Below are 576,716 nucleotides of genomic sequence, written 5' to 3'. Positions count from 1 at the left end.
TTCAAAAATTTTCTAAACTCCGAAATGGCTATTAAAGGCAAAAAGTTTCAATGAATGAAACTTCTGTATTCTTAAAAGTAACAAATCACATGAAACTTCAGTTGTACATTATGCCATTACTTTGTAGAGATATCAGGTTGTTTCGAAGCAGAAGTCGTGAACGATGTGCAATGCAATGCCTTCGCTGGGAATCGAACTTCGGACCCCTCGAATACTCCCCGAACGTGCTGACGAAGTGTGAACGTACCACGAAGGCATGCTAAGAAGGTGGAAGAAATACCTTCTAACCTTTAAAAATCCATTGATTTGCTGCAAGACAAATTTTTATGATTGAGCTTTACTTCGCAACGCATTCCTAGAGAAAAACTGTTGAAACTTTTAAAGATTACCTCCCCAAATGTTCGTGAACTTAACAAGACAATAACAATAAGTTTCCGATTGGTAACTTTATTTCGAGAAACTAAAGTAAGCGTTCACCGTAAGAAACGAAGTAGCCGCCAGTCTCCTCTGAGTTCGGACAAAATGGACTCGCAATCAAATATATGGGTTGCGAAATAATGCTAAGTCATAAAAATTCTTCGGTAAATCTTGGGCATCTGATACCAAATAAAACAATTATAGGGGGTCATTTAATAAAATGATTTGCCATTTATATCCATTTTGTAATTTCACAATTTTTGAGAATTTGATGAAAGCGAATTTTGGAACACCCGGTACCTTTCTATAGAAAAGAAGGGTAAAGATTCTATAATTTATTTTAAGCAACATCGTAAATCTCAAGAATAAAATAATTTTAATAATAAAGAAGATTATATACATTTTTGACACCATTTGCCGTCAATAATGTTACACAAGAATTTTTCTTCCCCTTTGGCAACGCAGAATTCTGTTTTGAGACTAATAGCCCTTCTTAGTTAACGCCATTTCGGCTAATATTTCATATTTTTTAAAGAAAAGTGTAGAATATAAGAGAAAAGATATTTTCAGAGAAATCGGCATGGAACAGAGCAGTTATAAGCAAATGAACCTTAAAATATCTTTTGAAGATTATTTCAGCCGCGAAGTATCTTCATTATTTTTTCTCTTCCACCACGATTCTCCAGATTTTTATCTAGTTAGTCATATTGTCTATGTCATATTTTGTAAACCTTTGTTAATTTTTGATTAAACAACTCAACGATTCCTAAGTGAGCAGTGGTAACACTGTACGGGAAAAAAAATATCTCTAGTGTGAGAGACTTATCTATCGGAAATTTTCAAGATATGCTGTTTTTAAACATTTTCAACCCAAAACGGACATTACCGCAGATGCTCTCGATGTTATGTATGAGAGTGTAAATGAAAGACATGCCTAAATACCACTAACAAATTACGAAAATGATCATGTAAAATCACGCAAAAAAAAAAATCACTAAAAGCGTTTTGTCACTTTTAAAACAGCTGTACTCATGTTTTTCTCTCATTATGAAAAACCAACAGTACCTCTAAAGCCAGCAAATGTTGAAAAAAATAGTCCTCCACCCGAATATGAGCAATTGAAAGCCCGAATTTACAATTTGATTTATTGTCCATTTAATATTTGGAAAGCTAAAAATAAATGAGTTATGAAAATTTTGGAAGTGGGGCATAACTTGGAAAAAAAAAAAAAAAAAAACTATTACAATCTAGCCTGTTTCTGTTAACTATTAAAATTTGTTCGAAGCATAAATAAAAATTCAAATGTTTGTATGCAAACGTCTGTACCTTCAGATCTTTGGTTTGGGATCTATTTATGCCTTTGTTGACACTGGAAAAAGTAAACCTTAATAATTTCGCTAACGCATCTACACTTTTCATCTAGCATGCTGCGGACACCCAGCGGCTGAGCCGTAAAGTCGATGAACACTGGTAGTTCGTCCGAGGTTCGAATACCGCGAACAGGCTGTTTGCATGGAGGCTAGCGTGGTGTTATATGAGCCAATTTCCCTTAGAAGGTCTTCCACGAAGGCATCCTTCCAGTTAGGCAGATATAGACCTCTATGCTTAATCGCATAAACCAAACCAACTCACATAGCATCCTGCATCGAAATCGATATCTTCCGGAAATTCCTACTTTCTTGCATGTGTATTGTTCACATTTTAAGCGAAAATGATTTGGAACTAATCGCGTTCACACCTTGACTACCATACGAGTTTGTAAGAAAATCTCCTTCTGTCCACCAGAGCTGCTGTAACCATTAATCAATTGTTTCCAATCGTAGGAGCTTACAGCATCTAGAACGAAACTTTTTGGGAAATGCATTCAGCTTAAAGTCTTTCCTGAAGAAAGAAGTATCTAAGGAAGCGTGCAAGATTCAAAAAGTATTTCTTTTTCACATTATTTTTGTGTACTGACAAATTAACACCATAATTATCGTTCCTCCATTCGGTTAGAAAAAAGAAAAATGAAATCTGAAAGCTTTCAGATTTTATATTACGCCCAGAAGGGCGCTTTTTAAACGTTTTGTGTGTTACCTTTATTTAATAAACAAAACACACTTGTTCACACTTGAACCACATAAAATTCAATTCAACAACAATATCAATGAATATTTAAAAAAATGCAAAATAGCATATCGTTAGAATTTCCGATACACAGTCTCGCGGGCTGGAGATAAAAGTGATTTTTTTTTTGGCAGAGTGTTGCCATCGCTCGCTTTGAAAGCGTGGATTTTGTTCAGAAAAAATTCGTTAAAGTTTTACAAAATTTGTAAAATTTGTAATTATAAAACAAATTATAAAACAAAATTTGTAATTATAAAACGAAATCGACATTCAAAATTTGGTGTTGGTGTATTTAATTATAGCAAAGCACACTAGGGCTATCTGCCTAAGGGGAGGGATGCCTTCGTGGAGGACTTTCTAAGGGAAACTGGCTCGTATACACAAATTCAAAATTTAAGCTTCCAAGTGCGCATGTTTGGTTCTTTAGAATTCGATGGCTCTAAGTACTGTTGTTTATTCACAGTGCAAGAAACATTTATACAGATTCTTCATTGTTTGGTTTCTTAGACTTCTTTAAATACAATGCAGGACTGTAAAGTTTGGTGGCAACAGTTTGAAAAGTGAAACGGACATTTATAATGAACCAACGCAAAACGAAAACAATAGTCTTTCAAGGACAAAGCCCCTTTGGACAAAGTTGCATGTTATCTCCCAGTAGAGAAAATATAGTAAAGTAATATATATATATGTTTTGCTTTGCTTCTTTCATTGGCGAGTTGACGCGCTTGCTTTAGTGTTTCTGTGCAAATTGTAGGTGAAAATAATGAAGCACCCTCTAAATAAGGGCTTCTTAAGACTTTTTTCAGTCGCGACCCCTTTTCTCCACTGAGATTTTTTCGCAATCCCAGGACCCCATAAGCATTCCGCAAATCCTATTGCAATTTTAGGTCATTAACTTTATTTCTAATTTTAAGACGCAGAACAATGTGAACATTTTAAACAAGTAACAGACGAAATGACAGCGTCACGTGCAAAGCAAGTAAAATGAAAGTTTGTATTGTAAAAAGAATGCGTCAAAACGTTTTCGTTTTTCGATTTTGTCTGAATGGTCTTATCCTTAACCATCTTCAGATACATTGTGTAAAAATATTTGTTAATTGTAAAATCATTATTACAAGTTAAAGCAATATTACAAGTTAAAGCAATATTAAAACTGCTACTGCAGGTTGAAACCTACAGTTCAAAAGACTTTGCTCTAAATACACTGAAAATGCGAATAATCTTTGGAATATGGTAACAGGTAGTTTGGCGACATTTTGGTAAGGCGATAAAGGTTACTATCTAGGACATTAGAAGTGTACATGGATAAAGTCAAGAGTGTGCGCAATACTATTTTTGTGCAATTCTGGGATGTGTTTTTAAGTGAAAATAGGTCGAAGTGTATATGGATGATACCGTGCATGTGCAATTCTTAAAAACGAGGCAAGCAGTGGACGATTCTGCACTTTCTCCCAATTTCGCACCTAGTCTTCGTCATGATTAAGCACTTTTGTTCCGTAAAAGTTCTAGCATATGCGTAATTCGGCTAGCAGATTGTTGGAAAAAAATGTTAAGTAAAAAAAAAAAACAGCCTTTACTTCGTGAAAACAAAATGGCGTCAAAAAAAAAAAATAGCAAATTGCTGTAGCAGTATTGGTCGCCAAATTTTCGCCAAAAAATCGCCAAGTTACCATATTCCGAAGATTAACTGAAAATGCTCGTAGAAAGTGTATGCCAATTACACAGTATTCTAATTCAGCTCTGCTTCACAATTTCAGTGCAGTATATATAAGTAATATTAAATATATAAATAAGTGCATATGATGTGAAAATACTCCAACACATATCTGTTTCTTAATTTCAAAACAATATAATAAGGTTATAACACAGTGTAAATCTGTGTATAGGGTGTAAAAATAAGTTTAAGCACTGTTAAAACACAAATAAATATTCGTTCTTTAAAAGCACGGTAATAATTTCAGTACTCAATCGTACTCATGTGTACATATCAGATATAAACAATTATCATGTTTCCCTCCAAATAACGCACATAAATAGACAGAAAGTCATTCAAGAAAGATTTGCCAATACAGTTTACACACGCATTCATCAATATCACTTCAAAACATTGAGTAATGTGCAATTTCTCATTAACATTTCATTAATTAATTCATTTCATAATTCATTAATTCATTTCATATGCAACGAAACAAAATGATTCACAAATTCCTGTAAAATTTATAGAAATCAGTTTAATGTGTAAATTAACGAAGCAAAACCAAATACATACCGAATCGCTTTGAGGTGAACCAACACTCACATCTTTTAGTCCAAATAACTTCAAATCAAAACATAAACAATCCATTCCGCTTATGCTAAACCCGCTGAATATGCTTGTAGCTCTCCAAATAAGCGTTATAAATGCACAATACAGCTCTGAAACACCTTCAGATCACATTTTAATGTAAAATAGAACGCAAAATTTCAGATACACTATGTAATTACCAAAAAATAATGATAAATTGAAGAGCTCGCAGAACCAGAGACAGCAATGTCGCCGAGTATGCGCAGAACCAAACATTAATGCGGTAATCTAATACCCAATGACTCGCCAGCGGCCGAGCGGTAAAGTCGCCGAACGCTAGTAGTTCGGTTCGAGGTTCGAATCCCGAATTTCGTGGTGTTCCCAATGTGTGACGTGTATACTCTAGAAGGCTTCCTTCGCCTTAGGCAGACAGCTTTCGAAGCTTTGCCGTAATCATATAATCAAACAAACGAACAAATACTCCATGGCCTTGTACGGACGAGTCGAAAATAAACAACAAATTCGAGAGTGCTTATGTTATTCTAATTTCAGAACATGAAGAGAAAATATTGAAAATCCACCTGCATGAATATAACAGCATGTTCGGGTTCGAGCTGATGCTATAAAACGAGCAATTATCTGAGCAACACAGCGAAACGTGAACCTAATCAACATTTATTCAGAGATTGAGGCAGCCATTTAAGCAACTACAGATTTCAGAAATAAATCTCCAATTGTACAAAAGATTCCCGAATTTTTTTTGTCTTGTTTCTGTTTACTAATTATAATTCCCGTGCTGAAATCGAATAAACAGAAATGCTTCTCAGATTTTCTAATCTGGGAAGTGCGAAAGGTATCCGAAATAAAATATGTTTATAACTGTTTAAGTAAAAAAAAAAGCAAAGAAAAACATGGAGGAATTTGACAGTAGACTGACCTCATATTGCACGGCATTTTACGGTTTTTTCCTCCAGGTATTGGTTAAAGGTAAAAGCGCATTGCTCATAGAAGTGTCTGCCATCTAAATATTTTGTCCATAGTGAAGACGTTTTGTCCATAATTCACAATATTTTGTCCATTCACATTTCGAAAGAAAAGTGTTATTTTATTAAGCGTGTAATTAACAGTACATTGTCTGCAAATAAGCTTTACTTCATAATTACAGCTACTATTTATAATGACTAACTTACGATAACTTAATGACTAACATTACGATAGTTTTATTGTACTTTATAAGAAATCTAAATTTCATACCTTAAATAGCACATAATTTTTGTTTTTCATAAGAATTAGCAATGTTTTTATACTTCTGAAAACATGCCTTTATGGAATACTATGTGTTAATTGCACTTGTCGTAAGAACAGCGCGTTTACTATTTGCAGGCAAACATAATAAAATTTTTTCAAGCAACTTAAAAAAAAAAAAATTAAATGAATTTTGAAAGAAAATAAGATACCAATAATACAAATAGTTCTTCCAATCCAAAACTCGCATTTACAAAAAATACAAAAAAAAATTCTGAATGCTTTTTTATATATTTATATATTATATTACGCCGTCTTTTTAACGTTACGCGTTAACTTTATTCATTAAATATCATCATTCAGTTCTTCGCACTGAAACCACACAAAATTCAACTCAACAGCAATATCACAAAATATTTAAAAACAGCATATGTTTAAATTTCCGATACACAGATAAAAATGAGGTTTGAGGACCTCAGCAGTGCTTGGAGGAAAACATTCACTTATAAATTTAATATTGAATTTTATTTTAACTTTTTTTTTCTGCTGTTCCTGCAAGCTGCAGAGTTTATTGGCTAATATTGCATACAAGTTGTAGCATTGTTGGCCTGACGAGCTACTACTAACAACAATAAAAAGTTTTGTGACCGAAACGTCGCCGTTCGTTTTTAAACTACTTCTTTATAAGTTATGCTGTTTGTGGATTGACAATGCAATATGAAGCTATTTTTTAAAATGCGATTAGTTTTCTTTAATGTTTAACCGATTTTCCTTTAACGACCACAAAAAACTGTCAGAATTTTATCATTTTTACCAAGGGTTAGAGCGTATAGAAAACTTTTAAATAAAATTTGATATGAGATATACGGCAGAATTGATGGACTTATTTAAACAAGTGACGTAGCAAAACTGTTGAAAATAAAAGTGTGATTATTCGTCGTTGGAAAAGCAATTTTCAATTAAGTAATTTGATTGACAACACGTAACTGATGGTGAAAAAGATGAAAACAGAAAAATAAATTTCTATAAAATAAGCTCTTACTTAAAACTCATCAAAAAATTAACGAACTAAAACATTTTCACTAACACAAGGTGGCAGCACTTTGTAGCTTGATAAAAAGGGTTTAGTAATTTTTTCGTGAATTTACGTCATGATTTTCGTGATTTTTCAGTGATTTTAGGAGCGTTTTTCTTTTACACACACATACACCTTTCGAGAGCATTTGGACTAACGTCTCTTTGGGTTGAAAACATTTAAAATCAGCATATCTTTCGAATTTCGGATACACTATCTCGCACGCTAGAGATTTTTTTTCCCTCGCTTTGGAATAGTTGAGTTTGTTAATAAAAATTCGTTAAGGATTTACAAAATATGAAATAGACAATAAAAGGAACTCCAGATTTGTGCTTTCGGATGCTCATATTTAGGTGGAGAACAACGTTATTCAAAATTTGATGGTTTTAGATAGTGTTGTTATTTCTGAATGCGAGAAACACATGGTGGCAGCAATTTGAAAAGTGACAAAACGCTTTTAGTGAATTTTTTTGTGATTTTAAGAGTTGATTTTAGTGATTTTTAGACATTTTTTCCCTTTACACATACACACATATACAGGTATCGGGAGCATTTGCGAAAATGCTCCTTTGTGTTAAAACATTTAAAAACCAGCATATCCTTAGAATTTTCGATAGACAGTCATGCCCGCTAGAGATACTTTTTTCCCGTACAGTGTTACCAATGCTCGTTTTGGAATCGTTAAGTTTGTTAATCAAAAATTCTTTAAATATCTACAAAATATGAACAAGACAACAGTGTTACCACTGCTCGATTTCGATTCGTTGAGTCTGTTAACCAAAAATTCATTAAAGCTTTACAAAATATGAAAATAGACAATAAAACAAATTTGATCAAAGTAGACCGACCCTATATCTTTAACACAATTTTTTCATTAGTTATATAATTATCACAATTTTTGGATAACTTCAATGCAAAACAATTGCTCCGTACCTAATTTTAGGCGCTATTGCGGCAGCGCGATCAAGAAAAAGAAAACGATTTAAGTTGCCATGGAAATCGCAGACGACTTTTAATTTTTAAATTATGGATTCTAACAGTTTTGAGAGAATAGAGTTAAAAAAGTCGTGAGTGTTTTCAAAATGAAAGTAAATAAAGTGCTTTTAAAACACAGTCCACTGAAATTTTTTGACAAATGTCATCATCAGCAATTTCTGTGGGATTTCAGTAATACATAGTTTTCAACTGAGTTTTATTAGTTCAAAGGGGCTTTGCCCCTGAACGACTTTTGTTAAAAATAATTTTCTTCGGAAAGATATGTTTTACTTGAATTTCTACATTTTTGTGTTTTAATCTTGCGACTACAGTGAGTATTAACGAAAGGCAATAACTCGCTTTAATACGTAGAGATAATTTTTAAGGGTAAGCAGTTAGTTATATTAATTAAATTAGGTGAATAGGTAACCTTAGTCATTATGGATTCTATTAAAATCTAAATCTCATAAAATTTCACAGTTTAAAATACATGTAATTTATGACACTGATTCTTAAAGGATATTAGAATAATTACAAATTTAAAGCTACAAAACATTTATGTTTTGTAACAACAACACTCAACAAAATATTTATCCGTCATTTTAATTTGAAGCCTTACCAAACATTTTGGCTAGTTTATATCGATTTCCTTCCCTTTAAGCATCTTTCCTAACAATAATTAGAGATTTGTCTCAATATGCAAACCAATGCTCTCTCTAGTTTCTGCGTGCTTTATCTCCTAACTTGTAAACTTCTCCATAATGTACCTATGAGGGTTTACTTGATCTGATAAAAGTTAAATAGTCCAAAACCCCCAACAGACGTGAAGCAAATTATCACTATGTCTGAAAGTAACTACAATATCAGACAAAGGTTTAAATAAGCCTTTTATTTAAAAAGAACTTAGAACAAACATAAAGGCATGCTCTGATGCTAACAAAGTTAATTACATCTCACGGTGGCGTAATTAAACAAGAACAGTTAAATTCAAACTAAAAATGTGGACGAGTGGTCAAAGATTATACAATTTAATTTTAATTTAATCTGGCTCAGTAACTCTATTATATGAGGAAACAGAAATGGAAAATTATAGTAAAGGCTGAAATCATAAACAATTGGGTAATTTACATAATAATAACTGCACATATCTTTGAAGAATAATTTTCTTTATGTATTCAGTTTCTTACTTCAGCCCGTTTCCTTTTCATTTTAGAATTTTTGGATTTAATTAAGGATTTTCGTTTTTCTAAAAAACACTAAATGCATTTAGAATGTATAGAAAAAGTGACTAATTTAATTTATTTAGTAATATGGAATTCAAAAGAAATATGAAATATATATAGTAAAGGCTGGTTACAGAGCTGGCATGGCAGAATTTTTAGAATTTAGTGACACACCAAACAGCAAAATCTAGAAATGCCAAAACTTTTAGAATTTAGACAGGCACTGCAAGCAGAATTTAGATAGGCACTATGCAGTCGAATTTAGAATCCACAGAGATTTCATCAGATGTCAGAATGCCTAGTGCCAGCTCTGTGTATGATGCATTAAGACATATTAGATGGATCTTTTAAATTGTAAGTTTTCAATTTCTTTCTTAATAAAAAAAAAATCCCTTTCTATAATGCCTGCCCAAGTAATAAGATTAGAAGCATTTTTGATATTTTCCATGCTTGTATATAGTGAAAAGTAGAGAATATAAAGCGAAGATAAACATGTTAAAAAAAAAAAAATTCTAGTATCAGGAGTAAAACATTCAAATATTATGTCTTCATTGTTCTTCCAGACGTTCTCCAAAAACTACGAAATTCATCGCAAACTTTCTGTAAAGTACATCCATTACGCGCTGATACCATGGAGACATTTTTCATTTTGTCACATATTTCTCGAATCTTCTAGAATTGTGGGTCTATAAATCTTGCCTTCAAATCCTTCTAAATTTTCCAAGCTGAAATGTCAAAAATTCTAAATAAAAATTATCTCAACCAAATCTGTAACAGCAAAATGACAGAAATATTTTGGAAAAAAAAAAAAAAAAAAGGAGAGAAAAAGTGTAAAATTAATTTTATAGAGAAAACTGATGCATATTCTGAGAATTTTGAATATTTTGAGACTATTACATGGGCTGCAATGTCAAAAATACTAAAGAAAATTACCCTTACCAATTCTGTAGCAGCAAAAAGTCAGAAATATTTTGGGGGAAAAAAAGGGAGGGATAAAATTCATTTTATAGAGAAAACTGACACATATTCTGAGACAATTACACGGAAAAAACTCTTACTATGAAAAAATTAAAAAGACATTTTTAATTAATTGCAAAGCTAATTTTGCTTTTGCTAAGAGCTGTTTCATAAATTATGCTTTAGCATTATATCTTGTTTATTTTTCAGATTCAAAATATTGTATAATAAGTTCCCAAAATGGAACTTTATAATATAACAGCGAAAAATAAAAACGTTTTATTTTAATGTTATTTTTTAAATATAATTCCAATATATTATCATTATTTTAATGAAATTTGTCAAAGTTATGATGTATTTTAAAAAAAAAATCCTCGAAAAGTTCTCAGATTTCGGAATTAAAAATTTTCTATAGAAACTGATCTTAAAATCGCCAAAATGTTGACAAGTCGCCAAATTTAGAACTGTTTAATAAAAGAGTTCACATTCCCAAAATCGAAAATTGTTTAAGAGCTCTTTATCACAAAAAATGAATTTCGAAATGCTTATGTTTCACTTCTTGCTTAAAAACGCCAGTATCCAATCATTTATGTTAGAAATAGAAACAAATTATACTACATGAACCCATTCAAAAGATCACCATACACATCACTCCATATACCGCTCCTGCTTGCCTATAGAGAGACCTGCTGATCAGAACAAACCTGAAAGGCCTGATGTAGGCACAGTTAGCAAGTCTTGAAAATTAGCTTCATGTAGAGTTCCAGAGGTTGTAACTCAGTTAATGTTAATATACTTTAAGGTTCTATTAAGCCACTAGCGGTGATAAGTTGTTTTGCATTAAGTCTCACTAGATGCAAAGAATAAGTTTCACATGAATTTTTATATTTTTGTGTTTTACCTTGTGACAACGGTAGAGGTTTAAACACGCTGAGCCCGGCATCGAATTTGTTGTCCTTTCTGTTCAGCCGGCAACGATCAGTCGGCGGCAATATTGCACCGCTTGATCGCAATTTTAAATTATTCATAAATTATACAAAAAAGAAGGACACGCACATAAAGTCCGAAAGTATTGTTCGAAATGTTATGATGACAATTCAAAACTATTTGGATGCAAGATAGTCAAAAATGTTACCAAAATGGTTGTTTCGTATTGTGATATGTGTAAAGCTAAGCCGTATTTTTGTATTTTCAAATTTCATTAAAACTACATTTGATCACATTTCATTGAGACTATACTTATTTTTTAACTTTAATACTGTCGGTCCCACGGACCGATGCCAGTCAAACAAAAATTCCAGTGCCAGCCCCCGGGCAGAAGTGAAACAAATTATCACTATGTCTGAAAGTAATTACAAATTGCATAATAAATTTAAATAAAGGTTTAAATAAGCTTTTTATTCAAAACGAACTTGTAACATACAGGCCTGTTCTTAATGCTAACAAAATCAATTACTGTTTGTGGTGATATAATTAAACGAAAATTCAAACTAAAAATATTGATTTCAATTTAATCTTGTTCAGTAACTCTATTGTCATAATAAACTCAAATGTCAGCAGCAGTAATGAAAGACTAATAATTACAAATTATCAGAGCTGACAGAACTAATGCAGGGAGCAAGTGGAGGTCAGAAACACACTTACACTCGCAAAAACACTCCCAAAACCTCAGTTTAAAAATTTACATAATTTACATAATATTAACTGTACATATCTTTGAAGAATAATTTTCTTTCTCTTTACATATTTAGTTTCTTTTTTCAACACGCTTCCTTTTCACTTTAAGTTTTTTGGGATTTAATTAAAGACTTCTGTTATTCTAAAAGACCAAATGCATTTGGAATGTATGGAAAAAGCTGCTAATTTTATTTCTTCAGTAATATGAACATTCAGAAGAAATATGAAATATATATGGTAAAGTCTGGTCATAGAGCTGGTGTGGCACAATTTTTAGAATTTAGGGACACACTGAGCAACAAAATCTAGAAATGGCAAAACATTTAGAATTTAGAGCAGCCATTGGAAGCAGAATTTAGAAAGGCATCAAGCAGCAAAATTTAGGATCCACAGAGACTACGTCAGGTGGCAAAATGCCTAGCGCCAGCTCTGTGTATCTGCCTAAGGGGAGGGATGCCTTCGTGGAGGTCGTTATAAGGGAAACTGACTCGTATACACGTTACACAAGAGGAAAACCACGAAAATGCCCATGCAGCCAGCCCGTTCGCGGGATTCGAACCTCGAAATGAACTACCAGTGTTTAGCGACTTTACCGCTCGGCCGCTGGTGGGCATCAGATAGGAAAATGCTTAGTGCCAGCCCTGTGTATGATGCATTAAGACATCTTGTAAGGATCTTAAGTTTTACTAACGTTTATTTTATTTTAAATCTTTACTATCACTTCTTATTTTCTACTTCCGGCCAGAATTATAAGCGTGAAGGAGTTTATGCAAAGTTGTCTGGCGAACGCCAAGTATTTAAGTGTGGCCTTTTTGCCAAGCAGAAGAGAGGAAGCCGTGAGTTCGAAGCAGGCCGCTTACCTTAGAAGTTACGCAGTTGCTACTTTGCCTTCCAGGCCAGAGGTTTTAATCCTCTTGATAAATTAAACGTATTGTAGTGTTCACAGTCTCTGTGCTACATACGCTTCCTGTTATTATAAGGCCAATCTTATTCTAAAGTTAAATTAGAGTTTAGTTTTATTTTGATATCTTTTAAGTTAGACCCCGAGTGGAGGGTCATTGTATTCCGAAGTACGGAAGTCATTGTATATGAAGAAAAAATAAAGGGTTTTGTATACCCTTCGTCTGTATCCTGTCTACTTACTACAATTAGTGAACATAGCTTTAGTAAGCTCTCTGTTCTAGTCAGGTCATTGTATGTTTCCGAAGAAGATTAGAAGAAACATTGAACCTGATAGTGGCGCCCGACGAAGAATAACCATGGCCGAGTTTCAAGAAGAACCTGTGCTGCCTGCAGAAACGGCTCAGAATCCAGAAATGCCAGCTGCCGCCCTGGAAGGATTTGGGTACATCGTCCAGACCATGCGCGCTTCGATGAAACCAGAAGCAACGTTTAATGGAAACTCACAGGTAACCAGTTTTTTGGAAAAATTGGATGACCACTTCATGCTCTACCCCGTGCACGAGTTTCAAAAAGTTACCTTAGCTACCAGCGCTTTGAGGGGCCAAGCGCTTAACTGGTTCAAATGTATCGGCAGAAGTCTCTTGGGTCAAGCAGGAAGTCCCACCTATACCTACGAAAATTTCAAGACTGCCCTACTAAAAGCCTTCCCTGTTGTAAGGGATCGTGCGAAATTAGAAACAGAACTTTTCAGTATATATCAACAAAGAATGGAAAACCTCTCGAGTTTTATTTTAAGAAAAATTCACGTTTTCAAGCTCTTGTATGGAAACCGTCCGGATCCTGAAATAATTCAAGTGATTTTGCCGAGGTTACTACCCCAAGTGCAAGACTTTATTGAATTACGAAATCCGACTACACTGGAAAAGTTATTTGAGCTAGCAATCCAGTTTGAAAGTAGAAGAACGGCGGACGTCGAAAGAAGACGCCAATATCAACAGCGAAACCAATTTGGTACGCCAAGACTACAGCAAACTCAAGCACATGGCTACGGAGAAAAAGCGAATCAGTGGGCAAGGAAACCCGAGCATTCAAAAACAGCCGGCGAACGTCGACAGTTCAATAGCAACCCAGGAAAAAAGTCTCAAGGCCAGTGGAGAAAGAAGGAAAGCACCGAAAGGAAAAATAATTTAAACTAAAACGGATTTCTGCTGACGAGAGGGTGCGGAAATCCGAAGGCCACGAAAACCCCTCTTCCTACAAGTTAAATACAGTAATGGTGAAAAATTTAACTCTTCCGAAGATTGAAGTCTTGGTAAATAATATCCCGGCCACCGCACTCCAGGATACCGGCGCGCAGTGTTCCTGTGTGGCAGAAGTCTTTTTTAGAAAGTATTTTCGCAAATACCGCATATATAATGCGGATAATACAACAGTATTAGCGGCGCAAGGAGAACAATGTAAGTGCGTAGGTAAAGTACCTTTGTACATCCGTATCAAGGACGAACAAGTAAAGGTGATGTTTTTTATAGTAAAGAATTTGCAAGCACACTTAATACTAGGAATAGACTTTCTTTCAGACGCACAAGCTACACTGGATTTTAATGAAGCGTCTCTTAAGCTGACGATGAAACCAGTGCGTGTAGAAAAGGTTGAACCGCCAAGGTTAAATCTTGACCACCTGCCTAATGACGAGCAAGATAGAATCCGACAAGTGGTAAGTGAATTTGCTTCCTTACTTAGTGATATTCCAGGATTTACCCAGGTTACTAACCATAGTATTGACACCGGAGATGCATTGCCGGTTCGTCAAAAACCATACCGGTATGATAAGAATAAGGAAAAAATTATAGAATGGCATATTACCGATATGCTACGTAAAAAGATCATAACGCCTATCTCAAGTAGTTATGCTAGTCCGGTGGTTTTATGTAAGAAAAATAATGATTATCCTTTGGAGCATCCAAAAAGGTGGAGATTCGCTATTGATTACCGTAAATTAAATTCCATAACGAAATATCCGGTTTATCCGTTACCGATTATAGAAGAAATTTTAAGGAACATAAAATCAACCAAATTTATGACGACTTTAGACTTAACGAATGGTTATTTTCAAATAGGGATCAGGCCTGAGGACGTGCCTAAGACTGCTTTTATAACCAAGTCTGGCACTTATGCATTTTTGCGAATGCCGTTTGGCCTTTCAGGCGCCCCAGCAATATTTCAGCGATGCATGGACATTGTGTTAAGACCTGTTCTCGGAAAGTCCACATTTATCTATTTAGACGATATCATTATTACTAGTGATAATCTAGACCAACATGTACAGGATTTAAGACAGGTGTTTTCTTTATTAAATGAGGCCGGTCTAAAAGTTAATGTCGAAAAATGCAAATTTGCAGCCCCTGAATTAAAATATTTAGGTTACAAAATATCGCAAAAAGGGATCGAGACAGATGAATCAAAAATAATCGCTGTACAAAAGTATCCGACTCCAAACACGGCAAAGAAGCTCTCTTCTTTTCTAGGACTTTGTTCATATTATAGGTCCTTTATAAAAGATTTTGCGGCTATCGCTGAGCCATTGTTAAAATTAAAAAGGAAAAAGGCAAGATTCTCGTGGACGGCAGAAGCCAATAGTGCTTTCGAAAAATTAAAACAAGCATTAACGCAAGCCCCTGTGTTGAAATTTCCTGAAAAGGATGAAAATTTAGAAATTTCAGCGGATGCTTCGGATTATGCGGTAGGAGCGGTACTTTCGCAAAATCAGCAGCCAGTGGCATTTTTTAGCCGAACTTTAAATCAAACACAAAGAAACTATTCCGCGACCGAGAGAGAGGCACTTGCAGTTCTGTTAGCAGTGCAAAAGTTCCGAGTCTATTTTGGAAAGGCGCCGATAACAGTATATTCTGATCATGCGGCGGTAACTAGATTGTACTCTGGGAAAAATTTATCCCCAAGGTTAATAAGATGGGCACTCAAGCTGCAAGAATATAATCTGGTAATCAAGCATACCCCCGGAAAGGAAAATATCGTAGCAGATGCCCTATCACGAATTAAATTAGACGAACAGGGTAATACCGTAAAAGTTGCAATGCTGACAGCGTGTACAATAAATTCCCGAGAAACTGTAATAACCGAACTGGGTAAGGATCCTGAGTTTGGAAGTATTTATGAGTATTTGAAGGATCCTGAAAATTTTAGCCACCAAGATATTGTGGCGATAAGAAATAGGGCGGCCCATTACGAACTAATAGATGGTCTATTATTCTACACAAAAACTACGAATTCCAACAACGAATTTCGACCTGTTATCCCAGCTAGTCTTAGATTAAATATCCTGCATGAGCTCCATGACAGCCCTTTAGCTTCTCATGCTGGTATTCGAAAAACTACTCAACGCGTACGCGAGGCAGTCTACTTTCCTGAACTGCAAAAGTTAACAAGGGCGTATGTCCAGTCCTGCCCAACATGTCAAGCCGTTAATTATATTAATTTCCGCCCGGCCGGGTTTCTAAATAGTATTAAATCCGAATTTCCAAATGAAATAATCGGCATCGATTTATTGGGCCCTTTCCCAAAAAGTCAGTTAAACAAAAGTCGCTATCTCCTTGTTATAGTTGATCATTTTAGTAAATGGACCGAAATTGTTCCCTTAAAACGAGCCTCCGCGAAATTAGTTACCGATTCTATTTTAAATAAATATATTTTAAAATACGGGGCGCCCCTAAAAGTTATATCGGATAATGGTCCTCAATTTGTAAGTAATATATTTGAAGACATGTGCCAAAAACTGGGTATACGTCATTTAAAAATGGTCCCGTATCGGCCGCAATCAAATATAGCGGAACGGGTCAACAGAAATATAGTGAAAATTATCCGTAGTTATGTTAAAAATTTTCATAAAAGCTGGGATAACTATGTCAATGAATTTGCTTTCGCCCTTAGGACCGCAAAACATGATACAACGGGCAAAACTCCTGCTGAGTTATTTCTAGGCAGAAAGGTTATAACACCGTTAGATAAACTATTTTATGTGCAACAAAGAGCCCCAGAATTTAAAATGGGTGATATAGAAAAACTAATAAAAGAAGCAAAAAAGAATACGGAAGTAGCACAAAGAAAACAAAAATTGTATTATGACTTGAAACGACGGGGAGTAACTTATAAAGTAGGGGATGAAGTACTAAAAATTAAGCATTCACTTTCTTCAGCACCAGAAGATAAAACTGCCAAATTTTTTCCACGCTTTGAAGGACCATATGTTATAGAAAAAATAACTCACGCTGTTGTAGTGTTAAAGGCAAGAAATGGTGAAACCTGTTCCGCAAACATTGATCAAATCAAGCCCTACTTCGATCGTAATAAAATGCAAATCTTTTCAGATCTTTTGCAGGATCCGGTACGGCAGACACCGCAGGTACAAGTTCCAGAGGTGGGAAAACGACAAGTACAAGGGCAGGCCAATGAGAGACAGAAGCAAGTGAAAAGAAAATTGCCCCGCGGAAAAACTGAAGGTAAAAAGAAAAAGAAGCCGTTCCACCGTCCAAAAAACAGAGTTCACGAACACCCCCAGAATGAAGAAGGGAGAAGGACGACGTATGTGGAAAAGACCGGGAGAAAGGACGGCAACTATAACCCGGCTGTGAAACGGAAGATTGACTCATCCGACAGAACTCTCCGCAGCAAAAGTCGCCGAACTGCGGAAGGGCCATCAGCGGCGGAGGAAAAAGTACAAGAAAAATTTGAACGGCCAACAACGAGGTCCAAGCAGGATCACGACAGAAGTTTCCCGGTTCCACCAAGACCAGCTGCCTTCAAACGGCCAAGACCACAAGCAGAGCACAAAAGGAAGATGTTCAAGGGTGGCCGTAGTGGTGAAAAACGGAAGCTTCCAGAGGAAAGCACTGAAGGGCGAGCCCGTACAAGAAGGAGGATCAACCAAGCTACGGTCTGCAGCACCTTTAAAGACTGGGTCCAGAAAAGGATGTCTGAATATTACAAAGATAAGTAAAATTTTATGTTACTTTACAAACTTAAGTTAATCTTTCATTCTTACTGCAAGTGGCAGATTTCAAGAAGTTTTACCTCATGCGAGGTCTACCTTTATCGCCAAAAGGGCGAGAAATGAGTTGTGACCGATTTTCTTATTATGTTTTTCAATTACTCGCGCGTAAAACTAAAGTTGATGTATAATAGCGTTGTATAAAGACTTAAATATTGTAAAAAGTTATTGTATAAATTTTATTTAAAACATTCTAACAAGAAAGAAGTTTTAGTCTGAAAGACTTTTTGAAATGTAGTATTATTTCAATGTAGAAAGAATTGGCACTTGCTTTGAAAAGAATAGAAGTTAACAATGTACTACTAATGTATGTTTTCAAATGTGTAAAATTAACGGCATGTTGATATGTTCTTGTATACATGTGAACTGTTATTTTGAATGTTAAGAAATACCGTGATATGGTAAAAGTGAAAGTAATGTTAAAAATTTGTTATTCGTGTGACTGTAAAGATTAAATCATGGTGAATATGTGTTAAAGGTTGAATGATGTAGTTAGGCTCTCTGACGCTACACTTTAGAGTTAGCCACTTTCAGAATAGTACCTCAGGGTCTAGAGTTGAAATTAGGGTGTGTTAAGAGGTCTCGTATGTTGAATTTTAACACGTTAGTGTTTTGATTGTAGGAGGAAGTGTGGCACACGTAGACAGAAACACATTCGTGGTTGGTGTTCTTTTACAACACATGTCAGAGAGCACGGGGAGAGATAATTAAAATAGTCATGAATGAAATAAGAATGTTAAGAAAAGTATATTCTATATGTTATTTGCAATGTCATTCTGTAACATTTCATTAAACTAGTTTTCCTTCCAGATCTCTGGAAGGAACCAGAATTGAATAAAGCTCCTGTTTTAGATGCAGTACAGATGAAAAAGAAAAAAGATTGTTGTATATTCCGGGAGCTGCTATTGTAACAAATTTCTTTCTTTTAAATTTTCTAGTTTCTAGCTAAGTTATGATTGTAAAAGGTTGGCCTCGCGTTAGTTTCTAGAGCTAAAAGTTTTCAACAAGGTCGTTTTAGACCTCAGTTTCAAACTAATTAACTCTGGCGGGAAGTATGTAAGGATCTTAAGTTTTACTAACGTTTATTTTATTTTAAATCTTTACTATCACTTCTTATTTTCTACTTCCGGCCAGAATTATAAGCGTGAAGGAGTTTATGCAAAGTTGTCTGGCGAACGCCAAGTATTTAAGTGTGGCCTTTTTGCCAAGCAGAAGAGAGGAAGCCGTGAGTTCGAAGCAGGCCGCTTACCTTAGAAGTTACGCAGTTGCTACTTTGCCTTCCAGGCCAGAGGTTTTAATCCTCTTGATAAATTAAACGTATTGTAGTGTTCACAGTCTCTGTGCTACATACGCTTCCTGTTATTATAAGGCCAATCTTATTCTAAAGTTAAATTAGAGTTTAGTTTTATTTTGATATCTTTTAAGTTAGACCCCGAGTGGAGGGTCATTGTATTCCGAAGTACGGAAGTCATTGTATATAAAGAAAAAATAAAGGGTTTTGTATACCCTTCGTCTGTATCCTGTCTACTTACTACAATTAGTGAACATAGCTTTAGTAAGCTCTCTGTTCTAGTCAGGTCATTGTATGTTTCCGAAGAAGATTAGAAGAAACATTGAACCTGATAATATTAGATGAATCTTTTAAATTTTCAGTTTCAATATCTTTATTAGTAAAAGAATTCCCTTCTATAATGGCTGTCCATATGATAAGATTAGAAGTACTTTATAAAAATGGTAATAAAGCGATTCTAGAATCAGAAGTAAAACAATCAACTATTTTGTTTTCGTTGTTCTTCCAGATGCTCTCCAAAATGTAAAAATTTGCGTGTTACTACCATGGAGACATTTTTCATTTTATCCCATTTTTCTGAAATCTTTTAGAATCGTGGGTCTATAAACTTACCTTAAAATCTTTCTAAACTCTACAAGTTTCAATGTCTAAAACCCTAAAGAAAAATTACCCCTACGAATTCTGTAACAGCAAAAAGACAGAAATGTTTTTTAAAAAATCGGAGGAAGAAAGTGTGAAATTAATTTTATAGAGGAAAATTGATGCATTTCTGAGAATTCTGATCATTCTGAGAAATGGAAAAAATTCTTCCCATGAAAAAATTAAAAAGACATTTTTAATTAATCACACAGCTATTTTGCTTTTGCTAAAAATTGTTTTGTAAACTGTGCTTTATAGCATTATTCCTTGCTTATTTTCAAATTCAAATTTTTTAGATTCAAAAACTTGTATAAAATGTGGCCAAAATGAAACTTTATAATATGAGTGAAAAATAAAAATCCTTTATTTTAATGTTATTTCTTAGATATAATCCCAATATATTACCATTTTTAATGAAATTTATCAATGTTAGAATGTTCTAAAAAAATCGCCGAAAAATTCCCAGATCTCGGAATTAAAAATTTTCTATAGAAACCGATCTTAATATCGCCAAAATGTTGATAATCACCAAATTTAAAACCCTTTAATAAAAGAATTCACATCCCCAAAAGTGGAAAGTTGTTTGAGCTCGTTCATTACAAAAAATGAAATACTTTTGAAATGTTTATGTTTCACTTCTTGCTCAGAAACTCGAGTATCCCACCATTACTTATATTACAAATAGGAACAAATTATAACTCATGAACCCATTCAAAAAATAGCCACATTTGTCAGTGAATCGCCAAAAATATTACTCCAAAATGATAATTCACACTCAACAATGGCAGTCGTAAAACAAACAGAAATTTCAGATGATTAAAATTAAGGACCTTCTGCCGATTTTGGCCAAAATTAAGGACTTTTAAGGACCAAAAATCGATTCCAAAAAACTTAAGGACTCTTAAGAACCGTACCAACCCTGCTGTTGTATCTTCAGCAGTAGTATTCCAGTCCTGTGGGGAAGGGAGCTTTAGTTCCTTAGACCTATGGAAAACCTCTTAGAGAAGTTTATCTTAATGGTATGTTGATAAGATTCAAAGTTTATGTGTCATGGTGATTGCATGCTGGCAAAATGTATAATCCGAAAACAGCCGATAGACCAGAAAATTTTTTGAGCAAATTTAAATAAAGTTTTAACAAAACAACAATAAAAATTAAACTAAATTTTAAATTTCACTTATAAGGTAATTATTATTAAATAAACTTAAAGTAATTCTAATAATAATCCATTTTGAATAACATGCAAAAATTCATATTTATTTCCTACCTGAAGTTTAGAGGTTGAAACCTCTAAGAAATTTCTTTTGTTTATACTTTGAAATTGAAACATATTGATAACAGCTATATATTAAATTTTACACTGATATTTATTTCAAATCATCCCAGTTTATTAAAGCAGCTACTAAATAAAAAAAAATTAATCTAAACCAAAATCTGGGAACACCAGCATCCTGAAGCACTATCAGCTACACATTGTCAAACTAAATTTCCTTACTGTACCAACCTGGAACATTTTAGAGCTTAGAGAATAAAATATTAGAGGAGACGAGAGTTCGGATTTTATTGTTGACAGAGTCTAACACTAGTAGTTTTCCAACAGATTCCAATTCTTTTTTACTTAAAATAAGTTTCATTCAAAAACAAAAAATGAACACATAACTAAAAAATTAAGAAGCTTATCAGCCATACCATAATATGAAAATAATTATTCTACAACAAATAATTATACAATCAAATAAAGCAAAATTTATTTCACTGCTGTCATATAAGAAATTTGTAATTCAAGTAATTTGTTTGCTTTGAAAGAATTTGTTTCACCTCTTTAATAACATTTAACTTTTTCCTGAATAATCGAATACTCATCATGCAGTTAACCACATATTTTACTTAAGTTTACCAACTATATTCAGAGTTTCATGCAAATGTTTTGGTACATTACTCGAACAATAATTCCCATATGATGGATTTAAAGCTTTTAAAGAACAATCCAGGGAACGAAACAATAAAAAATACGAACAACATTAATTTATAATGTAAAGGGAGGACAGTCAGCAAAACTGCATGAAATAAAGTGCAAATCAGTTCCAAGTATACAGCAGCATTTGTCGAAGTGACGAATTAGTTCTGTTTCCGCGATTCCTGTTTCTGCAGTTTTCAAAATTCTTCCTGTTCCCGCGACATCGGAGAGTACAGTACCCCTCCAGCTCAGGGATAAATAGAAGGGATAGCTCATTTCTTTGTTCGACTCCTCGCCGACGCGAGCCTAGTGGGGGGACGTAACAGGCAATAATCTGACGTCACTGTGATGCCACCTGTCCTGATTTCCCGCGTTTAAAACAGTATTTTCATTGAGCTGCGAGACGATTTTCTAGAGGTTACATATCCCAAATTAATTTTAATAATATATATATCTGTTTTCTAATAATGTATATATTTAAAATTTATATATATGTAATTTTAGTCAGTTTTTATTTTAAATTCTATATTGTAAAGTATCGTTTATGTAATATGGCTTTTTGCGCTGCAGTAACGTGCCGCAGCACTTACAGAAGTGTGAAAGGATGAGATATTTTATTTCATGGGACCAAAGGATCCAAATGAGAGTTTGCTTTTGAAGAAAGTATGGATACACAAATGTCAAAGAGAAGATTCTATTAATGTGAAGAGCGGAAAATTTTGCAGCGAACATTTTCTATGCAGTGTTTATGAAGATGATATGAAAAATCGCTTGTTTGGATAGCCACAAAAAGAAACTGTTGGAATGGAATGCTGTGCCGAAAGTAAATTATGATGACAATAATAAATCGAAATTGATGATGACAATAATGAATCAAATTTTAATGATTTTGAAATTAAACTCACAAATGAAAATGTAGATCATCCTGAATGTTTAAGGATAAACAAGAATGCATTGATAATTTAAAGAACAAGATAATATCCTTAGAAAATTGTATAAAATTGTATTAAAGTATTGAAAAATAGAGAAAAGAACAATTTTAGAATGTTTGTTCAGCGACAAAGAAGGTGGAAGGTCTCTTCTAAGTCCTGCTCCAGCTCCTCAGGAGATGTCATAATGAGTCATTAAAAAGAGCTGGGCAGTTTCTTTGTGAATAAGTTAGTCTTCGTTAGATTGAAGACGTGTCTTAGTTTATGCTCCTGCTGAAATCTTAAAAGTTTCATTCCATTTGTAATTCTGCTACAATATATAATAGCTGTTATTTTTACATCTTATATTAATCAATATGAATGTTTTAGACATTATTGGAACTAAAAGGAAAAAACCCTCAACCCTATAGAAATGTTATCAGTATCGAATTCATAATAAAAAAAAAAAAATAGGAAAATGTAGTTTAATTTGGACTTGCATAAATGAAAGAATTTAAAGCTGCAAAAGCGCAATAATTACCAAAGAAGTCGTCGTTTTAGAACGAATATTTATTCTGAAAGATTTTATTATAACTTACCTTTATGCAGAATTTTCGAAGAATATTGTTTTCTACTTTAGGAAAAAACCTTTTAGTTAATTGCCAAAATCATCGCAGAGTTAGAGCATCGTTCTCTTCTTTTAAATACAATATTATCTTCATTCATGCAAAAAAGATCTGAGATCGTAAATATTTTTCGATTATTTGTTTTAGAAATCCTTCTTTAAAAAAAAAAAAAATTTTTTTTTCCTTCCCCCCTACCTTAAAGAAGAGGCCATGCATGGTCCACTCACTCCGCCCCCACTATGTAACCCCTTTAAGTCGGGGGGTAATGAAGATTGAGGATTTCGGGGAAACAGGAATGATTTTGACAACTACGGAAACAAGAATCGCGGAAAAAGGAAGACACCGAAGTGAAGTGTCCATTTCTAACACCGTTAATCAGTCATTTTCACAACTTGTAATGTGCTGCAGATGTAGGTAAAAGCACAGATCCCAGGTGGCATGCAACCATCACATCCATTCTGAAGAAAACTGGATTCTTGTAACTTAGACAGGAGGATTAAACTGATAAAGTTTGAGCAGACTGAAATTAACAAACATGAACGAATCCATCTTGTCCTGAATATACCTCTACTATTCTTCCTAATGGCCACGTAACCTTTTAACAGAATGATATCGCGAACTTCCCAGATTGGTGATTTTGATCAGGACTGCACGTAAATATGCACTATACTATCTCTTAGTTAATCAGTTAGTTAAATCAGTGTTCCGTCCGTAAGTTTGCCTTTCATGTGTTAGATTTTAATATAATTTTGATTATTTTAAGAATTAGTATTTTATATGATTTTATTTAAAGAATATCATTAATATTTCATATATAAAATAACATACGTGTAGAAACATAGTCAACTTCAATAACCGTATTAATTTTTAAAAATTTCATTATATTCTACTAATTTTTATAGTTATTGAACTAATAATTTTTTAACTTTGCTATACCTTGAAGCCTTATATTCTTTCTTATTCTATTCTATTCAATATATAGATAGATTTATTCAAATATGATGCATCTTTATTTTAAAAAATAAATTTCCCTCTTTCACAAAATATGAAAGACAGAAATATGTTTTAAAACATGAAACCAAAATGTATTCTCTCCGCTTTTTTCTACTACATTATTAATACTGCAGACAAACTGTAATAAACTGTAAGCTTTGACTTGAACAAACAACCACAGAAAGCAAATATTTTTTATTTATAAATAAAAAAAAATTTAATTTAAAATTTTATTTATTTTTTAATTAGTTACATTTTTCCTGACTTAAACAAATAACAATATAAAGCAAATATTTATTATTTGTAAATTAGAAAAAGTTAACTTAATATTTTATTACTTCTAACTACAGCTTGATGTTTCGATGCTGATAAAGCTTGTATTCTTTTACAGAAGTCACTAAAAATTCATCTTCGTCACGGATTGAAGATGCTCAGTGGTTAAGAATTGGGTTATTACTTTTCTTGACATTTCTATTATTTAATTTTTGATTACCATATGCTGAGAATAAAGATGTCTATGATTGTGACATTATTAAATAGGCTAACATTCTGAAAGGTGTGAAACTGATTGCAAACAAAGACTGGAGACTTTAAAATATGTTAAAAAATTGCTTATGATCAGGATAGGAGAAAAACATTTATGCCCATCATCACGTGCTGTGCTTCATTTATATACGATATGCATTACACCCACTGTATTTGTATTTTAGTATTAAGAAGTGTTATAATAATAACTATAAAATTCTCTAAAGACCATTACTTCTTTCGGTTTTTTTTTTTTTTTTTTTTTTTTTTTCTATTGAAAAAGTTTGTTTAGATCTCAAATGGGCAGGATTTGTTTGTCCAAGGATATGAAACGGGTTAATGATGACATAATACCAAGGCACTACAGCATTCCCCCCCCAAAAAAAACACTAACCTTCATACCCACATTTAAAAAAAAATTATTCACAGATCATCAACAGTATGAATCTGTTCTTAAACTGCAACTCTAATAAGCAATTTTTTTTCCCCCATTCTGCACTTTCATATCCATTGGATTTAAAAAGTGAGAAAAGCCGAGCGTAAAGGATATTGGTTAAGCACTGCTGAAATGGTTCACCATTCAAAGAAACTGCTATCTACCAATATATGACAATATATATCTATCAATAAATATTTACTATTTTATATACATCTATCAATAAATATATATATATATATATTTTGCTATTAAACCTAAATCCATGAAATTACCGAAATATCAACGGTTTGTTTAGTAATGTTCTCTGGAGTATTTAAACAGCGTATAATTTATATTATATTTTTATAAATACTTTATTTACTTAAGTTATTTCTTGCTTAAATATATATATTTTATACATTTTCATTATTTACTTACACCATTTAATGACTTTTAATATTATACATCTGAAAATTAAATACGTTGCTTAAAATAAAATTCTTTTTTAGTATGAAAAATTTGAAAACAGGGATCTACTCACTACATATAGTACTACATAACAGTCCTTGCACTCATAATAACTCATTTGCAGTTTTTTTTTTTTTTTTTTTTTTTTTTGCATTTTTTTTTTACTAATTTAAAAGTTTAGTAATGTAATTTACGAGAAAGAGCCGTCATAAAGCATGCCATTCGATAACATTCCTTTGCCCTTATGTTTATGCAATAAAAAAGCATGTGTATGTGAGTCATTCATTTTAAGTAGAAGATCAAATCTCCATGTATCTGAAACCATATGTACATACAATGCCATTTTCTGCCAATAGTTTTTAAAATGTTTTAAGACACTGGCACAAATGTGTGACGGCCGGGGGTGAACGAGAAAACGCTCTGGCACACCAGAGATAATTAGAATGGGCTGGCAGCCTTGGTAAAACCAATGATTTCTAAATCCTTTTTAGTAAGAGAACTTGGCTTATCTATTTCAAAAATAACTTAATAATTAAGTATATAAGTTAATATAGTAATATATTGTTTTAAAATATTGTAGGGTCCTGAAAAAGGAGGAGTGAGTTTTCTGGTGTTAGGATATTCAATTTCCTATCCTTTCATTAGTACAGCACCAGATTTAAAATTACTTGTTTTAAAAAGAGGTGTTATATCTTTCTTTATTTACATTACGATAAGCATCACACCTTATCTAAAGAATTTTCCTAGCTTCTTCACTTGGGCCTACTTGGCCTTCACTTGGGATACAGAGCCTAATTTTTGATTAAGAGATCACATCGCAATTTTCCATAATAAGATGATGGAAATTTTGTTACAGAATACTTCATTCTTCATTAACATGAGGTAATCATTTTATCCATGCAATATTGATAAGAATTTAAATTACACTTTAATCTAGTTATTAAGAGTTTGATTAACTTTTTAACTTTTACACAACTATTAACTACGGTCAAAAATGCTTAAATTTTGATTTAAATTTTCTTGTAAGCACATATCCATATATAATGAGTAGAATGATATGTAATAATGTGAACTTTTTAGTTCAAAACAGTTCAAAAGGTTCACTTACAGATGCAGATTTTCACAAAACCAATAAGAAATATTCAGTTCAAGTTTTCCTTTTCATTAAGCTCCTTACCCAGCTTAATGAAAGTTCCCTTAAAATTTAATTTTATAAAAGGATTTTCAGTGCTACCATCTGCAGGACATTCATAAAACTAAAATGAATTCTTAAAAATCAGACAATTTCCCTTTATTTCATTTTTAACATACTACTAATTTTCAAGGTTAAAAAACAATAAATAAGAAAATTGCTGTTATATTTTTTAATTAGTACACTTATTTTAAATCTTTTAAACAACTTAAAATGAATTAAAAAGATTCATTTAAGGATCATACTAAAATGCAATACGGCTTACCATCCTGCCCCCATAGCACAAAACATCCTCAGGATGTCCTATTTAAGTCGCAATATCCCGGGACATACTTAGGATGTCCTAAGGAGGTTAATTCTCAGATGTCCTGAGGAGATCGTAATTTAACATCCTGAGGATGTCTTATTTAAGTCGCTATGTCCCGGGATATGACAGGATGTCCTGAAGATGTTGATTCTCAGATGTCCTGAGGAGTTCACCAATTTCACATCCTGAGGACATTCATTCTGCATTGTCCGGAGGACTTTCGTTGTCAAACATTTTGAGGATATTTGTTCTTAAATTTACCAGTTTTAATTTTTTGACATTGCACATCTCAAGCTTGCACATTATTTTATTTTTCATATGTATTTTACTAAGTTGTTTCTATAAATGCTGTACATTAAAAATATTGATATGATTGATGATTTATTCTTGTTATTTTGTTATTAATTTTAACTGCTATTTTTTCTGACGTTTTTAAAAATTTATTTAGTTATGGAAAAGATTTTTTTCAATGGATTAGCATTTTCTAGAATATTTCCAAAATTCTAAATAACATATTTTTTTTATAAAAAATGTATAAATTACATGTATAATTACTTACAGATTACAAACCCTACTACAAATATAGGTAAAATTAGATATATATATATTTAATTACGGAAACGATTTTTTTTTTTTTTTTTTAAATTTGGGTATAGAGACATTAGGTATTTTTTTGGAAGCAGGAAACATGAAAAATTAGCAACTGCTTTCGCCGGGAATCGAAGGACGGACCTCTGGAATACCGGCCCAGTGTGCAGAACCACTACACCACGAAGACACGCTAGATGTGGTGGTGGTGTATTTAATTATAGCAAAGCACACTAGGGCTATCTGCCTAAGGGGAGGGATGTCTTCGTGGAAGACTTTCTAAGGGAAAGTGGCTCGTATACACGTTACACATGGGGAAAACCACGAAAACGCCCATGCAGCCAGCCCGTTCGCGGGATTCGAACCTCGGACCGCACTACCAGGGTTCAGCGACTTTACCGCTCGGCCGCTGGTGGGCCGAAGACACGCTAGGAAAGCGGGAGAAATACCTTATATTACTTCTCTTTTTAAAGGCCGACTTTTTTTTAAGGGGATCCAATCACTAAATCCTGGGTGTGGATATACCTCATCCAACACCTTTTTAGTTCGGGCGCCACTGTAGAGACATTAGGATTTTTTTGGGAAGCCGTAGAGATGAAAAATTAGCAACCGCCTTCGCCGTGAATCGAACCATGGACCTCTGAAATACCGGCCTAGCGTGCAGAACTATTACACCACGAAGGCACGCTAGGAAAGCGGGAGAAATACCTCATAAGGAAAATTTTTTCCTCTAATTACAGGACAGAAAATGTTTTTCAATCGCGCGATCTGTTATTGATATTGAATTACAGTCGTGCGATAATTTCGCAGTAAAGATACATCTCTGATGACTATCCAAGATTCTAGAAACTTTGGTCTTATATAGAGATGGTCGTCTTATAGAAATAATGCTTAATATCAATATTTATTTATAATCTCAGAACTATTGGTCACTTTCAGAAGTGGTCGTTTGAGAGGCGATATTCTATATATTTATTTACTGATACTGTCAGATTCCAAAATTTGTTTATATTCTCAAAAACATTGGATGGAAGGTAGTTGTCCCATACATGCAAAATTTTACATTTCATTAAAAATGAATTCGGCGTTATTTAACTATTTCCCTATTAATTAATTAGATAAAGAAAAAATTAGGAAATAGTACTGTTTATTACGGAATAATGTAGGAAGTTCTACAGAACTATATTCTTTCGCGTCATTTCACATTGTATCCGGCAAACTACTAGTTCCTCGTATTCTTCCGCAAATCCGTAAACATCTGTCTGATTTGAAACGAAATCCAAAATGGCTGCCCCATGAGGTTAACTTGTATGGATATTTTTTGTTGCATGAAAGGTAAGTTCAATTGCAATACTTGTATGTTTACTTTTTTTGCTTTTCAAATTTATGTTATTTATGTCATTTTGACAGTTAAATGTTTCACAGCTTTATGAATTGTTACCATTCTATCGTGAATTACGTGTATCTCAATGGCTGGCTGTCATTTCAAATATCTAATTTGCCCTGCTAAGTTTCAAAATAATATGTGTGATCAGATTGCTTATTATTTTGTTGCAGCAATAAATTTATGTTAAATAGTTTGAACAATTGTATAAAAATAAGAGTTTGCATTGTTTTGTCCAAAATATGTATGGTTGAAACATTATCTTAATCTAGTTTGTAATTCAAGTTTTTTGGGGGTACTGTTCTGTTATTGGGACCCCTCTTTTTAATCTTTTTTGAATATTTTATAAAAGGATTAAGCATTTTTCAAACTGCATATCATTTTAAGATTCGACTTGCAGGAACACAAAATATGGTCATTCAATCAAATGCTTATGAATGCTTTTATCATTTTCTCATAAATATTGTTTGCATTTTTATTGTATTTTAGATACTTTAGTTATGTAAAGTGAACATGAGAATATTAGGAAAGCTGAAGAATATGAATAGCTACCATAATACATGTATTTTTTCATCAAGCCCATTGTTTTAGAAACCAATGCACCATTATTATATGCTGGCTTATTTTATAGTTATATGCAGTTTAATTTTATGTTCATGTTACTGTAGTATTGTCATTATAGTAAAAGTATTGATAATTTTTGTTGAATCTTGCAAGTTGCCTAACATTCAGAATTATTACTACCGAATTTTACTGATAGGTTTTTTCGAGTGGACATAATCTGTCTGATAAATAAAATAAACTGGTGTTTAAATTATATGCATTTCTCTTAATGTTTCATTGAAAGTGAGATGGAAATATAAATGCTATCCAGAAAAGTGAATTCTTTTTGCCTGAAATAACAAATTGTGCTAAATGATTAATGTTTATATCATTTTAGAAATGTCAATATTAAAGTTTCTCCTCCTTCTCTTCTTTGATTTTGAAATAATTTATAATAAAATAATATATGCATAAGTGTAATTAATGTAAAGTGTCATTCAATAATATAATTTATTTTTACTGATATTTTTATATTTCTTATCTGGGTTTTCTTTTGGTGTTAGAAGGAGGAAAAGACTGTAATGTTTTAATTAAGGAAATAATTAAAACATTACAGTTTTTTAAATAACACAGTTACAGTAATGTTTATTGAAGCAATCAGTACTGTGTGATTGCCAGTGATTGAATAATGTTAAAATGCATTGTTCATAAGGAAATCTTTGTGTTATAGATTGTATTTTGACACAAGCTGAAATTTGAATTATTGGAAGCACTTTGAAAATCCGAATTATTTCCTGAATCATTAATCAGGCCAATATATAACATACAAATTTTCATACAAAATTATTTCTTTGAGTATATTATAAAGAGCTCATTTAATTTTAGACAAAAGTAGCATGTAACAGTTAAAGATTTATTGAAGCCTACTTGTTACTTGTGGTAACAAAGAAGTGTGAAAGATATTGCCACATTAGCGAACATGACGATCATTGATACTTAGTTTAGAAATTTAATAATATACTGAGAAATGCTGGGAACTTTCAGAAGTAGACATTTCGGAAATGATGGGCTTGATAAGAAATTTACATGGTTTTATTATTTATTCTTTAGTTAAGAATGGATTTTAGATGTTCATGTGAAAGAATTCTCTTTAATTATATGTGAAAGAATTGTTAAAGTTTGGCATTTAAAAAAATGAATTAATAATATGCAATTATCTTTTTATTATACATATATTACTATATATTTCTAATGCGCTATGTAAATGTCAGTGCTAAACAATTGAGATACTATTTTCAGGGCAATCTTTTCTTATACATGAAAAATTCTGATACTTTCTTATCATCTGCCCTCACAGCTTCAACTTATGCTAAAACAGCAAGAGTATGCACGCAATAATAGCAAACTATGAATATTCATACCACACACATGTATTTACATGTTTTATATTTAATCTTTATTTCTGAATAGTATTCCATTGGATGAAAAAATATGTGAATATTGACCCAATATATATATTTTTGTGTGTGTGCATCCTAAAATTTCTTGTTTCTTATAAAGTCCTTATTTGAATTACTACTTGTGAACAGAGCAGTAGATATGAACCGTAAACTAACCATTTTGCCAATTTTCAAAGCTTTGCAGATAGTCAGAAAGCATCAAAATTTGTAATAATGTTAAGTTTAAATGATGTTCTATACTTTTGTGTTAATTTTTCTATTCTATTAATTCTATTACTGTGTTATCAAACTTTCTGCAGGAATTTCAACTGGTTAAGATGTTATTACCATGTGGAGAAGAATTTGGTTTTCAAGCTAGAAAAAATTGCAGCTGAAGGATTTTGTAGAAGGTCAGTCAAACTGGTTTTAGTTAATTATAATTTAATTTTGGGTGAAGAATTCTCAAATTTATTTATCATAAGTGTCTAAAGGTCTTCTAAATTAAATTCTGCTTGTTTTTGAAATTTTTCATGACATTCATTCTTTGATTATTATTATTATTTTTTTTAATTTACTAACTTATGTCCAGGCACATAATGTTGCATTTAATGCCATACCTTAAATATTGTAAAATGTTAAAATAATACATTTCACTTAAAAATGTGGTTGTGACAGTAAATTTTCTGTTACATTTAATCATATCTATAAACATTGGTATACATCATTTTTCAATAATCTGTATATTATTTTGTGCATTTCTTTTACATCCAAGATCTGGCATATGACTTGCTTTTCAAACTGATAACATGGTGTAATAATGTAATCTAATGGTTAAAGTTTACTATGGAACGGGCCAAATTTAATAAATTATTCTTTGATAGAAATTTATTCATGTGTTCAGTGTGTCTCATCTCTTTTAACTCCGATATTGTAATAATATCAAAATTCCTTACTTTTTGATAGGTAATCCAAATGTAAAACAAGAAAAGAAAAAATTAAAATCTAGAAGTGTATTTATTTCATACCTCTAACAAATAAAAACAACGCAAGCACTTTTTACTGTCTATCTGCATAGTGTGGCATGTCCCGTAAGACTGAGATTTGTATGGTCAAATCCATGTTTCAGTTAAAGGAAAATGCATGCACAGTCTTCTGATTTTCCCTTTGATTAAGGATTCTGTATATACTAGCATAAGAAATATATTAGTTAATGCAGTGTTATACATCAATATTTATAGGCAATTATTGTGGCTATGTTTATTATAATTTTGTTCACTGTAATGGCTGGAGTGCCTAAACCATCATGCTGTGTAAACAAAACTCAAATCTTCATCTCTGCATACTGCTCCACTAGTGTTTAAACCACTGAAATGGTGATTATGGTACAACATCTTTGGTAAAAATTTACTCTACTGTAACCCTTGGCGAATCGTTTCTTTTTTTTTATATCAAGATCGTCACCTGAGAGGATAGGCACCAATTTCAAGGTGGCCTCTACACAAAACCAAAATAAGAAGTCAAAGACATACACAAACTCTGTGTCCATGTACACATCAACCTATTAAAACGAACTGCACAAACTGGGCATTGTGCACTGCCTTAACTTTGTCCATGTACACATTGATCTATTTTCACTTTAAGAAAATCAGAAAGTTAAAAATATCATAGTTACCAGAAAAAATTCACCACTGTCTTAACATACAGACAACCAAAAATACACTAACAGAGAGGAATAAGTTACCAAAAATACATATTTCCTAACATAAAAACATTAAACAACAAATCTTCTAACAAAAATTAACACACAGAGACAAAAAAATAAATGAAACGTCATTTTTTTCACGTACCTTTTTTTTCACATGCATATGTTTAGGTTTCCCACCACCATCCTCCAGGTAAGCAATTCAATTCAATTTTTCGTCTCTTAGTCACCTCAGACATACTCAAACGATGGTACCCACACCAAAATAATAAATAGCATGTTCAAAATACAAGACCATACCACTTCCGTACAACCAAACACAGCAATTGAAAAGAATGGTAAGAACCAAAAACCTGGGACCGTACAAAAGGTTTACTATTAAAAAAAGTAGCTCAAAACTAAATTTATCACAACACGTTGGCAATATTTGAAATAACTCCTTTTTATTGACAAAAAAAAGTTTTTTTTTTTTTTTTCCTAAAGGCTACTTTCGCCAACATTATCAACATTAGGGTTACCGAAAAACTTATTTGACACAATGGGCTTCCACATTTCACAAACAACCACTTTGCGATTTTTTTTCAGACAGAAACCAAGGTGTACCATACAGTAAAGATTAGCCACATCTTCATTTACTACTGTTACAAGTACTTCTTTGGTAAATTTCTGCGGTTAAATTCAAAAGTTTAAAATTGCATTAACATGATCAGATTCAGAGTCATAGCTAGGGTTTTCAGTGCTCAGGGACAACTGAAGATTTCGCGCCCCCTACTGCTTGCCAAGGACGGAAAACATTTAATTCTAAAATGTTCTAACATCAGTTTGGCACCCCTTGGATTCTGTGCCCGGGGACAGATGCCCCTCCTTCCCCCCTCTAGCTACGCCCCTGATCAGATTTTATTTTCTGCACGTAGCTAACAATTACTTATGTGTTGTCAGATAAATGTTACCAGATGCAGTTAATTATTTTTTACTTGCCAATCTCATGAGACAAGTTTTTTTTGCTCCTGAAAGACTTTACTTTGTGTTGAAAAATAAATTCATTCTCACTCTTTTTGGACTTGCCTACACATTAAATTTAAAATAGTTTTATGAATAGGTAAGATGTGATTATCATAATTTTGTTTCTCTCTTTATCTTGGCAACTCAGTATCCAGGTTACCTACCAGTGGCTGATTGATAAAACTGCTCATATGTTCAGCTGGTGGTTTGAGTTTATTTTCTGACATAAAAAATTTTAAAAGCCATCCCCCATGTTTATTTTACTATAATCGAAAAATCAAATAATTGCTACTCTGTTTATAGGTATTAAATGTTAAAATATTTTAAATGCTTCCTTTAATTTGCATTGTAATAGTCATTTGTTTAAATTTAATTATGAATTATATTCACATATAGTAATTGTGAGTGTTTTTTTTTTATTTTAGGTGCTGTGAAAGGCAATGACAGAGATCCAATTTATCAAGAGTTCTTATATACATAAGAATACATGGATATAAGATTGTTTTTCATGAATTCAAATAAAATGTGATAAATTGGATTAATAAAAACTATTTTGAATTTTGAAAAGTGTTTTTCCTCCGTTAATCATAATATAGTGCCATAAATTTCTGAATGTGTTTATTTTTCATCCAAATAAATAGCTTTACAAAAATTTGTCACATTAATAGATATTGCATAATTTAGCATTATTATAAATATTTATTATAGCAGATTTAGCTGAACTGCTTTTTTAGTCTCTCTGCAGATGAAGTCACAAAGGTAAGTGGTTAGATATTTTTCTGTATTCCCCATTAAGTAATTTTATCTGGTAAATTACCATTACTTATATACTAAAGGTGAAAGAATAAGCTTTCCTTGAAGATACAAAAATTTGCAGATATTTCAAAAAATTGGTATACGTAAAAAAGTTCTTAAATTGCCACATATGCGAAACTGAAAATGTTATATATGAAATAGTTCAGAAATATAAATATTTTCACTATTTTTTAACTATAATTCACTGCATTTGTTATATATAATCACAATTTAAGGTAGCGGTGCTTTTCTCACTGTGATTTCTCATGTATTTTGATTCATAAATACACATACATAAATAAATCCACGTATTTTGATTTCTCTTTTGAGACCGAATAAAAAATGAACTAAACATTCTCATTGACATTGAGAGTTGAATAAAAGCTCACCTCAAAATAAAATGAATTAATAAATTTATGGAAAATTTTACATAGCATATATTGAGCAGAAAGAGTAAACTTAATATACTTAATGGAATTAATAATTGGTAGAGTTGATTGCAGAATAAAATGCCTTAATTGCATGGTAAACAGTAGATCTTTTGAAGTTTTTCTATGTTGCGTAAAATGCAGATTTAAATTTTTGATATTGATTGTCATATAAATGGCAATTACTGTTTTATTTTGCTCTGAAATGAATGGTTAGTAATAAAATTCTGGATGAGACAACCTTTAACATGCGCTAGAATTTACAAAGTTTAATTTGGTGCTGATTTCAACGGGTAAATTTCATTTTACTGAATTTTGCGTAAAATAATACCAATGAACCATTGCAAATTATTTTCAGAACTTTTTTTTTTTAATCTAAAAGGGCTATTAGTTTTGAAATGTGACTTCATATCGTCAGTCGTAAACTTGTTTCGCTTTTCATTCAAGTCTTGCCGTTTGGCAAAATTTAACATATTTATCTTTAAAATCTAATATATTATTGACTAACAAGCCAAGCTATTTAAAAGCATTACACACAGTTCTTAACAATGCTTTTTTTAATTTTTAATCTGATTGATTTAAAATGCATTTAATTCATGATATATCTAATTGAAAACATTTTAATATTTCTACATAATTACATGATATCTTTCTTCATTTTTCAAATATATAGAAGATATATAACTTTCTGGTGTCAGTATCTTATAAAATGTTTTGCTATTTCCACTGCCCCATCTGTATTGATAATCTATGCATTCATAAACTTTTAGCCTCTTTGAGTGACTGCTAAAATCTGAGGCCTTTCAGATTTTTTTTTTAATTGTGTGAGCAGAAAGATAGAATTTTAGAAGAGCTTCTTGAGTTACCTTTTGAATGATATAAAGAATTGTTAACATAATGTCGAATTTTTACAACTAAATATTAAATATATAAAAAAGCCTGCAGCATTCTCATGTTACGAAAACATATTTATTTATTCTGAGGCTAGGAATTGATTTAGTTTTAAAAATACAATTTATTCCTTTTAACAATTTCCCAACAGTGTCATCAAAACACTATAAATTCCTTACATGTTTTAAAGAAAGATGATTCATTTATGTAAAGATTATTAAATGGCTAATTTTATTATTCAATTTTTAATACAAATTAACTGAAATTAGAAACTGATTTTGTAAAACAATTTAATTATAAATAATTCAATTTGGGGGCTATTGGATGTTTAAAAATGATCAAAAGATTTTTAATATCTTAAAAATAAAAGCAAAATTTTCAGTTTTAATATTTTGTATTAATAATTCATTTTAATTTCCTTGCTCATTTTTAATATATTCACAAATTCAGATTTAAAAACAAAATAAGTTGTATAAATATTTTCAACATTTCTGATTTTTCCATATTACCATAGGAGAAGGATTTGAGACTATCTGTGTAAAAAAAGTAGGTTTTAGATCATCACACCTTCACATACTTTCACTGGAATTTTCCTCTGTATATATACTGGGAAGTGACACTAAACAGTTGAGAGTATGTATTTAAGAGGTTAAAGGGATATTGTAACTAGTGTTTCAAATCCTGATAACATCCCATACGCTGTCGGTGGGACGTAGATAGGATGTCCTAACGATATACTGGGATGTGACATTAAGCGCTCAGGAGGATGAGTTTAGGAGGAAATTGGGATATTACGGGATGTCCTGAGGATGTAGTAAGTAGGACTTTAAAATCCTAATAACATCCCATATGCTGTCGATGGGACATAGATAGGATGTTTTTAGGATATAATGGGATGTGCTTAGGAGGTTTGTGGGATATCCCGGGATGTCCTGAGGATGTAGTGAGTAGGAGTTCATATCCTAATAACATCCCGCACGCTGTCGATGGGACTTGGTTAGGAGGTCCTGAGGATATCCCGGGATGTGACATTAAGCACTCGGGAGGAGGTGTTTTAGGAGGTTCGCGGGATATTGCGGGATGTCCTGAGGATGTGCGCATATCCCGCGAGCAACATCCTTGGGATATCCCAAGGATGTTTTTGTGCTATGTGGGTGGTTATGCACAGCTTATACCACCATATCAGACGTATCTATACAGATCTCCAGATTCGGAAATTTCATGACAACTTGAATCAAATTTTTAATTGCAATTATTTGGCTTCATGTCTCAGTCCTTCGATGTGATATTTTGTATCGCAAGTAACGAATTTGAATTTATATTTAGAGCCATTTACGTTTTAAATCAATTTCGCACTTTCTCAATGTCCTCATCAATCGAGTTATTTGTAAATATTATGTCGTATGCCATCTAGAGAGATGAACGTTTATCTGCTTATGTTCCTGGCCTTGTTGAAACATAGTTGAAGCTTCGCATAATCCAAATGACAATCTTAGAAAGGCTAGATTTTGTGGTAAATTCCATTTTAACATATTTCCTGACCTTTTGCTTGGCTGAAAGAGCCAAGAAGTTAAATAAAGTGTTATCATATATTTAATACACCTAATGTTCCTAATTATAGCCTCTGTTTTGAGAAAAATTTGTGCTGTGTAGCTTTCTGTAATCAACAATGAAGCACAACGACTTATGCTGTGTTTGATTTATTCGTTTTTCGAAACATTTGGACTAGCTTAGAGTCAATTTCAGGTACAATAATTTTGCTTTCAAGCATCTACTTGTTATGCGTTTCTATGATTTTTTGTTTCATTGTTTCAGATGTATAAGGTATAGCTATACACGGGGATTGTTTTAAGCATTTATTAAATGTATTTACTACGTATAACACCAGTCTTATGGAAGGACATGGAAGTAGTACTTACCAACTTCTGAAGTTTTTCCTTTTCTTCCGCCTCGCCGAAGTTTCGCAGATATAGGTGCCTTCTCCTCTTCCATTCTCTTTACCACAAGCTGCGCTTGTAACAATCCGCATCTCTACTGACTGCCTGTTCACTGTATAGTAGTCTGAATACTCAGATGTGATTCTGGAGGTTATATAGTAGTCTGAGTATTCAGACTACTATATAACCTCCAGAATCACATCAGCATGCCAAGAAAATTCTCATGAGTCAATAAACAACGACAACCTCTCCCAGTCGCTTATAACTGTTAATATCAAAAACACAATTCCATCCAGCCGTGTGAGGGTCTTCCAACACAGAGCGAGATCACAATCATCGAAGATTCTATTCCGAGCTCTCAAGACCTTCATCCAGAAGACATTCAAAAATTACCCTCAAACTTTCTCGCACTAACTAACACTAGAATTAAGATAAGAAGAAGTCCCTTTATCATCTCCGAGGCACTAACAGACAACCTCAGAGAAGTGAAATATCCGATACTAATGTTTGCGCTCCAGCGCTCATCGCAGAGAACATCAATTTCACAGCATCAAGAAATTCCAAGAAGCACTACATTACCACAACAAGATATTATACCTCCCAATACATCAAGCCATCATTGCAATTATTCCGTGGATGCACACAAAAAAAAAAGAAGAGAGCAGATTTGCTGCCACAGGAATAACCAGGACCCACCATCAAACCTGATCACCTCTTCAGAGGCGCTAAGAAGAAAAGAAAGACACTGACCCTTCTCCTTTTCCCAACGAAAAATCTCTAAAGACCGCTGTAAGAAAATTTCTGAAAGGTCCTTCCTATCCATAAAATTACATCAAATAATCAAGTTTCCTTGTTAAGGGTAAATTTACCCTTAACAAGGAAACGCTATGAGTACAACAGAAGCTCACACAATAACCAATACAAAAATGTTAAGGATAGCTTGGGTATCTCAGTACGATGCGACCAAGGAATTCAAATGCTTAATGCATTACTTCAATGAAAAATCTCTAAAATCCTGTTACTATCAAGTAAATGGTAATAAAGCTCTTGGGGTAGATAAAGTAGATAAGCAAGGTTTAGTCAAAACTTGGATAGCAATCTAAGAAAGCTAATAACTAATATGAAACAAATGGCGCTACAGACCTGGATATATACGTCAAATATCTATCGCAAAGGAAGATAGGATAGGCAACGTTCGTAATTTAGGGATTAGTAATTTTGAGGATAAGCTGGTTCAAAAGATGATGCAACAAGTTCTTGAAAGCATATATGAGCCTATATTGCTAGATTGTTCATTTGGATTCAGACCTCCAAGGAGCTGTCATTTAGCAATTAAGGAACACGCAAATGGGGAAATGAGTATTCATGAAACAAGGTAGTTGCTGCAGCACTATCCTTGCGAATATTTTTGCACATTATGTAATAGACGAATGGCATGAAAAGTTGTTAAAATTTATTGCAAAAGTGAGGTAATATTATTACGTTATGGAGATGATATATGTATCTGTTGCCAATATGAAAATTATTCCAAATGGATCAGTTCAGCTTTAGCCAAACGTCTGTCTAGATTCAAGTTGCAGTTGAATGCAGAGAGGACAAAAATGCTAAACTTTAACCGTAATAAAGATGGGAGGTCATCATTTAGTTTCTTAGGCTTTCCATTTTATTGGGGCAAATCCCGTAATGGACTCGGATACCCGAGTTCAAGACAGAAGGTAAAAGAATGAGACCAAAACTTTCGAAGGTGAGCCAATGGGTTAAAGGTGTTCGTAATTAATATAAACTCAAAATAATATGGTAAAAACTTTATATTAAACCTGAAAGTCACATTCAATATTATGGCTAAGCTATAATATTAAAGGTATAGAAACTTTCCTGTATAATACAAAGCAGATCATGTTTGTTTAAATGGTTAAACCGAAGGAGTCAAAGGAAATCGATTAATTGGAAAAGGTTTCATTTATTTCTATCAGCTAATCCACTTCCAAAAGCAAAACTCATCTATACACTTTTCTGAATCTATAGCCCGATCAAATGAGTGAATTTATCTTGAGCTCATTCCAAGAAATTTGCACGATGATGGTTCTAAAGAGGGACGTAAGTGATACTTCTACTCTCTCATTAGATTAGTTCTATCATTGAATCCATAACTGTCAGATAACCTCTGATTAAACAATATTTCATTAGACTTTTCAATGGCCTTTACCGAGTCTGCAAATAAAATTACTGAGTCTTCAAAAAAAGTGCTTATTATTAACTATGCTAGCACCTTAAAGTACTAATGATAAATGAAGAATAAGCAATGGAACAAGAACAAATAAGCATAAATCCCAATCTACTAAATGAATTAGCGAAGATTTAGCTGTTCTCAGCAAGCAACTATAAAACTCACCATAGAACGTGCCATGGATGTAGAATTAGACAATCACCTTGGCTATGAATAGCATGCTATAGAAGGCAAGAAGACAGGATTTAAATTATTGGAGCACATTAGCCATATCGGATGGGATATGCCATATCGTACTGCTATACGGAGAGTACATTATAAATAAAAATTTGATTAAATGATTTAAGTCTTAGCGTACATTTACGCACCATTTTGCCTAATACCCTTATTAGGTCAGCATCGGAGGAAGGAAGATATCCAAGTAAACGACGAATGGTCTGACAATGCCGTTTCAAACTGGCGATCGGTAGGTTCGTACAAAGAAAAAATATTATAAGGAACCCCAAGCTGTTGAAAAAGGTACTGAATAATATCGGAACTGATATCCCAGGCTGATCCAGGAAACCTGCCATATATCTCCATAAATTTTAACTGGCCAGAAAAACTAAGGCGACCTTTATCAGCCAATAGCGAAATTTGTTCTGGAGTCAATACCCAGACATCTTTCCATTCAGATTTATCTTGCCCAGTATCTGTGAATACTGTAGTATACTACTTTTTTTCCTGCAAACTCTCGCAAATGTCCCCATATTGTAGCTTCGTTCCCAAGGGGCCTAAGAGCATCAGTTTTGGATTTTATTTATATTAAATGAGCCATATATATTATTTATAACAGGTTTTTTTTTCTCTTTTAGTCCATAAGCTGTAATTATCCCAGATTGGCATAAAAATATTTTTCATATTGCTTCTGATTTGAGTAATCAGTTGTGTATACCTTTTTCCATGAGTTTTTCCAAACAATTCTTTACTGAAGTAAACTTTATCGGCAAATACTTTGCTTATTAAATTTTTTTATAAATTTTCTACTGGGAATTTATCATTGATTCCTCCTAAATAATTGACAATCAAATGTAATGATCCAAAAATCCAACCAGTTGAGGTTTTACCTTTGCTAGCAATAATTTAAACACCTTGTGTCTATAAGCTCTTTTGATTTTACATACCTTAAATAGGGGGTTGCATCCATAAAGTAACAACCTGTTTTCGTTTTGGAAAGACTTTGTGTGAAAAAATTATTTAAATGTATTAATGTATGAAATTATTTAAAGATTATCAAAAATATTTCATATATAAAATAACATAGGTTTAGAAACATAGTCAACTTCAATGACCGTATTAATTTTAAAAAATTTCATTATATTCTGCTAATTTTTATAGTTATTGAACTAATATTTTTTTTAATTTCCTATATATTTCAGCCTTATATTCTGAATATATGTAGATTTATTCAAATATGATGTATTTTCCTTTTAAAAAAAACATAATTAACACATACTAATATGCTCTGACCTTGAACAAACAACCACATCTTTTATTTATGAAGAAAAGGTTAATTTAAAATTGTATTTATTTTCTAATTATTTACATTTTCTCTGACGTAAACAAATATTAACATAAATTAGAAAAATGTTATTTAAAATTTTATTACTTCTTACTACAGCTTGATGTTTCGATTCTGATAAAGCTTGTAGTCTTTTACAGAAGTTAACTAAAAATTCATCTTCATCATGGATTGAAGATGCTCAGAGGTTAAGAACTGGGTTATTACTTTTCTTGATGTTTCTATGATTTAAAATTTTTTGATGCATAGCATATGATCTGCATAGCAAAAAACATTTATGGCTATTATCACGTGCTGTGCTTCATTTATGTATGATACGCATTACAGCCACTGTATTTGCATTTTAGTATTAAGAAGTGTTATAATAATAACTATAAAATTTTCTAGGAACCAATTAATTACGTCTCCCCCTTTTTTTTTTTTCTTGTTGGAAAAGTTTGTTTAGATCTCAAATGGACAGGATTTGTTTGTCCAAGGATATGAAACGGGTTAATGACATAACACCAAGGCACTACTGCATTTCCCCCCCCCCAAAAAAAAAGAACACTAACCTTCAAACTCACATTAAAAAAAAAAAAAAAAAATATTCACAGATCATCAACAGCATGAATCTGTTCTCATACTGCAATTCTAATATGCAGTTTTTTTGTTTTGTTTTGTTTTGTTTTTTTGTTTTACATCCTGCACTTTCATATCCATTGGATTTAATTCTTAGACAACCTATAACTTTATCACTAGCTTTGAAATTGTCTTTTAAGGAAGAAACTACTTCTCATACAAAAAAGGTCCTCACAATTAAATTCAGTAGTGGATTTTCTTGGGATAGGGCAGAACTTCTGGTCTTAAAATAAACTCCCTGATTATTAACTCATAGTAAAATTACAGAATGAACAATGACAAAATGGCATTTGATAGGTGATGCGCTAGGATGCCTTCTCTTCAATTTGGTCCTAGAAAAAGTAATAAGAGATTCAAATATCAATACCATCTTTCATAAACTGGTACAGATATTGGCTTTTCCTGATGACATTATCATTATTACTACAATACAAGCTGTACTAAAATGGGCTTTTATATCTCTAGAGGAGGCTCACAGGAGGGGCCTGAGAATTAATGAAAATAAAATATATGCCATGCACTAAATGAGGCATCTAGATAGGACACTTAGACATGGGAGAATATAAATTTAAAAGTGTTGCCAGCTTCACATATTTAGGTACTGAAACTTCAACAGAAACAATATTACTAACAAAGGTTTTACTGTATAAGACCAATTTTGACATATGCATATGAAACGACCGTGATGCGCATGAATGAGGATATTGTTACGAAATGTCCAGCCGCGGTGAGATACCTTCCCCGCAAAACAGTTTTAGTGTTGCCATAAAATGAGATAAGGCAGAGTTGCCACGTTTGGCGAGATATCGCCCATTTGGCGACAAAACTGGCGATATGCCATGGACGGATGGAGAACCTGCTGGAACGAATTCTTACTGGTTTAGCCCAGAATGTTCTCGAACACCAATAAACCCTGCTGGTACGCTAGTATCGAGTTGGTGTCTCTTCTAGCGAGTCAATCCCTGCAGAGTCGATCGAGTTGACAGCCGGGCAGCGAGAGCCAAGTGGGTCGTCGAGTGCACTGAAAGCTGTTATCGCCGTTAATGCATCATCGAGAGGGCAGCTCCGGAAATGACTGAACCGAAGAGTCGGGAGCTGTGCTCTGTGTGTCGTCGAGTGCATCGCGAGTCGCAGTGCGCAGAGTCTCGAGAGTACGTGGAGTTCCGAGAACGACCAAGCAGAGTCGGGAGCTGTACTCCAAAAAGCAGAGTCGGGTGCTTTGCAGGAAGTACTCTAGCGCTTTGCCGTGAAAGCTGTCTCCACTGTGATAGCCTGAGCTAACCTGGAGGCTGTGTCGCCGATCGTGTCAGCGTGTTTATAGTAGTTCATCGACGGCTGTAAAATGTGTTTTGGAGCTGCCCTCACAATACTGGCCAATAAAGTGTGTTTCGATACTTCATCAAGTAGTATTGTCATTATTCACTCCAAATCCTCACGAACCCCGTAAGAACGTGAAGGAAAAAAATAACGTAACAAGTGGTGTCAGAAGAAAAACGTAACAATATGTGGGGCATCTTTGAAAGGAAGGTTTTAAGAAGTACTTTTGGAGGAATACAAAAATATAGTGTGTGGCTTAGAAGATCAAATTTGAAGCTATGTCGCAAATATAACGAACATGACATCATTTAAAAAAAAACAAAGAATAAAATGGGCAGACCATGTAAATAAAAAAAAATTCTTCAACGGCAGACCAAATCTAAGATGGTTGGACTGCCTACATAATGGCCTACTGGTCTTAAAATCCAAGAACTGTAAAACGCTAGCTGTGAGAATATTGGCCTGAAAAAAGCTTTTTTGAGAACGCCAGGGTGAACTTTGGAGGATTTACTGGCGGATGGAATTATTAACTCAAGAATACTGAGGTGCATGTTATAAATTTGGGACTCCATCATAAATAAAAATCAATGCATTCAAAATTTATAAGGAATGAAATTCCACATAAAAGAAAAGCTCGGAAATTCCCGAATTCCAGGTACAGGAAAATTCCGCTAGTGGTATGTAAAAAACAGAATTCTCATTAAAAAAGCCAATTGAATGGCAAAAATGTCAACTTTAAAATTATAAAAACAATCAACAAATTTGTTACCAACTTGAAAAGTATCACCATACAAAAGCACATAAGTTTTTTTAAATAACATTCAGTCAAAAAAGACACATATTTTGATTACTATAAAATCTCACTGTACCTGGAAAGTTGGCAAAAATGTTGCCATTTTTTATTGGGCAACACAGAAATAGACATTTATCTGAATTAAAGACGTATATATAAATATAAGCATGTAAGAAACTTTAATCACTTACCAAGGTCTTCGTTCAGAAACTTTTCATATTTTCATACTGATTAATCCATAGTGTGTCTTATGAAGATTTTGAATTTGAAGGTAGCCACAGATACCAAATTATGTATCCACTTTTCAGTAGCAAGGCAACAGTTTTCTAATTTGTTGGGCTTTAGCTACACAGCAATACATATGCTGGCTGGATCTAACTGATCTGGTTTCTACATGAATATTCCACACTTTGGGATTCAATGCTTTGACTGCAACATCAAAAGGTAATTCGCTGAATTCAATTCAGTGTAATGGTGGTGTAATTCAAGAGGACTTGTTTTCAATTATGATACGTTTCCGAAAACATATTTATGCTTTTACAGCGGATATCAGAAAGATGTACCGAATGATATCAATTCATCCTACTCAACAGCAGCTACAGAGAATTTTTCGGAAAGAGTCAATTAATGGTACAGTTAAAACTTTTGAGTTGAACACGGTCATTTATGAAAAAGTGCATCTTTTTTACCCATGAGAACATTACGTCAGCTTGCTATGGATGAGCTCACAAATTTTCTATTAGCAGCTGCAGTTCTACAGAGTGATTTTTACATGGATGATGTGCTAACAGGGTCCAATTCATTGAGTTCGGCAAAAGAGCTACAGCATGAACTAACTGAGATTTTAAAAAGTACAACTATGACTCTGCACAAATGGTGTAGCAACAATTCTGAGCTTGCAATTAATGTTGATGATGAATACACATTTCAGTGCGAAAATGAAGTCTCAGCTCTTGGTGTTTCCTGGAAAGCATATAAAGATTGTTTTAATTTTAAGGTTAGGTTAGGCTATTTAATTACGGCAAAGCCTTGAGGTCTTCGTGGAGGTCTCTCTAAGGGAAACTGGCTCGTATACACGTTGCACTTGGGGAAAACCACGAAAACATCAAAGCAGCCAGCCCGTTCGCGGGATTCGAATCTCGGGCCAAACTACCAGTGTTCAACGACTTTCCCGCTCGGCCGCTGGTGGGCTGTTTTAATTTTAAATTGAAAGTAGAAAATGAGTGTGGAAATACTAAAAAGGCAAGTTTTGTCGACAATAACGAGAATCTTTGACCTACTTGGTTTATTGGATCCCGTGATAGCTAAAGATAAAATATTTCTTTAGAGACTATGGTTTTTGAAGTTCAATCGGGACGATCTTCTGCCTGAAAAAGAAGCCAAAGAATGGCAACGGTTTTTCTCTGAACTGCCAAATATTTGTAAATTAGAAATTAACAGATGCATTCTTGTAGCAGAAGCAATTGTTATTGAAATAAAAGGATTTTGTGACGCCTCCGAGTTAACTTATGTAGCTGTAGTTTATTGAAAATCCATCTCCCAATATGGTGAAGTAGTAATAAGGCTTGTAACAAGTAAATCAAGAGTTTCTCCTATAAAGCAAGTTACCATACCAAGATTACAGTTATGCGCAGCTGTATTGCTTGCGAAGTTATTGACTCGAGTAATATCTGCTCTGTAATAATGTATTTTTCTGGAGTGACTCTATGAAAGTCTTTTCCTGGCTGCAAAAGGAGCTCTGCTGTATGAAAACTTTTGTTGCTAATCGAGTTGCAGTGGTTCAAGAAATAACAGATGTGCAACAGTGGCGGCACGTTCCATTCAGTGAAAATCCGGCTGATATTATCTCCAGGGGACTTGACTCAATCAAGTTTGTCCAAAGTGAACTATGGTATCCTGGTTTCTTGATGAAGGATGAGTAGCCATGTAAAAGTGATTTCTACTGAACTTATTGTGAAAGATTTTCTTAATGAACTCAAAAAACTTAATGACTCTAAAATTTCACTTAATATAAAAGTCAATTATTTCCTAAGTGAATTCTTAAATTCGAGTAATAATTATGTTAAACTTTTGCATATTTTAAGTTATATTTACAGGTTCTACAATAATTGCAAGGCTAAGAACAAGATTAGCAGTGAGGAAATTAAACATGCGGAATTAAAACTAATCAAAATCGTTCAAGAAGAAGAGTTTAAAAAAGAATTAGCTAGTCTCCAGAAAGATGGTAAAGTGGTTCCGAAATAGTAAGTTAAATAAAAGGTAATATAAGGAAAATATTTTGCGAATAGGCGGAAAGAAAATTTCCTATAATATTGCCGAAAAATTATAGATTAACGATCTTATATTTCTCTCTAATCTTGAGATGATCTATAAAAAATATATGCACATTGGACCTCAAGGATTACTGTGCAATATTAGACAGAAATTTTGGCCTTCAGGTGCTCGTAATCTTTGTAGGAAAATAGTCCATGACTATGATTTGCTTTAAAGCAAAACCAGCCCCTAGTGACCAGCTCATGGCCCATTTACCACAAGAAAGAGTTACACCAAACTTCCCAGGAGTTGATTTTTGTGGGCTATTTATGATAAACTACAAAAATCAGAGGAAAGGAGTTCTAAATAAAAGTGAGGAGTAAAGTTCTTAATAAAAGGCGTATTCTTCTAGTGGGGCCTTTATCACAGCATTAAAAAGATTTGTTAGCAGAAGAGGTAAGTGTGCACGTACCTCTTTTCCGACAACGCGAGAAATTTTGTTGGAAGTAATTTAGAACTGAAAAAAAAAAACTGATCAAGTTGATCAACAAACCAGACGAGAAGTTGGGAATTATTTATGCATCGAAGGCATTGATTGGAATTTCATTCCTCCACGTGCTGCTAATCACAGAGGACTCTGGGAGGCAGCCGTCAAGTACGTCAAACATCATCTCAAACGTGTGGTGGGAAATTTAAAATTAATATTGGAGGAATTTTTAACTATGATTACTCAAATTGAGGGGATACTTAATTCACGCCCACTGTATCCTATGTCAGCTGAGTTAGATGACTCTGACGTCTTGACGCCTGGTCATTTTTTGATTGGAAGACCAATAACTGCATTAGTAGAACCCAGCATTTTAAATGCAAATGATAACATGTTAAACAACTGGAAAAAATTAACGAAAGTAATTCAGTCCATCTGGAAATGTTGGTCAAACAATTATTTAAGTACACTTCAACAAAGAAATAAATGATATTATGGAAAAAATATTGTAGAAGTTGGTTCTATGGTCATTCTACGAGAAGACAATACACCTGTTTAATAATACACCACTAGGTAGAATTACAGAAACGAGAGCAGGTAAAGATAATAAAGTAAGAGTCGTAAAAGTAAAAACAAAAAATGGAACTTTTATAAGGCCAATTTCTAAAATTTGCATTTTACCTTTACTTAAATGAGTAAAATTAAAGTAATTACAAGATGTAGATTATTATTTATGTTATTATATTGTAATTAGATTGTGTTGCAATGCTTATGAAAATTTTAAATTGTTGAATGTAACCACGTCAACGCCGGGCGGTATGTTCATGCCTGCGAGTGCAGCGCCCCTGGTGTAAAAAAATTGTTACTGGTAAGTTAGTCGCCAAGAGTACGAGATGCAGTTAGGTTTAATAAATGACTGTCTTTACATTGAGTGCCAGTTTTATTTACAGTCCATTTTAGTGAATATAATAATATCATCTTTGAGAAAGTGAACCGGCCAACAGCCTCCTTATTCCTGTTATTAAAAAATTTCTCTTTCCTGTCCATCCCCCCCGGGGGGAAGTCAAGGCAGAGAACTCTCTTAGGCTACTGGCTAGGATTGTACCTAGGCAGTCTCGGCTATGGGGGTATAATATCATTGAACTGTGTGGTTCCACATGCCCAGGAGGATATACCTCAGGACTAACTGTTGGCCTGCCTGGGTGGGTAGGCCTCGGTGTGGGACGGCACCATAGTTTGCTAAGTAATGACAATATTGTGAACTGCAGCCCGCATAGTACTGGTAGGTAGTCTTTAAATGACCAGTCAGATCTCCAAAGTGACATTTTCCTGCCACAGTGAAACCTGATAATCGGGAATGGTAGCCCCGCGGGCACAGGAGGTAGCCGTGGTTATAGAGATCATTTTTAGTCTGCCACCCAGAATTGGGAACCCGGAGTGGTAGTATGAATAGTGTATGTTCTAATCTTGGGAGACTAAATTCTGGGATACAGCCCCTTGCCTGATATGGGGCTTCCACAGTTGGTACCAGACGTGTAATGACAAAGAACGGGGCACGTAATATTTCTCTCTGATCTTGGGGGAAGGGGGCATCTGGGCTAGGTCCATCAACAGTAACTATGCTAGCACTTATACTGAAGTTTTAACTGCAGGCAAAGTAGCCTCACCTTCGCTTAGTTAGGCCTTGACCAAATTTATAGTTAAATTTCAGTTATAAATCACCAGGAATGAACCGGATATCTGTAAGTATGTATTTTAATAATCAGACAGAACTTAACATGGTTAATTTACCAGCATGTTAAGGTTACCCTGTCAGCCATCAGGATTAGTATTCATATCAATCATTGTGAAAATGTTCCAAATAAAATACAAATGAAAGTGAAAAAAGCTGTCAACAAAACTGTCTCAGAAAAGTAAAATTTGTTGCTACAATACCATGGAGATATTTAGATACCAAAGGCGAAAGTTGGCTCACCTTGCCAATTTTCGTCTTTGGTATGAGGCGAACGTTTTTGGTGATGTGAGATCATGAATCTAGGACCAATAAGATCATCATTTGAAGAAATAAATGAAAGTTTTGCTTGAATTATGCTCAAAAGATGAGGCTAAAGATCATGATATATGTGGCACCATTACGCTTTCATTCGATTTTGCTCATACAACTCAGGTTTAAAGGTGTTAAATGCAAACTTAATAAGCACTGTAGCATATTTGCGTTGCTACGCTACCAACATGATACCAGTAAGAAATGTAAAGAAACCTTGCACATAGAATATCAGTGTGGGAAAATGCATGTCTTCCAGTTATTCTGTATATTTGAGTAATAAAGTTGCTTGTTCGTTCAAAATTAGAGAGATTTCTCTAAAAATTCATTACAGACGTATAAAAGAAATAAATATCTGGTGGTAATCACTGGGATAAAGGTGAAACCAGTGTTTATTTAAAAGCAAAAGAAATACAGTATGTGTGAGTATTAGTTTTTATGAATACTGTGCCATTTTATATGAAAATGTTTCATCTTATTATTCAATTCAACTAATAGAATGATATTCTAAGTTTGGATTAAGCATCAAAATACTTAAGCCTGATTACGATGTTCTTTTAAAATTTGAGCTCTTCTATTTAGAGTGGCAAACTTACTAAGTTAATGTTAGAACATTTCTATTATGAAATTTAAACTCTTGTATTAGACTGGCAAATTTATTATGTTAATATTAGAATATTTCTACTATGAAATGAGATCTTGTATTAGAGTCTCAAATTTATTACATTAATATTAGATTACTTCTATTATAAAATTTGAGCTCTTGTATTTAGCGTGGCAAGTTTACTACATTAATATTAGAACATTTCTATAATAAAATTTGAGCCCCAAATCAAGAATTTTGTTGTGCGAATCAAGTTAGAGACTTGAATTTTTTTTTTTTTTTTTTAATTTACTTTAGTGTAATTTATTAAGAGCAAGCTTTGTAAATTTTTGTTTCTCAGAAAACACATACGTTTATTGCATTATGAGTTTTAGAAAGGGGAAAAATACGTTGTATCATACATTAATTTCTAATTAAAAAAAAAAAAAAAACTAGATTGAGCAAGTTGATTTGAATTTTTTAATATTAACTAAAAGCCTTTTAAAATTAATTTTGAAACACTGTGACAACTTTTTTGGCATAATTACTGTGAGTGATCTCACAGACCGCTTTAAAGAAACGCGTAAAAATACATACTTTTATGCCTTTTTAAGGAATGTTATAGACACTTTATGCATACTTATAGAATTCTAATTCATTTAAATCAATATATTTTAAATATAAATCATTAAATTTTACGCGGTTAAATCTTCAATAAAAATTACTATTTTCTTCGTTTTAAGGAACAGAGCGTTAAAGAATAAAGATTTTATTAAACATGCATGAAAATATGTGACTTTATTAAGCATTACTGTCAATTAAATCATAGCTATGAAAGAATGAATTTAGTTATTAAGAAATAATGGATTAGTATATTTGTTTACAAGGATGACTCATAAGATGATACACAGTCAAAACACATTTTTTGACAGCACTGAAGACACACTGCTTCCTTGCATCTGGTATGCTAGTTTTCTCTTCTTACAAGGTGAGCACAGATAATTTTTTTTGGAAGGGGGGGGATTTTATAAATCCATTCTCTTAATTTTCATTAAATGTTTTCATAAAATTTTATTTCATTAAATTTCATTTAATTTTACGCATTAAATTTAAATCCATTAAATTTTTTTATTTATTCTCCTAATTGTTGTATTCAGTTCCCTTGGCAAAAAAGAGGGAATTATCCCAACTCTCAGATGCGGATTAATAATTAAGCTAATAAAAGCATTAAATTTTTTCTTTTCACTTTTGTAGCGTCAGGGTATGACTAGAACATTATATTACCACATTAATTCCAAATAATTTATTAATGTGGTAACATTATATTACCACATTAATAAATTATTTACCACATTAATTCCAAGTATTTTCGGGCTCTGCTCTACAGCCTACTTTTGCAAGATGTTTCTGACTAAGGAGGTGAATTATTGTGTTATGCTTTGATGTTCGTGCTGCCCGATTTGGTCCTTTTTTGCACCATTTGAAATGCTTTTTCCATAAAATTTATCATTTCGTTCGCAGTCATTAGAGAAATTATTACATTCATGTGCAGCAAGCTCAGATTCACTTTTGCTTTCAGTGTAAATACTACGTGATTCTTCAGATTCCGAGTATTTTACGTAAAAAAACATTGTTGACAAGATATTCAATTTCTTTTTTGAGTGAGATATACGGGACTTTTTCTTCTAAAATTTGAAGCCATATTTATCACTTTTACAAAAAACAAGCATCCGATAAATAACGTCTATAGTCCACTAAAACTTGTACACATCTGCTGTGAGGGGACTCTCAGACAACAACTTAAAAAGTAAAAAGCGTAGTAACCATAATAAAGCTAGAAGTGTAAAACTTGATATGTGACCCTAAGGGACGGATTTGTGAAGGTAGGAGGAAGGACAGGGACCATTCTCCGTTTTTAGGGATGGAGACAACGGTTAGAAAATCCTCAGCGGTCTCCGAGACCGCTCACAGCAGCTGAAGGTTAAACGCGAAATTTTTTTTCTGTTCACAAGCTATTCTATTACTTTTGAAGGTTATAAATACCTATTTGTGTCTTTTAAAATAGGGAGGTTTTAGGGAGTTAAAAAAGCTTTAGTATTAGTCCTTTTTGGCGAGAAATTTGTTTGGCGACATTTCGGTGCGATAAATGAAAAATTATGATAACCTTGGTAACCCTAAATACTGAGCTTCAAACATGCCGCCATTTCTGTCCACGTAACTTTAACGAATTTGATAGGTATTAGAGCTTTGATGGCAGGAGGGATAAATTGTGTGTTTTTCTTAAAGTTACTTTTGTGTTAGGAAAGCACAACATTTAAAATATTTTTTAAAAAGCAGAATTTTTTATAGTTAAAACTGGTGCTTTTAATATTACATCACATGAGTCTTGACATTTTTTTCATATGTCAACTCTGCATATTATTATAAACTCCCCCCCCAAGGGGGGAAAAACACATTTTCAGTAGCATGAAGTAAGTTCTTGGTGTTTCCTTTGCTAAGGAGATCAAAATTACCATGGTCTAAAAATACTTATTTACCTCATATTAGAACTATAGGGATGTGTAATTGCATGAATTCATAGGTTCAAATCAGGACCAAAATCAGGTTTCATTATTGCTTTTATAACATTTTCATAATTTGCCTGACTATAAAAAATATAATGTTGCTTAGATTATGGAATATATTGCTTATAATTTAGAGTTCTCAAATTTTGTAAATCTTACAACCTAACAGCTGTATATGAATAACCTTCACTGAGTATTATTACTTTTATTAATAGTATGTTGACACAACAGTCGACTTTTTATTTTAAATTTTATGCAAATTTTCTACATTACTTAAACATTTTATCTAATAGAAATCTGAATTTTTTGTAATAAAAACTCTATAATAAAAGTAAGAGTACAATTTATATATAAAAATTTGACTACATGGCAAGCACTTAGATACTGATTTCAATGTCTTTAAATGTTATTATCGTAAAGTTTAGATATATACTTATTAAGTTAAGATATACTTTTATTTTATTATAAAGTTTAGATGTACAAAACAGAAGGCACACTTTGTGCTTACGACTCAGTCAACCAATTGTGGCAAGATAACTTATGATAACAATTAAGTTCAAATGTAAAATTTAAATTCAAATAAATTTGTAGCCCAAAGGCTGCACAAATCAATTTAATGCAAAGTTGGTTAAAAACTTAACTGGCCTGGAATTCAACTATCAGCAATTATAATGCAAGGCTGAAGACTACAAATCTTTTCTTATCAAGCAACCTATTAATGTGGCCTCAAAAGGCAAAACACGGTTTGTTTTACAAAATAAAAACTTCATTTGGATTCTGGTGAGAAAACAGATGGAGGAAATTGACAGTAAAGATCCCAAGCATAAAATAACTCTGGTTACAAAATAAAGGAACGTTACAATATACTTTGTTCCCTGATTAATTATTCAGTACATGAAATAGTGTAATGCATTTTTGTTTGCATCACATACAAATTATTTAGTTTATTTAAATGCTTTCCAAAACTGACAGGATTTTGCAAACATATTGACCATATTTTTCGACCTATAGATGCAACACTTCTTCTCTTCAGAAGTAAGATTTAGAATTAAGAAATAAGAAAATAAGAGAGAATTATGAATAGAAAATAAATACATATCCTGGCTAGCAGAAGAAGGATGCCTTCATAAAGTACTTTTTAAGAGAAACTGGCTCAGATTCACATTACATCTACGGAAAACTACTAAAACTCCCATATAGCCAACCTGAACTACCACTGTTCAGTGGCTATCACTGCACCACTAGTGAATTCCAATGACTGTTCGAATTTTTCACAGAAATCATCATTTACGATGATTGTTGTATTATTACCATTGGTACAAAATTTACTCATTATGATAATTTAATTTTAGCTTTTAAATTATAATCATAAATTACTTGTAATAAATTGAGGGATTAAAAAATACACACTTCTTAATATTTTTACCATTTACAATATTTCATCATAAAAAAATATTTCTAACACTGGTACAAAACTTGCCCATTATAATTGAATTTGATTTTTTTCACTTTGAAATATTTTTTTATTTTCTTTTAATAACAGAATCTAAGAAACTAAAGTAACATATATTAGTTTGAAATGCATTTATTAACCTTTTGTAAATTTAAAATATTAGCTAAGTACTAATATAATAAAATGTAAATATGAACTAACTACTTAAAATATTAATGTTTAATACATTATATTTTGTAATTAAAAATATTAACATTTTGTAAATTTCATTACTCATAACATAATAATTGTCATGAATTCATTTACAGTAGTGTTTCAAGAATTTATCATTGCAGTACTAGAAATATTAAAAATTAGAGAAAGATTGTTTATTCTGATTAAGAGCTTATTTTTTAGGATTGTTATTTAGTCTAGATCGGGTTTTGTTGACAATCCGCCATTTTTTTCCGATCTTCAAAATCGGGTCTACCTTGGCGACCGAAGTTTGTCGCCAAATAAAAAAATCGCCAAAAGGATAAAAAATTATTTTTTTCCAATTTACAAGTTTCAGTAACTGAAAGAAATTTTTTTTTCTTGTTGTTGCTATAACTACTTTCAAAGATTACTCGAATAAATCGGTTAAGAACTGTAGGTTTTATCCAGTGCTGCCATCTATTGCCGATTAATAAGACAAAAAATTACTATTATTATTTTACTTTTTTCTAGTTGTCGTGAAAGAACAAAACTAATTTTGCTGTTGAACTGTATATGGCATAAGTACGAAGAAAATAAGGCTTAATAATAAAGCTAAAAAGACAAAAAGAAATGTATTAGCAGGAGTGATTAGACCTGGTAGACTTCGAGCTCAGCAAGAGCATAAAAAAACTTACCATACTCATTAGGCGACTGTTAAAATCTAAGCCATTTCAGATTTTTTTTCTTTTCATTTGGGAAACAGTTACAAATACTTGTTGATCGGAACAGTTCTGCTGCCTGCGCCTAGGCCGGAATCCCGTCTATTTCAAGATATCAAAACAGCCATATCTCGGCTAGATCAGGTAAGACCAAGCACTGTGTCCACCCTCATACGATACTGTGAAATTTTAAATTTGAAATCCGAGATCAGAACTCTATGTTCTTTAAATAATTTAATGTTAATTTTGAAATTTTTTTAATATTTATATATAAAGTACTTACGAAAGGTACTCTTGAAGTTATATAGAAATTGTTTAGCGTGGAAACTTCCTGGCTTCAAATTAGTCATTTGCAAACATGGCAAATTTTGGAAAATCTCGTAAATTTGTACGTCCTTTTTAATAGCTGCTTAATGCTTTAATTTATTTGAATTGAATAAAATTGTATTTTTAACCAGATATAATAAAATAAACGAATTGAATAAAATTAATTTTTATTTGGTTTATTGCTTTTATGGTTGCATTTGTTTTTGTATACAATAGTAAATTTACTTGCGAATATCGAAAAATCCAAGAGTTTTCTCTTTCCCAGTTATTTTTAACACTGCCTTTTATTACTGTTTTTTTAATACCCACAAAAAGGGCCTTGAAAAGTAATTTTGTCTTCAAATCCAAATCAGAACTTTCAATTAGCCCAATTTGCTGAACTTTTAAATAAAAATAAAAAACAAATGTTGTTACCTGAAGTTATGTGTAAGCCTAAGTTAATAATAACAAAATATCTAACAATATGGATATCCAAAATATCTAATCATGGATGTTTATTTTTATTCCATTTAATGATTTTAGTTCATATATATGCGTTAATATGTATATCATTATCATTTATCATTCATTGCTCACATATTATGTGTAAACCTAGGTTAATAATAACAAAACCTCTGACCATGGATAGATTAGTGTTTAATGATTTTATAGTTAGTTCTATTTTCATTTATCATAGTTTAACAACTTTGTTCCTAGATAATCATTTAAATACTAGCAGAGTAGAACAGAAATTTTTTAATATTCACAATTCCACCGGTTTCTCATATTTCACATGTGTCGAGCATTGTTATCAGTAATTGGTGCAGGAATTAGAATACTGCAATAATTTTTTTTTTTTTTTTGCCCAAAACAAAAAAATCAACATTTTCTTAAGGATTAAATGAAGAAATGACAGATGCGATGGATTAGAAGTTGTTGATATATGTTTATTGGTATTAATGCAATGAATAAGTTTTATATTAATGAATGTGTATGCAAATGTTTTTAATCATGCATAAATAATAAATCCATAAATTTGAAATATATCAGTATGTAACTTTATGATAAAAGTATAGTTTATAATGCATTTATAATCCAAAAAGTATTTCATTAATAACAAACATAAAGTAATTGCATACTAATTTAATGAATGGTTTACAAATTTTATAAAATTATTCTCTCTATATAAAAATTAAATATCAATTATGAATTTTATATAGCTCCTGCACAATATTCAACAAAACTATTCCTTCTCCTTACAAATTTAATTTAAAAAGTACTTTCTATTAGTTAAGAAGAAGCACTTTTTTAAACCTTTATTATGCCCCATCATTCATCCTCAAAAATATGAACAAAAACAATATGAACAAAAATATAGAAACGACTTATTAAAAACACTAATAAATTAGTCCTTTAAAATATTTTATTAGGTATGTCAGCAAAATACTTACAAAATCAGAATATGTACGAACTAACATTTAATTTCTACATCTATCTAATGGAAAATAAGCTGAAGTGTATTTTAAGTTTCAGACATTCAAATCTGAAAATTTTTGTTCCAGCTCTTCACATAAAAATTAAATAAGAATCTGAATAATTTGAGGTATCAGACTAACATGCAAATAGATGAAGGTTCCCTAACTTTTTAAACTGGTAGCGAACTTACAGGTTTAGTTATTTTGTCACACTGCCTTAGTCGTGTTGGACGAAGTGGTGCACAAGGTTTGTGCTTTACAACTTGCTTATTCATAGCAAATCACAACACTTCATTAAATACGACTCTATGATACACCTATGGGCACCACGGCGCACAATTTGGGAGCACCTGAAATAAAATAGCAGACGATGCTGGCTGATGAAATATTACTGTAAATGGGAAGTTTATTTATATATAGCAAATCACATTAGAGCCATCTGCCCAAAGGAAGGGATGCCTTTGTGGAGGAATTTCTTATTCAAAATGAATCATATTCACATCATATGCATATAAAGACATATGAAGGCAAAAAAAAGTGACTTACATCCTCTCCTACAATTATTGTCATAAAATATTATAATTTTATAACCAGTTTTCTCTAAAAAATTTTACTATTCACATCATATGCATATAAAGACATATGAAGACAAAAAAAAAGTGACTTTCATCCTCTCCTACAATTATTGTCATAAAATATTATAATTTTATAACCAGTTTTCTCTAAAAAATTTTACATCACATTCACATACTTTGCCGAAACTAAACTTAAACTGAGAAAAATTATTACCATTTAAAAAAATTATGACAAAATTATTTTTAAGCTTTAAGGAAGGAATGTACACTGGGGAGCACGATAGGTGCAATGAAGTGAAACTACACTTGTGCCACATGCTTATTCTTACTTGAAAGAAGGGGAGGGGAGAGGAGATATATCAAAACAGTGGAGTCTCCCGAAGATCACTGTTTGTGCTAGTTCACTTGTTGTGCTAGTCCACTTGGCAAGTGAACTAGCCAGTTCTCTCCTCTGCATCTCCATTTCTTTGCCTGTGCTTTCTCTCGGAAATTTTTAGCTTCATCAGGAAGCCGAGATTGATTTATGGTTTCTGTCCTTGAAACAATCCAATCCGTTGGCCCTACAACTTTTAAAAGCTGTACACATGAGTAATATTTTTATATTCATACAATTTTGATAGTACAATACTTACTGAATAACATGAGAGATTCAAAAATATATTACAAATGCGTAATTACATTAACTTGTTTGTTGTAATATTTATAATAACTTACTCAATAACACATTACCGACCGGTAGCCTATTAATCGGCCTTTTATCGGCAACACGTACCGACCGATAGCCTATTAATCGACTTTTCATCACCAACGTCTACCGATCGATCGCCTATTAATCGGCTTTTTTAGGCGAAGCCTGCCAACCGACAGCCTATTAATTGGCTTTTTTTCGCCAACGCCTATGGACAGATAGCCTATTTATCTCTTTTTTTCTCGAGACTACCTAAAAATAGCCTATCAATCGGTTGCCAATGGGATAAACAATTGCCATTTGCTATATCAACTGCATTTTATTATTAGTATTTAGGCACATTGCTCACTTGCATTAAGTGCCTTGCTTCGTAAACTCCCACATTTTCACACCGTTTTTTAAAAAAATTCCCGATCACGATGAGCGAAAAAAATGGTACTGGAAAGTTTTATTTAGACGATTTATCAGGTTGTCCTAACAGTTATTTAGAACATGAAGAATCTGCGGCTGAGCAGCCGGTCGGACGTGCGCATACTGTTGAAACGCTAGCGATCGGTAAAGTGTTAACTTGTCAAATGTAATAACATGTAATCCTGGGTGTGTTACATATACTCGATTTATTTTTAATGCATTACAGTTTCCAGCTTTATGCTTGGTACTTGCCAAAGACAGGCGTAATCTTCTCCTTGCCACAATAAATTTCTGATAAAGTTAAATAAGTGAACCAAACAGAATAGAAAATTCACTGAAATACATTAGCAATTAAAATAAAGCAATAATAATTACAAAAAGGAACTGCCACCTCAAAAAAAAATCAAAAATTGAGGATGCACATAACAATAGTATGAACAAATTAATTTTTAAAAAATCTAAATTTACTGAGAATTAATTAAAAGATGAATGTTTAAATCAGGGGGATCCCATCCTTTTCGTCGCTAAGAGCACATTCTAGAATATCTGTTGTACGGCAGGCACCATTTACTTTTTTCCAAGGCGATTTCATAGTTGGATAGAGTTGCACATTAAAAAAAAACAGAGAGAGAGAGATCGCTCACATTTTGCTTCATGGTGGGCACAATTTGATACATGCACATAGGTTAATAATACATGCACAAAAAAAAAGATTGATCGTATTTAGCTTTGCGCTGGTATCATCCATTTCATACAAAATAAGAAAACTTTCACATGGAATTTTTACAGAAATGGAAACATTTTTATTGTGATCGCACAGCATCCATTAAATGAACATTCGTTAAATGAAGCGTTAACTAAACCATTAAATGAACAGTGGGCAACGTTGTGCTTGCGGGGATATGGTTTGGGAACTCCTAGTTTAAACAATAAATAATTAGCACTATAGTTATAAAATTTATATAAATTAAATTGCAGTCCGTAACTTTAAAAACCAATGAAGACTGACTTGCAATGACGTCGGAGGTCATATGAACATATGTAACTATGATGTCATGTGCTACATTTACTAGTCTATACTTGTCAACTTTACTGGTCTTGTCTTGTCTTGCTACTTTAATTAAAAAATTTCTGTCAACACTGTTACAAGCATCAATTAGCGTTTTCTTTCGATATAAGAAATGGATTGCAGTGTTGGTATACTGAAAATGTTTTAGGGATTTTCATTAATGGACATAATTAGTATTCCATAACAAGCTACTTATCAGTGAGAATAGAAAAAAGGTTTCCAAGATGCCCGTGAAATAACAGCATATGTACTCTATTTTGAATATTTTATCAGTACATATTAATCCATTTTATTGCAGAATTTTCTAATTTAAAATAAAGTTTTTGGGTTTTTCTGTTACTGCATACGTTTAAAAATTCTCAAATGTTTTAATGCACTTTGGTGGGTCTATGCGTGAAAATTTTTAATAGTAGCACTCAGAATTTCAAACTTAACATTTATAAAACATGTTCTTTTATTTATTTATTTAATTTGTTAAAAACTCCATGTTGGTCCAACATTTTCATATTACCTTTATATTTTTTTCACGCATACAGCCCGTTAAATATATTTAAAATTATTCATTTATTCCTCTCCTTATTTATTCTGCAATCATGTTTGTTACCTATTAACAGACATAGAGATCGCTCAATCTGTATAATTACTGTTAAGAACTCTCCACATGTTAAATTTTCACTGTCTACAACTATTTTAAAATGATACTTGAATGATTTAATTGCAACTTCTCAGAGGCCTCCAAATTTCCATTCAATATTCTCGAGAGATAAAAAATTAGCTAGAGTTTATCTTGGAATTTTAATTACGTTATGAAGTCTTTATATTTCTTTGTTGGCCGCAACAAGATTTATGGCACTGTCGCAACACAATGCTGCACAGTCCAATTCCACTAAATTAAAAAGGATAATCTACTACATCTCCGTCTGATGGGAGATTTCCCATTATTTGTCGACACACTATTGTTCGTTTGTAAGACATACAATACAATGAAGTACAACTTCATGACAAACAGACGGACCATTTAATGGACAGAAATTTCCGCGCATGTGACTCTATAATGCGACTGCATCAACATGCAAAAAAAATTTTTCATAATGTTCAATAACTATTAATAACACAAATTTGTGAATTTTTGGTAAGATTTCTCTTACCTAAACAGCCTCTGAGAGCTAAAATCAGAATCCAGGTAAGGATTCACATTTTTTAACTTACTTTTAGGCAAGTCAGTTCCGTGCTGTATTAATTGGTGGATGTCCTTTCCAAAGCAATCATTTTCTGTTTGGTGTATGCTGAACACTAATTGGTCCTGAAAATCTTCCTCAGGGCCTTTTTCAAATAAACCTGAAAATATAACTAATAACATATAAAATAGTTATATAATTATTACTTAATTTCAGTAAATTATGTTAAAGGTTATTCACTTATATCTCAGATAATTAAGTGCCTGACCACCAGAAGTGCCTGACCACACAATTTGTGATGCACTAGCTTATCAGGATTCTGATTCGATGCCATGGATGAACAGATGAAAAGTTCTTGAATTGTGGCCGCACTATGCTCAACAAACATCATATCATCCATAGGTTCCTTTTATACCCATTCGAAAGCTATCATTGAGTCTCTCCATAAGTAGACTTGAGTCACTGCTAATTTCAAGGCGATAAGAGCGTTTTTGACCAACTCGGGCAATAAGACACATAGCTCAAGCCTCGAGAATCATTAGGCTCTTAAGAGGAGCAACTCTTGATTTGCTCAAGATTAACCTTACCAATGTTCTCTCAGAAGAATCTAAAGACTTGCAATAAACTGCTCCTCCGAAATAATGTTCATAAGCATCGGCAAAACAATGGATTTCAACATTTTTAGCTTGATCAACCACTACATGTCTGTCATTATTGATGTTGTTTAGTGTCAAAAGAAATTGATGCCGTTCCTGATTTTCTGCAGTAGGAAGTCCATCATTTGAATCAATTTTAAGATGGTACAGTTTCTGCATAAAAATCTTTGCTTTGGCTATAGTTGGGCCAAAAAGACCAAAAGGATCAAATCACTTATGTATGTGATATGATAATCTCTTATGTATATGATAACACTACGCTCTACTTTAACTATAACTACTCTACTATTCTTCATTGGTTTCCATGACACACGAAGGTTTTTCTTTCAACTGGATCAGAAAAATACTATTCTTTCCTATTTAGAGAAATTTCAAAATGATTTGTACATCATTTATATGCAATTGGCATGCCTTCTTTTTACAAAACCACTATAAGCTGCTGTTTGCTGTTGTAACTCTTTGGGCTCGTTTAACGTCGAAGCTGCGCAGCATCACCCATGGAGACTCGTACGGCAGGAAAATGTGATCCTGCTAGTTGATGGGCGAAATACATCGCCAACACAATCCTATGGCCTCTGTTTCTGCCTAAACAGAAGGCACTTAGCTGTAACCCCTAGCGTCAACCGGCTAGTCACTAGTCCAACTGGTCAGTAGATTGAAGTCAAGCTTTCGGAAGACTAACACACAAAGCTAACACAAAATAAAGCACACGCTATACCTAATAAGAGTAAAGAACCAAGGTGTTATGACTGTGAATGTATAGGGTGCATAATGTATGTGCATTCTTTACGCTCATGCGTAAAGCGTGCGTAATGCGTAAATCCTTTTGAGATGCCACTAAAGAACTGGAAAATTCAGTCTCTGAGCTAGTCAATACCAATCTTAATTTAATGTGCATTTCATATTTTTATTTTCTGTTAATTTCTTTAGAACGAAGTGGTGGTGAATTGTCAGCACCAAGTACATGCATCTGTTTAATTTAGTAGAAATAATAAGGTTATTTAGAACCTTCTTCTGCAGTATTTATTCTTTAAAGACATATCGAGTATTTGCTACTTCGTCTTCTATACAGAGTTCACTCTGTATACTTCTAAAAAGAACACACTGACTCAATAAAGTGATGTTATTTACAGCCAGATCACTGTGAATTAGAGACACAAATACAGAAATGATATCCCTCTGTACAGATGGATCAAAATGTCAAGATCATGTTGGTGTAGCCTTTGTAGCAAAAAAAAAAAAAAAATTCTGGGATATCCATTACACCCGGCTTGCTGCGTTTTTAGCTCTGAACTCACTGCAGTTTATCATATTCTAACATTTATGTCAAAAGAATGCTGCAAGACTTTCGTTACCTATACAGATTCCTTGAGTGTCCTAACATCATTCAAAGAGCTTAAGTATAAATTCATATCACAATATTACTAGAATACTGAAGCTTATCAGACTAAAATATCAGGGATATCAGATGCTTTATTCCTGGATCCCTTGCCAGGGTGCCATAAAAGCGAATGAACGTGCTGACATTACAGCTAAAACTGCTAATACAATATTTAATTCCCAGATTCCACTCATAGATATTAGTATGATGATCAATCTTTTTTAATAAATGGCAGAGGCATTGGGTGACCAAACGATGAACGAGCTGAGAAGTGTTAAATCCACAATTGAATGCTGGCTGTATATGGCAAATAGAGGAGAACAAGTTATCTTAACCCAGTTGAGAATAGGCATTGTCGACTGACTCGGGAATATCTGCTGAAAGGTAAGAATCCCCATTGCACAAATTGTAATGAAAATCTGACAGTAGGCCATATTTTGTTATAATGTTGGAGTTTTAGTTATCTTTGCCAAAAACGTTTTAAATGTTTAAAATCAGATTTAAACAACTCCATGGGGGAAAACCATCATCGCAAAGTATTACAGTTTTTAAAGGACACTGACTTTTATTATATATGACACCTAAAATAGACACCTTTATAAACGACACCTAAAATGTATACTAATTGTGTTTTTACCAAACCTAAAAGGTATAGTAATTATACATATGAAACTTTTAACATATTTTGTAATCCCTGCTTTTACCATTTTTGGGCACAGATAACCTCATAGGGTCGTGTGCCAAGAGCTGCAATAAATCAATGAATCAATCAATCTCTTCGTCTAATAAAAGCTGTTCTGTTTGAAATATGATCTTTTATTGATGACTTTGGATGAGCCGTCAAGCTTCAAATGACGTCCTCACTTTCTAACTAAATTTGCAGTATTATATACACAAGTCATCAATGACTGTGTAAGGTTTTAAGTTAAACTAACCTTTTTATTTTAAGTTACCCTTTCCTGTAAACTCTTATTTCAACTTCCCTTCAGAATGAGCGCACGGCTCAGCTTTACGCTAATTTGTGTTGGAGCCAAGTTTTGTATTTAAGGTTAGTGAGAAACTTCTCAAGTGTGAGAGAGCTTTCAGTCTCAGACCACGTCGGCTCGGTGGATGTTCACCAGAATAGTTAGTATTTAAATTCTTACGCCTTAGTGCTATTTCTCAAATACTGATGGAAGTGATTTAAGTATGTTAGTACTTAGCAAAGGCTTGCTACGCACCATAAATAGGCCAATCTCGCGTTTAAGCTCTGTGACTGCAACTATTTAAATGTCTCCTGAAGTTTTATTTTTAACTTGCTTGATTGTTCAAGACCCAAGCGCGATTATTATTTGTTCTGTTATCACTCCCGAGTTGGGAGTTGCTGTAAATAGTGATTTCAATAAAAGGGTCTTTTACACCCTTCGTACGTTGTAATTCTTCTAGCACTCTTAAGAACATAGCTGCATTCAGCTCACTGTTCGAGGTCAGGATATTGATACTAGCACCATTATGTTTGCCAAAAGTATGCACAGAATATTAAATCCTGATACTGGCGCCCGAGGGAAAATAAGAGGATGGCCTGAAAGGCAAGAAGATGAACCTGAGGTACCCAGCAGTACCTATACAGAACCCGGAATTACCACCTCCTCCCCTAGAAGGTTTTGGCTACATTGTACAAACTATGCAGGCATCCATGAAACCAGCGGCAAGTTTCGACGGCAGGACAACCGTAAGTATTTTCCTGGAAAACCTAGATGCACATTTCATGTTATATCCAGTCCATGAGGTTCAAAAAGTCACGCTTTCTACCAGCGCTTTGCTAATAACGTTCAGGATCAGATGGCATTTTAGTTTTATTACAATTTAAAAAATCACCATATTATGAAGATTAATCAGAATTTTAAAATTGTAATATTTTGGAAAGAACTATATGTTCTCAAATTTAAACATTCTTTTAATTTAGCTTTATTTAATTCCTTCTGGTACTTGTATTTTAATTTTGGATAAAGTCCAATCTGGAAAAAAACAACGAAACTTTCAGGGGAAAAAAGTAACTGTAGTGGAGGACACATCTTTAATTTAAACAATGTGTAGATATGGAACTATACTCATTATAATAATTTGAAACACCATTTTAAAGAAATTCAGTGCTACCAGCATACAACATCAATCCAAATGGAGGCTTTGCTGTAAGCTTTTAGAAAGGAGCCAACTGATTTTCTTGTTACTTTGAGTTCAAGCCCAACTGGAGGCTTTGCTGTAAGCTCCGAGAAAGGAGCCTACTACTTTTAAATTCTTATTTTGAGAAATAAAAGGTAATTAACCCTTCTTGAATTTTACGTTTGTTAACTAAAGCGATTATTCGCTTATTCCTTAACGAGGTTCCTACACTGTCAGATAGAAAGTTGGAACCCCACAAAGTGTTGGGGTTATATTGTGATTCAATATTATTATACACTGGCATTAAAGACATGCCTTGGATGTTGAAGAAAATCTAACCAAGAAAAAATGCTATCACTCTCAGTGAAGATTTTTAACCCTCCAGGAGTAATGGCGGTGAAGATCTCATGTATCGATGTCTTTGGATTTACACTAGTGATTGGTAAATGTATTCAGTTTCAGTATACTGAATTTCCTAGATGCATTCATATACAGACAATTACATACAGTTACATACATTTTGCGATGCATCAGAGTTTGCTTATCCATCAGTGATTTCTCATGGGCAAGGATGAAGATAATGTAATGATTACAGTTATTCCTATTTAAGGATGTGAAGACGTTTAAAACTTCCTGTCTGAAATTGTAGTAGTGTTCAAGAAAAATAGATATATATTTTCTATTTTCATTGCAGCATTGGCAAGCAGAGAAAACATTTGGTGCTGAGTATTTGGTGCATATGAAAAGGATTCAAAAAAAAGAAAAGAGAATTAGTAATTATTTTAATATTTGATTACGAATGGGATAGGATTGACCAAAATTACAGAAAAGTACTTGAGCAGAGTGTAGTTCAGATCTACCAACCTAGTAAATAAAAATTGGAATATGAATGGAATTAATGAAATGGATTAAATTCTCTTACCTTATAAGGTATTTTCTCTCTTCCCTTCCACCATGCTTCAGTGCTGTAACTGTTCACGAATGAACTCCACTGCCCTCAAAAGCTGGCGCATTGGACAGTGTACTCGGAAACCAAATTGCTCGTCAATAAGGACTTTTTGGCTCCAGAGAAAACTATTCAGGCCTTTAGTTAGCACAAATTCATATCTTAGATAATGAAGATAGGAGGCCGGTTGGGTCTGTCATTTTGAGGATTTGAACGGTACTAGCCAGGTTTGGGAATCAGCACTATAAGCATGCGCTTCCAGCTTTGAGGAAAACAGCAATGCAGTAACGTATAACTGATCAGCATTGCTAAGAAAAATATATAACAGGTGGGAAGGTATTTAATCATGTGATTAGTAATAGAGTCAATGCTGGAGTCTTCTTAGGTTTGAGCTTAGCGATATATTCGCTTACTTTGCTCAGTGTTGCATATTAATAAATCTCTCCGGCATGGAGAGTTGAGAAATTATGCAACAGCATGTCGGAAGGAAGTTGCGGTGCTAGCAAAAACTCCGTCACTATGTGGTGCGAACTGTGTTCGGAGACTATCGGCTAGTAACTCATCTCTCTCCGTGTCTGTATGGGCCACCAACACTGCATCCTTAGTTAAGGACGGAATGAGTGATCTATGTTTGCGAAGTCTGGCAGATGCACCCCAAAGTTTAATTTATCTGAGGTCATTTCGGTATGAATGCGGTCAGAGTATCGTTAATTGGGTGTACTTGTCATATGATGCCTTGATCTCATTTTGGAGAGTTCGAAGTTGTAAGTTTAGTTCAGAACTCGAAGTTCTTTCTCAAGGTCTTCATACTTTATTCTTTTCACGAATTCTAAATTTACCTTCTGTTGGTGGTTTAGAAAAAACTGGGGCGTATGGTAAGTATCTGTTAACGCTGAAGTTAATTCATAAACTGCCTCATCATCGCTGGATTTAATTTCAAGGGAGCGTTAAATTTTAGTGTTAAGTTTAAAATGAAAGTGCTCCCAATTTGTTGAGACCAGTGCCGGAGAATTTTGATTAAAACAGTTACAGTTAAGGTCGATGAGCACGGGGTTGTGTTCTGAGGATAAACAGCATTCTACAGTCACTTGATACCCAAATGGAATATTTCGAAAAAGAGCCAAATCAATAAATGACGGGACTCCTGTGTATCACATTGTGTAGGGAAATCCGGAGCAACACTGAACCCATTGTAGGAGGCAATTTAGATCACCAGCAATTGTGATACTGTTTGAAATAGTGAGCACCTTGTTGAAATCTTTGGCTAGGAATTTTTTATGAGGTGGAAGATAGGCAGAGATCAAGACTAGGGAAGATGAAAAATTCACATGATACCTAGCACGAGAATCCGAGGCTTGTCTCTCATTTTGACAAAAATTATTATTTGTAAGCCTGGGAGCTCTTACTAGCCGGAGTTTGGTCTCTAGGACAAAAATAATGTCAAAACCCTTCTCATCTATGTAATCATGAATAATGCAATTAGCATTCCAGGTACATAATTTTAAAAAATTAAAACCTCTTAAAGTACTGAATGTTAATGATTGAGGAAATCAGAAAATTGGAGAGCTCGTTAAAACATTTGAGAGTGAAAATCCAGGGAGAATTTTAGTAGAAAGTGGTAAAAGTTGCAGCCGGTCATAATTTGAACTATTATTTGCATTGAAGGTAGGACCAACGAAAGAACAGGATAGAGACAGGGTTGGGTAGTGGGTACTGAGTCTGAACTTTAGGTGCAGGGTTTACGGCCGGCTGAGGGGTATTATTTTCAGCATTAAGTTGAAATTTTGTAAGTTTTCAAACTGATTAGATGTGCTGGTAGTTTTATTAATATTATTAATAAAACTTATTAGGATCCCTGGAACTTATTGGAAAAAACGTCCCTGGGACTTTCTTTGCAATAAGGTAAAGCAAATCCTTCGGAGTCTACTGGTCGAAATCGTTTTTTGTTCTCAGGCTTTTGAGAATTAGTTTTTGCAGAACTAAGTGAGGGGTTGTATACCAATAGCAGTACTGCTGCTGCTTTTAGAAAACAATTTAACACCCAAGGCTCACACAAAGCATTTTTAAGTAAAATAAATTTTTCATACCATCGGCTCTCATCTGTTTCAGCATCAGCTCCTTGTTCGGCTTGACCTGAAGTGATTTCGAATATCTGCTCCATGTGCTTCTTCAGTGCATAAATCTGTATCATATTTCTGAGAAGTTCATTTGGAGATAGTTGAGGTATCCATATCTGAGTTTGTAATAACATGAAGAGGTCCAAGAGGCTACATAATCGCCTTTATAGTAGGATGACTGCCAGCTGGTGGAGCTGCGTTCAGGTTAGCAATAGCTAAACTGTTGAGCTCAGAGCTTGTCAGCGAGCGACCTTAACTCTCGGCGGCCGTGATGCAAATCAAAATAAAAAAACTCGCCGGTAAATAAATACCTCGCCGGTTTGATTATACGTTTTTGTGAACTTGAATTGATCGATCACGTGAATAAACGACACATATGAAAAGTCAAATTTCTAAGCTACACCTCATAGACACAACGATGGACCACTGAACTCAGAGACAAGTCCATTTTTGTTTTTGTCTGCTTGAAAATTTTTGTAAGTATTTTTTGCTTATTCTGTTCACAAAGCATAGGGTGTCAGAAACAAAACGCATTTATTATCTTTCTTTCATAGTTTTCCATTGCAAAAGTGGTAAATGTCGGATCTTTGTTGTAACATATAATTTGCGAGCACCACTTTCCTATATGAAGTGTTTCTTCAAACACTATTAATTAATATCGATGCAAACAAAAGGCACAAGACCTTATCGACACAGAGTCGCAGTGTTCATATATATTAAAGGAGACTGCTGTAGACACATGGTGCCATACAATTGGATTTGAATATTTAATTCATGCACTTTTTGGAAAAGTAACAACAAAGTGAGAAATTCACAAATGCTATGAAGTGAACGTTAGAAGCCTAAAATGTGATTTTTCTAGATGATAAATCTTGTTGGATCAGTCGAAGATTTGTAAACTAGTAGTCAGTTTAAAGCCTGGAACGGATAGAAGGCTTAAATATCTATATATCTGAGGAAGAAGGGATTTGAAAAAAAAAGTTCTTATTCGAGCTGATGCCGCAGGCGCAAGGTATTTCTTCCGCCTTCTTAGCATGTCTTCATGGTGTCTTCAGCATACTCGGCGCGTATTCGAGGTCCCATGGTTCGAATCCCGGCGAGGGCATTGCTCATATTTCAACTTTTCAGCTTTCAAGAAATATTTAACGTCTCTAAGCAGCGCCCGAACTAAAAAAGGTGGTGGATGATGATGTTCCACCACGAGGATTTGGCAACTAGATCCTCTAATCCCCAGTCACTTTTTTAAAGGGATCGCATATAAGATATTTCTCCCACCTTTTTATAGCATGTCTTCGTGGTGTAACGGTTAGCATACTTGGCGCATATTTGAAAAGTCCGTGGTTTCAAGTTCGGGCGAGGGCAATGCTCATTTTTCATCTCTCCTGCTTCAAAATAATCTAATGTCTTTACAAACGGAAGAATTCAGAAATAGAAAATGGGCTGACTGCTGTGAAATCACCACTTGGATGGGCAGTCATGGGAAAGATAAATGATCAAGTTTCAGAAAGAAACTACTTATCTATGCCATCAACAATAATATCCATGTTGACTCAAGAAAACTTGTGGAAGCACTAGGAATCATGCTAAAAGAAAATAAAACTCATTCAGAGTTAGAAAAAGCAATATGGGATCATTTTCACAAGACTCGGTCGCACGGTCGATATGAAGTCAGTTTACTTTGGGTTCAATGATAAAGAAGCTTTACCAAGTAACCGAGAAGTTGCTAAAAAATGATGGATTCCCATGAAAAAGAAGCTCCTGCTGAAAGATAAATTTGACACATAAAATGCAGTGTGTGAAGAATGGTTCGAATCTGGAGTAATACAAGAAGTACTGGAAGAAGAGGAACGAAATGAATTGAATTGATACCTAGATTGCTTCTTGAATTTAGCAAGGAAAAATATGGATTATCTCAGATAACAGAGATGTTCTTCAAATATCTGTTCAAGGAAATAATCGCGATTTCTTAGGATTCCTGTGGTGGATAAACTGGGAACAAAAGGAAATAAGAAAATTTCACAGCTGTAGAGTAGTCTTCGAACTAAAATGCAGTCCGTTTCTTTTAGGAGCAGTAATCAACACTCATTAATATGAATGTGAACTTTCTTTGAAGAAGCATTTAAAAAACTGAACAATTCCTTCTATATTGACAACTGTGTCACTTCAGTGAATTCGAATAAAAAAGCAGAATAATTTATTGCAAAATCAACTCAGTTAATGGCAAATGCTTACTTCGACTTAAGAGGGTGGGAATAAACAGAACTCAGCAGTGACAAATCTACAGTGTGCGAACCATTGAAAGTACTTCATCTTTTGTGGGATAAATATGAAGAGGCATCCTTCATCCCTATTTTTGGCCGATGCTTCAAGGAGATCTTATGCAAGTGTAATATATTTGAGAAGACAATATAAAGAAGTGACTCTACTGCAAGCCAAAGCACAAGCAGCTCCCTTGAAAAAAACAAACATACCACAACTTGAATTGCTTGCTCGTCTTACTGGAGTGCGATAAGCCTCATTTGTCATGAAGAAAAAGGTTGAAATTTCAAAGGCATATTACTGGACCGATTCTTCATCAGGCCTTTTCTGAATAAAGAACGTAGAAGTTCAGAGCACTTTTGTAAATATTAGTTTCAGAAATTAGAATGCTATCAGACCAGGAAAACTGGCACCATGTCCGGTGCAGAAAACCATCCGATATGCCATCAAGAGGATGTTCCGCGAAGAAACTTATTAAATCAAGATGGTGGGAGGGCCCACCTTGGTTGACACAGGCGGCAGAAGAATGGCCTCTTTCTATCCCAATCCATAATAAAGAAGAGGTTAATATTGGCTGCTACAAACAAGATCGACGGAAAGTTCAGTCCACCCGCAGCACCATGGTCGGGCAGCTTTTTGGGAACGACTAGTTCAAATGGTTCATAAGCTCTTGTTTCGAGTCCTAGGCCAGTCGTGTCTGAATTATTAAGAATTGATGAGTGTGATGTGCGACTGTGAATGCCAGACCACTCACTAATCTGTCAAAGTCGTTTGACACCGTCCTTATTTAAAGGTGAAATTCCTGTCTCTGTCCTGACTTGGATCACCTTGATAAAGTTGATTTTTGAAATATCTACAGAATTTACGAGAACTCTTGAGAAAGAGATTTAGAAATGGATATCTTGGGCTGTTGATGCAACATCCATCTACAGTGACGATTTCTCAACAAATAAAAATTCAGGTATATAGTTCTCATTGAGTGTGATGACAAACGCAAAATTCTGCGGCCTCTAGTAAAAGTGATTGAGCAATAACCAGGAAAAAGAGGGAACATTCGAGTAGTTCGTGTCAGAACCATGTCTAGAGAATTATTTCGACCAATCCAGAGAATATTCCCTCTCGAAATACCTTCATCTTTGGAGTTAGGTGAAGCAAATGAAACTGAGACAACAACAAAAATAAAAATAAAAAATAAAAAAATTTTTTAATTATTAAAAACTTTGCTTAAAAGTTTTTTAATTTAATAATCAATTATATTAATTTAAAAATATTTCAGAAAAAGTTTTAATATTCATTTCTAAGATTTGTCATAACTAAAGGTAATTTTTAATTTCTAAATTACGAATGCAAGATTTCTGATTTAGAAATTTTCTTGTGGATTTACAATTTAATAAGTGGGAAAATATGAAATTATGGATTACTCTGTAGTTTGCGATATCCTTTGTTACTGCATAACAGCGGCATTAAAAGGTTATTTGTTTTATATTAAATTTCAGTGAAGGTTATTCACAGTTCAATTAAAAGTTATTCCTTCACACTAAAATCCAAAGGAACTTTACGTAATACTTCTGTTAAAACGGCTTATGAATGTACCCCAAAGGGATCAACAGAATTTGAAAACATTATTATCTTTTCAGTAAACACTGTTCTTTATATAGTATGCTATGTAAATTAATAACCAATATTATGGAATTTAATTAGGAACATTTTTATGCACCACTGATTAATGAAATTGGTATATCATGCATAGGACAAAAATGGACAATTTATATAAAGTTTACGTAGAAGCAGATAATAAAGCAATGAATGCAGCAGACAAGTCATATTTTGAGAAAATGTGGGACAAACGAGCAGTGAATTTGAGGAAGAGTTGAAATGTATGCAGTGTTTAATGAAAGAAAAATATTTAAAACTCAGCATGTAAAAACAAAGCTCTGTATGTTCAACAGAAATAAAGAATCATATTTTGCTGTACTTTGATTTATCAGGTGAATATTTTAATAAAAATCTGTAGACTAAATTCAGTATCAATGTACTGAATTTTTAATACCTAACAAATTGTTGGAAGAAACAGGACTCTTGCAAAATTTATTTTCTAAATTTAATAATTTTTTTATGTACAAAAACAATGAAAATCAAGCAAATTTCATAATGATGCTTATATTATTAGGTCAGTTATATTTTATGCAGAAAGATCTAAATATGCCTTTTTTAAGTTCACTATTTTATAAGTCAATCTGAGGTACTGAACAGTTCATTAAAAGATGTAGTTTTATATTAAATATGCACAATATTCAGATGTTCTCAATAACAAGCAAATAGATATATGTCGGAACTTAGGAAAAGAAGTAATTAAAAAATTAAATCTTTTAATAAAACACTTAATTGTTCAACAAAACAGACTATATTTACAAAAAGGCATTATAATGAGTCTTTGCAACAATCCCAAAATGAGGTAATTACAAAACTAATAAGGAATTAGTTTTGTAGTAATTGAGCAAAAATGGTATGTTTAGTACATCATCACAATACCATATAGTTACAACCTAAGATCATATGTTTTTTCGAAAGAATGCGGTATGGAAAGATGCGAAAGCAATATCTTTGCATGAAATTACATGAAGGTAAAGAGGGGGAAATCAACATCTTTGCGATGGTCGCAGAAGCATGGAATTTTGCGGACTTCTGGACATATTAAAGATGACATAATGTTATGACTTTACAACATTATGCACAATGAGATTGCTGTGTGACTAGATGTGACTTATGTGACAACACCAGCATGTAACTTTTGATATGAGAAATCAATCAGAAAACATGATACTCCTCATATTTACTTCATAACTGGGTAACCTTCTAATGGAACGACAGTATTTGCCATGTCATCTGTATCAGCTTTCTCAATAACAAATATGCAGAATTCAAACACATCACATTTACATGATATTAGGACTCAGAAGATTGCATTAAAAGGCTCTATTATTAATTAGTTTCTAGCAGTAAGATGCTCTTCTATATGAATATAGGTTTCTACTAAATTAAATTTGGGACTGAAAACAAACAGATTAAAAATTTTTAAATAATTAAAGAGTCTTCTTTTAAATACGTATATAGTAAGTGGTTCCCTTAAATTGAGAAAAGGATAGATGATACAGATGCAGTTCTTTTTGCAGTAAATTGTGTTTCCTGGTTTTGCTTTAAGCAATTAAGATAGACACTTATTTTTGTTACATTGTGAATTAGATAAAAATATATAATTAACACAAATATTTCTAATTTGAATGAACATACATTCAAAGTAATTATTTATTAATTTTTTTTAATTAATTTTTGTTAAAAATTTTTAGATATTCAATCTTCAAGGTGCATTTAAACATTCAAAGCAATAAAAAATTATTTCTATTCTTAAGGCTATATAAAGAGTAGAAGTGCAGTAGAAATTGGTAAAAGCATTTACTGCTCTCTATATACTCTGCAAAATAGAGGAAATATGACGATGTTACTTACCATCCTGATACCTTACTAAGTGTCTATTACTGGCCACAGTCTTGGACATCTTCTTATAGACAAGATAACTTCCAAGTCCATCCCACTTGTAAGAGAATCAACTTCTCGTAACAGAAAACTTCTCCAAAAAAGACTTCCTGTACTGTACCGACTTTCATTACAGTAATTAACAGATTATGTATCTTACAGTGGCCATTTGTTTTAGATTAGTGTTAACTTGATATGGTAGCTATGGGCTGCAAAGTGAATTTTCACTCAGAAAGTTTCAGACTTTATACAGGAGAACTGCATATTACATGCAAAGTGCCTCAAGATTTTATATATATATGTAGATACAGTAGATGTGCAGTATCCCAGTAAGGACAATGAGAGATGCTTCTAGTTGCTAAGGTAGATTTAATAAGGCAGGTAATATTTTGGGTATTTAAAGTACATTATATTAATCAGTGCGTAATTGTTATTTTTGACAATACAACATTTTCAAGCAAAATAATGACAAAAAGAGATAGCAATATCTCTACTAAGAACTTTTTCAGATCAACCAGCAACAAATCATTCAAGCTTACATTGTTAGGGTGATGTTTCTAATGAGTTAATTCGGAACTTATATTCATTGCATGTAGAAGCTTCTACAAGAGAACAGTTGTTTTAATATTTATTTTGTGTCAAAACGTAGACTCCAATACTCATTATTTATGATCTCAAAAAGTAGCTATTGACATTCCTTATCTGATAGCTTCTTAGAATTTAAGTAATAGATGTGCTTCATTAGAAATTTGTAATACTGAGCATGAAAAGAGACCTTAGCAAAAATGCCAATGTATTTCTAATAGAAGTGCAAATAAAATTGCTTCTTATCAATGTAAAGGAATAAATTATGCTTATTTGTTTAAAGAATGGGTACCATTAAAATATTTAAATTTAAGAAATTAGATGTAACAGAGGGAAAGATAACGTAAAAAATATATAATCCATGCTTTAATTGCCTCTGTGGTACTTAACATACTTGCATTAGTTGCATAAGTAATACACACTGCTACAGTAAGTCAGTTATACACACTGCTACAGTAAATCAGTTTTTTTACAGCTGACTTAAATCCAGTTGTGATCTCAAATTCTTATAATTTAAAGCTTAACATGGAAAAAATAAGAAGTATTGTTTCCCACAGCAATCATTCAAGCACTTGATAGAATGGGAAACCAGCACAGTTGTTCTGTTCTGCATACTGATAATGAATGCAGCTTTATTTCGGAGTCTTGTACACTGAAGTTACCACTGAAAAGAAGTTATGCTCTATCTACTGTTTGTCCAGATGTGCTTTTCCGCCCATGATTCTAAAATTTCATTCTGCAAGAGTGTGTTATGCTAAATAAGTTACCTCTCCTCTTCCACCGAGGCGTACGTATCATAATATTCTGCCATCTCCAGATTCTGTTGTTAGCTGATCTTGAATTTAGTGAGAAAAATTGACTATTATTGGCAGTTATAATGGATTTGCCTTTTGTTGCCAGGTATAATTAAAAATTCAGTAGTGGCACAACACACATATTTTGGTTGAGTACTTTCTGGAAGAATTCGAAACACATTTCGTGATAATGAAACCGCAATTGCATTACACAACTTTTGGACTGAGTTAAACACTGACAAAGTCCTGAAGTGGTTTTGGGAAACTAGCGAGTTACTTCAAAGGGTTACAGTGAGCACACAAAGAGAAATATCGTGTAAAACTTTTCAAAGTGAATTCTGATTAGACTCGTCATAAAGCTTCCGTTTTGAGATTCTGCTGAAAATATGAGAGAATATAAAGAAGTGGCAATTTCACACTTAATTGCCATTGATCACAAATTTAAGTGAAATCCTAGTTTGCAAAAAGGTTATAAAGAATACATGTCCGATTATGAAAAACTGAGTCTATGAGTCTTAATTTAACACACAGGTTTACCTGAAAATGCATAATACATTCCTCAACGTTCTGCATTTATACCAAATAGTGCTATGTTTTTTCTAAACCTAATATAAAGGAAAGTCTTTGAATTCCATATTATTTGTAGGACTAACTATCAAGTGTGATTAGTTTTGGTACTTGGAAGTTTCATAATACATGTTGTAGGGTTTATGTCTGATACTGCCAAATTGTATGAGCATATTCTTATAACTAAAGAAGGTAGAAATGCTTCGCAGAACAGAGGTATGGGATCGATTAATCATGGTAACTTATTTCATGCCTCCTTTTCATTTCTGCCAATGATACTTTGAAACAATTGCAGCGGATGGTGAAAAAGATTTGCCACGTATCATAGATAATAAGAAATTATTTTTATGCGATGATCTTTTCTTTAGATTGAGAAGCACTGAAAAAACTTTTGATACTTGTAGGCAGTTTATATACCGGAAGCTATGAAATAGGTGACTTAAGAAATTAAGGAACTAAAGAAGTGGTTTAAACTAAGGAAATGGTGAACCAATTAGCTTTTCCTACAGCCAATATTTGTTGAACCAGGAAACTGGTTCTCTCAACATGCAAATTATGCCTAATAAATTGTCTAAATTGTTGAAATTATAATGTGATTCAACATTATTATTTAATGGGATTAAGACAGTCTTGGCTGTTGAAGAAAATTACTATTACAATCATCGGAGATTTTTTAACCTTCCAATAGCTGTAAAAGCGATGAAAATTATGTATCGACATCTTTGGATTTCCAATAGTGATTGGTATGATCTGGTTCCTAATAGTATTAATGAAAAATGGATAAAGTTTCTGTATATTAAAATTCCTAGATGCATTCACTTACAGTTAAAATACATTTTGTGAGGCATCAGATTTTGCATACCAATAAGTGATTAATTATAACAGCAAGAACTTAATATTATAATAGTTGTCATAACTACAGTATTCTTCTTTTCCTATATTAAAACTGAATGCTATCAAAGTTTGTTGGTTCCATCCAAAATATTCTGAGTTGCTATAAAATTCAAATCTTTGCATGGGATGACTCTAAAGTTGCACTAATAAGGTTATCATCACCTAGTCGCAGATGGAAAACATTTATTGTTAACTGAAGTACGGAAATCTCGGAGTTTTACTGAGGTCTCGATCAGAATTACATGCCATCAAAATTATACCCAGCAGGCCTTGCTTTTTGGGGAGTCTGTTAGAAAAGCTCAAAATAAACTGACTGTGGTGTTTAAAAGAGGCCCCTTGAATTTGACTGAGTTTTGAATTCTGTAACATCACTGAGGATCAGATGCATTGATTGAAAAGAGAACTCATACCATACTTTCATGACACAGTTTAAAAATTGAAACTTTAAGTACTTTCTTAAATAGCACAGCTCCCTTATCGAAAAGATACAAAACTGTTTGCCAAATTTCAAGGGTGAACATTTCCCTATAACTCTTTGGAATGTAGAAAAGCATCAAGGCATTATTTAGTATTGTGGGTATAGTAAGTGCATTTTAAAGATGGCATACAATTATTGAGTTGCAAGAAACCTTTGAAAATTATTGTGTTGGTGGCATCAAATAATTTTTTTGAAGATGGCCTTCTACAAGTGGCAGGTTGTATTCAGCATACTAGAATAAATTATAATGCTAAGCATTCATTTATTATTCAATCTCCTAATAGACTGGATGAACTCTTGATTGAGCTGAATGAAATTACATATGCAAGTTGTATAGTGGTAAATTCCATTTTAAGACACAACTATTGGATCAATGCAGCAAAGAAAATTATTAAAAGTTTCAAAGCAAAATGCATAGTTTGTAAATTATAAGGGCCATTTGCTAACTGTAGTATTAATTAAACGGTCCCAATAACTTAAAATTTAACTAAGGACATGGTAAATAGATTGCTAACAGCTATGCTGCATTATTTGTTTGCATGGCAACAACAGCTAGTTATTCACCAAGAAGCTGTCTCAGATTTAACAATTGACTGTTGCATTCAAGAGGTTTGCTGCAAGCCAAGGCATACCTGACACATTTCCTGTGATAAGGAAGTAACTTTATTGCAGGAAAGAGAAAACTGAGTGAACTTTGAAAGAATTACGAGAAACTATTACAAGTGTTTCTGAATGTGATTGTATCAGGCCTCACCTTCATTCCATGAGGTTTCTGTTACAGAAAATAAAGAAGATGAAGAAGAGAGATCGCACAGTGAATGCTTGCATATGCTGAAATCCCGATCAGAATGGCCAATCCTGGAAATTGATGATATTATTCTGCTAAAAGGTGACATTTTCCCAGCTACATGGCCGTTGAGAAGAATAGTAGATATATCCAGCACATGGCCGTTGTTATATCCAGCACATGACCATCCAACAACATGGACTTGTTCTTGTAAGCTCAAGTTTTATTTCAAGCAAGTTAATTAAGAATCCACTTCTTCAGAACAGGTGTGATGGCTGTGTGCCACATGGGATCTGTGTTTTTATCTACATTTGCAGCATATTACAAGTGATGAAGATGGCTCATTACTGTTACAAATAGCCACGTCATCATAGCAGTGCTGCTGTATTCTCTGGACTGATTTACGCTTTCGGTCATGCAGTGCTGCTGACTGTCCATTTTTTCCTCTTTACATTGTGTTAATAAATGTTCTTTTTTATTTTATAGCATTTCGTAACCTGGTTTATATTTCAAAAATTCTACCTCCATCATAATTATTACATTCAGATACCAAAACATTGCAATAAACTCTCAAGATAATTGGTAAACTGGTGATTGGTAAACAAGATATGCAGATAATTGGACATCATTAGCTATCATGAATATTTATATATTCAGTGAAGAGATGTTGTTGAAAAGGTGAAACAAATTATGAATTTCTGTATTTCTTTTATGACAGCAGCAAAAATAAATTTTTACATTTTTATTTAATTTAAATTTATAATTATATATTTCAAAATATCAATTATTTAATAGACACATTGTGACATCGCTATAAGCTTCCTAAAATTATGTGTTTATTTTTGAATTAAAATTATTTTAATTGAAAAAAGAATTAATATTTTTTGAAAGACTATTCATTATTAAAGTCTCTCAACAATAAAATTCCGAAACTTGTCTCAAGACAGTACTAACAATATTTTATTCTACTAGATATGCAGTCCTCTGTCCATGAGGTTGCCTCTGATGTATTAAATTTTATTCTCATTTTGATTATTTAAAATTGTCATTAGTATTTCATATACGAAATAACATATGCATTGAAGCATAGTTCATTTGAATAAGTATCAATTTTTAAATGTTCAATTATACTCTGCCTATTTTCTATTCTTATTACTGAATTAATAATATTTATCCCTCCTTTATATTTAAGCCTTCCGCTCAAAATGTATAAATTTATGCAAATATGATACATTTTGGTATAATTAACATATGAAAGCCAAAATATGTTCTATTTTTAGCAGCTATATTATTAATTCTGACATTAAATGACAAGTAAAGCATTTCTACACAGTACATAACGTATATTTCAGTGTATAACATGCACTTTTGCCAAAAATATGATCGAAATTTACGAGTGCACGACGGATATAAAAATAATAAATTAAAAACATGGAAAAAATTGGCATACATAAGTTACATTTTTGTTTTTACTTATGCTGTTTATTTAAAAGAAATGACATACCTTTTGAATTTAAAATCTTTTCATTATCGGATAGCATAAAATGTTCAACATGCTGGTTGGTATTCCGTTATATCCTTAGGCATATCATCAATCTGTTTATCTTCACCGTCACTGTAAATCTGGTACATAAACAAAAATCACTGGGTCCATCGTTCACCAACACCAAACATCCTTGCTGCAGCACAATTTCCATTTTCTTTCACAAACTGAATGACTTTGCATTTGAAACCAGCAGTGTGTTTTTTGCAGGAACCATATTTACTACTAAAATCAACACAAGATCAACTGTATTTCAACTAAAACCTTCAATGTTCACTTGAAAATCACGGCTTCAAATGACTACAGAAAGAGAAAACACCTGAAATCTAATTCCACGACTTCTTTGGCGTTGGAAGTGCATTCTTACTCCAGATTATATCCACCTTCTCTCGAAACCCTACCATAGCATTCTCTTGGACATTTGCATTGAATCCATCCTCTTTGCAGGAATATTTACTCCCTCAAGCATTTAACCCACACTCATATTGTTCCTCCTATGACTTGTCAATGCAGTATATAATTGTTCGAAAGGCGCATTATACAGAGATACACACAAAAATTTTAAATTGCAGCGTAAAATTTTGGATGCACATTATACACTGGTGAGTGTCACACGCCGAAAAATACGTAATTAATACGCAGTAATCTTTGACTTAAATCAGCAACCATATAGAGCAAATATTTTTTATTTATAATTTAGAAAATGTTATTTTAAAAGTTTAGTTTACCCATTTATATTTTAACTATATAATTTTTCAGCGAACATTTAAATATTTTCAACAATATAAATTTCAAACATAGCTTTTTATTAGAAAATGTGTTATTCCTGCGAAAGCCAGAATCAAAAACACATAATAACTTGTTATTAAATATATAACTGTTGCATTGCCTTGAGGATGGAATATTCATATCAGAACATTTATTCATATATATTAGAACAGAACTGCATATCAGGTCTATGCATAGAAAAATAAGTTGTTCAAAAATGTCTGCTAAAACCATAACTTCATTTTCCTTTTGCAAAATAAACACTATCACTCACATTAAATATGGGGTGGACACAGACAGTAGTTCAGCAAAATGAAAATGATGAATGCAAAAAAAAAGTGCAGAGATTTAGAGTGGGGTAATTCTCATAAGCATAAATATAAAACACAATTTAAAATCAGAAATTCTCAGAGTACTTTTCTTTCAAATAGTTCAAATATAGATCTAAAGTGAAAAAGTCGCACTTTTCATTCACTTCATTGCAACAGAGATATTAAGCTATCAATTGGGGGGGGGGAAGGAACATAACAAGGATTTGGAATGAATGCAACTATTATTTAATAATTAAAATAATTTAAGATTCAATTCTTAAATATCTCATGATTATTCATGCCTCACAAGCTATGTGTAAGCCTGGGTAAATGATAACACGCATGAAATATCAAGCCTAGTTTTGAGTATTTGGTGCAGAAATTAGAAAACTGCTTTAAATTAAATTTATTCTAAAACAAAAATCAACATTTTCTACTAGCAAGTGAATGGATTTTACAACTTACCAAAATAAATGTTTTAGAAATTTTATAAATTATTCTCTCTATTTAAGTTAAAAACTCTTTTTTTTTTTTTTTTGAGTTTTATTTCAATAACACCTGCACAATGTTCAATAAAATTATTCCTTCTCCTCGCAAATTCAATTCAAAGAATGCCTTTTCATTAGTTAAGCAAAAACGCATGTTTTTAAATCTTTATTAAGGCTTATCATTAGTCCCCCCAAAATGTTAAATAAAAACAATATGCACATGGAAAGGTAGAAATGATTTGTTTAAGACTAAACTAATAAATTATTCCCTTGAAATGATTTATCTGGTATCTCAGTAATATACTTACACAATTAAAATATATGTGAACTAAAAATTAATTCTCTACATCTTAATTCTCTTAACTAATAAACTTAATTCTCTTAATTCTCTAAGCTAAAGGGTATTTTTATGTTTCAGACATTCAAGTTTTAAAACTTTCAATCTAGTTCCTCATGAATAGTAGACAAAATATCCGATAACAACATGCAAATAAATTATTTAAAAAGGACAGGATACAGTCCTTTTATAATTAATTTGTTTTTTCATCTAAATTTGTTTAACTTGTCCTTTTCTTGATACATGACACTGACATGATACATGATAGTGACTGATGAAATGTAATTAAAAGGACTGCCTTCATGGAGAAATTTCCACTGCAAAATGGATCAAATTCACATTACATATCTATGAAGGGAAAAAAGTGATTTTCCTCCTTTCTCACAGTTATTTTTTTAATAAAATATCATTTTATGACCAGTTTTTCACAAAAATTTATTTTACAACAGACATGCATACCTTTACCCAAACTAAACCATTTTAAGATACTTGGATAAAATTATTTTTAAGCATTATTTTCCCCCTTCTCCTGCAGTGAAAATTGCATTTCAACAATTTTATTGTATGAATCGTGCTGATTTTAAAAAAAAAACACATGAAAGATGTTTAGGGACGAAGGAAGAAAATTACTTCATGTCTCCCTTTCACCAGGTGCATTATCCTCTGAAGAGAGTTTGATGCACTTGCATACTACTCCTCAAAGATTATCTTTGCCTCCTTACAAAATACTCATATAATTAAAATAATATATTTTTATTATTTAATATATAAATTTATATATTATATAAAATAATATATATTTATTATTTAATATATTATTAATATTAAAAAATATATTTTATTACAATTAAAAAGTATATGCAGAATATTTCAAAGCATAATTTATTTTACAGCTAAACGTTAAGGTATGTAAGAATAAAAAACTATATTTTTCCTTTCACAGCTAAATGAAGTATTTCAGAATGAAAGACAAGAGAAAAGTTTTAAAAAATTCAACATAATCTTATATTTTAAGGGGAAAATGACCAAACAAAAAAAAAAAAAAAAAAAGGATTTCTTTACAGTTGTGCCTGTGCTTTGATTTATCCTGCATAAAAATTCATGGGTTTTAACAGAAAACAATTAATTATAGGTTGAAACACTATTATTAAAATCCTCTTAAGACTTCATTTTTTAGCCTACGATGCTTTTTTTTTTTTTAAATACAAGACCTCAAATACTTCTTGAATGCTAAAAATTAGTCCAGCTATAAAATGCAAAACTGTCATTTCTCATTTGAAATTTTCAGAGAAATGTAGCATTTAATGCTATGTAAATTTAAGTTTCACAGATATATAATTAAAACAAAAAATATCAAATATATTTTGTATGAAATATGAAATAGATGCAAAGTTTTTCTACGTAAAAAGATGCTACGTAATTCTTAGGTAATACATGCATTTCCATAGTAACACATGGTACCACAGTTTGGTTTACATAATAACAGACAATTTTGCCAGTCTCCTTAATTTTTTTTCCAAAACATGTAAAATTTATTTCTGAAGCAATATTTTGTCGTAATGATTTTTAGATATATAAAATAAAATGTTGAGGTAATAAATTGAATTTATATTAACAGTTACTGAATATTAGATATTAATGACAAATTTTCAAGACAGAAGCAATTCTACGAATAGGAAAAAAATAATCTATTGAGAAGAATGTTCCCATCCTTCCTGCTTTTTTTATATAAAATTCTTGGAAAATATGAAAAATATTTTGTTAAATAATGTTTACAGATTTAGAAAATAAAAACATATTAATAACTTCTGATTAATATTAGGAATTAACGTTTCGCAAAAGAGAAACTTATAATTACAAATAATTTTTTTCCACAAGAAATGCTTCTTCTTTCTTTCATTCTTTCTTTTTTTTTTTTTTTAAATAACATTCATTGTCATACCTACTGTTTAATGCAAGATTTAAACAACATAAAGCAATTAATAAAATTCAGAATAAATCTAATAATAGCTCTTCGAAAACTGACCGTAAAATTGATTGTCAAAAACAATCAATTTTAAAATCTTAAAAATATGTCTTGTGACATACATTTTTGCATCAATTTTTTTTTTTCACAGAAAACAAAAAATTCAGATATCAAGTTCAAAAATATATTCTTTTAACAACTAATTAACATTAGATATTAATTGGAAAATTTCAAGGAGGAGGCAAAAAATATAAATGTAAGAAATATAAAGTATTGAAAAGATTTTTCTCCTTTTTCAAAATATTTGTATAATGCTTCGAAATTAAAAAAATTAAACATTTCATGGCATAATTCTGAAATATTGAAATGACAAAGCATTATGTTGTTATTTAATGCTTCTAATTTAGACAGAAATGCCAAATGAAAATGCAATTTTGCAAGCAGAAAAACATCGTCAGATATAACAACAAATATCAATAATAAAGACAATATATATCTTGGAAAATGCATATTTGGCAAATAATATCTCACAGTTAAATCCTGGCATCATTTTTTTTGGGGGGGGGTCTTAGTGACAAATTTCATCTTTACCTCCCCTGATTTCTTAGTTTTCTAAATTAAAATAATTATATAAATAAAAGAATTATATATAATTTCATATAATATCAATTTTTAAAAAGGGGTAAAAAATTTAAAATAGAAAGTTATTTTAAATATGAATGTTCAGAGCATTAAATGTTTATCAACAGCAGAAAAAGTTAATAAAAATTAATTTCAATATTTAAATTGATAACTAATTAAGATATATAAATTTTAAAAATTGATTATTTATTTATTAAATACACAAAATTATTTGCCTTCTAAAACATGTTCTAAAACATGTTCATCTATTCACATTTCTTTTTTTAATTCATTTACATAAATTTTCTGTACATGTTTAAATAATACAAATCACTTGGGAGTGATGAATTTGTCACAAGCGTCAGTTATTTAACACAATACAAAAAGATAATAGATGCAAAAACTCATTGCCATCATGTATATGTATCAATAAGTATTAAACAAATACTATGGGAGCTCGAAATACATACAGTTTCTCCCACTTAAATACTACGGAATCTTGAAATACAGTTTCTCCTGCTTTAGTAATGTTAGAAATACATTGTGAGTATTTCTGTCAGCAGGAGCAAAGACACATACATTTGAACAATGCAGACTGCAAGTCCTGAGTTAAATAACAAATAAGTGTTTGTTCTCTTTCATAATAAGTGTCCTTGCCTTTCAGGTAGTTAACCTAGAAAGGAACTGCTATGAAAACACACAGTGAACTTACAAACTTAGGCAAATCACAGTTGCAGTGATACTTCGCAGACATTCAGAGTGTTCCTTACGGAGTCTGGGAGTAAAATGTACCTGATTTGCTTCCTCTGTTGGGGGAGGGGTATGAAAAATTAATACAGATAGGCACTTCTTGCCTGTTTGCTCAGGAACTGTCCAGGCGAATCATTATTATGGAAATTGTCGACAACTTTACAGTTTTTTCTCGAAACAATTCTCCAAGTCCAAGTGAACACAATTTTACAGTCTCTAAAATTTTGCACAGAAAGTACTAAATCGTGGAGGACCTTAAAACCGAAATTTTGGTCAAATTCCTTGTTTTCAAATTGTTTGACAAAGTTTGGCTCGATTTTTGGGAGTCGTTTCAATAAAGTCCAAAACTCTAGGCTTTCAGTTGAAACTGGAATTTTTCTAGCTATGGCTGTGATGGAAAGGACATTTTGTAAAAGTCACCAAATTTGTATGAGTTACATTTTATGCAAGTATTCTGCATCTGCTGGGAACTTGCATGTATATGATAAGCAGAATGGTTAGGGCATCCAGTTTGCATATGCCCAAAGTGCTGACACCTGAAACAGCTGCTGGTTGTTTGCTTCCTTGATCTGTATTTTGCTTCTGGTGGAGTCAGAGTTTTCATCCATTGATTAAGCCACATACGACAACCTTAAGTGGAAGTTGTTCTTTTGCACTGAAAGGCACTGACAGCCCGTTCTCTGCTGTGCCAGTCATGGAACATTCAGGAACATTCTCCTAAACATTTACGATTTTGTAGAGTCTCACCTTCTTTGGGAACATATAAAGGTAACACTGCAGAGAGATGGCGGCATCGATATTATTTTTGCCGAAAAGTGATTTCTTTCTACACGACTTGAGGTCACAGGCACATTACGGGAAGCAGACAACATTTCTTTTCCACAGGAGGTGGGATGCTGTATCCAATCAATCCATCTCCTCTAGGCAATAAAAGGAGTTCATAGAAATGTTGAAAGCTCTCATGTCGGAATTGATGCAGTCAAGAAAGAATGCATGATGAAGGCAACGGATTTTACTGTGGTTAAGAAGTTCATTTTTGATTTCCAAAAGATCTCTTTTGGAAAGAGAAGCTTTAAAACCATATTACACAGTGTTGGTGCTCAATAACTCTCATCCAGTTTTCCAGACGATGTTGAAGTAGCAAATTCAGTCATAATTAGTACACTGCTGGAGCTGACAGTCCTGTAAGGTTGATGATTTCTAACATCAGGAAAAAAAGTCAAAGAGAGACAAGAATTGGTGACTTAATTTTAATGCACCAGTAATATCTCTCATTTCTGGCTGAGCATAAAAGTTTTCTTTTTCTCCTTGCGGTCCAAACTTGTGTATTACAGCTCAGCTGATGAGTGTCTAATGCATATATGTGAGGGCATGAGCAGTGTGCCCTATTCAGTGCCCCCCCCACCTACTGGAGATGCAGTAGCAAAGAAATGTTTTTCACAAATGGTAGCAAATTTATTCAAAAATATGAATAACATTTCAAGTGTATAGAGGATCATTTAAAAGGAAAATGCTTAGATTTTATCATCAAAATATAACAGAAGATGAAACTACAGAATTAAGCAGAATATACTGAGTTAATGTGTCAAACAAATACACAGAAATATAACCTAACATGATGAAAGTTATAACAGATTATGCCAGAATGGGTCAACATAGCCAAGAACTGTGTATAATTTATTCTAAATTACAAATGTTCAATAAAATGAGAAAAATGTATTAAAATATATAAAACAAAATATTTTTGCATGCAAATGTAGTTTGGCTCACCAATATATAAAGAAAAAACAATTTAAAAAAATACTCAGTTCTAATAAAATAGAACTTTTATGGAAAGTTAGCATTTCTGATAAAATATTTTTAGTTGTAAGAGACACACAAAAAATAAAGATGGACATAATTATCTCAATAAAATGTAAATTTGTTTTTTTTTTATATAAATATAACACAAATGCATGTTAAAATTTCATTCAAAAATTGTATTTATGCATCTTCATAATACAATAATTTCGCTAATTATTTCAAACAATAAAATCTGTTATATTCACAAATTTTTAATAAAACAACAGATTTCCTTAAACAGTCATGTTTCAACTAAGTGCAGTCATGTTTTTATATTTTACAGAATTAGTACATACTGCACATAAAAATAAGAAAATGCACAAATTAAAGCATACAGTTTTATTATTTTCCCTCCTCATAATAAAATGACATTTTTTTTTCAACAAACATTGATGTTATTAAATTGATTAAAATTTTCCCAGAAAATATTTACACATTTCTATATATTGTGCTACGCAAATTTTCTTCCTCTAATAACCTAATAACTGACTTTTCATGAACTACTTTGCATCTATTTAATAATTTTTTAAACATGAAGATTTTTTAAAACAAAAATATTCACTTAGAAATTATATGCATAAAGGAAAAGATTTTTACTAAAAAATTACTGTATAGATTTTCAATAGCCTTAATACAATAAACTTTTCCTTAAAAAAGTTTTCTATGATGAATTGTATTTAAACATAGTGTCAAAAATTATAACAGGGTGCTTTGACAACTGTTTTAATGCACACACAAATTTAAAATGCCTAAAATGTATAAATTACATAATTACAGTTTAAGCTTTACACAAAAGGCATGCTAACATTTAAAGTTTTAATTAATTAAGAATAAAAGGATTACATTTATAAGTGACTGAATAGTATAAGAGGCTTTCAAATTAAAGTATTAGCTCAATAGTCTAGAGGTCAACAAGACCATAGAGAAGGTAGTTTAAAATTATCATGAATAATATGAAATTTTTGTTCCACTTCATGTTTAAAAAAGTGAAATAAACAGTTTGAAATAAAAATATATCATCAGCCTTCATAAAATTTGTAATTTAATTCTCGTAAAATTTGTAATAAATTCTCAGATGAATACTTTATTGGAGTAGAACTCAGACAGTCTTGCATATTATTACTATATTATATTAGTTCTTATGATATTAAAAAATATATAAGAATGCAATTTTACATGCATAATAAATTATTTAAACCAGACTTGAAAAATTTGACAGAAAAGTATTTTTTATAAATTTTGTCACTGATTTAAGTTAAAGAAAGATTTTAGAGAAGGCAAAGATTTCCTACACAAAATTAAAAGTGTTCTGTTGCAAAGAAACCAGAACTTGGTATTAGTTCTGGTGAATCAGGGAGGCAAAAAAAAAAGTTTAAACATAATTTTATCTGTTTTTTGAATGACAATAATTTTGTCCCAGTTTTTTAGATGGTTTAATGAAGCATGTGAATCTGATATAAAATACGTTTTTATGAAAAACTGGTTACACAATCATAATATTTTATTACAAAAAATAATATTAGGACTGGAAGGGGATTAACTTTTTCCCCTCATAGCTATGTAGTGTGAATATGATTTGATTTGCATAATAAATTTAGGCACTGAATGAATAAATTCCTACTAGTGCCAGCCCTGATCATAAGACACGTTGCCATTCATACATTACTGCATTCATTGCATTGTTTTTTTAATGATTTGTTTATTTTCTTTACAACAACTATGTAATTCTGCAAAATTCAGAAATCATGCAAACATGTGCCACAGAAAGTGGACTAAAATGCTTGGTATGGGGATGAAGTAACTTCTTTTAGATATTTCACTTGTCACACGGAGAAAGAAAACTCAAAATAATTTTCAATTTTTTTTCCCTTACATTTACCCATTTGCCTTATAAAATAAAAATATTTAATTAAACTAAATTTTCAAATTTACATTTCCATGTGCATATTATGATGATGATTATTGTTATTTTATATATACATACTGTATATATAAAATATGTAGAGCCAGATTAAGACTAAGCCTCATATACATTTACTTTTGCCCCCCACCCCCTTTTCTTCTTTCTTGGTCTTGGTTTAGATACATCATACCACAGTAAAACTGGCATAATTTTTTTTTTTTTTTGGTGCATCCTTTTCTCGAGTTTCTAATGACCTTTTGTTCCTAATGACCATTTACTTGTTGCCCTAAAAACATGCTTATTTTGCTAAATGGTTAATCCAGTTCTGTTTGTATATATATCATATAATAATAGAGTTGTGACACACACATATACTAGTGTTAAAATATTTTGTTCTTCATGTGAAATGCCATTCATGTTACAATATTGAGGATAATAATAAAATTTATGTCTTTTTATTATATGCTTTCCTACCTACTGAATTTAATTTTATATTATCATTTTTATTTTTCAAAATTGTATTTTAGAATGCCCCTCTCATTCTTTGACTTCATTTTTCTTTACTTTGAAATTCTTCATTTGAGACATATAATATTTCTCCAATTTTAGTACAAAATTGAGAAAAAAAAGTACCTGGAAAATCTCAGTAACAATGGTGAGGTCCGGATTTAGTTAGAAATTAGCTGCATTTTCAGCAGTGAAATTTCTTTTAAGGGAAACTCATAATTTTCTTCTTTAAATCAACAGCTGACCTTCTATGTATCACATCACAAATAAAAAAATAAAATTAACTGTAGTGCTGAACTCTTTTATGTTTGCTTTAGTGAATAAGCTAGATGAAAATAATTTAAAGGACATTAACGTTACTCATATCAGGTTCTAATTATTGTAATATTAAACCTGAGAAGTCTCATATCACAAAAATTTCACAGAAAGCATAAAGGAAATATAAAATATAAAAACAAAGCCTATAATGGTAGCAGACATTTTTGCAAAATAATAATGTAGCTAAGGACAGTTTTACTGTGATTATTAGAATGCTCCTCTTTCTCATCACTCTATGAAAAACGGACTTGGTACATTCCATACATAGATTTTCAGACACTGTTCTAAGATCTGGGATTCTAAGCCTCTTTGCCTGCACATCATTTCCTAATATCACTAAACTCAGTTCAAAGTATGATACCGACTTCGAAATTCATCATCTCACTAAAAATTCTCATAATTTTTGAAATTCATCATCTCACTAAAAATCCTCATACTTTTTGTGTGTAACTCTACCACCATCATAAAATTTGAGCAACGGAATCAGCTGCATAAAAACTTCAATCGCACCTGGGATCCTTATGCGAAAACCAAAAATCTAAAAATTAAGTCTCTTATCAGCGAGCACAGATTCCAACTACGGCAATGTGAAGTCCATCAGCTTAACTTAGATGACAGTTGCTTTTCTAACTACGTTGGACGATTTAAGTTGACCAAACATTACTCTCAGACAATCAGAAACAAGAATACTTCTTGCACTGATTAAGAAAAAGCAGAGCTTTTTGCCAACTTTTTCAAAAATCAGTTCAAGCCAAACGTTTTTCCAGCTAACAACCCTCTGGATCAAGAAATTACGAACTTCATGACTGATGGGATTTCCTCCCCAAAGAATATCACACTTTACCTCTCCACCTGAAGACCTTATGAAGCTCATTAAGTTAGATAAATTAATTACTAATATATTTCCACATATTTGCTTTAATTCCCACATCTAATGATGAACTTGCAATGCGAAATTAATTTTCTCGTAGCATGGACCTGCTGACAAAATTCGCGTGACTTCAATCGTCCTGATTCGCCACTATAATACTTCTGATTCATCAGCTGAACATATCAGCATTGTTCTGGCCCCTTCTTCCCCATGATTATCTTCTCCTTTCCGATCAGCGGATGGAGACACATGTGCCACCTGCTTCCACTTCTCACCGTTGTTTCCTATGCAGTGGATGGTTTTTGTGTTGTGGACGTTGATGGATAAAGTGTCCTCGCTTCCCACCTTATTTCTGTGATTTTTCCTGGGAAATTCTGTTAGCGAACTATCACTTTTGTCATGGCCTTTCGGTGACTCTCTAAAGAGCTTGTAAGAGGTATTTTATAATAGTTGCATGGCAGTATAACAACTAGTTCCAAGTTCCAGTTGTACTGCTGATGTTAATGGAAATTGCTTTTCATTGGCATTACTTTCCACTCATTACTTTCCAATTTGAGTTTTACAAATTTCATTCCCCACTTTTAGAGGATTTCAGAACGATTTTCCCTTTTATTTCAACTTAACTGACTTTTTTTCTTATTATATATATTAAATTTTTCGTATTTAAATTTCATTTGATCTGAAAAGTCTCATTCTACAGTAGCTATTTATAGACTTTTACATGAAGATTCAAGCACTGTTTAATGTGTTAATATTCGCACTTTAATTTGTTTTGCTCCAATATAATGTACTTCAAAGAAGTTTACCCATATCAGCACTGTGTACATTCATTATTCATTTTATATTCCTCATTTTCTTACTCCTTCATAAATTAATGCTTTCCTACCCTACTCACAATTTCCTCTGTATAAAAGTGCAAGAAATTGTATCCTTAGTGATAACTCAACAATATTTTTTAAAATATAGAATTTAATCATCATTCCTATTTTTATTAACTTTGAATACTTGTACATATATTTAGCTACTTATCCATTTTTAATCTTGTATTAATCCTTTTAGGTGCATTCTTATCAAAAATCAAAGATTATAAATACCTGAGTAAACTGGTTCACAAAATGCATGAATAAAGTAATAATGCTTAACTAAGCATGAACAAAAGTAAGAAATTATCACCGATGGCAGTATATTGGTGAAGATCAGCTCAATTTTACTGTTGTTACAGTAAGCACCACACATGCTAACAGGTGTTTTACATGAAAATTGGGAATCCTTGGATGAAAAGGAGCCCACAGAAGAAGTTTCTCCACTATTCAACAGGAATGGACTGGGAGCTGCGTCATTAGTTCTGAGAAAAATTTTGGAAGTTAATGTGAAATCCAGACTGAGGAGAAAATTAATACAGACAATAATTCCGCCCTCTAAAAATTTAGCTTTGCCATTTTTACCCAATAAAGGATGTAATACTGAGGATTTTCTCCCCTTAATTCTACTCCAAATGCTGGTTATACATTCATTGATTTATCCTGAATTTTAGAGATCAGCCTGTCTGTCCTGTGTATGATTATGTGCAAAGGTTCAAAGATATCTTTAAATAACTAGACCAGATAATTCTTGTTCACATGCAGGGAAGGAGGGGAACACAAATCATGAACTTTATGACATGTATTTATTATAATAAAATCCCTACTAATAAGAATATCGTATTTCATGAGTCATGAAACTGCAGTCACAGTGAATTCATGCAGTTCCATATTTATATTTACTTTTTTTTGGCTAAAAAGCCCTGCAAAATGTTAAAGATATAAATAATTCATTTTTTACACATACAGTACACTCCCGGTTATCCGTGGAATTGGGTGGCGTGGACGCCACGGATAACAAAAATGGCGGATAATCCGCAAAAAGATAAACGGGTATAGCAAAAGAGCAAACGGTCATTCCAACTTTGAAAAATCATTTTATGTACAATAAAACGTAAAATAAACAGCAGGAAATGTTTAACTAACGCTTAATATTTTAGTATATCACTCAAAACCAACCTAAAATGCATTTTGTTAATGAAAATAAAAAAGTGCTTTGTATACTTACGAGAGGCATCACGGATACACAGAAAATTTAATACATATGTACTGTTTTAATACTGTAATGTATTATGCAATTACAAAAGCATAACTGTAAAATTACATCTTTTTGAAGAAATCAGTCATTTGTGTTTGCTTCTTGCTTTGGAAGGATTTTCTCTTGATCCGAGATTGCATTTTTCGTAGCATAAGTTTCTCGGCCTACTTTGCGTCGTCTTGTTCTTCCAAATAGCTCAAGTGTCCGTCAACTTCTTGCAAAGCTGCTTCGGGAGTCTTCCGCATCTGCACAGTGGGCTCTTCGCCTTCACTTCGCTGTCCTTCATTATCGGTCTCTCTCCTTGCTTTCTTCACAATTTCGTCATCTGTCAAGCGTTCGAAGCCAGGTTCGTTGACTTCACATTCCAACCACTCATTAATGTTTTCAGCATCGAAGTTCTCACCACTTGGAACTGTTTTCATCATATCCGCAAGAGTTGCCGTGGGCATGTTTACATCCCATGAAGTCCAATTTCTCGAATTCCACGTCGCTGCTTAAAACGAGTCAACCAGCCAGAAGACGCTTAAAAATTTCCTTTCAGGCCTAACAACTCAAAAAAGTTTTTGCCTTTACTGCAACGATAGGACCATTTACAGGAGTACCCTCTTTTCGAACATGAGCTAACCACTATGTCAATGCAGTGTCTAGCTCATCAAAGGCACAATTCTTCATAGTTTTTTGCGTTTTCATTGCGGAAGCACTGTCCAACATTGATGCAAAGTTCAACAGATTGTCTTTTTGCTTTAGAATGTCACGTACTGCTGTTTCTACGATTCCGTAATCCAATTCCATCTTTACGCTTGTAAAAAAAAAAAAAAAAAAAAAAAAAAAAAAAACTTTGTGCAGCAAGCGAGTATAATTGGGAGTCAACTGTATAACACCTTATTTCTTTCACATTCTGCTTATTGTTATTAATAAGAAAAATATTTTAAAGTTGAGCAATTTATTCAAAATATAATGGAAATGAAGCAACATAAGTTTTTGGACACTAAAAGATGCCATTTGCATTTAAGAAAACTCAAAAAAGAAAACACAGCCAGAATTTCTCACAATGCCTCCAAACGTTATTCATTCTTTTATCATGATCAAATTCCCACATTACAATTTTGCTTTTATCAGTTTCAGCAATCACACCAGAAGCTCCAATCATATTCTCATACACATACTTTTCCACAAAAGCTCTTCCAATCCATGACAAACATCACCAAGACATCTCAAAAGAAATTAAATCACAAATGTCCAGATCTTTGCTGAGCTCTTTCAATGGAACTCCACAAATTCTCATCCAACTTTATGTGAGCCCCAGAAATAGGGTCTTTAAATGCCACACTATGACTGACTGAAAGACAATTACGTGTTTTTCAGCAATATCAGACAATTATAGCAACCTGCTTTATGTTCCTGTTCATAAATTTAAAGAAAGGGGGGGGGAACATCACACTCCCTTTTAGTGCCAACAAACATCCAGGCTCCATTCACTCATTTATCACACTGAAATTTCCACTTTTCATACTTGCTTTCATGAATTTCAACAATCACACCTGCACCTAAAATCATACTTTGATTTACACACAGTATGACTCCTACTTCTCTGCTAAAACTTCTCCACTGTGTGATATATTTTGCGATGCTTTTGCCTGAAAACAAATAAAATCACACGAGGTAAGTTCCATGCACGATCTGACTGACTGAAAGACAATTACATGCCTTCCAGCAATGCCAGACAATTACAGGAACCTGCCTTATGTTCCTCTTCATAACTTTAAAGAAGAGAGGAAAAAATCACCCTCCCTTTTAAGTGCCAACAAACATCCATTCACTCTTATCACTATGAAATTTCCACCGTTTTCAAACTTCCTTTCATGAATTTCAACAATCAAAACAGCACCTTCAATCACATTATTTTCACTCACATATATTTCTATTTTCACTTCTCTCCTAAATCTCTTGCATCTGTGTCACATATCGCCAAAGCTTCAATATGAAATTAAATCATGCCTGCCCAGTTCTATGCAAAAAACTTTAATGAAGATCCACAAGCCTTCCGTGAATTTTGTGTGAATCCTAAGAACAGAACCTTACATATTACATTATCACACCTTACATGTGACACAGACAATGAATAATGTCTTCTTTCCTTGTAAGAATCTGAGACATTTACAGGACCTTGCCTTATATTTTTCTGTATAACTTGAAAAACAGTTTTCTTCAATTCTTTCCAGAACCTCAAAAAATATTTTTTTTAAATTGTCAGACATTTACGTTTTACATCTTGTTATGGTTAAATTTTAGCTTTTTAAACTTGCTTTCGTCAGTCTTAAAAATCCCACTACAACCTCCAATCATGCTGTTTTTCATCATCACACACACATTCCTATTCTATTTTCACTTCTCTCCTAAATCTCTTGCATCTGTGTCACATATCGCCAAAGCTTCAATATGAAATTAAATCATGCCTGCCCAGTTCTATGCAAAAAACTTTAATGAAGATCCACAAGCCTTCCGTGAATTTTGTGTGAATCCTAAGAACAGAACCTTACATATTACATTATCACACCTTACATGTGACACAGACAATGAATAATGTCTTCTTTCCTTGTAAGAATCTGAGACATTTACAGGACCTTGCCTTATATTTTTCTGTATAACTTGAAAAACAGTTTTCTTCAATTCTTTCCAGAACCTCAAAAAATATTTTTTTTAAATTGTCAGACATTTACGTTTTACATCTTGTTATGGTTAAATTTTAGCTTTTTAAACTTGCTTTCGTCAGTCTTAAAAATCCCACTACAACCTCCAATCATGCTGTTTTTCATCATCACACACACATTCCTATTCTATTTTCACTTCTCTCCTAAATCTCTTGCATCTGTGTCACATATCGCCAAAGCTTCAATATGAAATTAAATCATGCCTGCCCAGTTCTATGCAAAAAACTTTAATGAAGATCCACAAGCCTTCCGTGAATTTTGTGTGAATCCTAAGAACAGAACCTTACATATTACATTATCACACCTTACATGTGACACAGACAATGAATAATGTCTTCTTTCCTTGTAAGAATCTGAGACATTTACAGGACCTTGCCTTATATTTTTCTGTATAACTTGAAAAACAGTTTTCTTCAATTCTTTCCAGAACCTCAAAAAATATTTTTTTTAAATTGTCAGACATTTACGTTTTACATCTTGTTATGGTTAAATTTTAGCTTTTTAAACTTGCTTTCGTCAGTCTTAAAAATCCCACTACAACCTCCAATCATGCTGTTTTTCATCATCACACACACATTCCTACACATAACTCTTTGGAAAATGTCATCCAGTCTGTGACAAAATTTTCAAAGTAATCTACATCAAAACAAATTAAACCATCGATGACTTTTATACCCATGTATGGCATTACCAACTGCACTCTCTCCAAACCAGGCATATTTATTCATGGACATTCTAACATGATGCCCATTCATTTTTGCTATAATGAAACTTCCCACAAGAACCATTATTCATTTCTTTTTTTTTCCCTACTAAGTACATCTCATTCTCTTGAAAAGTAATTTTCAATGGGTACAAAAATTGAACCTCATGCCAGAGCATACGTTAAAGTGCAATTTTAGCTAAAATATATTCAATTAATTAGTCCTTTATTTGTACATTCTTCTTAAATGTAAAATGCAGCCTCTAAAGCCCAAATATTTAAGTTATACCTTTAATAAATTAGACAACTTAAAAAATTCTTTTAATATTTATAACAATAAGCAGTATCTGACAGAAATAAGCAATATTATATGTGTTGAAAAATGAATCATTTATTTCTTTTAACATTTTCTAGGGCTGTGTAGCAACAAAAAAAAGTAAACCTAAATATTTAAAAACAAGCCACTGCATGAATTCACTCTGGCTGCAGTTTCATTAACAATGAAATACAATATTCTTATGAAACATTTTATTCTTATTAATACATACCATAAAGTTCATGATTTGTGTTTTCCCGCCTCCTGTATGTGAACGAGAATTATCTGTTCTAGTTATTGAAAGAGATCTTTGAAACTGAGCACATCACATAATCATACACAAGACAAACAGACAAATCTTTAAAATTCAGGATAAATTAATGAATGTAACAAGCATTTGGAATAGAATTGGAAGGGGATCCTCAATACCAATATCTTTTATTGGGTAAAAATAGCAAAAGATTAATTTTTAGAGGGCAGAATTATTGTCTGTGTTAATTTTCTCCTCAGTCTGGATTTCATAGGAACTTCCAAAATTTTCCTCAATAATAATGCTAATGATTGCAGATTCTAGTCCATTCCTGCTGGATAGTGGAGAAATGTCTTCTGTCGGCCAAAAAGAATTCCAAACTTCCATGTAAAATACTTGTTAACATCTGTGGTGCTTACCGTAACAACAGTAAAACTGAGCTGAGCTTTACCAATTTATTGCCATCAGGTGATAATTTCTTACTTTTGTTCATGCTTAATTAAGCATTATTATTTTATTTTATTCATGCATTTCATGAACCAAACTCAGGTATTTACAATCTTTGATTTTTGATCAGAATGCACCTAAAAGGATTAAAAATGGATTAGTAGCTAAATATATGTACAAATGTTCAATGTTAATAAAAACCAATGATGAATAAATTCTATATTTTGAAAACTATCATTATGGTTGTCCATTTTCACAATTAGCATTTTTGTTCATAAAAAAATTTGCATCATTTGGTGTATGGAAAATAATTAAGCAGAGTTCAATGCACTTTTCAGAATACAATTACTTGCAATTTTATAATAGGAAAATATTTTCCTTGATAAAAAATTAAAAAATATATCTGTTGTTTACCAAATCACCAAGTTTACCAAATCTGCAATGCTTACACCAATACCGGTGTCAATGATGGCCAAGGTTCTATCCTCCTCGTTCGGAATGATTTTAACTCTCAGATCTTTACAGGTCCAGTTGGCTAGGATCTGTGAGACATTCACACCTGGTTTTGTCAAGTGCCTAAATAAAAAATTGATATCTTTAATTCAGATGCTAGTTTTTACATCACATTATATTTACTTAAGTCATCCAAATGAACTAATTTTAAGCCATAAACTTGGTAGTTAAGATGTACTATATTACTCTAGCAGCAGTCATGCTAACAAAATTATTGAGGCCCTTGGTAAAACTGAAACAATCTATGACCAATAAAAATTTTTGCAACGAAATCAAATGATGGTCACAAGGGTCCTCCATTATTTCTTGACTTTGTATAGTACCTCATTTAGTTTGCAATCTTAACATGTTACAACACGTTAAATATACAACAGAATTACTTACATTCAATGAGTTTGAAATCAGTTCTCGAAGAAAGATTTCTTTATTGGAATAGAAGGTGTTGATGATGATGCTCAATGAGTAGCCTATCTCAGCTTGGAATGCAAACGTTTCCGCATCATTGTCCTCCTCCTGCATACGAACTTCGTTCTTGTCTTGGCATCTAAAATAAAAATTCAAAATGCAATTTTCTGATCATGTATCAGTTATTAAATACTGATCAACATTCATCCTCTAATTTATAAACTTTGTTGTACTTCTGTACATTTATCAGTGCATAGAAATAATTTTCTCGATATAATTGTTTTCACATTTATCTAAAATCATTTGTTTGCTGATCATTAAAAATAAGTCAATACGTTTCAACTACAAGCAGTAAAAGAATAAAAACGAACATGACGTGAATGAATTATTTTCATCAACTTTACATATTGTGTTATAAGAAAAAGAAAGCCAATGCTTTAAACTATGACAAATTTGGAATAATTGTAAAAAATATTGCAAATTCATGTTAAAGACTTCAAACAGCCTCTGTTAGTAACATTAAGGGTAATATCAAACTTCCTACCAAACAACTGTATTCCTCAGTATCATGAGATTTTGTACCTCAATTGATATTAATGCTCGTGCGTCATGCTTGTGTGCTCAATCGCTGTTGCATCATGCTTGTTTGCTGGTCACTCATAATCAGCTTCAGCTTTGAAAAGCTTTGCTCAGCAGACGCGACAGTTACTGGAAATGTCAAAGCCATAAGGAGTGCAACAGACGTTTGGGAAAGAATTTAATGAACTGCAGATTTTTAAAAGCAGCAGTACTTTGTTGCACTAAACCTGTTAAGCACTAACCCATAAATCATGAGCATCAACATCCGACCCAGTAATTTTATCTGTTAAGATAATGCTCAGAACATCACAGGTCAGTTTCGCTCATTCCCGTAATGCATCGGAAATTGAGCAAGAAACCAAACTTGTCATAATGGGCTTTCATCCCATTATGACAAGTTTGATCTAGTCCTGCAATCTGAGCTGTTGAAAACATTATTTCGCCCTCGTCCATCTCAAGTTCTGTAGCTAACTCTTTAGCTGCATCTTTGGCCAAATTAAAATCTGTTTCTTTGAAGGATTTTAGGAAGTTGATTGTGTTCTGAATACAATTCAAAGTGACATTAAATTACATAGCCTTACTTTGCTACATTTGGCTCACAATATTAACTTTCTCCAAGAGATCGTACCCTATTACTAACAATATCCAGAAAGGATAGCGTTTAATTTGGTTTGCCAAACTGGCAGCCTTCATTGTTACCTTTGGGTAGTTTCTCTCGGAGACCTCAATTAATAATGCACCATAAATCAATTCTATCTGAAACCTCACAGATTTAACAAAATCTCTTCGACATTCGCACCATGTTTCTGAGGTTGGCTTCACTGTAAACAATTTAACATATCGCTTGAGCAAATACCATAACTGAGTTCAGGCAGCAAACAGCAAAAAATCCAAAAAAAAGGTCGATAGTAGTAGTCGAAGATTTCACCATATCTCCGAACATTAAGCAATGAGAACCGCATGGAAGGTAAAACGCTTTCGGATTTAGCTGAAGTATGCATTTTTGTTTGCCACTGTTCTGTCCTCTCGTATTGGATCCATTATCAAATCCTTGCTCTCTGCAGTTTTGTATTTTCTGCAGCAAATTTAGTTCATCAAGCTTTTTCAAGCATGCTTCTGTCAAACCTGTGCTACTACCTACTGCCAAAAAGCCTACAAATCACAATTTTTGTCACATAAACATTGGCAATTCATATTATCATAGTCATTTGCTCCTGATAGTTTGCATCAGGAGTATAATCTACCATGATGGAGACATATTTGATAGTGTGAGCGTCTGCAATTATTTTTCTTGAGAACCACTTCGCCCATCAGATGGAGGTGTTCGTTTTGGATGTGATTAATGAGTTAATAGTCATGTATCTCAGCGTTTTTGATATGTTCTGTCAGCATTTTTGATAAGACAAATCCAGCAAAATTCCTTCCCTGGCCTTTACCTGCACGACTGTTTGTCTTTTTATCACAGATATACATACTTCCAGTTACAAAAATGTTTTAATTGACCCAAATACTTTTATTTGGGTATTTTTAAATTTAAGAGATTATAAATTACAATATCTAACATTTCATACATTTTTTTGCATTACATTCATTTACATTTTCTTCCTCCCAAAAATTAAGTACAAAAAGTCCAAAGCTGTCCATATCATTATTAACAAAGTGCCACATATGAGACTGACCACTGATACCTACTGAGACATACCCACTGAATGAAATGCTGCTTCCAAAATTTTCTTAACTTTCAGAAACTATAAATATTTCATAGGAAAATCAACTAACAATAATCGTATTCGTAACATTAATGACATCCCTACTAACAAGGGGACTCAGCCCCTGCCACTCTTCCAGCCCTACCACCTTCAATGGATTTAAATAAGCAATCTTGCTGGTTCTTCCATCTGGCTGAGGATTTGTAGTGTAATGTTAATAGGAACAGAATTTTAAAAAATCATTCTTTGGAGAATTCCTAAAATACTTAGCTTTGGAACTTAGTTGCCTAGTAAGCCTAAGAATTGCCAAGACTGGGGCAGGTTCACACTATTGGAGAAAACCTTACATTACCAGCAGCTAAAGACATCGTTTTAACATTATTAAACAAAAAATGAGCTAATGAACTTAATAATATCACGTTATCAAATGATCTAGTAAGTTGATGAATTCACGAAGTGGCAAATTCATACCAAAGACACTTGTTCGGAAAATAAAACACAGCAAGTATTTTGCATTAAAGTTAGATGAAAATACTGATATAACGTACTCTATTCAATTATTAGTTTAAATAAGATAAATGAATTGCCGAAGAGTATTTATTTTAAGAATGTATTCATTACAGAGCAACTGTAAATGATATTTTCAAAATACAGTACAAAGTCTTTAATTCAGACATCCATAATCCAGAATGATCTTAATACTCAAAGCTGCAAACTTCCTGTGCACACGTAAATGCATGCACAGAAATTATGCGTAAACGCATAATGCATTTACGAATGCACTTAATACATTTACACATGCACGTTTAATGTATAACGGACGGTATAAGCTAGGCTAAAATTATCTAATTATCTATTTCAGGTAATGTTGCAGTTTGCGTTGTTCCTTAATCTTCAAATTGATCCAGCTTATTATTTTTTTGCAGACTGTTAGAGCAATTTTATAAAAGTAAGCTCGAACTTTCGATTATCTCAAAAAGAGTTTCCGATTCTGGAGCTGCCAAAGGATCTACAAAGCGAAAGCATGTTTCGATGTCCATCAAACAAAAATTGGAATTGCTGCAAAACATTGATAAAGGCATATACTTTGTTTTCTCTAACCATTCCGAAATCTGTTTATCAATTTCACGCTGTTCTGCGGGGATGAAACGTCGCTGCGCACAATGAACTGGAAGTTGATCTGTCAGCACTATCCTCATCTTCAGGGCAGATGTTTTTATTTTATTCGGCCTATAAGTTCTTACTAAATGTAGTATTTCATCTCTATGTACTTCGTCTTTGATTGATTTAAATCAAATTCCTTGTCATTATAAATATCACGAATAGACATCAAATAGTTTTCTGGTTGCAATTTTCTAATTTTGACTATGCATAATGTATGCTTTACGCATGCGCGCATTGAAAGAAATGTGTAATAAAGTAAATATATATTAAACTTTTTTTTTGTAAATTTTGATACCCTTTAAATCATAATTGCTCTTTATTTCATAAATTACAGTTTCATATTTTTAATTTTACAATTTCTGCATGCCATCTTACCAGATTTAAACTGATGATCTATAATCCGGAAAAAACCATAATTCGAAATCGCCGAAGTCCCGACGAGTCCAGATTAAAGACTTTGTACTATAATTTGTTGTAATTGTCCTATATATGTTTATGTGCTATAAAGATCCCTTTAAATAATTAGGTCAGGTGATGCTTCTTTACACGTGTGTGGAGGGGGGGATATCAAATCATGTATTTTATATGGAATACATTAATGACAATAAATTATAATAAAAGTGCTATATTTAATTATTCATGAAACTGCATTCAGGAGGAATTCATTTAGTGTCTTACATTTGTTTCTGAATATTCATATTTACAAAATTTATTTGCAAAGCAGCCTTACAAAATGTTAAAAGAATCGAATTCATTTTTATACACATATGTTGCTGCTTATTTCTTTAAAAACCCTGTTTTAAGTAAAAAACAATTTCTTAAAATATATAATGGAAATTCTGTCATTTTAAGTTTTTGGACACAGGAACATGCCATTTATACTTATGAAAATGTACAAATAACAGACTAGTTAATCAAATGTGTTTTAGCTCAACATCCCCCTCAGTTTATGCCAATAAATTCTAAAGAAGAAAAAAGTGTTGCAGCTTCTTTCAGTGCCTCTAAACGTAGATTCTATTCAATCTTTTATCATGATTAAATTTCCACTTTCCGATTGTGCTTCCACTATTTTCAACAGTTACACGAATAACTCTATAATCATATTATTTTTATGCATATACATTTCTACATACACTTCTCTGCGAAAGTTCTTCCTACCCATGACATATTTCTCCTAGAAGCATTCCACATTCTCAACGGAGTAGTGAGAGTCCTAGAAATAGGCACACTATACGAAGTGTCACCTTAAATGACACACTATAAGAACACAATGTGCCTTCTAGCACAGGCAATTATAGGGCCCATCTTTAAATTTCACATCATAACTTCAATAAGGGTGTGGAAGTCATTCTCTCTTTCAGTGTCTCTAAATACCAAGCTCCATTCATCATTCGGAAATTTTTGCTTTCAACAATCACACCAACACCTAATGTCATACCTCACCTGCATTTCTACATATATTTCCCTGCAAAAATTTCTCAAATCTGTGACATATTTGTCAGATATGTTGGTCTTAAAAGAAATGAAATCACATAAAGCCTAGCCATGCATAGATCTCTCAATGGAACTCCCCAGATTCTCAACTGAATTTGTGTGAGCCATAGAAACAGAATCCTTAAATGTCACACTGTGACACACTGGAAGACAATAACGTGCTCTCCAGCAGTGTCAGACAATTATAGATTCTGCTTTATGTTCTTCTTCATAACTTCATCAGATGGAGAACAAAAATCACATGATGTTTCATTACCTTCAAACACCCTGACTCCATTCACTCTTTAATCATTCAGAAATTTTTGATTTACAAGCTTATTTCCATCAATTTCAACAACCACACCAGCATCTAATATCATATTTTCATTCACACGCATTTCTATTTGTATTTATCTGCTAAAATATCTCAAATCTGTGACAGATTTATCAGACATTTTGGTCTTAAATGAAATCACATGAAGCCTAGCCATGCATAGATCTTTCAATGGAACTCCCCAGATTCTCAACTGAATTTGTGTGAGCCATAGTGTTGTGAAATGAACTAAAGTAATAACTGGCGCGAGGCGCTGTTCATGACGTACGTCAGCCTGCGTGCCGAGTGTTTCGAATGTTTTGCTTGTAGACGGAACGAAAGCTGATCTCGGAAGAGTAAGACTGTTTTGATGAAAATAAAGAATGGCTTATTAAGAATTTTTTGTCTTTATTCATAACGCACCCAGCCTCGGGTAGAGGAAGCCCGCAACTGAATGAACTGTTATGAATATATTTCATTGATATATTTTTTGTGTTCTTCGCAACATAGCGGTATCCTCGGCGGGACCGGGTGCAATGAATTGGAATTTTCCGATTGAACTTTTGATTTTGAACTTCGATTTTGAATATACTTTGAAGATGAATTTAATCGCTTTAAAGGCTCAAAGAAGAGGACTTAGAATAGCATTTTCTCAAACCTCAAGGAAAACCAAAAGTGAATTAACTAAGGAAGTAAGAGATTTAAAAATACTTTCGATTTTGAAGTGTCAACTTTGTGATAAATTCCAGAGACTTGACGTATGGCAGAGTGCTATTTCACAGCAGATTTTGCAGACTGAAGATGGAGAAAAATTATTTAGTGATGATTTTCAAGAAGCGGAGGATTACCAAGATAAGTTTCTAGAACAGAGTGCTCAAATAGGTGTGTATTTAATTATGACAAAGCACAATAGGGCTATCTGCCTAAGGGGAGGGATGCCTTCGTGGAGGACTTTCTAACTGGCTCGTATACACGTTACACATGGGGAAAACCACGAAAACACCCATGCAGCCAGCCCATTCGCGGGATTCCAACCTCGGACCGAACTACCAGTGTTCAGCGACTTTACCACTCGACCGCTGGTGGGCCGTGCTCAAATAGATGCTGAAATACAAGCCCCCTCTTTTCCAAGTAAATTCGAATCCGAATCTAGGAAATTTAAATTGTCTAAAATTGAGCTTAAGAAATTCAGTGGTGAAGCTAAAGATTACCTGACTTTTTGGAGTCAGTTCCAGAAAATCCACGACGAATCAAAGTATCGCTGATGAAGATAAAGTGCAGTATCTGTTACAGGCCATGGAACCCAAATCAAAGGCAGGACGTCTAGTCCTTAGCTTCCCGGCAACGGCAGCTAATTATCCTAAAGCCATCAAACAACTAAGAGAGCGCTTTAGACGTGAAGATTTACTTGTGCAAATCTATGTGAGAGACTTGTTAAGCCTAGTGATGAAGAACGCTGTAACCGGAAGAGCAAAAACTGATCTACCATCTCTCTATGATTAACTAGAAGGAAAATTGCGAGCGTTGGAAAGTTTGGGGAGAACCCAAGAAAAATATGGGGATTTTTTGACCCCCTTAGTGGAAAGTTGCTTACCAGAACAAGTATTGATGGCATGGGAAATAAGCAGAAATCACGACACCAATGAAACTAAAGGGACTCGATCCTTGCAACATTTAATGAATTTCTTAAAACAGGAAGTTAAGGGGGAAGAGATGGTGCTACTTGCAAGACCTGGTTTCGCTTCCCAACAGAACCATTGGAATAAAGACTTTAACCAACAGGTAAAGCAAAATGAACCCGTAACAGCGTCAGCTCTAGTAAGTCTTGAGAATTCAGGTAAGAGTGTTCCGAACTGTAATTTTTGTGAAAAGAAACATTTTAGTGAAAAATGTTACTCTGCAAAAAAATGACATTAGCTGAAAAACAACAATTGTTATTGAAAAAAGGTGCTTGCTTCTCTTGTCTGAAAAGAGCGAGTCACATTAGTAAATTTTGTTCTTTGAAAGGTAAGTTAAGTTGTTCTATTTGCAAAAGTTGTAATCATTTTGATGTAATGTGTAATCAAAAGCTAAAAAATAACGATCAGATACATGTTTCAAAAGAGAGTTCTCTTTCTAACTGTGGCGGAAGTTAAACTGTATTTTTGCAAGCGCTGTCCATTCGAGTTCGGTGTCAAGGTCGTGAGAAAATTATTCGCTGCATAATTGATAGCGGAAGCCAAAGTAGCTACGTTAGTGAAAGTATGATAAGGAAAGTTTGCATGTAGTTTTGAAGCACTTTCTGAGAAAGATTTGCGGTTTTATTCCTAAGGTTAAAGTTGTTTTAGTCTAAGAAATAAATAACTAACTAAAAGCAGTAGATCACATACTATATGATAACCGGAACCTGTACATTCTCGCAAGTATACTTCCAACCTGGCTTTCTGTCCCAATTTTGAGAGGGATCTGCAGGAATTAGTCCCTCTGAAACCCGCCATTGTTTCTTATCGAGAACAGAAATTCCAATGTTGAAGATCTTCATGAATTAAATTCGTCAAGTCTTAATAAGAGATTAAAGTGTAGAACTAAATTGTTAAATTATCTGAGACAATGATTTAGAAAAGAATACCTTAGTAAACTGGTTCAAAAGCATAATGAAAAACTGAAGTAATAACTGGCACGAGGCGCTGCTGTTCATGACGTCAGCCTGCGTGCTGAGTGTTTCGAATGGAATGCTTGTAGATGGTACGAAAGCTGATCTCGGAAGAGTGAGACAGTTTTGATAAAAATAAAGAATGGTTTATTAAGAATTTTTTGTCTTTATTTATAATGCACCCAGCCTTGGGTTAGAGGCAGTCCGCAACTGAACGAACTGTTTTGAATATATTTGATTTATATATTTTCTGTGTTCTTCGCAACAAGTGTCTTGAATTTAATGTTTCCAATTGAAAATAACCAAACTTATTTTATTAAAACAATTTTAGAAAGGTTATTTGTAACTTACCTCTCAGGAATTGGGGGAGGAATTAAAGTCTATGACATCTGACCTTTTGTTTGCAAGGCTGAAATTTCCTCCACTGTGTCCTCGAATGTATTAGTGATTTTCAAGAATGGATTTTTACAATCTGTGCCACCCTTGAATGGATTCGTTTCACTCATTCTGAAAGGGTTAGTACCAGAAATTTCTTTTGAAACCACCTTAAGTTGAGCGGAATCAACCAGTGAATTTTCGAAGAAAGGCATTGCATTGTTGAATACTTCCACTTTCGAAATATTGGAAGCGTCAGACTTACAGCGAACAAAAACCTCATAGCAGTTACAACTATTGCTATCCACAGATGGTACTTCCTTCACATTCCCATTGTTGGTAGGTGTTACAATCTCTTTTGAATTTTCATCAAAAATATTTTTAATTGGGCACGTTTCCTCATTCTGTTTGAGCTCGGTTTCAGAAGACGCAGGTTCTGCTGGAGCATCTTGGATTTCGATGCAAGTAGAATGCTTGTTACTGTTCGATTTAGAATTTTCAACAACCTTTGATTTCTTAGCTACATTTATCTTTGGTCTCCGAGAGCCTTTTGGACTGGATTTAGTGATGGTAGGCGAAACGGACGAACGACTGCCAGTAAATATGGGCCTCGGAATGCGAGAGGGTTGATCAGCAGATCCAGGGTCGCTACGCGTTCGACGAGCTGGAAGGTGTTTCCTCATTCTTGGAGGCACACTGGGGTGGGATAAGACTTTATAGGGGTTGATGTAGGCGGTGACCCTATTATACCTTTTGCTTTCACCGGCTTTTTGAAATTCTTCGATGTGCTGAATAATTTTGAGCTTGAAGGAACAGGTGGTGATAGAATAGTTCCAGAATTTATTTCATTACTAAAAGTTTCGGGTGTTGCATTTTTAGCTGCTGTATTCTTCTCCTGGCAGTCAGACATTACACCATTTTTCAGATTATTCACATTATTTGTATCTAAATCTCCAGTTACTGAGTTTAAGTCCTTTTTAACTTCAGCTTCATTAGAAGTCTCATCTTCCTCTGCACTGTGAACATCTTCACAACTACTGCTGTTAGTTATGACTACTACTGGCCCCCACTGAGTGTCCTTTCCACTCTGCAACTCCTCACTGTCTTTTGGCTCCTCTGCATCTAACTCTTTCTCTAACCTAAAAACAAAAAGATTTAAGGGTGAAACATAATAAAAAATAAGCACAAGCAGCATACAAAAACTGGTATATTATGTCGATTTTTTGCTCACAACAAAATAAATAAAGCGTGCTGCTAACATGTTACTTAAAAGCTATAAAAACATAAAGAATAGTTATTTTTTAATTTTGTGGGTAGATGTAATAATATTAATTTGCTAACTTTGGTAAAACAAAAACTTTGTAACTAGTATTTTCCGAAGCAGGTCGTTTCGACTCAGGGGCAGTTGGACGCCATATTTTTTTTCGTATTTTTATTTATTTTTAGAATAAATATGAAGTAATAGAAATAAGTAATATGACTGACTGTTATTTATTGAATTATCAATTATTGTCTTGTGATGCATATTTGAAATAAATATATGTGTGAGAGTGTTCTAGATTTTTTGTTTGTGTCCCAGATTAGTGAGAAGCCCCCTTCACTTATTGTGTTAAACAGAAAATAAAGACAACACTTTAAACTATGACGAATTTGGAATTATTGTAAAAAATATTGCAAATTCATGTTAAAGACTTCAGACAGCCTCTGTTAGTGCTGAAACTCTAACCGACAACCACGTGATTTGTGCATGCGCGCAGCAAAAACTAAATCAGAACTTTTTAGTTGAACTTTGAGAACTCGTAATGGACGTTTGAGTGAAACATGTAATCCTTATCTTTGTGTTATACATATTTTTTAGTTTAGTGCTATTATTGTAAATTAAATATCTTATTATCTTAGAAGCCTCTCTCTTTCTGTGAGTAGTGTATAGATGTACTTAAGAAAAATACTCCCGGATATGCCTTTGGAGAAGAAAGAAGATCGATTAAAAGGTAAGTCTTTCTACCTTTTATTTTCTAAGAGTTAGTAACATTAAGAGTAATATCGAACATCCTACCAAACAACTGTATTCCTCAGAATCATGAGATTTTGTCCCTGTGAGTGTCACAGTGCTCAGAAGAATGGAACTCGACACTGTGCCTGTAACAGCAACGTAAATACTGAAGGACATATTTTCTTTTAACATCCTGCAGTGCTGCACAAGAAGTGCAGTATATCAGTTCCATTGCACTGAGATTTTATTGAACCCACTGCAAGACTGCATGCTAAAGCAGTTTGTCCAGTATTTATTCTTATGGATAGCTATGAATGTCCGCATAAACCAAAATTTCTGAACGAGTACCTCAGACATAAAAACACTGCTCACAGGAAGTGGTCATCCAATTCACCTAACTTGAATCCCTGTTAAAAATCTTTACAATGTGTTAGATGCACTGCTTTTATTAACAGTTTCCTCTAACTATGCTCAAGAAGCTTAAAAATTGAACCATTAAAAAAATGGCAGTTATGACAGCTCCATATAGAATACCATTTCAAAACTTAAATGAAGGTCAGAAGTGACATCCTTCATTATGATTAGTTTTACTTCTTTACATTCTTTATAGTTTTTTTTACCTACATAACATGATATACAAATAGAAATAAATAGTCACAAATATACCTAATTATTCACTGTTTATTACCATTTAGCAATAATGAAAAAATTGCATAAAATAAAATGCATAAATTAAATGAAGCTTACATGAGAATGAGGTTCTTTTAAAACCTAGTCCCAGGGCCCTGACGTTTTGCTTGGGACCTTGTCACCGGACCCTGGGACTTGGACATCGACCTCGTCCAGGGTCGGCGCTGTAATAAAATTTTTAAATTAGAAATAAAATCTTTTAACATGAAGTTCAAGCTAAAAGTTGCATTCAGGAACATTAAAAAATTTAACACTAGCACACTAAAAACATATATATAAGCATAAAGAACAATGTATGAATTGATTTAATGCCACAAAAATTTGGCAATATGCAATAAATAAGACTCGGGAAGTTTTTTTTAAATGCAGGACAGCTCTCCAATTATCCAGAGTGCCAATCCTTTCCATGGCACGGAAAATTAAAATTAGATGGCAATTCATTGACAAGCTGTAATTTTTCCCACTATTTAATGACACTTTATTTTAACATGCAAATTATTATTGCCTTATAATGTAACAGCTTAGCCTAACGTACTCACATATTATCCCTTCAAACATAAAACTGTTGCCAACCAGCATAATTTAACACCAAGTACAGATAAGGATGACGTTATAATATATGTGCTTTCATTTGATGTAAGCATAATTTTCGATGAGCCCCCTTTTGTTTTACAAAATTAGCTCCAGAAATCCAGTGACTGCATTCTATTTCTTAAACGGACGGTTGACAAAATGTTAATAGATTGGGACAGTTGCTTGCAGGAATACTAAACAAAGCTTTCAGTAAAATCAGAAGGCCCAACAAAATAGTAGAAATCGATGAAAGCCTTTTTACAAAGTAGGTCAAATACTATCGCAGCAGTGATTATTTGGAGAATTATGCAACGGGACTTACATATGTTTTATTATAAGAGTTGCCAGGGCTCTTCTCAGGTGTTATGGGGCCCTAGGCAAAACATGGAAAAGCCCCCCTCCCTGAGACTGAAAATTGACTGAAAGGCATGCTTTCCAGAAGAGCAAAATTAATTGGCGTGCGTAACGTATGCAGTTTGTCGGAAAACTAGTCTGGACATTTCCTGACCTTTCCTGGATGCCGCGGGAAGACATAAATGGGGATTTTATCTGTATATATGTCATACATAATATTATATGAATATGCCAGAAGAATCTACTCTATTGTGTACTGATGATGCAAGTAACTGAGTATTACCTAATATAGCATTATAGGCTAGTATGCAATTAATTCAAACCTTAATGTAAAAACACTTTGTATCAGGGCTTAATTTCTAAAATTAGATGTGCCGGAGCTCTATGCAAGACCATCAGGAAAGAGGAACAAAAGTAAATAAATAAATATAAAGGCCCTTAAAAATTAATAATTAAAAAATTAAAGTTAATTATTACCAGATTAATTAATTATTAAATAAGTATTCATAATTTTTAATTAATATTAACAATAATTATTCCTATTGTTATTTAATTAATAATTATTGTTCAATTAATTAATGATTAATTATTATTATTCATTAAAATAATAAAAGAGTAAAGTAATTAAATGATTAGAATTAAATAAAATGTACAGAGCTAAATTAAAATTAATAAGCGATTTTTAATATTGTTTTGCTAAAAATAAAATTTTCGAGATCAGATTTCTACTGAAATTGTTCTTCATCTGCATACAAGAAGTGCCAGACCCTTATTATTCAGGGTTCCAGTGCACTCCGTCTAGAATTATGATTTATCCCTAAAACTAAGAAGTACAGGAGGCAGGCTCTGGCACAATTTAAGTGCTGCCTTGTATATGTGCATGTAAATGTATAATAATTATTTTATCCGTATATCTACATCATGTTACAGGACTCAGGAAACTGAGTATCACCTAATTTATTATGTACATGTAAGCATTGGAGCCTGATATGCAATTCAAACCTTAATGGGAAAACACCCTGTGTAATTTTATTACAGTCAAAAGTCGTTAATTAGGACACCCATACTCCGGAATGATCTATAATCTGAACCTCAAAGCTAAAAACTTTCTGCGCATGCGCCAAGTAGACAAATGCGCATAGGCGTTTACGCGTGCGCACAAGACCTTTTACCACTGCGCATATGCGTGTGCGCAAGTGCAGAATACGTTTTTGCGTGCGCGATTTATGTATAACGGACGGTATAATCTAAAATTATCTAATTATCTAGCTTTGACAAGTTGCGTTCAGCAGACGTGACAGTTACTGGAAATGTCAAAGTGACAAGCAATGCAACAGAGACGTTTGGGAAAGAATCTAGCAAAATGTTCTCGTATATGAACTGCAGACTTTTAAAAGCACCAGTACTTTGTTGCACTAAACCTGCTAAGTTGCCCAATTCAGCACATATATCATGAGCATCAACATTCGACCCAGTAATTTCATCTGTTAAGATATCGCTGAAAACATCACAACACTTCATCAGGTCAGTTTCGCTCATTCGCTGAATTATGGTTGGCATGTTTAGCATATTTAGCCGATATTTTGGGAAAGTTAAATGAATAAAATTTAGGATAGCAAGGACAATATGTTAATTTATTTATCAATAAATGCACTGATAAAAAACTCGAGCTAATAATTTAAGAAATATATATTAATATTTTAAACATTTTACCATATTTTAGAAAATTTTCTAATCGAAAATAATTTGAAATAAAAGAATTAATGTCTGACATTAAAAGTAATTGTTTTTAATTGATAAATAGTTTCAACATGTATTTTCCCAAGGATTATGAAAAAGAAAATTTTGCTCAAATGTACCTGAAATTTTATCTCGTTTGGAAAAAGAACAATTCAGAGAAATTTTCTGTGGTCAAACTCTAACTGAAGATTTCAAAAATAGCACATTTGTTAACTTCTGGCTGAACTGAAAAAAATTTAAAGGCATTTTCAAATAAAGCTATTAAATTTATACCGCCTATTTATTATGCACAACCTATTTGTGTGAACAAAGATTTTCTTCCATGTTAAATTTGAAAAATAGATACAGAATAAAATCATAAGTGGATCCTAATTTACGGTTAAAAACTAAGTGAAATAAGACCAGGCATAAAGAGATTCAAATATTTTAAGCACAGCCAAATTTCAGACTAAATTTTAAAATTAAAGCTATTAGAGGAAATTTTGATAATTAAAATCATAACCAATTTTTAATCTAATATTTCTTATGTGTGCATATGAAATACATACAGCCAATAGGTTGTGAAAATGGCAAAATATATTTTTTAATATTTCTATTGAGAAACTGAAAAATAATCATTGTAAAATGTAGTGGTGGTACATAAGTTTTTCAGTTTTTGTTTAGATGGTACACGTTAGTGAAAAGGTTGAGAACCACTGAATAAACACAAACAGATGATCGATTTTAAATAATAAACTTTTAATCACAACAATTACTCATCATAACTACTCCTTAAATAAACACTGAAGATATTTGAGTTGGAGAATAAATCAGACCAAGCGCGGCAGCGATGGAGCATTAAGTGTTTCTCACACATCTTGAAAATATCCGTTAAAGCTAGAAATTTGGGCATGCAGTTGGCGAGTAACAAAAACAAGTTCCTTCAGTATCGCCACACTCCAAACAAACGACACTTAACTAACTTTTGGAAAATTACAGCTAGGTACTGATGTCTACTAAAACCACTGAAACTAAATAACTATGTATGATAAATCAATAAAACTTACAGGCGGTTTGCGCCGAGGCGGAAGACGCCGACGCCGACTGGAACTCACAGACTCCTGCAAAAGAAACAAACATATTTAGAAGCTTTTAATAGTTTAGTGCACATATTCTAAATATTTCTTACATTCGAATCAGGTAGGGAAAATCTTGAGATAACTGTACACCAGTTTTTAGGAGGTACGGACATTAAGTAGAATTAATCTAAATTATAAAAAACTATGAGTTGTTGGATGTGAATTTCTAAGCTTCTTCAAATAAATCTGTGTATGTTGGATTTTGAAAGGGGAATGAAAACTGGAGTCTGATGAATGGGACATTACTTTGATACTGTTTTCGATACTCATTCTGTATTACTATATCACTCAAATTAAGCATGAAGCATTCAAATAGGAAACACACCTGGAATTCTGCATGCTTTAAATTGAACTATATTGTGTTAAAGAGGTACCAGATATATATCCATGAGATCAGTGCAGAAAAAAGACCTATAGATTTTTTTATAAGCAGTAAATAATCAAGAAAAATATCCTTCGTGTCTTTCATGTTTAATTTTTGTACTCTTTAAATATTACAGCTGTAGAGGATGAGAAAGGCAGTTCCGCGAACAACTCATTATGTCAGTCATCACTTAAAGTCTGAGATGAGGCATAAACTCTGTTAGAACGTGGAACAAAGTTAAATCATTTTCCAAGCTGCTGACAGCTAGCTTCACAACAGTGTAAGATATTATCTTGACCTGATGTAAGTCCTATGGACTGACATTTTTATGCATCTTTAGAAGAAATTATGAGGCTATTATTTTATTTTTCTTTACTGCTACATTTTGCTATAGTATGAAGAACTTACCCATGAACGTCTCAAAATTATCTTCTATAAAAAGAAATGATTCATTGCAATAACCATAAAGGGTGTTACTTTATTTTTACATTATTTAAACATTTACACATATAATGCTCCCCGAAAGGGCATTAACTTCAACTGGTAAATTAAAACTAAAAACAGATGTCTAATAAAAGCTCCTACACTAAGCTGACTATTGATAAAAAAAAGTTAATAACCAAGTTAAATAAAATTTTAAGAAAAACTTCAGTTGAATTATGAATTTGAATGACAGATACTTAATCATTCTCTTTATAATATGTATGAAGATTCACAAAACTTACTTTAGGTGCGCAAGGTGGTGCAGGTGGAGGAGATGCAGGAGGAGATGGTGCAGGAAGAGGTGATGATGATGGAGGAGGTGGAGGTGGGACAGCTGATGCCACATTCTGTAAAAGCAAAACAAACATACTTAGAAACGTTCAATACTTAGTACACATATTCCAAGTATTTCTTAAAATTTACAATCGGATGTCAAACATCTTGAAAAAGCAATATGAGAGTTTTTATGAAATACTGAAATCAAGTGAAAACTAATATAAATTATCAAACAGTTCCGTTTTGCCGGATGTGAATTTTCGAGCTTTCACAGACCTTCTTTTTTTTTTTTTTTTACAACTGCAGCTACATCTCGCTGGTGCTGTTTTCCATTCCACACAGGAGGTCAAAATGAAGTTGATATGTTTTTGGACTCGCAGTCATCAAGTTTCTGGGCCAAACGTTTTGAAAAACTACCAAAACAATGGCATAAAATAACGGTGGTGGTTACTACCTGCACTAAAGACACCGCTTTCATGTTTTTTTAATGCAATTAAGAACGTTTTTTTGATGGAAAACTTTCTTTAAGATCAGGCACATTTCAACAATACAATTCCATGACAATACTATAAGAAATGAAATTCTGAAATACTGTACGAAACACAGATTATATGACATTTGAAACATTTACTAGATAATTGAGAAAATATAATTGCTATTGCAACACTGAAATAAGAGCAAGAAAACAATACTTAAAAAAACAGCAACAATCATTTAACAAAGTACCAAACATTTCCAAATATAAGCCGACCTGCATACAATCCAGACTTTGTTGCAAAAATTCAGTTAAAATTGAAGACACATATGTGCAAATTTTAAATCTTTCAGATGCATTCCTTAATAAAAAATAATCTGATGTGAACACAATGACTCTCTCGTATGGAGTATTTATACACACTTTTAATGCATTTTAATTTATACTTAATTCCTCAAATTTGAGATATATTTTCATTCAATTCAGTTCTCACTCCGTGACAAGAGAAAAATATGTAAAAACTAAAAATTCCTTCATTAAAAATTGAAAAATATGATAAAACATAAATTTCATTTGTCTTACCCGAAATGGCATCCCTGTCCCACAAGCTCTCGTCATTGACCTCGTGACTGGGCGGTGCTGAAACAAAAATTTTTAATTAGAAATATAATCTTTGGAAATTCAAGCAAAAAGTTTCATTCATAAACAATAAAAAATTTGGCAGCATACAATAAATAAAACTGGGCATAGTTTGTCAGCTCTTTGGTTACCCAGGTAACCAACCCTTTCCATGGCATTGAGAATTAAAATTAGACGGCAATTCATTCACAAGCTGGCAATAGTTTTCACTATTTACTAATATTTTATTAACTTTTTTCTATTATTAGCAAGCAGATTATTATATCTTAACTAAGTAAGCTTTTGTTTGTGGGAAAGAAGCATAAAAACATAAAGGGGGGGGAACTTGATCAAAGCCACAGATTTCATAACCCTCCAATGTCACAGTATTTGCTTATAAAGGATAATTTTAAGTTTTAATGTTTTGGCAACAATGATATTTTTTCTTAGATTGTAAAAGATTGAGTTAAAAAATGTGTCTGGCATCTAGAGGGATTATTATGATTTTGATAAACGGTGTAAGGCTTGTTTTGATTAACCTCATAAAGTGTTCTCTTTATGTATTAGTATAATGTGTTTTTTTATGAGAAGTACACAATTCTTAGAAAATATAATCTACATGCCAACTTCACACCGACACGACAATAATAGAAAACGTAACTATTTTATGACAGTTATAGCATACATATAGAATTATAAATATCAGGTTTTTAAGAAAAGTTTCCCGCAGTTGCAAATATCATCTGTGCCATCAGTTTGCATTGGCATATTTAATCATATTTTGTCGTACAATTTTTCGCATTTGAATGAAAGAGACTTGCTTTAGTATACTGTGTTGTGAAATACGTAAAAAAATATCGTTATCATTAAATACAAGGAGCCTAAAATGCTACCGAATTAGAACCATCATTTACGTTCAATTCTGTTGAAAAAATAACTTACTTGAGGCACTAGGGTCAAAGACTCCACCCTCTTCCTCTTCTTCCTGTTGCCCTATAAAAGTAACAAATATATTTAGACACAACTATTAGAATACTTAATGCACATATTACAAGTATTTCTTACATTTATAATTACATATCAAAACCTTGAGATTACAGCATGTCATTTATGTTTATGCTGCTATATAAAGATTATATTTGAAAGTAAATGAAATTTTAAAATTTTATTAAATTTACTTTCTCTCAAATTTTAGAAAAAAATTTTGATGTGATAATGGTAACTGCCTACAAATCATAAAATCACACATTTGTATTGCCATTTCAAAACTGAGTTTCTTTTACTAAAAGAATGGCATGCAAAATACATACCTGAATCACAAAACTAAATAAAACAAATGAATTCATAATTTTAAATAAATAATGTTAAACTATTAGAATCTATAAAAGCAACATTTTGAATACTCCCACCACATAGAATTATGCAGTTTTTAATTGCAGTTAAAAACATGATTGCATAATCTTCGAGATAAGTATGTTCAAGGTATGATGGAAATTCTAAAGATTTAGTTTTGTATAGTCAACATTATTTTTCAAAATATGCTCTGTCCAATATATAGAAACATTTACAATGTAAAAAATATCAGCAGAATAAATATTGTGGAAAAATAATTACTTCTTAAGGATCTGCATATATTTGCAGAACCTTACTACATATTAACATACTGTAGAAATGCACTTATTTTTGATAAAATGAGATGCTGCAGGGATTCTATAGAAAAAATTTATCATTTAGCATTTTAGACTTAAATGCACAGATTTGTAGAAATCCCTATTAATGATGCTTCAGGTTTATAAACAACATTTACAGTTACAACTCTACTTTTGTGGTCACCCAGAGAGATATTTATATAAAAAATGGAATAGTACTGAAGATTAATGCAGTTTTAGAATTAAAAATTCCAATTCACATTGGTGTGTTTAATATATTTTGTCAAACAATTTTGGACATTAAGAGTGTGTTGTGAAATAAGTAAAAAAATGTCATTATCATTAAATGCAAGGAGTCTAAAATGCTACCAGATTAGAATCACCATTTACTTCCAATTCTGCTGCAAAAAATAACTTACTTGAGGCATTGGGACAGGAGACTCTGCCCTCTTCCGCTTCTTCCTATTGCCCTATAAAAGTAACAAATATATTTAGAAACAACTAACAGAATAGTTACTGCACATATTACAAACATTTCTAACATTTGCAATCACATATCAAAACCTAGAGATATTTAATCATTCTTTTTTAAATATATATAAAGATACACAAAACTTACTTCAGGCAGGCAAGGAGGTGAAGGAGGTGGTGCAAAAGTTGAGGATGCCACACACTATTAAAGTAAAAAATATATACAACATAATTCAATCATTTTTAAAGCAAAAAATGTACAATTTACAAACATATAAGAGTAAAGAAATTGAGATCACTGAGCCGGGTAACAGAGTGGATATATATATAAATATATTTATATACGTTTGGTGCGGCCGATTGCAACCATAATAAGAGGTGCACATCTACATGTTATAGCAGTCCTATATACAAAATTTCAATGTTCTGAGGCTACTCGTTTTTGAGTTATGCAAAATACATACGTTCGTACAGACGCCATGAAAAATTCTCTTCAGAATTAACTTTAAAGCAGTTTTATAATTTTTTGGAAGGAAAAGAGTATTTTATTCTGTCTTTACGTACAGATATCACGCAAAAACATCGTTCCATTGCATTCGATAGCGGTCAGAATGGATATTTTCGTTGAAATTTGCTGCCTGAAACTTTTCACGATTACAATACTTCCTTTTTACTTCATACAAGGAAGTAATAAATGTGCATGTCCAGAGCATTTTGCTCAGAGATTACTAAAATCTGTGTAACCTAGAGATATTTAATCATTCTTTTTTAAATATATATAAAGATACACAAAACTTACTTCAGGCAGGCAAGGAGGTGAAGGAGGGGATGCAGAAGTTGGGGATGCCACACACTGTAAAAGTAACAAATATATTTAGAAACTTTCAATAGTTAGTGCACATATTACAACTATTTCTCACATTTACAAACTATAAAAAATATGAAGTGTACACCACATGACTTCCTTGTACGGAATATTAAATTATATGCATTTTTTCTTACATTTCATTTAAACTTATTAGATTGAATTAAACCTACTTCTCCGACAGCGCATGAACCACAATAGAATAAATGCATTCTTTAAAATTCACTTTGTTTACCATAGCAACACTCTGGCGCTAGATTTACTTAACAGTATTATATTTCGTTCATAGTATAACTCAGAATGCACAAAATTTATATCATTTAAAGAATTATCTAATCGTTGCCACATGTTCTATTCAAATACTAGAAGCTAGAACTATGTATAAAAGAAATTAAGCAAACAAAACAAAAAAGAAACAGTTTTTCACGGACGATTGAGTATTTCTCATTCAATTAATTCAGTTCTCACTTCGCGAGAAGGCAAAAATACATAAAAACTCAAAATATCTATATTAAAAATTACGAAGTAAATCTTAAACACTTATTTCCTTGAAAAAAATTATAGAAAGGATTAAGCATGATTTAATTCGCAATAATAAATTAAGGCGTTATCTTTGTTGTTGCGAAGCTAAGTTTCTCTAGATTGGCAACAAATCCACTATCCTGCTGTTTCAAATGTAAACAAGCAATAGCACTTAAACAATTTTAAAATTGTTGATAATTCTAAAAATATTGCATGCAGATTTACTCAAAGCATAAAAACCTTAACCGGAAGATAAGAACAACATAATTCAATCATTTTTAAAGCAAATAATGTACAATTTACAAACATATAAGAGTAAAGAAACTGAGATCACTGAGCCGGGTAACAGAGTGGATATATATATAAATATATTTATATACATTTGTTGTGGCCGATTGCAACCAAAATACGAGATGCACATCTACATGTTATAGCAGTCCTATATACAAAATTTCAACGTTCTGAGGCTACTCGTTTTTGAGTTATGCGAGATACGTACGTACGTACAGAAGCAACGAAAAATTCTCTTCAGAATTCATTTTAAAGCAGTTTTATAATTTTTTTGGAGGAAAAGAGTGTTTTATTCTGTCCTTACATACAAATATCATGGAAATACATTGTTAAATTGCATTTGAAAGAGGTCAAAATGGGATATTTTCGTTGAAATATGTTGCCTGAAAATTTTCGTGATTACAATACTTCCTTTTTACTTCGTACAGGGAAGTAAAAACCTTGAGATAACTGTATGACAGCCACGGGCAACTGGGTGCCTGCGAATCATTTAACATGTGCCACCTCTTTGCGATCACAATAAAAATGTTTTAGTTTTCAATAAAATTCTACATGAAAGTTTTCTTATTTTTAATGAAATAGAAATTGCACAGATACCGGCACAAAGCGAAATGTGACCGATCTCTTTTTCTATGTGCATATATCCAAATCCTTCTAAACTTTTCAAGTTGCAATGTCTAAAATCCTAAAGAAATATTACCTTTGCCAATTCTGTAACAGCAAAAAGGCAGAAATATTTTGAAAAAAAAAATCAGAGGGAAAAAGTATAAAATCAATTTTATAGAGAAAACTGGACTACATGGGTTCTAAAGCGGAAAGCATTTATTGTCTTAATTTTTCAGATTCAAAATATTGCATAATAAGTTGCTATAATCAAAAGTATTGTCACTTTATATGATAGCAAAAAATACAAATGTTTCATTTTAATGTTATTTTTTAAATACAATTTCAATATATTAGCATTATTTCAATGAAATTCATCAATGATATATTTTTAAAAAATATCGTCGAAAATTACCAAATTTCCGAATTAAAAGTTTTCTACAGAAAATAATCTTAAAATCGACAAAATGTTCATAAGTCGCCAAACTTGGAACCGTTCAATTAAGAATTCACATTCCCAAAACATAAAAAGTTGTTTAGAGCTCTTCATTAGAAAAAATGAAATAATTTCGAAAAGCATGCGTTTCACTTCTTGCTTAGAAACTTGAGTATCCCACCATTTATATTAAAAATAGGAACAAATTATAATCCATGAACCTATTCACCCATTCAAAAGATAACTATATATCTCAGTGAAAGGCCAAAATATTTATTCAAAGTACTATTTCACATTCAAAATGGCAGTCCTGAAAACCGACAAATTTCAGATGATTAAAATTAAAGACCTCTTGCCAAATTTGGTTGAAATTAAGAACTTTTAAGGACTCTTAAGGACCGTACAAACCCTGGAGAAACATTCATGTACACATATGCAAAATAATATATTTCCCTCCTAACTTTATTAAGAACGTTTTTATGAAATATTGTACGAAATACAGATTATATGATATATGAAATAGTTACTAGGCAAAAATAAATGACAACAGAAATTAGAATTGCTATTGCAACAGTGAAATGACAGCAAGAAAACAATACTTAAAGCAACAGCAGCAACCATTTAACAGACTACCAAACATTTCCAAATACACTGGTTATCATAAATAAGGAAAAATTTAAAAAATCACGATTACTGAAAAAGTTACATGTAGAATTTAATGAAACTTACTCACAATATACAACACATAGTAAGGTATCAAATAACATAAAAAGAAATTATCAGACAAATATGGTAGTATAAAAATTAGTACACGTATAAAATGAACAAATCGAAGATGTCAGTTTGCTATGCCTTCAATATGGAATATGATCGCCTCTAGAAGCAATACAGCGATGTGTGATGCTTTCAATTACGCAGTCTATCAGTTCCATAGGAAGCGAGAGCCATTGCTCTTGCAAAGCAGTTGCAAGTGCGACAAGGGTCTGAGGGGGCAGATTGAGAGCAGCTGGACGTCTCCCTAAAGCATCTCAAATGTGCTCGATAGGATTCAAGCCCGGGGATTGAGCTGGCCACTCCATGCGCATAATTGTTTCCTGTTGAAGATAATCATCTATGATGTGAGCCCTGTGTGGTCTTGCATTGTCGTCCTGCAACAGGAAAGCTTCACCTATTGCCCCAGAATATGGGCGCACATAAACATCAAGGATGTCATCTCTATAATTCTGAGCATTCACGGTTCCCCTTGTAAAGATATGGAAGTCTGTGCGTCCACCCAAAGAGATGCCACCCCAAACATAGACACTGCCCCTTCCGTATGCATCTCTTTCACGGATGTTTGACAGATAACGGGTTCTAGGTTCTCTCTCCATATCAAATAACGCCTACTGTCCCTTTCTAGACTAAACCTTGACTCATCCGTAAAGACAACCGCCCTCCATTGATCAAGATTCCAGTGGACATGTTTTAGTGACCACTGAAAATGGTCCCTCCTATGGCAAGACGTGAGCGGCACGCAAATGGTTGTTCGCCTCGCATACAGACCACCTTCATGAAGCCTTCTACACACAGTTGACGTTGACACCAACCTTCCGGTGTCTGGCACATAATGTCAAATATCGGTCATCGGCGCTCATCGTAGCAGTTGGCCGTCCTTGGCTGAACCTCCTAGATGCCGAATCTGTGGTTTGAAATTGCCTCTACAAGTCTACGAACCACAGAAGGACTCACATTTAACCATCTGGCCACTTCTGTTTGACTTTCTCCTGCCTCTAGTCTCCCAATGGCTCTCCATTGCAGTTCTGCAGGCAGACGATGGCTGGAGGTCATTGTTACGAATTGGCTATCTCAGATTTCTGATGTCACTATCACAGTGAAATATGTGGGCTTGCTCTCAAACATGGACTTTTATGCTCCTTGCAGATGACGTATTCCGAAAGCAGCGCCACTAATTTGCATATCGCAGTTTTACTCAGCTACTCTTAGTTGGCAACATATTCAAATTTTACACGGTTTGGCTTATTTTTGCAAATTTTACACGGTTTGGCTTATTTTTGTGGGAGTTATCGCTATTTTTCTGATATTTCCTTAATTTATGATAACCAGTTTATAAGCCAACCTGCAGACAGGCCAAGATTTTTTGTAAAAACACAATCAAAACTGAAGACACATATGTGCAAATTGCATCATAAATCAAGTTACATGACAAATCAAGCAAAATTCCTTCCCTGGCCTTTACCTGCACAACTGTTTGTCTGTTTACCACAGATATACATACTTCTTACAAAAATATTTTGACCCAAATATTCATCTTTTGGCCTTTTTAAATATAAAACATTATAAATTACAAAATATAGCATTCTATACATTTCTTTGCCATTTCTATTTAAGGAAAATCCTCATAAAAAATTCTGATGTGGACACCAGATGACTTTCAGTGGTAAATTTTGTATACTGTAATAGCATATTACAGTATACAAATTTTTTGCTACATTTCATTTTAACTTAATTCCTTCAATTTGAGATATATTTCTCATTCAATTCAATTCTCACTTCGCGGCAATACAAAATTACATAAAAACTCGAAATATCTCCATTAAAAATTGAAAAATATGAAACAAATTAAATTACATAAAATTAAATTTAATTAAATTTGTCTTAAAATTAATGATGTCCTCGTCCCAGGGACCTGACTTACTGGTCACTAAGACCTCATCACTGCCCAGATGACTCGCTGTAACAAAGTTTTTAAATACAAAATAAAATCTTTTAAGTTATCTGAAATGGAACTATCATGTTACCAGATTTAAACAATTATTTAATTCTAGTTCTGTTAACAATATATATGAAGATGTACAAAACGTACTTCGGAAGGGAATGATGGCAGTGGTGTAGCGATGGGGGGACAAGGGGGTGTATGATGCTCCGGGCGCTCCTCACACAGGGATGCCAAATGGTCCCCAAACAAAAACCTCATCACATCACTTTGTTCGGGGGGATGCCAAAAAGGTATTTCGCTTGATTCTCCACCGAATGATGGACCAGGATATGAGGAGGTGGATGGTGTGGAGTAAATACTGCTATTCTTTTTCTTGCCCTACAAAAGTAACAAATGTATTTAGAAACAACTATTAGAGTAGTTAGTGCACATATTACAAATATTTCTCACATTTACAATCACATATAAAAAGCTTGAGATTACAGCATGTCATTTATGTTTATGCTGCTATGTTAAGATTCTATTCGAAAGTAAATGAAATTAAAAAATTTTATTAAATTTAATTTCTCTTAAAGTTTAGAAAAGCATTTTGATGGCATAATGGTAATTGCCCACAAATCATAAAATCGCACATTTGTATTGCCATTTCAAAAACTGAGTTTCTTTTACTAAAAGAATGGTATGCAAAACACACCTCTGAATCACAAAACTAAATAAAACAAATGAATTCAAAATTTTAAATAAATATTGGTAAACTATTAGAATCTATAAAAGCAACATTTTGAAATCACCCACCACATAGAATTCTGCAGTTTTTAATTGCAGTTAAAAACATAATTGCATGATCTTCGAGATATGTATGTTGAAGGTATGATGGAAATTGTTAAGATTTAGTTTCGTATAGCCAACATTATTTTTCAAAATATGTTGTGAAATACAATATACGTAAACTTTTACAATGGAAATATAAACAGAATAAATATTGTGGAAAAATAATTACTTCTTAAGGATCTGCATACATTTTCAGAACCTTACTACATATTAACATACTGTAGAAATGCACTTATTTTGGATAAATTGAGATGCTGTATGGATTCTAAAGAAAAAAATTTAGTATCTAGCAGTTTAGACTCAAAACACACAAATTTGTAGAAATCTCCATTAATGATGCTTCAGGTTTCTAAACAACATGTACAGTTAAACTCTACTTTTGTGGTCACACAGAGAGATATTTATACAAAAAATGGAATAGTATTGAAGATTAATGCAGTTTTAGTGTCAAAAATTCAAATTCACATTGGTGTGTTTAATATATTTTGTCAAACAATTTTGGGCATTAAGAGTGTGTTGTGAAATATGTAAAAAAAATATCGTTCTCATTAAATAAAAGGTGTCTAAAATGCTACCAGATTAGAACCACTATTTACTTCCAATTCTGCTGCAAAAAATAACTTACTTGAGGCATTGGGACAGGAGACTCTGTCCTCTTCCGCTTCTTCCTATTGCCCTATAAAAGTAACAAATATATTTAGAAACAACTAACAGAATAAATAGTGCACATATTAAAAACTTTTATTACATTTACAATCACATATCTAAACCTAGAGATTGCTGCATGCAAGTTTTATGAGTGTATTGACCTGGCGTAAAACTAACATAAAGTATGAAAAAATTATGAGTTGCTGGAAGTGAATTTTTCGAGTTCAAAAGTTTCGTGTGCATTTACATTGAGCCATGTATGTCAGATTTTGTTATGCTACCCTATATTATGCAGAACTTAAGACCCCAAAATAATGAATTTAATAGAATCGACTAATGATTTATTACTTTTGAAATTTATCTGCTAAAATTTCAGATTCCACACGAAAATGATACTCTATGTGTCATTTACATCAATGTTGTTATATTAAGATTCTATTCAAAAGTAAATTAAATTTATTTCAAAATTTTTATTAAATATATTTTCTCTCAATTTCTGAACAAAGTATTTTGATACTTTTTTAATTCAATTTTGTGCTTAATGTTTCTTGTCTTGAGTTATTGCAGCTGTAGAGGATGAGAAAGTCAGTTCCACTATGTCCATAAAAGGAATGATTCCTTGCAAAAACCATAAAAAAAAGTTACTGTACTTTACATTATTTCAACATTAAACTAATAAAATAATACTTCCAATAAACGAGACTTAACTTCAGATGGGAAATTAAAACTAAGCACATATGTCTACTAAAAGCTCGTACGCTAAGCTGACTACTGATAAAAATCTCTACTGATAAGTTATATCAATTCTTAAGAACTTTAGTTAAATTATGAATTAAAAACATTCAAAATCTTAATTGACAGATACTTAATCGTACTTCTTATAATATATATGAAGATGAACAAAACTTACCTTAGGTGGGCAAGGTGGTGTAATTGGAGGTGGAGAAGGTGGTTGGAAAAGGGATGCCTCTCGCTGTAAAAGTAACAAACATATTGAGAAACTTTCAATAGTTAGTGCACATATTACAAACATTTCTTACAATTACACTCAGATGGCGAAAATATTGAGCAAACAGTTCGCCAATTTTTATATGATATTCACAAAACGAATATAAATTACGAAAACATTCTATGTTGCTGGATGTGAATTTTTGAGTTTTTTAAACAGCTTTGTGTGCATTTGTCCTGAGCAATGTCCATTGGATTTTGAAAGGAGAATGAGAAATGGAGTCTGATGAATGACACATTGCTTTTGATACTATTTTGTCGTTCTGTGTTTACTGACGTCACAAAATATCTGCATTAAGAATTTAAATAGCATTACACATCTGGAATTCTGCATGCATTCTGCATTCGAAAAACATTGTGCTAAATAATATGCGGAATCAAATTAAGAGATATCAGACATGCATCTATGAGCTCAGTGCAGCAATAATAAATGTCAATAAGGTATTACAATAAAAGACCTACAAAGATCTTTTTATTAACACTAAGTAATCTGGAAAGATACCCTTCAGGTCTTTCCTGAAGACTTCCTTTCTGTCTTTTCAGAAAGGCAGTTCCACCAACGACTCATTGTGTCAGTCAGTGTTAATAATTAAAGTATCAGATGTGGCATAGACTCCATTAGAATTTACTTATTTACACATCTTCAGGGAAAAGTTCTCAGGCAACTACGTAATGTTCCCTTACCACTGCACTATTGTGCTACATTATGAAGAACTTAGGCACACAAAAGACCTCAGAATTATGAATTAAATAGAATTGAATTGATACATTTATTGCTTCTGAAATTTATCCCCTTAAACGCTTAGATTCCATTTAAAAAATTAAAAAAAAAAAACCCCTATATGTTATTTATATGTGTGTTCCTATACTGAGATCCTATTAAAAAAAACGAAATATCTTTCAAAATTTTTATTATTAAATTCCTTTTCTTTTAATTTTCAAAAAAAATTTTGATGTCAGGATGGTGACTGTCCACGGATCATAAAAACCACACATGTGTACTCTCATTTCTCAAAAACGATTTTCTTTTTCTGAAAGAATTGAATGAAAAAATACATCTAAATCACAAAACTAAATAAAACAAATGAATTCATAATTTTAAATAAATATCGGTAAACTATTAAAATCTATAAAAGCAACATTTTGAAAACTCCCACCCGTAGAACTCTCCAGTTTTAAATTCATTTTTTTTTTTTTTCCATAAATGTTAGTTAAACTATCAGATATTTCAAGAGGAAGGTTTTGAAATCTCTTACACTGAACATACAATAAAGAAAATCTAACTGCAATCCAAACATCACTGCAAAATCTTAAAAATAACTGCATGATGGACATTCTGAAGATCTATTTTTCTGCAGTCAACATTATTTCGCAAAATGTGTTAAGTATCTTATGTGAAATATAGCTAAATATATAGATATTTTTACAATCTAAGAAACACGTATGCACATGTGCAAAGTAAATGCGGAAAAATACTTTAAAGTAGGGATGCAAAAACTTTTTTAGCAGAAGTTGCCACTAAAAGAAACAACTTGGTTGTTTCTGTTAGTGGCCAAAAGCGTATGCAAAACATTTTTTGAAGGGAGGGTCGGTTCAATGCAATAAGTCGTTTAATTTGCAATTCAGACATGTAATCAGATTAAAATTGATTTGGAGACCATTATGTGTGTATGTAAGCTAAGAGGGATGGGTTTTCCCTTGCATGTACTACTGGTCCCAAAACACACAGTTCAGCTTTTGCGTATGAGAATTTAATACTTGTATACAAATATTTTAATAAAAATGTGTACAAGTTAGCCATAGTTAAATACATTAGTGTGATGGTTGAGACTGAATTTTATGAACAATTTTTGATATATTTGATTAAAGTTAGTTGTTGATATTCATAACACAGATTGCAAGTGTTGATCTGTCACTCTATTTCTTAATTTTGACTTTTTTTAGATTCATAAGAGAAAATGTTTGTTCACAAATATATGTGCTACCAAACATGGTAGCAAATCTGCTTGCATTATTTTTTAAGTGCAAAAATTCGGCAGGTGGAGTTCTATAAAAGTCCAGAATATCTAAATCATGGAATCTGGATTTGCAAAAGTCAGAAGTTTGTAAATCGATAAGTTCTCATTGAACATCTTCTGGACCTTCTTCAACTACAAAATTGATAAGTTCTCAACAAAAAGTGGAATTGCTGCAAAAAATGGATAAAGGCATAGTCTTCGTTTCTCTAACCATTCCGAAATCTGTTTATCAATTTCACGCTGCTCTGGGCGGGGGGGAAGGGGGGACGCCGCAGTGCGCAATGAATTGAAAGTTGATCTGTCAGCAGTATCCTTATCTTCAGGGCAGATGTTTTTGTTTTATTTGGCTTATAATTCCTTACTAAATGTAGTATTTCATCTCGATGTACTCCATCTTTGATATGATTTAAATCCAATTCCTCGTCATTATAATTCGCTTCCGATAGTGAAGAAAGTGACACAGAGGTTATTGAAAACAAAAAAATTTCGAATTGACAAATTAGTCAGTATTCTCGACACAGCAATTATAAAACTTGAACAGCGAACTTTGTAACTGAACAAGAAATTATGTCCGTTTACAGAATTAAAGAGAAAGTATTATCACATAAAACGAAGCAACTTAAACAACTTACATTGAAAGAAATGTTTAATAAAGTAAACAAATAAATATTAAGCTTTTTTTTTTGTAAATTTTGATACCCTTTAGATCATAATTGTTCTTTATTTCATAAATTACAGTTTCATATTTTTAATTTTATAATTTCTGCATGCCATCTTACCAGATTTAAACTGATGATCTATAATCCGGAAAAATCGATAATCCGGAATGGCCGAAGTCCCGACGAGTCCGGATTAACGGCTTTTGACTGTATTATTTCATCAATCAAATCAGCAAGCCTTTTCAAAGCTTCTCTACGGCTCAACCATCGTACTTCAGAGTAATATATGAGATCACTATGTGATGCATCTGTGTATTCTAGGATTTCCTTAAATTGACTGTGGTTTAAAAAGCATGTGAGGGAATAAAAGTGATTATATCGCTCACTACTTTCATTAGCCGGTCAAATCCTAGTTCTTTCGCACATAGCTGTTCTTGGTTTATGATACAATGATACCCAAGCAAATGTTTTCCTCTATCATCCTCTCACAGTAGAGTCCCCTAAGTTTATTCCCTAAGATTTCAGATTCCAAACAAAAATGGTACCCTATGTGTCATTTATGTGCATATTGTTATATTGAGCTTTTATTCAAAAGTAAACAAAATTTATTTCAAAATTTTTATTATTTTTTCTCAAATTTTAAAAAAGCATTTTCACATCATAATGGTAACTAGCCACCAATCATAAAACCACACATCTGTATTGTCATTTCCCAAAACTGAGCTTCTTTTTTTAAAAGAATGGCATGGAAAATATGTTTCTAAATGACAAAAGAAAATAAAACAAGAATAAAATTCAATATTTTACCTATATTTATTTAAACTCATAATTTTAATAAATATTGGTAAAATATTAAAGTTCACAATAACACAAGAAATGAAATTATGAAATATAGAGTATTCGATGTATGAAATATTTACTAGACGAAAATACATGACAACAGAAAATAGAATTGTTATTATTGCAACACTGGAAAAAGTGTAAGAAAACAATACTTAAAGGAATAGCAGCAATCATTTAACAGAGTACCAAAATTTCCAAATATAAGCCAACTTGCACATAAGATTTTGTTGTAAAAATTCAATCAAAACTGAACACACATATGTGCAAAATCCATGTGATAAATCTAGCAAAATTTCTTCCCTGGCCTTTGCTTGCACAACTGTTGGTCTGTTTATCACAGATATATATACTTCCACTTAAAAAGTGTTTTAAATAACCCAAATATTCCTGTTGTGTCATTTTTAAATGTAAAAGATTATATATTTAAAAATGTAAATTTTTTTTGCATATTTCTATTTAGGAAAATTATGCATTCCTTATAAAAAAGAAATAAGAGGAAATTTCTAGGCTATTATTTTATATTATTTTACTGCTACATTTTGCTAAACTATGCAACACTATAAAGAACTCATCCACACACACCTCAAAATTACCTTCTATTAAAAAGAAATGATTCCTTGCAATAACCATAAAGAACGTTATATTATTTAAACATTAACATAACAAAATAATGCTTCCAATAAACGAGACTTATCTTCAGCTTGGAAATTATGACTAAGCACTGATGTCTACTAAAAGCTCTTACACTAAGCTGACTACTGATAAAAAAGCTAAGTCAAATCTTGAGGAAAACATTAGTTAAATTATGAATTAAAAACATCAATCAGATTCTGATTTGATGGATATTTAATTGTTCTCCTTATAATATATATATCTGATGATGAAGAAAACTTACTTCGGACCATAGACCAGGAGGTAGAAGATTCAGAGGCCATGCTATAACCTGCAAAAGTAACAAATATATTTAGAAATTTTCAACAGTTATTGCACATATTAAAAATGTTTTTTACATTTACAATCGGATGTCAAAAACCTTGAGAAAGCAGTATGCCAATTTTTATGAGATACTGACATTAAGTAAAAACTAATATAAATTATGAAAAGTTCTGCATTGCTGGATGTGAATTTTTGAGCTTTTTTAAACAGCTTTGTGTGCATTTCTCCTGAGCTATGTCCATCGGACTTTGAAAGGAGAATGAAAACAGGAGTCTGATGAATGGGATGTACTTTTGATACAGTTTTTTTGTTCTAGATTTCCTGACCTCACAATAGCTTCATTAAGCATTCAAACAGCATTACACATTTGGAATTCTGCGTGCAGAATCAAATTGTGCAGAATCAAATTAAAAGGCATCAGATATGTATCTATGAGATCAGTTCAGCAATAACTAATGTCAAAAAAGATATTACAACAGAATACCTACAAACATCTTTCTATTAACACTAAATAATAAAAAAATACCCTTCATATCTTTCGTGAAGTCTTTTGAGAAAGGCAGTTCCACATACGACTCATTGTGTCAGTTATTACAAACTAATAATTAAAGTATTTAGGTGTAGAATAGACTCCATTGGGATTGACTTATTTACACATCTTTAGGGCTAAGTTCTTAGACTACTAATTTATGTCCCCTTACCTCTATTTTATGTTCCCTTACCACTGCATTATATTATACTATGCTACATTATGAAGAACTTATCCACACAAAAGACCTCAGAATTGTTAATTAAATGGAACTGACTATGACACATTTGATTCTGAAATATATCCCCTAAAAGTTCAGATTCCAGGCAAAAAAAAATGATATGTTGTTGATATGCATGAGTCTATACTGAGATCCTATGCAAAAATTAATGAAATATTTTTTAAAATTTTTAAATATTACATTTCTTTTCTTTTAATTTTTAAAAAGCATTTTGATGTTCATAAGATCATAAGGTGGATCATTGAAGGATCCACATACAGTAGACTCCCAATTATCCGCGGGCAGATTATCCGTGCCTGTCGCACAAAGTTTCTTTTTTTTTTACAAGCCTAAAGCAAAGAAAATAAAAATGTTCACAAAACTGAGTGAAATGTTTAATTTGCTAACATCGTGATTATTTATAGCAGAAATATCCCAGGCCTTCTCGGAACCTTCCCCTCTGGTGAGTAAGTGATTTCTTACTCACCCTTGCAGTTGCCCGCTCCATCATCCTCTCTCGTCTTAATCTTACTGACACGTCCACTTCTTGCCACTCACCATTCTTAGTTTAAGCCCGATAGTGTTTGCGAACTGGTCGGAGTTAATTTCTTATCTTTTACTGTGTTCAATGATTGTGCTTTTTGGTTTTTTGCTTTTCGTTACCGATTTAAAATGTCAGGAAATCGAAAGAAGGTTGTGTTGACAATTGCGCAAAAACTAGAATTAATTTCCAAAGTAGCAAACAGCGCTACAAAGCAGCAGATGGAACTGGATTACAGAATATCGGAAACAACAGTGTGTGACATTTTAAGGCAAAAAGACAAACTGGTGAACTTTGCATCAATGTCGAACAGTGCTTCCGCAATGAAAATGCAAAAAACTACCTTTGACTAGCTAGACACGGCATTGACAGAGTGGTTAGCTCAAGTTCGAAAAGAGGGTACTCCTGCAAAAGGTCCTATCATTGTGGCGAAGGCAGAAACTTTTTTTGAGTTGCTAGGCCTGAAAGGAAATTTTGATGCGTTTTCTGGCTGGTTGACTCGTTTTAAGCAGTGACATGGAATTCGAGGGGAGAAACTTAGTGGTGACCAACAAGCAGCCGATGATTTCCACCATGAATTTGAAGAATTTGTTTTAAAAGAAGAGCAATCTTTTGAACAAACTTACAATGCTGACGAATCGGAACTTTAATGGAAATGTCTTCCCACTCGCACTTTAGCATTTGAAAGTGAAAGTAAAGTGGCGGGTCATAAAAGCAGCAAAAAAAGGATCACTATCATGTCTTGCAGTAACACTACCGGTGGACATAAACTTAGACTTAATTGTCATTGGAAAGTTTTAAAAAAAAAAAAAAAAAAAAACAGATCTTTCAAAGGCCTAAGGATAAAAAATTTGCCCGTTGATTACTTTAACCAAAAATAAGGATGGATGAACCGAAACATTTTTCAAGAATGGTTCGAAAAAATCTTTGTTCTTCAAGTGCGTAAACATCTTAAATCATAAAACCTGCCTGAAAAAGCTGTGCTATTAATCGACAACGCATCTTCTCACCCAGCAACAAGCGTGCTAAAGTCTTCTGATGGACAAATTTTTGCAAATTTTCTCCCCCAAAACATTATTGCGCTAATCCAAACTATGGACCAAGGAGTCATTGCAACAATGAAGAGAACATACGGAACCAAGCTGCTAATGAGCAAAATTGAAGAAGGTTATAATCTGAAAGAGTTTTGGAAACACTATACAATCTTGGACAGCATCTACGATATTGCATCTGCATGGGACTGTGAAACTGTCAACTCCCATAAAATCAAAGAGAAAACTCATGCCTAATGTTGAAGCCAACAACAACGTAACCCCTTTGAGTTGTGAAGAAGAGAATGAAGATGTAGACACGCCCACGTCAACTCTTGCCGATATGGTGAAAACAGTTCCAGGTGGTGAGAACGTCGATGCTTAAAACATTAACGAGTGGTTGGAGTGTGACGTCAACAAACCTGGCTTCGAAGGCTTGACAGATGACGAAATTGTGCAGAAAGCAAGGGGAGAGACTGAGAGTGAAGGACAGCAAAGTGAAGGCAAAGAAGAGCCCAATGTGCAGAAGTGGAAGACTCACGAAGGGGCTTTGCAACAAGTCGATGGAATGCTGAGCTATTTTAAAGAACCAGACGATGCAAAATTGGTTGAGAAACTTATGCTATGAAAAATGCAATCTCGGATCAAGAGAAAATGCTTCCAAAGCAAGAAACGAACACAAATAACTGTTACAGTTATGCTTTTGTAATTACATAATACATTACAGTATTAAAACAGTACATATGTATTAATTTTTCTGCGTATCCTTGACACCTCTCGTAAGTATACAAAGCACTTTTCTGTTTTCATTAACAAATTGCATTTTAGGTTAATTTTGAGTGATATACTAAAATATTAAGCGTTAGTTAAACATTTACTGCTGTTTATTTTACATTTTATTGCACATAAAACGATTTTTCAAAGTTGGAATGACTGTTTTCTCTTTTGCTATTCGCATTTTTAGCTTTTTTCGGATTATCCGCGATTTTTATTATCCGCGGCGGCCGCGCCACCCGATTCCGCGGATAATCGGGAGTGTACTGTATATTGTACAGCATTATTATCATACCACTGAAAATCACTATTTTGGATAAAATAAGACATTCTATGGATTCTATAAAACAAAGGTACCATGTAGTATTTTAGCCTCAAACTATCTGCAGCTAGGTAGAAATCCCCATTAAGGATGCTTCAGGTTTATAAACAACATTTACAGTTACGACACTAATTTTATGTTCACCAAGAGACAGACTTTTACAAAAATGAAATAGCGTTGAAGATTAATGTACTTTGCCAGTACTAAAAATTCCAATTGATACACACATGGTGATATATAACTGTGCGTACAACCAGCATCTGACCACAAGTGCATGAGAATTGACATTAAAGCAAAATATATGCTGCTAAAGCCTTAAAATCATGAGAAATGTAAGCTAAATTTTCTTTAAAATTTGAAAAGAGAAACTACTTAGGTAGGATTATGGTATTCAAGAACTACTAATATTCCTGTTTTATAAAAATAGAAACTTTTTTTAGTCTAAGTCTCCATACTAAAATGAATAATAAATCTACCAAGGATTTCCTAAATACAATACTTGTAAAAAGTACCAAGTCTTTCCTTGCTAAAAATACAGCTGCAGCAATTAAAATATACTTTTAATGTTTAAAATAAGTCAAAACTCATGAATTTTTTAGATATATATGCTTTAGAAAAATATTAATTGAAAAATTACCTCATCCTCCTCTTCTGGCTCTCTTTCCTGATGATAAGGTCCCTTTCCTTTAAATAAAAAAAAAATCAATCTTTCCTGTATGTATGACGCGTGTTTAACAAAAATGCATATTCAACAAAAAATTAACATTAACATGGAAACTAACAAAGAAATAGAGTCTTGGGAAAGGCACTTCATTTAAAAAATTAATTAATTAATTAAAACCAAAATTATAAACAATTCAAAACAGAAATTTATTTTAAATTGTCAATACTTTATCTATATCATCAGCTTTTCTGTATGATTAACAAAATATGATCAACAAAAACACATATTCAAATGCATTAAAGATGCCAGATAGAAAACTATACACTAAATATTGAGTTAAAAAAGAAGAAAATGACACTATATTAAACATTAAATTACCGCATATGCCAAAAAAAAATACTATTAATTACCTGCATCCAGCAGGGCATCTGCTTCCCTCATCAGGAAATAATCAAAGTCTTTTTTAAATGCAAATACCTTTTCCAACACCTGAAAAGGATAAAATTCCAATTAGAATGCTGTATAAATTACTCTGACATTCAACAAAAAACTTCAGTAACTTTGAAAGCATTTTATTGCATTTCATATAATCTCTACCACAGATGCACAGTATTACTCAATGCAAATAGAGCTTATGGGTAACAAAAACTGGAAACTTATACAGTACAGATGCTAGCCAAAAGAAAAAAGAACGTTTCAAAATATATTTTATTTCAAAGCAGTTTACTAAAGTGTTGTTTACTGAAATGCTTTGAAATAAAATTCATTACTCTGGATAATGAAAAAAGCAGGCACAGAAAGCTGTTTAAAATGCAAATACAATGTTAACAATGAACACACATTTTTAATGTGATATGAAAGTCTCCTAAAAGGAGTGTTTCTTTTAAACCTATATACATGCACCATTTATTGTATACACAGCAGATTTTCCATCCAATTCAGATCAGAGTCCCGAGTCAAAAGGATTTCGCATTAAAACATCGTATGATGAGCCACAGTAAGATGGAAAGCCAAACATCAACAGATATTAGCATCCAACATTCGAGTGAGCTAAGAAGCAACCACCTAATTTGGTACCAAGAGATTTTGGTCAATGGCTTTCACGAGTTACCACTTCAAAGAATGACCTTATTTGCTAATAATGGTCCCCATTGAAAAGGTGACACAATTTCACGCAACTGCAAAAAAAGCCTCCAGTGTCCATTCTTTGTGTAAGCTTTTTGTCACAAAGAATTTACGAATGTATTTTCAGAGTTCTGATCTGGACAAAATGTGACCTCAATAAAATTTAATGCGACACAATCTCCAAAAAACTCATTTTGCTGAAAATAAGGGGTTTGTTTCACCATATATGGATGTACTGACTTCTACATCATTCAGAATCTGTCTCCTGATGGCTCAAATGCACAGAGAAGAAATTCTTGGTAATGCTTTGTACTGCTGTCACTGGCGATTCCATCCTTTTTATACATCAAAATGGCCTAGTTAATGAACTTGAACACATGAGGAGAAACAGAGCATATGGAATGGTGTTCAGATTTGAATCCAGTAGAACATGATCGGGATACATTGTTAATAGACTTTTAACTTTAGCTACTGTACATTCAATAGGGAAACCTGGGGGAAATCTAGCATAACCTTATCTATCATGTAATCAATTTAGTTCCCCACAGACTCAAAATATCTACAATGAAGGAATTTTGTCAGACTTTATTAAAAGTCTGACAAAATTCCTTAACTCTTTGAAATCCAGACCCTTTGCTAACCTGTATCCTCAAAATACCGGACCGCCGATATAGTTTTCCAGTTTAACAGCAATTTCCTTCCCTCCCTGTTCATTAATGCAGAAAATAAATGTGAAGATTTCCAATGACATCCTTTGTACTTTCTAACAAAGATTCAATTAGCCTTTGACCCCGTTCTTTATAAAACTATTCTGAAGGTCAGACCAACAAGCCTTTCCGCCTTTGTTATGATCACGACTGAGATTTTGTTTATTTCCGTTATTTTTATAGAAAGGAATAAATTGATTAAAAATAAATATAATTCTTAAATTTTTAAACTGCTCTTTTATTGCTGTTTAAAGCTTAAAAGCACACTGTACCACAAAAGAATCAACAACGAAATGTCACGACCAACTAAAAGATAAGAAACCTCTTAGGACAAGCTGTCTGCAGTAAACTAATAAAATGCAATTGGGGAAACTGCACCTGCTACTGCATACCTTAGGAGGAGGGAAGAAAACAAGATAACAATCTCGGCCATTTTTGGGCGGTTCTCGTTGTTTCAATGTAAGGCCGTGTGAGGCGGATTGGATGTGAAGGAGTTAATGCATATCTCTTTTTTCTCTGAAAGAGTGTAAAAATGAATTTTTTATAATAGTTGTGTTTCCTATAAGTTTATCCTTTCTTAAATTTTTATTAAGTTCTCACATTCATAAATATATTTAATAGTGTACCACATATTTATCAGCAGCTATCTGTTTATTTAAATTGCCTATCCCTTATCAATTGAGCAGAGTACTTACTCAATATATAAAGCACTTACTTTACATTGACGCCAGTTTTATTAAATAAACACTGAACAAGAAAGACAAGAATTGAAAGGTTCAGATTTTAACAACTACTCAAAAGGGATCATTTAAAATTTAATACAGTTTATCAGTTGAGACTGTCGCCAGTGTTCAGCTGGAATAACAAAACATTTCATAGGAAAATAGATGAATACTCATTTAGACTAACATGAGAAATATTATGTATTTTCTGTAGATTTATAAAATGAAAAAATAAGTTATATAATTCTATAAAAATATTTAACATTTTAATCTGATTCATTTAAATGAAAATTCATTAATTAAATGTACTTTTATTTAAATCATTTACATTAAAAAGCTTTTAGTGTGGCAGTCAAGTGTTGAATCTTAAATACAATAAAACGACTCATTTTGATAATCTTTTAAAACGAAGTATATTAACAAAAAGAAATGTTTTCCAATGCAGTTGTCTCAAACTGATAGCCTGCCATCTGCACATATCCCCTTGAAGGAGTTTCACATGGCTCAGGAATATATTCCCAGCAATTTAATAAACATTATTATGACAAGACTTTGAAGAGAAAGTTCAAGGTTTCAATGATTCATAGTCCACTTTTACATTATTTTGCTTACCCTTCAAAACAAATATGAGAATCACTCAAAAATATTCATAAACGGAAGTAAATTTTTTCAAAGATTTCAAGCTACAGATCTGACTAAATTTTATTCATACTTAACCAAAAATTAAAAATATCCTCAATTGTGAATTACAGTCAAAAGTCGTTAATTCGGACACCCATAATCCATAATGATCTATAATCCGGACCTCAAAGCTAAAAACTTTCTGCGCATGCGCTGCGTTCACACATGCACATAGGCGTTTACACGTGCGCGTAAGACCTTTTACAACTGTGCATATGCGTGTGTGCAAACACAGAATACGTTTTCGCGTGCGCGTTTTATGTATAACGGACGGTATAAGCTAAAATTATCTAATTATCTATTTCAGTTAATGTTGATGATTGCGTTGTTCCTTAATTTTCGAACTGGATCCGGCTTATAATTTTTTGCAGACTGTAAGAGCAATACTATAAAAGTAAACTTGAACTTTCAATTATGTGAAATAGAATTTCCGATTCTGGAGCTCCCAAAGGATCGTACAAAATGAAAGTATGTTTCGATGTCCATCAAACAAAAAGTGGAATGGCTGCAAAAAATGGATAAAGACATGAAGAATGTGACAGAGAGGTTGGTGAAAACGAAAAAATTTCGATTGACAAGTTAGTCAGTATTCTCGGCACAGCAATTACGGGACTTGAACAGCGGAACTTTGTAACTGAACAAGAAATTATGTCTGTTTATAGTATTAAAGAGAAAGTATTATCACATAAAACGAAGCAATTTAAAACAACATACATTGAAAGAAATGTTTAATAAAGTAAACAAATAAATATTAAGCTTTTTTTTTTTGTAAATTTTGATACCCTTTAGATCATAATTGTTTTTTATTTCATAAATTATGGTTTAATATTTTTTATTTTAGAATTTCTGCATGTGATCTTACGAGATTTAAACTGATGATCTATAATCCAGAAAAATCGATAATCCGGAATCGCCGAAGTCCCAACGAGTCCGGATTAACGACTTTTGACTGTATTAGTTCTTGCAGCTCAAATCAGTAGCCAAAAATAAAGAAATTCACTAATTGATGTATAGATATATGTATTTTTCTGTAAATGCTAAAGCAAAGCTGAATAAATAAATAAATAAATAAAAAAGAGGAATAAGTTGTCATTATTTGTACTCAAGTTTTGGAAACTTGGAAATATTTTGTAAGCTGTCTATTTTTACCATAAGTTAGTCATTAATTCAACATAATTAGAATTATTTGGAATAAGCCGGTTTCATGCATCAGGCCCACATTCAATTCATATTTGAAACCACTGCTCTCAGATGATAATGTCCACAGGAAATTAAATGGATAATGTCTTTAATATGTTTATCATAATTATATACACACCTTCATCATATCCTCCTTTTCTCTTGGAAGCCCTGAAAAAAAATTAAGCTATTATCTAAAAGTTAAAGACAGATATGTACTGATTTCGAGTACAAAATAGACTTATTTTCTTACTGAAAAATATCTGTATACAAATATAGCGGCCATGGTTTTAAATATCAATGGCAAAAGCAACATAATTGGTGACACATAATATTCGAAATTGCAGAAACAACACTTAAAAATTTACAAGTTACTCGTTTACACCCAAGTTAAACACTGTTTTAAAATGCTAAGGGTAGTTGTTTAAACGAATGACATCTGCTGCTTTAGAGATACCGTTTTCAGTATGATTTGTTAATTTATATGAAAGAGAAAACAAAAATAATAATTTTTCAGGGACTATCTGAAGAATAAATTATTAATATTGCTGTGACTTATAAACTAATTACAAACATTTTAAATTTAGGGGTGGGGAGGATGGATGGATGGATGTATGGATATTCTGGCACAGAACCTTAAAGGTTATCTACATACTTCACTGCCTGGACCTAATATCAGAGAAACAAAATTTTTCTATCAGTGTTTCTGTTCTATTATATTAAGAAATCTGTTCTATTATATTGTTTCTGTTCTATTAATTAGTATATTAAGAGGTTGTGCAGAAAATAAATGTTTGTGACAGTCATCAAGCCTACAGACCTGGAGGGGGTGATCATACTGCGACATAATATTGAAATAAAAGAAAGAGACGGTTGAAATAAGGACACAATTGCACACGCCATAGTTGAAGCGCCAGTTCATAATAGTCAACGTATAGGCTCTGCACAGGAGATGTTCTGAAACTTCCCAAACTAATCTTCAGAGCCTAATGATGTACGGGATCAAGTTTCACTAATACAGAAGGCCATGCACATCCATACACAATTGAGCCATAGTCTAATTTGGCGTGTACAAGTGATCTGTAAATACAAAGAGCTACGTTCTGCTCCCCAGGAGGTGTTCACCAGTACTTTTAGTAGATTTACTATTTTGAAGTACTTCTTCCTTAAATATAACACATGAGGAAGAAATGTAAACTTACGATCAAACACCACTCTTAAAATTTTTACTTCAGAGACAACTGGGATCAACGAACCCTAAAGGTAAAACTCAGGCTCAGGATGAAGATTTTGTTTTTTACAAATGTGCCCGCACACAGCCTTATCTTTTGAAAATATAAAGCCCTCACCCTCTGACCACTTATGAATCCTATCCAGAGCAATCTGCAGCTGTCTATCCACGTATCTCATATCAGCACCTTAACAACTTATCTGCAAGTCATCAACATATAGGGAACCTGATATGGAAGAAGAAAGTTCCTTTAGAACAGAGTTTAAACCAAGAACACAGCCTTGAGGTACACACCCTCTTCTTCACAAAACACATCTGATACCACTGAGCCAAATCTTACTTGAAAAAACATAGCTTTCAAGAAATTCCTTATAAGAACTGGCAGGTTGCCATGCAAGCCACTGTTGTAGAGATTACGTAATTTGCCATATCTCCATGCCTTGCAATATGCTTTTTGAACATAAATAAATACTGACACTAAATGGTTTCTTTTGACAAAGGCTTTATGGATTGAAGTTTCCAAAAGGATCATATTATCCATAGTTGTTTTACCTTCACGGAAACCACTATGATACGGTGAGATTACTCTGTATTTTTCTAAATAATGGCCTAAGCGGCGGTTTACCATTCTTTGAAATAATTTGCAAATGCAACTAGTTAAGAGTGATTGGTCGGTAGTTGGAAGGATTTTTCCGAGTTATTCCCTGGTTTAGCTATGGGGATGAGAACAGCTCTCTGTCCTGCACTGGGAAAGGCAGAGTCCACACTCGATTGGAAAGGGTGAGTAGGGCAACCAATGACTTATAGGATAGATGATTCAGCATATAACTGTATCATACTATCTGGACCCGGCCTTGATCTGTGTGTCTGCATCAGTTCCCTACTTAACTCAAACACGGAAAATTCCCTATTGTACAGCTCACAGATCGGAGAGTTGAAATGAATGAGAGCATTTCACAGCATCGCTTAACAGAAAGAAATGTAGGCGGCTAGTTGCTGCCACTAGAAATGGCAGCAAAATTCTCACCAATTGCATTTGCAATTTCTTCCATTGTGCTGATCACTCGGCCATCTTTCTCCAGAAAGGAAAGTGAGTGATCTTTGTTCAGTCCGCATTAATTTTCTAACTCTTTCCCATACTCGTTTACTAGCTGTAGAAGATGTTATTCCAGGCACATAGGACACCCACGAATCCCTCTGGCTTGCCTCACTCTTAATTGCTCTGGGTGACTTTTGCTCGAGCTTTTTGAAGGTAATAAGGATTGGCAAAGTGGGGTGTTTATGAAAAACTCGCCAAGCTTTTCTCTGTTGTTTCAGTGTAGGACATTCCCGGTTCCAGTATGGTTTAGTGTACTTAGGAAGTTTTGTTGATGATTTTGGAACAGAGCCCATAGCTTGAATAATGACTCGTGACCGTTTTCACAGCTTCAGTATATTCACATGCTGAATATCAATACTGAACTTCGTCAGTTCACTACTGATATTCAGCATGTGGATGGTGAAGAAAATTGACCAGTTGATCCTCTTTCTCACATTGAAATGGTTACTGATGTCATTCCTGTTATCCTCTCTCCCAGTTACGTGTTACTTCCTCCAAGTTTTTTCGCTGCCTCGTAATCCTCAGCGACCCAGCCTTCACCATCCAGCTTCTCTGAGATCTTCTCACCATTTTCACCACACCTATGCGACACCTATGCTGACATCTCTATGCTTTTTCCCAAAGCTTCTCAGGGATTAAAGCTATTTCTTTCTGCTCTTCTACTGATATTCTGCTGTTCTATGATTCACTTGCTATATTTTCATTTCAAGTCATGCCCCTCGCAGTCTTGCTCAGGTTACTGGGAAGTACCGCTTTAATATGGCAGAACTCCAGTATAGCCACAGTATCTAAGTATCCTGTTAACTATTAGTCTATTTTGCTAGCATTGGTATGTTCCAGCATTGATTTAATTTTCATTCAAAGCTAAACTTCCTGCTATGATTGCCAGGAAGCCATAGAGTTTTAAATTATGTCATGCTTTTTGGTCAAAGCTTTTTCAATCAAAACGTTTGCTTAAATCTTCTTCACACTCAGTTTTTATTCTATAAATGATACATTAACTTGCTTGTCTCTAGCACAAATAATTCCTCAGATGAAGAATATAATGCAAAATTCTAAAGAATTCATAGCTGACAGGGTTCAATGCATCTAAAGCAGCATGATTTTACTAAAGCTTTTACTACCATTACAAGATTAACAAAAGCCAATCAGATAATAATACACTAACCAGAGTTAAAAAAAGAAGAAAATAACAATAAATATATATAAAAGATTCAATTCCAGCATAAGCTGAAAAAAAAATCTCTTAATTACCTTCTCTTAATACTCTTCCGAGAAGTGACTGGCACGTGTTGCAGAGTTTGAGTATCTGAAAAGGAGAAAATCAGAATTAAACTGCTGCATAGTTTTTTTTCATTTAAATAAAAACTTCAGTAAATTTGGAAGCATTGCATATATTTCATACACATTATTATACTATATATATGCAATATATTGCATATATTGCACTTCATATAATCTCTTATACACATATTCTTTACTTTAAAATAGTTTACACCAGTTTGCTTTTAAAAAAAACTTCACTTGTCTTTGTGTTTGCTTACTAGAAGAAATCCAAAAACAAGTTTTGCTTACAACTGGGCTTCTGCACAGCATCACACAATGCAAGTAGAACCTACTGGCCAAAAAAGTGGAAAATTATATACTGGAGATGCTGGTCAACAGAAGAGAAGTTTTCAAAACATATTTTATTTCAAACCAGTTTACTAAAGCATTGTTTACTAAACTGCCTTGAAATAAAATTCATTGCTCTGGGTAATGAAAAGGCAGACATAGAAAGCTGTTTCAAATGCAAATTAACAATGAAGACACTTTTTTAATGTGATTTGAAAGTCTCCTAAAATGAGTATTTCTTTTAAACCTGTATACATGTACCATTTATTGTAGTGACAGCAGATTTTTCCATCGACTTCAGATCAGAGCCCCAGGTCAAGAGGATTTTGCATTAAAGCATCGTATGATGAGCCACAGCAAGATCGAAAGCCAGACATTAATAGATATTAGCATCCAACATTCGAGTGAGCTAAGAAGCAACCACCTAATTTGGTACCAAGAGATTTTGGTGAATATTTTTTACTGCAAGTTAACACTTCAAAGAATGATCTCATTTGCTAATAATGGTCCCACTGAAGAGTTGACAAAATGTCATGCAACTGCAAAAAAAGGCTTCCAATGGCTATTACAAGAAACTTACACAAAGAATATACAAAGGTGTGGGCTAGTCCTATGCATTTCTATCTTCAGAGCAGTTTAAAGCTTGAAGAAACTGCACTTAACTTTGATCGGACAAATGCACATCCAAGTTTTCATCCCCAACGAATCCAAATCTGGCTCAGAGACGTCTAATTGATGACTTCTGATCTGGAGAGAATGTGACACTCAATAAAATACAGTGTAATACAATCCAATAAGGACCTCCTTTTGCTGAAAACAGCCTGCCTGTTTCAGTGCATATGGATGTACTGACCTGTGCATCATTCAGAATGGATCCACTGATGGTTAAAATTCACAGAGACTAAATTCTTAAAATCTTAGTAATGGCATGTTACAACTGACACTGGTGAATTCCCTCTTTTCATGCATCAAAATGATCAGGTTCATGAATGTGATATATGAGGAGGAAATAACAGAGGATATGGAATTGTGCTCAGATTTGAATCGAATTGAGCATGATCGGGAATACATTGTTGTCTTCAACTTCCAGTCAGGAAACCTGGTAAGAATCCCCCAAAAACTTCATCCATCATGTAATCAATCAGTTTTTCACAGATGGGAAGCCTAGTATCTCACAGATTCAAGATGGCTACACTCTGAAGTCTGATAATATTCATTAATGCATATTTTTTTTCTCAAAGATCTTTTTGCTATAGCAGTTTCCTAAATATTACTGTGGCATATGTCATAAAGGTGCAGACAATCGATCACTGTACTCTTATATGGGTAAAAAGTGAATTTTTACCCATATAAGAGGCAATGAGGCAAAACGGCAAATGAGTTATTACGAGTTCAAGAAATGTAATGCAGGACTGTGTGTAGATCCCTGTTTTAAAATTTTTCATACGAAAAGATAATTTTAAGTAATATATTTAGTTTTCAGATGTATAATGTTAAAAGTCATAAAATGGTGAGTAATTAAAATAAAATGTGTAAAATATGGATTTAAACAAGAAATAAGGTAATTAAAGTATATATATAAAAATATCTATAAAGCATAAGCCGTTTAAATACTCTATAGAGCATTATTAAACAATGTGTTGATACTTCAGAAATTTCATGGATTTAGGCTTAGTAGCAAAAAAAGCCCCCGACCCTGGAGAGACGCTCGCGGAAGACACTGCCGGCCTCCGCGATAAGCGCGCGTTTTCGCTACCAGGCTCGAAGGGGTTAAATACAATAAACGTTTCATTTTGATAATCTTTTAAAACGAAGTATATTAACAAACAAAAAAGTTTTTTCCAAGGCAATTGTTACAAACTGGCGGCCTGCCGGCTGCACATGTTCCCTTGAAGCAGTTTCACATGGCTCAAGAATATTTCTCAGTGATTTAATAAGCATTATTATGACACGACTTTGGAGAGAAAGTTCAAAATTTTAATGATTCACAGTCCAATTTTACATTATTTTCCTTATCATTAAAAATAAACATGAGAGTTGCCCAAATAATTTCAGAAACAGAATTAATTCATTTAATATAATTCATATAAAGATATATATTTAATTTGTATAAATTTTTTCAAACATTTCAAGCTACAGATATGACTAAATTTTATTCATACTTATCAAAAAAATAAAATATCCTCAGTTGTGAATTTTTCCAATAAGAAAAAATACTTTATTTGAGTGTACATTTATAAGTGAACTTTTTTTCTGCACAGTTCAAATTTATACGAAAAGAACTAGATTGACTGATGGTTATCAGGCAGTGCAGCTCAAATCTGTAACCAGAAATACTTTGAAATAAATTGAAAACTGTTTATTTTTAGCTTAAGTATGTAAGTTAGTCATTGATTCAACATGCTAGAATTATTTGCAACAAGTTGCTTTCAAATGTTGCATTTGGCCAAATTCAATTTATGTTTGAGACCACTCCTCTTCAATAACATTTACAGAAATTTTTACAGAAGAATTTACAGAAATTTACAGAAAATTAAATGGATACTGTCTTAGAAGAAAAGTTTCATTATATTTATACAAACCTTCTGAAAGGCACGCCTTCTGTATTCTCCATCCCCTGCGAAAAAAAAAAAAAAAAAAGAATCAAGGTATTATCTGAAATTTAAAGAAACATGTGTACTGATTATGAGTAAAAAAAGGCTTAACTCTCTCTATAAAAATTTAATGGCCATGGTTTTGAATTTCAATGACAAGAGCAATTGGTGACATATAAAATTCAAAACTGCAGAAACAACAGTAAATACTGAAAATGCTACGGTTTTTTGTTTAAAGGTGCTGCTGCTGTAGAGAAATAGTTGTCAATAGGATTTGTTAATTTATATAAAAGAGGAAACGAAAGTTATAATTTTTTGGAGACTAACTGAAGAATAAATTATTAATATTACTGTGACTTAATAACCAATTACAAACATTTTAAATTTAGGGTTGGGAGAGTAAGAGAAACAAAGAAGCCCCATATAGTGAAAAACCAGATAATAGCCGTTTTCTGTGTTAGAAATGTACACCTTACATTATGTAAAATTCTTATAAACTGAAACATAATTTTGATAGGGAATTCTAACCTCTTTTTGCAACTCAACTCTTGCTGAGATCCGATGGCTGAGTGACGTCATCTCGAACTATGAACTCTCGCTAGAGATCATGAGAACTCGGGACTGAGAAGTCGCCGCTGCGTCGTGCGAACATTTAAACCTTTTCATTATGTAAATATTCAGTAACCGTTTGCTTCTTCATTAAATATGTTTGTGTTACAAAAGTTTATCATTTATGGATTATCCCTTTCAAGATTTTGCAAGTATTCACAGAGAAGAAATCATCCAGTGGCCCTGGCCGAACCCATTGGAACAAGGTAAGCAGTTTTGTTTTACCTTGATTAATTAGTTAGAAGATAAGGATATAAAATAATAATACTTCTAAAGCACTAGTTCCCAATGTATGTTCCATGTGTTCTCCAGAAAAATAATGCTCGGATGTTCCTTGGAACCATCGTACGAAAAATTTTTCGCTCTCAGTCCTTCCAGAATTTCTGAAATCTGCTTGAAGCTTCTCAAAACTCACATAAATAGAGTTTTGCTGTGTGTTTTACTGCTTCCAAGGTTTTAAACTAATACTGTGTGTTCTTGTGAATGGTATAAATTTAGTGTATTCACCACTATTTTTAAAAAGAAATTACTTACTTTCCTTTACTATAGCTGATGGAGTATAAAATCAGATGGTGTACAAGATAATAAGAATGTCTGGGAAGAACAACAGGAGAACATTTTTATTAATATTAATTTGGGTAACTTCATTTTAACACATTGTACACAATATAGAGTGGAAGCATTTGATGGAATATCAAGGCTTCTGTAAAGCAGTATCTAGTTTCAAAAGTATAATTGAAGGCAAAATTCAAGTGAAAAGTTTGAACACCAAATAGCCTCCCAAATGTTTAATTCTTCATACCAATAATAGTTTAATTGCTCATGCCATAGAATGAAGAAGGCCTGATACAAGGTTCTGTTTTGTAAACATATACTTCAAGAGAGTGCTTTGAAAAAAAAAAAAAAAGAAAAAAAAAAAACACCTAAAAGTAGAGAGCCATTTTGAAAGGCAGGCATTCTCCACGGTTGCTTTCAAATGTTGCATTTGAACGAGGAAAGCATAGAGGAAAGCATGGATGTCATCCATCTGGATATTTTGAATTTCCCATGTAAAATAACAAGTCAGCAAGACTGTAGTGGAGATACTGAACATCATACATAAAAGGCCATCATTTTCATAATTTATAGTCAGCAAAACATATAGACATAAATGATTCACTAGGCATTCTCAAAACATAAATGATAAATGGAATGCAAAACAGAAGATTTGGAAGGTAAAAAAGCTGTACTTCAACGTAGTCATTATGTCCTGATTTCTCCATCTAAAGCATGGTCAACAACAATCTTATCTCTGGTGGACTGCAAAGAATCTCTCTTACCATCTGTTTTGTATGTTCACTGTTCAGATTAGTCATTCTAAACACTATGTACATATCTACAAATTGGTGTTTAATAACCACTAGAAACCAAGCTGTTAATTTGAAATTCCCCAAACAATTGACAGTTCATGCTGCATCAGATGACAAGATACCCCGAGATATTGTGCCCAAAATTAGTTTTACCAAGTTTACATATATTTAGCTATTTACTTATGAATATGATTCTTTATTTGAAGATGTTTTAAAACAGCTTTTGGATACAAATACTCGTAGTATTACACATTTAATAAAACATAAACATTCTCCAGCAGCGGCTAAGGTTAGAGCTTAGCGCCTCACAAAACTGGCTGCTCCAAAAGCAGATTTTGCTTATTTAGTATGAAAAGGAATTTGTAGTCCTTCTAAAAGCTGATGGAGTATCCCTCTGCACATGGTAAAAAAATCAGGTGGATTTTTGTGACCTCGCGGCAACTACTGTAAATGAAATTAACCATTCCAGGTAATTATCCAATGAGGCATCAATATGATTTTACATATACTTTTAACAATAAGGCTATTTTTTCAACATTATACCTCAAAAAGTGCATCACCAGGTACCAATGACTAAAGAGGACATACCAGAAACGGCATTGGTTACCCCTATTGGATTATTTGAGTTTAACTGCATAACATTTTCCTTACGAAATGCTGCGCAAACTTCACAAAGACTACTAGATCAAATTCTGTACGATTTAAATTACTGTTTACTATATATGGAAAGGATGTTTTGATTCCTTCATCATCTCTCAATGAATATCCTTTATATCAAAGAAGTTTTTAAGAGGGGAAAAAATCATAAGTTGACTGTCAACCTTCCTAAATGCAGGACGTGTAAAATTCTTTGGTGACATAATTGACAAAAATAGAATCATTCTTTTTGAAGTTATCCAAGATTTCCTGAAAACAAAAACTATTTTTGAACTCTGACATTTTTTGAGAATTCTTAATTTCTATAAGAAGTTTTTAAATCATTCTGGTGAAGTTAAACTTCCTTTAAATGGTACACTGGGAAGTTGTAAGAAAAATAACAAAATAAACTTACATTGGTCAAAAGACACTGAAACAATTTTGAGTCTTGCAAACAGATTATGACTTTTCGCAATATTTAACACTATTAAATACTTCAGATATCTGTTTGAAGAAATGAACTTTATTGTGTTTACAGAACATAAGGCACTCATAAAAGTATAACAATTTTCCCCCTTGCCAAATTAATAACACTTAATTTCATAGGTCAGTTCACTACTGATAAGTATTACATGTGAATGGTGCAGAAAATAGTCCAGTCAATGCTCACAACAAATGGTTACTTCTGTCATTCCTGTTAACTATGAATCTATTTTGGAAGCATTGGTTCAATGCAAGCATCAATTTTTCAAGCATTCATCCAGTATTGAATGAATTTAAATTCAAAGGTAAAATTTCTGCTAACTGATTGCCAAGAAGCCATAAAGCATTTTAAAACATGAACAGAATCATGCTTTTTATTCACCTAAAGCCTTTATCAATAAAACAGATCACTTTATTCTTCTTGGAACTCAGTTTTCATTCTATGTTCTTCAGAAAAAGGATATAATGCAAAATTCTACGAGTTCATATCCAAGAAGGTTTGTCTGAAGCAGCCTAATTTTACTGAAACTTTTATTACCATTACAAGATTAACTAAAGCCAACTGGAAAATAATGCTAACGACTGAGTTAAGAAAGAAAAATAATAATAAATATGCATAAAAGATACAATTCCAGCATATGCTAAAAAATGTTACTCTGAATTACCTGTTTCAATGAGGGCCTCTAATTGATCTTCCCATTCGTCAAGCATGATTAACTTCATGCTCATTTCCTTGTGCTGAAAAGAATAAAATCAGAATTAAAGTACTGTATAAATTATTTTTACATTTAAATGAAAACTTCAGTAAATTTCAAAGCATTAATTTCATATAAGCCCTAACACATATATTCTTTGCTTTCTAAGTTTACACCACTCTACTGTTACAAGAGACCTGCACTTGTATTTGTGTTTGCTTACCAAAAGAAATACTAAAAAGGACTTATACTCTATATATGTAGGTTGTAGAGACATTAAGTATTTTTTGGAAGCAGGCAAGAGGAAAAATGAGCAAATGCCTTCGCCAGGAATCGAACCATGGACCTCTGGAACAACGGCCCAGCGTGCAAAGCCACTACACCACGAAGGCACGCTAGGAAAGCGGGAGAAATACCTTAGAAGATATGCTCTATACATAGAGAGTATATATAGGTATACTCTATATAAAAAGGGTATATTCTATATAAAAGGGAGAATATGCTATAAAAAAGGGTATACTCTATATAAAGGTATACCCGTTTTTATACAGAATACAACAGAGACCATATATATAGGTGTACTCTATATAAAAAGGGGTACACTGTATATAAAAGGGGGTTTTACTCTATATAAAAAAGGAGTATACTCTATATAAAATGGGGCAACTCTCTCTATATAAAGGAGTACATATGTGTATATATATATACTCTGTAGGGGGCTGTATATGTATACTCTTACACAGGGGTTATGTACAGCTTTACACAATGCAAGTAGAGCCTGTGGGCCACAAAAACTGGAAACTTATATGATAAAGATATTGGTCAACGGAAAAGAATTTTTCAAAATATATTTTTTTTTTCAAACTAGTTCACTAAAGTGTTGTTTACTGAACTGCTTTGAAATGAAATTCATTACTCTTAATAATGAAAAAAGCAAGCACAGAAAGCTGTTTAAAATGCAAATTAACCACTTCCCAGTTTCGCCCGAATGCTATTCGGGTACTTGGAAATGGCACTTTGTTTATTTTCCCGAGCACCTCTAGTCTAATACACTGATTTGCCTGAATTTTTTGCTTGTTTAGTGTATAATGTTTCTAACAGATGGCGCTAGTAATACAGTAAAGTTAGAATTGCAAAACAACTGGTTTCAAGGTTAGGTTTTACTGAATTCTTTTACGTAAGTAAAGGTGCAAAATTTCTTTTCACTAGCTCGGTGTTCCGGCTACTGCGAATACTATTTCTTTTAAATTTGGAGCTAAAATAAAAGAAGAAATGAATGATAATGAGCAGCTTATAACTGAAGATAACTCTGATATTGACTCAGATAGTGAATCTGAAATTTCACTAAATGATTCTGGAATTAATGACAGTTTGTTGACTGACTTCTCTAGTAACGAAGAAACGGAAAGTATAATTTAGCGCAAATTCGGAACTTTTGTGAACTTGATATTAATAATTCTTCTTTGGAATCTAAGAGATATGTAATAACAATAAAACATTTTAAATTCTGACATCTATTTTTGTAAAGTGTTCTTTCCAGTTCCCTTGTTCAAAAAAAGCCAACTTTAAGGGAAAATGTGCTTTTTACGATGAAAATAAAAATTAGCGTAAATCAATAAATTCAACACTTAAAATAGTTCTGACTGCTGATTTGGGTTTATATAATGAATTTCTTCATAAAAATTTTTATCAAAAATATGCTTATTTTTTGTCATAATATGACAGAGAAAAGAAACTTATGTGGTTAACAATGAATATACTTTTTTAATGTGACCTGAATGTCTAAAATGAGTGTTTCTTTTAAATCTGTATACTTGCACCTTTATTGTAGTAACAGCAGATTTTTGCATCCACTTCAGATCAGAATCCTGAGTCAAAACGTTTTTGTGTTAAAACAACATGCGATGAACCACACCAAGATGGGAAGTCAGTCGTCAACAGATCCTAGCATCCAACCCTCCAGTGAGCTAAGAGGTAACCACCTAACCCGGTTCCAAGAGGTAGGAAGCATTTATAGACATATTGGTCAATGTCTTTCACAAGTTTCCACTTCAAAGAATGACCCTTATTTGCTAATAATGGTCGCACTGAAGAGGTGACAAAATGCCACCCAGCTGCAAAGCAAGCTTCCACTGGCTATTACAAGTAACTTACACAAAGAATTTACAAAGGTCTTTCCATGTGTGGGCTAGATATATGCATTTCTATCTTCAGAGCAGTTTAAAGCTTGAAGGAACTGGTCTTAAGAACTATGAGATTTGACAATTGCACAGCCAAGCTTTCTTCAACAAGAAATCCAGATTTGGTCCAAAGATGGCTAATCGATGACTTCTGATCTGGACAGAACACTCAATAAAATTTAGGGCAGCACAGTCTAAAAAGGAATTAAAATGGATCCGCTGATAGTTCAAATGTACAGAGAAGAAATTCTTAAAATCTTGGTAAAGCCTTGTACTGCTGCCACTGGTGATTCCACCCTTTTTTACACAACAAAATGGCCAGGTTCATGAGCTTGAACACATGGGGAGAAAATGACAGAGCATATGGAATGGTGCTCAGATTTGAATCCAGTAGAACATAATCAGGATACGTTGTTGATAGACTTTTAACTTTAGCTATTGTACATTCAGTAGGGAAACCTGGTGAAAATCTCCCATAACCTCATGTAATCAATTGAGTTTCCCACAGACTCAAGATATCTACAATCTTTATTAAAAGTCTGACAAAATTCCTTAATGCATCTCTTTTTCTCTGAAAGACACGTGTAAAAATGAATTTTTTATAATAGTTGTGTTTCCTATAAATTTACCTTTTCATACATTTTTATTAAGTTCTCACATTCAAAAATATATTTAATAGTGTACGCCATATTTATTAGCAGCTAAGTGTTTTTTTTTTTTTAAATTGCCTATCCCATTTTCAACTCAGCAGAGTACATACTCAATATAGAGAGCATTTTCTTTATATGGACTTTAGTTTTATTAAATAATGAAACTCTGAACGAGACAGGAAAGAAAAAAAGAATTGAAAGCGCTCAGATTTTAACAATTGCTCAAAAGGGATCTTTTTTAATTTAATATGGTTTATCAGTTGAGACTGTTGACAGACATAGTCCAGGTGGAAAAGCAAAACATTTCATATGAAATTAGATGAATATTCATTTAGTCTGGCATGAGAAACATTACGCATTTTCTGACCATTTAAAAGTGAAAAAATGTGTTATGTAATTCTATAAAAATATTTAATGTTTTCATATGATCAATTTAAATAAAAATTCATGACTTAAATCAATATTTAATTAAATCAATTATATTAAAAAATTAAAGAAATAATATTCTTAGATGACAACATCTACAGAAAATGAAATAGATAATGTCTTGGAAAAAATTCATTATAATTATACAAACCTCTTGCAAGGAGAGCTGATGCACTCCGCACTCTATAAAAAAAAAAAAAATCAAGATATTAATTTCAATTTAAAAAAAAAAGATATGTACTAATTTTGAGTTAAAAAAAAAGGAAAATTTTTCCAACAAAAAATATTTCTACACAAAAATAGCAGCCACGATTTTAAATATCAATGCAGGGTTGCTACTCAAACAGGAGAATGAAATTCCCTGACTTTCTCAGGTTTTCCAGGTGTGTTTTAAGAAAATTCCAATCTATCCACGTAATACACGTTGGCTGTGCTAAGAGGTAAACTAATTATGATATTACTTGAGAACACAAAAATTTGACAATTACATACTTATATAAATATAATCCCAAAAGCATTACTATTTGAACTATAATAGGAATTGTTTTCTCCACTCAAGATTGAGATTAGAATCTGCCCAATCTTAATCCAGAAAAATGTCTTTTTTGCACATTTTGCAGCTCAATGAAAGAAATATATTTAATGATATTTTTAAATAAATTCAGATATTTTATATTTATTCAGCAGCATACATTTGCAAAAAATATGTGTATTAAATTTCGTAATGGCATGTCATCCATACTGCTAGAATTAATTTCAGGATTTTGCCAGAGAAAATTTCCTGAAACTTGAAAGTATTATTTACTAATAATAAATAAATTTAGAGGGAAGAAGCAGCATTAAATGATACAAATAACTTAAAAATAAAGATAATTACTTAAAAATTGAATTAGAATAATCAACAATATTTTAGCGAATATAGTTATATTTAATGGTTAGCCTAGATGACTGATTACTATTTTTTTTATTTTACTGCAAAATGACAACTAAGGCATTTATTTAAAAAAAAAAAAGTTTAAAAGATTTTGTGGTAACATCCTATTATACAGTGTTAAGGCCTTGGCACGATTTTGAAATTTGTCGCCAACAATAAAATGACCCATTTCCTGCTCATCATATTGCCATATCCCATGTGTACCGGACATGGAGGTTAGAATAGAATACATGGAGGTTATTCTAACCAAAGAACGTCTATGTAAAGATGGAAAAGTTCCACAGACGTAATGCTATTACACCACTAGAAAGTGGAGGGAAAACTCGCCAAGGGGTTTGGCGACGGAACCTGGCAGCCAGAATTTCCCTCTCCATGATATGTGCAGGAAATTGAGGAAAACGAGTTAAGAAGAAACATTCTTTGACAAAACATTTCTTCTTTGATTTTTCTCAATAACTTAAACACGGATTTTTGTAGTTCCCCTCCTCTCAAAATAACTAACCCATTAAATAATTTACTTGCTCAAAAAAAAAAAAATCTTTTGCTTTAAAGTTTAAAGAAATTCATTTTATGAAATCTTGATAATGTGACCTTTGAATTTCGACAACAGCTTCGAGCTTTGGCGAGATATTTCGTGCATGCGTAGCTGTTTTCCTCTACGTTGGAACAGAGCCACTCCTGTTGCAGAGAAGTTTTCCTTCTTAACAATGCATGTTCTTTTATTCTAATTTTCCTGGTACAGTATATTAGGATTAAACTGATTTTGTTTTATACGAGAATAAGTATTTTGTTTAGTTCAACATGCACTGCACATGTGCATGCAATTCTTGAGGTTATTGGAAACTAAAGTTGCTGAAAACTTGCTTTGCCTTTCTAAAAGACAACCTAATTGGAGCTGCAAAAATCGGCTCTATGCCAGCTGCCCAAATGACACTCCGCGATACACAATTAGCCAAGAAAGTGATCGCTTCCATTGCCGGTGCAAAACTCGCTTTTTTTGGGGGGGGCGGGTGTCGCTGTATGAAATTCCGTGACTCTTCTAGATTTTGACTAAAATATTTAAATTCCCTGACTTTTCCCTGAATTTTTTGGTCAATTTTCGAATTTCCTGACTTTTTCCAGTTTTCCAGGTAGCATGGCAACTCTGTCAATGGCAAAAGCAATTGGCGACATAGAAAATTCAAAATTGCAGAAACAACAGTAAACACTGTTTTAACATATTAAGACACTAAATACATACAAATTCAATTCTGGCATATGCCAAAAAAAATTTCTACTCTTGATTACCTATTGTGAGGGCACTTTCTAATGTCCTCTCGGTCTCACTGCAGAGATCCAGGAGTTTGCAGATGTCTCCTGTCTGAACAGGATAAAATCAGAATTAAGAGTCTGTATAAATAATGTTTACATTTAAATAAAAACTTCAGTAACTTTGAAAGCAGTTTATCGCACTTCATATAATCTCTAACATAGATATTCTTCACTTTATAATTGTTTACACCACTGCACTTTTACGAAAAAATTGCACTTGTATTTGTGTTTGCAAAGAAATTCTAAAAAGAGTTTCTCTTATACCAGGGCTTCTGTACAGCATTAGACAATGCAAGTAGAGCCTACAGACCACAAAAACTGGAAACTTATACAGTACAGATGCTGGTCAACAGAATATTTCAGAAAAGAATATTTTGAAATAAATTTTATTTCAAGCCAGTTCACTTAAGTCTTGTTCATTGAACTGTTTTGAAAGAAAATTCATTATTCCGAATAATAAAAAGACAGGCATAGACAGTTGTTCAATAGGGAAATTAACAAAAAAGAATTTTTTAATGTGACATGAGTACACATGCACTATTTGTTGTAGGAAAAGCAGATTTTTGCATCTATCTGAATTCAGAATGCTCAGTCTAAAAAGTATTTTGCATTAAAACATCGTATGATGAGTCACACTAAGATGGAAAGCCAGTCATCAACATATCTTAGCAACTAACATTCAAGTAAACTAAGAGGTAACTGCCAAATTTAGTTCCAAGAGATACTGGTGAATGTCTTTCACAAATTACCGCTTCAAAGAATAACTTTATTTGCTAATAATAGTCAATCTAAACAGGTGTCAAAATGTCTCACAGCTGAGAAGAAATCTTCCAATGGATGCAAGCTTTGATTGGACAAATGCACAGCCAAGCTTTCTTTCCCAAGGAATCCAGATTTGGGCCATCCAAGACTTCAGATCTGGAGAGAATGTGACACTCAATAAAATATAGTGCAACAAATTCTAAAAAAGAACTCGTTTTGCTGAAAGTAGCATGTTCATTTCAGCGTATATGGATGTACTAAAGTGCCAAAGTAATGGTTGCTATGCTGATAGTCCATGCTTGCAAACGTCAACACACCATATGATCAGATACTAGGCATGCTGCAAACATGCCCACTTCTTGCGTAATGGACTGTAATGTGGTTGTACGGATTTGCAGGATTGACCTCACACTATGTCTGGCCTCTCGCGCACTACCCTCCCATGATTATTTTTCATTATGACTATATTTCATTATGGAGGGCGTCGAGATCCTGCATGCCGTTCAATATGACCCTCAACAACCCACTGATTCTGTATTTGCATGACAATGGTTGGATGTCAACCAGGGTGATACCATTGAACAATAATCCACACTCTAGATAGGCAACAATCCTACCTCTACCGAATTATGACACTTGCTGGTAAGCATTTCTTATTATTCGAGACATAAAATGATATTCTGAGCTAACTCCGATCTTAATACATCATACAGACTGGATTTCCTGATAGTTCAAATGTAAGATTAAGATTTTAAGAAATGCAAGAATCAGATTTTAAGAAGAATTTTTTTTAAATCTTGGCGATGCCTTGTATTGTTGCCACTGGTTATTGCATCCTTCATGTTCATCAAAATTGCCAGTTTGTGAACTTGAACAGTCAGGAAACCTGACAAAAATCTAACATAGCCTGATCCATCGTGTAATCAATTTAGTGTCTCACATAAGATATCTACAACCTTTATTAAAAGTCTGATAAAATTCCTTAATATACACCTCTTTTTTCTCTGAAGATATGAGTAAAAATAATTTTTTATAATATCAGGTGTGTATCCTATAAAATCATTCTTTCTAACATTTTTATTTAGTTCCCACTCTCATAAATATAAACTCCTGGCCACTAAAACTGCAGCACCTTAAAGAAAGCAAATACAAAAAAGATAATTTAGTGTACATATGCGGTATGGCATTAAGACAAAATGATTAAATTTGTAGGCATTTTGGGGGTTTACAGGATAAGCAAAAACAGTCGCTACCCGGTTAGGCATGGCGTCAAACTGAGCCTGGGTGAGAGAAGTGGGCAACTCATTAACATCAACCATATTAAGAGGGGTGGTGGGCCAGTCTCTCAGCAACCCATGACCAGGTTTTCAATGAATGACAGATTTGCAGACCAGGGCAGCAATTGAATACCCTGTGTATCAAGGTATGTCAGAACACTACATGCAACTAGAGATACGGCATTATCTTGTTGGAAGATGGCATTTGGCAGGCATCAAAGATCCTGCACAACTACTGGACATAAGATGTCAGAAATGTACTGATCTTTGTTCAAATTACTGTCAATCGAAACTAGAGATGTGCATGTCATGTACCAAATGGCTACCCAAACTATCACAAATGGTGCAGGGCCCCTATGTCAATATCGAACGCAAGCAGGTGAACGCAAGCAGGTGACTGTTTCCCCGGAACCTCCAGATATGTTTATGGCCATCAGAATACTGCATGCTGAATCTAGACTCATCAGAAAAGATGACATTGTGCCACTACTGTATCCAACTTCGTCATTCGTCACATCAGAGTTGCCAACTCTCTCTATCCTGCATTGTCAAGAGAAGCCAAAGTAATGGTTGCTATGCTGATAGTCCATGCAACTGCAAACGTCAACACACCATATGAACAGATACTAGGCATGCTGCAAACATGCCCACTTCTTGCGTAATGGTCCGTAATGTGGTTGTACGGATTTGCAGAATTGACCTCACACTATGTCTATCCTCTCGCGCACTACCCTCCCATGATTATTTTTCATTATGGAGGGCGCCGAGATCCTGCATGCCATTCAGTATGACCCTCAACAACCCACTAATTCTGTATTCGCATGACAATAGTTGGATGTCAACCAGGGTGATACCATTGAACAATAATCCACACTCTAGATAGGCAACGATTCTGCCTCTACCGAATTACGACACTTGCTTTTAAGCATTTCTTCTTATTATTCGAGACATAAAATGATATTCTGAGCTAACTCCGATCTTAAAAAGCACTTTCCGAATGAGAAATACAATACACAACTTTTCTTTTATGCAGTGCTTCAGATGTCGTTTCTCCCTCCTGCATTGTCTAAATATGCTGAAATACGAGGGCTATCCAGAAAGTAGATTACGTTTTGGAATAAAAAAATAAACAAAGTATAGGAAACAAATTTTATTATATACAGATGAAAGCCACACTCAAATACTACTTTTCTACATAGTCACCATACAAATTAAGGCATTTATCGTAGCGATGTACGAGCTTGGAAATTCCTTCGTCGAAAAATTCGGCCGCCTGCGCCTTCAACCACTTCGTTACCTCTTCTTGCAGCTGTGCGTCGTCATCAAAACGCTGCATAGCCAGCCACTTCTTCATTGCTCGGAATAGGTGGAAGTCGCTCGGTGCCAGGTCGGGACTGTACGGCGGATGAGGAAACAACTCCCACTTAAAAGATTCAAGAACTTTACGAGTGACATTTGCCGTCTGGGGCCGGGCGTTGTCGTGAATCAACAAGATCTTAGAGCTCAACATTCCTCTGCGCTTGTTTTGAATTGCTCTTCTGAGTTTTTGGAGAGTTTGGCAATACCTTTGAGAGTTTATTGTAGTGCCTCTTTCCAGGAAGTCCACCAAAATTACACCTTTTCTGTCCCAAAAAACAGTCGCCATCATCTTCCTTGCCGACATTGTTTGCATGCATTTCTTGGGTTTTTGGGGAGAACTTGTGTGCCCCCACTGCATTGATTGCAATTTCGTTTCACAGTTCACATGTTTCACTCATGTTTTCTCACCAGTAACGATGCGATCGAGTAAAGAGTCACCATCCTTATGGTAAGCGTCCAAAAAGTTCAACGCTGCAGCCATTCGCTGATTTTTGTGGTCCTCTGTCAAGATTTTTGGAATCCATCTTGCACAAAACTTGTGGTAACCAAGCTTTTCGCTGATGATTTCGTGCAACAAACTTCGCAAAATTTGTGGAAAACTCAAAGAAAGTTCCGTTATTGTGAAATTTCGATTTTCACGGACTTTAGCATCGACTTTTTCGAGAAGTTCGGCGGTCACTATGCTGGGTCTCCCACTTCGATCTTCGTCGTGAACATTGGTTCGGCCATTTTGAAATCTTATGACCCACTGACGCACTCCACCTTCAGTGATAATGTTGTCCCCATACACTTCACGAAGCTGCCGATAGATTTCTATCGGTTTACAGTTTTTTGCAGTCAGAAACCTTATTACTGAGCGCACCTCGCAACTCGCGGGATTTTCAATTAACGCAGACATTTCAAACCGTCACAGTATCTGAACGGAGCACAGCACGAACCTCTCACTAGCACGGCTAGATGCAGACTGAGCTGCGCAACGCTCTGACCCCAAGATGGCCGCGCTAGCCCCGCCCCTAGCGGACACAGACGGAAACGTAATCTACTTCCTGGATGGCCCTCGTACTAATCATTTGCATATCCCAATCTCTTCTTCCTTTCATATGATTTTGATGTTCGTCATATTATACCTTTCTGGTGTTGCAATTTTAATGGCCAGCAGTGTATTAGTGTGGAGTGTATTTATCAGCAACTGTCTATTCATTTAAATTGCTTGTCCTTTTATAAGTTGAGAAGAGTACAAACTCAATACACAGTGCATTTTCTTTATAGTACATCAGTTTTATTAAATAATGAAACATTGAATGAGATAGAAAAGAAAAATAATATTGAAAAGGTTTAAATTTAACAGTTCCTCAAAAGGGATCTTCTTAAATTTAATACAGTTTATCAGTTGAGACTGTTGACAGACATAGCCCGGGTGGAATAGCAAAACATTTTATAGGAAATTAGATGACTATTCATTGAGGCATATTATGTATTTTCAGTAGATTTAAAATGTGAAAAATACGTTATATAATTCTATAAAAAGTATTTAATACTTTAATCTGATTGATTTAAATAAAAATTCATGATTTAATTAAATATTTATTTCAATCAATTATACTAAAAAAATTAAGAAATAATATTCTCACGACCTGAATCTATTGCTTTTACATAGTTAATTCATAACAATATAATAAATAATGTGTCGTGTACAGAACTTTAAGTGTCATAGAAGTAGCAGTCAAAATGTTGAATCTTAAATACAATAAATCATCTCATTTTTATTATCTTTGAAAAGGAAGTATATTAACAAGAAAGAAAACCTTTTCTAAGGCAGTCGTCTTAAACTGGTAGCCTGCAGGCTGCAAGTAACCCCCTTAAGCAATTTTGCATAGCTTATGAATATATACCCATCAACTGAATTAGCATTATTATGACAAGATTTTGAAGTAAAAGTTTAAGACTTTAATGATTCGGAGTCCGGTTTTACATCATTTTGCTTATGATTCAAAACGAGTATAAGAACTGCCCAAAAAATTCACAAACAGAACTAATTTATTTAATATAAATCATATAAATATATATTTTTAATTCATATAAATTTTTTCAAACATTTCAAGCTATAGATATGACTAAGTTTTATTCATACTTCTAAAAAAAGTAAAATATCCTCATATCTGAATTTTTGCAATAAGAACCAATCACTTTGTTTGAGTACATATTTAGATGTGAAAATTTTTTCTGTGCAGTTGATAATTAATATGAAAAGAATGAGATTGACTGATGTTTATCAGGTGGTGCAGCTGAAATCTGTAGTCGGAAATAAAGAAATTCACTCATTAATGAACAAATACTGTCAAAAGTCATTAATCCGGACTCGTCGGGACTTCGGCGATTCCGAATTATCGATTTTTCCGGATTATAGATCATCAGTTTAAATCTCGTAAGATGGCATGCAAAAAATCTAAAATTAAAAATATGAAACCTTAATTTATGAAATAAAGAACAATTATAATCTAAAGGTTATCAAAATTTACAAAAAAAAAAAAAAGCTTAATATTTATTTGTTTACTTTATTAAACATTTCTTTCAATGTATGTTGTTTTAAATTGCTTCGTTTTATGTGATAATACTTTCTTTTTAATTCTATACTTGTTCAGTTACAAAGTTCCGCTGTTCAAGTCCAGTTAATTGTTGTGCCGAGAATACCGACTAACTTGTCAATCGAAATTTTTTCGTTTTCACTAACCTCTCTGTCAGATTCTTCATGTCTTTATCCATTTTTTGCAGCAATTCCACTTTTTGTTTGATGGGCATCGAAACATACTTTCGTTTTGTATGATCCTTTGGGAGCTCCAGAATCGGAAATTCTTTTTGACATACTCGAAAGTTCAAACTTACTTTTATAAAATTGCTCTTACAGTCTGCAAAAAATAATAAGCCGGATCCAATTCGAAGATTAAGGAACAACGCAATCATCAACATTAACTGAAATAGATAATTAGATAATTTTAGATTATACCGTCCGTTATACATAAAACGCACACGTGAAAACGTATTCTGCACTTGTGCACACGCATATGCGCAGTGGTAAAAGGTCCTATGCGCGCGTGTCGTCAACGAGGCGCATGCGCAGAAAATTTTTAGCTTTGAGGTCCGGATTATAGATCATTCCGGATTATGGGTGTCCAAATTAACGACTTTTGACTGTATATGGATATTTTTTATATACATCAAAGGAAAACTTAATAAGTATAAGAAAGAGAATAAGTTGTCGTTATTTGCTCTCACATTTTGTCACCCTGGAAATATTTTGTAAAATGCTTATTTTTAGCTGAAGTAAGTTAGTCAGTAATTCAACTTAATTAGATGGTTTGGTTGGTTTACGTGATAATGGCAATTAGTGGAGGACTTTCTAAGGGAAACCGGTTTGTATACATATTACACCTGGGGAAAACCACGAAAATGCCCATGCAGCCAACCTGTATGTGGCTTTTGAACCTCCAACTGAACTACCACTGTTCAGCAACTTGGCCGCAGGTGTGCTGAACATATTTAGAATTATTTGGAATAAGCTTTTTTTAGATCGGGCATTAGGCCCACATTCAATTTATGTTTGAGACCACTGCCCTTAGATAACAACATGCACAGAAAACAAATTGATAATATAGATAAGTTTAATTATAATTACACAAACCTCATCCGTCATCATTTCCTCCTGGATTTCTACAAAAGAAAAGAATTAATATATTATCTGAAATTAAAAAAAAAAAAAAAAAAAAAAAAAAAAAGATATATGTACTGAGATATGTACTGCAAGGCCATGGATTTTAAATATCAATGGGAAGAGTAATTCGTCACATACAAAATTCAAAGTTTATATACATATATATATATATATATATAAAACAGTAAACACTTTGATTATAGTAAGGGTTTTTGTTTAAAGGAATGACGACTGCTGCTTTAAAGAATTAGTTATCAATATGATTTGTTATTTCAAAGTGGACAGATAAATGAGAAAGTGACAGTTATATTCTTGGAGACTAACTGAAGAATATATTATCAATATTACTGTGACTTAAAAACCAATTACAAAGATGATACATTTTTTTTGGGGGGGGGAGGAGAAGAGTTGGATAAACAAAGAAGGCCTTGTATTGTGAAAAGGCACACAATAGTCATTCTCTATATTAGAATATACACCATACAGTGTGTAAAATTCCAATAAAGAGAAACATAATTTAAATATCATATTCTAACTTCTAAATCAGCAGTTCCCAATCTATGTTCCACATTTACTTCCCAGTGACTCTTCAAGACTAACAATTTTAGCATGCACAAATGCTGCAGGAATGCACAAGTGTAAACTTTTCGTAATCGGGGGAAATACACAGCATCGAGAATTTAGAGGAGTAAAGATTTTCCCCCATTATATATTGTGCAAATAAAAGAGCATGGATGACACAAGCATTAATAAATGACTGGTTTGAAAATCATTTTGCACCCAATGCTCGTAAATATTTGAATTCGGTTGGTTTGCCTGATGACACAAAAATTCTCCTGATTGTAGACAACAGTTTATCTCATACTTTACTTAAAGTTTAGTACAAGATAATGTATTGTTATGAAGTGTCCAGGCACGGTATGATAGCTTCCCAACAAGGCAGGTATAGGGTTGCCACATTTGTCGAACAAATTGGCGATATGCCACAGATGGATGAAGAAGCTTCTGGAGCGAATTCTTACTGGTTTAGCCCAGAATGTTCTCCAACACAAGCCAAAAGCTGTATGAGCCCTGCTGGTACGTGGAGACTCAGTTGGTCCATGCAGAGTTAGCATCTCGTCTAGCGAGCTGACAGTCAGTGAGCTCGCGAGTGTCTTAAAGTCCAGAGCCCTAAATGAAGGGGCTCTGCCACTTCTTTTCTGTAAGAGAAGCCCCAATTTCAACAGAAAAATTTTATTTTAAAAATAATTATGCCTTAAAAAACTATTCTAACTTCTGAATGCAAGCCTGTCTTTCCCTTGGACACAGCTTCAGGGTTCATACACATTTCTGCACATGGAAATTAAGTACTTTTAAGGACCATTAATGAAAAAAATTAAGGACCTATCAGGCAATAGGAGCTAAAAAATAGGAGCTAGGACGCATTCTTATTAACATAATTTTAAAACAAATTTGAGAATGAAATCCACATTATAAAGTTTACCAAATAGCATTAAATATTTTACACGTATAATTGTTGGACATATTTGAAAGAAGACTGGGGACATTTCATTTACATTTTATTAACGGCTTTATGCTGATTATTTCTTTTATGTCTCATTTTGCCATGTACTTACTCAGTCTAGAGGTTTAGTAAATAGCAGGTAAATTTTATGTCAAATGGCATAGGTTAAAATTAGAAATAAAATCATAATCAGCATGATTTGTAACAGAAGATTAGCTGCTGCTTGCCAGGAGAGAAACCTGTTAATCAGAAAAAACCTGAAAGCCTGTTGTAGGCACGGCTGGCAAGTTTTGAAAGTTAAGTTGTGCTTCGTCTGTCTGAAGCATATAATGAGAGCTTAGCAAGTGCTTTATTATGAAATTGCAAAATATAAAATCCGCTTGATGTTTAAATAAAATTAATAGTTTCAGATAACTCAAACTTTCATGATGACAGTGCGTAGCACGAGTGTTCCACACCAAACAAGACTGAGTACTCTTTTATCAAATTCTCAAAACAGAAATATGCTAACCTGCTTCTTCTTCAAACAGCTCTTCTTCGAGCATGTCTTCATCCCACGCGACTTCCTCCGGCGCGCGTTCTTCCTGCGCACCTTCCTCCGATGCGTCTTTCCCCTGTGCACCTTCCTCCTGCGCGACCATTTCCACCTCTCTGGTGTCCTGCACCAGAGGTGGCACGCAGGTCTCTATAAATGAAAAAATTAACCATCATTAATTATAATAGCAAAAATTTGAAACTAAATGTGGCATGGATATATACTTGTAATTAAAACAAGATAATTACAAATTTCTTGATATAAAAGCAAGTTTTTTTTAACTGTGTGCACTAATAATAATGCATTATTTCCCAAAAATATTTCTCAGACTATAAAGATCTAATTGGAAAATAAGCCCCAGCATTATTTTCTTCGATTCTCAAACTAAAAGCCAGGGCTCAATGAAATTTTAAAGCTACTCCATGAAAGGAAAGTTAAAGGTGAAAGAAAGCTGATAGGCAAATATGCATCGACCACACATCAGCATAATTAAGATCCTATTAATTACCAAAAATTATTGATAAAATTCATAATTCTTTCTTGATAGAAAGCTATATTGTGTAGTAAGAAAGAAATCATAAAATAAGAGGAAAAATATATGAAAATTATTTAATATATTTTACAAACCAATTACCGTATTTGATGGCATATAAGACGCACCCTTATTTAGACAGCCACACACAAGGAAAAAATGTTTCAATAGTGTGATTTCTTTTAGTTCTCACGTTTCGTAAAAGCCAAATAAACAATTATTGAATGCAATTACCTTCACGTATAAGACACAGGTAACTTTTTCGAGACCAAATTTAGGAAAAAAACAGCATCTTATATGCCGTCAAATACGGTATATTATTTTAGATTAAATATTTTAAAAAATTGCATCAGATTAGACCACAGCCATCACATTAAGTAACATCGAACTTGTGTTGAAGATGTGTGGTAAGAATCTGTGCTTCTTGAAACATGTTTATAAAATTAAAAATAACAGCAGCACAAAGAATGATAAAAACATAAATCTAATAACAATCTTTTTTAAAAAAAACTTCTGTTCCCTCTAACAGGGTTCGTACACATTTCCTTACATGAAAATTAAGGACTTTTAAGGACCATCAAAGAAAAAATTAAGGACCTATCAGCAAACAAAAAAATGAATAGAATAAAGCAATTATCCATACAACCGACTTCATGCTTGTAATTTCACTTTAAGAAACTAACAGAAGCGTGTACTATGCACTATTATTAAATTCAATTTAATACTTACCATAAAACAATTTTGAAAATTAAACTAACTCCCTACAAGTTATGAAGCAGATAACATTAAATTAGGAACATAATTTCTTGAAAAACATGTATAAGTGTATTTTACACTAATAACAGTCACTATTTTAGAGATTTACATGATTATTATTTAACTTATTTGATATTTATTTAAACACAGTCAACTACTATTATAATCAAAATGTAAGAATATTTTGCAGATTAAAATAACTGATTTGTAAACATATAATTTATTTCCTTGGTTTTTTGAAAGATACTAGAATAATAAACTATACAATAAAAGATACAAAACATTTGTGCTTTTTTTAAATCTGAAATCTTTTCAGCTATTTTAACATCTAATTTATTTATGTCTATTTCCTTTTCTTTAACTATTCTTCTAAGTTCATTTGCTTTGATAAACAAATCAATGTTCCTGCTGGTCTCAGCTTCATCTGCTAAAGCATCTACTTCTTCATAAATATCTTTAATGTCCCTTTGAAGAAATTTTTTCTTCTGCTTCATATAATCAATTTCTTCCTCAATAATATTTTTTTTCCTCTTTGAATTTTCAGATTTAGTTAAAGATTTTTGTTCTTCTAAATACTGAACTTCTATATAACGAACTCCACTTCTTGCAGAAGCTGCTGCTGATCTCATTTCTTTATTAATTTCGATATTAAGAACACCTCCAGAAAATTTTATGTAATCAAATACTGTGCGTTGAAAAATGTATGATGAGTCATTTAAATTCATTGCTTTATTTACAGAGAACCCCTTTCCACAGAGGCCTGTTCATGTGACAAGATAAGAATACTTGTCACAGTGAATACTTGAATAGTGAAAGTATACATTTTCTATATATATATATATATATACATACAGTGCAAAGTCCAAGATCCGGACATCCAATATCTGGAATGATCTAAAATCCGGACCTCAAAGCCACCACCAACCAATTTTTTAGGGCTTTTTTGAAGGGAAGGAGTATGCTTTACGCACGCGCATTAGATTTTTTTCCTCATCATTAAAAAAACATACCGGAAATCCCGATTCTTAATCTCAGTTTGGCGCTAAATAAAATATCTCATTATTGAAGAAATAATTATTTTAGCATAAATTTGTATGATTAGTAACTTGACTCCATAGCTGCGTATCTGCTTGGCATAATCTCAAACCGAAACATTTGTTAATTTTACACCAACTAATATTTTATATCCTTGATGCCGAAATCATTATTCATTGTATTTTGCTTTCATCACCGCATGTTTATCAACAGATGACAACTTGAGTGATGACTCATGCAGCGACGCCAAATAACAGAGTATTATCCGATTACAGATTTAAGTTTAATGCCCTAAAATGTTGACAAGGGGAGATTTAGCAGAAATTTCTTTCCTTATGCTAAAAATAGATTTTGTTATTGATACTCATAGGACAAACGATTATATTTAGTGCTATTTGAACTAAGAATAACTAATTTGTTATTCACATAAAGCCAGAACCAGCGCCAGATCTGGCATGGCCGCACCAGGCAGCAGAATTTAGCGAAGTTAAACAGAAGTTTTTCATTGCAATTACAATGCCCAATCATCAATCAATTAATGGAGGGTGAAATCTATAGTATGGTTCTAAATCCAGAAAATACAGCTACCAATAGTGAAGAAAGTAACAGAGAGGTTACTGAACGAGAAAAAATTTTGATTGACAAGTTATTCAGAATTCTCGACACAGCAATTACAGGACTTGAACAATGGAACTTAATAACTGAACAAGAAATTATATGTCTATAGTATTAGTCTAAAGTATTAGCAGAGAAAACAAATCAAACAACTCACATTGAAAGAAATGTTTAATAAAGTAAACATATAAATATTAAGCTCTTTTCTTTTGTAAATTTTGATACCCTTTAAATCATAAATGCTTCATTATTTCATAAATCACAATTTCATACTTTCAATTTTATAATTTCTATGTGCCATCTTAGTAGATTTACAATGATCTAATATCCAGAAAAATCTGAAATCTGGGATCGCCGAAGTCCCGACGAGTCCAGATCTCGGACTTTGTACTGTACATATATATATAATACGGAATGTATATTTTCAGTTAAACTTCTACCCAATAACTTTAGTAATTCATGAAAGTTAATTTTGCGTCTAGTTAATTCAGGAAAATTAGTTTTAATTAGTTTAAAAAGTAGTAGCTTTAAAAGTAGTAGCTTTAAAAATATTAAAAAAATTTAATTAGTTAGCTATTTTCAACTAATAATTGTATTGCCATTAGCAAAAATAATGCATTACTATCAACAGCATAGGATTAAACCAAATACTTAATTGTGTATTGAAGCTTTAAAACGTATTTCCGAACTTCACTTTTTCTCGGCTAGCGTTACCGAATTTGCCCTTGGCGACCTAAAATCGAAATGGAGCCAACAGATTTCCCGTGAAATCGATAACAGACCCTCTGTAGAAATAAACTCATAATCCCGATATCCCATACATATAGTATGTGCAAAAGAGAATAAACTCCGTAGAAGGTGATAAAAAATTAATTTATGGCTTAATTGAAACAAACACAGAAATTAAGCTAAGTAAAACCGTGTAAAAACAAATTGCAATGATGAAACGAAACTTAATTTTCATGTGAATTTTCAGCGCTGACTCTCCCATTCTAGAAATTTCAATTTGTTTCAGACAAAGACCAGATTTAAGGATTGCCATCCATCAATATCCAGTCTTTGTAATCAGCTTGATGAAGCCACAGTTTATTGAAAATGCACTTTCCAGGCAACTCGTTCCTATTGGCGTCAGAAGGGTTGTGGCTTTCCAGGTTGGGATTGCTCTAATTTTGGCAAATATTTTCAGAATCCCCCCTTTTTTTTTTCTCGGGCACCTTTATCATCACTTTCGCCTCTTAAAGAACTTCCGGCTTCACGCTTTCGTCACAATCTCCCTAAATTTATGGATAACACCTGTTTCGAAAGATTGAGTGAATAGCCTATCAGACACCGATACTTTCGTTTGGGTAGCTTATTGTTTTTTTTTAGTGTTTGCTATGCAAATCTGCCAACAGATTGGTTAAGAGCCACGCAATTTTAATTCCATATTCATGAGAAATCGTAATTCACACTTAGAATGGCAATCATTAGAAATGATAAGAAATATCAAATGAGCAAAATTAAGGACCGTTTATTCATTTTGGCCAAAATTAAGGACTTTTAAGGACCAAAAATCATTTTTGAAAAAATTAAGGACTTTTAAGGACCGTACGAACCCTGTCTAATTATCTTAGATATTTACATGCAGTTGTTTGTATTATGAATATATTGTATGCTGTATATTATGTAAAATGTAAGGAGTTCAATGAAGATTTTTCTTTTAGAAAGGGTTGAGGCAAGATATGGGTTGGCATTACTTGCTACAAGCCCAAGGGCAAAAGCACTCGTGCCCATGACCAACTTTATACTTTGCCAATTTCAACATTTCTATAGCCCACAAACCTATCACCTTCGCTTTTCAACAACATTTAGACAAAGCCTCTCCCAGACAAGCAAGACAATCGAGTTATATTGCTCAATTTTCAACAAATATTTGCTTTGTCAATGCAGAAGGAAGTGTTGTTGCAGATGCTCTTTCCAGAATTAATACCGTCTCCAACTGATTACGCAACTATTGCAGAATTTTAAGATGATGAAGAGTTAACAAGTTTAAGAAACAACTGGAGGCTGAGAATGGTTAAGATTTCCATTCAGGCACTGCACTGACAAAATGATTTACTGTGATGTCTCTACCAACAGTAACCGCCCATACATCCCCTCAAACTTTTGCAGACAAATATTTTCTTCTATTCCTACCCTATCTCATACAGGGATTAGAAGCACAAGAAAATTAATCATGAAAAGATTCATGTGGCCAAATTTCAATAAAGATTGTCAGTTATGGTGTAAGGAATGCGTGGAATGCCAATGATCTAAGGTTCAAAGACATACAAAGTTGGCTGTTATGGACTTGAACATTCCACCTGAATGTTTTCAACACGTTCACATTGGTTTTGTTGGATCCTTACCTTCATGTCAAGGTTTCATATATTTACTAACGATGATTGATAGTTTTTCAAGATCGGTTGAAGCTCTTCCTATGGCAGATCAATTAGCGGAAACAAATTGCAAAGGGGATGATCTCAACCTGGATTTCTTGTTTTGGAATACCACAGCATATTACTTCTCATCAAGGATGTCAGTTCGGAAGTCAACTCTTCTCATCTTTGAGCAAATACTTCAGTTTTCAAAAATCCAAAACAGCCGCACACCATCCACAATCATATGGATTAATTGGCCGACAACTCAAGATTGTATGGACTAATTGGGCTTGAAAATGTCATTTACAACAAAGCACAATCTTGGGTAGACACTTTACCCTTGGTTCTTCTGGGATTACGCTCTGCACTGAAAGAAGATACAGGATACTCTTCAGCAGAGCTTCTTTGTTCAAGTCCTCTCTGTTTACTCGAAGAATTCGTCACCACGATCCCTAATGTCACACACTCAGAGTTAGTGCAAAGTATTATCCATAACATGAAATAGTACAAAGTATAATCTGTAACATGAAATCTTCTCCAAAGACTACCCATGGATATACAAGCGTATTCATCTCAAAATGCATTTTGAATTGCTACATTTTCGTCTACAATAATACGGTCACTTCATCTTTGCATCCAGTCTATCTTTGGCCTTATGTTGTCAAACACCGAGCAGTGACGTAGCGAGCCTAACTGGTGCCCGGGGCAAAATATCTTTTTGGCACCCCCCGAAAAAATCACAGTTAAAACATAGCTAGCATTTGATAATGAAATAGTAAGGAGTATATGAAGTGCTACACTTCGGTTTGGAAAAACATTTTCTTCATAGATCTGAAGTGGAGTTTTACGTTCAGTTTCTTTTCTACTGCGGAATAACACCTTGCAGACATTCGCTGCTCAAAAGAATTACGGGACATTGCGAGTTTGGTATTAAATAACCATGTAATCGACAACCTTTTTAACAAAAGGGAAATAGAAGAGATTATAAAGGAAAATTATAATGTTTACAAAGTTGGGAATATACAAATTTAGTCTGTAACGTCAGAAACTATGCATTTTAGATAAGGAGCGACCTGTAGCATTCCTTTTTAGTAGGAGACTAAAAACAATCAGCATGTATTGAATGCTTTGAAGCAGTGAATATACGATCTCTCAGCAAGATGACTTAGTTGAATCAGTAACCAGGAAGACCATCAGTTGTTTCCAGAATAGTCAAACGCAATCCATTGCAGCGGAAGCCTTACAAGTTTCCCAAAATGTCATTTCCAGATTATGGAATCGGTTTTTGGAAACTGGATATGTTTGAGAAATTCGGGACAAGGTCGTGTTATTGTTTTAAAATAAAAAAACGTGAGTTATACGTGCATTTCGTTTGAAAAAAAGAAAAATATATCTCTTAAAGAAATAAAGTGGTCAGAAAGAATGTTTTGTATGTGGAAATATTTGGTTGATGCACTGCAAACATTTTACTACACATTTTATCAAGAAAATAAGTAATTAATTATATTGCAATAATTATTAATTTTAAATATATTTTCCAGAAATTGATCGAAATAAAAACTGAAATTTTCTGGAAAATCTTTTGGAGACCATTTGGCACCCCTCTGCAAGCAGCGCCCGGGGCGTCATACACCCCCTTGCCCCCCTTTGCTATGCCACTGACACCACTAAAGTATTTTGGCATTGAAATTAATGGAACGTTTAAAAGAATTTCAGTTGATATGCTGAAAAACCATGTTTTACCATAAAAGACAATGATGAGCAGCCTCTTAAAACCCACAGACAGATGGATTATCCAGATCCGCCCACACAGTGCAAACCTCCGTGTCAATCACAACCATACCACAAGCAGTGAAAGGACCGTCAGGTTTTCACCCCATTTAAAGGATTATGTCTTCTAATCGTTTTCACTGGGAAGGAAATGTGTAGTGTCCTCTATGTTTCCTCTTCTTATCTTTAATGTCTGTACATTTTAATTTTCATAAGATGACAACATAAGATTGTTTCCCAGTAACAACTGGTAGATTATGTGATTTGATTTGATGAAAAAATAAACGACTTGCGTTTTTTTTCTGAAGTCATCGAATTTTATCCATTTAAAAGAGTTAAAAGTTTATTACAGGTAATCTATCTTTGCAATGTAGTCCTAAAACAAGAAGGCTAAAATCGACACATGATACCTGTTCCATACTTGTAACTTTATCGTTTGGCTGAAGGAGCACTTTCCTGTTGCATTTTTGTTATTGTGCGTTTACTATGTTAATAATCCATTAGATGCAAAACCTGGCAAATGGAAATAATAATAAGTTTAGTCTGTGGTAATTGGTAACTGATATATTCCACTACATGAAGAATGCTTCCTCACAAAATGTGCTCACTGTAATAACTGTTTCTATTATCACTAAGAACAAATAATCAAAAGATATCGTTAATAAATGCATCTTATTTCTTACTATGCTAAACTACACATGCTATCTATATATAGTGCCTTAAGCCACATTAGGCTCCAGAGCTGCAGAAAGTCAGGTCCAAGGTTTCACTGAATATAATGAACACTGCTGAGCTAAAATATCTCTGGAATATCACCTCTTCCCTTCAATGAGATAATCCAACACCAGTGGCCTCACCATGCAAGAATTATAGCATTCGCCGATGATGTGGCATTTGTGATCAATGGAACAACAAGAGACTCTCTACATGATAATTGCAACAACATGCTTTCTATCTTCAATAGTCTCTGTAAACGGATCCAATTACAAATTTCTCAAAATCTCAAGCTCTCATAATTCCTAAACCTGGCCACAATAAAACAGGAACCCCAATTATCAACACTGACATCCACAAAATCAAATATGTTCGCACCATAAAATATCTCGGACTCAACACCGACCACAAGTTCACATGGATTTCACACCTTTGAGAAAAGTGTACAACCACTGCAAAAATTGGAAAGTCTCTCAAACCCATAGAAGGATACCAGTGGGGGCTCAACCATCACATAATGAAGCTACTCCTTAAAACCATAATTAACAAGATAGTCAATTACATGGCAGCCATATGGGCAGACTCCATGACTTCAAGAAAACAAAGATTATTAAACTCCATCTAACGCCCTTTCCTATTAAATATTACAAGAGCTTTTCAAACAACATCCCTCAACACACCAAGTCCTGGCGGGAGTGACACCACTCACAATAGAAGCAGAAATAGAAGCCACCATAACTACCATACTACAAGTGAAAAAAACCAGCAACCCTCCAAGACAAGGTTTTCTATCCTGATCAATATGAATAACAAGCTAAAGAAATATCACACTCACCCAGCCAAGACTCTCGAAAACTTAAGATGTAAACTGATTCAGCCACCTTCAAGACACCAATCTCGATGGCTCAAAAATCGACAACAAAGTTGGCTGCAGCACCACCATAAGAACAATAGACACTACTTTGAATGGCAAAGCCACCTAAGAGCTGACAATAGTGTATATCAGGCAGAACTCAATTCAGTATCAACCATCTCCTATAAGAACAAACCAATAATATCCACATAGTGACAGACAGTCGATCATCAATATATGCGATTAAAAATTCAAGCACCACCTCAGGAGTTGCAGAAGAAATAAAAGATACCATCACCTCCAGTAACAAAATCTTTATAATCACCTGGACAAGAGGGCACAGCAATTGTGAAGGCAACGAGAGAGCCGATTTCCTCGCCAAAGCAAGCCACAATGGAACAGCTTGGAGATGAAATAAACATGCTACGGCCACAATCGGCCCTAAAATAGAAATTAAAACAGCATGCTTAACAGAATGGAAACTATAATGGTCACAAGGAATAACAGGCAGATGTACACACAGCCTTCTACGACAGATAGACGAGAATGGTACCATATCCAATTTTTACCTGTCACAGTATTATCTCCGGCCACAGCCCCTTCTCCACATATTTTAGCGAAAGAAATCCCTCTACATCAGATGTGTCTGTATGTGGGAAGAGGGGTGATCCAAATCATTACCTTCTACAATGCCCACTAACATCAACTCAACATGTACAACACCCCAATCAATCAGGAGTAGAATTCCAAAGGTTCAATTAAACATCGACATTCCTATAACATTAAAGCACTAATTGACAAGCTACATCAACAGGGTCTAGAGCTGTGCCAGCCCCCCCCCCAAAAAAATCAAACAAGATGCACAACATTACTTAATGTGGCTCAATGCCCCAGTTTCTCAAGTTTCCACGGACCCATTGCTTCGCAAACGATGCAAAGCAATGGATAATATCAATAATATCAAAAATCAGTAATCCACTGCTTCATGTGACATAGTACTCAGAATCCCACTGATACCATGTTCCACCAATTCAAAGAATAGTGTCCCGGCCAATGTTTCAGTGATTATCATGATTATGAACTCAAAGTATTACTAATGGTGACTAACTGTTCAGCACCACTCAGTGATTCGGTGTTTAAGTGATTCAGTGAATACAAACTCAGTTTCATCAACGGTGACATTCATCAATGCATTATTTCCACAGCACTTCTCCATATAAGGAGTGCCTTCAATAATAATAAAAGCACAAAAATAGTACAGCTATGGAAGGTTTAATAAATAGGCTTATTTTAAATCTTAATTTAATTGTGCTTATATGGTCAAAGGGCACAATACGTCATCTCAATCTTCTTTCGTTTTTTACAGTTCTATGAATTGGCATGTAAAGTAATGTACAACTGGACATATAAAAACGAAGTGCATAGTTTCAGAATTATCCCCATTACATGATTTTAACATAATTGAAAGGACTCTTACAAAATGATACAATTTTGTTGATTACCTGGTTCTTTCATTAATTTTGCATTCTGAATGTAGGTTATTGTATTTAAATGCTGTAAACCTTTAACTGTTTAACATATCTATTTTATTTATTCCCTTTTTACAAACAATACACTCAAAAATTAATATACATTGCTTTTGAAGATATCATTTACAATTTTTATTTTTGTCTTTTTAATTATCATATCACAAATATGCTAACCTGCTTCCTGTGCACATTCCTCTTCCTCTCGCTCCCTGCGCTCTTCCTCCTCTCGCTCCCTGGCGAGCTGTCGGAGCTTTATCATGATATTGCTCCCTATAAATGAAAATTTATTCATCACCATTAACAACAAAAATTTTAACTAAATGTGTCATGAATATATAGTTGTAATTAAAACAAGATAATTACAAACTTCTTAATGTAAAAGCAGCAGTTATTTTGGGGGGAGGCGTTAGCCCAGAAGGGCTATTAATTTCATTTTGGCATTTTGTGTTGAAAACTGTTGAAAAAATGTTGGTTTACTTTTCAAACTGCTGCCACCAAATATTAAAGACTTATACTATATTAAAAAAAATTATGAAGAATCTGCATAAATGGATGCATGTTTCTCGCATTGTGATAAAACGACGGTAACTAGAGCTATCAAATTTCGAATAACGGACGTTTCCATCTGTATATGGGCATTTGGAAGGCCAAATTTGGAATTTTTTTAATTATCCATTTCATATTTTGTAAATTGTACATGCTTAAAATGTAGGTAAATTGTTAATGCTATTTAGCCCAAAAAGGGTTATTAGTCTTGAAATGAGATTTTGTGGCGATTCACTACAAATGACGTATCGTGCTTCATATTGTTGCTACCAAATATTTTCACCCTGTCTCATTATTAAATACTGAAGAGTCTACATGTATGTATGCATATTCCTTGCATTGCCAAAAATATCGACGGTATTTACAGCCATCAAATTTTGAATAACCTAGTCCTCCACCCAAACATGTACACCTGGAAGTCGGAATTTAGAATTTATTCAACTGTTTTTATTTCATATTTTATAAACGTTTAATGAATTTTTAATTAACTATGTCAACAATTTGAATACGAACAGTGGAAACGCTGTTCAAATTAAAGCATTTTTATTTTTATCTGCAGACTGTTGTCATTCGAAAAGTGGAGGACCTTTATCTTTCAATTTTAACTTCGGTTCAATGAACTCGGTTCAACTCGATTCAACGAAACTCGGTTCAACGAAAGCAACGTGTTGCTTCTGCCTCAAATAGAATACTTTTATCTTCCACTTGCTAGCATATTGCCATTCATTTAAGTCTAAGATACTTTCAAATTTCATCTAGACATTTATTGAGTAATAAAAAAGCAATTTAAAAGCAATAAACACGGTTACGAATACATTTTTCTACTTTTTATGATACTGATTTATAACAACATGCATTAAAATCATGAAATGTCTAATTAGAAATATTCATTAGAAGAAAATTAGAATTTTTATTATACATTTCTAACAAATTTTTGATTAAAAAAACTCAGGGATTTCAAAGCAAGTAATGGCAACACTGTATGGCAAAAAAAAAATTATCTCCAGCATGTGAGACTGCATATCGGTAATTCTAAAGATATGCTCATTTTAAAATTATTTTGGGATATTGCTGTTGAACTCAGTTTTATGATTTAAGTGCAAAGAACATGATATTTAATAAATAAAGGTAACCCACAAAACATTAAAAAAAATGCCTCTTTGGGCATAATGTAAAATCTGAGTGTACACTAATAATGCTTTATTAGTGTACACTCAGATTTTACACTCAGATAATGCTTCATTCACCCAAAATATTTCTCGAAAATAAGCCCCAGCATTATTTTACACGATTCTCAAACTAAAAGCCAGGGCTTGATGAAATTTTAAAGGCAGTCAATGGAAGGAAAGTCAGAGCTGGCTCCGGTGCTTCTTAGTCTTGGGAATAAATCCTAATTCTAACCAGAGCGCACCGAAGCTGAGCTCTAAATAAGAAGGCTTTGGCGCTTCTTTAATGTAACAGAACAGCAATTTCAGTAGAAATTTGATCTTGAAAATTTTGTTTTCAGAAATAAAATTATATTAAAAATTGATTCTAACTTCTGAATGCATAATTCTCTTTCCTTGGGAAATGAGCCCTTGGATGGAGGTCAAGATTTTTAAGGAAAGAAACATAACTGAATGGATGCCTGCATCACTATTTCGCTACCGACTTATCGCTAAAGCATAATTTCATCTTGTTGGTTGTTCAAATGTAATTTTCTATAATGAATGATGCAATTTCTTTGAAAATATTCTTGGTAAAGTGCAGAATCGCTCACTTATTTGTTTGCCGCTTTTTACAAGGTAAAAACAATTGAATTTTTGTCAATTTTCTTTTACTGAAAATAGGTCGATGTGTACATAGATAAAGTCAAGGGTGTGCGCAGTGCCATTTTTGTGCAATTCTAGGATTTTTTTTTAAAGTGAAAATGGGTCGATGTGTACATGGATACCGAATATGTGCAATTCTTAAAAACGCGTCAAGCAGTGTGGTGATTCTGCATTTTACCCAAAATTCTATTGCAGAGTTTTCGTCATGGGCAATTCCCAAATTGTTAATCCATAGTATATCAAAAAAAGGATTTAAAATCAAAAAAGGATTTAAAAATTAATCTAGTATTTCGATGGCGTGTTAAGAAATATAGAACTATATAAACTTACGCAATCTGAAATCAGCACATACGCTAGATTTGGCGCGCTGTTTAATGGGCGCGTTTGCTAGATTTGGTGCTTTTGCACGTACATTTTCGCTGCAATTTTTTTACGGCCCTCGAAACCGAATAGTACCGTTTATTTTTTCAGATTCAAGATACTGTATAAGTGGCCAAAATGGAATTTATAATATGGCAGCGAAAAATAAAAATGCTTTACTTTAATGTTATTTCTTAAAAATAATTACAATACATTAATATTTATCAATGTTACAATGTTCTAAAAAAAACATCGAAAATTTCTCAGATCTCGGAATTAAAAATTTTCTATAGAAACTGATCTCAAAATTGCCAAAATGTTGATAAGTCGCCAAATTTAGAACCGTTTAATAAAAGAATTCACATCCCCAAAAGCGAAATTAACAACGTTTAACAGCTCTTTATTAAACGAATTTCGAAATGCTTATGTTTCATTTCTTGCTTAGAAACTCGAGTATCCTATTATTCATGTTAGAAATAGAAACAAATTATAACCCATGAACCCATTCAAAACATAATCATATATGTCAGCGAATTGCCAAAAATATTCCTCCAAAATGCTAGTTCACACTCAAAATGTCAGTCGTAAAACCAGACAGAAATTTCAGATGATTAAAATTAAGGACCTTCTGCCGAGTTTGGCCAAAATTAAGGACTTTTAAAAACCAAAAATCAATTCCAAAAAATCTAAGGACTTTTAAGGACTCTTAAGAACCATATTAACTCTATATTATTATGAACCTGTATGCATGCAACAATATGTAGAAAATATTATATAATAAAGTATTAATTTTACCTGGGAAATGCCTCGACAGGGAGCATATCTGTGCCACGGGGTATTCCGAGGGGTCCAGGGTGCGAATCACCCTTCCTCGGATCCTCGCTTCCGGCTGCTTAAAGGATGCCAGTGGGCATAATGATGCACGAGGAAGCGTGCACAGTCCTTTCGAAGACCTAAGTAACAGAATATAGGTTATTATTTGTTTAAAAAGAAGAATTTATAAAGAATACTGCTCAGCTATTATGAAAACTACAATATAAATTATAACATTATTATATACTATTTTCTTACATAAATATTCAATGGATCAAGAAAAACAGTTATTAGCATCAATAATTTGAAAAACTTTAGAAATTAGAGATGAGTTTATTAGCCCAAATGGACCAATAGTCTTGAAACGCAATTTTGTGTTGCTTCACCTTAACGTGTTGTGTATGCTCATTCAGAAAAATATAAGATATTTATGTTTTAAAGTTAATCTCTGTTACTGATGAACAAGCTAAGATATTTAATAGCAACAGATGCAGTTCTTATTTTTTTTTTTTTTTTACTTTTGAATCTGATTCAGTTAAATAAAAATTCCTGATATAAAAAATTAAGAACATTTAATTCACACAGAATAATTTATAATACATATTTTTTTACTTTTCAGATATACCTAATGTTCCCATATTAGTTTAAATGTATATTCATCTAGCTACCAGCACAGACTTATTCACCTAGAATGCTTCCGATGCCGAAGATTCGGTGACACTCAAAATTCCAGGGTTCGTACACATTTCCTTACATGAAAATTAAGGAGTTTTAAGGACTTTTAAGGACCATCAAAGAAAAAATTAAGGACCTATCAGCAAACAAAAAAATGAATAGAATAAAGCAATTATCCATACAACCGACTTCATGCTTGTAATTTCACTTCACAGAACTAACAGAAACTAACTGTAACTTTCACAGAAACTAACAGAAGTGTGTATTATGCACTATTATTAAATTCAATTTAATACTTACCATAAAACAATTTTGAAAATTAAACTAACTCCCTACAAGTTACGAAGTAGATAACATTAAATTAGGGACATAATTTCTTGAAAAACATGTATAAGTGTATTTTACACTAATAACAGTCACTATTTTAGAGATTTACATGATTATTATTTGATATTTATTTAAACACAGTCAACTACTATTATAATCAAAATGTAAGAATATTTTGCAGATTAAAATAACTGATTTGTAAACATACAATTTATTTCTTTGGTTTTTTGAAAGATACTAGAATAATAAACTAAAAATAAAAGATACAAAACATTTGTGCTTTTTTTAAATCTGAAATCTTTTCAGCTATTTTAACATCTAATTTATTCATGTCTATTTCCTTTTCTTTAACTATTCTTCTAAGTTCATTTGCTTTGATAAACAAATCAATGTTCCTGCTGGTCTCAGCTTCATCTGCTAAAGCATCTACTTCTTCATAAATATCTTTAATGTCCCTTTGAAGAAATTTTTTCTTCTGCTTCATATAATCAATTTCTTCCTCAATAATATTTTTTTTCCTCTTTGAATTTTCGGATTTAGTTAAAGATTTTTGTTCTTCTAAATACTGAACTTCTAAATAACGAACTCCACTTCTTGCAGAAGCTGCTGCTGATCTCATTTCTTTATTAATTTAGATATTAAGAACACCTCCAGAAAATTTTATGTAATCAAATACTGTGTGTTGAAAAATGTATGATGAGTCACTTAAATTTTCAATTTCAATTGCTTTATTTACAGAGAAGCCCCTTTCCACAGAGTCCTGTTCATGTGACAAGATAAGAATACTTGTCACAGTGAATACTTGAATAGTGAAAATATACATTTTTTACTATATATATATATATTATATATATATTATATATAATTTATTTCCTAAACAATATTGATTAATTGATTATATTATCTCCTAAGTTTCATTAAAGTAGAATTATTTTAAATGAGTGAATCCATACTGCTAAGTTTGAAAGATGTATATATATTATATACAGTACAAAGTCCGAGCTCTGGACATCCAATATCAGGAATGATCTAAAATCCGGACCTCAAAGCCACCACCAACCAATTTTTTAGGGCTTTTTTGAAGGGAAGGGGTATGCTTTATGCACACGCGCATTAGATTTTTTTCCTCATCGTAAAAAAACATGTCGGAAATCCCGATTCTTAATCTCAGTTTGGCGCTAAATAAAATATCTCATTATTGAAGAAATAATTATTTTAGCATAAATTTGTGTGATTAGTAACTTGACTCTATAGCTGCGTATCTGCTTAGCATAATCTCATACCGAAACATTTGTTAATTTTACACCAACTAATATTTTATATCCTTGATGCCGAAATCGCGAATCATTATTTATTGTATTTTGCTTTCATCACCGCATGTTTATCAACGGATGACAACTTGAGTGATGAATCAAGCAGAGACGCCAAATATCAGAGTATTATCCGATTACAGATTTAAGTTTAATGCCCTAAAATGTTGACAAGGGGAGATTTAGCAGAAATTTCTTTCCTTATGTTAAAATAGATTTTGTTATTGATACTCATAGGACAAACGATTATATTTAGTGCTATTTGAATTAAGAATAACTAATTTGTTATTCACATAAAGCCACAACCAGCGCCAGATCTGGCATGGCCGCAACAGGCAGCAGAATTTAGCGAAGTTAAACAGACATTTTTCATTGCGATGACAATGCACAATCATCAATCAATTAACGGAGGGCCAAATCTGTAGTATGGTTCTAAATCCAGAAAATACAGCTACCGATAGTGAAGATAGTAACAGAGAGGTTACTGAACGAGAAAAAATTTTGATTGACAAGTTATTCAGAATTCTCGACACAGCAATTACAGGACATGAACAATGGAACTTAATAACTGAACAAGAAATTATATGTCTATAGTATTAGTCTAAAGTATTAGCAGAGAAAACAAATCAAACAACTCACATTGAAAGAAATGTTTAATAAAGTAAACATATAAACATTAAGCTCTTTTCTTTTGTAAATTTTGATACCCTTTAAATCATAAATGCTTCATTATTTCATAAATCACGATTTCATATTTTCAATTTTATAATTTCTACGTGCAATCTTAGTAGATTTAAAATGATCTAATATCCGGAAAAATCTCAAATCTGGGATCGCCGAACTCCCGACGAGTCCAGACCTCGGACTTTGTACTGTATAAATATATATATATATATATATAATACGGAATGTATATTTTCAGTTAAACTTCTACCCAATAACTTGATTCATGAAATAATTTAATTCATGAAAGTTAATTTTGCGTCTAGTTAATTCAGGAAAATTAGTTTCAATTGGTTGTTTTCAGCTTTAAATATATTAAAAAATTTTTAATTAGTTAGTTATTTTCAACTAATAATTGTATCGCCATTAGCAAAAATTATGCATTACTATCAACAACATAGGTTTAACCAAATACTTAATTGTCTATTGAAGCTTCAAAACGTATTTCCGAACTTCACTTTTTCTCGGCTAGTGTTACCGAATTTGCCCTTGGCGACCTAAAATCGAAATGGAGCCAACAGATTTCCCGCGAAATCGATAACAGACCCTCTGCAGAAATAAACTCATAATCCCAATATCCCATACATATAGTATGTGCAAAAGAGAATAAACTCTGCAGAAGGTGATAAAAAATTAATTTATGGCTTAATTGAAACAAACACAGAAATTAAGCTAAGCAAAACCGTGTAGAAACAAATTGAAATGATAAAACAAAACTTAATTTTCATGTGAATTTTCAGCGCTGACTCTCCCATTCTAGAAATTTCAATTTGTTTCAGACAAAGACCACATTTAAGGATTGCCATACATCAATATCCAGTTTTTGTAGTCAGCTTGATGAAGCCACAGTTTATTGAAAATGCACTTTCCAGGCATCTCGTTCCTATTGGAATGTGGGATAAGGGATGTGGCCTTCCAGGTTGGGATTGCGCTAATTTTGGCAAATATTTTCAGAATCCCCCTCCCCTTTTTTTTTTTTTTTTTCTCGAGCACCTTCATCATCACTTTCGCCTCTTAAAGAACTTTCGGCTTCATGCTTTCGTCACAATCTCCCTAAATTACTGGATAACACTTTCGAAACATTGGGTGAATAGGCAATCAGACACCGATACTTTCGTTCAGTTAGCTAATTGTTTTTTTTTTTTTTTTTTTTTTTTTTTTTTTATCGTTTGCAATGCAAATCCGCCAACAGATTGGTTAAGATTGGTTAATTCCATATTTATGAGAAATCGTAATTCACACTTAGAATGGCAATCATTAGAAATGATAAGAAATGTCAAATGAGCAAAATTAAGGACTGTTTATTCATTTTAGCCAAAATTAAGGACTTTTAAGGACCAAAAATCATTTTTGAAAAAATTTAGGACTTTTAAGGACCGTACGAACCCTGGATTCATGTTACAACCTTGAATGCTGCCTAAAATATGGGGAAAATCACTTGAAAATGTACCATAACTAAAGAAAACCAACCTTTACTTTTTTGCGTTGGCTACATCAAAGGCATTTGACTATGTTAAGATAGACAATTCCAGTTTTCTCTCGTTTACGAAAGCCTTTGTAAATATCACCTACATGGAGTAACTAGTGTGCCATGCAGTTGTTGAGAGCGAAAGCCAAACTTCCAGAATAATCGCATTTTGATCACAGATGAATTCATTCAGGCGTTTAAGAGAATTTAAAAAAAAAAAAGAAGAAGAAGAAGAAGCTGTAATTGAGCTAGCCTGTAATAGAGGGGTACATTTAAATTTTGTCCTGGTTTGGGAATGGGGACAACTGTTGCAATTTTCCAACAATCAGGAAAGTAGCTTTTCCTAAGCATAAAATTAATAAGAAAAATAATCTAAACTATAAGCATTATGGCAAAGTTTATGATCAGGCAATTCAAAATAGAATCTAAGCCTGGGCTTTTTTGCGCTTCAGTTTTTCAATAAATTCTAGAACCACCATGGGATCAGTAGGCCTTACGTCAGGCGCATGAATTTGAGTTAAAAATTTTTCAACACCTGCATGTATGTTTCTCTGTATAATCAGACAATTACACTAGGTATATCTGAGGGGGAAACTAGAGTAGTAGTCAGAGCCTAGGCCTATAGTAAGGCTGGCAGCTAAGCTTCAGCTTTTTCACTGTCTGTAAATGCCATCTGTGCATTATTGACCATTTCAAGGCATGGATGGGTCGATATTGTTTGCATAATTGGGTGGCAGTGCGCCTAACCGATCTGCATTCAGTTGTTAGGCTATCAATGTTTCGACTCTGCCTATTTTAACATTTGGGTTTCAGTTCTTATCTGTTTCTGTATTCTGAAAAATTGGACATGGATACTGGGATCACATGACCTTTGCCAAAGTTTTCACAAGAAATCCCACAACTTCCTTGAGTACAGACTCCAAATTTTGCATGCACCTGTCAAAGTACGAATTGCTAAAAATGTTGATGGGGGCAGTATGTTCCAAAATAAATCTAAAACCATCCCAATTAGTTCACACTTCCTCCAGTAATTTTGATTATCGATTTTTAACATCTAAGGTTATCAAACCAGAGTAGTAATCAGAGCCTAGGCCTTGTACAACTTTTTAATTTCATGCTGAAAATATATATTACAGAAAGCAGCCAGATGAAGAACTGCAGTAGTAAGTGAGAAAGAAAGGAGCTATGATCTGTATATGGTTACTCTAACACCTGATCTATGGATCTGTACATGGTTTCGTATCGACAAGTATGATATTTTCCATAATTCATATGCGTTCTTGATGATCATTTTTCTCACTGTATAATTTAGAAAGTTGATTAAAAAGTGGAAAATACTGTTATGAATGACATCAGTACCAAAATATTTTTAAAATACAGTAATGCATCTAGAGTACAGCTCCCGACTCAGTTCAGTCTTCTCCGAACTCGACATACTCTCGAGACTCTCCATGCTACAACTCGTGATACACTCAACGTTAAGCACTAGAATACAGCTCCCGACTCGGTTCAGTCGTTCTCGGAGGTCAACACACTCTTAAGATAAAACTCGATGATGCACTAACTTGCGATACACTAAAAGACTCTCTCTACACACTCGACAATCAACTCAATACTAGACTGAAGATCAACTTGATAGACTCGAGATATTACTGCTACTCCACGTACAGGCAGGGCCTGCATTCGAGAACATTCTGGGTCAAACCAGTAACAAATGGATCTAAAATGGTTCTCCATCCATCTACAGCATACTGCCAATTTTGTTGCCAGATGTCACCAAATGGGCGATTTCTCGCCAAATCTAGCAATTCTAAACCTGCTTTGTGGAGAAGCTATCTTATTGCAGCTGGACCCTTTGGAACAGTACTTTTAAGTCAATTTTTTAAAAGCTATCTTATTGCAGCTGGACCCATTGGAACAGTACTTTTAAATCAATTTTTTAAAAGTGTTCTGTTTTCAGGTTTTTAGAATAATTACGTAATATCCTGACCTTTTCTCTTTTGCAGAATTTCCACATCTAAAAAAAAAAAATTAAATTCTTTATCAAGCAGATTACAAATACTGGAAAAAAAGGTGGACTTGCTGAAAACTCCTCACTGTGCAACTGAAGCTCAACCAAAAAATTCAGAATTAAATATATTCCCATTAAAAACTGAATTAGAACTTCAAATTTTTGAGGAAATGTTTCTTGACAACACAGCTTCTGTGATATTGTAAAATAATAATTTTTTACATTAATCTTAATAGTTTCATCATTTTATATCATTTTATAAAGTAATTTCTTTTACATTTTTACTTAAACCAAAATTTTATAATTCAGTATTATCTTATTTTCTTTATATAAAAACTAACTGCATAAAATGCAGTAAAATATAAATATGAAATTTAAAGCAATGAAAACGTTATGATTTTATAAATAAATAAGTTTATAGATAATATAAACTTGCAAATGTAACATTTAATATAAGTTTATATTATCTATAAACTTATATTAAATGTTACATTTGCATTTTATTTTGAGGAAAGTTAGATTTCTTGCATGTTTCTTAAGTGTTCTGTGAAGTTGAAATAATTTTCTTAAATAATTATTTTTAGATCAATAAATTAAATTATATTAATGGTAAAGGAGACTACCAAATCGTAACGAATATTTTGAAGTGATGTCGGACATACTAACTGAAGAGTACAGTTGGGTATACAGTAATGCATCTCCTTTTTTAGTACTTTTATTGATAAATTATTAGTACGAGTTTGTAGTTTGGTCTTTGAATCTTAACATTATTTTAATTACCAGACTAGCTGTTTAAAAACAGTCATGCATGTATTAAAAAATTCAAAAATTACCAATCATGTCAGGATATAATATATTTTCTTGAACATTTAACTGCATTATTTTTATACAAATTTGATGCTCTCAAAATCTATTATTAAGGCTACCTTAATTTTCCAGTAAAAAAATAATAAAATAATATAATCCTACATTTCGAAACTATAAAAATTATATTTCATTTATTTATTGAATAAATTGTTGCAAAATATCTGAAATTCGTAGAATTTTATAAAATAATGTAACCATAGCTGTTAACTAATTTTACATCAAATATTTCGATAATTATACATGAGCAAATAAATACCGCTAGAGCATTTAGATGTTTAATCTAATATTAAACGGTTATTTAATTCATCCTTATTGCTTATGAGAGATAACGGAAATTTAAAATTTTCTTTTAATTATGAAAAAGGCATAGAAAAGTTAAAGTTGGCTATGGAGTTTTCAGATATCGATAGTGCAGAATCTGGTGCCGAAACAACGAAAAGAAAACACCAGCGACTTCAATTCTACGATTCTTGAATGAGTAAAAAAAGTAAACAAGTAAAAAAGTACTACAGTAAAAAAGCTAGCGAGCTGTGCTTGCCATTGCCACCAGAGTGCACACAAGGAAAATATTTTCAACCAGAATTTTCTGCATCTGTTTCAGCCAGTCCTCACTGGAGCTCTGGGGACTATAATACTCGAAAAGCACGCTCATCAGAAGGACCCAATAAAGGTTTCATACTGTTGCATTCCTGTACAGGTTCATGCAATTTGGAGTGATTAATGACAACATTTGATGAAGTAACAAAGTATTTACCAGTATTACTCAGCGTGGGTAACAAAGTATTTACCAGTATTACTCAGGACAGCTCCAAAAACATGTTTACAGCCATCGAAAAACTGTGACAAGCACGCTGAAAATATCAGCAACACAGCCTTCAGGCTATAACAGTGAAGACAGCTTCACGGCAAAGCACTAGAGTACAGCTCCCGACTCGGTTCAGTCTTCTCCGAACTCGATGTACTCTCGAGACTCTCCATGCTACAATTCGTGATACACTCGATGATAAGCACAAGAATACAGCTCCCGACACGGTTCAGTCATTCTCGGCTCAACACACTCTTAAGATAAAATTCGATGATGCACTAACTCGCGATACACTAAAAGACTCTCTCTACACACTCGACAATCAACTCAATACTAGACTGAAGATCAACTCAATAGACTCGAGATACTACTGCTACTCTGCGTACAGGCAGGGCCTGCATTCCAGAACATTCTCAGTCAAACCAGTAAGAACTCCATCTAAATGGTTCTCCATCCGTCTACGGCATATTGCCAATTTTGTTGCCAGATGTCACCAAATGGGCAATTTCTTGCCAAATCTAGTAATCCTAAACCTGCTTTGTGGAGAAGCTATCTTATTGCAGCTGGACTTTTGGAACAATACTTTTAAGTCAATTTTTTAAAAGTGTTCTGTTTTCAGGTTTTTAGAATAATTATGTAATACCCTGACCTTTTCTCTTTTGCAGAATTTCAACATCTAATCTTAAAAAAAAATTAAATTCTTTATCAAGCAGATTACAAATACTGGAAGAAAAAGGTGGACTTGCTGAAAACTCCTCACTGTGCAACTGAAGCTCAACCAAAAAATTCAGAATATATTCCCATTAAAAACTGAATTAGAACTTCAAATTTTAGAGGAAAAGTTTCTCGAACAACATATGTCTGTGGTCTTGTAAAATAATAATTTTTTACATTAATCTTAACAGTTTCATTATTTTATAAAGTAATTTCTTTTACATTTTTACTTAAATCAAAATTTTATAATTCAGTATTATCTTATTTTCTTTATATAAAACTAACTGCATAAAATGCAATAAAATATAAATATGGAATTTAAAGCAATGAAAACGTTATGATTTTATAAATAAGTTTCCATTACATTTGCATTTTATTTTGAGGAAAGTTAGATTTCTTGAGTGTTCTGTGAAGTTGAAATAATTTTCTTAAATGATAGAATAAGATATCCTGTTGGTTATGCATTTAAATATTAAAGTGAATTTTTATTTTTAGATCAATAAATTAAAATATATTAATGGTAAATGAGACTATTAAATTGTAATGAATATTTTGAAGTGACGTCAGTCATACTAACTGAAGAGTACAGTTGGGTAGGTGCCAAAAAAAGAAGGCATTTAAATTTAAATCCTTGAAGTTATCATAAGTTATTTTATGTAAGTCAACATTTAAAAATATCGGGTCAGTTCATAAATTTGTGTGCATTAGGAGCATACATGGAATTCACTATGACGCATTTATTAAAACAATACAGTTCTGAACCTGTTGAAACTTGTCATCGTTTGACTAACATATTATTTAGTTCATCACCAACTTTCGCAAATATCGAACATATTTTAATACCCATAGAAGATGAATATAGATAATCAGTACAAACGTGCTGTTATTTTTATTTTTATTTTCATGTGGTGAATCTGCTAGGTTTGCAGTGATAAAAATTAATAGTGTGCATGGCGAACACATTTATTACTGTAAGGACTGCCCAGAAATGGTTTAAAAATTTTTAAGTTCGAAAAAGCAGCATTGATGATGAACCCGGTTCAGGACGTTTTGAACTGTTAGAACCAAATCAAATGATTCATTCAGAAGTTTATAGTGAACAACTTTGCCGTCTAAACTCAGAATTGATCAAAAAACGCCCATGATGGGTGAATATCAAGAAAGTGTTGTTTCATCATGATAATGCTAGACCGCATACAGCTCGAACAAAGCTGCAAAAAATGGGTGAATTTAATTGGGAGCTTTTCCCACATCCTGCTTACTCCCCAGATATTGCCCCGAGCGATTTTCACTTATTTCGTGCCTTACAAAATTTTTTACTGGGAAAAAAATTAAATTCTAAACAGGATGTATACAATGAACTTTCAAGTTTTTTTTGCATCAAAACCAGAGTCTTTCTACAGCAATGGCATAAAAAAGCTGCCTGTAAGATGGCGAGACATTGTAGATAATGGAGAAAATATATAATTGATTAAAATGTTAAATTGTTTTTTTATATTATTTAAAAATTTACCAAAAAAATGTGCACGAATTTATGGACTGACCCAATATATTTTTATGTACCTCATCATTTACAAAATATCTTGATAATTTACGTTCAATTAATTTCATAATATGAAATCTGGGTTTTCATCCACAGAGAAAACGTTGGCGCTTCGGGAAAGAACCTGTTGGTGTCGTTGCATTTTTACTCGCCAAGCTCGCGGTTCATTGACGATGAGCCGAGCCGTAAACGTGATTTTTAGTGCATGTAAAGATTTTTAGTGCATTCCAGTTAGCAGACAAAACAATATATTAAGCATATGGTAGTAAAAATTCACAGATAATAAGCATGTAGATGTAAAACTCTCCAGTTGAACGTGATATACAAAAATAAATTTGTATTAAATTCAAGTTAGCACAGAAAAGAATAGATTAAGCATAAGACAATATATAAGCATTTATAACGGAAATAAAAATTCATTTAAAAAATATAAATTAATAATAATATACTGAAATTAACCGGTTAAACGTGATATACGGAAAAAAAATTGTCTTAAATTCCAGTTAACACAGAAAGCAATATATTCCTTACAACAGCAGTAGTTTGCCAATTTTGATGACCATGGTGATGCATCAAACTATTCTGTCATCTTAGATAACCAATAATATTTTTTATTTCAATTTAACCATCTATTTATGTCACACCTGCCATCCTCTGAAAGGTTATTGTTAGAAAAGCATTAACAATATATTATCTTGTTAAAATTTTACACCATAAAAATTGATTTATTCTCATACTTTTAGATGACAATAACCAATAATGAAAATAAAAGCATTACTTAATTATTTAAAATGCACATGCACATTTTTGCGGTCTACGAAAACAAATTATTTTAGAAGCTGGAAACCTCATGGTTCTTAGAGCTGTTAATAATTAAGAACACAACGTGAACAGCCGTGTTACAAATTAGCATTCACCCCTCCTTTCATCCCGAACCAAGAACCTCATCTATCTAAGAAAATATTTCTACCTACTCGTTGTTAAAAAATTCAGAAAAAATAATAAATAAGAGAAGAATAATATAAACCTGCAAATGCGAACAACGACAGTGATAATTCAACAAAATGAACACAAGAGGAATGGTTGCAAACTTCAAACAAGCGAATAGGATAAATCCGCTGAGTTACCAGGTTTGAACTATTATCGACAAAGTTGCCGATGTTTACATTTACCAGGTTCTCTGCAGAAGTGCTTCTTGAAATCTGCCAAATTAAGCTACACCCAGCACCCATAGCTCTCAGTCTTCGAGTCAAATCTTAATTATTTGAAAAATCGAATAAAATAAGACCAGTGTTCTGGTGAAGAGTGCTATTAATACTAGCTACTAGATGCATATGTGACTCTCCCAGAAGAAATAAATCTAGAAGAAATATTAGCATCTGGGAAGCTCTCCCATGCTTAAATGCATGAAGGAAGGGGAATATATTTAGGGTCTGAACCTGTTAAGTCAAGAAAACTTTAAATGAATTAGAAGACAAAATAAAATAGCAGTTTTATCTGATCACAAATCTTTTTTTTTTTTCTCAAAATAATTCTAATTTGTTCTGTTATTTAATTTTTATGATGCATTGTTACTAAGTTTGTTATCTCTCCATTTGTCAGTAATTGGGCTGAATTAAACTGACAAGCTGACCATTTAATAATGAGGGCATATGCTTATATGCTCCTCAGGGCCCATGGTCAAGAAAACAGATTTCAGGGCACTGCAGACCTTGGCCCATTAGGGCTGTTTGCACCACCGAGTTTAGTTTTAGTTTATTACCGTATTTGCTGGCGTATAAGATGCACCCTCTTTTTTATGTACATTTTTGAAGGATAAAATTTTATTACTGATCATTATAATGAATTTATAGTATTTTAAATTTAAATACAATGTAATACTTTATACCCGCAAATCCATCTGGAAAAGTGCTTTTAATTTTCTTCATCAAACCCTAAACACTCATCACCAGAGCTAAATGAAGAGTCACCTGAAACCTCTCCTAAATCAGCATTTGAGTCCTCATACAACAAATTGTCCTCTGTACCATCCAGTGTATTACTAATGCCACACTTCTTACATGACTTAACCTCTGCCTCTGTTTTCACAGCATCCCATGATGCTTTGACCCATTCACAAACTTTTGAAATCCTAGGCCTCCTTCTTCCTGGTGGTGTAACCTCAAAATTTGAAGACTGCATCCAGCTTGCATGCTATGTTATAGCAAATTTGATGTTGTTTTTGAGCCATAATGTGCCAACAAATTTAAGAAAACCAAATGGTAGAAATTGTTGCCCAAAGTTGCAAAAACGCTAAAGTTTAAACAAACCCAGCTGTGATCATAGATGAAAGCACATGTGCATTTACAAAACTCTACGTAATTGTAATATTCCCATACTCCACAAGGAAACAAGAAAAAACTCGCATAACTCCAGAAAAGAGGAAATTTCCAGAAATTAATGTAATAAAAAATTGAGTATTGACGTACAAGACGCGCCTCGTTCTTCGGACCTATTTTCAAAGAAAAAAGTGCGTCGTATACACTGGAAAATGCACTAATTAAAACTTTCTTACATTTATTGGAAAAATATACTAATTTTATATGCTTAATTTCATTCACATAACTATGCTGACTGTAATTATTGGCTATACTACTTAATATTTGAATGAAGAAATGTAAGTTTTATTTGCACAAAAACTATGAGCATATGTTTTATAGCAATATGATGTACACAAAAATGATACACAAAAACTATGAGCATATGGTTTTATAGCAATTTATATGAGCAAAGTTTTACATAAAAATGTAAATAAATCATAAATGTGTCAGTAATATAATTTCAATACAATGAGATATAACAATAATCACTCAGAAAATCTGACATGATCATATCTGTCTGAAATGACTGTGTGTAAAACTGCTATTGTGACATTATACTGATTACTAATGTAACGTTGTGTGACACCCATACAGATCTTTAAAGCAGCAATTCTCAACAGGTGGTGCACAAGAGAAAAATAGGTGGTATGCAAAGAAACTAAGTTAAAAAATTCTGTGAAGAAAAAAAGAACAATTGATAGAAAATTCCTATGATTGAACTTCAACTGAATATTTCAAAAATAACAACTTTTGGCTGAACCGAAAAAAAGAATTTAAAGGCATTTCAAATAAAGCTATTAAATTTTTATTGCCTTTTCGCACAACCTATTTGTGTGAACAAGAATTTTCTTCCGTGTTTTATTAGAAAAATAAATACAGAACAAAATTAAAAGTGGATCACACTTAAAGCTAAGTGAAATAAGGCCAGACATAAAGAAATTGATCTCTCTTAAACTGGCCCAAATTTTACCCTAAATTTTAGAATTTAAGTATTATAACCTAAATTTTCATAATTAAAATGGTAACCAATTTTAATCTAATATTTTTATGTGTGCATATTTAATACAAATAGCCAATAGCTTGTGCAAATGTAAAAATGTATATTTTTTTAAATACAGTCAAATACCGAAAATCTGCTGACGTGAAATCTGCGCTGCCTCTCAAAATATAAACATTCAATTTATAGGTTTCGGAAACTGCAGCATGGAGCACGAAATATCGAAAAAAACGGATAATGACATCATAATTAACGGATAATGACATCATAATTACCAAATAAAATTAGTCATAATGGAAATACCAAATTATTGACATCATGATAAAAGTTTTTTTCTGTCCAATTCAAACAATTCTTTGTCCAATCTGCATCGAGGTAAAAAAAGCAGACGATTAACTCAACTCTTTTTTCAAGTTCACGCTTCACGTTGTTGTACTTTCTGAGCTTTGTTATGTCCCGAGATTGTTTAGTGATGTCGTTTTTTATTTTATCCGGATATTTTGTGGATAAATTATGAATATTTTAAATTTCAGCACTTTTTAATACAATGACAGATAACAAATACACTCGGGATTTACTGCTTGCAACATTGAAAAACGTAAACACGTTGCATTGACAATAATGAAAAAAGTGGAAATTCTGCTAAAGATGGAGGCAGGTGCTACTGCTCGGTTTATAGCAGAATCGTATGGAATTGCCACATGCACTGTGTATGATATACGGAACAATAAAGAAAAGCTGTTGAAATTTTACAGCAATAGTGATTCTAACATCGGAATCCAAAACTGGAAATCTTTACGAGGCGAAATCAGCAAACCTCGATGCTGTCTTGTACGAGTGGTTCCGGCAGCGGCCCGAGTGATGGGGTACCAATTTCAGGACTACTCCTGAGAGAAATGGGGAAGCAGATTTATGCTGATTTAAAAATAGAGGAGCTAATGTAAATGAATAATATAATATAATCAATTTATGTACGTAATAATAATTTAATGTATATAATAATTTAATTAAACATATCTAATATACCTTATTTATTTTGCACTTTTAGCCTGAATATTATGATTTATCTTTTCTGTTGCAAAATCTGCAAAATCCTAAAATCCGCACAACCTCTGGTCCCAAGCTTTGCGAAATTCTGGACTTCTACTGTATTTCTATTCAGAACTGAATAATAATTATTGTAAAATGTACTGGTGCTACTAAAGTTTTTCAATTTTTGTTTAGATTTTTGTTTAGCCAAAAGGTTGAGAACCGCTGCTTTAAAGAAATTAAATTTATGTCACTTTGTTATGTTACATTCATGTCACTGTGACGTTACAAAAGTCGCAGTGTGACATAACATCAGTATCGCAGCATGACTTTATTACCATATTCAAAGAGAAAGAAACAACAACAAAGAAAGAAGCCAAGGGAAAAAAATTCATATCTTACCTCTCGGTCTCCACATCCAAGGGGCGTTTTTGCCCACGCCCTTCTGGGCGCTCTCCATTCCTGTAATAAACAAAAGTACATACAATTTTATTACCAAGACCATAACAAACCAGTGACAGTACATGCATAAGAGCACCACATCTGGCACACACATCCATTTAAGTCATAAATTGACAAGCACATAAATTTAGATACTTCTAAATGCAAGTGAATTATGACTGCACATAAATTTAGATAACTTTAAATTTTAATTTACCACTGAAATACGGGTTTAATTTTTAAATTTTTTAATAGCACATTGGATTTATCTATTTAGAAATTGCCTAAAGATGAAAAATTTGCAATAAAATTTTTACAAAGAAAAGCCATTCATGATAGAAAATTAGGTTTAAACTATAGTCCAAGAACCACGAGATGAAACTATTTCGTCTTTAACCTTTTAGGACCTATGGATTATTCCGTATTGAAAGATGGCTTTCCATATCATTACATGCAAAATACTCATCAGATTTTGATAGATACAAAATCTTTTTGAATAATTTTTTTTTTTTTTTTTGCATTACATTTTTCTTCTCAAAATCACTGGGAACGGAATATTCCCCCTATCTCCTGATGCGCTCAACAGGTAGTGGGAAATAGCAATCGTTGGAGAAAGATGTTACAATGTGAGGTTCATAAACAAAAACTTCGTATCCAGCCACACTATCTACTGATCTCAGGGCGATTTTCGTGCCGAAACCGAAATTGTCGCAAAAATTTTTGTGTATGCAAAAGATTTGTGAAACAAAATTTCTTCTACGAAAGAAAATGCAATTTGCACTGAACCCATGAATTACTTTTAAAGAAATTAATATCACTTAATTTACAAATAATTTCTTTTAGCATGGAATAAATACCTAAATAGGTATCTTACAATTATGTGAAATAACATAATCTTTAAGTATCATCAGAGCTAGACCCAGTTCCGTAGGCGGTCCGATATTAGCTCCTGAATTTCATTTATTCTGACCTTTATTTTGCATGTGTTTCCTTCGGGATTCACATACAATGTCCTATTTTAGGACACCATCTCGGGATTCACATACAATGTCCTATTTTAGGACACCAACCTGTGATGACAATGATTTTAGTGATGCTGGTTCCGAGCAGTCAACTTTTTCGTTACCCAGCACATCACGAAGAGGATTTATGAAGAACCCTGCGTCTTACCAAGCAGTTAAACCAATGAAAACTAAAAAGAAGAAATTAGATAATACTCCAGTTTCTCAGAAAGAATTGCATACGATGATTCGGAAATTATATCCAAATACCACTCCACTTTCTCAGGAAGAAATACTGAAGTTAAAAGATGAAAATGTGGAATTGCCGTTTTAATTGAAATGATTACTAAACATGGAATTGATGAAATCCGAAGTGTAATGACAAAACAGGATGACACTCCTAAAGAAATGCAGACCACCACATCTCCAAGCATAGAAGACGGAAAGAAAAGAACTTGTATCAAAGAAACTGAAAAAACAGAAGTATCGAAGAAACTCAAAAACCAGAAACAATCAACAGCGAATGGAAAACTCCTAAAAAGGTAGCAAAAATAGTAGATGAGCCGAAACCTATGGATATTGAACAGATTAATAGATTTCAAATCCTGCAGCAGCAGCAGATGAAGGAAATAACACGAATTACAAAGAATCACAACCACCCATTGTCTTCCCTCATGATGAGATTGATTGGCTTGAAATGGATGAATTTCTCAAAAAGGAATGCAAGAAAGAATGAATCAGTAGTAAAAGCAAAAAACATCTATGTCTATATGTCAACGATGACTGACTACAAAAATATATGCAGAAGTCAATTTTTACAACAAAAAGCACTCTTATCAACCACATAATGAAAAACTGCTAAAAGTTATTTTGAAAGGGCTCCCAGCTTCAGTGAAGGCACAAGCAATTCTGGAAAATTTAGAAAGCAGAAAATACCCAATACTAAAAGTGAAACAGTTTACAAAAGGACACAAGGATAATATAGAAAAACTACCGATTTTTCTACTTGAACTTAATAAGAATGAACAAGGACAGCTAATTCACAATTTAAGCAATGTCTTCAGTTTTTCAGTTACCATCGAAAAATTTACGCTAAGGAAAAGACCGGTACATTGCTACCGCTGTCAAGAGTGGGGACTCTCACAAATGTATTGTAATAAACCAGAGAGATGCTGCAAATGTGGTGAGAATCAGAAAAGTAACACCTGCCAACTTAAAAAAGAAGAAAAGCCGAAATGCATTTTTTGCAATTTAGATCATGTTTCGAGTTATTGTAGATGCATTGAATATTGCAAGAAATTCGAGAAGAAAACACAAAAGCCCCAGCCAGCAGCTCCTAAAAATGATAAAGAAAACTTCTCTGAGATGCTAAACACAGCAGACATCCCAGAAAAGTTAAGCATGCCAAAATTTCCTACAGTCAGAAGCTTTAAAGGAAAATCAAACCACCTAATGATATCAGTGAAGCAGTCACCTGGCTAAATAATGACAAGATATCTAACTTCTTAAAGATGATAATAGCACAAATTGGAAGAATTCAAGCAGCGAAAAACACCAGCAGATAAGCTCAAAGCGGGATTCCGAGCAGAAATGATCATGATGAACTTTGCCGACGAAAATTAGACAACTTCAGACTTCTCCAATAGATGTCAGCAGATGAGACCTTCACTAAGCCTAAATCTCCTTTTCTGGCCAGCTTCTGTGACCACCGATAGATGGAGCCACAATATCATCGCAGCTAAGCCTAACATTGAATTTTGCGCCCACTTACGAGATGACCAACAGATGGCAGCACGTAAGCACGAGATGAACTTTTTTATTTCTCTTTACAAGCACTTAGGAAGTGCTTTTTTCTTTCCAAATAGAAGCGAAATGCTTCTGAAGGCATTTTTTCTTTTCATGCAAATATAATTCTGTTTTACTAAAATTAAGGATTATGAAATTTATTTTTATATAAATAACTCTGCAAAAAGAAATCTTCAGGTGTCTTTATTCCCCTTATTTTTCTATTATTATCATCATAAAAAATAATAGCATTTACCTTAAAGATAATTAGATTATTTAAAAAATACAATCTGTAAGCATTTTCTTTAACATAATATAAGATCCATTTATTTTAAATACTTTTCTAAAATGTTTTATAAAAAATAAGAAAATAATGTAAGCACAAAAAAAGTGGTTGAAAAGTTATGTAAACTTCAGTACCCCCAAAATAAATAAATAAAAAATGAAAACAATTTCAGTTTTTATAGGATAAATATTAGGTCCAAATGGGCAAATTTTTCATTTATAGACACATACATGCTTCGAAAGCATTTGGGCTAATGCTACTTTGGACTAAAGTATTTAAAAGCTACATATCTTTTGAATTTAGGACAGACTGTCTTGCACACTTAAAATAAAAATGTTTTATTAATTACACTACTTGCTTTAAAACTATGTTTCTTAAGAGCGTTTAATACCCCTTTCTCATGTCGATTTTTAATAACAGATGGTGCTACGAACGTTGAGCGCTAAAGACTCAAATCTGTAAGACTACCTACAGCCCGGTTACTATGGCAACGACGCTTCCCTTTCTTTGTACTCGTTTGGCGGGAAAGTGAGTAAGCCATAAAACACTTAAACACATCCCCTCAGTTGAACAAAAGGACCTGCTGTCATTTCTTCCGTCTGTGACTCAGACTGCAGGGTATGTTTTGAACAGGAATAGAACTTTTTCACTTTTGTGTTGAATGAAAGATATCTATGAGATACGTGCAGCAGTCGCTATTTCTTTTCGCAAAATTTGTTCATCACGCTTTTCAATGTTGCGTAATGTTTCATAATTTGCCGTTATTCTGCGGAAGAAAACAGTTTTTAAAAATAACTAGATTTTTAAGCATTTCGGTAATTTCATCGCGACATAAAAATTATATATAAATGAATTTATACTTGATGATATGTGTATACATAAATAGCATGCACATAATATTCCATTTACTTATCCATCCATAATATTCCATAAATATGTGTTAGCACTTTCCAAAGCTTTATATATATTTTTTACTTGTATTATAAAATCGTATAACACTCCTAACTATTATTTTTTTATTTCAAAAGTGGATAAATCATTATCAAATTTTTCTAGTACACGGCACATTATCTGAATTGCGTTTCTATGTTTCAGGTTTATAAAATACAGCTATGTATATGTACTCTTTTCCGGATGCAACTGTAATTACGTACTGAGCTGGTTTATCATCTTCCTGTAGCGACGCATTTGGATTTGCTGTGAATGAATTTGTTTCATTGAACAGGAACAAATAGGAAACAGAATATTGAAAATTGAATTTGTTTTAAGCATTAGTAATTTATATATGTTAGATTGACTAAAAAGAGTATATTCATGCATAACGTATAAATCAGCGAAGTGAATACTTTTTGGCAATCATCTTTCTAGGATGATCATTTTTGAAAATAACCAGTACTGTTGATAACATAAACACCGGTACGATCTATCTGCCTAAGGAAAAGGATGCCTTCGTGGAAGACTTTCTAAGGGCAATTGACTCCTATGCACGTTACACAGGGTAAAACCACGAAAGCGCAGCCAGTCGGGCCGAGCTACTGGTGTTCAGCTACTTTACTGCTTCGTGCCTCATTTCAGAGCGGATTCGCTATATATGAAACAGAGCAATGTGCTGTTACCGTATTTAGCAGCCTGCCTTTTTCCTTGACCTACCATAAAAAAATAAAATAGCAAAATTATAACAGCATTTCTAAAAAGATGCTTTGCTATATTCTCATTAAATCTTTATCATTTTGCGCTACTAAAAACGAAGTACGATTATTTCAAATTCAAAATTTTATAACATTACTTTACAGAAAGTGATCTCATGTCTTCTAAAAATGAAACCCCACATCTGTTTCTATCCAAGCGGCTTACTTTCTAGACAAAGTAATTTCAGTGTAACGTACGTTCAGTTTTATCTAACTTTGAACGAAAAAAAAAACTATGTACATAACAGGCAAAGATATTAACAGCACATAAATTTACTCAATTATATTGGATTACCAGAGGAGAAAAAAATAATCCGATGAGATAATTCTCTGAGAATTCATAAACGCTAAATTAAGAATAAATTTTATAAAATGTTTGCTAATGAATACATGTATTTGCATAGTAAGTTTCCTTTTTTAAAAATTTTTCCATCTTTATCACGTTTATCGGAGTGTCGTATTTAACTTCACAATTATGCTCCGAAATTTCATTGCTGTAGATTGGATGATTACCAATATATAATCCTACTAGTAACCAGAGCCAGTATTAGAGGTTTTTGCTGCTCACTACAATATCTGTGGCTCTTACTTCTGCCACGCGCCGCCAGTGGCTGAGTGGTTAAGAATATTGATTACTGGAAGTTAGACCTGGTTTCGGTTCGATCCCAGGCGAACCAGCTGGCTGCATGGTTTGTTTTCCTGTTGTGCAACATGAATACGAGCCAGTTTCCTTCAGCAATTAGGCTCACCCGCGCCCAAGCGGTTAAATCGCTGAACACTGGTAGTTTCGACCTGGGTTCGAATCAAGGCGAACGGGCTGGCTACATGGGCGTTTTCATAATCTTCCCCGTGTGTAACGTGTATGGGGAGCTTTGCTATAAACTAAACTAAGCCTTCAGAAACTTCCTCCACGAAGGCATCTGCTATCTGCCACCTCGTGGCTTTGCTATATTCAAAGAGCCTAACCCAATTCTAGCACTCAGTTCCTCTCTAAATTCTAGCGGGCGAGCGCTAAAGTCGCCTATTACTGGTAGTTCAACCTCGGCACATTATCTGAGTTCAGCTTTGAATGAAAAGACTACTGAACTATTTTGAATGAAAAGACTGTGGTTAAGACTACTGAACATGCACTAGCATCTCGTTGTATCCTTTACTGTCAAGGGTTTTACCTTTCTCCATATACTATTTGTGATTAATACCACGGCAATCCCACCAAATACAAAAGAATGATCTTTTTGTTAGTCAAATTGCGCTTTACGATGCTGCCAACGGACTCACGGGCGCAGATCAACTAAATTTTTGGCCTATGTTGTTAAAATTAATTTATTTTTCAACACAAGTGACTATCTGGTCCAGAACTTTAATTTTGCGTTGATATTCGAGAAGAATAGTACAGGCTCGAACACGTCTGACCTTATAAAGTGTTATAATGAACGATTAGTTTAAAGATTTCACTTGATACTGAAATGCATAAAATCAAATTGTGTTTCTACATATCAGATTTATAAAGTACAGCTGATAAAAACATAAGTGGGAAGGAATTCATAAATTACAGAATTTAATGGTTGTAACGAAAATTTTAAACACGAACGTTCTTCATAAAGTTAGGGAAAAAAAAAAAAAAAACAGTCAGTACCTTTAGTGCGGGTAGTAATCAGTACCAAAAATCTATGCTTTTCTGCCAATGTTTTGGTAGTTTTTCAAAACCTTCGGCCCGGAAACTTGGTGGCCCGAGTCCAAACACAGGTCAACCTCATTTCGATGTCTTGTGCAGAAGTGAAGATAGGACCAGCAAGATGTAGCTGCAAGTGTAAAAAAAGGTAGAAGTCCGAACGTGCGATGTTGGGGTTATATGGTGGGTGTGGTGAAAGATCCCTTTCGAGTCCGTACAGATGCCAGCCGGTGAATGCAGACACGTATGGTATTATCTTGATGGAACGTTACCTTTCTGCGCCGGAACTCAATTCGACTCTTTTCCTTGATAGCAGCGTCAACATGCACTAGCATCTCGTTGTATCCTTTACTGTCAAGGGTTTTACCTTTTTCCATATACTATTTGTGATTAATACCACGGCAATCCCACCAAATACAAAAGAATGATCTTTTTGTTAGTCAAATTGCGCTTTACGATGCTGCCAACGGACTCACGGGCGCAGATCAACTAAATTTTTGGCCTATGTTGTTAAAATAAATTTATTTTTCAACACAAGTGACTATCTGGTCCAGAACTTTAATTTTGCGTTGATATTCGAGAAGAATAGTACAGGCTCGAACACGTCTGACCTTATCTGCTTGAGTCAGCTCATGCAGCGCACAGCTGACGTTTATGTGATGCATAGTGCGACTAATGGAGAGATTCATTTTTATGGGGCCCACCAGCGGCCGAGCGGTAAAGTCGCTGAACACTGGTAGTTCGGTCCGAGGTTCGAATTCCGCAAACGGGCTGGCTGCATGGGAGTTTTCGTGGTTTTCTCCTTGAGTAACGTGTATACGAGCCAGTTTCCCTTAGAAAGCCCTCCATGAAGGCATCCTTTCCCTTAGGCAGATAGCCCTAGTGTGCTTTGCCATAATTAAATACACCAACACCAACCATTTTTATGGATAATACCACGGCAATCTCACCAGATCCAAAGCATGATCTTTTCGTTAGTCAAACTACGCTTTGCGACGCTGCCGACAGGCTCACCGGGCGTAGACCAGCTCCCTTTTCGACCTGTATTGTTTGTGTAAACTTGTCTAACTTTGAACGAAAAAAAACTATGCATATAACACGCAAAGATATTACAGAACATAAATTTACTCAATTTTATTGGATTACCAGAGGAAGAAAAAATACTCAGATAACTCTCTTAGAATTTAAACGCTAAATTAAGAATAAATTTTATAAAATGTTTACTAATAAATACAAGTATTTTAAATAATAAATTTTTCCATCTCTACATATACCACGTTTATCGGAGTGTCGCATTTGACTTTGCAATTAAGCTCCGAAATTTCCTTGCTGTAGCTTGCATGATTACCAATATACTTACAATCCTACTAGTAACCAGGGCCACTATTAGGGATTTTTGCTACTCACTACATTATCTGTGGCTCCTACCACACGCCACCAGTGGCCGAGTGGTTAAGACTACTGAATACTGGAAGTTCGAACTGGTTTGTGTTCGATGCCAGACAAATCAGCTGGTTGCATTGTTTGTTTTCACCGTGTGTAACATGAATACAAGCCAGTTCCCTTCAACAATTAGGCCCTCCCGCGGTAGAGGAATTAAATCGCTGAACACCGGTAGTTCCGACCTGGATTCGAATCAAGGTTAACGGGCCGGCTGCATAGACGTTTTCATAATTTTCTCCATGTGTAACGTGTATGGGAAGCCAATTTCTCTAAGAAAGTTCAACATCAAGGCATCCTACTGTGCTTTGCCATAATAACTTAATCTAAGCCTTCAGAAAATTCCTCCACGAAAGCCTGCCATCTTAAGAAGGTAACCCTCGTGGCTTTGCTACATTCAAAGAGCCTAACGCAATTCTAACAATCAGTTCCTCCCTAAATTCTAGCAAGCGAGCCGCCGAACACTGGTAGTTCATCCGGAGTTCAAGCCTCGATGAACGAGTTGGATGCATGACCAATTTTGGTGTTTTCCAAATTCACCTGCTTTGGCGTAATCAAACTCTATAATCCTAAACAAACTGACGTTCGGTTCGGCTCTAGCACCACGTTCCAAATTATAATTACAGCTCAACAAATAAATGTCTGGCGTATATATACATTCGAATAATCTAAGTAAAAAAAAAAAAAAAGGGGGGGGGGCTTTTTAATTTCTTCCTCAACCAAGCATGCATGCACATAAAGCAAATAAAGAAAAACTTATGGAGTGCAACAGGCTTCTAATCCATAGTTAGTGATCGCCATAATTGGGAGCTATAAATACGCTATATTGACGGGAAGGAGAAAATTTTACTTCCTGAGTGAGCTAATTCAGAACTAGTGTTATTTCATCTGTCATCTTAAATTTAAGATGCCTAGTTACGTGACTAACAAAAACCTAGTATTTATATGAAGCTTGATAAAAATCAAAGTTTTGAAGACGGTATATGGGATCACGTTCGGTTGATTACCATTATGATCAGCAAATAACAGTAATTTACTGATGTCTTTCTTATCTTTATATTCAGATGTAGTTTTCAGGGCAACTAGAGAAAATTTATTAATTACTTTTATTATTTTTGATACTTTATACGTACGAAGATACATACTAGGAAGAGAGATCTAACTATTATATTCGAACAAATAAAAATAAATCGTGACGTGAAGACCCTAGAGATACGGCTTCTGATTGCTATTCAAATTTTTCCGTATTAGTAGCGATATAATCGAATAATCTTTCAAAGATTATTGTTTACCGATTTTAGGTAACAACTAGAAAACATTTTTTCGAACTCATCCTCAAACAAGTTTGCTATTGGTAACGAATACTGCTGTATCATGAATCAGGTACGGCGCTATGCATTTTGCTGACTTTGTATGCAATAAATTCTGTTGTCAAGTGCCCTTCCCCCAAAATTCTAAAATTTTATTGCTTGATGCTTCGCTGAATTTTACAATTTTGCTGTACCTAAATTCTGCCGTACCGGCAGTGTTCATGATTTCAAATCCCCCCCTCCCCGAGATTTACTGTGTTATCTGAAAAACAGCTCACAAGTTGCTAAAAATAGCTATAAAACTGGTTCCACAGCTTTTAGCAACGGCCTCCCGTTGTGCGTTGTGGAAACTCAGCTTTTGAAAGAAAAGGAAGGGGAATAATTTCTCCCTGACTACAGTATAGATCAGTTCCGTGACTTTGTTTGAGCTACTGCAAAATGTTCTGAAGTAAACTTTTTTTCTGTTTCGGCAACATTCATTTTGAGAATTCAACACCTGTTCATTAGCCCTTAGTAATTGACAGAAATGCTTTTAGAAAGTAGTGGGTTCATTGATACCAACAAAATGGTTGGTATCAATGAACTGGGGATACGTTAGTTTCAGTTGTTGAGTTCAAATGAACCTTTCAAATACCAAAATAGTCCCTTTGCATAATCGAAAGGATTTCATCTGAGAATAATTTTTCTACTTAAAAATGAGTTTTGCAGTACTTTTTAAATACTACTTGTATTTTTATTTTCGAAAATTTTCATAAATATTGTAATTAATTATTTCCAATTTTGATAACTCGCAGAAAAAACACAATTTTCAAGAAATTTTTTTATTATGGTTATTCAAACTTATACTAATATACAGCATCTTTTATATTCCTTATACATTTGACACTGCATGCTTCAACCTGCATGTAAGTTTCTCTTCCTTATTAACTCCTTACCCAGAGACGTCTCAATGAAAGCCAAATCATGCACAAAATTTACACCTGAAAAAAAAAAAAAAAAAATATGATAAAATATTTTTAACACCATATTCTCGAAAACAGAGTACATCACATACCCCCCCCCCAAAAAAAAAGAGAAATTACAAGAAATACAAATTTCTAACAGAAAAATGCATTTTCAAACAGCTGAAATTGTTTCACAAATTAATAATGCAGATAGCAAATGTAACATATGGCACTATTGCCACTCAGTGTAATCTCTGCATATCCTAAATTCTGCTGGCTGATGTCTTCGTAAGTTCTGAACATTTTTTTGCCTCTAAATTCTGCTGCTCAGTGCCCTCTGCTAAATTATAAAATTTTGCTATGCACTATTATCTAAATTCTAAATATTTTGACTACCACTGGTTGCACAGGCCCTGATCAAAGCAAAGAGGCAAGATGCTACCTGCTATTGATAAACTGCCTTATAAATACCACAGATCTAAATAAATATCAGTTTTATTTCCAAAACAGAATTATCTCACAGCTAAAGCATTGCCTTTGCAGAAAATCTTCTAAATGGAAATAGAATTGCATCCACATTACATGTGCAGAATCCCAATAATTCATTATAAACATAGTTCCAAACCATAGTTAGGCTTAGAACCCACAACAGTATTCTTCTTGGAAGTCTTCCTAAGGAAATGGTAGTATATTCAGGGAACATGTGGGCAAAATCATGACAGTATATCACAAGCCTAATTCTTGACCATACATACTAGAAAGATCACAGAAATTCCTCAGGGGAAGCTAGATTCATATAACAAAATTTCATGCAACATATGGCATATGGGAAAAAGCAAGGCACATTATAATCACTAGCAGAGTTTATACCCAAATGAGTCGCAGATGGTGCACTATGTGCTCACAGCTGATTATCACTAATGCAGATATATATCTACTAATATTTAGAAGATGATGTCAGATCAGAATTGCATGAGAAATAAATCAAAAATCATCAATCAGATGCAGGAAATTGGTTTCAATCTGAAACAGCAGATGGATAATTGAAAAGGTTAGTAGAATTACTTTTTTTGCAGAAGCAGTATCTTCACAGAGGATATCCTAAGAGAAAACTAATATACACATCACGCTTGATTTATACCATAGTACCACAACATAAGAATAAGTTAGACCCTTTATACTCCAGTCTTTCAACAGTAGTAGTGATTTTGAGATCTTCCTCACAGAAATGGCTGGCATTCATGTTACATAGGAGTAAAACCACAATACTTCACTGCAAGCGCAGTTTACAGCAATAAATGGAAAGAAAGGTCTTCAGAGATGTCACTGAGAAGCCAAATGGCTAAACGGCAAATTCAAGTTAAAATTTTCAATAATTAATGTTGGCCAGATTAATTTGGAATAATTCTGCCTTCATATGTTTATTCACCTCACCAAACTCTTTATTATTAAACAATATTTATAAAATATATGTAGTTTATAACAAAAATTCTACAAATTCAAATACAGAGATTTCAAAATACAATATTTGTACTGATACAATAAAGCTAAAAAATACTTATTCACACCCAGAAAACTCAAATATACAATTGTTATTCAGAAGAAATGCAGTAAACAAAAAAATAAACAAGAGACTTATAAAAGATAAATACAGTCAAAAGTCGTTAATTCGGACACCCATAATCTATAATCCAGACCTCAAAGCTAAAATCTTTCTGCACATGCGCCGCGTTGATGCATGCGCATAGGCGTTCACGCGTGCGCTCAAGACCTTTACGACTGCGCATATGCATCTGTGCCGTTGTATAAATGTCATAATTTCCAACTAACAACGCTTCGTAGTCAGACCTTGCTATGTCACAAAAACTAGTTTGGGCATTAAGCTTGAAGTTTTCAACTTTGTGCCGACTTGATATAAGAGTCGGCCAATCAGAGCATATACATGAAACTTATTGAGAGAGAAAGCTGTAGACACATACATGCATGCACAAATTTAGCTTCTCTAATTGGCTATGGCTTAGACCCTCTCTCGCAGGTGTGAATGGAACTCCCACATTTTATGCCTTATGATTATGCGTCTATGACATTTATACCATCATCTGAACAGAGCCTTAGGATGGCATACTAAGAAGATGCAATGTCTTGTGGGGATAAGCAATTTATACTCCTAAGCCTAAAAAAAAACTTGGGGGAAAAAAGATCACATGACTTAAATTTGTTGTCTAATTGCTCTAACTTGAGGCACATTACGAGAGGAAAGCAAAGGTAGTAATCAGAATTATTTAAAAAATTTTATCCTTATATTTTTCTTAAAAATTCTGTAAAATAATAAAATTTTTGGCTTTCCTCAAATAAATATATATGGAAAAAATAATAGCCACATAATCACAGATTTCATTTTGTTATATTTTATTAACAAAATTTAAATTATTAAAAATCTCTTTCATGAAGGGAACATAAAACATCATGAAAACAATGAAAAAGAAGCAATATTTAAAAAAGATTATTGATGAGGCTCCCATCAAAAGAATCGAACCCCAAAATATTTTCATTTGCTTCAGTGTCCCGTCTGAAAATTTCACTGATTTCAATGAATATATTTTTAAAAAAATCTTTTATTTTCAAGTTCTTTCATGCAAAACGTCCAAATTTGGTACAAATCAAATTCATCCCCCTCTTTTTGATAGCTACAATATTATATTTAACAGTTTTAATAGCTATCAGTATGTAAACAACATAATGTAACACCATAAAAGAAAAACATAAATGATGACATTTTAATTTTGGCATAGAGAAATACATATTTACCCCAAAAGAGAGCTTGTATTTCTACCTTCTACGTCAGAGTCAATAACTGAAATGTCCAGATCAGAACTGAGAAGAAAAGAACCATAATTAATTTAATTAAGATACAATAACACGCTGACCAAGTATTAATTTAGAAGTCAAGCAACAAAAATCAGCATCATATTTCGAAATACTCACTATTTGAAAATATAACGCTGATTTTGGTTGCTTGACTTCTAAATTAATACATAATTAGTTAACCATAATTAAGTAACTGTAAGAGTTTCAATATCATGCACAGCTAATATCTATTTTTGAAATAAACCAACTTACCTCAAGAAAGCCTGGTTTGTCTTAGGAACATTAGCTGTAACTTCTGGCGTAGAAAAGTCAAATTTTTCACTTCCAGACCTAAGAATGAAAGAAATAAACTGCTATAACATAATTAAAAAAAAAAACATGAATAAATGAATAACACATAACAAATTTAAGCATTAAGCTATGTATGACTACCACCCATCTCAGACAGTGCGACAGATATTGCTGTATACTGTTTCGCCATACCTTGTGTAGCTATTATATCATGCTGTATAACCGCAGTTTAGAAAAATTACAAAATGTGTTATTTATATCTATCTAAAATGGTACATTACTACATGATTTGCAAGAATAAATTAGAGGGTTCTGCGAATGAAATTCCTTCCAATTAAAAAATGTAGGAATAAAGAAAATGCAGGAATTGCAAATGCAGAAATGAAAAAGGGATTATATTTTTTGCACGGAATCCAGATGACATATTTTTCAACATTTTAGAAATTTCAATATTAATTTTAGGGGCCTAAAATATTAGGGCCCTAAAAGCAGAATATAGTTTTTAAATGTTCAGACAATCTTCCTATGAGAAGAATTCCTTTGAGAAGTAAACATCTGAACCACAATTAAAAAACATGTACAAGAACAGAGCTAAGGACTTCTGTTTGCAGAAAGTCTGTCACATAACATATGGAAAGTTTCTTATTGGTAGATTTTTTATCAGACAGATATTTGTTATATAGAGAAAGCATTCACTCCTTTTCTACTAGAGATAATTCAATTTGGACAACGGCAAAAAGGCTAAGCAAGCCTGAGCGTATTGGTCCCATTCTTGGCACTAGTATGGTTTACGCTCAAAATACACGGCAGATATTTTCTAATTACCTGCATCCCAATATCAATTCAATTCAGCTTTTGGTGGAATTTACCATTTGTGACATATTTTTCAAAAACTACACTTCACAACATGCATACATGACAAATACACAGAACCATAAATAAACAAGCAATAATATATATTTATATATAAATTTTACTAAATGATTATAAAATGTTCCAACGCTAAAAGAAGGTTTTAACATCTAAGTAAATGACATAATAAAAAAAAGCAAGTTGAACAGCGAGCACATGAATGAAATGTGCATACGCCTGTAAAAATATACCATAGGTAACTGACAAAGCATTTCGTAGCAAACATATGACTATAAAATTTCCAATAATAGAATGTAATGATGGTGAATTCAATTTAGATCGCAAGAACATGCTCATACTTTTGAAAAGATTCAATTATTTCAGCAATTCCTTGTGAATTGGAATTTACCCTTTCAATATTTCCCAACAATTTAGTGTGAATGGAGGAATAAATTGTTATAACAGAATTGAACAATTATTAGCATCCCCTCATACACACACACAAACATACACATACAAAAAAAAAAAAAAAAAAAAAAAAAAAAAACCTTACTTTGTAAAAAAAAATCATCCGGGCAATGATTCTTCTTTGACACAGATGCAGTTGTATCAATAATTTCTGACCTTCAATAAAAAAAAAAAATACGCATATTTTACTTCGGAATTAACTTACTACGAAATCATAAATACGAGGTAGTCGATATAAAGAATAAAATATTTCTCACCTTTCGAAAACATCCGCTTGTTCGGAATCTTCCACATCTCGGGAATTTAATTTCATATTTTTTTCTTGAGCTTGACGCTTTCGCTGAATTCTGGATCTCTTATTAACACCAGGATGTTTTTTCGGTCGTCCTTGATATTTTCGCATATTTTTGCTGACCACAGTACAAATAAATGTAAACAAACCGAGTGCGGAATAGCAATGCAATAGGGTTGCCGTAAACGTCATTCCGCTGACAGCTGACACTGTTTAGTGAAAACTGTGTATAAAGGAATATATGAAACGCTTCTAAATATTATTTAGAAAAAAATATGATTTATAACTGATATCAAAATCAATTACTTCGTGAATTTTTGCAGAAATAAGATTAAAATGCTAAATTTTAACTCGTAGCGCCATCTATTGATGGCTTTCCAAACTACACATTAAAATTACGTATTTCAAACTAATTTTTTTAAAATATAATATTTAAGTAAATTTCATTCCAAACCTGATTCTAACATTTTGATTCCAAAATTGACCTATTGCTTTATATTTCTGCCAAATTTCACGCAACATAGTTTCTTAATTAGCGATTCTGCGTGTAAACAAATTTTTAGTATTGTAATGCTGCTGTAGTAGACCACCTTAATCAAAAATTCGTTAAATTTTTATAAAACATAAAATAATACACTTATAAAAAGAGCCTGAGGCAATTTATTACAATTAATTAAATTGTTTAATTTCCTTAATGAGTTTGATCTTTTAATTTCTATTTAACTACTTTTGTTAAACTCCAATTTACAATATAAAATTAGTTAAATTTTTACAAAATATAAAATAATTACACTGATCGCTTTAAAACAATGATTTTTAATAAAAAATGTGTTACATTTTTTTAAAATATAAAATAGACAATAAAAATATGATAAATGCCAAATTCAGGCTTTCAAGTGCCCATGTTTGGGTGGAGGAATATATTATCCAAAATTTAATGATTATAAGCAACATTGTTTTTCCTCAATGCGAAAATATACATACGTTCATGCAAATTCTCATTTTGTTTCTTTAAATACAATACAGGGCTATAATATTTGGTGGCAACAATTTCAAAAGTGACTCGGACATTTAAAGTGATTTGACACTTTAAATGTCCGAATAATGCCGTTTTGAAACTAATAGCCCTTCTGGGCTAATTCCCATTTGGGCTTTAGAAAAAAATTATAAAATTAAAAACATTAAAATAAAAGCTGAAAGATTTTAAATTTTATATTACACCCAAAGGGAATTCTTTTAATGTTTTGTGTGTTACCTTTATTTCTTTAATACCCTGTTCTTCGCACTTAAACCATGTAATATTCAAGTAAACAGTAATATAAAAAAAATTTTAAAATGCCTATCTTCAAAATTTCCGATAGCCTCGTTAGAGATAAAGAGATTTTTTTCCCATACAGCATTACCATTGCTCCCTTTGAAATAATTTAGTTTGTTAAATCAAAAAACAGTTTACAAAAAGCATTATTTATAGATATGTAAAAATAATCAAAGATGATGAAGCAAATACAAGGCGTGACACACAAAAAAAATGCAACTAGGTGTGAAATAATTTAGTTTGTTAAATCAAAAAACAGTTTACAAAAAGCATTATTTATAGATATGTAAAAATAATCAAAGATGATGAAGCAAATACAAGGCGTGACACAAAAAAATGCAACTAGGTGTGTAGCTTGAAAAAAAGTGGAGTTGGCAACAACTATTTTGGTGAAGTCATCCCACACACCTCCTCTATCCATGTGGCCAGTATCAACTTAACCGACCACACCAGTAGGGAGTACTGCATCATTTGCAACTGCATTCTGCTGTAAAAAAATGTCTAATGTAAAAAACCAAACAGTGAATCAACATCACATTTCTTGTGAAACTTAAGAAATCAGCCACAGAAACATTTCAAATGTTAACAGGCTTATGGACACGAAACTTTGTCTCACGCACATGTGTTTGAATGGCATAAGTCGTTTTCAAAGGGAAGAGACAAGGCATGCATGTCAAAATCAAAATTCATGGCAATGTTAACTGTCTTCTTTGATATTAATGGAATTGTAATGATTCAGTGGGTTACAAGTGGTCAGACTGTTAATCAACACTACGACACTGAAGCACTAAAAAGACTTTGTCGAAAAATTAGGGAAAAAAGGCCACGGTTGTGGAATGATGAATGGTTGTTGCACCAGGACAATGCACCGGCTCACATGGCCCTATCTGTCAAGCAGTTTCTGATTAGCAAAACATTACTGTGATGGGGCATCCTCCTTATTCACCTGACATGGTGTCATGCGACAGTTTTTTTAATTTCCTAAAGTTAAATCTTGCTTAAAGGGAAGCCACTTTACCTCAGTTAAAGAGGTTCGGGCAAAAACAGAGAACCTCCTGAAGGACCTGCCAAAAATCTCGCTCCAGAACTGTTATCGGCAATGGCAGCACCGAATGCAGATGTGTGTGAATGCTGAAGGGGACTCCCTTAAAGGTGCACAGAAGAACTGATACTGTTAAGTACAATGATTTATTTTACCAGTCTCATTTTTTTCGTTCCGCACCTTGTATACTGACTCATCTCTATTGAAGAAGCTTTCCTCAGCTTTTGTCACATCACAGATCAATCATCTAAAGGTATTTCTTTATACCCATGTAATATTTTGCAAGTAAATGAAATTCATTTTTCAAAATTTTTTTTGAAAATTTTTACTTATTTGGAGGGGACGAAGAGCAAATAAACAGGTGCTCTTAGAAATTCCTGCATTGAAAAATTATAAGAGCATTAATGAAAAAAGACATTGTATTTTGACAGATTCTTATGGTTTTATTAATCTCTATAGCTTTAATTCTTTCTCTTTCTATATATATAGAAAGAATTAAACAGAGAATCTAGTCTAATGCTCATGATGCTTACTTATTTTTTTAATTTTATTTAATTTGACTATGGCAAAGCACTTGAAGGCCACCTGCCTAAGGGTAGGGATTTCTTCGTGGAGAAATTTCTGAGGGAAACTGTCTTATATACACGTTGCACGTGGAGGAAACAAAGAAAATGCCTACGCAGTGAGCTCGTTTGCCTTAACTTGAATTCTCAGTGTACAGAGACTTTATTGCTCGTTCACTGATGGGCCAACGCTCTTGATGCGTTTTATTGAATATAAGTTTTGTATGTGCAGTCGGAAAATTGAAAATATTTTTTGTCAAAATATTATAGTTAAATAGAGGCAATTTTCTATCAGTATTACTTTCGGTGTAATTACCTAATGCAGAAACATAAAAGTTTTATAAATATTTATAATTTGGTTTTTGATATAATGAATTAAGATTACCCAGTATTCTATACATTCTCAAATTTCATTTTTCAGTATAATAATATGCAGTTATTTTTAAAGGGTGTAAATGGTTAAAGTTTTGAAATATGAAAAGAAAAAAATATGTTTGCACTCAAAAAAATGCAAATGCTAACAAATTTTAAAATAAAATTGTGCAGAACTGATCATGATTAGATTCATCTTCTTTCAGTTAGGTTTTTCTCAAAAATATTTATGTGTTCAAGAATATACATGCTCAAAGTGTGAATATTAGAAATTATATAAAGCATACACGGAAGTAAAAGTAAGCTTTCGAACAGAAATTCAACTAATTTCAACGAATATCCCGGATAATATGATCACAATCTATCTGAATATTTATAAGAAAGTGTTGGCTACAGGTTTGCTTCCTATAGGCTCATATTTATTTATTATTACGTACATGTGTGACTGCTATTTTTTTATACAGAGAATGTTTCCCCATCTAGGGTTTACAACAAAAAAAAATTAAAGATTTTAATTTCCGTAAAACAAAATACAAAACAGATATTCTAAGGCAAAACAGATGTGTAAAACCTTTTTATTCACCAAAATGCACAATATATTTCTACTTCAACTAAAAGGAACAAAATTAAGTTTTGTTCGTGTGGCTGGCTGGTTCAGTTAGAAATAAATATATAAACTTTTTTTCCTTCTTTCCTCTAAGATACTAAAATTCATTCTTTTTTTTTTTTTACAAAACAAAAAGCATAATTTATTCATTTTCAATAAAAAATAGTTTATACTATTTGGATATTACAGAACATAGGAGAGATACTTATTGCAAACATACCAGGGCTGCCATCGTGAAGGGCTTTTTAATGAAAACTGACTTTGCACAAAACACCTATGATGCAGTCATCCCATTCACCTATGTTCGAACCTAAATCAAACTATCGGCAAGTGTTTTATCATTCGGCTATTAGCAAGGTTCTACGAAACCAATTCAAAAATGTTATTCGCATACAGTACTAAACTCTACACTCACAATAAGAGAATTCTAGTCTTACTATATTTCTTGTGCTCTGTAGTTAGCTAATTTTAATGCAATTAGCAGGTAATATCGATATTGGAAAAATTTAAGTGTAAACTGCACTTTCGAATTTTCTTTCGCATCGTTCTAAATTTTACAGCGTGAGCCAAGTTATATGAACAGATAATAGTTATACATGTGGAGGGCGTACTGATTTTCCTGGACAGCAAATAAAAGGTCTTTTTCTCATCAAAGGTGCCATATATAATACATAGAATGACAATGCACATTGCCTTTCATTCTTATCGTCCCTTCCCTAATTTTCAACGTATATCCTGTTCTTTATTCTAGTCGTTTTACATTACCGTTTCTTTTCAACATGCACCCTATTTGAAAATACTTGATCTGTTTTTAGAAATAGAGCTAAACTTTTCTCAGTATCGTAAGAGAAAGATGTTCAACTGAATGTAAGAACGCATTTTGTAGGAAAATCTTCTGCAAAATGCTTCAATTTTATAATAAATATGTGAGTAATATATACAAAATTTAAAAACGGATTTTATACATATATATTTACAAATTCATTTTTCATAGTTTTTTTTTTACCCCAAAGGGGCGCTAGAACAGATGGGCTACTAGTGTCAAAACGGCATTTTATAGCGTTTCACTATAAACGAATCAACTTTTAAATTGTTGCCACCAAATATTATCATCCTGTATTATATTTAAAAAAATTAAATTATTAATAATCTTCATTAATATTTGTCTTGCATTATTCCAAAATACTGTACCTAAAGCCATCATATTAAGAATAACATAATCCTCCACTCAAATATGCATACTGGAATCTGGAAGTTCGAATTTGTTTTATTATCTCTTTCATATTTTGTAAATCTTTGACGAATTTTTGATTAGGAAACTCAACAGTTTCAAAGCGAGCAGTGGTAACACTGTAATGAACAAAATATTTTTATCTCCAGTGTGCGAGACTGTTTATCAGAAATTCTAAAGATATGCTGTTTTGAAATATTTTATGATATTGCTATTGAATTGGAATTTATGTGCTTTAATTGCGAAGAACATATAAAGTACAGTCAAAAGTCTTTAATACGGACTCGTCGGGACTTCGGCTATTCCGGATTATAGATCATCAGTTTAAATCTGGTAAGATGGCATGCAGAAATTATAAAATTAAAAATATGAAACCGTAATTTATAAAATAATGAGCAATTATGATCTAAAGGGTATCAAAATTTGCAAAAAAAGAAGCTTAATATTTATTTGTTTACTTTATTAAACATTTCTTTCAATGTAAGTTGTTTAAGTTCCTTCGTTTTATGTGATAATACTTTCTCTTTAATTCTATAAACAGATATAATTTTTTGTTCACTTAAAAAGTTCCAATGTTCAAGTCCCGTTAATTGCTGTGCCGAGAATACCGACTAACTTGTCAATCGAAATTTTTTCGTTTTCACTAACCTCTCTGTCACATTCTTCATGTCTTTATCCATTTTTTGCAGCAATTCCACTTTTTGTTTGATGGACATCGAAACATACTTTCGTTTTGTACCATCCTTTGGGAGCTCCAGAATCAAAAATTCTATTTGACATAATCGAAAGTTCAAGTTTACTCTTATAGTATTGCTCTTACAGTCTGCAAAAAATAATAAGCCGGATCCAATTCGAAAATTAAGGAACAACGCAATCATCAACATTAACTGAAATAGATAACTGAAATAGCTCTCGAAACATGTATGTGTCTGTAAATGAAACAAATTGCCCATTTGGACCTAATATAAAATCTGTTTAAATTTTTTATTTATTTTTTGGGGGTATTAAACCCAGTTTTACATAACTTTTCAACCAAATATTTTGCGCTAGCATTATTTTCTTATTTTTTATAAAACATCTTAGAAAAGTATTTAAAATAAGAGGATCTTATATCAAATTAAAGAAAGTGCGTAACTGTCATAAGAAAAACTGAAGCAAGGAGGATAAAAAGTTTCACAGGTCGTATTTTTCCACTAATCTAATTAGCTTATTATAAGATAAAGACTTATTATTTTTTTGCAATGATAATAATAATAAAATAATGGGAATAAAGATGCCTGCAGATTTCTCTATGTAGAGTAATATTTTTATATTAAAATTAATTTAATAATCTTTAATTTTAATAAAACAGACTTATATTTGCATATTTCATAAAAAGCATGTGCATATTTGTATCCTATAAAATAATTTGTTAAAATTCTACAGGGTATTTGAATGGGCTCCAGACACACTTATTTCATAAAATAACAAGCAACTATTTATATTATATACAGTCAAAAGTCATTAATTCGGACACCCATAATCCGGAATGATCTATAATCCGGACCTCAAAGCTAAAAACTTTCTGCGCATGCGCCGCGTTGCCACATGCGCATAGGCGTTTACGCGTGCGCGTAAGACCTCTTACGACTGCGCATTTGCGTGTGCGCAAGCGCAGAATACGTTTTCGCATGCACGTTTTATCTATAACAGACGGTATAAGCTAAAATTATCTAATTATCTATTTCAGTTAATATTGATGATTACGTTGTTCCTTAATTTTCGAATTGGATCCGGCTTATTATTTTTTGCAGACTGTAAGAGCAATACTATAAAAGTAAACTTGAACTTTCGATTACGTCAAATAGAATTTCCGATTCTGGAGCTCCCAAAGGATCGTACAAAACGAAAGTATGTTTCGATGTCCATCAAACAAAAAGTGGAATTGCTGCAAAAAATGGATAAAGACATGAAGAATGTGACAGAGAGGTTAGTGAAAACGAAAAAATTTCGATTGACTAGTTAGTCGGTATTCTCGTCACAGCAATTAACGGGACTTGAACAGCGGAACTTTGTAACTGAACAAAAAATTATGTCTGTTTATAGAATTAAAGAGAAAGTATTATCACATAAAACGAAGCAACTTAAACAACTTACATTGAAAGAAATGTTTAATAAAATAAACAAATAAATATTAAGCTTTTTCTTTTTGTAAATTTTGATACCCTTTAGATCATAATTGTTCTTTATCTCATAAATTACGGTTTCATATTTTTAATTTTAGAATTTCTGCATGCCATCTTACGCGATTTAAACTGATGATCTATAATCCGGAAAAATCGATAATCCGGAATGCCGAAGTCCCGACGAGTCCGGATTAACGACTTTTGACTGTACAACAATGCCTTTAATACGTCAAGTCACCAAATGCACATGATATATATATATATATATTCTCCTCTTTCGAGCTTTTATAAAAGGAGAGTTATATAAACCATTTAGTAGGAATGAAACTTTTTACAGCTCTCAGCTGATATTATGATGATGCATTACAGTCAAAAGTCGTTAATTCGGACACCCATAATCCGGAATGATCTATAATCCGGACCTCAAAGCTAAAAACTTTCTGCGCATGGGCCGAGTTGGCACATGCGCACAGGTGTTTTACGTGTGCGCGTAAGACTTTGACTACTGCACATATGCGTGTGCGCAAGTGCAGAATACGTTTTCACCTGCGCGTTTAATGTATAACGGACGGTGTAAGCTAAAATTATCTAATTATCTATTTCAGTTAATGTTAATGATTGCGTTGTTTCTTAATCTTCGAATTGGATCCCGCTTATTATTTTTTGCAGACTGTAAGAGCAATTTTATAAAAGTAAACTTGAACTTTCGATTATGTCAAATAGAATTTCCGATGCTGGAACTTCCAAAGGATCTACAAAACGAAAGTATGTTTCGATGTCCAACAAACAAAAAGTGGAATTGCTGCAAAAAATGGATAAAGACATGAAGAATGTGACAGAGAGGTTAGTGAAAACGAAAAAATTTCGATTGACAAATTAGTCGGTATTCTCGACACAGCAATTATAGGGCTTGAACAGCGGAACTTTGTAACTAAACAAGAAACTATGTCTGTTTAATAGAATTAAATAGAAAGTATTATCACATGAAATGAAGCAACTTAAACAACTTACATTGAAAGAAATGTTTAATAAAGTAAACAAATAAATATTAAGCTTTTTTTTTTTTGGTAAATTTTTATACCCTTGAGATCATAATTGTTCTTTATTTCATAAATTGCGGTTTCATATTTTTAATTTTAGAATTTCTGCATGCCATCTTACGAGATTTAAACTGATGATCTATAATCCGGAAAAATCGATAATCCGGAAACGCCGAAGTCCCGACGAGTCCGGATTAATGACTTTTGACTGTATAATGTTGTGCTGCCATTATTTACTTTCTTATACAACTGAATGAATTTTAAAATATTTAGTCATCTTCTTGAATTTATTTCATAGCTCTAAAATTATTTTCGATTATATTTTGGCAAAATAAATAGTTTGTTTTGATAAGGAAAATTTATATCTCAAATGATTTTATCATTTCTCTTTTAGAATAATGGCTGTTTATCCGGGAACATCTTAAAAAGAGTACACGCGGTTATGATTTTAATGTAAGAAATTAAATGAATAAGATTAGGCTTTCAATTATGGACTATTCCGTTTTTGAATGCATGAGAGACGTGTGAAATAAGTGCTTGCAAAGTGATTGTGCGATAAAATGCCACTGAATGTGTTGTTCCTTACCTTGCTAAAGAAAATTTAGAGAAATAAGACTGTTCTTAGCACTTATAAAAGATGCTGAAACGATCTAAAATTGCATTTAAAAACTTAAAAATGCAACTTCTGTGTAGTTAGTGCTTGAAAGTAATATTTGAAATCTCTTCTGAAAAATTTTGGTTAAAAATATATATCAGTTAATTTGCATCAGACGAGTATGGATTTCTCATTCTAATAGCACACCGAAAAACATATTATTCAATGACATATTTATTTCTTTTGCAGAACGAAAAGAAATTTTCTTCATACACTTGTAATAAAATGAGTCAAAAACTGTTGTTTGCGGAAGCCTACTTTATTTTTATTTATCTATTTATTATAAATTAGAAACCATGGTTCTGCCCAGAATATTGTAATGTACACATGCTTCAAAAAAATTGCACGACTAACCAATTTTTTCACTGTTCTGTTTCACTGAAAAAATTTTTTAGTCCTGGAATGTTTTTGAAGCATGTGTACATTACAACTATCATGAATCTACTACCAAAATGCACTTTAATTAACGATAATTGCATATTAATTTAGTGAATAGTATGTCTTTTTGTTACTCTATAAAGGAATATTGAAATAAAATATGAAAATATATTAAAACACAAAGTAAATGGTAACAAATGACCCAGATATAAAAGAATTTTGTTTTTTTATAATACTTATTTCATCAATTATTTTTTATGGTTAATCTTTGAATTATGGTAACTTGGCGATTTTTTGGCAAAAATTTGGTGACCAACCCTGCTACAGCAACCTGCTAGTTTTTGTTTGATGACATTTTGTTTTCATGAAGTAAAGCCATGTTTTTTTTTTTTTTTTTACTCAATATTTTTTCCCAACAATCTGCTAGCCGAATTACGCTTACGCTAGAACTTTTATGGAGCAAAAGTGCTTAATCATGATGAAGATTAGGTGTGAAATTGGGAGAAAGTGCAGAATCGCAAACTGCTTGCCGCGTTTTTAAGAATTGCACATACACGGTATCCATGTACACGTCGACCTATTTTCACTTAAAAAAACATCCTATAATTGCAAAAAAATGGCATTGCGCACACTCTTGACTTTATCCATGTACACTGCTGAAGTCCTAGCTAGTAACCTTTATTGTCTTATCAAAATGTTACCAAACTACCTGTTACCATATTCGAAAAATTAGCCCTTTTTTATTTCTCCCCAAATTGATTTCTTTCTCAATGTACTTTTGCTCCGAAAGTTAATACCAAATCGTACGTTGGGTATCATTGACAGTGACAAGAATAATATTACCACATTTGTATTAATTACGGGAATATGAGCCAGTTCCGCTTAGAAAGTCCTCAGTTGAAGCTTTACTGCTCTTAGGCACAGAGCCAAGAGTATTAATTACGAGATTAACATCACTGGAAATGTAAATCACAAGAGTAAGCATTGATTGTTACTCAAACATTCAAGAGAACTTAATTCAAAACAGCTAAAGAAAGCTAATCCGTGAATTCGCTACAGTCAACAAGAGCAGTTTACTAAACAAACTAACTAAAATCACACGAACTGAGAGATTTTCCTCCTTTTATAAGATTTCAAATCGCGTGCGAGAATTTTTTGGAACTTCTCGGAATCAAAAAGAAATATTTATTTATTAAATGTTAAATGCACGTGCTCTTGTATTTTTAATTTTTCGGCTTAGCTTTAATTTAATATTCGTCACGTGCTGCACTGCACAGGGAATAAAACAATTTAATTCATAATTCAACTAACATTAGCTATTTAAATACCAAATCCTTAACAATATTATGATAATTATCTCAAAAGAGGATACGTCCACCAACAGCCAAGCAGCAAAATTGCTGAACACTGGTATTTCGGTTTGAATCCCAGATAACGGGCTGGCTGCATGGATGTTTTCATGATTTTTCTATTGTGTAACATGTATATAGAAGCCATTTTCTATTACACAGTTCTGCATGAAGACATCCCTCTTTTGGAAAATAGCCTTCGAACACTTTTTCAAGTAAACCAAACCAAAGAGAAATATTTCAAACGAAGCATAGATATTAAATTTTAAATAGTTCTATTTTGTTCTTAGGCTGTGAAATTATTTGAGTGGACAAGAAGGAAGGACGCCATAAAAACTGCACATAAAATGTTAATAAGATATGAAAACTGATTTCAAGAAATACATGCATATATTGGTCTTTTTAGTAAAACCACAATCATAAGTATTAACTAATGAATTTTTAAATAAATGGTAATCAGTACCTAATTTAACATAGCTCATCAGTCCTTAGTCATAAATAACATCCACTAGCGGCAGAGGAGTAACATCACTGAACACTAGTAGTTTGATCTGGAATTGAGTTTTCCCACTTGTAACATGAATACGAGCCAGTTTTCTTCAAAAACTCTTCCAAGAAGGCATCTCTTCCCATACAGAGACAACCCTCCTTTGTTTTAATTAACCTTAGTCGTAAATAAATTGTTTTATTATCCAAAGTCCTCCATGAAAGTTAAAGTTGTCTATCTTTATCTGAGCATCTAATTGTGTCATTTCAAATCTTGATATAGACAAATAATCGGAAATTCTTATTTCCTTTTTCGAAATTTTTTGCATCCAGAATTGTATGTCCCAACCGTGTCGAAATTTAGAAATAAACACATATTCATAACAGTAAAGTATTCATAATCAAATATCGTTCAGACCTTTTTTTTTTTTTCGATAACACATTCAGTAAAACGAAAGTATTTTGCTTAGGGTAAAAAATGCATCATACGATTTCATGTACTTTCAGTACTTTATTTTATCAACACCAAAAAGCAATTTAAATCAAATATGATATCATTTGCGAATGATTTTCATATCATGCCAAAGAAGGTTCTCAATTAGTTTGTTTTAGATGAGAAATCAGAAGAGTAAAGCAAATTTTTCTTTAAGGAAACGCACCTTGTCTTCATATTTTAATAATAAAATGTCCATACTTCACATTCACACAACTAAATGAATTTCGATACAAACATATAAATGGCACATTAGTTTGAAATGGAATTACAAGATTTGAACTCTTTCAAAAATCTCATTTTTATTTCAGAACAATTGTTCAAAATATATATTGAAGTAACTCTTTTTGTGAACTGTTATAATAATTTTAAAAAAAGCAGTACTTTTATCAATGCGCACAGCTAAACCAAAAATTATATAAAATTTCTCTGTTTTTACAGTCATTGTAAGATACCTATTTAAGTATTTATTCTATGGTAAAAAATTATTTGTAAATTAGGTGATGCTGAATTCTTTAAAAGTTATTCATGGGTTCCGTGCAAATTAAATTTACTTTTGCAGAAGAAATTTTGTTTCGTAAATTTTTCACATACAGAAAGTTTTGTGTTGAAGGCTTTCCAGTATTTTCCAGTTTCAGCACGAAAATCGCCCTTAGGTCGGCAGATGGTACAGCTGGATTTGATGTTTTTATTTATGATCCTCCCATTGTAATGTCTTCCTCTAAGGATTCCCCACTACCAATTAAGCATGACAGGAGGTCGGAGGGAACGACAGTACAGAATATTTCATCGTCGATTTTGAGGCTGAAAATGTAAGGCAGAAAAAATCGTTTGAAATGCTTTTGGATTCATCAAAAGCTGGCAAAATAATTCGTGTCCGACGATTTGGAAAGCCATCTTTCAATACGAAACAATCCGTCTGTAACGCTGAGAGGGTTAAACCTACTAAGATGGCATGTAGAAATTATAAAATAAAAAATATGAAATCGTAGCTGAGGTATGGGTTTTTCATAGTTTTCACCATGTATAATGTGAATACGATCCAGTTTCTACTAGAAAATCCTCCACTAAAGTACCCCAACTTAGGCAGACAAACCTAAGATGCTTTTACCATAATCAAATAGCCTAAACCAGGGATTCTCAAACTTTTCAAATTGTGTACTACATAAATATGAAGAAACAAAAATATATGTACCACCATAAAAGCATTGCCATTAAAAATCAATACATCCTAAATGGTGTGTATATAATCAAAGAATAAAACCCTTTAAATTTATGTTATTTATTTATATTTGTAAGTGAAACTTTTACATTACAATAAAATATAAATAAGTATACTACGAGTGTATATAATATATAACAATAGTAGTAAATAGTGAGTAATAACGCATCTATCAAGCAAATAATATAGTTGTACAAAACAAAGAAGACACCTGAGTCACAAGGCCATTATTGACAAGACACAAAAAAATATGTAATTTCTGCCTTTTTGACATTTTAGATATCACAAGATTTAAAAAAATTTAACCAGTTTTCTTGGAAAAGTCATCATTTCAACATTAAAGCTAGAGCTGCCAAAGTCAAAAACTTGAAAAATATACGTTTCTGAATAATAAAGATTAAAACAAAACGTTAAAAGGGGGCAATTTTATATTCATTTAATTTTTTTCTGTAAAAATTGTAGCACTAAAAATATTATATTGCACCACAGTTTGAGAACCAGTGGCCTAACCTAAACTTATACAGTCATATCTGTATCGATAATTGATTTTATGGTTTTTTAAAGACTTTCATGAAAAATTTTATTCCATTATGATTCTGCACTTCCCCGATAAGACAATACAGGCAAAGAAAAAAGGAAAACGTTTCGAGGAATTCTTTTTATAATAAAAACGTTCATCTTACTTGCTTTGTAGTGGCCCAGTTATTGCATGAGAAATAATTATTTTTTATTTCATACATTTGTTCATGTGTTTAAATTTTATAAAATTAACTTTAATATTTTTTTAATATTCATATTTATATTTCTTTTATGCTGATTGGCAATTAGTAGTTCATATTTATATTTAAATTTCTTTATGCTGAATGGCAACTAGTTCTGATTCATGATTGCTAGGTTTTGGTTTCCAAACGTTGGTATTCTAGTAGCGTCGCATTTCAGTAGCTGGAAAATAAAAAGCAATAAACTTAGCTATTTGTTTATAATTCATGCTGTTAATCATAATTTAGTTTTGAACATTAGTAGCCAAGGCCACAGCTTTGCAAGCGACGCTGTCATTTCGTCTGTTACGTATTTAAAATTTTAACATTGTTCCATATCAAGTTCTTTACGATCTTTTATCCAACTAAATTTGGACTAAAACATTTCAACTATATCTCTAATAGGCCTTTATTGTATGCGAACCTTATTATTTAAGAACTTTATTAGAGTTTAATTTGAATTCGCTAGTTTGGCACGCTATTTTAAATGGGCGCGTTTGCTGTTTGTTCAAACTGTTAAATCCATAGCGCTATCAAAAAAAGGAATTAAAAAATTAAACCAGTATTTCAATGGTGACTTACAACTTACGCAATTTGAAATCAACCAAAGCCGCCTACAACTTATGCAATTTGAAATCAACCAAAGCCGCCTTCAGGGGGCTTTGAATCAGCAGGTTTACGAGATTTGGCGCGCTGTTAAATGAGCGTGTTTGCTAGATTTAGCGCTTTTGCGCATGCATTTTCCCTTAAATTTTCTTACGTTCCCCGGAAATTCGAAAATATGCACCCGGGAAAACTAGCAACGATGAAAAAAACAGAATAAAACTAAATAAATAGTATAACAATATTAATAAGTATATAGATAAAAATTCCCTTACCTGGAGCTCTTCCTAGGTGCGCTCATGTTGAATAATTCAAACTTTTATGATATATATGTACAAATTTACGAAAATAGAACACACGTATAGATGAAAAGTTAATATAATATAAATACAGATAAAGTTAAATATAATATAAAAAGTTAAATATAATATAAAAAGTAAGTTAAATATAATATAAAAAGTAAGTTAAATATAATATAAAAAAAGTTAAGTAAAGCAAAAAAGTTTAAAGATAAGATAAATATAACGGTAGATAATCAGATAAATTTGAGTCGCCTTAGTCGTGATAAATCTCGAACTAAGAATGAGCGGTAGTTCTTTCTGCGTTTCCAAAGTCACTCGCAAATATCCAATAAATTTTCTGATTGGCTGGAAAAGATGAAAATTCATCCTTTCCAGCCAATCAGAAATTTAGTTAAGAATAGCAGTAAATTTTATTGGATGGACTTGTCTTTTGTTAGCATTTTTCGAACAATTTGAATTAATGCAGGTGTTTTTTCGGTTTCTAAAATAAACACCTGCGTTTTCGAATAACTAACAGATACTTTTATAAACAGAACAAACTGGGGCTGAAAACTATTCGCACCTGCTCTATGTTCTCAGGATCGACTAAATAACTTTTTTTTATTTATTTACTCAATAGATGGCGCGAGGAGCTCTCGTATCTGCTGTTTTCTCGCACACATTTCTTGTTTTACCCATAAAAAGTTCGTAATTTTTGTGTGACGCTAAGCACTTATTTTTTATATTACCGCCAATGCCCTTACAAACTACCCCAAATGTAGGTAATAGCTCCATATAGCTGTATGCCTAAGTACCTATTCCAGTAACAGTAAGCCTAAGTTCAAGATTTTATTTGTTTATTATAAACTTATTTTATCAGATACCTTTTTAACATATAAACGTTCTGCCTGTTCGCTAAATACATTTCGCCAGTTCGAACACTCGTTTAGTTCAATTATTTACCAACGAATTTACATTAAGGTTTATATTGGGGCTAAAGCCCACACGTTTGTTTTCACGTAGATTTTCAGATAAGTAACACAAAAGTGTTTATTCTTTGTTACATTCTTTATTATGACTTAGATAGAACCAAGTAAACTGAACTTCAGTTTTAGGCAAAGGAAATGATTTAATTAGCTATTTGGGAGGGGAATGTGTGATTGTAACGAATATATAATAAATGATGTAAAAAATATACTGCAAGCGCACTTTAATGTGATCACGTTTGTCCATAACTATTTTGCTATCGTAATAATCATGATTGGTATCATGATAACACTATAAACGCTGAGAAAAAATTGCCCTTCAAAACAGAAATGGAATTTAACTAATTTAATATAAATATGATCAGTAATATATCTTGCATAAAATTCTAAACACGAAAAGACTGTTCGCATTTACGAAGGGTTCATACGTTTCTGAAAATTATTTGACTTCTTTTATGGAAATGAACAATTTCAGTAGATATTTGATCTCGAAAATTTTATTTTAGCAATAAAATTATATTAAAATTTACTTATTAGATTTATTAAAATTTGAGATAAATTTTAAAAAAAGACAAAAAAGAAAATCTGAAAAGTTTCAGATTTTAAATTACATGCGAAGGGGCATATTTTTAACATTTTGTGTGTTACCTTTAATTATTTATTATCATGTTCTTTGCACTTAAATCATAAAATTCAGTTCAAGATGAATACCGCAAAATAATTTTAAATTGAGCATATCTTTAGTATTTCCGATACGCAGTCTCACGCGCTGGAGATAAAAATGTTTTTTCTGTACAATGTTGCCATGGCTCGCTTTGAAATCGTAGAGTTTGTTAATCAAAAATTCGTTAAAGTTTTACAAAATGATAACGAAACAAATTTCAAATTTGGCCTTTCACATGCCCATATTCGCAGTAGGATTACGTCATTCAAAATTGTATGGCTTTAGGTACCGTTGTTTTATCACAATGCGAAAAACATACATACATTTATACAGATTCTTAATTATTTAACTTCTTCAAATATAATATAGGGCAATAATATTAGGTAGCAACAGTTTGAAAAGTGAAACGGGCATTCAGAGTGATTCGACGCAAAATCGCAAAACGAAAACAATAGTCCCTCAGGGAGAAGCCTCCTTTGGACGAATAATCTAATATATAATATATTTATTAGATTAAATTATATTTAAAATCACTAAAGAAATAAATTTTAATATATTTTTTTAATTATTAATCACTTTAATCATTAATTATTTTAATGATTAATGATTTTATTTATTTATTTCTTCTTGTTCCTCTTTCCTGAGGGTCTAAATTAGGGCTCCGGCTCTTCTAATTTTAGAAATTAAGCCCTGAAAACATGCTAATGTAAAACAATAATGCAAAAACTGTAACCTTACTAAATGGTTACAAAAGGGCTTTTAGTATCGAAACACGATTTTGAGTTGTTTCACTTTTCATTCGAGTCAGCTGCCATTCGGAAAAACGATTGTTGTTATTTGACAGTCGTTTCTCCATTCTGTTAGTAATTATTTCCCTTCTGTTATTAATTAATAAATTAAAGTATTTAAAAGCATGTGAGATATTTTTTTCCCTGCTCTGAGCATACCTTCGTGGTGTAGCTGGAAGCATGTTCGGCGTGTATTCGGAAGGTCCGGATTTCTAATACCGGCGAGGTCACTGCCCATTTTTCCCGTTCCTGGGGCATCGATATAACTTAACGATACTGTGAGCATCGATATAACTTAACGATACACGTATCAATAAATTTTTAAGCCCAAAGGAGCGTTAGCTCAGGTGGACTATTAATTTCGTTTTGGCATTTTGCGTAGATTAACTAATAACGGCGAATCACTTGAAATTGTTGCAATCTGATATTAAAGCCCGGTATTATATTGAAATTAAATAATCAAGAATTTGCATAAAGGTATGTATGTTTCTCGCATTGTGATAAAACAACGGTGCCTAGAGCCATCCAATTTTGAATAACGTACGTCTCTACTCGAATATGGGCATCTGGCCCACTGTCCCTTTGGGTTAAAAAAAATATGTCATGTTACTTGGATACTCACAGCACTATAAGGGTATCAGCCTGAGGGATGGGTAGTCTTCGTGGAGGACTTTCGCGGGAAACTAGCTCATATTCATGTTGCAAAACACGTGAGAAATCATGAGAAATACCCATGTAGCCAACTAGTTCGAACAATTTCTAATTTTATTCGAACTGCCGGTATTCAGTGGTCATCGGTAGGATGTGCCATTGGTGAGATTTCAGATTTTACATTATGCCAAAAAGGACTTTTTTTCTAACGTTTTCTGTGTGTTACATTTATTTATTAAATTTCATGTTCTTTGCACTGAAACCATAAAATCCTATTCAACAGCAATATCGCAGAATAATTTTAAAATGAGCCTATCCATAGAATTTCCGATACACAGTCTCGCGCGCTGAATGATTTTTTTTTTTTTTTTTTTTTTTTTGCCATCGCTCGCTTTGAAATCGTTTAGTTCGTTAAAAATTCGTTAAAGTGTTACAAAATACGAAATCAATAATAAAACAAATTCCAAATTAGAGCTTCCAAATGCTCTTCATATTCGGTGGAGGATTACGTTATTCAAAACTGGATGGCTCTAGGTACCAATGTTTTATGACAGTGCGAGAAACATACTTACATTAATGCAGATTCGTCATTATTTAAACTCTTTAATTTCTTTATTAGACACAGGGCGATAATATTGGATGGCAACAATTTGAAAAGTGATTCGCCGTTTATAGTGAATCGACGCAAAATGCCAAAACGAAATTAATAGCCCTTCTGGGCTAAAAATTATTTGTACTTTTTTAGTTATTTATTTCTTATTTTCCCATTACGGGCCAATATTTTCTATTATGGTTCCATTTAACCTATGCGTTTCTCGTTTTCAAAGCAACTGGAACTTTTTAAAGCATCATATTTTACTTCGTTACTTGTTTACTGAAACAGCTAACTCAAGACAGAGATGCAATTCTTAGTTTAGAAAAATTTAACCTTAATTAAAAACTGCAGAAAATTCTTTCTGGAGAAAATTGCTTGATGCATGTTGTCTTTGCCTCTGTATTTGTACACGACACCGACTTTTCTTGGCCGAAAAGGGCTATTAGTCTGGAAACGTAATTTTTCGTTGATTCACCTTTCATTCGGAAAAATGCCTTTCGGAAAGACGTAAGATATATGAATTAACAACCTAAGCTCTTTGAAAGAATAGAAATCAATATTTATTGATGCTTAAGAATTTATTGCTTAAAAATATATACATAAACAGTTTCAAAAAAGATTATAAACTGAAGCACATTTTAGCACTTAATCCTGGTAGTCGTAAATTTTAATAAAAACTAGCTTAAGCCGTCTGAAGTTTAGAAAGTTTTTAGTTTTTCTAAAAAAAGAAAGAAGTCCAAAGAAGCCTTAACCTAGAAGGGCTGTTAGTCTCGAGACGACATTTTACGTCGTTTCATTATAAAGGGCGTATAACTTTTTAAATTGTTGTCACCAGATACTACCGCCCTGTATTATACTTAAAGAAATTAAATAATGAAGAATCCGCATGAATGTATGTATGTATGTTTCTCGCGTTGTGAAAAAACAAGTCAACAAATTTGAATAACGTGGTCCTCCACCCAAATATGAACACCTGGAAGCTCGATCCAGTGCCTTTTGGAACACTTTTAACGAATTTTTGATTAATAAACTCAATGATTTCAAAACGAGAAGTAGAAACAATAACGGAAAAAAAAAGAAAAAAAAATTATCTCCCGCGCGCGAGACTGTCTATCGGAAATTCTAAAGATATGCTGTTTTTAAATATTTTTAGACCAAAAGAACATTACCCCAAATGCTTTCGAAATGTGCATGTGTAATATAATGTAATATACGAGTGTGCTGCAACCCTCCTGGCCGATAATAATCGCACGCAGCACAACCAACACAAAATGTATGTAATTGAAAAAAAAAGGTCCCTTTGACCGCACTATAACCTCTAAAAGCTTTTCGATTTTTATATATATATATGTATGTATATGGCGGGCACTAGCCGATTATAGGCGTTGGCCACTACTAAGGCCTGAAAACGTGGAGGCACCTAACGAGTGGCCATCATTGCCTCCTATGAAGGGACATACAATTTACATCCATGCTTTCTCCGGGATTCGAACCCAGGGCCTTCGGTACGGCAGTCAAAGTCACTACCCACTTACCCGTCAGGGCGGGAGCTTACCAAAGTTAATGTTTTTGTTTTGTTAAATTAATGCAAAGCACGCAAGGGAGAAGGGATGCCTTCGTGGAGGGCTTCCGAAGTGAAATTGGCTCGTACACGTTAGACATGTCGAAAACTACGAAAACACCCATGCAGTCAGCCCTTTCGCCGGGACTCAAACCCCGGACCGAACTTCCGGTGTTCAGCGACGTTACCGCTCGACAGCTGTTGGGACTTCCTACGTTAAAATTTAACTATGAATAAGATTGGCGTGATTTTTAAGCATTGACACGGGAAGTTTATATGCTACATTTAAATAGTTATTATACTATTTTTTTATTATATATTATTATATATAATAAAAAAAATCAATAAAGTTTGAGTAAAAATCTAAAAAACGAATAATAGAAAAGATGTAAGACTAATCTTTTTTATGCCTTTATGTTGATTTTTACTTCCTTAATTATATCCTGTTCTTCTTTCACATAATTATAAAACTGGGCACAAGTCATTTTAAAATTAAAATAACAAATCAAAATTGCTTCAACTGTCACCACTGCAAATTTGTTACTTTTATCCGATTATTAAAGACCATTAGGGAAAATAGTCTCTCGAAATTTGCATTGTGGGCTGGTATGGCAAATGCACGTACAGTGTTCGATACAATGTACGTTTTTGCATAGCTTTATTAGGTACGATTTCCGATCAATATGCTTTGTATCTGCAAGAAACTTAGCCATTTTCAAAGTAGCTACCACAGTTTTAAATGGTACTCTTTTTTTCTCTAATTAGTTAGAATATGGCAACCCTTAGCTACTATGAAAACATCGGAAACGAAAAAGGCAGATGGAATGAAATTCATGACTCAAAAAAATTCGCTTCAGTTGGAGTGTTTTAAAAAGCAGCTGCAAAGTCCACGAACAACGTCTATTTTTCTGTTTTGGCGCCTAGCGAAAAATGCAGTGTCAACAGAATTTTATTCGTAGTTGTTATTACTAAGATATCTGCGTCTGTTAATGATCTCACGCTCTAAAGTAGGAACCTTCAACCTTTCACATCCAACAGCCACATCAATAAATTCACAAAGATCCGCGGGCCACGTGTCAGTCAAAAAAATCTTGTAGTCGGAAAATTTTATATAAAAAATCTGATGTGTAAACCACATGACTTCTTTGTACGGAATACTAAATTATACGCATTTTTCTTGCATTTCATTTAAACTTATTGGATTGAATTAAATCTACTTCGCCGACAGCGTATAAACCACAATAGAATACTAGATGTATTCTTTAAAATTCACTCTAGTATTTCTTTACCATAGCAACACTCTGGCGCTAGATTCACTTAACAGTATTATATTTCGTTCATATTATAACTCATAATGCACAAAATTTATATCATTTAAAGAATAGAATTATCTAATCGTTGCCACATGTTCTATTCAAATACTATAATAAAGCTAGAATGGTGTATAAAAGAAATTAAGCAAATAAAACAAAAAAGAAACAGTTTTTCACAGACGATTGAGTATTTCTCATTCAATTAATCACTTCGCGAGAAGGCAAAAATACATAAAAACTCAAAATATCTATATTAAAAATTACTAAGTAAATCTTAAACACTTTATTTCCTCGAAAAAATTCCAGAAAGGATTAAGCATGATTTAATTGGCAATAATAAATGAAGGCGTTATCTTTGTTGTTGCGAAGCTAAGTTTCTCTAGATTGGCAACAAATCCACTAGTCTGCTGTTTCAAATGTAAACAATCAATGGCGACCATAAAAAAAAGGCTTAGCGGCACTTAAACAATTTTAAAATTGTTGATAATTCTAAAAATATTGCATACAGATTTACTAAAGGAATAAAAACCTTAACCGGAAGATAAAAACAACATAATTCAATCATTTTTAAAGCAAAAAATGTACAATTTACAAACATATAAGAGTAAAGAAACTGAGATCACTGAGCCGGGTAACAGAGTGGATATATATATATATATAAATATATTTATATGCGTTTGGTGCGGCCGATTGCAACCAAAATACGAGATGCACATCTACATGTTATAGCTGTCCTACATATAAAATTTCAATGTTCTGAGGCTACTCCTTTTTGAGTTATGCGAGATACGTACGCACGTACGTACATACGTTCGTACAGACGCCACGAAAAATTCTCTTCAGAATTCATTTTAAAGCAGTTTTATAATTTTTTTGGATGAAACGAGTCTTTTATTCTATCCTTACTCTTTTATTCTATCCTTTTTGCGTGATATCTGTAGGATATCACGCAAAAACATCGTTAAATTGCATTCGATAGCGGTCAAAATGGATATTTTCGTTGAAATATGCTGGCTGAAACTTTTCGTGATTACAATACTTTCTTTTTACTTCGTACAAGGAAGTAAAAAGGGAGGTTTCTTTTACAAGAGTGTACAACTAATTCTAAGCGAAGAGATAGTGTTACAGATTTGTATATGTATACATTGGTTCCAAAAAATCAATCCAAAAGTTGGAATTCGAATTAAAATGTTTTGCAACTTTTTTTAACTATGAAAGAAAAAAGTATAAAGATGACTGTACAGAACGATATTTCAAAATGCATTTACAATAAAAAGTAAAAATTTAAAAAAAAACTTGTATTACTGGCGGGAGATGGTAGTTACTTTGGTTTCAATGTGAAATTTGACATTGTTTTTACTTGATTAAAGCTTCAATATCCGGTTTAATCTGTGTTGTTGCAATTCTTAAAAGTTTCCTTCAAATGTCTCTCTGTCAGCCGTGTTCTTGTTTTTGATTTTTGAATTTTCATTTTACTAAAAAGCTGTTCACATATGTAGGCAATGCCAAAGATAGAATACACGAAGACTGCATGTTTATGAATTCCTGGATACTTGTCTTCCGTCACGTATTTCGAATAAAAATTAATGTAGGATTTTCAAGAAACTTGCATTTTACTGCAGAGTCACACTGTAAATCTATAAATTCTAATTGAAGTTCAGGTGAAACACATATTACATAAGATAAAGAGAAATGTTTGAAAAATTCGTCATTTTCAGAAAATTTTATCCCAAATAATAACGGGTATGTCAATAAAATGTTTTAAATATCAAGAATAAGTTATTTTTTACGACAAAAAGCTGATAAGGCAATTTTTCTTGAAACAAATTTCTTAAAAATTTTTCAATTTTTCTTCAAATGTGAGGCCACTAAAATACCTTCAGCGGGCCACGGCTTGAAGACTCCTACTTTAAAGCATGGGTGACTAAAGTGCAGCCCAAACGCAAATTATGAAAGTATTTACATTTACACACTTTTATTTAAAAAATAAATATTTGAATTTGATTCATGTATAATTGATTCGTTGGCATTTATTTGAAAATAAAAATTTAAATAAAAACATCTTAGTATGTCATGATGTATTAACTGCAAAATGACATTCAACTGAAAGAAAAATTTGAAAAATGTTTCTTTACTGGAGTTTTATAAAGATTACCTACCCCGCGATAAATATCCTAATTTTCACAATCATGCTTTATTAATGTCTTCAGCTTTTGGCAGTACGTATATTTGTGAACAATTATTTTCAAGAATGAAGCATCCAAAAAACAAAATAAGAAAAAGATCACTGACAAACATCTTGAAAATTCATTAAGAATTGCAACCTCGTTTATTGAACCCGATATCGATTTGCTTGTTCAACAAAAGCAAATTCGCCCGTCTCATTCATTTGAATTTTTTTCATTTTTATGAAATCCAAACTAAATGAACTGGTGTACTGAGAATACGGCAAAGCACACTAGGGCTATCTGCCTAAGGGGAGGGATGCTTCGTGGAGAACTTTCTAAGGAAAACTGGCTCTATACACGTTACCATATGGAGAAAACCACGAAAACGCCCATGCAGCCAGCCGGTTTGCGGGATTCGAACCTCGGACCGAACTACCAGTGTTCAGCGATTTTACTGCTCGGCCGCTGGTGGGCCCAAACTAAATGAAACGAAACTTTTACAAATTAATAATAAATATGTACCTATATATATCTAATTCAAATAAAGAAAATTAATGAAATTAAAAATTAATTAAAAAGAAGATAATTTATTTTAATAAAACAACATAGAGCTAATTTTTATTTAAATTTGTTAAAAAATATTGTAAGTGTGCCCCGTATTATTTTTTTTATTTTTATTTTTTATTTATTTATTTATTTATTTATTTATTTATTTATTTTTTTTCCAATGCGGCCTTCAAACAGTCACAATTTAGACACCCATACTTAAAGCAGGGTTTCTTAAACTGTGGGTCGCGACTCCCAAGGGAGTTGCGGGACCTGCAGCAAGGCGTCGCCAAAAATTTTAGCAGTTTTTATATTCTTTAACTTATTATGATAATTTTACAATTACCAAATATTTTTACAAAATGTATCTGAAAACAGGCAAAGATAAGACAATACAGACAAAGAAAAAAACGAAAACGTTTCGACGAATTCGTTTTATAGTATAAACGTTCATTTTCCTTGCTTTGCACGTGACGCTGTCATTTCATCGGTTACTTATTTAAAAGTTTCACATTGTTCTATGTCTTAAAATTAGAAATTAAAGTTAATGACCTAAAACTGCAATAGTATATTACAGTACAAGTGAAAGAATTGACAGTTTTACTCACGCGTGTGTCGGATTTGCAGAATACTTATGGAGGTTCTAACAAATTTTTGTAAATATTATGGGGTTCTGGGGGTCACAAAAAAATCTCGGCGATAAAAAGGAGCGCGAATGAAAAAAGTTTAAGAAACCCTGTTCTAAAGGATCAATTTTGCTCTCGCTGTCGTCTTTTACTTAAAAAGAACTCAGAGAGAGACAAATCTGTTACGAAATAAAAGTATAAGGTATTTTTCCCACTTCCCTAGCGTGCCTTCGTGGTGTAGTGGTTCAGCACACTGGGCCGGTATTCCAGAGGTCCGTGGTTCGATTCCCGGCGAAGGCGGTTGCATATTTTTCATCTTTTCTGCTTCCAATTAACCTAATGACTCTACAAAAGAACTTGTTTTTTGTTCTTTTTTCCGTTGGCTAACGCTTTAGTAAAGGTATATCCATATATGGCGGCCAAAATTAGGGGCGGCCGGACGATACTACGTCTAAATATTTTAAATTCATTGTAAGTACTTGTCATACGTAACTACGTTTTATACAATCTGTCTTATCTAAGTGCTTAGTGTGAAATAAAAATTTTATTAATCACTGAGAATATTTTTTTTTTTAATTTGGGGGCAGCAATCTTAGGAAAATACGCGGGCAGCCAATGGCCTAGGAACGGCTCTGGGGTAAGTGTGCATTTTTTATATCTCAGTGTGCTAACCACCCCCTAGATAGCCTTGCTAATTTTAAACAGTATGGAAACAATATGGAAACTTGAATAATTTTAAACACGGATAATTCCGATGCTAATTCTAACCACAAAGATGGCAAGCCAACTTAGGTTTGAAAAACAGATTTTAAAAAATGTAAGTCTTAGAGATGCATCAAATTTCATTGCCACGAAAAATAAATTTAGTCCTCTAGACCCCGAAAACAATACTAATAATACCCAGTCTGCAGTTAACACTGTAAATCAACCAAGTACTTCAAGTCAAAATTTACCCACATCACCACAACCAAAAGCTATTCCACCAGTGATGGTATGGGTTATTCAATTATGGCAAAGCACACGAGGGCTATCTGCCTAAAGGGAGGGATGACCTTCGTGGAGGACTTTCTAAGGGAAACTGGCTCGTATACACGTTACACGTGGGGGAAACCACGAAAACGCCCATGCAGCCAGCCAGTTTGCGGGAGTCAAACCTCGGACCGAACTACCATTGTTCAGCGTCTTTACCGCTCGGCCGCTGGTGGGCCCCCTCCAGTCATGGTAAAGCTGCCGGGCAACATTAAATGTAATCCAGACCTAAAATAACTTGCAAACCAATCAAAAGCAAAAATTTTTTGGTAAAATAAATGGAGAATTTCTCAAAATTTTACACAATACACCCAAAGGTCACAGAATTTTTAACACAATTTCTCCGGGATAATAATGTAGAACTTTACACCATTAATGCAAAACACCAACACTCAGTAAAAGCAGTCATCATAGGATTGCCCATAGATATGGAAATGAGATATTTTAACGGAATACGGTTACTAAGTTCACAAAGTTGTTCAGATGACATGTAACATAGCCATGCAACCAATACCGCTATTCGAAAGTCAAATTTTTTCACACCTAATCAGAGTGGAATTTATGTATAAGCTGAACAAGTTATAGCTTAGCCCACACACGCACATTCTTGGCCCCGTTCCGAAAAAATGTCGCATATCTCATATATATATATATATATATAAAAGACTCGTATCCCTCATAAAGGGCCTCATATCTCAAACAGCTTAGGATCTCATCAAATCAAAATTCCGCCCTCCAACCTAATGTTGAACAACATATGTCACTATCCATAGTAAAAATTTAAAAATATGTTAATAAAAATCTTATTCCACAATGCCACAATTGCCAGAAATGGCATCACTCATCAGAAGACAGTTTCCTCGTTACGTAAAATGCACTTCGGATCACGCAACTAACTCCTGCCCACAAAACAGGATTCATAGAAAACACAGACTGCGTCAATTGCAAAAATTTTCATCCAGGTTATATAAAATTCCCAAAACCAAGAAGCAATAATCCACAAGGCCAATCACAACACAATCACATATTCACAAACAGCTAATAGTAACACTCCTGTACAAAACTTAGCATACAAAAGCAACTCCATTATTAAATACTCCTAAACTCACTCCGTCGCTGAACACTGGTAGTTCGGTCCGAGGTTCGAATCCTGCAAACGGGCTGGCTGCATGGGCGTTTTTGTGGTTTTCCCCATGTGCAACGTGTATACGAGCCAGTTTCCCTTAGAAATTCCTCCACGAAGGCATCCCTCCCCTTAGGCAGATAGCCCTAGTGTGCTTTGCCGTATTCTCAATACACGCACACACACATTTTTTGGTTACTGCGAAAAAGCTGTTTTTAAAATTATTTTAAACACCTGAATTCCCATAACCCTTTCGTTTTCCTACTAGAACGCAAATCTGGTAAAGAGTATTTAAGCTGAGGTTTTTTTTCGGATTGGAAGTTAGAGCGTGTTTCTGCCTCGCAGAGACAACGTTAATAAGATTTGATTCCTCGTCTTGGCATTTTACTTGTCGCCATTTAAATTGTTACATCTATGAGCCGTTCCAAACTTTGTGTTAACTAAAGGCATCCCTCCCTTAAGGCAGATAGCCCTCGAGTGCTTTGCTATAATCTAATAAACCAAACCAACCAACCAAAACCCACTCACAGTTTAAATTTTACAGGCTTCATGGAACTATTCAAAATTGTTAAAGCACTGGAAGCCATATCTGAATTTAAAAAATTGGCATATTTACAGAAATGACAGCATGTTTTTCAGCTTCTTGCATCGTGCGACTGTAACGCATTTTGTGAAATAAATGCTGGGTTTGTTTACAAATCCACGACAGTTAAATGTATTTCAAGGAAACATTATTCAAGGAATTTAATTTTAAGTAATCATCAATACCAGCAATTATTAAAAAAATTTATATTTGAACTATGTAAATCATAAAAACTGGATGAAAACCGAAAACTGTATATTTAAATCCAATCTACAAAATTGTCTAATACGCAAAAATGTGGCGTATTTAATTATGGCAAAGCACACTAGGGATATCTGCCTAAGGGGAGGGATGCCTTCGTGGGGGACTTTCTAAGGGAAACTGGCTCGTATACACGTTACACATGGGGAAAACCACAAAAAAGCCCATGCAGCCAGCCCGTTCACGGGGTTCGAACCTCGGACCGAACTACCAGTATTCAGCGACTTTACCGCTCGGCCGCTGGTGGGCCACGCAAAAATGTGAAACTAAAAAATGTAACCCAAACTTTACTAATAAAAGCAGCTTTCCTTGCAAGAAAATGTTACATAAAATTCTACCCAAAGCTATACGGGCAAACAAAATACATATTAGAACTGACATTAAAGAAGTAATATGCATCATAACATAATAATTTAAGGTAAGTCCTCTAAAACACTCTCTTTTCAGGAATTGTGTTGTTCAATGACAATATCGTTATCTATGCTTGTATAGCTATGAGCTGAGTCTTTAGAGAAGTTTGTTAAGTTTCATGAAGCCATCGACATCCAAATATACTGTATAACAAAAAATTGACGCACCAAGAAGGAATCATTCGATTGCTTTGAAATTTCGTATGCATAAATGTTTTGATCAAATATGCAAATGGTTAAAATTTGGTGTCCAATGAATGAATAGTGGATCGGAACTACGCATCCAGCAAATGCATCTAAGGATCTGTTCTTGAACTTTTTGGTACCAAGTTCAACTCATCACTTCTCTATTATTTTTACAAGGCTATCTCAACTCAGGGCTAAAGAAAGAGAAGGGCTGGGTCATCCCTTTGAGAAGAACGATGCCGACACGAACCCCTCTTGGGGAGCATACCGGATGTTATGTGACGTCACTGGGTTCGTCCCGTCGTCGACTGACCAGAGCATCAGTGCGAAAGATTGAATCTTTAGTTCTTGGATTCTCTTTCTTTAGCCCTGTTAGTTTCAGAGAAAGAAATGTTTTTTTTTTTTTTTTTTTTTTTTTTTTTTTTACTTGAAAGTTATAACTGATGATACTTTTAAAGGGATTTTGTATTTAGAAAGTTCTTGTAATGAGAAACCATTGAAAAAATGGTATCGTGTGCCGTTGCTACCTGTAGCAATACGTATCATAATACGAAAGAAACTAGCGTGGTATTTCATAGATTTCCGTACAAAAATATTCAATTAACGAAAGAATGGTTGCATAGGTGTCGAAGAGCGGATATTATTAACACAAAGAGTGCTCGAATATGCAGCAATCACTTCACTGAATCTGATTATGAGGATGATATGAAAAGGTTGCTAGGATTACCGACAAAAAGATACTGAAGTCAGCTGCTATTCCAACTGCTTGTATTCCTGACTTGGTTATTTATCAGAATACACCAAGGCAGCAAAGGCAACAAAAAAGAAAAAATTTACAAAGTGCATTTGAAAGAATTCAGAATTTAAGTCCTAAAAAGGCATGTCTGGAACTTCAAAACGATAACAATAATAGCTATGAGAAGCTCACTGAAAATAATATTACTCAGCAATGTTGTAACTGTTCCAACCTCCAGAAAAATGTGAATGATTTAATCACAAAATTATCAGCTCTTGAGAATAAGGTTTCTGTTTTACAGACTGAGAAAAAGTAGCATTTAAAAACTATCTCCGAACAAAGAAAAAGATTTAAAAGGAATAGAAAACTAATATTAGAAGAAGTTCAGAAACTGAGGAAAGACATTAAAAAAGTGAATCAACGAAATGAAAAACTAAGAAAAATTAAAACGTATATTCAAAACATATTTACCGAAACTCAAATAAATGCATTAATGAAAAAAAGCGAATTAAATGGTCTCCAGGCGATATTTCAAAAAGCATAGTAATCAGATCGTTATCCGTAAAGTCATACGACTTCTGGAAAGAAAAAATGGGTATTCCGCTTCCAAGTGCAAGTACATTGAAAAGATGGTGCTCAAGATTCAGTTGAATTCCCGGCATTTTAAATGATGTACTGTTATTGATAAAAAAAAAAAAAAAAACTTGCCAAAATGCAACTGACGAAGAAAGATTATGCGTATTAAGTTTCGATGGAATTCATATAGATTCAAGACTCTGTTATGATTCAAAATTGGATCAGATATTAGGTCCTTTTAAAAAGACTCAATTTGTATTGGTTCGAGGACTCATTTCGCAATGGAAATATCCCATTTATTTTGATTTTGATCGTCAAATGAAGGAAAATCTTCTGTCTTCCATTTTGTTTGCACTTGAATCATCTGGGCTTCGAGTCAAAGCAATTGTATCTGACATGGGAGGTTGTCAAACCCTTTGGAAAGAATTACAAATTTCAACAAATAAATCTTTCTTTTACAGTCCTAAGTTCAGCACCAAAATATGGGTTTTTGCTGATATGCCGCATTGCATAAAGCTTTTGAGAAACCATTTTCTTGATAAAGGTTTTATGCTCGGAAATGGTACAATTATAAACAAAGACGTTATATATGAAGTACTCAATAAAGATATCGGAGAAATTAAACTGTGGTATAAACTGAAACCTCAATTTTTATCAGTAAAAGGGAACGAGAGACAGAAAGTAGCACCAGCAAAAGCATTATTTTCCTCCACAACGGCTAAAGCAATTATTCATTTGACTGGTAATGCTGCAACAAGTAATTGTTTTTCAATGGCTGATGATTTTTTTGACATTATGAATAGTAGTGTACCATTAGCCCCTAGCAATAAGCCTTTAAAAGCTGCTTTCAGCCTAGAAAGCTATTATGAAGTACAAAAATAAAAATTAAATGAGATCAAGCAAATGATTTTTGATCTCAGAGTATGCGGAAAGCAGACAATGCTACCTTTTCAGAAAGGTATTATCATATCGATAAATTCGCTTTTCGATTTATTTGACGACGTAAAATCTATAGATGTGATATATATTTTAACATCAAGACTGACTCAAGATGTATTAGAAAGCTTGTTCAGCCAGATTCGGGGTCTAGAGCGTTTTAATGACCATCCGTCTCCATCAGACGTAATAATTCGCCTGAAAAGGTTGCTATTGGCAAACAAATTGCCTAAATTGTCGTTAAAGACAAATGCTAATGACTGTGAAGATGTGAAGAAAGTTGAAGCATATTTGACAAAAGAGCTGTTCTTCAAATGAAAAAGCACAAATGTTTGAGACTTCCTTATACGAAGATGATTTAATTAATTACGAAGACATCTATGATGAATGTACGTCACTTCCTTGGGAAACCGAAATTTATGATTCAACGAAAGATATATCTGCATATGAACAAGAATCGCTCGCTTATGTGGCAGGTTATATTGCATATCGTGTGAAAGATAAAGATCCTACTTTGGGTGAAATATCAAAAAAATTCGTACATATTCCTAACGACTCAAATTGGATATTTTTATTATCTAAAGGAGGATTAACTGTACCATCACCAGTTTGGATGGAAACGATGATGAAAATGGAAAATGTTTTCCGTTCTTTTCATGGCAGTTCTTTTCGAAAAGGTAGAGGTGTAATTCAGAATCTCATTTCTTAACTTGAGAAACGTTTTCCCTCCGTGAATAAGAGTTCAGTTCGTTTATTTTGCCTTTTACGAACATTTATAAGGGTTTGGCACTTGAATAGGAATGCAACCCTTGTATCGGCAAGAAAAGCTGACCAGAAAGCAAATAAATGGATGAAGAGTAATAGAGGATTATCGAACCAAACTATATAAGAAAAAACATCATGTAAGTTGATTCATATTATTCCTACCAAAAACAATAATTTGAATCATTACTTTGTTTATTATTCACTTAATTTGTGACCTAATTTATGCAAGTTTCAGATAATTATTTGGACTACTATATAAAATATTATATATTATTATATACTAATTTAGACTGCTAAATTTTACTATATAAAATAAACCATTAAATTCTGCATAAGCATAAATTAGTATCAGAGCATATACTTTTAAAATGTAAGAATACATGCTATTATTCCAAAATATATAAATATTGTTTTAAAACATTTTCATTATTTTTTGAGTAATTGATGTTAATAATACTGATACTGATATTCCATAATAATGCTTTCATAATAGACATTGCAAAAGCTTACCAAATTCTACTACTCATTATCAACGCTAATTGAAAAGCAAAAATGGAAGAAGTGAAATTTGTTTCGTTTTAATGTGTTATGAAATCTATTATTAGCATTAACTAATTTTTAATTAGATAGATGTGTAATGTCTTTAGCATGTATCGGTGGGTTACTATTTACATACATTTAAAAAGATGATTATGAAAAAGAATTACTACATTTAGGGTACACTAGACCTAAAAAATTAGTTATGTTTACGCATATGTGTTATTTAAAAAATAGTTATGTTTATGCATGTTTTACTTACGTTTTACGCATATTAGAGTTTAATTTGGTATGACGTAAATATATTTCTAGTTCATATATACTAAATGCATGTATATTGCAATTTCATGAGCTAAAATCTCGGCTCATATTGGTTATTAAACTATTTTTCAAAGCGTTTTGATTCTCAAGCAAATGCTTAAGAAACTGGACAGCAGAACTGACCAAGCGAACCCAACTACGTCATCAGTCTCTTCTTTCGGTTTCAGCCGCGAGAAGCTGATGAACTAGCCCTTTAGCCCTGATCTCAACTGGAGAAGCTTCATTTTTTGACTTTTACATACGTCAGGACCCTAAGGGGATTCATTTAGGAATCTGGAAAGAGCCGGAGTAGTGCATCTCGAAATACCCTCATATGCGGTCAGGTCCTAAATTTACAATCCCTTTTTTCAGGGGGAGAGCTGACAAGGAGCGGCAATCTCGCTTGGGATCATGAGAAAATGTGGGGGTTGTTTAAACATCTAACTTCTCTACATTCAGTTTTATACAAAGGAAAATACAAATTAAATTCTTCGAATAAATGCAATTTTGTACAATGAAAATGTATTACTTAATGATAAACTGTAAGATAAATAACATTTTTTTTTAAAGTCATAGGTGTAGAAAGACAGATATTTGTTACACGAATGAATTTGTAGTAAATATTGAGTTTTTCATTTCGAATGCTATGTTCCATGTATGCGAAGTAGCTGAGTATGTGAGATAATAGTCAAAACCGAACGGCTTTCAACCTTTTCACGGCTAAGGACTAATTGTTTTTATTTGAGACTTATGAATAAAATAACGCAAACTAGACTGCAGAAAATTCCTAAGAATGAAGTTAAATAATACTGAAAAATACATTATTGATGCACTTCTGTGTTTTATATGTAGTAGTATTAACTACGACTATAATCCTTAAATGGAATCCTTAAATTATATATATCTATGTATAGGTATATATAAATGGAACCAAATATAGAACAAGGTATAAAATATCTTTATTATACAATGTTCATTACCATACGTATATTTACGTAATATCAATATAAATAGTTAGTTAGGTTTCGTACATATATAATTTATTTTTATATTTGTATTTTTTGTATTAGATTCAGTATTGTATACGTATCTGAAGTTTAATTTATTCTCTTTTTGGGTAACGACTTTAAATGAGAATTGTTAGGGCCTTCATAGGGATTACATTATATACAATCAGTTAGGATCCGACTTTTCCTTTCTTTTAATCATTATATATATTGAAATACTACTTGATAAGTATACATAAAATATAGCAGTTTTTTTAAGCTACTTATTTATATATCTATTGTTTGGTCTGATTTGTTTGATTATAGCAAAGCATTCGACGGTTATTTGCCTAAGGGTAAGGGTGCCTCGTAGAGAACTTTCTAAGGAAAACTGACTGTTATGCACGTTACGCGTGGGGAAAACCTCGAAAACGCCAATACAGCCATCCCCGTCGATCCGGATTCGAACCCCGGATCAACCTGCCAGAGTTCAACGACTTTACAGCTCAGCCGCTAGTGAGCCCCCCCCCACACACATCCACACATATACATTAAATAGTATTTACATGTCGTTTATAAAGTATAATTGAGTGCAATTTAATCATAAAGAGTTAGAAAATATTCTAAGGAATTACTTCACTTCGTAGACTTTTTGTTAAGCTTCACCATATTTCTTGAAGAAAATCTCAATGCTAGTTCCATTTCCAAGCTGTTTATGTACCTTATTTTTCATGCTTTGAATTATATTTAGAAAATTATTTCACTTGGTTATAGCTGAAAATGCAGTTTTTTTATTGAAGAATTTAAGGGTAAGAAGAGAATTATGCCCTTTTCTAATTATTCTTGAAGCATTTAATTTTTTTTTAAAGCGCCCATTAATACGGATCACTGAACTAAAGTGCTCAATACAGGACAAATTAATTAGCTACTAAATTTTGATTTTCGTTGAGTAAAAATGAATTCATCTGCATTCTATAAGAAAGTAAATATTCAAAAAAAATTTTTTTTTCCTATTCTCGCAGTCATAATATTTTTCTTAAATATTCAGCTAATTCATATTCAGATATTCCAATCCATTACAATAAGTAATAAATCAATACAGTAAATAAGTTGCCCTATTGCACATTAGAAATACTTATTCTCGTAATAACAGATACGTATGTGTTATTCTCTTCGTAATTTTCAGTATATATATTTATATTTATAATTAAGAAATCTTTTGAAAGCAGCGTCAAACAGCTGTCAAAATTATATTTTAAAATTATTATTTAGAAATGCGCTTATAATGGTTTTTATATTTACGAAAGATACTTCCCGTTTACTCAGGCTCACTGTATTCAAGTCGATAGGACCAATTGAATGGAAAGATCGATTTGTTAATTCATTTCCAAGTTTCAAATCGGATGAATGGACTCGCGAATAAAATGGCACATTAAAATACGGTCACTGAACTACATTGAGCAATGAAAATTTTAACAAAGGTTTCGTACTTTATCTTATGAAAACAAAATATCAGAATCTAATTAAATGTTTCACTTATTAGAAAAATAGAAAATATAAATATTTGTGAATAAAAAGAAATTATCTTTAAAAAAATAAAATTTAAATGAAAAAAATAAAAGAATTAAAAAATATTGCAGAAATTACATAAAACAGCGAATAAACTTATTCGGCACAAGCTTGCTCAATGTAAAACAGATTGTACAGTCAGAAAGCTCGCCTTGTCACAGAAATATACTGTTCATCGGGTTTAAAGGTTATTCAGACTAACGTGCGAAGTTCAGTGAGTAAACTTGTATTTTCCTTTGAATGTATAAACTAGCCAAAAAAATTGAGTACTTGACAATTAGATGCAAATTTAACAGATGGGAGCACTTGACAATTAGATGCAAATTTAACAGATGGATTGAAGGAACCCTACTGCAACGTACCACTTTGTGTAAGCATTTTCGTGGATTTCCTTAAGGTATGTAAATATGAGCCGATTTTCCTTAGAAAATTCTCCATGAAATCATGCCTAGACAACCCTCATATGTTTTGCCATATTCAATACAAAATCATTTTTAAGATGATTAATTAATTAATTTTATGTTAGATGATACGAAGCTTTTCAAAAACTAGGATGCTTTCCGTAAACAATTAGTATTAATAAGCTCTGTTCAACTGGAATTGGGTTGGATTATTTGTTTATAGCAGTGCTTTTCAGCCGACTTACATGTACCTGTATGTATTGCTCAGAGGGGGTGGAAGGAAATTTCTGAACGAAAACAATGTAATAATGAAATGTTAATAAACAAATAAATATAACTTTTCGTATCTTATGTAATTTGTCTCCATTCTGATACCATGTACATCATTTATTTCTGATATACTGATACTGAATGAGACCTAAAAACACTTTTTTTAAATGTATCTCCCCTTAGGATCCCTGACACAGCCGTTTACTTTCCCCTTCCGTCATTAACGTCAGTCTCCTGCTCTTGACCGCATTTGCCAAGCCACCGTTCAAGCCATGGCGAATGTGCTGCTTACCAGGAAATTTTCGTGGTTTTCTCCATGTGTAACATAAATACGAGTCAGTTTCTATCAGACGTATGAAATCATTTTTGTATCAACTCCCCGCTATAAACAGTCCTCCATGAAGGCATCCATATCCCCGTAGGCAGATAATCTTATGGTACTTTGCCATAACCTAAATAATCTGATTTGATGATCATGCTAATCTACTCTCATACTGAAGCCTCTGGTGCTTTAATTAATGTTTTATTTATCATAAAATGTGTTAACTGCTTTAAATTAACCAAATCAGGAATTTTTTCTGTTAGATTTCCTTTTTGAAATTTTTGACATCATTTTAGAAGCCTAAATATGTCAGATCGTTTTAGTAAGACGTATTATTTGTAACGCTTTTACATATAAGTACAGAGAATCTCATGACGGCGAACTCTAAAAGTGTTTCCTACAACATAAATAAACAGGCTTTTAGACATTTGCCTCTCTAATGCAACCATCTATATAAGTGGCTTAAAAATCGCTTGAAGCGGCCGTTAGTGGTCGCATTAGGAAAGTCTCATTATATTTGCATTTTTGTGGCATTTAATAATTTCAGTTACATGTCTGCCTTATAAATTATAATATTGATTTTTCAAGGTCGTGTAACAACTTTCAATATAAATTAGAATAGTAATAATCTTTTACATTCCATTCGGATTATTGTATTCGTATGAAAACCATGAATCAATTGTTGATCATTATTTTGTACGTATGCTATTGCAAAAATTTAAAAATTCTTAATTATGATATTTTCCAATATTCGGGCTTTAAATGCCCAAGTTATTTAATTTTATGCCAAGATTTAAACTTTGTGCATTTACAATAAGATCTTAATTCTGGAACTTTTTAACATCTGAAGCTGGTTAAAACTGGTTGAAATGTGTTTGCAGTCGCAGTTCGTATGCAAAAGCATTCTCGCACTGATTTGTTTTATGCTCAATTTATAGCAATTTCCCTAAGTAACCAAATTTTAGATTTATATCATTTTTTTTTTTTTTTTAAATTGTGAAAATAAAAAAAAAGAAAGGAGAACATTTTTCTTTCTTACATCTTATTATTCAGTTCATCTTTTATGATAAATAGTGTATTTTTCAATTTTCCTCAACTGTCAAATCTTGTTGTATTTCTAAATATCTTTAGATTATTTACAGTCCCTGCAATTTTAGAGTTTTTATGTTAAACTCTAAAACAGTTATTAGAAGAATTATTAGAAGCATTTGATGTAATTAATGACGCACGTCGCCCATAGATTCGCAAATTTTGAATTTTCAATATTGTTGCAAGCACTTGAGCAGAAAATTCGTCTTTTCTAGCAAATTGAAAATTTTAAAATTCAAAAAATTCAACTCCATCAATCCAATTTTCAGACTCAATTAAAGGCACTGAAGTTATTTAACATTTAAGAACTCTCGGTGATTTAGAACTCCGCGGAATTGGTACTCAAGAAATGATTTCAAAAATGCTCTTCTACATCTATTAATAATTTGTTCTATCCCTTGAATAGCTAGTATCTACTGCATTTTCTTATCATTTCTTCTTTGGTGGTTATTTGAATCACGGCAAAGCACGGGAACTGTCTGTCTAAGAGAAGGGATGCCTTCGTGGAGGACTTAACGAAGTATGAGAAAGGGAAACTTGATTGTATTTACCTTACACATGAAGAAATAACTAAATTATCTTGCAACCAGCTTGTTTGCTGGGATTTGAGCCCCTGTCGAACTATCAGTGTTAAGCGACCGCCAGAATCGTAGCTAGGGTTTTCAGCGCCCAGGGACAACTGAAGATTTCGCGCCCCTTACTGCTTGCCAAGGATGGAAAACATTTAATTCTACAATGTCGTAACATTAGTTTGGCGCCCCTTGGATTCTGCGCCCGGGAACAGATGCTCCCCTTGCCCCCTTCTAGCTACGGCCCTGGCGACCGCTGGAGCGCTGATGAGCTGCATTATGTATTCTGCTTAAGAATATAGAACACAAATTACTGTTAATTTTATTATATCATCAGTGTTTGGTAACTTTCCCTATGAAAATAAAATTGTTAGAAAAATGAGTGAAAAGGCATGTAAATATTTTGAATTTGGATTCAATTTAATCCCCTTCATGTAACATATAATGCTGTAATTTACGTAATAGCATTTAAAATTTTTGAATATATTAACACAAAAGGATACGGCAATGCTGTTACGGCATTCGACAAAATATGTCTCGTTTACGCATATACCAATCTTTGCAGAAGGAAGAAAATTATAGCCAATGCAGAAAATTTCTAAATTCAATTTCGCCAGATAAATTTTACATAAAATGAAATAACAATTTTCAGTACACATAAATAATTAATTGAATGAATGTAAATTTTTACCGCAGAATACATAAACTTATTTTCAGCTCAATGTAAAACTGTTCCCACGGAAAATTTATATTATAAGAAAAAGTTAAATGTCTGTTATGTCGAATATTTCTTCACTTAGATTGCAGAGACATTCGATACTTTATGGAAGCAGGAGACTTGAAAAATGAGCAACCCCCTCTCCGGGAATCGAACCGCGGATCTCTGAAATACGCGCCCAGTGTGCAGACCACTACACCACGAAAGCACGTCAAGAAGGCTCAAGTCTAAAATTTATGCATATTTAGTATTAATTCTATATTTTGCATATTAACATTTAAAAAAATACCTGACTAAATTACTCCTGGACGGTTGTGTATAAGCCTATGGTTTGTTTGATCAAGTGCGACTCATTTGTAAAGTATTGAATGGTGTACTCGCTTGCAAAACTTTGTGAATTTTGTGTTTCTTGAAAAATCGGCAATACTAAGTATGATTGCTAAATATTACATTCTTTTTAAGGGAACATTATAGTATAATAATAAGAATATTTTCTTCTGAGATATACTTTTATCAATGATATGTTACTGTAGCACAGTTTTGCTAAATTCCTATAAATCAGTTCTAATTATTCTAAGCTGATTTACTAAGACTTGGAATGATGCTCAAGGCCGGCGCTAGACGTTTTGCCGCACGGTGCCTGCTTTACAACTTCAAAATTCTGCCGTCCAGCTTTAAAAGTTTTAAAATCCAAAGTTAAATCCAAAGTTTTAAAGTCCAAAGTTTTAAAAATTTTGCCTTCTCAAATTATATTAATACAATAAATTACTATGTATACATTTTTCTTGCCTTAGATGAAGGAAATTTATCACTTACTTCATCAAAGTCGATCATTTCAAATTTTTCTCTTTCCGCATTTAAAAATGCAAATGACTTAGGGGATCTTGTCCCACCGTTGATTGTAAATAGTCAAAATTTATTTTAATTTGCTGAACGAACGATTTGATAATGAAATAGTATTCGATAGTGTTTGAAGTGCGACTCCTAGGTTTAAAAAAACATTTTCTGCATAGATCTGTAATGGAGTTTTAGGTTCAATTTCTTTTCTACTGCGGAGTAGTATCTTGCAGTCACATTCACTGCTCAAAACAATTAGGGGACATTGTGAGTTCGGTATGAAATAACCATGTAATAGACAAACATTTTAAGAAATAGAAGAGATTATAAAGGAAAATTATAACCTTTACAAAATATGCAAATTTAATTAATAATATTAAATTATTAAAAAATAATATTAAATTTCGACGTCTGTTACGTCGAAAACTATGCGTATTAGATAAGGAGCGACCTGTAGTATTTCTTTGCAGTAGGAGATTAAAAACAATTGACACGCATTGAATGCTTTGTAGCAGTGAATGTACGATGTCTCAGCAAGATGACTTAGTTGAATCGATAGTCAGGAAGGCCATCATTCGTTTACAGGAGAGTCAAACGAAATCCATTATAGCGGAAGTGTTAGGAGTTTTCAAAAATGTCATTTCCAGACTATGGAATTGTTTCTGGAAACTGGATATGTTTGAGAAATTCGGGACAAGGTCGTGTTATCGTTTTAATATAAAAAGCGGGAACTATATGAGCATTTCGTTTAAAAAAAAACTAAAAATATATCTCTATGTGAAATAAATATGTGAAATAAAGTGTCTCTATGTGAAATAAAGTGGTCAGAAAGAACGTTTTGTATGCAGAGATATTTGGTTGATGTACTGCAAACATTTCATTACACAATTTTGTCAGACAAACCAAGAAAATAAATAATTAATTATATTACAATAATTATTAATTTTAAATATATTTTCCAGAAATCGATCAAAATAAAAACTGAAATTTTCGGGAAAATCTTGTTTGGAGATCATTTGGCGCTCCTCTGCGAGCGGCGCCCGAGGTATAATACACCCCCTTGCCCTCCCCCTCGCTACGCCACTGCCCTTGTCACTTGATCTGTGGGTGGTGGTACACTTTTTTCCATCCATGGAGCCAGCCAGAACTAGCAGTCAATCCAGGTTCTCCTTCTTGAAATGCATCATAAAACTTTATGGCTTCTCTGGCCATAAAGCTTTATGGATCTTCTTTATTCCGGGCGGAAGTGAAAAATAAGAGAGGACAGTAAAGTTTTAAAATAAAATAAACGTTAGTTAGTAAAACTTACAAGTACTTGTAAATAACAGAAGAAATGACAGCATCACGTGCAAAGCCAAGTATAATGAATGTTTATGTACATTGAACGACGCAAAAGAATGCGTCGAAACGTTTTTTTCATTTTTTTCGTCTGTATCTTTATCTTCTTTCAGATACATTGTGTAAAAATATTTGGTAATTGTAAAACTATTATAATCAGTTAAATAAATATCAAAAACGCTAAAATTTTTGGCGACCCCCAAACACAGTTTAAAAAACTCTTATCTAAACCAAACCAAACCAAACCAAACCAAAATCTGCGTGGGTAAAATAATTCGATTCCAAACTGCGACTAAAAGGAAAGGGTGAGGAGATAATTTCCACCACGCAACAAATCGATCCGAGTTGAACCACGAGTATATAATGAGCGGGAGTGAATTGGACTTTGATTATTCCTAAACTATTTTATGTATTTATGTAAATATCTTAACTTAATCGAGAATCACTGTACATTTATTTTTACTACTGAATTCGCAATATATCTCCACCACACGATGACAAATTTGTTCAGTGGCAATGTGGCCACTTTCTCTTCAAAATTCACATCTTGTTCCTTTAAAAATGTTTCTACTTTCAGGATCCCATAGCTGGTGACAACTGGCAAAAAGCCTGAGGGACTTCGACTAGCTAGTTCCTGCATCCAAGGTTGACGGTGACCGAGAATAGGAGAGTAAGACGAATTCGTCCCACGGCAGCTGTTGACACATTCCATGTTCTATTTTGCAAGTATTCCGGTGCCAAAAAAACGATTAGTAAAACAAAAATGAGCGAGTGAACCTTGGGAAAGAAGTGAAAGATTTGTTTATATTTGAAGAAAAATTATCCACCTGCAGCATCTTTCATCACTTCCGGTGTTTTTTCTAACGCAGACTGTTTTCAGCATGAAAAAAATTTGCGCGTTCACGACGATAGGTCAAAACCCATGGGAGTAACTCAACTCACAGTAACCTAAGCACACAATCAGAGCAGCTGCAATAAATAAGAGGGAACACAGAAAGTCAAAGCGACTAAGCATTAGTAAAGCCAGTTCTGCGTATAATTAATGAGCCAATATACCTCTTTTCTCATCCATCATTGCAATAAATTGTATTTTTTATTAGTCCAAAGGGGCTTTGTCCTTGAGGGACTATTGTTTTCGTTTTCCGATTTTGCGTCGAAACACTATAAACGCCTGTATCACTTTTCAAATTGTCGCAACAAAATATTATCGCCCTGTATTATACTTAAGGAAATTAAATAATGAAGAATCTGCATCAATATATGTATGTTTCTCGCACTGTTATAAAACAACGGTACCTAGAGCCATCCAATTTTGAATGACGTAATTCTGCTGCGAATATGGGCATCTGGAAGCCCAAATTTGAAATTTGGAATTTGTTTTATGATCGATTTCATATTTTTTAACACTTAGGCGAATTTTTTATTAACAAACTCAAGGATTTCAGAGCGAGCCATGGCAACGTTGTACAGAAAAAAACATTTTTATCTCCAGCGCGTGAGACTCCGCATCGGATATTCTAAAGATAGGCTCAATTTAAAATTATTTTGCGATATTGCTCTTGAACTGAATTTTATGGTTTAAGTGCGAAGAACGTGATATTTAATAAATAAAGGTAACACATAAAATGTTAAAAAACGCTCCTTTGGACGTAATTTAAAATCTGAAACCTTACAGATTTTCTTTTTTCGCTTTATTATTATTTGAAAATTGTACTATTATTTAGTAGTTTGCTTTCCAAAAATAAACATAGGCGAAAGATAAGATTTTCACTTTAAAGGTAGGAGATTAAAAATATGAATTAGATTTTGCAATCGACTTTTTTTGTACATCTTTTTAGAAACATTTATTTATGATATGCTTAGTATAAAATAATACTCACTGCAAACATAAATGATTACTCTCCAGATAAAATGAATTTTTAATCAATTTACGCTCTATTGAGTTTTATTGGTTTATTGAGAAAACGGCAAAGCACACTAGGGATATCTGCCAAAGGAAAGGGATGCCTTCGTGGAGGACTCTCTAAGGGAACTGGCTCCTATACACGTTTCACATGGGGAAAACCACGAAAATGGCCATGCAACCGGCCCGTTCGCGGGATTCAAACCTCGTACCGAAGTTCGGCGATTTTACGGCTCGACACAGGCTGTAATAATAGCACATGTAAGTGAAAGATATTTTTTGCAGTTATAAAACACAGAAAAGAGATTTTTTTTGGAGATTTTTTTACTGTTTTCCACGGATTCTCTAAACATACGTATTAACAGTATCCAACTAAATATTGAATATCTAACTAAATTCGAAATATTTCTGTTAATTCTCAGCTAATGAAGTGAATTATTAATGAAACGTAATCACCTTGAATTAATAGAATCCAGCTGAGATTTGAAAGAGTTATTTGTAACTCCTAGTTAATCAATTAATTAACGGTTAACTAAGCATATGAATAATTTTTAGTTAACGGGATCTTGCACACAAGGGAAGGAAGTGCTCAGGGTTTTTAAACACAGTTTTTTTTATGTGGCCTTTAAATATTTCGTATTAAAATGCTGCGAAATTATCTTTCTCTCAAACGAAATTGCCCTTTTCCATTTTCCTTTGTTTGTCTTTCGCCCTGCGGGCAGAAGCCCACCAGCGGCGAAGCGGTAAAGTCGCTGAACACTGATAGTTCGATCTGAGGTTCGAATCCCGAAAACGGGCTGGCTGCATGGTCGCTTTCGTGGTTTTCGTGAGCCCTGAGATAGTGTGCTTTTCCGTAATCAAATAATGTGTATGCGAGCCAGTTTGCCTTAGAAAGTCTTCCACGAAGCCATCCATCCTCTTAGGAAATAGCCCTAGTGTGCTTTGCCGTAATCTCAATAAATCAATCAAAATCAACGCCCTGCGAGCAGAAGGATTTGTTTGTCTTTGGTTCAAGCATAAAAAAAATTTGCTGGGTATGTCGTGCAACTTTTAAAAAGTTTAAGAATTGACGATTAAATAATTATAATTTTTGTCTAATCACCTTAATTCTCATCTAATTAAGTAAATCACTAATGGAACGTAATCAACTTTTTGCTAAAAGATTCCAGTTTAATATTTCAAAGAACTTAGCGGGGCAAAAAGCTCCTTACGTTGAAACGTAAACAAAAGGTTTGCTCGTTACGACATGAACCTTTAAAAAGTCTAAGCGTAATTTAGTTATTAATTGAAAAAGACTAGATCGGGAGAAATCGCAGCAGACTTTTGTTTTATTCGCGGACAATTGTCAATTTTTTTTATCGCTTATGAATCTTGAGATATACAATTACACAGTTCAATAATTTCTTACTTTCTAGTTCATGGCTTTATCGCTTGCATGATGTTTAGCGAAATTCAGTCAGATAATGTTGAAGGTCTGCAATTCTGCCAGTTTCGTAATACAATTCATTTCAAATTCTGTTGAGTGCACAAGCGGCAGAGCGGAAAAATAGTTGAAAACGGGTAGTTCGAACGGGGTTTATATCCGAGCTGCACGGGAGTTTCGTCGTTTTGTTCATGCTTTTGGCTTGGTTTATTTGATTACAGTGGTGTATTGAGAATACGGCAAAGCACACTAGGGCTATTTGCCTAAGGGGAGGGCTGCCTTCGTGGAGCACTTTATAAGGTAAACTGGCTCGTATACACATTATTTGATTACGGAAAAGCACACTATCTCAGGGCTCACCGGCGGCCGAGCGGTAAAGACGCTGAACACTGGTAGTTCAGTCCGAGATTCGAATCCCGCGAACGGGCTGGTTGCATGGGCGTTTTCGTGGTTTTCCCCATGTGTAACGTGTATACGAGCCAGTTTCCCTTAGAGAGCCCTCCACGAAGGCATCCCTCCCTTTAGACGGATAGCCCTCGCGGGCTTTGCCATAATTAAATAATCCAATCCAATCCATCCACACTATCTCAGTAAATGTAGTGATACTTTCCTGGAGAAACGTCTAAGGCAAACTGACTCATACTCACGTTACGTATGGGGAAAACAACGAAAACGCCGATACTGGCCAGCCCGTTCCCCCGGAATTGAATGCAGGTCAAACTACCAATGTGCAGATTTTGAATATCGATTTCGAGAGCAGTCAGACTAAAGTTCCTTTTCTTCAGGAGCAAATAAAAAATTTCTGCTAAATGTTTCTCCCTTTTTCTTTGCTCCCTGTGTGTGCGTGTAGGGGGGGGACAATGAAAACATCTACTAAGGTTGCCTTTTTTTTTTAAAGCCCAAAAAGCTATTAGTCTCAAAACAGTATTTTGCATCGTTTCACTCTGCACTGGTTCCCTTTTCAAACTGTTGCCACCCAATATTATCGCCCTGTATTGTATTTGAAGAAACCAAATAATGAAGAATCTGCATCAATGCATGAATATTTGTCGCACTGTGGAAAAACAACGGTACCTTATTGACATTATGTAGAGACATTAGTTTTTTTTTGAAAGCAGAAGATGTGAAAAATGAGCCACGCCCTCTCCTGGAATCCAACCACTGACGCCTGGAAATATGCGCCCAGCGTGCAGATCACCATACCACGAAGGCATGCTAAGAAGGTGGGGGGAAATACTTTATACCTAGACCCATCAAATTTTGAATAACTTAGTCCTCTAACCGAACATGGACACTTCGAAGACCGAGTTTCTAATTTGTTTTATTATCTATTTCAAATTTTGTAAAACTTTAACGAATTTTCGATTAACAAACTCAACGATTTCGAAGCGAGCAATGGCAACACTGTACGAAAAAAACATTTTTATCTCCAGCGCGTGAGACTGTCTATCGAAAATTCTAAAGCTATGTTCTTTCTAAACATTTTGTGATATTGCTGTTGAATTGAATTTTCTGTTGTTTAAATGCGAAGAATAAATATATTTAATAAATTAAGGTAACACACAAAACGTTAAAATAACGCCCTCTTAGGCGTAATATAAAATAAGAAAGCTTTGAGATTTAATAAAAGCATTCTCTTTTTGTTCATAGTTGTGTTAAAAATACTAGGTGCCTGAAATAATGTCGTCCTTTAAATTTTATTTGACTTTAATTTATTTATACTTTATGATATTTATTAATTTATTTATAAATCATAGTATTTATTCGAAAATTTGGGTATTTAAACAAAGCTGCAAACCAGACTTTTTGAAAACGACAGTATTTCTCCTTTGGGTCGCGTTTGATATATCTACTGACATCAGGTATCAAAATGATAGCAACAGGTCTTAGTTTACAGCAAATGAGCAATACAGAAAATAGTTTTACAAAAAAAAAAATCTGAACGCTTCCAGATTTTATTTTCGGGCGATTTGTTTTTTCATTTACACACACATACACGTTTCGAGAGCAATTGAGCTCACCTCATATTGTGCAGAAAACATTTAAAAATAGCATATCTTTAGAATTATAAATAGTCTCGAGCGCTAGAAATAAAAACGTGTTGTTCCCTTCAGTGTTCCCACTGCTGTCTTTGAAATTGTTGGATTTTTTTAATCAAAAATTCATTAAAGTTTTACAAAATATGAAATAGAAAATAAAACAAATACCAAATTCGGGCTTCCAAGGGCTCATATTTGAGTGGAAGACTGTGTTATTCAGAATTTGATGAGTATAGGCACAGTTCTTTGTTCACAATAGAAGGAACATGCATACATTCATACAGATTCTTCATTATTTAATTTCTTTAAATATAATACAGGGAGATAACATTGTAAGGATCTTAAGTTTTACTAACGTTTATTTTAATTTTAAATCTTTACTATCACTTCTTATTTTCTACTTCCGGCCAGAATTAAAAGCTTTAACTTATTTATGCAAATTTGTCTGGCGAACGCCAAGTACTTAAGTTGTGGCTTTTTGCCAAGCGAGAGAGAGGAAGGAGTTAGTCGAAGCAGGCCGCTTACCTTAGCAGTTTTACTCAGTTGCTGGTTGCCTTCCAGGCCAGAGGTTTAATCCTCGTGATAATTTTTAAACGTATTGTAGTGTTAACAGTTCTCTGTACTACATACGGCTTCCTGTTAATATAAGGCCAATCTTCCACGTAGACCCTTGTTTATTATTCCAAAGTTAAGTTAGAGTTTAGTTAAATATTTTTATATTCTTACGTTCAGACCACAAGTAGTTGGTCTCTGTATTCCGAAGTACGGAAATTATTGTAAAGAGTGAAAAATAAAAGGTTTCGTATACCCTTCCTGTGTATCTTGTCTACTTCCCACATTTATTGAACATAGCTTTAGTAAGCTCCCTGTTCCGAGTCAGGTCTGTGCATGTTCCCAAAGAAAGTAAGACGGAACATTAAACCTGATAACATTGGTGACAACAATTTGATTGAAAAGCGATTTGGACATTTAAAGCGATTCGACGCAAAATGCCGTTTTGAGACTAATAACCCTTCTGGGCTAATAATATTATACAATTAGATGTAATTAACCTAAGAACATGAACATATTACATGGAAGTAGCATTCCTTCCTCAAAGATCATTAGGCCGAATTCTCGATGATCTGTGTGGGAAATGTGCGCTTTGCAAATTATTTTTTTCATTGCTCCTCAAAATTATTAACAAAGGCAAAAAGTTTACAGTTTTTAAGAAGAAACTCGCATATTTGATGCATTGAATAGTAACCTGAAATTGAGTTAAAAGATTATCATTCTTGGCTGGAAAAACTGAATCCTAAAACTGTAATCGGGCTTCTTTGAAATGACTCGCGGTGCTGAAGATTTGCAAAAATATGTGAAGAAAACACAGAAGAGTGGATAAAGAAAAAAGGGAAAATAAGGTTTATTTCAGACGAAGACGAAGATGCAGTAACTCAGAACGAAACAGTCTGGAAGTGGTCTTATGTTCCACAAGAAAAATGAAATAGAAACGATGGATGATGAGGTTCTGGAATGTGTAGAAAAGTTGTTTAACTGTGTAGATGATTCAATTAGGTTCAAATTCCAGTGGTATCGTAACTTTATTCAGTGGTCTCATAAGTATTCAGTGCTTCATATAGTATGAAAGCATATTAACATTGCATCTAGAAAAGGAAAGAAAGAACACGGTAGAACATTTTGCACAAAAATTGAAAGCAAACTTCATAAATTTTATAAAATAGAACATAGTATACTTTGTAAAAATTTCTGATTAAAATCTTCTTCTTTATATGGTACTCGTACGTCAGTCACGATTTCACAAAACCATTTTCTAATCAGTGCATACCTATGCATTAAGCAGCAAACACACTGTAATATTGGAGGAAATGCCTGGATTCAGTACAAAAGGTTTGATTACTATGGTCATGAATATGTGATTTTATTGGAAAGAGATTAAAATGTTATGTTACTTATTATTCGTAACGCTAACGTTTGGCCAAAACTAAGGAAAAGAGTGTGAATTAAATCGATCATTTTAATGCAATTAATTCACAAAATTATATATTAATTTAATAAATCTGTATGCATGAATACATATATGGAAAAGAAGCAAAAAGCTTTATCGAGATATTAACAAAGGACGGTGCAAATATGTTTGGTAAACACTAGTAAACATTTTTCTGGGTTCTGCTTTTAAACTGCACTAGAATCTAGGATAGTATCTTTTCTTTTGGCATCAACTTGTAAGAGTTCTACACGTTGGTGGCTTGGCAAATGCGGTCAAGAGCAGGAGACTGACGTTAATTACGGAAGGGAAGAGTAAACGGCTGTGCCAGGGATCATAAGGGGAGATATATTTAAAAAAAAAGTGTTTTTAGGTCTCATTCAGTATCAGTATATCAGAAATAAATGATACACATGGTATCAGAATGGAGACAAATTACATACGATACGAAAAGTTATATTTATTTGTTTATTAACATTTCATTAGAGCAATATACAGATACATGTAAGTCGGCTGAAAAGCACTGCTATAAACAAATAATCCAACCCAATTCCAGTTGAACAGCGCTTATTAATACTAATTGTTTACGGAAAGTATCCTAGTTTTTGAAAAGCTTCGTATCATCTAACATAAAATTAATTAATTAATCAGCTTAAGAATGATTTTGTGTTGAATATGGCAAAACATATGAGGGTTGGCTAGGCATGATTTCATGGAGAATTTTCTAAGGAAAATCGGCTCATATTTACATACCTTAAGGAAATCCACGAAAATGCTTACACAATGTGGTACGTTGCAGTAGGGTTCCTTCAATCCGTCTGTTAAATTTGCATCTAATTGTCAAGAGCTCCCATCTGTTAAATTTGCATCTAATTGTCAAGTGCTCAATTTTTTTGGCTAGTTTATACATTCAAAGGAAAATACAAGTTACTCACTGAACTTCGCACGTTAGTCTGAATAACCTTTGAACCCGATGAACAGTATATTTCTGTGATAAGGCGAGCTTTCTGACTGTACAATCTGTTTTACATTTAGCGAGCTTGTGCCGAATAAGTTTATTCGCTATTTTATGTAATTTCTGCAATACTTTGTAATTCTTTTATTTTTTTCATCTGTCCTGTGTCGACCACTTTAGTTCAGTGATCCGTATTAATGTGCGCTTTTTTTAAAAAAAATTAAATGCTTCAAGAATAATTAATGAAATGGGCATAATTCTCTTCTTACCCTTAATTTCTTCAATAAAAAAAAACTGCATTTTCAGCTATAACCAAGTGAAATAATTTTCTAAATATACTTCAAAGCATGAAAAATAAGGTACATAAACAGCTTGGAAATGGAACTAGCATTGAGATTCTCTTTAAGAAATATGGTGAAGCTTAACAAAAAGTCTACGAAGTGAAGTAATTCCTTAGAATATTTTCTAACTCTTTATGATTAAATTGCACTCAATTATACTTTATAAACGACATGTAAATACTATTTAATGTATATGTGTGGATGTGTGTGGGGGGGGGGGCTCACTAGCGGCTGAGCTGTAAAGTCGTTGAACTCTGGCAGGTCGATCCGGGGTTCGAATCCGGATTGACGGGGATGGCTGTATTGGCGTTTTCGAGGTTTTCCCCACGTGTAACGTGCATAAGAGTCAATTTTGCTTAGAAAGTTCTCCACGAGGCACCCTTACCCTTAGGCAAATAACCGTCGAATGCTTTGCTATAATCAAACAAACCAGACCAAACAATAGATATATAAATAAGTAGCTTAAAAAATTGCTATATTTTATGTATACTCGTTAAGTAGTATTTCAATATATATAATGATTAAAAGAAAGGAAAAGTAGGATCCTAACTGATTGTATATAATGTAATCCCTATGAAGGCCCTAACAATTCTTTCTCACTTAAAGTCGTAACCCAAAAAGAGAACAAGTAAAATTAAACTTCAGATACGTATACAATACCTGAATCTAACACAAAAATACAAAATATAAAAATAAATTATTATATGTACGAAACCAAACTAACTATTTATATTGATATTACGTAAATATACGTATAGTAATGAACATTGTATAATAAAGATATTTTATACCTTGTTCTATATTTGATTCCATTTATATATAACTATACATAGATATATATAATTTAAGGATTCCGTTTAAGGATTATAGAAGTAGTTAATACTACTACATATAAAACACAAAAGTGCATCAATAATGTATTTTTCAGTATTATTTAACTTCATTCTTAGGAATTTTCTGCAGTCTAGTTTACGTTATTTTATTCATAAGTCACAAATAAAAACAATTATTGTTTATATGTCATTAGAAAATTAACCAAAAAGCAGCGACCACAATGTAATTGAGAAACAGTCCTTAGCCATGAAAAGGTTGAAAGCCGTTCGGTTTTGACTATTATCTCACATACTCAGCTACTTCGCATACATGGAACATAGCATTCGAAATGAAAAACTCAATATTTACTACAAATTCATTCGTGTAACAAATATCCGTTTTTCTACACCTATGGCTTTAAAAGATGTTATTTATCTTACAGTTTATCGTTAAGTAATACATTTTCATTGTACAAAATTGCATTCATTCGAAGAATTCAATTTGTATTTTCCTCTGTATAAAACAGAATGTAGAGAAGTTAGATGTTTAAACAACCCCCACAATTTCTTAAGATCCCGAGCGAGATTTCCGCTCCTTGTCAGCTCTCCCCCTGAAAAAAGGCATGGAGGTAGGAAAAGGAGGAGGGGCCATTCCGCGCTAGAAGTGAAGCACTGCTTTGAAGCTTGGGTCACCAGACGGGGTGTTCTTTGTTTACATTCAGAAGCTCGCTTGACAAGATTCTGATAGTATTTCGACACACGACAGTTCCACAGAAATCGAAAAAGGGACACTCTCACATGAAAGAAACATTCATAGTGTAATCGATAATAGCAATTTGTATAGTTTACTGACATTCACGCAAAAATCACATCTTGGTTATTTTTCGATAACTAACAACAGCGATTTTGATTATGAATTTGTTTTATAAAATTCTAAGCTGTTGCACTACAAAAATATAGATTTTAAGAAAATTGCTAAAAGAGATCTGCCAAAATTTATTTTCTAGAAGATTTGAAAAGTTTGAAACTTGATGGCTAAATGTAAATATAAAATTATGTATGTTAGAATATTTGTAATTAGGCACATAGGTCAGATTAAGTTTTTATTAAATAGAGTAACGCATGCAAGGGCTATCTGCCTAAAGAGAGAGATGCCATCGTGGAGGAATTTTGAAGAAAAACTGACCTTTGAGTGGGTATTAAAAATAATACTTATAATTTTCATTCAAATTATATTCATATATATTTTTTATGTAAAACTTTCGGATGTATGCTAAATTAGTGTAAATTACTTTACCCGAAAAATATAGTGAATGCACAGAAATTAAAGATTTGCACATGCCGGAAATGATAAATAGGAAATATGTATGGGTATTTATACATGTGCTTGCAAAAAGCATGTATCTGCCTTTGACAAAATACTTAAATATTCATTAAATTATTTATAAATGTATTTGAAATGAAGAATTTATTCACTTATAAACAACTGTGAAAGTACTGTGAAGAAATCTAATGATTAAATGTATCTAATTTATAATGATTATAAATGTTATCTAAATATATAATAACCTTAATATTGAATTGTAAACATAAATTGAAATTCTGTTGACAAATACGTTATAAAACTATTTAAGCAAGAATTGTTCGTATTGGAAAGCAATCTGTTAAAAGGTATTGTAAAGCAAATGCTATGAGATGCGCACTTAAGAACGTAATAAAGAGTTTTGGAATATGTATTGTTGAAACGAATGGTTAAAAAAAAAAAAAAAAAATCTGATAAGTTTAATTAAAAGAATTATTCCCTTTACATTTTATAATAACTCCGTTACAAGTTTTAAATAATACTTAAAAAAAAACTTATTTTATTCCCTTTCAGAAATGTTCAGAGAAAGTCAAATACTATTTAATACCTATTTAATTATTAGGAATTAGCGAAATACTTATTTAAAGTATTTAGCTAATTCCTAATAATTCTCTAATTTAAAATGAACCGAATAGAGCATTAATTTTAAATTGACTTACATTTTTCGATTTAAAAGAAGCCAAAAAATCATGTCATATTTAAGAAAGTATTTTAGGAAGAAGCTCTATAAATAGAAAAGAAATAATGCATAATTTTAATATTAATAATACAATAAACTTTGATCTTAATTTTTGTACCTTAACCGAATAAAATCGAATTACCTTAATTTTTTTTTCTAATGTAATTAACGAAAACTTGCGAAAATATTTCATTCAAATTAAACCATTCTGAGAAAACTGTCCTGTGAAAAGTATAGCATTTAATTCCGTTCAGAATGAAATGTTGTTTAAAAATATGTTGTTTTCACATACTTAGGACTCTGAAGTGTTGTAGAAAAAGAAAATATATACATTTATATGTATATTTGCGACGTAATTACAAAATATTTACACCCGAACGCGTCAAATCCCATAGAACTCAATGGTAAATGACCCAATGTTTTGGTCACCACGTAGGGATCGCCGGTGCTTCAGAGCAGGGTACGGAGAACTCAATGGCTACGTAGACGATACTTTTACCCTGTTTGAAGGTAATAAAGATGATTTAAATAAAGTTCTATCAACAATGAATTCTATTGATCCTGCTATTCAGTTCGGTTGTAGGAAAAAATGTCACCCGGAAAAAAGGGAAACAGAAAGAATATCCCCGGAAAATAAGGAACGGAAAAAATGTCACCCTTCGTTTGCAATGGGAAATATAAGGCATGTTTAGAAAGATCGCCAATCTGGGTGATAAAAGTTTTATCTCAACAACCGTAACTTCGGATGACCGGAAACATGTGCGAGTAGAAGCAAGAAGACGTGTTGGCTGCTTGTTTCTTCCATGGAACCTACCTCCATAGTTTCTTCGCTAAGGTTAAAAATAGAGGGTTGTTTAGAGAGGGAAGCTTTCGCGATGGACGCCAGGGGAAAAAGGCGGGTTGTCCAGCGTCGGTCATTGTCAGGTCTTTAGTAATTACTCTCCTCGCACTGCATGTAGTTAGAGCCTTAAGCTGCGGTTTAGTGAAACATTTATTGACGCACAACAGAAAACTAATTCATCCTGAGCTTTGGTATAAGAAACAGTTGTAGATGCAATTTCAAGTTACGGTTTGCGATAACACACAAAATGTTAAAAAAAGGCCCCCTTTTACGTAATTTAAAATCTGAAACCTTTCAGATTTTTTATTTTACTAAAAATTTAAAATCTAATTAAAATGGATCCCATAACCACGCGATCTGGATTTAAACATTTAATATGCAATGAACCCTCTTATGGCGACCTCTTCCAAAATAATTTCACAGAGTAGAAATTAACACTTGTACCGAGCATTATCTCTTTAAGATGACCCCTTCCACCAAAGACCAAAATAATTAGAAACGTGGATGATCGTATTAGAGAGGATTTAATGCACTTTACAATGTACCAATGCGTAACCTACTCAGAGCCGGACCATCTAGTAGCCCATAAACGATTGGCGACCATCTCCTTAAGACGATCACTTCCAAAAGTGACCGGCATTTCTATAGGTATAAACAAACACTTGCACTGAATATCATCTTTCTAGGATGGTGATCTTCACAGATATCAAAAATCAACTAGAAACATGGATGGATTAGGATTATTCAATTATGGCAAAGCGCACGAGGGCTATCTACCTAAAGGGAGGGATGCCTTCGTGGAGAACTTTCTAAGGGAAACTGGCTCGTATACATATTACACATGGGGAAAACCACGAAAGTGCCCATGCAGCCAGCCCGTTCGCGGGATTGGAATCTCGGACCGAAATACCAGTGTTCAGCGTCTTTACCGCTCGGCCGCTGATAGGCTGAAATCTGATGGATGGCTGATGGATATCTTAGAAAGGATTTTCACTTATAGTAGTTATATTAATTACAATTACGTGTAGAGCTTATGAAAACTTAAAAGCGGCCGAGCGGTTAAGTTGCTGAATACCCTGGTTGTTATATCTGGGTACGATTCCTAGCAAAGCAGCTTTTTGTGGTTTTTCCCCTATATAACGTGGTTACAAGCTAGTTTTCCTTAGGAAGCCCTCCACGAAGGCAACCATTCTCTTAGGCAGATACCTTTCGTGCGCTTTGTTATAGTCAAGTAAACCAAACCAAATTAAAGAAGCTTATTTATTCTACTCTCCAAATTGAGCTCCAAATAAGTCATACGTGGGAGCTTTTCGTATTCATAACGTAAAACGTATCAAAATGGGGAAATTAAATAAATTTAATTATTTAACTTGGTTATCTAGAATTCCAGTTTTTAATTTATCTCTTGTTTCCAAAAATCTGAGTATGAATAAATGTGTAATAAAGCATAGACAGATAACTTTGAAATTCAGAGAATAACTTAAATGACCTTTGACCACTAGCAGCCGAGAGGTAAAAATAGTTGAATATTGGTAGTTCGACTGGCACGCCACGAAAATTTCCTGGTAAGCAGCACATCCGCCATGGCGTTCAAACCATGGCGGATGTGCTGCTTACCAGGAAATTTTCGTGTTTTTCTCCATGTGTAACATAAATACGAGTCAGTTTCTATCAGACGTATGAAATAATTTTTGTCAACTACTCGCTATAAACAGTTCTCCATGAAGGCATCCATATTCACTTCGGCAGATAATCTTATGGTACTTTGCCATAACCTAAATAATCTGATTTGATGATTATGCTAATCTACTCTCATACTGAAGCCTCTGGTGCTTTAATTAATGTTTTATTTATCATAAACTGTGTTAACTGCTTTAAATTAACCAAATCAGGATTTTTTTCTGTTAGATTTCCTTTTTGAAATTTTTCACATCATTTTAGAAGCCTAAATATGTCAGATCGTTTTAGTAAGACGTATTATTTGTAACTGTTTTACATATAAGTACAGAGAATCTCATGACGGCGAACTCTAAAAGTGTTTCCTACAACATAAATAAACAGGCTTTTATACATTTGCCTCTCTAATGCAACCATCTACTATATAAGTGGCCTAAAAATCGCTTGAAGCCGCCGTTAGTGGTCGCATTAGGAAAGTCTCATTATATTTGCATTTTTGTGGCATTTAATAATTTCAGTTACATGTCTGCCTTATAAATTATAATATTGATTTTTCAAGGTCGTGTAACAACTTTCAATATAAATTAGAATAGTAATAATCTTTTACATTCCATTCGGATTATTGTATTCGTACGAAAGCCTTGAATCAATTGTTGATCATTATTTTGTACGTATGCTATTGCAAAAATTTAAAAATTCTTAATTATGATATTTTCCAATATTCGGGCTTTAAATGCCCAAGTTATTTAATTTTATGCCAAGATTTAAACTTTGTGCATTTACAATAAGAAGGTCTTAATTCTGGAAATTTTTAACATCTGAAGCTGGTTAAAACTGGTTGAAATGTGTTGCAGTCGCAGTTCGTATGCAAAACCATTCTCGCACTGATTTGTTTTATGCTTAATTTATAGCAATTTCCCTAAGTAACCAAATTTTAGATTTATATCATTTTTTTTTTTTTAAATTGTGAAAATAAACAAAAAGAAAGGAGAAAATTTTTCTTTCTTACATTATAATTATTTTCAGTTCATCTTTTATGATAATTAATGTATTTTTCAATTTTCCTCAACTGTCAAATCTTGTTGTATTTCTAAATATCTTTAGATTATTTACAGTCCCTGCAATTTTAGAGTTTTTATGTTAAACTCTAAAATAGTTATTAGAATAATTATTAGAAGCATTTGATGTAATTAATGACGCACGTCGCCCATAGATTCGCAAATTTTGAACTTTCAATATTGTTGCAAGCACATGAGCAGAAAATTCGTCTTTTCTAGCAAATTGCAAATTTTAAAATTAAAAAAATTCAACTCCATCAATCCAATTTTCAGACTCAATTAAAGGCACTGAAGTTATTTAACATTTAAGAACTCTCGGTGATTTAGAACTCCGCGGAATTGGTACTCAAGAAATGATTTCAAAAATGCTCTTCTACATCTATTAATAATTTGTTCTATCCCTTGAATAGCTAGTATCTACTGCATTTTCTTATCATTTCTTCTTTGGTGGTTATTTGAATCACGGCAAAGCACGGGAACTGTCTGTCTAAGAGAAGGGATGCCTTCGTGGAGGACTTAACGAAGTATGAGAATGGGAAACTTGATTGTATTTACCTTACACAGGAAGAAATAACTAAATTATCTTGTAACCAGCTTGTTTGCTGGGATTTGAGCCCCTGTCGAACTGTCAGTGTTAAGCGACCGCCAGAGTCGTAGCTAGGGTTTTCAGCGCCCAGGGACAACTGAAGATTAATTCTACAATGTCGTAATATCAGTTTGGCGCCCCTTGGATTCTGCGCCCGGGGATAGATGCCCCCTTTGGCCCCTTCTAGCTACGGCCCTGGCGACCGCTGGAGCGCTGATGAGCTGCATTATGTATTCTGCTTAAGAATATAGAACACAAATGACTGTCAATTTTATTATATCATCAGTGTTTGGTAACTTTCGCTATGAAAATAAAATTGTTAGAAATATGAGTGAAAAGACATGTAAATATTTTGAATTTGGATTCAATTTTATCCCCTTCATGTAACATATAATGCTGTAATTTACGTAATAGCATTTAAAATTTTTGAATATATTAACACAAAAGGATACGGCAATGCTGTTACGGCATTCGACAAAATATGTCTCGTTTACGTATATATTCTTTGCAGAAGGAAGAAAATTATAACCAATGCAGAAAATTTCTAAATTCAATTTCGCCAGATAAATTTTACATAAAATGAAAAAACAATTTTCAGTACATATAAATAATTAATTGAATGAATGTAAATTTTTACTGCAGAATACATAAACTTATTTTCAGCGCAATGCAAAACTGTTCCCACGCAAAATTTATATTATAAGAAAAAGTTAAATGTCTGTTATGTCGAATATTTCTTCACTTAGATTGCAGAGACATTCGATATTTTATGGAAGCGGGAGACTTGAAAAATGAGCAACCCCCTCTCCGGGAATCGAACTGCGGATCTCTGGAATACGCGCCCAGCGTGCAGACCACTACACCACGAAAGCACGTCAAGAAGGCTCAAGTCTAAAATTTATGCATATTTAGTATTAATTCTATATTTTGCATATTAACATTTTAAAAATACCTGACTAAATTACTCCTGGACGGTTGTGTATAAACCTATGGTTTGTTTGATCAAGTGCGACTCATTTGTTAAGTATTGAATGGTGTACTCGCTTGCAAAACCTTGTGAATTTTGTTTTTCTTGAAAAATCGGCAATACTAAGTATGATTGCTAAATATTACATTCTTTTTAAGGGAACATTATAGTATAATAATAAGAATATTTTCTCCTGGGATATACTTTTATCAATGATATTTTACTGTAGCGCAGTTTTGCTAAATTCCTATAAATCAGTTCTAATTATTCTAAGCTGATTTACTAAGACTTGGAATGATGCTCAAGGCCGGCGCTAGACGTTTTGCCGCACGGTGCCTGCTTTACAACTTCAAAATTCTGCCGCCCAGCTCTTTCCAAAGTTCTAAAAATTTTGCGTTCTCTCAATTCTGCCGCTGGGTGCTCCCGCACCGATTGCATATGCTCTGGCACCGGCCCTGATGATACTAGGAATGACTAGGAAACGATAATTCAGATAATACTTATTATCTGAATTATCATTTCCTCATAAACATGATGCTTATTAAAAATTACAGATGTTTTAATTAATAACAACCTTAAAAACTGGTTGTTAGTAGCTTTAATTTTGACTCCATACACTTCAACAATTAAAAAAGCCAAAAGATAGGAAGTTTCCTTGTCAGCTCTTTTTGAGTCCTTTTCTAATACTGCTAAAATTCTGCATGATATTTGTTTTAGAACTGCTAACAAACTGCTAACAAAATTTTAAATACAAAAGTTATACTGCAATTTTAAGTCTGAAAAGTAATTAATCCAGACTTGAAACCTCTTGAAACATAGAACTTGAGCTCAAAACAACAAGAATAGAATTTTGCATTCATTTTTTTAATTATACGATTGTTGCTTCACTGATAACAATGTTATAAATAGTTCATTTAGAATTACACTACAATTGCTGCATTAGAATCCATATTTCTTACTAATTATTTAAACATGAAAAATGAGAACTATAATTATTATATGTACTTTTTAATCTCCAAAGTCATAATAAAGTTTTCTCATAAATAGGAAATTGACTGTTTTCAACAGTTTAACCTCTTCGTCAAGATGCATTTCTTTTACGGTCCTAATCAAAAATTACAGAACAGCAGAACATAATCTTCTATCTCACGAAATTTGCTAAAACAAATTCTTTCGCATTAATTTTGAATTTTATTTAACTCTAATTTATTCAATATTTCGAGTTCTGGATAATCAAATTAGCGGTATCATTCTAAAGCTGCAAAATGTAATTAAGAAGCTCAGCTTCGTTTTTAATGATTCATTTTACCACGCCACTGGGGAAAAAAAAAATATCTGAGTTTTCAGATTTTCAATTACGTCCAAAGGGCGTTTTTTTAACATTTTGTGTGTTACCTTTATTTATTAAATATCATGTTCTTTGCACTTAAACCATAAAATTCAATTCAATAGCAATGCCGCAGCATATCTTTAGAATTTCCCATACACACTTCCGCGCGCTGGAGACAAAAAGGTTTTTCCCAGCCGTAGAGTGTTGCCATTGCTCCCTTTTAAATCGCTGAGTTTGTTACTCAAAAATTCGTTAAAGTTTTGCAAAATATAAAATCGATAATAAATCAAATTCCAAATTTCAAATTTGGTCTTCCACATGCCCATATTCGTAGGAGGATTATGTCATTCAAAATTCGATGGCTCTATGTACCGTTGTTTTATCACAATGCGAGAAATATACATACATTTATGCAGATTTTTCATTATTTAAAGGAAAATTTGAAAGCTTTCACATTTCATATTGCGCCCAAAAGGATTTTTTTTAACGTTTTGTGTGGTACCTTTATTTATTAAATATAATGTTCTTCGCACTTTACCATAAAATTCAATTCCACAACAATATCACAAAATATTTAAAAAGCGCAAAATTTTAATTTCCAATACACAGTTTCGGGCGCTGGAGATACATTTCTTTTTTCGTACAGTGTTCCCGTTGCACGCTTTTAAATCGATGAGTTTGTTAATTAAAAAATTCGTTAATGTGTTGCAAAATTGGGAATAGCTAATAAAACAAATTCCAAATTCGGAATTTCAAGTGCTCATGTTTGGTTGGAGTACTGCGTTATTCAAAATTGGATGGCTCTAGGTACTGTTGTTTGAAAATGCGGAAACATTCATGCATTCATGCAGAATCTTCATTATTTAGTTTCTTTAAATATAATGCATGGCAATAATATTTTGTAGCAACAGTTTGAAAAGTGAATCAACGCAAAATGTCGTTTTGAGACTAATAGCCCTTTGGGTCTAACGCCCCTTTGGGCTTAAAAAAAAAAAAAATAAATAAATGTTAGATTAGCACGTTAAAAGTCAGAAATAGCAACATTTAACCGATAAGAAAGTCAGAACTCTTTACTACCTCGCTCGAAAAATGCAATTTTGAATAAAATGATAATTTTGCTTCTTTATTAAATTATTCTTATAACAGGGCTTGCATGAATGGATTATATTCTACTATAAGAAATTTTTTCATACCAATAAATTGCCACAGTTAGAGACAGAAAGTACAGTAAACCCTTTCTAAGATGACCACAGGTTCATAAGATTTTGGGCTTTTGCGAATTAGAGAAATAGCTCTCAGCACCGATGTCCAAGTTCTCAGAAATACTGATCATCATAGGAAGATAATCACCAGAAGAAAGTTCACTGTTCACATTCGGAAGTGCATTATTCTATAAATGAAAGTACATTAAGCCGATTCGATTGCGTGTATGGCCGTATCTATTTATATATAGGAAAAATTTTAATATAAAATAAATGTAGCGTAAAATATATGTTACCGTTAAAGCGTATAATTAAGTTATTTCCTCGAATAAATAAGTATTTGGCGGGGGGGGGAACTAGCCAAGCCGGTTTAGCTAATTATTTTAAAATAACTATATTAATTAGTATAGAATATAATATTCTATAAACTAACCAATGATAAATGCCGCTCAGACGGTGTAGTGGTTAGGGAAGCCAACTTCGATACCTAGCGTCTTGGGTTCGAATCCAGGGGAATGCATAGTTCTAATGGTCCGTCCCTTCATAGAAGTCAAAGGTGGCCCACCTATTAGGTGACTGCATAATAAAGTGACAACTGCTTCTGGTCAAGTCGAAGTCGGCTGAGGGACCATCATTCATATTAAAAAAAAAAAAAAAAAAAAAAAAAAAACTTTATAACAAACAAAAAATCTCAAAGGTTTCAGGTTTTAAACTACATCCAAAGAGGGCGTTTTTTTTTTAACGTTTTGTGTGCTACCTTTATTTATTAAATATCATATTCTTTGCACTTAAACCATAAAATTCATTTAAATAGCAATGTCGCAAAAGAATTTTAAAAAAGCATATCTTTAGAAGAATTTCCGATACACAGTTCCGCGCGCTGGAGATAATTTTTTTTTCGTATAGTGTTGCCATTCCTCGCTTTTAAATCGTTGAGTTTGTTAATAAAAAATTCGTTAAAGTTTTACAAAATATGAAATAGATAATAAAACAAATTTCAAATTTGGGCTTCCAGATGCCCATATTCGCAGGAGGATTACGTCATTCAAAATTCGATGGCTCTATGTACCGTTGTTTTATCACAATGCGAGAAATATGCATATATTTATGCACATTTTTCATTATTTAATTTCTTCGAATATAATGCAGGACTCTAACATTTGGTGGCAACAGTTTGAAAAGTGATTCGCCGTTTATAGTGATTCAACGCAAAATCGCAAAACGAAAAGAATGGTCCTCCAGGATCAAAGTCTCTTACACCTAATGATAAACCGTTAAAGTGGGGGAAAAAAATGACACTATAAAATATCTGTCGTTTTATAAATTAACTGATGATAAACTGTTAGTGTTTAGAAAATTATATTTCATATTACGGATAGATTAAATAATAACGGAATGCATAATATAATATTATTGCTAGATTCGTTAAACCGTAATAAAAAATAACAAACTATACTACGCCAATAGTTCTGTTTAGCAGCTTTCGTGTGCCTTCTTTACTGACAATTCGTCATTTATCAACAGTTTAATGTGAACAAGCTGTTAGCTTCCAGTTAGGGATGGATGAAATTTAGTTTAAAGACCGGCAATCATTATTTAACAGAGGAGAAACATTTGCTCCCCGTGGATTCTTTCCTTCCGGGTGAGGTGGGTCGGTTTTTTTAAGGAAACGGGTGAAGCAAACCACGGGGGAGAACATACGATTTTCCCGCAGGCAAGTTGGAAAAACCTGCTATCGAAATGACCTCGCTCAGTTGCAGCCAGCTCAACGTCTTACTCTTAAAACCTCCCTCAAGAGAGCCCGCTATAACCCTGCCCGTTTGGCAGGTTTCCCCATCTCCAATCGGCGACATTATTTGGCGGGATTTTAGAGTTCCTTTTTTTCCGTTCCTTATTTTCCGAGTGACATTTTTTCCGTTCCTTATTTTCCAGGGACATTCTTTCCGTTTCCCTTTTTTCCGGGTGACATTTTTTCCGCACACCATTCAGTTCACTTTTGAACTTGAGACTTGCAATTACTGAAGTTACCGTAAACCTTCATCAGTTTGCCTTCCACCACACTTTAAATCATGTCATCCGACTAAACAAAAGTTAGCTTCATTTTATTCCTATGTTTTCTGTGCTCTTCAACTTTGCTTCTCCAAACTAGCCCTTGATGAAGAACTAAATTATTTAAAAGCAATAGCTATTGACAGGGGCTTTTCACCCAACATTATTAATCAAGCAGTTAAAAAATTCTCATCTCAACACACTAAAAGGCACACTCTTGTTTTAGGAGATTATAAAAATTCTGTTGTCATTCCCTTCTTTCCATCAATTAGCTATAAAGTTGCACATATTTTGCAGAAATTTAACTTTCGGGTGGTTTATTCTCCCATCAATAAAATTCCGAGTTCCATACTGAAGGACCCCATTCCGGATATGAATTCCTGTGGTATTTATAGGATTCCTTGCCAGTGTGGTTTAATTTACATAGGCCAAACTAAGAGAGCCTTAAAATTTCGCGTCAAGGAACATGAGGCATATGTTAGAAAAAAGGAAACATAGAAGTCTTCTGTTGCGCAACATTTTTGGTCCGAAAATCAAACTTTCAACTTTTCTGCTGCCAAAATTATTCAAAAAACATCTTCCATTGGAGAACTGGATTTTTTAGAGGCATTTCACATTCATAAAAAAATCTTTCTGTTCTAGTTAACGATCCTAATTCCAATCCAAATTTGCCTTCGGCCTTTAAAGAAATTATGTTTTAGTTCTGGTTTCACCAACAGATGGCGCCACTTGCTTATTCTTGTCCAGGCTTTCTTATCTTATCTAATCATTTTTTCCTATCTTGTTCATTTGCGGTTTTGCAGCTGAGGATGGTGGTTCGGTAAAACCATCGAAACTAGTCCTGTGAAAATTTTGTAAATATAACGCTAATTTTTGTTGTTTGTCTCTTGAATTAGTACGGAGAAACTTGTTTAGGGCGACTCCATCTTACTTCCTACTTCCATGAAAAAAGGGATTGTAAATTTACGACCTGACTGCATATGAGGGTATTTCCTCTACACGTTAGCTGTAAAAGGTAAAACATATAAATACAATTAAGTTAAAAAATGCTATTTCTGTTTGTCCAAGCACATGGAAGCAACCTCAGTTTTCAGCTGTCTTTTATTAACCAAACAGCCTTCAGCGCCCAGGGGTAGTACAATACCCATGAGTTAAGCTTCGTGGAAATACCCGTTCTCACGGGTGGGGACTAGCGGTTCACTCCGTGAGACCTTTTTAGTGTAATTAGCTGTAATTCATCGCCCCCCCCCAAGTTCAGCCGTTTAGCTTTTCTTTCGTCTAAGACCGGCAAGTTTCCGGAAAAGTTCCTATAATTGCTTTCATCTTGCATACAGACTGCTAGGGTTTCCAGAGAAATCCTGATTCTCACTTCTCTTTTGAAACAAATATCTGCTACTACTAGTAACCTTTTTCCGTGGGGCTGGAAAAAAGTTGTGTATCTTCACTGGGGGGGTTCTTAGCTCAGGAGTTATGCAAAGGGGAAAAATTATCGAATCGAGGCTTGGCTCTAGCGTTAGAATGCAGGATACACTCTAATCGCTTTCACACTGCAGATAGATGAATGTCGAAAATTCAGCGATTTAAAATATTCAAACATTTCCTTCAAACAATATATACATTTTCATTTCAATAATATTATCATTCTGATGTTGAAGAGCAAATTAAATAGAGTTTATTTACTACAAGTGTGGCGCAGCGCCGCGCTCAGACACATTGCATTATAAACTATAACAGTCATAATATTAGCGGGCTTTAACGATCACCTTTCTTTATAAGTAATTTCAAATAATTAAACCTAAAACTAGATTGGAAAATATGCTGCATATTGAAGACTGAAGATTAATCTGTACCAAAGTGTTGGAAACATAATACAAGAATTAATGAAAGTTATTTAACTACAAGTTAGCATAAATGCATACAAATTCTAACTACATGACAACTTGAATACAATACAACTATATAATGATAAAGAAATGGATGAAAAGGAAGTTGAAATTCCAAGATAAACAAGTTCGAAAACTTTTTGATGAATTATGAAAATGCTGCAGATTAGTTTCAGAAAGTGACCGACATTTAACTTCTTTCATTTCATACTGCATTATCTTATTTATTTATTTATTACGTTTATTATCTTATTTACTTATTTATTTATTTATTATTTATTTACTACTTAAGACAAGAAGGGAATCGAAATTTTCTCAATCTCAATGTCAACCTGTAAGGATCTTAAGTTTTACTAACGTTTATTTTATTTTAAATCTTTACTATCACTTCTTATTTTCTACTTCCGGCCAGAATTATAAGCGTTAAGGTTTTTATGCAAAGTTTGTCTAGCGAACGCCAAGTATTTAAGTTGTGGCTTTTTGCCAAGCAGAGAGAGGAAGCAGTGAGTCGAAGCAGGCCGCTTACCTTAGAAGTTACGCAGTTGCTTGTTGCCTTCCAGGCCAGAGGTTTTAATCCTCTTGATAAATTTAAACGTATTGTAGTGTTCACAGTTCTCTGTACTACATACGCTTCCTGTTAATATAAGGCCAATCTTCCACGTTTGTTATTCTAAAGTTAAATTAGAGTTTAGTTTTATTTTTATACCTTTCCGTTTTGACCCCAAGTAGCGGGTCGGTGTATTCCGAAGTACGGAAGTCATTGTAAATAGAGAAAAATAAAGGGTTTTGTATACCCTTCTTGTGTATCCTGTTTACTTCCCACAGTTTTGAACATAGCTTTAGTAAGCTCTCTGTTCCGAGTCAGGTCCTTGCATGTTCCCGAAGAAGGTCAGAAGGAACATTGAACCTGATAAACCTACGGGATAATACTATTAATTAATAACATAATTATATATGAAAAGTTTCATAGAACTGTGTAATCCTGCAAATGTACAACAGTTTATAAAAAATTCAAAATTGTGTTCCATCAATTTCTTTCTTTCAGCACATTTCCGTGAAATCATTTCCCTTTGAGGCTGGTTAGCAAAATTCCAGTCTTAAAAGTCTTATCAAAGCAAACCACGTAAGAGTAATCTGCCTAAACGGGTGAGATGCCTTCGTGGCTCATTTTCTGAAGAAAATTGGCTCATAAAAAACTGAAAACGTCATACAACCATCTTACACATTCGCCGGGATATGAATTCTGGTCGAATTACCAGAATTAAAAGATCTCATCCACTCAACCGCTTTTATGAATAGACTGTCACTTTATAAGCTAAGATCAGTAACTAAAAAATCAGCATTACATTTCTTGATTTTTACCTTTGCTTGAAAATCTGTCGGCAAGTGACTTTTGGACTGAGAACTGCTTGGAAGAAATCATAGCTAGACTACGCTGCAAGTAGGCTGCAGGCTTGAACACAAGTTTTTTTTTTTAGCCCAAAGGGCTCAGAAAGGCTATTAATTTTGTTTTGGCATTTTGCGTCGAAAACTTTAAAAGTCTGAATCACTTTTCAAATTACTGCTACCAAATATTATCACCCTGTAATATATTTAAAGAAATTAAATTCTGAAGAATCTGCATGCATGTACGCATTTTTCTCGCACTGTGTTAAAACAACGGTACCCAGAGCCATCTAATTTTGAATAACATAACATAATCCTTAACCCGCACATTGGTAAAACAAGTTTTAGCCCAGATTTGGTCTAAAACTTGTTTTATTATATATTTAATATTTTATAAAATTTTAACGAATTTTTGATTAACAAAACCAACAATTTCAAAGTGAGCAATGACAACACTGTAGGGGGAAAAGACATTTTTATTTCCAGCGCGCGAGACTGTGTTTCAGAAATTCTAAACATAGGTTCTTTTTAAATTATTTTGCGAGACTGCTGTTAAACTGAATTTTGTTTAAGTGCGAAGAACGATTTTCTGTTATTTATATTAAAATTTTTTTTAATCTGGTACTTTATCTGAAGGCAAATCATGGTCTTGGGAATTAATAAGGATCCTAAGCTCCTAATCCTTTGTTGCTCCAAATCTGTGCAAAATGGATCAAGATGAAAAGTTTTCGTATAGTAATATAAACCTGATAAAACAATTGCCCCAACATCAGCATTAGTAAATTTAGAAAAGTTACAGAAATTTACCAGCAAGAAATCACAATAGATAAATTTCTTTTTTAGATAAATTAAATCACATTAGATAAACTTATTTTTTAGATAAATTAAATCACATTACATAAATTTTGACTACAAATCACATTAGATAAATTTTTACTGTAAATTTGCAACAGTATAGTGATAGGTTCTGTTTATTTGTTTCTCATTTGGTATTCAAAGGGAAGAAGGTTAGTTTTCCCCACGTGCAACGTGGATACGAGCCAATTTCCCTTAGAAAGTCAGCAGCCGAGCGGCAAAGTCGCTGAACACTGGTAATTCGGTCTGTTCCAATCTGGTAAACGGCTACATGGACGTTTTCGGGGTTTTCCACATGCATAATATGTATATGAGCCAGTTCTCCACGAAGGCATCCCTTCCCTAAGGTAGATAGCCCTCGAGGCTTTGCCGTAATCGCATAAACCAAACCAAACCAAACCCCTAGGAAGTCCTCCAAGAACGCATCTTAGACATATAGCCCTTGTGTGCGTTGCCATAATTAAATCAGTTACCATTTGCATCATCATTCAAATAGGAAGAATTTTTAAAGCTTAAGCAAAATTTGTAACATGTTTGTAGTTATTTCACCCATAAAACTTAACTTTCTGTATTTTAAAACATTACACATTCAGAGTATTTCAGAAAATGATGATAATTTTTTTTTGAAATTTTACTTCATATCTAAATGACTTGCGATGAATATTAATTAGATTAGGTTATTTGGATATGGCAGAGACTACCTGCTTAAGAAGGGGATTTCGTGGAGCACTTTTTAAGAAAAACTGACTTATCTTCACGTTACGCGTGGTGAAAACCACAGAAAACACCTATGCGGCCATCTTGTTTGCGGGTCTTAATCATTCTTCCACCACTGGACAACGAATCTGGATAATTAATTCATAATTTTATTAATAAATCGATAACCATACTTCAGTTTTATTTCACTTGACTGTAATAAAATATTTCCGACAGTCCCATTCTCTAAGACGACCATCTCCACGGATGACCTTTCTTACCTCCATATTGTTGGAATCCGCAGGGGGGGGCTGCCTCTTTGGAAACTAAACTGACGGCCGCCGTTAGGCAGAGAGCCATTTGTAATTTGGAACACGGTCCTTAACTTAGACGGGAAAATGTTGAGAGCCATTTGTGTTAATATTTCGTACACATACAGCATTCGAAATGCAAAATTCAATATTTACACTACAGATTCATTGATATAACAAATATGCGTCTTTCTACTCTTAAAGAAAAAGATGTTATTTGCCTTACAATTTATCTTTCAATAATCCATTCTCATTGTACAAAATTGCATTCATTCAAAGAATTAAATTTGTTTTCTTCATTTCATGTCTCAATTGCGCAGAGATGTTAGATGTTTTAAACGATTCCCCACATTTTACCATGCCTCCGAAGGGGTCAGTCTCCCCTTCTTCGGCATTTCCCGTGATTATATTTGTAATTTACGACTATGTTTGTAGTTAAGGTCCCTGCGATATAATTGGCCAGTTTGACCCCTTAGCAGATGTTCTCAAAAACTGCCTCTTGGAAAAGGAAATAAGCAATTAAACGGGAGTCCACTTTCAATGGGTAGAACTACTACAAAGAACTACTACAAAGTACCATTGCCACCCCCACTCTTGAACCATGGAGGTAGGAAAGGGAGGAGGGGCCATTCCGCGCTAGAAGTGAAGCACTGCTTTGAAGCTTGGGTCACCAGACGGGGTGTCTTTTGTTTACATTCAGAAGCTCGCTTGACAAAATTCTGATAGTATTTCGACACACGACAGTTCCATAGAAATCGAAAAAGGGACACTCTCGCATGAAAGAAATATTCATAGTGTGATGGATAATAGCAATTTGTATAGTTTACTGACATTTACGCAAAAATCACATCTTGGTTATTTTTCGGTAACTAACAACAGCGATTTTGATTATGAATTTGTTTTATAAAATTCTAAGCTGTTGCACTACAAAAACATAGATTTTAAGAAAATTGCTAAAAGAGATCTGCCAAAATTTATTTTCTAGAAGATTTGAAAAGTTTGAAACTTGATGGCTAAATGTAAATATAAAATTATGTATGTTAAAATATTTGTAATTAGGCACATAGATCAGATTAGGTTTTTATTAAATAGAGTAACACATGCAAGGGCTATCTGCCTAAAGAGAGAGATGCCATCGTGGAGGAATTTTGAAGAAAAACTGACCTTTGAGTGGGTATTAAAAATAATACTTATAATTTTCATTCAAATTATATTCATATATATTTTTTATGTAAAACTTTCGGGTGTATGCCAAATTAGTGTAAATTACTTTACACGAAAAATATAGTGAATGCACAGAAATTAAAGATTTGCACATGCCGGAAATGATAAATAGGAAATATGTATGGGTATTTATGCATGTGCTTGCAAAAAGCATGTATCTGACAAAATATTTAAATATGCATTAAATTATTTATAAATGTATTTGAAATGAAGAATTTATTCACTTATAAACAACTGTGATAGTACTGTGAAGAAATCTAATGATTAAATGTATCTAATTTATAATGATTATAAATGTTATCTAAATATATAATAACCTTAATATTGAATTGTAAACATAAATTGAAATCCTGTTGACGAATACGTTATAAAACTATTTAAGCAAGAATTGTCCGTATTGGAAAGCAATCTGTTAAAAGGTATTGTAAAGCAAATGCTATGAGATGCGCACTTAAGAACGTAATAAAGAGTTTTGGAATATGTATTGTTGAAATGAAGGGTAAAAAAAAAATCTGATAATTAAAAGAATTATTCCCTTTACATTTTATAATAACTCAGTTACAAGTTTTAAATAATACTTTAAAAAAAAAAAAAAAAAAAAAAAAAACTTATTTTATTCCCTTTCAGAAATGTTCAGAGAAAGTCAAATACTATTTTCCTAATAATTCTCTAATTTAAAATGAACCGAATACAGCATTAATTATAAACTGACTTACATTTTTCGATTTAAAAGAAGCCAAAAAATCATGTCATATTTAAGAAAGTATTTTAGGAAGAAGCTCTATAAATAGAAAAGAAATAATGCATAATTTTAATATTAATAATACAATAAACTTTGATCTTAATTTTTGTACCTTAACCGAATAAAATCGAATTACCTTAATTTTTTTTCTAATGTAATTAACGAAAACTTGTGAAAATATTTCATTCAAATTAAACCATTCTAAGAAAACTGTCCTGTGAAAAGTATAGCATTTAATTCCGTTCAGAATGAAATGTTGTTTAAAAATATGTTGTTTTCACATACTTAGGACTCTGAAGTGTTGTAGAAAAAGAAAATATATACATTTATTTTCATGTATATTTGCGACGTAATTACAAAATATTTACACCCGAACGCGTCAAATCCCATAGAACTCAATGGTAAATGACCCAATGTTTTGGTCACCACGTAGGGATCGCCGGTGCTTCAGAGCAGGGTACGGAGAAACTTGTTTAGGGCGACTCCTTCTTACTTCCTACCTCCATGTCTTGAACAAAATCTCAAATCGCATAAATTTACGAGTGTTAGAGAAAAAACTTAATCGGGAGGTTGGGGTGTAATTTTTGAATACAATACTTAAAAATACTTTGCTTCTTTGCGTATCACCTATTTTACAAATAGATAATCTATTTATAATTCACCTATTCTACAGTCTTATTTTACGTTTGATTCAGCAATTTTATGAAACTTAGGACTTATTTTGCACCGACCACTGCTAGTGACATGCCATTTAATTGCATTTAAAAATGACTATTTACTGAGTTTATCTCATGACTTCGATCTCGCCTTCTGGTGTGGTGTATTTCTCAATACACCTCTTATTTTATTATGATTACTAAGGGCCTTTGGTAAAATGTTTAACTACTGGTTAGAACTCCTAGAAGTTGATGCCAGAAGAAAAGATACGATCCTAGATCCTAGATCCTATCTTACTCTTGCGTACCACCGGTTGAGAACCCCTGTAGTACTAAAAAGCCATTTTCAAACGGTACGAGTGTAAACACAGCGTACTATTGAGCTAGAAGGTATGCAGCATTAACTATTCCTTAACGATAGTAAATTTAACTTTTAGCAAGGTGTATCGAAAGTTAAGTTTATTTATTAGTTCCCTTTAATGTTTTCTTTTAATTAATTCTGTTTGACCTGTATTTCTTAAAAGTTAATTCGTGATACAAAACAAACACTTCTATGATAAACGCAAGCTAAAGAGATTCCCCCCCCATTTTTATTCATGTTCTAATCATATTTATTACATATGCCATAACGCTCATGTTAAATATTATAACAATCCAGTCAATTTCTCTTGTATCTTTCATTTTCAAACTATGTATCAAACACGAATCTCGTAATGCTTTATTCGAATAATTCCTTCTTCTGAGTTCAACTTTTAGCGAAGTAGCTGAGTGCATGCGCGTTTTCGTGGTTTTACCCATATGCAACGTTGATACGAGCCAGTTTTCCTTAGAAAGCCCTCCACGAAGACATCGCTTCTCTTAGACAGTCTTCGTGCGCTTTACTCTAACCAGATAAACCAAACCAAATTAAGGAAACTTATTCGTTTTGTTCTCTGGGTTGCACCCCAAATAAATCATACGTGAGAGGTATTCGTATTCAGAACCTAAAACGTATCAGAACGAAAAATTAAATAAATTTAATAATTTAACTTCATTATGCACAATTCCAATTTCTGATTTATCCCGAGTTTCCAAAAATTTGAGCATGATTAAGCATGTAATAAAACACAGGTCGATAACTTTGAAATTCAGAGAATAGCTTTGATGACCTTCGACCATTAACAACCGATCGGCAAAAATCGTTGAATGTTGGTAGTTCGATTGGCATTCAAATCCTCGCGGATGGGGTGGTTACAGGGAATTTTTCGTGGTTTTCTGCATGTGTAACAGGAGTACAAGTCAGTTTCTATTAGACCTGTGAAATATTTTTTGTGTCAGCTCCACACTATAAACAGTCTTCCATGAAGGCATCTATATCCCCTTAGACAAATAGTCTTAGGATGCTTTGCGATAACGTAAATACTAATATGATTTGATGATCATGCTAGTCTACGTTCATTCTGAATCCCGTGATGCTTTGATTAATGTTTTAGTTTATTATAAACTGTGTTAACTGCTCTAAATTTAACCATTTTAGCAACTCTCCTCTTAGATTTTCTTTAAAATTTTTTTTATATGATTTTAAAAGCCTAAATATGTCTGATCGCTTTAGTAAGACTTGCCTTTGTTTTACGTATAACTGTTTTATATATTATAAAAATTGTAGTAAGCTCGCCTAAAAGTCACCAAGAGCTGCTGCTCCAAAAAGTTCAACACGTTTTAAAAAATTAACACATATGAAAATCAAACCATTAAACATGTAAAACATTAAAACATAAAAACAGAATCAGATAAAAAAAAAGTAAGCGGAAAATGGTAAATTAGCCCAACTCGACTTCCAAACTGGCTTTTCAAGGGAAATTTAATTTATTTGAACGTCGAATCAAGCTAAGCCCATTACGCGTTTCGCCGAAACAGACAATTGAAACTTTTTCGCTACAAAAATTTTTTTTCATGATGACGAACTCTGAAAGTGTTTTCCATAACATAAATAAACAGGCTTTTGTACGTTGCCTTTGTACAACCATCAACATGAGGGGCCCAAATAGCTTGAAACCGTTAGTGGTCGCATTAGAGAAGTCTCAACATATTTACATTTTCTGTGGCATTTAATAATTTCAGTGTATTTAGGTTGGTTTGGTTTACGTAATTACGGCAAAGCCTCGAGAGCGATCTGCCTAACGGGAGAGATGGCTTCGTGGAGTTCTTTCTATGAGAAACTGTTTTGTATACACGTTACGGTTCCTAGATTGGACAAAAGCCCACAAAGAAAAACCCACTGTGATAATTACGCACAGATAATTATGAAATAATTATCTGTGCGTGATAATTATGAAAGCGCACACTGATAAAAGCCCCTGCTGATAAAAACGCACATTGATAAAAGCCCACTCTAATAAAAACCCACATAATCAAAAGGGACTTATCGTTTTATTACTATAAAATGTATTTATAATTCTAATTATAGCAAATGGAGTATTCAGATCTGAATTTTAATGTCTCAAAATATGTCTGTTTGTATATTTTATCACTGCTTTATTTGTTTATTAGGTTGAAAGCAAGCATTCAGCTCTCTGATTAAGTGATTATGTATAACGTTTCGATGATGAATCTCGAAATGCATTTTATTATTTACTTAGTTATTTAACTTTGGTATGTGTATGTGAAAATGAAAAATATCAATAAGTTCCTCACCTGCTATTTTTAAGGTAATATGGCCGAGACTTAACCCTTAACTTCCCAATTTTTTAAGTAGGCCCACCAGCGGCCGAGCGGTAAAGTCGCTGAACACTGGTAGTTCGGTCCGAGGTTCGAATCCCACGAACGGGCTGGCTGCATGGGGTTTTCGTGGTTTTCCTCATGTGTAACGTGTATACGAGCCAGTTTCCCTTAGAAACCTCCACGAAGGCATCCCTCCCCTTAGGCAGATAGCCCTAGTGTGCTTTGCCATAATTAAATACACCACACACAATTTTTTAAATTTCTATGAAAAAAATATATCAGCTACTTCTTAAGTAATAATAAAAGGAAAAAATATTTTTAAAAAAAACTAAGCAGTTTTAAATTGAATTTCAGTCATTTTTTTTTTTGTTTGTTGCAGAAGTGCAACATTGCGCAGTAGTAAAATTACAAAACTTTTTTTTATATGAGGATTTTATTATTCATTGTTATAAATTGCTTTAGCCTTACATACAATGAAAACTTTTAAAGCAGTTATTGACTTTGTTGTAAAACGTCCCCTACTTTACACTTTTCGCACTCAGTTTGAGTGTAGCTCTTGCAGTTTGGAAACTTGCACCGTATTCTTTTCTGGCCATATTGGCCAATGATTTATACCATCTCTACGAATGTCCTTACATGGAACGGATTGGGCAGTCCCTTTGCATCTTTTAGTCTGTGACATTTGTTCTACTGAAGTATTACTAGGTCTTCCTCTTTTAGCATTTCGATCGTACCCCATTTTGCATAAGCATGATGCAACTTCAGATTTGAATTTTTGTAAATTCATTAGATTTTTTTTTTATTATTATTTTTATTTTTTCAGATTTCTTCATTGTTTTTTTAATTTGATCAAATCCAAGCTCTTCTGACCAGTATGCTCTATAGTTTGGCAGGTGAACTAGAGATGCATAAATGTAAATACGCAAATATTGATTTATTTCATTCTCTGATATAGTCACAAAGGCTTACTTGGATTCTTTTGAATAGCATATCGTTTGCTGTCTTCATAAATGTTACTTATGATCTCTTCCGTCTATAAATATTTAAAAAATTGGTACGTAGTGTCCAAATCCGTAATTTCTCTTGGGAGCGTGTCATCTCCATGGAAATTTATTACTTCTTCAATCAATGAAATGTTTTGATTTTTCCATAAAATATTCTTTGAAAATGTTTTATTATTCTTAACAGTTAAATTTAAAAAAGGTTCTCTGACTGAAATACACCAGGGATCGAGCGGTAAAGTCGCTGAAACACTGGTAGTTTGTTTTCGTGGTTTTTCCCATGTGTAACTTATATACAAACCAGTTTCCCTTAGGAAATCCTCCACGAAGGCATCCCTCCCCGTAGGCAGATAGCTCTCGAGGCTTTGCCATAATCACACACACACACACACTGTCTGAAATATTTCTATCAAATTTATTATCATCATCATTGGATGTTTTTATATTCTGAATTGTATTTTGTGAAACAACACTATTTCACAGTCGCTATCCGAATCATCATTAGATAACACACGGAGCCCACCAGCGGCTGAGCGGTAAAGTCGCTGAACACTGGTAGTTCGGTCCGAGGTTTGAATCCCGCGAACGGGCTGGTTGCATGGGCGTTTTCGTGGTTTTCCCCATGTGTAACGTGTATACGAGCCAGTTTCCCTTAGAAAGTCCTCCACGAAAGGCATCCCTCCCCTTAGGCAGATAGCCCTAGTGTGCTTTGCCATAATTAAATACATACACACATACATTAGATAACACACAATCAGGTAAAAAATGAACATCACCAGCAGAATTTTCAAGACTATCCTCACTTAAGGGGACTCATACACCTTAAACCCCTCATGATCTTCAAATATGTAACTGTTGCAAGAATTGGGATATTTTATTTATTTTAATAGCAATTACTTCCAACTTTTTACAGCTGACTACATAATATAGCTGCTTTGGAAACTAGTAACCAGAAAGTTTGTGTTGCCACAAATATTCTTGTAATGTAATCTTCTTTGTGACAAAATATTTCGCCGTGTTTCCACCTTGCGCGCATGATATTTTAAAAATGGCTAATGGCACATACTTGAAATTTGATGATATTCTTTATATGGGCACTATTTTCTAACTGAACCAACAATATGATGAATATTTTAATATTGAAAAATTTGATGGGCGAAAACATTAAAAAAAATTTTAATAAAATACATTTTATAAACTCAACTCAAAATCAAATAAAAATTTAACATGAAATTTTTAGAATTTTAGGTTCACAGTAGTTTTCAAATGTTATAAAAGCTACATATTAAATATGGAATTAAATTATGAAACAGAATGTTTTAAACTGTGCGCGCAAGTTGGAAACATGGCGAAAAATGTTGTCACAAGGCGGATTAAATTATACAAATATTTGTGGCAACACAAACTTTCTGATTACTATTTCAGAAAGCAGCTATATTATGTAGTCAGCTGTAAAAAGTTGGTAGTAATTGCTTGTAAAATAAATAAGTTATCACAATTCTTGCAACAGTCACCTATTCGAACATCTTATGGGGTTTAAGGTGTATGAGTCCCCTTAAATCACTCAATTCGCCCAAATTATTCATATATCTAGCAATTTCATCTTGGGTTAGTATACGCTTTTTGGCCATGTCAAAATGGTAACCAAAGACCAATGTTGCAGACCTGCAACATATAATTAAAATCAAATTTCTTTCAAAATTTTTCTATTAGAAAATCAAAATTTCTTTTAAATGAACATAAAATGTTTAAACTTCTTACCTGGTAATTTTTTTTTTTCGTCAATAAACAAGAGGAAGCATCAAATATAATGGATTCTTTTTATAGCAAAAACACAGTTCTTGAGGAATCAGAGATTTTTATAATTGTTGCGATTTCTGGGGAAAATGTGCTGCTATCTAGTGACAAATTTAGCATGTATTTCGTTCAGTAACTTTTTTTTTTTAGATAAGTGATTTGTAGGTAATTAAAAAAAATATTGAGTTTGTTAAAATAAATCATATGTTGCAAAAATGCAACAGTGGGAAGTTAAGGGTTAAATATATAATTATGTTTCGTTATTAAAACTATTAAATTTTTAATTGAAAAACTCTTGAATTTCATTTTCTTCCTTTTTAGTTTTTCCTTAAATTCCTTTTTAATTTAGTAATACTTAAACAGTTTTATGTAATTAAGCGAAACTAATTATGCAATTAAGAGAAACTGGTTCACGTATACACGTTACACATGGGGAATGCCACAAAAACGCCCATGGAGCCAACCCGTTCGCGGGAGTCTGACCTCGAACGGTTCACTACACAGTTCAGTAGGTTCAACATGGCAAAGTGGTTAGGAACATTCCCGGCGAAGGCGTTTGCTCAGGATTTGGCGATTGGGTCCCCTAAAATCCCCAGTCCCCGTTAACAAGGGGAGTATATACGGTATTTCTCCCGCTTTCGTGGCGTGCCTTCGTGGTATAGTGGTTGTGCACGCTGGGCCGGTATTCCAGAAGTCCGTGGTTCGATTCCCGGCGAAGGCGGTTGCTAATTTTTCATCTCTCAGGGTTTTTTAATTAACCTAATATCTCTACAGTGGCACCCGAACTAAAAGGGTGTTAGATGAAGATTTTCCACACCCAGGATTTGGCGATTGGGTTCCCTAAAAACCCCAGTCCGGAGGGCCGTGGTTCGATTCCCGACGAAGGCGGTTGCTAATTTTTCCTCTCTTCGGCTTTTCCAATTAACCTAATGTCTCTATAAACTTATTATAATAATTTTACAACTACCAAAACATTTTACACAATGTATCTGAAAAAGCTAAAGATAAGAAAATACAGACAAAGAAAAAAAAAAAAAAAAAAAGAAAATGTTTCCAAGCATTCCTTTTTATTATACAAAAGTTCATTTGCCTTACTTTGCACGTTACACTATCATTTCGTCTGTTACTTGTTTAAAATTTTCGCATTGTTCTACGTCTTAAAATTAGAAATGAAAGTTAATGACCTAAAAACTGCAATAGTAATATTTGAGTACAAGTGAAAAAATTGACAGTTTCACTCACGCGTGTCTCGGATTTGTGCAATACTGATGGGGTCCCACAAAATTTTTGTATATATTATGGGGTCCTAGGGTCGCGAAAAAGTCTCAATGATAAAAATGTTTAAGTTGTGTGTGTATTTTAATTATGGCAAAGCACACTAGGGCTATCTGCCTAAGGGGAGAGAGAGAGAGAGAGAACGGAGGACGTGGGCACTATCCCTTTATCAAACGGTTAATTAGTATAGCACCACGTCCACCACTATCTATAGCACCCCTTCAAAATACATAATGCCACCTGAAAGGTATTCAACGTGCACGACAAGACATACAATATAATATGTTACAGAGTTACAGATTAATATTCAAGATACATTACTGGTACATTACTGAAACAAACAGGACAGATGCTGAACTGATAAAAGGCTGATATAATACTAATATTAACACTGATTAATACTGCTACAGTACTGATACATTGATATAACACTGAATATTATTACTGATTAAATGGGAATGATTTTGCATACGTCGGTAAATAAATCCACGAAATAATACGTTACAGAGACTCAAAATATTGCGAATTAAAATATCACAAAAGAATGTTCTACTGTTAATTTCTTGTACTATTGCACTATCTATAGCACCCCTTCAAGATACATAATGCCACCTGAAAGGTAATCAACGTGCACGACAAGACATACAATATAACATGTTACAGAGTTACAGATTAATATTCAAGATACATTACTGGTATATTACTGATGCAAATATGACAGATGCAGAACTGATTAAAGGCTGATATAATACTGGTACTGATATTAACACTGATTAATACTGCTACATTACTGATACATTGATATAAAACTGAATATTAACACTGATGAAATGGAAATGATTTTGCACAAGTCGGTAAATAAATCCACGAAATTATACGTTACAGAGATCCCCCCCCCCAAAAAAAGAAAAATGAGAATTAAAATATCATAGATCAATGTTCTACTGTTACATTACTTGTACATTACTGATGAAATATAACTGATACACTACTGATACAAGGCTGATATATTAGTGATACAATGCTTTACTGATTGTAAGACTGTTTTTATTGCTCATGCGATATATGCATGAGCAAATATGCATATACAATACTTTACTAGTATTAATACTCATACAAGACTTAACTGATATTAATACTCATACAATACGTTACTGATATTGATACTCATACAACACTTTTATTGGTATTAATACTCATTCAATACTGACTAATAGTGATTAATTGTAAATGGGAAATACTGATACTGATACAATACTTTACTCAATTACGACTGTTACATTACTGATACAAATGTGGATATATAATATTTAAATGTTACAATACTGATACAATACTTTACTGGTATTAATACTGACACAATACTGATTAGTACCGGTACTATACTTTGCTGGTGTAAGACTATTATATTGTTGGTACAAATTTGCATATAATCCATACGGAGCATACGTTTATGGCAGCAGGAGAATTTACGCTGTCTGACATAAGTCCATGCCCAGCGCAGACAGTTTGTCCATTAAATTGACAACCTTTGTAATCAAATATCTCTGCTTTATGATAAATTTGCAGAAGGCCTGCCTGTTGGTACTTGGCAGTTGAATATGAAGATCAGATGTCAATGGACAAGTGGTCAGGTAATGCTCTGGGGATCCAATATCTCCGCAGCAGCAGAACTCAGTATGGCTGAGCCCGCGTTTTGCAAAATATTGCGGAAATGGACCATGGCCAGTGATAAATCGAACGAGCTGAGGGTTGGAAATGATACGGTCAGTGTCCACATACGCTATGTGATACTGCGTTCGTCGACCGGTTGAGCCCTCGTCCCATTCCTCTTGCCATCGTCCAATGGCCTTCAATCTCAGGCATTTCTTTAGATAAGAAATAGGCCATGGGATATTGACTTGAGTATCTGCATTGCCTGAAGCTGCCTCTTTGGCTAGACTGTCTGCAGGTTCGTTTCCGTAATGCCCAGCATGAGCTTTGATCCACTCAAGTTTAAGCTGATGGGGGAAATGCTCTCTTAGGTCCTGCTGAATGGTTTGGATGATGGTAGATGGATGGTCAGGATTACCTAAAGCACGCAACGACGATAGACTGTCTGTTTTAATAACTGCTTTTTTAATACCGTAAAAGATTAAGTAGCGTAAGGCTTGTGCAATAGCAATCGCTTCACCTTGGAAGACTGAATTTTGAGAGCGCAGTTGACCTTTCCAATGATGTGCAACTATATGATCCCGCAAAACAGCAAAAGCACTGCCTGTGTTTTCGTTGATTTTCGAGCCGTCTGTATAAATTTCTATTTGAGAAGGCAGAGCTGTAGCAGTTGGCTGAACTTGGATGCGAACACCAATGCCTTTAAATGATGGATGGGTACGAAAATCAGGAGCCGGGATTTCATATTCTTCTGGAAGGAAATATTCATCAGAGAAGTAAGCTGGACGCCGTAACTGTTTGATGAGTTGCCTGACAGCCTCTTCTTCAACTCGTAAGTGGAGGGGTAATAATCCCGCTAAAACATTGATTGCATTAGAGGCTGTTGTGCGATAAGCACGAGTTATGTTTAGAGCAAAGGGTCTCTGGATTGCTCCCAGATGTCTAATTTTGCGGCCCTGCATAGGAAATGCCCATACTGCTGCTGCATACGTAATAATCTTTTCGATAACTGTCTTGAATAAAATTTTCTGAATATGTGGGTTAAGACCCCATTTATGCCCCTGTAGCTGCTTCAACCGTCTGGCAATTACCGATGTTCTGGTCTTGAGATCAATTACGTGAGGTATCCAGGTCATCTTTTCATCAAAAATAAGACCCAGATACCTCAGTTCTTTAACAATTTGAATCCTTTGTTCATTGAGCATAATACGTGGTCTTCGCACCAGTGACCCTCCTTTTTTAGGAATAAGCAGAACTTTAGATTTTTGATCAGCTATAGTTAGTTTTAGTGATGTACACAGAGAGTGGAAGAGCGTGCATCTATCATTGCAGTTGGATTGCAATTCTTCACGAGATCTTCCTCGCACTATCAAGGCCGCATCATCAGCATATGCGTAGATATTTGTATGTGTTGGCCACTCAGCTGTTAAAACGCTGTTGAATGTTAAATTCCATAAGTGAGGGCCATTCGTGGAGGACTTTCTAAGGGAAACTGGCTCGTATACACGTTACACATGGGGAAAACCACGAAAACACCCATGCAGCCAGCCCGTTCGCGGGATTCGAACCTCGGGCCGAACAACCAGTGTTCAGCGACTTTACCGCTCGGCCGCTAGTGGGCCTTAAAAATGTTTAAGAAAGGCGACTGAAAAATTTTTAAGAAACCCTGCTGTAGATATTAGTACTGCAGAAGCTGGAGCTCCCATGTGTGGCAAACATACACCAAATGCAAGCCAGTTGAAAAATCGTTCGTAAAGTTGATGTCAGGCCCACCAGCAGCCGAGCGGTAAAAACCGCTCAACACTGGTAGTTCGGTCCGGGGTTTGAGTCCAGGCTACATAGGCGTTTTCGTCTTTTTTTCCCATGTGTAACGTGGATACGAAAAAGTTTCTCTTAAGAAGACCTCCAACGGCCATCCCTTCCTTTCCAAGGGCCATCCCTTCCTTCTAAGGGCGGAGCACATAATAAATAAAAAAACGTTTACGTCCAAATAAAAGCGGCCAGAGCTTGAATGGCCGACTATGGACCTTATAAAAGAGGTCTGAATTAGGTCTGAAAGAGGTCCAATACACAGTCTCTCGCACTGGAGATATTTTTTTTTTTTTTCCCCTTCCGTACATTGTTGCTATTGCTCTCTTTGAAGTCGTTGAGTTTGTTAATCAAAAATTCGTTAAAGTTTTACAAAGCATGAAATAGGTAATAAAACAAATTCCAAATTTTGGCTTCCAGACGCCCATATTCGCAGGAGGATTACGTTATTCAAAATTGGATAGCTCTAGGTACCGTTGTTTTATCACAATGCGAGAAACATACATACATTTATGCAGATTCTTCATTATTTAATTTCTTCAAATATAATACTGGGCGATAATATTGGAGGCAACATTTTGAAAAGTGAAACGGTCATTCAGAGTGATTCGATGCAAAATTGAAAAATGAAAACAATGGTCCCTTAAGGGATAAAGCCCCTTTAAACTAATAAATGTAAACAAACACACACACACACACACACACAAAAAAAAAAAAAAAGTCTGATGTGTACAACACATGACTTCCTTGTACGGAATATTAAATCATATGCATTTTTTTCTTGCATTTCATTTAAACCTTATTGCATTGAACTGAATCTAATTCGTCGATAGCGCGAAAACCACAATAGAATAAATGAACTCTTTAAAATTCACTATATTTGTTTACCATAGCTACACTCTGGCGCTAGGTTCTCTTAACAATGATACATTTCATTCATTTTATAACTCAGAATGCACAAAATTTACGTCATTTGAAGAATTATCTAATCGTTGCCACACGTTCTATTCAAATAGAATATATGGCAATATATAATAAATTTAAAACTATTTATAAAAGAAATTAAGCAAACAAACAAAAGAAATAGTTTTCACAGACGATTCCTTATTTCTCATTCAATTAATTCAGTTCTTACTTCTTACTTCGCGACAAGGCAAAAATACATAAAAATTCAAAATATGTGTATTAAAAATTACGAAGCAAATGTTATTTCCTCCAATAAATTCCAGAATGGATTAAGCATTATTTAATTAGCCATAATAAAAGAAGGCGTTATCTTTATTGTTGCGAAGCTAAGTTTCTCTAGATTGGCAACAAATCCACTATTCTGCTAAGTTTCAAATGTAAACAAACACGGAAGCCATGGCAAAAATAACCGCCGAACTTAAACAACTTTTAAATTGTTGATAATTCTACAAATATTGTATGCAGATTTCAGGGCCGGGACGAGGGTGAGGTACTTGCCTCAGGTGAACAGATAGAAGGGGCGCCAAATTAGGCATTCGATCAAAAATTCAGAAATTTATTTTTAAGACTCATGATTTTTAACTTTTAATTTCGGAATACATCAGTGGATATTAAAAGAAATTTCTGTTATAAACAATCCAGCTAAAAAAAGAAAAAGAAAAAACTAATAGCGTTAATTTGTTTTCAAAAGACATCAGCTTTCACAGTAGTGTATAATATTTTCTAACATTAAAATTTGTTATTGAAAGTAGCTTTAAGGAACTAATTACACTTTTTCTAACGAACTGTATAGACTTCATGGAAAATATTATACTGGCCCATTAGCTGTCTCAAGCTCTTAGTCATAACAAACTTACCACATAATACATAGAAATTTAACACATAGAAGTTTCTTGCGTTGATTGATGAGGCGCAATAAAAGTAAAAATAAAATATGAAGTGTCATTAAATCTTGCTAATTTTAAAATTACGCTTTTATTGTCGAGATATCATGAATTTGTTAGGAAAAAAAGTGTCTGACAGCCAAACTATTGGCATATTTAAATTAGATGGCATATAAATTTCTGCTCAAGCTTAAATAAACTTTTCGTCGGGGGTAGATAGTCTAACTGATGAAAGATTCGGTGACTATTAAAGACTTATTTCATTGATTAATCTATTATTATAAAGATGCTCGCGAGACTATATGCTTTAGAAGCGATGCGTTCGTGGAGGATGTTCTGATAGAACTTCCTGATATTCAAAGTACAGAAGACTTATAGCAGTCAATCCGATCACTACAATAAACTGTTTGAACAAGTTGCCTGTGTTACTCCTTGGCCACTTCTGAACGCGAACATTAATAGAAAGACCAGAAATGTAGAAATTATTACTTAGTAGTTTCCGCGATCAAAAATATCTCTTTAAGTGCTTAAAATGAAAGTCGCAATTTTACTTGATAAGAGGATTGTTTGTGGAATTGAGCTAATTGTTAAAAAATCTGATGTGTACACCACATGACTTCCTTGTACGGAACATTAAATTATAGGCATTTTTTTCTTGAATTTCATTTAAATTGATTGGATTGAATTAAATCTACTTCGTCGACAGCGCATAAACCACAATAGAATAAATGCACTCTTTAAAATTCACTATATTTGTTTACTATAACGACACTCTGAATGCACAAAATTTATATCATTAGAAGAATTATCGTTGCCACATGTTCTATTCAAATACTATAATAAAGCTAAAACAATGTATGAAGGAAATTAAGCAAACAAAACAGAAAAGAAACAGTTTTTCACAGACGATTTAGCATTTCTCATTCAATTAATTCAGTTTTCACTTCGCGAAGAGGCAAAAATATATAAAAACTCAAAATATCTGCATTCAAAATTACGAAGCAAATCTTAAACACTTATTTCCTCGAAAAAATTCCAGAAAGGATTAAGCATGATTTAATTCGCAATAATAAATGCATTCGTTATTTTTGTGTTGCGAAGCTTAGTCTCTCTAGATTGGCAACAAATCTACAATTCTGCTGTTTCAAATGTAAACAAATATGTCCGCCATGTTATTTAAAACTTAACCGCACTTAAACAGCTTTTAAATTGTTGATAATTGTACAAATATTGCTTCCAGAATTACGAAAGGCATAAAAACCTTAACCGGAAGATAAAAACAACATAATTCAATCATTTTTAAAGCACAAAATATACAATTTACAAACATATAAGAGTAAAGAAACTGAGATCACTGAGCCGGGTAATAGAGTGGATATATATATAAATACATTTATATACGTTTGGTGCGGCAGATTGCAACCAAAATACGAGGTGCACATCTACATGTTATAGCAGTCCTATATACAAAATTTCAACGTTCTGAGGCTACTCGTTTTTGAGTTATGCGAGATATGTACGTACATACGTTCGTACAGACACCACGAAAAATTCTCTTCAGAATTTATTTTAAAGCAGTTTTGTAATTTTTTTGGAGGAAAAGAGTCTTTTGTTCTGTCCTTACGTAGAGATATCACGCAAAAACATCGTTAAATTGCATTCGATAGCGGTCAAAATGGATATTTTCGTTGAAATATGTTGCCTGAAACTTTTCGCGATTACAATACTTCCTTTTTACTTCGTACAAGGAAGTTAAAAAAAAAAAAAAAAAAAAAAAAGAACTATAAAGTTCATTGCACATAAGAGAACTTCAACCAATGACGGAAACAGGTTCGTATAATTTTAGAAATGCGAAATGGTTTCGGTATAATAACCATACTTAGGTTTCACTAACATTGTAATACACAAAAGATTATTAATTTAAATTAAGAATTTTGATAGATTTTGATGCATCAATAGCATAACTGTGGTAAAACAACATAACAATCTTTATAACATAACTGTGGTAAAACAACATAATAATCTTTATAACATTAACTGTGGTAAAACAACATTACAAACTTTATATAGCGAAACCATAGCTCGTATTAAAGCACATGATATTTTTCGTTTCCTAACAACCCAAACTTCAGAATTTTCTACAGGTGCCTAGTAAGCACAGTTAAATTCTTATCACTTATGACTATATTGTTGTTTCCAAAGCAAATATTGTGAATAATTTTTTTTTAAATATGACAATCCGTTGTTCTCCGTTTACTGAGACCCTTAACCCTAAAGACAAATTTCACTGCGGTTGAAATGAACTGATTATGAGTATGTTTTTCTCACTGAAAATATCAAGCTGGCAAATATAACTTTCTGAAGAAAATTATTTGGCACATCTTCTCTTATAACGGAAAAGATCCAAAATCTGTGAGGAAGGAAAATGTAACGATATAATTAGCTAAATAAAGCGTTTATGAATGCGTTTCAAAAGAAAATCTTATTCATAGTCAAAAAAGGAATATCAAATGCTACCTATTTAAAAAGTTTATGGCGCGATAATACTTTTTAAATGTTTTCTTAATGCTTTTCGTTTTATATTTTTTAACTTTAACATTATGTAAATTTTATTCAACAATAAATTTTTATTAACTTTCTTATGACAAAGCGTAAAATTCAAATAATTTCTTAATCAAAATCATTCAAAAATCGCATTTTTCACAGATGGCATGTAAAAACACCAGTGGTGCTGAATACAAAAGAAGAAAAATATTTAGTTCATCAAAGCTGCGCTTTACATTATTCACAATATTATTATTCACAATATTTGCTTTGAACTTACAAGGCTGTTTGACGAAATGCGGAAACTCAAATGAAATAAGTAATTCGTCGAAAAAAGTAATAACAGATAGCTCAGAAGAAAATGGTGTTGAATTTAGAGAATATAGCAGCTTTGATTCAAATAAAAGCAAACAAGTAATAGAAATTTCTGGAAACGAGAAGGATAAAGTAACCATCCATTACACTGATTAACTTCAATGATCCTTCATCATGGACAACCATTTCAGACAATTTTTCTGAACAGAACGTGGACCAGATCAAGCACAAGATGCTGATTTCAGGGAATCTACTTCAGAGGACAGAGGAAGATTTTCCAGAGAATGCTTTTTTAAGAAGTGTTCTAATGGGGTGGTAATACTTCGCAACTAGCTTATTTATTAAAAAAAGAACTCTGTCGTTATTCTGTTTTCCATGCATTCTTTTCACCAAAAGTAAGACAGACTTTACTATTTCCAATCCAAAAAGAGGTTTCAAAGATTGGAAAACCGTAAACGAATTTCCGATTACGAAAATTCTATGATGCTTATCTTCAAAGGAAATGCTTTGAAAAAAAAAAAAAAAAATTAAAGGAGGTGGTTTCATAGATGATTCTTTGCATAAATCAAAAGAATCAGAAAAAGAAAAGGGCCATAAATCTTACGCGTTACATTAGACATTATTTTGTTTTGTGCAAAACAATTTATCTCTTAGAGGTACGATGAAATTATTGGCAGTTCAAGAGCAGGAGTTTTCCTAAACTTAGTTGAATGGATAAGTCATTATGATAGAAATATTGCTTATCATATAACTAATCACAGAAAGGGATTTGTTTCTTATCTGTCTAATAAAGTACAAGATGAATTTATATTACTCTTAGGTAATCATGCTCGATTTGATATCGATCTAGGATCAAAAAAGCGAATTATTTTTGTTTGATATTTGATTGTACACCAGATGTTTCGCATCATGAGCAACTGCATCAGATTCTTAGATACGTGTACATAAAAGACGAATCCATATTTATTTAGGATTTAGGAACGGGGAAGACGGGCACCACAGCTTTACCATTTGGTTAATTGGTTTAGCGCCGTCTCCCCACTACGTGATCCCAGCCGTTTATTGATATTAGCAAACAGATACATAATTTGAAATGAATACAAAATTTGCAATGATACGTAGTTTTGAATGTTAAAAAAAAAAAAAAATTGAAGCTTAATGTATAAAATAGCATAATTATAAACGTACAGAATTTTGAATGTAATACAAAAATTTTAAACATAATATATGACATAACTCTTTAAAAATTCATATTTATTGAAGAAAGCTTTATAGATATAGAAACAAAAGAGAAAACTGATAGGGGTTTAGCAAATGAAATTATTTATAAGTTAAAAAAGGATGGCCTCCCCATTCAAAATGTTCGAGGACAAGGTTATGATAACGGGGACAATAGAAATTTTTATAGAAATTAGAGAATTGTTCGACGCTTTATTTTCACATTTGAAAAGGCAATACGAAAAAGTTAAATGAAATCTCCTCCGATTTTCAGTTTCTAACTGGTAAACAATTAATGTCATTAGATTTAAGTAATTTAAAGGCAGCAGCTTATAACTTGTCGCTTAAATATCCGAATGGTGTATTTTTGGTGTATTTAATTATGACAAAGCACACTAGGGCTATCTGCCTAAGGGGAGGGATGCCTTCGTGGAGGACTTTCTAAGGTAAATTGGCTCGTATACACGTTACACGTGGGGAAAACCACGAAAACGCCCATGCAGCCAGCCCGTTCGCGGGATTCGAACCTCGGACCGAACTACCAGTGTTCAGCGACTTTACCGCTCGGCCGCTTGTGGGCTAAATATCCGAATGAATATGAACGCTGAAGAAATTCAGTCAGAAATATCTAGTTTTAAAAGCCGTCCTATTTCAATAATTCCGGACACAAAAGCAGCTACAAGCTTAGAACTTTTAAAAAATAATTTACGATTATAATTTAGTTCAATTAGGAAGCAACGTTAAGACTAATTTTAACGTTGCCAGTTACTGTAGCTAGTGGCGAAAGAAGCTTTAACAAACTTAAAATAATCAAGAACTATATAAAATCTTCACTAGGCCAAGAAAAACTTTCAAACATGGTCATTCCCTCTATAGAACATGAGTTAAGTAATCCAACAGATTTTGAAAAAATTATTGATGATTTTGCTTCTTTAAAAGTTAGAAAAATTAAATTATAAATATGCGTGAAAAGATTATGCTTTAAATTTTGAGCAGATGTTTTATTTATACTACTTAATATTATTTGCCATTGTTCAAAAAACATATTTTTAATGTTTTCCATTTCAAAATTGTTAATCATTATATATATATATATAATTATATTATATATATATATATATATATATATATATATATATATATTTCACTTTGTGGAATATACAATTTTAAAATTAAATTAGATTTCTGTAAGTTATTGTATTTTCACTTGAAATAGTTACTTTTAATGAGCATAAAATATATGTATACATATAGTTAATTTGTTCAAATCTTTTCAATATCTTAAAGACAGTGAAATGAGCAATAAATAACATAAAAGAATACAAAAAACAAAAAATTCTGAAAAGCAAAGTATAATTAATGATATTTTATCTTATATTTTCAAGAGAAAAAAATTACAATGAAATAAGCTATATCCCTTAATACAAATATTCATTATCCTAATAAAAAAATTAACCAACTTTCCGTTGAAGAAAAAAAAAATCATGCAAAACTTTTCAATATCTTACAAATAGTGAAATAAACAAAAAATAACATGAAAGAAACTCAAAAAACAAAAAATTCCGCGCAGAATTTTACTCTGCAGAACAACTTTATCAAAAAAATCAATAAAAATGTATTATATATATAAAAAAATGACATTGAAATATGCTAATCTCTTAAAAACAGTGACATAAGGAATAGGATGAAAAATTGTTGCCATACCCATATTTCTAAAAAAAAAAAAAAAAAAAAAAAACAATAAGAAAGGAAAATTATTGCCAAAATCACATTTTTAAAGATGTGAGAAGAATACTCGGAAGCTTCATTTAAAAAATTTTTTAAAAATACAAAATATCATTTTTCCAAAATTCTTTTAGTAAAAGCAGTCGCAAGGATGAAAGTTTAACGTGTCCAAAAATCGAAGAAAAATAAACTGTACATTTTTAAAAATAAATTTTTTTAGAAAAAATTCCGTTGAAAAGGTGTTGGAAGCTCACTTTGTTAAATAAATTCGTATTCAATCGATTTATCGAAACACGAAATTTATTTTAAGTTGGTAAAATAGCTAAGTGCCTACGTTTCAGGACGATGTGAAAATGGAGTATGTAGAGTAAAATCTCGCTTTCCTATAGCCCATTACGTCTCAAAATGACGCGTTTTCGTCACAAAACATAAAATAAAAAAATTTCGAAAAAATCGCTTCGAGGTTCACTGGCTATTGTCTGGATGCACCTACGTATTGAATTTCGTAGCCGTGGGTCTAATAGCTTACGCGCAGCGCGAACGAAAGACACATACACTGACACACAGATAACTCTTTCTTTTATTATATGTAGAGATTATATGTATATATATGCAATAATGCATATATATATATTTTTAGCGCTTGTTTGTATAATGTTACGTTTCCAAACTTCATTTAGTATTATTTATTTATTTCCTCCCTTACAAGTAGGTAAACAAATAATCTTGCATTGTATACAGGGGCGCACATTTATCGCTTTGCCTCAGGTGAAGAAATATGTAGACACGGCTCTGGCAGATTTACTAAAGGCATAAAAACCTTAACCGGAATATATGAACAACATAATTCAATTATTTTTAAAGCAAAAAATGCACAATTTACAAACATAAGAACTAAGAAACTGAGACGAGTAACAAAATGTATATATATATATATATTTATATACATTTGGTGCGGCAGATTGCAACCAAAATGGAGGTGCACATCTACATGTTATAGCAGTCCTACATATACAAAATTACGTTAAGTTACAACGTTATGAGGCTATTCGTTTTTGAGTTACGTGAGATACGTACGTGAACATACGTACGTAGAGACGCCACGAAAACAATCTCTTCAGAATTCATTTTAAATCAGTTTTATACATTTTTGGGCAAAAAGAATTCTTTATTCTGCTCTTAGGTACAGATGTCACGCAGAAGTGTCATTAAATTGCATTGAATAGGGGTCAAATTATGATAGAAAATTATGAATATTCAGAAAAATTATAAGATTTAAGTAAGATGCTGTCCGCAATCAATAAATGCTATTAAAATCAATAAAATAATATTTAACAACATTAATAATTCCTCCTGTCAATTCATAAAAATCATGCTATTACCGCAGTTTCTAATTATAATTATAATCATTGGTAAACTTTCACAGTTTTGACTAGAACATGATTTTTATCACTATCATTTATAAATAAAACCAGTGATTACCAAAATTTTACGTTTTCAGATTTTAAAAGACTAAAAATAATCAGAAAAACTTTCAATCGCAAAATTTAAAATACTGTGTCACTTTGCATTTAATTTAGTTTATATGAAGAAGCACCTCAGTATGTAAGAGAAGTAGGTATTGGGAAGTAAAGTGTAAGAATATACAAACGCAGATTCATACTTCGTATCTTCATGTAAAAAATTTACATTTCTTGCGCACATACTTCTAAAAACGGGATAAAAAGTGTGTCATTTTTTTCCCCCCTTGGAAACATACGTACAAATATAAACTGCTATTGTTACTGTTAAATATAAATCCCTCACACATAGAATTAATTAATTCCGGATTAAATTTACTTTTGATGCTGATTTAGGTTCAAAAGAATTTATTGAAAGACACTCGAACATGTATTTGAGTTATGGCAGAGCCTACGAAGACTGTCTGCTTAGGGAAAGAGATGCCTTTATGGAGAACTTGTTGAAGTGAACACTATTTAGAGTTGTTACAGTAATAATAGCAGTAATACATCAAAACATCTCAAATTTATCTGATGAGCTCAAATATTAAATTAAATAGTTTTTTATTTAATTTAATAGTTGAGATAATCTAAATAACATTTACCCTAAAATTACGTAAAATAATATATTTATTTGTTTACACAATATTTCTGTAATTAACGTAAAACTAAAATAATAATGAAAGTAAATAAATATTTATACAATAATGCCAATTTCTGAAAAACCAAATTTACTTACTTCTTAGTCTTTCTAACCTCGGAATTGAACATCGTTTTTTTTCTTTCGCCTTTCACACACAGACATTCGCCACTGACTGACTAAATGACAAGAGAAAAAGGGGACAACATAGGAAGCTATATAAGTGATTTCCAGCCTTCGACAATTAGTCCCAAGATACTCCACACCCCCCCTCAAAAGTTGCTCCTACACCGGTTTTTTTATCCCGGGTTTTTATCTTGTTTCCTGTTCGTCCCTATCCCTATGTGTTCTAAATAGAACCCTGCCAAGAATACCACGTTATCTCTTGTGTTAACCCTTAAACACTGACATTTGTGTTTAATTTAATAGCACAAATGTCAGTGCAATGGATATTGAAGTAACAGGTTCGAAGAGAATTGCTATTCGAAGAATGAAAAAAAATTACGTTAACAAATGGAAAATACAGTGGTTCTTTTCACCTAAAAACAAAGGATTTATAGAACTAATTAAAATAACAAATAAAATGAAATGTATGAACAATATTGATGTTAATCAGGTTTTAACTGGACATGGTAGGTTTTCGTTCTATTTTAACCGATTTAATCTGCAGGAAAATAGATCATGTAATAGTTGTCAGGTTGATGGTGATGCTAGGCATTTCGTGGTTGATTGTAGTTTAACAGCCCCTGTTAGACAGATTTTTAACATTACTGATTTTAATGTAAGTGTCATTAATTTTAAAGTTTTCAAATCATATTCTCTTGCTCTAATGAAGTTCATGAATGAAAATAGGGCGCTAGTAGGAATCTTCTGTTAAAATTGAATTTTGTATTTATAATGGGTTTTAGATATCTGTGGTGTTCTATGTTGTGAATTTGTGTTTATGGATTTTTACTTCCTTGTACGAAGTAAAAAGGAAGCACTGTAATCGCGAAAAGTTTCAGGCAGCATATTTCAACGAAAATATCCATTTTGACCGCTATCGAATGCAATTTAACGATGTCTTTGTGTGATATCTGTACGTAAGGACAGAATAAAATACTCTTTTCCTTCAAAAAAATTATAAAACTGCTTTAAAATGAATTCTGAAGAGAATTTTTCGTGGCGTCTGTACGAACGTATGTACGTACGTGCGTACGTACGTATCTCGCATAACTCAAAAACGAGTAGCCTCAGAAGGTTGAAATTTTGTATATAGGACTGCTATAACATGTAGATGTGCACCTCGTATTTTGGTTGCAATCGGCCGCACCAAACGCATATAAATATATATATATATATATATATATATATATATATATATCCACTCTGTTACCCGGCTCAGTGATCTCAGTTTCTTTACTCTTATATGTTGGTAAATTGTACAATTTTTGGTTTAAAAATGATTGAATTATGTTGTTTTTATCTTCCGGTTAAGGATTTTATGCCTTTAGTAAATCTGTGTGCAATATTTTTAGAATTATCAGCAATTTTAAAGTTGTTTAATTGCCGCTACGTTTTTTTTAATGGCGGCCATTGATGTTTACATTTGAAACAGGAGACTAGTGGATTTGTTGCCAATCTAGAGAAACTTAGCTTCGCAACAACAAAGATAACGCCTTCATTTATTATTTAAATCATGCTTAATCCGTTCTGGAATTTTTTCGAGGAAATAAGTGTTTAAGATTTACTTTGTAATTTTTAATATACATATTTTGAGTTCTTTCGCGAGAACTGAATTAATTAAATGAGAAATACTCAATCGTCTGTGAAAAACTGTTTCTTTTTTGTTTTGTCTGCTTAATTTCTTTTATATTTCATTCTAGCTTTATTATAGTATTTGAATAGAACATGTGGCAAAGATTAGATAATTCTATTCTTTAAATGATATAAATTTTGTGCATTATGAGTTATAATATGAACGAAATATATAAGTTAACTGTAATATAATTATTGGATTATATAACAGTTAACTTAGTTTCCGTTATAAAATTATTATATAAGTCAGCTGTTATATAATTATTAATACTGTTAAGTGAATCTAGCGCCAGAGTTTCGCTATCGTAAACAAGTACTAGAGTGAATTTTAAAGAATGCATTTATTCTATTGTGGTTTATGCGCTGTCGGGGAAGTAGATTTAATTCAATCCAATAAGTTTAAATGAAATGCAAGAAAAATGCGTATAATTTAATATTCCAATACAAGGAAGTCATGTGGTGTACACATCAGATTTTTTTTGTTTGTTTGTTGGTCTGTAATTTTGTGTTAGATGTGCTTCCTTATTTTTGATTTAGTATTTTTGTTTGTTGTTTGGGGGTGGCTGGGTTACTGGCTGCCCTCGTTTGTGGAGATACAGGACCCTTCTTTTGAGCTATGGGGACACTCGTGTCCAGGTGGGCTGAATGGAGCCTCCAATTCTTACACAGAGGTGGGGTGTATATGACCGCGCCAATGTTTTAGAACTGCGAAAGTGTTTAGTTACTGTATAGTTATTCTATTCCCTTTCAGTACTTTCAAGTTGACATAAAATATAACTATTTCTAAATTTTTATTAAACTCTATCCATTAGTTATATTTTTTAAATAATTTTTAAAACTGCGCCGCGGTCCTATAGACCTCACCTCTGCGTTCAAGTAACTTTTCTCTCGCCTGAGGGGGGGGGGGGGATGGCTTTATCACTACTTGAGTGTTGAACTTGTAAAGGAACTTAATTCTAAAGGTTTGACGTATGTCGGTAATATGAAATAAATAAAAAAAAAAAAAAAAAAAAAAAAAAAACAAAAAGAGAGAGAGAGAGAGAGAAATACGAAGCGAATTTTTTCCAAATAAAACGAAAAGTAAAGGATTTTCCCTTTGCGCATTCATATTCAGAATGACTCTCGTTTTATATGTGCCTCAAAAATTAAAAAGTGTTTATTGTCATTTCTTCAATGCATCATTCGAAATCAGAAGATCTTGAGACTGGGAAATGAGAAATAATAACACTTTACAATTTGACTAAAGGAGGTGTAGATGCATTGGATGAAAAATGTTCTAAACATTCTACAGATCGAAGAACAAGGCGATGGCCGATGGCCATATTCTTTAGGTTACTTGATATAAGTGGAATTAATGCACACGTAACACGTCAATGAGAAAAAAAACTGTTTCTTTGACGGAGTTATCATAAGAATTAGTGAAACCGCATATGGAACGGAGGCTTCAAAACCCAACTGTGAACTGAGAAATAAACATGTGCATTCAGAGAGTGCTAGGAATTTCCAGCGGAATCTATTCTAGCTAGTGGCGTAGCTAGAACTCTTGGGCTCCCGTGCAAAACATTTTCCTTCTCCCCCAATAAATTTACTGTGCTTAAAAAAAGGGGGGAAGAAAGTCTACATTTGCGGAGATTTTTAAATAAAATCCAGTAGGTTTTACATGCAAGTATACTGCGAGTTTCTATATAAAATCTGCGCCAATCCAAGTTTTTTTCCACTTAATTTAACAACCTAGTAAATAACTGGTTATGTTATAAACTGACAGTCAACATGATAGATTAAACGTACAAAAAAAGAAATTACACTAATATATAGCACTCTGTGTTCAGCTGAGCTTACGAACATGACTTATGCAATAATATACAAGGCATAAATAAGAACTTTTATAATGTAAATGATACATTTGTTAAATATAAAACATATTTATCATAAATTTAATAAAGAAAACTATTTGAATATACAATATTTGTAAAAAATATGTATGGTAAAGTTTTTCCCCCTTTCTTTTAAGAAAACTTTATGGTACACTAAACTACGCGAATATATGATTTTTATACGTGTTTTAAGTTTAAATATGTAAATATAATTCAGCAGGACATTCATGGGCCCCCTAAACCTTCGGGCCCCTATGCGACTGCATTCCTTGCATACCCTTATTTACGCCAATGATTCTAGCCCAGATGTAACTGATACCCTTAAAAGCGTAAAATACGCTTTCTTTGTCTCCCTAGACTAAGAAGAAAAACTACCTATCTATGTTTCAGCTGCAAGAATCCGATATGTAATGCCAAGAGAAATTTGTTAAAAATTGTCCTGAAAATACTTAAAATAATACGCTGCAGTTTTTTAATATTCTTCATATATTATACTTTTTTTGCATTATTTTATATAAATCCAGTTCTGTAGGCGGGAAATTTATTAAATAGTTTGTTTACACGCATTTGCAAGTAAGTAGTATGTATTTTATTTATTTGATTAAATGTTTCGTACTTTTTTAGTAAATGATTTAAAAATGAATTTTTAATGCATTCATTTTAGAGTTTTTACAAGAACTAATTACTTCAATATAACAAGCAAAGTGTATGAATGCTTATATAATAACAATAGTATATTATTTTTAAATTTTATATTTTTAAAATGCATAAAATAGAACGCGATCTGAGAGCCCTCTCCTCTGTGTTTACGTAACAGAAAATGAACCTCTGTACTTAAGGGTTAATTTACAAGTAGCAGAAGGGGCATATTTTAAAAATGTTATGTGCATAATGCAATTTAAAATATTAAACAGCCCTTATTTTAAAAAAGCGTGTCGTAGCATGCATATCTATAACGAATGCTGTTGTAATTATCTTTAAAAACGAAACAATGCTTGTTACATCGGGAGCCGCATGCAAAAGCTCCGCGAGCCGCCGTCTGGCCACATGCGGATTGGATGATTTAATTAAGGCAAAGCACACGAGGGCTATCTGCCTTCGTGGAGGACTTTTTAAGGGAAACTGGCTCGTATACATGTTACACATGGGGAAAAACCACGAAAACGCCCATGCAGCCAGCCCGTTTGCGGGATTCGAACCTTGAACCGAACTACCAGTGTTCAGCGTCTTTACCGCTCGGCCTCTGGTGAGCCCTTGGCCACGTGTGACATATATCATTAATTTCATATTGAATAGACCAGCCTACTGAAATTCATCGAAATTTTAAACCTAATTTACATAAAGGAAAGATTTATTTGCAAAAGTAAGATAATAAAAACATCTGTATGCGGTTTAGAACACATTTTATGTCTTGTACTAATTAATATACAGTGTCAATTTTTTTCTTTTTCTTTTGCGTGTATAAATCCTTTGTGGTACTAATTTTATTAGCACAATGGCCTCATAATCAAGGAGTCCAGGTTCGAGTTCCGGCGACGGCAGTAGCTTATTTAGGATGGAGCAAGGAGAGACATCTGTCACCGGGAGCAGCAACCAGGTGGCGCCAATTGATGCTTCGAAATTTTAGAATGAAATGTTTTCCATTCTTGGCACACAGAAAGGGCTACAAAATCTTCAGCAGTCCCCGTGCGCTATAAAACCTAGTTACGGCTCTGGGCGAGGGCATTGCTCGTTTCTCATGTCTCTTGCTTCTAAAGTCCTAATGACTCTACAGCAGTGCTTCTCAACCACTATGCCGCGGCACTTTTGTGTGCCGTCAAATTCTTAAAGGGTGCCCCCAAATTTTAGACATGTATATAGTATAAATTATTATGGGTTTAATTCTAGTATACGGTACACATGAGACATGGCGAAATTCGGTTTTTAAAAATAAGCCGATTCTGGTATCCAAGCCGATTTTGGTGCCGAAAAACTTCTGTATTTGAATTAAATTTGAACGAAGAGGAAGAACTAGTTTCGCTTTCTAATAATCGAGATTTAATTTTAAAATATTCGGAAGAATCAATTTATTCATTTTCGATTAACATTGGATGCGATTATCCCATGGCGGCCAAAAAAGCTTTAAAAATATTATTTAAGAAATTAAATAATGAAGAATCTGCATGAATGTATGTATGTTTCTCGCATTGTGATAAAACAACGGTACCTAGAGCCATCCAATTTTGAATAGCATAAGTCTCCACCCGAACATGAGCATCTGTAAGCCCAAATTTGGAATTTCTTTTATTATCTATTTCATATTTTGTAAAACTTCAACGAATTTTTGATTAAGAAACTCAACGATTTCAAAGCGAAGAATGGCAAAACTGTACAGAAAAAATCTCTAGCGCGCGAGACTGTATATCGGAAATTCCAAAGATATGCTTTTTTATAATTGCTTTAAATAATAGCCTTATCATAACGTTTTTTTTTTTTTTTTTTTTTTTTTTTTTCATTCTTTGCCTAAAGAGCATTTGCCATTCTATAGAATGCCTAGATATTATACGCAATGCCTAGGGAAGTATATAATTATTCTCATATTTCATACTTTGGCATATATACATTATATACAGTCTTGCATTATATACAGTGCGTAGGTATTCTATAGAATACCGGCATTTTATACTTTGCCGATAACATATATTAGACATAAAATTTACAAACTAAAACAATATGTATTTGTAATCCAATGCACATGCGTAATATGATGCGATATAAGGCTTATAAGGTTTACGTAAGAGGATACTGAATGATTTTTTCGAACCATTTTAAAAGAAAACTAATAGGAAAAAAAAAAGTTGCTGTGGCATTCATTTGACTGCTCTACATTCAAATAAGCCCTAGTCTGCTGCAAATAACAAGGATTATTAAACATTCAACAATACAATTGAGATAATCATAGTTTGCAGGGTGCATGCACAATTGCTTACTCACCTAATGGAGGCAAGCCTCCAGATATATTGCTCACTCCTGAATGCAGCACAAAAAGATGTGAAAAAAAAATCAGCCGACCTCTCTTAATTTCGGAATCTCTTGGGCTCAAAACCCGGAGGAAACTTAAATGTTTGTTAGTGTCTCTCCGAAATGTGGCACTTATATTGCTTGCAAGCCGAATATCCAATCGAGGGGATGATGGTAGAGAAAGAAAAATTGGGTGTTCACCATCAAAACTGGCACAGATCTTCCCTTTTCTCAGAAATACAGTGTCAGTTAATTTTCCCATTGAAAAGAAACATGTTAAGAAGGCAGGCATATTACAATTAGCAGAATGAATGCAAATTACATAGGTTAGCGCAAAAATATGCAATAAGAGGTACCTTTTCTGTTGGTATTTCTATTGGAAATAAGTAAAATTGCTTTGTAATGTACTGAATAAAAATTTTAAAATTTGAATATATCTATGACATGTAAACATAGATTGCAATAACTGATATTATTTAATTCGTGGAAATGAATGTAAATTTATTTTATGTTATGAGAAAAATTTGAACTTGATATAGAAGTACTGATGACATACCGTTGTAAAACAATTATGTCATGTACGAAGTTTGAATAAAACCAAAGAGAAACGTTACAGTATAGATATTTCAACAGTAATCTAAAACACCGAGTCAACATTTTTGTGTTTGATAATTGCTTAATATTTAAAATGGGAAAATTAACTGACACCACATCTCTCAGAAAAGGGAAGATCAGTGCCAGTTTTGATGGTGAACACCCAATTTTTCTTTCTCTACCATCATCCCCTCGATTGGACATTCGGCTTGCCAGTAATATAAGTGCCACATTTCGGAGAGACACTATCCACTTACAAACATTTAAGTTTCCTCCGGGTTTTGAGCCCAAGAGATTCCGAAATTAAGAGAGGTGGCCTGAATTTTTCTTTTTTTTTTTTTTTTTTTAAATTTTAGGCACTGGATAATGCAGTACTTTGTTAAAGGTTTGCAATGAATCCTTTAAAGGTAAATAATTTCTTTTTTGCTACCTTATTTGCAATGGCCTTTCTTTCCTGTGTTTCGTTTTTAATATTTCATCATTCATTTATCCATAATAACAGATTAACGAATGGCATTGAAACCTTGGTAATAGGCAAATCCGTGCCGATTTTCTCTAGTAAGTCCGCCCCCCTTATACAGCTAGCTTGTGTGCACTTGCCATATTTAATAAAACAAAGGAAAGTAGTTTTCCGAAAAAAATAATGATAAAATGAGAGGCACTTTTAAATGTTCTCTTTTAACATCCACAGTCTCAATACCAAAACTGAAAAACCATTGTTTTCTTTGTCAGCTCACCAGGATATGTTTTTGATTAGATACAGAATCCGAATGAAAATGCTACACTTGGCATCCTTCCTATGCGCACATTTTCATAAATTCATGAAGGCATCAAAATTGAAAACACGCATCCCAACAACTGATAAATATGATTTTATATTTTTGTGATAAATATGATTTTATATTTTTGTGATTTTAATGGCATACTTGTTTTAATTTTCAAAGTTTAATGTTATTTAATGGTTTATTATGAACGCTCGTAAAGTAACCCAACTTCAGCATTTATACCTAACTGATTAGAATTTGCGTAAATGCAAACTTATGGATCCTGAACATATGTCTTGAGTTACGAACACTCAAGTTATGATTTTCAAAATGGAATGTATGCCGCTTAATGTATGCTCAGGGGCTTACATTTCCGCTGCTCTCATTAACAAAGCGATGACTTACAGGATGGTTTACAAATGACTTACAGGACCATAAATTTGGCATGGACGGAATTATAATCATATTTTTTTGCAGGCAGACACTGACACTTGGGACTTTCCTGTGATCAACGATCTCGTGTGAATGAACAATGAATAAGTGGAATGTCTACATTGAACACATTTATGGGTTACCAGAGGAGCTCGCCAACATCAGACATAGCAACAAAAGGCGATTATGGAAGAAATGTCTTCAAGGAAGATTAAGGAAGAAAAGTTGATTTCAGTTCTTTGACCGGCGAAATTTTGCAGTAAAATGAGACAAGATGTAAAGTTTTTACATACCAATAAATCGCCCTGATTAAGGCCATAGAACATTCGTTTTCTCGTGTTACAAACATTTTAAAAGGCAAACAACAGCAAAGCACGTGGGACAAAGTTTGAGTACAACAAGGACTCACAGAGTCAGTTTAGCAGCAAAGGAAAGTTGAATGAAGACGCTCTGGGATGAGCTTTAGCTAGTGATCTTATGGACAGGGACTACTCATTCAAAATATATCGCTTCCACAACATTTTCTACTTATGCCGTTGATACTGTTCAGGCATTTACAGTTGAGGTAAGCACAGATTCAGGTATTTGCACTGTTCAGGTATAAGATTAAATCAAGTTTTCCTGCATTTTATCTGTTTAATATTGCATTTATATTTCTTCTTTTAGGTTTCCATTGTTTTTGTGCTATGAACTTGTAAAGTTTATATAAACAATCATCTTTAGAATGGAATAATCCATTTTACGTCAATTTCTATGAAGAAAACGTTTTCGGTTTAAGAACTTTTCGGATGACGAATAGCTTTGAAGCAGGAATTAAATTCATGAACCACGGTTTTACTGTACTGCATCTCAAACCACGGGTATAGAAATATAGTTCTCTTCTAAAATTTTGTCATATAGCACACACACACACACACACCATGGTTGGGCTATGGTGGAAAACGAGACATATGCTGCCACACCACCAAACCGAGAACCGAGATAAATAAACATAGCTGTATGTTCATTTGCCCTCTTTTTGATTGTATAAATAAAGACGAATGTGTGTATTCTTATGTCCTCTTTTGACTGTATATATAAACATAACTACCATTAACTATTCTTTTTTTTATTGCAAGAATAAACACGAAATATAAGATGTTCAAAACCTTTATAATGCATTCTTTTAAATCATTTTGAGATGCACGATTTATTGATCAATGTAATGAAAAGAGTAATTTATAATAGTCATTTTAAGAATCATCGGCCATTTAATTCTTCGAAATTCATCAGTTAATAAATAAAGACTAGTCTTTAGTGATAAATATGAGTAATACTAAAATATATTAAGAGACTTAATCATTAGTTCCAATTATAGTTTTATATGAAGTTAAAAAATCATGTTAAACCGCAAAGAAGTAATAAGATTTTAGATAAGATTTCACAATGATTAAAAAATATGTTGCACTTTTAGAAAGCAATCCGAATATTTTAACTTTTTTCCCATATTAATGTCTCGTAAGGAATAAATGCCTACCGGTAGAATAGGTTTACAATCTTTCGCAGTGACAAAGAGAAAAGGATAACACGTATAGAGTAAAGTGACAAAACTTTCTTGAGTTTTAGAAACATTCGGATGTCTCAGAAAATGCATTCATAAAATATTCAGGCATTTTACGAATATTTTGGATTTTCAAATGTAATTAACACAAATTTCGTATTCTCCTTCAAACGGTCATCATGATGTTTTTGTGAAATTTTGAAATATCTACTAAAAATCAAGTAATCGTGGTTTCTAGGCATAACGTGTTAAGAACTTAAGTAATTTGAATTCTATGCCATAGTATATTTTACTTCTCGTTTCTTAACTTTAATGGAGACAGCTTCCACGCATAAAGAGAAATGTAACTTCATCATACTTTACTTAAGCATTTCCCTTCATAGACATTCATTTACGTGTATGCACGGAACGAAAAATTATTTGATTATTGAATTTATTTCTATTGTGATTTCAGAAAATAGTTACGTAATTATACGGAAGCGAATTCATGTCTACATTTTCCTAAATCCAGAAAAATATGCAGCATTTTTTGGATGTACTAATCCTAAATGGAAACATTGTATTAAAGTGCGGGTTTCAAGGTTATTCTTTATGTTATATATTTTTTCCTTGTGCGAAGTAAAGGGAGTATTGTAATCGAGAAAAATTTCGGGTACCTTATTTCGACGAAAATATCAATTTTGAACTCTTTCGAACCCATATGAATGAATTTTTTTCGTATGACATAGGTACATGCGGACAGAATAAAGCGCTATTTTTTTTCAATATGGATTACGAAATAGATTCTAAATGCATCCAGAAGGAATTTTGTCATGACGTCACTAGGTATATATGTATGTATCTCTCTTACCCAACTCAAAAACGATTAGCCGTAGAATGTTGAAATTTTGTATATGGAACTGCTATATATATATATATATATATATATACATATATATACCTACTCTGTTACGCAGCTCGATGAGCTCAGTTTTTTCCCCCATATGTTGGTAAATTGAGCATTTTTTGTTTGAAAGAGATTGAATTATGTTGTTCTAATGTTTCGGTTAAGGTTTTTATGCCTTTAGTTAATCCGCATGCAATAGTTCTAGAATTATCAACAAATTAAAAGAGTAAGTGACAGATAGGCCTAATGTGTCTGCTGTTTGTTTACATCTGAAACTCTTAGTAGTATAGTGAATTCCGTCAGCTGGCGCTTCAACTTCAATGTCTTTTGGGACCAAAAGTTTATTTTTAAGTTTTTGTGCATCGAAAATGTTGTCCTTCTGCACGCTGGATGAATTGCTTAATTTTGCGTAGAAAATTTAATTTTAATTACACTGTTTATAACTGCATTTGATATTTTAGGTTTTTCTGTATTTTACTGTTTTTAATGACGATGTTTTGAATTTATTTATCTTTGCTTTGCCGCGAAGTGAGAACTGAATCGATTGAATGAGAAATATTATCTCTAATGAAATTCGAGGAAAAAATACGTTTAAATGAAGAGCAGCAAAAAAATTCTATTATTTAATAAGCCGTACAAGGAAGTTGTGTGGTGTCCACATGAGAATTTTTTTATTTTTAAAATTAATTTTCCACTAGATAATAAAAATATCGATCTACTTAAAAATGATACATATAATAATCAACTATCAAAGAAATCTGAGAAGTTATATTTAATGATGGACAGAAAAACTGTCTAGTTTTCTAGTAATTGACGATTTCGAACAGAACACGAAATCATTCATTATCCAAAGCCTCATGCACTTGTACAATGAAGAATCAACTACATGTAGTTCGCTTTCAGACTGTTATGTCTAACACTCGCAAAGAGCATAAATGTAACACACCCAGCTGCCCTACGCTATTAGCATGAAGGCTTTGTGATTGAAAAGTGCTGGTCACTTACGTAACACGAGTACCGTATTCTATCCAGCTATTGGCATTACATGTCAACCAGCATTTATCTACCCAGTTTAAAAAAATCTTTTTGGGATGCGATGTTTCTGAGGAGGAAGATGGAGCAAATTCTGAGACATGATAGACGTCTAGCTTGATAGCATGATGCTTGATAGCTAGCTTGATGTTCTGCGGCATCCAGCTTGATAGCACTTTAGATAAAAAGCGGTTCCGCTGATTCCTCAACAGTTGGACGTTAGGATTTTTCCTCAATCTAGGAAGTGTCTACCCGTACGACGTCGGACGTTTAGCTGAAACATGGTAAAAATGCTAAACATACGACTGGTTGCGCAGAGACCATCTGCGCATGAACATGCCTCCAATGTGCCATGCGAATCGAGCGCCATTTTGTTCTCGAACACGTCCGACGTCGTACGGGTAGACACAGCCGCCCTCAATCTACTGAGAAACTATCGATAGACATGAATCAAATTATCGATAGACATTCATTCGAAATGTGGCTGGATTTTATAGCTTCTGTCTATATTTTCAAAATTAGCGACGGCATCTATTATCATAAACTCCCGGCATACTTGACGAAAATTTTGCTTTGCTAGGGCTGTAGAATTGCTTCTATCAAACTCGCACAGTCTGTCTAATATTTATTATTTAATTGCTAAATATCAGAAAGACCTTATCAGGTTCAATGTTCCGTCTTACTTTCTTTGGGAACATGCACGGACCTGACTCGGAACAGGAAGCTTACTAAAGCTATGTTCAATAACTGTGGGAAGTAGACAAGATACACATAAAGGGTATACAAAACCCTTTATTTTTCACTCTTTACAATAATTTCCGTACTTCGGAATACAGAGACCAACTACTTGTTGTCTGAACGTAAGAATATAAAAAATATAACTAAACTCTAACTTAAATTTGGAATAATAAACGTGGAAGATTGGCCTTATATTAACAGGAAGCCGTATGTAGTACAGAGAACTGTTAACACTACAATACGTTTAAAATTATCACGAGGATTAAACCTCTGGCCTGGAAGGCAAACAGCAACCGAGTAAAACTTCTAAGGCAAGCGGTCTGCTTCGACTAACTCCTTCCTCTCTCTCGCTTGGCAAAAAGCCACAACTTAAGCACTTAGCGTTCGCCAGACAAATTTTGCATAAATAAGTTAACGCTTTTAATTCTGGCCGGAAGTAGAAAATAAGAAGTGATAGTAAAGATTTAAAATAAAATAAACGTTAGTAAAACTTAAGATCCTTACAACCTGTCTTATTTTTATTATTTGGTTACACACACGTTTATTAGCCAGACATTCCACTCATCATAATGTCCTGTATGTCTTTAAATCCACTTGTAATCTGCATTTTCAAAAATGGGTAGAATTGTTTAGCTCACGCAATATATCTAATATTGTCTGGAGTCCAATATTCTAGAACAGAGACTTAAATTATAATCGTACAGAAAAGTGATGTTCACGATAATCACAGAAAATTTATCGGTTCGAAGCAGTGTAGATTTCTAAACTGGGCATCTTAGCACCTTTTTAAATAATTTCAAAATTCCAGATACATTTCAAATTAGAATATGGTGTCTATAGATTAAAAGTCTATAGAATACTGAATACGATCTATAGATTGAAATCAGTACACGTATTCATTTGGATATTAAACTTGGATTGCAAGGGTTTAGATCAACCAAAGCTTGCTTCCCTTCTTCGGATATGCTTTATATTTTGTTTGTACCAAAAGCATTTTACAGAAAATCGTGCCACCATATCATACTCCAGATTGGCTATACATACTATTTCTTTTGAGATTTACTTAAAAATTCTTTTATTTATTTAAGTATAAAGGATTCATTTGTTTTTCTCGCTCATATAAACTTTAGCTCCAGTTTAACTGCATACGTTTGCAATAATCTGCCGCCACAATTAATCTCAGAATCTTCTATTTTTCTTTGATTTTTATGGCGGTCTTTGACTTTTCTTTAATTTACACCATGCATTGCACTATGTAACTCATAAACCTGATGTAAAGTGAATATGATTTAACGCTGAAACTCTCTGGCTCTATTTAATTACCCAAGTATATTTCCGTCGTTACGTAGAATTATGTAAATGAGTAAATGGATTCCTAATATTAGATTGCTCACCTTTAAGGGGACTCATACACCTTAAAACCCATAAGATGTTCGAATAGGTGACTGTTGCAAGAATTGGGATAACTTATTTATTTTAAAAGCAATTACTACCAACTTTTTACAGCTGACTACATAATAAAGCTGCTTTCTGAAATAGCAACCAGAAAGTTTGTGTTGCCACAAATATTTGTATAATTTAATCCGCTTTGTGACAACATTTTTCGTCATGTTTCCAACTTGCGCGCACAGTTTAAAACATTCTGTTTCATAATTTAATTCCATATTTAATATATAGCTTTTATAACATTTGGAAACGACTGTGAACCTAAAATTCTAAAAAATTTCACTTTAAATTTTTATTTTATTTTGAATTGAGTTTATAAAATGCATTTTATTAACAAAATTTGTAATGCTTTCGTCCATAAAATTTTTCAGTATTAAAATATTCATCATATTGTTGGTTCAGTTAAAAAATAGTGCCCATATAAAGAATTCCATCGAATTTCAAGTATGCATCATTAGCCATTTTTAAAATATCATGCGCGCAAGGTGGAAACAGGACGAAATATTTTGTCGCAAAGAGGATTAATTTACAAAAATATTTGTGGCAACACAAACTTTCTGGTTACTAGTTTCCAAAGCAACTATATTATGTAGTCAGCTGTAAAATGTTGAAAGTAATTGCTTTTAAAATAAATAAAATATTCCAATTCTTGCAACAGTCACATATTCGAAAATCATGAAGGGTTTAAGGTGTATGAGTCCCCTTAACGTAAGTCAACAAATTATTCTTTCTTCTAGGAAAATTAAGTAATTATTTATCCTGCCTGCCAGCAGCCAAATGAATGAGGTTGCCGAATACTGTTACTTCAACATAAACCCGATTGTTTAAAAATACTTATCTGCGAACGGGCTCATGTATTGGTATTTTCGTAGATTTCTATATGAAAAAGAGAATTTTGTTTAGAAAGTCCTATAGAGAAGTTTCTTTAGAAAGTTCTTCACGAAATACTTATATACTTTTAAACATTAAAATAAATTTCCTGGAGATATTTCAATTTTGAACACTTTTGTTAGCAAACACCGCCGAATACTGGTAACTAGTCCTACATTCGGTTCCTATGAACGGGCTGATTTCAGGTGATTTTAGTTATGGGTAAAATGATCAGACATCTCGGATTGCATAATACTGCCCTGCATTTCAATGCAACATAGCACTTCGAGATATGTCCTAGTAAATATCCATAGTGTGTAAATATTCCCAGATTTTGTAAATAGAATTGACATGATTTTGTTATTGCTGCTGTATATACTCGACCCTTTTGTAGGATTAGAAATGCAGTCAATGATCAAATAATCGTACTTTCTCGATGTTAGAAAACTCGCGACGTGCACAAAAAGCAAATGAATTTTTTATGAAAACAAATTGTGACTTTCTATTTCAACTGCGTTTTATACTTCAAAAATAAACAATGAAATTAAATAATTCGAGCTATACTGCTATACTGATTTTGCCAACTAAGAATCATAAAACGAACCTTAGGTTGAAGAAATCCCGAACCACTCAGTAACAGTGTGGCTAAAATGTGTGTTTTATAATCCTTTTTTTCTAATGAAGCTTGCATTTTCATAAACCGTTATTGGTAGAAGCTAGGCCAGTAGCTAGGTTCTGTAAACACAAGTGATTGCTGTATTGCTGAATCTAGCTAACCGCCCTGCTTCCGCCCCAGCTTTGAAAGAGAACAATACGAGGGAGGTATGAGGATCTCCCACACATCTTTTCACACTAGCTTCTCACAAGGACTTCCAGCTCACTATGTATTTTCAGTGTCCCTTACCGCACAGACACTATTCGCTTACAAATATTCATGTCTTCTCCGGGATTTCAACTCGGGCCCATCGGTACGGCAGTCAGCGTCGCAAGCCACCATTATAAGGACTGGGCAGCTGGTTATTATAGACATTATTGCATCGAGTTCTGTACCACAAAACTGTAAAGGAATTCCTAAGAAATAATGTCACTTAACAAAGAGGGGTTTTTTTTCGCAGCTGACTAAGTAAGAACATGAAACTTTATGTGAATTTGCCACCTCTATTTATCATATAATAATAGATCCATAATGCATAAGGCCAATAATCTTTTCGTTGATATATCTGAGTACTTTGGAGAAGAATATATAGCAGTATTAGGTTTCTGTCAATTCTTAATTAATTATTTAATATAATGAAGTTTAAATATATATTTTATGTTATGAATCAGCACTGCAACGGTATGTACACATACACAAAATTCTGTATCCACATTTTTCAGAACATAAATTCGAATAAAAATGGATACAGATTTCAGATTTTTAAAATTAAACTGTTGAACATAAACTTCAAATTAATTTTTTTTTAAAGTAAGGCATAAAATTTTCTGAAAAAAATTTCAGCTTTAGTCGGAAAACAATAATATATTATAGTTACAAAATATTTTATTTAAAATTCAACTTTGTGCCTCCGTAAACAAAATTTCTCGTTGTTGGAATGTTCAATTTCCTAGAGTTAAACTCCATTTCTTTCCTATCTTCTTCACGAAGAAATTCGGAAAAGAAGTTGTTCTGAATTCTGAGTAATTCTGAATGCATTTCATTTCAGAGTTAGGGAGAAATTAGAGATTTTTCTCGTATTGAAGTTTTTTGGTTCAATATTGGATAAACAGCACTGGTTACAGTTAGTAAGTAATGCTTAAAATTAATATTAGGTTGTAGAAATGAAAATGCGCGCATATCTCCATATCCATGACCTTGCATTTGGCTTTTGGCTCCTACATGCATTTGGCTTTTCGAGCTGTTTTTATTAAGCAGTGGAATGTCAATTACGACTACATTTGTTTTGAAGTAAAGCTGATTTAAAGCAAACTGTCTGTTAAAATAGCTCGCTTTTTTTCACCGATCCATTTTTGTGGAAAACGAGACGAAAAGGTTTTCCCATGCCATGGATGTAACGCAGCATATTCAAAAATTCACAAAAAGCCGCTTCTGTCAAAGATTTCTTTAACATTTACATATTAAAACATATTACGAGTTATTATTAATAATAATATGCGTACTGTACATCTTTATTACGTAAAAACATATTAATAGTTATTATTATCAATAAGTATGTGTACTGTGCATTTTCATTATCTATACATATTTAATATCTATTAAGTGTGTACTTAATATCAATAGTAATTACATAATAATGTATTCAATATATATTATTTGCTATGTTATCCGTAATATTTAGATATTCATGCTAAGCTATGGAACTCTGAATAATCATTCACATTTTATGCGTATTTGTTCAAACTCTAATGAAAGAACTCAAATAGTTAAACCATTTATCGTATAATCTTCTTAAGATACTTCGTCAAAAGTGTTTGCTCAACTATAGAACGAATCTCATTTACTGACAGTTCGGAATATTTTTAGTTGTTTCAGAGAGGCTATTTCCTAATGTTAAAAACACAGTAAAATCTATTGTAATCAGCAATATTAAAATAATGGCCCATTTAAAGGTTTAAATGCAAATCCTCAATTTAGGCCTAGGAGATAAAAAATATATATAGCGATATAACATAAAAAACATCTAGTACGCTTATTAGATATTTCTCCCGCCTTCTTGGCATACCTTCGTGGTGTGGTGGTCAGCACGCTCAGCGCGTAATTGAGAGGTCCGTGGTTTTATTCCCTGCGAAAGCGTAGTTATTTTTCATCTCTCCTGCTTCCGAAAAAATACCTAATGTCTCTACAAGCTAGCAATAAAATTATGTAATGGGCTAATAATCTAAAGAGAGGGGCTCACCAGCGGCCGAGCGGTAAAGTCGCTGAACACTGGTAGTTCGGCCCGAGGTTCGAATCCCGCGAACGGGCTGGCTGCATGGGCGTTTTCGTGGTTTTCCCCATGTGTAACGTGTATACGAGCCAGTTTCCCTTAGAAAGTCCTCCACGAAGGCATCCCTTCCCTTAGGCAGATAGCCCTCGAGGCTTTGCCATAATCACACACACACAATAATCTAAAGACTTAAATGTATACACATTTACGTTATTTTTTTACTGGCTAATGTAACAAGTCCTATCTAACCAATTAATTATCCAGATTATAAAGATGAGTAACTGCTCCCTTTTTATGCATCGACCTTAGCCCATAACTTTTAGAAATAATTCAGCTGAAAAACACCATATTCCCTTTAGCTCTTGCTTTAAAAAATGTAAAAAACATTACTTTATATAGCTGTTACAGATATTGTTAAATAACTATAAACGCTTTATAGATAATTTTTTTGTGTGTGTGTGCATATATTGGCAAAATTCCTAATTGATATAAGTTGTCGTTATCGAATGTAATTTGGAATTTAAACTTAAATTTAAAATTCTGTGGCACAAACATCCTTTTAAATTTGAAAGTCAATGTTAATGCTTTTTTTAAGATTATATGATAAACTTATTCCTCAACTATAGATATATATCTGGAGAAAGTTAATAGCTTGCGGGAAAACAGTGAAACGGAGAAAAATACGGAACGTTTAAATGCGTGCGATGAGACCATGCCATAAGATTTGCGTAGTTTTGAACTCATCATCAATGAGTTAAAAATCGTATCACATTTCCATATAAATATGATTCTAACAAACACAGTTTTTAATCGAATTACAGTTATACTTCATCTAATGATTTATTTTAATTACTGAATAAGTCGTATGCAATGCTACGAATGACCTAAGGGGACTCATACACCTTAAACCCCCTCATGATCTTCGAATATGTGACTGTTGCAGGAATTGAGATATTTTATTTATTTTAAAAGCAATTACTTCCAACTTTCTACAGCTGACTACATAATATAGCTGCTTTGGAAATTAGTAACCAGAAAGTTTGTGTTGCCACAAATACTTTTGTAATTTAATCCTCTTTGTGACAAAATATTTCGCCATGTTTCCATCTTGCGCGCACGATATTTTAAAAATGGCTAATGGTACATACTTGAAATTTGATGGAATTCTTTATATGGGCACTATTTTCTAACTGAACCAACAATCTGATGAATATTTTAGTATTGAAAAATTTTATGGACGGAAACATTACAAATTTTTTTAATAAAATACATTTTATAAACTCAACTCCAAATAAAATAAAAATTTAACATGAAATTTTTAGAATTTTAGGTTCACAGTAGTTTTCAAATGTTATAAAAGCTATATATTAAATATGGAATTAAATTATGAAACAGAATGTTTTAAACTGTGCGCGCAAGTTGGAAACATGACGAAAAATGTTGTCACAAAGCGGATTAAATTATAAAAATATTTGTGGCAACACAAACTTTCCTGATTACTATTTCAGAAAGCAGCTATATTATGTAGTCAGCTGTAAAAAGTTGGTAGTAATTGCATTTAAAATAAATAAGTTATCCCAATTCTTGCGACAGTCACCTATTCGAACATCTTATGAGTTTTAAGGTAAGTGGTGCAAAAATGACCGAGAATCAGAAAATGATCATTTCCGTTCCAAGCGCCCGTCGATCTCATCTGATAAAATGCATTTGGTTCCTGAAATCAGACCTCGAAGTCGGCGACTGATTGTACTGGAAGGCTTTGATAATTGAAATATTTTAGCTGGATCGTATCATAACATTGTGACTGCGAAATTAAAAATGAATTGAAATATTGGAAAATTTATCTCACGTATGCTGAATGATTAGAAGAAATTTGCTTTGTAGTTTACCAGAAATGATTCATCGTCTAAATGGGGATGGAAATTTCATAAAAATATAGTTATGAGATGCAAGTTTACGGCTTTTTTAATGGAACAAGAATGCAATCTTCTCAATGAACATATGAAAAGCTTTTCCAGTGCTGAAAAAAATCGTTCAGATAAGTATCAAAACGAAAACGCATTGCTGAATACTGAATAATAGCCAATAAATGTATAATTATAGATGTAAAGTACATCTATAATTACATTAATTAGCTATTATTATTATTAAATGTAAAGTACATCTATCTAGACATTATTAAAATGACTATATTTTAGCTTTGCTTCCAAATGAAATGTTCGCTTTAGAACTGAGAATATGAAAGTTTATGTATGTCTTTTAAATGCACATTGCTTGGAACATTTTAAGGGGGCTCATACACCTTAGACCCCTTAACACCCTTCGAATATATGACTGTTGCAACAATTGGGATATTTTATTTATTTTAAAATCAATTACCTCCAATGTTTTACAGCTGACTACATAATATAGCTGCTTTCTGAAATAGTGATCAGAAAGTTTGTGTTGCCACAAATATTTTTATAATTTAATCCGCTTTGCGACAAAAGCTTTCGTCACATTTCCACCTTGCGCGCACGATATTTTAAAAATGGCTAATGATACAGACTTAAAATTTGATGGATTTCTTTATATGAGCCCTATCTTTTAACTGAACCTAAAATCTGATGAATACTTTAATATTAAAAAATGTTATGGACGGAAGCATTACAGATTTTTTTAATAAAATACATTTTAGAAACTCGACTCCAAACAAAATAAAAATTTAACATGAAATTCTTAGAATTTTTTGGTTCACAGTAGTTTCCAAATGTTATAAAAGCTGTATATTAAATATGGAATTAAATTATGGAACAGAATGTTTTAAACTGTGCGCGCAAGGGGGAAACATAACGAAAATTTTTGTCAAAAAGCGGATTAAATTATAAAAATATTTGTGGCAACACAAACTTTCTGATCACTATTTTAGAAAACAGCTATATTACTCGTATGTAGTCATCTGTAAAAAGTTGGAAGTAATTGCTTTTAAAATAAATAAGTTATCCCAATTCTCGCAACAGTCACATATTCGAAAATCGTATGGGTTTTAAGGTGTACGAGTCCCCTTAAACTAAAGATATTTTTAAATTCAATATACGAACCGATTATTGCTATATCGATTAACACTAATTCGATGCAACGAGTTTCTTTAAGCTCTAAAAAGAGCAAATTCGGGATGAATCATTCTAGCTTGTTACATCGTCAAATAATATCCCGCTGGCCGTAAAGCGTACTGCGCCATCAAGGTAGGCAGCTAGTAAGATCATGTTTATTTTATAAATTCAATGTTAAAGAAAGTTGGAACGATCACGATTTACGGTAATTTTGAGGTACAAAACATGCAGAAGTCCCATTGATCTTCTCTGGCAATAATAGCAATTGTTATATATTGCTGGGCATGGAGACGAATCCAATTAATTCGGCTTCAATTCCATCAAAATTCATTTGTGTATTAGCTGGTTGCTATAGCAGTACTAGTGTCTCTACTACCAGATACCAAACGTTTTAACTTGAAGAAAGATCTAGAAAATGTGTTGGAAAAGGCACGTCTCTACTGTGAACAGAGGAAACAGAACGGCATGGTCAGCATGTACTCTTGCATCATCTTTTTGAAAGGTGAGGCAACGGAAGCCTCGAAACTAAGGGTAGTAAAACCTCAGTAGTTGGTCAAAATAGTATAGGATAGCCCGATTAGAGTTACCAAAATGTGCGGCTAGAAGCATCCATTCTATCAGTTCAGTGCTGGTCGTTATGACGATGAAGAATGGAGCTTTCCAATATTCGTTCACCTGGTTGCTTTCATACATGAATACGGCCGTACTAGTTATGGATGGTGATAACTTATGGAATGTCTAACAGCCTTGTATAAACCAATTAGTGAATCTGATACTGTTATCCTTTTATAATATATTTATGTAAATCAGTTGTATGAAATGCAAAGATCTGATTGCCTGGGATGTAAATGATGGGCTGCCGAAGATTGAAGATCTAGTTATGGGGCATAGAACAAACGCAGTTTCTAAATGGGAAGGATTCCGATGCGGTCATTCTCAACTTTTACAGAAGATCTTAAAGAAGGCTAGTAAGTGGGAACAATACATGTTGATTTATTATGACGGTCTGGTGCTCCCCTTACTTTTTACATGCACCTCTAAACATGAGGAAGATTCGTCCGGCTATTGATGCGTCTATGTGCGTTGTTGATCAAAGAGCCACTGTAAACGCTGATTCCTGTGCTAAAAAGTTAAGAAAAGCTGAAGCAATAAATCCGTGACGTTTGAGATGCTGTAGCACCATACACGGCGATATTATTTGATGATGTGCAGCACAAACAGTTTTCTGAGCCTCAGCACTTTCGTCTAATGTCAGATAACTAACGTTTCCGGCCTAGGAAAGTAGGAAGCGTTCTGATTTCACACGTCAGTATATGTGGCCTTTATGAATCCATTAACTGCTAATTCTCATAACAGTCATTTATTCTGGACCAACAAGTGCGCAGTACCATAACCAACAGTACCAAACGGTTGCAATTCCAGGTTCACAAATTTATTGTGAGCTTCTGTCGTGGTGCAGCAATTTTAATGGCTAATAGAATATTAAATACAACATGCAGCTCCTTGGCATACTATATTTATATATATATATATATATATATTTCCTAAACAGTATTGATTAATTGATTATATTATCTCCTAAGTTTAATTAAAGTAGAATTATTTTAATAGTGTGCATCCATACTGGTAAGTTATATTTTGAAAGATGTTTTGAAGTAATTTGAAAGCAAAATGTTAATAATGTTTTAACGGGGACTGGAGTTAAATCATCACGAAGAATAATATTTCAATTGTAAAAGGAAAAATTAAAACATGTAATCATTGTCATTGATTGGAAATTAGTTGACTTTTCAAGGGGAACAAACCAACTCCCGTTCAATGAACACGACACGACAATTAGCCAGAAATTAATTAATTTCCATTCACTAGTATTTTCAAAAAAATCTTAACAGACGGTCTCTCTCAGATAAGAACTCCACAAAATACATCCCTCAAGAATTCCAAGTCCCACCCACTACCATAAATTACTTCACCCAAGTCTTGCCGACTGATATTATTCAAAGCCCCTACTGCCGCTAAGAATTTTCGGACACCCTACACTTCTGAGTCAGACACGAAGAGAACACTTTGCCAACTCCCCCACTAGAAAGAACGTAAGTTACTTAATACCTTTTCTGGCCTTTATATCTTCATGTACATTCACTGATCTTATTTATATTATTTTCTATATTATTTTTATATTATTTTTATATTTTCTTTGATTTGTTTTTACAAAGTTTGCATTATTTGTCATTTTTTATAATCTTCTATGTTTATTTCAACTTTACTTTGAATTCGATTTCATAATGACAATTTCCAATGCTTAATTTCTACAAATAATATAATACTCAAATGCATAAACATGAAAGTGTCGGGGACGGTTACTCGAGTTTTATAGGATTTCTCTACAGTAATTGATTTTTACTCCAAATTGAATTGTCTAAAATGCTTCATAAGAATAAGTTCTTTGAGTATCAGCATTGGTTCATAATTCCTACTATTCGCGGAAATATTTGGCCTGACTAGAATTGCCGGTTTGGCTTTAACTTATAACTCGAGTAAAGACGAAACACTTTCGTATTTACGTATTTTTATCAATTATTGTTCATTGAACGGGAGTTGGTTTGTTCCCCTTGAAAAGTCAACTAATTTCCGATCAATGACAATGATTACATGTTTTAATTTTTCCTTTTACAATTGAATTATTATTCTTCGTGATGATTTAACTCCAGTCCCCGTTAAAACATTATTAACATTTTGCTTTCAAATTACTTCAAAACATCTTTCAAAATATAACTTACCAGTATGGATGCACGCTATTAAAATAATTCTACTTTAATTAAACTTAGGAGATAATATAATCAATTAATCAATACTGTTTAGGAAATAAATTATTATTAACTAACTTTGCAGCAATTGCGCAAGTAATAATAACTTGTATTCGCACTAAATGGATTTATATATATATATATACTATACAGTATACTTCTTGGTATACGATGGAATAGGCCTTTAGCGCACAGTTTTAGCGGGGGCGAGGCAGCTTGACATATAAAAGCTTCTAAACGCTTGACATTTTTATTTTAAACTGCATCCAGAGGACAGAGATTATAATTTTTTAAAAATTTTTTAAATTATTTTCAGTATGATGAGATTACCTGTCTTTATACATTCAACTTATAATACTATTTTTTCTTACGTCTTCCACGCAGTTACCGCATTTCCCCTCTTATAATCTCTATAATTCCCCTCCCTCCTCGCGTACTTTTCCTCCAACTTCTTAAGTGCCAGGTTCTGAAAATTTAAAAAAAATATTCGCGTCATTTTTGCCTTCCTCAAGTTTCCTTATATTTTAAAATGAGTTCATCCATTCAGTGACAGTCTTCGTCTTACTAACAAAGACAAATCCTCGCAAAATATCTGCGAAGGTCAAGCCGAAAATTTACTTTCTAACTATTGAAACTTATGCCAGGCTAAAACAGGAACCGACCAGTTAGAGCGAAGCAAACTAACAGACACTGAATCTACTACTTCGCTCAGTCAGCTGCAGATTGATCCTCTCTTTTTTATGGATGTTCTGAGGAATAACAAGTAGCAGAGACAACAATAAGAATGGACGAGGTTCATGTTACAGGAAAGTAGAAATGAAGAAATCATATTAAATAATCTAATGTTAACAGCACTATGCATTCTTGATGAAATGTAGATTTCCAATGAATGCTTTTATTTGCTATGTTTTTTCTGTAACCGCATCCTTCGTAAATTAAAAAAACTCGCATTATTTTCCGCTCTCGATTTCAGAACGAAAAGTTTAGTAAAAAGTGGGGAAGTCAGAGAGGAAACACGGTATACCTTTCAACGGCCAACATCTCGCAGTTCCAAATCGTCTTGTAAACTGGAGTTTAATTTGCCATTAGAAATGGTTTTGACTCAATAAACACTGAGTTTAAAATCTGAATTTTTAAGCTTTACTCAAAGCAGTTGTCATTCCATTTGACTACGTCGTAATTTTATTCAGACTCTCATGAATATATTTGATCAAGTTGCACTTTACGCAAATTATTACATGAGCTTTCTTCTAATTGCATGAAAAATTAATCAAAATGTTTGCATGCATAAAATTACAAATATTATTATTTTTAATAATTTTCGACAAAAACGTATTTTATCTGCCATCTTATCACATTTTAATCATTATTATGGTTTACTGACCCTTAGAACATCGGTACAACTTCTTTAGTTTAGACATAAAGCTTGGGTTATCACAGAATAATATATTTTTTGTAAAAAAAAAATTGGTCATAAACCATATTTAATCCTGAAGACAAAAGGAGCCTACATATCTGTAAAAATGCGGTCACAGTTATACGGCTTTTAATAATTCAGTAATAATAAAATGTTGAATGGTTTGTTTTGTTTGATTACTGCAAAGCATATGAGGGCTATTTGCATGAGAGAAGCCTTCTGGGAGGTTTTTCTAAGGAAAACTTTCTCGTATTCAAGTTACACATGGAGATAAACATAAAACGCCCATGCAGTCAGCCCGTATCCCGGGATTCGAACTCCGGACTGAACTACCAGTGTTCAGTAACTTCATAGCTCGGCCGCTGGTCACCCCCCCAAAAAAAAAATATTTGGCATGAAAAACTTTACTACTTGCGATAGATTTGAAATGAAAGACTAATAAACACTGTCAGAAGAACACAGAATGGGAAATAACTTGTAGAGTAAATAGGATTTTTGAAGTAAGAAACACAAAAAATGAGCAATCCCCTCACCGGCACTCGAACCTGGATCTCTCGAATACGGGCCGAGTGTGCTAATGGTACACCAAGAAAGGGGCGGAGAACTAATATATATATACTAATCCAAAAAAAGTATATTAATTATATATATTTATATAAGTGTACTTATATACTAATTCAGAAAAAAGTGTGAGAAATGCACACGTGTAGTACTTTAAAAAATTGTATTTGTATGTTATTATTTTTTAATAACTGTTATGAAAAATCATAAACATTATACCTTTCAAGCTTTTCAGATGATAAATGTTGTTTATATAATGCTCAAGATTAATTAATTAAGATTACTAATTCATAATATTGTTACGTTTTTCTTTTCTTACATCTGACACCAGTTGTTACGTTATTTTCTTCCTTCACGTTCGTACGGGGTTCGTAGGTTTGGAGTGAATAACGACGATACTTGATGAAGTATCGAAACACACTTTATTTTCCAGTATGGTCAGGACAGCTTCAAAACACGTTTTACAGTCGTTGAAGATCTACTATAAACACGCTGACACGATCAGCGACACAGCCTTCAGGTTATCAGGCTATCACGGTTGAGACAGCTTCCTGCAAAGCAGCCGACTCTGCTTTCCGGAGTACAGCTCCCGACTCTGCTTGGTCGTTCTCGGAACTCCACGTACTCTCGAGACTCTCCACGACGCACCCGACGACACACGACCACAGCTCCTGCCTCTTCGGTTCAGTCTTTCCCGGAGCTCAACACTCTCTCTCGACGATGCACTAACCGCGATACTCTAACAAACTCCTTCGGTGGACTCGACGACCCACTCGGCACTCGTTGCCCGACTGTCAACTCGATCGACTCCGCAGGGATTGACTCGCTAGACGAGGCACACACACACTCTCGATGAGAGACGCACACTTCCTCTCGATGAAGCACACTTGCTGACTGCAGACCAGCACGGTTTATATAGCTTTCGGCTTGTGTTCGGGAACATTCTGGACTAAGCCGGTAAGAATTCGTTCCAGAAGGTTCTCCAACCGTCCATGGTATATCGCCAGTTTTGTCAGCAAGTGTCCCCAAATGGGCGATTTCTCGCCAAATGGGGCAACCATGCCTTCTATTGTCATTTTATGGCAACCCTAAAACGGCTTTGCGGGGAAGCCATCTTACCGCGCCTGTACTTTTCGTAACAATATTACGGAACTCTCCTTCAGACAATTCCCTCATGAGTATGATATGTGAGAAACTTGTTCTGATTTTAAATAAAGTAAATCAAATTGCACTTGCGATTGCACTTGATAAAGTAAATCAAATTGCACTTAAATAAAGTAAATCAAATGCCCTGGAAATTGTAGACAGTTATTTGAAATGAGAGTTTGTGCCAGACAGTAGATGTAAGTTAATTTCTGCTGAGTGTGCGTTGGTTTATGACGTTACAATAAATAGCGGAAAATTGAAGCATGGTTGAGAATGTACGAGTAAAGTTGCGATCTCCGTTCCTTATAAACTTTTTTACTTCCTTGTACGAAGTAAAAAGGAAGTATTGTAATCGCGTAAAGTTTCAGGCAGCATATTTCAACGAAAATATCTATCTTGACTGCTATCGAATGCAATTTAACGATGTTTTTGCTTGATATCTGTACGTAAGGAGAGAATAAAAGACTCTTTTCCTCCAAAAAAATTATAAAACTGCTTTAAAATGAATTCTGAAGAGAATTTTTCGTGGCGTCTGTACGAACGTATGTGCGTACGTACGTATCTCGCATAACTCAAAAACGAGTAGCCTCAGAACGTCGAAATTTTGTATATAGGACTGCTATAACATGTAGATGTTAGATGTGCACCTCGTATTTTGGTTGCAATCGGCCGCGCCAAACATATATAAATATATTTATATATATATCCACTCTATTACCCGGCTCAGTGATCTCAGTTTCTTTACTCGTATATAATTGTAAATTGTACATTTTTTGCTTTAAAAATGATTGAATTATGTTGTTTTTATCTTCCGGTTAAGGTTTTTATTCCTTTAGTAAATCTGTATGCAATATTTTTAGAATTATCAACAGTTTTAAAGTTGTTTAAGTGCCGCTAAGTCTTTTTTTTTTTTTTTTTTAATGGCGGCCATTGATTGTTTACATTTGAAACAGCAGACTAGTGGATTTGTTGCCAATCTAGAGAAACTCAGCTTCGCAACAACAAAGATAGCGCCTTTATTTATTATTGCGAATTAAATCATGCTTAACCCCTTCTGGAATTTTTTTCGAGGAAATAAGTGTTTTAAGATTTACTTCGTAATTTTTAATACAGATATTTTAAGTTTTTATGTATTTTTGCCTTGTCGCGAAGTGAGAACTGAATTAATTGAATGAGAAATACTCAATCGTCTGCGAAAAACTGTTTCTTTTTTGTTTTGTTTGCTTAATTTCTTTTATACATCGTTCTAGCTTTATTATAGTATTTGAATAGAACATGTGACAACGATTAGATAATTCTTTAAATTATATAAATTTTGTGCCTTCTCAGTTATAATATGAACGAAATATAATACTGTTAAGTGAACCTAGCACCAGAGTGTCGCTATGGTAAACAAATAGACTGAATTTTAAAGAATGCATTTATTCTATTGTGGTTTTTGCGCTGTCGGCGAAGTAGATTTAATTCAATCCAATAACTTTAAATGAAATGCAAGAAAAAATGCGTATAATTTAATATTCCGTACAAGGAAGTCATGTGGTGTACACATCAGATTTTTTTTTAAATACAGTACTTTAGAGTAGTGAGCTTACGGCGTGAAACCTCTTTCCGAGCTTAGCAATCCCCCCCCCCAATCCTGTCAAAAACTCGAAAAATACATGTTCATTTAGGTTATTTTTTAATGCGTTTTATAAATTAAACAAGAAGAAGTATTGAAAATATTTCTAAATACCATAACTGAATTCAGAAAAGTAGTTTTTTATATTCATAAATATATATTTAGCATGGAAATGAAAGGCTGACTACGTTTCCTGCCTGAAACTATGAAATTTTCGTTGAAAACTCCTACCTAATATAATAGTAACTAAAATAAAGGTATTTTTGATACAAAAAACGATTAAACAGACTTTAAAATATTTAAATTTTTCGTTTATGTATCTTCATTTCAGAAAATTTGAATTTCTAAATTCGATGAATAATATCTTCGTAAGAATATCGTATTCTATAAGAATGAAGAATATCGTATTCTGTAACAAGTATTCCGAAAGACAAAAAGCAAGCATTAAGAAGTTTCAAATAATTTTTAACACATTTTAACATTAAGGGGACTCATACACCTTAAACCCCTTAACACCCTTCGAATATATGACTGTTGCAACAATTGGGATATTTTATTTATTTTAAAATCAATTACCTCCAATGTTTTACAGCTGACTACATAATATAGCTGCTTTCTGAAATAGTGATCAGAAAGTTTGTGTTGCCACAAATATTTTTATAATTTAATCCGCTTTGCGACAAAAGCTTTCGTCACATTTCCACCTTGCGCGCACGATATTTTAAAAATGGCTAATGATACAGACTTAAAATTTGATGGATTTCTTTATATGAGCCCTATCTTTTAACTGAACCTAAAATCTGATGAATACTTTAATATTAAAAAATGTTATGGACGGAAGCATTACAGATTTTTTTAATAAAATACATTTTAGAAACTCGACTCCAAACAAAATAAAAATTTAACATGAAATTCTTAGAATTTTTTGGTTCACAGTAGTTTCCAAATGTTATAAAAGCTGTATATTATATATGGAATTAAATTATGGAACAGAATGTTTTAAACTGTGCGCGCAAGGGGGAAACATAACGAAAATTTTTGTCAAAAAGCGGATTAAATTATAAAAATATTTGTGGCAACACAAACTTTCTGATCACTATTTTAGAAAACAGCTATATTACTCGTATGTAGTCATCTGTAAAAAGTTGGAAGTAATTGCTTTTAAAATAAATAAGTTATCCCAATTCTCGCAACAGTCACATATTCGAAAATCGTATGGGTTTTAAGGTGTACGAGTCCCCTTAAACTAAAGATATTTTTAAATTCAATATACGAACCGATTATTGCTATATCGATTAACACTAATTCGATGCAACGAGTTTCTTTAAGCTCTAAAAAGAGCAAATTCGGGATGAATCATTCTAGCTTGTTACATCGTCAAATAATATCCCGCTGGCCGTAAAGCGTACTGCGCCATCAAGGTAGGCAGCTAGTAAGATCATGTTTATTTTATAAATTCAATGTTAAAGAAAGTTGGAACGATCACGATTTACGGTAATTTTGAGGTACAAAACATGCAGAAGTCCCATTGATCTTCTCTGGCAATAATAGCAATTGTTATATATTGCTGGGCATGGAGACGAATCCAATTAATTCGGCTTCAATTCCATCAAAATTCATTTGTGTATTAGCTGGTTGCTATAGCAGTACTAGTGTCTCTACTACCAGATACCAAACGTTTTAACTTGAAGAAAGATCTAGAAAATGTGTTGGAAAAGGCACGTCTCTACTGTGAACAGAGGAAACAGAACGGCATGGTCAGCATGTACTCTTGCATCATCTTTTTGAAAGGTGAGGCAACGGAAGCCTCGAAACTAAGGGTAGTAAAACCTCAGTAGTTGGTCAAAATAGTATAGGATAGCCCGATTAGAGTTACCAAAATGTGCGGCTAGAAGCATCCATTCTATCAGTTCAGTGCTGGTCGTTATGACGATGAAGAATGGAGCTTTCCAATATTCGTTCACCTGGTTGCTTTCATACATGAATACGGCCGTACTAGTTATGGATGGTGATAACTTATGGAATGTCTAACAGCCTTGTATAAACCAATTAGTGAATCTGATACTGTTATCCTTTTATAATATATTTATGTAAATCAGTTGTATGAAATGCAAAGATCTGATTGCCTGGGATGTAAATGATGGGCTGCCGAAGATTGAAGATCTAGTTATGGGGCATAGAACAAACGCAGTTTCTAAATGGGAAGGATTCCGATGCGGTCATTCTCAACTTTTACAGAAGATCTTAAAGAAGGCTAGTAAGTGGGAACAATACATGTTGATTTATTATGACGGTCTGGTGCTCCCCTTACTTTTTACATGCACCTCTAAACATGAGGAAGATTCGTCCGGCTATTGATGCGTCTATGTGCGTTGTTGATCAAAGAGCCACTGTAAACGCTGATTCCTGTGCTAAAAAGTTAAGAAAAGCTGAAGCAATAAATCCGTGACGTTTGAGATGCTGTAGCACCATACACGGCGATATTATTTGATGATGTGCAGCACAAACAGTTTTCTGAGCCTCAGCACTTTCGTCTAATGTCAGATAACTAACGTTTCCGGCCTAGGAAAGTAGGAAGCGTTCTGATTTCACACGTCAGTATATGTGGCCTTTATGAATCCATTAACTGCTAATTCTCATAACAGTCATTTATTCTGGACCAACAAGTGCGCAGTACCATAACCAACAGTACCAAACGGTTGCAATTCCAGGTTCACAAATTTATTGTGAGCTTCTGTCGTGGTGCAGCAATTTTAATGGCTAATAGAATATTAAATACAACATGCAGCTCCTTGGCATACTATATTTATATATATATATATATATATATTTCCTAAACAGTATTGATTAATTGATTATATTATCTCCTAAGTTTAATTAAAGTAGAATTATTTTAATAGTGTGCATCCATACTGGTAAGTTATATTTTGAAAGATGTTTTGAAGTAATTTGAAAGCAAAATGTTAATAATGTTTTAACGGGGACTGGAGTTAAATCATCACGAAGAATAATATTTCAATTGTAAAAGGAAAAATTAAAACATGTAATCATTGTCATTGATTGGAAATTAGTTGACTTTTCAAGGGGAACAAACCAACTCCCGTTCAATGAACACGACACGACAATTAGCCAGAAATTAATTAATTTCCATTCACTAGTATTTTCAAAAAAATCTTAACAGACGGTCTCTCTCAGATAAGAACTCCACAAAATACATCCCTCAAGAATTCCAAGTCCCACCCACTACCATAAATTACTTCACCCAAGTCTTGCCGACTGATATTATTCAAAGCCCCTACTGCCGCTAAGAATTTTCGGACACCCTACACTTCTGAGTCAGACACGAAGAGAACACTTTGCCAACTCCCCCACTAGAAAGAACGTAAGTTACTTAATACCTTTTCTGGCCTTTATATCTTCATGTACATTCACTGATCTTATTTATATTATTTTCTATATTATTTTTATATTATTTTTATATTTTCTTTGATTTGTTTTTACAAAGTTTGCATTATTTGTCATTTTTTATAATCTTCTATGTTTATTTCAACTTTACTTTGAATTCGATTTCATAATGACAATTTCCAATGCTTAATTTCTACAAATAATATAATACTCAAATGCATAAACATGAAAGTGTCGGGGACGGTTACTCGAGTTTTATAGGATTTCTCTACAGTAATTGATTTTTACTCCAAATTGAATTGTCTAAAATGCTTCATAAGAATAAGTTCTTTGAGTATCAGCATTGGTTCATAATTCCTACTATTCGCGGAAATATTTGGCCTGACTAGAATTGCCGGTTTGGCTTTAACTTATAACTCGAGTAAAGACGAAACACTTTCGTATTTACGTATTTTTATCAATTATTGTTCATTGAACGGGAGTTGGTTTGTTCCCCTTGAAAAGTCAACTAATTTCCGATCAATGACAATGATTACATGTTTTAATTTTTCCTTTTACAATTGAATTATTATTCTTCGTGATGATTTAACTCCAGTCCCCGTTAAAACATTATTAACATTTTGCTTTCAAATTACTTCAAAACATCTTTCAAAATATAACTTACCAGTATGGATGCACGCTATTAAAATAATTCTACTTTAATTAAACTTAGGAGATAATATAATCAATTAATCAATACTGTTTAGGAAATAAATTATTATTAACTAACTTTGCAGCAATTGCGCAAGTAATAATAACTTGTATTCGCACTAAATGGATTTATATATATATATATATACTATACAGTATACTTCTTGGTATACGATGGAATAGGCCTTTAGCGCACAGTTTTAGCGGGGGCGAGGCAGCTTGACATATAAAAGCTTCTAAACGCTTGACATTTTTATTTTAAACTGCATCCAGAGGACAGAGATTATAATTTTTTAAAAATTTTTTAAATTATTTTCAGTATGATGAGATTACCTGTCTTTATACATTCAACTTATAATACTATTTTTTCTTACGTCTTCCACGCAGTTACCGCATTTCCCCTCTTATAATCTCTATAATTCCCCTCCCTCCTCGCGTACTTTTCCTCCAACTTCTTAAGTGCCAGGTTCTGAAAATTTAAAAAAAATATTCGCGTCATTTTTGCCTTCCTCAAGTTTCCTTATATTTTAAAATGAGTTCATCCATTCAGTGACAGTCTTCGTCTTACTAACAAAGACAAATCCTCGCAAAATATCTGCGAAGGTCAAGCCGAAAATTTACTTTCTAACTATTGAAACTTATGCCAGGCTAAAACAGGAACCGACCAGTTAGAGCGAAGCAAACTAACAGACACTGAATCTACTACTTCGCTCAGTCAGCTGCAGATTGATCCTCTCTTTTTTATGGATGTTCTGAGGAATAACAAGTAGCAGAGACAACAATAAGAATGGACGAGGTTCATGTTACAGGAAAGTAGAAATGAAGAAATCATATTAAATAATCTAATGTTAACAGCACTATGCATTCTTGATGAAATGTAGATTTCCAATGAATGCTTTTATTTGCTATGTTTTTTCTGTAACCGCATCCTTCGTAAATTAAAAAAACTCGCATTATTTTCCGCTCTCGATTTCAGAACGAAAAGTTTAGTAAAAAGTGGGGAAGTCAGAGAGGAAACACGGTATACCTTTCAACGGCCAACATCTCGCAGTTCCAAATCGTCTTGTAAACTGGAGTTTAATTTGCCATTAGAAATGGTTTTGACTCAATAAACACTGAGTTTAAAATCTGAATTTTTAAGCTTTACTCAAAGCAGTTGTCATTCCATTTGACTACGTCGTAATTTTATTCAGACTCTCATGAATATATTTGATCAAGTTGCACTTTACGCAAATTATTACATGAGCTTTCTTCTAATTGCATGAAAAATTAATCAAAATGTTTGCATGCATAAAATTACAAATATTATTATTTTTAATAATTTTCGACAAAAACGTATTTTATCTGCCATCTTATCACATTTTAATCATTATTATGGTTTACTGACCCTTAGAACATCGGTACAACTTCTTTAGTTTAGACATAAAGCTTGGGTTATCACAGAATAATATATTTTTTGTAAAAAAAAAATTGGTCATAAACCATATTTAATCCTGAAGACAAAAGGAGCCTACACATCTGTAAAAATGCGGTCACAGTTATACGGCTTTTAATAATTCAGTAATAATAAAATGTTGAATGGTTTGTTTTGTTTGATTACTGCAAAGCATATGAGGGCTATTTGCATGAGAGAAGCCTTCTGGGAGGTTTTTCTAAGGAAAACTTTCTCGTATTCAAGTTACACATGGAGATAAACATAAAACGCCCATGCAGTCAGCCCGTATCCCGGGATTCGAACTCCGGACTGAACTACCAGTGTTCAGTAACTTCATAGCTCGGCCGCTGGTCACCCCCCCCCCAAAAAAAAATATTTGGCATGAAAAACTTTACTACTTGCGATAGATTTGAAATGAAAGACTAATAAACACTGTCAGAAGAACACAGAATGGGAAATAACTTGTAGAGTAAATAGGATTTTTGAAGTAAGAAACACAAAAAATGAGCAATCCCCTCACCGGCACTCGAACCTGGATCTCTCGAATACGGGCCGAGTGTGCTAATGGTACACCAAGAAAGGGGCGGAGAACTAATATATATATACTAATCCAAAAAAAGTATATTAATTATATATATTTATATAAGTGTACTTATATACTAATTCAGAAAAAAGTGTGAGAAATGCACACGTGTAGTACTTTAAAAAATTGTATTTGTATGTTATTATTTTTTAATAACTGTTATGAAAAATCATAAACATTATACCTTTCAAGCTTTTCAGATGATAAATGTTGTTTATATAATGCTCAAGATTAATTAATTAAGATTACTAATTCATAATATTGTTACGTTTTTCTTTTCTTACATCTGACACCAGTTGTTACGTTATTTTCTTCCTTCACGTTCGTACGGGGTTCGTAGGTTTGGAGTGAATAACGACGATACTTGATGAAGTATCGAAACACACTTTATTTTCCAGTATGGTCAGGACAGCTTCAAAACACGTTTTACAGTCGTTGAAGATCTACTATAAACACGCTGACACGATCAGCGACACAGCCTTCAGGTTATCAGGCTATCACGGTTGAGACAGCTTCCTGCAAAGCAGCCGACTCTGCTTTCCGGAGTACAGCTCCCGACTCTGCTTGGTCGTTCTCGGAACTCCACGTACTCTCGAGACTCTCCACGACGCACCCGACGACACACGACCACAGCTCCTGCCTCTTCGGTTCAGTCTTTCCCGGAGCTCAACACTCTCTCTCGACGATGCACTAACCGCGATACTCTAACAAACTCCTTCGGTGGACTCGACGACCCACTCGGCACTCGTTGCCCGACTGTCAACTCGATCGACTCCGCAGGGATTGACTCGCTAGACGAGGCACACACACACTCTCGATGAGAGACGCACACTTCCTCTCGATGAAGCACACTTGCTGACTGCAGACCAGCACGGTTTATATAGCTTTCGGCTTGTGTTCGGGAACATTCTGGACTAAGCCGGTAAGAATTCGTTCCAGAAGGTTCTCCAACCGTCCATGGTATATCGCCAGTTTTGTCAGCAAGTGTCCCCAAATGGGCGATTTCTCGCCAAATGGGGCAACCATGCCTTCTATTGTCATTTTATGGCAACCCTAAAACGGCTTTGCGGGGAAGCCATCTTACCGCGCCTGTACTTTTCGTAACAATATTACGGAACTCTCCTTCAGACAATTCCCTCATGAGTATGATATGTGAGAAACTTGTTCTGATTTTAAATAAAGTAAATCAAATTGCACTTGCGATTGCACTTGATAAAGTAAATCAAATTCCACTTAAATAAAGTAAATCAAATGCCCTGGAAATTGTAGACAGTTATTTGAAATGAGAGTTTGTGCCAGACAGTAGATGTAAGTTAATTTCTGCTGAGTGTGCGTTGGTTTATGACGTTACAATAAATAGCGGAAAATTGAAGCATGGTTGAGAATGTACGAGTAAAGTTGCGATCTCCGTTCCTTATAAACTTTTTTACTTCCTTGTACGAAGTAAAAAGGAAGTATTGTAATCGCGTAAAGTTTCAGGCAGCATATTTCAACGAAAATATCTATCTTGACTGCTATCGAATGCAATTTAACGATGTTTTTGCTTGATATCTGTACCTAAGGAGAGAATAAAAGACTCTTTTCCTCCAAAAAAATTATAAAACTGCTTTAAAATGAATTCTGAAGAGAATTTTTCGTGGCGTCTGTACGAACGTATGTGCGTACGTACGTATCTCGCATAACTCAAAAACGAGTAGCCTCAGAACGTCGAAATTTTGTATATAGGACTGCTATAACATGTAGATGTTAGATGTGCACCTCGTATTTTGGTTGCAATCGGCCGCGCCAAACATATATAAATATATTTATATATATATCCACTCTGTTACCCGGCTCAGTGATCTCAGTTTCTTTACTCGTATATAATTGTAAATTGTACATTTTTTGCTTTAAAAATGATTGAATTATGTTGTTTTTATCTTCCGGTTAAGGTTTTTATTCCTTTAGTAAATCTGTATGCAATATTTTTAGAATTATCAACAGTTTTAAAGTTGTTTAAGTGCCGCTAAGTCTTTTTTTTTTTTTTTTTTTAATGGCGGCCATTGATTGTTTACATTTGAAACAGCAGACTAGTGGATTTGTTGCCAATCTAGAGAAACTCAGCTTCGCAACAACAAAGATAGCGCCTTTATTTATTATTGCGAATTAAATCATGCTTAACCCCTTCTGGAATTTTTTTCGAGGAAATAAGTGTTTTAAGATTTACTTCGTAATTTTTAATACAGATATTTTAAGTTTTTATGTATTTTTGCCTTGTCGCGAAGTGAGAACTGAATTAATTGAATGAGAAATACTCAATCGTCTGCGAAAAACTGTTTCTTTTTTGTTTTGTTTGCTTAATTTCTTTTATACATCGTTCTAGCTTTATTATAGTATTTGAATAGAACATGTGACAACGATTAGATAATTCTTTAAATTATATAAATTTTGTGCCTTCTCAGTTATAATATGAACGAAATATAATACTGTTAAGTGAACCTAGCACCAGAGTGTCGCTATGGTAAACAAATAGACTGAATTTTAAAGAATGCATTTATTCTATTGTGGTTTTTGCGCTGTCGGCGAAGTAGATTTAATTCAATCCAATAACTTTAAATGAAATGCAAGAAAAAATGCGTATAATTTAATATTCCGTACAAGGAAGTCATGTGGTGTACACATCAGATTTTTTTTTAAATACAGTACTTTAGAGTAGTGAGCTTACGGCGTGAAACCTCTTTCCGAGCTTAGCAATCCCCCCCCCCCCAATCCTGTCAAAAACTCGAAAAATACATGTTCATTTAGGTTATTTTTTAATGCGTTTTATAAATTAAACAAGAAGAAGTATTGAAAATATTTCTAAATACCATAACTGAATTCAGAAAAGTAGTTTTTTATATTCATAAATATATATTTAGCATGGAAATGAAAGGCTGACTACGTTTCCTGCCTGAAACTATGAAATTTTCGTTGAAAACTCCTACCTAATATAATAGTAACTAAAATAAAGGTATTTTTGATACAAAAAACGATTAAACAGACTTTAAAATATTTAAATTTTTCGTTTATGTATCTTCATTTCAGAAAATTTGAATTTCTAAATTCGATGAATAATATCTTCGTAAGAATATCGTATTCTATAAGAATGAAGAATATCGTATTCTGTAACAAGTATTCCGAAAGACAAAAAGCAAGCATTAAGAAGTTTCAAATAATTTTTAACACATTTTAACATTAAGGGGACTCATACACCTTAAACCCCTTATGATCTTCGAATAGGTGACTGGTGCAAGAATTGCGATAACTAATTTATTTTAAAAGCAATTAATACCAACGTTTCACAGCTGACTACATAATATAGCTGCTTTCTGAAATAGTAATCAAAGTTTGTGTTGCCACAAATATTTTTATAATTTAATTCGTTTGTGACAACATTTTTCGTCATGTTTCCAACTTGCGCGCACAGTTTAAAACATTCTGTTTCATAATTTAACTCCATATTTAATATATAGCTTTTATAACATGTGGAAACTACTGTAAATCTAAAATTCTAAAAATTTCATGTTGAATTTTTATTTTATTTTGAGTGGAGTATGTAAAATGTATTTTATTGACAAAATTTGTAACGTTTTCGTCCATAAAAGTTTTCAATATTAAAATATTCATCAAATTGTTGGTTCAGTTAGAAAGTAGTGCCCATATAAAGAATTCCATCCAAATTCAAGTATGTACCATTAGCCATTTTTAAAATATCATGCGCGCAAGGTGGAAACATGGCGAAATATTTTGTCACAAAGAGAATTAAATTACAAAAATATTTGTGGCAACACAAACTTTCTGGTTACTAGTTTCCAAAGCAGCTATATTATGTAGTCAGCTGTAAAAAGTTGGAAATAATTGCTTTTAAAATAAATAAAATATCCCAATTCTTGCAACAGTCACATATTTGAAGATCATGAGGGGTTTAAGGTGTATGAGTTCCCTTAAGTGGAAGGAAGTGTATAAGAATTTCTGTCTTCCCCACTGCATGATCTCGTGCCTCACAGTAGCCTCATTAGGGCTTAATTTCTAAGATTAGAAATGCCTGAGGACTATGGAAGACCATCAGCAGAGAGGAACAAGAGTAAATAAATAAATAAAATGAATATTAAACTCCTTAATAATTTTAAAATTAAATAGTTAATTATTATCAAATTAATTAATATATATTTAATTAATGTTTTAAATTGTTATTTAATAAATAATTATTATATAATTAATTAATTATAATTTAATTGATAATTATTAGATAATTAATTATTATTTATTGAAATAATTAAAGATTGAAGTAATTAACTGATTAAAATTAAAGAAAATGTAAAGAGATAAATTGAAATTTAATACGCGATTTTTAATATAATTTTATTGTTAAAATAAAATTTTCGAGATAAAATTTCTACTGAAATTGTTATTTAACTACATAAAAGAAGTGCCGCAGCCTTCTTATTCAGGGCTCCGGTGCGTTCCGACTAGAATTATAATTTATTACAAAAACTAAGAAGCACCGGAACCGAAATCCGGTGGGTTCCGGCCCAATTTAAGTTCTGATCGTAGGGAGGGGGGAGTTCTTTTATCATCACAAAAATTAAATATACTTAAAGTATAGCTGATGAAAATTCCAGGGCGAAACAGAATGAGGGTATGAGTGGGTGGAAACAAAAAATGAGCGGAATATTGATGAGAGAGAACGTTCTCTTTGACCGCGGCTCTCTGTTGATATAATTATGGCCATCAAGCAGATGGGTGTCAGGGGTGAATGAGTCTTGAATCGGACTCCTAAATGTAAAGTTGCTGGTTACCCTTCCCAAACCCCCATTAGTGGATACTGTGGGAAAGACGATGCATAGGACAAAAAATCTCCTTAGAGATTCTTTGCATAGGACGTGCTTGAGCAGTTTATCTCAGTATTTCCCTCTTATTGTACTCGCTGTCACTTAACGCACATTTAAGAACACAACTTTTCCTTTCTGCGAGGATATCTAACTGTAAGCATGGATAACAATACACTAGATACAATGGCATGGCGTTTCTAAACAAACTCCCCCAAATTTATTGCTTTTCTTAAAGGGAAAGGTTTCCGCATGCGAGTAAGGGAACTTTACTTGAACTTCTGATGTTCTCGTGAGTTCGTATTTCTAGGGAAATAGAGTATTGCTTATTGTTAAACTAAAACGTTAGGAATTCTAAATTTTGTTCCCTTTAAATTGTGATTCAGTTTTATAAAAAAAAAAAAAGTACCGAAGCTCATCTTATTTAGGGCTCCGGTGCGCTCCGGCTAAAATTGTAATTTATCTTAAAAATTGAGAAGCACCGGAGCCGGGCTCCGGCGCAATTTAAGCACTGAGCCTCATCGTTTGGAAATCGAATTTCCGGGTTGGAATCTCAGATTAACAAATACCGAAATACAAGAAAGCGTAGCTGATTTTTGTTTTTCCTGATCAACATAAATATCTAATAGATCTACAAACTTCGCCCTCTGTGTCCAGAATCATAGGACACATATAATGATATTGACACATATCATGATATTGATAATTCTCAACGCACCATCATAATTATGCTTTACAATGCGCTCTTTCTCCTTGCAAATTTAGGAGACGAAATTAAGTTATACGTGTGATAATGCCTCTTTCTGTGTGCCAGGAATGGAAAACATTTCATTATAAAATTTCCGTAGCGTCAATTTGGCGCCCCTCAGAGTGGTAGCTAGGGTTTTCAGCGCCCAGGGACAACTGAAGGTTTCGCTGCTTGCCCTACTGCTTGCCAAGGATGGAAAACATTTAATTCTAAATTGTCGTAACATCAGTTTGGCGCCCCTTGGATTCTGCGCTCGGGGACAGATGCTCCCCTTGCCCCCCTCCAGCTACTCCCCCGGCACCCCTTGGACATCTGATCCCAAGCGCAGCATCCCCTGCGCTTGGGATCAGATGTCCCCCCTTACCCCACCCTAGCTGCGCCACTGCATATCGCTTTTTATTTTGTTTTTATTTTACAATAATGAGTTAATTGGAAAAAATTCATGGATATTTTGAAAAGCTGGAAGTAAATTTTCATATAAATTAAGATAGCTTCATTGTCTTCCACTTTTCGGCAGAAATATCGTAAAGTAGAAGGGATGTATAATACTTAAAACACTATAAAGTAACGTAACCAATATTATAATATTAAATTATGTATTAAAATTTATTCTGAAATCATTAAGGAAAAACTAATTGTTGGTAATTCATAGATACAAAAGAAATTTACTTTTATTAAATCATTGTATTCTTCGCAAGTTTTAAATATTACGACAGAAAAGCTAGCCTTTTTGGTAATGGAAGTGAATGTACAACGTTTGAAAAGAGCAGTCTGGAATTAATTGCTCGTATGTAAACGTTTCTGCATATTTGTTCATGAGCTTTGCTTCCTGATAATCCTTTATCAAATATACAGAATAATAATTTACCTATGAACTATGACAATATAAGACTTATGACTATCCAGCATTGAGTTAAAATTTTGAACTGTTTGTGGTTTCAATTAGGCTAAATAAGATTTTAAGGAAAGCTGTTAAGATTGTTCTAGTGAAAGGAGATTTGATTGAGATATGAAATTTCAACGATATCAGAATTATTTTTTTATGTATCCTCGTTAAAGAATTTGATTTTGAAAAACAAAGTCCATTTCATCGCGACATTACATTTACGTGTTGCAAGAAAGGTTGTTAAAGTTTGTCATGGTATCAAATTTGATTTTGCTCACTTTTTATTCTCAAAAGAAATTGTAAAAATGACAGCATCTCCCTCATATTGAAACTGGAATTAATGTTAAATTAGGCTCAAATTACAGTATCATTCGGTTACCTCTTTTAAACAGAAATTTGCAAAATTCATCATTTCTTATAATAAGTTAATTATTTTGAAATTAGCATTATTAATTATTAATTAGCATTAGGAATTAGTAAATATATATTATTAAGGTTTCATAACATTGGCTAATATATTTTCCTCTATTGTTATTGTTTCATAATCGGATTTATTTTTTTCACTTCACTAAGAATGAATAAATTTTTGAATTATGAATTTTTAAGTGCACTTTTTTTCATCGATTTTTAACCTAATATTATAGTAACCAAAAAGGTATTTAAAATTCTATGGTAAAAAATATTTCTAAAAAAACCGTGCACCTTAAAAAATAATCCATAGCTTTTGTTAGATATTTCCGTAATTGTTATGTCCGAAGTTATTCAAGCACTCCAAGCACACATCCACACACTCGAGTCCTGGCTCACTGCCTGGAAATTTAAGATCAACGTGGACAAAGTCGGAGGCGATCTGGTTCACGAAAAGAGTAAACATCGACTCGGAAGATTGCATCATCATGTATGACACTCCAGTACAGTGGACTAGGCAAGCCCGATACCTAGGCATTACTTTAGAAAGGCGACTCACATGGACCCCACACATTACACAGCTTATTGCCAAGTTCCGTGCTCGTAAACGTACACTTACCTCATTAATTAGCCGGAACTCCGTTCTCTCTATTGATAAGAAGTTGCTCATTTACAAAACCCTTTTGCGTCCCATACTTTCTTATGCCTGCCCTGTTTGGGGATATACCAGCCATACTAACATCAATAAACTGCAAGTCTTGCAGAATGTTACGCTTCGACAACTCACCAGAAGCCGTTGGTTCATAAGAAATACGGCCATACATAAGGAGTTGGAAATTCCAACTATCTCAAATTATTTCGCACTCCTTGCAGAAAAATTTTTTTATAATATTCCTAATGTAAACAATTGTTCAATACCTGTGCCTCACTATGATTATACACTTGATATTAATAGCAAACGGCCGCTTGCGGTACTAAGATACCTAAATTAATGCAACTTTTATAATTTACTTATTTAAACACCCTCCCTTACTAGAGATTTGATTTGATTTGATTTGACTCGCCGCCTGACTAAATACCTGTATATAGTGTACATATTTCTCTTTTTATGTTTTTATGTATTTTTTCCTTATAATGTATTTTCTACTTACATATGGAAATGTTATGTATTTATGTTTATATATTTGTACTATGATGAGTGGTCACATGGACTCCTATTCAGACTAGCGATAGGCAATTTCTTTTTACCTACGCCATTGCACACTTATCTCCGTCTAAGGCATATCAGCTACTGATGTTTCTTCTGGACTCAATCATCGGTTCTTGTTACGAACTCATTGTGCTCTCGAATTTTCTATCCGACTGTTCGACGCTCAAAGACTCGAAAATCGCACACCCCTTATCCCGGGATAGCGTCGTAACGTGGGAACCCACTTTGCGAAAACTCATCGAGTTTGCCCGAGCCGAAGTACACCAGAGTCGCGTAAACGTTAAATGTTGACCCAGAAAAGAACTTAATTCGTTATGATTTGAAATATATTTTATTTATGGTTATTCTTGTTTCTTGATGCTGGTCGAAAAGAAACTTTCTTTTAGTGTTTTGGAAACGGTATTTATTTTTGTACACTTCATTTCAAATGTGACATCGATTTTTTCCGTATCAGCTTTATTTTTCGAAATAGACATAACTACTTTAGATATTAAATAATGTGAGATTTAATGTTGATAACAGCTTAATACCTTGTGTAAGGTATAGTATGAATAAAATATTGCAGTGATATCTAGAATTATATATCGCAGCATTAGGACACACAATTGAACTCAAAATATTATTTCCTTATATAAAAGTTTTACACTACTAATGCACTTAGCTAGGTTTCATGCGAAATAGTTGGTGTTAGTGTATTTAATGATGGCAAAACACACGAGGTCTATCTGCCTAAGGGGAGGGATGCCTTCGTGGAGGGCTTTCTAAGGGAAACTGGCTCGTATACACGTTACACATGGGAAAAACCACGAAAACGCCCATGCAGCCAGCCCGTTCGCGGGATTCGAATCTCGGATCGAATTACCAGTGTTCAGCGAGTTTACCGCTCGGCCGCTGGTGGACCGCAAAACAGTTGGAGCTATCATCTGTTTATGGCCCTAAAAGTAAATCATGCACAGTGTTTCGAGACAAACACATTTTATATCTACCATATGATATCAGAAAGGCTTGTATCTTATGATGTAGAGAAAAAGTAGTAAGAAGCGAAATAAGTGATTCACATAGATCTGGACATAATATATTATTCATACTTCTCTCTTGATGTATACAACATAACGTTTCCTATACAATTGAAATTACGCTTAAAAATAGGTCAAACATTATTCATAACTTTATAATTACTCAACACTGCCAATTCTATTATATATTTTACTATTATTATTTATAAGGTAAAACAATCTAATCCTGCTAGGCTTGAAAAATATTAGAGATTCGTAAACTCGAAATTTCTCACTTTTTTCAGTCATTCGAATCTCGGTAGTCGGAATTTCATTGCGACTATTAGTGAAATGAATTACACTGGTGTGCAAAAATTAAGGACGAAGTCGAAAAATTAGCATATCAGCTGAACGAAGAGGCAGAGATGACAGAAAGACCAATCAGGAGATTAAGTAAGGTGATGTACGGTAGCACATGCGCAGATATGCAGGTGGACGTAATGGGGAAGTGTCTGAGTAGTATAAAGCATGTTGTCGGTGTAAGATCAGTATTTCTGGCAAAGAGATTGCACGCCGTATAGCAGTTAAAATCACACCGAGTTGCTGCCTCAGCGAGAAATGGCGAATAATCAATCTGTTAGACGACATCTGGATGCTTTTACCCGTGGTCGAATCATTGGGAAGTTGGAGGAAGGCCGCAGTGTGACACGTGTGGCTGCAGAGTTCGGAATTGCTCACAGCATCGTTTCACGACTTTGGAGACAATTTCAAACTACAGGAACAGCTATCCGGGGGCTTAGTAGTGGTCGTCCACGAGGAACCACACCCGCAGATGACCGGTATATTGCCTTACAGGCCAGAAGAAACAGGCGGCAGACAGCGGGAGAAATCGCTAAACACACGACACAGGCGACTAGACGACCGATATCGCGTCTTACCCTGGCTAGAAGACTGCACGGTGGTGGTTTGTTTACACGACGCCCTGTACGGTGTGTACCTCTAACGCCTGCCCATCGGAGAAGGCGTTCTCTGTGGTGCTGGGAACACCGGAATTGGAGAGACAATGAATGGATACGATCTTTACAGATGAGAGCAGATTCAGTCTGAGTAGCGATTCTCATCGCATACTCATCTGGAGAGAGCGGAGAAGCCGCAATCATCCCTCAAAGATTATTGAAAGGGACAGGTATGGAGGTGGCGGTGTTCTCGTTTGGGGAGGCATCATGCTTGGTAGTCGTACAGACCTTCACATTTTCGACGCAGGTTCAGTCAACGGGACCCGTTATTGTAACGAGATTCTTCTTCCATATGTGCGTCTTTTTAGAGGCGCTCTGGGTCCGCAGTTCCTTTTCATGGACGACAATGCACCATGTCATCGCACAATAGCTGCCGAACAGCTCTTAGAGAGTGAGGATATTAACGTATGGATTGGCCGGCACGATCTCCGGATCTCAATCCCATCGAGCATGTATGAGATTTTCTAGGCAGACGCTTGGCAGCTCGTACCTTACCACCAGTAACGATTCTTCCTTACCACCAGTAACGAGCTTCGATTGGCGCTGCAAGACGAATGGGCAGCAATGCTTTAACGACTCATTGACACCCTCATTCTCAGCATGGGCAGACGCTGTGAAACCTGCCTAGCAGTCAGGGAAGATCATATCCCCTATTAAAGACCGGATGTTTCTTGCTGGACACCCAGCACAGGGATGTTTCGGTCTTTAGTCGCATTGCGCTCCATGCTACGTTTTCAATAAAGCTTCTTTTTATCCCTCTGATTTCTCTTTTAGTAAGTGTTGCTTACATTACTCATGTCCTTACGTATTGGGGATCTTACGGTATTAAATGTGTTGATTTGGAAAGCTTTTGTACAAAGTTATATTGAAAAAACCGTCTCGTCCTTAATTTTTGCACACCAGTGTATTATTCCCGATCTAGAAACAAAGTAATTTTTTCACGAATTATTTTCAAGATTTATTACAAATTGTTTATTGGTTATTATGATTTTTATAATATATTTGTTAAGTCTTCTGCTGAAGTAATTGCTACAAATCGGTATTTTATGGTCTTAAATATTCAACTTAGACAATTTAAGCATTATCCCATAGAGATATAATTAATGAAAATTATTATTTGTTAAAAAAAAGATCTCGAAATCATTTTGCTGGAAAATGGCTTTAGGTATACCGCTGAGAGATCATTTTGCCCTCTTTCTTAGTACATTTAAATAAGAGCACAGTTAATAAATGATAGCTAATGAAGAAATTAATATCTCAGATTTAATTCGAACTTTTCGATTAGACACCATGCTTTTTTAAATGCATGCATGGGCTTTTTTTCATGGTTTTCCCCATATGTAACGCGTATGCGAATCATTTTCCAGTAGAAAGTCCTCCACGAAGGCATTCCTTTTCTTTAGCAGATAGCCCTAGTGTGCTTTTTCATAATCAGCTTAACTGAAACCATTTTAAGAAGTATGCAGCAAGCACATTTATTGACGCCTTCAAAGCTTGTCAGAAGTCCTAACGATATAGATCAGTAAATAACACCTTCTTTATTCCAATGAGACAATTAAAATAATAAAATTTTTCATGTGAAATATGCATGCAGTTAGCGATTCACATATATTGCGTTTTTAGTCATTTTGAAACAAATCTGAGTTGTGACATTTTGAGAGTTTTGCCTTTCAACAGAGAAAAATTCAAGACGGAATTTGCTTAGGAAACCAAAATTGTAACTAATGAATATTTTACTAAAATCTGTTGTTTACAAATTACCAATTAAAATTGTTTCATGAAGTATCTACATTTAAGACAAATAAAAGAGAAATGAATTAATCCATACAGAATATATGTATTGTAAAGAATGAAAACCGGAGTGAAAGTGATTTTGATTGCTTTTAAAGTTAAATAGCCAGCCAACAGCCATATTCTATCTGCACAATTATTCAAAAATAAAATTTGAAATAAATGAAAGTAATATGAAATAATCCCTACTTTTGAGATTATTTCATAAAACATACTGTGTGATATTAAAGGCATATCGTATGGCAAATAGCAAAAGATTTTTTCCCATAAGAAATAACCTTATAAGCTAAGCTTGAAACTCATCTCGAACACAAAACGAAGGACAATTTTCTTGTCTCGCATCTTTTTCTGGAGCTTCTCTTTTTCACAATTCATCTTAGCTCTCGATAAATGAATCACACAAATACTACCAGTTATTTCCATAAAAAAGTTGGGCTAATCTTTTGAATATGGTAACAGGTAGTTTGGCGACATTTTGGTAAGGCGATAAAGGTTACTAGCTAGGACTTTAGCATTGTACATGGATAAAGTCGAGTGTGCGTAATGCCATTTTTGTGCAATTCTGGGATGTTTTTTTAAGTGAAAATAGGTCGACGTGTACATGGATGATACCGTATGTGCAATTCTTAAAAACGCGGCAAGCAGTTTGCGATTCTGCACTTTCTCCCAATTTCACACATAATCTTCGTCATGATTAAGCATTTTTGTTCCATAAAAGTTCTAGTATAAGCGTAATTCGGCTAGCAGATTGTTGGAAAAAATGTTGAGGGGAAAAAAAAAAAAAAAAAAATGCCTTTACTTCGTGAAAGCAAAATGGGGTCCAAAACAAAACAGGCAGCAGGGTTGGTCGCCAAATTTTCGCCAAAAATTCGCCAAGTTACCATAATCCAAAGATTAACCAAAAATTGCTTTGGAACAGTAGCGTGTATTGTGTAATTGATATTTCGCTTTTAATATAAACAGTTCGAGAAGAAATGCTTTTGTTCAAAGTTCAAACGTTGCAGCATTCACGTATACGCGAATGAAAATATCGTCTGATTCTTAACATGGAAGTTCTGTTCATATTCTAGAGACGAATAAAATAAGGGATCATGCACCGCTCGAAAATGCAGTCAGAAATTTGAACTCAAACAGCGGGAAAGGGAACACGGGAGCCGATGTTCTCCAAGATCATTTGAGAAGGCGCTATCAGTTCGTTATTCAATATAAATAATTAGATTCTATAAAAACGCGTCAAGGAGTTTGCTGTATTGCTTAACTGAAATTAGGAATCTTAATTTTCGCTAAAATTCAATACTGATGATTAAAAAAAAGTCATATAATTTGAACTATTTTAAACAACTTTCCAATAAAGCTCTGGATTAATAGTGAAAATTAAAAATTTGTTATTGATAATGGAGAATATTTTGAAACCAAAGCTTTAGGTAAATTGACCTAATAAAAATAACGTAAGGTATTAAAAGATGAACTTGCACCTTCCTCACTGTGTGAACTTGTGGTATAACAGATAGTACGTTAAACTAACAAAGCAGTAAGTTTGTGTTTCAAATGCTGGCGAAGCACAGCTAAATTTTCAACTTTCTCGAACCGATCGTTAGCTAAGTTAATAGCTTCTATTGTAGTGAAACATAGCTCACCATGCTGCTTGTTTCTGCCGAAGGCTACAGCAACTCCTAGGCCATTTGCTTTTCAATGACGATAAGGGACTTTGTCATGACTATTTGAAGAACACAACAAAGTGTTTTTTATGAGAGAAATGTTTTGGCAATAGTATAAGACAAGGCGCTTATATGCTAACATTATTGTGGATCAAAATCGACTTTTTTTAACGTATTTCTCCCACCTTCTTGGCATGCCTTCGTGGTGTAGTGGTCAGCACACTGAGCCGGTATTTCAGGGGTCTGTGGTTTGATACCCAGCGAAGGCGTTTGCTCATTTTTAATCTATCTTGTTTTTCCAATTTACATAATGTCTCTACAGTACATTTTAGCTTTAATTGTGACCAAGCAGGAGTGAACTTTTAATTTATGACTTTTGCCCGCATGCTTTTATTGTAACCGCGGCGATAACTCGGAGACAGCAGAAATACCGTTTCAGAAGCACAGCTTGAGAAATACTTCAGCAGATTTAATAAAGAGCTAATAAATAATATAAAAATGTCAAACAGACATGTATATTTAAAAATTCATGAAAGTATTTCTTTTGCCGGGAAAAATTCAAATGAAAATAAAATCCCCGATCCAATTTTTAATATTGATTTACGCAAATATTACTGTCATGTTATCATACTTACACATATGATAGAAATTTTAACCTATTAAAATTTTTTATTGAAATATATCTTTTGCCCACAAATATAAGAAATGAAAAAAATGTGCTGAATAGAACGTTATAAACAAAATGTACCTACTAATAACTTTGAGATAAATATTTAGCCTTTTGTATTCCAGGGAAACAAATCAAGGCATGAAAAATCACTCTGTTTATACAATAATAGTATGAATTATAAAAAGTACCAAAGAAAGTAAAAACTGCTTTGCATTTTTATGTAAACTTATAAAACTGACTTTAAGAAAATTTAACAGACGTTAAAATGTTATTTCTCCCGCCTTATTAGCATGCCTTCGTAGTATAGCGGTCAGCACGCTCGGCGTGTGTTCGAGAGGCCCGGTTCGAGTTCCAGCGAAGGCGTTGCTCCTCTTTCATCTCTCCTTTCTTCAAAAATACCTAATGTCTGTACAGTGGCTCCCAACGAAAAGGGTATTGAACGATGATTCTTGATTCTTCACCACCAGGATTTGGCGACTGGGTCTCCTAATCCGCAGTCACCCTTTAAAAGGGGTAGCATATAAGGTATTTCTCCCGCCTTCTTAGCATGCCTTCGTGGTGTAATGGTCAGCACACTCGGTGCGTATTCGAGAGGTTCGAGTCCCAGCGAGCGCATTACTCGTGTTTCACGTCTCCTGCTTCCAAATATCCTAATACCTCTACACTGTGAGGGAACCATATTGCTACGGATTTCGTATTTAGTTGACTATTTTTAGTAGAATTGTAATTAAAATTGTTTTTTATCTCCGTACAATGCAGCACGAGACTTATTTTTAAGAGAAAGTTACGCCGGAAAAATAAAAATACAGGAGCACTCGCATTTAACATTTAATAAATAAATATCTCCTTATTTATATTAAATTGAATAAATGCAATTGTGTGTTAGCTGTAACTGTAATTGAACTCTTTTCCTTTCCAGAAACCTTGAGAAAATAAAAATTACCAGAATGTTCTCGTGCTTGATTAAAAAGCCGGAGAAAAACATCTCAGTTCAGTTCTTTACTAAGTTTTTGTTATTAATTGTAGTGAATTCGCGGTTAAATCGAATTAACATTCTCCTCGTTTTGGATTGCGTTCTACCATATGTAACATTTTAGTAGTTTAAAATATAACTGCTGTGTGATATTGTATGAATATCTGTGAAAAAACATTTCAGCATTTTGTTTAATTTTTTGTGATAAGAATAAATTTTATTAACTTTTTATCGGGCTTGTGCATTCAATCTATTACAAACCCGTACGCAAGCAACAATATTCATCCTAATGAGTTAAATAATAGCAAATTAAATCATACTAGTAAAGTAGATTACAATAGCAATTAGTGGTACAGTAGTAGTTACTTATAACATGAAAGCATGGCTAGAATTTTTCCCTGTTAGAGAAATAAAAATTTTAGACTATCTTTTTGTACAGAACTTCATAACATAATTGCCATACAGTAAAGTGATGGTCCAGAGCATAATTTTGAATCTCGCTGCTAGAAAACTGAGATACACAGAATAATTTGATGATGAAACAATCTTTCACATTTAGTATACAGTAATTATTAAAGAAGAAGGGGGAATTTACTGAGAAAAATACCGTACAGTAAGACCCCGCTTAACGCGGGGGATACGTTCCATCGAAGTAGAGCGTAATGCGAAACAGCGCTAAGCGAGGCTATCTTAACATGTAAATAATGGGGTTAGGGGAAGACGGATAAAAAATGGTTAGGCATTAAATTTAATAATGTTTTTTTTAATAAAAATAAAATCAAACATTTATTTCTTACAAAAATAAAAACAATATAAACGCATATACTTTTAAAAACAAATAAAATTCTCAGTCAGATCATTCAGTCTATTCTGCGTTTCCAATTTTCTGCCTTTTTGTGAAGAAGGCATTATGATAGGTTGGCTTAGTGGCATATTGCGTTCAATTTCGTCGTCAATCCATATAGACAGTCGTTTTTCCATTTCCTCTATAATGTTATTTCTAGAACGGGTAATTCTAGTTGCAGAGCTTGACGTAGTTGCAGTTGCCGATGACAGTATTTTTTCTTTATTCTTAAGAATTGTCCTTATTGTTGAAGTTGCCAAAATCAATGCAGCACTAATTTGAGATTGACGTTCACCAGAATCTAATCTTCTAATCACTTGCATTTGAGTTTCCAGTGAAATGCTTTTTCTGGTTGCTTTCTTTTCTTGTTTTTTATTATCACCCATGATAAAAAGTAAAGATCATAATATTTGTCACTGTATTAATCGTTATAGTATTATACAAATTTAAACTTACAATAATGTCAACAAATGTTTAAAATGATAAAAATGCGTCCACCAAGCAAGAAACACAACTACACTGTTTCGGATATGTTATTTGGAAACCTAGCGCTGCGCACAATTTCGGAGAATCCCCGGGTTGAAATAAAAGAGCGCTAAACCGAAATAGCGTTAAGCGGGGTCTTACTGTAGTTCTTTATAAAATAAACTAAACGGCGATCTGCATCCCGCTTGATTGACCGTTTTATTGCTAGAGGCTTGGACGTTCACAGCTTTTACCAGATTCATCTTATAATTGGACCATATTATTTTTTCCACTCTTGAAGTTATATAAACAACGTTGCTTTTGTACCACTTCTATTCGAAATATGTTATTTTTACGACAGCATGTTCGGATATCAGTTGCAATTTTACTCGATTTGAAATTAGGCAAAGAAACAACCATAGTTTGGAGTAGATTTCCAATAGAACTCTATCGGTCTCGGGTCCCTCTTTGTCAGGAGGAAAAAAATGCGTCTCCTGAAGGAAACGAAAATCGGCCCAGCTTTGTGCATAGGCAACTTCATAGGTTTATTAAAGATTTTTTATCAGTAGAAAATGGCTTTATTAGCTATTAGCTAAGCTACATAACAGACTATGTTATCAATTTAATCAATTTGTAAATATTTTTATAAAAGACATCGTTTCTTTTGAATAGTTTGGTGAATGAATAGCAGTGATATTAACATTGCTGCCACAAAAAGTACACATAAAAGGAATATGTCACATAGAACACTCTGAAAGGTGACTTTTAGAGTGTTCTTTGTGACATATTGACATAATCAAGTATTCTTATGTTGTTTCAATAGAAATTTTAATTTAGAAAAATGTATGTTCTTGCATTCAAAAATTTACAAATCGTTTAACGAAACTTTGGAGGTGAAAAAATTCAATTTACGCTGAACACTAGATGGCGGCACGAGAAAGTAGTGGAGAAAATATTTCTCCTGGACAAATGGAATATTTAGAAATTTCGTTCTGTGCTGCCATCTTGTGCTGAAATTTAGTTCTACAGCAACGTTCTTCTCTCATTCTGTACGTACACTACCCGCTGCCTATGAAAATCCATTCCAGACAGACGGCGATTTGCGTATTGCAAATCGTGATAGCAGTTTTAAACTTTTCAAGTAAAATAATAACTAACAACTAATTTATTAATTAATCCTAAATTAATAATTAAAAATTAATGCTAAAATTAAATTATTTATGCAATTCGAATATTCATTTTAAAATTTATTATAAAATATTTTTATAATTACGTTCTCGATGAAATTTTACTTCTTGCAATCAACCGTTTGGATGTTTGTAATCAGTGGCGTAAATAAGGGTATGCAAGGAATGCCGTCGCATAGGGGCCCGAAGGTTTAGGGGGCCCTTAAATGTCCTGCTGAACTACATTTACATGTTTAAACTTAAAAGTATTTTTCCCTTTCGCTTCTTATTTTTATTTTTAGAGTTTGTACTACTATGAATTCTTATTTCAGTATAATAGAAATCGTCTTAAGTTTTTAAGGGCCCTCTGCCTATATGGTGCAGTGACGCAGTTCCATATAAGACGCAGAAAAGGGGCCCTTGGAAGCACACGAAACAGTTAAATTCAGTGTTTGCAAAAGTTAATATTCCATCATTCGACTATGAAATAGTAACTTCGTGACCTACCTCAGTTCAGGCATAGGAGTAAGCAGAAAATAGGAAAAGTACCTTTGTATTTCTTATTTTCTTACCTGAAAATTTTTAAGGGGACTCGTACACCTTAAAACCCATACGATTTTCGAATATGTGACTGTTGCGAGAATTGGGATAACTTATTTATTTTAAAAGCAATTACTTCCAACTTTTTACAGATGACTACATAATATAGCTGTTTTCTGAAATAGTCATCAGAAAGTTTGTGTTGCCACAAATATTTTTATAATTTAATCCGCTTTTTGACAAACATTTTCGTTAACCTTGCGCGCACAGTTTAAAACATTCTGTTCCATAATTTAATTCCATATTTAATATACAGCTTTTATAACATTTGAAAACTACTGTGAACCAAAAAATTCTAAGAATTTCATGTTAAATTTTTATTTTGTCTGGAGTCGAGTTTCTGAAATGTATTTTATTAAAAAAATCTGTAATGTTTCCGTCCATAACATTTTTTAATATTAAAATATTCATCAGATTTTAGGTTCAGTTAAAAGATAGGGCTCATGTAAAGAAATCCATCAAATTTCAAGTATGTACCATTAGCCATTTTTAAAATATCGTGCGCGCAAGGTGGAAATGTGACGAAAACTTTTGTCGCAAAGCGGATTAAATTACAAAAATATTTGTGGCAACACAAACTTTCTGATCACTATTTCAGAAAGCAGCTATATTATGTAGTCAGCTGTAAAAAGTTGGAGGTAATTGATTTTAAAATAAATAAAATATCCCAATTCTTGCAACAGTCATATATTCGAAGGGTGTTAAGGGGTCTAAGGTGTATGAGCCCCCTTAAAGGTGATATCCTGAAGGAAATGTTTCTCCCTTTGCAATCCCAATTCAACAGAGGGTGGAAATGGAAATTAATTGTAACTATTTATTATAATGTAATTATTTTGTATATTAATTTATTTCTATATCTTCGTTATTATGATCGAATAATTAATAGACACATTTTCTAAATATAAATAAAGAAGTAACTAAACAGGATTCTGGTACTTAATATCGAATGACCTTTGCAAGTTAAGAGGAAACGTGGTATATTATTTGCAATTCGAAATTTTCATAATATGTCATTCCGAAGCGTTTAATTTTGCTCATATATTGAATCTGTTACTAGCATTTCCATTAAACCCAAGTCCAAAAATCAGGACTAATATTAAGCTTGAAATTGAATTTATTAATGTGAACGATTTTTACAATTTAATATAACATGTATTGCGTTGGTTCACTATAAACGGCGTATCACTTTTCAAATTGTTGCCACCAAATAATTTCACCCTGTACTATTTTTTTTTTAAAATTAAATAAGGAAGAATCTGCATAAATGTATGTATGTTTCTCGCACTATGACGAAACAACGTTACCTAGAATGTTTGAATGTATGGTTCTCACAATGTAAAAAACGACGGTGCAGTCGCCCAGAAGGCAGGGTATAGGGACGGGAAATTTTTGGTTTTAGAAGTATGAAACATTTCAAAATGGCAAAGTTAAAGGCGGATCGATTTTTTTCTCTTTTTTAGACTAATAATCTGGAGGGGGAAATCATTCGTAAGTATCAATTGCTAACTAGAGCTGGAGCAAACCGCATGTATTCGTTACTGAGTAACGGGTACATCGGTTGACTCGAAGTACCGATTCGGTACTCACAAATTCATTTCGTTATTCGCATCTGTTCGTTACTCGCATCTGTCGTACGATGCGGTTTGTTCGAGTACGAATGATGCGGTTTCGATGCGAATACGAATGATGCGGTTGCTGTTCGAATAGGAATGATACGGTTGCGTCACAATGCGCTCATATTTTTCATAGATAATTTTGAATTTTTTTGGGCATCGGGCAAACTCTTGTTTACATTATGTGTTTTAGTTGAAATACTATTTAGTTGTTGATATTTAAGAAAATGAGCAATTTTGATAGCGCGAAGCGTTATTTTGCATTTGCTTTTTACTATTGCTATTTATGTTTGTAATTTGAAAATTTAAATGATTCTTTTTTTTTTTTTTTCTTTTTTTTTTCCTTGAGCGTGCCATAGTCAGATTTTATTGATTTGAAATATTTATATACTGCACTTAGGTATTGTTTATATAAGAATATGTAGGTTAATGTAGGTTCTTTACTTCCTTGTATCAAATAAAATGGTAGTAATTATTGTAATCGAGAAAACTTTTGGTTATCATATTTTAACGAAAATATCCGTTTTTGACGATTACGGAATCCATGTGAATTATTTTTTGGGCTGACGCCTGTACGTACGAACACAATGAAGGACTCTCTCTCTCTCTCTCTCTCTCTTTTTTTTTTTTTTTTTTAAACTTATTGTTAAATGTAATCCCATTTACTCTAAGTTGATACTTATGGCTAATGATTATGACTCTAAGTTGATACTTGAAAGGGATTTTTTTCGTGATGTGTAAGTACGTATGTATGCATTTTGCATAACTCAAAAACGGTTAGTTATAGAACGTTGAAATTTAGTATATGAGTCCGTTATAACATCTAGATGTGCACCTCCCTTTTTATTGCAATCGGTAATACTACCAAACGTAAATATGTATATATATATATATCAAATAAATTATAATTAAATGTAAAGTACATATATATATGTAAGATAAAAATGAATCAGAATTATAATATAAAAATTCTTATAATATTAATATTATAAATATTAATTCTTCCTCTCTATTCTAAAATCGTAATAACTTATCTGCATTGCGTCATTCAAATTAATCATGCGATCTTACGTAACCGCTAATGCAGATGCCTCTTGACCAATCACCAAATAACAAACAAAAACTTTCCTCTTCGCGTGCTTCCATCCTTCATAACTACGCACTTCAGCTTTTGCTCGCTACTGTGCTGAGATGTGATTTCGCTGGCTTGCTTTCTATCCCAACAATATCAAAAATGTAAATCTTCTGTGGAAAGGCACGACTAGAGTGCCAAGTGATTGTGGCCACAAATATCAATTGGAAATAAAAATGGAATTGAAACTGCCTCGACTGCCAAGTTCTTTAAATACTACGCAATCAAAATTCTTCTTCAATATGGATCTAAGCACGCATCTACAGTGTTCCGTCTTTTTCCCTTTGCTCTTATTATGACATATATGTCCTTATAATTAAATGTAAAGTACACACACACACATATATATAAAATAAAAGTTAAGTAAGGAGAAAATAAAAGCCTTGGCTTTTATTTTATTTAATTATCACTAAATAAGTTACTTGACTTTTATTTTCGCAATCATTGGTTGTAGTCAGGACTTAATTTTTAAAATTAGAAGTGCTGGAGCTCTATGGAAGGCCATCAGGAAAGATGAATAAATAAATAAAAAATAAATAAAAATAAAATAACTATTACAATAATAAAATAATTAGCAACTAGAATATTAAATGATTATTATTATAATTCAATAAAAATTTAAAGACAAAAGAAAATTTAATTAATTCTTAAATTAATGATGAATAACTAAGTAATGAAATAAAATACCAGACATTGTCTTGTTTGGGGGATGTGGCTAAAATTGCAATTTAAGAACTAAGCCGAGCATTAGCTGACGTTTCGTAGCTGCCTTCCACCAACAATTCCCTTTTTTTTTTTCTTTTTTTTTTTTTCCAGTTTCGGTTACAGCAAAGCACACTAGGGCTATTGCCTACGGGGAGGGAGGCCTTCGTGTAGGATTTGTTAAAGGGAACTGACTCATATGCAAGTTACACACGGGAATAACAATGAAAACGCCCGTGCAGCTAACCGTTATCCGGGAATTGAACCCCGGACCGAACTATTAGTGCTCAGCGACTTTACCGCTCGAGCTCTGGTGGGCTCTTTTTTTCTTTTCATTCGCTGTTTGAAAAACGGGTGTTCACTTTACGATAAAGTAAGCACCTGTTTACTTCAATTAAAATGGGTTAGACGATATGACTCTTTCTACTTTAATCTCACTTAGCTTTTGATTTCTAATATTGATTCAATGTTTTCTGTAGACAAAGTATTCTGATTAGAATAATAGATTTCAAACATGTTCAAAAGGTGTGTATCTGAATATAATTAGGTTTTTATAACATAGGGCACATTTTATTAGTTTCACATAGTTCTAAAGCAATTGAACTACAGCATCGCTGTTTTGAAAGAAAGTAAAAATGTGAGAAATGTATAATGAACATTAATATATACAGGCTTTATTAAAAGTAATCAGCCTTTTAAAACGTGACCGTCTATGCTTTTAGAGGATTTTTGGAGCTCTGTGCATTTGCTCTGGCATCTTAAAAAAGTGATGTTCAGTATCAACGTATGTTTATGTTCTCAAAAATACAGGTCTCTTTCAGAAAGCGACCTCTTAGAAGTCGTCAATAAATGATTCAGTACAGTTATTTTCTAATAGACCATAGAATAAATTTATTTTAACGTCAATTTAAAAATGGCTGCTTGTACTAAGAGTTAAGAGCAATAAGACTCTAATTTTTCTTTCGCAATTAGCTATCATGCCAGCTGAATTGTTTTCTGCATAACCTTTATTGTGTATAATTGAAATATTTAGCTATGCATTCAACAAATATACAAAAAATGTAAGACAAATCATTAAAAAAATTAAAATTTGGAACATTAATAATATTTTTTTATACATAAAATATTATTAATGAATGATGAATTTATATCATATTATATATAAATCAAAATTTAACTCCTATCCCTTTATAATAAATTGAAGAAAAGCTATAAAGTGAATTAATTTTTAAAAACAAAACAAAAATTAAAAAAAAAATTTTTTTTCGTACACCTAGAATCTAAAAATGACGAATACTGAATTTTACGACTCATGTGTGTATGGGTGTATTTAATTATGGCAAGGCACACTATGGCTATCTGCCTAAGGGGGGATGTCTTCGTGGAGGACTTTCTAAGGAACACTGGCTCGTATACACGTTACACATGAGGAAAACCACGAAAACACCCATGTAGCCGGACCGTTCGCGGGATTCGAGCCTCGGACCGAACTACCAGTGTTCAGCGACTTTACCGCTCGGCCGCTGGTGGGCCGTTTTATGACTCATATAATAATAAATGCATATTCATATTGTAACAGAAATTTTGTTAGAAGTCTAGCATATGTATAGTTATTTGTGATCTTTTAAAACTGTCAACCCATGATGCACATTTATCATTATCGTGAACCAAAACAGTATGCTTTACATCCTTACAAATATACGTGATAGATTTTAATATTTATTTCTGCATATACTTACGTTTCCCAAAGACACGAAAGCAAGTCAAGCAGATTTTTGTTGTATTAAGCAGACTTAAGTTCTCTGTTAGCTAGTGTAACATAATTTCGGATTCTATGAGCCTTCCAGAACTATTAGCAAAATAGTGGAAACGTCTTTAAATTATGTTTTTATAAGCAAACAAAAAATTATGTTTTTATAAGCAAACAGCAGATGTACACTGAGCAGTGATCAACTGATATATTTCTTAAATGATTTGGTTTAGTTGATTATGACAAAACACACTGGGGCTATGTGCCTAAAAGGAAAATTGCCTTCGTAGAGCACTTTCTTAGGAAAGCTGGCTCGTATGGTACGTGGTAAGCTGGCTTGTAAGCTGGTACGGGAAAAAAACCACGAAACGGTTATGAAGCCAACTCGTTTGCCTGAGATCGAACTCAGGTCGGAACTACCAGCGTTCAGCGATTTTACCGCTCGACCGCTGGTGGGCCATTTCTTAAATGAATAAAGGTATACTCATAGCATTATGAAATAACACTGATTGAAATATTTAGTGCTTCACCATTATCTGTAATAAAGTAACATAAAACTTTCCTTACCTTTTATAGATTTCTAAATTTCTTTCAAGTTCTTATTCGTACTTAACCTATACATTTGCGAATGTTTTTATCGATTTTATTGTTAAGTGTAAAAAGCAAGTTGACATTTATAATATAGCATTCCTTGTCTCAACAAATAGCAGTCTCAACAAGGAGTTTTTGGAGAGGGGATGAATCGGGGAAATTTCACCCTTTCGTCATTAGCGGTTCTGATGAAGGGAATGGGGGAAGCAGCAAACGAAATAACGAATAACGGACAAATAACGAAAGCTAATCTTTAATGCGGTCTCCCAGTTTCTGTATTTGTATTTGGGAAAGTTTTATGGTCATTATGAAAAAGTGAAAATTTGATATGGATTCCGCATGACTTCCTTCTACGACTATTTAAATTATGCTTATTTTTGCTGCACTTCATTTAAACTTATTTCCTCGAATTATTCTAACTCAATTAAGCGATACCCGAAGGCAAGTTACAAATGGCACCAAACATTGCAAATTTTGAAACTAAATTTCCCGGTCAATCTTTGTCCTACGGGACTCAAACTTCTTGTATTTTTATTTTTTCATAACAAGTATAAAACTTTGCCAGATATAAATATAGAAACCAGAAGACGACATTAAAAGTTAGATTTCATAATTTGTCCAAAATTAATTCTTTTTTAAATTTGACATTGACAAAATATGAATATTTTCGTCATTTAAAATACTTCTGTATTTTTGTTGCACCGTATTTAAACTTGCTTCCTCGAGTTATTGACATTAAATTACATTAATTCCATTATCTATCGGAAAATAATTATAGCAAATCATCTATTTACGACATCTCTAAGAGGTCACCTTTTAAGAGATCTCTATTTTTGGGAACATAAACAAACATTGGTAGTGAACATCATCTTTTTAAGACCACCATATGTAAAATCCTCTAAAAAGCATGAATGGTTGCATTTAATGAGGACCCATTACTTTTAATAAGGAATGTAACATTAATCTTAATTATACATGTTTTTGATGTGTGTGCCAAAATAGTGATAACGTACTTCTGTTGCTTTAGAAATGTGTGAAATTTAAAAAATGGATACTATACAACAAAAATGTTATTATATTCAGATACACACCTTTTGAACACGTCTAAAATTCATTATTCTGCTCAACATAATTTGTCTGCATAAAATATTAAATAATATTAAAAAATCAAAAGCTAAGTCGAAGTAGAAACAGTCATCTCTTCTAAACCATTTTAATTGAAGTAAACAGACGTTCGCCTTATCGTAAAGTAAAAACCTATTTTTCAAACAGCGGATGAAACGGGAAAGAGGGAATTGGTGGGGGAAGGCAGCGAACGAAATAACACTTTTTCGAGCTGGGGATAAAATGAGATAGGACGAAACGATACTAAGCCAATAAGACAAGATCTGGTATTTTACTTTATTATTTAATTAGTCATCATAAATTAAAAAAATTATTTTAATTTTTATTTGTTTTTACATTTTTATTAAATTGTACTTATAAGTATTTTATACAGTTGCTAATTATTATGTTACTTTAATTATTCATTATTTTAATCACTATTTTTTATTATTTTAATTATTAAGTTTTTAATAAGTAATTTTTTATTTTAATTACTAATTAATGTTATTATTGTAATATTTATTTCCTTTCTTTCTTTCTTTTTTATTTTATTTTTTCCTGTTTTCCTGACGGCCTTCTGACTTTAGAAACTAAGCCCTGACAGCAATAGAAAAATTAATAATGAATCCAGTGCACCAAAAAATAATAGCCAAAATAAAGTGAATTATTTCTACTCAAAAATGTGAACGCAAAACTCCCTATCGCAGCACTACCCAGTTCCCGCAGGGTAGAATAGCTCACGTGATTCAATGCAATGCGACGTTTCAAAGCCCTTTTTAGGGCCGTAGACCGATAAAATGGGCTCAAGATACGGATACCGATCGATTTTACCGAAAGTAACGAGTAACGATACGATAGTAACGAGTACTGGTTCACCGAGTAACGAATACATACGGGTACACAATTTCTCGTTACTTCTACAGCACTATTGCTAACTCCAGAATGTATGCTTTCCTTTCTTAAAGACACAAAATCATTGAGCAGTCCTGGCATGAAAGGACTTTGTCCCACCCACATGTCGAAATGGTGTCCTTGTCCAGGAAATGCAAAGAATTTATGACACCACATTTAGCAAAGAGGGTTGTAGAAAAAAATGTCACCCGGAAAAAAGGGAAACGGAAAGAATATCACCGGAAAATAAGGAACGGAAAAAATGTCACCCTTCGTTTGCAATGGGAAATATAAGGCATGTTTAGAAAGATCGCCAAGCTGGGTGATAAAAGTTTTATCTCAACAACCGTAACTTCGGATGACCGGAAACATGTGCGAGTAGAAGCAAGAATATGTGTTGGCTGCTTGTTTCTTCCATGGAGCCTCGCCAGGGATAAATAATCTCTTCTAAGTCCTGGTATCACTGCCAAATTTCAGGTATCTGGGCGTTTTCCCGAACTAGAAATTCGACCGCAATTCTTTGTTCCGCGCTGCAAGCCAGCTGTTGTTTGCTCAACATTCTCGCGACAGCCGGACTTGACTGAGCAAGTTCTAATCTGAACGGCAAGTAAGGTGGGTAGACTCAAAGAGAAATCAATTAAGAAAGACCACCAGGTATGTAAGATTGGTCAGAAATTATAAAGACCATTATTAAAATGAGAACCTGCCATTTCATAGGAATGAAAATTAACGAAGATGGTAATGGATCATATAAGAATTTGTAGAAACTGCCCCGAAAAGAAACGTTCTCCAGAACACGTCTTCACCTATCCGACAATACTTGCAGCTCAGCAAAGCTTGGAGGAATTTCCTTTCCAGGAAGATCCTGTATAGTGGAAAGATTGTAGAACTGCCAAAAAGCTGGAATTTCCACCATGGATCCATTTGACTTCTCAAACAACACGATACCAACCAACCAAAGAAGGTGGGGTTATGTGGCCCAAGGACACTCAGCTCTGTGCATGTGTAGTGATTTGTAACAGCAACAGTCCATGTCATGTTTGAATCCCTATGTATTATATTAATAAAAATTTTACTTGGTGTAAAAAGAAAACAAGCTGTTCGGATAACTGAAGTTTCGGATATCTGCAGTTCCGGAAAACTTGACTTCAATTGAACAAACTATCTAATAACAGTATACTTGCTTTTCTAATTACCATACTGAAAATTACTAATAACGTAAAACATGTACTTTGTATATCAAAATAAAAAGATCACGAATTTATTATTGATCAAAGTTTCTAAAACATTGTGAGATGGCATGATTTGACGCATTGCATTAGGATCATTAACCATTAAATGCCCTAGAGAGAATAAAACACGGGAAGATCTTTTTAAAGCCTAAAAAATAGTGAAACCACTTTAAGCACTCGCTTCGAGAGGAAGCGCAGTGATAAAATAACGATAACCTAGAGCCATCCAATTTTGAATAACGTACATCTCCACCCGAATACGGGCAACTGGAAGCTCGAATTTGGAATTTGTTTTATTATCAATTTCATATTTTGTAAAGCATTTATGAGTTTTTGATTAAGAAACTCGACGATTTCGAAGCGAGCAATGGCAACACTGTACGGAAAAAAAAAAAAAAAAAAAAAAAAAAAAAAAAAAAATTATCGCTAGTGTGCAAGATTGTATCGGAAATTCTAAAAATATGCTCTTCTTAAGTCATTTTGCGATATTGCTGTAGAATTGAATTTTGTCGTTTAAGTAGAAAAACAGTTTAGTAGCTTTATGGTAGAACATGATATTTAATAAATAAAAGTAACACACAAAACGTTTAAAAAGTGTCCCTTTGGACGTAATATAAAATCTGAAAGATTTCAGTTTCATTTTTTTTTCGGAGGGGGGTCTCGACGTGACATGAGACGAACAAAAAGTATATCAGCAATAAAAAAAAACTAAACACACCGTTTTGTAAGCAAATAATTCTCTGTTGACTAATATTAAACCTTTGTCAAGACAATTTATTTTTCACTCAAAATTTTCATTTAAAAAAAAAAGATCACAAGGACTTATGGGCCGGGATGTGCGTATAATAATGGTTCGCATTCTTTAAATTTCATCTGATTATTTGGAGAATGAAATGTAATTAACGTATTTACTTGCGTAATAGTCGCACCCCCAGTTTTGAAGCAGAAGAAATCCTCAAAAATGCGCAATATTGTGTAGTACATTTCCTCACATAAAATAGTCGCTCCTAGACTTTCACAATGAAAGATTGACAACCAAAGTTCGACTGTTACGCAAGTAAACACGGTAACTTTGCATCTAAACCGTCATTTGAAGTTTTTTCTTTTAATAATCAAGTTATTTTTAAATCTTTTCTTGTTAATTAGATTTACAAACCAGGAAATAAATTAATAGCTCATACAAATCTTGCTAGCAGTTGAATCCTAAATGACTTTTGCTCAGTAAATAGGTTTCCCATTCCGTTCAGAGGTGGATTTATAATGTTGCGCAAGTCGTAATTACGAAGATCACCAAATTCTAAGATACTCCAAAATTATTAATTAATTTTAGAATAATACTAAATATAACCGATAATTTAAGAAGAGAGCCTTCCACCCTCAAGCGATTGATTGGTCCCCCTCTTCCTAAATGAGCCACTGATTAACTACTGACCTCTTCCTAAATCCGCCACTGATATTGTTTATGTCGAAGGGTAGTGATGAAATTTGATAGATTAGAAAACTGCATTTATATTGAAATATTTCTTTGATATATCTATTTAATCCAAAACTAATTTTTTTTATTTTTATCTTTCAGCCTTGAAGCGACCCATGTCGTTTTTTGCAACCAGAGGAAAAAGGTTCGATGATTCGATAGTAGGCAGAATGTCCAAACTTCATTAGAAAATAATTTTCCTTTCTTTTGGTGTTATCAAGTGTGTTTCTGTTAAATAAAATATGATTATGTCTACAGATGTAAAATGAAGGAAAGTTCTTGGGATTCATTTCTATAAACTAACCAGAGAAAAAAAATATCCGATGTTAAAAAAAAGTTGTTTTACGATTAGATGAATTAATGTAAAATAAAAAAAAAGATAATAAAAGATACGAGTTTAAAATATCTTGTATATTTTTTAACACCTCACACTTATTTCACACATTTACCATTATTTAAACATTTACGTTTCTCAGTTCGTTACAACAATGATATAAAAAGAGTACTTTCTGAATTAAATAATTTACAGATATACCATGCAGTGAGTGAAATGACAGTTATCGTTATTAATCAAAACATAGTTAAATTCCTTGACACATATCCTCGCTTGCAGAAGGTGTAATTACTCAGATGGTGTAATTACTCATTTTCCTGCTTCTGAATCAGCAGGAAAATGAGAATAGCGAAAAATATTACTTTATGTTATTTTACCGTAATAAAAAAAACTGAGTTTCGGCATATTCAAATTTCGTATTGTTCTGGGAAAGTTTACAATTGGGGTGCTCTTTGTTTTTTCGCCGATTCTTTTTTGACGCCAAGAAGGCACAATTCCAAGATGGCCGCTACACAAAACCAAAATAAGAAGTCAAAGGAATTGCATAAACTCGGTGTCCATGTACACATCAATCTATTTTTACTTAAAAAACATCAGACAATTGCACAAACTCGGCATTGCGCACTGCCTTGACTTTGTCCATGTGCACGTCATCGATATATTTTCCCTTAAAAAAAATTCAGGAAAATGATGAAGTCATATAAGGTTAAAACAAAGTTACGGTAATGGAAGCTAAAACTAAGTTAAAACGGTACTTTTCCGTTTCGCCGGCGCAAATCTCGCCAAGCAGACTTTATTGGCAACAGAATACACATAAAAAAGTTAACAAATTGCTAGTTCTAACAATTTTTTTATTTTGAAGGCATAAAATTTTTAATATCGTTTAAAATTTTGTAAAAAGACAATAAATAAAGACAATAAATTTGTAGAAAGACATTAATTTAAGAATTTATTATGCTTTCGTGGTACAACATTCTGATTCGCCGATTCATATCACGTGACCCCAAGTGATATCATCTCATGTAAACTACGCTACAAAAATCTAATTCTCTCGGTAATTATCTACATTAATTTCAACTGAACTCTTAATATGGAATACAAATTTAAATGCAAGAATAATTTCAATTCGTACGAACAGCTTACGCAGAAATTATGTAAAACCGCAGTGCTTTACTTCGTTAGTGGACTGTCAATTAGAATGGATGAATTTAACCCTTTACTTTGCCTTTTCTATATTTTCGGGTGAGCGGTGTGATTACATCCTAATTGACTTGATTACCGCGAATGGCCTCGGGCATAAAATTCAACTATCTGGTAAAATTTCTATGTAATTGTATGCCAGTATTGAAAGAGACAATTTATCTGATAAGAAATGGCTGAGACTTGTTTTGAAAATGAGGCGTAAAACGTTACCAGTGAAGATATTCCGTTTGTCGTCGGCTGTACCAGTTTTGGCGACTTTATCGCCTGCGCCTGCAAAACGGAAAAGTACCGTTAAAACTATCATAGTAAACAGAAATGGGTTTTCATTGCCAAAACTGAACAAATTTGTCGGCAATCGAAGGATATCCAATTGTACACTAAAGCCTTGTTCTGTTATCGGGACCGAATTCAAATATCACCAAGAGCTGATGATCTGGCGAAAAATTCGAAATGTAAAAATAATGGTCAAAATATTTACGACATGGTTTAATTGAAGAAAAATACAAGGTAAAAAATAAGATAACAGCTATTTGTATAATTAGAAATTTTTAATGTAAATTTAAACAAATTTTTTAAAAAGCTGGTTAGGGAATTTAATGAATTAAGAAAAATGAGTAGGCATGAAACTGAGAATATTATTTTAAATGTCTGAAAATATTAGCGTTATAGAACGCTACTGCCGCCACATTAACTCAAATAAAAATCTAATTGGTTACGTTCATTGCTGCGTTGAAGTCTATTTCGCACTATCCAATAACCTTTCAAAAGTTTGAGCATTGATAACTAGTATCGGGATCGATAAAATTATACTTACGGCTCACGCAGGAATGTTCAAATCCGGATCTTCACATCTCCATTTCAGTACTTCTTTCGAATTAGAGCAGAACTTAGTTGTATGGTTTTTTTTGTAAAACCTCCTACTAAAGTGAATGATTCCTTGTTCCTGCAGAAATTAGGCACTGTTCTGTTATCGCGAACCGGATTCAGATATCGCCAAAAGCTGATGATCTAGAAAAAAATTCGAAGCATAAAAATAATCACCAAAATTTTTACAATGGACTTCAGCGAAGAAAAATCCAAAGGAAAACAATAACATATATTCGTAAAATTAGAAGCTTTTAATGAAAATTAAAGAGCTTCCCCAAAGGAATCAGGGGAAAAAATTCGGTTATCGAAATAAAATTAATGCGAAGACTGTGCATATCATTCAAAATGTCTAAAAACATACGCAGGTGCACACAGCAACTAAAAAATATCTCTGCAAATTCCGCCGTACACCCACTGGAGAGGAAGGACACGACCGGCGTTATTTTTTGGCGCGAAAACAGACTTTCGTCAACTTTGATAATATTACCAGTGCCTCCAATTTTAACTGACAGTCTAGATATTACTGCATGACCATAGATTTCCCATATGCAACTGTTCCAATCCACAACAATGTAGTGATTCATATCAAGTTGATACTGACCAAATTCAGAGGAAGAAAATTTTAAACACCACACATGTTTCATCATTAGATAAGTCCTAAATCTTCTTAGCCGCGTTAAATCCAGTAATAATAAAAACACAAGTTATCTTTACATCTATAGAATTTGTATTCTCGTTGCCAATATTGATAACGCATTCTTAAACTTTTTTAAAAAAGTAAACATTATAACGAATTTAGAAGTAGACATTGGCGATTTCATATGAACCATTTGGCGAGTTTAGCGAAACATTTGGCGACGACTCCGGTCCTGATAACTTAACAGTACCAGGAATTAATTGCATAGAAGATGTTTAATTAATTAGGCGAGTTCCAAATTTTTAAATCCATGGTAAATGCAAGAATAATTAAAACAAAAATAACCCTTAAAACTTTAGAATTTGTATTCTTGTTGCCAATTTTGAAATGCATTCCTTAACTTTTTTAAAACGTAAACATTGTAACAGTTTTAAAAGTAAACAGTGGTGACTTCATTACAGAGGCTGTTCACACATTTTTTAGACGATGTATATTGTATTCACAAAACTAAATTACATGAAATTCTGTGGATTCTCTTTATGAAGGCACCTGTTTCTGTTGTTATTGGTCCAAGCTCACTTGTCGTGATACCCCTTGTCGTTGGCAATAGCCTTTAACACCCTTACAGTTGACAGCGCGATTTAGCTCAGTTCCACCGCCCCCAATTTTGATGGACAGGTGTCTACCACCCCTCTCCCCTTCCAACACACCACACAAGAAGACTTTCGGCTGGCCGCATATTTAGTGTGCAGCCATGCATCACCGACACTAAACATTTACAAACATCCGGGACTCGAGCACGGCAGTCAGCGAAGCTAACCACTATATCGGTAGGGCGGGCTGCAGGCCTAATAGGTGGCGACTGATTTGTCCTGGTTTAATCAGTTTAAACCGGTTGATCCGCTTCCTCGAACCGGTTTCATCCAGTTTGATCCGGTCCAGACCGATTTGAACTGGTTTAATCCACTTCAGACCGGTTTGAACCAGTTTGCATCCAATTCAAACTCATTCAGTCCGGTTTGATCCAGACTAATCTAACCGGTTTCATCCGGTTCAATACGGTCCAGGGTAAACCGATTTCATCCAGTTTCATCCGGTTGATCCGGTTTAAACCAGTTTCATTCGGTTCATCCCGTTTAAACTAGTTCAAACCGGTTGATCCGCTTCCTCGAACCGGTTTGATCCGGTTCTGACCGGTTTGATTCATCCAGTTTGATCCGGTTCAGACCGATTTGAGCTGGTTTAGTTCAAACCGGTTGATCCACTTCAGACCGGTTTAAACCGGTTTAATCCAGTTGAACCAGTTTTATCTGGTTCGAACCGATTTAGTACGGATTTAACCGGTTTAATCCGGTTTTAGTCCTGTTTAGTCTGATCCGGTTTAGACCAGTTTGAACCAGTTTATTCCGGTTTGATCCAGATTAATCCGGTTTGATCTGGTTTTAACCGGTTTAATCCGATTTTAACAACGTCCAAACCGGTTTAATCCACTTTGAACCGGTTGAAACCAATCTGATCCGGTTTAGACCAGTTTGAACCAGTTTATTCCGGTTTGATCTGGTTTACGGTTCTATGCGGTTTAATCCAGCTTCAGGCGGTTCAAACAGGTTCAATCTAGTTTCATCTGGTTCGAACCGATTTAGTCCGGTTTTAACCGGTTTAATCCGGTTTTAATAACGTCCAAACCGGTTTAATCCACTTTGAACCGGTTGAAACCAATCTGATCCGGTTGTTTCTGTTTGAACCAGTTGAAACCAGTCTGATCCGGTTTAGACCAGTTTGAACCAGTTTAATCCGGTTTGATCTGGTTTCGGATCTATTTTGATCTGGTTCGATCTGGTGTAGAGCTGCTTTAACCGGTATAATCCGTTTCGATACGATTCACCGGTTTCCACCAGTTTAATCCGATTCAAACCAGTTTAATCCGATTCCTACGTCTGCTCCATTTCCGAGCCAGCTTGCCGTTACGAATAAAACTCATTGTTCAGTACAACATTATAGTATGATATTTTAAAACGAAGCAGGTCGTTTCGACGCCGGGGCAGTACGACGCCGTACGTTTCGACGCAGGGGCAGTTCGACGCCATATTTTTTTCGTATTTTTATTTATTTTTAGAATAAATATGAAGTAATATGACTGATTAATAAAAATCAGTCAATAATAGTCAATAGTTTTAATACGGAATATGACTGATTTTTATTTATTGAATAAGCGATTATTTGCATGCATATTTGAAATAAATATATGTGTGTATGTGTGTGAAAGTGTTCTAGATTTTTGTTTGTGTCCCAGATTCGTGAGAAGGCCCCTCGCCAACGTCAAGGCCCCGGGACAAGGAGGGAGGTTTTTTTTTTATTTATTTCACAAAACAGCATCAAAAAGGCAAAATACACAAATGGTAAATAAACGTATGGCTACAAAGTAGTTATATTATATTGCAGACAAATATAATTACAGATAAATAAGATTACAGATAAATAAGATTACATATAAATAAAATTAGAGATAAATAATATTACATCACAGAACTGTTATTATACTAATCCATTGCAAAATTATGCGCCACACCTTTCAGGTATTCCATTATTTCTCGATTTTCAAAATCTTCAACTATTACTTTAATTCTCATATTAGCTCGTAGGTACCTGTTCGGCTTGGGCCGCGGTTCATCTCCACGTACAAATTCTTCATAACATTGATCAATTGATGTTCAAACACGCCTGAGACCATCTATGAATTCCCATAATGTGGGGTGTGAAACATCAAATGATGATGACACCAAATTTATTTGAATGATGATGCAAACATATTCTAAAAATAAATAAAAATAAGAAAAGTATGGCGTCAAACAAAAGCAAAAAAAGTATGGCGTCGAACTGACCCCACGTCGAAACGACCTCGTGTCGAACTGACCACGCGTCGAAACGCTGGCGTCGAACCGTTGGCGTCGAAACGTTGGCGTCGAACTGACCTGTACCGATTTTAAAATAGATACTCTCTGCACAAAAAAGGGGGGGACATTTCCCGTTCCACTGAGCCCTTTTACGAAATTTCACTTGCGTATTTTACGTTTCGAAAGCATGACTTAGGATATACATTAGATTTATATATGAAATTCTTCTAACAATGTATTTTGGTACAATTGAATAACATTGTATTTTGATACGAAATCGGACTTTTTCTGAAATAATATATCTATTTTTATTTTTTCATATTTTGATTCTACGACTCAAATTAGTCCTAAATTTTAAATTTTGAAAATTGAGAAACTTACCGTGAAATTAAAAAAAAAAAAACAAATTAACCTTCACGCACTTATTTCAATTCTCTTGTCGAAATTCTTAATTTTTGGTAACCTATTTTACTTTTCCTTTCGTTGTCAGGGACGGAAAAAAGAGGGCCTCATTCATTCTTTCAAATAATCTTAGCAAAACGCATAAGGCACATTTGAGTAATTAACGCTTATAACAAATGTGTCAACTTTCGAAACGCGCCTATATATAAATTCACGTATCTCTTGAGAAATTTTGAACAAAAAATTCTCAGTTTTTTAGCATGTATGGCTAGAAATACGTCTACTTTAAAGTGATTGTAAAAATTTTATAGTTTATAATTCAAAAATTTTTCGAAAAATTTATAAAAATTACAAATTTTAGAAACAAATCAGAAAGTAACCGGGATTTTATTTGGATTAAACCGAAATTTTGAATTGTGAAAGATAAAATCAAGTCAGTTTAATAAAAAAAGGAGATAGTAATAAACATATATCAAATTAAATTAATATTGAGGAGCTAAAATTTTGAGATTTAACTTTTTAAAATCTACTCGTGTGATTTTTACAAAACTATAACATAAGCACGCTTTGGCATAAGTTGAGTCGTAGAATGGAAATATGGACAAAAATTGGTAGCTTTATTTCTGAAAAAGTCCAATTTTGTGTCAGCATAACTATGTTAAGGGGACTCATACACCTTAAACACCTTATGATCTTCGAATATGTGACTGTTGCAAGAATTGGGATATTTTATTTGTTTTAAAAGCAATTACTTCCAACTTTTTCCAGATGACTACATAATATCGCTGCTTTGGAAACTAGTAACCAGAAAGTTTGTGCTGCAACAAATATTTTTGTAATTTAATCCTCTTTGTAACAAAATATTTCGCCATGTTTCCACCTTGCGCGCATGATATTTTAAAAATGGCTAATGGTACATACTTGAAATTTGATGGAATTCTTTATATGGGCACTATTTTCTAACTTAACCAACAATCTGATGAATATTTTAATACTGAAAAATTTTATGGACGAAAACATTAAAAAATTTTTTAATAAAATACATTTTATAAACTCAACTCAAAATAAAATAAAAATTTAACATGAAATTTATAGAATTTTAGGTTCACAGTAGTTTTCAAATGTTATAAAAGCTATATATAAAATATCGAATTAAATTATGTAACAAAATGTTTTGAATTGTGCGCGCAAGTTGGAAACGTGACGAAAAATATTGTCACAAAGCGGATTAAATTATAAAAATATTTGTGGCAACACAAACTTTCTGATTACTATTTCAGAAAGCAGCCATATTATATAGTCAGCTGTAAAACGTTGGTAGTAATTGCTTTTAAAATAAATAAGTTATCCCATTTCTTGCAACTGTCACCTATTCGAACATCTTATGGGTTTTAAGGTGTATGAGTCCCCTTAAAACAATGCTATATATAAATCTAATATATAATTTTAGTCACGCTTTCGAGACATGAAAAACGCAAGTTAAATTTCGTCAATCGACCGAGCAGAATGGGAAATAATAGAACTGTCCTCTCCCCCCTACTCAAATCATCACTCATAACTATGGCAATGACTGCTGAGAAAAAAAAAAACAAGTAATATATATATATTTAAAGTCAATTCCTACTTAGATCAACAACGAAAAATTTTATTTTAGTTACTTTTTATTAACATTATTAAAATTTTTTCGTTTCTGATTTATGAAGCTGATGGTGGTCTATAATTTCTCATTCCATCCATCTTTTGTAATGCTTCATTATTGCAAGGCACCTTTCCAGTGAGTTTCGAGCTGTCCAGTTCTTCAATTAATATTCCATCTAATGGTTTCACACGACATATGCTTGACTTACTGCGAAGAGTTTTCGTAGGGAGCTTTTCTTGACGCTTATGTTTTTCTTTCTCTAATCGTCGCTTGTGTTGTAGTTTCTTTTCGCATTCTCCGTTTGTGAAGCAAGGGACATTTTAATGGTTATATTTTAAACATATATTATTATGACGTTCACACAGAAATATGGGGAGAAATTTTGCTGCATAATGGGACATTACATTCGCTTCATCGAACTCTATAAAACTACAATTCTTTAATTCCATACACTTTAAAAACTTTTAGAAGTCTGTCTTACTGTTGCCACTTATTTTTGTTAAATATTACAACCACATTTATCACAGTCATAATAAAACTTCTAAATATTTTAGAAATTAAAAAAAATATAAACACATTTCAAATTATTTGCGAGGTAGAAAAGTTAAAGTTCATTTTCCCTCTTGCTCAATGCGATGACTTTATTTAACTTACTACCATACTAACATCAAAATTCACAGATTATTTATCACTAATGACAAAGCCCAACAGGACTATGTCTAAAGAAGGGATGCCTTCAGGGAGGATGTTCTAAGAGAAACTGACCCTTACTTACGCTTTGCATAAATAAATTCATGAAATATCTATTCAGCATTTTCGGGTGATGAGCCCAGAAACCTGAGTGAAATCCTAAGAAAGGAAAGGAACCTAAGGAAAGGAAAGAAAATCGGATAGAAAATCAACCGAAATCTAATCTATCTGAAACAACATGCCTAATCTATCAGAAAATCAAATCTGCCTAACAACGGCTGTTAATTAGTTTCAACGACGGTTAATTAATTTAACCGGTTTAATCCGGTTTTAATAGCGTCCAAATCGGTTTAATCCAGTTTGAACCAGTTGATCAAACCGGTTTAAACCGGTCTGAAGTCGATCAACCAGTTTGAATTGGTTTAAACTGGATTAAACCAGTTCAAACCGGTTGATCCGCTTCCTAAAACCGGTTTCATCCAGTTTGATCCGGTTCAGGCCGGTTTGAACCGGTTGAACTAGTTTTCATCCAGTTCAAACTGGTTTAGTCCGGTTTGATTCATCCAGTTTGATCCGGTTTTATCCCGTTTTAACCGGTTTAATTGAGATCAAATCGGTTTCATCCAGTTTGATCCGGTTCGGTTAAACCAGTTCAATCCGGTTTAATCCGGCGACGCTCCGGGATTTGAGCCTGGGACCTCCGGTATCTCACACCCTAACCAGTACATTGTCTGGCGGCAAATCTAAAAATATAAATAAATAATTTATATAGAGAGGAGGAATTCGATTTATTGTGTCCGAAAATACCCAGTTATGGCAAAAGTCATCAAAACTATCTGCTTGTGAATGGAGATACATTCAAGAGGATTTTCGAAGTTATTTTGCACTTCATACACTTTGCACATGAAGAAAATTATTAAAACCACACGAAGCTGTAATAATCAACCACTACAAGCAAAAACCGGGCAAATTCGCAACGTTTCACAGTTTTAACAACTGGACCACTGATTAGCCTGGCTCAAACGAATCATCTGAATCCCATCATTTGTGAACAGAAAAAGGGAGAAAAAAAATTCAAGCTTCAACTGCGGACAAAGATTTCGATACAAAGAGCACTTAGGCAACCGGATCTACAACACTGCTGTACATCATGATCAAGAACTACTATTACACATCCTATTCCAGTGATACCAAAATAGATCGCATAATCCCGGATAGCTTCTGAAATAGCCGCTATTCTAAGACAATCCTTGCGAGGTAAGAAGGAAAAAGAGATTATCGACACTTGTATTCCCGTCTGGGGAGTTATAAAGAAGAAAGAAACACTTAGGGTCAAGTCTCGTTCTATAACCTTTAAGCGCCTTTTCAGAATAATACCTCACTTTCGTAGTAGTACCATTTCAGAGACCATTGGGGGCGGAGGAAGTAAATGAATCACATACTGAACTATTCTAAATGCAGTAGAATAAAACAGAACCTCTATTTCTTGGATTAACCGGCACCGTAAATCAAAATTATTATCCCATATTCGAAATTTCACATAGTCAGACTGTCTTATGTCTATACGTCAAATATGAAATTATTTTTAAGGGAGCGAATTTTATCTTTTTGGCCCAAACGGCGTTAGCGCAGAAGGGTTGTCAATTTCGTTTTGGCATTTTGTGTCGGTTCACTATAAATATCGGTTCAATTTTCAAATTGTTGCCACCAAATATTAGAGCTCTGCTTTATATTTAAGGAAATTAAATAATGAAGAGTTTGCATGAATGTAGGTATGTTTCTCGCTCTGCGGAAAAACAACGGTACATAGAGACATCAAATTTTCAATAAAGTAATTCTCCTGCGAATATGGTCATCTAGAAGCCCCGAATTATTGATGTTTTTATTATCTATATCACATTTTGTGAAACTAACAAAAACAAATTTGAAACTCAACGATTTGAAAGCGAGCAATGGGAATACTGTATTAGAGAAAAAAAGGAAAAACATTTTATCTCCAACGCGCGAGACTGTGTAAGGGAAATTCTAAAGATAGACTCAATTTAAAATTATTTTGCTATATTGCTGTTGATCTGAGTTTTATAATTTAAGTGCAAAGTACTTAATATTTAATAAATAAAAGCAACACCCGAAACCTTAAAAAAGGGCGTTTCTAAAACGTAAGGGAATTTTTTATTAACAAACTCAACGAAGTCAAAGCGAGTAATGGCAACACTGCACGACTTTGTATCAAAAATTCTAATGATATGCTCTTCTTAAATTAATTTGTGATATTTCTGTCGAATTTAATTTTATGATTTAAGTGCGAAGAAAACGATATTTAATAAATAAAAGTAACACACAAAACATTTGGCCATAATATAAAATCGGAAAGGTTTCAGTTTTTTGGGGGATTTTACATTGTATAATATTTTGCTTTAGTAATTATTTTGTTTTTGCTAAAAAATAAAATAATATTCACAGAGATGTATAGTCGAACAAACGCCGCTGATATTAAATAAAAACTTGCGCCCTCCCCCCCTTGAATGGTATTTAGCGACTCTAGCTTTCGTAGTGTAGGGGCCGAGTTCGATTCCGAAGAAGACATCAAGTCAACTGAACAATCAATGCTGTCAACTGAACACTTTCAACGAATCCATCTTCCAGACACTTCCAGAGATCATTCATTAATCTTTACAGGAACTGCATTCCATCCCGATAACAGGAGACCACATAAAAGTTTATCACGTGACAAAAATGATTGGAGTTTTAAAATGAAATGTGTTGCCACGCAAAATCATACTCGGATGAACTTGTGCTGTCAGACTCTCACTTGTTTCGCTGCCTTCAAAATTTCTTTCGTGGTATAACATTCAATTCAGATGAGGCCATATATCAGTACCTTGTTCAGCTTATCGACCCTCAAGCTCAGTTCTTTCGTGAATGCCAAACTGCGAAGATCATTAAAAGAAAGCAAAAAGTTATCGAGCAAACCGGGCAATATACTGTTAAAAGCCCGCTGTTTTTTATATATATAAAGAACCTCTGAAGAACAGGAAAAAAAGCGTCAAGGCTCTTCAGACAACCCAATATTTCAAAGTAAAAGATTATTATATGCATAGTGAAACTGATTTAGATTAAATAGTAAGAAAATTGCAAAAGGATGGAATCCATAAAACTTTTCGCGAAATTTTTCTTCAAGAAGAGAGGGTTCTCCAGCGGCCGAGCGGTAAAGCCGTTGAAAACTGGTAATTCGGTCCGCGGCGCGTAATGGCAAACTGCACATTCAGTTGATCAATGTTAAACGAATTTCGCATGCTGCGCATGCCGAGAAGAGAATTTGGCGTAATTACGACTTTGGTCCAATTTTAAAAGAAGATAAATACGGTGTGTGGTTGATATTCTGTTATCTGGGCGTAAAAAATTTGGGGGCTTAAAACTTGTTAGGTTGTAAGTTACTTTATTACTTAGAGGGTACCTATCGATTGTAAACGACTCAAATTACGTTTTAAGAATGATTACAAAACAAGAAACATTACAGGATATATTAGCTGAATCTTTATTGAATATACTTGTGAGAAATAAAAATAACTGCGTATGGTAAATAACTATATGTTCCATTCGTATATACTTTAACAAATTAAAGAGTAACTCCAGTTTAAATTACCGAATTAAAGTCAAGAAATTATTATAAATAACTGATATTAAATATAACATTTATGAACAAAATAAACCAAAATGAAATGAAACAGAAGGAACGCACAAATAAATTATTGCAGCATTACGCACAAATAAATTTCGGTAGTGTTGTAATTGTAAATAGTCGATAAGACCTACATGATGAGAAGGCTTGTGTAATGGTTGCTTACGCATAGCCGCCAGTATTTCCTGCCACGCCAACGGTACAGCACTGAGCATGCGCATTAAACGAAATTCGTTAACATTGATCAAATGAATGTGCGGTTTGCCATTACGCGTTCCGGGCTCGAATCCCGGTGAACGAGCTGGTTGCGTGGTTGTCTTACCTATGTGTAAAGTGTATACTAAGCCAGTTTCTCTTAGAAAGTCCTCCACGAAGGCATCCCCCTCCTTAGGCAGACAGCCCTCGAGAGCTTTACCGTAATCAAACAAACCATACAGAAGTGAGGTCATTAACATATTCTGTCTACCTCTAGGTATGGTTATAAAAGTCACAAAGTTACAACATAACAGAATTATGGTTATAAAATTACAATATAACATATATGGTTGCAAAATTTAACAGAGTCGAATAGTTTCGCATTGTTAACCATGTGATAATAAGAAAAAAAAAAGACTGGTATTAACCGTCGAGTTCCATTTATTATGCAACGAAACCCTCTATAGCAGCATACAAATATAACAAAGCAAAATCTGTAACACCTTATAAAAATTCATTTTGACATTTTATACTCAGTCTTATGATAAATATTTGAAGTTTATATAAATTATTTTATATTGAACAAATTAAAACTATATGACTTTTAATTCTGCAAAACTCCTAATTAAATTAGAATTTAAGAGGAGGTTTGCCTCCTACCTATCAAATAAAGCTAAGGGAAAGGCCTGGGTTTTATATATATGTTACGGTGAAACACCGAAATCTGGGGAATGTCGACTTTCACCGATGAATGTCAACATTCACATAGTCTCTTGGTGTATGTCCGAAATATTTTCCAAATACTCTTATTTCTGACTTACACCGGTCAATGTCGACATTCACCATGGTGAATGTTGAACATATAACAATATTGTATTTTCTTCTCCGTTATTCAGTCGCGAATAAATTCACTTGGAACTTGAAATAAGAACTTAAGAACATGAGAATCTAAAACACACAATACATTCAAAATGAGAAAGGAAAATAATAGAAGTTAAAAACTTACTTAATTATACAGTACGTTCTAAATGAGAAAACAAAATAACAGTTATAAAGAAACTTACTAAATTATGAGATTCAAATCTTATTTATTGCAACAACTTAAACTATTATGGCACTTTTTGACCTCCCTTTTCGACTTTCACCAGAGCATATCTGTGATTGTCGACATACATCGGTGAGGGTTCGAATATACAAGAATGTAGTGACAAATACGTTTTCACCGACGTATTTGGTGAATGTATTTGGTGTTTCATCGATGTATTTGGTGAATTCTCCGGTGAAAGTCGACATTCTCCAATTTCGGTCTTTCACGGTAACATTTATATATATATATATATATGCTGCTGATTGTCACCAAAAAGGGAGGTGCACAACTATATGCTATAGCAGTCCTATGCAGAAAATTTTAACGTTCTGAGATTACTTGTATTTGAGTTATGCGAGATGCATACATACGTACAGACGCCACGAAACAATCTCTTTTGAATAAATTTTAAACCAGTTTTATAATTCGTTTAGGGAAAAGAATCCTTACGCACAGATGTCAAGTAAAAACATTGTAAAATTGCACACGATAGCGGTCAAGATGGGTATTTTCGTTGAGAGATGGTACCCAGAATTTTTCGTGATTACAATATTTCTTTTACTTTGTACAAAGCATAAAAAATGACAACTAATTATCAAAACCAAGATGAATATAGTTGTCTTTCATTTTAGTAATGAGAATAAAATTCTGCAAAGTCATATCGTAAACATCAGTGGTCAAGTTTTATGATAAATGATCAGACGCACTCCTGTTCCATTCATTCTCATTAATTGTTCTATTGGCATTTAAATACTGTTGATAAACCATTGCAGTTTATAATTAGAGTACCAAATATACTACCTAATAAATCAGAGAAGGCGCGATAATTTGGGCGGGGGGTGGGTAATTATGCATTACGCATGTATTAAACTATAGTCAAGTCTAATACAATTAATAACCTTAATGAAATTTTCTTTGATTATGGGATGCACTGTTTATACACACGTGCTATCTTTCACTTTGAAGGAATCATAAGCGAAAATTTTTCGCTATGTATTCACATTTAAAATTTATTTAATAATTAAATGAAAGACACCCAATATAATATTATTAATATTCTTTAAAATACAAAAAGTACTAAAAAAGTAAATAAAAAATCTGAAAGTTTTCAAGGCCCAAAGGAGCCTTTTATTAATGCTTTGTGTGTTGCCTTTATTTATTAAATATCACTCTGTTCTTCGTACTTAAACCATTAAATTCAGTTCAACAACAATATCACAAAATGGTTTTAAAAAAGCATATCTTCAGAATTTCCGATACACAGTCTCGCGAGCTGGAGATAAAAATGTTTTCTTTTCGTGTTGCCAGTATTGTAAGTTCAGTTTGTTAATCAAAAATTCGTTAATGTTTCACAAAATATGAAACAGATAATAAAACAAATTCCAAATTAGAGCTTTTGGATGCAGGATTACGTTATTCAAAATTGGATGGCTCTAAGTACCGTTGTTTTAATATCCCTATACGACAAATATAAATACCTTTATTCAGATTCTTCATTACTTAATTTATTTAAATATAGTGCAGGACTCTAACGTTTGGTGGCAACAATTTGAAAAGTGATACGCCGTTTATAGCCATTTCGGCTTTCGCCGCTACTAAGGCCAGAAGTGGTGGTCATTTTTTTATGGAGGCACCTGTTTCTGTTGTTGTTGGTCCAAGCTCACTTGTCGTGATACCCCTTGTCGTTGGCAATACCCTTTAACACCCTTACAGTTGACAGCGCGATTTAGCTCAGTTCCACCGCCCCCAATTTTGATGGACAGCACCCCGGGGCGGACAGGTGTCTATCACCCCTCTCCCCTTCCAACACACCACACAAGAGGACTTTCGGCTGGCCGCATATTTAGTGTGCAGGCATGCATCACCGACACTAAACATTTACAAACATCCGGGACTCGACCACGGCAGTCAGCACGGAAGTCAGCGAAGCTAACCATAGTGGTTACTATACCGGTGCGACTACCGGCGACTGATTTGTCCTGGTATAATCCAGTTTAAACCCGTTGATCCGCTTCCTCGAACCGGTTTCATCCAGTTTGATCCGGTCCAGAACGATTTGAACTGGTTTAATCCACTTCAGACCGGTTTGAACCAGTTTGCATCCAATTCAAACTCATTCAGTCCGGTTTAATCCAGACTAATCTAACCGGTTTCATCCACTTCAATCCGGTTCAGGTTAAACCAGATTAAACCGGTTGCTCGCTTCCTCGAACCGGTAATTCCGTTTTAAACCAGTTTCATCCGGTTGATCCGGTTTAAACTAGTTCAAACCGGTTGATCCGCTTCTTCAAACCGGTTTCACCGAACTGAACCAGTTTGAACCAGTTTCGTTTAACCAAATCAGATCCAACTGGATGAAACCGGTTTGAGCTCAATTAAACCGGTTAAAAGGGGATAAAACCGAACTGAACCAGTTTGAATCGGATGAAAACTGGTTCAACCGGATCAAACCGGTTTAAACCGGTCTGAAGTGGATCAACCAGTTTGAATTGGTTTAAACTGGATTAAACCAGTTCAAACCGGTTGATCCGCTTCCTAAAACCAGTTTCATCCAGTTTGATCCGGTTCAGGCCGGTTTGAACCGGTTTAACCGGTTGAACTAGTTTTCATCAAGTTCAAACTGGTTCAGTCCGGTTTGATTCATCCAGTTTGATCCGGTTCAGACCGATGTGAACAGGTTTAATCCAGTTTAAACCAGTTCAAACCGGTTGATCCACTTCAGACCAGTTTAATCCGGTTGAACCAGTTTTCATCCGATTCAAACTGGTTCAGTTCGGTTTTATCCCGTTTTAACCGGTTTAATTGAGATCAAACCGGTTTCATCCAGTTTGATCCGGTTCGGTTAAACCAGTTCAATCCGGTTTAATCCGGCGACGCTCCGGGATTTGAGCCTGGGACCTCCGGTATCTCACACCCTAATTGTCTGGCGGCAAATCTAAAAATATAAATAAATAATTTATATAGAGAGGAGGAATTCGATTTATTGTGTCCGAAAATACCCAGTTATGGCAAAAGTCATCAAAACTATCTGCTTGTGAATGGAGATACATTCAGGAGGATTTTCGAAGTTATTTTGCCCTTCATACACTTTGCACATGAAGAAAATTATTGAAACCACACGAAGCTCTAATAATCAACCACTACAAGCAAAAACCGGGCAAATTCGCAACGTTTCATAGTTTTAACAACTGGACCACTGATTAGCCTGGCTCAAACGAATCATCTGAATCCCATCATTTGTGGACAGAAAAAGGGAGAAAAAAATTCAAGCTTCAACTGCGGACAAAGATTTCGATACAAGGAGCACTTAGGCAACCGCATCTACAACACTGCTGTACATCATGATCAAGAACTATTACACATCCTATTCCAGTGATACCAAAATAGATCGCATAATCCCAGAAAGCTTCTGAAATTGCCGCTATTCTAAGACAATTCTTGCGAGGTAAGAAGGAAAAAGAGATTATCGACACTTGTATTCCCGTCTGGGGAGTTATAAAGGGGAAAAAAACACTTAGGGTCAAGTCTCGTTCTATAACCTTTAAGCGCCTTTTCAAAATAATACCTCACTTTCGTAGTAGTACCATTTCAGAGACCATTGGGGGCGGAGGAAGTAAATGAATCACATACTGAACTATTCTAAATGCAGTAGAATAAAACAGAACCTCTATTTCTTGGATTAACCGGCAAATTTTCAATAAAGTAATCCGAATATGGGTATCTGGAAGCCAGAATTATTGATGTTTTTATTATCTATATCATATTTTGTGAACCTAACAAATTTTTGACTAACAAACTCAGCGATTTGAAAGCGAGCAATGACAATACTGTACGAAGGGGGGGGGACATTTTTATCTCCAACGCGCGAGACTGTGTAACGGAAATTCTAAAGATAGGCTCATTTTAAAATTATTTTGAGTTTTATGATTTAAGTGCAAAGTACATGATATTTAATAAATAAAAGCAACACACGAAACCTTAAAAAAGGGCGTTTCTAAAACTTAAGCGAATTTTTTATTAACAAACTCAACGAAGTGAAACCGAGTACTGGAAACACTGTACGAGTAAAAAAAAAAGGGTAAAACACTTTTATCTCCAACGCGCGAGACTGTGCACCAAAAATTCTAAAGATATGCTCTTCTTAAATTAATTTGTGATATTTCTGTCGAATTGAATTTTATGATTTAAGTGTAAAGAACACGTTATTTAATAAATAAAAATAACACACAAAACATTTGGGCATAATATAAAATCCGAAAGGTTTCAGGTTTTTTGGGGGGTTTTTACATTGTATAATATTTTGCTTTAGTAATTATTTTTTATTTGCTAAAAAATAAAATAATATTCACAGAGATTTATAGTCGAAGAAACGCCGCTGATATTAAATAAAACTTGAACCACTCCCCCTTGAATGGTAGTTAGCGATTCTAGCTTTCATAGTGTAGGGGCCGAGTTCGATTCCGAAGAAGACATCAATGTTTCTAAATGTATAGTTTGTGTGCGGCAGGGGTCACTCTAAATATGTCGCGACCCGAAAGTCCTCTCAAGGAGTAATTGGTAGGGAAAAAGGCATGGGAGACCCGTGGACCCGTCTTGCCAAGATGCTGTCCTTCTAAATTCGGGGGCGGGGCATAAAGTCCTACTGTCACCTACATGGTGGCCAAGCCGACAGGCTCAATCTTACCTCCTTGCCAGGACGAATTTCGTAAGGTTCCTCTGATATCAGATAAGCGGCATTAGTCAAAACAACAATAAATTAAGCAAGAATCAACCTCAAATTAACATCCGTTTCATAAAAATGTCTACCGATTTCGAGACAGTCCATTTTCGTCAAGATGCAAAAATGGTCGACTTTATTTTAACAAGGAATACTCTTCCTCCTTCAAGAAAGAGATCTTTGCCTCTTTTTCCATCAAAAAATGGTTGGTGTTTTCTACAAGGTCTACTTCAATGTAAGGCATGTTTTTGTCCAGTTTCACAAATGACACTGAACCACTGAAAGTCACTGTAGTAACCACACTGAAACATGGAATCGGGGTCCATGTTTCAGTGTGGTCACTACAGACTTTCAAATTACCTTTCCTTTAAACCACCGTAGGAAAGAACTGGCAGTTTGCATGGGCATCACTTTGTTCTCGACTGTCAACGTGTGTGGAATCCACAGAGTATACTTTTCTTTAATGTGAATGTTTTCCGAAAACGTTACGTCTATAAGATTAATACTAACTGAAAGCATGGAGTGTGGCCTATTCTGATAAATAACAGCATACACATGATCAGTGTTTGCCTGAGTAATGGATGTTTCCCATGCTCTCTTGACCCTCAGTGAAGTACTTAACCACTCAAACCCACTAGTCCTACAGAGACACTGTTCCTCATGCGGTGCTTGGTATCACTCTGGAACCTACCTCCATGGTTTCTTCGTTAAGGTTAAAAATAGAGGGTTGTTTAAAGAGAGAAGCTTTCGCGATGGAAGCCAGGGGGGAAGGCAGGTTGTCCAGCGTCGGTCATTGTCAGGTCTTTAGTAATTACTCTCCTCGCACCGCATGTAGCTGCGCTTAAGCTGCGGTTTAGTGAAACATTTATTGACGCACAACAGAAAACTAATTCATCCTGAGCTTTGATATAAGAAACAGTTGTAGATGCAATTTCAAGTTACGGTTTGCAATAAGAATAGGACTAAATTTTTTACCTAATTAATTTTTGCATAATTTTTTTTTCTCATTTGATTTTAATTAAAAGTAACGCATCTGCACAGGAAACAATTGTTTAATTTTGCACTTAAGTTTGAAAACAAGAATACCACAGTTATTAAAATTAAGAGGTTTATTTCAAAATTATTAGTCCAAAATTATTAGTCCCTGAGGGACTAATGTTTTCATTTTGCGATTTTGCGTCGAATCACTCTGAATGTCCGTTTCACTTTTCAAACAGTTGCCACCAAATATTGTGATAAAACAACGGTACCTAGAGCCATCGAGTTTCGAATGACGTAATCCTGCTGCGAATATGGGCAACTGGAAGCCCAAATTTGAAATTTGGAATTTGTTTTATTATCGATTTTATATTTTGTAACAAATTTTTGATTAACAAACTCAGGAATTTCAAAGCAAGCCATGGCAGTGTTGTACAGAAAAAAAAATTTATCTCCAGCGCGTGAGACTGTGAATCGGAAATTCTAAAAATGTGCTCAATTTAAAATTATTTTGCGATACTGCTCTTGAACTGAATTTTATGGTTTAAGTGCGAAAAATATGATATTTAATAAATAAAGGTAACACACAAAATGTTAAAAAAAGGCCCCTTTGGACGTAATTTAAAATCTGAAACCTTTCAGATTTTTTATTTTACTAAAATTTTAAAATCTAATTAAAATGGATCCTATAACTACGCGATCTGGATTTAAACATTTAATATGCAATGAACCCTCTTATGGCGACCTCTTCCAAAAAAATTTCTCAGAGTAGAAATTAACACTTGTACCGAGCATTATCTCTTTAAGACGACCACTTCCACCAAAGACCAAAATAATTAGAAACGTGGATGATCGTATTAGAGAGGATTTAATGCATTTTACAATGCACCAATGCGTAACCTACTCAGAGCCGGACCATCTAGTAGCCCATAAACGATTGGCGACCATCTCCTTAAGACGATCACTTCCAAAAGTGACAGGCATTTCTATGGGTATAAACAAACGCTTGCACTGAATATCATCTTTCTAGGGTGGTGATCTTCACAGAATACCAAAAATCAACTATGGCAATTTCAATTATGGCAAAGTGCACGAAGGCTATCTACCTAAAGGGAGGGATGCTTTCGTGGAGAACTTTCTAAGGGAAACTGGCTCATATACATATTACACATGGGGAAAACTACGAAAGTGCCCATGCAGCCAGCCCATTCGCGGTATTGAAATCTCGGACCAAACTACCAGTGTTCAGCGTCTTTACCACTCGGCCGCTGATAGGCTGAAATCTGATGGATGGCTGATGGATATCTTAGAAAGGATTTTTACTTATAGTAGTTATATTAATTACAACTACGTGTAAAGCTTATGGAAACTTAAAAGCGGCCGAGCGGTTAAGTTGTTGAATACCCTGGTTGTTAGATCTGGGTTCGATTCCTAGCAAAGCAGCTTTTCGTGGTTTTTCCTATATATAACGTGGTTACGAGCTAGTTTTCCTTAGGAAGCCCTCCACGAAGGCAACCATTCTCTTAGGCAGATACTTTTCGTGCGCTTTGTTATAGTCAAGTAAATGAAATACCCTCATATACGGTCAGGTCGTAAATTTAGAACCCCTTTTCTCACGGGGGGCTGAAAAGTAGGGGATAATCCTGCTCCTGCTCTTGAGAAAATGTGGGGGTCGTTTAAACATCTAACTTCTCTACATTCAGTTTTATACAGAGGAAAATACAAATTGAATTCTTCGAATGAATGCAATTTTGTACAATGAAAATGTATTACTTAACGATAAACTGTAAGATAAATAACATCTTTTTTTAAAGCCATAGGTGTAGAAAAACGGATATTTGTTACACGAATGAATTTCTAGTAAATATTGAGTTTTTCATTTGGAATGCTATGTTCCATGTATGCGAAGTAGCTGAGTATGTGAGATAATAGTCATAACCGAATGGCTTTCAACCTTTTCACGGCTAAGGACTGTTTCTCAATTACATTGTGGTCGCTGCTTTTTGGTTAATTTTCTAATGACATATAAACAATAATTGTTTTTATTTGAGACTTATGAATAAAATAACGCAAACTAGACTGCAGAAAATTCCTAAGAATGAAGTTAAATAATACTGAAAAATACATTATTGATGCACTTTTGTGTTTTATATGTAGTAGTATTAACTACCACTATAATCCTTAAATGGAATCCTTAAATTATATATATCTATGTATAGGTATATATATAAATGGAACCAAATATAGAACAAGGTATAAAATATCTTTATTATACAATGTTCATTACCATACCTATATTTACGTAATATCAATATAAATAGTTAGTTAGGTTTCGTACATATATAATTTATTTTTATATTTTGTATTTTTTGTATTAGATTCAGTATTGTATACGTATCTGAAGTTTAATTTTACTTATTCTCTTTTTGGGTTACGACTTTGAGTGAGAACAATCAGTTAGGATCTGACTTTTCCTTTCTTTCAATCATTATATATATTCAAATACTACTTGATAAGTATAAATAAAATATAGCAGTTTTTTTTAAGCTACTTATTTATATATCTATTGTTTGGTCTGATTTGTTTGATTATAACAAAGCATTCGACGGTTATTTGCCTAAGGGTAAGGGTGCCTCGTGGAGAAGTTTCGAAGCAAAACTGACTCTTATGCACGTTACACGTGGGGAAAACCTCGAAAACGCCAATACAGCCATCCCCGTCGATCCGGATTCGAACCCCGGATCGATCCAGGGGGTGCCCAAGAGCGATGCGCAGTGCAGGGAGAAAGTTATGCCACATACGCATGACGTCATATGGGTGACAGCGTTAGTTCTTGGCGTTTGTTTACTTTCGTTGCATCAACAGTTTGATTTCATTTGTGTTGTTAATTTGCTATTATACCTAAGCGGAAGTGGCAAATTGTGCTATAGCGTTGTGTCAGAATTATACACGTTAATACGTTTTTTGGCGGAAAACACTCTTTACAACCAGATAAAATAACTATTTTTTTAATGAATTTATGTAGTTTTCATACATAACTGTGATGTAATTTTACATTTATTTTTCATTTTACTGCTATTTTACATTTAAATTGAAAAATTTCTCATTTTAAATCATTTTTTATCATAATCTTCATTTTGTGTACGAGACTTACATCGTAGTGAGATATTTAAACTCACTCTCATGTTTACCAATACTGAGTACCTAAATGATTAGTTAATAAATTTGCGTATCCAACTTCATTAACATGTTTTGGTTACTTTCTTTACATCCCAAACGTAACTCTATGTATTGAAGCAGCGTCTGGGTTAAGCTTTGCGAACTAAGTAAACTGATACATGCCTCACCGTGAGGAAAGGACAATTTCTCGACCACACTATGGTGCAAACATCGAATGAGTGAGTGACATATTTCCTTCAGTGTTATTTAACTGATGCATACAGGTATGTGTGATGTAATTTAATTGATATAACTTACACATGCTTGAACCTGAAGGAAAACAAATCTGTGTATAATGCTAGAATACAAATAGCGAAACAGAAAGTAAGATATTCTGTTTAGTGTTATTTAACTGCTGCATATGTTTTAATTTTGATTCCATATAACTTGTTTTTAATTATAAGAGAAAGAAAAATAATTCAATATTGAACACATATTTCGAGTATAACAAAAGTATTTTAAGAAACAAGCTAATAAAAATACATTAGTGATTAAAAATATTTAATTTGTGTACAGACTGAATTGAAATTAAGATGTGGTGGTGTATTTAATTATGGCAAAGCACACTAGGGCTATCTGCGTAATAGGCGTGATGCGTTCGTGGAGGACTTTCTCAGGAAAACTGGCTCGTATACACGTTACGCATGAGGAAAACCACGAAAACACCCATGCAGCCAGCCCGTTTGCGGGATTCGAACCGAACTACCCAGTGTTCAGCGACTACCGCTCGGCCGCTGGTGGGCCGAAACTAAGATGTAAGGCAAGTTTATTATTATTATTATTGTGCGTATATGTGTAAGAAAATGTATTTCAATTGTTCCATTTTTAATGTATGGAAGGAAGAATAGGATGCCAATATCGAAGATTATTTACTATAGCAAATAATCACGTCAGGATAAATGTTATATAGAAATCTTGGGAGTGTAAGGGATTATAAGAGTACTTTTAGATTATACTGAAAATATACGCACTTCTGCTAAAATCTGAAGTGAATCAGTATGAAGTGACTTTTCACTTTAAAAAGAATGTGATAAGTATACTATTTAAAAGTATAATGACGGATATTAAGAAATTTGTAGAATTTTATGGTATTTAAATATGAATTTGTTAAGTCAAATCTTTTTATATATATTTTTGCTTGAGATATGTAATTTAAACTGAAAATCACGATCATATATTTCTCATGGAATGTCAAAGTTCATTTGTATTAAAAAAAGTGCATGAGCAATGAAAATAAATAGAATAATACTTTTTGATTATGTTTTTACCATGGTCTTAGCAGTTATGCCATGATGTGTTCTGTTCAACAAGATTTATTTAGTGCAAACAATACTACGAAAAAATATTGAAAAATACCTTGTTTTACAATATTTGTTTCCCTTAATTAACTTAAATATCGTTTTTCATTTTCTAATGCTTTGCTTTACGAAAAGAATTTAATGTTTACAATTATTTTCAGCATTCGTACGAATTCTGTGCATAAAATAAACATTTTCTTTAACTAAATACTTAATCGGAAAGTATATATCCGGTATTTCCGGTGTATCTACCACATGTAAAATGATCATTTTGCTTTAGTTTACATTTTTTCCATTACCAAAATCATGTAGCAGACGCGTCGGCCGATGCGTCTTGTCTCCCGGGTGACGTCACTGCCAGCAACCAATGGCACGCTTTTTCCGTTCCTGGCCTAACCTTAGTATATTAAAGAACCTTGTTTCCGAGTGACATTTTTTCCGCACACCAGCAAAGAGAGATTTCCTGTTTCTTATTAGGGATCTTTGAATGAATTCAAGGTCAAAGAAAAAGGGGGCATGTTTTATGAGACAAGCTAACACAAAGAACACAAAGTTTCATTCTGGTTGCTTAAACATTAAGCGGCAAACATTCCAGTTAATTTTTTTCCCTTAAATTTATCGAAATTCATAACTTCTTCACTTATGGCGAGGGGAAGTGGAATGGATGAATATTTTTACTTGAAATAATGAGTAAATCAATATTTATCCTATTTTTTATATCAAAATTTACAAAATATTCTCACATTGCAGATAAACATTAAATCTGAAGGCATAGAACTCGTAAATTGATTTGCTTTAGGAAAGAGAATAGCTGTGGTGTTTCTTAGCCTATAAATTACTCATCTACCAAAAATTCACACGAATCTGTAAAAGATAATTATGAAGATATTAAATTTGTTTTGAAAGAAATATTTTAATTTCCGTTCGTTTGAAAAAATATAATAAATTACAATTCATTTTAACAACGTGAAACATTTAAGCCTAGAATTCCGTAATGCACAATAATTTTTACGTTATTTAAACGGAACTGAATTGAATTATTATATAATAATAAAACCCTCGAATATTTGCCCAAGGGGAAGAACGTCTTCGTGGAGTACTTTCTAATCGTTATTTGAAATGAAAAAGCGTGTGTGTGTGTGATTGTAGCAAAGCCTCGAGGGCTATCTGCCTAAGGGGAGGAATGCCTTCGTGGAGGACTTTCTAAGGAAAACTGGCTCGTATATACATTACACATGGGGAAAACCACGAAAACGCCCTTGTTCCACGAAAACACTGGTAGTTCGGTCCGAGGTTCGCGGGATTCGAACCTCGGACCGAACTACCAGTGTTCGGCGACTTTACCGCTCGGCCGCTAGTGGGCCGTTATTTGAAATGAAACTTTAAAATTTACACTTTTGCTTTTAATTTATTTTAATTTTTATTCTACTTTTACTTTGCACAGCATTCAGTACGTGAAATCATCAATAATAATATAATAATGATAATAAAAATGACATCATACAACTAAAAGTATATACTACTTCGTAAATTTCAATAAATTAATTACTGAAAATATTAAGCATATCAATGGCAGCGTTGAACCTAATAGTTTTAAGTTGCATTTCAACATCTGAAAGAACACGAATTACAATACAATTTTCACTACACGGACGAATGGAAAAGAATTCTCCCACTTTCATTGCAATATTTCAATTATTTTCGCAATTAAAAAAATTTAGTTAAAACGTTTTAGTAGAAAATGATGCGATTTTCACTCATAAAATCCTCTTTAGCATTATTCTCTTTCATTTTGGCACCACTGCGTAGCTTTTCTAAGACATAAATAGGTTTCGTTAATATATGTTCCCCTATATTATATGTATTTTTCATATTTTTGTCATTAATAAATTAATGTTTAAGATAAAAATGATACGGGTTAATTTATAAGCAATGTAAAAACTGGAAATCTGAGGTAATTAATTTCTGAGACAGAAATAGTTGTTTTAAGACGTAAATAAAAAAGATAACAATAATCAAAAATATTAATTCTCCTAAAATATATCGTGATTTTTGCTTTTTGATCCACCTGGGGTAAAAAAAAATCTATTTTCATTAAATGATGTTTTTCGCATTTCTCTAAGAAGTGCGCAAAACTTGTTTCATACAACTTTAGTTTTAGTAATTATGAAGAAACTTTATACTTGTTTCCCAAACATATTTATGATATTATTTATGATATATTTATATATATTTATGATTATATATATTTATGATTATATATATTTATATATATTTATGATATTATTTATAACATTATTTATGATAATTTTAGAATTTATGTGACAGAGTACTCATCTTCAAGTATACGTCAGTGTCAATAAGTTTAACTACAAATTATTAAACATTTCTGAAAACTTGAAACTTGGAAGGTTTAATTTTAAAATTTCCATTTCACATATTACACAGTCATCTTCAAAGCTCTTTGGATACAGGTCAATAATATTCGTTTATTATTTCATCCTAAACATGTGGAAGAATTTCCTAAAATTATTCGAATATTCATAATTTTTACTGTTAAATATTTAATAATTATACATTAACTGAAATACATTTATAGTACAGAGGAAATGCTAAAAGATATTGCAGGTCATGTATTATGTGTCATTGGAATATGGCAATAATAATAGTAGAATTTGACTGAAAAAAAAAAAAAAAAAAAAAAACTGATGTTTCAGCCTTTTAGAATGGAAAGTGGACATCTTTACAGTAAAATCTTAGAGGAAAGTTTTACTGTGACTCAACTTAAGACACTGGAAATTTATGGTGGAGGCGGGGTCCCTTTCTTTGCTAAACAGCTGCGTTGAAGTGTGAAATGCTATCTTCAGTATACTTGTAATTGGCTGATGACTCAGAACAGTAAACTGAACTTGCTCGTATTCTAATGACATTTCTCTAGTCTACATCACTACATCGAGAGCACAAAGAAGTTTTTCTTTAAAATTAAATTTGAAAGGGATCTCAAATATAATTCTTCATTATAAAGGTAAGTTAAAGATTTGTAATATTACATAAACTAAATTCTTATAATTTCAAACTTACTAAAAATTCAATTTAACTAAACTTTTAATCCATTTATCCAAAAATCCAAACTTATCACCATTAACAATGCAAATGTCTTTTAACGTATTGTTATATTAACATGAAATATTTTTATGATAAATATAAAATATAAATATATGTTTCCATACATTAAGAAACATAATGACAGGCCAAAAATAAAAAACAATTTTTTTTTTAACTTGTCCTGCGCTATAGCTGCAGGATTGAAGTAAAATAAACTTAAAGCATCTAAAGTTAAAATTAAATTGGAATCAAAGGAAGGCAATTCCTTGACGCTATAAATAACTGCAACCGTGTATAAGAGGTTTAACACAATATCTAAACAAATTTAAAATAAGAATTCATAGTAGCACAAACTCGAAAAATAAAAATGCGAAAGGGAAAACATACAAAATTATAAAAATTATTCGTCTTTTACTGGAATTCTAATTTAAAACTCATCAGAAGAAAATGAATTAAAGCTACATAATAGTCGATTAATACGTTTCGAAAACATATTTTGTTGTCCTGGTTCATTTGAGATCTAAAACCGTAAAAAGAATCAATTAAATTTTCATTTAAGACATTAAAATTCATATAAACCGAAAAATGGAATCTGAAATGTACGAGAATTTTCTCTACACGCTTTCGAAACACTTGGAAAAAAGAATAAAACATAACATTGTGCCAAATTAACTACTCAAAAAAATCTTAAAACTTTTCATTATGCAAATTGACCTTTCAAAAAAACAAATTGGTTTAAAGCCAATATATGCAAATCCGAAATTCAAAAGCAATTACAAATAAAGAGCAAAGCAAATGTACCTTAAACCAAATTGTCATTTAAACAACACTCAAAAATTGGGTGATCCCCGATTATGCTAAACTAAACTTCTAATACCAAGAAAACGAAAAACTTTTCATAGAGATTTCTATTTTATTTTTCAGATTTTTGTCATTAATAAATTAATTATGAAGATAAAAAGAAAATTATAGGGCTTAGTTTATAATCAAGGTTAAAACAGGAAATCTGAGGTCTTTCATGATAATTCATAGAAACTAAATAGTGTTAAAGTAGGTCCATTATGTCGATTGATATGCATTAATATCATTTATTGTCCTGTGGCTTAATTTTAGAAAACATCTGTTAAACGAATTACTCTTGGCTTGAATAAAGGTATTCTGATAAGGATATGTATGAATTCGAAACAGAAGTTGTTTTTCAGGAGAAAAGATTGCAGATGAAATAGTTCATATATTCTGTGTATATTGTCTAAGAGATGATGCAAACATGGATTTTTTTTTTTTTTTTTTTTTTTTTTTTTTAAGTTCTTGGTATGTATTTCTAATGTCTTCGAACTGCAAATTCATCGGCAAATCTGAACTCCAATAATTCAAAACATAAACAATTAGTTTAACAAACGAAATAAGAGTGTATAAAATTATTGAAAACTTTATTTATATTAATGCTTTTCGTGTTTTATTGCATACATTTAAAATATTTTTGAAACATTCTTTTTTGAGAATTTAATTATACGGCTTAGAAACAACGAAAACTATACTGCAGCTAAAATTGTAATTGACAGGAAAGTAATGCAATACATTAATATTAAGATTATTATATAAAAGTTTTAATTGTCAATTTTTGTGCTTATGTATGTTTAAATGTCTGTAATTCCATTATCTTCGGTTTTTATAGCTATAATTCTGCCTAAAATACAAATTTTTCTTATGTCCTTTCATTCTTTTACTGCCAACCAGCGGCCGAGCGGTAAAGACGCTGAACACTGGTAGTTCGGTCCGAGGTTCGAATCCCGCAAACGGGCTGGCTGCATGGGAGTTTTCGTGGTTTTTCCCATGTGTAACGTGTATACGAGCCAGTTTCCCTTAAAAAGTCCTCCACGAAGGCTTCCCTCCCTTAAGGCAGATAGCCCTCGTGTGCTTCGCCATAATTAAATAATCCAATCCAATCCATTCTTTAATCATTAAATTAAAGTGCTTATGTCTGTATGCGCTAAATTTGCATTAACCTTGATTTTTAAAATGATGCGAAAAACTAAACTTTAAATATTAAGCAATATTAAATTCGATAACAGGCGAAAAAGTCAACAAAATATTAATTCCAAATTGCCCGAGATATGTTTCTGCTTGTATATGTGTGTATATTATGTAAATGTGTGTGTTTGCATGTATATGTGTGTATTCAATATCTTCCTTTCTTTTGTCTTTCGTATCCTATCTTACTAATTTTCTTACTTTTCATTTGTTTCAATATTCATATAAGTTTTACGATTTGCTTATTATTTCTTTATGTATCATTAGTTTTAAAATTAAAACATACCTTTTAATTTTACATTTTATTTGATTTTAATCATTCGTTGTTTTATTTGTTTAATTTATAATCATTTTTCATTCACTGTTCTTGATGGCTTACAGTAGGAGTCTGACACCCTTAGTTCCTAAATTAAACCCAGGTTTAGTAAATATCAATGTGCATAATTTTAACCTCTAAAGAATTGTATGCTTTTTTGAATTATCCCGGCAAAGATTAATCACACAGAAACTACATACATTACAGAAGCTAGTTAATCAGAAACTTATTGTAATGAATTTTTACATTAATCCTTCCAGATTTCAGTTCAGGAAATTAATATAATAAAAACATTAAAAAAAAAATAATATAGCATTAATTCAGAAAAAAATCTGAAAGGTTTCAGATTTTAAATTACGTTTAAAGGGGCGTTTTTTTAACGTTTTGTGTGTTACCTTTATTTATTAAATATCACGTTTTTTACACTTAAACCATAAAATTCAGTTTAACAGCAATGTCGCAAAATAATTTTAAAATCAGCATATCTTTAGAATTTCCGATACACAGTTCCGCGCGATTTTTTTTCCTCATAGAGTGTTGTTACTGTTCACTTTTAAATCGGTGAGTTTGTTAATAAAAAATTCATTAAAGTTTTACACAGTATGAAATAGATAATAAAACAAATTCCAAATTTGGGCTTCCAGATGCCCATATTCGGGTGGAAACGTACGTTATTCAAAATTGAATGGCTTTAGGTACCGTTGTTTTATACCAATGCAAGAAATATAGATACGTTTAGGCAGATTCTTCCTTATTTAATATCATTAAATATAGCACAGGGCGATAATATTGGGTGGCAACAACTTGAAAAGTGAATCGGACATTTATAGTGAACCAACGCAAAATGCCGAAACGAAAATAATAGTCCGACGGAGCAAATTGCACCTTTTTGTGGACTAAAAAATTAATTTATTTTGCTTAATTTTTATTCGTTAAATATTTATACTGGTTGCAATAATCCTTTTCACAAGCATATTACTCTCTCCTGATAGTATAAACAATAAATTGTAAAAATTTAAATTTGATCAATCGTAGCTACATTTGCGCTAGATTTTTCACACTAAAAGTTCTAAATTTTTAGCCCAAAAAAGTTATTAATTTCGTTTTGGCATTTTGCGTTGGTTCACCATAAATATCGTTTCACTTTTCAAATTGTTGACGCTAAATATTACAGCCCTGTGTTATATTTAAAGAAATTAAATAATGAAAAATCTGCATAAACGTATATATATTTTTCGCATTGGGGTAAAACAATGGTATCTAGAGCCATCCAATTTTGAATCATGTAATCTTGCACCAAATATGGGCATCTGGAAGCCCGAATTTGTAATTTGTAATTTGTTTTATTAACGATTTCATATTTTATAACTCTGTAAGGTGTTTTTGATTAAAAATCTCAACGATTTCAAAGCGAGCAATGGAAATTTTGTACGGGAAAAAAAAAAAAAAAAAAAAAAAAATTATCGCTAGTGCGCGAGACTGTGTATCGGAAATTCTAAAGATACGCTCATGCGATATTGCTGTTGAATTCAATTTAATGGTTTAAGCGGGAAGAACATGATATTTAATAAATAAAAGTAGCACACGAAACTTTAAAAAAATGCCCCATTGGGCGTAACGTAAAACCTGAAAGCTTTCAGATTTTTTTTTTAAAATTTCGTATGAACTAATTTTGCCCCTCTAGCCGTTTACTTGCAGTAAGTTTTTCACTGGCTTTACCCTTGTCTCGTTTCTGGCTTGATTATTCATTTTCTTTTCAATATTTATTTTTTTCATGGATAACTTATATGTCGCTCCCTCCCCCGAATCAATGCACAGAAGCAGAATATTTTGTCTGTTTGGTTAATTAAGTGGAAATTTTTTAAGTTAATTGCTCTTATTTTTTTATTTTCATCTTATTCAGTGTTTTATTGCCAATAAAATAACGTTACAGAAAGAGCTATTTTTTTACAAATTCTGCAAAATTTTTTAAAGGTTTAAACAAAAAGTAAATAAAAATTAACACAAATCATTGTTTACATTTTAATTTTTTTTTTATTTGTGGAGGAAATTTATTCTGTACTATTACAGCTTGCTAAAAATATTTATTCTAGTTTCTTATGGCATTCGGCGTCATCCTTGGCAGACAAAATTTAAAATTTCTCGTCTCAGTTGCTATTTGGCATGATATACTCATTCATGTAAACCACGAGAGTAAATTCTACAAAGTATAAAGACGAATCTGCAGTCAGCTGTCGGAGCTCTGCAGAATGAGAAAACAGAAAAGTTAGCCAACAGATTAGAAAGCTGTAGAAGTGATAATAATAATTTAATAATTTAAATAATAATTTAATAGGTTTCATCTCCGAAGAAAATTAAATGGCAGAAACGTTAGAAATCTACCCTTCCTTTAGCCAGTCCATCATACCCTAAGGCGACGTAGATTGTTTGAGTACGAGGCTTCATGTGAAAACATACTAAGTGTTGGAAGAGGAATTTAAAGCAGAACTGTATTTCTACACGTTAGACATTGCTATTCGTTCTGTAGAAGAGAGATTTGAACTTACTCGGGAATACGGAGCATACTACGGTACAGTTTCCTGTACGACGTAGGAACCCTCAAACATCTTTCAGAGAACTTTTGAATAGACGCAAAGACTAGAAATTGAAACTCACAAATAAACATTCGAGTAATCTGAACGCTTCGGAACTTTGTGATGAACTGGAAGATCTGTCAAAATACATCGTTCCTGGAGCGGAGCCTTTTGTTATTTTAGAATATGTATAAAATCTTGAATGTTTTGCAAATATACTGGAGTGGAACTTCGAATTTTGCTGTCCTTTCCTATAACAGTTGCAAGTGGAGAGAGATATTTTTCAAAATTAAAATACATACAAACTTGTTTAAGATCTTCTATGACGGAGACTAGGCTGACAAATCTTGCTAATTTCTATAGAGCAAGATACACCTAAAGAAATTGATCTTTCTGACTATGTTCGAGAGTTTTCGGAAATGAAGGCAAGGAGCTTTTATAAAATTATAGCTAATATTATAAAATAAAAGTTGTTACCCTGGTGGAAAAAAAAATCATTAAAAAATAAATATTTACACATATTTTGGCGCAATTGAAAAATAGGACTATTCTTCAGTCTTGTAGATTTCTTTACTTCTGACGAAGAGGGACCTAAACCTGCTTTCCCTAGAAATTGTTTGAGATCTTAACATAACACCAAACTTAAGGTTATTGTGTTACTAATTTTGTTTCACTCGGCGTGTTTCTCTTCTATTTTCACAGAATATATTGTTTTCAATGTTTTATAATATAACCAGTTATTTAAGTTTGCTAAATTAAGCGAAAAATCTTAGATTGGTGCAGAATTTATAAAAAAAATTCGAAACATATTTGTATGTATAACCTCTTGGATTTTATATAAAAATCTCCGTAAAACTAAGCTTTCTTACTTGTCTTAATGCTATACTTTACGTGACATGTTCCTTTAATTATATAGACTTATTCATTTATTATCAGTATGTATCTCAGTGAAAGGAGAGAAAAGTCCGTCTCTCGCACGCACACAAAAAGTCTTAAATAACTGATTAAAATTCTATGATATCAAATACCCAGACTAAAGCAAATTTTACAGTTGATCAAGGGAAAATATTTTCCTTTTTATTCTTTCTTCATGTTACGTACCTTTCAACTGGTTCTCTAAGGATGTGCTTTTATTTTTTAACGAATAATCCAGATGTAATAAAATTCATCATAAAAACACTGGCTTGTGAAATCCTTGATTTTTTTTTAACTTTTTAAAAATTTTAATTTTAATTTTTATTTTTAAGCACATTAAATTTATTGAGGGGGGCCCAGGAAATATTTTTGCATAGGGGTCCAAGAGTTCTAGTTGCGCCACTGTTTGTAATAGGAGGTTAAAGAAGAAACAAACGGTTTTGTTTGCTTTATTTGAATTTTCTTGATTATTGTTTAACAACCCATTTTCAAAGCCATAAACTACTGTTTTGAACTATTGACTCAAAGTTTTCCTTAGAATTTGCAGTGCTTTTCTAGATTCGATGGATGGTAGGACGTCATCACTTTGCTATCAATTTCTGCCAGTTCTTAAACACCTTTCATAATTAGTTTTTATACAGGTTGTTTCAATATCGTTGCGAACTGACACAGATTCTGAAAATGAAAGCTCATAACTTCTTTGACTGATATTTGAAACATTAGCTAAAGCCTGCAATTTCTTCGAAGCTTCTTCTAGACAAATGCCACATTTTCGGGAACAGATTTTATAGGATTTCGAGAGCTTTGCCCGTGCTTTGTCTGTTACATGTACTGCCTCTAACAGAGATATCGTCTTACTTATCTCTTTCCTAGCAGGGCCGTAGCTATAGGGGGGCAAGGGGGGCATCTGTCCCCGGGCGCAGAATCCAAGGGGCGCCAAACTGATGTTACGACATTTTAGAATTAAATGTTTTCCATCCTTGGCAAGCAGTAGGGGGCGCGAAATCTTCAGTTATCCCTGGGCGCTGAAAACCCTAGCTACGACTCTGTTTCCTAGCGTTTGCATTTTCCCAAAATTCAGTTATGTTCATCATCTGCTGAATATTTCCAGTAATGTCATTTGAAAGCTTTTAGAATACCTTAAAATTAAAGTCTGAATGTTGGAATTTGTGGCTTAAATCTTTTCGCTTGGCATTTCGACAGGGTACAAGTTAAGCACGGAAGCAAATTTAAAAAATGCTCCTACCAATGATTTATTCAAATTTCAAAATTTACGTTTCTAACCTGCAGAAAGATTGTTTTCTATCTGTTTATTAACCTTGAGGTTGTTAGCATGGAAATTCCTTTGCTTGCTTTTTCTTTAGTCTGGAAACATTTTCCAATTCCTTTCCATTCGAAGACTTTTAAGATACGATAATACTAGTATACAGAACTTCATAAACTCCTTTTATAACTCGCTGGGAACATTATCTATCTATCCCAAAATGGAAGGTTTTGAATGCAAAGACCTTAAAAGATGGGACATAACTTGTACTTCCAACTCTTATCACACACAACTAGTATTCGGGAAGATGAGCCAGAGTCCCTTAAAAAGTCCTTCATGAAAGCAATTAATTCCAAATCATTTTCACTTCAAAAGTGTTCCTCCGTTATTGACAAGCAAGCAAATATATCATTTTAATAATACAAATGAATCCACTGATTCTGTTTTCGAATATCAATTTTAAATCCATTCTTGGATGATGTCATCTTGCAATTAGTTACATAAGTTAGCCGTGGAAACGTTGTACAGAAAAAACAGTTTTATCTCCAGTGCGCGAGAATGTGTATCGAAAATTCTAAACACAGGATCATTTGATAATTATTTTGCGATATTGCCGTTGAACTGTATTTTATGATTTAAGTGCGAAGAACATGATATTTAATAAATAAAGGTAACCCGTGCATTGTCTGTTATATGTACTGCCTCTAACAGAGATATCGTCTTACTTATCTTTTTCCTAGCAGGGGCGTAGCTAGAGGGGGGGGCAAGGGGGGCATCTGTTCCCGGGCGCAGAATCCAAGGGGCGTCAAACTGATGTTACGACATTTTAGAATTAAATGTTTTCCATCCTTGGCAAGCAGTAGGGGGCGCGAAATCTTCAGTTATCCCTGGGCGCTGAAAACCCTAGCTACGACTCTGTTTCCTAGCGTTTGCATTTTCCCAAAATTCAGTAACACACAAAATGTCGAAAAAACGCCCCATTGGACTTAATTTGAAAATTTAAAATTTGAAACTTTTCAAATTTTCTTTTTTTCTTTTTTAAAATTATTGTAGTAAGTTAAAGAACTTTCAAAACTGCTGAAATTTTTGGCGACCCCCTGCTGCCTGTCCCGTGACCCACAGTTAGTAAATCATTAATGTCATAAATAAAATATATTCCATGTGTAAAAGTTGCAATAAAATTCAGAACACCTAAAAATGTAATAAAAATACTGCGTGGACATTTATTTTATGATTTCAGAAAAAATTTGCATTGATATTTGAAGCTGTTCCTGAGTGATGTTTAATTAATTGCCGTAATCAGATAAACCAAAGCAAATCTTTAATGTCATAAATAAAATATATTCCATGTATAAAAGTTGTAATAAAATGCAGAACACCTAAAAATGTAATAAAAATAGTGCGTGGAAAGCATTAATTAAGAAAATAAAAAGGAATAATAAAAATGCTGCATGGGAAGCATTATAATAAAGTGAGCGGATTCCTCTAATGGCCAAGAGGCTCACCAGTGGCAGAGCGGTAAAATCGCTGAACACTGGTAGTTCAATCCGAGGTTCGTATCTCGCGAACGGGCTGGCCGCATGAACGTTTTCCCATGTGTTACGCGTATATGAGCCAGTTTCCCTTATAACGTCTTCCACGGAGGCATCCCTTCTCTTAGGCAGATAGCCCTCGAGGCCGTCAACAAATAAACGAAACCTCTGATAGACAAACGGCGAAGTCGCTAAACTTCGGTTAATCAACCCTTCTTTGAATCCCGGCGAATGCATTGTCTACATAGACGATTTCGTGGTTTTTCTCATGTGTAACGTTGGTACGAGTTTGTTTCCCTCAAAACGTGCTAAGCGTAGGCATCTCTCACCATAGCTTTCGAGTTTCTCTGCCTGGATAAATTAACCTGACCTGAGGAGACGAATGTTTCATGGACTCGTCTTTAAATGTTGCAAATGCCTTTAAATGCTGCAAAGAAAGTATATTACACGTGTAAAACATGTAAATATAAAATGACGAACAGCGAGTTGTTTTCTCTGTTCCAGAAACAGGTAAACGGGTAAAAGTGCATAGGCCACCAGAATCTTCATTTTTCCAAAATTCTTGTTGTCGAGACATTCTTACGTGTTCTCAAAAAGAAAGTATTTGTATCCCTATCAGTATGAAAGCGCTGTGTTTGAAAGAAATAAACTAATATTCAACATACTACTTCAGAAATGCAACGTGGCTACCAATATATTTGGAATTTCCTGCTATGAATATTTCTTTCCCCAATCACCAAACCCTCAAAAAGGTTTCTAGCTTCTTGATGAAATACTTTCAGAAATGTTCAGCGAAATTTTCTCCAGTTTCATTTTAAAAGCTTTTTTGCAGTACCACTCTCGTTTTGTACAGGAATGTTTGATCTTCAAAGGAATTTCTTATTATGTTTACAAACATTACATTCACCATCATGTCTGCCTTTATGAGAAAGTTATGTACGCTTTGAAATAGTAAACAGACTTTCACTGAGCAAACTAAATACCTTATTAAAATGAAAGGCTCTTAGGTCAGTATACATGGCCTGAATCAATAAAATTCACTCTATACGTTACAACCCTCGCGAAACTAAAAGGATGTTTTACGTCCTTATGTATCGATTGGCTACAGCACATTCTTCAAATTTTTAATACGTTGTGTTTCTTAAAAAAAAAAAAAAAAAAAAAAAAAAAAAGCCCCACAATTTAAAAAAAAAAATCTGATATGTACACTACATGACTTCCTTGTACGGAATATTAAATTATATGCATTTTTTCTTGCATTTATTATTGGATTGAATTAAATCTACTTCGCCGACAGCGCTTAAACCACAATAGAATAAATGCATTCTTTAAAATTCATTCTAGTATTTGTTTACCATAGCGACACTCTGGCGCTAGATTCACTTAACAGTATTATATTTCGCTCATATTATAACTCAGAATGCACAAAATTTATATCATTTAAAGAATAGAATTATCTAATCGTTGCCACATGTTCTATTCAAATACTATAATAAATCTAGAATGATGTATAAAAGAAATTAAGCACACAAAACAGAAAAGAACAGTTTTTTACAGACGATTGAGTATTTCTCATTCAATTAATTCAGGTCTCACTTCGCGACAAGGCAAAAATACATAAAACTCAAAATATCTATATTAAAAATTACGAAGTAAATCTTAAACACTTATTTCCTCGAAAAAATTCCAGGCAGGATTGATCATAATTTAATTCACAATAATAAATGAAGGCGTTATTTTTGTGTTGCGAAGCTTAGTCTCTCTAAATTGGCAACAAATCTACAATTCTGATGTTTCAAATGTAAACAAATATGTCCGCCATGTTATTTAAAACTTAACCGCACTTAAACAGCTTTTAAATTGTTGATAATTGTACAAATATTGCTTCCAGAATTACGAAAGGCATAAAATCCTGAACCGGAAGATAAAAACAACATAATTCAATCATTTTTAAAGCAAAAAATGTACAATTTACAAACATATAAGAGTAAAGACACTGAGATCACTGAGCCGGGTAACAGAGTGGATATATATATAAATATATTTATATACGTTTGGCGCGGCCGATTGCAACCAAAATACGAGGTGCACATCTCCATGTTATAGCAGTCCTATATGCAAAATTTCAACGTTCTGAGGCTACTCGTTTTTGAGTTATGCGAGATGCGTACGTATGTACGTACATAAGTTCGTACAGACGCCACGAAAAATTCTCTTCAGAATTAATTTTAAAGCAGTTTTATAATTTTTTTGAAGGAAATGAGTCTTTTATTCTGTCCTTACGTACAGATATCACTCAAAAACATCGTTAAATATCATTCGATAGCGGTCAAACTGGATATTTTCGTTGAAATATGCTGCCTGAAACTTTTCGCGATTACAATACTTCCTTTTTACTTCGTACAAGGAAGTAAAAATGTATTACATGTAACAAAATTACAATGAAATAAGCAATATCCCTTAACACAAATAATAATTATCCTAATAAATAAATTAACCAACTTCCCGTTGCCTTCTCTCAACAAACGTCCTGTATCCAAGATTAACATTCAATTTAAAACTGCGCAGAATGATCGCCCTCATTTTTCGAAGTGGGAACAGTGCTGATTTTCAACAGTCAGAAGTCCAGTATACAACTGAGTGAGAAACTGTTGCCAAAATCACATTTTTAAAAGAATGAAACTATTCAAAATGATGCGATAAAATCGAAAAGATAAAATTTAAAAAAAATCTGATCCGAATTTTGAAAAAAAAAAAAAAAAAAATCGCTTCGAGGTGCACTTGCTCTTGTCTAGATGCACTTACATACCAAATTTCGTAGTCCTGGGTCTATTAGCTTACGCGCACCACGAACAAAAGACACACAGACTCTTTCTTTAGTTATATGTAGAGATTTCATATTTTGTAACACTTCAACGAATTTTTGACTAAACGATTTCAAAGCGAGCAATGGCAACACTGTACGAAAAAAAAAAAAAATTTATCTCCAGCGCGCGAGACTCTGTATCGGAAATTCTAAAGATAGGCTCATATTTAAATTATTTTTGATATTGCTGTTGAACTGGATTTTATGGTTTGAGTACGTAAAACATGATATTTAATAGATAAAGGTAACACACAAAACTTTAAAAAAACGCCCCTTTGGACGTAATTTAAAATTTGAAACCTTTTAGATTAAAAAAAAAAAAAATTTATTTGTTAAATAGACATTTCCGTATTGCGATCTTTCGCTTAGTTTAATTATTCACGACAAAGCACGAAAAAGCTCTCTGCCTAAAGGGACAAACGCCTTCGTGGAGGACTGTTTAGTGAAAGTGGCTCTTATACACACAAGTTTTCGACGGGATTTGTGATTTCGACGGGATTTGAACACGAGACTCTGATTCCGATTCGATTTGTAACCGGACGTTCTTCTAACTACAGCACGAAGATTAAAAACGAACAATTTTATTTGTTATATCAAACTGCTATTACGTATTTATTTTATGATTTCATAAAACAATTGAATTGGTATCAAGAAAAAGAAAACAATTTAAGTTGCCATGGAAATCGAAGACGGCATTTTATTTCTAGATTTTGGATTCTAACGGTTTGAGAGAATAGAGTTAAAGAGTGCCATGAGTGTTTTCGAAATGAAAGTAAATAAAATGAATTATGTTTGAAATACAGTCCACTGAAATACTTGTAACAAGTGTTTATAATCGGTAACAAATGTTTTATTAGCCCAAAGGGGCAATTTGTCCAGAAGGACTATAAATTTCGTTTTGGCAATTTGCGTCGGTTCACCATAAATGTCAGTTCATTTTTCAAATTGTTGCCACCCAATATTAGAGCAATGTGTTATATTTAAAGCAATTAAATAATGAAGAATCTGCATAAATATATGTATGTTTCTAGCATTGTGATAAAACAAAAGTACATGGAGCCATCCAGTTTTGAATAGCGTACGTCTCCACCCGAATAGGGGGCATCCGAAAGCCCAAATTTGGAATTTGTCTTATTATCTATTTCATATTTTGTAAAGCATTTATGAGTTTTAATTAAAGCCCATATATAGGTCAGAAAATAGAGGAATTAAGCTAAACTTAAGAGCCGGTTTGAAATTACGAAGGTTAAAACGTATGAAAGTAGTTAAAAATTAAATGCAAGTCATGTACATTGTGTGAAAATATAGCAAATTAGTTAAAATTCAGAGTATGTTGTTTCTGGTCTAACGCCTATATATAAACATGCAGATACTTATATATTTTAGTACAAAGATTATAAGGAAAAAAAAAGCAATGTTTGTTATATTTAGCATGAAGTGACTAATGATTTGTTTAATTTTTTAATACATTAATGTTTGCTATGTATAGTCATGTTACTGAAGCTTAAATAAAATGGCTCACATAATGCCAGCATGTATCATTTAATTTGTATTAGGTGGCTATAAGATAATAAAGAAAATTTCGATTGCTTATCGCAGCAGAATCAAGAACAACTTTCTATTCATTTAAAAAGGATCATTTATACTTTCTTTTCTTTTAAAAAACCCAGAAACACAGTTTTTGAAATACTTTATATCAGACTTTTAATTTCAAAAGGGTACCTTGGTTTCCAAAAGCATATTGGATCGACATTAATGAAATTAATCACCTGCTATCAAACGACTCAAAATTTGAATTTTCACAAAAATCCTCAAATGAGTTTTGGATCAGAGCTAGAACTGATTTTCCCGAAGTATCTGAAAAGGCATTCTGCCCACACACTTATGTGAAACGTCTTTTTCAGCTTTAACTAAACACAAATATCATTCTACGCTAAAACGTTAAATATTACACCGAGATTTAATTTATGTAGCAAACATTAGAGGCAACCACCTCATTAAAACGCGATTTTCTTTCACTAATTTTTTATACACTTTTGTGCAAAAATTAAGGACGAAGTCGAAAAATTAGCATATCAGTTGAACGAAGAGGCAGAGCGGACAGAAAGACCAATCAGGAGCTTAAGTAAGGTGATGTACGGTAGCACATGCGCAGATATGCAGGTAGACGTAATGGGGGAGTGTCTGAGTAGTATAAAGCATGTTGTCGGTGTAAGATCAGTATTTCTGGCAAAGAGATATCAGGCCGTATAGCAGTTAAAATCACACCGAGTTGCTGCCTCAGCGAGAAATGGCGAATAATCAATCTGTTAGACGACATCTGGATGCTTTTACCCGAGGTCGAATCATTGGGAAGTTGGAGGAAGGCCGCAGTGTGACAAGTGTCGCTGCAGAGTTCGGAATTGCTCAAAGCATCGTTTCACGACTTTGGAGAAAATTTCAAACTACAGGAACAGATATCCGGAGGTTTAGTAGTGGTCGTCCACGAGGAACCACACCCGCAGATGACCGGTATATTCCCTTACAGGCCAGAAGAAACAGGCGGCAGACAGCGGGAGAAATCGCTAGACACACGCCACAGACGACTGCACGACCGATATCGCGTTTTACCGTGGCCAGAAGACTGCACGGTGGTGGTCTGTTTGCACGACGCCCTGTACGGTGTGTACATCTAACGCCTGCCCATCGGAGAAAGCGTTCTCTGTGGTGCCGGGAACACCGGAATTGGAGAGACAATGAATGTACTCTTTACAGATGAGAGCAGATTCAGTCTGAGTAGCGATTCTCATCGCATACTCATCTGGAGAGAGCGGGGAAGCCGCAATCATCCCTCGAACATCATTGAAAGGGACAGATATAGAGGTGGCGGTGTTTTCGTTTGGGGAGGCATAATGCTTGGTAGTCGTACAGATCTTCACATCTTCGACGCAGGTTCAGTCAACGGGGCCCGTTATTGTAACGAGATTCTTATTCCATATGTGCGTATTTTTAGAGGCGCTCTGGGTCCGCAGTTCCTTTTCATGGACGACAATGCACCATGTCATCGCACAGTAGCTGCCGAACAGCTCTTAGAGAGTGAGGATATTGAACGTATGGATTGGCCGGCACGATCTCCGGATCTCAATCCCATCGAGCTTGTATGGGATTTTCTTGGCAGACGCTTGGCAGCTCCTACCTTACCACCAGTAACGATTCCGGAGTTTCGATTGGCGCTGCAAGACGAATGGGCAGCAATGCCTCAACAACTCATTGACACCCTCATTCTCAGCATGGGCAGACGCTGTGAAACCTGCCTAGCAGTCAGGGGAGATCATATCAGGGGAGTATATTAAAGAACCTTGAGATCATATCCCCTATTAAAGACCGGATGTTTCTTGCTGGACACCCATCACAGGGATGTTTCGGCCTTCAGTCGCATTGCGCTCCATGCTACTTTTTCAATAAAGCTTCTTTTTATCCCTCTGATTTCTCTTTTAGTAAGTGTTGCTTACATTACTCATGCCCTTACGTATTGGGGATCTTACAATATTAAATGTGTTGATTTGGAAAGCTTTTGTACAAAGTTATATTGAGAAAACCGTCTCGTCCTTAATTTTTGCACACCAGTATACTTGGAACATATCCTTAAAGTACTACTTCTCATGCGATAATGTTTATCAACGAAATAAATTATTCGTTAGTCCAGAAGGATTATTAATTTTAAAACCACATTTTGCGTCGATTCACTTTTCAAATTGTTGCCACCCAATATTATCGCCATGTATTACAATTAAAGAAACTAAATAACGAAGAATCTACATACGTGCATGAATTTTTCTCGGACTGTAAAGAAACAACGGTAACTACAGCCATCAAATTTTCAAAAGTTCCAACCGAACATGGGCACCTGGAAGCCCGAATTTTTGAATTTGTTTTATTATCTGTTTCAAATTTTTAAAAACTTTTTTGATTAATAAACTCAAAGATTTCAAAACGAGCAATGGCAACGCTGTACGGGAGAAAAACACTTTTATCTCCAGCGTGCGAGACTGTATCGGAAATTCTAAGGAAAGGCTGTTTTGCTGTCTAGTGAACTTCAGGTGGCCTGATTTCCTGTATCTTTGTTTTTGCAGCAATTGTCACGTACTCGCCTCAACCAATTCAGAACTTTTTCCCACAATAAACCCGAACAGTCTGGATCCGGTTAAAGCATATAGCTTTTTCTTATTTTTTCTGCTGTTTCAACAAAGAATCGAGCCATTCTGCTTTTGAGAATCGAGACCTAACCAACGCTATTATTATTTACGTGTTCCACCCTAAGACACTACACGGACGGGAGAGATGCATTTATGGAGGACTTTCCAAGGAAAAGTGGCTCATATAAACACGTTGCACATGCGAAAAACCTCCCATGCAGCCAGCCCGTTCGCAGGATTCGAACTTCGGACCCAACTATCGGTGTTTATCGCTCAGCAGTTGATGGGCCTAATTACCAGTGTTTCGGAGCTTTTACTTCTCAGCCAGTAGTAGACCTATGAAAGGTTGGTTTATTAATTATTGCAAAGCACTCGAGGACTCTCCTAAGGAGAGAGATGCCTTCGTGGAGAACTTTCTGAGGTAAACTGGCCTGTATAACGTTACACATGGGAAAAAACACCGAAACGCCCATCACCCAAGCCGTTCCCCGGGATTCGAATCCCGTACCGAACTACCAGTGTTCAACTTAAGCGCTCGGCCACTGATTGGCGCAGAGTTATGAAAGAAACAGAAATAGTTTTTAAAATTCCATACTGAAAATGAGAAGGATAATAAAAAATAAGAAACGCTGTGTAAATCTTTTGAAATATTTTGTTTTGCAAATGACAACACGTTGTTGCAGGAGTTTAAAAATTTACTTTCACGTTGTTTAAAAATATAATTATAGCTGTAAATATCTTGCCTTGTTTTAACTTATATTACCATTTAGTTTCGTTTCAAATACGAATGAATACATGAAGGCTGTTTACCGAAAGAAAGGGATGGCTTCGTGAAAGACTTTAAGGGAAATTAACCTACTTCAACGTCGTTTAATATGTTCTGAAAAACGATAGATGCACTTGGTACACTTAAAGGAAGAGACACTTATTTAAATTAAATTAGAAAATTTTCATAAAGGTCTGCATTATTGCGAATTTAAATAATTTAAATACATTCAGTTTTGAAATAAGAAGTTTCTCGAAGAAAATCCGTATTTTATCAGCCTCCGTTAATTTCGAAATATTTTGTATAGCTTGGAACATGTATAAAAATTACTATAGTGACGGTTAAACACCGTGACGTACTATAGTGACGGTTAAAAACAGTTGTGTAACACATCTAGCAGAATTTTAACATCTAGGGCAAAAAGCTAGAGTATTCTAAATATTTTGAAATATGATTAAATGCACCAATGTACTTTTTATGTCTGACAATTCTATACGACAGATTAAGTCCAGAAGCGAATATTACAAAATTTGCCAAATATTAAAAAAATGCATCAATAAGACAAGGGCAGCCATGGCATTAATTAAAATCAAATTTTTGTGCGATTAGAATTTGATTTTGTTCTTCAAATGTTATTTATATTTATAAAATTAAAAATTTGCTCATATTCTTAGTTTAATCGTTACCTTTATTATGGACAATTACCTCTATTAACGATTATTGTTCGATTATTTATTATGATTGCTGTATTTTATGGACGAAATGCAAGGAGGCCAACGAAGACAGCCATTCTTTTAAAAGAGTAGATGTAAGAAAAGGATTGGGAATCCATTATTTGGATTATGTTATTTATAGTTACGAATTTAAAATTTTGTTACTAGGAGGTAATTAAAATATGTTCAGAAAACATTCGTACTAAATGTTATATTTTAGCGAGTTTTCGGCGTATCACCATATAAATGCATAAAAGTGCATTTAAAAAAAATTTACTCAATTTTTTTAATTACAATTATTCCCACCAGAGTGCACTCTATCTGAAAGGAACATAAAACACATTTAATAGATGTTTAATAACGGGCCATCATTAGACCAGCTAAGACACTTCAAATAAAATGAAAACATTTCCGTGGGGGTATTTGACACTTGTCATCGCGCAGCGTGTTTTCAGGGTGAACGATGCCAGCATATTTATTCCTAGTTTCAGGTGGCAAGCTGCAGAGGGGCATTGTGTTGCAGTTAAAAGAGCGCGGGTGGATTTCCGTTTCTCACGAGTTGACTTCGTGTGGGAGGTCAGGGGTCGGACTGCCCAGCTGCAATTTCCTCTTTTCGCGGGGTTGACCCCATGTTTAAGGGTGTGGAGGCGAGAAAGAATTTCGGCCTTTCTGAAGTAGAGAATTGGATGACGTATTTATTACCTACGGATGTAGCAAGTTTAATTTGCGTTTGAAATTGCGTTTGAAATTGCGTTTTGAATTGCGTTTGAAAACATTCTTCTATTGCGCGGGAAAGAAAAGGTCAGTCATCTTGTAGACAGTTCTGAATTTCTTCGAATTTTCGTCGTTTAATTATCTTAAATTTCAACTTTTTGAATTTCAATTCTATGTATTGGTGACAGCAGTAGTGTTGAAACCGATACCATTGCGTAAAGAAAAAAATACTTAGCTGAAAATGGAAAGGATGGAATAATATTGTTGCATGCGCCCGCGTTCGTAATAGATTGAATCCACAAGTCCGTTAAAATGTTAATGAAATTTATTTTTATCAAAAGAAATATAACAAAACGCTGGAGTTTTCCTCATAGATAGCCTTACAAGTGTTTATAATATCACGGAATTTAATCAGTAGGGATACATTAAACTACCAAAAACTTTAAAATACCACCCGATATAAAGCGTGTACGTAAAGAGAAAGCTAACTTATTTCACACGGAACTACAACTCGCAACAACAGTAACTAAGCAACCAACTAAACAACTGAACTGAATTGCTAACCTGCACTGCAATTGTACGCAAGCAAACACTGTTGATTATGGCTTAAAACTCAAGTCTTTCATAATACAGTTTGGTTAACCATTTTTAAAATACAATTTTGCGCATAAAATTAGGAGTTTGAAAACGAAAATTTCGTATTAATGATAGACACATTTAAGATTTATTAATGAAATACTTTGAAAACTGCTGTGAAAAATACTGATAATATTTACACCGATTTTCAAATCTTTCATAGTTTATTCGCAAGAAAATAATGCGCAGATGCAAAAATTTATAAAACGTATGCACGATTTTTGCTTATTGAACTTCCCCTTGATGAAGGAGTCCACACCAATTATACCATTAAGTGATATATCTTTTTTTATAACACTCGTAAATATTAGTAGTACAAAATTCAGCATGTATCTGTCAGCTGTGAAACAGGCTATTGGCCTTAATTTCCATTATCTAAACCAATAAGTAAGTTAGTAAGCTATTGGCTTCACTATTACCCTCCAAGGGAGCAGCGCACCACCTGGATATGATACCAGGCAGCACCGGTCGTCTAATGCTCCTACCAGTCGCTTGGGAGAGCCCGTCGCAGCGGGACATTACCCAGCGACCCAGGGGGAGACCCCCGGGTTACTAGAACCACGCCGCGCTAGGACGTGCCAGACTCCGAGGCCGGCCAATAAGTGACCTTTCCCAGAGCCTTCAGAACCACCAAGTTCATAAATTTTATACCCCCGTGGCCGAGACTGCCTAGGTACAGATCCTATCCAGTAGCTTCGCAGAGTTCTCTACGTCGACCCCCGGGGGGATCTAAACCAGTCGAATTACTTTGAAATACACTTAATGAATGAGAAGTAATTTAATAATAATCATAGCTTTAAATAGTAAATAGTGCCATAAAAGACGCCATTGAGCTGAAGTCACCCGATATTATTTCCTTGTATTATATTTAAAGAAATTAAATAATGACGAATCTGCATGTTTCTCGCATTGTGAAAAAACAAAGGTACCTAGAGCCATCCAATTTTGAGTAACGTAGGCCTCCATCCGAACATGGACACCTGGAAGCCCAAACTTTGAATGTCCAATTTGTTTTATTATCTATTTCATATTGTGTAAAACCTTAATAATGAAATTTTCATTAACAAACTCAACGATTTCAAAGGAAGCTGTGGCAACATTGTACGGAATACAACATTTTTATGTGCAAGTCACTAGTCTGTCTATCGAAAATCCTAAAGATGTGCTGTTTTTAAATATTTTGTGCTTTTAGTGTTGAATGGAATTTTATGCGGCGCGACCGCTAGCAACGTGGTATTTAATAAATCAAGTGAATGCACGGAACGTTAAAAATTAAAAGACAAAATAAATAAATAAATAAAGAGTTTCGTGAAGCCGAATTTATATGATTAACTGAGAAAAGACTGAAAAATGTATGCTAATACTTACGCAGCATCGTGAATTCAAAGATGTACAGCTGTGCTGCGTTTGAAATTTTTGTAATTTATATGACAGTCCTTTTAAGAGCATTCTGGCTAACGACGTTTGAACTAAAATATTTAAAAACAGCATATTTTTGGAATTACCGATTCGATACCCTAAGAGGTGGAGATTAAAATATTTTATTCTGTACAGTGTTGCCTCGACTCGCTTCGAAATCGTTGAGTATTTTAATGAAAAATTCCTAAGAGTTTTACAAAATATGAAGCAGATAATAAAACAAACTGTAAATTCAGAATTCCGGCTTCCAGGTGGAGCACAATGCTAATCGAAATTGGCTGGCTCTAGGTACTGTTGTTTATTCTCAGTGAGAGAAATTATTATTTAATTCCTTTAAATTCAATACAGGGCGATAATATTGGGTGGCAACAATTTCAAAACTGATTCAACTCTTTTGTGATTCGAAGCAAAATATCGTTTGGAGACTTCCTGTGCTAACACCACACTGCGTTACGTCCGTATTACTTTTCAGACTATTGCCACCTAATATTATCGCCCTGTGTTATATGTAAAGAAATTAAATAATGAAGAATCTGCATGAATGTATGTATGTTTCTAGCATTGTGATAAAACAGCATTACCTAGAGCCATCCAATTTTGAATAACGAAATTATACGGGCATCTGGAAGCCCAAACGTGGAATTTGTTTTGTTATCGACTTCATATTTTGTAACAGTTTAACGAATTTTATTATTAAGAAACTCGACGATTTCAAAGCGAGCATAGGCAACAGTGTTAGGGGGGGATTTTTGTCTCCAGCGCGAGACTGTATCAGAAATTCTCAAAGTATGCTCATTTTAATTTTTTTTTTTTCGATATTGCAGTTGAAGTAAATTTTGTGGTTTAAGTACAAAGAACATGATATTCAATAAATAAAGGTAGTAGAGAAGACGGTAAAAAACTAAAAGGTTTCAGATTTTATTTTTAATAATTTTATTATTTATCTAAAGGGGCAATTTGCACAGAAGGACTATTAAATTCGTTTTGGCATTTTGCGTGGATTCACTACGAGCGTTGTTTCACTTTTCAAATTGTTGCCACCCACACTGCTCCACCCCTAGGCACTACACTCACGTATTTAGGGTAGGGATGCTCCGTGGAGGTCTTTATAATCAGTCTAACAAAATCCAATCCATTACTGAGAAGCAAACGCGAACTGACATTCCAAGCACAATTTCCCCAAGTGAGCTGCACCTTAACCTTCTGTAATTACTCGTGATTGATTTGAGGCCTAAGGAGTAGCAGAGACAACAATAAAGCAGTCAAGATTCATTTACAGGGAAGTAAAAATGAAGACATAACAAAGATGCGTTTACGCTTTGCGTAAATCTGTTTCTGTTGTACTTAAAAAAATATCTCTTTTAAGTTCCGTAGAAAATTAGGCATTTTCAGAAACTGCATGATAAATGCGATGGTAGTACAATATATTTATTTTATTTATTTACCATCAGATGAGCAGCTGCACCGCCTTTAAGACATTCAGCTTTTACGCTCAACTGATGGAATCATCTACCAACTGTGTTGTTATGTAAAATACAATAAAATTTTAGAATTTTGATAATTACATAATAAAAATTAAATATCAAGAAATGGTGCTATTTTGGTAGACGGTTGCACGGATTTTTGGCGATTTACGTTGGCGCAATTGTTGGCGCGATTTTTACAATCGTCAGCCATTTTAAAAAACGCTGTTTTTACGCATAGTAAAGTATTCGAAACTTAAAAAAAAAAAAAAAAAAATATCGTGTAAAGCAATGGATTAATTTTTTGTTGAAAATGTCGTTAAATACATTTACTATGAGTATAAAGTACTAAAGTGAGGCTATTATTACTTTCATATAGCAAAAAAGAGAATAAAAACACCGCTATAAAAACATTGTGCCAACGTTTAATTAGATTAAAATATTACTGAAATTGAATATCGAATTAAAAACCATCCTACCAACATTTAAAAGAATTAGAATATTATTAAATTCAAATACTTTAAAATACGTTATATAAAATATAATTAACATTAAAACATATGTGACAATAATTATCTCAGCAATTTTTGAAAATAGTGTATTAATTTTTTTAACAAAAATTGAAGTATACATAATTATAATTATAAAATAAAAGAAAAATATGTACTTACATTTTTTTGAGTAATTTAACCTCTTGTTTATTGATAAGTACCACAAAAAAAATCGAAATCATAATTGAATCGGATCTTTTAACCATCTTCATCTGTTATCCAAATATCTCGCACTTCATTGAAGAAGCAATTAGCGAGGTTTCCTCCAAAATTTCCTCTGAACGCTATTAACAATTTATAAATAAATCTTTGATTAGGAAAGACAGGTTGGCCAAAATAAAGTCTCAAAGGGTAATTTTTTTATTCCAATACCAATAATTCTTGGTAATTACCAATAACAACATTCGTCTTCGAAACGGAGATATCCATTCCATTTGAAATCCGAGGAATTCGAAGAGATGAATAATAAAATTTTAAAATGGCGCGGTAATGCACAAATATTCAGTAACCAATCAGGCAGCTGATTACATCACGCATAGAATTAAAATTATTTAAATAATCATTCATAATAAAATCATTTTTAAAACACATGCAAAATTAAATTTTATTTTAATATTTAACAGCTATAAATAATGTTTAAAACATTAGATTAAATTTATAGATATTAATAAAACCAATTACTTTTAAAGTAAGGTGACGTCATTGATTACATCATCCACAACATAAAATATTATAAACAACAAAATTTTTATTTCAAATAAAAATGTAAAATTAAATTGATTTTTAATATTTAGAAGCCAAAAATAATATTTAAAACACGGAAGTTATGCATAATAAAACGCATTATTTTTTTAATAAAATGACAACAAAGTATCGGTTACCATAAATAACTTATCCAGCAATGGGTTTACTATAAGTTGTATTACTCGCCAAAAGGCAAATCGCCAAAAAGTCGCCAAAATCCGTGCAACCGTCTACCAAAGTAGCACCCAAGAAATAAACATATAAATAATACAATAAATAAACATAAATAGATACAATAAATAAAAGTTAAAAATTTAGAATAAGATAAATACAATGTTGTTATATATGAAGTCAAATAAAGTATCAGAATTTTGAGAATTATATAATAAAAATTGAAGAAATTAAATATATAAAAACATAATACCTAAATAAATATGAAAGTAAATGAAACATAAACACATAAGTAAATACTTAAGAAGATCATTACAAATTTTGAAAATGAACAACATAATGTATGAGAATAGAAGAGGCTGAGAATGTAAGATATGTAAAGAGTAAAGTATTTCACTATGGAGAATGAAGAGCAGTAATTGAATAAAAGTTGATGAGAGATAGTATTTGAATAAATTAGGATGACCTGAATGAAAAGTTCGTGGAAATTCTTGATAGAGAGTCATTCTTGAGTAAAAGACTTGACTAAAAATCTTGAGTTGAGACTATATTAATATATTAAGGAGATGGAGTTAGAAAATATCCTTAAATTCTTGATTGAGCTTGAGAGATCTTGAAGGTGTACTTAAATAAAGATAGTCTTGAGTGAAAGCATTAAAATGAGGTAGTAGAAAGAATGGCGTATTAAGTAAGGTAAATGAACAAAGAATAATGATTTCAAGTTCCTTTCAAGTTTCCAAGATTATCGATGTTTGCGGAGATATAATTTATTATATTATGAAGATGATTTCTTAGAATATTACTTTTTAATAACTGTTGAAACCATAACTGAGCAGAAGTTAAATTGTATGCTTTAAGGTGACTATCTTTAGTAAGGTTGCAGTGAAAGAGATAATCATCAATTGTGCCTTCATTCCCACAGGTACAGAGATTTGTATGGTGAAGTCCGAATCTATGAAGGTATTCTGGAAATGGAATATAATATATTCTGGAAATGGAATCTATGAAGGTATTCTGGAAATGGAATATAATATATTCTGGAAATGGAATCTATGAAGGTATTCTGGAAATGGAATATAATATATTCTGGAAATGGAATCTATGAAGGTATTCTGGAAATGGAATATAATATATTCTGGAAATGGAATCTATGAAGGTATTCTGGAAGTGGAATATAATATATTCTGGAAATGGAATCTATGGAGGTATTCTGGAAATGGAATATAATATATTCTGGAAATGGAATCTATGAAGGTATTCTGGAAATGGAATATAATATATTCTGGAAATGGAATATAATATATTCTGGAAATGGAATCTATGAAGGTATTATGGAAATGGAATATAATATATTCTGGAAATGGAATCTATGAAGGTATTCTGGAAATGGAATATAATATATTCTGGAAATGGAATATAATATATTCTGGAAATGGAATATATGAAGGTATTCTGGAAATGGAATATAATATATTCTGGAAATGGAATCTATGAAGGTATTCTGGAAATGGAATCTATGAAGGTATTCTGGAAATGGAATATAATATATTCTGGAAATGAAATCTATGAAGGCATTCTGGAAATGGAATTCTGGTAGCACAATATAGCGGGAACTTACGTGACACGGAAAATGTTTAAGTTAGGTAATTTAAATTGGTTAGATTATTTGGTAAAGCAAATAAGGCTATCCGCGGAAGAGGATGGATGCCTTCGTGAAGAATTTTTCTAAGGACAACTGGCTCTTATTCGCGTTACCTATACTGTGACCCATGAATGCCAGCAAAGCAGCTAGCATATCTGCCTGCAATAGAATCCAGTCTAGATCGAACTACGAGTATTCAGCCGTTTTAAAAATTTAGAGACATGTAAAATCGAAAAATCTCAATTATAGACATTTGAGACCTAAAAAACATAAAAACGAAAATTACATTTATAATTTTTGAGCGATTAAGTTGTTTCAGTGAAAGAAACAGGATTATCAAATATGTTCTCGACGGAATTTGAAGACGAGACTTTCTGATTGCGACTTGTAACTGGACGTGCTTCCAACTAAACCACGAAGCCTAAAAACGAACAATATCATATGTTATATGAAAATGCTATTTAATACAAATTGAACATTTCAGTTTATAAATATACCGGTTGCGTATTTATTTTATGATTTGATAAAAAATTCGCATCGATATTTAAAACTGTCTCCGAGTGATATTTACGATAATCGTAAATAAATATTAATACAAGACAAACATTTTCCGAAATTATGTCATTTTGTGACACGTTTTAGTTGTACTTTTCTATTGTGGAGGGCGATCAAGAAAAAGAAAACTATTTGAGTTGCCATGGAAATCACAGCCGACTTTTTATTTTTAGTTTTCGGAATCTATTCGAAATTTCATATCATATATTTTCTAATTGTGTAAAACTTTAATAATGAGTTTTTGATTAACAAACTCAACGATTTTAAAACGAGCAGTGGCAACACTGTACGTAATAAAAAGTTTTATCTGCAGCGCAAGAGACTGTCTATCGGAAATCCGAGAAATTTCAATAATAAGCTTACTATGTTTGGATAATTCTCTAAGTGATATTATGTACTGGAAAGATGTTTAAGAAGAATGCATCTTTGTCTTCTTATTATTGTAAGAAGAATTTCGAGAAAATGTTTAAGGCTTTTGTGTTTTCGAATCCAATTTACACCATCTTCATTACTAAAACTAACAACAGTAACTCTCTGGAAAATCTAGAAATATTTACACTATGGTATAAATGCGACTGAAAAGCTGACGACACAAATTTGCTTAATATTTATTACTACTTGTCAAAGGATAATTATCTTCCGTTACGAAGTTTTGTAGTAAGAATAATGGCTTTCTTTGGGAGTATAGTCCTCCACGAAGGCATCCCTCCTCTTAGGCAGATAGCCTAGTGTGTTTTACCAAAACTGAATAATTCAAACATTTAACTTTTAATCTTGATCTTCGAAAAATGAAAACACACTTTCTAATTTTAGCATCTAGAATAATCGCTTTAAGGGGACTCATACACCTTAAAATCCATAAGATGTTCGAATAGGTGACTGTTGCAAGAATTGGGATAACTTATTTATTTTAAAAGCAATTACTACTAACTTTTTACAGCTGACTACAGAATATAGCTGCTTTCTGAAATAGTCATCAGACAGTTTGTGTTGCCACAAATATTTTTATCATTAAATCCGCTTTGTGAGAACATTTTTCGTCAAGTTTCCAACTTGCGCGCACAGTTTAAAACATTCTGTTTCATAATTTAATTCCATATTTAATATACAGCTTTTATAACATTTGGAAACTACTGTGAACCTAAAATTCTAAAAATTTCATGTTAAAGTTTTATTTTATTTTGCGTTGAGTTTATGAAATGTATTTTATTAAAAAAATTTGTAATGTTTTCGTCCATAAAATTTTTCAATATTAAAATATTCATCAGATTTTTGGTTCAGTTAGAAAATAGTGCCCATATAAAGAATTCCATCCAATTTCAAGCATGTACCGTTAGCCATTTTTAGAATATCATGCGCGCAAGGTGGAAACAAGGCGAAATATTTTGTCACAAAGAGGATTAAATTACAAAAATATTTGTGGCAACACAAACTTTCTGGTTACTAGTTTCCAAAGCAGCTATATTATGTAGTCAGCTGTAAAAAGTTGGAAGTAATTGCTTTTAAAATAAATAAGTTATTCCAATTCTTGCAACAGTCACCTATTCGAAGATCATAAGGGGTTTAAGGTGTATGAGTCCCCTTAACATGTCAGAAAATTATTTTATTTTCGACCCCTGCAATACATTGCTTTCATAGACCCAAGTTTAACACAGATCGAAAGATAAATATCTTGCATTTTTTTTTTTCGAATACCACTGCTCGTTATCAATGGTTGAGTGAGTTAATCAAAAAATCATTAAAGTTTTAAGAAATAAGAAATAAATTATCACTTGTTGCCAAACAAGGAAAAGCGACCGAGCGGTAAACAGTTTTTCCAAAGGAATCCGCGGATGTTCAACTTCTGGAGTTGTGCAGGGTATCTTTCACAACCCTGGAAATTTATAGCCATGTGGAGAGGAACTGTATAGTGAGAAACAAGGAATGAAGCCGAGGGGTGGGGCATTTCCACTGAAAAATTGCTCTCCTTCCTTCCAATATCCCTCTAGGAAAACTCTTCAGCTTGTTATACTAAAGGAAATCCGAAAGGAATCTGAAATAAAATATGTTTCATATTTGCTTAAGCAGAAAAAAGTGTCAAAAGCCCACAGAAATTTGACAGCAGACTCATCTTATATTATATACCAGGAAACAAAAACTTTCGACACTTCAGGTTAATACGTATTCGTATGAAGTCATGATTTAAATTTAATGTAGTATTTGTATAAGAACTTTTTCACTCTATCACTAAAAGAATTAATGTAACGTGTCAATTACCCTAGCCTGAAACAAAAGTTACCTACAACAGCTATTTATTACAAACGAAAACTTTTCGATAGACTAACCCAAACGGGTTTTCTCCCAGGTCTGAGGCGTTGCGGGCTGTCACCTTGATCACATCCGTAGGAGTAGGGACGACTTGCAGAAATTTAACATTGGTTGCCTATTGCAGCGTGTATAATTGTCAAGAAAAAGCTGGTTGTAGCGCTTCATTACACAAATTAGAGTTTTTACATACTTTTATTTTTGAAATTGAGATTGATTTTTAAAAATGTAGCATATTTATCAAGCATAATAACGTTGCAAATAATTATAAAGCTCTTGCATGCTTTCAGGCCTGGATATTTCTTTAGCTTTTCCTATGCTGTAAGGAAATTTGTAACTACTACTTTTAGAAAATAATATTTTAAATCTGAACTAATAGAAAATTTCAAACATGCAAGTTTCTCTTGCAATTTTTATGCTTTTTATTGGTGTAAATAAGTAAAAAGTACTAAAATATTTAAAAACAAATTTTTGAAAGTTTTGTTTAAAATTCTAAATTGTGCTGCTTTTTTAAAATTATAGATGAGTATAATAGCACAATTTCTATAAAGTAATTTTATTTCAATTACATTTCGTAATACATCATAGTGATAAACACTTTTGACTCCTTAAAAATTTTTATACATTTAATTCTAATATTAAAATTGTATTTAACCGTAGTAATTAATTTTGCTTGTATTTTATAGTGATTATTTTTAAAATTTATTTTTAGTTCTGGGTAAGATTTTTTTTTATTTACTGTTAATTTACTTTATTAGCTCGAAACGACATTTTGCGCTGTTTCACTATAAATAAATGTCCGTGTCTCCTTGCAAATTGTTGTTACCAAATATTACCGCCCTGTATTATATTTAAAGAAATTAAATAATTAAGAATCTGCATGAATACATATATGTTTCTCGCACTGTGACAAAAACGACCGAATCTAGAGCCATCAAATTTTGAATAATGTAATCCTCACCCGAACATGGGCATCTGGACGGTCGAATTTCGAATTTGTTGCTATTTCATATTTTGTAAAACTAACGAATTTTTTATTAACAAACTCAACGAGTTCAAAGCGAGCAATGGTAACACTGTACGGAAAATAACAGTTTTATCTCCAGTGCCGAAATTCTAAAGATATGCTGTTTTCAAATGTATGTGATTTACGGGCGAAGAACATGATATTCAAGAATTATAGGTACCACACAAAACGTTAAAAAAAAAAGTCCTTTTTGGGCGTAATATAAAATCTGAATGCGTCTAGATTTTATTTTATCTTTTCTTTTCCCCTGCATTACACTCGAAAATTTTATGCTCCGAAATTTATAAATTACTAAAATAAATAATCCACTTTAATGTTAATAATTTAATGATCATATAATCAACTAAATAATCGTTTTATAATGTTATTATAGTTTTGAAAATCACTGCCTGAAAATGTTCATTAAATTAAAATATATATATATATCAAATCTTGTTTAATTTTACCTGATTTATTCCAAAGCATCTCGTACTATCAATATAATATAATTTTACTTTATTTTTGCGCAAAATGAAGTTCATAAATTTTGTGCTTAGAGTTTTTACCGTTTTACCAAAGTAAAAATGTTTGTACAAGAATTACGCGTGAAAAAAATGCGCGAAATGCAGTAAAAAATGCTTTAATGAGATATATTAAATCCTATTTGGAAAAACTGTGGCTTTCATAATCTCATCACTATACAACACATCACATTTAATAATTAAAAAAAGTTATGTGATACAAACGCCATAAGTTTCAGTGTTAAAGTAAACCAGTTCGTCCCTACTCTTTCTTGCCGACATGTTGGTGACGCGCGCCCCGCCCACTGGATTAGTCTATTTCTTATAAGGTCCATGGTCCATACGTACAAACGTCACACAAAGACATCGCTCAAAATAGATTCGAAAGCGGTCAAAATGGATATTTGCTTTAAAAAATGATAGCTGAAATTTTTCGTGATTACAGCACTTCCTTTACTTTGGATAAGGAAGTTTAAAAAAAAAAAAAGAAAAAAAGGTAGTTAGCTAATAATCTAAAGACATTTTCTGTCATCTGAAATTACAAGCGTTATCCAACCAATGAATTATCCAGAATAAAGTGATCTATCCACATTTTAAATGACAAATTGCAAAATGATAAAGAAATTTCAAGGCCCTGGTTTAACAACAGACATCCAATCACCACTCTCTTGGTCCAACCAACAGTTTGACTATTATCAGGTTAGAAATAATACAATTATATGTTTTCATTTCTTATAAGCTAGTTAAGGTTTTATTCGAAGAGTTTCATATCATTGTCTGAGAGTTATTTTGCGTTTCATCATTTTTTCTACGATAAAAAGAACGCCTCTATAAATGTTTGTTGACCTTGAACCTCATACAAGCACGTGCAGATTCTTGATTATTTAATTTCTTTAAATATAACGCAGGGCTCTAATATTGGGTGGCAACAATTTGAAGAGTGAAACGACATTTATAGTGAATCAAAGTAAAATTCCAAAACAAAATTAATATTCCTTCTGGGCAAATTATCCCTTTGCAATAATAGAACATTTTGTTAGTGATTATAGACGCTTTTTACAAGAAATTTAGTGGACTGTATTTTAAAAAGGATTCATTTTATTTACTTTCATTTAGAAAACACTCACTGCACTTTTTTAACTTAAACCGTTAGATTGCAAAATCTAAAAGTAAAAAGTCATCTGCGATTTCCATGGCAACTTAAATCCTTTTTATTTTTTTTTTATGGCGCTGCCACAATAGGAAGGTACAACTAAAACATGTCACAAAAGGAAATATTTTCCTAAAAATGCGCTTGTCTTGTTTTTATATTTATATACGATATTCGTATATATCGCTAAGGAACAGTTTTAAATATTAATGCAAATTTTGTATCAAATCAAATAAATACGTAGTCGGTATATTTATATATCATCTGAAATGTTCAATCTTGTTTTAAATAGTATTTTCATATAACAAATAAAATTGCTCGATTTTAACCTTGGACCTAGAATCACATCCGGCTACAAATCGGAATCAGAAAGTCTCGTGTTCATACTCCGTCGAAAACACATTTAATAGCCAAATTTCCTTCTCTGAAACAACTCAATGACTCAAAAAATATAAATGTAATTGCCGTTTTGTTATGTTTTTTATATCTGAAATGACTATGTTACCGTGAAAGACCGAAATTGGAGAATGTCGACTTTCACCGGAGAATATCAACATTCACCAAATACGTCGGTGAAAGACCGAATATTTCACTACATTCTTGTATATTCGGACCCTCACCGGTGTATGTCGACAATCACTGACATGCTTTGGTGAAAGGTCGAAAAGAGAGGTCATAAAGTGCCATAATCAGAGCTTAAATTGCGCCGGAGTCCACCGGAGCCCTGAATAAGAAGGCTCCGGCACTTTGTTATGTAACGGAACAATAATTTTAGTAGAAATCTGATCTAGAAAATTTTATTTTTAGCAATAAAATTATATAAAAAATCGCTTATTAAATTTTAATTTATCTCTTTACATTTTATTCAATTTTAATTATTTAATTACTTTAATCTTTAATTATTGTAATAAATAATAATAAATTGTGAATTAATTAAATAATAATTACAAGTTAAATTATTATTAATAAATATTAATATCAATTAAATAATTATTAATTAATTTGATACTCCTTAACTATTTAATTTTTAAATTATTAATGACTTTAATAGTCATTTTGTTTATTTATTTACTCTTGTTCCTCTTTCGTGATGGTCTTTCATAGGGCTTCAGCACTTCTACTTTTAGAAATTAAACCCTGACCATAATAGTTTAAGTTGTTGCAATAAATAAGATTTGAATCACATAATTTAGTAAGTTTTTTATTACTGTTATTTTATTTTCTCATTTAGAACGTACTGTATAATTAAGTAAGTTTTTAACTTCTATTATTTTCCTTTCTCATTTTGAATGTATTGTGTGTTTTAGGTTCTCATGTTCTTAAGTTCTTATTTCAAGTTTCAAGTGCGCTTATTCGCGAATGAATTACGGAGAAGAAAATATAATATTGTTATATGTTCAACATTCCCCATTAGTACATGGTGAATGTCGACATTGACCGGTGTAAGTCAGAAATAAGAGTATTTGGAAAATATTTCGGACATACACCAAGAGACTATGTGAATGTTGACATTCACCGGTGAAAGTCGACATTTTCCCGATTTCGGTGTTTCACCGTAACAACTGTATTTGATGGCTATTTTTCTACGGAACTGCCAATTAATATATTTCCGAGTACAAACAGAAACAAATTAATGCAAGGTGTAAATTCATATTTTCATAACTATAAAAACATTGCTAATTCTTACAGATGTGTCTTCATCCTTAAAATTCCTTGGGACGGGAAGGGCGGACACTACAGCGATAAGGGAAATACTTCCAAGTGCAGGTTACGATCTGAAAAGTACCCCCTTTTTTTTGTGCTTCAACACAGGATAAGCAACATTTCTTACAGGAATTTCTATGACTTTACATGGATTTTTTATCTAGGTGAAGTTGAAAAAGAGCTGTCGCGAGCTTTGCTTTCATCTGGTCATCTCGTTTGGAATCATTTACTCGGGGACACCCGCGAAAATAAACAGACAAAAACATTTCAAACGTGTCGTATTGCTTCAGACGGGAAGGGGGGGCTGCAGCTGTAAGTTTTCAGGCCGGGGAATGAAATCTTGCACTTTTTCGATACCCCACTTCAACAGAGGATAAAAGTCATGGAGGTAGGAAGTAAGATGGAGTCGCCCTAAACAAGTTTCTCCGTACCCTGCTTTGAAGCACCGGCGATCCCTACGTGATGACCAAAACATTGGGTCATTTACCATTGAGTTCTATGGGATTTGACGCGTTCGGGTGTAAATATTTTGTAATTACGTCGCAAATATACATATAAATGTATATATTTTCTTTTTCTACAACACTTCAGAGTCCTAAGTATGTGAAAACAACATATTTTAAAACAACATTTCATTCTGAACGGAATTATATGCTATACTTTTCACAGGACAGTTTTCTCAGAATGGTTTAATTTGAATGAAATATTTTCACAAGTTTTCGTTAATTACATTAGAAAAAAAAATTAAGGTAATTCGATTTTATTCGGTTAAGGTACACAAATTAAGATCAAAATTTATTGCATTATTAGTATTAAAATTATGCATTATTTCTTTTCTATTTATAGAGCTTCTTCCTAAAATACTTTCTTAAATATGACATGATTTTTTGGCTTCTTTTAAATCGAAAAATATAAGTCAATTTATAATTAATGCTCTATTCGGTTCATTTTAAATTAGAGAATTAATAGGAATTAGCGAAATACTTTAAATAAGTATTTCGCTAATTCCTAATAATTAAATAGGTATTAAATAGTATTTGACTTTCTCTGAACATTTCTGAAAGGGAATAAAATAAGTTTTTTTTTTAAATATTATTTAAAACTTGTAACTGAGTTATTATAAAATGTAAAGGGAATAATTCTTTTAATTATACTTATCAGATGCAACGATACATGCAACGATATATCAGCGCGTTGCCTGAAATTGCCGTATTTCGTAGCATAATTTTCCTACTTTTTTATTAATTTTATAAATTCGGAAGTCGAGGGGGGACGATGCGAGCAATATAATTTCGGAAAGACGCTGTTAGAATACAACAATGTTCTGTTTTCCCTCAATTTTTTATCTCGTTTTTCCTTATACATCTTATAAAAAATATTTATTTAGTTAATTTGTGATTAATAAATTTTAAAAATGCCTTTTTCTGCAATCTCTTGCACACTTCTGGGTGAATTTGTAGGATGTTTTTATCTAACTGGGCAGGGCGGGATTTGGACTTGATGAGGCCCTAAGCTATTTGAAATATGGCACCATTTATAAGTCTCTATATTTTGATACTATATTTATACTTATTTTAAATTTTTTGGTGCCCCCCCCCAAGAAACTAGGGTTCTTAAGCTACCACTCGTCAAGAGCAGAAGGCACCCAGAAGACAAGACCGCTCTGTCCCCACCCTCAGTCCAGTTGAAGAAGACGGTATGGGATTGGCAAAAGATATACTTTGCGGGGATGGAGGGAGAATTTTGCTAATGTGCAACACACACTATGACCCACGTTAACAATAATAATAAAAAAGGAACCAATATAATTTCCTTTTCTGGAGTATTTACTCATTAGGATCCCCTTTTTAGAATAGGAAACTGGTAAGGGCTGAAGACCAGTCACTAGGAAAAGGATAAGGAAAGAAGGAACGCTCATTCTCCTCATTCCTGGCGCTGAGCTCGTTGAAACCATAGAGCTGTAATGTACTAGAGAGAGAAACGGCAACTCTGAAGGGGAACAGGAATGCGAACCACGTGACATTTGGAACATTTCCCAAATCGTATTTCCCGCGGATCTTCCTTCCCATTACAGTTCTATGGAGAATTTGTGAGAAGCAAATGTTTTGCATGTACGCGCATTGTTTCGGACTTCAAAAATGGTACTTTCGTGCTCCGCATATAGATGAAATTCCAGATACGTGAAAGGTGGAGGAGTAACATTTCACAGCTGAGCTTTTTCTAATGTTTTAAAACGTAATTATATAAAATGTAAAGGTTTTTTTTATCCACTCTACTTGCCGTTTTCTAACAAAAAATAGATTTTCTAATTTTATATAATATATGCATACTTGAAATAACACTTAAATAAAAGTATCTTAATATATATGTATGTTTCTAATAACTGTGTTCCGAAAAAAATGTTAAAATTTTAGTAATACAATATAATTTTAATTAGTCTAGTATTCTGCTTTGGCGACATTTTTCATACGCCAACAGACTGCTTTGAATGCGTTTGTTTATATATTCTTTGTATGCGTTTGCTTATGCGGACATGTGCGAAGTAGTAATGTATGTATTTAATACTTGGTAATGTTGATGTAACACTGTGTAAGAACTGCATAAAATTATATTTTCTTTGGGGGGGGGGACATGAATGACTTTATTTTATCCCCTTTTCTTGCATCCAAATATAACAAATATGTTTAATTTCAATCACGTATTTTCTTTCTTATATCATGTTTCTGGCATTTATTCCAATATTAAGAATTTGAAGTATTAAGAAAATAGAAATTATATAGCAGTTAAATTTCAAAACTTTAATAGTTTTAAGTTTCTTTTTAAAAATAATGAGCATTATTTAAATTTTACCTTCTAAAATTATTTAAAATAAGTGCGACTACATTGTGCAACATGCATAATATATATATATATATATTTGCTAGTAAAAGGAAGTCTTAATTTACCACCTTTTAAGTTTCTTAATTTAATTATTTACCACTCTCTCTCTTCCTTTTAACTTATATCTATTATATTGACATTCATTTTTAGTTCAATTAATTTAATATCTTTCTCACTTTGATTCACCTACTCTGTAGTTCTCTGTAATACACCGTATTAACATTAAATTTCCTTTTCGTATTTATATTAAATTTCCTTTTTGTCCTATTTTCTGTTTTCACTCATTTTTCTTATGTTATCCATTTTTTTTATTCTGTCCTAAGTACTAAAAAACCTTCTTTTTTATTTATTTATTTTTTAGTTTGTTATTAGTTTATTATTTATTATTTAGTTATTAGTTTATTATTTAGTTTGTTCTCTCCAGTTTTTTTTATTTTATTTTAAATTTTGTAGACGCCGAGGAACATATTACAAAATATTATTCTACAGCATGAGAATTATTTAAATTTTAAAAATTAAAATTTAAAATAAAGTTAAATTTTAAAATAAAGTGTCCAATTTTAGGGAAATTAATAATTTTGGCTGGTGTTTATCGATCTAACCTCTTCTGCAAATTCAACGGCAGCTTCTGCGAAATGACATCTTTCCAAGTTCGCATTTCAAACTAAGAGAAAAGAGAGGAAGAAATTGCCAGCCATGGCGATAGTACGCCAAAGTCTGGGTTCAGTTCCATTTCATGCCCATACTCCTGCAGCTCATTCCTGTGCCGCTTTTTCACCCGGTTTTGAATGGCGATACTCCGTCTAGTATATAACAGGTCTATGGTTGAAACGCTTCCCCCCCTAAAGTTCCCAAACTTGACTTCTGGTGAGTATATTGTTTATTATACTATATTATGTTTGCTTGGTATTAAAGCTTGAGCAATTGTTATCATGGAGAACACAGAGGATGGAACACCTATTCAAACAACTGAATCTGTTACATGCAAAATTAATTCCCTGAAAATGGCTAAATTCTTCAATAATTCTCAAATTCAGGACAAAGAATGCGGAGAAAAATCTTTTAATCCGTTCCAAAAAAGGTCAGGTAATTCCAAAAAAATTAATAATTAATAATTCCAAAAAAGTAAAATTCATTACAATCTGAAATCACTTCTCGCGAAACTACAAAAATCTCAAGATTCCACTTCTCAGCAAACCGTCGAAGAAAGCCTTTCTAAAGTTTAAATCAGCTAAATTCATCATGGACAAAAGTTGCAAGTTGGCATAGCTGCCGTAGACTATTTCTCAAGCTTTCTTGATTTCAATTTATCTTGCACTTAAATCATAAAATTCAGTTCAAGATCAATATCGCAAAATAATTTTAAATTGAACATATTTTTAGTATTTCCGATACACAGTCTCACGCGCTAGAGATAAAATGTTCCCGCTTCGAAATCGTAGAGTTTGTTAATCAAAAATTCGTTAAAAGTTTTACAAAATATGAAATCGATAATGAAACAAATTTCAAATTTGGGCTTTCAATGCCTGTATTCGCAGAAGAATTAAGTCATTCAAAATTGGATGGCTCTAAGTACCGTTGTTTTATCACAATGCGAGAAACATGCATACGCAGATTCTTCATTATTTAATTTCTTCAAATATAATACGAGGCGATAATATTTGGTGGCAACAGTTCGACGCAAAAGGAAAACTATAGTCCTCAGGGACAAAGCACCTTTGGACTAATAATCTAATGTATAGTATATTTAATAATTATATTTAAAATCACCAAAGAAATAAATTTTAATATATTTTTAAAATTATTTATCACTTTAACCATTAATTATTTTAATGATTAATGATTTTATTAATAATTTTATTTATTTCTTGTTCTTCTTTCCTGAGGCCTACGGTAGTGCTCCGGCTTTTCTAATTTTAGAAATGAACCCTACACTGCATCATGTTGCCAATTGGCTACAGAAAAATGTAGCCATGAGGCAACACTGTGCATTAAAAGTATGTTTGGACTTCTTTTGATTCAGTTATCACCATTTATTCTCAATAGATGGCGGTAGGTGTCCGTGGATAACAGTAAATGGAATCATAGCAGTAGACTTTTGAAATCACATAAATGGCCATATTTTGAAATTTTTATTTACTATTAAATGTTTTCCTAGGTCCATTAAAAATCATATGCATAAAATGAACTATTAAAATTCGTTTATTAGGCTTTTTATCTTAAAGCGAATATTTAAAAAAAATTTACGCCATAATATGTATCTGTAGCCATTTGGCAACATCATGCAGGAAGGATGCGATGACCAATTCAACTTAACACAGTAGTTCAGAAAGCATGTGCTTTGTTTATGGATCTTACGTTAGCTTTTGTCTTTCTATTTTGTCTGTGGAGTTTTAATTATGAGTTATGTGATATAATTAGAAGCAATTTATTTTTTATTTGAAATTCTATGAGCTAGAATAATGGAAGGGCATAGGTCTGTTTACTTTGTTGACACAAATGGTAAAGAGAAATTATTGACAGATGAAATATGGAATGCTCTTTCAAGTGAAAGTGATGATGATTCGGATGATAGTGATGAAGATCCTACATTTAATCCTAATGTTCTCTTCAATAGAAATCCAGAGGATATTTCTGACAATGAAAATGATTCTGAATCATGTGAAAATGAAGTGAATATTCAAAACGAAAGTTCGACTTCAGGTAACAAGACGTTAGAGAAAAAAAGTAAGAAAGTTAAAAAAGCAAAAATTAAACTTGTATGGAAGGAAAAGTCTTTGCAAGTAAATCCTGAACTCATAACTTTCAGTGGAGATACACAGTTACCTCAAAATATTTTGAATTTAGAAACACTTTGTGAGTTTTTTTCATCCAGATTTCAACTTTTATTACTGAACAAACTACACTGGTGTACAAAAATTAAGGACGAAATTAAAAAAATTAGCTTATTTGCGAAACGAAGAGGAAAATCAGACTGAAAGATGAATCAGGAGATTAACTAGGGTCAGGTACGGTAGCACATGCGCATTTTTGCAGCTAGACATAATGGGGGAGTGTCGGAGGAATATAAAGATTGCTGGAGGTGTGAGCCCAGCATTTCTGGGAAGCTATTGCATGGCGTATATCAGTTTAAACGACGTCGAGTTGATGCCTCAGTGTGAAATGTTGAACAATCAATCTGTTAGATGACATCTGAATGATTTTACCCGAGGTTGAATTATTGGAAAGACTGATGCATGTCGAAAGGTAACAAGTGTGGCTACGAAGTTCGGGATTACACACAGCAATCTTTCACGACTTTGGAAAGCATTTCAGACTACTGGAACAGCTATCCGACAGATCAGCAGTGGTTGCTCACGAGCAACCACGGCAGGACATGACTGGTTTATTCCCCTACAGGCAAAGAGGACCAGGTGGCAGTCGAAGGGAGAAATTTCAAGACACATGGAACAGGCGATTGAACAACCGATATCGTGTTTTACTATGGCCAGGAGGCTGCACAATGGTGGTCTATTTGCATGACGACCTGTACGGCGTATGCCATTAACGCCTATATCGTAATAGGCATTTTCTGTGGTGCAGGTAACACCGTAATTGGACAGATAATCAGTGGGATCGAATACTCTTTACAGATGTGAGCAGATTTAGTCTGAGTAGCGATTCTAGATGCACACACATCTGGAGAGAGCAGGGAACCCACAATAACCCCTCTAACATCATCAAATGGGACTGGTTCGGAGGTCGCGGATTTCTCATTTGGGGAGGCATAATGCTTGCTAGCCGTACCGACCTTCACATCTTCCAAGAAGGTTCAATCACCGGGGGCCGTTGTTGTAACGAGGTTCTCCTTCCTTACGTGCTTCTTTTCAGAGGTGCTTTGGGTCCTTAGTCCCTCTTCATGGACAATAATGCTGCACCTCATCGTACAGTTGCTGCCAAAGAGCTGTTGGAGAGTGAGGCTATTGAACACATGGACTGGTCAGCAAGGTCTCCAGACCTAAAGCCCATCCAGCATGTATAGGGCTTTCTATGGAGACACGTGGCAGAACGTAACTTATCGCCAGTAACGATTCCGGATTTGCGATTGGCGCTACGAGTGGAATAGGCAACAGTGCCACAACAACTCATTGACAACCTGATACTCAGCATGGACAAACGATGTTAAACCTGCCCAGCAGTCAGGGGAGATCATATTCCGTAATAAAGGCTTGATGTTTCTTACTGGACACCTGTCACATGGATGTTTCGGCCTTCAGTCACATTGCGCTCCATGCAACTTTTTCAATAAAGTTCTTTTTTATTCTTTTGATTTCCTTTTTTGGGACGGTTTTGCTTACATTACCCATGTTCTTACGTCTTGTAGTATTATTGTGTTGATTTGGAAAGCTTTTGCACAATGTTATATTGAAAAACCGTCTTGTCCTTAATTTTGGCACACCAGTGTATTCTATGTAGTGTACAACAGATACTTGAGAAACCTCTCAATGTAGGGGTGCCCCTTGTCTTTTGGGGATTCTTTTTTGACGCCAAGATCGGCTCCAGGAAGACACAATTTCAAGATGGCCGCTACACAAATCCAAAATAGGCACAGCTTTAGTATTAGTCCTTTTTGGTGAGAAATTATTTTGGCACGGTGAATGAAAAATTATGATAACCTTGTTATGTATGGTAACCCTAAATACTGAGGTGAAAAACATGCCGCCATTTCTGTCCACGTAACTTTAACGAATTTGGTAGGTATCAGCATTGATGGCAAGAGGTATAAACAGCATGTTTTTCTTAAAATTACTTTCGTGTTAGGAAAGAACAACATTTAAAATATTTTTTAAAAAGCCATAATTTGATGTTTAAAACTGATGCTTTTAATATTACATCATATGAGTCTTGATATTTCTTGTGTCAACTCTGCATATTATAAACCATGGTCTAAAAATACCTTTTTGCCTCATTTCTTAAATTAGAACTATAGGGATGTGTAATTGCATGAATTCATAGACCAAAATCAGGTTTCATTAATGCTTTTATAACATTTTTAGAATTTGACTGTAAAAAATATAATGTTGCTTAGATTATGGAATAAATTGCGTATAATTTACAGTTCTCAAATTTTGTAAGTCTCACAATCTAATAGCTGTAAATGAATAACCTTCACTGAGTATTATTACTTTTATTAAAAGTATGTTGACATAACAGTCGACGTTTTATTTTAAATTTTATGCAAATTTTCTACGTTACTTTAACATTTAATCTAACAGAAATCTGATTTTTTTTTGTAATAAAAACTCTAATAAAAGTAAGAGTACAATTTATATATAAAAATTTGACTACATGGCAAGCACTTAGATACTGATTTCAATGTCTTTAAATGTAATTATTATAAAGTTTAGATATATTCTTATTAAGATATACTCTTATTCTGTTATAAAGTTTAGATGTACAGAACAGAAGGCACACTTTGTGCTTATGACTCAGTCAACCACTTGTGGCAAGATAACTTATGATAACAATTAAGTTCAAATGTAAAATTTAAATTCAAATAAATTTGTAGCCAAAGGCTACACAAATCAATTAAATGCAAAGTTGGTTCAAAACTTAACCAGGATGGAATTCAACTATCAGCAATTATAATGCAAGACTACAAATCTTATCTTATCTAGCAACCTAGTAACATGGCCTCTAAAGGCAAAACATCATTTGTTTTAGAAACTAAAAATTTCATTTGGATCCTGGTGGGGAAATTGACAATAAAGATCCCAAACATAAAATAACTCTGGTTACAAAATAAAGGAATGTTGCATTATACATTGTTCCCTGATTAATTATTCACTACATGAAATAGTGTAATGCATTTTTGTTTGCATCAAATTATTTATTTTATTTAAATGCTGTCCAAAACTGAATAGGATTTTGCAAATATATTGACCATATTTTTCGACCTATAGATGCAACACTTCTTCACTTCAGAAGTAAGATTTAGAGTTAAGAAATAAGAAGAGAGAGTATGTAAGAATAGAAAATAAATATATACGCTGGCTAGCAGAAGGATGCTTTCATAAAGGACTTTTTAAGAGAAACTGGCTCAAATTCACATTGCATGTAAGGGAAACCACAAAAACTCCAATATAGCCAGCCTGAACTACCACTGTTCAGTGGTTTATCACTCCACCGCTAGTGGATTCCAATGATTGTTCGAATCTTTCACAGAAATCATCAGTTATGATGATTGTTGTTGTTTATTATTACCATTGGTACAGAATTTACTAATTATGATAATTTAATTTTAGCTTTTAAATTATAATCATAAATTACTTGTAATAAATAGTGATTAAAAATACACACTTCTTAATATTTTTACCATTTGCAAAATTTAATCATAAAAAGTATTTCTAATGCTGGTACAAAATTTACTCATTATAATTTAATTTGATTTCCTTCACTTTGAAATATTTTTTTACTTTCTTTTAATAACAGAATCTAAGAAACTAAAGTAACATATACTAGTTTGAAATGCATTTATTAACCTTTTGTAAATTTAAAATATTAGCTAAATATAACATAAATATTAACTAACTACTTAAAATATTAATGTTTAATACATTAATATTATATTTTGTAATTTAAAATACTAAACTTTTGTAAATTTCATTACTCATAACATAATCACTGCCTAAAATTTCCAAGAATTTATCATAGCAGTACTAGTTCAGTGTTGAAAATTAGAGAAAGGCTATTTGTTCTGATCAAGAGCTTATTTTTTAGAATTGTTTAGTCTAGATCGGGTTTTGTTGACAATCCGCCATTTTTTTACGATCTTCAAAGCCGGGTCTACCTTGGCGACCGAAGTTTGTCGCCTAATCAAAAAATCGCCAAAAGAACCAATACTAAAGCTGTTCCCCAAAATAATAAGCCAAAGAATTGCATAAACTTTGTGTTCATGTACACATCGATCTGTTTTCACTTAAAAAAACATCCCAGAATTGCACAAACTAGGCATTGCGCACTGCTTTAAATTTGTCCATGTACACAGCAATCTATTTTTATTTAAAAAAATTGTCACTAATCGAAGAGGCACCCAATTCTACACTAGAACCCTCAATGTAACATCATCTGATATAAGAAAATATTTGGGAATTTGTATATTTAGTTCTGTATCAAGTGTTAAAGACTTTAGATTGTACTGGAATCCTGTTGTTGGAATATCTCTCATTCAAAATTCTATGCTAGTTAACGAATTTGAAAAAATAAGAAGATATCTTCATTTTAATGACAATAATGCATTTTCAACTGATTTGCAAGGAGGCCAGGATAAGTTTTTCAAACTGAGACCTTTGACTGATGAACTTCAAAAATCTTTCCTTTCCATTCCTATGGAAGAATCTTTTTGTGTCGATGAACAAATGCGTGCTACTAAAGCTAGACACCATTTAAAACAGTATATGCCTGACAAGTCTCATACAAACTCTTCATTTTGAGTGGAATATCCGGATTTGCATACAATTTCTATATTTATGGTGGCAAAGAACTTGATGTTGCTCATATACCTCAAGAGCCTGATTTAGAAGCTAGTAGTAATGTAGTTATTAGATTAACTCGTCCTGTTCAAGAAAATGTTAATCACAAACTTTACTTTGATAATTATTACAATTCTATTCCTCTGCAAGTATATTTGAAGAAAAAAGGAATCTTATCTCTTGGAACTATTAGAAGAAATAGAATTACAGACTGCAAACTTCCAACTGAAAGGGAGCTGAAGTTACAAGTTCGTGGATCCATCACTGAGTTTGTCGCTGAATATGATGGTTGTAAACTGTCAAATGTATCATGGAAAGATAATAAAAGTGTCACAATGCTCTCTTCATTTGCTGGTACAAACCCGGTAAGTGAAGTACAGCGCTTTGACAGGAAACAAAAATGTCATGTGAAAGTAAATTGTCCTTATGTTATAGCAACTTATAACAAGCACATGGGAGGTGTGGACTTACTTGACAGTTTGATTGGAAGGTATAAAATAATAATGCGAAGCAAAAAGTGGTATTATTGGTTGTTTTACCATTTATTAGACCTGACAATTATCAATGCTTGGTTGCTGTGCAAGAGAGTGCACAAACAAAAGTGTAATAGTGAAAAGCCTATGAAACTTGTTACTTTTAGATTGCAGTTAGCAAACCTTTGTGCTTACATGGACAAGTAAAATCACTAAAAAGAGGGAGATCATCAAGTGCAGAGGAAAGAAACAGTTGGAAAACAATCAAAAAAAGCTTCTCGAAAGAGCCTCCAAAAGATATCAGATTTGACAGAATTGATCACTGGCCGGAGCATTCTACAAATAAACAATGATGTAAAATGTTGAATTGCAAAGGATTTACAAGAGTACAGTGCATGAAATGCTCAATTCCTCTATGTTTTTATAAAGAGAAGAACTGTTTTAGAGACTATCATTTACAGTAATTTTTCTCTCTTGAATGTATGGTGTAGCCATTTGGCACAGTTTGTTTTTTTATTTTTTATGCTTAACTGTACGATGTTGCCACTTGGCAACAAACTAACATTTGGGTTTTCATCCGCAGAGAACCCGTTGGCGGCGTTGCAATTTTTACTCGCCAAGCTCGCAGCCGTAAATGTGATTTTTAGTGCATGTAAATTCAAGTTAGCAGACAAAATAGTATATTAAGCTTGCAGACAAAATAATATATTAAGCATATGGTAGTAAAAATTCACAGGTAATAAGCATGTAGATGTAAAACTAACCGGTTAAACTGGATATATGAAAATAAACCTATCTTTTTCATAATATATTTGACAATACAAATAACCTTCAACAGTAATCAAATAATAATACTAGAACTAAACTAGTTATATATACTAGTTAATAAAACTAGAACTGGTAAAATCCTAGTATATGGTGCAACCTTGGCGTGACTTTGAAAATTATCGCCAATACCAAAAATGGTCCAAAGAACGTCTATATATATATGTACTATAACACACATAGTATATGTATATACACACATAGTATACATAGTATATACTATGTTTAACTGTATATGACCCGTTAACTACTCATCGTATATGTCCCGTTTTTACTGCTCATCATAAAGTCGCCAAAAGTAGCCAAATCCCGTGTGCACCAGATACTAGGATTAAACCCTAGAACTTTATACATTTTATTATTTTTCAAGAGTCATTTGAACTGTATTCCTTACACTAGCAGTGGTTTGCTAATTTTGATGACCATGGGGATGCATCAAACTACTATGTAATCTTAGATAATCAATAATATTTTTTATTTCAATTTAATCAGCTATTTATGTCACACCTGCCATCCTCTGAAAGGTTATTGTTAGAAAAGCATTAGCAATGTAGTATCTTGTTAAAATTTTACGCCATAAAGATTGGAGCCAAGAACCGAAATCTATCGATGAAAACTTCTTTAATTATACAAAAATATTTCTATCTATTCGTTGTTACAAAATTCAGAAAAAATAACATGGAAAAGCAGAAAAAATAATAATAAATAAGAGAAGAATAATATAAATCTCCAAATGCGAACAACGACAGGGATAATTCAACAAAATGAACACAAGAGGAATGGTTGTAACCTTCAAACAGAGGAATAGGATGAATCCGATAGGTTACCAGGATTGAACTATTATCGCCAAAGTTGGCGATGTTTACATTTACCGGGTTCTCTGCGGAAGCACTTCCTAACATTTAGTTAAAAAATAATGAAAATTTAGACTTAAATTTTTTAAAATATTTTTTCATGTTTTCTCATTACATATATATTTTTTTCAAGGAAAAATAAAAATGCAGTGTAGGGTTAAGCCCTGGATCAACCAGCTCATTCCGTCAAGCATACTTTTCAGTTTGTTGTTGGATCCTTTCGAGAAAATGAGGTAAGTTATTCTTTGATTTATAAGGTTTATAGTAACGACCGATTGCTTTTGATCTAATTTGTTTTGTATTTTTAATTTATTTTTAAAAATTCTCTTAATTAAATCTAAATATTTGTTTTCTTAGGGAGTTTTTAAAAATCACACCAATGTTATTTTAATATATGTCTTATTAAGCTTTCCATGTTTAGTTTTTGAAGTTATTTTAAAGTCATTTAATGTTCTTACAAATTCCGTATTTTAATATTAGAAATGTTTAAATATTTATTTTGTTTTCCAGTTACTCTAACCGTACTTTATTCTTTGTTTATTTTGACAAACATTTGATTTATAATATACATTTAATTAATAATAGGTGATGATCATGAGCAACTGCAGCATTTTCACAATTCATAAAAAATTTTCCAACTCCCTTATATTCATAGCTTGGCATTTCAGCATCTTTCTCATATCAAGCTTTCATGTATCTAGAGTTTGTATATTGTTTTATTGTATTTATGCCAACTTATATTTAAATAATTTTCATTAATTCCTGCATCATAATAATGAGCTAGATCGTCTGTATTCTCTACAGGAATTTATAATTCTACAGCTTGGAATTACGTACAAATTGAAATCTACAACTTAATATATGCATAGCATAAAACTGATACGCAATCAACCTATCAAATATCGGATTTGTTGCGCACTTTAAATTAGTTTACTTGTCTAGATAAATATTAATAAATCTTCTTAGACAGAATGGTTTTAAATTTCAAATATTTACCAATTATTGTTAAAAGTTCTAATGTTAAAAATTCTCTTTATTAAACCTAAATTTAGGTTTCTTACGAAATTTTAAATTCACACCAATATTATCGTAATATTATTAAGCTTTCCATGTTTAGACATTGAAGTTATTTTGAAGACATTTAGCTTTCTTACAAATTCCATATTCTAATATTATAAACTTTAAATATTTATTCTGTTTTCCAATTACTCTAACCGTACTTTATTCTTCGTTTCTATTGAGACACATTGAATTTCTAATACAAATTTAATTAATAATAACTAATAATTCTGAACATCTGCACTATTTCCATAAATAATGGAAAAAATTCGAGTTCTCTTATATTCATATCTTGGGAGTTTTAATTTCCTCTTAATTATTTGTTTTTCATAGATCGTTTTGTATTGTATTCAGATTTTTATCTATGTATAATTTGTATATTTTTGTACCGCATTTATGCCAATTTACATTTAAATGATAATTTTCATAAATTAGCATCATAAGTATAGAAGAGGTTTCTAACACTTTATTTTCCAGCCTAGTTTTAGGCTTAATTATTTGCAAAATTAATTATTTGTAAAGAAAGATGGTCACTAAATCTCGCTAATAATATTTCTAACTGTAGTAGTTATAGTACAACGAGTTCATGCAATTTATAATATACCTCATTTATAATTTTTTAAAAATGTTTCAACAGTATTGGAATTAACAGCAATACATATAATTTTATACAGTTGATTGCAATGACTTAGATTGCCATTGCCTTTTTTTGTTGAGGCTTTTGTGTTATATTCCTAATATTTCATAACGGCATACACATCAACTTAATCACAAACATGTAAATCTATAATTCAGCATACTTTTGTGTTTACTAATGCTGTGTCTTCGATTTTTTTAATACACTTTTCAACGCATAGCATTTCATCAGCCTAGTTTTAAAAGGTCTCACGTTCAAGCGGAAAAGTAAAGTCATTAAACATTGGTAGTTTGACCTGAGTTTCAAAACCTAGAGTTACCCCAACTTTTTCTCTGTACATATTTACTGTGGGAAAATGCACTGTAAAAATTTCAGTTTATGAAGTAAAAATATTTTTTAAATTTATTCTTTAAAAATATTCCAAAACTTTTCACCTTTACCTTAGCATATCTCTTTACAAATCCCTTTATTAAGAAAAAAAATAAGTAAAGAAATTAACTCGATTTCTGTGATCGATATCTTGGTACAAATTATATGTAACTTTTCCCCCAAACATAATATACGGATATCAATGAATTATGGATTACTTCTCCAAGTTTTGCTTACATGTTTATTCCAGAATTTTCCATTCATATTGAAAGTGTTTTAACTTTGTGAGCTTTATTTTATGACTTTTGGTTTAAAAAAAAAGTATGAATTTTTGGTAAAAGAAATTAAGCTATTATTTATTAAGAGGATTGATTGATTATTAATTTGCAGTACTCTTTATCTAATTCTTCCTTTCTAGATAAGTTTTAGAAAAATTTTCGGTACTTTTCCGTTTTGCCGGCGCAAGCGATAAAGTCGCCAATAATGGTACAATCGATGCCAAACGAAATATTCTCGCTGGTAACCTTTTAAGCCTCATTTTCAAAACAAGTCACAGCATTTTCTTATCAGATTGATTGTTTCTTTCAATACTGGCATATAATTACATAGAATTTTTATCAGGTAGTTCAGTTTTATGTCTAAGGCCATTTTCGGTAATTAAGTCAATCAGGATGCAATCACAGCACTTAACCCGAAGCCGAAAATATAGAAAAGGTAAAATCAAGGGTTAAATTCATCAATTCTAACGAGAATGCATTAGCGAAGTAAAGCACTGCAGTTTTACATAATTTCTGAGTAAGCTATTCGTACGAATTGAAATATTTCTTACATTTAAACTTGTGTTCCAAATTAAGATTTAACGTGAAATTAATGTAGATAATTACTGAGAGCATTAGATTTTTGTAGAGTAGTTTACGTGAGATGAGATCACTTGGGGTCACGTGATATAAACCGGCGAATCAGGATGTTGAACTATGAAAGCATAGTAAATTCTTAAATTAATGTCTTTTTATAAACTTATTGTCTTTATTTATTGGCTTTTTATAAAATTTTATGCGATATTAAAATGTTTATGCCTTCAAAAAAAAGAATTCTTAGAACTAACGTTTTTTTAATATTTTTTATGTGTATACTGTATGTTGTCGCCAATAAAGTCTGCTTGGCGAGATTTGCGCCGGCGAAACTGAAAAGTACCAAATTTTCTTAGCATAATAATTTTAATTTATTTAAAATATATATATTATACGTCAATATTCCAAACGCGTAGTAATGTTTTTGTAATAAACGTCACACTAAGTTATTTTTTTTTAATCTAACTACTAATTTCTGTAAAAATTTACATGATTACTTTAATTAAAAAATATTTCTAGTACATTTTAACATACTTTTGTACCGAAAAATCGTTAATGAAAGACACACATTTCTAATGTTAACATTTGTCTTTACTAATAGCTTGTATTTTCTTTGCCAGTTCTTGCATTTATTAATGTTATTCAAGTAATTAACCTGTTTGTTCGATGACTCTTGGCTGCTATTGGCTTCTGAAAGTATAATTGTAACCTTCAGCTTTTTGAAAGGGAGAGGTCTTCTCAAATCCATCTTGATGGGAGAAGGCCAAAACTAACGTTTGGTGACGCCACAGCTAAGGGCAATCAGCCAAACTGATCTTGAGTCAGGGCGCTTTCTTTTTCCCAGTAGTATATAAGAAACAAATATATTCTTCTCTTCCTATAAGGAATATTTAAAAACAAATACCTGAAGAATGGATTACTAATCTTTTAAACTCAGATGACGGGACTGCATCTTAGGGGAGTTTCTCAAATAATATTAATATTTGCTTGCTAATCAATAGTTTACGATACTATAGCTTTTGTTACATACCATTATATGCAGTTTAATAGCATTAAACACTGTAAATTCAAATAGTTTTAAACTAATTAAAATGAATATTATATCAAATTTTTAACCACGGTGTGACTAGCATTTAAAACTAAATATTTTCTCTTATTTCCAAGCAGTACAAGAAATTATGTTTTTATTGTCTCATGTAAAAAATCGTACCCAGAAATTCGAGAGCTGCAAATATTAATATTTCATGTTAAGTTAAAAGGTTTGACATTCGAGAGAGAGTTATGCATTTCTTAGATATAAGATTTATCAATGTTTAGATTTAATTGTTAGTAGCATAATTTTAAGATAAAAATATATTATTTTTGAATTAATCTGGGAACATAGCGATATAAATGCATTCCATTTCATTATTTGGTTTACACATAGATTTTGACATATTGATTCTTTTTACATTTGGTATGCATAGACACATCTAGAAATATGTTCAATGTAAAAATTTGAAGCAATTAAAAATGCTCATCTTCATAACTAAACATCTGTTTCATAAATTTAAATACCCACCGAAATGTCTTCAACGAGATACTCCACATTACTAATATTAAATTAATGTATTAATAAGGATTGATTTTTAAATTTCTGGGATTTTGTTCGTTTTTTAAAACGATCATTATCATTAAAAATTGAATATTGGGTTTATTGAACTAAGGGAAACCTTACAGTGCTACAACAGTCTTTTTTTATCAAAATGTTAAACTGCAGTAGAAACATTTTGCATTTCTAAAGAGGTTGAATATAACACTTTTTTTCGAAAGTGCTTGAGCTATTTGTATAGAATGGTGCTGCTCTATGATATATAATTTTTTTTCAAATGGAATAGACTTGCATAATACAGCTTATTATCTGTATCATTTAAAGATTATGATTAAATGATTTTGAATGATTGGTTTCACTTTGGTTCAACCTATTATTCCTTATATATTTCAGTAAATAAACTAAATCAAACAGTAAAAAAATCTCTTTTCCCAAATAAAATTCGTTTTCAATAGCAGACACCACATGACCATTACATAGCATTTATAGTTAACATAGTTGTTGGAAATTATGGAAACAACCTCGAAGCCACAATCATGAAAACTTTTAACACCTGTAATGTCTGAATTTTTAAATCGTTTGGCTTAAGGTTATCTACAGGAAACACTGCAACAACTTCTTTATTTGAAGATATGATTGAAGAAATCACAATGGTTTGAATTGTAAGAGCTTTTTGAGGAACATTTGTACAAGACAAACCTTCAGTTTTACCGTTCTTATGTGCAATAGTAAGTTTAATACAAATCTTATCAAGTGAAAGATTCCCAACCTCTTCATGATTTTGTAGTCATGAAGATTTTTGAGATAAATACTTTGCATTTAACCTTGTTGTCGGGGGTTAAATGCAAAGTATTTATCTCGTAAGTACCCAGCATTTAATGTTAACATTTTTAAGAAAGAAGGATGCCATAAAATGAAGGACGAGCTTTCTTGTATCGGAGAATAACACGTAGGACTGCTTTAAAATAATGTGCAAGTTCATGTCATCATTTCAGCTGTGTAGGTTGGGAATTTAGCTTTCAATAATGAAATCTTTTCCCTAAAAACTTAATCGGTATATCATAATCTGTTCTCATGAACTTTCAGAACACGTCTGAAGAGTTTCAGTTACCAAATCCAGCATTTCTTCGACTATTTTTGAGGTTTTCTTATAACTGTTCAATTGATTTGAAAGGTTTTCAAATTTTGACCATTTATTACATAGTATATCTTTTCCCAAAAGACATTAAAACATATTTGTTATATTTAAACTTTCACGAAAAACTGAAACAGTTCAATCATGCTCGACTTTAAATACACAATCACTGCTGGGCAACACTTCAACTCAATACGCAAAAAAGTATAGAATCAGATGCTTTCATTATTGCCCATGCATATGATAATATATTGCTATTAAGTTTCAAAAATTCTGAAAAGGAGGCAGTGTTGTCTGCAGCACACAGTTTTTTTAAGGGGACGGTGTACTTTAAAATAGCTGAAAATCAACCAAAATATTGAATCTGTGTTTTGATTCTCTCGTAATATTCCACATACATAACTACATCATATGCAAAAAAACGAGTTGAAATAGTCTAACTTTTAAAGAATTACAAGCATTTAAAATGTGTAAACAGCGAAAACTTTGCTCTTTAAATTTTGGAAAAAATGTAAAAAAATGTATTTCAACAGTTATTTACTGATGTTATAATTTATATATTTGGCAAAAGAAGTGTTTATTTTTTAGAAAAAGGCTATAAATGTCAGTATTGACAACTATTAATGAATTTAACTTTAGTTATGTAAATGCTATAGGCTTAGAACAGGAGGAAGCGTGATCAACGTCGCTTGAACCAAAGCAAAAAGAGAAGTTTAAAACTGGAAAAATAAAAAATAGTAAAAAATATTGTATTCGGAAAGTATTAAAAGATAATGTAAATGAAGGTAAAACATAGGATGCGGGTGAATTTTAAAAGTTTCATTCGATATAATGGATAAATTGCTTCTACCTCTAACTTTGAATCACATACGAATTTGCCATATGTTTATTTTTCTCAAATTTAGTATTAAGAGATTAAAAATAGTTAAATCACACAAAACTATTATCCAGTGTCTATATATTCATATTTAAAGTTAATTTGCTGATTCTCATGACCATGTATTAAAGGTAAGTTTGAAGAAAGCTTTAAATTCGGTTTTCTCAAAACAAATCTTTTCGCAGTTCGCATGTCTTGAAAATGCTTCTCATTTTTAATTCAAATTGAATGATATTTGGAAAAAACTATCTTGTTATATGTTACAGTAGATCTGTGTACGCATTTTTGGATATGAGGTTATTAAGAAGTTTAAGCGTGTGATAAGTTTTAACAAAAGGTGACTTTTTCAGAAAACTGGGTTTAAGTTCACAAAAAGCCTTTTTAGAAATTTCTGATACATCATATTCAATAACGGATTACACAAAAACTTTATAACTAACTTAATCCCATCAAGATGGCCTTAATCTTCTTCAGAAAGTATGAAGACTCCCTGTAGTGTTCTAAGGGGATAGAAAAACTTTTGCTTTATGTGGTCGTTAAATTCTCCAGCTAGAAAAGGGGGACGAAATTTTGATTCGCTGTGTTGGGGTACACCCACATATTTAAATTATTTTGGAACCTCCGTATAGTTTCCTTAACCTTCATTTCAGTCTGCCAATTTGGGATAGCAATAATTTATTCGAAGAAGATTACATCTGATTAAAAGGGGACTTAGTACCCCCAAATCGATGAAATTTCCCTCTTTTTTTTTTTTTTTTTTTCTTTTCCTTTCTTTTCTTTTTCTTTTTCTTTTTTTTTTTGCTATAAAAATACCCTTTGTGATACGATAAGAACAGAAGTGGGGGTGTAATGAAAGTGATCAAGTTCCTGACTGTAGCATTATTGAATGCTGCTGGAACAAACAATTAAACTTTTTATTAATTAAAATACACCTGAATTAATTTAAAATGCGATTTGTATAGGAGAACAAATCGCTAAAAGAAGAAAAGAAATCACATATGTCACTGAGGGGTTTTAAATGTTTTATGTCTATTCAAATTTCAAATTTTACTTTTTTGAAAAAAAAATGAATAAAACGACAAATTAATATTATTACTATTGATTATAAATGTTTTAGAAAATATATTAAAATTAATTCTGATATTAAATGTGTTTTAAACATGTTTTAGAAACAAAAACAGGTAAAGAAAAATTCTACTTGCATTTTATGATTTTTTTGGCAATATTTCTGGCCACTTAAGGTTTGTAATTAAAGCTTGTAATTTATTTTAATATCAACCGTTATATCAATTGTATGCTTATATCAACTGAACAGTACTAGGTTTTATTATATATATAATATGTGTGTGTGTACTGAAATTCAGTAATAAAAATTTAAAGAAATTTGAAATGATTTAATAACCATTCAGACAGTTTACATTCTTTAAATTGCACTTTTTCAATACATCCTTTTACTTAAAGTCCTAAACTTGTACCGATATGGACTAAATTATTTAATATTTTTACTGCTTATTTAAAATTATTTGATTAATAGAACCAAGGATAAGTTTTGCAAAATAGTGAAAAGAAAAAATATAAGAAGTGAAAATGTATTTAAGATCATATGTTGTTTTTAAGTTTTTACATAAAACCCTGCTTTTTTTTTCTCAGAAATAAATTCATTAATTTAAAAATAAACCCTTAATGTTATGAAGAACACTAATAAATACAATAAAAAAATTTGGGACAAGTACATTGAAAATTGTGGGAGAAGAAAGAATTTTTATTGTTAAAGTTTTCTTCAGAAAATTAAAATTTAAGAACAATTACTAGCAAAAAAAATTTTTTTTTCAGCTTAAAATCATTTTGTCTTATAAAACCACTTAATAATATTCATAAAAAGTAGATGAAAGTTCTTAATCAAAAGAAATAACTTAAAATGTATTTTAAGTCCCCTTAAGGGAAGAATACTTTTTAAGTGAAGTCATTTAAAGTATTCTGTTCACTTTTGTTAATTCGAATTTTACTAAAGAATATTATCCTCCCTCAGTTCTCAAGAGTCTCGGACAATAACAGAGGACGGTCCATCCCGACTGATGATGTTTATGGAGGCTCGCCTAACGCTGTGTCGCCTGCTGTGTTGTAACGTCGATGTGCTGATGTTTCAGGAAATTAGAGCTTTAGTAAATCGCAGGAACTGTCAATGGAACCCTTATGAGAATGCTGACCACTTAGACGAAGCTTTTGCTAATTATAGGGATTTAAACGAGGCTTGGAAAGTATTCCAAACCAGTTACGAAGGTTTCGGAAATGTGTGTGAAGCTTCAGATGAAGGGATTGCTAGCACCTCTCAGCAAATAACATACAGCGTTTCACCATTTGATGACTCATTTTTCATCTGCTATCGAAAACAAATTTTAAATTTTAGAAAAATTGTCTCTATTATTACATCTGCATGGAATGAAGACTCCAAGTGATCACCTGAAAAAAACAGGTACTGTTTCTAAAGTTAAACTGTTGGCAAAAAGAGAAAAATCCATCGCTACAGACATTAAAAGTCTTCAAATACAGACAGACAGAAAGAAGTACAGGAGGCACCAAAACATCGCCATGGGCAAAACTTGTACCGCCCCACTGCACTAACCATCTATAGAAGTGTACCCTGACCGGGCACGTTAACACCATGCTCGGGAATTAGTTTACATTGCAGCAAGCAGCATTCATAATACACTGTTATATATTAATGGTGCATAATTTGCATTGCAGACAATATTGTCTCAGATATACTTTACACGGGTACTTTGCAGTTGAATGGATAGATACAATAATTACAATGCATAATTACAATAAGTTATTTACATATGTATATACATATTTCTTTTGTGTTTCGGTTTGGAGGTTTGTTGGTGGGGGGGGGAGTGTTTATGGTATGTGGTTCGTTGTTTATTTGTTTTTTTTGTTACACAATTAACAGTTTATAAGTTATTATTCATAGTGCAATTCATAATACAGCATACAGTTTATGAATTCATTTCATGGTACATAGTGTTGAGTACGTAGTACTGGTGCATCTGTCACACATTGCACAGTATGAAGTAGTTCATAGTTCATGGTATGAGAAAAGTTACAGTTGTCTCAATAAATGGATATATTTAAGTGCGTTTTCTAAAAGCACTCCTGTATAGTATGAGGGTGAGAGTGGATGTTCTTATTTTTGCGTTTTATGAACTTAGAGGATTATTTTGGGTTGTAAGCTATGGATGACACAAGTCCAGTCCTTGGCGGTGTAAGAAATCAATAATATTTTTGATGTTTTGGAAAACTTTACGGTGCTTAATAATGAATCTTCTAAATTCTATTCCAGTGTCAGTGGGATGGCGAATGTGATGGGCTGACATTAGTGGACACTGAAATATGTAAAGTTCAGGGTCTCCGCATTCTCCGCATATGCATCTATCCGACGTAGCCATATTGCGATCATAAAAATACTTGGGGAAGGGACCGTGACCTGAGATGTACTGGGTGAGGAATTATGTTGAAATTGTACTATTTTCATCAGCCTTCCGTAGTAGTTCGAATGTACGTCGTCCTTGTGGTTCTCGCTCCCATTGATGTTGCCACTTTTCATTCGCCATTTGTTTTAGTTTGTATTTTAATGCTGATTTAGGACATGGGATATGAATTTAAGATCCTGTTTGTTCTAGAGCTGCCTGTTTTGCTAAATAATCGGCCCTTTCATTGCCTTCACAGGCGTTGTGCCCTCTGGTCCATGACAGGACAAATTTCTTATTACTTGTGCTTATGATGTCTTGAATTTGGTGGGCTATAGGAGAATTTGTGTGCTGTTGTTTGATGGCATGTATGGAAGACTGACTGTTGGTGATTACGTGGATGGTATCTGTATTTAAGTCATTAAGTTGCATAATGCTGTTTAGTATGGCTATGAGCTCTAATTGATATACACTGTTTTGCGGCTGAAGGTAACCTTACCATTTGCAGTGGAGGCCTTTTTATGGTGACTCTGCTTCCTACCTTATTTTCGATCTTTGAGCCATCCGTGTATGCAGTATAAAATCAGTTGATGGCGGTGGCTTGTCAAGGTTGCAATGGAGATTGTGAAGACCCAAAGCGGGATGTCTGTTATATTTCAATGGCTTTTCTTCATCTTCTTGTGAATTGAAAATTACGCCATTGTACGTCGAAGTTTTCTTTAGTTGTAGGATGATTGTGGACAGTGCGTCGATTTCTGTTTGAATTGGTAGTGGCGTCACCCCGGCTATTGTTCGTAGTGCGTTGGTGGAGGTTGTTGAGAATGATCGGATAATATTGATCAAGAAAGGTCTTTGAATTGAGTTAAGGGTCCGAATTTTTCTTGCTGTCATGGGAAAGGTCCAGATAGCGGCTCCATAGGTGATTATTTTATTGACTACTGTCTGTAATAGAATTTTCATAATGCGATGATTAAGGCCCCAGGAATATCCTTTCATCGCCCTTAATGCTTTTGCGATTTTGGCTGTGGTTAACTTCTTTTCTTGAAGCTGTGGTATCCAATTGAATTTCTGGTCTATGGTGGTGAGTCCTGTTTTTATGGAGAAAACCTTTCCATTTAATTTCTTGGCTAATGTGGTTTTGGATGGGGAAGTAGACACCGCAGCCAACCTTCTCTTCTATCTTTCCATCTGTAAAGGCTATTGTTGAGTTATTGTTGAGTTGCTGGTTGTTATTGTTGATTGCTATTATTTTCGTATGCGGAGTTGCTGGATGCCTGTTGTATGGTAGGGATCTGGTTTCATAGTCTTGCAGGTTGTAGTTTGTATATTCATAGGTGATTGGAATTTGGAGCTGTGAAACAGTGGAGTAGATCACTTCGTATGTTGTTTCCAGGTGGAGTGGCGTCATGCCTGCTAGTATGTCTAATGCTGAGTTTGGAGCTGTCTGAAATGCTCTTGTGATGTTCAAGGTGAATTGTCTTTAAATGGTGGTTAAGATCTTCTTTCTTTCTGTCATCAGTAGGGCCCAAATTGCTGCTCCATAGTTTACTATTTTTGTAATGACGGTTTGGAGCAGAATCTTTGTGATATGTGGGTTGAGGCCCCAGTTTGTTCCATGCATTCTGCGGAGATTTTGGCTGATGGAATGTGGCTTTCTTTGTTTTGATGTTTTGGAGGTGTTCAATATAGTTTAATTTTTGATCAATGAGGATTCTCAGATATTTTATTGTTTTTGTATGCTTTATCTTGTTGCCATCAGCTTGACTGATAACTGCTTGGTGAGGTTTTGGCCTGGTTTGTGGAATGTTATGATGCGTGATTTTACTGCTGAAATTTTTAGTTTGTATCTTGTGCAGTGACTTTTGAAGAGGTTAACTACTTCTTGACAGTTCTTTTTGAGTATGGCGTGTGTTCCTCCAACAATGAAGGCTATGTCGTCTGCAAAAGCTGTAATTTGTGGATATTGTGGCCAAGTTTGTTTTATAATTTCATTGAAGGTAAGTACCCACAGGTCTGCGCTCATGCAGGCTCCCTGTGGGCATCCTCGGGTCCGGTTCCTTGTGATGATAGTGTTGTTGTATAAAATGGTGCTTGCTCTGTTTTGTAGGAAGTCGATTATGGTGTTGTATATATTGCGGGGACAGTTGATGTTTCTTAGTGCTTGACGGATGGCAGGCCACCAGACTGAGTCGAATGCATATTGAAGGTTGAGGCTGACAATTGCAGAGTGTAGGTTATTGGCTTTGTTGTGGTTGATTTGCTTGATGATGGCGTGGATGGTGGAGCGTTGTTGTCGGAATCCGTATTGGTGGTCGCTGATATAGTTTTGGCTGTGGAGGTGGAATTTTAGTCGTCCAACAAGACATCTTTCTAGGATTTTTCCAATGGCGGGTAAGAAATTAATTGGGCGATATGATGAGGGGTCTTCTGGTGCTTTATGTTGTTTTAAGAATAGAATTATCTGTCCTGTTTTTAGGCAATCTGGGAAGGTGGCTAGCTGAATGCATTTGTTAATTAAGTTTAGGAAGAGACTGGGTTCAATTTGGTGGATCAGTTTTATTGCATATGCCATCAGGGCCTGGTGCTTTTTTGTTGTTGAGTTGCTTAATGATCTTGCCTATTTCTATTGCTGTTATTGGTGGGTTGTCTATGGTTAATGGTGGTTGGTGGTTGATGGTTGTTGCGTAGTTCTTGCTGGGTAGGGTTATCATCTTCTGGGTCATCTCTTTGCATTACTGCATCCAAAATGGCATTGAGGGTTGTTTCTGTTGTTCCGTTGCTGTTTGGTTGGTTGTTGCTTGCGTGGAGTTGAGTAGGGGCAAATATTTTATTGGTGGCTATTCTGTAGAGTGGTTCGTAGACATCTTGGTTGTTTGAGCAGCATGTGTGCCAGGCTTTAAGTTTTACTTGTATTATACTTTGTTTATACAGACTTAATGGCCTTCATTTTATTGTTTCCAATTCGTAGCGTGGAATTCCTGGTTATTGTTTGTCCTGGCTTGTGTGTTATAAGTGCGTGCGATTTTATGTGTGATATTTGGAGTTTTATTCTATGACAAAGGTAGTTGAATATATTAAGGGTGGTGTTGCAGTTTTCCTCTAGTTGTCTTCGTGTAGATCCTTGGATTATGAAGGCAACATCATCAGCGAAGGCTACAATCCTTGTATGATTTGGCCACTGATAATCGATAATATTATTAAAGGTGATGTTCCAGAGGTCCGCGCTCATACATGACCCTTGGGGACATCTTCTAGTTTGTTTTCTGGTGATTATGGTATTATCATAGATTACTGCGCTTTGTCTGTTCTTGAGATAGTCCGTAATCGTAAGGTACAGGTTTCTTGGACACTGCATCTCCCTGAGGGCCTGCTTGACAGCTGGCCACCAGAGAGAATCAAATGCATTTTGCAGGTCAAGACATAGGAGAGCCGAATGCATTTGATGGCTTTTGTTTGTTTGTATTTGAGAGATTGCTATATCTATTGCATGAGTTGTTGAGCTTTCGGGTTTAAATCCATACTGGTTGGTACTTATTCTATTGTCTTTATATATATATGGTATTTTAGTCTATTGACCAGAAGTCATTCAAGGAGCTTTCCCATGGCTGGTAGTAGATTTATTGGTCGGTATGAGCGAGGGTCCTTTGGTTTTTTATTTTTTTTCGAGAAGAGGATAATTTGCCCATGCTTGAAGCAGTCTGGGAAGCAGTTGTATTTCAGGCATTCATTGTACAGATTTAGGAGTATTTCTGGGCTGACTTTAGATTATCTTCAAAACTTGATTTGAAATCCCATCTGGGCCAGGTGCCTTCGCATTGTTGAGTGTTTTGATGAGTTGTAGTAGTTCTTTTTTTGTAAATTTTCTGCCATCTAGGGTGCTTGGTGAATTAGTGGAGGTTCTTAATTCTCGTTGCTCTGAGGTGTCTTCTTCGCTGTTGTCATGGGGAAAAATATGGTCTAGGATGTTGTTTAAGGCTTCTGTCGTAACGTTGGCGTTCTTGTACATATGTATGCTATTTGGGGTGTGTATCTGCATCAGCTTGAAAATCTTTGAGGTGGCCATTTTATAGAGTACTCCCTAAGTATTTTGGTTACTGGTGCAAAAGGAGGTCCAAGATTTTAGTTTAGCTTCCGTGATTTTCTTCTTATAAATTGCCCTTTGCCTGTTGCATTCGGCCCATGCTGCTGTGCGATCTTTGTCGTTTGTGCGGGATTTTAATCTTCGTCTTAGCGCTCTGGTCTTTTGGTGATCTGCACGCAGTTCTCTGGTCCACCAGTTAGCTTTTGTTTGATTGGTAATTGACTTTAGTTTAAAGGATGCATGGCAGCATTCTTGAATAAGTCGCATGAGGTGTATTGCATATATATTGACATCTTCTTTGGAATTAGTCTGGGTGATGGTTTGTAGAATGGATTGAACTTTTAGACTTAATAGTTTGATAAACTTTTTCTCTGTGCTGCTACAAATTTGAAAGCGTTTCGTCCGTATGTTTTCTATTTTCTGGGCAATTTCAAAGGTGATGTATTTGTGGTCGGAGAAAGAATAGTCTTCGCTGATCTTCCTATTCTGGATTTTGTGAGTTAGGTGGTGTGTACTGAGAGTTAAATCGGGCCATCCTCTTCCATTGATTGTGGTAATAGTGCGTAAGTCCTCAGGGTCGTTATGCAGGATTAGATTGTTAGAGTTAATAAAGTCCTCCATTTCTGTTCCTCTTGGGGTCGTACGTGAATAACCCCACAGGCTGTTCTGTGCGTTAAAATCATCATTGATCACATGAGGAACGTTGCTATTGTGGAGAGTCATCTTTATTTCTTGCAGGGTGTTATCGAGGTCTTCAATAGGTGACGCATAGGCGCTAGTGAGGTACATTTGTGATTCTGCTGTGGTTATGGATATGGTACATCTCTGTGTGCTTTGATAACGAGTGGAGTCCAGGACTTATTTAGCACGATGATGGCTGCTCTCGGGGATGGAAAAATGACTGAAATAAAAAAAAAGGTCTGTTTATCAACAAAAATGTACAGAACTTTATTCCATCAATGCAAATAAAATTTCAGTGAGATGTTTATGTTGGATTTTCTTACAATGGGATATTAAAAAAAGCATAAAAAATATGCAAAAATCGACCCGACATATTATCAAGAGAAAGTTCTATTGTGCTTCTAGTCTTTCAAAAGGAACTCTTCCTAAGTACAAACCCACCACGACTGAAGGACACCGAGGAATGAAAATCAGTACCCCCAACCGGAAATTTAAAAAAAATGTTTCTATTATGGAAATCATAATGCAGGAAATGGATAGTACAGAAAAATGGCTATCAGACTGGTGACTTAAAAATTTTAGGAATTTAAAAGAGGCCTGGAATTAGGTACGAAGTTACATTTTAAACATTAATTAAATCCCAAACTCATTTTAAAAATGTGAGAACAACAAATGTACATATTTATAAATGTACATATTTGGACGATTTTTGCACATTAATTCTTGCAGATAATGCAGTTATACATCGTTATCAGCATCGCTGTTCATTGAGTGAAGCAATGCGATTGTCTGTTCTTCGGACATGTCCTTGTCTTTAATTTGCCAAACTGGGATATACTGTAACATGAATAGGATTTTAGAAAATAATGCAACCATGATATAAGTAACATGGAACTGAGGAAACAACAATTACTCTAGGACACTGAAATAATTGCAATAGCACTAGAAAAGGTACTGCAAGTTTCTTGTTTTCTAGATAGGATACATAAAATAATGCGTATTTTTTTTTTGAAATTAAATTTGAAATGTGTGACCCTTCTCGTAAACATATTTGTTTTATAAGGTATTTCTCCCGCTTTCCTAGCGTGCCTTCATAGTGTAGTGGTCAGCACACTGAGTCGGTATTTCAGAGGTCCGTAGTCAGATTCCCGGCAAAGGTGGTTGCTAATTTTTCATCTCTCCAGCTTCCAAAAATTACCTAATGTCTCTACAGTAGCGTCTGAACTAAAAAGGGTGTTGGATGAGGATTCTCGACACTCAGGATTTGGCGATTGGGTCCCCTGAAATCCCCAGTCGTCCTTTAAAAAGGGGCGTATATATAAGGTATTTCTCCCGCTTTCCTATCCTGCCTCCGTGGTGTAGTGATCAGCACACTGAGCCGGTATTTCAGAGGTCCGTGGTCCGATTCCCGGTGAAGGCGGTTGCTGATTTTTCATGTCTCCAACTTCCAAAAATTACCTAATGTCTCTACAGTTTTTAGGAAACTTTAAAAAGTAGTACTATGATTTTGGGCAAATTTCCCCATTACAATAACAATAACATGGGTTTGGAAACTCCGTGAGGGTAAGTCGCACTATTTGAGCTCCGTCTTTTAGTTCAATAACTACGGAAATTTTACTCACATCGACTTGGTAGTAGTTGCTATCTGTTCCTAAGATCAACAGGAACAATTTGATACCTCATTTGTATATGTGGGTCAATTAGTTCTCTAATTATAATTTTTACAACAAATTAGCATTGAGCTGTGTTATTCCCAGCAGATATACCACCTTTGAAGTCCTCTGAGGGAGCTGTTGTTATCCGTCGCAACCAAAAGTTACATCATCTTGTAGAGATAAATTCCCTCTTCAATTCAAGATATGTGGTGAAGACAATTGGATAATTGCAAAATTAATTATGGCCAAATTACTCTAATTACATAGCAACATTTTGATTCGGAAGACGATTTGCGCATTCCCCTCCCGTGAGGAGAGGAAGCTGTCAAGGCCAAATCCAATGGCGAATTTCTTCATAGTAAGCTTTTAATCAGGCCACTGCTAATTAGGCCGCTAATTATTATATCAACTTGAAACTTTTGCCATACTTCCAATAAGATCACGGAAGGTTCAAATTTCCAAATTTGAAACAGATCCGTTAATTAGAAGCGGAGATACAAATTTTTGCACTAATTTTTGGACTTAGTAAAAATTGTGTTTTGTGACTCACTTGCAATTTGAAATAGTGTGTGCTCAGTGTGTACCACCTGAATATAACAGCTTTTGGATTACAGCAAGTGTTAAAACAGATGAAAAACAGAGAAGTTTAACAACCAAGTTTGTTACAAGTTTTGGAGTGCACCCAACATTGTTAGGTTATTAAGTACTGCGTGCCACTTTTACAATTGATCAGTCATTGAGTACTTTAAGTATTTACGGAATTCTTCTTTGAAATATGTCCTGTCAATCAGTTTTCCCGATTGACGGTGATTCAGCACATCCAGAAAATGGACTTGATCCTACGTTAGTATTGGCATCTGATTTACCTCATACTGATAAAATTACTGCACTGTGTGACGACATTCGAAGAATTGCAACTACTAAACGAAATTCAAAATTTTCGCTGCCCACGGATTTACAGACTAGACTCTTAAATTCTCTTACTGCTTTACAAACTCTTGCTTCAGCGGGTCCTGAATTTGTAGTAAAGCCCACCAAGGTTGATATTGGTGTTAACACCTCCACAGTACTTTGTTGCGAATTAGCTCATTCCTCGCCATCACTACCTTCTGTTCCTTTGCTAAGTGATTTACCGGAGTCTACATCTTTGCCTGCTCCACCAATACCTACTTTTGCGGAGATTGCTAGAAAACATAACAAGCCTCGTATATATATTAATCCCAAGGCGGACGTCTCAGAAGTTGAGCTCAAAGCTGAATTAAATGCTAAAGTTCCTCTCTCAAAACTTAAGGTTGGCATTGAGAGAATTATTAAAACCCGCCTAGGCGGTTTGGAGGTGATGTGTAACTCTAATGATGATGCCAATGTCCTTGAAAAAGAAATCCGAAACCAGGACATCCCAGCGGAGATTAGCCGTCCCCGCTGGCACAGACCTCGATGCGCAGTTCATGACCTGCCCGAATCCATCAAGCCAGAGGATGTCGCTGCCGAAATCAGTGGTGCCACTGGCATGCCCAGTAACATCTTCAAGCCTCTACATCGACTCAGAGAGCTCCGTAAAGGGCACGTTAAGTGGATCTTCGAGTGCGAGCCACGAGGCTTCTGTGCACTTATGCAACAACACAAGATCGTCCTCGGCTGGCAGGCACAAAGAGTCTCGGAACACATTGAAATTAGCAGATGCTTCCAATGCCAGCAGTTCGGTCATCTACAAGCCAACTGCAAGAGTCAAAAACAATTTTATTCCTACTGTGCTGAGGAGCACGGCATCCGGGACTGTACAGCGCAAAATCCACTGTGTATCAACTGCAGTGATGCCAATGCTCGATTCGGAACTGGTTTCGACTACGACTATCCTGCCTACGACTCAGCCTGTATCTAGTACCAACGTCGTATGCAATCCATCCGAGATAAGACAAACCATGAGAACTAATAATCAGTCCTTGCCTTCTATTGGAAATGCATTGACTGATACTATAAACATGGATTTTATCCACAGTGGACTTTCAATTAAAATGTATACAGATCAATCTTCAACGCGCTAAGGGTGCTGTTCTTCAACTTACGCATTACGCAGTAGAACGTGAGGCTGATCTCATCTTTGTTCAGGAGCCTCATATTAAGGACAGACTTGCTGTGGGTTTTCTGCTTCAGTGGTCTGTCTTTCAAACAGGCGACTTGGAGAAACCACCCAGGGCCATCATTATCAATTGCAATAAGGGTTGGAAACCGACTGTCGTCGCAGCTAATAGGGACAATGTAGCCATTCTTCTTGATGTACAGGAAACCTCCATGCTTTTTATTTCACAATATTCATCTCCATCGAGTCCATTCTTTCTTCATAGACTTTTCTATCAACTATCCTTAGTCTTAGCGACCATCGCTATATTACATTTACAATAGCTCAGCCTACAACCATTCAAATCAACTTTCTTCAGCCAATACTCGGGCTGATTTGGAGAATTTCACGGTTGTTTTACAAAGGGGTCTTCAACAAATCTGTAATGATCTTTTACCACAACGCCATGCCAAAAAGCTAAATAATATACAATGGTGGAACAGTGAACTTCGTTCCCAGCAGAAGAAATGCCGCGCTTTACGACGGCAAATCAAATATGAGCGACGAATGCATCTGCCACCAACTTCGCTCCCTCTATATCAACAGGAGAGAGCAAAATATAAACGTTCAATTTTACAAGCGAAATTGAATTCCTGGCATGCCTTCTGTACTGAATTGCATGATACATATGGGATTCATCATAAGATAATGACAGGCAAATTATTCAAACCTGCTCAATTATTTCTTCCTCTTGGCTCAACAGCCTCACAAGATTTTACCAAAGATACTCTGACTCATATCTTGGATACTGTTATTGGACCGTCTGATCTCTATGAGGGTACTTCCCATCACTCATCGATATCTGAAGAAGAGCTCTCATCCACTGCGTCTCCAGACAAAGAAATTACTTTAAAGAAATTAAAATTCATTGTTGCCCATTTGCCGAAACGGAAAGCTCCAGGCCCGGATGGCATTGACTATGCCATTGTCAAAACTGCCATCTTGGCCTCACCAGTATTTTTTGTTATATTTTTCAACAAGTTATTGGCAACTGGTACTTTTCCTAGGTCTTTTCAAATAGGCCAGGTTGTTCTGTTTTTAAAGAAGGATAGAAACCCGACTGAGGCTACTTCATTTCGACCCATTTGCCTACTTCCGGTGCTTGGGAAAATTTTTTAGAAGATATTGATGACTCGTTTGCATTTTCATCTACATCAGCACCAAATTATTAGTTGTCGACAATATGGCTTTCGGCCCGGTTCATCTACATTACATGCACTGCATGATATCACAAAAGACATCCTGAATAATAAATTCTCTGGCTACAACACCGCATTAGTCAGCTTAGATCTTAAAAGTGCATTTGATAGTTTGTGGTGGGTAGCTATTAAGCAAGCTCTGGTAAACTCCAATTGTCCGAGTAATATTTATAAAATTTTAGAACACTATTTGCAAGACAGACGTCTTATTGAAGTACATCCAGCGGGAATTATCAAAAAAGTACAGACGAGGTTGCCCGCAAGGTTCTTGTGCGGGTACTCAACTCTGGAACCTCACTTTTAATAAGATCCTTCAAGTTCCCTGGCCTGATCATACGCATGTATATGCATATGCCGATGATGTGGCGCTTGTTATCCGGGGACATTCTCACGAAGTTTTACAGAAAAATTGCAATGAGTCTCTTCAACTCTTTCAACAGCGTTTTGATAATCTGAAATTGATTATTGCTGAAAACAAATCCAAGGTACTTCTTGTACCTAAGAAAGGAGGTTCCTTGGTCAGGCGACCAAGAATTGTCCTCAATGGCCACAGGTTGCAAATCCTCAGAGAAATCAAATATTTGGGAGCTATCATTGATGATAAGTTAACCTGGATCCCACATATTCTGTCCATTAAAAAACGAACACAGATGATTGCCAAACAGCTTTTATCTTCAGGAATATCGGTGGGGATTAAACCACCATATCCAAAAAATTCTTTATACTACTGTCACAGAAAAGATTGTCACTTACGCCGCTGCTGTTTGGGCCCTTCCCATGCAGGGGAGAAAAGTGAAACATCTTTCAACCATCCAACGCCCTTTTGTCCTGAGTATAACTCGAGCATATCATACAATTTCTTCGGACTCACTAAATGTTCTAGCCAGTCTACTCCCTCTTCATATTAGAACTGAGGAAGAGGCTGTTCGTCAATTACTTGTGCAACTACGCAGGCCTATCACATTTGATGGAGAACATTATTTGCCTGATGACTATGAAGCAAAATTGACACCTTTTAGTATTCATCCAGCAGACTATGGGGTTGGAGTTAGGCTCCATATTCCACCATCAGTGTTTCGTAATTCCTCAAGCCACGTGATATATACTGATGGCTCAAAGATAGATGATAACGTAGGAAGCGCCTTTGTTGCTTTTCATGATAATCTTCCTCTAGCCCACTGGAAGGGACATTTATCTATGCAGAATAGTGTTTTTCCAGGGTAAGCAGTGGCGATAGCATGCGCTATCCGCTACTTGCTGACTTAGAATATAACACAAGCGACAATCAATTCTGATAGCCTTTCTGTTATCCACGCCATTGGCAATCCTGATCATTCCTCTCCAATTATACGAGATATTCAACAGGACTTACGTGCTTCTCCGTCTTTCACTATTCATATTGCTTAGGTTAAAGCGCATGTGGGAGAATATGGTAACGAACTTGCAGATGTCTATGCCAAGGAAGCGGCTTCTGGTGATGCTGATGAGAATATATCCATTCCTTGGTCACATTCTTTTCTCAAGAGAACTTTATGTCTTCGAGCAATTAGTAAATGGCAAGAGGAATGGGACAATAGCCTCACCTGTCGACGTACTGTCTACCATCTTTCATATGTGTCAACAGATCGCTGCTGTGAGAATGCCCATCTTTCCTGTTACATTTCGGGGCATGGACCTTTTCCTGAATTCTTCGCACGCTTTGGCATTAGTGACACCAATGTCTGCAGTTGTGGTGAACTCGGCTCCCCAGAGCACTATTTAGCCAAATGTCCCCTGACAAAAGGCCTACACATACGATTTCCTACGCAAAATCATCAGGCATTTTGCAAACTCTTAGTTAAGCAAAGACACCTGATCCGCAAACTAAATTGCGTAATGGAGAAAGTCTCCAGCATTGGGCTTGACCTATGTCAAGTTTAATCTACACTATATGTCTTATTAGCAATAGGTGACATAGGAACACTCTCTACAGGGTGCTCTTCTTCTTATACCATTCTAGTTGCGGATAGTGTAAGGACACACTTTATAGAGTGTTCTTCTTCTGTTTATATACAACTTTTACACAGCCTTATTCTAGACTGACGTTGTATTTGTACTTAAAGCTATATTTCTATAGACAATAATACTTTTCAGGAAATGTATTAACCATGTACTATCTGCTTTTTGTAGCTAGACTGTTAATAACAAATGAAATGTAAGTTTGACTGCATCACGTTAGTTTGAGTGTATCGAACTCCGTCTATCACCTTTTTAGGTTTGTTAGAAATATATATATATATATATATATATATATATATATATATATATATATATATATATTGTAATCGATTTTGTATTATTATTATTAAAGCCATGCTTTCTTATTAAGTTGATTGTCTATAAGACAATCATTATCTTAATCATTGTATCATGCTTACAAGTATCTTCATTCAGTATAGTATTATGAGTAAATTATGTTGGTATGTTCTATTGTAATCTATAGTGAGCTTTTATACTGTAACAGAAATTGTAAATGTTTATTTGATGGCATCATGTTAATCTAATTACATTGAAATCTGTTTCATGTTGTAAGAATCTGTCTACTTTTTATTTAGTACACAATTTCAATATCATTGTTTCTTGTGTCATGTTAGCTAGTTTCATTCTTAAGTCAGCAAGTATAGCATTATCAGTAAATAATTCTAATCGGTCTGCAAATATCGCATTCAGTCAGTAATATAATTCTATCGGTACTATAGCTATTGTTGACGATATGGATAATTTCAGTCAGCAAGTATAGCTTTTTCCGCAAATTCTTCTTTGTTTGTAAGCAACTTTCTGCCTTTGTATATGTTTTTGTTTAACTATTGCATATTTGAGCCTAGTATTTTTACAGATAACTTGTTTGTTTGTTCCGTACTCTCATACTGTTCATATGCATTTTTTAGTTACTTGTTTTTTTCCCCCTTAATTTTATAATAGCAAGCATTATCATTCAGTCAGCAAGTATAACATTATCCGTACATTATGTTACCAAGTTCTATTGTACTATACGTTAGGTCAGCTCTTTAACATACCAGAAATTGTAAATGTTAGTTTGGCATCATGTTAGTTAATTGCATTGTACTATCTATTGCTGTATGAATCTGTCAACTTTTTAACTAAAAAGTAAATATTATATATATATTATATAGCATATAGCATTTGTATATGTTCTTGTTTACCTATCGAATTTTGAGCCAAGCATTTATACAGATTTTATGTTGGTGTGTTTGTACTGTACTGTATTTTCTACTGTTCTTACGCATTTCTCATTTATCTACTTGTTTATAAGAAAATAATTGTTGTATGCTTTTCTTTTTATATTATATTAGCATGCATTATCATCCAGTCAACAAATCTAGCATTATCAATACACTATGTTACTATGTACTATTGTACTATATGTTCAACTGTATTATTTCTGTCAGCTCTTTACCATACCAGAAATTGTAAATGTTAGTTTGATGGCATCATGTTAGTTATTTATTTTGAACTAATCTAATGTAGTAAGAATTTGTCACATTAGCCTGCATCGGGCTCCCAACTATTTAGCCAGTTTGTATTGTAAAATTTTTTTTTTTTTATTGAATGTAAGAACCTTATCCTACTGAGCCGACTACATCCTACTGACTTGCAAAATCTGCAAATTTGAGCTATATATATTATTCCAAATTATGTATTCATTTCAAATTATGTATTCATTTCAATTATATATCATTCCAAATTTTGTATTCATTTCAATTATATATCATTCCAAATTTCGTATTCATTTCAAATTATGTATCTGTTTGCTAATATCAATAAACGGCTGGTATCACGTAGTGGGGAGACGGCGCTAAACCAAATAACCAAATGGTAAAAGTGTGGTGCCCGTCTTCCCCGTTCCTAAATCCTAACAATAACATGATTATCTGATTAACAATGTACTGGTTAGTTTTAAAATGCAATCCAAAATCCATTTAAAATGTCGGCTTACCTTTTGAAGGAACTTGCAGCCTGTATCGTGTTCCATTTGCCACTTGATGAAAGATTCTGACATTAACCCTATTATGTGAGATTTTGCTGGGATTAAATTAAGCATCAGTAGGATGATGTAAATGTGTTCTTTCGTCAAAGTGAATGGATGCAGGTCAAACATAGGTTTCTTTCCTTTAAAATTCATGACCTGTATCCGCTCCATCAGAGTAGATGGTATCAAATAATTGTTGATGGTAATAATGCCTGGAGGGAACTTTTGCTTGGTAAATTCTTCGTTTTTTCTTTCCAGATTGAGCTCCATGTGCCCATCAATGTGATCTCTGTAGTTATCTAAGTTCGACCAACCAGATCCCTTGTCAAAAAATTCATAGTTGTCCTTCGTCTCTTGTCCTTTTACGTCGTCGAACAAAACGTACCTATGGCCAATCACATTTCCCAGTGTAAAGTTCATGCGGCTGTGGTCTATGTTTACCGATAAAACAGTTCCGTTGAGGAACGAGCACCATGCATAAGCAAATGTTGTCTTGCCCGAATTGTATGGTCCTTTTAAACACACGTATCTTCGTTTTGGATACGCATGAATAAAAAAGCTTAGAAGAATCACTGCCGTGCACTTTAACTTGTGGAAACCAACAACTTTAAACAGGTAAAACATGGCCTGCCCAACTAGAGCCTGAAAGGGCGCTTGTTCCACAAGTCTCTCGCCTAGAATCAGCGATTCATTTTCAATGTATTTAATGTTGGGTATTCTGTTTAATTCCGTGTAAATGGCTGCTCGAGTCACGTCAATTGCATTTCTTGCAGTTCGTTTTCTGTCAGGGAGGTGAAGAAATTTCCTAGCATTTTCCATCTGCTCAATGTGGTCTTCGTCGTGCTGTTTCGAATTTTTGTCGGTTCTATCGCAGTCTCTGTGCGCTAAAAGCGCATATTCCCACATCAAAATCTGCACATCCGTAATTCTTCTCGATTCTGCTAATTCCACCAGCTGGGCATGGTTGAATTTCTGGTTGCTCTCTCCTCGTCGCAGTGCCGGGCAAAGTACCGTCACTCATCTCTGGCTGGCCGTACACGGAAACTATTTTCGAACAAGTTTCCTTTACCTTCCCTGCGTAAAAGAATTCAGAACGAGTAACTCTGCAGCCCGAGAATTCCCGTTTTATATCCTTCATTCTCCATTCACGTTCAAACTGCACAAACAAGAGTAGCTGGGAACTTGTCCTCCAAATCGCGATGAAAACAAATCGAAATATATTTCTTTTAATTCTGTCCATCGCTGCAAAATGTTTCGTAGACGGGAAAACGAAAACCACTTTCTCTGCCAGTCTATTGTTAAATGAATGCACACAGCCTTCCAAAAAATAATTAAATTAAAAAAATTATTTATTTAAAAAAATATTATTTTAATTTATTTTTGGTACAGATGTATTTGAAGACATTTTAATGTCTGTAGCGATGGATTTTCTCTTTTTGCCAACAGTTTAACTTTAGAAGCAGTACCTGTTTTTTCGGGTGATCACTTGGAGTCTTCATTCCGTGCAGATGTAATAATAGAGACAATTTTTCTCTTTCTGATAAATCATTTTTATTTAATGCCACGCATTTAAAAAGTTTTCTCAATTATGGGATAAGGTTATTTCTTTCCTGAAAGCGCAAACACATATCCTTCAACCTACAGGTTGTTTACATGCCACATGTTGAAAAAAGAATTAAGTTTAAGAATAGGAGACTATATTTTTTATTTTAAATAATAACCTGTTGACAGAATTGTTTTCCCAAAACATTTGCTTTTCTAAATTTCTTTATCGAAATAGTTCTACAAATGTGTAATTTGTATTATAAGCCAATTTGTATGATTTTGTTGTGATATATCTGTAAAGCAAATTTGTCACTACTAAATTTTAATTTATTACTTATACTGCTTCCGTCAAATTACAGAATGAATGCCGTTTTTATATGTAATTACATTAAAGTGAAACATTTGAAAATTTAACATTATATGAAATGTCTTCATGCAAAATTGCACAATTTCTCTAAGAAAATAATCACAGTTGAATCTATAAGTAAATGGAGTATCAGAGATTTCGACAAAATTTGTTAACTATGGAGCTAGTGAAACGTTTTTGAAATAAACGAATGTATATTTCAAATATTGTGAAATGAAACATAAAATTTACATATATATATATGAAGAATTTTGAAAAATGAATTAAATTTAAGAGTAGGAGTTGTCATTTTAAATAATAAGCTGTTGACTGAATTTCGCTATCGAATATTTCAAATATTGTGAAATGATGCATAAAATTTATGTATATGCAACATATATATTTTTACATATCATATACATTTTTATGAATTTATAGAATGATGCACACTTTTTCTGAAGAATTGACACCAAATACACTTTGGAAAAAATTTTGAAGCACCGATAGTCACTTTGCACTTAGGGCATGGAAAACTCAAATGTGAACTCCAATCTTGAATATTTGATGACACATGCGTAAAGACACCATTAGAATCTTTCAGAAGATCTGCACACTTTTCACTAATTAAATGCTTATCAAAATCATAGATAGATAATTTCAAAGACCATCTGAATAACCTGCTTGTAGAATGTTTAATATTCTTAAGCCAGACTAAAGCAGCGGGATCAATATGTACAATAAAAGGATTGCCATGTAAATAATAAAATTTATCTATTGCATCAATAGCTAAACATTCTAACTCAGTAAATGCATAAATTTGTGCAAAAGATCAATTTTCTAGAATGGAAAGTAATTGGATGTAGCTTACCATCAGAATGTTCTTGTTTTAAAACTGCATCAACAACTTCTTTATAGATGCATTTACAGATACATGACATGGATGTTTTAGATTAAACAAAACTAAAATAGGTCTTGAAATGAATGCATCTTTTAACTTTTGAAAAGCTATCCGACATTCAGTAGTCCATTTATAAGGAGAATCATTTTTAAAAAAGATTTTTGTATCTGTTGACTGATCTAAGACAGCATCAATTCTAGGAATAGGCTCAGAATCTGTTTTAGTAATTTGGTTACGTGTTCGACAGTAAATACGCAATCTAGTTTCTGCTTGAACAATTTTTACACTTGATCATCAACAATTTCACTATTTTTAGCATAATTATCAAATTTTTTAGTACTTACACTTTGCACACAAAATTATTTTGAAAACGTTTATCTGATAGTAATAATATCTAATAATATGTCCTTTATTTCAAAAATATATTTAATTGAGAGATTCATTTATTTAAGATTCAACTGTAATTTATATATTTTGCTACATATCATATGTCATTCGCTAAATATTTATAGTTAACAGAACTATGTAATAATACGTAAATAATTGAAGAAGTATAATATGAATATATAAATGAATATTATACATATGAACATATACACTGAAGGGACAAAAGTCATGGGATACCTCCTAATATTTTGTCGGTCCTCCTTTTGCCCAGCGAAGTGCAGCAACTCGACGTGGCATGGACTCAACAAGTCGTTGGAAGTCCCCTGCAGGAATATTGAGCCATGCTGCCTCTATAGACGTCCATAATCGTGAAAGTGTTGACGGTGCAGGGTTTTGGGCACGAACTGACCTCTCGATGATGTCCCATAAATGTTCGATGGGATTCATGTCGGGCGGTTTAGGTGCCCAAATCATTCGCTGGAATTTTCCAGAATGTTCTTCTAACCAATCGCGAACAATTTGGCCCAGTGACATGGCGCATTGTCATCCATAAGAATACCATCGTTGTTTGAGTACGTGAAGTCCATGAATGGCTGTAAGTGATCTCCAAGTAGCTGAAAGTATCTATTTCCAGTCAATGATCGGTTCAGTTGCACCAGAGGACCGAGTCCATGCCATGTAAAAACAGCCCAGACCATTATGGAACCACCACCAGCTTGAACAGTGCTTTGTTGACAATTTGGATCCATAGCTTCGTGGGGTCTGCACCACACTCGAACCCTACCATCAGCTCTTACCAACTGAAATTGTGACTCATCTGACCAAGCCACGGTTTTCCATTCGTTTAGGGACCAACCGATATGCTCACTAGCCCACGAGAGTCGCTGCAGGTGATGTCGTGCTGTCAGTAAAGGCACTCGAGTCGGTCTTCTGCTGGCATAGCCCAAGGAAGACAAATTTCGCCGCACTGTCCTATCGGACACGTCCCTCGTACGTCCCACATTGATTTCTGCGGTTATTTGACCTAGCGTTGCTTGTCTGTGAACCTTGACAACTGTATGCAGACGTCGCTGGTCTTGGTCGTTAAGTGCAGGTGGTCGGCCACTGCGCTGTCCATGGTGGGATGTTATGCCTGAAATTAGATACTCTCGGCCCACTCTTGACACTGTGGATCTCGGAATGTTGAATTCCCTAACGATATCTGAAATAGAATGACCCATGCATCTAGCTCCAACTATCATTCCGCGTTCAAAGTCTGTTAATTCTCGTCGTGCGGCCATAATCACGTCAAAGACTCTTCACATGAATAACTTGAACACAAATGAAAGCCCTGCCAAAACACTTCGCATTTATACATTTTCTACGCGATACTACTACCATCTATATATTTGCATATTGCTATCCCATGACTTTTGTCACTTCAGTGTATATGAATTCAAATAAAAAATTAAAACGTATATGTCAAATGTTTTTGTAATATATAAATATATCATATAAAATTGTATCTATCATGACATATGAATGAATTTATACATTTTGATATGAATAGACATGTTTAATTGAAAATGTTAAACCTATAATGAATTATCATTTATTCTTAGTTGATGTTGTATTTATGTAATACTTGGTACTGTTGGAATTTATTGATTTTATTATTGCTGTAAGTGTATAAGCGTATAATGTTTTCTGAAATTATGTTTACCAAAACTATTTCAATGCACGGTGAATGAAAGGTAGTAAACATTATTAAAAATAAAGTAAAAAATGTTATAAATATTTTACTATTATTTTGGAAGTTTTGTGGTTTCATTCAGGTTCATTAAGAAAACAAAATAATACCATTCCAGATCTACATCTTCTATACTTTGAAAAATCCATAAGACGAATTTCATTTCAATGCTGGTGGTGCAAAAATTAAGGACAAGACAGTTTATAACGTTGTGCAAAAGCTTTCCATAAAAATATAGAATTCAACAAAAATAATACCATAAGATCCCCAAGATGTAAGAACACAGGTAATGTAAGGAAAACGTCCCAAAACAGAAACCAAAATGATAGAAAGAAACTTTATTGGAAAAACAGAATGGAGCACAATGCAACACAAAACCGAAACATCCATGTGACAGGTGTTCAACAAGAAACATCGAGCCCTTAGTAGGGAATATGAAGTGTACGAGTCTAAAATCGCAACTCAGACTAAATCTGCTCTCATCCATAAAGACTTCTCAATCCCATTAATTATCGGTTCAATTCTGATGTTCCCTGCACCACAGAAAACACCTTCCCCGACGAGCAGGCGTCAATGGTATACACCGTATAGGTCGTCATACAAACAGACCGCCACTCTGCAGCTTCATGGCCACGCTAATACGCTTGTTCCATATGTCGAGATTTTTCCTGCTCTTTGCTGTTTCTTCATGCCTACAGGACAATATGTATAACGCTCTTCCGTTGCTGTGGTTACTTGCGGACGAGATGTCTAACAGATTTATTCTTCGACATTTCGCACTGATGCAGCAACTCGATGTCGTTTAAACTGATATATGCCATGCAATAACTTCCCCAAAATGCTGATCTAACAATTCCAGTGATTTTTACACCCATCCGACACTTCCCCATTATGTCTAGCTATGTATATGCGCATGTGTTAATGTATACTGAGCAAAAAAATATGACAGTTCTGTATTTCCCGTTCTGCTGGGCCGATTGACGAAATTCAAACTGCATTTGTCATGTTTCGAAAGCACGTCTTAGGATATATATTAGATTTATTTATAGCATTACTCTAGCATAGGTATTTTGAAACAAAGCCGGACTTTTCCTGAAATAACATATCAATTTTTTTTCCATATTTCGATTCTACAACTCAAATTATGCTTAGGTACTAAATTTTGTAATTTTTGGTGAGAAATTTAAAAATTTATATTGGCGCATTTTTTTTCAGTTGCGCCAATTCACTTCGCGGAATTCTTAATTTATAGTAACCTACTTATTTTCATTTTCTTCATTCATGCACGCGAGGAAAACAAGTCTGTCATTCATTCTTTTAAATAATTTTAACAAAGTGTGTAAACCAGATTTTTGTTACTATCGCTTATATTATATATGCCAAACTTCAAAATGCACGAAAATGTAAAGCCGGATATCTTTGTAAATTTTAAATAAAAAACCAATTGTTTGCAGGTGTACCTAGAAAGATGATGCTACATTTTATTGGTTATAATGTAAAATGTTTTTGAAATATTTAGAAAATTTATTTAAAAAAACATATTTAAAAATAAAACAAAAAAAAAAAAAATGTGCGAATTATATTTGCCCTAAATTTCGATTTCTGGAAGAAGGAATCAAGTAAGTGTAATAAAAAGATCTATATTAATAAATATATATCAAATTCAATTAACCCTTTGCGGCTCAGTGTTCCACTACATGGAACACCCAAATTGAATCGCTTCTGAAACCTTTAAATTCAACCGTAAATAGATAAAAATGCCTTTATAATATACTTTGAACTTTTCTTTTTAAACAGTAGATAACACATATCACAAGGAGACACAGAATTTTCATTTATTGTGTGTTATTAAAATCCACTTTTTTCAAGTAATTTTCTCTTATTTTTTTGATGATATAAAAAATTTTATTTGGAAAAAAAAAATAGCCATAATTTTGCTGGCTGTACTCCAAATTATCTGTTCTATATTTTTTTTAATCTTTCAGACAAAAACTATACGCAGAATCACTGGATAATGAATGTTCCATTAGCGGGAACACCGCCTTTAGCGATCTCATGCTGTTACGAATCAGAACATCTGTGCTTAGGAGAGAGCATCCGTTGTTTACGTTTTCTGTTTCCGTTGTTGGGGGGGGAATGAATTCAAACAAAGCAGTATTGAGGGGTGAGATGTGTTTTGTGTTATGAAAGTCCTAATATTAACATCTCGAATTTTTTGGGACTAGTTTTTTTTTTTTTTTTTTTTTTAGGCGGGAATTTTATTAGTATCTTGACTCATCATCTTTTCTTAGACCTGAGCGAATTTTTTGCTGTCGCTTTTTAGTCTCATTCCCGTTTATTTTCAATAATTGTGTATATATTTTTCGTGTATGTATATATCATAGGCTTATTTTTCTTTATTGTTAATATTAATCGTAGTTAATTTTTTTATTATTAATTTTCCATAAATGGCGCGGAGAGGTCTAACTCTTTCCGAAAATTTGTAAATATTTTTGTATATAGGACTCGTGTATATAGATATTTATCTCATTGATCCGTATATATTCAAGAATATCGTGTATATCCAGGAAACCATGTATATAGCCATAATACAGAGTTTTTTCATTCTTATACAAACGCTTCTACTGATTTTCGGGCTTCACTGCAATGCTCGCTTAGTCGCACTTTTAAAAGCTCTGGCGGCGCAGTGTTCCACCTCATGGAACACCTACAGAATTAAAACGGTAAGTGCATCTTTTACAAAATTTTACCTGTATACTCCTTTAGGACTAAATAGATTGCATACAACTTTTTTTGTTGAAATTCCGACGTTAACGTATAGTGCGCCGCAAAGGGTTAATGTCAAGGGGCTAAAGTTTTGAGAGTTAATTTTTTAAAACCTACTTGTGCGATTTATAGAAAACTTGCACTTTGGCATAATTTGAATCATAGAAAACAATTGGTATGTTATTTCAGAAAAGATCCGATTTTAGGTCAAAATTACGTTAGAACAATGCTATATATAAATATAATACATATCCCAAGTCGCACTTTCGAGAGATGAAAAACGCAAGTTGAATTACGCCAATCGGCCCAGTAGAACGGGACATATAAAACTGTCCCATTTATTAGTCCAAAGGGACTTGAGTCCCGAAGGACTATTGCTTTCGTTTTGGCATTTTGCAAAACGGACTCCTATAAATGTCGGTTCACTTTTCAAACTGTTGCCATAAAATGTTAGAGTCCTGCATTATATTTGAAGAAATTAAATAATGAAAAATCTGCGTAAATGTATGTATATTTCTCACATTGTCATAAAATAACGGTACATAGAGTCATCCAATTTTTAATAACGTAATCCTCCAACGAATATGAGCATGTGGAAGACCAAATTTGAAATTTGGAATTTGTTTTATGATCGATTTCCTATTTTTTAAAACTTTGACGAATTTTTGATTAGCAAACTCAAGGATTTCAAAGCGAGCAATGGCAACGTTGTGCAGAAAAAACATTTATATCTCCAGCGCGTGAGTCTCTGTATCGGAAATTCTAAAGATATGCTCGTTTTAAAACTATTTTGCGATATTGCTGTTGCACTGGATCTTATGGTTTAAGTGCGAAGAATATGATATTTAATAAAGAAAGGTAACACACAAAATGTTAAAAAACGCCTCTTTGGACGTAATTTAAAATCTGAAACATTTCAGATTTTTTTTTTTTTTAACGCAGTGTACATGGAATGGTACTAAATAATCTTAGAATTTGGGAGGGATACATTCAATTACATATTTAACGTTAAAAGATGTTGAGGATATGAGATAAAGAAATATGAGAAATTTCTTCAAACAGGAAAATGTTTGAAAATCTTCCTCTTCATGTATATTCACTTAATAGTTAAAAAAATATGAAGCATTCTATAAAATGAACTAGCAAATTTTTATGAAAATTTTATTTTTGCAGAATGCCTGAAAGTCAATATTAAATTTGCCAAACCAAAGAGGGAAAATAATTTAAAATATAGCCTATTATGCCTCCTTTAAAAAAATAATTATTTACAATCAGTTTAATTTTTTTGAAATATTTCTTTTGTGCGTAAAGACGACAGCAGCTGGTCCGTGCTTGCATGTACCACACATGTGACGATCTCCTGATTAGTCTTTCAGTCCGTTCTAGTCTCCTGATTAGTCTTCGTTCCACTGATAAGCTAATTTTTCAATTTCGTCCTTAATTTTTTCACACCAGTGTACAGGTTGAACCGTTTTACTAGAACCGTTTACTGATTAATAAATCTTAAGACAGTATATTATTTAAGATTATATTATTATAATATAAATTTCTTTTTTCCCCTTATTCTGTAAATTATCAGAAAATCAACCTTTTTATTATGGATTGTATGCAGATTCTGATATTCTGTCTCAAACTGCCCAAATCTCTTTATGGTTTATAGACGCTTTTATTTGTGATATATGAAGTGAAAACACATCAGTGGGTAAGAGTCCTTATTGGTTGAATCATAAAGGAATAAATTATTTTAAATTAAATACAGCAGTATTACAGCTAAATTTTTTATGCAATTATATGCAATAGTTAAATATACAATCGATTTTGTTTCAGAAATATTGAATGGTTGTCGCATGATTTATTAATGGTTTATATGTCATGAATGTGTTAATTCTTTTTTTTTGTCACGATATAAAAATTGTGTGTATTCAATATCAAATTGTTTTCATATAAATAAAATTTTTATTTCATTATTTGAATTGTGTTGTCTTCAGTTTTTACTCTGATACATATATTATATTTAATATTTAGTTAATTTTTATTAGAGATGAATTTAATTGCTGATCCAGCAATTTTAATTTCATCCTGTCAAAAAATTAAATTTTCCTTCTGTGATAGGTTTTTCAGGACATTTTCATTTCCTGTTTTAACAGTGTATTTTTAAAAATTTTTAGATATTCATGCATTCAAAATCAAAGCATAATGGCAGATTTAAATTTTATGAAATATACAAGTTCGAAAATTATAAAACGTATCTTTAAAATATATTGCAGCTCAGGAGATTTAAACTTATAAATCGAAAATTAATTCTAAAACGTATAAATCGAAATAACGTAAATTTTAACGTAATAAATTTAGTAGTTTAATAAATTTTTGCGCAATAAAATTGAAACGTATAAATCGAAAATTAATTCTAAACAGAGAATTGTATAATTAATCAATGGCGCAGGTATATAATGACTTAATGAATTATATCCACAAGCGTAGTTAGTTTAGCAATAGACAGTTTTCCTGCCTGTAGGCTTGCAATGCAGTGAAACTCTTTTACAGTAAATATAATTCTTCTCTCTCTTAGCCAATTGCTTGTCCTTGTATTACTACCTACATATTGCAGAGAGTGTTCACACATTTTTGGAACGACTTTGAAAAGATTTTTATATATATATAAAAAAAAAACATAGAAATTCATTTTCCAATATGTTCAGTCATAAACATTTATACCATCCTTTGCTTGAACAGTCATATTACATCTTGATTTCCAAGATAAATATAATAATATAATGCATTAAAATGTTTATATAGCTGTTTTATATTAATAGGAACTTCATAAACATGTTAGCTAAGAATTTTATTTTTGCATAGTGTATATTGAATACTTGTGATACAAATATAGTAAGAGAAAACTCAGATTTTTTAAAACTCCTGTTTTGTAGATATTTCACGTTTCAGTAAATTGTAGAATTATTTTTAATCCATTGGAGGACTTAAAAAAATCCTATTCAGCATTTGCCATTCCTAAGATCAGAAGTGGGCGGCATTTTATTGAGGAGGCACCTAACAGGTGACCACCCTTTGCCTTCTTTGGGATTCGAACCCCGTCCCTTCGGCACCACACTTGGCTTTCCTAACTGTTAAAACCCCTGCGCGGCTGTCACAAAAATGTAGCAGTTGCAGCTCAAACTTTACATAACGATGATTAATAAATCTTAAGACAATCAGTATATTATTTGATGGGAAATGTTAGGAACATTTTGCTAATTACAATTAACAATGACGCAACTTTAATTTAACAATTGCTAATCTTTATCAACATGATCCTTATCAACCTTTTATTTACTAGCCTAAAATGGTTAGCATAAAACGGAAGCAATGTATAATAATTTTATTGAATCTAGTTAGTACATTTCATAAAAATAATTAATATATAATTATTTTAATTATTAAATAAGGAAATGAATAATTAGAAAACGTATTATTAAGAATTGCGATTATTTTTTTTTAATCCAAAATGTCAGAAAGATTACATTTAGAAGATAAATACTGAATAGTAACGCTGTATTGAATAGTAATACCCTAGCATGAGGAAAGTAAATGCATTTTATTTCAGGGAATGGAAAACATTTCTCTTAATTGAATTTGTTGATTAAAATTAAGCTATATATATATATCATTCATCTCGCCGAATGGCAACGGTCTAGCTCGTCGCAGATAAAAATGTTTTATTTTGAACAGTGTTGCCACTGCTCAATTATAGCTCAATTATAATTAGTCTTCTGTTGTTTTGTTTTACCCAAAATTCATGCTAATGGGTGTGTATTGCATTATTTAATAGGGAAACGGTAGGAAATTTTATGCCTGAAAAAAAAAATATTCTGCAAATGCGTAATAGATTTCCATACTATCAAGTCAAATTTCCTTTAATAACTAACTATTAAAGCTATTTTAGTGGTATTAAAATGGTATTAAATCGCGTTCTGGAAATCCGAATATTACAGAAAAGAGAAATGTTTACTTTTGTCAATAACCTGTTATCAAATTAAAATGTACCTAAGCTAGTCATACACGTGCATTAACTGGGTTATGTATTTAAATGGAAACGTGCCATTATAATTCGCTTAATTAGTAATTAAAAACCACAAATATGTTAATAACACCCATCAGGGGAATTTTAATGGACAACAAATTGCCGAAGAGAAGTGCTCTAGCCTTAAGATGTAGATCGAAGCAGTAACTGAGTCATTATATAGGAATTTCAGGGATAATATCTCGACAGCATACTTGTATTTACTGGTTAATGCATTTCGAGTATTTTGAAATTCGGATTCAGGCTGTAGAATTTGATTCATAATAACTGAACATCTGAAATCATTCGGCTTCGGCTATAATCTGTTGCTCTTCTCACGAGGTGTTGATTTCACGATAATGTTAAAACTTTTGAAATAAATCATATTAAATTACATTTAGAGTGCGTTAAGAAATTTAATACGACTTTGAAGATAAATGTTTTAAATTTCCTTATATATAAGAATGGATTTGAAAATTCATGGAATTATTAGATTAATGCATTTTTCCTAAGAATATCGAACACCACTGAGCACTCTCTGGTGTAGGTTCGGCCCACCAGCATCCAAGCGGTAAGACCGCTGAACACTAGCATCCTTTCGACCGCCTAGACGGTATAGAGGTTAGGCGAGCTGACTGAGATACCAAAGAGACTGGTTTCGAATCCCGGAGAACATATGGTTGTAACTGTCCGTCCCTTCATAGGAGGCAGAAATGCCCCTCCTATTAAGTGCCTCTATAATGAAGTTACCACCACTTCCGGCCTTAGTACTGGCAAAGCCAAAGTCGGTTGAGGGCCCGCCATTGTTTTAAAAAAATCATTTCGTAGGGTTCCGGTCGAAAAAGGGACTGGCTGCATTGGAGGTTTTGTCGTTTCCCCGGGCACAACGTGAAATTTTTCTTTGGAATGTGCTTCACGAAGGATTCCTTCCCCTCAGATAGCTTTCGTGCGCTTTTTCATACATGATACATGGTCAAAAATCAAACGAGGGTGTCGTAGGTGCATTGGTAGAGCTTAAAAGCACAAGAAAATAAATAACTGGAAAGCACATTTGATATATTAGAACAGCGTTTTTCAAGCGGAAGCGCTTGCAATACGGGAAGCTATGCAACATGTCATAAACCATCATGGCGCCGGGCTTGAGCAGAACTTCTCCAATCTGGTATAAGAAAATTTACTTCAGTATCGAGTATGGGCTCTCCAGCGGCAGAGCGGTGAAGTCGCTGAATACTGGTAGCTTCGACCTGAGTTCTTTCCCCTGCGAACTGGCTGGGAACATGGGTTTTTTTCGTGGTTTTCCCAATGCGTAACATGCATACGAATCAGTTTCCCTTAGGAAGTCCTTACGAAGGTATCGTTTCCCTCAGACATAAGCCATCGTAAAATTACCTGCAATTTATTGATATGGAAGTGTGTGTGGGGTTAAAGTTTTGGATGAACGAACTTGCTGTTACTAAGAGCAAATAATTAGAAATGGAATTAAAAACGGCATTTTATAAATATTACAAGTTAAGAAATATAACCAAATAATCTACGAATATTTAGCAACTTCCTGGTTTTGTTATATAACATTTTGTGGAGTATCATATCACAGTTTCCGGTTCTTTTTTCCCTATCACTAACATCGGAGACAACTATTTAGATATTCAGAAATGTTTCATTTATCTTTACTCTGTGAGATGCGACATTCATATGTAATGAAGCTTTAATGGATGGATTGCGCAAGCCTTGTAAAACTGAGTACACATAATCAAGTTTCGCTCCACTAAGAAAAAATTTAATCAAGATATCAACTATTTAACACAACAACTTTTTATTTCAGGTTATTTTACTGAAAGTTTCTTTAGAATTTTTCTCAAGGGATTTAAAAAAAACTAAAATAAAAATCATCTAACAGTATTAGGGACGCCATCTAGTTCCTTTTCATAAAAATATTTTTATTGTACTTCTAATCAGACATGCCCTGATTTAAATGCATTTTTATTAAAATCAATCTGATCAAAGAGCAGAAAACATTTTCTTAAGAGCTGCGTTTACTGCTTTTAAATTGCTTGGCTATAACTGAATAGCAGACAGATTAAGTTTCAAAGTTAAATGTCTTACGCCTTCCCGAGTGGCAAAATGCTGGCGCGTGGAAGATAAAAAAATATTATTTTCAGCAGGAACGATACATTGTTTTTCAGCTGTTGAGTTTGTTCATTAAAATTGAAAGACTAATATCATGCATTTTGCCGAATGGCCACAGGGGGGCGGGTTGAATACTTATTGCGAACAGTGTTGCCACTACTCGCTTTCAAACCGTAGAGTGCATTAACCAAAAGTTCGTTAAATCTGTGCAAAATACGAAATAAATCAAAAACAAATTCGAAATTCAAAATTTGGGCTTCGAAAGGCACCTCTTCGGGTGGAGAAGTACTGGTGTTCAAAACTTGGTGGCTGTAGGTGCCGTCGTATATCCCCATGCGAGGAACCTACAAATATTCATTATGCAGATTTTTCATTACTTAATATTAAAGATAGTGATTTATTGTGTAAGGAATTTTGAAAAATTGAATATTATTCGCACCGCATCAAAAATGTCTGCGGAAAATCCTTAAGCTAGCATTTATGTATTGCTAATTAGACAGCAGCGTAACTAAAATGAATTTAATATTACAATGTAAAGCTAGCAAAGCACCAGTTAAGTTTTTTATGCCTTCCATGCAATAGTTACAGACTTATCAAGAATTTAAAAGTTGTTTAAGTGCGTCTAAGCCTAATTTTTTTATCATAACAACCATATTTGTTTACATTTGAAACTTAGCAGAATAGTGAATTAAGTCAGGTTCTGCACCTTCAGTGTCTTTTTGCCGATTGGAACCAAAAGGAAATATACTTTTGTGCATCGAAAATTCTGCCTGCTGGCCGAATTGCTTGTTTTTGTGCAGAAACTGTAATTTTAATTCAAATTTTTTTAATTGTTCTAACTGTATTTGGTGTCTTATGTTTTTGTATATTGTTCGATTTTTAATGAAGATGTATTGAATTTTTACGTATTTTTGCCTTGCCGCGAAGGGAGAACTGAATTAAATGGATAAGAAATCTGTCACTAATGAAAAAGGAAAATAAGGAAATAAGTTTAAATGAAATACAGGAAACAATGCGTATAATTTAATATTTCGTATAAGGAAGTCATGTGGAGATTTTATAACAATTTTAAAGCCCTACTTTTTCAGACTAGTAGGGTGTATAATACGGGGCCATTCAAAAGTTATGCACATCAAACGTTCAAAAATTGTGGCAATTCTAAAATGTATATTAATGACAAAACGTTTCAACGAATTGTCTTGCTGTACTGTGATAAGGAATATATCGTTTTAAATTTCAGGTGAAGTTTATGCTGTTAGGTTAAAGAACAGATGTTTTGTTTACGATCAAGATTAGGTTTTCCTAAACTAAGGAAATTTTCATCATTAAGGGTTTCATCATTAAACAATTTTACGAGAATATTGTTGAAAGGTAACGTTTAAGGAGACGTTTCCAAATGTTCGCGAACGTAACAAAATAAAAACTTTCCTCTGAGTAATTTGATTTTAAGAGACTTGAAATGTTTACCCTAAAGGCCTAACATGACAAGCGTATCTTCTGAGCTCAGACAAAATGCACGGAGTCAGAAATAAAGTGTTGGAACTACCAACAAACGTTAGGTTAGATTATTTAAATATGGGAAAGAACATGAGGTCTGCCGCCTAAACGGTATAGCGGTTAGCGTCGCTAACTGCCGTACCTAAGGTCCCGGGTTCGAATCCCGGAGAAGGCATGGATGTCTATAAATGTATAGTGTCGGTGCGGACCCGGATCCGTCACCTCCGGCGTGCTTTCCATCAAAATTGGGGGCGGAACTGAGCTAAATCACACTTTCACCTGAAATGTGTCTCAAATGTGTGATAGGTGTAATCTAGCGCTCCTTGACACGAAAAACTTGAAACGAAAAACGGGGTTGGGCTGACTATAAGTCAGACAAGTGAGCATAAGCAACAACTAAAGAAAAGTCCTGTAGCCATATACTAATCCAGAGCGGCTTCCATGAATTTAAACGTCTAAGGATCGTTTACCGAATTACAAATACACTGCGAGTCGCTGCTTTTTGGTTAATTTTATAACGCCATAAGCAACGAATTCTTTTTGATTCGGGGCTTGGGAATAAAATAACGTAAACTACCGCAGAAGAAGAATGAAATAAAATTCCTAAGAAAGAAATTAATCTTATTAAAAAATACATTATTGATGCAAATTTTGCTCATACGTATAAATTTATATGGAATCCTTAAATTATTATATCTATATGTATGTAGGTAAATATAAATGGAACAAGATGTAGAAGAAGGTATCAAAGAAAAAATATTCAAATTACAGCATTCATTGATGTAAATATATTTATGTAATATCATTCCACATGACAGCTGGATGTGATGATCACTTACACTCCAATATCACGCACGGGGGAATGCGAGAATTTGAAAATACAGATTTTAGTAAGTTTTATTCATGCTTGTCGAAAAATAAATAAGCTCAGTCACGAATTTTTGCATTACCAATAATTGCTTGCTTTGTTCTTTAATGCATTAACATGCGAACAGTTTTTCCCGCCACTGAAAATAAATAAAAGCGTATCTGATGTGTACGCCATTATGCACTGAAGTGACAAAAGTCATGGGATAGCAATATGCAAATATACAGATGGCAGTAGTATCGCGTGGAAAATGTATAAATGCGAAGTGCTTTGTCAGGGCTTTTATTTGTGTTCAAGTTATTCATGTGAAGAGGCTTTGACGTGATTATGGCAGCACGACGAGAATTAACAGACTTTGAACGCAGAATTGGTAGTTGGAGCTAGACACATGGGTCATTCCATTTCGGATATCGTTAGGGAATTCAACATTCCGAGATCCACAGTGTCAAGAGTGTGCCGAGAGTATCTAATTTCAGGCATAACATCCCACCATGGACAGCGCAGTGGCCGACCACCTGCACTTAACGACCGAGACCAGCGACGTTTGCGTAGAGTTGTCAATGTTCACAGACAAGCAACACTGCGTCAAATAACCGCAGAAATCAATGTGGGACGTACGAGCGACGTGTCCGATAGGACAGTGCGGCGAAATTTGTCTTTCTTGGGCTATGCCAGCAGAAGACCGACTGGAGTGCCTTTACTGATAGCACGACATCGCCTGCAGCAACTCTCGTGGGCTAGTGAGCATATCGGTTGGTCCCTAAACGAATGGAAAACCGTGGCTTGGTCAGATGAGTCACGATTTCAGTTGGTAAGAGTTGATGGTAGGGTTCGAGTGTGGCGCAGACCCCACGAAGCCATGGACCCAAGTTGTTAACAAGGCACTGTTCAAGCTGGTGGTGGTTCCATAATGGTCTGGGCTGTTTTTACATGGCATGGACTCGGTCCTCTGGTGCAACTGAACCGATCATTGACTGGAAATAGATACTTTCAGCTACTTGGAGATCACTTACAGCCATTCATGGACTTCACGTACTCAAACAACGATGGGATTTTTATGGATGACAATGCGCCATGTCACCGGGCCAAATTGTTCGCGATTGGTTAGAAGAACATTCTGGACAATTCCAGCGAATGATCTGGCCACCTAGATCGCCCGACATGAATCCCATCGAACATTTATAGGACATCATCGAGAGGTCAGTTCGTGCCCAAAACTCTGCACCGTCAACACTTTCACAATTATGGACGTCTATAGAGGCAGCATGGCTCATCAATATTCCTGCACGGGACTTCCAACGACTTGTTGAGTCCATGCCACGTCGAGTTGCTTCACTTCGCTGGGCTAAAGGACTACCGACAAAATATTAGGAGGTATCCCATGACTTTTGGCACTTCAGTGTACATCCTTGCTTGGCGTTTTGAATTAAGCGCTTTTTTTTGCTGCACTTCATTTAAACTTATTTCCTCGAATTATTCTAACTTACGTAACCCATTTTCAGGACAAGTTGAAAATGACACTAAAAAAATTTGCAGTTTTTTTTTAAAAAATTTAATATTCCTGCCACTTTTTCTCGCACGGGAGTTACACTTCTTACAATTTTACTTTTTCATGACGAGTGTAAAACTTTCCCAAATTTAAGTTTATGAACAGAGAAAACCTCATTAAAAGTTAGATTTTGTTATCTCTCCAAAATTATTGCTATTTCATTTTATTTGACGTTGCTAAAATAGGAATATTTTCGACCTTTAAAACACTTTTGGAAATGGAAGAGTGTGACTACGTCTAACGATTGCGAAAACAAAGGTTATATTATCCTGGTTTTGACGATTTTTGTCTATCACCTTTCATTTCGAGCACCAATGTAGAATCATTAGTTTATTTTGAAGCAGGAATCATGAAAAATTATTTACTTTCGTCATTTACCCAAGTAACTACATTTTTGCAATATTTAGTAGTATGACCAAACCTGAGGCACCGGAGGCATTGTTTAGGCTGAATAAAGAGTTTAGCCGTATAGACTCACGAGCACTCTTATTATCTGCTAAAACAATTGACTGACACAAAGAATTAACATGATATACTCTGTGCGCGATTTCATTGTGTTTTTTACACCTCAGCTGTAAAAAAAGGACGTACACACTTACCCGAACATTGACAATCTTCTTTCACTTTTGTAACAAATTCCTCATCATCGACCAAGTTATAGACATTATAAATTATGATTTTAGATCGTATAAATCTTTTCTTCTGAGTGTTTAATTTATCTTTTAGATCCTCTTTTGAATTGATCAAAGACTGTAACATATCATCCTGAACATTCTCCTTAAATCGAACAGCAAGATCACCATTTCGTCTAATACGAGAACTCATAATTCGAATACCCGCTTCCTCCAATTTTAAATTAGAAATTAATTCATCGTAAACGTCCACTCCAGACGCAGCAGGCTTAGCACTCAATTTTCTTCCCAATATCTTTTATCTCAATTCATTTTCTTTCCAATATCTTTTACCCGATATTTCACTCTTTTTCATCTTTATTTCATTAGGTATGTTGTTTACTCTCTACCATATCTGTAATATCATCAATTCCATGTTTAATTGATGGTAATTCCTCAATTTTTGTATGCATAAGATCTTCCATAATCTTTAAATTAAATCAACAACCATATCAATATGGGCAGCTGAGCTATCAGTAATTTCGCGTAAAACATTTTCACTTTTAATTTATCAACGAATTGATCAGGCGCTTTCCCGGCCGCTAGTACATCTCCAGAGCCTTCAGTATTCCAGTCAATAGATTTATTCTCTAGCGTGCTCGTCCCTTAGGCACTATGCTCACTTATTTAGAGTAGGGATGCTTCAAGGAGGTATTTTTAAAAGAGAAGGGCTAGCTCATACAGCTTTCCCCCCTGAAACAGGCTGTGGGGAGTGATGACGTAGCCATGATGACACGGAGCGCGGAGATGCAATTGACAACATAGAAATTAGCGTTGTTCACTTCCACGCCTATCGAATTAATTTCCACCTTTTCGTTGCCCTGCGTTGGCAACACGCTTTTGAGATTTTGTCGTTCGTAGAATACGGTCGCTAAAAGCGTAGCTGACCTGTAACGGTTGTAATTCCTATTTTATAGCTTATCTGTACTGTTGAATTATTACTAAATGTTTACGTATAATGTTTTATTATTAAATGTATTCAGTTTGGTTTAAATAGGCTGAGAGTAGTTGAATTTATTAAGGATATTTAAAGTCGAAACTACGTCACCTATTTCGGCGCCATTCTAATACGATGAACGTAAACAAGCGTTTTAAATCTGAGGAACCAGCGTTTAAAATGAGCTGTGTGTGAAAGATAGCTATAATTTAGAAGAGACAATGTTACTGCAGTATGCATTGTACACTGAACATTAAAAAATTTAATAGTACTTACTCAGTTTTAAAATAACAGATAAAATGCGCTACTCTTAGCATAAAGTTCCTTTCTTTTTAACTGCCTGTTTATTTCTAACCATTTCTTTATCTGCATGTTAACTAAGAGAACTGTAATAACTAACATAACTATAATAATAGCTATTTAAAATTAATCAATAAACAACCTTAAATTGGCATAGATTTCAAAATTTTTGCTAATCTAAGTTCGAGTTTCAGCCTAATTGTAAATTTTACATTGGCATATTTTTCTCCCGATTCAATATAATAACATATATATTTTTTAATAATTTTGTAACTTCGGCTTACATCAATATTACATTTAAATAAATGCATGCAAGATTGTTATCTTAATTTATACAAAGCAACTTTACTCGCAGTACCTAAACAAATTATTTAATTTTTCAAAAGTGGGGGTTAAGGAGGCAGGTTTTTCTTATGCCAACTACTTTAAAGTTATACTATTATATTTTATCTCGAATGCTAAGCTAGCACAAAATCGAATCAATAATAACACAGGATACAATAAAAATAACTTTAACTTACCAAAATTAGTTCTCATTTGAAATATGCTTTACGCTATTAACTTCTAAAATGTCTTCTAGAAATATTTCAAATCAAAACATATTATATATGCTTACTTTTACAGTCACAATGCAACTACAAGTTGTTGAAATATTATTTATTGGCTACCATATTCGAATCAATTTACTGTTTTGCCTTTTGGGTAGCTTTTCTTTGGGAAAAAGCATATGCATTTTCTATTTAAGAAACGTGTTCTACAGAGCTTTTATGACGTTTTTTACGTTGCATGACAATGCAACGTGAAATATCTTCACTAATCCACCTGATTATTTCCTTCTTCTCTAGCAATGTGTTAATCTATGTCTTAAATAATAATATGCTTTAGACGTTTTTCCAAATTCTGTATCTGTGCTTTTTTTCCTAAATTTCGCTGTTTGGGATTTTAATTTCTGAATTTCCGATGCAAATTTCTTTCTAGATGTCGTCCACCTTCTTTGTCGCTGAGCAAACATTCTAAAATTTTTCTTTTCTCTATTTTTCAATATTTTATTACAATTTTCTAAGGATATTATTTTGTTCTTCAAATTATCAATACATTCTTGTTTACCTTTACACTTAGGTCATTCAGGGATATTGTCACTTAGGGAATTGCCACTTGCGAGTTTATTTTCAAAATCATTCACATTTGATTAATTATTGTCAGCTTCAATTTCGTTTTCGGCCTCAAAATAAATTTTCTTTGGGCTTAATTCATGTAGTCTTTCAAAAGCACTCTGCATTTGTTTTCTTTTGAAATGCCTCCGATTTCTTGCTGTTATTTCGTTTACTGCACAGGATAAATTTACTTTCGGCACAGTATTACATTTCAACAGTTTCTTTTGCGGCAATCCAAACAAGTGATTTTTCATGTCATCTTCATAATCACTGCACAGAAAATGTTCGCGGCAAATTCTTTCCTTTTTCACATTAATAGAATCCCTTCTTCGACATTTATGTATCCATTCGTTCGACAAAAACAAATTGTCCTTTGGGAAAGCATGAAATACAATATCTCTTCCTTTCGTATTTCTATAAGTGTTACTGCACGATGCTACAGCACAAGAAGAAGCCATATTACATAAAGGCTACTTTAAATATAAAATTCAAAAGGAAAACTGACTAAAACTATATATATCTCTTAAATATATCTATATCTTAAACTATATATATGACTAAAACTATATATATATATATATATATGATGTACCAGCTTTTGTCAGGAATAAATAGATTGTTGAAGAATCATAAATGTAGTCGTAGCTTAAATTATCAGACGATAAGTTTAAAAAACAGGATCCATTTATTATTATTCAGGAGAAATAGCAGTTACAAAAATCAGATATCCGGAGTAAATAAAAAGAATTACTAATAACTTTTTGTATGAAGTTTATTGCATCGTGACATTTAAGAAAAAGCCCCGATATTCTTTTGCGAGTCCTTTTATAGCCTCTTTATAACTTCCAAGAAATGACGTCAGCCAATCCAGTTCGCTTTAAATACTTCCAGAACATTCTATAACTGTACGTGTAGAAAAGGCGGCAAAAACAACTTGACTACGGGGCTGTGGATTTAATTCCACGTACTTTCAAATAAGAGAACGTCGCCATTAAAAATGAAAAGAACATACAGTTAGAAACTTAAGTGTATTCTTGACTATGGAAAATTTTATTATTATATATATATATATATATATATATTCACAAAACACGAATTTTTCAGGAATCTCTCTATATACTAAAACAACGTTCACTTTATTCATATGGACTTAACACTTATATACATAGTCATAGAGATACTTCTAAGAAGTCTATTTTCAGCCAATTTAAGCTCTACAGCAACAAAACGCAGAGAGGAAAAAGAGGAAGCAAAATAAAAAATAATGCGAGATTTTTATCCACTTTGGATACATTTGCATTGAAAAAACAATTGAAATGCTTTTTTGACTCAGACTACTTTCCCAAGAAACTTCTCAACTGGTTACACTCCTGTACTAATAAATTCCTTATCAAACTAAAAAAATTCATTCAAGAAAGCTACGATGACATACAAATCATTAAAGACATGATTCTTGATTATTTTAAAGTCCATTTTCTACATCCGCAGTTTGACAATATTCATTTCTCAAGAATCATCAGAGATTGTAAAGATTACTTCCAAGCAGTTGACACAATACCAATGGTTGCATTTAAATATCAAAAGACCTTAAGCAACTTGCTCACTAACCACCATGAAATAGATGAAACAGCAGAATGACATTGTAAGACACCAATTTACAGCAATTACGTAGATTCTCATCACCAGCACATAATTACTGGCAACCTGAATATCATACAAAACCATCAACTAAAAACACTAATGAGTTATGGTACAAAATTTAGACCAGTCAGAAACATGACTACAAATTATTGTTACAAGACTTTCGAAAACAACATAAACGAATTTATAGTTAAAGCAAGCTATCAACTGAATTTACACATAGATACCTTCTTAAAATGGAAAGCTAAAATTCTTCAACGCATATCCACCGAAATCAGTCACCTCAAGTTTAAAAGTACACAGAATTGGTCGCAACTTACATCAGATATTAATAAATTAAAACAGCTTTTTACTATTACAAAAATAGATAAAGCAACTAATAACTTTAGCATTATATGAAAACAATTCTACGCTGAAATTATTCATAAAGAACTTCTCAACGCAACTACTTATCAATTGGCCAACCTTACAGAAACATGTATAATAAAAAGGATTAAAACTTTTCATAAGAAACTCAATATTACTTTCAATGCAAACTACAACAGATTTACTAATATTTATGCGATTCCCAAATTCCATAAAACACCATTAAAATTCAGATTTATAGCTAATGGAACTAATAATTACAAGAAAAATGTAGACTATTATTTTTCAATTCAACTTAATAAAATCTGTAATAAGCAGATGGAAGGAGATGAAATACCAGAAATGAAGTCCATATTCAGGAATATGGAAAAGTGAAGTATGTTACAAAAATAAAAACTTCATCTGATTTTTTTCATTCTTATCTACCAGTTATTTTGTAAAACAGTAGTCAGGCTGCATATAATTCCATATTTTCTCACATCTTCAGGAAAAACTAAATTAATTTTGGTTTTACAAGCGGCTACGTATTAATTACGAACCCAAAAGCTTCCCAGAAGGCCATGAGTAAGCGGTAATTTCCTCATCATAATTACAAAACCACCCTCTCAATTTCTACTTTGGATTCTTTTTTTCCAGTTATGTGCACAACTTTAACTATCTGGACTCATTACAAGATGTATGACTGTGTACTCAAAGATATCATGACCAGCATTTTTAAAAGCATACACACGGCTTGGCTGCTGAGGATCCATACATTTTAACAAATATTTTTCAGCTATAAATGATTTTTATGCATTTTTTATGAATATCATTTTTCAGCGATAAATGATTTTTTAGCATTAGATTAATTAAATTATTAATTTATATCATGTATAATTAATTAATTTATTCCACGTGCTCAACAATGTATTTTACTAGATTTGCAAAAGCCAATAAATTTCGAACACAATGTGTGTAGGCAAGAACTGTAAACAAATTCTACAAATGTTCAAATGTATATGAACTCAAAGTTAGACATACTAGGAAAAAAAAGAAACATTAAATACTATAAACAAATTTTCAGAGAAAGAAGAAGGCATCCTATTCTAATTAAATTCGAAATTTTAACAATAAATAAATAAACTATTATCCGCGTTTATGTATAATTAGAAATAACTAATACACAAAATTAAGAACATAAAAGACATTTTTAAAGAAATTAATGAATTCTAAAATAGAAAGAACAAAATAACGAAAAATATTAAACACCGAAAAAGAATTACATAAAAATAAGTTAATTAAAAAAAAGTATGTATCTATTGCTACAAAATCACATTAAATTTTAAAAGATATACATGGTAGGTGATCATAAAAACTTCTCCGATAACTTTCCGAAATCCTAGCTGTCATTACGCTTAACCCAATGAAATGAAATTTCATATATTGCTATTTGAAAGTGTGCGCCTGAGATTGTCAGGACTGAAAGCAAAAGCTAATGATTGTGCGAGTAGTTTAAAAAAAAAATAAATAAATAAAAAAATAAAAAATAAAAAAATCGGTACTATCCCGTTTTGAGAACCGTAAAAAATTGCAGCGAAAATGTATGTGCGAAAGCGCCAAATCTAGCAAGCGCGCCCATTTACCAGCACGCTAAACCTAGCGTACGCGCTGATTTCAAATAGCGTAAGTTTAGATAGTTCTATGTTTCTTAAGACGCCATTGAAATACTAGTTTAATTTTTAAATCCTTTTTTGATTTAATATCCTTTTTTGATATTCTATGTATTTAACAATTTGGAAATTGCCCATGACGAAAAGTCTGCAATAGAATTTTTGGGAAAGTGCAGAATCACCCACTGCTTGGCGCGTTTTTAAGAATTGCACATACTTGGTATCCATGTACACATCGACCTATTTTCACTTAAAAAAAATCACAGAATTGCACAAAAATGGCACTGCGCACACCCTTGTCTTTATCTATGTACACATCGATCTATTTTCACTTGAAAAGTAAAAGAAAATTGACAAAAATCCAATTGTTTTACTCTTGTAAAAGGCGCCAAAACAAATAAGTGGGCGTTTCTGCACTTTACCGAGAATTTTTTCAAAGAAAAGACATCATTTATTATGGAAAATTATGTTTGAACAACCAACGAGATGAAATTATGCTTTAGCGATAACTCGGTAGCGAAATAGCGATGCAGAAATCCATTCAGTTATGTTTAACTTTTCTTTATATAAATTATAATAATGATCTGAAATAGTTATTTACTCTTATGCTTCCATTCAGTTATGTTTAGCCTTTTTTTATATAAATTATAATAATAAAAAATGTATTATATGAATTTAACTTTCATCTAAATTAAAACAGTAATCTTTAGATAGTTATTTACTATTATACTACCTTTCTTGCGTTAGGGTTGCCGCAATTATTTTTGGCAGCACTGGAATCAACAAAAGTTTGGCGATTTTTTACGGTCCTCAAAACGGAATAGTACCAAAAAATCAATATTTTTGAATTCATTTTATTTTTGCCACATTAACCAGCGTCTTTAAAAACCATAAATGGCGTTGGTACGACAGAGATGTGACGAAATTTGACGACGTAAGACATTTACAAAGACTGTAAAGAGCCAATAACAACACAAGAGAGGCGATTGAAAAAAACGTTTATGGTAATCACAAGTGTTCAGTGTCCCCACCTTCGCAGACGACAATGCATTGCATGCGGGAGATTGCTGACAAAAATGACGAGCGTAACATCGCAGGAGGAATCTGTATAACTTCCTTTTTATGGCATCTTTCAATTCTCGTCGATTTGATATGTGCACACAGATTAGATTTCAGATAACCCTAGAACAATGCAGTTCTAGAATTATTACTTCTGCAGTACAATTGTATACCGAGCACTTGCGAAGAAGCACATTTTCATGCCTCTGAAAGTGACCCCTTCGAAGAACTACGGACGGAGAACGCATGTGCTTGCGATGCCTAACCACACAGCCGCTTCGTGAGGAGGCGCTGATACCACATCATGGGGATTTTCGTCTACTCAGTGAAAGTAGTTCTTGGAGTTTACGTTCCCAGTTAAAGACAAATGCGCCTCATCCGTGTATAATATCCGCAGTGGCCACCTGCTAGCTTCATATCTGATGAGGAAAAATTCGCAGTCTGAAGCGCTGCCACTCGTTCCCAAGCTGCTGTATCTGGACATGCTGGAATTCATAAGGAAGCAGTGCAGAACAGAGCGCAGAAGCTTGAAGACTGCGGTTTTTGGTTCTCCCAGAGTGCGGACAGACTTCTTGCAGTGGACCTGCTGTAATCGTATACCGCACTTAAGTAAGATATTCAACAGGAGCACATGGTGTCCAAGATCACGATCCATCACATATGCATCCAGTTTCTTCAGATTGTTTTTACCAAATCACGTACAATTTCGGAACATGGGCCTTGTTTAGCTGAATGAGTAAGTATCGTTCCATCCCCGTTTAAGGTTTTTTAGTGTGCTGATCAGTTTTCGCAGGAAAACAGTAAATATTGCAAGTCAAAAACTTCGAAATGTTTTCCCCGTAACCGTGAGCTTGAGAGGTCTATTACTTTAAACCATCTCAGTTTTGAGGGCATAGCTTCAAATAATAATATTTGGAATTTTAATTTCGATTGGGTTAGCAGATAGGTCTTTAGGTGTTCATATATTGGGAAACTTTTTTTATAACCACCCTGTATATATGTTATTCACGATGCAGGAAAGCAGGCATTCTACAAACTGCTTATGCAGTAAATGCAATGCCTAAAACTGGACTACAATTTATATGAAACGATTGATGTTTCGCATGCCTTCTAGGCATTCTACGTAATAACAAAAGACAAATCGGTGGTGTAAAAAATACGCCCGTTGATGATGCTGACCGTCAATATCGACATTAAAATGCCACTTTCTGAAGTGTTGCAAATATTCGGCAAGTGGTTTATGTGTTCAATTCCATACACCATTTTCTCATTAAAAATGATCTGATATGGATAAGAGTTGCACTACCATCAGGCATAGTTACAATTTCAAATTACATTACACTTCCTGTTCATATTACGTGAGACTCAAGAAACTGGGACGTTGTAATTTTCTCATGCTACCTTATTGCAGTATAAGTAAGAAAAATATATCTTTTTCAGAACATTACAGAAACACGAAATTCTGCGCAGAAAATTCGCAAGTTAAGAATCTCATCATCTCATTCAAATGGTTTCACGTCTATAAATCAAATTTTACTAAAAGAATCACCGATAAGTAGAAAAACATTAGTCACGAAAAGTATTACACTGGAGCACAAAAAGAAAGCGAATCTTCCATTCGCCTTTGCATTATTTATACGTCGTTACGATAGCGGATGATAAATTCAGCTGTCGATATGCAAACGTCATACTAATGGTAAACGTGCCCAGTTTGCTCATGGCTAGTGTGATAGATGACAGTAAAAATACAAAAGAAATCTGTCATAAATATTTTATACGAATTAAAGAGAATTCATCATTTTAAAAGATCTCTAATTTAGGCAAGAGCTCTCTTTTTTGTTAATAAAAGATCTCTAATTTAGGCAAGTGCTCTCTTTTTTGTTAATAAAAGATATACTGTTACGTAATGCTTTAAAATAAACGGATTTAAATTCCTAATTTTGGTGCTTGACTACATTATGATTCATAAATTTTGTCCTTTAATACTAAATAATAATACTAAATAAGCGAAAACAATTTAAGAAAAACTTACTTAAATTGCAATTCTTGGGCTAGTAACAGAAGCAAATTACAGCTTAAGACTCGCTTGCAATTAACAGAGGTTTTTTTAATTAGAGATTTCAACGGCAGGTAATCAAAATTTAAAACTAAAGACTTCGGATTTCATTCAGAGAAACTGTTTAGGCTAAAACCATGTCACCAAATCTACAAATAATACATTGAATTTACTTACCTTTCTGCCTTTTCTCTATTTCGACATCATATTATATAATATATCAAATAAATATGGGAAGAAATCAACTTATTTACTCACAAAACCAGCACTGCTATGTTCCCTGAATACTTATTGTTTACTTCTGGAGTGGATTAAACTGGAAAAAGAAACAAAAGATTTCAGCTCTAAGAAAAATAAATTTGTTGAAATCAAAACTTTACAAATACAAGAGAAATTCCGAGACATTTTACGATACGACAATGCAACATAAATATAAATATAGAATTAATAGCATTACTTCATGACGAATTTAAACTCTTGATTAACTGTTGTTTATTTATAAGCCACCACTTCTTTGTCTATTAGCACGTTATCATTGCAGACACACTAAACAATTTGAATACAAATGTTTATTAAATTAGATGGTGAAGTGAATCATACGTAAAAGATCAACCATCTCCCGTTAGTAGACGATCGAAAAGTTTCATAGCTATTTTTTATGCCTCAAAAGTCCTACTTAGGATATATATTAGATCTCTATTATAACAACAAGGCACAAGTTACATTTTTTGTCAAACAATTGGAACCAAATTTAATGGAACGAATGTAGTTTCGTAATTGCTTATTCTGTTGTTGCCAAAGGCAAAACTTTCATAGATGACGAATATTATCTGCGCGAACTTATTGAAGGACGGATAACTGAAATAGCAGAAAATGTAACTACAAGGCAGAATTCTGGATTACAAGAAACTGTTGCATTTAGCCTTGCTTTTGATGGAAATAACTGAAGTGAATGATGTTGCGCTCCTTATTTTGTTATTATGTTGTAACTGCATGTTGTTTATATTTTTTAATAAACATGTTTAAAAGGTACATAATATATGTATAATTTATTTTTTTTATATTGAGTTACATTTTATTTTGTTTATTTTATACTGTTACGAAATGTAAAGGTGCGGTGAGATGGCTTCCCCGCAAAGCAGTTTTAGGGTTGCCATAAAAGAGCAAGGGAAGACAGGACTGCCACATTTGGCGAGAAATCGTCTATTTGGCGACATTTGACGACAAAGTTGGCGATATGCAACGGACGGATGGAGAACCTTCTGGAACGAATTCTTACCGGTTTAGCCCAGAATGTTCTCGAACACAAGCCGAAAGCTATATAAACCCTCAGTCAGTGTGTGTGTGTGTATGTGTTTCGTCTAGCGAGTCAATCCCTGCGGAGCCGATCGCGTTGACAGTCGGCTAGCGAGTGCCGAGTGGGTCGTCGAGTGCACCGAAAGAGTTTCCTAGACTATCGCTGTTGGTGCATCGTCGAGAGAGCATGTTGAGCTCCGGAAACGACTGAACCGAGAGTCAGGAGCTGGGCTCTGTGTGTCGTCGAGTTCATCGTGAGTTGTAGTGTGGAGAGTCTCGAGAGTACGTGGGGTTCCGAGAACGACCAAGCAGAGTTGGGAGCTGTACTCCGGAAAGCAGAGTCGGGTGCTTTGCAGGAAGCTGTCTCCACCGTTATTGCATGACAGTGTGAAGGCTGTGTCGCTGATCGTGTCAGAGTGTTTATAGTAGTTCATCGACGACTGTAAAACGTGTTTTGGAGCTGTCCTGACAATATTGTCTAAATAAAGTGGTATAGTACTGTATAAATAAAGTGTGTTTCGATACTTAATCAAGTGTTGTCGTTATTCACTCCAAATCTACAAACCCCGTACGAACGTGAAGGAAGAAAATAACGCAACAACTGGTGTCAGAAGCAGAAAAGAAAAAACGCAACAATATCAATAAATACCTTTAAATAATGCATAATTAATATATAATAAAACTCTAAATCTGTATTCTTGACCTCTGTTCGCTAACTCTGCATACATTACTGCGCGGCACCCTGAATCGTATTTGCAGATTGGTTTGGCACACTACAGCTACAAGGTTGCCGACCCCTAGTCCAGATTGTCTGCTGTTCTAAAGATTTTGATTTTGAGTTAAATATATCCTTAAAGGTCCAGTGCATGTGAAAAAATATCATTGTGGATTAATAGGCAGGGAAATAAATTGTAAAACAAATCAGAATAACTATTAGAGTTCATCGAGTAGTTTTGTTAAAGTTACCTTTAAAATCTTGGTTACGTTTAAAACAAATTATCAGTATTACATTTCTGAAATCACCAATCGTTTCGCATCATTTGAAATAATACAAAACTCTATATGTGACGCCTTTCTTGGATTTAAATGAATTTGGCTCGCTCAAATACAATCTGTAGAAAGTACTAAGTAGATTCTATAATGCGAATCATAACCTTAAGAATTTTTATACTGAACCAAGAGAACAGACACAGACATAAAATAAATTTGTTCTACCTTACCGCTAGTGAGGTACGAAATATACGATGTAAAATCACTCACACAGACCTGGCTTAAATGTAAACTTTCTGCAATCTGCAATAAATTCAAGCAATTTTATCTAATCTTATGAGAGGCTATAAGCTTCGTCTGGATCACGACTGACATTTAAACGTGCAGCATACTAACACAATATTTTTTCATTACGCTATTTAATTCAGGACCAGCGTGGGAATCGCCAAAATAGAGGAAAACGTTGCAAAGTAATGCAGTTGCGGCTAGAAAGCTAAAACTCTCACACGCGGCTATTCGTAATTCTTCTAAACTTTAGTGTAAAACTACTTGCCACTCAAATGTACATAAATTCTTGAATGAGTGAATTTCGTTGCGAAAGGAAGTAAATAAGAAGGATGTGAATTAAATAACATTTTAATTAGTAAAACGTAAACAGAAATGACAAATATGTAATAAAAGTTGACAGCAACCATATCTTACAGTAATCATCTTTTTGGAAAGGGTACCTCTGAAAGTGAGCCAAATTTCTCAGAAAATAATTTAAAACAATTTAGCTCGTAATTAGGATGTTTAAGATAAACAATGCAAAAACAGGCAACCGTTAGATATGTTTTAAATGTAAAACTGTGAAAATATAATTAGATCATACAAATACTTCGGCTCTCTTCTTAAATAAAATCTAATATTCACTCATTTCTGTCTTTTTCGTGCCAAAAACAGTAAAATAACGGATGTCGTAAAAAATACGAAGCGCGCGTGCTCAAGCAAAATTGCTAAGCGCCGCGTGCTGGAAGCTTAACCCTTTGTTGCGTCATGTCCACTCTAGTGGACAAAAGTTTAAATTTGTGTATTCTTCTGTAAATGCCTTAACAGATTCCATTCCTGTGTTTATTCATTCTATAATATTAGAACTGTTGATCATAGATGGCTGTATAGCATCACTAAGTAAAGCATTGCTATTTGGAAAATGGCTGCTATTTCTGTTTCCAAGTTAGTACAATTTCTCATAGTAAACATTATATAATATTGCTGACATTTTCTTATACTGTCATTTTTTATTCATAATTAATAACTTTAGACATTTTATTTTAAATGTCAGTTTGAGAAAACTGTGGAGTGGGTAGATAAAGATCTACCGAAAAGTGTGAATGGAAACCAAAATGTACTGCTTATCAAGCGAAACCACCACTGGAAATGTTTGTTTGACAAGGAATTTCTATAACATTTGACATTTGAATCCAATAGGTACAGGATACAAAATCGTAGCAAAATGAATTCAATCACAATCGACGAAATAAAGGTATTTTGGAGGATCTGTATGTACATGTCAGTTGTAGATTTACCATTTAGAAAATGGTAATGATCACTGCAAACAAGGCAGGAAGTGATTTCAAATGCAATGACCGTAAATCGTTGGGAAAAGATTTGTATGCATGTACGTATATGCATGCTATTCATTGTAGTGAACAAACAGTAGCAATTATTTAAAATGAAATTTGAATAAAATTAATTTTTTTTCATTATTACTAAAGTTATTTTAAGTAGAAAAAATACAAACATTTTCGTTTAACTTCTATAGATTATTTGTATGCAACAAAGAGTTAATATAACTTGGCTAATAAGCGTGTTCCTTTGTTATTTTATTCACCCTATCTAGCTTTAAAATGTTCAATTATTAGTGATGCATATATTATGATTAAGGTACTTACAGCTACTCCCTAATTAGAAACAAAATGTTTCAGACGCTTATATATTTTGAGAATTTCTTATGAAGAAACCAATCAGAGCTTTTAAATTTTTGATTAAAAAAAATCTCAAAACTGGAAAAATAAAAATGATAGTTCTAAATAACTTCAGGTAAATTACCATTAGAAAAGAAAAAGAGACTGAATAGTGTTTCTTTATTTTTCAGAAATAAAATAAATAAAATCCGTTCTCTTTCCGCAATTTTTTTGTATTAACTGTTCCCTTCGCGTTATTTTCAAGCTCTGTTGATGCATTTTTTACACGTTTTTTGATCATATTGCTAATTAAGATATCTATTTTCTGAAACACTGAGTCTCGATGAAGCATAATGGATATAGTTTTATAATAACAAGAATAAGTTGGTCATATTTGCGTAGAAAAGAAAATTTTAAAAGAAGCATTTTTAATGTATTTGAAATTTTTTAACCTTCATTTTCTTATATTAAAAACCTACTGAAATAAGAATGAGTTGAAAACACTTCTTTTCAAAAAGTTAAAAAAATATTATAAGACAGTAACTTTTTTTTTCTTTTTTCTTTTCTTTTCTTTTTTTTTTTCCAGAATTCAAAATTCTCTCAAGCGCTTTAAAATACATTACCGTTTTTTGGCTTAAAATGATACAAAAACAACGAAAGTAATAAAATATTGATACTGAAGACTGTTAGAAAGTAATGGTATACTGAAAACATAGAATGGATGTTAATTTAACTTTAACTAACAAAAAATGTTTTTTTTTTTTTTTTTTTTTTTTTTTTTTTGTAGTTGTTTTACCTGGAACCGAAAAATGTAGATATGGCAGTGAAGGGCACAAGTTCCTTCCTCTTACAATTCAGTGTTTTCAGGATTATGTTTTTAAGTTAATTGGTATTGGTATTATTCAATTATGGCAAAGCACACGAGGGCTATCTGCCTAAAGGGAGGGATGCCTTCGTGGAGGACTTTCTATGGGAAACTGGCTCGTATACACGTTACACATGGGGAAAACCACGAAAACGCCCATGCAGCCAGCCCGTTCGTGGGATTCGAACCTCGGACCGAAGTACCAGTGTTCAGCGTCGTTACCGCTCGGCCGCTGGTAGGCCCTGTTTTTAAGTTAAAATTATTTCATTGTGATTTCGGTCCAGATGGCGCATTCCGCTGCAAATCCTAAACAGCACCCTCTATCTATAATTCAGCCAGTAAATGTTCACTTCTTTTGAAGTCCTCGTGTGAAAACTGACACCAGAACAAAACTAGAGACAGATTTTAGGAACTTAGAGTTAGCACAGAGACCAGTGTATATCTTCATATCTCCAGGAAAACTTTTAACAGATTTCACTACTCCCCTCAACAAGGAAGGTTGAAAGCATTAAATTGGTGCACATCTTTCTTGTCCTGCAACTGAAAAGATCCATTTTTTTTTAATCAGGTATTTTTAGAGTTTGGAACGAGCTTAGGCTCGAGCTTGATACTCGATAATTTTTGGTCATTTTCGAGTACTCGATACTTGAATCAAAGCCCGACGGGCTTTCGAGCTCTGTACATGCAAAATGTTTTTCGTTTTGCATTTTACTTTTAATTTATTTGTCAACATATTTCTTAAGAATCTTAGAAGACATTTTATTGGTGTCATGAAACCGCTCCTTTTTAAGTACATAAAAACTAAAACTTTTGTAATTGTATTTCGGATAAGTAAAGTTAAACAATAAAAGAATTATAAATATATACGGTAAAATAATGCTTTTACTTTTACCAGTACTTTTACCTGAACAGTGTTGAAATTTTTTTTGGTAAAGAGATGAATTTGTTGCGACTACAGTACATACAGTACAGTACATAGAAATGCAAGGATTTTTAATCTTTACTGAAAGAAACAATATACTTTTAATTTTAAGTAGTAACGTGTATGTAATATTAAATAATGATTTTCTTAGTATCAGAAAAAAAATTACAAATTGCTGAACATTGAAAATGCCGCAAAACAAACATTTATTACAGAAACAGCATATATTTCTATCGACTTCATGCGAGAGAAGTTAACTGAACAAGAATCTGAAATAAAAATTTCTCTTTCTGAAAATATCGATTTTTACATCAATAGCAGGATCAACAAAAACATCATAGATTTGATGAACTCACTAAACGACTTTAATAAAACGCCATCAGAAGCTTCTATATAACTAGCAGCTTCTTTGACGATCCTAACCTGCAAATTTATAGACACAGCCAAAACGTTGCTTGACAATGGAAGCATGATCCATCTTTGCTTAGCTGAAACTCTTAATTTTCAAAAGGAAAATGTAATCATAAAATTAGGATGTTTATCAGAAATTTCAACAATGCTAAAAACAAAAATGAATGCAGTTATTTTTAATAGATAAAACGTAAAGTCGTAAACTACAATATTCTTTCATAATTCCAAAATTACTCATTTGACGTCTTCTAGATAAACTCATGTCTGGTAACATTAAGATTCCGGAAAGAGTTAACGTTAGCTGATCCAGATTTTCACAAATCGGGTGAGGCTGAGTTTCTTCTTGAATCAGAAATATTTCTTGATTTGATAAGATCTGACCAAATTTATAAACCCGATACAAGTTTAGTCTTGCAACTAGGTATATGGTGAGTGAAAACATTAAAGATTTGCCAAGTGAGAAACAATTAATGCATTGCGAAATGATATGTGTGCACTGCCGAAAAGCAGTTGAAAACGCTTTTTGTTTGGAATCAACTGGTATTAGAAATGATCCAAATTCTTTTGACGAAGATAAAACATTGGAGATATTCCATAAAACACTGTTTTGAAGATGGTCCTTATTTTGTTGTTTTGCCTTGGAAGAAAAACCAGGCGATAAACATTCGTGTCGCAGGAAATACGAATAAAAATTCTAGAGAAAAAAATGCAGCATCATAATGCATTATTCTTCAAATGCAGAAGAACCTTAAATGAGTATCTTGAGTAAAGAGAAATAGGACAAGTGTTAGATATTACGAAATCACTGAACAGGCGGTGTATAGTGATGGAAGCATTACTGAGTCATTCTCCAAATTCGGAAACTCAAGAATATTAACTCTTCTAGTAATACAATATTCATGTAACAAATTGTACTATGTAGTTTTAGATGGGTACTAATAAATCCCCTAAAATTGAAAATTTATTTTTAATTGTTTTAGTAAAATAAAATTCCAAACATGGGACAAAAATCAACTCCGTGGACTGCAACCAGCAAATAGTTTACTTAAAGATGTTGACATATTATTGAAACTACATGAAACATTTTTTAATTAAGCTAAATTGAATAAATATGTATTGAAAAATATTTCTACCTGTTGAAGTTATAATAAATTTGGTAAATTTAGAAAGTTTTGTTCATCTAAAGTTTGCAATCGGGTTCAAGCATCACCTCCATGGACAGAGGGATTTTTTTAAAAAACTTTTCACATGGCAACACTGTTAATTTCTTTCCAGTGGTGTTGAAGAGAGGCAGCCATTTTGTGTGCATATCCATTGAGTACATAACGGGTGGCCATAATTAAACTGACAATGCTCACAGTGTTCTGTAGCGCTATCTATTTGCGAGAATGGCGCCGCATATTGTAGGAAAATTAAACAAGACGGGGGACGAAGGATTGCGCGAAGAAAAAATTAGTTCCAAAAGTCACCGCTAGGGGAATATTTGGCGCTGTGTAATAGAAAATAGAGTGTTAACAAATGCAAATCAATACGGAAATTACCTTTTATTTTGCATTCAGATAAGGTTCAATGTGGCTGCCGTTGTTGTGGACCACATATTGCATTCTGTGCACAGTATGCACAACAGCAGAAAGTAACATGTCTGCAGGAATCTCCCGTATAGTCCGTGATATGTTATCCTTCAACGTAGCCAGGTCCTGGACCACTTCTTGATAGACCTTGGACTTAAAGTAACCCCATAGCCAGAAGTCGCATGGGGTAAGATCAGGCGACCGAGGTGGCCATGCAGTTGGAAAGTAGCGGCTAATGACTCTTTCTGTTGTGAATTTCTGTCGTAGCATTTGTTGCACCCGTACAGCAACGTGTGAAGGGGCTCCATCTTGCATGAAAATGATTTCCCGCAGGCATTGTCTTTGCTGAAGTGCCGGAATGACAAAGTTGTTCAACATGTGGCGATATTTCTCTCCGGTAACAGAACATGTTTCCGGTCCTGTCGGGGTAATGTTCGCATAGAAGAATGAACCTACGATAAATTCCGCTGTGAACCCACACCAAACAGTTACCTTTGGTGAATGTAAGGGAATTGCTGTGTCTGCATGTGGTGATTTCTCATCCCAAATTCGGCAGTTCTGGGTATTCACAGTTCCATTCAGGTAAAAGTGGGCCTCGTCTCCCCATGAGATCATCCATCACGGCCAAGCATCATCCACCTCCATTCTGGCAAGAAAGGTGAGAGCAAAAGTCAATTGCTTATCATGGTCGGGGTACAGTAATTCCTGTACACGGCTGATCTTGTACGGATAGAAGTTGATAATCTTTCGTAAGATTTTCCATACCGTAATGTAAGGCATATCCATACTCCATAAGGCATATCCATAATAAAAGGTAATTTTATTCCGCATTAATTTGCATTTGTTAACACTCTATTTTCCATTGCACAGTGCCAAATATTCCCCTAGCGGTGACTAACTTTAGTGGAACTAACTTTTTTTTCGCGGAATCCTTCGTCCCCTGTCTTGTTTAATCTTCCTACAAAATGTGGCGTCATTCTCGCAAATAGATCGCGCTATAGAACTACTATAATAGAACACTGTGAGCGCTGTCAGTTTAATTATGGCCACCTGGTAAAGCTTTGTTTGTACACAGGAAAAAAAGAAAGTTTCAATTCTAGGTGAATATGTTTATTGGTTGTCAACTCCACGACTTCTATAAAACCTATAAAATGTGAACTATTATATGTTTTTTTTAATCATGTTAGGTGCACATGCTGAAAAGGTATAAAGAACTTAAACACCATTTTATATCATTAAAACTGTGCTTTAGCTTACACTGAAAATGTGGTTTCATCATCTCCATGGGCATCCTGTGGACAGCTTTGCTCATGGAGTTGTTAGGCCTAACTATAAGGTTAAATTTCTTTTATAGTAATAAATATATTATGTCAAGTGTATATTTACTGGCACCTACTTTCTAGATTTTACATATAAAATAAGTTATATTGCAATTTTCTTTTGTCTGATATTATATAACCATCATTATATGATTTTTAAGCAAACAAGATTTCCATTTCATTGGTGTGATTCCACCATAAATAAATTAACAAAAAAAAAAAAAAAAAAAAATTCTAGGTGCTAAACATAGAGATAGACCTAAAGCTGGTGACAATGATTGATGTTTCAACCAATTAAAAAAACAGCTATGATAATGGACAGAGACGTTAGCAGTAGGCCTAGTTGATTTTAAAGCTACATATCTAGTAAATAGTTGCTAATGCTATCAAAAATTTATAAAAAATTAAAGAGTTACGTTACACAAACATGCTAGTAAAAAAAATTTTTTTTTTTTTAAATTTTAGACATGGCTAAAACCAAGAAAGAATGTGAGAAGTACAAATTAGCAAGGCAGAAACATAAATGAGAATGTGAGAGAAAAAGACGTGAACGTATTAAAAGCGACCCCAAGTTATATGAAGAAGCAAAGAGAAAAGAACGTGAAAGGTACCATGCTCGAAAAGAAGCTGGCAAAATAAAATCTATTCATGAAATGACATCAGTCTGAGAGCAAAGAGCTAAGCGAAACAGTTGGAAAGCAAATTAAAAAAAATGCCGTGCAGCCAAAACGAAGGAACAGTTTCTGATCTTATACGTGTGGACAGTCCTCCCTCTAGTCTTGTATTACCTGTAGTCCTAAATGAAACTACAGAATCTCAAGAATTCAGTGATCGACCAAGGTGGGAGAAATTTAACGCGTAAAACCGTACACCTCTGTGCGGCATGCTTTAAATGCAAACCAATTTCGTCTGCATAGATTATGGTTAATTTGCCATTATGGGGGGTGATCTATGAACTCCCCCCAATTTAGTGTTTCGGGTTTGGAATGTATGCAGTCCATTTTATATTACTTAAAAGAACCCGAAAAAGGGGTGCTTGATAAAACTTACATTTGTATTGTGTTTATGTTACGGTGAAATCTGGAGAATGTCGACTTTCACCGGTGAATGTCAACAATCATCTAGTCGCTTGGTGTATGTTCGAAATATTTTCTAAATACTCTTATTTCTGGACTTACACCGGTAAATGTAGACATTCGCCCTGTACTAATGGTGAATGTTGAACATACAGTAAGACCCCGCTTAACGCTGTTTCGTTTAGCGCTGTTTCGGTTTAGCGCTCTTTTATTTCAACCCGGGGATTCCACGAAATCGCTCGCAGCATACGGGGATTCCCCGAAATATTATGCAGCGATAGGTTTCAAATACATATCCGAAAGAGTGTACTTGTAGTTCTTGTTTGGTGCGGTATTGTACAGACATATTTTGAAGGGGTAAATGTGGAAGATGTCGAAGAAATAATTCAAGAAGCAGCGGCTAGTCTTTCTAATGATGAGCTCAAGGAATTAACTGAACAAGAAGAAAACAAAAATGTTGACAGCAGTGATTCAGAAGAAGAGCAAAAAGAACTTTCGATGGCGTTTGTAAAAAGGAGTTTGTCTACCATAACTGAAATAATGGATCAATTCATTGAAAATGATCCGAATTTTGACAGGAGCTCAAAAGTAAGGCGTGGTGTTAGAGATGCTCTATCCGTTTATGAAGAACTTTTAAGAGAACAACGCAAAAGAAAAAGGCAAACAACATTAGATGCTTTTATCACAAAAAGGCAGAACACTGAAAACGCGGAAGGCTAACTAAATATGACTGACTTAGAATTTTATTTGTTTTTTTTTAAGAATATTCGTTTTGTTATTTATATTTTGTTTTTATTTTTGCAAGAAATAATAATGTGGTATTAATTTGGGCTTTAAGAAATAAATGTTTGGTTTTATTTTTATTAAAAAACATACTTTTTAAATTTAATACCTAACCAATTTCCTAGCCATCTTCCCCTAACCCCAATATTTACATGTAAAGATAGCCTCGTTTAGCGCTGTTTCGCATTACGCTCTACTTTGATGGAACGTATCCCCCGCGTTAAGCGGGGTCTTACTGTATAAGAATATTATATTTTCTTCTCCGTCATTCAGTCGCGAAAAAAAAGCACTTGAGGCTTAAAATACACACAGTATATCCAAAATGAGAAAAGAAAATAATAGAAGTTGAAAACTTACTTAATTATACAGTACGTTCTAAATGAGAAAATAAAATAACAGTAATAAAAATCTTACTAAATTATGTGATTCAAATCTTATTTATTGCAACACCTTAAACTATTATGACCTCTCTTTTCGACCTACACCACAGCATATCTGTGATTATCGACATACACCTGTGAGGGTCCAAATGTACAAGAATGTAATGCAATATTCGATCTTTCACCGACGTATTTGGTGAATGTTGACATTCTCCGGTGAAAGTCGAGATTCTCCAATTTCGGTCTTTCACGGTAACATTTATACTTCGTAACACGAGTTATCCACCTTAAGCCAGACCTGACTTGTAATGCTTTCATATCCACTCTTAAGCGTTTCACGGCTAGACGTGAAAAATGTTCACTTCTAATGCCCTATATTTTGTGGGAGTTAATTAAATTCCCCATCGAAGAAATTTTACGATGTAATTAATTTCCTGACAAAAATTTAGCCTTTTATTTCACTTATGAAGAATGGAACTTTAGCTTTCCTTGTTTCCCTCATTTCGGAGGGCAATGGGAAGCCGATGCAAAATCCGAAAAGCATCAGTTCAAGGGAACGAAAGAAAATTAACGTTTTACACATGAGAAGGAGTGTAAATGAATTTTAGGGCGTGTTGTTTTAAGTCTATCAATGATCTGATAACAAAGTAAGAAGAGTTAAAATTTAAAACAAATCAGGGAAAAACGGATATCACAAAGATCTCAGTGCTTGCTATAGAAAACTGAACTTCTATTTTGCATGTGTTTGAAAAAACTGCATTTGTGTCTAGTATTTTAAAGCCATAATAATTCATGCTGTTTTGTAAGCATAGTATAATCAAGTATATTAATTTTGCTTTAAGAATGAGTGTTTTTGAACAGTTTCTCGAAATTTTGTAATTGTAATCCATGGGAGTATTAAATCCTTTTGACATCAGATGGTGCTACCATCGCTAGTGTAAGAGAAAAGAATGTTTACATTGTCTCAGTCGAAGGCTTATGACAGTCGAAAGTAATTTTTAGAGCTGGTCAAAGAATTATTGCAATACTCAGCATCGCTGAAAATGTTCTCTCCCTAGCTTGGAAATTTCTGTTTTTATATAAGCGAGGCTCATTTGCATTCTGGTAAGAACTGAAGAAATTAGAAATGATGGCACACATAAAATAATAATATAATGTGTTAATTAATATAAACATTAGAGAAGGATGCAAGATAAACTAACCATATTAGACTAGATTCGAGACAACATATTGTCCCAAATGAATTATTATGCAATTCGAAAATGATATAATTATTTTTTCTGCCGTAAGACCAGATTCGAGACAACATATTGTCCCAAATGAATTATTATGCAATTCGAAAATGATATAATTATTTTTCCTGCCGTAAGACCAGATTCGAGACAACATATTGTTCCAAATGAATTATTATGCAATTCGAAAATGATATAATTATTTTTTCTGCCGTAAGAAAAACATGAATAGCTCCGGGTATAATAAAAACAGCCCTTTGGAAAAAGTGAAAATTTTATATAGGTCATTGGAAGATCTTGGATATTTCCCTTTTCACCCGCAGAAGACATTATTCTTAGCATCAAGCTAAAGGAATTGTAAAGAAAAAAATCTGATGTGTACACCACATGACTTCCTTGTACGGAATATTAAATTATACGCATTTGTTTCTTGCATTTCTTTTAAACTTATTGGATTTAATTAAATCTACTTCGCCGACAGCGCATAAACCACAATAGAATAAAGTCATTCTTTAAAAAGCACTCTATTTGTTTAACATAGCGACACTCTGGCACTAGGTTCACTTAACAGTATTATATTTCATTCATATTATAACTCAGAATGCACAAAATGTATATCATTTAAAGAATTATCTAATCGTTGGCACATGTTCTTTTCAAATATTATAATAAAGCTAGAACGATGTAAAAAAGAAATTAAGCAAACAAAACAAAAAAGAAACAGTTTTTCACAGACGATTGAGTATTTCTCATTCAATTAATTCAGTTTTCACTTCGGGACAAGACAAAAATACATAAAAGCTCAAAATATCTGTATTAAAAATTACTAATTATTAAAAATTAAATTACTAATTATTAAAAATTAAGTAAATCTTAAACACTTATTTCCTCGAAAAAATTCCAGAAAGGATTAAGCATGATTTAATTCTCAATAATAAATGAAGGCGTTATTTTTGTTGTTGCGAAGCTTAGTCTCTCTAGATTGGCAACAAATCTACAATTCTGCTGTTTCAAATGTAAACAAATATGTCCGCCATGTTATTTAAAACTTCACCGCACTTAAACAGCTTTTAAATTGTTGATAATTGTACAAATATTGCTTCCAGAATTACGAAAGGCATAAAAACCTTAACCGGAAGATAAGAACTACATAATTCAATCATTTTTAAAGCAAAAAATGTACAATTTACAAACATATAAGAGTAAAGAAACTGAGATCACTGTGCCGAGTAACAGAGTGTATATACACTGGTGCGCAAAAATTAAGGACGAAGTGAAAAAATTAGCATATCAGCTGAACGAAAAGGCAGAGCGGACAGAAAGACCAATCAGGAGATTAACTAACGTGATGTACGGTAGCACATGCGCAGATATGCAGGTAGACGTAATGGAGGAGTGTCTGAGTAGTATAAAGCATGTTGTCGGTGTAAGATCAGTATTTCTGGCAAAGAGATTGCACGCCGTATAGCAGTTAAAATCACACCGAGTTGCTGCCTCAGCGAGAAATGGCGAATAATCAATCTGTTAGACGACATCTGGATGCTTTTACCTGAGGTCGAATCATTGGGAAGTTGGAGAAAGGCCGCAGTGTGACAAGTGTGGCTGCAGAGTTCGGAATTCCTCACAGCATCGTTTCACGACTTTGGAGACAATTTCAAACTACACGAACAGCTATCCGGGGGTTTAGTAGTGGTCGTTCACTAGGAACCACACCCGCAGATGACCGGGTGTGTGTGTTATATTGTTATACATAATAAGTGTTATATTGCCTTACAGGTCAGAAGAAACAGGCGGCAGACAGCGGGAGAAATCGCTAGATACACGACACAAGCGACTGGACGACCGATATCGCGTTTTACCGTGGCCAGAAGACTGCACGGTGATGGTCTGTTTGCACGACGCCCTGTACGGTGTGTACCTCTAACGCCTGCCCATCGGAGAAGGCGTTATCTGTGGTGCCGGGAAAACCGGAATTATAGAGACAATGAATGGGGACGAGTACTCTTTATAGATGAGAGCAGATTCAGTCTGAGTAGCGATTCTCATCGCATACTCATCTAGAGAGAGCGGGAAAGCCGCAATCATCCCTCGAAATCATTGAATGGAGGTGGCGGTGTTCTCGTTTGGGGAGGCATCATGCTTGGTAGTCGTACAGACCTTCACATCTTCGACGCAGGTTCAGTCAACGGGACCTGTTATAGTAACGAGATTCTTCTTCCATATGTGCGTCTTTTTAGAGGCGCTATGGGTCCGCAGTTCCTTTTCATGGACGAAAATGCACCATGTCATCGCACAGTAGCTGCCGAACAGCTCTTAGAGAGTGAGGATATTGAACGTATGGATTGGCCGGCACGATCTCCGGATCTCAATCCCATCGAGCATGTATGGGATTTTCTTGGCAAACGCTTGGCAGCTCGTACCTTACCACCAGTAACGATTCCGGAGCTTCGATTGGTGCTGCAAGACGAATGGGTAGCAATGCCTCAACAACTCATTGACACCCTCATTCTCAGCATGGGCAGACGCTGTGAAACCTGCCTAGCAGTCAGGGAAGATCATATCCCCTATTAAAGACCGGATGTTTCTTGCTGGACACCCATCACAGGGATGTTCTCCATGCTACTTTTTCAATAAAGCTTTTTATCCCTCTGATTTCTCTTTTAGTAGGTGTTGCTTACATTACTCATGTCCTTACGTATTGGGGATCCTTAATTTTTGCACACCAGTGTATATATAAATATAGTATTTATATACGCGGCCGATTGCAACCAAAATACGAGGTGCACCTCCACATGTTATAGTAGTCTTATATACAAAATTTCAACGTTCTGAGGCTACTCGTTTTTGAGTTATGCAAGATACGTACATACGTTCGTACAGACGCCACGAAAAATTCTCTTCAGAATTGATTTTAAAGCAGTTTTATTATTTTTTTGGAGGAAACGAGTCTTTTATTCTGTCCTTACGTACAGATGTCACGCAAAAACATCGTTAAATTGCATTCGACAGCAGTCAAAATGGATATTTTCGTTGAAATATGCTGCCTGAAACTTTTCGAGATTACAATACTTCCAGGGGCGTAGCTAGAGGGGGACAAGGGGGGCATCTGTCCCCGGGCGCAGAATCCAAGGGGCGCCAAACTGATGTTAGGACATTTTAGAATTAAATGTTTTACATCGTTGGCAAGCAGTAGGGAGCGCGAAATCTTCAGTTGTCTCTGGGCGCTGAAAACCCTACCTACGACTCTGAATACTTCCTTTTTACTTCGTACAAGGAAGTAAAAGAAAGAATGACGTGCAGTTTATCATGAGCAAAACGTGACGTTTGGAAGTACAAGAAATCCTCTCAGTAGTCGGAGTTTTTCTTCTAAATCTTCTCTGTGTGGATCGACCTTAAACAATGACGGTGAGCTCTCCTCCTGCATTTCCCTGATTAATAGACGCCTTTACGGCTGGGGGACGGCATGAAGAGCACCAGGGATCGCAGGAAGTTTCTAATAAGATAATCATCTCTTGCGGAAGGACTTAAGCAAGTCTTATTTTCAGGTTAGGCTTCGCTTTCATCTTGGATCATAGGATTAGCTGGAAAGCAAAGAAGAAAATCAAGGCTAAAAGTTTCTTTCTTTTCCAGTTTCGTTTTGCCTTCGTACAAGGAAGCGGCTAAGTTTGATTTCACGAAGATCTGAAGTCATAAAAGTAACTGCCCGATATACAAACTCTTAACGGCCAACCCTTTCAGTCAATCAAAATTAAATTTACAATATTGTCATTTGAGGGTATGCGCTCAAGATCGTGATGATTTAAACAATAGAGCTCTTACAGTTACAGTGAAAACGTTTCAAAATTTCAAATAGCAATACCACCTAGGCAAATTAATCAGTGCATCGAAAAAACGATAAATGTGTGACGAAAATTCTCGGCTTAAACATTTGCGGAGAACAGCATTGTAAAGACCAATGACAATACCAGAGAGCAGAGGGAAAAATGCTTTTATTGAAATTACAAGTTTTCAACGCTCTCACCTTCGCAGACAATAACGCAGTGCATGTGAAGGATTGTTGACAACAATGGCCAACGTAACATCGCGGAAGGGATCTGTATAATTTCGCGTTTTATGGCATCTTCCAAGTCAGACAAATCTCGTAGATTTGATGTGTATACCTTAGATTTCGGATATCCGCCGATAACATCGCGGACCAAAACGTCGCGGTGAAAACAACGCAAGGCGAAAACGTCGTGCTACGAAGCATCGTGGGAGAAAACATCGCAGTTCTAAAAGATCGTGGTACAAAACATCGACGTCGAAAATAAAGCGGTTCAAAAACTTCGCAGTTTAAAAAATTGTCGTCGAAAATATCGTGGTATAAAATAAAGTATTTATAAATCATCGCATGACGATAACATCGCAGACACGCTTTTTTCAGGTTTGGTAATTGTAAATGGATATTCCCATAATGATTTGTAAGCGCAAGATGTAAAGAAGGATAATTTTTACTTTCACATTTTTTTATTAACTAATAATTTTTTTCTGAAAAAGTAAGAAGGAAACTTAAGCATAGAAAATTAAATGTAACATATAGGTTATACTTTCATGAAAAATTATCAGTAAAAACTTTATAAAAAGCGATTATTTACGAATATGCTACCCAATCTTCTTTCGGGTACAGCTTATAAGGTATTTTCTGCCTCCTGCCCGCATGTCTTGGTTGTGTAACTATGAGGGCGCTCGACGCGTATTCGGAAGTTCCGGCGTTCAAATCCCTGCTACGACGTTGCACATTTCTCACATCTCTAACATTAAAAAACCTTTGACTCGAAATGGCGCCCAAACTAAAAAGATGGCGGACACCAGGATTTGGTGATTGGGTCCTCTTATCCTCAGTCTTCCTTTAAAAGAGGAAGTATATGATGTATATTTTCTCTCTCCTTTCTGTATGCCTTCGTAGAAATTGGAAGCATACTCGACGCGTAGTCGAGAGATCCAGGGTTCGAGTCCTGGAGTAAGTGAACATTTTTAACATCTTAAAAAAAAAAAAAAAAAAAAAAAAAAAAAAAAAAAAAACCCTTAATAACTCTACAAGTTTTGTTCCGTATTGAGCTAATGATGCAATTTACTCGGTCATGTCTTTATGCCCCTTATTTTTATTGTTCTATTACTTGAGAATAGACAGGGGAAGCTTTCGAGGAAGATATCCTTCCTTGTGGAGTGTTGAAGAAAGAACTTATCAGATCGAAATTCGGATGCGATCAAACATGTTAATATTACTCCACTGCATATTGCAATGAGTGCAGTTATTGCTTCAGCAGTGCTATTCCTATTTTCAAATTTGATAGTATTCCGTTTTGAGAACCGTAAAAAATTGCAGCGAAAATGTATGCGCAAAAGCGCCAAATCTAGCAAACGCACACATTTAACAGCGCCAAATCTAGCTTACGCGCCGATTTCAAATTGCGTAAGTTTAGGTAGTTCTATATTTCTCAAGACGCTATTGAAATACTACTTTAATTTTTAAATTCTTTTTTAGTATCCTATGGATTTAACAATTTGGAAATTGCCCATGACGAAAAGTCTGCAATAGAATTTTGGGGAAAGTGCAGAATCACTTACTGCTTGGAGCGTTTTTAAGAATTGCATATACTCGGTATCCATGTACACATCGACCTATTTTCACTTTAAAAAAAAATTATCAGAATTGCACAAAAATGGCACTGCGCAGACCCTTGACTTTATCTATGTATACATCGACGTATTTTCACTTGAAAATGTAAAAAAAAATTGACAAAAATCCAATTGTTTTTACATTTATAAAAAGCGGCAAACAAATAAGTGGGCGATTCAGCACTTTACCGAGAATTTTTTCAAAGAAAAGGCATCATTCATTATAGAAAATTACGTTTGAACAACCAACGAGATGAAATTATGCTTTAGCGATAACTAGGTAGCGAAATAGCGATGCAGGAATCCATTCAGTTATGTTTAGCTTTTTTTTTATGTAAATTGTAATAATGATCTGAAATAGTTATTGACTCTTATGCTTCCATTCAGTTATGTTTAGCTCTTTTTATATAAATTATAATAATAAAAATGTATTATATGAAATTAACCTTTCATCTGAATTAAAACAATCTTTAGATAGTTATTTACTATTATACTTCCTTTCTTGCGTTAGAGTTGCCGCAATTATTTTTGGCAGCACTGGCATCAACAATAGTTTGGCGATTTTTTACAGTCCTCAAAACGGAATAGTACCTCAAAGTTTTTACTTTTACACATGAAACTTTTCTTACGAAAATGTGCTTCTTTTCGATTTAAGTTTGGGCACATTTATAAATGCTGCTTAGCCAAAAATTGTTAGATTCGGCTAAAAGTTAAAATTCTTTAGTCATATACTCAAGCGTGTATGGACATGGCGAGTAATTTTCTTTATTAACGTTCCCTTAATGATGAGAGGTCGCAGTATGTTATTAAACTGCTATTATTTCTAACATACGTCGTTTTTATATTGTTTAAAAGTTTTCCTCTTTTGTCTTTTCCACTTTTGAAAAAAAAATACCATATTTTAAAATGGCATTTTACTGTTACTGCTAAGAAACACCTCAACTTCCACCTCACTCTACATTAAAATAAATCTTGTTAGCGAAACCATTCATTAAATTGCGTCACTTTAGGGCACTAAAAAGCTAACATTACAGAGATAAAAAATTATTATTTAAAGATAATTACCATTAGAAAAATTTTAAAAAATTTAAACCTACAACGCATGAAAGATTTGTAACTTTTAACAAAACTAGATTCTAATATGTTTCTAGCTTCAGGTTAAAATCTGAGAACTGAAATTTACTACAAGAACTGAAAACTACGTTTAAATGATAGTTAGTAACTGAATAATTTGCTTCAGTTTAATTTGTTTGTGAGCCTTGCTTTAAGACAAGCTGAAGTACACATTGTCGAATGGGCTTTACGCAGAGTGAGAAGGCTTTATGTAAGAGAATGGAGATAATTGAGTTGAAAATTTCAGATAAACAATGTTTTTGTTCTTATTTTCTTTAACCCTTTGCGGCACAGTGTGTCCAGTCTGGACATACCTAAAATTTTCCTTCTGTACGCATAGAAAAATTGAATGGAAAAAGGATTTATAGGTTACTCTGAACCTTCTTTATTTATAGCAAGATGGCAGCTCAACACAAACCAGTCCATATATTTTAGCCGTGTTTAGTTTTTTAAGACCCTCATTTTTCAAAGAAATCTTCCAGATTTTTTTAGGGTATAAAAGGAATTGTTTGAAAAGAAATTTTTATGTTATTTTTTTGGCTGTATGCTAATCTCCTTATTCTATATTAGTTTTAAATTTTTACCTTGAAATCTTGCCTAAAATTAAACGGCGAACCCTAGATGTGCCCAGACCGGGCTCACCGATAATTTAGGACAACTGAGAGTCTGTATTCCTTGTTTCTCCGCATCTCATCGGTCAGTTCATTGACAACAATGCTCGTTTCAGCACTCTTTTCGAAGCTCTATTCAATGAGTGTGCCACTTTGGGCACACCCACGGAATTAAAACGATAAGGGCTGTCTTCACAAAATTTTACTTGTGTACTCCTCTGGGCCTAATTAGACGGCCTACCTTTTTTTTTTTAAATCAAAACTCAACTTTAGAAGGTAGAGTGTTGGAAAGGGTTAAGATGAACTATGTAAAATTTTACCAAGCTTGAATAAAACTGTAGAACAGTGTAGAAGTAACACTACGCTATATAACAGCTTTAGTAAGAACTGAAACTTGCTTTATTATCGGTTATATCATTTTTCAGAAATGAGCTCTCTGAAAATTATCATACACTTTGGCCCATTTCTCCACTATTTTCGAAATATTTGCCGAAAACTGAGGGAGAGAGCACATAAATTCTATTTTAAAAGTTCTACATTGTTCTGGAAACCTGTGCACTTCAGCAGAGATTCTCAACTTTTTTTAACCTATGCACCCTTTTCACCATTGTTCCCTTCCTTTCCCAAAACAGAAAAATGCATATACACATTTACTTAGTTTTGTATTATTTTTACGCGTTTTATAAGTTAATCAACAAAAAGTATAGAAAATGTTGGTAAATACCAAAACTTGAATAAAACTAATTTTTTTTTTAATATTCATAAACTAAAAAAAAACTATTTAGCAGCTTAATGAAATTCTGAAATTTCCCCTATGAAACTGTAATATCTTCCCATGTTGGGAATTCCTCCTACGCTGATCTAACGGGTTTAGTAAAAGCTGATAACGAAAACATAACAAGGTAACGTCAACCTAAGATGGCTGACCTGATTTCAAAACTGAAACCGTGTAGGAATGTAAACATTTATTTGAAAAATGTACAATTTCCTTATTTAGCATTTCCATTGATAGCGAGAACAGAACTTAAAACGAGTGTAAATTAAAATAATGGTACAACCGATGCCAAACGGAATATCCTCGCTGGTAAATCAAACCGCTCACCCGATGGCCAAAATATAGAAAACGCAAAGTCAAGGACTTGTGTCAAATGTTTTTACTTCCTTGTACGAAGTAAAAAGGAAGTATTGTAATTGCGAAAAGTTTCAGGCAGCATATTTCAACGAAAATATCCATTTTGACCGCTATCGAATGCAATTTAACGATGTTTTTGTGTGATATCTGTACGTAAGGACAGAATAAAAGACTCGTTCCCTCCAAAAAAATTATAAAACTGCTTTAAAATGAATTCTGAAGAGAATTTTTCGTGGCGTCTGTACGAATGTATGTACGTACGTACGTATCTTTCATAACTCAAAAACCAGTAGCCTCAGAACGTTGAAATTTTGTATATAGAACTGCTATAACATGTAGATGTGCACCTCGTATTTTGGATTCAATCGGCCGCGCCAAACGTATATAAATATATTTATATATATATCCACTCTGTTACCCGGCTCAGTGATCTCAGTTTCTTTACTCTTATATGTTCGTAAATTGTACATTTTTTGCTTTAAAAATGATTGAATTATGTTGTTTTTATTTTCCGGTTAAGATTTTTATGCCTTTAGTAAATTTGTATGCAATATTTTTAGAATTATCAACAATTTTAAAGTTGTTTAAGTGCCGCTAAGCCTTTTTTTCTTTATGGCGGCCATTGATTGTTTGCATTTGAAACAGCAGACTAGTGGATTTGTTGCCAATCTAGAGAAACTTAGCTTCGCAACAACAAAGATAACGCCTTCATTTATTATTGCGAATTAAATCATGCTTAATCCTTTCTGGAATTTTTTCGAGGAAATAAGTGTTTAAGATTTACTTCGTAATTTTTAATATAGATATTTTGAGTTTTTATGTATTTTTGCCTTCTCGCGAAGTGAGAACTGAATTAATTAAATGAGAAATACTCAATTGTCTGTGAAAAACTGTTTCTATTTCATTTTGTTTGCTTAATTTCTTTTATACATCATTCTAGCTTTATTATAGTATTTGAATAGAACATGTGGCAACGATTAGATAATTCTATTCTTTAAATGATATAAATTTTGTGCATTATGAGTTATAATAAGAACAAAATATATAAGTTAACTGTTATATAATTATTTGATTATATAACAGTCAACTTAGTTTCCGTTATATAATTATTATATAAGTTAATTGTTATATAATTATTAATACTGTTAAGTGAATCTAGTGCCAGAGTGTTGCTATGGTAAACAAATACTAGAGTGAATTTTAAAGATTGCATTTATTCTATTGTGGTTTATGCGCTGTCGGCGAAGTAGATTTAATTCAATCCAATAAGTTTAAATGAAATGCACGAAAAAATTTGTATAATATAATATCCCAATTTAATATTACAATACAAGGAAGTCATGTGGTGTACACATCAGATTTTGTTTTACTTGGTTTATTTAATTACGGCAAAGCACACTAGGGCTATCTGCCTAAAGGAAGGGATGCGTTCGTGGAGGACTTTTCTAAGGAAAACTGGCTCGTATACATGTTACACATGGGGAAAAATACGAAAACGCCCATACAGCCAGCCTGTTCGCGGCATTCGAACCTCGGACCGAACTACCAGTATTCAGCGACTTTACCGCTCAGCCGCTGGTGGGCCTGTGTCGAATGGAAAGAGAGTGATAGTGTGCGATAGCGCGCTTTTACTCTGCATTAGATAAAAGAATGTCTAGAACAACAAAAGGATGAGAAGAAGAATCGAGATGGTAGAATGGCATATTTCACTTAGCCGCCATCATTCGGCGAAGAAAGATGTAATGAATGAAAATAGACGAGAATGCACTAGCGAAGCATAGCACTGCGGTTTTACATAATTTCTGAGTAAGCTATTCGTACGAATTGAAATAATTCTTCCATTTAAACTTGCATTCTAAATTAAGATTTAACTTGAAATTAATATAGATAATTATTGAGAGAATTAGATTTTTGTGGCGTAGTTTACGTGAGATGAGATCATTTGGGGTCACGTGATAGGAACCGGCGAATCAGGATGTTGTACCATGAAAGCATAGTAAATTCTTAAATTAATGCCTTTTACAAATTTATTTTCTTTATTTATTGGCTTTTTTACAAAATTTGAAACGACATTAAAATGTTTATAACTTCAAAATAAAAAATTCTTAGAACTAACGTTTGTTAACATTTTTTACGTGTATACTGTGTGTTGTCGCCAATAAAGTCTGCTTGGCGAGATTTGCGCCGGCGAAACGGAAAAGTACCCACGTTTCTGTTAAATAGCTGATTTTTTTTATTAAATTCGAAAGAGAATTATATTGCCTTTTTCCGTGTGGCAACACACTTCATTTATAAAGTTATTCTAAGAGTAAATTCGAAACATAAGCATCTTATGCCTTGCAGAGTGGCAACAAAAAGCATTTAAATCTCTGAGATTTTAATCAAAAGTTCATTAAATTAGCACAATATATATGTGCGCGTGTTATCATAGTAGATATGCTGTTAAATCCAAAAACAATTTAATATTTTAATTTTATTCTTTTGCAAAATTATATTTCCGGTGAGGCAGACACAGCCGAATGACTGAAAGCTTAAAAACAGTTCTTTTTTAATAACAAAAAGGGATTTTCATACCAAGCAATACAAATATAGCCGATTCTGCTCTAATGGGTTGCATTTCTTTTTTACTGAATGACGTTAATACCGTCAGAACAAAATTGGTTTATAAAAACTATTAAGAAGTTTTTAAGAAATTATACAATGAAACATTTCAAAATAACACAGTAACATAGCAAAGAGTATTTAAAATACGGTAAAATCCTAGCAAACGGTACGGCCTTGGCCCGATTTTGAAAATTGTAGCCAACACCAAAATAACGCGTTTACTTTTGTCGCCAAATCTTTGGAATCGGCAGAATGAAACATAGGCATAAGTTTGCGTATGTGAAACCCCAAACAAAATAATAATGTCACGATGAGTCTTTAAGAAGAGCAGAGCAGTTTCTTTGTGAATAAGTTAGTCTTCGTTAGATTGAAGACGTGTATTAGTTTAGGCTCCTTTCGAAATCTTTAGTGTCATTCTGCTACAACATTAGTTGTTATTTTCCCATCTTATGTTAACCAATATGGATGTTTTAGACATTATTGGAACTAAAAGGGGAAAAAATCTTTAGCCCTTTATAAAGGTTATCAGAATCGAATTCAGAATGAAAATAAGGAAAATGTAGTTTGTTGGATTTGCGTAAATGAAAGAATTAAAAGCTGCAAAAAGCGAAATTAAGGCCAACGAAGTCGTCGTGTTAGAAGTGAGCACGTAGTTTTAAAACGAATATTTATTCTGAAAGATTTTATAATAACCCACTTTTATGCAGAATTTTGGAGGAATATTGTTTCTTACTTTAGGAAACAATCTTTTAGTTCATTGCTAAAAATCATCGCAGAGTTTGAACATTTCTCTTCCTCCTTTTGAATACAGTATTAACTTCATTTATGCAAAGATCTGAGATTGTAAATATTTTTCGATTATTTCTTTTAAAAATTCTTTTTAAATCTAAAAATTTTTTGCCTTTCTACATTTCGGGAGAAGCCATGGTCCACTATGGGAACGGGGTAATGAAGATTCATGATTTCTCGGAAACAGGAACGCTTCTGACAACCGCGGAAACAGGAATCGAAGAGAAAGGAAGACACCACAGTGAGATAGATATGTTACGGCCAAAGCCCGAATTAGACGGCCAAATCGCGAAACAGCCAACATCACCTCACAATGATCGGCCAATGTCCGATTTTTTCTTCATTTCGGGGTTTGGCCAGCCAGTTCGCGAAATAGCATGGTGCGATAGGCCAAAGTCAGAAGAAAAAGGGTCATGAACAGATTTTGGGTGTTCGCATACCGTAATGCCAATGATAATCGCATTATAGCTGCGACAGAGGAGTTTTCCGACGAATCCGTCCCTCTTAGGTGCCAAGGATCGTCCTTCGGAACAAAGGCCAAGGAGGTACACTGGCCCTAGGTGGGCTGTAGTCTGAAGGGAGAAGTTTTAGTGAGTAAGGATCTCACAGCACCAGAAACCTCCTGGTCTCTTATGAAAATTTTCTCTCCCTTGGAGAAAACAAACAAAAAGATAATCACATTATCTACTGAGTTTATTACAGAAAATTATCAGTATCATCACTTGTTACAACAAGATGAACTTTTATGACATTTCGAATTGCACAGCAGTTTGCTATTTTTACATCTGAAGCGATTTGTTGAGCACTTGGTGGTGCAACTACATCGAGTGTAGGCCGCCAGTCAGCGATTGTGAAGAGGTAATGGTTCGTAATGATTTTTCCTCTGTGCCCACGGATGCCAATGTAAGTAGTTTCTCTTGCAAAATGGAAATCTCACTTCTCGAGTACAGTGGCCAGGAAGTTCCGGGCACTTCGCGAAGTGGCCGGCCAAAGTCGCATATACGCTATTCATTTCCAGTACATCGGACATTGGCCACACACCCCGGCCAATGTGGAAACTGGCCGAACTTCGGGCTTTGGCCGTAACATATATTAGAACAAAAGCAATCATTTAGAAATTGAAAATAAATTAGCATTTAGAAATTGAAAATAAGTTTTATGGGCTAATCTTTGGAATATGGTAACAGGTAGTTTGGCGACATTTTGGAAAGGCGATAAAGGTTACTAGCTAGGACTTTAGCTATGTACATGGATAAAGTCAAGAGTGTGCGCAATGCCATTTTTGTGCAATTCTGGGATTTTTTTTAAGTGAAAATAGCTCGACGTGTACATGGATCATACCGTGTATGTGCAATTCTTAAAAACGCGGCAAACAGTGGACGATTCTGCACTTTCTTCGAATTTCGCACCTAACCTTCGTCATGATTAAGCACTTTTGTTTCATAAAAGTTCTAGCATAAGCGTAATTCGGCTAGCAGATTCCTGAAAAAAAAAAAAAATGTTGAGTTAAAAAAAAACATGCCTTTACTTCGTGAAAACAAAATGGCGTCCCCCCCCCAAAAAAAAAACTAGCAGGTTGCTGTCGCCGGGTTGGTCGCCAAATTTTTGCCAAAAATCGCCAAGTTACTATAATCTAAAGATTAACCGTTTTATGATTCTTCACAACAAATATAAAACGAAACTTACTTCGATAGTAAGCTTGCTTCTATTGTCCATTGATGTAAAGCACGTTTTCGTTTTAGCTCCAACTTCAAAAAATATTTCGAATTTAAATATTGATCTTCCATTACACTGCTCATCGTAAACAAAAAATACGCTATTGAGCTAAAAAAAATCCTTATAAATCAATAGAACTAAAACCATTCATGTTCACTGTTTGGCTAAATCTCGTGTGAACCGTACAAAAATCCCTATAAATCCATAAAACTAAAATCATTCACGCTTACGAATGCAATATAACTGTACAAATGATAACTCAACAAAAAAACAGAAATTACGCATTAGTTTTAGCCTTATGGAAGGGAAAAAAACTAGAAACCCATCCCCAAAACACTGAGAATGTAAACTTTATCGCCTCCCGAATTTCGTCAAATCTTCGTGTGTACCATACACAAGAATTAAACCGAAAAAATACAATATACATTATTGAATTTTTGCAATAGAGTCATTTTTAAAAATAAGGAATAATTATATACATAATGCATATTTTACACAATATGTATGAACAACTGTTTGATTTTAATGTAATATTTTTGGTTTTATTTTAATAAGTTTTAATTTTTGGTAATTGAATTTCATGCACATTTTTTAACGTTTGGGATCGTTTTTCTAAATATTGCATGAAATTTCCAAAATTGGATTATTCAATCATCTCAAACACATTTCATACTGATTTCTAGTTTCTTTGCTTAACTTTTGAATAACAATAATTATTAAGAATTGATGCTTTATTTCATTAGCTTCTAATTTTACAAAGTTTAAATCTCTTACGTTTTTATTCAAAACATCAACTAAATTTCGGTAAAATCCTAGTACACGGTGCAGCCTTGGCGCGATTTTGAAAATTATCGCCAACACCAAAAATGATCCAAAGAACGTCTATATATATACTATATACTATGTGTGTATATAAACATAGTATATACTATGTATAACTATACATATTCTTTGAATGACCCGTTTACTACTCATAGTATATGTCGCGTTTTTAGTGCTCATCATAAAGTAGCCAAATCCCGTTTGCACCGGATACTAGGATTAAACCTAAATTTCTACATTAGCTAAAACATTTATTTTCGTACCTATCAGATGAAACCTCAAGTAAAGACTGAAAGCTGTCTTCTGGTTTTTACACAGCTTTCCGCTTCTCCTTTCAGTGCAGAACACAATTAAAACAATTCTTAATGTTGCTTAGACATGTTTGCAACCAAATTATCAAATTGTTTTTTAAAATTACTTTCTCAATACAAGCGTCCATCTCTAGGAAGCTTAAATCAGGTAATTTAATACAAACAGACTTAGTATTCTCAGTCTTATTCGTCAAGGTATTATCAATTAAATTAAGTTTTAAAATAGCGTTTTAAGCTTACCTTTATTTCTTATACTCGGTCTTCCAACTCTTCAAATTCTAAATCCACATTTTGATAAATTTTCATCGTCAACATCACAATGTTCAAATTACAGCGATTCGGTATGAGCTATTTCCACGCCGTCGTATTTTCCGTGATGCAGGTATAATTTCCACGACGTCGATTAAGGAATTTTAGTTTTTCAACAGACAACAGTATTGTAGAACTTTCCTTAATTTTTTTGCTAGTGATCAGAATTTGACATTTTACTTAAAAGCCGTCAAGACACAATCGAAACCAATGTTTTTAAAGCTCAAAACGACAATTTATTTTGGATGATGCTCCTTTGGCGGATATATGACTAAGGCGTTCGCGGAAAAGAATACTGAATTCAAACGACACAACCAACATTTTATAATTAAAAAGAAATACTTCTTCTTAACCTTTAAAACAGCATATTCACCTTTGTATATGTTTAATACACATTACGATTTTTTAAAAATAAAAATGTGCGTTATTTTAAGAAATAAGGCTTACGGAATAAATAGTAATGGAACACCAACTGGCAAGAATAAATCTTTTCTGGATGTTGCCACTCAGCAAATCTTAATAGTTGCAAAAAGGCATTAAAATATATTTCCCCTCAGCAAATCTTAACAGTTGTAAAAGAAAATTAAATTATTTTGCCACTACAGAACCACATGTTCACCTGTTATCATATATACTATTAAATCCAAAAACATGTTAAAGTTTTTATTTTATTTTTTATAGAAATTCTACTTCCAAAGAAGTGCAGACGCCCGAAAGATTAAAGTTTAAAAACTATAATTTTTTAATGGCAGAAAAGGGTTGCCATACAAAGTATTACAAATACAGCCAACCGGATGCGATTGCATTTTGTTTGTTTGTTTTACAGAGTGGCGCTAACAATATATTAAAATATTGATCCCGTGCAGTGTTCTAAAAAATTTTTCAACTAAAGTAGTAAGCAAAAGTAGCAAGTGACGTCAGAGATCACGTGACTTCTGTGACGTCATAGTTTCGCGTGCTCACATGACCTCTGACGTCATTACAAATTTACCGTCTATTGGTTCTGTGAGTTACAGACTATATTCGATTCTTAGTCTTTTTAATAACGTATCTTAGCTTTAACGAAAATTTTAAAACTATATTCAATTGTTTATATATCCATTTCTTTTTTAATTGATCCTATTTAATTTAAGTTTCTATTTTTAAATTAATTTGTGCATATCCATTCATAAGAGATTCCTCACATGTAAACTGTTATCGCTTTTGTACTAAATTTCTTTAGTTGGCAGTTAATTTTTTCTAGTTTATACGCCGTTGCTTGATTTTGAAGTCATTCCCATTTCTTAATTCGTAACAATATTATAATCAGGAGAATGAATTTCATCTCTTTGTCTGGGTACCCAATATATGACGCGCAAACTGCGAGTTCTTTTGTCCGTTCCGTTATTACCATAGAACTGGAGAGAAGGAATTGTTTTAAAATTAAAACACACAGGGACAAGAAGGAAAGGTAAGAGATCCCGATGCAGTTTTTTTCCTTTCATTCTCGCTTTTTCCCCTTCCCTAACCCCCTTCTCTTTATACCGGCGTCAGTCTATGCATAATACCAAATACTGAAATTTTAGTAGCACAAGTGTGTTAAAAGTCGCAAATTTGGGGAAGATCGCACGATCTGGCATCACAGATCCCGTGCGTTGGTTTTTAGAAATCTTAGGTAGACGGCTACTTTCACCTTGATTTGAAAGTAAAGTTTACAAAATTTTGTGAAAATCGGAATAACTTTGAAGATTTGTACAAGTGAGAAGTGACGGAGGACGCGGGCACTGTCCCTTTACCATTAGGTTAATCAGTATAGCACCGCGTCCACCCCTGTCTAGAGACAACAATTTGTACAGGTGACAGGTGATGGAGGACGGGAACGCCTGGCGTCTAACAGAGGTAAACAGGCATATGTCCCACACCCTCCCCTATCCAGACGCAACAACTCCCTGTGGCCCCATAAGGGCGCACCGGGAGTTTATCGATACTTCAACATAAAGTACTACTTACTCATAAATTACTGCCTACTGATAACATATAAATTCTGCTTATTCGTAAATTATCGCATACACATAAGTTACTGCTTGTGCTTGTACCTGAATTACTGCTTACACATAAATTACTGCTTACACATGAAATACTGCTTACATTAATATGATTACATTAATATGGTGCATTAATATGATGCTCAGTTACATATACATGCTACATTACACGTTAATTTGATACATAATTACACATTATTATGATACAATTACTGACAAATACTGCTTGCACATTAATATGATACACAATTGCATAATACATTGTACATATGGCAACATTCAGATCGCAGTTCACTCATATTGGGTTATTCAGTGCGGAGTATGAAACAAAATGCTGTTTCAGTTAAAGAATATACTACATAGTTGCCATGCACCGTTGCGTTACACACATATACTGTTGCACTATACATAACTGCTACTTTACACATAAGTTACTGCCTGCTGATGACACATAAATTATTACTTATATAAGTTACTGCTTGCACTTAAAATTCTGGTTTTACATTAATATGATACATTATTATAACATATAGCATTGTACATATGGCAACATTCGGATCACAGTTTACACGTATTTGGTTATTCAGTGCGGAGTATGAAACAGCATGCTGTTTCAGTCAGGGGTTATATTACATAGCTGCATTGTGCATAGTTGCGTTATATCATTGCATTACATACATATTCTGTTGCGTACATAAATTACTACGTACTCATGAATTGCTGCCTACTGATGATACATAAGTTCCTGCTTACACATAAGTTACTGCTTACAGACTAGTATGATGCATAAATACTCATAAATTACTCCTTACACATAAGTTACTGCTTGCATATGAAATACTGCTTGCACATTATGTTAGATACTCATTAATTACTGCTTATACATAAGCTACTTGCACATGATTTGCTGCTTGCCAGAAGATACTACTTACATATTAATATGATACATGATTACATATACACATTACCTTACATATTAATATACTTACATATGCACATAAATATATGCATTATATTACACATTATTACTCCTAAATTACTGTTTACACATAAATTACTACTTACACTTGAATTACTGCTTGCACATAGAATGCTACTTACACTTTAAATGATACATAATTACATATACTCATTACATTACACATTAATATGATACATGATAACACATTAATATAATACAAGTACTGCTTACACATTAATATGATACATTACTGCCTACGCATAAGTTACTGCTTGCACCTTGTTACTGCTTATGCATAAATTACATGTTTATGATTACATACATATTCAGTTGCACTGTACGTAAATTACTACGTACACAGGAATTGCTGCCTACTGATGATGCATAAGTTCCTGCTTACGCATAAGTAACTGTTTACATATGAAATACGGCTTAAACATTAGTATGACACATAAATACTCATAAATTACTCCTTACACATAAGTTACTGCTTACACATTAGTGTGATACGTAAATACTCATTAATTACTGCTTACACATTAGTATGATACAAAAATACTCATTAATTACTGCTTGCACGTAAGTTACTGCTTGCACCTAAGTTACTGCTCACACATATTCCTGCTTACACATGATTTGCTGCTTGTACAGACAATACTGCTTACGTATTAATATGATACATAATTACATATACCCATTACCTTACACATTAATATACGTAAATATATGCATTACATTACATATTATTACTCATAAATTACTGCTTACACTTGGGTTACTGCTTGCACATAAAATACTACTTATACATCAATATGATACATAATTACATACACATTATATACATACATTATTACATATACACATTACACATTAATATACGGACGTTGTTCTATATATGTACGTAAAAATAACACTAAGTAATATGTTTGCTGATGAAAGTAAAATCAAAACACATTGGCTTGTCATTTTATAATTAATGCGTAATTAATGTTGCATTTAATGCATTTGAATTTCAGTTTCTTACATTTGACTTGAAGAGAAAAAGCAAAAAATGAAATTTCGATAGCTAAAGTGATAAAATACAAAGGATAAATTTGAAAGCCTATTACAAATATAAATATAAATTCTGGCATAGAAGATCATTAGTTCCAAGTCCTATTTGCTAATCTTCCATAGACTAAAAAATATCTGATAACCTAAAATACCAAATACAGAAACACAAAATAAAAAAAATAAATCTGAAAACAACGAATAGAGTTAACAATCAATTTTTAGAATTAAAATTAGCGTTTCTGCGCAAAAGCAAGAAATTCGGCCAGCTGGTAGAAGACAAAATTTTCGGTATACAAAATTGAAAGTTAACGTTTCGTTCCATTGGGCAAAAAGACACTGAAATTGATGCCCAACTGACTTAATTCACTATTCTACTAAGAAATTCAAACATCAACAAATGGCGACTACGTGGAACATAATAAATAATAACAGTACAACTCAATCACTTTTAAAGCGAAAACGCACAATTTACTGACATATAAATAATATAAAAATCAGCTCATTGATCTAGGTAACAGAGTGAGTATATATATATATATGTGTGTGTGTGTAATAATAAAATTCCATAATCAAGAATACACTTAAAATTCTAACTGTATGTTCTTTTCATTTTTAATGGCGACGTTCTCTTATTTGAAAGTACGTGGAATTAAATGCACAGCCCCGTAGTCAAGTTGTTTTTCCCGCCTTTTCTACACTTACAGTTTTAGAATGTTCTCGAAATATTTAAAGCGAACTGGATTGGCTGACGTCATTTCTTGGAAGCTCCGCCTTTCCAGAGGCTATAAAAGGACTCGCAAAAGATATATCGAGGCTTTTTCTTAAATGTCACGATGCAGTAAACTTCATACAAAAAGTTATTAGTAATTCTTTTTATTTACTCCTGATATCTGATTTTTGTAATTGCTATTTCTCCTGAATAATAATAAATGGATCCTGTTTTTTAAACTTATCGTCTGACTATTTAAGCTACGACTACATTTATATTTCTTCGGCAATCTTTATTTTGGACTAAAGCTGATACTTCATATATATATATATATATATGCATTTGATGCGGCTGATTACAACAAAAAAACAGAGATCGCGAAAAAATTCTCTTCTGAGTAAATTTTAAATTTATTTTATAATCGATTTTGGAAAAAGTGTCCTTTATTATGTCTCTACATACAGATGTCACGCAAAAACAAACTTCAAGTGGGTTGGAGAGCGGTCAAAATGGATATTTTCCTTAAATTATGATACCCTAAATTTTTCGTGATTACACTACTTAGTGTAATAATCCAATTCTTACTTTCTTCGTACAAGAAAGTAATCTGAACTAAGACAGATGTCTATTCCTTTTAAGTCCTAAAAATCCTGCAATTGTAAAATTATTTTTAATATAAAATAGAATGCAGCAGATGTGACTGAGTGTTCCTTTTTTTTTTACTTTAAAACAGTTACCATGCATGCACCGAAACTTGAAGGCAGCTTACATATAATTGTACATAGAAACAAAGAATATAATATTAGAGAAAGATATATGTAGGGCGATCAAATATGAGCCTTTATTGGCTGAACGACTTGTATGTGCTTGGGCAATTAAAGTCGTTAGGCGGGGTTGGCTCATGAAAACGTGAAACCAAACGAAATATATCGCAGTATGATGCCCAGTTCGGAGAAGCTACACTTCCATGGTCAAGCGTGAAGGTTTGGTGCAATGAATTCAAGCAAAGATGTGAACCGGTTGCGAATCGAAGTCATCCCCGTCGTCCTTGCACCAATGTGACAAATGAAAACATTGCACGTGTTCGTGAACTTATCAAACGGTGTCGACGCTGCGCAGTGCTTCAAATTTCAGAAGAACTTGGTGTCAGCTGTGGAAGTATCCAGTCAGTCATCAGAAATCAGTTGGGCCTGAGAAAATTCTCAGCTCGTTGTGCTCTAAAGTTACAGAATAATAATAAAAAAGCTGGCCAAGTACACATTTTTCAATTGTTTCAAACTCGTTTTGAAGAAGAACAGAAAGCTCTTTTGCATAAAATTGTTACCTGTGACGAGACGTGGCTTCATCATTGCACCCTCCCAATCAAAGCCTGCAAGCATGAATGAAGACGAAAAAGCAAAGGAAACCCATGGAGGTAGGAAGTAAGATGGAGTCGCCCTAAACAAGTTTCTCCCGTACCCTGCTCTGAAGCACCGGCGATCCCTACGTGGTGACCAAAACATTGGTTCATTTACCAATTCTTTTAATTATACTTATCAGATTTTTTTTTTTTTACTCTTCATTTCAACAATACATATTCCAAAACTCTTTATTACGTTCTTAAGTGCGCATCTCATAGCATTTGCTTTACAATACCCTTTAACAGATTGCTTTCCAATACGAACAATTCTTGCTTAAATAGTTTTATAACGTATTTGTCAACAGGATTTCAGTTTATGTTTACAATTCAATATTAAGTTTATTATGTATTTAGATAACATTTATAATCATTATAAATTAGATACATTTAATCATTAGATTTCTTCACAGTACTTTCACAGTTGTTTATAAGTGAATAAATTCTTCATTTCAAATACATTTATAAATAATTTAATGAATATTTAAATATTTTGTCAGATACATGCTTTTTGCAAGCACATGCATAAATACCCATACATATTTCCTATTTATCATTTCCGGCATGTGCAAATCTTTAATTTCTGTGCATTCACTATATTTTTCGTTTAAATGTACCGTAAGGTATTTTTCATTCTTTAAGCATAACATTTTTCTTAAAATCTATATTTTTGTAGTGCAACAGCTTAGAATTTTATAAAACAAATTCATAATCAAAATCGCTCTTGTTAGTTATCGAAAAATAACCAAGATGTGATTTTTGCGTTAATGTCAGTAAACTATACAAATTGCTATTATCCATCACACTATGAATGTTTCTTTCATGCGAAAGTGTCCCTTTTTCGATTTCTGTGGAACTGTCGTGTGTCGAAATACTATCAGAATCTTGTCAAGCGAGCTTTTGAATGTAAACAAAGAACACCCCGTCTGGTGACCCAAGCTTCAAAGCAGTGCTTCACTTTTAGCGCGGGTTGGCCCCTCCTCCCTTTCCTACCTCCATGAGGAAACCAACGACCAGTATATTATCTCGTTGGAGGAAACCCGATGAAAGCCCAAACTCTATTGTCTGCGGGGAAAGTGTTGGCCAAGGTCTTTTGAGACTGGAGGGGGGGGAGGGTCCTACTGGCGGAGTTCTTACCAGGACTTAAAAGAGAAGGGCTAGCTCATAGAGCTTTTCCCCCTGAAACAGGCAGCGGGGAATGATGACGTAGCCATAATGACACTGAACGCGGAGATGCAATTGACAACATAGAAATTAGTGTTTTAAATTTGAAGAATCAGCGTTTAAAATGAGCTGTGTGTGAAAGACAGTTATCATTTAGAAGAGACAATGTTACTGTAGTATGCATTTTACACTGAACATTAAAAAATTTAATTTAACAAATTTTAAAATAACAAATAAAATACGCTACTCTTAACATAAAGTTCCTTTTTTTTAATTTGCAGGGATTGTTTTTAAATGCCTGTTTATTTCTAATCATTTCTTTATCTGAGATTTAATTAAAAGAACTCTACTACTGCTTCTAAGATAACTATAATAACAGCTTTTTAAAATTAATCAAAAAGCAACCTTAAATTGGCATAGTTCTCAAAATTTCTGCTAATCTGAGTTTCAGCCTAATTGTAAATTTTACATTGGTATATTTCCCGATTCAATATAATAACATATATATTTTTTAATAATTTTGTAACTTAGGCTTACATCAATATTACATTTAAATAAATGCATGTAAGATTGTTATTTTAATTTAGACAAAACAACTTTACTCACAGTACCTAAAAAAAAAAAATTATTTAATTTTTCAAAAGTGGGGGTTAAGGAGGCAGGTCTTCTTATGTCAATTACTTTAATTTTATATTATTATATTTTATCTAGAATGCTAAGCTAGCACAACATCGAATCAATAATAACACAGGATACAATAAAAATAACTTTAACAATAACTTAACAAACTTAGTTCTCATTTGAAATATGCTTTACGCTATTAACTTCTAAAATGTCATCTATAAATACTTCAAATCAAAACATATTATATATGCTTTCTTGTACAGTCACAATGCAACTACCTCTGCAAAATAAGCGAATTGCTTCTCTGTTAACTTCAGGATAATGTTTCTCCAGTTTATTAATTAAAGAGCCAATTACATGCTTCCCTTTATAGTAACCTGTACCATGAACTGCACAAAATATATTTTCGAACTCGTAAACTGTATTCATCTATGAATGGGAAGGTGTAGTCAAACCTCCAATCTATTAATAAGTCCAATATTTTAATTAAGAATGAATAATTTAATCCATTCTGAATTAAAATATTGGTTCATCAGCACTATTTTTAGATATTGTTCCCAATGATGGGTCTTTGTTTCGCACACGGTAGGCAATATAACCTGCAACATATGTTAATGCTTCTTTTTCGGCGGTCGAAAATTGTCTGGCGGAATTCAATTCTAATTCCCAAGATATAGGAGAAGGTTCCATAGGAAAAAGTGGAAGCCATAAGAAAAAGCGGTTTCTCAGTAATTTGAAGCAGTGCGCTAAATCTGCAAAAACGCATATTTTTTTTTCGTTTGCAATACTGTATTTGGAAACTGAGAACTATTAATCGAAATCTGTAACTCTTTCCACAAAGTACTAGATCATCCTAAATCAGACACTATTGCTTTCCCTTCTACTCCAGATGATTGCGTTTGCGTGTGTGATTATGGCAAAGCCTCGAGGGCTATTTGCCTAAGGGATGCCCTCGTGGAGGACTTTCTAAGGGAAACTGGCTCGTATACACGTTACACATGGGGAAAACCACGAAAACGCCCATGCAGCCAGCCCGTTCGCGGGATTTGAACCTCGGACGGAACTACCAGTGTTCAGCGACTTTTCCGCCCAGCCGCTGGTGGGCCCAGATGATTAAATATGTCTTTTTCATTCGAGTGTTAAAATCAAAAAATATTGGTTGTTTCCACTGCGAAATGAGACCTCTGATTAAACCAAACTGCACTTTTTGAAAAAGGACCGAGAATTTGGTCCAGTTTAGAGTCATAGCTAAGTTTAGAATCTATATACATTTCGTCGAAACCGAGAACGCATATTTTTTCTACAGAGTTTAAATATTCGCATCGTTCCTTCATTACAGGAAGAACATCACTCTGAATTCTTGAACTACATGAAAATTTAGCGCACCATCTCCTTAATATGTTAGTGCTAGGTAAAGGAATTCCCAATTTTTTCTTACCAAAAACGTTCCTTATAGATGACAGAGCTCTTATGACAATGCAACGTGAAATATCTTCACTAGTCCACCTGATTTTTTCCTTCTCTTCTAGCAATGCGTTAATCTGCGTCTTTGTAAAAATATGCTTTAGACCGTTTTTCCTAATTCTCCGATCCGTGCTATTTTTTCCTAAATTTCGCTGTTTGGGATTTTAATTTCTAAATTTCCGATACGAATTTCTTTATAGATGTCGTCCACCTTCTTTGTCGCTGAGCAAACATTCTAAAATTTTTCTTTTCTCTATTTTTCAATATTTTATTACAATTTTCTAAGGATATTATTTTGTTCTTCAAATTATCAATACATTCTTGTTTATCTTTACACTTAGGGCATTCAGGGATATTTTCACTTAGGACATTGTCACTTGTGAATTTTATTTCAAAATCATTGACATTCGATTTATTATTGTCAGCTTCAATTTCGTTCTCAGCTTCAAAATAAATTTTCTTTGGTATTAATTCATGTAGTTTTTCAAAACCACTCTGCATTACTTTTCTTTTCAAATGTCTCCGATTTCTTGGTGTTGTTTCGTTTATTGCATACGATAAATTTACTTTCGGCACAGTATTGCATTTCAACAGTTTCTTTTGCGGCAATCCAAGCAAGCGATTTCTTATGTCATCTTCATAATCACTGCACAGAAAATGTTCGCCATAAATTCTTGCGTTTTTCACATTAATAGAATCCTGTCTTCGACATTCATGTATCCATTCTTTCGTCAAAAGCAAATTGTCCTTTGGGAAAGCATGAAATACAATATCTCTTCCTTTCGTATTTCTATAAGCGTTACGGCACGTTGCTACAGCACAAGAAGCCATATTACATAAAGGATACTTTAAATATAGAATTTAAAAGGAAAGCTGACTAAAACTATATCTATATATATACAAATTATTAAATATTTGCATTATTAGAAAACAAATATGTATGATTAAAATTAATTTGGGATATGCGACCTCCAGAAAATAGTTTCGCAAGTGAATGAAAGTACAGTTTTAAACGCGCGAAATCAGAGCAGGTGCAACACAGACACGTCAGATTACTTCCAATTCATCCCCTCCATGAGGCTCGCGTCGGCGAGGAGTCGAACAAAGAAATGACCTAGCCCTTCTATTTATCCCTGGTTCTTACAAGAACGTCAGACCATTAATGCAACTTACTACTTCGATCTCTTGGATCAAGTTAGGCCTCAGTGCAGACGCAAAAGATAGGGCGCCCCATCTGTCAAGTGTTGATCTTCCACAACTTCAAGCCCCACTCAGCAATTGTAATGCAGCAGAAACTCGCGGAAATGCATTGAAAACGCTTGATGATCCACTCTACAGCCCAGACTTACGCCAAGCGATTTTCGCAATTTGGACCCCTCAAGAGAGCACTTAGAGGCAAGCGAGTTGAAACCACCGATCAAGTGAAAACATTCGTGCGCAACTGGTTAGATACCCGCCCAAAATCATTCTACGAGAACGGAACGGAAATATTACGAAAACATTGAGAAAAATGTATCATAAAAGGAGGAGATTATTTAGAAAAATAAATTGTAGAAATGCAGATGTTTTCTGTTAAATACATTTTGTTTAAAAGGCTTGTTTATATTTAATACGCCTTCGTAGAATATGCTTTATTTGCCGATACTTTAGCATACCTAAAACTTCGTCTTCATAGTCTTCATGAATTTCCCACATGTCTAAACTGATACCTCAGGGGTCCACATTCAATGCATTTCTAGTTGAAAATATTCTAACAAACGAACTTCTAAAAACATTCTAAATTCGGAAGTTTAAAGCAGATAAATGCGTAGGTAATCTTACTAGATGTATAACCTAATGCCCATCATTTGTAGGAATCATATGCCAAAGAAGTCTATAATAAGAATATCTTATTAGCATTCACAGTCTAAGTCTTGTCCATGTAAAGAAAAAGATAAGGTTAAGTTACTTAATTACGGCAAAGCCTCGAGGGCTATCTTCCTAAGAGAAGGGATGCCTTCGTGGAGGAATTTCTAAGGGAAACTGGCTCGTATACACGTTACACATGAGGAAAACCACAAAAACACCCATGCAGCCAGCCCGTTCGCGGGATTCGAACCTCGGACCGAACTACCATTGTTCAGCGACTTTACCGCTCGGCCGCTGGTGGTCCCTGTAAAGAAAAAGAAATCTTCATGAAAACAAGAAAGTTTCATTCTCACAGGAATGACCAATACTCTCCATTTCCTTAATCTGAAATCGATGCCAAAATGGACTTGTATCTCTAAGGTACAGGCCATGCTGATTGCTGCCGAGTATTCTTTCATAAAAAGTACGGACGGTCAATATCAAAATAGGAATTTTATTACTCGGAAGGTCTGTGGAAAATAAGAATAGATCTACTGAAACGGCTATCGTCTAGGCTACTGGTAAAATTGCCTTACATACGAAGAGAAAATAATTATGTACTGAAGTAAAAACAAAATATAAAAGTTATTTTTAGAAAGTTAAAAACTGCACATGAATAATCATATCGTAGGAAATTTTAAATGCAGCTTTTGTTATTATACGAGAAATGTAGAAATATTATTTCATGTGAAACAAAACTTTTGTAAGTAAAATTATAATTTTATCTTTTCCAAAAATAATAAAACGTGAAAGCATATAATTTATATATATGTTACCGGCAAAGTATGAAACGACAGCATTCTATAGAATGCCTAGGCATAGTATACAATGCCGCACGTTTTTAGGCAAAGTATGAAACGACAACATTCTATAGAATGTCTAGGCATAGTATACAATGCCGCACGTTTTTAGGCAAAGTATGAAATATGAGAATTATTACATACTTTTCCTAGGCATTATATATAATAACTAGGCATTCTGTAGAATTACAGATGCTATTTGGGCTTATGAAAAAAGGTTATCGTACTAGGCTTATGAAAAAAGGTTATCGTACTAGGCTTATGAAAAAAGGCTATTATTTATAAATGATGCGCGTTCCTCAAAAGGACTGATGTTTTACTGAGAAATTAATGAGTGCTATTAAAAATTTTTTATTCGAAATAGATAAAGGAAAATGAGAAAGTTATACAGAAAAAAATTGATGCCTTTCTTATTAAGGGGCACAAAATTTTGATATAAAAAATAAGAAATTAAAATTAACCTATTGTTTGCAACATTATAGGCTTGAATGACATTTTGAATTATATTTTTCCCGTAAAGACATTTCATATTTTGGCACTTTGTTTTATACATACATTTGACGAATCATTGGCCGCTTCCACTGGACTGAGCAACTGCAACTGACCGGAGAAGAATTTCGTGGTCGGGAATACCTTCAATTCTAAGCAAGTTCTTAGGACGTAACTTGAATTGTGATTTCTCATATACTTGTTTTAAAATTTCACCGCCCGGTCGGTATAGTGGTCAGGGAAGCTGACTGCGATGTCGAAGGGCCTGGGTTCGAATCCCGGGGAAGGCATGGTTGTAACTGTCCGTCTCTTCATAGGAAAGGCGATAGTGGCCCACCTATTAGGTGCCTGAATCCGGCCTTGTATAGATTAACGGACTGGGTTACATTTGTAATTGTTCACAATCTGCCATAGGAAAAAAAAAAAAAAAATTGTTTTAAAATTCCTTCAGAATTCCAAGTCGGTAGCAACCATCCTCTGAAACACTCATTCAACTGCCAATATATAGCAAGAAATCACCTTGGCCCAGTAAGGAATAAGTCAGGAATAAGAACTCGCACAATTAGTTCCCAAAGCAGTGAGGATTTTTGCTTTTTCGAATTAATTTTCATTTTTTTTTCCTTTGTATTTTCAGATTGATTTTTGAATTTATTTTACTTTCAATAGCATTTTTCAGGTTTGAAACAAAGAGTGCACAAAACATCCATTCCATTATCTTTACTAGCATGGCCACAAAGAAGGTATGAATTTTTTTATGACACTTTTTGCATGTAAGTGCATCACTCGTTTCCTTTAACCCTGTCCTGCACGCTACCTTTTAAAATTGGAATTTTTATTTAAAAAAAAAAAAAAAAAAAAAAAAAAAAGGAGGCAGTCTAATTAGACCTAGAGGAGTACACAAGAAAAATTTTGTAAAGATAGCACTTATCGTTTTAATTCCGTGGGTGTGCCCAAAGTGGCACACTCATTGAATAGAGCTTCGAAAAGAGTGCTGAAACAAGCATTGTTGTCAATGAACTGACCGATGAGATGCGGAGAAACAAAGAATACAGACTCTCAGTTGTCCTAGAATATCGGTGAGCCCTGTCTGGGTACACCTAGGGTTCCGCGTTTGATTTTAAGCAAGATTTTAGGGTAAAAATTTAAAACTAATATAGGATAAGGAGATTAGCATACAGCCAAAAAAATAACATAGAAATTTCATTTTAAACAATTCCTTTTATACTCTAAAAAAATCTGGAAGATTTCTTTGAAAAATGAGGGTCTTAAAAAACTAAACATGGCTGAAATATATGGACTGGTTTGTGTTGAGCTACCATCTACTATAAATAAAGAAGGTTCAGAGTAACTTAGAGTAACCTATAAATCCTTTTTCATTCAATTTTTTGTGCGTACAGAAGGAAATGTTTAGGTGTGTCCAGAGCGGACACACTGTGCCGCAAGCGGTTAAACCACTATTAAATTGTTGATAATTCCGCAGCTTGTATGCAGATTATCTAAAGGCATAAAAACCTTAATCGGAAGAACAACATAATACAACCATTTTTAAAGCAAAAAAGGCGCAATTTGCCAAATATAAGAATAAAAAACCTGAGCTCACGGAGCCGATACAAAATTTCAAAGTTCTGAGTGCGAGATACATACATACGTACTTACAGACGTCAAGTAAAAAGTCTCTTTTAAATCCATTTTAAATCAATTTCGTTATTCGTATGGGGAGTCTTTTATTCTGTCATTACGTACAGATGTGACGCAAAAACATCGTTAAAGTGCATTCGATAGCGGTCAAAATGGGTATTTTCGTTGAACTATGACACCCGGAATTTTTTGCAATTACAATACTTCTTTACTTCGTACAAGGAAGTAAAACTTGATGTGGGCACAACATAGCTTCCTTGCGAGGTCTGTTATACAAAACACATTTTATTCGGCACTTAGTTACAACTTATTTCCTCGAATTTCACTACAGCTGTATTTCTCATTTAATCAATTCAGTTCTCACTTCGTGGCAAGCCAAAAATACATAAAACCTCAAAACATCTTCATTAAAAATTGTAACAGATAAAGAAAGAGATAAAAACAGATCAAGAAACAATTTTAAGAATTAAAAATTACAGTTTGTGTGCAAAAACAAGCTATTCGGCCAACAGATACGAAGACAAAATTTACGGTACACAATATCGCAAGTTAGCGTACGGTCCTACTCGGCAAAAAGACTGAAGTTGATGAACCAACTGACTTAATTCACTATTCTACTAAGATTTTCAAATGTAAACAACCTAGATGCCGATTTCAAATTTTTTTTCATCAATTCTTAATGTTTAGGATATCAGACTAAGCTGCATTCGTCGGATATCGTATGCTTTCGCATTGCCCACCAGCCGGCCGAGCGGTAAAGACGCTGAACACTGACAGTTCGGTCCCAGGTTCGAATCCCGCGAACGGGCTGGCTGCATGGGCGTTTTCGTGGTTTTCCCCCTATGTAACGTGCATACGAGCCAGTTTCCTTAAAAAGTCCTCCACGAAGGCACCCCTCTCTTTAGGCAGATAGCCCTCGTGTGCTTTGCCATAATAAAATAATCCAATCCAATCGTATGCTTTCGCGTATTTGTTATCTCCGTATTTTTTAAAAAACTATCAAAGTGCTGGCGGGGAGAGGGCAAAAAGTATATTCAATCAATTAAATTTTTATATTCCAAACTGCTATGGCTTTTTTCTCTCAATTAAATTTAAGATATGTCTTTTAATGAATGTATTAAATAAATGCAATGAACCAATTAAAAAATTCTAATTATACAAATATCTTAATATTTGGAACTTAAATATCTTAATATTTGGAACTGAACTTGTAATTTTAATCCTTCATATATTTATATTATATATTTTAAGATAAGAAAGTTTCTGAAGGTGTTGGTGTATTTAATTATAGCAAAGCACACTAGGGCTATCTGCCTAAGGGGAGCGATGCCTTCGTGGAGGACTTTCTAAGGGAAAATGGCTCGTATACACGTTACACATGGGGAAAACCACGAAAACACCCATGCAGCCAGCCCGTTCGCGGAATTCGAACCTTGGACCGAACTACCAGTGTTCAGCGGCTTTACCGCTCGGCCGCTAGTGGGCCGAAAGTTTCTGAAATATACAGAGATAATTTTAAGTAGTATCAATGTCTTAAGCAAGGGCCGGAGACATCCAGAACTCTTTACTTTGAGTTTTCCAGCATTGCTATTGAGCGAGACAAAGAAAATGTGCTGAATAGTACGCCTTTAACTTTTCCGAAATAACCAAACTTTCCCACACGAAAAAAATCATTAAGATATGATCATCCCTATCAGGGTAGTACGTCTAAATGGCATGAGGCGGCTCTGTACTCGATCCTATTATACAAGGGATGCCGGAAGTGACGTCAGGTAAAAAAGCAATGGACCGGCTATGGCTGCAATTGGTCTACGGATGTAGTCATCAGCCGTTGGAACTTTCTCACGTATTCGAACGTGAAATTTGAACTTATTGCTTGCGCTGTAGTTTGTGGTCGTTTGTCATAACTTTTCGATAATTTTTATTCATATAGGAAAACTTGCGTTCATACTTATCGCTGAAATCCGGTACATATCTTCTCTACTGTACGTTGATACTGCTCGGAAATGTTAATGGTAAGTGCAATCAAATATTTTACACTGATACAGCAGAAAAAATTCACGAATGAACTTCATTCTTTCATTCAATGCACACAGTCCTTTAAAATTACGCGAGGAAACTGCATTGCCATTGCTAGTCAAAATTTTACGCGAAGTTTTGCATGAAATATTAGCTGCTTTATTACAGCCGCCAAGGGAAAATATTCAGTTTCATGCTAACATGGAATTAAAACTTGGATTTTGTGTACTTTAGCTACACATGTTTGACAACATTTTAAAGATAAAAGTCGTTTAAGGAAATCATCAAAAATTTAATTATTAATTTAATAAAAATTAATAATTAAATATTAATTTATTTCTTTAATAAAAATTAGACCACCGGCTGGGTTTGACTGCAGACAAATTTTCTGTAATTGGAAATTTTGTCAGAAATACATATGAGAAAAATAATCGATTTTTATCCCGTAATATTATGTCTATATTTTCTTTGATATTTTGTTTAAGTATAAATATCGGTACTGTTTTCTTGCTTATTAGAGCGCGAAACATATATTTTAATTCTGAATAGTAATATTTACCTTTCATGAAATCTGTAAGAACTTCAATTAGTTAAATAAATTATAAGAGTTACATAAATTATTTACATTTTGAATTCTTTAATATTTTAATAAATCCTTCTCATTTCTCAATTTCATATTCGAATATATATGTTACCGTGAAAGACCGAAATCTGGAGAATGTCGACTTTCACCGTTGAATGTCAACATTCACATAGTCTTTGGTGTATGTCCGAAATATTTTCCAAATACTCTTATTTCTGACTTACACCGGTCAGTGTCGACATTCATCATGTACTAATGGTGAATGTTGAACATATAACAATATTATATTTTCTTCTCCGTAATTCACTCGCGAATAAACGCACTTGAAACTTGAAATAAGAACTTAAGAACATGAGAACCTAAAACGCACAATACATTCAAAAGGAGAAAGGAAAATAATAGAAGTTAAAAACTTACTTAATTATACAGTACGCTCTAAATGAGAAGATAAAATAACAGTCATAAAAAACTTACTAAATTATGTGATTCAAATCTTATTTATTGCAACAACTTAAATTATTATGGCACTTTATGACCTCTCTTTTCGACTTACACCAGAGCATATCTGTGATTGTCGACATACACCGGTGAGGGTCCGAATATACAAGAATGTAGTGCAATATTCGATCTTTCACCAACGTATTTTTATTAAATTCCGTTTTTTTTTTTTTTACAGAAGATTTTAGTTCTCGTTCTGACAAACTAAAAAAAAATTAGATCTTAATGCAAAATAGGGATATTTCCAGATATTATATAGAATATGCAATGTACAACAGGCACTATTAAAACAAATACTAAAATAGAAAGACATTTTTAGTTCTGACAAAAATTACGCTGCAGTGAGTCCTATTACATCTATAACGGGAGTGGGGGATTCTATGTATAAATCATTACAGAAAACTACGCAATTCTTTAGAGCAAATGTAAAACCCTAAAATTTCAGTTTTATTAAAGTGCCGAACAGAAAATGTGATCTAACACCTTTATTCACATTGCATAGCTCTATCTCAATGCATTTAAAGGCAATACCACGACATTTTAATCGTATTGTCTTGTTTTAGATTTCCTCCTTCCCTGGACTGCTCGTCTTATAAATCAGTATATATGTTACCGTGAAAGACGGAAATTGGAGAATGTCGACTTTCACCGGAGAATGTTAACATTCACATGTATTGTTTGCACCGGTTTTCAATGATATTAATCGTTTGGGCGCTGGTAAATAGATTTATTTTTCATATTACGTTTGAGCCCACTAGCGGCGGAGCGGTAAAGTCGCTGAACACTGGTAGTTCGGTCCGAGGTTCGAGTCCCGCGAACGGGCTGGCTGCATGGGTGTTTTCGTGGTTTTCCCCATGTGTAACGTGTATACGAGCCAGTTTCCCTTAGAAAGTCCTCCACGAAGGCATCCATCCCCTTAGGCAGATAGCCCTAGTGTGCTTTGCCATAATCTCAATAAACCAAACCAAACCATATTACGTTTGACAACTTTTGCAAAAAGTGAGGCTTACTAAATTTCATATCGATTTACACTTCTGCACCTCATTACTAGAAGTAAAATCAAAGGTACGTCTTGAAATAATTATTTTATAACCACGGCAACTGCTTTGAATTTTAAATACGAAAGCCCATATGGCTGTCAGTCTGTTGCTGGTTTTGCGTGGATAATAGGTTTTTGATAAAGGTATTCAAAATAATTTTAAGTAACATCTCTTTTCCTTTTTTTCCAGCTGTAGTTTTGATTTAACAATAGAAGCATATTAAAATGATAATTGAATTTATATGCTTTGTGATACTGCTTTTCTTATATTAAACCCAGCAGTTATTATTAGCCTAAATTAAAAAAATCTTATGTGTACTCTACATGACTTCCTTGTACAGAATATTAAATTATACGCATATTTTCTTGCATTTCATTTAAGCTCATCGGATTGAATTAAATCTACTTCGTCGACAGCGCATAAGATGCAATAGAATAAATGCAATCTTTAAATTCGCTATATTTGTTTAGCATAGCGACACTCTTGCGCTAGGTTTACTTATCAGCGTTACATTTCGTTCATAATATAACTCAGAGTGCACAAAATTTACATTATTTGAAGAATTATTTAATCGTTTCCACATGTTCTATTCAGATACCCTAATAAATCTAGAGCGATGTATAAAAGAAATCAAGCAAACAAAACAAAAAAGAAACAGTTTTTCACAGACGATTCAGTATTTCTCATTCAATGAATTCAGTTCTCACTTCGCGACAGGGCCAAAATACATAAAACCTCAAAATATCTGTATTAAAAAATACGAAGTAAATTTTCTACACTTATTTCCTCGAAAAATTCCAGAAAGGATTAAGCATGATTTAATTCGCAATAATAAATGAAGGTGTTATCTTTGTTGTTGCGAAGCTTAGTCTCTCTAGGCAGGCAAGAAATCTACTATTCTGCTATTTCAAATGTAAACAAATTTGTCCGACATGTTATTTTAAAATTGGGGTTAACCGCTTTTAAATAGCTTTTCAATTGTTGATAAGTCTACAAATATTGCTCGCAGATTTCCTAAAGGCATAAAAACCTTTAGCAATAATTCAATCATTTTTAAAGCAAAAAATGCACAATTTACAAACATAATAAGAGTAAAGAAACTGAGATCACTGAGCCGGGTAACAGAGTGGATATTATATATATATGAATATGTTTATGTACGTTTGATACGGCCGATTGTAACCAAAATACGAGGCGCGCATCTACATGTTATAGCAGTTCTATATACAAAATTTCAACGTTCTGAGGCTACTCGTTTTTGAGTTATGCGAGATAGATACGTACGTACTGGTACGTAGAGACACCACGAAAAATTCTCTTCAGAATTCATTTTAAAGCAGTTTTATAATTTTTTTGGAGGAAAAGAGTCTTTTATTCTGTCCTTACGTACAGATGTCACGCAAAAACATCGTTAAATTGCATTCGATAGCGGTCAAAATGGATATTTTCGTTGAAATATGCTGCCTGAAACTTTTCGGGATTACAATATTTCCTTTTTACTTCGTACAAGAAAGTAAAAAGTAGTAATTAACAATATTATGTATTGTCAGCAATATTTTTTGAAAAATCAGCACGTGAGACAAACCGTATATTTATAAAATAGTTACATATGTATCTCTCGATAAACTGACGTTGCTTTATAAAAGAGAATTTTAAGTACCCTGAAAAATATGGGAAGTTTCAACATATTTTTCTAATGTGTAAGCCAACTGATCGTTATTTTACTTTTATTATTGTGCGGAGAAGAGACTACTGTGAATAAATGCTGTGATAAATGTGTATGGTTATTATTTTTTAAATTGACCAGTTCCAATATGGCACGTTAAATTACAATTAAACTTATAAAAATTTATATCTAAAACTACCAAAAATGACTTACTATTATATTTCTAAACATTTTTGTATTTCTAAAAATTTCTGGAACAATCGACAATAAAGTACCCCTTTAAATAGAATTTTTAGACTTTATTTATGTACTTAGACACCAAATTTTACTGGAAATAGAATAAAACGAGCGTTAGTTTCAGAACAAACTATCACTTCCAAACGATTCTATAAAATATATGTATACAGGTATATATGTATGTATAATGTAATATAGAGCAAAAGAGACAAGGTTACAGCTAATTCATACAAAAAGGTATTTCACGAAGTCACCGAGTCTATTCTTTTTAATATAACATCTTCAGAATGCAAATTTATCAGATAGAATTTAAACTGCAGTTTCCGGATTAAATTAAGATTTAATTTGGGTAGTCTTTGAAAATGAGTGTAATTTAAAAAAAAAAAAAAATTATTTGACTGTTGTTTAGTTGTATCACCAAAAGCTGCGGTTAATTTTGTTAGCACAAGAGCGCACAATTACTTTAGATTAAATAAAAATCTTTTATTTAAACCCTTATTAGACTCTGTAATTACTTTCAGACATAACGATAATATGCTTCAGGTCTGTTAGGGATTTTAGGGTTACTTAACTTTTACCAGGTAAAAGGACATACCATGTATGGATTAATATTTAGAGGAAAATAACACTTACTTTATAATTAATCTGAACGTTTGATTACTTTTTATTACTTTCAGAGACATTTTAGTTGTGCCATTGACAAGGCATGTCGTGATTTTAACGTATTAATGTATGAACGGATAATGTGTTGGGATTTAGCTACTTGTAAAGAAATGTAACATACAGGCACATCGATTCAGTGGAACTGAATGAAAGGATAACGTAAAGCTTTTTACTTCCTTGTACGAAGTAAAAAGGAAGTATTGTAATTGCGGAAAGTTTCAGGCAGCATATTTCAACGAAAATATCCATTTTGGCCGCTATCGAATGCAATTAAACGATATATTTGAGTGACATCTGTACGTAAGGACAGAATAAAAGACTCTTTTTCCTCCAAAAAATTATAAAAACGCTTTAAAATGAATTCTGAAGAGAATTTTTCGTGGCGTCTGTACGAACGTATGTACGTACGTACGTATCTCGCATAACACAAAAACGAGTAGCCTCAGAACGTTGAAATTTTGTATATAGGACTGCTATAACATGTAGATGTGCACCTCGTATTTTGGTTGCAATCGGCCGCACTAAACGAATATAAATATATTTATATATATATATATCCACTCTGCTACCCGGCGCAGTGATCTAGGTTTCTTTACTCTTATATGTTTGTAAATTTTTTGCTTTAAAAATGATTGAATTATGTTGTTCTTATCTTTCGGTTAACATTTTTATGCCTTTAGTAAATCTGTATGCAATATTTTTAGAATTATGAACAATTTTAAAGTTGTTTAAGTGCCGCTAAGCCTAAGAATTTTTTTTATGGCGGCCATTGCTTGTTTACATTTGAAACAGCAGAATAGTGGATTTTTTGCCAATCTAGAGAAATTTAGCTTCGCAACAACGAAGATAACGCCTTCATTTATTGTTGCGAATTAAATCATGCTTAATCCTTTCCGGAATTTTTTCGAGGAAATAAGTTTTTAAGATTTACTTCGTAATTTTTAATACAGATATTTTGGCGTTTTTACGTATTTTTGCCTTGTCGCGAAGTGAGAACTGTGTTCATTGAATGAGAAATACTCAATCGTCTGTGAAAAACTGTTTCTTTTTTGTTTTATTTGCTTAATTTCTTTTATACATCATTCTAGCTTTATTATAGCATTTGAATAGAACATGTGGCAACGATTAGATAATTTTTCAAATAATGTCAATTTTGTGCATTCTGAGTTTAATATCAACGAAATATAATACTATTAAGTGAAGCTAGCGCCAGAGTGTCGCTATGGTAAACAAATACTAGAGTGCAATTATTCTATTGTGGTTTATGCGCTGTCGGCGAAGTAGATTTAATTCAATCCAATAAGTTTAAATGAAATGCAAGAAAAAATGCGTATAATTTAATATTCCGTACAAGGAAGTCATGTGGTGTACACATTAGATTTTTTATTAACTCATTCCCACCACTAACACAAAACTTTAGTGTACTGCTGCACGTTTTTACCATTTTTAATAAAAAATTTGTATCTTGGAGTTTAAAAAGGAAGGTTTTAAAAGCAATGAATGGTTAAAAAAATTTTGGATTTCATTCTGTTTATTTTCGTGCGTTACTCTGTTTCAAATCATTGCGTGGCAAATTAAACGCATTTGGCAAATATATAAAAATACTCAAAATAAAGGTTATCTTGAAAAAATGAAGGCATGTTACATCCGAAAGTCATACCCTTTTTCTGTTTTCATATTAAAAATGTTTACTTTTTCTTTCAATTTGCAAATTTGTTTTCGGGGATTGTACCGGCCAATTGTGTAAATATAAATTTTTAAATAGCGCTGCTTTTGTTTCATTATTGACAACTTTACACCCCTGAAATGTATAAATGTATGAAGGTGAAAGGACAGTCTGTGCCATCCAAAAAAGCGGCGACCTATGGAGAGGGATGCTTTCATGGAAAACATTCGAAGGGAAACCGGCTCGTTCGAACCCGGGACAAACTACCAGTATTCAGCTTTACCGCTCGCCCGTTGGTCGGCAATGCTTAATATGAGGTAAGTTGTGTTCTAATTATCAGCTAGAATTTCCGATTTTTGAACAAGATTTTAAGATAAATAATTGCACCTAATTTATTTTCTGTTCATCGATAATTTACCACACTTTTTAGTTCATTGTTCATACGGCTATTCTGTTGCTAATGATAAGAATACAACATCTTGCCATGAATGCTTATTCTTATCAAGCAACATACTTTGCAGACAGTCACAACTTGTGGAGATTTTTGTAGCCGAGTTACATAAATATTCAACTTAACGCGGAGATTTCACAACAACGAACAGTGAAACATTTTGCGCTCTTAGGGAATAAAACACAATTCTGGTAGCAAAAGAAAAATTTTCATGTGTAGCAAACATACAAGCAACTCGCTTGATGTTTTAATTCATCTGTTCCTCAGAAGTGAGTAACGTAGGTATTATTTTCACGCTAAAAGAGTCACGAAACCCTTTGAGAACACAGGAATTTTTGTTCTGACATTTAGAAGATGTTGGCAAACACCTAACATTCTTTAGCAATTGAATGTATCAAGAATATGCGAATGAGTAGAAGTTGCCAACAGATAATTGCTTCAAAACCGAAAATATATGCATTTGTTTCATTAGACAACCAAATTAGAATATTATGAGCATAAGCTGGAATGAGTATTATACGTAATTGAAATTTAATCAGTTCCATTTTAAGTAAAATGTTGTCGCCAAATAGCCTGACCACATCTAAAGTTTCTCACTGGTTTGGTTTTGGTTTACTTCATTATGGCAAAGATCGAGGGCTATTTGGGAGGGGAGGGATGTCTTCGTGAAGGACGTTCTAAGAAAAACTGGCTCGTATATAAGGTACATAGGAGAAAAACCGCGAACACATGTAGGCAGACCGTTCAAGGGATTGGAACCTCGGTCCGAACTGTCAGTGTTCAGTAACTTTACTGGTCGCCCGCTAGTGTGGGCCAGTTTCTGATTGAATCAAATAAGTATGGAGCCATCGGCATGACTTCAAATCTGTATTTGTCGACAGGATTAACTCTAAAATACTTTTGCTTACATGATTTAGCTTTTGCTTACATGATTAAATACTCTGAAATACATTTATGGAAAGATCTGTGGAAAAGTTCAACAAGAAAAAATAATTTGCTGATTAATATTGAAATTACAGATAAAGTTTTAATCTATGATGACATTGATATGAATCAGATTATCACCGGACATGGTAGGTTTCCTCATTATTTAAAAAGATTTCATGTACAAGATAATGATCTATGTCCAAATTGTAATGTTTTGGGTGATGCCAAACACTTCGTGGTGGACTGCCGATTGACTGATTTTATTAGACGAAGTTTTTGTGATTTACATTTTGATTTATTGAATTTTGATTTTAAACATTTGAAATTATATGCAAGAGAATTGATGGCCTTTATTAATGGCAATAGACATGCGATTGGGGTTTTTACCTAAGTTCATTTTATTTTCAATGTGTTTATTTTAGAATGTCTTTTCCGTAGTGTTTTGATGATATGTGTGACTGTATGTCATATTTTCGTTGTGTGTTTTATGTGTGTTTTCCTTCCTTATTTTATGCTATCATTTTTACTAATACAGTTTTCTTGATTTAGTTATTTTTGGTTTTCTTCTTTCCTGTTGTGTCGTTCATCCAGCCATTTAAAAAAAAATTAATAAATAAAAATAAAATTAAATTATATAGTCGTATGGCAACCTTGCTGGATGTATAATTATTATTTTCTTTAGTTGATTATACTAACATTTTTAGTTACTCGGAATGTGCTGTGAATGGGACGCCCCCTTTTTGGACCATAAGATCACTTTGTGATCAGGCGGGTTGGGGCGTTCTAGCAAAAACAAAAACAAAAAAGAAACTCTGAAATACATGAACTCTAATATACTTTTGCTTACATGATTTAGCAAGAGTTAGAGATTTCAGAAGTAAATTAGGAATGAAAAATAAATTACCGTTTAAATTAACCCATTTTGAGTGATTTTTTACAGTAAAAAAATTTTAATAACCGTAAGGCTGCGTTCAGACGGGGACGTAAAGGGCATAGAGGCATAGTCATAAGGGCATAAAATACAGGAGTTCCGTTCACAGCTGCGAGAACGGAGTGTAAGGCTTGGCCGACGAGAGAAGCTAAATTTGCGCATGCGTGGTTGTGTCTACAACTTTCCGGCGCTGTTCTCCTGCTCGACTGATTTCCCTCCTTCGCTCTGCTTGTTTTGTAACACCGAAATCTTCTGTAGAACACCGCTTCGTTTTAGCTTCGCTCTGATTGGTCGACGCTTATCCCAAACTCGGCGTAAAGTTGAAATCTTTGAACCCTATGCCACGAGCCCTAAACCAGATTTTGTGACGTAGCACAGACTGGTTGCCTTGGCAACGGAGCTCGGCTTTAACCACTTATGCCCTTTACGCCCCCGTCTGAACGAAGCTTAATGTGCAAGAACTATGTGCGTATCTACATAACCTAGGTTATGCAAAGCACTCTTTGTGCATTTTTATATTAGGTTAGGTTATTTAAATACGGCAAAGCCTCGAGGGCTATCTGCCTAAGGGGAGAGATGCCTTCGTGGAGGACTTTCTAAGGGAATCTAGCTCTTATACACGTTACACATGGGTAAAACCACGCGTAACGTGTATAAGAGCTGCAGACAAGCAGCAACCATGCAGCCAGCCCGTTCGCGGAATTCGAACCTCGGACCGAACTACCAGTGTTCAGCGACTTTACCGCTCGGCCGCTGGTGGGCTCGTGTATTTTTAAGCATTCGGATTTCGAGAAAGCGCAAGAATATGCAGTTAGTTCTCAAGAAGTCTGACTGCATATGGAGCACTGACATTTCTCATTCTTTTGAGAACACAGGAGTTATATCATTTGTTATTACTCATTCTTTGAATTTTGTATTAATTTTTTAAATACAGATATAAGGAACTGTAATTATTAACGTTCTGCCCACAAGCGCTATAGTCGCTGAGCACTGGTAATTCGACCTGGGTTCGATTCTAGGCGAACGTGCTGGCTGCATGGGTGCATTCGTAGTTTTTTTCCATGTGTAACGTGTATACAAGTCAGTTTTCTTAGAAAGTTCTCCATGGAGGCATTCCTTAGCCTAGCGTGCTGTGCCAAATCAACCAAACCTATTAGCGGTTATCTTCTGTTCAGATGATGAAATAGCTCATTCAGCTTATACTTTCTGTCACATAAGCAAACAGTAGAGGTGTTAAAAATACTTTAAGAAACTCTTCAGAAGAATGAGTATTAATAGAATATGGCTACTGACGGCTTTAATTACTTTCTCAAAATAGGGCTTACATTTCTAAGTGTTCTTTCCAGAATTCTAAAATGATCCTTCTCTCCCGAGTCATAACTCTTCTTAAAAAGACCTGGTTCTTATGCTGAGGGTGTGAATTAGGTGATGCTGTTCTTGTTATATAAGAGCTTCAGAAAGCTATTAATACTTCGAACTTCGGTTTCAGAAGGTCAATTATTATTTTTATTCTTTTGATTATTAAAAACCATTTTTGAAGTATTTCACCTTCAATCGCCTGCTGAAGGGGTATCAGAGACACCTATACCGACAATGTTAAATTGGCCATTTTCGATGTACCTTTTCTCAAAATCTGCTGTAGATACAAGCTTGAAATTTTTTCTGTAATTAAAGTATACCTATCTGATTATACTGAAATGGGCTTTGGAAGCATTTTGAATTTTAGAGTAAATTACAGAATATTTTGTTAGGCATAGTAGAATTTAGCACTTTTCTCACACAAAAAAATTTAAAAATTTTTTTTTCTAAGTTTATTACGAAAGCTCATTTAAGTAAATATTAGGAAACCTAATAAATAAGCCATAAAAAGTTTAGATACCTGTGAGCAGTAGTTCCTGAGAAAAGGTACATCGAGTATAATAAAATCACGTTTGGAGAAAAACGCGTTTTTATGTCAAAATCCTCATTGATCAAAGCAGTAGATGACAAATTAAAACTATATCTTTTACAGTTCTAATTTTCATAGAGATTAAAGAATGGTATTTTTAGAAAGATAAAAGTGTAGAGAATTTGAAAATGCAAAAACCCGAAATTACAATTTTTTTGAAGATTTTGGGGTTCCAACACCCCTGAAGCAAAAGGCAGAGCTTCTCAATGGAAACTAATCAAACCCCCCAAAACTTTACTTAACCTCTTCGTCGTCCATAACGCGTCTAGCGCGTTCATATGAAACTTCCGCAGGGCGGCCGTAACGCGCTACAAGCGTTCTTCTACATTTCAAAACTTTTAAACGTTTAAAACGATTTCTAAATGTTCACTTGTTTTAGTTTTTATTTTTGTTTGTTCTAATACCTCTTAGAGGGTAGTACTAATCAGGTATTCTATTTCTAATCGAATTGGCCCTGGGTTTTATGAATATTCGCGCCATTTTACATAAGATACAAGACAGTGAGAGATGGTTTCAACGTCTACTGAGCAGAAAAGTGAAAAAAATGAAGTTGTGAATTGGAAAGACATGAAGGATATACGTTTGATGAGTACAGTCCATAATAACTCGATGATTGATGTTGGAACACGGAAAAGAACTGTAAAAAAAACCAATAATTGTAAAAGATTACAATAACAAAATAGGAGGAGTGGACCGCCTGGATCGGATGTTATCAAATTATCCTGCTGTTAGAAATAAGCAGAGATATTATATTCCATTAAGCTTTATTTCCTTATAATTTTACTTAATATTCATTGACATTCATCCACTACGAAAGCCGTGTATGGAAAAGTTATGATGTACAGAGAAAACAACATTACATGCTACGAAAAACAGACGGCCGCTGAGGGGGGGGGGGCATTTTCGCGTACAGGAGAGGACGACGAAAGTGTTAAATCGCTGCACGGAAGTGCACTAATGATATTGCTATAAAATACCTAGGTAATCAAAATAAGCTTTGTAATCATTTAATTCAATTTTAATATTTTAATGAAGGAATTTACTGTTTTAAATATACTTAAAATCTATGGAAACTAAATAATATATTACTGCTATTTATTTTTAAACTAAATAATATTTAGGACCATTTTACTAAACTAAATAATATTTAGGACCATTTTCATAATTTTCGCATGTGACTAATACTAAATATGATGCGTATTTTTGTGAAAACTTAGTTTTATTTTAATTTTTCATTATTAATTAATTAATTATTCTTTTTGTTTTCTAGTACTACACTCCATTGAAATACGACGTTTATCCGTTCCCCGTTGGGTGCAGAATGGTACGGAGGACTATGTGGTCCTTGATTGCGATTACACTTACGACGAGAATGATTTAAGAATCGTTGTCAAGTGGTTCTTTGAAAACGATGTCAAGCCATTTTATACGTGGATTCCAGACCTGGAGATGAGACTCGTAGGGAGTGTTGTCGTCAATCGACCTGACCTCAGTTTTGAAGTTAATACCACCGATGCTTATTCAAGGTTCAGAGCGGTCAAACTAAAGCCATCCATTGAGTTCAGTGGCAAATATACTTGCCAGGTGTCTTCAATAGCTAACATGGATTCTAAAGAACAATTTATGACAGTATTCGGTAAGTTTTAGTTTGATAACATCACATTTCTACCACTTACATACAGGGGTTGGACAAAAATATGGAAACACCTTTAAAAAACATGTTTCTTTGCTTAATATGGTGTAGGAAACCCGTTGGCATCCAAAACAGCTTGCAGTCTTCTCCGAATGGATAAATACAGTTCCTGTATGTTTGCCAAGGGAATATTATACCATTCTTCCTGCAAAACGGTGGCAAGTTCAGATAACGATGTTGGCGATGGATAACGAGAACGCACTTTCCGTTCCTATGTAGACCCCAAAGGTTCGATAATATTCAGGTCTGGTGACTGTGGTGGCCAGGGTAGATGGGACAACTCATCCTCGTGCTCAGAAATCCAGTCCTGGACAATGTGAGCTGTGTGAACAGGGGCTTTGTCGTCTTGGAAGACACCGTCACCATCGGGGAACAAAGTTTGTACCATGGGGTGAACTTAATCGGCCAAAATGTTCACATAAGTCTTGGCAGTCATGTGTCCTGACACAGTTATCATGGGGCTAGCAGAGAACCACGATATGCCTGTCCAAACCATAACAGAACCCCTGCCATGTTTCACTCTTGGCAACAAGCAGTCTGTATTATAGGCTGTATTGAGATGGCGTTTTCCAGACGTAAACTCGGCCAGAAGTGGGAAACAATGTGAAAGAAGACTCGTCAGACCATATTACTCGCTTCCACTGCTCTATAGTCCAGGCTTTATGACTTAAACACCACCTTTTCCTGTTACGGGCATTAGCATCACTGATGAGCGGCTTTTCAATTGCAGCACGGCCAGCAATTCCCTGTTTATGAAGCTCCCTTCTAATTGTTTTGGTACTCACAGGGTTCGGTAACACAACATTCATTTCAGCAGTAACTTTTGCAGCTGTGGTCTTCTTATTTTTCGTCACAATTGCCCTTAATGATCGTCTGTCACGATCACTCAGGACACACTTTCGTCAGCGCTGTGATTTAGCAGATGATGTTTTTCCGCTTTTCAAATGTGCGGAATAAATCTTGGATACAGTACCTCTTGAAACACTAAACACCTCGGCTACCTTGCTTACGGAAGCACCTACCATACGTGCTCCAACAATTTGCCCACGTTCGAAGTTTATTAACTCTGACATAATGCAATGACAACCTCACATAACAGTACTCCAACAACAACTGAACATTTACGAAGTTGTATAGGTGGCGTCAGTAGTCAAAAACGCCAGCGCCACCTACATATTTCATTAAAATCAATCTTTCGTTTCAAACATGCATTTCACAAGGTGTTTCGATATTTTTGTCTATCCAGAATGTCCAGAATTCATTAGTGGGCTATGTGGTTAAACAACTGTAAAAGAAAGAATTATCAAAGATCGTTGTAAAAGTCCAATGACAACACAACATAGGAGAGGGAGGAAAACACCTTTTATTGGAATTATAAGTTTCCATCATGCTCACCTTCGCAGACACGATAACGTCTTGTATACGATAGACTGTTGATAACAATGGCGAACGTAACATGCAGGAGCAATCGGTATAACTTCAGGCATATTCTAATATAAAGTATTCTTGAAAATACAAACGTAATTTTATAAAAATAAAGAAAGGAAGAAAAGATGAACGTTTGTATCTCCTCATAGCAAGAATATTTAGCGCCTTTTCTATTCTAAGTGAAATTATGTTTATACATTGGCAAAGATAAATTTGAGGAAGATCGCGCCCATTATGGTATGGCTAAATATCTCAGTTTTGTTCTTGGCATAGAATAAACTCAACAAACGAATTAAAAATTTTAATAAAAAATTCAGCAGTATTTTAACCGATGATCTACGAAATTCTGCGGAGACATTTCAAATTTTCAACCGAAACGTATTTTTTGAAACCTAAAAAATAATTTGAAAGATTTAATAGCAACTCATGCAGAATTAACAGGAGCAATTTTCCAACTTCCCGCAGAATTTTCGATAAACCAATATTATAATGTATTGTTTTTTAGTGTTGTTGTCTTGTCCATATTACATGGAATAATGTTTGCCAGAGCCTACTCCGAAGAGAGGTTGGACTTCTTCTTAAGGGAGGGATTCCTTCGCGGAGGACTTTCTAAGGGAAACTGGCTCGTATACATACTTTCAATCATTGATAACTTAAACTATAATAGCTCAAGACGGTTCAAAAAGATCACTTTACTTTCTTTGGAGAAAGAATTACAGCTACCAGTTAAATATTATGCATGTCATCCTTTTTGTTAGGGTTATTAAATTATGGCAAAGCATTTGAGGGTTATTTACTTAAGGGAAGGAATGCCTCCATGAAGGACTTTCTAAGGGAAATTGACTCATATGCACGTTACACATGGGGAAAACCACGAAAACACCCATGCAGCCAGCCCGTTCGCGGGATTCGAACCTCGGACCGAACTACCAGTGTTCAGCGACGTTACCGCTCGGCCGCTGGTGGGCATATTGTTTTTTAGTGCTTTACGTTTATTGCACCTGATAAACAGGAGCATTGTAACTTTTTTTAATTAAAAAATATCATAACCAGCCGTTAAAATCTACAAAGAAAAGTAACACGGGACACAAATGAAACAATAAAGTAAAATAGAGATTAAATTCATTAATCATTCATAATGACTGAAATGAGATATGCCCTTTTTTTAACTCAGAAGTTACCGCAGCTATTGATGCCTCTCAGCGTTACGGCCGGAAAATTCAGCGTAGAAGGCTGCCTTCTATATTCATTATACATGAAAATTTCTGCTAGTTTTTAATGTATCTGATTTCGGTTTGGATGTATATTGGAAGAAAAGAAATCAAGTTACAAAATGAGAGAGTCATTTTTTAATTAAAATCAAGAAAATTCCACTTATTCATAACATTTTTAGGAACTTTGAAATTTCAGGACTAAACCCGTAACGCTCGGAGGAAAAAGCTATATATACAGAATTTTACGTCCCAGTTATATATATTCAGATTCAGCCAGAAATTCACCATATAATTTATACAAAATAAAATGAGGAAATAACTCGGGGAACAAGAGAGATTTATGCTGGTTATTGCTGATTCTTCTTTTCCTTGTTTCGCCAGGCAACCATTTTTGACGTATTCACTAAAGGTGAACGTTACTTATGAAAAATCTCATTTTTAATGGACTTTATTTAGTTCCTTCTCTGAGTAAGGATTGTTCTATTAAAAAAGATGCTGATGAATGTAAATTCAATCTAATTTTTTGAAAGTTTTGGGAAAAGAAATAAGAGAAGATGCCTATTACTTTGACCACTTAACAGCTATATTTTCTAGCAATAATTTCATACGTACTGTATCATTAGAACAAAATGTAATGTATTTCAAACAGTGATGTTCTCTCTATAGTTATTTAACCCGTTACCGCCCAGTGATCTATTTATAGATCACCTATTTTTAGAACAACCATTGAGAATAATATTTTTTTAATCACTTCTTTTTGTCACTGGCTGATTTCCTTACACATGTGGTCATACCCCAAAGGTGTTTCGAAGCATTCTGTTCCAGAACAGTCCAGCAGATAACGTCTGAATTTAGCCAAGTGATGCTTCATACCACAGCTTTCGGTTTTGTGTACAAGGAGGGGGGGGGAATTTACAGTCAGTTATACTTTTCTCACGTGTTCTACATTTTCAATACCTTTTTAATTGTCCTGTGCTATTTAATAAATAACTGTTCTTATAAAAATGAAACTGTTCTTATAATTAAATGTTTAGTTTAAACATGCTGATCTATAAATAGATCGCTGGGCGTTAGTGGTAACTAATACTATATTGCTCCCTTTTCATTTTTTCCAAAATGTCCAGGCGTAAAGTGTTTAACACCGCTGACAGTTCATTAGAATATACGTTTTCTAAGGATAAATCAGATATAATTGCGTTACCGCCTGAGGTGGTTCAGGCGGTAACGCAATAACTGACGAAGAGTGCTTTGATGATGGTAAAATCGGTAAAAACATCGGTACCATCGGTAAAAACATATATGATTTTGGACCTAACATTACGGAGTAACTGCCATCTACATCTAGCACCAGTAATGAAAATGAAAATAAAAAAAGCGTTAGTTTAAAATTATCAAAACATGCAGCCAAAAGCTAATTGGACAAAAAAAAAATAAATAAATAAAATAAAAATAAAAAAATAACCTTACTTATGCTTTTAACGAAAAAGGTAATTTGTCTGTCCAAAAGCTTGAGAGTATTTCAAATATTTTAGAAAATATGAATTCACTTGAAATATTTGAAGAATTTTTAACTCCCGAATTTTATGAATGGGTAATAAATGAAACAGAAAGACACGCGAAAGTGTGGAGAAATAATTCAGAGTTTTCAGTTACAATTGATGAATTGAAGAGTTTTATTGGTTTTTTTTTATGTTCTACGGCTACAATACTTCACGCTATAAACGTGATTACTGGTCAGAGGAAGATCTCATGGTACCGATAATAAAAAGTTAACTGTAAATAAATATTCAGAAATCAAATCTGTAATTCATTTTGGCAACAATAATTATGCAGCAATGCAAAAATCAGACCGGGCATTCGAAGTAAGAAAATTAATGACGCATATAAATCACAGTTTTCAAAAACTTGGAATTTTGGTAAATTTCTGTCTGTTGATGATATGATGATTAGATACTACGGTCATCATTTTTTTCAAACAATTTCTTAAAGGCAAACCTATACGGTTTTTCTATAAATCATTGGCCATGTGTGGAGTAGAGGATTACTGTTAAAATTGTGACTTGTACTGTAGTGCGGAGAATTTTGACAATACTCTTGAAACTTCGAATGAACAGCTTGAAACATGAGTGTTGAAAAGAAGTATAAAAGACATCCGAAAACATATCGCATTTGCGTACCTCAAACTGGAAACAAACTCGAAGAAAAGCATTAGAAGACATTTGGTAATGTCATCGAGACGAAAGTCATAGGCTGTATACACTGGTGTGCAAAAATTAAGGACGAAGTCGAAAAATTAGCATATCAGCTGAACGAAGAGGCAGAGCGAACAGAAAGACCAATCAGGAGATAAGTAAGGTGATGTACGGTAGCACATGCGCAGATATGCAGGTAGACGTAATGGGGGAGTGTCTGAGTAGTATAAAGCATGTTGTCGGTGTAAGATCAGTATTTCTGGCAAAGAGATTGCACGCCGTATAGCAGTTAAAATCACACCGAGTTGCTGCCTCAGCGAGAAATGGCGAATAATCTGTTAGACGACATCTGGATGCTTTTACCCGAGGTCGAATCATTGGGAAGTTGGAGGAAGGCCGCAGCGTGACAAGTGTGGCTGCAGAGTTCGGAATTGCTCACAACATCGTTTCACGACTTTGGAGACAATTTCAAACTACAGGAACAGCTATCCGGGTTTTAGTAGTGGTCGTCCACGAGGAACCACACCCGCAGATGACCGGTATATTGCCTTACAGGCCAGAAGAAACAGTCGGCAGACAGCGGGAGAAATCGCTAGACACACAACACAGTCGACTGGACGACCGATATCGCGTTTTACCGTGGCCAGAAGACTGCACGGTGGTGGTCTGTTTGCACGACGCCCTGTACGGTGTGTACCTCTAACGCCTGCCCATCGGAGAAGGTGTTCTCTGTGCTGTGGTGCCGGGAACATCGGAATTGGAGAAACAATGAATGGGGACGAGTACTCTTTACAGATGAGAGGAGATTCAGTCTGAGTAGCGATTCTCATCGCATACTCATCTGGAGAGAGCGGGGAAGCCGCAATCATCCCTCGAACATCATTGAAAGAGACAAGTATGGAGGTGGCGGTGTTCTCGTTTGGGGAGGCATCATGCTTGGTAGTCGTACACACCTTCACATCTTCGACGCAGGTTCAGTCAACGGGACCCGTTATTGTAACGAGATTCTTCTTCCATATGTGCGTCTTTTTAGAGGCGCTATGGGTCCGCAGTTCCTTTTCATGGACGACAATGCACCATGTCATCGCACAGTAGCTGCTGAACAGCTCTTAGAGAGTGAGGATATTGAACGTATGGATTGGCCGGCACGATCTCCGGATCTCAATCCCATCGAGCATGTATGGGATTTTCTAGGCAGACGCTTGGCAGCTCGTACCTTACCACCAGTAACGATTCCGGAGCTTCGATTGGCGCTGCAAGACGAATGGGCAGCAATGTCTCAACAACTCATTGACACCCTCATTCTCAGCATGGGCACACGCTGTGAAACCTGCCTAGCAGTCAGGTAAGATCATATCCCCTATTAAAGACCGGATGTTTCTTGCTGGACACCCATCACGGGGATGTTTCGGCCTTGAGTAGCATTGCGCTCCATGCTACTTTTTCAATAAAGCTTCTTTTTATCCCTCTGATTTCTCTTTTAGTAAGTGTTGCTTACATTACTCATGTCCTTACGTATTGGGGTCTTACGGTTTTAAATGTGTTGATTTGGAAAGCTTTTGTACAAATTTATATTGAAAAAAACCGTCTCGTCCTTAATTTTTGCACACCAGTGTATGTTTAGATAGAAAAGACCATGTCATAGGCAAAAGACGAAATCAAAGAAAACACTAATTTAAAAAATGTAAGGGAAGTCCAATTTCATTTTGTACAAAATGAGATATAACACTTTGTGTGAAATGTTTTCCGCTATTTCACACTTAAATATTGCAAACTTGCTCAATAAAAATATAATTAAGTTTATTAATATCAAGTTTAGATCAGTGAAATAAGATTTTTTTTCCTTTAAATCTGTTTAGTTGGTTTTAATTTTGAAAACATTCATATTTTTTGACTAAACACGTAATTTTTTAAACATAAGATCAGAGGGCAGTTACTTCTTTTTATTACGAGAACCTCCCAGTGATCTTATCAGGTTCAATGTTCCGCCTTACTTTCTTTGGGAACATGCAAAGACCCTGACTCGGAACAGGGAGCTTACTAAAGCTATGTTCAATAAATGTGGGAAGTAGACAGGATACACAGGAAGGGTATACAAAACCCTTTTTTTTTCACTCTTTACAATAATTTCCGTACTTCGGAATACAGAGACCAACTACTTGTTGTCTGAACGTAAGAATATAAAAATATTTAACTAAACTCTAACTTAACTCTGGAATAATAAACAAGGAAGATTGGCCGTATATTAACAGGAAGCCGTATGTAGTACAGAGAACTGTTAACACTACAATATGTTTAAAATTATCACGAGGATTAAGCCTCTGGCCTGGAAGGCAACTAGCAACTGAGTAAAACTTCTAAGGTAAGCGGCCTGCTTCGACTAACTCCTTCCTCTCTCTCGCTTGGCAAAAAGCCACAACTTAAGTACTTGGCGTTCGCCAGACAAATTTTGCATAAATAAGTTAACGCTTTTAATTCTGGCCGGAAGTAGAAAATAAGAAGTGATAGTAAAGATTTAAAATAAAATAAACAGTTAGTAAAACTTAAGATCCTTACAATCTATTTATAGATCACCTATTATCTGAACTGCTAATTACGGTAATTGAATAAAACTTCATAATTACTTTGTTTATGATGTATAAAATGTAATTTAAAAATATTTTTCAAAAATTCTCATTTTAAAATAAATTGGACGTTAACGGATTAACCCTTTAACTGTCAAGTTATTTTGATGATTTGGGTACACAAATTGTCAAATTTTTTTATTGCAAAAACCAAATGTTTAGTACAAAATAAAATATACTTAAGTAGTTAAAAATTTGATATTTTGACATACATGGGTAAAATTTTTAAAGTTTTGTAGCCACTGCATATTTTCTTTGAGGAAGCTGTCACTCAACATGGCAGTTGCAAAGTTCGCTTCTAGTGGAGCATTATTTTCTAAAAATAAAAAAAAAATTAACTATTTTCTAAAACATAAATAAATATAAGTGAATACCTATTAGTAGTCCAGTAATTCAGTCTTGTGTGGTACAACTGGAAACACTTTTCCAAGCACAAACTAACTCTACAATCACTACACCAGAATCGTGATTCCTTCCTTATCTTTTCCCCATTTTTATCCTTTTTCGAACAACATACTTTGCACTGTCTTGTAGGCTCACGTTTCGCAGGAATAGGAGGAAAATGGGATATAAAATGTCGTTCAGTAAGACGGGCAGGGTTATCTATTGTAGGTGGTCTGCCAACATTCTTTTGTCCAGAAGCTGCATCATCATATTTATGTAAAAGCTCTTCTACAACTTGGATTCGAAATTCTAAAAATGTAATACGTTTTTCAACTACATTTTTATAGAGCAAATATGAGTTCCAGAGTACCTTGTCTAGTAAATGTAAAAATATCTTTTTATAATATTTTTTCTGACGTTTTCGGATTGTTGGATGAAAGGATATTTCCTGATCACAGCGATCTACACCACCCATCGTTAGACCGTAATTAGAAACAATCTTCGGCTTGAGTATATCGCCATTTTTTATTTTTGAGGCTGACCATGGAAGTATCATGAATACTGCTCATCAAACACACATCCTTCATCTTCGGTTGAAGAATCTAAATCATCTATATAACGTTTCAAAGAACTGGACGCTATTTTACAACAAAAAGATCCCATGCACCTTGAACCAAATAACCTCTAACCTTTGAAATCTTCAGTAAAGTGCTGTCATCTATTGAACTGAGCGCACATTAACTTTTCCCGAAATACAGTCGGGTTTGACAAAGAGATGAAGCCGAAATAAACGTTTCCCGATATATATTCGGGTATAACAATACGATGCACTCAAAAAAAAAATTACCCCGAGTAATACTCGGGCGTGACATTTTCGAACACCAGTGCTGTGCCTGAGATTATCTTGGGCATGACAGTTAAAAGGTTAAAAAAGTTTCATAGGCTTTTGATAATTATAATTAAAACGAAAATAGGATATATTTAAATTAAAATGCATTTCAATTATTGATTTGCCGGGTGGATTAAAATAAATAGAAACAGAGCTTTCTAAAACTTAAAATAATAATTAGCCATTAGAATTTACAAATACACACACAATGCTTAAACTTTTTTGTTTGGGTGAGATATATAGGTATATAAAACTTAGCATTTGCAAGTTTCTGCCTAGTTTGGCATGGTGGTTTAAGCAGCCGGTTGCCAAATCGTCGGTCTATGTTCGTGTAAGTCTTGCCAGAAATTTTTCAACTAAAGTAGCAGAAAAAGACTGAAAAATTTTGAAAAAGTCGCAAAGGACGTCAGAGATCACGTGATTTATGTGACGTCATAGCTACTCCGATCTTCAGTCGTTTTAACTATGTATCTTAGCTTTAACGAAAATTTTAAAACTATATTTCTCATTTTCGATTTCTGAATATGCGCCCACCAGCGGCCGAGCGGTAAAATCGCTGAACACTGGTAGTTCGGTCCGAGGTTCGAATCCCGCGAACGGGCTGGCTGCATGGGCGTTTTCGTGGTTTTCCCCATGTGTAACGTGTATACGAACCAGTTTCCCTTAGAAAGTCCTCCACGAAAGCCATCCCTCCCCTTAGGCAGATAGCCCTAGTGTGCTTTGCCGTATTCTCAATACACACACCCTTAGAAAGTCCTCCACGAAGGCATCCCTCCTCTTAGACAGATAGCCCTCGAGGCTTTACCATAATCACACACACACACGATTTCTGAATATGCATTTCTTTTGTAATTAATTCTAATTTAATTTAGATTTCTGTTTTTAAATTAATTTGTAAGATATTCCTCACGTTTAATTTGTTAACGCTTTTGTACTAAATGTTTCGATTTGGCAGTTATTATTTTTTTAATCCAGTGGGTTTTTTTTTTTTTTTTTTTTGTTTTTTTGTTAGCATTTTAATTGAGGAATGCTTTTCAGTCAGTGAGTTTTCCGTTCTAGGTGGTGGACTTATTTCAGATTCTGATTACTTAAGAAAGCCTTGCTTGTTATTTCACTGCTAAATTTATTTGTGTTGTTATTTAGAAAGATGCAGTTGCTTTGATTTTAAAGTTATTTCTATTCCTTAATTCTGAGCAATATTATAATCAGGAGGAGGAATTTTATTTCTTTCTGTATTTGGGTACCCAATATATGGGGCGCAAACTTCAAGTTCTTTTGTTCGATTCGTTGTTAGAATAGAACTGGGGGGGGATGTCTTAGAAACAAAATTTGTAGAGCACTAAGGTCATGAATATTAAGTATATTGTTCTGGGTTTTACAAAGCATTTTACGATATTAAAAAGCTGCTCGTCGGGAAACTTCCAGTTTCGTCCTTTCACGTTTCATTCTATGGTAAAAACTTTTGCTGTTTGATCCTCTACTAACCTCCATCCACCTCCCATCAGTAGTTCTTACTGACTGAAGGATGAAATTTTACCGATTCTATCTTCTTTTAAAAAAGTTGTTGATCAAAAAGTCGTTTGTTGACACAGGGAACAAAAGCTGTAAATTTTCAAACATGATGATCCTCGCGGTTAACATACAGTGGATGGACAAAAATATGGAAACACCTTGTGAAATGCATGTTTGAAAAGAAAGATTGATTTTAATGAAATATGTAGGTGGCGCTGGCGTTTTTGACTACTGACGCCACCTATACAACTTCGTAAATGTGCTAAACAGTTCAGTTGTTGTCGGAGTACTGTTATGTGAGGTTGTCATTGCATTATGTCAGAGTTAACAGACTTCGAACGTGGGCATATTGTTGGAGCACGTATGGTAGGTGCTTCCGTAAGCAAGGTAGCCGAGGTGTTTAGTGTTTCAAGAGGTACTGTATCGAAGATTTATTCCGCATATTTGAAAAGCGGAAAAACATCATCTGCTAAATCACAGCGCGGACGAAAGTGTGTCCTGAGTGATCGTGACAGACGATCATTAAGGGCAATTGTGACGAAAAATAAGAAGACCACAGCTGCAAAAGTTACTGCTGAAATGAATATTGTGTTACCGAACCCTGTGAGTACCAAAACAATTAGAAGGGAGCTTTATAAACAGGGAATTGCTGGCCGTGCTGCAATTGAGAAGCAACTCATCAGTGATGCTAATGCCCGTAACAGGAAAAGGTGGTGTTTAAGTCATAAAGCCTGGACTATAGAGCAGTGGAAGCGAGTAATATGGTCTGACGAGTCTTCTTTCACATTCTTTCCCACTTCTGGCCGAGTTTACGTCTGGAGAACGCCATCTCAAGCCTATAATACAGACTGCTTGTTGCCAAGAGTGAAACATGGCGGGGGTTCTGTTATGGTTTGGGCAGCCATATCGTGGTTCTCTGCTAGCCCCATGATAATTGTGTCAGGGCACATGACTGCCAAGACTTATGTGAACATTTTGGCCGATCAAGTTCATCCCATGGTACAAACTTTGTTCCCCGATGGTGATGGTGTCTTCCAAGACGACAAAGCCCCTTTTCACACAGCTCGCATTGTCCAGGACTGGTTTTCTGAGCACGAGGATGAGTTGTCCCATCTCCCCTGGCCACCACAGTCACCAGACCTGAATGTTATCGAACCTTTGTGGTCTACATTGGAACGGAAAGTGCGTTCTCGTTATCCACCGCCAACATCGTTATCTGAACTTGCCACGTTTTACAGGAAGAATGGTATAATATTCCCTTGGCAAACATACAGGAACTGTATTTATTCATTCCGAGAAGACTGCAAGCTGTTTTGGATGCCAACGGGTTTCCTACACCATATTAAGCAAAGAAACATGTTTTTTTAAAGGTGTTTCCATATTTTTGTCCAACCCCTGTAAGTGGTACCATTTCGCGTTTAGTTTATGAAGTTGTGTGCAGTAGTTAGTACTTGATCGTGAATCGGTAGAATCTTTAGATACTTGTGTGTGTGTGTGTGTGATTATGGCAAAGCCTCGAAGGCTATCTGCCTAAGGGGAGGAATGCCTTCGTGGAGGACTTTCTAAGGGAAACTGGCTCGTATACACGTTACACATGGGGAAAACCACGAAAACGCCCATGCAGCCAGCCCATTCGCGGGATTCGAACCTCGGACCGAACTACCAGTGTTCAGCGACTTTACCGCTCGGCCGCTGGTGGGCCCCCTAAATCCTTATGAATTTGCGCGTTACGCACAAATTAAGGTGCTTTGGTAATGCTTCGAAGAATCTTATTCTGTAAGACGTTTATTTTCAGCCCCTTTCTTTCCTTTTAAGTTAAACGTCTTTGGGAACGCTTCAAAGGAGGTTCTTTTCGATATCCTCTTGTTGAGCATTTAGGCTAGGGATGGGCAAACTACGGCCCACGGGCCATCCCCGGCCCGCCGGATTTTTCTACCCGGCCCGTGCATAAAATTTATTTTGCCGCTTCGAGGTAAATTAAAAGATATGTATTTATGTATTTTATACAATCTCCTTTTCTAATTTCTTTAAATATTGTTTTTTGTTCCTTTTTTTAAAGGGTTGTTGATCTTTTTACTTTCTATTTTTGTTCTAAAAACACAAATTGGCATAAATAGCAAGCGCAGACAGCTTTCAATTGATAAAGAGTTACAAATGGAAGTTCTTTGTTAGTTATAGGTGTAGACTGGCGCCAAAAAGAGTTTTCCCTTTCTCGGGACGCAGACATATGGCAATCCAATATAGGTGAATCAGACCTCTTAGGAAAAACTTAATCTTAACATAATTATCTTAAAACTTAATACGAAAACTTAATCTGTGTGCTGGGCAGCTAACTAATAACGACTTGTCTCATTTCCCGAAATTAACAAATAAAGAGAAGCTTAAGAATTATGAAGATGTCTTGAAAAAAGTGCATTTTGAGTTCGAACGAAGATTCAAGATTTCAGTGCCATTCAACCAGAATTGGATAATTTTACCATGCCTTTGAACGTAAATTGTGAAGCAGTGAGGTCAGATTTGCAGCTTGAATTAATTGAGTTGCAATCTAACAATCTCAAGCGTCTCAAGCAGTTTTTTCTAAATATGCCAAGAGTTTGGTAAACCATTATCGAAAGTAAGCTTCCCAAATTTAATATCTCACGCCCAGAAAATCAGTGCTATGTTTGCTTCCTCTTCTATATGTGAACAATTGTGTTCAACTATGAACCTTAGAAAGAATTATTTCAGAAGTAGACTGACAGATGAGCATTTATCCTCGTTCCTTATAACCAGCAGATCTCACTTCGAAACTCAATATAAGGAACATTTAAAAGTGAAATCGCAGTTTCATTCATCTCATTAGCATTGCTTAAATTGTAATACTTGTATATTGTTTTTAAAATTTTAGAAAATTTTTATCTTGGCCCGCCAAACTTTTTGTTTTCGATTTTTGGCCGCCCGAGACCGAAAAAGTTCGCCCATCCCTGACTTAGGCCATTAGCTGACATAGAAAATGACAGTTTCGACCGGAAACTGGCCAGAGGATTTCCTTAACTCATTTCCGTAGAGGTTATTAACTGACAATTAGTCTCTGCACAAACAGGAAGTTCTCTAATTAACCGAATGTTTATCAGAGGTGTGAATATCCTTGCAACGGTCTTCAATTATAACGAATCACAGAACGGGAAAACAACTGAAAAATTAAGATTGCGTGACAAATTCGGTGTGCAAAATTTTTCAAACAGAACAAATACAGTGGCACCTCGGTGTACGTCCGCTTTAAAGTACGTCCAATTTGGTATGCGTCTTGATGGAAGCAAAGATTTTTGTTTAATATACAATAATTGCTTGGAATTCGAATCCAGTTCGATAACTAATGACTGCGCACACTGCACTTATTACCTCTTTTGAGACAGTGCTATGATTGCCCATGACAGTACGCTTATTACTCAGTAAATAACCGTAGCTGTAACTAAATTTTCGGGACAGTTTGTGTTTTTTCATGTATAAGTTTTGACCACACATTAAAATTGAGTTTTAGGAAAGCTAACGAAGAAAATTGTTAGAGTCACCGTGGAGGTAAAAAAAAAAAGAGACGAAAATCAAAACAAAGACGCCATTAAATCGCCCAAAGTTGCGAAGGATGTGAAATCGATTACCAACAAAGATTAAAGACATTAGAGCATGTTGAGAAAATTTGTTTAGATCTCGATAGAAGAAAAAACATTTGTATGCAGTATCGTGTGGAGTGCGACATTTATGTACAGTTATGTATTTTAACCATTGCATTTGTATTTTAGTTTTAAACAATGTTATAATAACAGAATTTTTTTAAGAATAGATAATTTTTTTAATTTATTATTTGAAACATTTGTTTGGTATATATCGAAGGATCTCGAACGGATTATTCACGTATACTGAAGTACCAATATAGAGTGAAATCTTGGTTTCCCTACCTGAACGCTATTCGCCAGCCCATATGTTCCTAAACCAAAATAGTTTTCCCCCAAATTGAATTAATTTAAAATGAATGAGTTCATTCCTCAATCACAGATGACTACTTAAAATTGTATAGAAGTTCATTCAATGGCAAACCTTGCATATAAAACGAAAAAGATAATCACAGTATTAAATAGATAAAACAAACGGAAACTTAATGTTATTTCACTGTATCTATACCAAAGAGTGCGTTCCACGTAAGTGGAAAATGAATAACGAAATTGTGATGAGGCGTTCTCCTTCCATAGAACCATCAGGTACCTCAATTAAAGACGAATCTTTATTCTTATCTATTCTTTGTCTTTAAGCACCATTCGATTCTGTCTGATGCTCACTGAACCTCCGTTTCGCTCAGATTTGTCGAATGTGATCTTTTCGTAACCTACGTCTTAAAATGCTTCTAAAGTGAAACGTGGCATTCTAAAGTGAACAATGGCATTCTCATTCAAAATAATTATGCTGTAGCTTGCTACGGCTTTGTCGAAATGGTATCATTATTCTAAAACTGTGCGTCTTACTCGTTTTCACAAATTTCGAGGATTAGAGAAATAAGATTAATTTTCTTTCTTTCTCTTCTTCTCAAGACATTTTTTCATTGTTGTTCGCCTTTCACTGCTGCTTCTGAACTCGTAGTTCTGTGCAGTTGAGCTCACATTTGTAATTACATCATTGTTAACTACTTTATTGTTAACCTTCCAACACGCGCACTTGGCAGTTTTACATGAGCACGCGCGCGTCGTATTTTTTACGACGGCACGAAAAACGACAGAAATCAGTGAATATTGATAATAAATTTGTTAAGAAATAAAATATTAATCTTATTATTGCAAAATACAAATGACATCATATTCAAATATAAGTTATAAGTAAATTATTTTTAAGTTCTTATGTTAGTGGGATGGTTTTGCAATAATGTATTTCATTATAGAAAATTTTTAATTTATTATTTAATAATTATATTTTAAAATCGAAGATAATTTTAATATTCATCAACAACAAATATAGACAAACAAAAACGAAAACACCTTGCTGGGAAAAAGTAAGTTTAGCATTAGTTTTTTCTGCAAGGAAATTTACTTCTTACTGGTTACAAAAATTCACTTTAAACTAACTTTAATATTTTTATTTGTTTCTAAAAAATAGAAATAAAAGAAAATAAGGAATGGAAATCGCTACTGTTCTCCCATCCAAAGGTTTCCTTGTCTTACTTTTCTTCATCAGATAATTCTTGAAAAATGCGAGCAAAATCAGCGGGTTGCACTTTTTTTTTTTTTTTTTTTTTTACCATGAAAACCGATATAAAACTCACAGAGCCAAATGCATGCAAATTAAAATAATACCCGGCAATTACACAAAATTACAAAATATTTGAGAAAAAAAATTTCCGAATTTTAAAACACGACCACGCGCGTGTTGTATACCTTACGAAAAAGCTGTCACGTAGCACAAAAGCCCAGTGAAAAAAAAAAAGTCAAATGACTTCCTGTTGGCACATTCCATGATGTGGGGAAGGGTAGAAAGGAGGAATAGAAATGACCTTCAGACGTATCAGCTTCTATATGCGAAAAATGTGCATGAAAAACTGAATTTGTCGGAAATTTTGCGCATACGCGCGTGCTGGAAGGTTAACCTCCTAGCACAAGGTTTTACCAAGAAACCCAGTATCCTAGATAACGAAAAACCGTCTTAAGTTTCAAAGCGTTTGCAGTTCCTGCATACATCTCATTCTCATTATAATTTTCTCCAGGTCAGATTCATTTAATTGTATGTCACTTGCTGCCAGACTTATGTAAATGAGAGTTAAACAACAGAGAACGTTAAAATGATGTATCTAAAACTCTGAGTACAATTACGTGGCCCTGCGGACTTGATGAATCATAATTGCAGACATCGTTCGTGATTCGAGGCATTTTTTGTTCAGATAATTGGTTCGTGAACGGAATTGTTAGTGAAGTGAGGCATTCAATATTCTAAATTCCACTGTAAATAGAACGCTTTGAAACGCTCGATTAGAGAGACTCTTTCCACTAGTCAATTCCTGATGTGATGGTGGTGTGGTGTGTTGAGTTATGGCAAAGCACAGGAGGGCTATCTGCTTAAGGGAAGGGATGCCTTTGTGGAGGACTTTCTAAGGGAAACTGGCTCGTATACACGTTACACATGGGGAAAACCACGTAAACGCCTATGCGGCCAGCCCGTTCGCAGGATTCGAACCTCCGACCGAACTACCAGTGTTCAGCGACTTTATCGCTTGGCCGCCTGATGTAATGAGGATAACGACTGTATTTGCTTTCCAAATAATCGATTCCATACATTCAAATATTGTTTTTTAGTTTGTTCTTATGATATTGTTAGCAGTATTTCTAATAGTTTAATAATAAAAATATTTTAATTTAATATGCAGTGTAATACGTAATCTACTTAAAAATTCAACCAAAATAACCAGTAGTCCAGTACCAGTCACTGAGTGACTGGTCGCCTTCTTAGCCCACCCACATGGAAGCATACATACATAAGTAACGCATTTAAAATTGAAAATCCTTAAGGCGTATCAAAAAGTCATCTTACTCCAATAGATGGATATCTCTAATTCAAAAAGCGTTTTCTCTGATTTAAAAAAAATATGCTGTAATACTGTTCATTTTTATGCGAAAATTTCTGCTTAAGTTTCTGTACATAAATAAATAAAACTGCGTAATAAAAGAATTGTGCAAGTCTTTATTATTTATACAAAACTTGTAAACACGCTTTTCAGAAAACGATAGAAGAAGATTTTGCTTGTAAAATGTTTCATTAATTATTTATATAAGTATTTTTTGAATACTTTGCAGTTTCTCTGAAGCAAAAAGTCAAAATAAATATTCTCAAAAGGCCCTTGTCGGATGATTGGCTTGAGAGCGTTTGGAATTCTAAAACTATAAGTAATATTCTAAAACTATAAACCTTAACGATGGAGACGGAATATGTATTTAAGAGATAATTTATATCACTCTTTGTGACAGACACTGGATAAGAATAAATTTCAACACTTACTTGTTATTTATATCTAAAAGATTTTATGTTCTCTTCAATTATGTATGCAGAACACATTTTCATTCTACATCATGCATAATAACGTACAAACTTTACGTTCAAAATTTCAAGTGATTCTCTATGGACATTTTAGACTTATCTTGGTTGCTGTGAACAAAAATCATTAAAAAAATCAAAAATCCCATATAAAGTTTTCAAATTAACTTTACATGACATATATGCACATATATTCACTTGTCGAACGAAGATAAGAAAACACGCAACAAAAATATTTTGTCAGATTCTCCAGACATACTGAAATGCTTAAAATTATTTAATTAAAAAATAACATAAAAAAGGGTGAAAACAGCATCTTTAATCTGTCCTCTAAACTTTGAATTCCGATGTGGAAGAAAGTAACTTCCGGTTTGTCTTTTGTCAGACAAACTGCTACATCTTCACTTCTAATCAACATATAAAGAAAAGATAAGGCGTTTTTGATAGCTAACAAAGTGGCCTTTAAAAAAGTTAAATTTAAAAACAAATGAGAGTTTTAGCCGAAATCGGCCTTATGAAAGAAGTCGGGGGTAGGCATGTGCTGCCCCATCAAATTGTTGAAATTTTATGTGATGAAATGGGATCAGAGTATCAATCGTTGTTTTTCCGTTATGAAGTTCTTTGGCTTTCGAGAGAGAGAGTTCTGATGATTATTCGTGAGTTGAAATAAGAATTAAAAACAAGTTTAGAGGTAACCTTCAATAAAAAAATGCAAAATAAATATAAAATGTTTATTTTAAACCTTCTTTTGAGTTTGTTATTTCACTAGAAAACTAAGGCGAGGTGATAAGTAACTTGACTATCAACACGAAGCCAGAAGAAACATTAGTACATTTTACTTCTATACAGAGTAAGCTTAGATTTTTTAAAGAGCAAAATTACTGAGCAAAATTACTTTTTAAAACTTATTCTTACTTATTTTCTTCATGACAATAAGTGTAGAACATAAAAAGAAAGAAATATTTGAGCTCACACAGGAATTGTAGATAAAACTAAATAACTTTTAATTCTAAAATACCGTATTTAGTTAAGTATGTGACTGTCGTATCTGATACCGATTTGAGGCAGATTTTACTGATTTTAATCGTATAAAATCAAGAGGGGAAAACTACGCGTATAATTTAGTTTCCAAAGGACACGATTGTAAGCAAGAACCTTGTAAAGATCTAGTTGTTCAGAAGTGTAAATTAATGTCCTTCAGACTATACTAGACTAGAAAGCAAATTACGGCTGTATCTGACTTCATGTAACATAAAATAATCTTTTTACAAAATAGTTTTCTTAGATTGGTTTAAATATTTTAACGGCGCATTATTAACGACGGCTAACGAAATGGCTGAAGTCAGAATAGTCTCTAGTAGAGCTGGCAGTAGGACATAACCTACTGACTAAGCTGCCCAAAAGCTCTAATGCGTTCAGAACCTTCGACTTAATAACTGCATTTAGTGAGAACTGGGGAAAGAAGAAGCTATAGTAACGTTTTATATCATAATAATTGATAAATTAACATAAAATACCTTATAACATGATAAATGAAAGTATTTACACATAAATTACCGTTAAATATGACAATATTATTTATTTAAAAGAAACCTATAAGTTGTTGCGTAGTAATATTAACATCGCAATACCTAATAAGATATTTACATTTCTACGGTTCCGTATCTTGAATCGCGTCAACTATTACTGTTGCTCACTCTACGCCTCAAATCATTCAGTGCTGCTGGAACTGTGCCGTCTGCTACAGCTTGCAAGCCCTCGCCATCATCACTGTCGTTGTCGTCTTCCTCACAGTCCAATCAGTCTGCTCTAGTGCAAAGATTTTCAGAATCATTAAGAGCGTTATATGCCTTTTGTTTTCTTGAAGCTATTTACAGTAATTGCTTCATCCTTTAAAGCTTACGCTTCGAAAATCCACTAGCAAATAATTAAACGAAAGCAAGCAGTGTGTGGATAAATTAATTTTTAAATTTTGAGAAACTAGCGTTTTAAGTATCTTGAGGAAGACGTAAATTAAGTGAATTAAAAAAAAGTCAATACCTTGCGCTAAAAACTAGTGCAAAAAATACGCGAGGGGGGGAGGTATGTGAGGTAAACTCTGCAAATATCATGTTTCATAATGTGTTAGTACTCCAATTCAGGCGAACTTGAAATTCTGTGATTTCTGGTTCTCCTTATTTTATTGTATGCATTTATATAATTAATTTTCGTTTAGAGTTTAGTAATTCGAAAATTGCTGATAAACAAAACATCACTCTGTCAACACATTAGTGCTAACTTTGAAAGAAATACAAAAGGTTCCAGCAGCACTGAATGATTTCAGGTCCGGAGAGCGCAACAATGTGCATCAGAACATAAACAGTTTAGTCTAAAGGCTCTAAAATGCCACACCCTTCTTCTAAAACTGAACTTAAGTCATAATTATGTTCGCAGACAATGCAACTGCTTCATGTTTATTATATACACAGAGCAGTCATTATTTTATTCTTCGGTACAGCAGAAGTGAAGAATTGTGTTTGATATTCTTTTCCAACTGTTTTATAACTACGAATTGGATCGTCTGACGATTTTAATGAATGAACCAATTTAATGAAGCAAATTAATGAGCCAAATTTAATGAACCTTCGGTATCGAAATAAGACATTTTCATATTATTTTGCAAAAATATATTATGAAACTACATACGCTTTTTTTCTCGGCAAATGTACTTTTAGCCCTCTTTAACTAAAATTCATATGCACATATGCAAAATAAACCCTTGACATCCGCGAATCCTACTTACGTGCATTGCTCCGGTCCCCTATCGCGTAACTCGGGAGTATCACCATATATTACTATGTATTTTTTAAAGTTGTAAGCACGCAACAATTTTCGGTGTCAGGAGTGGGGTTTGAATGCCAATAACAAGAGCGACGGAAGAACACTTGAGGCAGCTCATCAGTGCTTTTGCTGCGTTCCAAAAAAAGATGGAAGCTGGCCAAGCATCATTTAAAGAAGAAATGAAAGAAAAGATGGATGCTGGACAGGAAAAGATGAGATGAAATCCGTTAAAGAGGAGATGAAAGCCAGTCAACATCACGAATATTCGCATTCACATGCTGCAGGCTGAGTCGGCATTATTCATAAATAAATGCTTGATCGTTTTCTCTGCATAACGGGAAGGATATAATGCTTTCATGTTGGTGTGAATAATTTGGTGTATAACGAGTCGAATTCTTCCAAGTCGTCTGTTCGATGAATACGAAGGGTTGTTCATGAAGCATGTGAGATTTCCTTCATTAATCATCAGTGTGCTCATCCTTTCTGTTACTGACACAAACGATATTTCTTTTCGAATTTTGTTACTCAGAATCCAGACCATTATCAGATGGTAGGTTATGTCTTTATATCACTTTCTGTGTACTGAATTACTATAATAAGAGTGTTCTATGTTCACTGGAGCTAATAAGAAGATTCTTTGTTCACTGATGCTGCAGAGCCTTCAGAAATCATTGTGTGAGGATTTACCGCAGTTATTTTATATTTATTCTTCACACATCACTTACTCTGATTACAGAGATCTTCTAAGTAGTTCTATATTCTGAAACTCTCTAATGCTTTTCTCTGCAATTTTTAATCAAATTGTTTAGAAACAAGGCCTCATAATTTTATTTTCGTTGCGTTTTCTATGGAATGTCTAGAATGTGGCTTAGTTTTAATTGTGGCATTAGACAATGTATGCACATACTGAAACCGAGCGCTCGATCCATAGAGCTCAATCGCTATTTTAAAAGGTGTAGTAAATGTCTTTGATGCAGTTATATTAGTGCGTTCTTAGAACTGAGAGATCTGAGGTTCGATTAGAAAAAAAAATGAAAATTATGTTCAATTATTGTGCTTTTGCTACATGTCTTTAGGTACACTTTGATATGACAATTTATTTATTTTATATAATTTTTAAATATTTACAAACTTAGAAGGCACCTCATACGTGTTGTTTATAAAATTGTACATACACTAGACATTATACTGGGGGTGGCCTCGAACCTGATATGGCTCTCGCAGGCAATTTGTACGGCTCCTGCATATAAAATATATGTATGAAATATGGTAAACTAAAACTATTTCAGTGTCGAAAAAGAAGTAATTAATTAGTTTAGACTCTTTCTACTAAGTTATAAGAAATTCCTTTCTGTTTAAAACCTCCTCCACTACTTCTAGAGTGATGTAAATATGAACTTGTGGCTTTTGGAAAATCTAGATGCGGCTCTCGAACTGAAATCAAACGTGTGGCTGTTATTGACATGAAGTTTGGCCAACCCTGCATTATACACTAGACTACAAGACACTCGCTCACTGACTATTAACTGACTCGGCTAGGCACTCACTCTCCGCATACCAACAGGGCTTATATAGCTTTTGGCTTGCGTTCGAGAACATTCTGCGCCAAACCGGTACGAAATCGTTCCAGAAGGGCCTCCATCCGTCTATGGCATATCGACAATTTTTGTCGCTAAATGGGCGATTTCTCTCCAAATATGCCAACTTTGCATTCCTTTGCTATTCTCTAATTTTTATTTCATTATTTCATTTTATATTTAATATAATGTTATTCCTCTTTTCTAGTTCCTGCTAACGAATTCGAGCTGTCGTACAGGGAACTGAGCGATTCGTCTGTGAATGTAACCTGTGAAGCATTAGGACTGTTTCCAAAACCTGTATTAAAGTTATACCTCGAATCGACAAACGGAAGCGCTCGGCAAGAAGTTTCCGACGTCATAACTGTTTCCATATCCAAACCTTCACGTGTCTACGACGCGTATTTGTACAGGACGTTCAATGCCAGTGAACTTTCTAAAAACGGAGCCTCAGTCTTTGAGTGCTTGGTTGAACTTCCCGGCACCAATTACTCGAAAGCAAAGAGAATCGAATATTACCCTGGTAAGTAAATCAAGAATATTTTTAATTAGTGCTCTGCATGCACAGTTTTATGCTATAAAATATTTTGGTACTATGTGGTCTTTATAGTGTTTTTATGTTACAGTTTCATAGGAAACTTAATTCACTGCATATTTACTTATCTAAACATGTGCAAGTTACATGTGAATAAAACTATGATACATAAATCATGCGTTATATTGCTACGAAATGTCTGACCGCTGTAAGATAGCTTCCTTGCAAAGCAGGTATAGAGTTTCTAGAAAATGGCAAGGGAAGGCAAAATTGCCATATTTGGCGAGAAATCGCCCATTTGGCGACAAAAGTGTCGATATGCCAAAGACGAATGGAGAACCTTCTAGAACGATTTCTTATCGGTTTGGCGCAGAATGTTCTCGAACGCAAGCCAAAAGCTATATAAACCCTGTTGGTATGCGGAAAGTGAGTGCCTAGCCGAGTCAGCGTGCAATAGTTGTAGAATTATCAGCAATTTAAAAGTTTAACCTTCCAGGACGCGCGTATGCGCAAAATTTACGATAAATTCAGTTTTTAATGCACATTTTTCGCATGGTGAGACGTCTGAAGGTCATTTCTATTCCTAATTTGTACCATTCCCCAAAACATGGAATGTGCCAATAGGAAGTCATTTGACTTTTTTTTAACTGGGCTTTTTTGCTACGTGACAGCTGTTCCATAAATGTTACGACACGCGCGTGGTCGTGTTTTAAAATTCGGAAAATATTTTTCCTCAAATATTTTGTAATTTTGTGTTATTAATTATCGTGTATTAATTTAATTTGAATACATTTGTCTCTGTAAATTTTATATCGGTTTTTATGGCAAAAAAATATGTTCAACCAGCTGATTTTGTTTGGATTCTTCAAGAATTATCTGATGAAGAAAAGGACGACAAGGAAACCTTTGGATGGGACAACAATAGCGATTTCCATTCTTTATTTTCTTTTATTTCTGTTTTTTAGAAATAAATAAAATAATTAAAGTTAGTTTAAAGTGCGTTTTTGTAACCAGTAAGAAGTAAATTTCCTTGCAGAAGTAAGTAATGCTAAACTTACTTTTTTTCCTACCAAGGTGTTTTCCTTTTTGTTTGTCTATGTTTGTTGTTGATGAATATTAAAATTAGCTTCGATTTTAAAATATAATTATTAAATAATAAATTAAAAATTTTCTATAATGAAATACATCATTTCATTTCCATCTCACTAACATAAGAACTTAAAAATAATTTACTTATATTTGAATGTGATATCAGTTGTATTTTACAATAATAAGATAGATATTTTATTTCTTAACAAATTTATTATCAATATTCACTCATTTCTGTCGTTTTTCGCGCCAAAAACCGATATCGTAAAATAACCGATATCGTAAAAAATACGACGCGAGCGTGCTGATGTAAAATTGCCAAGCGCGCGTGCTGGAAGGATAATAGTCAGTAAGGGAGTGTCTCGTAGTCTAGTGACGAGTTGGTCGTCGAGTGCATCGAGAGAGTCTCTTAGTGTATCGCGAGGTTAGCGCATCGTTGAGCTTAAAGTGTGTTGAGCTCCGAGACGACCGAACGGAGTCGGGAGCTGTAATGTAGTGTATCGTCGAGTGCATAGCGAGTTGTAGCGTGGAGAGTCTCCAGAGTACGTAGAGTTCTGAGAACGAGCGTGCAGAGTCGGGAGCTGTGATCTGGTGCTTTGCCCTGAAGCTGGGGAGGCTCTCAAGTACACAGAGTTCCGAGAACAACCGAGCAGGGTCGGGAGCTGTACTCTGGTGCTTTGCCATGAAGCTGTCTTCACCGTTATAGACTGAAGGTCTGAGGGCCGTGTAGCTGATTGTTTCAGCGTGCTTATAGTGGTTCACAACGACTGTAAGCGCAATTTTGGAGCTGTCCTGAGTAATATACTGGCTAATAAATTGTGTTCCGTTACTTCAGCCTTGTCGTTAATCACTCTCAAACCCTCAACGTATAGAAAAACGTAACATGTTCTCCACCCGTCTGTAGCATATCATCGATTTTGTCTCCAAATGGACAATATCTCGCCAAATATGGCAACCCTGCGCTTCCACGCCGTTTTCTGGCAACCCTAAACCTGCTTTGCGGGGAAGCTATTTTACCGCGACTGGACATTCAATATTAATCTATGTCATATGACTCTTAAAAAATTCTGATGATGTAAATGGAACTAAAACTCAAACAGCCAATATTAATTTTACAGCAGTATTAACTATTCAGTTAAAATACGTACATTGAAAACCAAAACTAGCTCAGTCTGGAGTAAGATTTCATCCTAAACATAACGCATTTGCTTTCTACGCTTTGGCCTAGCTGGATTGCAGCTTGTCAGCTTCTTCTTTCTTACTGAAAAATTTATCTAAAATGTAAACGTTTAGGAAACAGGTACAATTAATGTGCCAACTTGATTGCGGTCGCAACATGTTTGCTGAAATAAAAGTCGAATTAAACCTACCTCGACTGCCAAATTTCTTACTCATTGTGGATTGGAGTTTCAACATATCTGAGCCATCAAAGTTCTCGCTGTTCATTACGCATTCAACCGCCTGCATTCTACTACAAAATCTATTAAATAAGTATATATATATATATATATATATATAATATAAAAAAATACGATGGCTGCTTTAAGAAATGACTGGCGACTTCAAGATTAACTATTCTAAGTACTATGTTCTCCCCCTTAATCCATCTGTTTCCCCCAATTCGTGATCTTTCCATGTTACACATCGCTGCTTGAAAAATTTAACTAAAACCTAAAATTAACCAATCACAGTTATACTTATGCATCTACTTAGTATAAATACCGCTTCGCAAGCAAATATGCCATTCTTTTCCTTGACTTCTACTCTGCTAACATCTGTGCACTGCTTATGCTTACGTCGTACTTTTAAAACCCGTGTGCATAAAAATTATTGTTTTCAACTATGATTGAAAAGTGATTTGTCTGACAAAGAGATGATTTTGAAATGTGCAAAAGTAAAGATGGTGACTCACCGAAATTAGTTTTATTAACATCTTCTTCCTGCCTTTTCAACTTAGCCATTATGGCTACGCAGAAAAATATGACGTCTTTAAAATAAATGTAGTATTTTAACTACGTAGAAGACACCGGTACTTTTAACTTTCGACAGTCGTCATGGCTTAGTGGAAAGGCATGCAGAAGAAGCTAAAAAAACTGGATTTTGACGAATTGCCAATCTTTATTTTCAGATTGTTTATTAATCAAACGACGATTCACCAATCTTTATTATCAAGTTATTTTGGTACACATTTACCCAATCATAGTTAAATACGGTAATTTTTATGTGCACACATTTTTATGTACACTTTTTAAAAGTACCACGTAAGCATCTTAGACCGGAAAGCATAAACCATAAGTTTGTTTATATCTTCATTATTTTCTAAGTTATTAAACATCAAAATGGGTCCGGGACTTTATAAACACCCTGTATTTAAGCATTTAATCATTAATTTTATATGTAACTCAAATAGATGAATTAGTCTCATTCATAATTAGAATGACTGAAATATTTTCACCGCCATATTTGGATATTAAAAATAATTAAAAGCAAAGCGTAAAACTAGAGAAAAATTTTAGATAATGAGAGAAATATGCAAAGGCTGGAAAGCATTCGTATTAAAACAGTTCTTATTCTTTAATCGTTTTTTTTTCCCTTTAATATCTTCCTTCTTTGAAGGAAACGTGTTCTTTTGCTTTGTTGGACTTTTCTCTATTTGCTGAATATTTCATGAGATAGAAACCCATTAAATCCAGATCGTAAAATTCGGTGATAAAAATGGAGCACTTGAAATTGAGAGTTAAAGTTTCCTTGTTCTTTTTTTATACTTTTGAAATTGACAAAATCAGACCCTAATAGGTTTTCTTTAAACTGCAGTCTTTTCTAAGACAATTATGAAGATCTGAATAGTGGTATTTCTTTTATGATTTTGTAGTTATAGATCTAGTTTTGACGTTGCATTAATGAATCCATCAGTATTTTATAATGCGCAATGTTTATTATCAGAATAATTTCACCTAACTAAACGTATTTATTACCGAAGCATCGTCATTAGAATTTTATTCGTGAAAGAGATTAAAGCATTTATTTTTAAAGCATTTTGTTACTGTATAAAGTTTTAAAAAACGGACAATAGTATAATGGACATTTTTTACAACTGGACTAAATAGTATAATTTGGTTTGCGTCTGCTTATTTGAATAGAAAAGTTCTCTCCAAAATGAGGCAACAGAAAATTAAAGGAAACATCTTCAGTGTGAAAGCTTTAGACTTCGTAAACGAAAAACATATGCAAATATTTGAAGTATTGTGAATACACTGATCTTTCTATCTTCAGGCGAAAGACAAAAAGATTTGCATGACATGGACCGAGCTTTAAGTAAAATTTCTTCCACCCACATTAAACTTTCTGTCGGAATATACTTGAATTAAAATCTATTTCCTAGGCGAAAATTTTAATTCTTTAAATCTCCTGTTTAATGGAAGTTTTCATTCTTGTAATTAGTTCAGATTTAAAACCTAAAAATAAAATAAGTGGATAGGTTTAAATTATACATATATAAGTTATTAGGATGTAATTATACATAAATAGTCATTGGATTGACAAGTCATTAGTATTTTTGAAGTAGGAAACACGAAAAATGAGCAGTACCCTCGGATCGAACATGTGCCTCTCGAATAAACACTGAGTGTGCTACCGTTACACCACGAAGGCTTGCAAAAAGGAAGAAGAAAATACCTTATATACACTATTTTTTAGGCAGGATTAGGGACCCAATCGCCAAGTCCAGGTGTCGAAGAATCATCATTCATCACCTTTTAGTTAGGGCGCGACTGTAGAATCATTAGGTTTTTTTAAACAAGAGACATGAAATATGAGGAATGCCTTTGCCGGGACTCGAATTTGCACCTCTCGAATACGTGCCGAGTGTGCTACCGTTACTCCACGAAGGCATGCGGAAAGGAGGAAGAAAATACCTCATAAACGTAATAATTGTACTGGTGTTTTCCCATAGATAATTTCAGCTTTTATTAATAAGAGGTAGCGGTTAAATATTTTCTCCTTTTGCATTGCTATCAATGTGCCTCAGAGTCAGCTATCTTATCTTATTTTTTTTGCAAGCTTCAGCGGGAAGAAAAACGGTATGGCGTAAAACTTAAAGACTTACTTCAGCATTTACGATTTAGCCTTTTCGGTGGTGTTTTGCTTTGAAACAAACGCGGGTTGACATTCAACAAATTATCAATTATGAGAAACGCTATTCCCTGCAAGTATATGAAAATAATTATAATCCGTAGACCCCAGTAGCTATAACGATACGTGCAACAAGTTCCTCAGCACTTCTGACAGGGATTTTGCACACTAATGTCTTAAGGTAGGCCCAGAGAAAGTAGTCAATGCCGGTGAGGCCTGGTGATCTTGCTAGCCAATGTACCGTACCACCCTTGCCTATCCTAAGCTGAGGATACGTTTAGAACGTAATTTCGAACACCTCCTTTGATGACGATCGTCTGCTTTTCTTCTTACTTCTTGGTTTCTTCAGAAAGGGCATTTTTCGAATTAAACATAATAAAATGCTTCCAAAAATTTCCGTAACTCACAAAGGTGTTCCTGCGCTAAGTTTAAAAAGCTTTTGTATATGATAATGAACTTTTTTAATATACTTGATCTGAGACTGATAGATAACAATGCAAGCTCTCAATTTAATAAGAAGTTATTATATTTGGAACATATTACATTTTATTATGTAGTGAAATACGGTGCTACTAATGCATGGATATACTTCTCAAAGAAAAAAGGAATAAATAGCAGTAATACAGATACAAAGTAGGAACATGTAGCATATATTTCACAGAATAAGAAGAAACACTACATACTTAACCGAAGCAAAATAAAGAAAAAAAAATTGTATTCTATGGCAGACAAACCAATTTTCAAAGCAAACAGTAAGCCAATGACCGTTTTCAAAACACACCAGTTTTCAAAGAAAGCCAATAATCGTCTGAGACGCTTTTGCTTATTTAAACTCCTTTTAGCGAAGATTTAAGTCGCAGAGAAAAGTCTCATTTTCAGGTAGCGTTTAGTAAATAATAAACAAAAAAATAAACAAAGCTTCCCCACCTACGAGAGGATCTTCTTTAAGTTAATTTGTTCAAAAGAATAAATTCTTATACCATGAATTCGACTCTGATAATAAATGGCAAATGTTTTAAATGCTATCTATGATGCATTTCATAAATATGACTGAATTCCTGGTATTAAATCACAGATTTGGATAAGGACACTTTTTACAAAAAAAATTAAAATCAATAAAATTATTTTGCGTATTGTTTTGAAAAAAAAAATTGCTAACGTTTGAAGAAGCCCGTAGCAAAAATTGATATAGATGTTAAGTGATGCATATATTAATATATATTGCATAAATATAGTTAAATATAAACTGGCACGCCTAAAACTTTCTTTTTCAACAAAATTACACTGGTGTCCAAAATTAAGGTTACGAAGACAAAATGCTTGACATCTCGAAAAATATTTGGTTTATATTAACAAAAATTCTTACAAAGAAGCCAAATGCTGTTGGACATACACACCGGGTGAAGGACCTCCCACCGAGGTCGTCATTATACGAGACCCATTAAGAGTTTGAAATATCCAACACCCGTGGGACCTCGTTCTCGCAGGCGCAACCCCCGCAGTCCCCGTCCGGCTTTTACTAAGCATTGCCCAGAACGCTTCGTTGCTAATTTTAAAACGCTGTCACCTTGCCTCCGGGCACCACTCCATCGGCAAAACCATATTGTATTAAGGGGACTCATACACCTTAAACCCCTCAAGATCTTCGAATATGTGACTGTTGCAAGAATTTGGATATTTTATTTATTTTAAAAGCAATTACTTCCAACTTTTTACAGCTGACTACATAATATAGCTGCTTTAGAAACTAGTAACCAGAAAGTTTGTGTTGCCACAAATATTTTTGTAATTTAATCCTCTTTGTGACAAAATATTTCGCCGTGTTTCCACCTAGCGCCCATGATATTTTAAAAATGGCTAATGGTGCATTATTGAAATTGGATGGAATTCTTTATATGGGCACTATTTTCGAACTGAACCAACAATCTGATAAATATTTTAATATTGAAAATTTTTATGGACGAAAACATTACAAATTTTGTTAATAAAATACATTTTATAAACTCAACTCAAAATAAAATAAAAATTGAACATGAAATTTTTAGAATTTTAGGTTCACAGTAGTTTCCAAATGTTATAAAAGCTATATATTAAATATGGAATTAAATTATGAAACAGAATGTTTTAAACTGTGCGCTCAAGTTGGAAACATGACGAAAAATGTTGTCACAAAGCGGATTAAATTATAAAAATATTTGTGGCAACACAAACTTTCTGGTTACTAGTTTCTAAAGCAGGTACATTATGTAGTCAGCTGTAAAAAGTTGGTAGTAATTGCTTTTAAAATAAATAAGTTATCCCAATTCTTGCAACAGTCACCTATTCGAACATCTTATGGGTTTTAAGGTGTATGAGTCCCCTTAAGGTGCTCTGTCCGCTTTGTCAGTCCCCGCCACGAAAACTGAATGGGGTCAAGTCCCCGGGAACTCAGTCGACAAATGCACCATGTAGCTCCACCACAGCCGAAGGAACAGACACGACAATACCAGTACGGTCCCTGCCAAGCCTGAACCAACCTGAGTACAATACTCGGGTTCTAGTCCTGTGAAAATAATTTGTATACCCCCGTGGTTGAGACTGCCTAGGTACAGATCCTAGCCAGTACTTCCCAGGCGTTCGCCTGAGTCAACCCCTGGGGGGAAATGCTGTTGGACAGGTAATAGTCCTAGTCAATAGTAACAAGGTTTTAAAATACAACGGTGGGTGAATATTTTGAGATATGCGAACGAAATCAATCTTGGCCAAAACATGACACCTCGTATTTCCAGAATGGCGAAGTTAATAAGCTACACAGCTTTACATTTATAACACGCCTCACAAGAATTCTCATAATGACAATGATGTTGTGGATTATAGCCACAAACAATTTTATGCAGCTCACAAAAACATTTCAAACATGTCTTGTTGGAAATATGATGCTGCAAAGACTTCAAGTGTTTAGTTATTTGAAATTCCACTTACAACAAGTACCTTTCGTTTGAAACCAAGCCAAGGTCTTATGTCGGCGACTTCACTAGCCACACCATACGGCAACATATACTTGAAAATGATTCTACAGTGAAGCTTTGTGCAGCCTCGCTTTAAAAATAAAATCCTGGGAACTCAAGCTCACTGGAAAAGCCTCGCAGAGGTTAAAAAAGAAAAATGATCCCATAACAGAGTGCCGTCATGGTGCTTGTGTCGAAGTCATGCATTTGAGCATGACCGTTCAATATTATGATTCCTCAGACAGAAATTCCATTTCACCAAAGTGGGCGATTTCTGTTATGTCGGAGAGATAACAGCTTGTCCCTGGCTTTCTCCAGATGACTATTTGTCAAGCATCATTCTATGTTCTAAATCTCAGCTCATAACTGAGGAGGGTTTTACTCTAATCATAATGTGCCTAACAATGATGCGCCTGGTTAAAATGAAACCGGGTTTTTATCTGAGATCTGTTGCGGATATATATCGTGGACTGCCAGACGTAAAGGGTCTTCTCTGCCGGGAGTCCTTATTCAGTTTGCCTGCAGATTTTGTTGCAAACGCAATTGTAGCATTCTAAAAGAACTTTTTAGTCTTTATTTTCTGTGATATGGTACTTTTAATGTCATTTACTTATCATCTGAAAGTATCGTGTCTTTTGGATACCCTTGACACAACTTCTTGGTGATGATAAGTGTAGTTTAGAATCTATAGGAAAGGCAAAATCATTTGGTATTGCACAGTAGCTTAGATTATATAAAAAAAAAATTCACTATAATGATAGGATGTTATGCTCTTTGGTCATAGGCTGACCATTTCGAAACATTGATTTTTTTAACGTGATATTCTTTCGTCTGATGCACTCATGTGAGCAACAAACTCAGACAGCATGAAAAACGCTGCAAAATATAAGGCAATGTGAGAAGAAAATGGCTCATGGATTAAATTCTTGCGATCTTACAGTGACATATTTCCATCTTTTCCGAAATTATTTTGCATTACTTAATGAGTTAGCACAAAAGCTGCATTGCCTATGGAAAGAACCAATATACAGGGCCGATTAACCGGGTGCGGATTATCCGGTTTCCGGATTATCCTTGTATCACTAAGCACACGCCCGCACACTTAACGCTACGGAAGAGAGCGTGAAAACACAAACACGTGCAAGTCATAGCATGCACTAGAAACGTCTGAAGTGCGTCTTTAGGTTTAGTCTCAACGATTACTTTGTCTTCTCATAACTCTTGCTGAGGAAGATGATGAGTTAATGAAGTTTTGTAAAATGTTAACTGCACTGGATGCCATTATACGGAGTAGCAAAAGTTTGGCCGTAAGTACAACCAGTAACACTTATTCGATCATAGAGAAAGGTTCCTGCGAATATAAAAAATCTGAGATTTACCTATTGTGAAAGCATCGAGGCAATAACTGAAGTTGTATGCCGAAAAATTAAAAATCGATCTGGAAAATACCGAGGTTTGATTCAATGACGATTCGACTGAGCTGGACATTCAGTGCTTGAGTGACATTTATCTCGTTTCAAACGTCAAAACAACATAAGAGGCAGAGAGTGGCAGTGAAAATGACAAGCGAAGACGGCGCTTACAATTGCATTAGTCCTGAAACAGCAATGAGTTTTGTTGAAACTCTCTTGAACTTCGTTGACCAAAGGGGATTCGAATACAACTATAAAATAACACTTCGAAACTTACATAGCAAATTCGACAAATATTTAAACGCCTTCAAAAATAAAGTAACATTACTGATAGTTTTGAAGAACAAAATACACACAATACGTATGAAAATGAATAGTTTAGCTTATCCATTTTTCTAGTATTGCATTTGTCTTAGCGATGCCAGCAAACCTAATTTAGAATAATTATTTTGTATACCTTTTTGCACTTTTCTGAATTGAATAGTTGGCCTGTTTTTGTGAACTTTATTGGTTTTACTTGAGTTCTATATTGTAATATGTGCATTTAAGGCAGTATTTTATAATAATTTTCTTTGACTTATTTTTAAATGTTTGATTTATTTTTGAATGTTTGATTTATTTTTGAATGAATGTGGTTTTTGAATTGGAAATTTTTCATATCTTTATGTTGGCTTTATTCTTGTACTGTATTTCTATCGCGTTGCCAGCGAACCTTATGTAGAGTTTTTATATTACTTGGAGTGGTTTTGTTTTTAAACCAAGTTTATGTTTTGTATTGTAATAATATCTCAGGTTCAGTGTATTTTATGATAATATTGTTCAGTTATCAAAGTTATTGGTTCTTAATTATGAATTCATATGAAGAAATTTTATTTGTCAGTTTATTATTGTCTTAGTTTATCTTTATGCATTTTTTTCTAAACTGAATGGTTCTTCTTGATATTGTGAATCTAATTGAAATTAATTGTGTATAATACAGTAATGGATGTATTATATTTTGTTTGTTTGTTTGTACCATAGTTTTTATTTAAATTAGTTGGACTCAGTTTTGAAAGTATTTCGTATTTTCAGTACAAATTATGAAACTATACTCGGTTTATTGTTTGAATGCTATAGGTACTACTTGTAACATGCTTTCTTTAGGGTCTATTAATGACTATGTTACTTAAGTCCTTGTGTTCTTGAAGGCCTTGTATGCCACTGTAAACTTATTCTGCCTAGTTATAATAAATAGCTTCTGGAGGCAGAGGCTTTAATCCGTGTAAGGCAGACATCATGTCAGCTAGGTAATGGAGCCCCTGTTCTCTGGTTAACGGTTAACAGTTTAGCTTATCCGTATTTTGCAGTTATCCGTGAACTGCTTTCCCGGCATTAAAGCGGATAATTGAGTGTACACAGCAATATTATAACTATGACTACAGAATTACAGGAAAAGTGAAATTTCTATGAATAAGTCACTATTTATTGTGCTTTATATGAGTTATTTAAATGCTTTCATTTTAACAATATTTCATATTTCTCTTTTATACAGACGCCCTTCACGAATTATCTTCAGCGTCCCATACAACGTGGTTGTCATGGTTACCTCTAGCTTGGAATGTCAAGTTAGCTTACATTTGGAATTGGTTATGGCATTGAAGGTACTTTATCGGTACTGGAATTCTCGGTTTTCATGGGTGCTCGACAAGATGTTTGTCATTGCGGTGAACGCCAGATATTTCAGAAGAAAAGTGCCTGAATCTATTCTTTTCCCTGTACATATCATCAGTTAAAAATCCCTATATTTTGCATAAAATTATTAATCATATCACTATTTATATTATTATATATTATCTATATGGTATCACTATTTATATATTATCTATATGGTAATCCAATGCATAAAATGTAAGAATTAAAAACCGAATAGATTTACGAAAGTGGTTCATAAAAATGGGTAGAAAAAATATCTATTAATATATTTACATTATGAAACTAGTTTTTAAAGCATTTTCCGAATTTCTTTTCTTTCCGAATTTTATTACAAAGTTTGCAATTAAAACTCTCATTAACAAACATAATATTGAGTATATGCATCTATATTAGTTTTTAAATTCCTTTATATGTTTAAATATTTTCCCTAAATTTGCAAAACAGTTTTCTAAACTTAGCTACAAGATCAGTTGCAACGCAAATGTTACGACCTAAGCCTTTCAGAACATATTTTACTCATAATTTTTAATTAAGCCTTATTAACATGGCTCTTTTCATAAACATAACTATTGTTAAATATTAAATATGATCCTTTTTTATGATGATTTGTTATAAAAAAGTTCTTTATAAGAGAATAAGCTGACAGAAGTGTTGACATATTACATCCAAAACAGGTCAAGATTTTGCAAGAAACTAATCCTTTTCAATAATAATGTAAATTATAAAATAGATCAAAAATGAAAATAATTGCATTTTTGATAAAAAGCATCAACTTTCAAACTTTATTAATCAGGAGCTCTTATTTATCTGTAATTCGTTCTCATTGCGCTCCATGTTTTCCCCTTTTATACAATGAATCAAGAATCTATCGAAAAGAACTCTTTAAAATCCGTTAATATAGGATCACCACGCAGTTTTAATAGCTTCAGTATTTAATTAGCAATAACAAATTCATGAATGTTTTTGAATTTTAAACAATTAATTTGGAGTGTAACTTTTGCTACAAATCTAAGCATACTGTACTATATGTAATTTTGTTTTCAGTCAGGGGAAAAAAAAAAAAAAAAAAAAAAAACCCTTGTACACCTCAGATCAACCACTTTTATTTTCTTGAGTCTTTCGTTATAGATTTTAATATCAAAAAAACCTTAACTAAAAATACATACTAAACTCGGTGAAGTATTGTTTCTATGTAAACGTCTCAGATGCTTGTTATCACTTTCATATGTAAGATGTCTGAAAAACGGAGTGTTGTTTTTTAGGCGTTTAAATATGAATATTGCTGAATATGAAATGTTTGTTTATAAGCAGCATATGCTTGAAATGTTAATTGATGTTGTTATACGCTCACATTTATATTTTATCTTGTATTTTGCATTTATAATAACGCATCCTTTATAAAAAAACATTTTGGAATTATTTTATAAATAATATAATTTTTTGCTTGCTGATGCTAACGTATCATGATACAATGTGAAGCTTGTTATTTAATACATGTATTACATGTACACACATGTCTAATACAATGTGTATAATACATTATACATTTATTCCAAGGTATGTCCTATAATGACTGTGAAAACTGTATGTAAAATATGCCGTTTTATAAAGAAACATCCAAGAACAAATGTAAAATAAAAATGTGAATTGATTTTGAATGTTTTGTTGTTATTTCCTTATACTAGCTGTAAATTTACAAAGTTTAAATAGACTTTTTTCCAGTGAATACTTGCAATTATTATTTTTAATTCTTTTGATTATCAAGGTTTAATTCAGATCAAAAGGAATTCGGCAAATACATTTCGGCAGTAATAAGTTTCAGAGTAATCATCCATGAATTCATAGCAACAACACAGCAAATAACATTTTTATTTGGAAGTTATTTGGATTATGAAATTTTGAAATCGGTCGGATTTCAAAATTTTATATTCGCTTTTTTAATTAGGCTGAAAATGTATATTAACATCAAATGTATTTTTATGCCATTTTTAGAAGTAGAAAACTATTTTAAATTTTAGATGCATCTTACATAAAGAAGAAAATAATAATTACATTCGCAATGCTCCTTCGCCATTTCGTTTTAAGAACAAATTACCATTACTTATTCTCTCACGTGCAAATTTTTTTACGCATGTATGAACAAAAATAAAGGAAGCAACATTTATAGCACTTCATCAAAATTATTTGAAAGAATTTTCTGGTTTGGTTTGGTTTTTATTAGATTACGGCAGAGCAATATCTGCCTTAAGGGAGGAATGCCTTCGTGGAGGACTTTCTAAGGGAAACTGGCTCGTATGCACATTACACTTCAGGAAAGCCACGAAAACTCCCATGCAGCCGGCTCGTTCGCTGGATTCGAACCTCGGACCGAACTACCAGTTTTCAGCGACGTTACCGCTCGGCCGCTGGTGGGCCCAAAAGAATTTTCTGAATTTGTTGTCAGAATGTGAGAAAACACAGCAGTACACAACCGACAACTAAAGGGAAACACTTCCAGCAGCGTAAAGATTATGAAACAACATTCTTTAACATCACTTCCGCGTAGCTTTATAGCAACATAATTTCTACACAAATTTGTCATAGCGTAGCAACATTCAAAACTATATTACATCAGTCATATTGCTTTAATGAATAATTTTATTTTATTTAGAATAAGAAATCAAGCTTTATTCATTTTACTGCAAGCATTTTGTCTACGCTTTTGTCATAATATAAGAAGATGGGGCCCACCCATTCTCCGGTTCAGTCTCAGAGAGCCAACATTTGAAGATTTTCGATAATTGTAAAATAAAGTATCATAATTGAAAGTTTTCTATCATTTTATATTTTGATTTTTTGTACTAAAACGCATTCTTTATACTTAAGGTCCCGCACTTTAAACAACTGCTCTTAACAGGAGTTAAATAGCTCAGATCTATTGTGAAGTAGGGGAAAAAAAAGAAAAAAAAATAATCAAATTAAGGATTTTTTCAAATTACATGAAATTTTAATTAATGTCATGCTAAAAAATACAGCTAATTTTCTAGCATTTCAAGCAGTAAAAAAGATTGGGATAACCTGAAAATAAATTTTATAAGTTCTAAAAATCCTCATCTTTTGAACTATTTTATGATTCAGTTAAATCAGTTTTACTTTTGCGCTTCGTTTTCAGTATTTTGTATTTCTTAATATTTACATGGATCAAGCATTAAGTAATAAATGTCTAAATGAATGCCTGGCAAATATATATCTCAACAGAACGTTTTAAGTTGAGATATATATTTTTATGTAGATATAAATTATATAGAGATATAAATTTAACTTTGTGGGAAGTAGAATGTTTATCTGAAATAGTTATCTCTTCCAATGAAAAACGAGAGATACATAGTTACAATAACCGTTTAGGTATTTTAACGAGCATTTTAGGTTTAACAGCTGAGAAATTTATAAACTGTATTAAATTAATTTTAATAGCAGATAAATTTCTATGTGAAGTTAAATAAAGTGTTCTCTTAATCGTTTCTGAAATGTTAATGAATTTTTCATATTTATCCTTTTCAAATTTTGTATTTTTAAAAATAACATTTCATATATTTATAATCCTTTTATTGAAACTTTACTCCCACAAAATGAGTATTGGAATCATCTGACTTGAAATGAATTTCAGTTAATGATGCAAGAGCTTAGTTTTTTATTTTGCTCTCTCCACAACTATAAGATTATACAACTAAAAATTAAACAATCCAAACCCATTTCAATTTAAGTAACACTCTGTAGGAGTCCCTGATTTCAAAACTAAAAATCTCGAAAACAAAGCAATATAAAGGAATACAACAAGCGGTATATTTATTGTCAAAACTGTAAGATTGTTGCAGAGAAGTTTTTAAATAATAGTTACAAAACCTCGAAACAGATGGTGCTGTAATCGCAGAACGTAAGACTTAATAAATAGTGCTCTAAAAGACGTAAGAGCAATCCCGCCGTCTTCTATTCTGTCCTTTTGGGCCAACTGTATTGTACTCAATATATCTGAAGCATCCTCTTACAGACAACACATCTGGAACACAGCATGAATTATTCGTGCTAATCTCGACATATAGCGAAAGTTGAAGAAGTTGGAGTAAGAACGATCAGTTGCAGCATTGAAACGTGAAAGTTGGTTCGCGTGTGGAAAGAAGAGGTTTAAATTATTTATACCTATTGAACGTGCATTTTTGGCACTGGTATACCAGAGGTTAGATCACAGTCCTGTGGCAACGCGGCGTAAACACGACTGAATGTTTCCAAAGGACTCGGTGTGAAAACCATTCACAAGCTCTTCGCTAAATGTCCAAAGGAAAGGCAGCGTGGCGGATGATCTGATAGGGAGTTTGGGTGGCAGGCAAACTGTAGTTACTCTTGAAAATGTTGTAACATTTTCTGGAATTATTCAGAAAATCCAAGGATATCCTTCCGGAGAATTCAGCGGCCGAGCGGTAAAGTCGCTGAACACTGGTAGTTCGGTCCTAGGTTCGAATCCCGCGAACGGGCTGGCTGCATGGGTGTTTTCGTGGTTTTCCCCATGTGTAACGCTTATACGACCCAGTTTCCCTTAGAAAGTCCTTCACGAAGGCATCCCTACCCTTAGGCAGATAGCCCTCGAGGCTTTGCCGTAATTAAATAACCTAACCTAACCTAACCTTTCGGAGAACTACGGCAGAGGTCTGTTTGAAGCATTCCAGCACGCAGGAAATACTAAGAAACAGTTTACACGTTTCCATTCAAAATCCAAAGCCACCAAGCGCCAGCGTACAGCGCCGTATTGTAACTATTATTCGTATTATTTATTTATTATAAACTTTTATATATCATTCTTACAGATTTCATAATAAATATGCCACTTGTTGTATTCCTTTACCGATTTTTTGTTTCGAGAATTTTAATTTTGAAATCAGGATCTCCTTTGCTGAACACCCTGTATATATACTTTAAACAGTCGTAAAATGGTAAAGAACTATAAATTAAACATATTACATAACTAACTTCCATTTAGGTACCACTATACAGGCATTACTTGAATTCGCTTATTTTAATTTAAACCTTACCCATTATTTCACTATTTCATTTTATATAACTCGTGCATTTTTGAAACTCAATGGGAAATATGCATATATATACATGTGTAACTTAACCCCATACAAATTCTATAAACATAGAAGCTTAACGTTCTCCATCAATAAGCAAGATGTTAATAATGTAACTTGAAATTTCCGAAGGAATTACAAATTAATTCACAATATTTATTGCTGATAGCTGAATAATGAATGGAAAGAAGAAGAAGAAGAAGTTTAAGGCATTCCCCGTATCGAGAACTCAATCTCATTCCGGATCCACTCCCACTTCGGGCACATCATGGTGGTTCAGCCTCCACTATTACCCTCCAGGAGAGCAGCTCACCACCTGGGACGCACCCGAGGCAGCACCGGTCGTCTAGTGCACCTACCAGTCGCTTGGGCGAGCCCGTCGCAGCGGGACATTACCCAGCGACCCAGGGGGAGACCCCCGGGTTACTAGAACCACGCCGCGCTAGGACGTGCCAGACTCCGGGGCCGGCCAATAAGTGACTTTTCCCAGAGCCTTCAGAACCACCAAGTTCATAAATTTTATACCCCCGTGGCCGAGACTGCCTAGGTACAGATCCTAACCAGTAGCTTCGCAGAGTTCTCTACGTCGACCCCCGGGGGGGGGTAATGAATGGAAATGAAATCAAATTAAGCGGTTGCAGAAATAAAGTACTCTAACA

At 33.5% G+C, this 576,716-nt stretch overlaps 4 protein-coding genes, 2 long non-coding RNA genes and 1 other non-coding gene across 15 annotated transcripts; 3 read left to right on the top strand and 4 right to left on the bottom strand.

The window, feature by feature from the left end:
• Positions 1 to 29,064: 29,064 nt before the first annotated feature.
• LOC146995606 (uncharacterized) lies at positions 29,065 to 34,698 on the top strand. The gene is made up of 3 exons (XR_015043185.1): positions 29,065 to 29,171; positions 31,523 to 31,612; positions 34,332 to 34,698. It is a non-coding gene; the product is annotated as an uncharacterized LOC146995606 (long non-coding RNA).
• Positions 34,699 to 106,358: 71,660 nt separating this feature from the next.
• LOC146995605 (uncharacterized) lies at positions 106,359 to 115,317 on the bottom strand. The gene is made up of 7 exons (XM_085823155.1): positions 115,297 to 115,317; positions 115,152 to 115,202; positions 114,174 to 114,230; positions 113,083 to 113,187; positions 111,922 to 111,975; positions 108,266 to 108,372; positions 106,359 to 106,664 (listed from the first exon to the last, which is right to left on the bottom strand). Exons 1-6 carry the CDS (start codon positions 115,315 to 115,317, stop codon positions 108,283 to 108,285), a joined length of 378 nt encoding a protein of 125 aa, XP_085679281.1. The 3' UTR covers positions 106,359 to 106,664; positions 108,266 to 108,282.
• Positions 115,318 to 115,886: 569 nt separating this feature from the next.
• Positions 115,887 to 143,750, bottom strand: LOC146995604 (uncharacterized). The gene is made up of 13 exons (XM_085823154.1): positions 143,727 to 143,750; positions 140,785 to 140,839; positions 137,340 to 137,371; positions 133,197 to 133,275; positions 132,760 to 132,806; positions 128,665 to 128,712; positions 124,152 to 124,214; positions 123,219 to 123,269; positions 121,910 to 122,140; positions 117,129 to 117,182; positions 116,478 to 116,531; positions 116,278 to 116,328; positions 115,887 to 115,919 (listed from the first exon to the last, which is right to left on the bottom strand). The coding sequence occupies exons 3-13, from the start codon at positions 137,346 to 137,348 to the stop codon at positions 115,887 to 115,889; spliced, it is 720 nt and encodes a 239-aa protein (XP_085679280.1). The 5' UTR covers positions 137,349 to 137,371; positions 140,785 to 140,839; positions 143,727 to 143,750.
• A 606-nt stretch (positions 143,751 to 144,356) lies between these two features.
• On the top strand, positions 144,357 to 358,864 carry LOC146995601 (uncharacterized). 4 transcript variants are annotated; one of them, XR_015043183.1, is made up of 3 exons: positions 236,215 to 237,257; positions 303,551 to 304,070; positions 358,564 to 358,864. It is a non-coding gene; the product is annotated as an uncharacterized LOC146995601 (long non-coding RNA). The 4 variants fall into 4 exon arrangements; XR_015043181.1 differs by lacking the exons at positions 236,215 to 237,257; positions 303,551 to 304,070 and adding an exon at positions 144,357 to 144,553; XR_015043184.1 differs by lacking the exons at positions 236,215 to 237,257; positions 303,551 to 304,070 and adding an exon at positions 221,324 to 221,446.
• TRNAN-GUU (transfer RNA asparagine (anticodon GUU)) lies at positions 147,829 to 147,902 on the bottom strand. Its single transcript has one exon. It is a non-coding gene; the product is annotated as a tRNA-Asn (tRNA).
• On the bottom strand, positions 201,148 to 207,003 carry LOC146995602 (uncharacterized). Of its 2 annotated transcripts, XR_015043180.1 has the most exons (5): positions 206,023 to 206,815; positions 205,851 to 205,921; positions 204,407 to 204,484; positions 204,095 to 204,160; positions 201,148 to 201,322 (listed from the first exon to the last, which is right to left on the bottom strand). XR_015043180.1 is itself a non-coding variant. In XM_085824492.1 (4 exons), exons 1-3 carry the CDS (start codon positions 206,247 to 206,249, stop codon positions 204,408 to 204,410), a joined length of 375 nt encoding a protein of 124 aa, XP_085680618.1. In that variant the 5' UTR covers positions 206,250 to 207,003; the 3' UTR covers positions 201,148 to 201,322; position 204,407. The 2 variants fall into 2 exon arrangements, 1 of the variants encoding a protein (XP_085680618.1); XM_085824492.1 differs by lacking the exon at positions 204,095 to 204,160 and having other exon boundaries at positions 206,023 to 207,003.
• Positions 358,865 to 419,229: 60,365 nt separating the features above from the next.
• Positions 419,230 to 572,613, top strand: LOC118194110 (uncharacterized). 5 transcript variants are annotated; one of them, XM_085824489.1, is made up of 6 exons: positions 419,230 to 419,374; positions 420,584 to 420,886; positions 429,816 to 429,915; positions 537,000 to 537,365; positions 559,318 to 559,632; positions 570,795 to 572,613. In XM_085824489.1, exons 4-6 carry the CDS (start codon positions 537,179 to 537,181, stop codon positions 570,899 to 570,901), a joined length of 609 nt encoding a protein of 202 aa, XP_085680615.1. In that variant the 5' UTR covers positions 419,230 to 419,374; positions 420,584 to 420,886; positions 429,816 to 429,915; positions 537,000 to 537,178; the 3' UTR covers positions 570,902 to 572,613. The 5 variants fall into 5 exon arrangements, with proteins under 5 accessions (XP_085680615.1, XP_085680614.1, XP_085680616.1 ...); XM_085824488.1 differs by having other exon boundaries at positions 419,232 to 419,389; XM_085824490.1 differs by lacking the exons at positions 419,230 to 419,374; positions 420,584 to 420,886; positions 429,816 to 429,915 and adding an exon at positions 522,143 to 522,202.
• The last annotated feature ends 4,103 nt before the right edge of the window (positions 572,614 to 576,716 follow it).

Source organism: Stegodyphus dumicola, chromosome 9 (assembly GCF_044657685.1).
Source record: "Stegodyphus dumicola isolate Sdum_Otavi_A_Nest chromosome 9, ASM4465768v1".
NCBI classification, from domain to species: domain Eukaryota; kingdom Metazoa; phylum Arthropoda; class Arachnida; order Araneae; family Eresidae; genus Stegodyphus; species Stegodyphus dumicola.
This window is presented reverse-complemented; position numbering and strand designations above follow the sequence as displayed.

Coding starts and splice junctions, on each gene's coding strand:
- LOC146995604 (XM_085823154.1), bottom strand. Junction 128,713..132,759: donor AGCCAGAAGAGGAGGATGAG/GTAATTTTTCAA, acceptor TTACTTTTGCAG/GTTATAGCATGGCCTCTGAA. Junction 117,183..121,909: donor TGCCATCATTCCCTTCCGAA/GTACGTTTTGTA, acceptor TTACTTTTACAG/TGTGTGGCATCCCCAACTTC.
- LOC146995605 (XM_085823155.1), bottom strand. CDS start 115,317: ATGACATGCTGTAATCTCAAG. Junction 111,976..113,082: donor CACCACCTTGCGCACCTAAA/GTAAGTTTTGTG, acceptor TTTCTTTTGCAG/GAGTCTGTGAGTTCCAGTCG. Junction 108,373..111,921: donor CGCCTCGGCGCAAACCGCCT/GTAAGTTTTATT, acceptor ATTTTATTACAG/CGCCGACCCTGGACGAGGTC.
- LOC118194110 (XM_085824489.1), top strand. CDS start 537,179: ATGAGACTCGTAGGGAGTGTTGTCGTCAATCGACCTGACCTCAGTTTT. Junction 537,366..559,317: donor ACAATTTATGACAGTATTCG/GTAAGTTTTAGT, acceptor CCTCTTTTCTAG/TTCCTGCTAACGAATTCGAG. Junction 559,633..570,794: donor GAGAATCGAATATTACCCTG/GTAAGTAAATCA, acceptor TCTTTTATACAG/ACGCCCTTCACGAATTATCT.
- LOC146995602 (XM_085824492.1), bottom strand. CDS start 206,249: ATGACGTTTACGGCAACCCTATTGCATTGCTATTCCGCACTCGGTTTG. Junction 205,922..206,022: donor CAAGCGGATGTTTTCGAAAG/GTGAGAAATATT, acceptor TTTTTATTGAAG/GTCAGAAATTATTGATACAA. Junction 204,485..205,850: donor GGATGATTTTTTTTTACAAA/GTAAGGTTTTTT, acceptor TTTCATTCTTAG/GTCTGGAAGTGAAAAATTTG.